At 40.8% G+C, this 560,751-nt stretch overlaps 50 protein-coding genes, 1 long non-coding RNA gene and 4 other non-coding genes across 101 annotated transcripts in view; 27 read left to right on the top strand and 28 right to left on the bottom strand.

Annotated features, from left to right (window-relative positions):
* The window catches only part of atp1b3a (ATPase Na+/K+ transporting subunit beta 3a), a 5,431-nt gene extending 1,074 nt beyond the window's left edge, over nt 1–4,357 (bottom strand). Inside the window, exons 1-7 of the mRNA XM_071492030.1 lie at nt 3,714–4,357; nt 2,365–2,493; nt 1,946–2,044; nt 1,607–1,800; nt 1,281–1,331; nt 633–719; nt 1–544 (exon numbers count right to left, since the gene is read on the bottom strand). The exon at nt 1–544 is cut by the window's left edge and continues 1,074 nt beyond it. Of these exons, the coding sequence (XP_071348131.1) occupies nt 377–544; nt 633–719; nt 1,281–1,331; nt 1,607–1,800; nt 1,946–2,044; nt 2,365–2,493; nt 3,714–3,825 (840 nt within the window). The 5' untranslated portion in view covers nt 3,826–4,357 and the 3' untranslated portion in view covers nt 1–376. The remainder of the gene's footprint in view (nt 545–632; nt 720–1,280; nt 1,332–1,606; nt 1,801–1,945; nt 2,045–2,364; nt 2,494–3,713) is intronic.
* A 1,691-nt stretch (nt 4,358–6,048) lies between these two features.
* On the bottom strand, nt 6,049–16,023 carry gk5 (glycerol kinase 5). Of its 4 annotated transcripts, none has more exons than XM_071492905.1 (17): nt 15,895–16,023; nt 15,291–15,630; nt 15,090–15,183; nt 14,596–14,671; nt 14,385–14,478; nt 14,117–14,248; nt 13,563–13,638; nt 13,282–13,343; nt 13,119–13,192; nt 12,676–12,736; nt 12,045–12,171; nt 11,857–11,961; nt 11,127–11,221; nt 10,583–10,686; nt 10,436–10,495; nt 10,038–10,171; nt 6,049–9,403 (listed from the first exon to the last, which is right to left on the bottom strand). In XM_071492905.1, exons 2-17 carry the CDS (start codon nt 15,414–15,416, stop codon nt 9,231–9,233), a joined length of 1,593 nt encoding a protein of 530 aa, XP_071349006.1. In that variant the 5' UTR covers nt 15,417–15,630; nt 15,895–16,023; the 3' UTR covers nt 6,049–9,230. The 4 variants fall into 4 exon arrangements, with proteins under 4 accessions (XP_071349006.1, XP_071349009.1, XP_071349008.1 ...); XM_071492908.1 differs by having other exon boundaries at nt 15,291–15,610; nt 15,895–16,002; XM_071492907.1 differs by lacking the exon at nt 15,895–16,023 and adding an exon at nt 15,705–15,872 and having other exon boundaries at nt 15,291–15,610.
* On the top strand, nt 16,018–22,035 carry LOC139629918 (nucleolin-like). 2 transcript variants are annotated; one of them, XM_071492903.1, is made up of 16 exons: nt 16,018–16,151; nt 16,809–16,881; nt 16,986–17,042; nt 17,116–17,223; nt 18,058–18,153; nt 18,248–18,367; nt 18,541–18,615; nt 18,727–18,850; nt 18,959–19,116; nt 19,324–19,450; nt 19,637–19,797; nt 19,953–20,076; nt 20,177–20,310; nt 20,415–20,541; nt 20,667–20,881; nt 21,676–22,035. In XM_071492903.1, the coding sequence occupies exons 1-16, from the start codon at nt 16,137–16,139 to the stop codon at nt 21,735–21,737; spliced, it is 1,776 nt and encodes a 591-aa protein (XP_071349004.1). In that variant the 5' UTR covers nt 16,018–16,136; the 3' UTR covers nt 21,738–22,035. The 2 variants fall into 2 exon arrangements, with proteins under 2 accessions (XP_071349004.1, XP_071349003.1); XM_071492902.1 differs by having other exon boundaries at nt 19,321–19,450.
* A 132-nt stretch (nt 22,036–22,167) lies between these two features.
* On the top strand, nt 22,168–42,353 carry LOC139629916 (polyamine-transporting ATPase 13A3-like). Of its 8 annotated transcripts, none has more exons than XM_071492897.1 (34): nt 22,168–22,520; nt 23,207–23,321; nt 24,239–24,308; nt 25,520–25,693; nt 26,025–26,198; nt 26,309–26,379; nt 26,498–26,581; nt 26,743–26,812; nt 26,928–27,062; nt 27,261–27,333; nt 27,571–27,702; nt 28,515–28,682; nt 28,778–28,935; nt 29,012–29,200; nt 30,346–30,407; nt 31,918–32,068; nt 32,306–32,428; nt 32,547–32,564; nt 32,825–32,975; nt 33,125–33,245; nt 33,681–33,805; nt 33,899–34,062; nt 34,526–34,657; nt 34,832–34,911; nt 35,040–35,082; nt 36,004–36,113; nt 36,455–36,551; nt 36,837–36,909; nt 37,034–37,211; nt 37,705–37,886; nt 38,224–38,312; nt 38,397–38,477; nt 38,768–38,863; nt 39,911–42,353. In XM_071492897.1, the coding sequence occupies exons 3-34, from the start codon at nt 24,258–24,260 to the stop codon at nt 40,091–40,093; spliced, it is 3,738 nt and encodes a 1,245-aa protein (XP_071348998.1). In that variant the 5' UTR covers nt 22,168–22,520; nt 23,207–23,321; nt 24,239–24,257; the 3' UTR covers nt 40,094–42,353. The 8 variants fall into 8 exon arrangements, with proteins under 8 accessions (XP_071348998.1, XP_071348997.1, XP_071348995.1 ...); XM_071492896.1 differs by having other exon boundaries at nt 22,168–22,547; XM_071492894.1 differs by lacking the exon at nt 23,207–23,321.
* Nucleotides 42,354–48,917: 6,564 nt separating this feature from the next.
* LOC139629122 (transcription factor HES-1-like) lies at nt 48,918–51,361 on the top strand. Of its 2 annotated transcripts, XM_071491532.1 has the most exons (5): nt 48,918–49,690; nt 49,729–49,938; nt 50,039–50,134; nt 50,225–50,312; nt 50,605–51,361. In XM_071491532.1, the coding sequence occupies exons 2-5, from the start codon at nt 49,831–49,833 to the stop codon at nt 51,054–51,056; spliced, it is 744 nt and encodes a 247-aa protein (XP_071347633.1). In that variant the 5' UTR covers nt 48,918–49,690; nt 49,729–49,830; the 3' UTR covers nt 51,057–51,361. The 2 variants fall into 2 exon arrangements, with proteins under 2 accessions (XP_071347633.1, XP_071347632.1); XM_071491531.1 differs by having other exon boundaries at nt 48,918–49,938.
* Nucleotides 51,362–58,635: 7,274 nt separating this feature from the next.
* cldn1 (claudin 1) lies at nt 58,636–64,476 on the top strand. 2 transcript variants are annotated; one of them, XM_071491528.1, is made up of 6 exons: nt 58,636–59,162; nt 61,412–61,498; nt 61,642–61,864; nt 62,754–62,918; nt 63,081–63,165; nt 63,773–64,476. In XM_071491528.1, the coding sequence occupies exons 1-6, from the start codon at nt 59,049–59,051 to the stop codon at nt 63,933–63,935; spliced, it is 837 nt and encodes a 278-aa protein (XP_071347629.1). In that variant the 5' UTR covers nt 58,636–59,048; the 3' UTR covers nt 63,936–64,476. The 2 variants fall into 2 exon arrangements, with proteins under 2 accessions (XP_071347629.1, XP_071347630.1); XM_071491529.1 differs by having other exon boundaries at nt 61,354–61,498.
* Nucleotides 64,477–95,094: 30,618 nt separating this feature from the next.
* bcl6ab (BCL6A transcription repressor b) lies at nt 95,095–101,199 on the top strand. Its single transcript, XM_071491744.1, has 9 exons — nt 95,095–95,199; nt 96,986–97,157; nt 97,310–97,531; nt 97,635–98,513; nt 98,628–98,755; nt 98,934–99,101; nt 99,205–99,335; nt 99,449–99,586; nt 99,801–101,199. Exons 1-9 carry the CDS (start codon nt 95,097–95,099, stop codon nt 99,942–99,944), a joined length of 2,085 nt encoding a protein of 694 aa, XP_071347845.1. The 5' UTR covers nt 95,095–95,096; the 3' UTR covers nt 99,945–101,199.
* Nucleotides 101,200–101,806: 607 nt separating this feature from the next.
* cmpk (cytidylate kinase) lies at nt 101,807–107,172 on the bottom strand. Its single transcript, XM_071491749.1, has 6 exons — nt 106,907–107,172; nt 105,373–105,519; nt 104,410–104,562; nt 104,221–104,297; nt 103,853–103,949; nt 101,807–102,919 (listed from the first exon to the last, which is right to left on the bottom strand). The coding sequence occupies exons 1-6, from the start codon at nt 107,048–107,050 to the stop codon at nt 102,878–102,880; spliced, it is 660 nt and encodes a 219-aa protein (XP_071347850.1). The 5' UTR covers nt 107,051–107,172; the 3' UTR covers nt 101,807–102,877.
* A 108-nt stretch (nt 107,173–107,280) lies between these two features.
* fam78ba (family with sequence similarity 78 member Ba) lies at nt 107,281–110,967 on the top strand. Its single transcript, XM_071491747.1, has 3 exons — nt 107,281–108,522; nt 108,707–108,986; nt 109,575–110,967. Exons 1-3 carry the CDS (start codon nt 108,188–108,190, stop codon nt 109,815–109,817), a joined length of 858 nt encoding a protein of 285 aa, XP_071347848.1. The 5' UTR covers nt 107,281–108,187; the 3' UTR covers nt 109,818–110,967.
* A 399-nt stretch (nt 110,968–111,366) lies between these two features.
* slc35a3b (solute carrier family 35 member A3b) lies at nt 111,367–124,151 on the bottom strand. The gene is made up of 8 exons (XM_071491746.1): nt 123,930–124,151; nt 119,504–119,753; nt 119,174–119,328; nt 117,701–117,823; nt 117,324–117,498; nt 113,471–113,589; nt 113,243–113,376; nt 111,367–112,532 (listed from the first exon to the last, which is right to left on the bottom strand). Exons 2-8 carry the CDS (start codon nt 119,703–119,705, stop codon nt 112,418–112,420), a joined length of 1,023 nt encoding a protein of 340 aa, XP_071347847.1. The 5' UTR covers nt 119,706–119,753; nt 123,930–124,151; the 3' UTR covers nt 111,367–112,417.
* Nucleotides 124,152–125,197: 1,046 nt separating this feature from the next.
* Nucleotides 125,198–127,858, top strand: imp3 (IMP U3 small nucleolar ribonucleoprotein 3). Its single transcript, XM_071491752.1, has 7 exons — nt 125,198–125,447; nt 125,628–125,735; nt 126,273–126,347; nt 126,458–126,537; nt 126,716–126,767; nt 126,913–126,985; nt 127,164–127,858. Exons 1-7 carry the CDS (start codon nt 125,311–125,313, stop codon nt 127,188–127,190), a joined length of 552 nt encoding a protein of 183 aa, XP_071347853.1. The 5' UTR covers nt 125,198–125,310; the 3' UTR covers nt 127,191–127,858.
* On the bottom strand, nt 127,776–129,966 carry sec22ba (SEC22 homolog B, vesicle trafficking protein a). The gene is made up of 5 exons (XM_071491750.1): nt 129,826–129,966; nt 129,096–129,205; nt 128,757–128,917; nt 128,524–128,670; nt 127,776–128,404 (listed from the first exon to the last, which is right to left on the bottom strand). The coding sequence occupies exons 1-5, from the start codon at nt 129,898–129,900 to the stop codon at nt 128,250–128,252; spliced, it is 648 nt and encodes a 215-aa protein (XP_071347851.1). The 5' UTR covers nt 129,901–129,966; the 3' UTR covers nt 127,776–128,249.
* Nucleotides 129,881–136,514, top strand: LOC139629239 (uncharacterized protein C1orf21 homolog). 3 transcript variants are annotated; one of them, XM_071491755.1, is made up of 7 exons: nt 129,881–130,020; nt 130,238–130,419; nt 131,514–131,655; nt 133,156–133,235; nt 133,715–133,785; nt 133,960–134,023; nt 135,584–136,514. In XM_071491755.1, the coding sequence occupies exons 3-7, from the start codon at nt 131,565–131,567 to the stop codon at nt 135,620–135,622; spliced, it is 345 nt and encodes a 114-aa protein (XP_071347856.1). In that variant the 5' UTR covers nt 129,881–130,020; nt 130,238–130,419; nt 131,514–131,564; the 3' UTR covers nt 135,623–136,514. The 3 variants fall into 3 exon arrangements, with proteins under 3 accessions (XP_071347856.1, XP_071347855.1, XP_071347857.1); XM_071491754.1 differs by lacking the exon at nt 129,881–130,020 and having other exon boundaries at nt 130,041–130,419; XM_071491756.1 differs by lacking the exon at nt 129,881–130,020 and having other exon boundaries at nt 130,194–130,419; nt 131,514–131,607.
* A 297-nt stretch (nt 136,515–136,811) lies between these two features.
* On the bottom strand, nt 136,812–139,082 carry tsen15 (TSEN15 tRNA splicing endonuclease subunit). Its single transcript, XM_071491753.1, has 4 exons — nt 138,784–139,082; nt 138,621–138,702; nt 138,050–138,185; nt 136,812–137,958 (listed from the first exon to the last, which is right to left on the bottom strand). Exons 1-4 carry the CDS (start codon nt 138,856–138,858, stop codon nt 137,787–137,789), a joined length of 465 nt encoding a protein of 154 aa, XP_071347854.1. The 5' UTR covers nt 138,859–139,082; the 3' UTR covers nt 136,812–137,786.
* Nucleotides 139,083–139,506: 424 nt separating this feature from the next.
* Nucleotides 139,507–146,645, top strand: LOC139629231 (procollagen galactosyltransferase 2-like). Its single transcript, XM_071491745.1, has 12 exons — nt 139,507–139,822; nt 140,202–140,312; nt 140,457–140,574; nt 140,711–140,845; nt 140,940–141,144; nt 142,183–142,302; nt 142,699–142,772; nt 142,861–142,967; nt 144,423–144,555; nt 144,688–144,815; nt 144,943–145,149; nt 145,291–146,645. Exons 1-12 carry the CDS (start codon nt 139,590–139,592, stop codon nt 145,574–145,576), a joined length of 1,857 nt encoding a protein of 618 aa, XP_071347846.1. The 5' UTR covers nt 139,507–139,589; the 3' UTR covers nt 145,577–146,645.
* Nucleotides 146,646–146,688: 43 nt separating this feature from the next.
* LOC139629234 (Krueppel-like factor 9) lies at nt 146,689–153,835 on the bottom strand. Its single transcript, XM_071491748.1, has 2 exons — nt 153,004–153,835; nt 146,689–151,243 (listed from the first exon to the last, which is right to left on the bottom strand). The coding sequence occupies exons 1-2, from the start codon at nt 153,506–153,508 to the stop codon at nt 150,999–151,001; spliced, it is 750 nt and encodes a 249-aa protein (XP_071347849.1). The 5' UTR covers nt 153,509–153,835; the 3' UTR covers nt 146,689–150,998.
* A 1,604-nt stretch (nt 153,836–155,439) lies between these two features.
* On the top strand, nt 155,440–189,749 carry LOC139629534 (uncharacterized). Its single transcript, XM_071492204.1, has 73 exons — nt 155,440–155,542; nt 155,624–155,790; nt 155,873–155,943; nt 156,191–156,356; nt 156,615–156,752; nt 156,902–157,079; nt 157,191–157,333; nt 157,791–157,894; nt 159,347–159,512; nt 159,680–159,856; nt 159,965–160,117; nt 160,362–160,506; nt 160,904–161,062; nt 161,201–161,319; nt 161,415–161,609; nt 162,511–162,669; nt 162,765–162,949; nt 163,028–163,210; nt 163,771–163,862; nt 164,261–164,430; nt 164,633–164,786; nt 164,859–164,935; nt 165,042–165,222; nt 165,353–165,508; nt 166,259–166,392; nt 166,493–166,651; nt 166,857–167,040; nt 167,188–167,399; nt 167,764–167,952; nt 168,102–168,244; nt 168,367–168,526; nt 168,642–168,725; nt 168,873–169,010; nt 169,229–169,345; nt 169,442–169,534; nt 169,644–169,864; nt 169,993–170,186; nt 171,004–171,249; nt 171,338–171,567; nt 171,699–171,863; nt 172,560–172,637; nt 174,283–174,648; nt 175,170–175,523; nt 176,377–176,712; nt 176,810–176,941; nt 177,124–177,276; nt 177,557–177,673; nt 177,805–177,978; nt 178,211–178,415; nt 178,941–179,095; nt 179,170–179,282; nt 179,466–179,547; nt 179,786–179,923; nt 180,089–180,251; nt 180,451–180,566; nt 181,496–181,636; nt 182,286–182,399; nt 182,499–182,615; nt 182,702–182,860; nt 183,002–183,163; nt 184,167–184,329; nt 184,418–184,605; nt 184,693–184,785; nt 184,890–185,094; nt 185,589–185,776; nt 186,220–186,317; nt 186,572–186,756; nt 187,438–187,628; nt 187,870–188,038; nt 188,133–188,242; nt 188,378–188,485; nt 189,325–189,451; nt 189,610–189,749. The coding sequence occupies exons 1-73, from the start codon at nt 155,440–155,442 to the stop codon at nt 189,618–189,620; spliced, it is 11,421 nt and encodes a 3,806-aa protein (XP_071348305.1). The 3' UTR covers nt 189,621–189,749.
* A 259-nt stretch (nt 189,750–190,008) lies between these two features.
* Nucleotides 190,009–194,496, bottom strand: LOC139629603 (V-type proton ATPase subunit d 1-like). Its single transcript, XM_071492325.1, has 8 exons — nt 194,318–194,496; nt 193,540–193,711; nt 192,942–193,120; nt 191,902–191,981; nt 191,636–191,713; nt 191,309–191,485; nt 191,124–191,201; nt 190,009–190,274 (listed from the first exon to the last, which is right to left on the bottom strand). The coding sequence occupies exons 1-8, from the start codon at nt 194,436–194,438 to the stop codon at nt 190,101–190,103; spliced, it is 1,059 nt and encodes a 352-aa protein (XP_071348426.1). The 5' UTR covers nt 194,439–194,496; the 3' UTR covers nt 190,009–190,100.
* A 5,090-nt stretch (nt 194,497–199,586) lies between these two features.
* asip2b (agouti signaling protein, nonagouti homolog (mouse) 2b) lies at nt 199,587–209,384 on the bottom strand. 4 transcript variants are annotated; one of them, XM_071491077.1, is made up of 5 exons: nt 209,246–209,384; nt 208,978–209,097; nt 208,785–208,838; nt 201,360–201,433; nt 199,587–200,447 (listed from the first exon to the last, which is right to left on the bottom strand). In XM_071491077.1, the coding sequence occupies exons 2-5, from the start codon at nt 209,084–209,086 to the stop codon at nt 200,280–200,282; spliced, it is 405 nt and encodes a 134-aa protein (XP_071347178.1). In that variant the 5' UTR covers nt 209,087–209,097; nt 209,246–209,384; the 3' UTR covers nt 199,587–200,279. The 4 variants fall into 4 exon arrangements, with proteins under 4 accessions (XP_071347178.1, XP_071347179.1, XP_071347182.1 ...); XM_071491078.1 differs by having other exon boundaries at nt 209,242–209,376; XM_071491081.1 differs by lacking the exon at nt 208,785–208,838 and having other exon boundaries at nt 209,242–209,376.
* A 1,098-nt stretch (nt 209,385–210,482) lies between these two features.
* LOC139628910 (uncharacterized) lies at nt 210,483–216,144 on the bottom strand. 2 transcript variants are annotated; one of them, XR_011692876.1, is made up of 4 exons: nt 216,021–216,144; nt 215,309–215,579; nt 214,952–215,116; nt 210,483–213,173 (listed from the first exon to the last, which is right to left on the bottom strand). It is a non-coding gene; the product is annotated as an uncharacterized lncRNA (long non-coding RNA). The 2 variants fall into 2 exon arrangements; XR_011692875.1 differs by lacking the exon at nt 216,021–216,144 and having other exon boundaries at nt 215,309–215,919.
* A 288-nt stretch (nt 216,145–216,432) lies between these two features.
* On the top strand, nt 216,433–227,818 carry LOC139628908 (receptor-interacting serine/threonine-protein kinase 2-like). 2 transcript variants are annotated; one of them, XM_071491075.1, is made up of 11 exons: nt 216,433–217,015; nt 217,992–218,145; nt 218,684–218,839; nt 219,579–219,736; nt 220,392–220,441; nt 220,666–220,827; nt 221,427–221,512; nt 223,434–223,535; nt 223,790–223,886; nt 224,127–224,333; nt 224,781–227,818. In XM_071491075.1, the coding sequence occupies exons 1-11, from the start codon at nt 216,771–216,773 to the stop codon at nt 225,164–225,166; spliced, it is 1,803 nt and encodes a 600-aa protein (XP_071347176.1). In that variant the 5' UTR covers nt 216,433–216,770; the 3' UTR covers nt 225,167–227,818. The 2 variants fall into 2 exon arrangements, with proteins under 2 accessions (XP_071347176.1, XP_071347177.1); XM_071491076.1 differs by having other exon boundaries at nt 224,778–227,818.
* Nucleotides 227,819–228,722: 904 nt separating this feature from the next.
* Nucleotides 228,723–236,034, top strand: LOC139629258 (Y+L amino acid transporter 2). Its single transcript, XM_071491786.1, has 10 exons — nt 228,723–228,871; nt 229,173–229,705; nt 230,793–230,918; nt 231,005–231,149; nt 232,856–232,979; nt 233,648–233,751; nt 233,841–233,937; nt 234,064–234,213; nt 234,313–234,496; nt 234,838–236,034. Exons 2-10 carry the CDS (start codon nt 229,186–229,188, stop codon nt 234,930–234,932), a joined length of 1,545 nt encoding a protein of 514 aa, XP_071347887.1. The 5' UTR covers nt 228,723–228,871; nt 229,173–229,185; the 3' UTR covers nt 234,933–236,034.
* On the bottom strand, nt 235,854–271,025 carry LOC139629263 (uncharacterized). Its single transcript, XM_071491793.1, has 6 exons — nt 267,848–271,025; nt 238,843–239,060; nt 238,200–238,308; nt 237,293–237,403; nt 236,803–236,881; nt 235,854–236,698 (listed from the first exon to the last, which is right to left on the bottom strand). The coding sequence occupies exons 2-6, from the start codon at nt 238,938–238,940 to the stop codon at nt 236,607–236,609; spliced, it is 489 nt and encodes a 162-aa protein (XP_071347894.1). The 5' UTR covers nt 238,941–239,060; nt 267,848–271,025; the 3' UTR covers nt 235,854–236,606.
* Nucleotides 240,607–252,723, bottom strand: ccdc39 (coiled-coil domain 39 molecular ruler complex subunit). The gene is made up of 23 exons (XM_071491781.1): nt 252,405–252,723; nt 251,560–251,679; nt 251,287–251,433; nt 251,029–251,187; nt 250,838–250,930; nt 250,322–250,450; nt 249,963–250,154; nt 249,735–249,838; nt 249,512–249,644; nt 248,509–248,703; nt 248,224–248,388; nt 248,003–248,140; nt 246,519–246,727; nt 246,248–246,371; nt 245,919–246,078; nt 245,674–245,780; nt 244,063–244,203; nt 243,625–243,804; nt 243,390–243,478; nt 242,181–243,213; nt 241,931–242,038; nt 241,758–241,834; nt 240,607–241,578 (listed from the first exon to the last, which is right to left on the bottom strand). Exons 1-20 carry the CDS (start codon nt 252,501–252,503, stop codon nt 243,042–243,044), a joined length of 2,856 nt encoding a protein of 951 aa, XP_071347882.1. The 5' UTR covers nt 252,504–252,723; the 3' UTR covers nt 240,607–241,578; nt 241,758–241,834; nt 241,931–242,038; nt 242,181–243,041.
* Nucleotides 255,752–259,094, bottom strand: dcun1d1 (DCN1, defective in cullin neddylation 1, domain containing 1 (S. cerevisiae)). Of its 2 annotated transcripts, none has more exons than XM_071491791.1 (7): nt 258,848–259,094; nt 257,935–258,148; nt 257,687–257,855; nt 256,913–257,043; nt 256,720–256,802; nt 256,536–256,632; nt 255,752–256,364 (listed from the first exon to the last, which is right to left on the bottom strand). In XM_071491791.1, the coding sequence occupies exons 1-7, from the start codon at nt 258,848–258,850 to the stop codon at nt 256,288–256,290; spliced, it is 774 nt and encodes a 257-aa protein (XP_071347892.1). In that variant the 5' UTR covers nt 258,851–259,094; the 3' UTR covers nt 255,752–256,287. The 2 variants fall into 2 exon arrangements, with proteins under 2 accessions (XP_071347892.1, XP_071347893.1); XM_071491792.1 differs by lacking the exon at nt 258,848–259,094 and adding an exon at nt 258,668–258,768.
* setd9 (SET domain containing 9) lies at nt 258,514–261,722 on the top strand. The gene is made up of 2 exons (XM_071491790.1): nt 258,514–258,725; nt 259,131–261,722. The coding sequence occupies exons 1-2, from the start codon at nt 258,720–258,722 to the stop codon at nt 260,067–260,069; spliced, it is 945 nt and encodes a 314-aa protein (XP_071347891.1). The 5' UTR covers nt 258,514–258,719; the 3' UTR covers nt 260,070–261,722.
* Nucleotides 261,875–266,974, top strand: eif4a2 (eukaryotic translation initiation factor 4A2). The gene is made up of 11 exons (XM_071491788.1): nt 261,875–262,023; nt 263,001–263,058; nt 263,166–263,298; nt 263,588–263,727; nt 264,139–264,307; nt 264,391–264,500; nt 264,841–264,984; nt 265,398–265,535; nt 265,637–265,726; nt 266,013–266,092; nt 266,170–266,974. The coding sequence occupies exons 1-11, from the start codon at nt 261,995–261,997 to the stop codon at nt 266,312–266,314; spliced, it is 1,236 nt and encodes a 411-aa protein (XP_071347889.1). The 5' UTR covers nt 261,875–261,994; the 3' UTR covers nt 266,315–266,974.
* Nucleotides 263,341–263,414, top strand: LOC139629941 (small nucleolar RNA SNORD2). Its single transcript, XR_011693082.1, has one exon. It is a non-coding gene; the product is annotated as a small nucleolar RNA SNORD2 (small nucleolar RNA).
* On the top strand, nt 263,959–264,033 carry LOC139629940 (small nucleolar RNA SNORD2). The gene has a single exon (XR_011693081.1). It is a non-coding gene; the product is annotated as a small nucleolar RNA SNORD2 (small nucleolar RNA).
* Nucleotides 264,557–264,738, top strand: LOC139629939 (small nucleolar RNA SNORA81). The gene has a single exon (XR_011693080.1). It is a non-coding gene; the product is annotated as a small nucleolar RNA SNORA81 (small nucleolar RNA).
* LOC139629938 (small nucleolar RNA SNORA81) lies at nt 265,079–265,262 on the top strand. Its single transcript, XR_011693079.1, has one exon. It is a non-coding gene; the product is annotated as a small nucleolar RNA SNORA81 (small nucleolar RNA).
* A 3,032-nt stretch (nt 271,026–274,057) lies between the features above and the next one.
* On the bottom strand, nt 274,058–278,623 carry b3gnt5b (UDP-GlcNAc:betaGal beta-1,3-N-acetylglucosaminyltransferase 5b). The gene is made up of 2 exons (XM_071491789.1): nt 278,321–278,623; nt 274,058–276,268 (listed from the first exon to the last, which is right to left on the bottom strand). Exon 2 carries the CDS (start codon nt 275,962–275,964, stop codon nt 274,801–274,803), a length of 1,164 nt encoding a protein of 387 aa, XP_071347890.1. The 5' UTR covers nt 275,965–276,268; nt 278,321–278,623; the 3' UTR covers nt 274,058–274,800.
* Nucleotides 278,624–287,777: 9,154 nt separating this feature from the next.
* On the bottom strand, nt 287,778–306,458 carry tbl1xr1b (TBL1X/Y related 1b). 4 transcript variants are annotated; one of them, XM_071491783.1, is made up of 16 exons: nt 306,258–306,458; nt 304,004–304,069; nt 301,627–301,730; nt 301,315–301,460; nt 300,868–301,090; nt 299,235–299,367; nt 297,556–297,697; nt 296,954–297,017; nt 296,763–296,860; nt 294,894–294,954; nt 294,294–294,415; nt 293,925–293,999; nt 293,638–293,765; nt 292,486–292,651; nt 292,267–292,368; nt 287,778–290,585 (listed from the first exon to the last, which is right to left on the bottom strand). In XM_071491783.1, exons 3-16 carry the CDS (start codon nt 301,682–301,684, stop codon nt 290,559–290,561), a joined length of 1,545 nt encoding a protein of 514 aa, XP_071347884.1. In that variant the 5' UTR covers nt 301,685–301,730; nt 304,004–304,069; nt 306,258–306,458; the 3' UTR covers nt 287,778–290,558. The 4 variants fall into 4 exon arrangements, with proteins under 4 accessions (XP_071347884.1, XP_071347886.1, XP_071347885.1 ...); XM_071491785.1 differs by lacking the exon at nt 306,258–306,458 and adding an exon at nt 306,111–306,129; XM_071491784.1 differs by lacking the exon at nt 306,258–306,458 and adding an exon at nt 305,835–306,033.
* A 7,263-nt stretch (nt 306,459–313,721) lies between these two features.
* Nucleotides 313,722–316,756, top strand: kcnmb2a (potassium large conductance calcium-activated channel, subfamily M, beta member 2a). Its single transcript, XM_071491177.1, has 5 exons — nt 313,722–313,950; nt 314,385–314,507; nt 314,647–314,817; nt 315,002–315,197; nt 315,490–316,756. Exons 2-5 carry the CDS (start codon nt 314,449–314,451, stop codon nt 315,772–315,774), a joined length of 711 nt encoding a protein of 236 aa, XP_071347278.1. The 5' UTR covers nt 313,722–313,950; nt 314,385–314,448; the 3' UTR covers nt 315,775–316,756.
* A 439-nt stretch (nt 316,757–317,195) lies between these two features.
* On the top strand, nt 317,196–330,951 carry LOC139628947 (phosphatidylinositol 4,5-bisphosphate 3-kinase catalytic subunit alpha isoform). The gene is made up of 21 exons (XM_071491170.1): nt 317,196–317,881; nt 318,789–319,204; nt 319,437–319,646; nt 319,796–320,046; nt 320,399–320,644; nt 320,881–320,966; nt 321,071–321,176; nt 322,044–322,196; nt 322,709–322,843; nt 323,069–323,193; nt 323,376–323,457; nt 323,660–323,824; nt 323,978–324,081; nt 324,323–324,494; nt 325,848–325,954; nt 326,270–326,391; nt 326,809–326,887; nt 327,068–327,238; nt 327,418–327,535; nt 327,637–327,788; nt 328,012–330,951. The coding sequence occupies exons 2-21, from the start codon at nt 318,853–318,855 to the stop codon at nt 328,280–328,282; spliced, it is 3,207 nt and encodes a 1,068-aa protein (XP_071347271.1). The 5' UTR covers nt 317,196–317,881; nt 318,789–318,852; the 3' UTR covers nt 328,283–330,951.
* A 1,882-nt stretch (nt 330,952–332,833) lies between these two features.
* On the bottom strand, nt 332,834–337,957 carry kcnmb3 (potassium calcium-activated channel subfamily M regulatory beta subunit 3). The gene is made up of 4 exons (XM_071491176.1): nt 337,872–337,957; nt 336,424–336,624; nt 334,021–334,195; nt 332,834–333,481 (listed from the first exon to the last, which is right to left on the bottom strand). Exons 1-4 carry the CDS (start codon nt 337,955–337,957, stop codon nt 333,113–333,115), a joined length of 831 nt encoding a protein of 276 aa, XP_071347277.1. The 3' UTR covers nt 332,834–333,112.
* Nucleotides 337,857–350,793, top strand: mfsd8l2 (major facilitator superfamily domain containing 8-like 2). Of its 4 annotated transcripts, XM_071491171.1 has the most exons (14): nt 337,857–337,991; nt 338,082–338,168; nt 338,337–338,406; nt 339,279–339,595; nt 339,829–340,014; nt 340,886–340,948; nt 341,060–341,338; nt 341,448–341,527; nt 341,986–342,268; nt 344,784–344,857; nt 345,291–345,504; nt 346,493–346,615; nt 346,788–346,918; nt 347,948–350,793. In XM_071491171.1, exons 4-14 carry the CDS (start codon nt 339,520–339,522, stop codon nt 348,026–348,028), a joined length of 1,590 nt encoding a protein of 529 aa, XP_071347272.1. In that variant the 5' UTR covers nt 337,857–337,991; nt 338,082–338,168; nt 338,337–338,406; nt 339,279–339,519; the 3' UTR covers nt 348,029–350,793. The 4 variants fall into 4 exon arrangements, with proteins under 4 accessions (XP_071347272.1, XP_071347274.1, XP_071347273.1 ...); XM_071491173.1 differs by lacking the exon at nt 337,857–337,991 and having other exon boundaries at nt 338,083–338,168; nt 341,060–341,179; XM_071491172.1 differs by lacking the exons at nt 337,857–337,991; nt 338,082–338,168; nt 338,337–338,406 and having other exon boundaries at nt 339,109–339,595.
* Nucleotides 350,794–371,671: 20,878 nt separating this feature from the next.
* Nucleotides 371,672–402,524, bottom strand: ephb3a (eph receptor B3a). Its single transcript, XM_071492251.1, has 15 exons — nt 402,001–402,524; nt 395,721–395,785; nt 392,965–393,637; nt 390,719–390,874; nt 388,462–388,797; nt 387,597–387,721; nt 385,913–386,069; nt 385,602–385,710; nt 385,261–385,313; nt 384,417–384,539; nt 383,449–383,696; nt 379,567–379,782; nt 379,080–379,229; nt 376,115–376,308; nt 371,672–373,434 (listed from the first exon to the last, which is right to left on the bottom strand). Exons 1-15 carry the CDS (start codon nt 402,062–402,064, stop codon nt 373,323–373,325), a joined length of 2,781 nt encoding a protein of 926 aa, XP_071348352.1. The 5' UTR covers nt 402,065–402,524; the 3' UTR covers nt 371,672–373,322.
* A 16,845-nt stretch (nt 402,525–419,369) lies between these two features.
* On the top strand, nt 419,370–424,856 carry LOC139628526 (neuromedin-U receptor 1-like). Of its 2 annotated transcripts, XM_071490247.1 has the most exons (5): nt 419,370–419,528; nt 420,186–420,233; nt 420,331–421,055; nt 421,981–422,214; nt 422,511–424,856. In XM_071490247.1, the coding sequence occupies exons 3-5, from the start codon at nt 420,368–420,370 to the stop codon at nt 422,816–422,818; spliced, it is 1,230 nt and encodes a 409-aa protein (XP_071346348.1). In that variant the 5' UTR covers nt 419,370–419,528; nt 420,186–420,233; nt 420,331–420,367; the 3' UTR covers nt 422,819–424,856. The 2 variants fall into 2 exon arrangements, with proteins under 2 accessions (XP_071346348.1, XP_071346350.1); XM_071490249.1 differs by lacking the exon at nt 419,370–419,528 and having other exon boundaries at nt 420,155–420,233; nt 422,511–422,940.
* Nucleotides 424,857–429,307: 4,451 nt separating this feature from the next.
* cpdp (CPD photolyase) lies at nt 429,308–435,373 on the bottom strand. 3 transcript variants are annotated; one of them, XM_071490244.1, is made up of 10 exons: nt 435,151–435,373; nt 434,566–434,939; nt 434,321–434,469; nt 433,670–433,852; nt 433,280–433,438; nt 432,509–432,707; nt 430,531–430,683; nt 430,277–430,398; nt 429,995–430,154; nt 429,308–429,884 (listed from the first exon to the last, which is right to left on the bottom strand). In XM_071490244.1, the coding sequence occupies exons 1-10, from the start codon at nt 435,171–435,173 to the stop codon at nt 429,736–429,738; spliced, it is 1,671 nt and encodes a 556-aa protein (XP_071346345.1). In that variant the 5' UTR covers nt 435,174–435,373; the 3' UTR covers nt 429,308–429,735. The 3 variants fall into 3 exon arrangements, with proteins under 3 accessions (XP_071346345.1, XP_071346347.1, XP_071346346.1); XM_071490246.1 differs by having other exon boundaries at nt 434,566–434,881; nt 435,151–435,349; XM_071490245.1 differs by having other exon boundaries at nt 434,566–434,989; nt 435,151–435,346.
* A 48-nt stretch (nt 435,374–435,421) lies between these two features.
* LOC139628527 (UAP56-interacting factor-like) lies at nt 435,422–439,813 on the top strand. The gene is made up of 9 exons (XM_071490250.1): nt 435,422–435,619; nt 435,783–435,923; nt 436,032–436,192; nt 437,738–437,886; nt 438,195–438,267; nt 438,477–438,532; nt 438,658–438,732; nt 438,985–439,111; nt 439,257–439,813. Exons 1-9 carry the CDS (start codon nt 435,547–435,549, stop codon nt 439,356–439,358), a joined length of 957 nt encoding a protein of 318 aa, XP_071346351.1. The 5' UTR covers nt 435,422–435,546; the 3' UTR covers nt 439,359–439,813.
* A 293-nt stretch (nt 439,814–440,106) lies between these two features.
* Nucleotides 440,107–465,010, bottom strand: LOC139628523 (TSC22 domain family protein 2-like). 2 transcript variants are annotated; one of them, XM_071490242.1, is made up of 4 exons: nt 462,442–464,984; nt 453,106–453,180; nt 442,513–442,564; nt 440,107–442,026 (listed from the first exon to the last, which is right to left on the bottom strand). In XM_071490242.1, exons 1-4 carry the CDS (start codon nt 464,322–464,324, stop codon nt 441,661–441,663), a joined length of 2,376 nt encoding a protein of 791 aa, XP_071346343.1. In that variant the 5' UTR covers nt 464,325–464,984; the 3' UTR covers nt 440,107–441,660. The 2 variants fall into 2 exon arrangements, with proteins under 2 accessions (XP_071346343.1, XP_071346344.1); XM_071490243.1 differs by lacking the exon at nt 453,106–453,180 and having other exon boundaries at nt 462,442–465,010.
* A 3,760-nt stretch (nt 465,011–468,770) lies between these two features.
* Nucleotides 468,771–474,859, top strand: LOC139629573 (profilin-2-like). Of its 2 annotated transcripts, none has more exons than XM_071492281.1 (3): nt 468,771–469,107; nt 470,949–471,141; nt 472,753–474,859. In XM_071492281.1, the coding sequence occupies exons 1-3, from the start codon at nt 468,979–468,981 to the stop codon at nt 472,848–472,850; spliced, it is 420 nt and encodes a 139-aa protein (XP_071348382.1). In that variant the 5' UTR covers nt 468,771–468,978; the 3' UTR covers nt 472,851–474,859. The 2 variants fall into 2 exon arrangements, with proteins under 2 accessions (XP_071348382.1, XP_071348383.1); XM_071492282.1 differs by having other exon boundaries at nt 468,773–469,107; nt 473,067–474,859.
* Nucleotides 474,860–476,260: 1,401 nt separating this feature from the next.
* Nucleotides 476,261–482,304, top strand: LOC139629554 (protein piccolo-like). 2 transcript variants are annotated; one of them, XM_071492245.1, is made up of 8 exons: nt 476,261–476,630; nt 476,845–477,027; nt 477,160–477,281; nt 477,365–477,530; nt 478,155–478,270; nt 478,355–479,620; nt 479,840–482,138; nt 482,221–482,304. In XM_071492245.1, exons 1-8 carry the CDS (start codon nt 476,330–476,332, stop codon nt 482,268–482,270), a joined length of 4,503 nt encoding a protein of 1,500 aa, XP_071348346.1. In that variant the 5' UTR covers nt 476,261–476,329; the 3' UTR covers nt 482,271–482,304. The 2 variants fall into 2 exon arrangements, with proteins under 2 accessions (XP_071348346.1, XP_071348345.1); XM_071492244.1 differs by having other exon boundaries at nt 478,355–482,138.
* A 2,302-nt stretch (nt 482,305–484,606) lies between these two features.
* Nucleotides 484,607–487,217, bottom strand: ahsg2 (alpha-2-HS-glycoprotein 2). The gene is made up of 7 exons (XM_071492265.1): nt 486,954–487,217; nt 486,389–486,499; nt 486,176–486,257; nt 485,897–486,051; nt 485,700–485,795; nt 485,410–485,481; nt 484,607–485,312 (listed from the first exon to the last, which is right to left on the bottom strand). The coding sequence occupies exons 1-7, from the start codon at nt 487,158–487,160 to the stop codon at nt 484,833–484,835; spliced, it is 1,203 nt and encodes a 400-aa protein (XP_071348366.1). The 5' UTR covers nt 487,161–487,217; the 3' UTR covers nt 484,607–484,832.
* On the top strand, nt 486,162–494,945 carry LOC139629559 (sentrin-specific protease 5-like). 7 transcript variants are annotated; one of them, XM_071492257.1, is made up of 11 exons: nt 486,162–486,290; nt 490,525–491,604; nt 491,706–491,811; nt 492,000–492,147; nt 492,603–492,650; nt 493,322–493,399; nt 493,539–493,676; nt 493,818–493,901; nt 494,028–494,078; nt 494,191–494,284; nt 494,403–494,945. In XM_071492257.1, exons 2-11 carry the CDS (start codon nt 490,803–490,805, stop codon nt 494,447–494,449), a joined length of 1,596 nt encoding a protein of 531 aa, XP_071348358.1. In that variant the 5' UTR covers nt 486,162–486,290; nt 490,525–490,802; the 3' UTR covers nt 494,450–494,945. The 7 variants fall into 7 exon arrangements, with proteins under 7 accessions (XP_071348358.1, XP_071348356.1, XP_071348355.1 ...); XM_071492255.1 differs by lacking the exon at nt 486,162–486,290 and adding an exon at nt 489,046–489,228; XM_071492254.1 differs by lacking the exon at nt 486,162–486,290 and adding an exon at nt 489,046–489,233.
* LOC139629555 (protein crumbs homolog 1-like) lies at nt 494,933–505,187 on the bottom strand. The gene is made up of 9 exons (XM_071492246.1): nt 505,091–505,187; nt 503,556–503,751; nt 502,269–503,240; nt 500,370–500,920; nt 500,059–500,224; nt 497,812–498,730; nt 497,650–497,691; nt 497,408–497,530; nt 494,933–496,143 (listed from the first exon to the last, which is right to left on the bottom strand). Exons 2-9 carry the CDS (start codon nt 503,602–503,604, stop codon nt 495,891–495,893), a joined length of 3,075 nt encoding a protein of 1,024 aa, XP_071348347.1. The 5' UTR covers nt 503,605–503,751; nt 505,091–505,187; the 3' UTR covers nt 494,933–495,890.
* On the top strand, nt 505,168–515,279 carry zbtb41 (zinc finger and BTB domain containing 41). Of its 3 annotated transcripts, none has more exons than XM_071492249.1 (11): nt 505,168–505,401; nt 506,247–507,512; nt 508,011–508,218; nt 509,221–509,290; nt 509,431–509,578; nt 509,814–509,943; nt 510,101–510,196; nt 510,321–510,427; nt 510,564–510,669; nt 510,802–510,890; nt 511,475–515,279. In XM_071492249.1, exons 2-11 carry the CDS (start codon nt 506,279–506,281, stop codon nt 512,107–512,109), a joined length of 2,823 nt encoding a protein of 940 aa, XP_071348350.1. In that variant the 5' UTR covers nt 505,168–505,401; nt 506,247–506,278; the 3' UTR covers nt 512,110–515,279. The 3 variants fall into 3 exon arrangements, with proteins under 3 accessions (XP_071348350.1, XP_071348348.1, XP_071348349.1); XM_071492247.1 differs by lacking the exon at nt 505,168–505,401 and adding an exon at nt 505,532–505,571; XM_071492248.1 differs by lacking the exon at nt 505,168–505,401 and adding an exon at nt 505,692–505,728.
* On the bottom strand, nt 513,152–517,649 carry LOC139629568 (complement factor H-related protein 1-like). Of its 3 annotated transcripts, none has more exons than XM_071492274.1 (9): nt 517,508–517,649; nt 517,226–517,417; nt 516,667–516,846; nt 516,337–516,528; nt 515,403–515,459; nt 515,152–515,313; nt 514,897–515,055; nt 513,527–513,608; nt 513,152–513,386 (listed from the first exon to the last, which is right to left on the bottom strand). In XM_071492274.1, the coding sequence occupies exons 1-8, from the start codon at nt 517,563–517,565 to the stop codon at nt 513,553–513,555; spliced, it is 1,056 nt and encodes a 351-aa protein (XP_071348375.1). In that variant the 5' UTR covers nt 517,566–517,649; the 3' UTR covers nt 513,152–513,386; nt 513,527–513,552. The 3 variants fall into 3 exon arrangements, with proteins under 3 accessions (XP_071348375.1, XP_071348374.1, XP_071348376.1); XM_071492273.1 differs by having other exon boundaries at nt 513,527–513,552; XM_071492275.1 differs by lacking the exon at nt 516,667–516,846 and having other exon boundaries at nt 513,527–513,552.
* A 1,546-nt stretch (nt 517,650–519,195) lies between these two features.
* LOC139629563 (complement factor H-related protein 1-like) lies at nt 519,196–524,320 on the bottom strand. 2 transcript variants are annotated; one of them, XM_071492266.1, is made up of 7 exons: nt 524,248–524,320; nt 523,966–524,157; nt 523,407–523,586; nt 523,077–523,268; nt 522,130–522,186; nt 521,880–522,041; nt 519,196–520,720 (listed from the first exon to the last, which is right to left on the bottom strand). In XM_071492266.1, the coding sequence occupies exons 1-7, from the start codon at nt 524,303–524,305 to the stop codon at nt 520,446–520,448; spliced, it is 1,116 nt and encodes a 371-aa protein (XP_071348367.1). In that variant the 5' UTR covers nt 524,306–524,320; the 3' UTR covers nt 519,196–520,445. The 2 variants fall into 2 exon arrangements, with proteins under 2 accessions (XP_071348367.1, XP_071348368.1); XM_071492267.1 differs by lacking the exon at nt 523,407–523,586.
* Nucleotides 524,321–525,989: 1,669 nt separating this feature from the next.
* On the bottom strand, nt 525,990–531,141 carry LOC139629564 (complement factor H-related protein 1-like). 2 transcript variants are annotated; one of them, XM_071492269.1, is made up of 7 exons: nt 531,004–531,141; nt 530,722–530,913; nt 530,201–530,380; nt 529,871–530,062; nt 528,924–528,980; nt 528,674–528,835; nt 525,990–527,514 (listed from the first exon to the last, which is right to left on the bottom strand). In XM_071492269.1, exons 1-7 carry the CDS (start codon nt 531,059–531,061, stop codon nt 527,240–527,242), a joined length of 1,116 nt encoding a protein of 371 aa, XP_071348370.1. In that variant the 5' UTR covers nt 531,062–531,141; the 3' UTR covers nt 525,990–527,239. The 2 variants fall into 2 exon arrangements, with proteins under 2 accessions (XP_071348370.1, XP_071348371.1); XM_071492270.1 differs by lacking the exon at nt 530,201–530,380.
* A 1,604-nt stretch (nt 531,142–532,745) lies between these two features.
* LOC139629565 (complement factor H-related protein 1-like) lies at nt 532,746–537,117 on the bottom strand. Of its 2 annotated transcripts, XM_071492271.1 has the most exons (9): nt 536,965–537,117; nt 536,688–536,879; nt 535,921–536,100; nt 535,582–535,773; nt 535,304–535,360; nt 535,053–535,214; nt 534,097–534,270; nt 533,151–533,176; nt 532,746–533,009 (listed from the first exon to the last, which is right to left on the bottom strand). In XM_071492271.1, exons 1-9 carry the CDS (start codon nt 537,020–537,022, stop codon nt 532,980–532,982), a joined length of 1,071 nt encoding a protein of 356 aa, XP_071348372.1. In that variant the 5' UTR covers nt 537,023–537,117; the 3' UTR covers nt 532,746–532,979. The 2 variants fall into 2 exon arrangements, with proteins under 2 accessions (XP_071348372.1, XP_071348373.1); XM_071492272.1 differs by lacking the exons at nt 532,746–533,009; nt 533,151–533,176 and having other exon boundaries at nt 534,114–534,270; nt 534,958–535,214.
* A 3,212-nt stretch (nt 537,118–540,329) lies between these two features.
* LOC139629569 (complement factor H-related protein 1-like) lies at nt 540,330–545,234 on the bottom strand. The gene is made up of 8 exons (XM_071492276.1): nt 545,075–545,234; nt 544,793–544,984; nt 543,255–543,434; nt 542,935–543,123; nt 542,117–542,221; nt 541,791–541,949; nt 540,824–540,849; nt 540,330–540,663 (listed from the first exon to the last, which is right to left on the bottom strand). The coding sequence occupies exons 1-8, from the start codon at nt 545,130–545,132 to the stop codon at nt 540,616–540,618; spliced, it is 957 nt and encodes a 318-aa protein (XP_071348377.1). The 5' UTR covers nt 545,133–545,234; the 3' UTR covers nt 540,330–540,615.
* A 1,011-nt stretch (nt 545,235–546,245) lies between these two features.
* LOC139629571 (complement factor H-related protein 1-like) lies at nt 546,246–551,297 on the bottom strand. Its single transcript, XM_071492279.1, has 8 exons — nt 551,138–551,297; nt 550,856–551,047; nt 549,318–549,497; nt 548,998–549,186; nt 548,180–548,284; nt 547,854–548,012; nt 546,885–546,910; nt 546,246–546,724 (listed from the first exon to the last, which is right to left on the bottom strand). The coding sequence occupies exons 1-8, from the start codon at nt 551,193–551,195 to the stop codon at nt 546,692–546,694; spliced, it is 942 nt and encodes a 313-aa protein (XP_071348380.1). The 5' UTR covers nt 551,196–551,297; the 3' UTR covers nt 546,246–546,691.
* A 1,011-nt stretch (nt 551,298–552,308) lies between these two features.
* Nucleotides 552,309–557,619, bottom strand: LOC139629570 (complement factor H-related protein 2-like). Its single transcript, XM_071492278.1, has 8 exons — nt 557,463–557,619; nt 557,179–557,370; nt 555,150–555,329; nt 554,830–555,018; nt 554,243–554,347; nt 553,917–554,075; nt 552,948–552,973; nt 552,309–552,787 (listed from the first exon to the last, which is right to left on the bottom strand). The coding sequence occupies exons 1-8, from the start codon at nt 557,518–557,520 to the stop codon at nt 552,755–552,757; spliced, it is 942 nt and encodes a 313-aa protein (XP_071348379.1). The 5' UTR covers nt 557,521–557,619; the 3' UTR covers nt 552,309–552,754.
* Between the last annotated feature and the right edge of the window lie 3,132 nt (nt 557,620–560,751).

Raw genomic sequence — 560,751 nt, 5'->3', positions numbered from 1 at the left:
AAAATAATAAAATAAACTGAAGGGGAGAATGAACAGTGCGACGGGAGAATGGATGACAGGATGGATAGATGGTCAGGAGCAGAGCCTGTGTCTTGTTCTGGGGATCTTTGAGGAGGTCAGCAAAGGAATCATCATGGAAAGAAGGGTCAGAAATGTCATCAAAGAAACATTTGATTTCTGTAACTGGCTCTCCTACTGGGAGCCAAACTAATCTGCATTAAACGTTTTGGCCACATCCCAAAATGGAGTCTTTGTGACATATTTGACACTTCCTTCCTTCCTTTTTTTTTTTTTTTTTTTAAATCTTTAAACATAAATCCTTAGCACACGTGGGCAGCCTCTGCACCAGGTTTCCTTTTACCGGCCGTCATCTCTCTTACTCGACCACCTTGATCCTGAAGGTGACGCGGCCAAGGAACTTATCTCTCTCATCATTGTTGCGGATGTCAGAGCCCTCTACCCTGCACTCCACCGGCAGCTCCTTGTTGTAGTCCTCCTTGGTGAGCAGCAGCTTCAAAGCCACCAGGGGCTGCACATAATTCTCCTGCATCAGGGAAGAGACAGCCATCTGTCAATAACGCATCAACGTGAGGATGTTAACGGACATGATCTGACTAGGGATAAATACTTACATGGGCTTTCTTGCCGTAGTAGGGGAAATACATCTTATCAATACGGCCCTCGCTGGGGAAATATTGCATTTCAACTGGGCTCTCTTTCTGCAGAGAAGAACATGTGTTAATCCACTTGGATTTGATACTCAATGAAATGTGTTATGTCAAGATATATAAAATGAGACGTTTTTCCAAGATCACATGAGACAGGACATTAAAAACGGGAAAGCAATGACTCTGCTGTTAGAGAAGAGATTTAAATGGTGATGTGGACAGCATGACGTGTTCTGCTTTAATCTGTGACAGGACATTTGTGGCTAAAAATTACGCAGATTAGATTAAAATGGCTTGAAAATGGCACTACTAGGATGGGTTTAGAGGCACCTGCATAATGGCCTGTTACATAATAAAAATGCGCTAACACCCCTACTCGCCTTATCCTGATAATTTACATACTTCTCTTACCCTAAAGCCATCAGTGACAGCATGCAGAAAGAAATCAGACACAAAACAGACAAAAAGAAGGAAAAAAAATGAAAGAAAGGTGAACAAAAAGAAAATATTGAGACTGTTAATGGTCATCAGAGCTTTTTATGAGAGAAATAAAAAGAAAAAAATACACATACAAACAAGTGGTACATGTATAGAATGGAGAAAAATGTTTACTTTTACTGTGCAGTTGATATAGGGATCCCCGCGGGGCTTCAGGCCAATGATCTATGAGTTGAGGGAAACAGGAAAAATTGAATCTATTAGGAGAAACAGATATAGAAAAGCTGCTGCCTGTGTGCAACCAAAGTTAGAAATGAATCAAATTATTCATCTTATTTTTGAACAAAGGTGGAATAGAAGCTGACAGGGAAGAAAAGGTTGAAAGACTCAGCAATAAAAGGACAAAACAGTACATTTGTAATGGAGAGAGACAATTTTTAAGCTTCTAAAAACCTCGGGAGAGACGAGCCTAAATAAGTGACAGTGAAACTGGGCGTTACCCTGTTCATTTTCAGCAGCACGCACGGTTTTCCCTCAGAATATCCAAAGTTGGTGTCAGAAAGGCCAGAGCAAAAACTCAGGGAGCCTCTCTTGAAGCGACAAGCTTTCTTTGTCGTTTCCTCTGGATTGTCCTGCAGAAAGTAATCTCCTTGAGGGCAGTCCTCGTTCTTCTCCTGCTCTGTATCATTATATCCTGAGAGAGAGAGACATGAACAGAGATATATTCCAATATATGGCATTAATCAGTGGAAAAAGGTCTGTGAAGAGGAGAGTGGAATTGTTAGAGCTAGCCCTCAGTGCGTTTCAGTTATCTGTGTATTAAGGAGAAGTGCACTTACTTTGCAGGAAGGACTCCAGATGTTGGACGTACTGTGCATACTTGAGCGGGTCAGATTTGTTGAATGTGATGTCCAATGAATTTGGACGAATCACCAAGCCTGCAACCAAGACATAAAGTAAACACAGAGTAAAGTAGAAAGTGATCCCTGCAACAGAAACTAACGCTCAGCCATGATCCGAGTTTGCCTCGAATTACACCTAAACATTTTCCCATCCAGCTGCACCGCTGATACCACACAGGAAGAGCCTTCAAAACAGGTCGATACAAAAAGCAGCTGTAATGTAGCGCATTATTGTGACAGCATCTCATTGGTGCAGGTATGAATAATGAATGCCTCAAAGAGAAATGCTGCCAGTTACAGTACCTGAAAGTCACCATCCCCCCCCTTGTACATACCCAATGTTGGGAGACACTAACCTGGATGGGGAACACGGTCCCTGTACCTCGGCACATTGTCATCCAGAGTGAGCAGCATCACCCACATCGTCAGGGCGAACATACCAGCCAAGAAACAGTAGAACACCAAGTAGAACAACAGGATGAGGGCTGGAGGAAGTGGGAGAAACAGAAACAGAAGAGAAGGAGAAAAGAGACATAATGAAGGACAGAGACAGAGAGGGGTCATGTATAATAACTACGAGCTTTAACCACACACAGGTTTGGACAAAAAAGGCTGAGTGTACTATCCCTTTGAGATAAACCATTTTGGAACAAGGGGAAATGTTGCTCACTGTTAGCAAACATGGGGCCGTCTTTCACTAGAGACCCTCAGTTTTCAAATCTCATGAGATTTAGGGATGATGCTGCAGTGCTCAAAGCATCTGCTGCCTCTTTTATGGCAGGAGGCAGGAGGAGGAAACAAAAAGGAGCCACAGCTATGGAAACATCTGACTCAAAATGGTTCACCACCATCCAGGCTTTCACAGCACGGATGCCCTCTAAGTTGACAGACAAAAAAAAAAAAAAAAAAAAAAGGATGGCCCCCTCAGCTTCCTGCTGTACCTCCTCCTGCACCCCCCCCTCCTTTCTCTCATTCCTCCCCAACAGTATCCCACAATGCACCTGCCTAGTGCGTGAAAGAGAGAAAGAGGAGAGAGGGAATCCCATTTGACCTTGACAGGCATGCTAATGTGGGCGGCCATGCAACTGCAATGGAGCATCCCACTGCACAGCAGCACAGGGGCCCAGGCAGCCTGACAGCCCGCACTAGCCTATAGGAGCTGGCTGCTGGAGGGAGGGTGGTGTGTTACTACCTCAGCCTGGCAATAACTGGGAGATCATTACATGAAATGTATGGCCTGATCAGCTATACACACTCAGCTCAGGAATGCTGTAGCACACTCCCTCTGGTATGATTAGGTAATTGTCAGCTGGGCTCTGCAGTGTGAATGCAATTTCCTGATAATCCTATTAACGCAGATGGTAAATATTCATAAAAATCTGTGCTGTTATGATTGATCACCACTTGGTTGCTTATTTCTGCCTATGCAGCAAAGCGAGTGGTGCACACCTTTGATAGCATCATTCATCTCGGTGAGCCTCCTGGTACAGGCTTCTCCTTTACACCTTCATGTAGGCCTATGATGGCTCCTCAGCAGTCATATTACACCATCCATACACGGACACATATGGTAGGCTATATGTTCAAGAGGCACACATCTATTAATGCTCGGAAAATGGAAAGAGGAGGACATCCGATTCAGTATAAGCCCCGTGAATGTCAGAGCACATCCACTAATTGACTGCTGTAAAACGGGGGATCTTACCCCAGCTGCTGGCCGTGCGACCCAGCACCTCCCCGGTCCTCGGGTTGTAGAAGGAGTCCTTCCAGCTGGACGCGTTCTCCTTGTTGGCCGCTTTATCCTCGGTGCTCGCCATGGTGGTAATGTCTTCTTTATTTTATTATTTTTTTCTTTTCCTTTTGGTCCAAAATGTGCGGTTTCTTCTGCCTAAAAAAATGCAGAAAAGCGCAGCAGGCGATGTAATGAAGAGAAGAAGCCGGCGAGGCGGCGGTGAGTGGTCGGATCAATGGTTGGGAAGGAGTGGGCGGTGCAGAAAGAGGGAGAGCAGAAGGAGCGAGATGCTCTGGTGGAACAAAAAAAAAGCCGAGAAGGGGAAGGTGAGGAAAGAGGGAGAGAAAAAAAAAACGCCAGTGACGTCCACACAAACCCCGTCGTGGCAGCTGATGCAGTGCGACCAGATGGATGTGCATTGGTTAACGACGGAGAGACGCACGGAGACGCACCGTTACGCGCACAAATTATAAATAGAGCGCACTTTATCTTTCTTATCATCAATTATGTTACAACGGCTACATGTGTTTGGGGACGAGCTGGGATCTCCATTTCATATGAATCTCCTACAGGCTGTGGGGTCCTTCAACAAACACCAGGAACACGCAAACATGTGAGATTAGTCACTGAAACCAAAGCATTTTATACCTCAAAGTGCGTCTGTGGTTCTCAATAGCGAACCTAAAGCCATGTTTTGGCTTCTGTATTATATGTTACATTCATCCTGATTTATTACAGCTTCACTCCACCTCCTCTGCGCACAAGTCGTGTGCACTGAGTCACCAAACCGATAACCAGTTCAATAGGCAGGAGGAGTGGATTTGGACAGCATTGGATGTACTGTTTCATCAGTCTACAGAAAACTCTGGTTTAGTGCGCGCACACACACACACAGGCTACATTTAAGTACATAAATGCCAGTGATCATCATATTTGAAGCCGACGAAGATGCTATTTGTGACTGACTGGCTGAGCATAGATATTTGGGGCATTTGCCAATCCTTGTTGCTATGGCAATTGAGCACTACTGAAACTAGAATGTGTGTGTGTGTGTGTGTGTGTGTGAGAGAGAGAGAGAGAGAGAGAGAGAGAGAGAGGAAGTCGTAGAGAGAGAGGGAGCACACAGAGTGCATGACTGTAAACAGATGTGTCTAAGTTAACAGAGAACACTCTTGTGGATGCTGTTTTATTCCAGCATTGTTTTCTATTAATATTAGGATATTCACTACCACTGTAGAACAAATAGCCTATATTCCTTTTAATATATATGCAAATTTCTGCTTTGGCAGTAAATACGCTGTGCAATCATGTCATGTCAATGACAAATGAACTGACTTGAGAGAGGAGTTGGATGCTTAGGCATGACGGGGGAGACTGAGATAATGACAAGATTAAAAAAAAAAAGACAGAAGCTTAACTTCTAACCCCCTGACACTCCAGTGAACAATCCCAATGTGTCACAGAGAGAGAAAAGAGAAGAAGGAGTTATATAATGACCCTTGATGCAGGGTTCAGCTCGTATGGGGGAGGGGGACTGGAGTAGTGGTCACATTGCATCAAGTTCCTGCTGTCAGACTGAATTTGTTGCAAGGCAGGGTCCACCACAACTCATACAATGCGGCACCAGGCACAATACTGGCGTGCACGCACACACATACATACACACACACACACACACACACACACTCACATTTTACTGATTAGTGTGAGAGCTGGGAGCAATGATTCATGGGCTAGTCCTGGTCTGCCTCACTCACTCTAGCACATTTTTCTCTGTGAAGGCATCCCAACACAAGCCAAGCCCACTGGCAAAAAAACTGCCCATCTTTGAGTGAGAGAGCTGAGACTGACAGCTAGACCAGAGGGAGCGTTTGGGTGCAGGGGATGGGCACTTGATGCAGAAAAGCTACACTGTATGGATCTGTATGGTGTTCCTCTAAGGGAACACGCACACAATCCTCCCATTGTTTAGGAAAAACCCCTTTCTGTGCTCTCAATTAGTGCCCACCCCCCCACACCCCCCACTTCGCCATACCAGCACCATGAGCAGGAATACACACCCCATTTGTTCTCAGTCACTCCATCCGCAAGCTACCATAGCAACCCTCACAGTGAGGTCAGTCACATCAATGGGAAACAATCCCTACACTCATCTAACAGCCTGTGCCTCTGATAATTCCCCAGGCACAAGAGGACGGCACTTCCCCAGAGTCCATGTGGAGGTGAAACCCTTCAGGCAGCATCTGTTCACTCTCCATCAGTGACACCTACTGTAAGCACGACACACACTCAAATCGCCACAGGCACCTGCTGATAATTTGTTTTTAATAATAACCCATTCACAACATACAAGGTACATGTTATGTTTTGCAATTTGGTAACAGAATTTATGATTACACAAATGAATTATTAGTTATTTCCCAGCAGCTGGGGATGACAAGTGCCATTCAAGAACTGAATGAAGAGCAAGTGCTAGAAAATGTCACAAGTGAAGATGTTAATTTCAGTATTATACAGGGTCACTTTGCATAACAAAGTCAAGTATATTTGGAAAGAACCATATTACAACATTGAGAAAACAATGTTTAACAATACCCAGCAAGCAGAACAAAGTAATGTCTGATTATGTCACATAGGTACAGGCACATTTAATCATAACACAATTAGAGCTGGTAACTTTGTCATCAGAGTTCATCAGGTCGTGAAAAAGACTTGAGTCAAAACATTATCATATGACATCACCATGGCTGTCCCTTAGTGCTGGAATTCATACGGCTGGAACAGTTAAACCATAAACACAAGCTAACACTGAAACGATGGCTACACAACACGGACTGACAAGGGGTAACATTCAGTACAAATGTATACATGTCCTATTCAATGAACATTTGTGTCCCTGATCAACTTGTTGCTAAATAACTGCAGGTTCTAAACTATGATTTCATCAAGATGTGCACCTTGAAACTGCTCCAAGTGGTTTTGTATGAGTTGACACACAAACACTTTTACTACTGCAGCAAAGACAGATGTTCTAAACGTCGATCTTTCCCCACATAACGATTAAAATCCAGTCAACTATTACAACATTTTAAAAACGACCACATTTTTCAATTCCTTGAGATGTGTGCTGCACCAAACTTAATTTAAAACAGAGCAAAAAAACAAAAAACAAATACTGAAATCCCCTTACTTGGAATTCCAGCAAGGGAATACATTTTCTTTTGTTCCAGTTACATTTAAAGAACATCCTCTTATGTGTAATAACTGTATTCAGTTTGCTATCTAATTTATGAGAGTTTGTACATCTAAATTATAATTAGTGCTGCAGATTTCTGAAAGGCAACATGTGTGAACTGGGGTTTTCTGAAGAGGACTAGTACTGTCTTGACAAAGTGAAAATACCATTTTAAATTAAGAAGAAATGGATAAATACTAAATAGTATTAGTTCAATATCTGACACAATTTGTAGAGGTCGTTGACTCTTGAGGTATTATGAACAGGAGCATGAAGTTCTGTTTTTGTTTCTCACACAGAGGATCATGTGGAAATCTGATATACATGATTTTAAATCTATGGCTGCTTATTAGCATGTGGCACTTGGTTGCTATGGCAAGTTCATAAATGACAAGCTGTAAAGCCCATCATTAGCGCCCCCGTGTGGTATTATATTACAACAAATATCATTTCACCTGGATAAAATACTGCAACATGAAGAGGACCAGTGACCTGAGATCTGGAATCAGTGAAGGACTCGCCTGAAAAGGCTGCTACTGTGTGAAGAAACAGCAAAGGTATAATAACCCCTGAATGTGGTCAGCAGCTCAAGGTTGTGAAGGCACTTCTGCAGAGTAGGATGTTCCTGCAGAGCCGGAGGCTGCAGTTTCAGGACCGAAAAAGTAGGGTGAGATTCAATCGACAGACTTTATTTATCCCCTAGGGGTAATTCAATTGTCCAGTAGTTCTCTCTGTGTATGTGTGTGTGTGTGTGTGTGTGTGTGTGTGTGTGTGTGTGTGTGTGTGTGTGTGTGTGTGTGTGTGTGTGTGTGTGTGTGTGTGTGTGTGTGTGCGCGCGCGCGCGCATTTGTAAGACTCTAGTCTTTTGCGACACTGCCACGTAAAGTATTGAACAACAGGACTGTGTTTCAGTGAGAGGATGGACAACAGTGAGTATGACAACTCTTAGAAATATATTAAGAGTAGCAAAATTATATATTATTATTTATAATACACAACTGTGGTCCTGAAACTGCTGCCCCATATTGCCCCATCTTATATCAGCGACATTAAACTACTAAATTATAGCAGTGAGAAAATTTGTATTAAATTGGTATTGATGTTAGCCTATTTTTATGGTCATTTTTATACTTTATCTAACTGTATTATTTTATACTGTATGTACTATACTGATTAGTTTATTACCCATTACCCTGATCTTGAAGAGCTGAGGGAAAGAGAGCCAGCCACTCCTGCACTGTACCTCACTTTATAGTTTATCAGAATAAAAATTAATCCCATCACCTCGTATCACGTCTGTCAAGTGCATAAATCCATCCAATCACAACAGAGAAAGGTACTGTATATCCTATATGAAGTGATTTCATGGATACAGATTAACCTCACCTACTTTATCTCACCTACCAAGTTTACACTCTGGGGTTTGAGTATTGAAAGGTCAGGAAAAGTCAAATGTCAATAATATTTTTTTTCTGCTTCTATTAGGTTGAGATCTTGTGACTTCGAAGGCCACAGCATGTGATTCCATCTTTACTTTATCTGATAATTACCCAAGTATGGTAATTACACAAACTGCTCAACACGCAACTCTTAGCAACCACAGGACAAAAGTAGCATTTGGGTGAAATAACCCTTTATTGCAGTTTTTGCAATCTGTGGTCCTTGAAATAAAGTCCTAAAACTGTAATCCTGAAATTAGCCTCCGGTAGATTTGTAGGTGGTGCTGGCATGAAAAAGTAGGGTTAGATTCAATAGACAGACTTTATTTATCCCCTAGGGGAAATTCAATTGTCCAGTAGTTCTCTCTCACTCTCTCTCTGTGTGTGTGTGTGTGTGTGTGTGTGTGTGTGTGTGTGTGTGTGTGTGTGTGTGTGTGTGTGTGTGTGTGTGTGTGTGTGTGTGTGTGTGTGTGTGTGGAGTTTAGATTTAGATTTAGAAATGTGATCTTGAAACTGCAGGCCTGAACCTGCAGCCTCTGGTACTGCAGGAACATACTATTGATGGATCAGACCCTTTCCCCACAGTCCTGATTTCAGCTGTAGTTATTAGAGCTTTACCATTATGTCAATGTGTATGTCCTTCAGCTTTGTTTTGTTCAGCAATAGAGTAAAAAACATGTCTCTTTTTTGTTTGTTTTAGCCTCTATGTATGCTAAATGCTAATGCCAGGCCGCCTGCTTTCACATTTACTCAAACCTCATGTCTTTATCCCATCATTTGGTCAAGCCCTGGATCTCCCTGGATGCACATCCAGAATCAAGGCTTGCTGTACCAATTCATGGAACGTCGGAGAGCTCTTTCCCAGCTCTGCAGGATGGGGATGTACTCCCGATTCAGGCTGCCAGCACCCTCCTTGTGTGCGCCTCGAGGCAAGAACAGCTCGTCGGTGCTCTGCAGCTTCTTCAGGTCTTCCCGCTTCCTCCAGAAGCCTACGGTGACAGTCGAAGACAGAGGAAGACTTAGGGAGTCAACATGAACATAAAATCTTAAAAAAAGAAAATACCCATGTATAACACAGGGAGTCCTAAAAAGGCAGAGTTTGTCAGTGAGTTTTATAAATTAGTTTATATAAAACAACAAGAACAAATCCATCCTGTTTGCTTGATTTGATTAAGCACTGACTAATGTATAACAATGTAATATTACATAATGTGAATAATTAAATGGAAAACAAGTTACATAACAAACAGCAGCATTTCATTTTGCTTCTTCTGCCAGTGTCAGCAAGAGTAAAAATAACTTAAAAATAACAAAAACTTTTGATCCCATCTTTTCAAATGAAACTCAATGTCATGACAAAGTGTTGTAATATTTTTAGAGAAAAATTAAGAACCACTGTGAAGGTAATACTTAAGTGTCTAACTGCTTGACAGATACACAACTTCACACAGCCGGCTGCTTTCTGCAGCAACCAAAAAGAAGTGAGGACATCCTCCCTCGTGCCCAAAAAGTAGTTTGTGCAAGTATAGTATTGGTACAAAATGACTATCCAATACAAATACAAATGTTTTGGATTTAAAAAGCATACATCTTGTGCACGTGTGTGTATGTGTCTCTGCGTACCCACTCCAAGTCCAGCGACAAAAGCAGCCCCCAGACATGACATCTCATGGTGCTGGGGTCTGGAAACCTTTCTGCCAAACAAGTCTGCAGTCAGCTGCATGACAAAGTCGTTGGAGGAAACCCCACCATCCACCCTGAGAGAGACAGAACGAAAGACAGAGCTCTGAATTACATTACACTGCAACTCACTTTACTGTAACAGTATCAGAGAAACATACACAGGTAATGGATTGCCAATAAAAACTGTACTGCATTAGTGCAAATCCAATATCAGATCAGATATCGCACTGTAAGATGGGATATCAGGGAGAGACTCGTCCACGTCCCACAGCAGGTCTACATTACTACGATCACTTGCTGACTCAACTGACTGGCACAGTGGATCTAAGGAAATGTACCTGATCTTCGCGATGGGGATGTGAGTTTCTCTCAGCATCGTGTCATACAGCTGCTTGTTTCTGCAAAGAATAAACAGAACGCAAAGACAAAACATCAATTAGCATGAATGAGAATGAACAGTAAACAATCTCTTCAACATGACTCACCTGAAGGCGACAGACTCCAGTATGGCACGGACCAGATGGCTTTTGGTGGTTGAAGGTTTGAGGCCCATGAGTGAAGCGCAAGCTTTAGGATCATTCAGTGGAGCCTTTGTATAAAATAAAGTATGTACACAAACATGTTATTGTCTGTAAATATTAGTGAAAAACAGACCTGATACCAGACATGGTCGGCAAAAGTGCAGCTAAACTGTTTTACATGGTTCCTGTGCAGAGAGTCGCTCCTGATTACACAACCATAAGGAAACTGATTTGTAATTACATCTTTGCATATAAACTATTAACATTCAGGACACACACTTACAAAGGCCAGTTCACAAAAGGAGGGCAGAGAAAAAAAAGAGACATATAACCATGTTACAGAGGGGAAAAAAAGACAAACATGGAAATAAATGCCTGTAATGGCTAAATATCAATATATACACATATAGCTTTGCTTTGAATGAACATACTGGCGTTCACTTATACACATTATACCAAGTGTATATGTTTGTGACTCATATGTTTCAATGTCGTACTACACATCTACCTGCAGGCCACTGAAGGAAGGTACAAAGCACACGCCGTCAGAGTCACTGACACTGTACGCCATGGCACTGGTCTCCTGAACGTCAGAGAAGAACTCTGCAACCACACACACAGGCTTCACTCATTAAATCTGTCAGCCACTGACGTCAGTGGTATTCACTTTAACATGAATAGATTTAAAGATGCATGGATAGATTTTTGGCCACAACACTGACATATTATAACCTTATGAAGTTGTTATGCTGAATATATTGAAAAGCAATTGTCTATTTATTTACACATCCAGCAGACACAAAGTAACATGAGCATTCATTTGGAGTCAGGTTTTGGTTCACTTAGACTCCTAAGGGAAATACTTGGCTCTTTAGCTTCTAAATGCTCGCCTATGTTCATCAGCTAATTGCTAACTTTGTCTGCTGTTTGGTGCTGAACAGATGCTGAGCAGCTGCTTTTGCAACTTGAAACTGCATTGATGAGACAAGCTGCAGACTGCAAAACCAAAACAAGAGCTAAAACAGGCTGAAAAAGCTCAGTATGAGCAAACCTTTCACATCATTTGACATCACATCCCCACTTCACATAACCTTAAAAGTTGGTCAATAATCTCATTGATTTTGTGTTGTTTTCATTTTACTACAAACCTTCTTAACACAATTTCCCTGTAAAATACACAATAAATAAGAATGAAACAAATCTATCTCCACAGGTACGCTACACAGCTCACTGCTCACCCAGCTCTTGCGCCCATTTAATGGCAGTGCCTGTGTCTGCTGCATTGCCCTCGGCCAGGTACACCACCTCTGGGCCGATCTTCCACCCCACCACAGGATACAGACCTGCAGAGAGGAAGCACAGGCTTGTAATGTGCCTGAATGGACAAATGTGGATATTATCTTAATATTTGTGTATTTTGCTTTACCTGCTACAGATGTATGTGGTTTGCTCCCAGTGTTGATGTCCATGAAGGTGCCTGTCCCCATGGTGATCTTCACATCACCAACATCAAAGCAGCACTCTCCAAACATGGCTGCCTGCTGGTCCGCCATCTGCAGCAGAGAAACAGAAGAATGCATCTGTTTGTTGTGATCACACTGAATCCTAAACAGGTTTTGTCTCAACTGAGCAACAGTGAAAATGTCTTAAACTCGTGTGATGTTAAATACAGGATAGTGCAAGTTTTTCATAAAAGGAAAGACAATACTGTCTCAATGTGTGTCTATGGTTTTAACTCTATTGTTTCAATTCATTAGTTGTCTCATGGTGTTTTATTTTGTATTCACTGTCTTGTCTGTTTTCAGTTGTTATAAATAAAATCCTCTGTATTAGCACTAAACATTTTTAATATTCTCTTTAAACTAAATGAAACACTTCAACACAAGCTGCAAGTTCCCTGCTGCTGATTAACTACATACCTGCGTTAAATATCCTTTTTACAACATAATGGTGGTGACACGCTGTCATAAACAGAATCAGTAGATTACAATGAGAGGTTTTTTTATCATAATCACACAGATAACAGTGTGTGTGGTGCCAAAACCTTGACAACTCACCACTGACATTATAGGAATGGATACTCCGAAGATAGATGGGTCTGTGGAACCAAAGTCATGGCTGGAGCATCATGAAGGAGAAACCAGAGACAATGCATCATCTCACACTGTCAGTCCTCTAAACGCCAATTGGAGGCCATGGATTTGGAATTAGGACTATATAGTATCTAAGCTGAGATGCTGTACTTTACAGTTTAAAACAGCATGGAAATAGTGAAACGGCTGCAAGATTTAAATAATACTTTGAAATGTAGAGAATTATAATTACTGTAAATACTCATGAGCAGAAAGATTCAGTTTTAGCTAACAGCTGACTGTAAGTATTACATTACAGTGCAATACTGAGAATAAATACATTTAAAAAGCTCACGGTTATGATGAATGTATGACTGAAACTTATGGGTGTACAGTGAGTAGGAATTTGAGGAAAATGATCGACTCACCCTGTATCTTCTACTTTGGGGAAAATAGAAAGAGGCAGAGAAACAAGAGAGCACAGTAGACTACTCCAACACATCTGTAAAAAAAAAAAAACCAAAACAGTCACATCACAGTGAAACTCACAGCAAACACAGAAAGAAAGAGTAAACATGACGTACACCAGACCTGATAGGAGTCGAAAATGCCAGTTGCACTGGCATTAGAGTAGTCTGTGGCATGGACATGTCCTAAAACAGACAAGGTGACACAAATTAATATATAAAAAGAAAATCCTTGTTTAAGCTCCCACTCGTTTTTCAAACTCAACCCTCTCCCACAGGAGTTAGCTGAAACATTTCTGAGAAATGTGCAACAGGATTGGAAACACAAAGAACTTTCTGTCTGGGTCTTAAAATCCTGCTTAAAACTGTATGAAATGCTAGCCACTGGACAAATTATAGACCCACCTTTTGTGAGTTTGAACAGGAGCCAGGTGTCTATTGTCCCAAAGCAGCAGTTGTTTTCAGCTGCTGCTTGACGAACCTGGAAGAAGATGATGAGAGAGGTGAACCCTTTAACGCCCACATCCCTGGGAGGGGTTTAGGTGTATGCTCTGCCATACTTTGAACCAGGACTATTTGTACAACAGGATATTTGTTTTTTTAAATGATCATGAATACTGAAAAAAAAAAGAGTTTAATCTGTCGATTCATATATTCCATGAATGTATTCATTTCACTTTTAATGCATTCAAAACAAGCAATTTATGATGTCACCTCATGCTTTAGGAAATTGTGGTGAACATTTGTCACTGTTTTCTGATGTTTTCTAGTCCAAACAATTGACTGACTAATCAAGAAAAGAATCAAAAATGATCAGTTGAGTTGATTGTGAAGTCTTCCGGTGTCAGAAGCTTTTCAATGCACACTTCTTCTCAACTCTGATGTTTATGGTATCTTTAAGTTGATGTTTATGGATGTTTATGACATCTGTAAATGTTCGCCTGCACACATGCACTCACTTGCTTGTAGTGTGTCAGGGCCCAGACGAGGCGGAAGGTAACATGTTGAGTGGAGAAGACAATGAGACTCGCTGCAAGTAACCTCTTCTGCCTGGTAATGAAGTACAGCACTTTCATCGTGCCATGGATTGCCTGAGGTTGTTTGGATAACAATAAAAGGCACACTGTGTGAAGGGAGAGTACTGTTTGTTCACGACTCATTTCAGATCAATTAAAAGTTCAACTATTTCATCCCTAGTCTACATTCCTTCTTCAGTAAGATGCTCACTTTCATTGTGCAGGATCTGTTCCAGGATTTTACCAGGTCAGCAGCCCTCTGATCCTGCCAGCTGATGAAGTTATGGAAGGGAACTCCAGTTCTCCTGTCAGAGGGAAAGAGAAGAAGTGAAATGAAGCTGAACTGAAGTTTGTCTACAAGTCAGATATACACTTTTATGGCTCTAAGGAAAAGTAATGTCATTATTTTTTATCGAATTTACCTGTCCCATGTTGTGAAGGTGGCTCGCTGAGTGGAGATGCCCAGGGCCTCCATCTGGTGCATTTGTAGTCCTGCATCTATAGCAACAAGCGCACACACGCACAGGCGCACAGGCGCGCGCGCACACACACACACACACACACACACACACACACACACACAGCAATTATTCTATGCTTTTTCAAGGACAGAGACAATTGTCCCATGTAAATTCCTGTCAACTGTTTAGAAAACCTTTCAAATTTCAGTATAATGTTGGCAAACAACAAACAAGACAGGATACAGCTGCCAAAATAAGCATGACATTAAATCTACACTTTTCTGACAGAAACTCAACAAAAATTGGTAACTGGAAACGATTTAAATTTTTCAACCTGCTTGTAGTATTAACAGTGTTGTGTCAATTTAATTAGTAATGGACATGTCAATCACATCTTGTTTAACCGTTGGCATGTTTGTGGATAGATGCAGCAACAGGAAATCCTGAAACTGTACCTTGCACAGCTCCCCTGACCACTGTAACAAACCCTTTCCACAGTGCATCTGGGTCCATCTCCACATGTCCCACCTCTGGATACAAGGGGAAAACCTGGACAAAGTATTATAATATAAAATAATATAACATTAAGCTTCATAAAGAGGGTGGAGTACAGACAAATAAGAAGCCGAAGGAGACACATTTAGGCAGATGAATACCTTGGCGGTGCATGATCCTCGGATTTTTGCCTCCTTGTCATAAACGTGACATTTGATCGATGTCGTACCGACGTCGACTGACAAAATAAAGCTTTCCTTTTTGAAACCGTTCCTCTGACTCCCCATTGTCCTAGTACTCCTCAAATGTCCTCCATTGTCAGCTCATATTGGTCCTGGCTGGTGTGACCCAATAATACCTTATCTTCCCCGGGTGAAGTGTCGTGTTGAGGCTGTACCTCGACCTTCGGACCGTGCTTTCTTCGAAGTCCTGTCCCAGTTTTAACTGTCGGGGTCAACACATTGCTAAAGTTTGTTTTTTCCTGCCGAACAAAAACACACCCTATGTAAAAAAAAACACAAGGGGTTTCAGTTATTCTACGAGTCTAACTGATGGCCAAACACATTTAAAATCACCTTCTATACACTTCTGGTGTCTGGTGGAGACTTGAACTGCATAGCTGAAACAGGAGTTGGTCAACTGAAGAGTTAAGCTAATTGGCTACTTGGCTAGCAGAGAATGAAACCTTATCGCTTAATTAGCTTCGAAAAATACTTCTGAACATTCTTTCTCTGTAAACATGACTCACTACTTCCCGGTATTTACCCAGTATTTGCTCATAGCAGTGAAGCTGACACACTGAGGTGCCTGTTTGGGACTTCCAGCGGTGTTATCATCATATCGCACGAACGTAAAAAGGCGCCCTTGGTCCCTTTCGGCACCCGTAGCCGTACACGCATGCCCAGAACGTACCTGAAAACAGTCGCATGTTTATAACCTCTACACGTGTGTTCACCGGTCCGACTAGCTACACTAGCCCGTGATTGTGTGCTATTGTAACATACAACATGGCAAAGACAGACGTAAGAAAAACGTTACATTACATTTATAATAGCCAGGCTTCAACGTGCATTAAGTACATTGTCGTAAGGTAACCGTTGTTTGGTCTGTTAGCTGCAAACTAACTAGCCAACAGTCTGGTTAGCTGCTGGCATTCACATCAGAAACCAGAGTTGTACCTATAGACACTGTTTTAGTTGCTTAGTGTACAACTGTACAACCTGTCAGTTTGTTTTTAAGCGGCTACAAAGTCATAATAATTGTACTAGGTTTAACTCCTGGTTCATTAGTCGACTTATTGACACACTAGGTTGATTGATCGAAGTTCAGGGACATAAATTTGGATAATTTAGAGTCAGTTATTTATCAAGGGAGAATGCACGTCTTTAGGTGGTTTAAGCTTCTGAAATATGAGGACTTGCTGCTTTTTGTTAGATATTACCGTAAATTCAATATCTCTGGGGTTTGTGAGACAACACAAGTGTTTTGAAGACATCACCTTGGGCTCTGGGAAATGGAAACATTTTCCATTATTGCCTGTCATTTTATACTGTAAATGATACACGGTAAATATAATTGACCAATTAATTGATAATGGAATGAATCTGAAGTTGCAGCCCCGCTCTCAAGAACACAGGTCACACAGGGTCATAATGTTAAAAATGAATTGTTTCTTTCAGGCTACAAATCGTAGGAAAAGACGAAGCAAAGTTGTCACCAGTGAAGTTGCAGAAGAGCACAATGGCAACACTGGCAAGTCATTTCTTTCAAACAACTGAAAATCTGCAGTGAACACGACTGTTTGGACTTAATAATTGCAATAATATTAAAATATTCAATTAATATTTTTCTTACAGAAGGACAGACTGAGAGCACAGAGATAACACAGGAGGAGGAGGACAGAGATGAACAAGGTACTGTAAACGCATCACACATGATGTCTGACTGAAATTCTGAACAGTGCCAGTAACTAAGCTACGTGCTTAGATTCTCAGATAGACGCTGTCATTGAAGTAAAAGCAAGCACACCCACTGTAACTGTATCCTGGGAGAAGAAGAATGAGGAAGGAGAGGACAGAAAGATGATACATAGTGGTAAGGAGAGTTTCTATTCCATTACATAATCTTTTGTTTTTTAATTAAGCAACGACTCTTCCTCCACTGATGTGTGTTTGTCTTCAAAGTGATGTTAGTCTTTTTGTGTGAAACTGTAAGATGTAATAGACAGCATAGCCTCACTTGTAACCACCAAAAACAACAGTTTAGGCTGAGTGACAACACTTTCTTAAAAGGAAGTAAGGAATGACTCCTCATTTTGTCCCAAGTAAAAACACGTTGTTTTTTTATAAATCAAGTTGCAGGTGTAATTTTAACCTTTGTTATTTACTTTGATTTATCCTCTCCTTTCAGAAAGTCTCTTTGTGTTTGTAACAACTGTCAGATAAATACAATCACAACAGAAAAGAAAAGACATTACAAATTATGACAAACATTTAACAACAAAGTGCTCCACAACAATGTCAACTAACATCACATCAATACATCAACATTACAAATTAGGTAGAACATATGCAAGTAATACACCTCATATCTTCAAGATTTGTTAAACAGAGCTATTCTGGAAGGTATGAAGGATCTCTGGGCAGGAGAAGCTGGACCTCCCCCTGTTGGTAGCAACTCATTCACAGTAGACCTTTGTGTTTACATATGGGTGTTGAAACTGACAGTTGTTTAATTTTAAAGCGGTTTTCCACCCAAAACTTTGGAAGTATGAAAAACTCACCCCTACAGAGTGAGCAAGGCCTAAAGAAAGTTTGTTGATTGGTTTTCCTGGAGGATGGAGGCTGCATTTACAACATTTACAATAGGCCCCGACTGGTTTTCATTGTCCTTTGAACTTATGAATGACTGAATAAATGACTGTTTCAGGTGAACAGCCGCAGACAGTCTCTATGGCTGAAGCAACAGGCAACACTCCCAGTGAGAGTTCTGAGACCAAGATGGAGGAGATCAAAGATGAACAAGGTAATAGAAATACAACATAAATAATGTGTCTGAGCAATTCTGAGCTGTGCCGGTAACTGAGTTTCCTCATTCCAAATGGACACCGTCACTCAAGAAAATGAAAGTACACCCGCAGTAACTGTAACTTGGACGAAGAAGAATGAAGAAGGACAGAGCAGTCATAACAAACAAGAAACCAAAGGGAGTGAACAGATGGCTGTCAAAGAGACAGGAGGTAAGAAGTGGTAAAACGGCCTCACCTCCTGATGTGCACTTAAAAATGGGGATGAGTCCTCTGATTGTGTCACTATAGCAACCTACCAAAACTTGTATGTGTGAACATTTTACCTATTTTATTTTATTTTATTATTTTTTAATTGTAACTTTCTAACTTTCTATCTGTTGCAGTAAAAGGGAAACGGAAGGCGGCACACCCTGACACTGAGACTTCCCCATCAAAGAAATCTAAGCTCATCAATGATGGTATGAACTCAAAAAAAAAAGATCAGCTGCTAAATTCAAATTTCTGTAAAATACCCAATTTTCCTATAAAAGTTTTGCCTTCACACATTTGACTGTTTTGTTTTGTTGTAGGTTTTTGTCTTTTTGTTGGCAACCTGAACAAGTCCAAAACATTTGAAGAGATCAGGGATTCATTAGCAAGTTACTTCATGACACAAAGCCTCCTGGTTCAAGACATCAGATTAGACCGGTCGAAGTGAGTTTGTTTGAAACTTAATTTTTACTCTTAGATTTTCTTTTTTTGTAGTGGGTGAAGTTGACATAGATGCTAAATGAATTCTGAAGGTATGTTTTGCTGTTGTAGAAAACATGCATTTGTAGATTTGGCCTCACAAATGGACTTGACTAAAGCCTTGACGTTAAATGGAGAGAAGATCCTTGATAAGCCTGTGACGGTCGCGAAAGCAAAGGTCAAGAGTGCGGACGATGTGAAGGTGAAAGCTCCACAGGTGGACAAAAAAGGTAACCCGTCTAACTACAATTGTTACAATTGTCACTAGATGCAGATGCAGTGGTGGTGTGTCTGCGTTCAAACCACAAGAGGCCATTTCTTGTTGTTTTAAGAGGGATTCTCTTCATCAGCTTGTGTTCATCATCGTGGAATGCAAAAAATTACAAAGTCATGTAATGCAAGACATTTGGTGTAATCTGAGGTCCTGTCTCCAGCAGCCAAAAATGCCAGGTGTTTGTTTCTGAAGAACGTCCCATACAACGCAACAAAAAAAGATATTCTGAAAGTCTTCCACAAAGCCGTCTCCATCCGCTTTCCTGGTGGAACTAAAGGCCCAAGTCAAGGGTGAGGGTTTTAAAAACCTGTGCTAAGGTTCACTTCCTAACTATACAGTTGTGTCAAATGTGCAAAACATACAAACATTATATTATATATTCAGCAGTGATGACAATGTTTATGAGAAAATTAAAAAAAATAATTAAATGGATATTTTTTATGCATGCTGAATGAAATTTGCTTATTTTTTAACAGTATTGCCTTTGTGGAGTTCAAAAATAAAACCATCGCTAAGAAAGTACAGCAGAAAAAACAAGGAGTCAAGATCCAAGGCCGGGTTTTAATTGTGTACAGTGTAGGAGAACCTACAGTTCCTGAAGTCGCCAAAACTAACGACGAAGACAAAAACACGAAAGGTGAATCACTGGACATTTAAAAATGTACTGTTGATAGTTGACACGATACTAGAGCTTTTTTGTTTTCTTTATTTGATCTGAACATCAGTCAATTAGATCTGTTGTGGTGATTTATCTGCATTCACAAAAGGATCTTTGGTCTTTCTCAATCGCAGCTCCGCCAAACAACATCCTATTTGTGAGCAATTTGTCTTACAATGTAAAAGAGAAAAGCCTCAACAAAGTCTTTCAGAACGCTGTTAGCATCAAAATGCCTCAGAACAACGACAAATCAAAAGGGTAAGAACATGTACACTGGCCCACCTTCCTTTTTTTTTTTTTTTTTTTCAATGAAGAAAGTATTTGATTATTCTCAGGAAACTTCTGTAATTCTCTGCAGGTTTGCGTTTGTCGAGTTTGCGACTGTGGCAGATGCTGAAAAGGCTTTACAGGCATCCCAAAACATGAAGATCTCCAAAAGGCAGATCAGAGTGCAATTCTTCGTAGTGAGAGGGAAGCCAAAGACGGCAAACGGTATGTGGGAGAGTCCCTGTTGTATTATTCATGTATGTTTGAGTCGTGATGAGCATTGAAAATAGTGATACCACAGTGTTTTGTTTTTTTTTTTTAATGTTTAGTCATTTCAAAAACACTGATTGTGAGGGGCCTCTCTCAGAAGACGACTGCAGAGACTCTTAAAAGTTCATTTGAAGGAGCCCTCAGTGCAAGAGTCATTATGGATAAAGAGACAGGAGTTTCCAAGAGGTCGGTGGCATAATGACCATTTACTGTAGTAATGGCCTCAAATTTGTGCCATGTTTTATTTATTTATTTTTTTTTTACCTGTTCTTGGAGTCTGTACTTGACACTGTCTTGTTCATTGTTCTCAGCTTTGGTTTTGTGGAGTTTGAGAGCGAAGAGAATTGCAAAGCTGTCAGAAAAGCCATGGAGGACTGTGTGATAGAAGGCAGCAAAGTGACTGTGGCATATGCAAAACCCCAGAGTGAAAGGAGTTCCCAGGGTGCCAGGGCACGCTCGGCGGGGCGTCCTGCTGGTCAGCCTGCAGGCCGGGGGGCTGGCAGAGCTGGGAGAGGCAGCAGAGGAGGTAACAGTTTTACAATCTTATCAAAGGGTGCACAGTGTGAATTTAAGACTGCACAAATCAGTATTATATTAACAAGGGATGAAATACGTGGGTAGTGTGACAAGGGTCACTTGCAGGGACGCACACAGAGAATCACCTCCTCTCACCCTCGGTCTCTTGGCTTTACGGCCTGCACCTTTTCATGTTGTGGTTCGCTCTCAGAGCGCTGTGTTGCTGTTTTCACGGAAAAAAGCTCTGAGAGACCCACTGTACGCTACCAACTCGGCACAACACAGACACAGTTGGTGACCACAGTGAAGCCTTTAGCAGCTAAAGAGGCAGATGTGTCCCTCAGGAGTGGGTGGAGACCAAAACAGAAAAGGAGAGAGAATATTGAAAACATCATGACTCCGAATAAATGCGAACATTGGCTCTTATCTGCTGGAAGAGTAAATCAGACAGTTTTTGTTATAGCACATCTTTACTAATAACCCTATCACCTTCACCAGGTGGTATGTCCTTGTTGTGTTTTCAGTTTGTTGTGCTGCCCCCAGTGGCAAACATAAGTAATTCTTCATTTGTCTTTTAAAATGACAGCAGTTTGCACCTAAGGAAATGGTTTTCAACCTTTTTGTAAAGTGTTTGTCATTTAAGCTGTAGATCTTTACCTCAAATTCAGCAAATACAGGGGCAATTGTTTTTTTAATCTTATATTTCATAAACAGCAAGGGACTGTTACTCTGCCTTGCGTTTACTGTCTTAATACTGTTTTGGCTGTTTAATTGAAGTTAATTTAAAATGTTGTTTCCTCGCAGGTAAAGGACGTGGAGCCGGCGTGCCGCAGGATGCTGCTAAAGAAGTGGAAAATAAAGGATGACTTCTCTTTGTAAAATGATCTTATAGAGTTTGTTGAAACGTGTATGAACACCAGAGTTTTTTGAGTTTGGTTGAATGTACAGATTGTGCAGGGCTGTGATACAGTGTTGTTAGTCTTACTTGGCTGTAGGACATGTGGCAACTTGTGATTTCATATTTTGTACTTGAAATCATTCATTTCATAACTATTATGAAAACACTTGTTTTAACATTCTGCAGATTTATTACGTGGAAAGTTGATAAAGATTTAATCCTTGTGTAATTTTCTACAGTGAAGATGAATTCATTTTAAAATCACACCAGCTGCGTCTTTGTGTTTTTGTGAAAACATCTGTGCTAAAGACCCAAAGGTTATCCCAGGACTTGGTGAAACCTCGGCCAAGTCACAGACTATTTCTTCTCTGCCACTGACCTGAAATAACACCAGTCTCACAGTGAAACACGCCACCGACCCGCGTATGATCACACCACGAACAGAGGCAGTAAGAAAACACACACTGGGATTTCACCAGTCGCTCCAGTCGCAGGTTGACTGCCCCTCGCACACGTCGCTGCAGTTTCCCCGATTTGTGGCAACTTGCAGAAATTCAGCCCAAACGCCGTGTCCTCCAGTGACCTCACATCCTGTTTTCCCCACTTCCTTCTGAGTGGACCGGTTTGGGACGGTCCGTCCTGACACATGTTGCAGGAGAGCCAGCGCTCCCAGGCTGCAGGGGTGATCCGAGCGGAGGCAGCGGCGGCCCGGCGATGCTCCGTGCGGCTGAGTGACAGAGGAGAGGCGCTGGTATGTCGTCTTCACATGGCGTTCATGGTGCGTGCGGTTGTGCTGCGGGAAGGTAAAGCAAAAAAAAAAAAAAAAAAAAAAAAAAAGGCGCCTGATCTTGACTTCAGAGCAACTTGCCAGGCTGTTTCATGACTTTGCGCCATGCAGGTAACAGTGAGTGCGACCGCAGGTCTCTGCAGTCACCGTGTGTTTGCACAAGATATCGAGTTGCACCAGGGTGGGAAGTGTCATTTGGGGTTTTTCAGTTTGCGCATTAAAAACGTGCTGCCGCTTTAGTAACACGGACATTATAAAGGGAACACTTTCTTAGCCTTTGTTTTATTGCTTTGCAACTTGAATTGTGTTGAGGTAACTGGAGTATGTTGACACTTGGGTGTCCCATAATGTTAAATCTCTAAGTACAATAAGCATAAAGCCCTGATGGCTGAGCCCTGACACCCTGGAGTCAGTGTACTTCTTGTGCAGCAGCTCAGTAGGTTTGTGTCAGCTTTGCACATCTTCTTTGCAAGTGAGTTTGAGGTCCTGCCACAGACTCTGGTTTTGGACTGCAGTCTGGACTTGTTTTGGAAACCGTTGCTGTGTAGCTTTGGCTTTATGTTTGGGGTCTTTGTCCTGCTGGAAAAATAAATCTCATCCCAAGTCTTGATTCGCAGCAGGGGTTCAAACAGGATTTCTCTTTTTTTCAGCTGCATGAGCCTTTGGAGACCTGGTGCAGAGCTGCACCCTCACAGGCCGATGCTGCCACCAGCAGGGTTCATGTTGGGGATGGTGTCCATGGTGATCTGAGGTGTCACATGAGAGGTTTGACATTGCTTTTAGAGTGATGGACACAAACTTCTGTCTGATCAGGACAGAGAGGCCTTTTTATTCTTTTAAATTTGTCATAGTAAACGTGGTGAGCGGTCATGTCATCCATTATTTGTGCCATGTGTTAGTACCAAACATTTTGGGGTTGGAGTTGTAAAATAAAGATCCAAGATGTGTTATCTGAAAAGCAGAATTAGTTTTTGTGTTATTTCTCTCAGGTGGTGGTTCCTATTGACAGGTCTGGTCAGATAGACTGAGTCAAACATTACTGTAGGTGTGACTGTTATTGACCATGAGCATGTGTGCAGAGTGCAAAGGTTTCCATGTATCTCTGCTTAACACGCCGATGGCCTCATGACTTGATGTCAATAAAGTTGTCACTTAATTGAATGGGGATCACACATGAGCATAATTTCTGATGCACAGCACTGGAGGCTTTAAACACAGTGTTACTGTGGCGGCCGTGAGGAAGGCAGGCGTTGCACTTCAGCCGGGTTGTTACTCGCATAAAAGATCGTTCCTCCTTCCAGCCAGCTCATTATTTACTAAGCAGGGGTAAGGTAAGTACAGCGTGTGCTGTATACAGAGCTGCATGTTACAAATTCGACTTATCTTCATTGTGTTTCTTTGTTTTAGCTCTACACAAACAAATTCCACCTCTTCTGTGTGTCTCCAGAGATGAAAGTGATCTCATGTAATAGAAAAGTAAATGAATCACTGACCTCCTTTGGTTCGGGCGGTTTTTGCTTCAACAGGCCATAAAACTGAATCCTTTAATGCCCTTGACCGAGACTGAAGTTGCGACATCTCTGCTGACCAGACAGAGTTGAAGACTTCTGTAATAAGAAAGCAAGTCGAACACCGGCTGGAAACACAGTAAATAAAGTTTTGCTCTTTGTTTTTCTTCATAGTTGTTGTACGTGTGACAGAATGAAGACGAGAGAGGTGAAGATAATAAGCGAGGGCCTGGAGGATGAGATGGTAAATATCACTTCCCATCTTACTGCTAGTTTCCCTCAATCATTTTTATTTTGTGTTGATTGTCATCATCTTTTGTCTTGTCTTCACACAACCTGCAAACCTGTACCTTTGTGTAGTGAGAACAGTTTGGTGGTTTTTAGTTGGATACAAGTGTAATTACAAGTTTGTTTTTTAAATTGTGTCAACCACAAATAAGTGGTGATGTGTAGACGACTGTGGGTTGTATTTAAAGGAAATATACATCAGTGTGGATTAAAATGATGGCAGCATTCGATTTGGTTTGAGATGTAATCACACTTAAGTCATTTGGAGAATTTGGAAATGTCATCGTGATAATGGAAATGCTTTAGATTCAGAGAGGCTGAATGCTACAATGCTTAGCAGTAGTTTGACATTTTGGGGAATACGATTATTCACTGTGATGCTGAGTCACTGAAAAAAACAGCCAATCTGGTTTTATTGGATGGTAACAAAATAGCAGCACCTCTAAAGCTCAGAGATGGTGTTTGTCAGAGAGGGGGGGCCAGGCTAGATGTCTCCCCGTGTTTCCAGTATTTATAGCTAACCGGCTGCTGGATGTAGCTTCATATTTAGTGTGAAGACAAATAAAGATATTCCCCAAAGATTCTGCCTTTAAATGTCAAGGGCAAATTACCAAACACACCTCTAGATTCAACTCGGTTACAGCAGCTACACCGTCTCACTACCAAGACAAGACGGTAATCCGCAGCATGTGTCAGCTTTGAAGAAATGAGGATGGTGAAGTTTACATTTCCTTATTGTCAGCAAATCCCATGAAAAGACCCAAACCAACAATGAACTGATCCAACTAATAGGTTTAATCTGTGAATCCAGATCTGATGAAGCTGATTCCTCTGTGTCCCACTGCTCCGCCCGCATCACTGAGCTGAGCTGTTGCACTTCTTCCTTCTTTACCATGAGCACAGGCGCTGCAGTTTATTTTGAGCCAATCCCACGTACACTGTCCTGCTTCAGTAAATACTCACCAAAGCCCACAGCTAAAAATAGGTACCAATAAATGCACCGTTGACTCCTGCTGAATAACATTTGCTGAAAACTACTGAAGCTAAAACACTGTCAGTGTTACACTACAAACCCACTGTAAGTTTTCCTTCAAAATGACAAACAGCATCCCGGCGGTCTGTTCGTCCCACCCTTCAGTCTCTTAACATCGCTTCGTCCTTGTGCAGGAGGTGTGGGGGTACCGGCCCTGTCTGTGGAAGATGATCCTGGTGGGCATAGGTGCTGTTTGCTCCGGTGGTCTCCTGCTGCTGCTGCTCTATTGGCTGCCTGAGTGGGGCGTGAAGAGCACCTGCACACACACTTCGCTGAGGGACGCACACACACTGCTGCTCAGGACCACAGTACTTGCTTTCTTTTTTCCCACACTTGACTTTTTTTTTTTTTAAATACATGTACACACTTGTATATTCAGCATTTATAGCCTAAATAAGGTGATTGCTGGGTTCAGCTGCTGAAGCAAGCACATTTTTTCAGATTTAGATTTAATGCACCTTGTCTGTAGTTTCTTTCAGTGGATTTTGATTTAACAGCTTGTGCAGCACATCGCAGCACTGTACACAAATCATTCAGATTCCTGTTACATTCTTTGGCACACACAATGTTAACACTATGATAAATTCAGCGTTGCCTCACGGCCAAGGAAAAATGTAATTCTTCGTATTGTTATCGCAGGATGAGTTCAGGCAGTGGTTTCGAGCCAAAGTACACGTGATGTTGGCTCCGGGGAAGAAGCCCTTCGACAGTTTGGATCTGCAGCCCACGGCTCAGCTGCCGAACGGAGACGGAGACCACAGCGTCAGTACCGCGCACGAGGAGCATCAATTAGCTGAAAGGCAGCAAGTTCAGGTACCTCAGAGGAAACTGTGTGGGCCTTTTCTTAACATGCAGTCGAGTTTAGAGTCTAGATTTTCTTCTGCGGTCAGTATCTGACCAGCCCTGCTCTCTCCCCTGCTTAGATCCACTACTTCACCCACCACAGCACTAAATACTACTGGAACGATGAGACACACACCTTTGACACGTATAAGTAAGAGTCCCACTGAAAAACACCGTAGCTTTTTTTTTTTTTCTGTCGATGTGATGAGAAAAATGCTCCAGTATAAATCCAGACTACAGTGAGGCATGAATGTGTGTGGCTTTTCTAGAGGCCTGGAGGATGTGGAGGTGAGCTGTGCGAGTGTCCACTCTGACCACAGCTCTGGACTTTCTAAAACAGTGCAGGACTACAGGTACACAACACGCACACACAAACACACACCGGATTGTTTCGTGATGTACTTCTGTCTCATTCAGTAGTTCACAGAAATGGTACGAACATGTATCGGTTGTTAAGTTGTTAATGTGCTTTGCCCACATATGAAATTTGTTGCTATTTTTTCTTTTACTACAGGAGGTTGTTTTTCGAGGAGAACGAGATCGCAGTCAGAGTTCCCTCTCTATTCAAACTCCTCATTAAGGAGGTGAGTTTAGGGCTTAGCTTATCAAGTCCGACGCCTCCTCCGTTAACATACCAGTCATATGAGAAATGCTCCCTCTCATGCCTTCAGTCTGTGTTTCTGTCTCGCCCTCCGTCAGGTCTTGAATCCCTTCTACGTCTTCCAGCTCTTCAGTGTTATTCTGTGGAGCGCGGAGGACTACTACTATTACGCCACGGCCATAGTTTTCATGTCTGTCATTTCAATAGCTACCTCACTGTATACCATTAAAAAGGTGAGTCGTGGAAGATGATGTGACCTTTGAAGGGAGATACACTGTGTATATATATATTATATATGATATTGTTTGTGACAGCAGCATCAGCTAAATCCCCTTAAGGATCTTTCATAATCTTCACAGTTCGGCCCGAACACTTGACCGGTCGTGTGTTTGTGTGTGTTCTCGGTGGAATCAGTGTCTCTGTCGTTTCAGCAATATGTGATGCTACATGACATGGTGGCAGCGCACAGTGTGGTCCGCGTGTCCGTGTGCAGAGGAAGTAAAGGTGAGCTCTCCTCTCTGGTTGTAACACAGAGCTGTAGGTTAGTGATTCAGTCCTTCATGAACGACTGGTCTTCTCTCAAGCGTGTTGATACATGAATCACATTATTGATCTCTGATAGCGTCCTGGTGATTGCCTGCAGAAAGAGAGAGAGAGAGAGAGAGAGAGAGAGAGAGAGAGAGAGAGAGAGAGAGTGCAGGATATCTGTTTCACTGTGCTCCCTCTCATTGTTGCTCCTAGACGTCGAAGAGGCCATGTCGACAGAGCTTGTGCCCGGTGATGTCATCATAATCCCAGCCAATGGGATGATCATGCCCTGCGACGCCGTGCTCATCCATGGAACCTGTATTGTAAATGAGAGCATGCTGACAGGTTGTGTGTCCCTCCTTATAGCTTAGACGTTGTCTCATTTCTGTTTTTAAAGATGGCAGCAAAGAGAGACACTTTCTGTCTTTCTGCCTCTCTGTTGCTCACAGTGCTGATCATGGACTAAAGTGATTGACTGTCAGTCCTGTTTTTAAAAATATATATTCAAGGTTTGTCCAGTTTGGAGTTTAAAGACACAGACACAGCCATGCATGCCTTTGTCTCTCCATGAGCTGCAACAATGATCACTTCAGAGGGTCAGACTAGTACAAAATGCAGCTTCCTCTGGAAACCAGAGGAAGAGATCTTGTTACGTCGCTTCTGGCTTCGCTTCACTTTTTACCCGCTTGTTGTAGAGTTAGATTTATTAGAGTGAGTTGTACATTTGCTGTCAGGCCCCCCAGGCTCTGGAAAGACCTGCCTGAAGAGCTCAAGCTCGCCAAATCACCAGCTGCCTGTAAAACCACCACTTCAAACTATTTTTTCAGCCTATCAATAATAATTATGTCATATTTGCCAGATATTTCATAATGTTTAATACAGTACACATCATAGGTCTTTAGATGTATTTTACTGGTATCTGCCTCATTTTATTATTCGAGTTTATATATATATAAATAAATTTCAGGGCTTTACTGTCAAGATTTCTAAGGGCTGAACTTTTTAAACTTTCACTACAGTGAATTTAGACAAATTTGATGTAATGTTGCCATTTTTTGTGCCAGGGTTTCCTGATGCACCGGCCTGTTTCTACACTACTACTTTGTTTGAGATGTGTTTTTTTATTGGATGTCTGTTCATTCTCCTTTCATCTTCAGGAGAGAGCGTGCCGGTTACCAAGACCAGTCTGCCCAGTTTAGGTGAGGAGGCGGTCAGGAGCTACAATATAGAGGAGCACAAGAGACACACGCTGTTCTGTGGCACCCACGTGATCCAGACCCGCTTCTACACTGGTGAACTGGTGAAGGCTGTTGTTGTCAGAACAGGTGGGTCACGGTGATAAGAAACAGACTGATCATGTTCAGCTTCTAGAAGTGTTCACAAGAAAATGATCAAATCTTATGGCGGACGGCTCCCGCAGGCTTCAGCACAGAGAAAGGCCAGCTCGTGCGCTCCATCCTCTACCCTAAACCCACTGACTTCAAGCTGTACCGTGACGCGTACCTGTTCCTGCTGTGTCTGGTGGGGGTGGCAGGGATCGGTTTCATCTACACCATTGTCCTCAGTATAATGAACAAGGTATAGCTGCTCTCACAGAGGAGATACAAACGCCTGAATGTCAGCTGATGATGGTTTGTTTCTCGACACCATCCAGGTTCCAGCTAAAACCATCATCATTGAATCTCTGGACATCATCACCATCACTGTGCCGCCGGCCCTACCGGCAGCCATGACGGCTGGCATTGTGTACGCGCAGCGGCGTTTGAAGCGCGTCGGCATCTTTTGCATCAGTCCCCAGAGGATCAACATGTGTGGTCAACTTAACCTGGTTTGCTTCGACAAGGTAGTTCTGAAGCACAGTTTGTTGTTACGTGCAGTGTGATTTTGTTTTCACTGAAAGGATTCAGCAGATGCATTTTTTTATCGTGGAGGTTCAGGCTCTGTATTGATCGTACGTCTCCGGATCATGTCGAGGAAACTGTGCTTGACTTGGACTGAATATGGTCTGAAAGCATGAAATTAGTGATGAAGCATCCAGACCCGCTCTCAGTTCAAGCACAAGAGACTCTTCGTGGTTTTTACGACCATAAACGTAAAATGAATCCTGTCATGAGGCAGTGCTGAGGTTGCGCAGTGACTCCATTCGGACACGACATCAAGCTTCACACATTTAAAAGATGTTAGTGCTCTGCTGTTGATTCACTTGGAAAGCGTCCTGTGCAATCTATAACAGGAGCAGAGTTCACTGCACAGGCTTTATTATTCAGGGAAGCTGCCTACAGCATGAAATGTTCTTTTCTTTATAAAATATCTAGTTGGTGCGGAAATGATTTTAATATTGTTAGTGCAATAAAAGCAGTTAGAGTAGAGCTGGAACATTTATATTATACCCAAAATATCCAGCCGCTCACATGAGAATATTTGCTGGTCTTAGTCTTCTAGGATTTGAAAAGGTTTACTTGGGCTCTTGACACTTTCTAGACCAAATAATTAATTGAGAAAAGAAACAGATTAATGAAAATAATAATTAGTCGCAGCCCTAAATCAAAGTCTGGTTTGTGATTGTACAGATGGTTTTCTGTGAGGGAGTCACATCGCTGTTGTAGCTGTAATTCCTCACTGCCTGAAAGTGGTTTTCTCATATTTTCTTTGCATAGTTGACATAGTGGATTTCTGTGGACTGAACAGTCTAAATCTAAACCAGAAGCAAAATGTTTCTGTTTGAACAAAATCTTTGAGGAGATTGACGGTTGTTTTAACTCTTGCTCAGACAGTGTGTGTGCATGTTGTTGCAGGTTAGCAGCGAGTTCTCTTGAGTACAGGTGTAGATTAAGAGAAAAGGTTAAGAAAAGTTGATTAATTGCATTTAGTATAGTTTAATGTAGGACCAAAGGCCTGTCCCTCTCATAATTGTGGGCTGTTTAGATTTCATATTCTGAGGCGTGATTCCTAAGCGTTGTGACAGGTCTGCATCTGTTCCTCCTTCAGACTGGCACTTTGACGGAGGATGGTTTGGACCTGTGGGGTATTCAGAGAGCTGAAGATGGCAGGTAGGAGGTGGCCTCTTGGCTTTGGATTTGTTGTGTAATACAAACACATCTGCTTCAGTTTTCTGCAAAACAGATGAGAGTCAAAAACGTCTGGAGGGATCTGATGACGGCAGCTGGAGCAGATGTTGTAGAAAAGCAGCTTACTGGACTCTTCAAACTGTGGGAATGTACTTTTCTTCAGTACTCTGCTTGTCTTCATGCCAAAGAGGGGGCTTTTCCTTTTCTTTGACATTCCTCAGGAGCTCGGGTTGACTCTAATGTAAAAGGATGATATTTATTATAAGATTTCCCAACTGCCAGAGATTTTGGCATCAAGTTTATATCACTCTAACAACCTGTGTAATATCTCTGTTGTTAGGTGATTGTGGGTAAATATGCATCAATCAACAGGACTCTTTATGGAGGTAGTGAATTGAAATTCTAAATGATTTTTGCATAAGTAGGTGTTATTGATGTACCTATACCATTTGTCAGCTATTTAACTTGCTAGATTGGCCAAAAAGAGATTTGGTGGTTATTACTGTTAACTAAAACTAGGAAATAACAAAAACTAGATGTGAAACTGAAACTGTATTGTGTATTTACAAACCTAACTAACTAACAAAACATAAAAATTATAGAGTGTATGACTTTAGTTTTCGTCTTTCATATATCAGCCTGGTAGTTTGGGTGGATATGAAATCTGTCTTCCATTTTATTAGCTGTGCCAAATGGAGCAATATCTTACCAGCTGATTGGCTCTCAGTGTGTGACCAGTACATGTGCAATATAAGTGTCCAAAACATTCACTGTGTTAATGATGTCGAGTCTTTTATTGTTAATGAACTGCAGTGATGAGCCATAGAGCTGCAGCACCTACGACTGGTGCTGGGCACTCCAGGTCATGGATGAGTTCACTTTGAGTTAGTTCATTTATTTGAATCTCGCCCCTGAAAAATCCCTCATATTACAAAAAAAAAACTAAAACTGACACTGAAACTAATAAAACTAAACTATAACTAAGTATTTTCAAAAAATAAAAACTAAACTAAACAAGGAAATCTGCTTTAAGAAGTAATTAAAACTAAAGTGAAATCAAAAAGAAAAAGTCAAAATGAATTAAAAATAAAAACCAATGAAAAATCCAAAACTATTATAACCTTGGTTCACATGCTTGAGGATCTGAAAGAAAAGTAAATGTGTTCACTTTGTTCTACACCCACCGTCCCAGAACAGTGGAGAAAGAAACATATTCACAGACACGTGAACACCCAAAACGTTGTTTACTAAAAAAATCAGTAGAATAAAAGCATGTTGTTCTGTGGAGGTTTTTATTTTTATCTCTCTCTGCAAAAGGAATCTTGTCTGTCAGGAAAATAACATTTTTGCAGTGTTTTCACACGATGTCATTAGTAACCGCAAGAGCACTTACATGACCGTATTTACACAGCATTATATTTGTATGTAATTTGCTCCCGTCGTGGTCACACACACTCCAACTGCTGAGTCAGATCCTCCCTCTCGGTTGCAGCTTTTCTCCACCAGAGTCTGACGCAGCTAAAGAGAGTCTGGTGAACTCTGCCTTTGTGGCCTGCATGGCGACCTGCCACTCTCTGACCAAGATAGAGGGCGAACTCTCCGGGGACCCTCTAGACCTCAAGATGTTCAGCGCCACAGGCTGGGTGAGGAACAGCCATCAGTGTTTACACCCAGCATGCTTAGTCACAGGCACCGCAGCTCGCACGGATCCCAGTCCGCACATGAATTATGCAGCACCACGCTCATCGCCTTGGCAGGGCGAGTTGGCTAAAATGGTTAAAGTCTGGTACTGAATACTCAAAAAATGCCTCTTCCCTTCAAGAGGAAGCAGGGACTGAGACATTTTTAAGTTCTTATCATATGATCTCATTTTTATTTAGATCCTCGAGGAGCCCACAGAGGAAGAGACCGCACTCCACAATCCCATAATGCCCACAGTGGTGCGACCTCCAAAGCCTGCCGTCTCTGAAGCCAATCAGAACAATCCGCTGACTCAGAACATGGTACAGTGGCTCTCTGTGCCTTTATCTTGTGATATTTGAATATGGTTATAAAGAAATATATATATATATTTTTTAGGTTTATTTTGATGTCAATCATTCACTTATTTTTCTTTTTTAGGAGCTGTCTGAATTATCAGTAAGTTGCCTTTTTTAATGAAAACTAAGTCTTAAAGCAACAAGTTTGACATTTTGGGAAATATGCTCGTTCATTTAGTTCATTCGTTCATTCATTAGTGCACAGGCGTGGGAGTGCTATTGATCGTTTCAATCAATTCAAGTAAGTGTATTACCCAACATGTCAAACTATTCCTTTAAATTCCAAGTGCGGGGAAAAAAAACAACAGATTTGAAGATTTTGTTGATGTGTGTGTTCAACTTGAGTTTTTTGCTCCTCAGACCAGTGAGATCGGTATTGTGCGTCAGTTCCCCTTCTCCTCGGCGCTGCAGAGGATGAGTGTGGTGGTCAGGAGGTTGGGGGAAAAACACATGCACGCCTTCTTGAAAGGAGCGCCAGAGATTGTGGCCAGCCTCTGCAAACAGCACACAGGTCTGACACTTCCCCCAGATATTTCCTCCCTTATTCTCCTTAAATTTACTCAAAGTAATTGAATATCTTTCAGTGTCTTTAGGTGCAGCTTCTCTGCACTTATCTAAAAAAAAAGGGCCAGACTGACATGGCTCTGTCTTTCTCTTCAGTCCCACAGAGTTTTGCAGAGACTCTGGAGACCTACACCAGGCAGGGCTTCAGGGTTATTGCCCTGGCACATCGACAGCTGGAGTCCAAACTCTCCTGGCACAAAGTCCAGAGCCTCAGCAGGTACGTTTCCATTCACTGATAACACCGTCCACAGTGCATGTGGCTACTGACGGGAAAATTCCTGAAACGTCCTGCCCTGAAACACTGTAACTATGTTAGAAATCAGCTTTGTCCTTGCCTCATTTACACATTCCCATTTGTGTCTGGATGTTTGCCATCACTCTGATAAATGTAGAAAATCATTGACTGAAGTTGATGTGGACAAGGAAGGTTAGCGGGACGACAGGATTACAACTCTTCAGCTAGTGTGGTGCAACGTCACACATTTATGATGTCCAATCATAACAAATCGAAAGTTATGTCTTTATTGTCTGTCACCTTCACTGATTCCCTGAAATCGGAATCTATAACGTAACCGGAAACATGTATTTTGTACAGTATTGGTGATTAATCAGTGGAGTTTAAATGGTGAAATGCATGATCTGTTGCTTTTAGGGACGTGTTAGAGACAAGCATGGAGTTCCTCGGTTTGATCGTCATGCAGAACAAAATAAAGCAGGAGACTGCCGGGGTGTTAGGTGAATTACGACAAGCTAACATCCGCACTTTGATGGTAACAGGTAAGGCAGCACGGTGAATTCAAGTTCTTCTCTGTGGCTGAAATAATGACTTCCTGTGTCAGTACGTTCTCTTCTTCCTCCACCATCCGTTAGGTGACAACATGCTGACGGCCATATCGGTGGCTCGAGACTGCGGGATGGTCCGTGCACGTGAGAGGGTCATTATAGCAGATGCTGTGCCTCCTAAAGATTTGCAGTCTGCTAGCATCACATGGCATTACACTGAGAACCCCGCTCAGGCAGTCAAGGACAATCAGGTAAGACAGACAATCTCAGGGCCTCTGAGTAATGAGTAAATTAGTGCATAAAAACACATATATCTACACGGTCTCACAAAGAGCCTGATCATTGTTAACCATCGTCTGTCTGGGTGGAGACACAGTGGCATATGATCGCTTACACCTCCTCTGCTGTTCCTGTGGCTGGTGAGGTTAATGATTCCTGCCCTGCTTTAACAAGTCGGAGACCTGCAAAACAGTATTGATCTAAAATCTCTAAAGCAAAGAGCTACACACTGCAGAGTTTGACGTGCTCGGTGTGAACGTCTCTTTAGGCAGTGGTTATTCCAGGGCCCATCACATGCGTTTCCACACTTATCAGCAGCCTATTTGGCAGGAACCAGTCAGAAAAGAGCACAGGAAGGTGACTATGAAGAAGATGTTCTTTATGGTGTTAATCCACAAGCCATGCACGGCTACTAACCCGTCCTCTCTTCTCCAGACTGTGGAGATAAACCTGGAGGAGGGGATGAACGACAAGCACCAGACTCTGCAGGAACAAAGCTATCACTTCGCTGTGAGCGGCAGAGCCTTCGCTGTGATCACTGAGCACTTCCCTCAACTCGTCCCGAAGGTACAGGCTCGTCTTTGGACATGTGAACGTCTGCATATTCAGAGTAGCATCAGGTGTGCGTCAGTTTTAAAGCTATGTGTGGAGTTCACTTTCAAGAGAAGTGAATGGGTTGAAGTTGTTGTGTCATTTGGATGTTGCTGTGATTCTGTGTCTCTCCACATGGGGGCGCTGCAGCTCGTGCTGAGAGCCACCGTGTTCGCCCGCATGGCTCCAGACCAGAAGACGCAGCTGGTGGAGGTCCTGCAGAGCATCGAGTGAGTCGCTCACTGATTTCATGGCTTCACTTTTTGTCCGTTAAAGAAGTTCACTTCAGTCTTGTGGTTTTATAGTTTCATCATCTGTGGCAAGTGTTTAACTTTCGGCCACTTTGTTCTCCTTCCAGCTACACTGTTGGGATGTGTGGTGATGGTGCTAACGACTGTGGAGTAAGTATGGATTAGAGTTTTCAATAAATCACAACACTTTGTATACGTGTATTCTGAGGTATTTAGTCAGCTTGATTTGTGTATTTGGTTCAGTCTCTTTCACACTTGTTTCTGAATATTTTCTATCAAAATTCATTGCTGATTGCTGATTGGCTTATTCTGAGCCAAGAAATGTAACAATTCATTTCAGGTTGACCCACATGTGGGTAATATCTGATAAGACACCTGAAAATACCCATGTGTCTGTGTTAAGGCAAAAGAGTTCAAAGCAGCTTTAATGTTTGTGGGTAGTGGAGGGAAAAGTACTCAGATCCCTTATTCAAGTAAAATCAGCAACAGCACAGTCCAGTAAAAGTAAATGTGCTGCATTCAGAGAAGTATGAACGTATCAATGGTACAAATGTTACAAATGAGTGTGCAGAACAACAGTTTTAATCATTACTGGTCCACCCTGGGCCTACTTTACGCACTCTTGGGTAATTTAAACTGTAGCAAAAGATGTTTTCACAAGATTATCATACTTTTGGTAAATGGCACATGGACTGAATTTATACAGCTCTTCTCTAGTCTTGTTGACAACTCTAAGCACTTTACACTACAGCCACATTCACCCATTTACACACACATTCATATAGCACTTTTCTATACATACAACATCTTTCTGTCACACACTCACACACACCAGTGACACAATCTGGGGTTCAGTATCTTCAAACCACTGATCTTCTGATTAGTGGATGACGACAGCCGCCCCCATAACATGGTTTAACATGTAAAACCTAATTTGACAAAGTGACAATGTGGTGGAGTGAGGAGAAGATAAAAACTCTACCCAAGCACAGGACTTGGGAGTTTTCAAGTTCATAATTTTACACCTTTAGTTCCAGGTATTACTGTTAAGACGTTTTTTCTCTCTCTCAGGCTCTGAAGAGAGCCCACAGTGGGATTTCTCTGTCCGAGCTGGAGGCTTCTGTTGCTTCACCCTTCACCTCCTCCACCTCAAACATCTCCTGTGTTCCCAACCTCATCAGGTAACAACTCATGCATGATACTCCTGAAATTCATCAACGACCGTCTGGACAGAGTTCACCGTGAATTCCTGGGATATCATTCAGAATAGAAATGACCAAATAAAATACCAAAAATATGTATGTCACAAATTGTTAATCACATGTTTGCAAACTTGTGTAGCTTCACACTCATAATTAATTCATAGGTTTGACTGAAAACAAATAACAGCAGTAGAAAGTCCTGATACTCTTGTGGAATAAAATGTACAATCGTAGTTTTACTGCTCATTTCTGGTGCCAACTGTGTGAACTGAGTTGCAAAGCACGAAATATTGAGCTGTCAAATGTCTCTGACTTCCCAGGGAGGGTCGGGCTGCCCTCATAACGTCATTCTGTGTGTTCAAGTTCATGGCTCTCTACAGCATCATCCAGTACCTCAGTGTCACCCTGCTCTACTCGGTAAACACCAGGCCCCTTCTAAGTCTTACACTTCACTCCACTTTGTATTTTAGGGTAAAAATAATCAAAAACATGTTATTGAAGTTACATGTTTTATTGGCTTGTGTGGTTAGTGCCAATGAGTTACAAACTCTGATGTGTGTGTGTGTGTGTGTGTGACACAATGTGACCACGTGAGTTTACACTGGAGCTGAACTCAGTCAGTGTTGCAGTTGCAGGAAATGTTGATCCATTCATTTGCTGCTGAGTGATCGTTGATTTTTCTTCTACACTCTGATTTTATAGATCCTCAGCAACTTGGGAGACTTCCAGTTCCTCTTCATTGACATTGTCATCATTCTCGTCATTGCCTTTACAAGTGAGCAGCAGGAAAACAAACACCAGTCAATCAATGTTTGAATTTGAGAGTCAGATAAAAGCATACGACATTAACTCCTGGAAAGCAACTCACTGATGCTGTTTTTTGTTGTTTCTGTCCTCAGTGAGTCTGAACCCGGCGTGGAAGGAGCTGGTGTGGCGTCGCCCCCCGTCCAGTCTGATCTCCGGCCCGCTGCTCTTCTCGGTTCTGACCCAGATCCTCACCTGCCTCGTCTTCCAAGTCCTGGCCTTCCTCTTAGTGCGACAGCAGAGCTGGTATGAGATATGGACACCTCAGTCAGAGTGAGTAACACGTCTGAAATTAACACCTGCCCAGTGATAAATCAGTAAATCACTGAATGGGTAAAGAAATGTACATTTCACACTGTGCTTCATGAAACTTCACTCTGGCTCCAAACCTGTGGACTGCTGCACATATCTCCAGCTTTTTAAAAATTCAAATAGTAGTAATAAAGTGAACCAAGTAAAGTGGAGGCACAAAGTCAGTTGTAAAAATTAGTTTTGCAACTGAATTTAATGTTGTTTTTATTCCTGCAGTATCTGATTCTGGACACAAAATAATGTTGAAACAGTCTAGTTATAGAACACATTTCATACAATGTGAGCTGGTGACAAAAAGATTAAAAAAATAACAATACAGAGGGAAAAAAAGTCTGAAAACACTGCCTTCTTTTTATTTTCTGCCTTTGCTCTCTGTTTATATTTCCCTGGCTTCCTTGCTTATGAACTTTTCACCGGTATGTTGTGTCTGTCTCTTTCCCTTCTCCACCTGCAGCGCCTGCAACGTTTCCAGCTCCAGTCTCTCTGACAGCCAGAACGTAACAACTCCTCACGACCACAAAAACATCAGGAACTACGAGAACACCACCCTCTTCTACGTCTCCTCCTTCCAGTACTTGGCTGTCGCCATCATCTTCTCCAAGGGAAAGCCATTCAGACAGCCAAGCTACAAGAACTGTAAGACTTATCTAGTCCTGCTGGAGCGCGGATTGTCTCAGTAATGTATGTGGGAGGAGATTAGTGTCAGTGCAGAATGAGTTTGAATTTGCCAAGCACATTTTGAACTGTGGTATCATAAATGATGCTGAAAAAAGCATAAAAAATTGGAATTCTTAAGGTATTTTAAAGATGGAAAGTTGTTAGAAAAGTAAATGTAATTCCTGCAGACTTTCATTTTCCTAAATGCATGCAAACCTTTTATAAATCCAGTTTATACATATGTGGGATACTCTTGCAAGCTGAAAACAACTATAAAATGCTGTTTGACCACATTTCTGTATGTTTATTTCATCAGGGCCGTTCATGCTGTCGTGCATCGGCCTGTATACTTTTCTCCTGTTCATCTTGCTGCATCCTGTTCCTGCCATCGACAGCTTCCTGGAGGTAAAACCCTGTCTTTCTTTCTGGGTGTTGCATGAAGCCGATGAAAACCACGTGTGCTCATCCCGCTGCTCTGCCTCCCCTTAGATCGTGTGTGTTCCCCACGACTGGCGCATTACACTGGTCGTCATTGTCATAGTGAATGCGGCTGTGTCTTTCATGCTGGAGGTACACATCGCACTCTACAAGCTCTCTGTTACTGATCTCCTTTGTTTAAATTAGAAAACTGTGATTTGCATGCATTGATTTTTTTTTTTCGTCCTCTTGAATCATTCCTCAGTAGTAGCTTCATTTCTGCCTAATGAATGAAATCAATGAGTCTTTTTTTTTTTTTTTTTTAAGTTTCCATTTGAATTATTTCTGTCTTTGTGCATCTGTCTGTGGCTGAAACCCAATCTTCATCCGCCCTGTCATGTTTGATCGGCTGAGTCTCAAGCTCCCACTGAAATCTCCCGTAGATTTTGATCCTTGACATCATCTTGTGGAGGCTAGTTTTCAGAGGCAATCAGGGGGTAAACCGCCCCACAGAGTCCCCCTCTGCTGCTGCACCTCAGGTTGGGAAGCTTTTGCCTACACTTTTTTCTGTTTTTGCCTGGTTTCACTGTGTAGATAGTGACACATTTTCTTAACTTTGGTCTTATTCTCTTGCTTTCTTGCATCTTTTCATCTGATGATCGGTTTCACATTTGAGATTTCAATAATGTGGACTATAAGTTATCTATAAGCAACTAAACCAATACAGAAATGCAGTATATGACATTTATGTGCCTATATCAGGAGTGATGCTGCCATATATGTCACCTATAAGGAGATGTATTATTATCACGTAAATAAAGTTATAACATATATAAAAATTTGAGTAAAATTTGAATATGTACATTCATTACACATATCTAGATTTTATTCTTTATAACATGTTAAAGATATATATTCAATTTATTAAAACAACATACATAAAAAAAAATCTGTATGCTTATTTATTTTAAACGTTTCTTTCTTCCCATTCTAGGGAAGTGGTCTCAGACCTCTCGTTGTCAGGCTTTGAGATGGATATATATTTATGTAACATATCTCTACAATTTAAGCAAACATACATAAATATATCGACATATATGTCAATATATTAAATTGTTCCAATTTTTAATAGGTGGTATACATAATTTTTACATTTATGTTTTTAGTTTATATATACATATATTTCATCTATGAAAATTAAAAATATGTACATATATGACATTTGTGTATGGTAATGTGAAACTGTGTATTATTCAACAGGTCATCTTTAACCTGTTCCTTTTTTTTCTTTTTCTTTTTCATTTCAGTTCATCATTTTCAGTCAACAGAGCCGTTCTACTTTCTTGACATGTTACTGCACACTGTAAAGATGGAAATATAATAAAATGAAAATATAATTTGTTGAATTTTGAATACACACTTTTGAAGAATCACGCCAGTAGAATTCAAATCTTAGCCCTCAACCAATACCCAAGTTTTCATGTGAACAAAAATGTGTCAGCAAGTGTCATATAATGTAAATATCTATAATGTAACATCACTAATTAGTTTTTTTCTCCTGATGTTCACACTGCACATGTTCCCAGGAGGCCAATGACCGCTGGGGCTCGTCATTCCTCTCCTGGCTGTTTTGTCGGAGAAACAAGCCTCCAAGGGTCCGCTACATGCACCTGGCCCTGGAGCTGCAGGACGACTCTGACTGGCCCCCCAGACCCTCCACCGTCACCTACGCCAACGATCCACAGTCCCCCATCTCAGCCCCCCTCTGACACCAACGTGACCAAGAAGCAAACTACTGCACAGACTAAACCTAAAGCCTGTATGTTGAGTTAGCGTGAGTTAGAGATGTGACAGGTCAGATGTTATTATTTAGGACGTGGACCCTGACAGATGCCAGCAAACAAGCCCTCATAAAGAAGGGGCGTCATACTGTAACAAGTGACTGACACTGTGAGCTGCTCATACATAACGTTCTCCTCCATTTTCATTCACCAAAGTCCTCAGAATGGACGAACTCCCTGCACTTGGATTTTAGCCGTATTGTTGTGTCTCACTGCTGAAACCTGAGCCAGTGGCCTCCGTTAAAGGAATAGTTAAGTATTTTTGGAAATACTTTGCATTTTTTTCTGCACTCTCACCTCTGTATGGTAAATGTGAAGGTAATGACAGCAGGCGGTTAGCTTAGCTTAGCACAAAGACTATAAACACTGGCAAACAGCTAGCCTGGTTCTGTCCAAAGCTAAAAGTCTTTGAGAGCTCACTAATGTATGCTGAGACTGAAAGGGGAAAGCACAAAAACGTTTTGCTCTGGCTGCCCTGATAAGGATGCTGCTCAAGCTTGTGGGCGCTCCGACGTAGGTGATGTAGATGAAACAGACAGACAGCTAACAAGTGTGCTGGGTTTTGCAAGCTGTATTTAAAGGGCCTGCAAAGCAAATAGACATGTCAACTGTACCTTGTGCCAACTGACTGCAACCAGTGTATAAATTAGCCACATGAAATCTTGTTGTCACGCAATACTGTATTGCATGTTATGGTGCTAGTTAGCGTGTAATTCCCTCCCATTTTCACAAAATATATTCTAGGCTACTCTTCACCAGCTCACCTTGAACACCTACAATGTCAGACACCTTTGTCCATGCATCGTTTTTTAATTTAAGTCTCTGTAAGCAAACTGGGACGTGCTGTAAATGACGGGGAAACATGCTACTGCATTTATCAATCTCCTCCATTGTGCTTGGGAACAGATGTTTGATGGGAACGAAGGTTTACGTAGTTGTGTTCTCTAGTGGTTTCTAGAGACCTTTACATTCTGATTGGTTGCTTTCCTCATTACCATAAAGTTGCCTAGATTTCCACTTTGTCTGGCGCCCACACTGCACAGGACGTGGCACCAACAGGCAGGCCACTGCTCGCATAGAAAACTTCCGGTCACTTTGACGTTCTCGTCACTTTTGATCTGAACGCACAGTAATGAAACTTTTTACCTTGTTGGTTTTCTCTGTACTGTCTCTGCAGGTTACCTGGCATCCTCACGGTGATGACCACGCTCTAGGCTAGCTGCTTCCCCCATTTTCAGTCTATTTGTTAAGCTAAGCTAAGCGTAGCTTCATATTTAGCAGTCAGGCATGAGAGTGGTATCGATCTTCTCAGCAAACAATCACAATCAGTATATTTCCCAAAGTGTGAAACTGCTCCTTCAGTGTGACTGAATATCTTATTGTACTCTACTTCCAATGGCAAACAAAATGCAAGTAGTACACTGGACAGTGAGTATGGTTTAGGAGTGTCATATGAGTTTTGAACTTTTTTTTCCACTATCTGATCCAATGTCTGAACCAAGTGAGGGTTGGGGTTTTTTCTCATTCACTTGTCACTCTTAAAAGCACTGGATGGATCTTTCCACTGCTGCTAAAATATATAAGTTGTAAAGCAGTATAAGGTCACATGGATTCAAAGAAACACAAGGACTGAATATGACTGGGGCATTTCTGTCTTAGAGTTGCTTCGGTTGAAATTCTTCCTGTGGAAGAGAGAAGCAGAAATGCATAATTAAGTGTTCTTTTACTCAAAATACAAATTTCTTTTTCAAAAGAATTTACACCATTTTTCATCACTAAGGTACTGTACAGAGGTGACAATGTTTTAATAGATTAACAAAAGAAATTAATCAAAATGAATCTTTGAGATACTTGCTGCTGTGACAATTTTATAATAGCTGATTTTAACGTTTGATTTTTATACAAAATTTTTAGGTAAGCGTTTACAGCTGTTGTATGCAGCATATTTTTCTAGTTAAGTGTACAAAATGAAATAAATGTGAAAATAGAAGAAAATAATCACCAAAATGTCTCAATTTTTACTATTAAAAAAAAGAGCAATATTTTCACGTTAATGTGTTTTTGAAAATTGTTATTTTCGTATTTCTACAATGTCACAAAAATTTCCAATTTTTATGTCAACAAATATCCCTGTGTTTGCTCTGCAGAACTCCCATTACATTTCCCAATAAATCTGTATATTAAGCCACTCTTGCGTGCTTCGTGGGGGGCTGACCTTGGTCACACTTTTTCAGCCAAGACTTACTGATCAATTATGGGCTTTCCCAGCCTCCTCGCTGCCTGGCATATGGGCGCTTAAAGGCGCGAGAGTGGAGGAGAAAGAGGGGTATCATTTCATGTGGAGATCAGGGCCCATAGGCAGTGAATGGGTGGATTTAGAGGGGACTGTGAATGAGGGAAGGGGGTCCTCGCTTGTACCAAAAAGAAAAGAATCTCCCACAGATCAGGGAAGAGCCTTTTTGGGAATATTCATGATGAGGATGAGGAGGCATCATGAATTCATGTGTGTCTCCCTGACTTGCACGGATCATCTTTTCAGTAAACACTGATGTGTACAGAGCCGGGATGTCTTGCTTTCCTTCGGTGTTTGCGATGTAGTTTCGTGGATAGTGTTGCCCCTCCACAAAGCAATATGGGTTTTTGTGTACTCTGCTGTATTCCTTTTGTATCAGTAGAGCAACAGATGGAGAGTGGTGGAAAGACATAAAGAAGCTAAAACACACAGCCTTTCTTCCTCACAGCTAGCTACTCGCTGAAAAAGATTTTCTCAAGCTTGTGCTCAGACGTGTGCTGTTTCAAACATTTTGGACTTCATCTCCTTTCTCTTTTACCCATACGTTTTTTTTGTCTGAGTCGTGTACTTTCAAGATTTGGGCCTGTGCACACAGTCTTTGTTTACTGCTTCTCTACTTACAATGGATCCCACAGAGTGATCAGACCTGCTCAGAATATTTTGTAGAGTAATTGCCACTGTAACAAACTTCTCTCCACCAAATGTTGTCGTAAGAATTCAGGTTCTTTCTCGATGTGTCTGTTACCATCCAACGTGCACATGCATTCACTTATTCTCCACAAAGTCTACGAGCAGACATCAGTTGGCTGCATCTTCTCGAATGGTTGCTGGACACTCATATGGCCCTCGTCGTGATTAATAGTCAGGACACAAGGCCAACCTGATGCTCACTTACGGTTGGCCTCATTTTACAGATGACACAAAGGCGCCCACGTCTGGTAAAAGGTCTGTGACCCACCAGACGGTCACAAAGCCCCTCTCCTCCCTCCTGTCCCCTAAGCATGGGCTTCTTCCCTGGGCCTTCATGGCGTCCTTGTCCCCCTTCCTTTATCAGTCCTACCAGGCCTGAATGGGCTCTGTGGTTGGTCAATAAATTCAGTGATTCAGGGGGTGGACAGTTGCAGCCGTGTTAACGTTTGTTCACAGGCTTGTCGGAGGGACGGGCCCCGCCCCGCGGCTCTTTGTCTCCCGTGGTCCCTCAACAGGTTAGAAGTCAATGGAGGGCCTTGTGCGGAGGTGCCAGGGGCATGGATGGAGCCGCCTCTCACATGGCTTTCACACAGGGGGAGGACCAGCTGGGATCACTGTGACACTTGTTAGTGTGGGGCCACACAACATCGCTGGGTTACCTCTCTCGTTCTCCCCCGAGGGCCTGTGCGATATCCAGCACCTTAAACAAACTAATGGTTGAGGCTGCCGGGTTTCTTCTGGGTAAGACGATCTGCACTCAGAGGCCTGCAGTGACCACAATGAAAAGAAGCGCACAAGTGTATCTTACAATCTCAGTTTACAAATCAGACTTACAATCAAATGAGGTCAGACCTTCATTTGGTCTACAATCTGCAGTGATGGTGAATCCAGTCTTTAAATGTAGACTAGAATAGCACTGATACAGTTTTGTGGCCCCTGGAGGTGCCACAGTGTTGCTGGTTTACTGGTTTCTCGGACTCAGCTGGGCCAAAGCATGGGAACAGTCAAACTGGCAGAAAAGAGAGACAGAGAGCCATAGATAGAGCAACGCATAAACAGAGGAGGGCTTTAGGAGACAGAAAGCAGCGGACAGAAAAAGACGCACAGAGACTGAAGAGGGACTTAGAGCCATGACTGAAGCCTAACTGTCATGAGAAGATGACAGTTGCCATGGCCACCCAGGAGCCACCCAGCAAGCATGCGAGCAGGGGAGGCTCAGGGGCCAGGGGCCTGGGTCCGGGCTAGTGGATCACATGCACTAACCAGGGATTATGTGCATAAGAGATGAGCACTAAGCCGGCAGGTGAAGGAGGGAGGCCCTGGGACAAGGAGCGCGCCATCCCTCAGGACAGCTCCCCCTGTAAAGAGCAGGGACTTTTTCCCAAGTGAGGCTGATCTGCCGTGTGAAGGGGACTCAGCCAGAGGTCCTCGAGTGCTGAAAGGGCATTCCCCAGGCTGCTTTCACAGCGTAAGTGGCCAAAACGCCGGTCTTGTGAGTCATCTTGAGTGGCAAGAATGGGCCATCTTCACATTCATAAATCCCAACGCAAACACACTCATGGATATGGACTAAGCTTGGATAAGGATAAGCACCACATGGCAAGGCATCAGCAGGGCTCTTGTTGAGGGAAGCTTTTAGGCTCCATGCTTGCATAAAAGAACAGAGTCTACAATCTTTATCCATCAGAGAGAAAAAGATTTGATTTTGGCTGTACTTGAGTTATTACTTAGGTTATTTAGGTTATCTTTATAGCATATTTATGGACGACAGCCTTGTTTCCCAGCCAGGATCAACAGGTTCACAGGTTGTTTTGCAGCAGGGAATCAATGCTCATAATATCCATGGCCTTACAGGAATGTGTTTGAACCTTGATGGCACAAAGAAATCACATTCCCATGGTCTACAGAGAGAAAATACACAGTTAACCAACCTCCCCCCAACACCTTTTCAAGACGATAGTATCCCTGAACATATTAACATGTAAATACACTTAGATACTTTGACAATGCACTGAAATGCATATAATCTACATGCTAACTAGTCCTTTAAAGAGTTTCCACTGCTGAATGTGCTTTAGGAGCACTTTCATGTCTGGGTTTTAAAAATTAAATGTGAGGCCTCTCTTAGAATCTCTAAAAGCGTTTTTCAATTTGATGAGGGATAAGGCGATGACTGGGTTCCCTTTTCAAAGGGGGAGACCCAGAGTTCAATAAGACTTCAGTCTCATTGCCTTTGCTTCCAAGTTGAAGATCTAAATGCTGGCTTTTTTAAGAAAGAACCCACCACGTTAGGTGACAGATGGCAGGTTGTTATGCTGAAATACCAGTTGCTATGGTCCCCCTTTTCCTCCGCAGCTTCACTTGCCATAGCTAAGCATCCCCTCCGAGGCCGGTGTACTGACTTGGAATAAGCTGACTTGAAACTGCTCAGGTTGTTGTTGACAAACATGAGCCTAGATGAGTCTCCTAATCTCCCGCTCCTTTATCCGCTCTTTATTGCCGTATAAACAGGGCTGAATACACTAAAAAAACTAAACCTCTGTTTTCAGCCTTCTCTTATCTCACGCAGGGTTCAATCTAATGCCCTCTACCCTTTTTACATCTCTGCCTCCGCTAAATTCGACCATATTTTTGATTCAGCACGTCACCATGACGACCACTTATTTCCCATCCTTGAGCCCACCCCCTCCAGCTCCTCTTCTCCATTGATACTGCTACCACCCCCTACCCCTTCTTTTTTTTGTCCAAATAAAACAAAGCGCAGAGTGAATGCGCTCTGAGGTAGGTAAATGTATTCAGTGACATCAGCCAGGACGAGTCTATTCTGCCAGATTCCTGTACCACTTGTTTCCAGCCTTGTCTGGGGGCCGGATACTCTGTTGGGCCCATTGTCCCACGTGTATTCCACACAGGCCCGCAATTAATGGAAGCCTTGTCTAAGGCCTCTGGAGCAGAAACTGCTGTTTGGGAGGGGGACAAAAGGCGGGCAGAGCCGGGGGCTGGGAGTTGCTATGGGAGGGCCCCCCTTCCCTCTTTAAGGGGGAATTCAAAGGCAGAAGGAGGGACAGAGAGGAGGTGCGGAGCTCTGGATGAGATGTTTAAGTGATCCCCTCTGTCTGTGCCCTCCCATCCCGGCCTGAGATGTTTTCATACCAGCAGTTGAAAGGGAAACTTTGCGGTATTTGATGATGAAGATGATCATTTCACTGCCCAAGTGGCAGTGGTGGCAGGGTGGAGGAGAAAGCTGGGGCCACAGCTTTCAGACCAGGTGAAGATGGAGAGGAGAGTGGCAACTGGCAAGTGGCCTTTCTGTGTAGAAACTACCCAAAGGCACGTATCAGAAAGTGTCTGTTTTTACCTGATATTTTGTCGCTTTCATCCTGCAATCTGTCAAATTTGTCTCCACTATGTGAGCTGAAGTAAAAACATGTTTTAGACAAATAGTTTCCAGGGATAAAGACTCCTCATACCCACAGTATGACTATGTACTGTGTATAATGACGTGAAACCAACCTGAACCGGTTCTTTGCTCTAATATGCAGATAAGCCAGCTATCCTGGCACCTCGTGGAAAAACAGACGATATGAGAAATAAAAAAATTGATGAGCTGAATAGAAAAGTACCTGACTATCTAAAAATAAACATATTTTCCTTTTAGGTAAGAGTGAATAAAAGTTTAGTCTAAGGAAAGACTACAACACATTCTTTTTAGTAATTCTTCTTCTACCTTCTGCCTCAATGATCTTTTCATCTTTCACTTATTTCAGAATAGGTGTTTTCTGGGCTGTCTGTGATCATTTGTACTTTACCTGCTGTCTGAAATGATTGTATCAATGGTTTATTCAGTCTTTGTCCCTATTTCTATTTTATCTTAATGTCAGACATTGACAGCTGTCTCGATCTTGAAAGTTGGTGGACTTTCTTCCTGCCTCTATTTCCCTCAGCTCATATTTATCAGTCACATGCTGAACCTTGATTACTTCCATCTCTGTCTGCAGCCTCCCATCCCGGGGTTCCCACACTGATACAGATCAGGGCCGCGCTATAAACCTCATGTCTAAATCTCCATCCACACAATAAAGGGTTGTTTGTGGCAGAGCAGCAGGCTCACTGAAAACAGAAGTGATGGGACGTAATTTATTGTCGCACGGCCTCTTCTCCAGAAACCTTCTCATCTGCTGCGTGCAGGGACCTCAGGGTATTTTAAAGGAGCATCCTGTTAAAACATCCAGTCAGAAGATTAACTGAGCACTTTATGTGATCCTGGGAGAACGGTTGAGAGGTCTGAGGTGGTCGGTGTGAGTTCAGTGCATTAGTGAGAAACAGAAACTGTTTCAGAGCAATTTAGTAAAGCGCAAAAAAAAAAAAAAAACTCAAAGTGAGCATTTATTTGTAAAAAAATATTTCTGCCAGGCATCACTAGTAAGCTTTGGTTTGTTGTCTCATGAGTTTATCCTCAAAACCTCATTAACAACAAGTATAACACTTGTATTGCCAATAAAGAGCAGTAAGTCCTCATGTCCTCTGAAGAGTTAAGATTTATTAAACATTGTTATTTTTGTATTTTGACTAATGTTTTAATTAGTTATATAACAGGTCGAACTCATTCGACTTGATTCTCATTTGTCTCAGTTTAATATTGACTCAGGTCAAGAAGCCAGTGGTGCTTGAAGATGTCTTGCTCATGCAGAGATGAAGCAGTGGATGCAAACTCTGACCTGCTTTTGGGGTCATTTCACCTCTGAGGATTTAGGAGCTTTACAGAGCGTGTTTGAAGTCTATCAGAGAGGATAGAGGCGTCTAATGGTAAACCTGAACCAGACAAAGATGTCTGTCGATAAATATAACAGTGACATTATATGGTACAAGAAAACTGTGACTGGAATAGTTCTTCACACTGATATTGGGTATGAATACTTCGTAATAAATAATCATAGTCATAATCAGAAAGTCATGTATCAGAATGTGTCTGTTTTCAACTGATATTTTGTCACTTTTATCTTGCAACCTGTCAAATTTGTCTCCAGACAAATAATTTGAGCTTGGTGCCACAGTTGCATTAAATTACTAGATACATCTCGTGATCAAAAGTTTCTGTTAAACATTTAATACAGTGATACCAAAAAATTCTCTTTCATTTTGACTATGGACTATGGAAAAAAATAGATAAAAACAAAGACAATTGCTTTTATAAGAGATCACACATCACATTAGTCATTATTAGTCACATCCTCTAATACGTTGCTAAAAGCTTTTTACCAATTCATCGTCAGACATGTTTTTAATAACTCAGCTCTGTTGTCTGCCCACGGTGACTGATAACTGATAACAGGAGGTTTCAGAGTTCATGGCAGTGAGAGAGATCTGAGAGCGTCAAAGATTTTCTTCTTCACTGGACATCAGGCCTGGAGTGTGTCAGAGCGTCTTCACTGCCTCTCTGAAGCACCCAATGACCCCCGGAAAAATGTGTGTGTGTGTGTGTGTGTGTGTGTGTGCGCAAAAGGGAGAGGCACACATGGAGAAAGAACCTGTACAATTGATTGTACATCAAAGTCATTTCTCTATACAACTCTTATTATATTCAATTTCAACCTCATAGAAAAAAAAAATCAAGATGTCCTGTTGCAGAGGAAGTAATTTTCAGTTTAACTTAACCTGCAGCATTCAAAATCCACATTAGGTGATATTTTATCTCCACATCCATCTGAGTTATTTTTAACTTTTACCCTTTGACAAGTAAAGGAAAAAATTAGTAAGTCTATTAGGCATTTGGAAAAATATGTCAGCTGATGATATGCAACTATAAAAATAATGTTTCTGTGATGATGTGGAAATAATTATCTTCATTACTTTATTAAAGGGAGACTCAATGCCCAACAATCAGGAGGTTATTTAATACTTTAGCCTAACTTTTTGCATTCATATTATGGAGGTAAATAATAATTTACTCAATAAAATGTACTCAATAAAATCCATAAAAGAGACGGAAAGGATCCCACACACATTTGAAAGGATCCAGTGAGGAGGAGAAAACTTTTTCTATTTATGACGCTGAAACCAGCAAATATTCAAACAATGAACGGCTCATCTACCGTAAAGGATGAAACATTAATGCAGCAGAACAGGAGGGACAAACAGCACATCTGTCTCAGCCACATTATCAGCACATTAAATTACAACAGCCTCTTCCATAAAGCAGCTTAACGCACCTGCTGCACCGGTGTCTCTCTGGAAGACACCGTCACCCTGGCAACGGAGACCCGGGACTCTCCGGTGATGCTACTCAAGAGCAGTCAGTAGTCAAAACGCAAGAGAAACCGGTTCCTCCCCGGAGAGGGGGGGGCAGGGGGGAGGGGGGGGTCCCGGGCGGCAGGCCCGCGCGCCCATTGGACACGAGGAAACCGCACACGAGCCGCTCGCGTGCAGACTCGAGCTCTATAAATAAGGCCCGAGGAGCTGGAGACTGACACAAGTCACTGCTGTCTGTCTGTGAGCTGCTCTGAGGTCGGTGAGCTGGTCTCAGGTCTGTGAGCTGGTCTCAGGTCTGTGAGCTGCTCTCAGGTCTGTGAGCTGCTCTCAGGTCTGCCCGGAGAAGGCGGGACTCGTCTTTTACTGTTGTCCATCGTTTCTGGCTCTGACAGAGTCTGTTGTCACGGTGACACAGTTATTGATAAGGCGGAGGATGCCGGCCGGGACCGTGGGGAGAGCGTCTCCACCCGCTGTGGCGGCCACTCCGGCAAGTGGGGACTCCACGCCCGAGAAACCCCGGGCTCTGATAGAGAACAGAAAGGTAGGGTTTTTTTTTTTTATATCAGAACTCATTTATTTGCTAGATGCTGTTTTGAAAACTTGCATAGTATCTAAACTTTGTTTTTCCTCTTCTTTTCAAGTCCTCCAAACCAATCATGGAGAAGCGGAGACGTGCGCGCATCAACGAGAGCCTGGGCCAGCTGAAGACGCTCATCCTGGACGCGCTCAAGAAAGACGTAAGGACAGGGACACACGATTACATCTTACCACAGATCAGGAACTATAGGGCCAAGTGTAAAACTGAACTGTCACTTTTGCCTGTTTAGAGCTCCAGACACTCCAAACTGGAGAAGGCAGATATACTGGAGATGACTGTGAAGCACCTCAGGAACCTGCAGCGGCTTCAGATGACTGGTATGTAACTACCATTTCTGGATTGACCATGTTTATGTGCCTGCAGTGTCTCTCGGATGTCTAACTGTAGATGGTAAACAGGTTCCCACGGTCTACAAGATGTATTGCCCACCCACAGCTGTGTGTGTTTGCCCTTAGGTCTCAACTGCAAGAATAAAATCATATTTCTCATTATTTAAATCAGTCAATTTGACAAATATTCAGTAATATTATTTATATATTTTTTATTTATTTTAAATAAAAATCTATCTATCTATCTATTATATTCATGTGTTTTTATTTTCTTCAACAGCTGCTGTGAACACAGACCCGTCCGTCCTGGGGAAATACAGAGCTGGTTTCAGTGAGTGTGTTGGAGAGGTCACCCGCTTCTTGTCCACGTGTGAGGGGGTGAACACAGAGGTGAGGACCCGTCTCCTCGGTCACCTGGCGGCCTGCGTGACCCAGATCAGTCCCGTCAACTTATATGGACCTCACCCAGGCACGCATGGACTTGGACAGACCACTGCACAGATTCCAGCTGGTTCAGCCCCACAGATGCCGTGCAAAAGTGGCTCAGCAATGCACATTTCCCCAGAAGCGATGAAGCTCTACGGTGGCTTCCAGGTCATGCCAACGCCGGATGGACAGTTCACTTTTCTTGTTCCCAGTGCAGCTCTAATACCTCTGAGTGCACAAAACAGCCAACATATGTCACCTGCTGCACCTCCGCTCACCTCAGACTCTGTGTGGAGACCATGGTAGAACATCAGCTTAGCAGATGTGGGAAAAATGGACTATCACACAATAATACATACTTTTGTACATTTTGTAAATATTTTGTAAAACCTACTTGAGAGTGCTGTTTATACGTATGTGTGTTTTTATATGGACATTAGCAGATATTCTTGGCCTTTTTGCTTGCTGTGATTTTCTGTTTTTGATATGGCACAATTCATTTGCCTCAGGAGGTCAAGGATATCCTTGAAAAAACTCTTGAAAAGCACTGTATTTTTTTGAATTTGAATTTTTTGAGATTAATAAAATGTTTTATGATTTTTACAACAATATCTCCTGCAGTGGTGTCTTAGTCATTTCTCTTCTGCCAAAAAAAACCTTATCTGGTTATCATTCAAATGTACATGTATTCAGATACAGATGAGCAAGTGCTGCCATAAGTTAGACGTCATTTCAGGCCTGTGGAAAATCTTTTCATTTAACTCATCATTTAGTCTTGCACAGCAGCTGTATAAATGCAGCCTCCCTCCTGTGTCTTGTCCACACCTGATCATCCCTTTCCAGTGATAGGGAAACTTGTCTTCTGACTCGAAATAAACATCTCTCTAAGGAGATAAGGAACCTGAGATGTTGTGTTGAGCCCAAAGGGCATGCTGCCAAGCAGTACGGAGGGTGAAGCAGGGTCTGCTGACATGCGCGGGCCAGCCAGCCTGCCCTGCTGCCAGAAGGGAAATCTGAAATATATGAGGCCTGATCATGAACGTACTGACAGGGCTAAATGAAGACTGAGCTAAACAAGGTGCTGGTATTACTTCAGTGCATGTTGTTACTTTTTCAGGTGTCTTCCCTGCACCTATCTGGCACTAGAAGAGTGATAGCTAATTCAACCATTTGATCAAATAGGCTGTAGATCTGATTTGAAATGATTTGTTGATGTAAGTGTGTATTTGCACAACAGCTCATCAGTAGCAGCCCTGCAGCGCCAGTCCAATCGTTGCCCATTTAGTGGATAGTTGAAGGCCTGACGGCCCCAGCGTGTGTCCTGAGCGTGGTGCTCACACAGCAAGCCACAAGCAGAGCGTGACCAGAGGTCACAGGTGCCCCTCATTCAGACTCTCAAGACAAGGCAGCTCCGACAGCATGTTGTCCTAAATCTGGCAACCCATCAACAGACCTGGCAGCCCATCACCAGAAGACAGGGCCTCCCTTTGACAGCATCAAACAGTGGCACCTCCATAGGCAGACACTCACACAATCCGTGACCATTTGGGTTTTCCTATTTAGTATTCATAGTATTTAAAAGATTGGGTCAAAACAGGAGCAGAAGTAACCACTATGTTTCTAAGCAGCCCTTGTTTCTTTGAGGAACAGTTGCACAATATTTTGCACTCATGTTTTGTATGTATGTGGTGACATATCACCATCTTAGAAAGAGAGGACAGAGGCTCTTAAAGATATAATTTTATTCTCGAATAATCTGTCACTAAAAAGTTATTAAAAACTCCTCACTTTGTGCAAATGATACAGTCAATTAAGTTTACATCTCTGTTTTGGCACAGCTGAGAGAAGAGTGGCAGTAAGGAGGACTTAAAGACAAAAATAGAGCACCCCCTCCTACCAGAGCAGCCATTGAGAAGACCCTGCGAAACACAAAAACAAAGACGGGCCCCTCAGTGGCTCAATGGCTCCTCTCTTTGTGACCCTCTCCATCTTCATAAAGGGCCTTCCTCTTGTTTATCCAGGAAGAGGTTTAATAGCTGGGAGGGGGAAGGACCATGCTGTCACTTTCACTGTGCTAAAGAAGGCTTATTGTTGGCCGCTCCCAAAGGTCCTGGTCTTAAAGGTTTTTTGAGAACTCTTCAGGCCAGGCTGCGCTCTTCAGATGAGAGGAGCTGTGAAGTGCCAGGTCCCTCCTATCCACACCTTTAGGCGATGGAGAGGCTGGAGTGGTTCTGGATAGAGCAGCTTCAGTAAATGACGACCATTCTTGAGGAAATTTGTGCTGTTTACCGGTGTCGGTCCCCTCCCTCCATCCTTTGTCAGATTGTGCCATCATCCCCTCTCCCTGCCCCTCCCTAATCAAGAGCCTAGTTTGATGTAGTATTTTCCCAAACCTTGTAAAGAATAGTAAACATGGAGCTGGGTAGGGCCTGCCCTTTCCCTGTGCTCCATGATTGATGGCTTCCTCTCACAAACACAGTGACAACAGTGACAGGTTCCCCGTTTGTAGAGATGGTCTCCCTCGGACACACACCGGAAACCTCCACCGCCTCTGCCTCGGTGGGTGAACTGGCGTGGTATTGTTGTTATGGTTGTTATGGTGCTTGATGGGGGTTGAAGTAGTCAGCGGTGGTTCACATCAAGGCTAATGAATAGATTATGCACTCGATATCAATGGTGAATGGACAATACTCTTTGTCCCTTCACTCCAATTCATCCCTTTTTGATTTAGCTGGTTGTTTTTGAAAAACTGAACACATACTGGTGGAAGTGTAACTTCCGGGGGTGAATTTAGTATCAGCATGACGCGATAACACTGCAAGTGGAAAATTTATTAGTTTGGACCCACACAGAGGGATGATGGTGTGGTCATTAATACTGAGTAGCTCTAGTAGTAGATCACAAGTCACCGCATCTTCAAAGGAAATGTTGTGTTGAATGTTGGGGGGTGGGGGGGTGGGGGTCTTGTTTCCTCTGTCATTCTTGGCCATATGCCCGTGAAGGCTTATGAAGAGGACCATAGAGATACACTTTCACTGCAGGTGTTCCTTCAAAGTGAGACATCCCATAATACGAATACTCTAATTACAGCCTTAACTTTTGCTCTGGAAAACCATGTGTGAGGCATCAACTGATTCTACCTGAAAAAGTCAAAGGGAAGATGAAACAATACATTTGATGTATAATATCTTCCGTCTTATTTTTGTAGTTCTCCTTAACAGTAATAATAACATTGTTATCATCAAGTTTATTGCTGAGATTTGGGACAAATTGCAGCATTTAACATCCAAACTGTCTATTAAAGACACCATCACAGTTTAAAGACTGACTTCCTGTTTCAAATGTGATCTGCCGTACTTGCTGTGGTTGTGCGTACATATACTTTTCCTGTGTAATTTGGAATTATTGCCAACATTATACCATGCTCACTTTCATTTGTACCTCCAAATTGAGTGGTTTAAAAAATCTGGTTAAAATGTTTAGTTGCTTGCAACTTTTCTACTCACCTGACTGCTTGCGTTTCTTAGCCTGTTGTTTTGCAGCTATGTTGCTCAGCAAATACTTTGGTGAGTTCAGCATCATCACAGACAGATAGAAAGGGTGGCCAAAGCTACAAAAATTCAAAAGACATGTCTGTCAAGGAATTTACTGATAATGATTATGAAGCTGAGAATAAGTTCAATCAGGTTCCCTCATTCATTCATCATTCTCTATTCCTCTCTCACTGTCTCACCCCACTTCTTCCCATCATCACACCACCACCACCACCACCACCACCACCGCTACCAGTCTCCCTCTCTCTCTCTCTCTCTCTCTCTCTCTCTCTCTCTCTCTCTCTCAGCTTCTCATGATTCAGAATGGGTGGTGGGGGGAGCAGCAAACAACTCTGGCTTGAACATATCTGCAGAGTAACAGTCAGTGTTGGCTTATAATGAATATGACTGCATGTTACCAATAAGCTGATAGACACACAACTGATTAATAAGCCAATGATTGGGACGCAGTAATTGAACAGTGCTCTACCTGCACTCATGCTATGCTGCTTTTTTCATAAACTTTCAAACTCTTTCATAAACGACTTTACCACTTTCTGGTAATGCTCACTTTTAAAGGGTTAAAGATGTTTTAACTAATAGCTTCATAAATGTTTAATAAGTCATTCATAAATGAGATCAGAGCTATAGATGAGAAATTAGAGATTGAAATACAACTTTAAGGGATGCCAGGTTGTCAAAATCCTGTTTGGCTGGTGTTTTTTCTGTCTTCTTGAAACCCCTGCTTTGTCTTTAACTCTTCATGAAGACCCTTCAACCATTTACCTTCTGGTAAAAGAGCTGCAGAGCATGTGTCCAAACATCCATTAACATTTACAACTACAGATTGTTGTTTTGTTCAGCACTGCTGGGAGACAATGTCCTCTTAGATCTAATGTTTCCCTTAAGCAAGTCAAAACTTTTCTCTGAAAACTGGGAACCAAGACTTGACAGGGCAAACGCTGGACCTGATGAAATTGAATTTATTAAATGTTATATGCATAATGATGGTGAGCAATGTCTTACTATTTGTGAAGTGTACTCAAGCATCGTTTTATCGCGTCTTTCTATTGTGCAACAAAGGCCTCTTCAGAAATTACTTCTGCTTCTGGAAGCTGGAGTGTGGGAGGTATATGTCAATTGTTTTGCAGCTAAGTTTTGCAGTGACTAGAACGACTCATAATATACAATGAAGGGCTGCATGCATGCATAATAAAACCTCTCCATCTGTGGAGCTGGAAACAAAACGAGGATAGCCATATAAGAGCAAGGTCCGCAGGGCCACAGTTCCTGATTCATCCTCCATAATTGTAATGTGATGATAAGGAGCTTATAGCCTCTTGTTATCCTCCAATAGGCACGGACAAGACAAAGGGCAGTATACCAGTATGCAAAAAGACGACCATTCTGGTAACATCTCCCCATCCACTTAACACCGACATCAGGTCAACTGTTATTAATTTGGTCAGCAACACCAATTTAGCCTCCACCTGGGGGTCTGGGTGCACTGAGGGGTAAATATTGACCCTTGTTTGTAAGCAAGGCTCGCGTTTTGAGTGTGCAAAATGGCCTATTTGTGTTCTTGAGATGTTCAGGTCATCGTATCATGGAGGATGTGTGTCACCCTCTCATAGGCTGAGAGAGAGTATCTAATGGACCTGTTCACTTAATGGAAATTGGTGTTCGTTATCATTTCATGATTGACTGATCTCATTTAAGCAAAGCTAAAAACAAAAACAAAAAGAAAAACAATGAGTATGACAGTTAAAGAAGAAATATTCCACTGAGTCCTATGACGTTTGTCCTCAAGACTGTGACACTGTGTTATTACAGTGAGATATCAATAATGATAAGGTTGGTGATAAAACACACATGCAGCAACTTGATGTGAAATTAGTTAACATTTTTGGATCAAAAACTCTCCTCTTGAATTCTTGCCCCAGGCACTGAGTCTCAGATGACCTCTACTCTTTGTCCCTTAAGGACCCTGTCCTGCCCTCGTCACCTCCCTCCTCACCGGTCGATCTAAACTCTGTGGGAAACCCCCCCCAGTGCTTTGTTTTGTTTTGGACATTGTGTGTCTCACCAGATAATGTCTCCTCCCCTCTGTTTCTCTCCTCTCCTATCTGTTGAGCTGCTGTGTGGAGCATGGTGTCCGGCGCTCTGTAGGACAGAAAGTTGGGATCTTACCATGGGGGTAAAGGGCTGCTTTTCATTGTGCCTCACACACAGCACTCAGACCCTGCTGTTGTAAGTTTAACAGGCCATGAGAATAATTGGCAGTGATGGATGCTGACAGGTGACTTGGTACTGGAGATAACTCTATTAACCTATGAAATTACACTTAGCCAAGCCTTGGCTTCATCATCATCAAACACACTGTTTGTTGTGCAACCAGCCACTGCTTTTAACTTAACTTAAGTTAAGTTCACACCTGCCTTCATTTGTTAATTGTGGCCACTTGGGCAGCACAACATGGGCAAAGTTGATATGTCTAATGTGTTAGTGAACAGTTGCTTATTGATTTGTTTCTTATTTACACAACCAGCAGACACAGAGCTACATTAGCAGTCTTATTGAGTTTTGAAATTTCGGCTCACCTGATGAATGTAAGTTTAATATCCACTCTCCTTTTTTCTCTGCAAAGCAATGAGCAATGAAAAAAACAAACAAACAAACAAACAAAGCTGTAATACCAAAACAATTGCTAAAAGAAGCTAAACACTGTGGAGCTGAGGGAACTGCAGTGTTGGGTGATAATACTCTTTAAAAAAAATATTGATTAGGGCAGCTTTAATGGGGCTATTTGTAAGTTTTCTCTGCCAGTGAATGTGGCTTCTTGCTGGGAGGAGGTGGTGATAATTTTCACTTGTTTTTATAAGACAACAGGTTATAAAATGCCCTCAGAGCAGCGTTACGTCTTCAGGGCAGATTGGAGGCTATGGTGAGTCGCTATCAGAAAGCGATGAGACGGGCCGGGGCTAGCTGGTTAGCATACTAACTTCATTAGAAAAAAAGGCGTGATAGAGAGACCAGTTAACATTGGTGTTTCTTTCCACTGCTGGAAAACTACCCCAGGCTTAAGATAGTTTTGCTTAAAAGGGGCTTACAGTCAGACTCCGCTTCTCATATCTGTAATTCTTCAGTTTACAGAAACTCCTGTCGACAATTAGAGACTTCTGTTAATGATTACAATGCAATGACTACATGTCCACTACTTTTAATGTTTACATTAGAGTTGCACTCAGTGTTTGATTAATGACTTCTGATTGATTCAGTACAATGTATAAAATATCCCCTCACAAGTGAGTACTTAGCAATTTTTAAAACTAATGTGAAATCACCATTTTATGGATACCTCATATATTTTTCAAATTAATTTCATCAATATTTTGTGGTTTGTTTCATATCTCATTTAGTTTCCTCTTTCAGCTGTTCAAAATAATTTATTATTAATTTTAAGCCCATCATCTCCACTGAATAAAGATATGCATTTAACAACTTCCTGCCGTGTTGCTCATTTGCTAACAGCCCTAATGTTAAATGGCTGTTTTACCCCATAGTTTTGGTCAAGTGAGGATTACCTCCAACTTAAGAATGTCCCTCCAAACTCTGGAAATAAGACAGCCACCACTTTTTGTCATGTGAATTGTGATGTCATTCAGCTCGGACCAAGGGCCCAATCGACCCTCTGGCCTTTGACCCTTATTAAGCATGGGTTAGGGTGCTGTATTCAAGGTGTAGCCATCTGTGTGCCTTGTTGTGTCAAGGCCTCCCTCCTCCCTGCTCTGCTCCCTCACTCTTTATCATCCCTCTCTGTATTCAGGGGCAGTGGGGTGATCAGAGGAGGACTGGTTGGTCTCGATCAGTTTCTGAAAGCCCTACATGACAGAGTGGATGGCTTTACTCAAAAGCTGAAATCAAATAGATTTTTTGTTACGTTATACTTCTACTTCACCAGATTTCACAAGATATTATACTTTTACTGCACTAGATTTGTACGACAACTATGTTGACACCTTCTTTTGCAGATCATGTTTTTACCTACAAAAGCTGCCCTTTTTAAGTGGTGTAAATCTAAATGTCTCAATGAGCAAAATATTCTATTTTTATTTTCTACTTTCTAATATTCTATTTTATTGACGTTGTTGTAGTTTTTACAACCTGCAAAAGACATAACCTGTAAACGGACATATTGATATAAACATTCATACTCTGACTGAAGACGCTCAAACACTGCCAGTGTTGGCTACTACAGAAAGAGGAGAACCAGAGGCTACTGGAAACACACCACAGTCATTAAACACGTTAGCAGATGATTAACATGTTCCTCATGGTTCCTTTTAGCAGTGACAGGATCTTTAAATGTACTGGATTGAACTTTGAACTATAGAAGGACAGGGTTCATCCACCCCTCTTATCATTCAGCAGCCGTCATGTGTACTAGCTATCAGCTGCTTAGTTAGAGGTTTGTTTACAGTGCTGACTCGTAGTTTGAACAAACAACAATTGCAGGAGGACAAAATTTAATGAACAGGTAGAATTACTGATCGATGTTCTCGGTCATTGTCTCATTGCTGCATTGAGGATGCTCATTTTTCAAAATATGCTCCTTAATGTGTCCGTCATCGTCCTGAAATTGCACCTTCACTGTCAGTGGAGAACATTTATCCACTTTACATTTGATGATCATGGTGTCACTGGAGGATTGTAGGCTACAGCTGCTGGGAACTGGCATCTCGTCTTTAGACACCTGACACACCAGATGCTCCTTGGCGATGGAGACGACTGTTCGTTTTCTCAGGAAGTCCGGGCTCTCGCAGACCATCCTGTCCAGCACCTCTATGTCCAGGCTGTTTCTCAGCACCCAGTCATGAAGGTACCACATGTGGCAGTCACATTTCCAGGGGTTTCCGTGCAGCCTCACTGTGTGCTGGATGGCGAAAGTGTCTAAAAGGCCCAGTGGGAGAGTTTCCAGCTGGTTGTCAGACAGGTAGAGCTGCTGAATGAGCAACTGGTTCTCAAACAGTTTGGGCTCCACCTTGCTCAGATTGTTCTTGTGGAGGTGGATCGCATTGATACTAAGTAGATCACTGAAGATTCTTTCAGGAAGAAATGTGAGCTGGTTTTCAGAGAGATCCAGATACTCCAGCAGTGTAACATTTCTAAAAATGTCTTCAGGGAGGTTGGAGAGCTGGTTAGAGGACAAGATAAGGTCAGAAAGAGATGTGAAACAGCTAAGCGAGGACAGCTCAGTCAGTCTGTTGCCTTTAAGGTTCAGCTCCTTCAAATTTGAGTCCTTGAATCCAAAGACTTTATCGCTGAAGGCTGTAAGAAGGTTTCCACGGAGGTTCAGCACCTTTAGCTTGGTTAACACAGAGAAGACGCCCTCAGTGAGCTCTGATATCTGATTCCCCTCCAGGTGAAGCTCCGTCAGCTGAGAAATATTGTGGAATATGTCAGAAGTAAGATTACTAATGAGGTTGTTGTTAATTTTCAAGACCTCCAGGCTGGCCAGACCAGCAAATGTCTCTCTTCTCACTTCTTCAAGCTTATTCTGGGACAAATCCAGGACATGAAGGTTTTGGAGGTTGAGGAAAAGAAATGGAGGCAGATCTAATAAGAAGTTTCCCTTCATCTGCAGAGTTTCTAGTTGTTTGAGGGAGTCAAACATGCCGGGAAGCATCGCCCTGAATCTGTTGAAGTTGAGCTGCAGTTTAGTCAAGTTTCTCTGCTTTGAAAAAGTCCCCAGAAACAAATGGTCCAGCGAGGGGTTACCACTAATCTCCAGCTCCTGCAGCTCAGTCTGATGCTCAAAAGCCTGAGAGTGAATACTTCGCAGTGCATTATTCAGGAAGACAATCTTGGTGAGTTGGGGGCTCTCCTCTAAAGTGTGAGGGAACAGGTACGCCACAGATGATGTCATTACAATTAAGTCCTTGACCTGCTTGGACATGTTACGGGGCAAAGATGTCATCCGTTCATCTGCACACAGAACTTGGACCGGAGTGAAACACTGGCACTTGTAAGGACAAGAAGTTTCTGACTCTGTGTTGCTTTCGTGACAGAGAAGCAGCAGCAGGAACAGAGTCAGGCCCAATTTTTTGTCCATTTTCCACTGTCAAAACATGTAGAAAGCTTGTATGAATGAACAGGGAACTGAGGCTGATATTGTTTTTATACAAAAACAAAAAAGGATACAGTATGCTCATGATTCTTTTGTATAAGCTGGCAATTATCCACAGAAATAAGAATGAGTAGTGTTGATTTAAAGGAGCAACGTCCCATCCAAATGAATGAAATTCAACATACCTCTGTGTTTCAGGGATCACGCAGCATTGAATCAAATTCCCTTGTGGATCTACAAGCCAGCTCACACAAAGTGCAAATGACAACAAGTCTGAATTAGGCAAGACAAAACCTTTGGTCAGTGGCCAGCTCCTGTCGTGGTTTCATCTGCACACAACAAGAAAAGAGGACGATCCTGTAATTCAGTGAATCAGACGAATTACAGGATTATATGCTCTGTAGCCTCACAGAGCAGCAGATTTTTTATTTGCTACTGTAATATACAACATGTGGAAGAAAGCAGAGGATTTTTGTCTTTTTTATGTTAGTTTCAGCAACAGTCTGTCAGTGTTGAGTCACTGTTTACCAAAACAAAACAAATAGATCTGAGAGGAAATGTGCTTTAATGGGAACAGTAGATTACTCTGTCAATCTACAACTGCTGCTGATGATTTTATATACTGCATTTATTTAACCTGGATGTCTTTTCAGATACATGATCTCTTTTACAATAAAGACCTAATCACAACAGCACAGAGTCACATAAAAAATAATCCACACATTCATATACAGCATAACACCTGACTAATGAGGCATGAAGGAGAGAGCTTGACTTTTTTCATTATTACATAAATGCAGTGTTTGAATGCCCGAGTGAGGGCAGTGTCAAAAAATGAAGTTTATCTTTTAAATTATTCCATGCCCACAGTGTATAGATCTTTCATTATATAATAATAGATGTGTTGTTCTGCTGTACAGTATGTGAGTTACTCTGTGTGTAGCTTTGCATTTTCAGTGGCCGTTGGGTGGAAGTTCAGGAGTCATTTTCACTCCCTGCAGGAGAACGTTGTCTCCACTAGGTGTCGTCCTGCTCCTCATAACCTCAGTCAGAGGTGCTGGCATTCCTGGATCCTCCCTGTCCTCCAGGTAATTACCTGAAGATGCACAGTCCCATTGTTTGGGGCCAGATCCACCACACCAAACCACCTGGCACTACCTTAAGAAAGTTTTGTATTTTTACCTTTTTTATTTCTTGTTCTTGGATTCTTTACTATCTCTGATTTTAAAAGATGGCCAATGCAGGAATACAGCTTCTTGGTTTCACACTGGCCTTCTTGGGCTTTGTTGGCTCGATAGCATCCACAGTCATGGTGGAGTGGAAAGCTTCGTCCTACGCAGGAGACAACATCATCACAGCTCAGGCGATGTATGAGGGACTGTGGAAGACTTGTGCATCACAGAGCACGGGTCAAATTCAGTGTAAAGTCTACGACTCACTTCTCCAGCTACCAGGTAACATTGTCTGACATCTCATGTTTTCATTGCATCGTGTATAAGATTCCTTTATCAACTATTAAACATATCATGTCATCTTAGGCAGAGCATACTGAGCCCACAAATCAGTTTCTTCTTCTACAAATATACAGGTGTGGGAAAAAATGGGTCATGGGACCATAAACAACAATTATTTAAACAATGTTTTTTTTTTCAGTAGTAACTCTATGGTTGAATCATGACATGTTTGAAGTAGTTCAAGAATTGTCTGGTTGTAAACTGTAAAACAGGAATGTGTGGAAACCCCTGGTCATTCAAACCTTCCCAGAAGAGTAGAGAGTGGCCTTTTCTTGAAGACCTCTTACATGCAGAGACATGTCAGTCAAATACCAGCAGCTGACAGAGCAAAAGGAAATCCATTCAAAAGGATTAGAGGTTATTCATGGTGATCAATTTCAATGGAAATGTATACATGTAAACTGATTTTTAACCTTTCGTAAAAGAAAAAAGACAAAACAAAAAACATAAATGATACCAACTTCATCGAATCATTCTTGCTTCACCACAACTTATGTGACTCATGTTGTCAGCACTCCCGCCTGTTTTGTACCTGTTGAAAACAAGAGGAGGTACCATGACATTCAATAAAAACATACTTACCTAAAAAGACTATATGCTGAGGACTGTTTGTGTGATGCCACTGGATATTTTTATGCTTATGTTTTATCTGTACTTTCTTATCAGATAGACATACGGGGGAGTTTAATCACTGCCTGTTAGAAAGTATAAAGAAAGAAAGACTAGAGTCGATCCAAAAAGTCCTGATGAGATTTGACTGTATGTCAACAGGAAGTAATAAAATCTGCAAAAAAAATCTGCTGATCCTGTGCTACCACTTTGTCTCCAGGGATCGTACAGGGCACACGAGGGCTGATGTTGTCCTCCATCTTGCTGGGATTTATTTCCATCTTGGTGGAGGTGGTGGGCATGAAGTGCACCACCTGCATGGCAGACCAACCAGAGCAGAAGAACAAAGTGGCACTGGCTGGAGGGGTTATCTTCATTATTGCTGGTTAGAGTTCATTCAGTTCCTTTGCAGCAACTCTTGGTTGCAACAGGCCTTGGCTTGCAGTAAATGTGTGGGTTTCTGTTTTTATTAAGATGAAACAACAGATGATTCACTCTCTTACCCTTTTACACTGCAACACTTAAAGAGGTTTCGTTGGTTTTCCAGGTCTGCTTGCTCTGGTGGGAACATCCTGGTATGGCCACAGAATAGCACAGGACTTCTACAACCCATTCACTCCCACTAATTCAAGGTGAGTTAAGTAAATGATCAGGTATGGCTGAAGGCGTGTGTCATGATGCAGAGACGGACACTAAGCAAACACTATCTTCTATTCTGCTGTTGTTCTTCCACCAGTCCAAGTAATTTAGTTTATCATTCAGAACACACTTAGAAAAACACTGTAAATATGACCTGCAGCTGCTTAGCTTAGCATAAAGACCGGAAGTCTCTACATCAAGAAAAACCACAACTTGTCATGTTTGCATTTTATGTTTTAGGGCAGAGCCAGGCTAGCCGTTTCCAGTCTTTGTGCTAAGCTAAGCTTACCAGTTGCTGGTTGTAACTTCACATTTAGTGTGTAGACATGAGATAGGTATCAGTATTTTCATCTAACTCACCACAGTAAAAGCAAATAAGCATATTTCTCATAGTTTCAAAATAGTTCTTTGATTTTCAAGCATATTCTTTTATGTTTATGTTGTGAACTTTACAATAATGACTTTGAAAGGTACTGTTGTGAATCAGACTTAATTGAATATGATGTCATCAGTTTGTGTCTATGCTGGTAAATCTGGAAAAACAAACAAACAAAAAAAAACCCCTCAGTGTAATCAGTGTAATCTGTGTATGATTCACAGGTTTGAATTTGGAAGTGCCCTGTATGTTGGATGGGGAGCTGCATGTCTCATTATTATAGGAGGGGGCTTCCTCTGCTGCAACTGCCCCAGCAAGGGCTCAGGGAAATCTCCACGCTACCCACCCTCTCACGCTTCAGGCCACACAGGCAGGGACTACGTCTAGGAGGACAATCTCTCCATCCAGCTCCTGCTCACCAGAACTGGGCATTGTTCACATTTGTTCAATATTTCGCAGCATGTATTTTTGCAGGTATTGTAACTGACATATGTTAATAGTTGTTGGGAAATAAGTTCTATGGAAGTCCATATGAGAGCCTGCACATAGCAAAAACAAATGAAACAGAAAAATTAAAGATCACACCAACAGTAAATTATGATTAGTAAATGTTACTTGAATCTGGAGGTGATAAATGACAGTTATGACTCATTTAAGTACAACATGTATTATTTGAAGTATTTCAATTCATTCATTAAGTAAGTTTGAAGTTCATTTGAAGTATTTTAAACTGGATTTTTTTTTTTTTCAAAGATTCAAAAATTATTTTTGGCCAGAAAAGTTTCAAGACATCTCAGGAGTCTTTTTTCCCTTTACAACTAATACCATGTTAGTTTTATTTTTGTTACTTTGCTTATTTTGGAATATTGTCATTATGCTTTCATCACATGTAAAATAAAATCCTTGTTACTTTCCTATGATAACATGGTTTTATAGTGTATAACAAGAAGTTATAAAGAGTTAAAGAGCTACAGTGGAGACTCTTTGAAAAAGGTGCTTCTGTGAATATGTTTAGATTGTTTGCAATAAACAAAAAAAAACAACCCATGAAATATTTGAAAAGCAAATCAAGGCAAAGGCATGGCTTGTATGAGACTTGAGTTTAGATAAGAGTTGGCCTTTGTGTTTGTAAGTGTGGACAAGCAAATGCATGCATAGGCGGGAAGAAGAAAGGGCAATCATCATCATCTAATGAAGGAGAGGATCTGTGAATAAACTTTTTCTATATACATTTATTAGCACTTAAGTGAGACTGACAAAAACCATTACAAAAATGTAAACCATTGAAAACTCATAGCAAACAGGATTTGGATGTCTGGTTTAAAGGTCTCTTGAGAATTCAACATTTCTTCAAAAGGTAATTTAGGACTTGAGAGTGAGAATTTTTAGGATGCAAATGGAGCAAAGATGGAACAATCACTTTCAAGAGTTGCCTGATTTTTGAAAAGCATAAAAATGTTATCTTGCAATAATCCATGAAAAGACAGAGTCGCTGTTCACTGTCAAACATGTCACTTCTACAGAAATGTGTGGCCTCAGGGAAGAAAAACTCTAAGCAGGGGAGCGGCTCCTGATAGGCATACCTCAGACCTCCTGTCCCAACATGTCTGCGCACAGACAAAGTGTTATCACCAGAGTATGTGACAAACAGCTCTCAAGGAATTTATACATTTGAACATACTGAGTGCTTCTTTATATGGAAGAATTACAGAGAATTTTAAATCTCCCATTCCACCAGCACATGCACACACACAACATCATTTTATGTAGGTTTTATCCACAGTATTAATACACAGCTGTCTCCACCCCCAGCAAGCAATGTGCAGTGATTTCCTGCAGAGAGCTCCACCTTCTGGTAAAACATGAGTGTGCTGCTCAAACACCAGGGAGCTGTAAAGAGCTGTACATGTCAGAAAAACTGTCAGTAAAAGAAAATGAAAAAACAAACAAACAAACAAACAAACAAACAAAAAAAAAACACAAAGGCATAAACACAAAATACACAAAGATCATATGCCTTTATTCATAAAGAACTGCGTATTATGAAGATACCACCTACTTATTTGACATCTTTGCAGTCCATCAATAAATAATTCTGATTAAAAAATAAAAACATATGGTTTGTACAACAGCAGATCGAACCAGTGTTTTCCAGCCCGCACCCAGAGGTCACTGTGTGGTTTCCTCTCCACAGACAACAGGTTAATGATAAAAGCTCATGCTGGAGCAAACAGAGAGAAGATGAGTGAATGATTCAAAGGGAAAACAGGAGCATTTCTCAAAGACATATTCAGTCTAGACTTGAAGACTTGATGTTAGGCCCCAAAACTACAACAGGGTAATTTTGGGGCCTAACATGAATCACACAATTGTGGCTTGTTGAAATGCTTTTCAGTTCAGCTGTCTCCACATTATTTTCTCCTCTGACATACATTCACTGTATGTTTGACATTTAAGTTCAGTTCATGAGTATGAATGAATCATCAATGTCTTCAAGACCAACTTCCTGAATTGGGGAGAAAAATACAAGAAGAGAAAGTGCACTGAAAGTTCAGGTCTGTGGTTGTCGTGTGATGATGGGAAGATGCTCATCTACCCTCCCCTCTTACTTCCAGGAACTAATCTGGACTCATATAACTGTCAATGACGCTACTTTGTCATGCATACCAAAAGTACAGCTAAGGACATACTGGTGGGGCAGATGAATAAAAGAGTCACAAAGGGCAAAATTTGAATGAACTAAAAAGCAATGAAAGTTGAGAAATAATATAAAAGTATGACTCAAAGTACACTATGGTAAAATGTAAATATGTATTTCTTGTATACATTTCAGAAAATTACAAGATGAGAGAATAAAGTATCTACAATAAACTTCAGGCCAAAATACTAAATAAGCATTTGTGAAAATATCCTGCAGAGCAAGCAAATGTGAGAAGTGATAGTATTTGCCCACTAGAGGACAGCAGAGGCTAAGTGTTTAAATCACTTTGAAACTCTTTACCTCCCAATGAAAGAAAGAAAACCAGTAAAATATGTTTTTGAGGTTATATCGACACTGAGAGATATAACTTTTAAAAGTCTTTTATATCATCATAATTATTATTATTATTATTTACATCATCAATTACAGCTTTTGGACAAAAGTGAAATCACTGGAGATGACATGTTCCTTCTTTACCAATATGCAAATGTAATATGAACTTAAAGTACATTGGATTTTCACATATGGAGTTTATGTACCTATAAAGTAAAAACATATATGTAAAATTTATATGAAAACCTATTAGAAATTTGAACAGTTTCATATATTGATATATATGCTGATATCATATATGTAAATACAAAAGATAGATATGTAAGTTAAAAAAAAAAAAAAAAAGCATATATGATTTTCATATGTATGTCGCTTTAATAAACTTGTACATATAAATTAAATATATATTGCTAACAAATAAGATTGCACCATGTTATACCTTATAAAATTTCACCATATAGATATTTCTAATATATGTACCTATACAAATCTTTATGTTATAAACCTATATCTTCACATATCCAGATGATGTATATATGTGATGATGATACATCCCCTTATTAGTGACATATATGGCAACATCACTCTTGGTATTTATGTCATGTTGCATTTCTCTATTGGAATGAGCACTTAAGTGTATTTTGACTCAACCCAACGGTCCCGCTGCTTTTAAAGGGGAAATCCATTCATTTTATAGAATGAGATCAGAGTTTTGTGAAGTCTGAAAAAACTAACCCAGATGAAGTCATGAGGGTTACATTAGCTTAAATCTACACCAGAAATTTTCAAAGTGTTACAAACTGGGTCTGTGGAGTTTTATAAGATGTGGGCATTAACCAGGCAGTAAGGATCTGATGAATGATGATGTCAAGTTACGTTATGAGAAGTGCAGGATCTAGTATTTTTGGAGGAACTGAAAGTCAGGATTTTCAGGAGTTTCACTGCGTAGATTTTGACCATTCTTTTTTTGTCTCTTGTAAGTTCTTACAACTTATGGAAGTGCTACACTCAGTAACTCAAGTGCCACTGCAATTGTGTAATAATTTGCCACCGAAAATAGTTCCCGACAAAGGCACTATTGACTAGTGTGAGTAATGTTTGCCAAACATTACAGGGCCCAGCTTAGCCTCTTTTAAGAAACTACAGTTTAAATGTGTGACTAATTTTTAAAGAGTTATGTCTTCAGCAGGAACCAATGGAGTTTGAGCTGAGTGCCACAAGAAAAGTACTGAGACACAATATTTGTTGGTTTTAATCTTTTCATTTTGTTTTGTTGACAGTAACAAAACTATATAAAATGGCACAAGCTTTATTCTTATTGTCCAGCAGAAATAAAATCTCATGGAGAATTTATCAATTAATTTGACAGAAATAGTTTATTCACAACCAATAATTAAAAACATTAATTAGCAACAACTGGATAATAGATGATGCAGACAATGACATCACAAAGACAATAGACAGTGTCAAACTGAAACATGGATTAAAGAGAAGAATCACTGAAAACGCACTAAAACAGACCAAAAGAAACAAAGTCAAGAGGATAAACACAGGAAATAGTATCTCTAGGGTGTCATAATTTCATTTTCAAGTATAAAACCTTTGTTGTACGCACTAGACTGACTTCTTGCTCCACTTAAGACTGTGAAAAATGAAAAAAAAAAACAGAGAGGAGAAAGTCAGAGCATCTTAAATGTAAATGTTTAGGATTCTTGGGTGAGTAGGCCAAATAGGTCAAAGGAGCTGACGTGTGCAAACAATAAATAGCAGTGACCTACATGTACACAGATTTGACCTCTGACCTTCTGCACAGCTTATCCTCCAACAGCTCTAAGAAGCTCCTCAAATGAATATAAGCTAATTGCCCAATTAGTACTTCCCCAAAGCACAACAGCTCCTTGCAGAATACACTGAAGGCATGTGTGTATGACAGTACTCAGCACCAATGTTATTTTATTATATATTATCACATTTGGTCAAATAACACATAAATTATGAAGATATGAGACAATAAAACCCATTTAGGATGACATTTTTTATGATCTTTGGAAAACAGCTAGGTGTTTAGACTGATGAAGTGCATCGACAGAGCAGCACTCAACTCGAGGGCTTCCCTGCTCTTCAGACCAGTATTGGATCTGGAGTGGATCCAAACACCATCACACTGTTGTAATCAGCAGAGTGCAGCTGCCAGACATCACAGAAAAATCAATGAGCGGCTACAGAATCGAACAGAAAACTCAGCCACTGCTAAAATCATCTCTGGCCTGCAGTTGTGTTTGTGGGCTCCTGAGTATTATAAAACATGAAAGGATAAGGTGAAGTACTTCTCTCAAGATAGTGTACCAGCTACAGTCAGTGTTAAGAACAGATTTATTTAGATTAGCTTTCTTTCACTTATTGTACCACCTGGTTGTGTATTTTCTGGCGGGATATCTGTGATACACTGACTCTCACATTTGACTAGATATTTTACTACCACTGATAGCATGGACTGAAATAACTTTAAGTGTTGCTATAAAGCCAGATGGAGCTAGATAATACAGTTCTTAGAAATCAACAGCTTGGTCCTTCCTGAAATGATCACATAATGAAAGGGATTTAATGACTTCTCGAAGATTGTATTGGTTTGTAACCTATATAACTTTACCCAGGACCTAGGTGTTTTGATCCAGTGATACTGTGGTACTAATATTTAAATAACACCAACATTAGGTCACAACAACCAATGGGCATTCGGTAAAGTTAACCCAGGGTTCTGTTAATGTTATGTTGACATCTCACTGAGTCTGTTTTTAACCCAGTGCTTTATACAGAGATGTAATATATAACATAATTGTACCTATATCAAGAACAATGTTGCCCTATACGTCACCTATTAGGGGATGTATTTCTGTCACATACGTACGTCTTCTGGGTATATGAATATATACATTTATAATATATATAAAATACCCATAGTAAAATGAGTATATGTATGTATATTAAAAATATCTAGAATGAATTTTTATATGATATAACATATTGCGAGCATATATGTTGGCAACATATATTTAATTTATATATGTACATCTATTAAACAAATACATGTATGAAAATTCTATATGCTAATTCATTTTTTCCATATATGTTTGACATATATTTCACATATGGAAATTCAATATATGTATCTGTGTGTGATTAGTGTGTAGAAATGTTACTGAGCTGTAATAACTACTTCCTAACTTTAAAACGTCCTTAAATATTATAGATATTAACATTTTTTTAAATGTGCCTCTAACACTCCCTGTCTATATAATTGACTAATATAAGTGACCGCCATCCTTTCTCTGGAAAGATAATGACATAGCCATCTTAATATATTCATTAATACATTATAAATGTTATAATGTTTTCTTTTTCTTCTATTAAATTAACCAACAAATATGGTGTAGTTAAAATTTGCTTGATTGGTCTGTACAATGAATGTGTTTACTTTTGATACTTTAAGCACATTTTGCCAATGACACACACATTCATACATTTACTTTTAAATTCAGGACTTTAGTGGAGAATTTCAAGTAAGAGATATGAATACTTCTGCCACCTCTGCTCATTAGACTAAGGGTTTCTTTGTTGTATAAAAGCAGAGGTGCCCTCTCACCTGATTTTAGCATAATCCTCCTGTAGAAGCTTTACAAGCAGATCAAAATAACCTGATCTGTTAATCCACTCTGCTCCCAGGAGCTGGGACACGACACAAAGAGTCTGCCAGTAACCCAGATATTGATGTGACAGGCTGGGACCATTGTATCTTATCATAATTTTAGAAAACTCAGTGTTATGTTTGAATGTTTTTATCTGATGTAATGTTGAGCACAGTTTATTGCACTGAGCATTCATTTGAGTAGTTTGTACATGATTTTGCTTAAGGTTATTATGATACATATTGTAAAAAAAAAAAAAAATCAATAATGATCATGATTTCAGCTGCAATACCCAACTCTTTGGGTCGCTTTGGGTCCTGTCGCTGCCGTAATAATTATGCCATATGTACCTGATATAATCCACCTCAGACATTCCCCCTGCTGGAGACAGAGTCACATGAGTCATGGTATGGATTGGCGTTAAGCTGCCTGGGGAGGGAATATAGGACTGCACTGTAAGTGTCTGATAAGTGGTGTCATAGACCACCTCCTCTGTTTAGTGATGGACTCAAAAGACTCACATGATGGCCGGTTGGGTTAGCAACTCATGTGACCTCAACGACTCTCAAGGTGTTAGTGACCCCCCAAGAGGTCCACAAGAACCTCAAGGAAGTTCAGCTGTCTGTGTATAGCTCTTGGTGATCCATGCTATGTAAAGCAAATGTAATATATGTACATATATTGAATTTCCACATATAAAATATGTATACATATAAAATAAAAACACATATGTAAAAATTATATATGAAACCTATAAGAAATTGAAGCAATTTCATATATTGACATATATATCTGAGACCACTTTTCCAGAATGGGAAAATAGATGTTTAAAAAGATGTTTAAATCAAGAAATTAAGAAAAATTTAGATAAGCATTCATATTTTATATATTTTATACACACACACACACACACACACACACACACACACACTGCAACTCTTGGTTTCAACAACCCATTGGCTTGTAGTAAATATGTGGGTTTTTGTTTTTATTAATATACACACACACACACACACACACACACACACACACACACACATATATATAACATTTACACATAGTCTTTCACGTCCTGCACAAACAAGCCCCCTGCCCCACCGACCCGACCAGCAAGTCAACTCTCATTTGACATTTCATTGCTTGATATAAACATTTTGCAAGCTTCCCTCTCCTTGTATTATACGAGTATTTCCAACATCTCTCGGTCTGGCAGACTTTTTGGTGTCTCCAAAATATCCAGAACCACACGGCCAGGACATGGACGTTAAGTGATTTAAACACACAAAGACACTGCCAGGCATCGCTGCACTGGCTCCCTGCCTCCTCCCGTCTGACAGAGAGTGGGAGCCAATTGAATTCAAAACTCATTTCACCTCTGCATTCCAGAGTATTACCACGCCCTACCTTAGCCAATAGGAGAGCTTGTAAAACTCTTAAATTTACTATTTATGCCTGAAAAGAAAAGCCATCACTGGGATTTGACTTTAGCCACAACAATCTTCTGAACACGTCTCTATTTTGTGGTCCTCAAGTGTGATTATTTTTCATTGCTTTGGTTTTGAAACAGAGTTTGGTTCAAATTTCTAAAGCTGTTGACAAAAATAACCCTTTCTCAATAAAAGTAGAAATAAGGATTTACCAAATTTACCAAAGACTAGTCTTGATGAAACAATCAAAAAGTTTGATATATCAGGAATTTTCCTTTGCGCTTTATATAAGTGTGAAACAACAATGAAATGTACCCCAAATAATAAAGTTTTCAAATGTATGAAGAGTAAGGGCCTTCTTACAGTTCTGGTAATTGCTCTGTATCTATCTACCGATCTGAAAATACTTTGTTCTCGCGTTTTATTTTTTTGCTTTTAACTGTTTATTGTAACTCTCTGAGTTAATTTTTAATCCAAACTGTAATACAACCCAGCAGACATGGACAGCTGCGCATCCCTGGTCACCACTTAAACACTTTCATATAGATTGTTGTTGTTTATGAAGTGGCTTTCATCTCATCCCTCCACACGTTGTCCTCAAAGAACCATTGAAATGTTTCTCTCTGAGCTTTACACAAATACTGCAAGCTCTCCACGTGGCGGACACATGGTTCTGATCATGAGACATGGAAAGCCAGAAATAAGTCTCTGTTCCAAACACACACTGGCTTTACAGCTTTCTTGTTCCAAAGAAACAGCTGGCCATGGTCATGCATCAAAACTGTTATTTCTCTCTTGAGTTTTTAACTGTTGCTCTTTTATGGTATTTATGTTGAATTTCAGTTATGTGCTCTGAATATATATTACATGGAATAAATAATGGATCTGCTTAAATGTTCATTAATCAATATGTTTTATGTTCACACCAGATCAAATGACTGTGTAATGTGAAAGGAGTGCTCAATCAATTACTTAAGTTAAAGTTTGAATACCATTCAGAGGTCCTGCATTCAAACTTCTACTTGACTAAAAGTACATAAGTGTTTTCACCAAAATGTGCTTAAAGTCAAAGTGCTAATTTTGCAGATTGCAGTTCCAGAATATTAAATTATGGAGCCCCTGATGTCCTGAAGGTGGATTTCTTAAATTTTATGTGCAAAAGATAATATCTTGTTTTGTTGCAAGAAAAAGGTGCGACTTATTTATCCTTATTAGCATGTGATGTCCTCACAAACACGCCAGCACGCGTTGCACAGCTCCAGCTTCAGCAGGCCTCATTGGCCACACACCTGAAAACACCTGTGTGGGTTTATATGCAAGGTATTTAATCTATAATAAGGCATCATGTTACACAAGTTGAGCCCATATTTATACGTAAAATCAAAGAGACTGTCTGGAGTGGAGTAAAAACTACAATATTTCCCTCTGAAATGTAATGTTATATTCGCATGAAGAAGGTACTGAACTCCAGTAAAGTACAAGTACCTAAAATTTGTACTTAAGCGCAGTATGCCTACTTGAAGAAATGTTTGTATAGTAATTACTGTTTACCACTGTATGCTCTATGGCAGCTTTTAGCTTCTTTCGAGCTCTTTGTTTTGGTGTACCCTCTGGTTCCCTCTGGCTGTGTTCAACAGCCATGTTTCCATCAGAAACAAGCAGCAGTTTTCAGCATACTGATGTTTCCAGAAATGCCACAGGCACTTGGAAGAGACGGAGGCCATTAAAAAACATGAGCAACTGACTGATGACTAAATTGAGGCGACTTTAAGAAAGTTAAAAAACCTTGAAGCTCTTGGTGAAAAGTGCCTGGCAATCATGTGTATTGGAGGAAGCGTGGCTGTCCACACCTTCACCAGGCCAACAGAAGCACTGAGGGGGAATCATACATTTCAAATTAGAGAGAAAAGAGGGAAAAATCCAAAATATTGGTTGCAGTTTTCCAAAACAGGCACATAATTAGATTTCAGTTTTTTTCTTTACAGTCATCTGAAATTGATTCATTCATTCAGTTCATTAATTTGATCCGCAGGACATACCTGACATCAGTAGGGATGGAAATTAACTCAGTATGACAATTAATTATTCTCCTCTCTATGAATAATACCCTTCCTTTCATTCGGAGTATTTTATGGAACCCATGTATAGTAGATGTTTAACTCGATAATGCCAAGAATTTGGTAAATTAGTCGGTAATACTTCATTGTTAATTTGTATTGTGAAATAAAGCACTGGAACTGTGACATATATGTCAGATACCATGGCATTATATTGAAACTGCAATGAAAAAGAAAAATCAGAAAGCCCTATTAACTCATACCAACCATTGAAAACACTGAAAAAAGTAATATATTAGTAATTTAACCACCTTTAGAAAAGAATCAATGATGATTAAATAATAAAAGACCTCACACATTTTCGTAGAAAAATAACAATCTGAGGGTTTTAAAAAGATGTGAGCTGGGGTTGTCTGAGGTGAAAAGACTTTTCACCTCTTTTGCCTCCCACGTGCTGTAAACAAGTTGGGTGCCAAACAACAGAGTGCATGGTGTATCAGGTGATTTGGCCTGACCTAAAGCATTTAATCTTATGTGCAGAGCTCCAGTGTCATATAAGGATGTTACACATCCCTCTACCCTCTGGGCAGTGCTGAGACACCGCGAGGCACCAAAAAGTACAATATTAGTGTTTTATATAACGATCCTGATATAAATGTTTCACAAGATAAATTCTGTCCGCTCAAAGAGTTGGAGATCCAGCACTTTAGTTTTAACAGATATTTTCACAGTTTAACAAGTACTTTTCCTCTGCTTCTTTATTTTACTTTGCTTCTGGCAACTTCTGCTGTCAGCCTGTCGTGAAACATGAGAGAAAAAGATGAGAGTGATATTTCATCATCAGTGGGACTATTACCTAACTTAACCTTGTGCTGTACCTTGACCAGGTTCACTCTAGGTGATGAGATCTGCACGCTGTTATCCAGACACCTCCAGCTGTGGAGCTGTTAGTGGCTCATCCGGAAAATCTCCCTAAAAGTCAGTGGAGGGAAGAAACTAACACATCTGTCCAAGTGCTTAAGTGCAATTCTGAGGCGCATGTACTATTTTCATTTTATACTATTTAATATTGTGCTGCAATGTTGACGAAAATAATGTACTTTTTTACCACACTATATTTATTTGACAGCAGTAGTTATTGGTTCCTTAATAGATTTTGATTTTAGAAGCCAATGTTAAAAGCTATGATGAGCACAAATCAAAAGATGTTATACAGTCAATTAAACCACCCAGCAGTGAATAAAATAGCTAGAATCAGCTCTTCCTCAACCAGCCACAACATTAAAATGCTTCTTGCATTTTAATGCACCAGTAATGATTAGAACTTTTTCATTTTGGCATTTGACATTTCAAGACACTTGCATTTATTGCAGATTATATTGTTAAATGAATAATTTGTTGTAGGTAAAACAGCCTTACATATAGGGGTTACAAAACGAAATAGGACAAAAAAATAAAAAAGAAAAACTGACTTGTGACCTGTCGCATTTTTACAGTTCCCATTGTTTAAGTAAATTGAGTGCAACAAGCTTATCAATCAAAAACAGCAACAGGGAAATTTCTGCACAAGCACTCATAGGTCAAATGGTCATGTTCCCGTCAGTGAGTTATTACAGAGGAGTTGCCTAATACAGATAATATGATTCAGCCTACATTCCTTAGAAAATTAAACAAATTACACAGTATAGGCTATGTAAATGCTACATGGAGCATAAACAAGTGTTTCAATTGATCCTTACAGTGAGTCATGCCAAACTGATGCTTTTGATCACACAGGCTCTAACGGGGCGGCTGCTAATGAAAAAATATAGACAAAACCATCAGTTGCGATTAGTTCTTAAACAGTCACGAGAAGCTAATAGCATCTTGATTCAACAGTGTGTACACAGTGTTCCCATCTGATTTGATCTAATCTTCAATTAACAGGGAACATGTGAGTGTCACACAGAGGACAGAAAGCAGAAAAGTACAGGACGATGACAACAGGAAGCTGTGAGCGCACTGCTGGCCAAAATTAGCCAAAATGTACTTTCTGTGTCTGATGCTTTGATTTGACTCCCTCCACCTCTAGTATCCCCGGGAAGATATTCAGTATTTACTGGCTGTCTCTTTGAGGCGAGCTACACAAGGACTGCAGAAGACGACTTGAAGAAAAAGATCGATGCCATTTATATTTACTTGGTATTGTTTTTATTGAAATTTTCCGACATATGGATTTATTCACTTCACAAATTACATGACATGACACAAATTACAATACACATCAACATGGCTTCCATACAGAGAATATACCATAGACCTAGTGCACAAATAATAGCACACATGCACACACAATAAGAGAGAACAATGGTGCACAAAAAATTAAAGTTAAAGACACTGGACTACAACAAGACTACAAAAATCGAGGTACCATGTCCATCTTGTCAGGATTCTACCATCTAAAGAAAGAGGGAGTTAGAACCATGATTCAGATCCTGTTTAGCCGACTGTTTTTAGACTGCATTTAATAAATCTTTAAATTTACATGTTAATAAGACCCCAGGCAAGTAAAGCTGTCATAGGCTGATCCAGAACATATCCTACTTTTTACAGGTCAGTTTTGCAACCTAATATTTTTCCAGAAGTAGTTATTAGGTTGTGAAACATATATAATTAAATTATCTGTATACAAAGATAACTTATATGTCTGACCTCCTTCACTAACTTCTTTCAAATCTAATTTGCTCCTTATTGCTGTTGGCGGGAGATTAATAACTATATCAAAAAGAAGCAGGAACAAAGGGCACCTTTGTCCGTGACCTTGGCGGAAGGCTAAATAATTACAACTTTGTTTGTTCTAATGCAAGACTGTGGTGAAGCATACAGGACCAAAATCCAAGAACAAAAAAACAGGACAAAGCTGAAATTGTTTATGTCTCTAAACAGATAATTATATTCAGTTCAAATGCTTTGTTAGTATCGTGAGAGACACATACGCAGGCAGAGATCCATCAGACATACAAAGTATGTGAAATACTTACCAGAGAATTGTTGGCTTGAGATGAATCTTGCTTGATCGGGATGCATTATAGAGTTCATGACCTTGTCAAGCCTGGCTGCAAGGACCTTGCTGTGACTCGGATGGGACAACCAGCGGAGAGAGCTCAGGTAAACAGCAGGGTGTTCAGCCCTCACCATCGATTATGGACCCCAGAGAGCATCGGTTGCTATGGTTAATCTGGGTCTTTAAGCCATGGGTCACTAAGTGTTCATTCAAGAGTGATTCATCCTTCTACGGAAAAATCAAAGTGGTTGCTGCTGCGCTGGCAGTCTGTCATGCTGGTTCTGCAGAGCCAGTGGAGATATCACATTAAGAGACCACACGCACGCAGCATGACACGCTGACTGGTTGGGGATGGAACTTGTGTAAAGCAATACCCGCAGCCATTTGGAGATGCAAAGCCAACGATTCCCTTCGAGGGGTGATTAATGAAAATCTGCGAGCCTGTTGAGATGTGATGGTGTCAGTGAGACTCGACTCCCACACTTTAAATACTAGCAGCCATCCATCCTCAGGTCCTCTAACATTTGAATGCCATCTGGCTTTCTCTCTGGAAACACACATGCATAAAGGCGTCTTTGATAAATGATCATAGTTTGTGGAGTCAGTTCAATAACTCTTTTATGAGGGAGTTCTTCTGTGGTAAAAGAACTCTGAAATGTTTCCACCAAAATATTTTGTCTTTCACCTTTTAGGAAACATAATAAAGATATAAGTCAGGACAGTACACTTACTGAATGAACTATTACACTGTGGTTAGTTATCCTAATCTGATACATGTGTGGAGCAACAAGTCCACATGCCTAAATGACAAAATAAGATTTTTATTTGGGATTTCCAAAACTATGGACACGGTGGTGTGTTGGTCTGAAAAATCAGCCAATCACAGAACTGGATCTGTTCAGGCAACCCTGTCTCCTAGAAATATTTTGAACTGAACATATCAGTAAAATTTTCACAGACATTGTAGTTATTTTTCACCAAAAAAAAAAAGTACAAACATTCACTTAAAGTGACTACAGCATCAGTAAACTTTCTGTTTCTGTTAAATTAAAAGAAATTTCTAGAAGAAGGGGCAGCTTTCTTCTGTCTCTGAGAAAGACTTTGACATGAAAAGTGGCTTTATAAAATAAAATCTATAAAATTTTAGAGAGTTGGACACTTTGGCTCTGCATACAAAATGACACATATGGCTGTTACAAAAACAAACCGTGAGCAAACCATTGGCTAAGATTGTGGGAAACACTGACTGTTGGCAGGATGTGAACCATCCTACTTTGTACAAAAAAAGCCCCAAAAAACATCCCAACTTCCTCTGTAAATTTTAAGCTCTTTTGTTTAATATTTTTATACACCCACCTAAAAACTCATAGACGATGCTTAGAAAATGCAACAAAAACAGGTAATGCTTGCTGAGATGATACAGACAAAGCTGCTAAGAACTGACTTAAAACCAAAACCAACAGAAAGTAACTGTGAGTCAGTGAGTGTGTGGGACATTGGAGAGCTTGAAAGTTTCCTCAAAGACAAACAGAAAGGAACTGTTTTAACAGCAACGAAAGTATTGCACATTACTCTGACCTGATGCTGAGTTATTACATTGTGAAAGAGATTTTTCTCACTCCCAATGTTCATCTTGTTTTCATAGGCCTCACTTATTGCTCCAGAGTTCAGGCCATAAAGACCTTCACTGTGTTCTACAACGGGCTACTGTTTATACACCATTATGGCTGATGGTGGATGTCACACTTTTATCCTCCGTTGCTTGGGTAACCAAGGTCTTATAGATAAGGATGTAGAGTAAAGCATCAACTTAGAGAATACTGCCCGATGCAGTTCTTATCAAGGATGAGCTAAGTAGGGGACAGGACAAGAAACAAGTAATATTTATTAGGTAAGAGCATGTGGCAATGTGGATTGCAGTGTCTTTGCACATATAGGGTGAGGTTTAGACTTATTTGGAGTAAGGTGCAGAATGCAGCATGTGAAACCTGGGAATATATATCTGCTGTCAGACAAGACATATTCAGACCTTGGTGTGGCACTACTGTGGTTCACGTGCTCTCCTTGTTCTCTACTGCTCATCACTTTCTCCACGGTGCATCAGCTTGCAATAAATAGTTCTGCCTGAGACACCAGGGCTCGAGCTTTCTTACATACATGACCCCAGTTATGTAACTTTATATAATTTGCTGATGTTATGATGCTAAATGCTACGTGTGGTTACTGCTGAATGTGGCTAGTGTATAGCTTTAAAGTTCAAGTTCAGTTTAAGTGCCATTCTGACACATACAATACACCAGACAAAACATGAAAACATCTTCAGTGCATGAGTGCAGCAGAAAAAATGCATTGTTGCTCAAATAACTAGAGGCGTTAGAGATGAAATTAGAATATTCATCGCTTTGCCTTCTTCTTCCCAGAGGCAGCGTTTGATCAGTTATCAGTCAGGTTAACAGTGAGGACACCCTCTCACATGTCTGTCTAATGAAGACTATCTAAAAGGGAAATAATTCCTTCTCCTTATAATACGAAAGCAAACAGATTTAAGTGTGTCATACAGTGAACAGCGTGCACCTAACTGACATCTGCTGCGATCCCTTCATGTGCGCTGTATGTTCACATCACAGCGAGCGTCTGTGGAGACCACTGCTGAGTATGTTGTCAAAGCAAATACACAGGTAGCTGGTAGTTGTTCCTGTAGTCCTGATCCTAATTCATCAGTTTTAATGTCTTATTTACTTTCACTGCACTCTGAGCTATAAACTGCATCATACTAATATACTGAAATGAGCTGGACTGAATAACGCCGTCAGGGTTTGTCAGAGAGAATCCATCCCTGCTGTGAGAAAAATGATCTAGAAGATCTCTTATCAGAGAAAAACTGGATCTCCAACTCCAGTCAGACCAGTCTTTGGGGTAGTCTTGTTTATTCTTGAGTTAATTTTTTTCACAGATTCTGACTCCATGTACTCCTCTGACTTGTTTTGAACGTCTTCTTGCCTCATCCCTTCTCTCTCTCCATAACTCTGTGTCCTGTCAAGTAGCAAGCAAAACTGAAATCATTTTCCGTTTGTAAAATAGCCCTGAGCTAATTTTACAGATCCAGCTAGAGTAAGTGCCAATGTGGTGGAAGGGTGTTTTCATCCCACTGGTCAAACAAAGCAGGGATATATGTGATAGTTTCCATCCTTTCCTGTGTCCTGGCAGAGGAATGTGATCTCTCAATCCACCCAGATCTCCCGTGTGAGCTGTGTGTGAACTGTTTGACCTGGATGAGGATCATCGAGTCTCACAGGTCTCACAGGACCCTTTAATCAAGACCCTTCATCTAAAGATTGTTGTGTACATGTTCTCAAGACATGTACATGTACACAGGTGGAGTGTTAGAGGACGGGTTGCATTCACATCATTACTGTAAGAAAATAATACTTTTGAAGCAGACATTTTTAATCAGTATTTGCAGTTTGTAAATAAAGGATGAAAACTGGAAAATTTCCGCTTCCCTCATGCCGACATTCATTTTGTAACTGACCATCGGATACAGAAGTGAACAGTGTGGATTACGGCCAGGGGCCAATGTCTTGGGCAGACCTGTGATGTTATTAAGTTTCCTCCTCGTTGTCTCTTGTCCGTGTTACCGCACCTTAAAGCAACCTGATCCAGGCAGCAGACACTGGCGAGTCCTGGAAATCTGTCACATGCAGGTGTCAAATACAGAGACAGAGGGCCCTCCTACACTGCGACTGGTACCCAAATAACCCCGATGATTTGTCTCATGTACGGCGCTGCCCCCCTTTCACACCTCCCTGTCGCTCCTATGCGGAGCAGTTGTTTACCTCTGGCTCAGGTTACACTTGTGGTTGTGCCTAGGCGAGTCTTGTGAAACCAAAGAGATGACCTGGAATTCTATCCTTTGACCCCTGTGTGAAAGGCTGCACTCACATGATTGGGTTCTTTCTTTCTTTCTTTCTTTCTTTATTAAAATCCACCAAACTATTATCAAAATAACATTTTTTTTAGCAGTAGTAGTTTGAAACCATTTATGTGCAAGGGAGACAATGCCAAATCTACACAGCCAACAATAAAAATCACACTTGCAATATCCAACTCTATAAACATCTCTATGATAAATAAAGACATCCTCCATTCAACGCTCCGTGGCAAAACATTGCTGCACGTCACACACGGTTTCATATTTCAGCTCACACTCCTTAAACTGGATTTACCACCTTGGTGTATAGCCCGACCTTGAATGGTGGGAATGCGAGCCATAGCTGACACAAGGCAAACAGAGGACATATCATTTAGAAACATGACGGCCTCTGAGCAAAGGGTTGTTACAGTTATATAAAGAATTGTTTACAGCACAATAAACATAAAGAGAGTGCACAGCAGTTGCAGATAACAGAACAACAGATTGAAAGTTTTTAAATTCCTGTGATCACAACCATAAAAGTGATACTAATAGCACTGAGATAAAAGAACAGACTCATTGCTTTGTTTATAGGTCAGTGTGTGCAGGAGCCAGCTTGGACAGAATGAACAGGACAAGTAGTCAGAGGACACAAGGTCCAGCTCACTGTCAGGCAGCAATGATGCAAAAATAAATATTTGGTGATCTGATGGAATTGCAATTGATTTACAATTCAATCTGTTAAAGATTTGACTTATATTGTGAGTAAATTTAATGTCAGACTAAACAATAACCTAATGGGCCCTTCCTCCAAGTCCACAACATTGGACCAGAGTTTGCATGCTGCAAAAGCTGAATTTTTATGGTCAAGTTTTGCTTCATTGAGGTTTTTGGTTGCTGGGATCCAGTTCCTCACAGTGCTGTGTTGTTATCCATGGCTTCATTCCTTTCAGATTTCCCTGGGTCTTATGAACCTCACTCAAATTTTCTCTCTAGATGCAAATTATGCTGACATGATTGTTGTTTTGGCTTTGAGAAACAGTGGATTCGTCACACCACTGCAAAATGACTTCCAGGCTGGAGCTAGTTTGCTGAAGTAATGTGTTATTGATGGTGATGAATGAACCACTAAAACAGAAAAATTGCTAAAAGTTATTTGAGTTCAAGTAAACCTCAAAATACAGAGTGGATAAAGGAACCGATTTGTTTTCTTGCAGAGAATTAGATGAGAAGATTGATAGCACTTTCATGTCTTTCCACTAGGTATGAAACTACAGGCAGCAAGCTACTAGCTTAGCTTAGCATTGTGAATGGGAACAGTAAGGGAGGCTCTGTTCAAAGGCCAATGGTAACTTGTCATTTTTACATTTATATATTTTTTTGAATGGCCTAAAATGAGATACAAAAAGTAAAGTAGTGGTCTTTAAAGGTTCTAGGCAGGTTTTGTTAGATTTAGACAGTCTCTGCCTATTTCCAGTCTTTATGCTAAGGTAAGCTGAAAACTTACTGGATGTAGCATCATATAACATGGTATCAATCTTCTCATCTAACTCAGCAAGAAAGTGAATAAGTGTACATCACAAAATGTCAAACTATTCTTTAACCCATACAGAAATGTAAATCAAGACATACATGTCCCTATATCAAGAATGATGTTGCCATATTTTCACCTATAAGGGGATATACTATTAAAACATTCATATATACATCCTCTGGATATATGCAGATATAAGTTTATAACATATATGAATAATTTCTATAATAATATGGTAATTATATGTTGCCAGCATATATGTTAACAATATATATTTAATTTATGTATGCAACATTATTAGAACAATATACAAAAACATACAAAAATTCTATATGTTTAATCATTTTGTTTATTAATCTTAATGTCTTCCCATTCTGAGAAAGTGGTCTCAGACATTTAGACCCTACTGTATATAGTATCAACATATATTGACAGGCTTTGGGATGGATATATATTTATATAACATATGTCTAGAATATAAGCTAATATACATAAACATACATATTTGTATTGGCTAGACAAATATGTCAATACATGAAATAATTGGTCCAATTTCTGATAGGTTTCATATATAATCTTTACTTTTACTACATGTTTTTATTTTAGATATTTAAATATTTCATATATGGAATTTCAATATATGTACATATATTACATTTGCTATTGTAAAGAAGAGACCTGTAAAGTATACCGATAGTAATTATGAAAACTTAACGTTAAACAAATTGCAAGAACACATAATTTTGTTTAAATATCTTATTTAAGATGTTATGTCAAGAATCTTATCCAAAAAAGTAAAGCTTGATCTTTCTCAAAAATATGGATCGTAAAACAAAATGCCAGAGCTGATTTACTGTTACGACCACAGTAACCCAATATTTGATGAATAAATCAAGTATATGTTTGTAGAGCGAACTTCACACAGTTTCTTTTGCTGTCTGTGTCACAACAAGTTGGACACTGAAAACACAATGGCCTTGGGTTTGCAAATCTGAGTAGCAAAACATCAAACTTCAGTGCAACTTTGATAATTAAAAACATAACATCTGCTCTGTGAGTGACACTCCCCCTTTTCCATGTTCCACCAGCATTCCTGAAACTACCAGCACATATATTCTAACTGTTAGCCACATGAATCTCCCACACAACCCTGCAGAGAGGGGCAGACATGCACTGCTAGGGGGATATCATATTTTCTAAGCAGCACTTAAAAATGTAAAAATATCAATCTGTCTGACATTAACACAAGTTACACATTAACCTGGTTTTCAGATACCATTCCACTGCAGAAACAGCATTGCACTGTTTGCTCCCTCACCTGTTTTTCAAGGACAGATGTTTCCCTTTTAGAACATGTAATAAATCATAAGTTATTGGAGAAGCTGAAAAGGTTGAAAACAAAAAAACACTCATATTCCAAGCATGCTTTAGTGAGAGGATAATGCACTGTCTTGTCTGTTGGCTCCGCTTTCCTTCTCTTGGGTGCTGCAAAGTGCAAACTGAGTGCAAACCGAATCTAGAAACTCACGGTTAAAAACTGCAGAGAGTTTTGATTTATGATTAAGGAAATAACTAATTTCACCCCATCACAATGGTAGTGGGTCATTTTGCACCAGCTGGGCTCACTGGATCACATCTGTACCCAACGCTCAGGTTACACAGTGATAGAGATCAGTCCGGGTAACTAAGAGACAGTCCTAATGATCCACTTGTTCACCATTAGCATGCTGCTGAGCTGTCTCCTAGAAACATCCCATGACTGTCACAGGATAGTGTGCATATTACCAGCATGCAGTGATGTTGTATGGTTCGTGCAATGCAAAACCATGCTTAAGGTTGAGGGCGGAGCTGTGGCATGAACATGCATGGAATGTTTTCCTTCTGGTTACCAGCAGGCAGCTGAGCCTGACTGTGATTTCCACAGAAAACAAGAGCGGAGAAGATTCTGTCAGTAACAGAAAGCAAAAGTAGAAATGTCACCCATCCCATACAGGAGTGTTATATATAACATATATGTCCCTATATCAAGAATGGTGTTGCCATATATTTCACTTATATATACATACATATATACATCCCCTAGATATATGACGATATAAGTTTATAATAAATGAAATACCCATAGTAAAATTTGCACATATGTTAAAAAATATCGATAAGATGATTTTTTTTGTAATAACAAAACCATATATATTAACGATATATATTTATGTAACGATAAGTTATATATGCAAGTTTATTAAAGCAACATGCAACAGTATAAAAATTCATTATGCTTATATATGTATTTCTCATTAATTTAATCATTTTAAACATGTCTTTCTTCCTATTCTGGGAAAGTGGTCTCAGACTTTTGGACCCTATATAATTATCAACATATATTATCAGACTTTGGGATGGATAAATATTTATGTAATAGAGGCATACATACATAAACATATATATTTGTATTGGCTAGACATTCTTCCCATTTCTAATAGGTTTTATAATTTTTTACACATGTGCTTATATTTATATTTACATATATGTCATATATAGAAATTCAATATATGTATATATATTACGTCAGAGGAAGCACGGTGGGGGACTATGGTTGGCACATAGTAACTACGGTTACTATGTAATTCAGTTGTGTATTTAACTCGTTTCAGCATTTTAAAAGAAAAGCTGATCATTAACCAGTGATTACAGTTATTGTAATTTCCTCTTCCTTGTCAAGGTCTACAGTCACCGGGATCTTGCACTTATCATTTGTGCAATGCTTTTATATTTTTAATGGCAGCACATTGTTCTGTGTTATACATTTACTTCAAAGGTTTTTGGAAACTTCACGTTGGGGACTGTGCAAAAATTATTAGGAAGGAAGAGGGAGGTTCAGAAAAGGGGAAGTGTTATGTATTTGTCTTTTTGTTGAATCTATATGAATGTATCATATATAGTGTAGTGGTAGTCATAGCTCTTTAAGTTTAATAATAAAGACTGGCTGGAACTTTCAATAAATAGGATGCATCATTTTGTTACAGTTACCATAATTTTGACACTTCCTAATTCCATTTCTTATATGCGATGAAGTGACTGTGAAAATTACCATGCCTTCAGTGTAATAAGGTTTAGATTTGGAGTGAACCATTTAAAATTTCTGGTGCACTTTGCATGTTTACGACAAAGTGAATTGTACCAGTTCAATGCTTTTATATTACTATGAGATATTGTGGGCAAGGTGTTTTCTTGGTCACCCTAATAATGTCCATACAGTCCTTTAAAAAAATACCCTCAGTAATATTGAGCTTTGAAAATAAAAGCAAAAATAGCTGTGACCTACGCAAATCTACCAATAAAGTTTTCCCATCCTCAGAGCTCTGTCCCAGTTTCCCTCCTCTTTGGTATGCAGACTTCTGGCATCTTCAGTCAAATCCTTCTACTGCCAACTTCTTTTTAATTGTCTGCCATGAAAGACAGTATTTTATTTGCACTGACCCACCAATAGGACGAGATGAACCTCAGGCATCTTCAGAGGTAACAGAGCTATCTAATTCACACATCACATGTGGATTAGCTGCTAATCAGTGAGTTGGTTGTATGACAGGTCCCTCAGTGTTTGCAGCTGGCAGCAAGACTGCAACTAATGGTATTAGCTCCCTGCTCTCTATGAGCCTTATCTCCGAATCTCAAAGGCACAATCAGCAACTTCTAAGACCTTTATAGGTCTGAGAGCACCCAGTTTTGATCCTGTGATTTTTTTTTTTTTAGCCATCTGAACCTTATCATAACCTCAACTATGTAATGAATGAATAATCATTTTTTTTAAATTAGGTTAAAATAATGTCAGTATTTAACTTAGTCCAGGAAAACAAAATCTCTGGAGAAATCTTTCAGTGAATTGGTGTAAATATTCTATATGAACGACTCACTGTGCAGCAATTAGTACTACTGTATGTCTCAAAGGGCACACCTGAGTACTTACACACAAAATAAGGTGTGTTCGTTTCCCTCAGCGGCTCAACAGAACGGCTGAGGGAGCAGGCACAACAAAAATATCTCAACAATGTTTTGCAGGGAATACAATCCTTCCTTTGTGAAAATCATAACATTCACTTTTTTTTGTTCAGTCAAAGAGGAGTTGTTTTAACTCCATGGGAGTGTCTGATGGCATTGTTGGGCTGTTGATTGCTCTGGATCAAATATTATGAAGAATATTAAATAATATTATCAGATATTATTAAAAGTGTACATGTTTAGGCCTGAAATATACTACAGTACAATTAAACCCCACAATTGAGACTTTGCCTCCAATCTCTCATGATCATTGTTTCTCCACCTTGATTCGAGTCCACCTGTGGTGAATTAATTAATTAATGTCGAGGCACAGATCTGGGGAAGGCCACAAAACATTTCTGCTGCATTGAAGGTCCCAATGAGAACAGTGACCTCCGTAATTCTTTAATGAAAGAAGTTTAGAACAACCAGGACTCTTCCCAGAGCTGGCCGCCGGCCAAACTGAGAAATGGGGGGCACCTGAGCTGCATTTCAGGTGTCATAGCAAAGGGTCTGATTTATGTCACTGTGATATTTCAGTTTTTCCTTTTCAATAAATCTGCAGAAATTTCAAAAATCCTGTTGTCATCTCATCATTATTAGGTATCGAGTGTAGATTCATGAGGGAAAATGTCTATATTCTTTTAACATGAGGCTGCAACAATACAAAATGTGAACAATTGAAGGGGTCTTAACACTTGAATTCACTGTATCATGCTGTGCTTTGTGGCAAATGCCATTTTAAATGTCTTTGTCAGAATGACATCATTAATTGTTCCCGAGGATATTACATAATCTCAGCAAAGTTAGTTAAAGTCTGTTCATAGCTGTGTAAAATCTTATTTTTAGTAACATGATGCAAAACATGCACATAGGTTACATTAAAGGGCGTCTCACTCCACACATGTACAGTGTACACACACATATGTACAATAAAAGATGCAACTTAACTCAAACATAGTTCTCAAACATGCTCTGCACAAAAGAAAATTTGGACGCCTAATCACCTAATGACCGTCTGCCCCCTGTCACATTTTTACCTTATTCACAAGAATAAAGTAGAAGGTGATTCCGATTTTTATTTTCAACATTTTTGCTACAGTCCCACGTTAGCATTTCTCCTCCAGTGTTTACAAAATATTGAGCAACCATGCACAAATACCAGTAGGCATCAATCCAACATCATCCAGAGCCACTGTTTATACTTCAGTGACATTCACATAATGGCCCACTTTGGTTTGTGTTGTGTTTTTGCAGTTATCTCTGGGAAGAAGAAGAGAAACCAAACAGGTTTCTGATATGTCAGCGGGCACAACACCAGATTGTTGAGAAAACAAACGAATGGAGAAACAAGCAACAACAACAATCGGATATTTCAAAACTGGACACATATATTAGACATAATTTAGACGTGTGTTAGATATATTTAAACAATAAAATTAAATTCTCCTTTTTAAGAAAATAAATAGTGAATATCTTTTTCCTTACAGTAACATATCTTTTCAATTCCAGCAAGATGGTATGCACTGAATGAGCATCTCCCTGGTTGGTTGACTGCTGGCGTTTCCTTGTTGCTACAGTTTGTACCAGATAAGGACAGGTGACACACGCACACACAGACAAACATATGCTGCAGGCAAACTTATTGTAGGAAGATGAAAAGAAGGGTTTCTAAATATTAGACCTACAAAAAACAAATTAGAAATCTTTCATGACTGAAGATTTTTCAGTGTGACAACCTGATCCATATGTTTATTTCAGAGCACACACACACACACACACACACCTTTCAGAAACATGCTCTCTGCATACACTTTTACATTGATCCCTGGGACCAACAACTCGCTCCTTCTGTAAATGAGGTGAAAGACATCATCCCTCATTCATTTTCCTCATCCATATTTTCCCATGCTGCTTTATTGTGAAGGTAAATTTCCACAGCCAGACCACTGGAGAGACACCCGGGCTCACATCTACAAGTTCCGTCTCTCTCTCTCTCTCTTTCTCTCTCTCTCTCTCTCTCTCTCTCTCTCTTTCTCTCTCTCTCTCACACACACACACGCACGCACGTGCGCACACACACACACACACACACACACACACACACACACACTCACACTCACACACCACACCTCTGGTTTCTGTGCCCACCCCCGTCCTGCTCTCTGAGGCTTTGCTGTAAAACAACAGAGGAATCTGCCATGGTGATCCAACGTGCTCTGGTACTTTTCCACAGATAACATGTAGTGTAGAGCGGTAGAGTGTTGCAATACTTGTTTATGTTGACTCTGCACATTTATGGCCTCACATTCCTTATAGTCAAGGTAGACTATGTTCCATTCTCCCGTCTGTGATGATGCTTTGTTCTTTTCCAAAGTAGGAATTGGCTGCTGATCAAAATCAAAACTTTTTCCCACATGATAATCCATATTTATACAGTGTTTAATGAGCAAGTTAATTACCAATTAACTCCTGCCGAGACATGTACGTTGTCCTGACAAGCCCTCAGTTGTCCTGACAAGCCCTCAGACAGTGACACATTTCCATGTGATTTAATGCACAGTGGTTCTCAGAGTTGATCTGCATATGCAGCAGGGCCATGCAAAGACCATTCGGCAATATAACTTATGTCGAATTATAGCAACCCATATTCAGAAAGAATATAAACTGCATCATACTATACATCACTGATTACACATCACTTATACATATATTCATCATATGTACATCACTTACCAATAAGTGGGTGGGGTTGGGTTGGATGTCATTCTGTCCTCCAAATTAGCAAAACAACCAGAGAACTATTTAGCCTAAACCATCTACCAGAACCGCTGCAGTCAGGACCACCGTTAAACTCACGCTGCTTAACTGATGCGCAATTTGTGATGCTGCAATCAGGTATGTGATGCCACACACACACACACACACACACACACACTTGTACTTCCATCTTTGTGAGGACTCTCATTGACATAATGTATTCCCTAGCCCCTTACCCTAACCTTAACCATCACAACTGAGTGCCTAACCCTAACCCTGACCCTGACCTTAACCTAAACCTAATTCTAACCATAACTCTAAAACCAAGTCTTAACCCTCAAAATGTGATTTGAAGGTGTCTCAAAAAGTGAGGACCGGCCAAAATGTCCTTACTCTCCCAAAATGTCCTGTTAGTAAAATACTTTTTTTGGTCCTTACTATGTAGCAGGTACAAGTACACACACACACACACACACACACACACACACACACACACACACATGCATATGCACACAGAGTGCCATGTGACATTTCATACCTTTTCCAGAAATCTACTAGACCAACAGGATTGCCCATAGCCATTGCACTGATCTAGAATCTGTCCTTGTTATTTATTTCTAGAGCTAAGCCTTATAATTACATAAAGTAACCAAGACTGAAATCATGAAACACATATACAAGTTACTGTGAAGTGAAAACTACATAGTCAAAACCGTCAAGTAGCATTAACTAAATTAGCTGCCGCTGAAATTAGAATTACACATTTACTAAAACATTGGACAGAAATGTAATTCAAACTCTGATCATAAAATCTTTCCCTAGCAGCACAACTGTGGCGTTAGCTGGCGGCAAAAGGCTGTTTGTTCTGTGAAAAGTGCAAATACCTACAAATGTGGCAGCATGGCCAATTGAATTTTAGCAAAATTACTGTTAATTGTTACATGTTCTTCCTGATCTGGACCACAAGCATACCCCCCCCCCCCCCCCAAAAAAAAAAAACAAAAAACAAAATGTGCCCAGACAAAAGGGCACTTTCAATATCAAAGGGCAAAGGGGCAAGTACTCAAGCACCCTCAGTGTGTGCATGATGTACAATCCATTTAGTCACTTACAACTGAGGATGCATTCTTTGGTCTGGTGCAACAAAGCCACCATTCATGTATCCTCTCTAAGGGTTTTATTAGAGGTTGGACCATGAGGACATGAGTCTCTGTCCTGAGATGACCTAAAAACCACTGAGATGATCCAAATATTGTGATTTATATTTTGGCCGCCATGGAGGAACGTTGCAGACTGGCCTGTTTTTTGCTTCAGAAAACACTCTCTGGAACTCATTGAACAACGGGAATGTTGAATCTAAATTGATGTTTTTAATGTTAATAAATAGTTTGTTTTAATTAATGTGCTTGATGTCATGTAATTTGCCAACTTTTGCTCTTTTTAATTCATTGCTGTTATTATCTTATACTCAGCTGAACTGGGATGGAACAGCAAGGCTCTGAATTCCTCCCAATTGCTGAAATGCTCTGTGCACCTGTGACAACAGCAAAAGCTCCAGCCAAAAATAAGACGAGGTGGAGCCTTTCTGCAGTTAAAAAAAACAAACCAAAAAAAACAAACAAACAAACACAGCAATACAAAGGTGGGATATACAAAACACAGAATTAAAATCTATATCTCAAGTGCTGAGAGGGGACTCAGCTGCCAAAAGAAAAAGTAGTAGTTTGAGGTAGTTTATTTTGTCCGATCAAAAAAAAAAAAAAAAAAAAGACACTAAACTAACAAATCTTTACAATTAAGAAGCTAGGGCTATGATATATTTTGTATTTTTTGCTTGAGTAACTTAATCTACGGTGAAAACTGATACAAAGTTACTGATACGTGTTTTTTTCAATTGAGTAATCTATTTCTTCAGCTCTACACACGTTCTTACTTCATCAGCCACTCTCACTGAGATCGAGACCTGAGAACAAAAGTAGTTTATAGTCAGACAGCAACAAAACCAGCTTTCACACTTAATGTTTTTCACACTTGAGGTAAAATCTCCTCAGTGCTGTAAAGACCTGACCTCCGTTTATCTGTGCAAGACAACACATTATTGGCAGTTTGCCCTCACTGTATACTTGATGCATCAGGGTCACTTGAGGTTCAACAATTATTACACAAAGAGCACATACCCCCTGCAGTTTAAATATATACTGCTCAGTCAGTCCCATACAAGCTGCATGAAAGTAGTTCAAAGTTCACTATGTTTAGCTCACTTGGACTGCGCAATGTCTACTTCATCAACAGCAGCTGAAAAATGACACTGAGCTTTGTGCTATAAATAAATTAGTTAGGTGTTTTTATGCACCTTGTTTTACTCTCATGCATTTTGAACATAAACAAACTCTGTATAATTTTTTTTTTGCCCTTCTGTGGTGTGTAAAACTGCAGTCTCAGTATCTTGCAAACACACAGATCTTGCAAGATATTTTTCTCTTGTGCACGCTACTCCCCAAATTCAAGTGCATGCTCCTGGCTCAACAGAAATCTTTCCCCCTCTCTTTCCCCCTCAGGCGATGTGTCTACAAAGACCGGGCTGGTTTTAGAGTCATATTTAACTGATGTGACCTTTGATCCCTGTCAGACAACCATGTGCCTGGGTCATGTTTTGGGACAGGCACGTTGATATCCGTTGGCGTCTAGGCCCTAGGTCAGCAGAGTTCATGAGAAGGGGTGGGGAGCGTTTGTTAACACGCCTCTTTGAGCGGCTGAGCAAGAGAGAGGAGGAACAGCAGCAAATATGTTCCAGGATTGGTTGGCATCGAGTGTTGTTTTCATGACATGGATTCCTCAGATGGGCTGTGTAGAAAATGAGAAAGCATGTCTGTTTGATGTATGGGGAGGAAGGGAAACAAAACATATATTTTTGTTGATCTTGCTTTTGAAAGTCTTTTTAAAGGGCCAATCCACTGATTTCACCGTTAGTAGTTTATTAGTCATTTTTAGTACTACTCAGTGTAAACAGTTGAATAATGTACACATGTATAATGTTTTTGGGGTTTTAGAGGAGGCTTTTTAAAGTTTTAGAACATGACCCTGGTGATGTCATAGTGATGTCATCAGGGTTATCTCAGATGGGGCTCAGATACTACATTTTTATGACAGAAAGTCTGCGTTAGAAACTGGAAGTAAGGAGAAATATATGGGCATTTACCTGACAGGGAGGCTCCAGTTGAAGTCACCAGTAAATAGCTTCATGTGAAATGTAGGATCCAGTATTTTTCAAACTTGACTTGGCTAAAAGGGACTAAAAGTCTGGATATCGCAGCCTCTGTTGCTTCCATTTAGACAGTTCTTTTTAAAATCTGTGTCTGGTAAGACCTGCAACATTTTGGAAGTGCATTAAAACCACTGGGGTGGACTCTTCTTTGTTTTCAAATGAATTCAACCCAGTTTACAAAATTGTAAAAAAAAAAAAAAAAAAAAAAAAGTTTATCTTCAAGTCAATTCAAGTTTTTTGTCTTTCAGCAGATTGGGGTGATGTTTTTTTTCCCTGAGTATCAAAACCAGAACTTCCTTCCAAGAAAAAAAAACAGACTGGCAGAAAATTATTCTGCAAAACAAACATTATATTTGTGCATTCATGTTCATTAGTATTTTAAATGTACAAATATCACATCTGTTCTAGCTTTTCTGCTCTTGCACTGCTGCAAACCCTAATGTGAAGTTAAAGATGCTGCACTGATATAAGAAAGGAAAAGGCTGACTAATCAAATCTAAACATCCTATTGACTGCAAATAAACATCTACACCAGAAAACCAGACGTTTATTTTCTGCCAAAGCTCTCCTACTGACTGAACACGGTTTGTTTCTTCTCATTCAGACCAGAAACTATCGCTTCTTTTAAAGGATGTGAAGATGAACAACCCACAGAGACTTGGGCCACTAAAGATAACCGCAGGGGAAAAACATCTAGAGTGAAAACATTAACTAGAAATAGACCCGCTTTGTTGCCATAGCCACCTGAACAGCTGTAATTTAGACCTGTTGAGCTGCACTGCACATTTATTTTATGGGAAAAGGTTCTGTGTGAGAGTTTTTTTCTTTTTTGCAACACACAACGAGAATGACAGGAAATGTAGCTGTTCTGTGTGTGGGTGGGAGGAAGGCTGATACTTTTAGCTGCAATACAGTATTTGTTTTTTTTTACTGTTTAACTGTGTTTAATTCTGCTAAATAAGACCCAATAATATAACGTGCTACACTGGACACTGGTTTATTAATGGTTAAAAACTAAAATGTTTCCAGTGCCAATATGGGCAATTTATAATATGCATGCACTTGATGACTGTTGATGATGAGAATAAGGTAATCAAACCAAGAACCAAATGCATGCATATAAAAGTGGAGAAAATGCTACATCAAGTCCACAGTCTATAACCAAATCTAAATGTTGTATTTCTGTAACGGTCCTCTGTAAAGTCTCAATTTTCTAGCTCTAGTTCTCGATTACTGTAGTTCTGTTTTTTCCTCCCACTGAAAGGTCTGACTTGCCTGAATGTTTGTTCAGCAAAGGCTTGCTGCATCTCACAAGCGAGAGCACAAGGTAATGCCGGCAGAGGCTAATTCTATAGATTTATAAACAATCTAAAAAAAACACAGAAACCTCTTTTTTTAATTTTATTATATTTAACTGAACAAGGAGGTGACATAGAGGGAAATTACAATGCTATATATACATGCTTATTATATGCCATCATTTCACACAAAGGTAATTGTTTACAGACTTAATTTGTATTCATAAAAGTCAATTAAATCATAATAGTAATGAGTAACACCCTGCAGTTTGTTAGATACAGTATGATCACATGCACAAAGCTAAAGAAAAAGCCTGTCCACCATATTCCCAGCTAAAGTTTAACATACTGTGCAGTGGAACTGATGTTCTGTACAGGGTACTGGATAGATTAAGGTAACAAGTTACATAAGGCATACAAAGTCCCGAGCAGTTACCAAGGAGTCAGTAAGGAGCATACTGCTTCACTTGAAGGAAGACAAAAATAGCAATAAATATATATCATCGTATTATTTTAATAATGCTATGTTTTGCACACAGTAGTTAATTGGGAACATCTGGTTAGTTGTTCCTTAAAGAACAGCAAGTTCTTATATGTTGACTCATACACTGGTAAGTTTTTGTTTGCCTTACTGCATCGACGTGCTACCAGATTAATACACAGCTGAGATAATGAGACAGGAAGTGGTGGGAACACAGATGAGTGCAAGCGAGCCTTTTGGAGAGTTGAGGACTTTACACACACTCTCACATATTGCTTTCTATTGCTCATGTGTGACTTTAAAGTAAGACTTATTAGCAGATAACCCCCCCGCCCACACACACACACACACACACACACACACACACACACACACATTTAGATTCGAGATTGACTGTCAAACAATAAATTATCAGGATTGCAGAATTTCCCAGAAGGCCACTCAAATGTTCATTGTAAACCTATATAAAATCAAAAAGACTTGACAGAAATAACAGATTCAGGTAGTATATTATAATATAGTGCCCAAAGTATTGACAGAAATGTATTAACCTGCTCCCAAGAGGTTTATTTATCAGTTTGACCAAATTAAGCATGGCTCCTGCCCAAAGCAGTTATTCAGGGCGAACAAACACATGACGCAAATATGTGATGAAACTGCAAAACTAAAAGGACGCATTATATGCTAAATTATAATCAGACAGGATGACTGACTTTCCTCTACCGTCCGTGTAACCTCGGGCAGGTTCACAGCGATAAATTGCTCTCATGTTCCCCACGGTATTTATAACTCGGTCAGCTGACCTAACACTTGGACCTTTCCATGACACAGGGAGATTAACTCACATAGAAAAACACAAACAACCTCTCAAATCTCTAATACAGCCCTTACTAAACATACGGAGGTGGTTTAATGTCCGTGATTTTAAGCACCCGTATGTTATATCTTACATTATTGCTGATGCAGTGTTGAAAACGGGCACTTGACAGTAAGGAGCTCCCCCGCCCCGGAGACAATGGTACGGTCCTCTGTTAAATTTCCGAGAATTAAGCGGCAGTGTTTCTTAGAACTGGATTCTCAGAACTGGATGTGCAGAGTTTCGAGGAAACTTTTACAAGGTGACTTTTTTTCCTTCCTATTTTCTCAGCATTAGGTCAGAAGTCTAGTGAAGTAGCAGATGCTCATGTGGCTGCACCGGGCCGGGTTTTTTTTTTGTGTTTTTTTTCTTTTTAGTATCTTGATTATGTTTTGTGATTCCTTTAGTTAGAAGTGAACTAAGAGATTTGAACCACAAGAGTTGGTTTTGACAGCTGCTCTGTCTTTGACCGTGTTTGAGACGGAAGTGTGGCTTCAGGTTATGTCTTCTCAACTAACTGTGTCACTTATACTTAAAGTACAAGTGCTAATAGCTGCTGTCAGGGTGAAAACTAGCTGCAGCCTTGCGACGTTAACGTCCAGTCAACGCGGCAGCCTTTGCTTAAAGCTGAATATTAGTGTTGTTATTTTGCTGCTTTATCTGACAGGACACTTGGCATGTGAAATACTTGTTGCGCCACTTCAGACCGGTGGGTCTGGTCCTGTCTGCGCATTTTCTTTTCTCGACAAACAAATCTTTTCACTTCTCTGGACGTCTCCAGCGCAGAGCCGACGACCCTTCATCATTAGTTGAAACCACATCTTTGAACACGTATATATATATATATATATATATATATAAAAAGAAGAGTAACTTAAGTACGGGACGGTCTCCAGACATGACAGCTAAACCCTATTTCTGAACTTGATGGGACTTGCGCTGCGCTGCTCGTTGGCTCGCAGCCGAAGTTACGCAGCGAGGACGAATCACCCCTTGAAATCATGCTGTATTATATTTGCGGTTATAGAAAATAACTCCTGAGATTAGTTTACCAGGAGGGGTCCGGGGTGGGGTGGGGGGGTGAATGGGTTAAACGGGATGAGTTGCACGGGAAACCTCTGTGTGCTGGCAACCCAATCTGAGCAGCCGGGACGGAATGTGCTGAACGTCAAACACGTTTACAACCTCCAGGCTGCGGACCGCCTGCAGGGGCCGCGGAGCCGGGGCTGCTGGGGGGGCTGTGAATTAAAGACAGCACGTTAACCCCGGTGTTCAGCAGCGCAGGGACCTCGTTTGCATAAACTGTAGTTTGTGAATGTATTATCTGCGGATCTAAATTATAGTGAACATCGCTCCAAGTTAAAAAAAAAAAAAAAAAGAAAAGAACGGACCTGATGAAACAGTGCAGCTTTAAATGATCATTTATGTTGATGTATTGATAATAGTCGATGTTATAACACCGTAATTATGGCCGAATAAGCAGCAAGGCACGGTAACCCTCCCTCGTACTGTTCTCTCTGCAATGGTGCCGCCTTTTGACTAAACGCGGTCAGGACACGTTTTAGGTTCAGGGGCTTGTTTTGATTATAAACCCGAAGCCTAGTAGAAGAATGACTATGAGCCGGAAATGATGAAATCCAATAGAAGTATTTATTATTTTATATAAAAAAGACATGTATAATCTATGAATTTGGATTCAGTAATATTTCAGTCGTTTTGCTTAAACTTTGGTCTTGAAGATAACTTCCTCATTGTACCAAAAGCTGCAAAGTTAAAGCCCAAATGTCGCAAAATAAACCTCATCTCTAATGTTGTCAGAAGACTTAAGGCGGTATTTTTTATTGTGCATGTATTATTGTTTCATAAGAAAGTGATGTACCATAAAATATGGTTGAGCTATACTCATATTGGTGCCAATAATACTCATAATGCACTATGTGTACATCCCAAGTGTGCCTTTATTTAGCGGGGGATCACTGTTAGAGTCACAGATAATTAACAAATGATTCATCTTTTTTTTTTTTTTTTTTTTCCTTGCCCTGTGTCAGATTGTGACAGCATGGCCACAACTCCAGATGGCTGCATTCAGTTCACACGCCATGCAGGTGACGTCCTGTTCAACTTCAACCGCCTCCGCAGCAGGAACATCCTGACTGATGTGACCATACAGGTGGACAGCCAGCATTTTCACGCTCACAAGGCCATCTTGGTGGCCTGCAGGTACACACCGTCACGACATATGAGTTCAGTGAATAAAAGACCCTGACACAGCCACACCTGCACACCCACCTAAACAGAACCGATCCACATTTGTGCCGCACTGTTGTAATAGATGATAAAACATGGTTTTTATCTCTCTTGCTCTCTTACAGTGGCTTCTTTTATACCGTGTTCATGAACCCTGAGAATGCAAACCTTAGTGCCATCAGCTTAGACCCCAAAGTGGACCCCAAGGGTTTCTCCATCCTGCTGGACTTCATGTACACATCCTGTCTGAACCTTAAAGACAGTCTGGTCCTGGCCACCCTGAACACAGCCATCTACCTCCAGATGGAACATGTGGTTGACACCTGCCACAGGTTCATCAAGTCCAGGTAAAAGACAACAGACAGTGTCATAGGAAAACAGTGTCTTGACTTGGTAAAGATTGAAGGAATGTGACTTGGAGTTGAATTTCTGTTGAATTTCTTTCTGCAGATATCAGTCTCAGAATATGCAGATGGAAGAGGGACAGATCAACTCATCATATCTGGCTGAGGAGATCTCTGCTTTGAGGCCTGTCGATGAAAAAGAGACAGACTTTAGAAATGGCCACATGTCAACCTCATCCTCTTTCCAGGAGTGCAGGTGCAACATCCCCAATGTTTTCAGGGGTATTAACACATCTGGCTCCTATCATGTCTACGGTGACCCCCATGTCCCTGCTGGGAAGCTGGAAGGTTCCCATAAGATCAGTGCCCTTCCCAGGAGTGGGGCTTTGTCCCACAAACGATGCTCGCAGGTACCCAACACCAACATGGGTCACAGTGAATCTACTACCACCATCTCCCACCCGCTGCCATTCCACCCCAGTTTCCCTACCACTATCATCCAACAGGCAGGAGTCCACAGGAGCCACCATGGGCCTGCTGCTCCCATGGAGGAAGAAAGTATTCAGCACCCGCAAACCAGCTGCTTGAGGTTGTCTCCAGGCTTTAGCAAAGGTGTCATCTGTAGCCCTCAAAGCCCACTCCGATCTGACTGCCAGCCAAACTCGCCCACTGAGTCCAGCAGCAGCAGAAATGCATCCCTGAGCCTCAAACAGCCCTCAGACTGCCCAAAAGACAACAAGGCGCGCAACTGGAAGAAGTTCAAGTTCATCGTTATGAACCAAACTCCTGATGAGAATGAAAAGGAGTCTCAGGGAGGCAATGCTGAAGCTACACGCATGTCCCCTACACTGAGCCCCTGCAGAAGTGGTGGAGCGGGCGAACACAGTGAGGTCCAGTCCGACGAGGGAGCCAGCGAGCACAGGGAAGAGATCTCCATGTCTCAGAGTGTTGACAGCTGCAGCAGCAGCACCTGCAGCAGCTTCAGGTAAAACTACATGCCACTATTAAAAACTATAAAGTGAAACTTATCATAAACGAGTTAAACAGAATAACTTCACTTTATATAAATTAATATATATGGTCTCCGTCCTGTGTGCAGCCACCGCAAATGCTCCTCCTGTGGCTGTGACAGCCCTAAGCGCATGGAGATGGGTCGTCTTTCACCTGACTCGTACAGCAGAGACGACACTACCAAACTACACTCAGAGTGTTCCCCCTCCCACTGTGGTAAGTGCACACCGCAAGAGCATATATACATAAATACATACATACATACACACACTCAACCTCAGACTTAAAATTACAAAATGTGAGTGAATACTGGTCAGTTTTTTTGTGGTTTTTTTTTGATAAATAATTTGGCAGGATTATTTACTGAGGTTTTACTGACTACTTCTTTCCACAGAAAACAGCTCCTACTTCTGCAATGGCTGTGACTCCAAGTTCAATGATGAAGAGTCCCTGAAAGACCACATGGTCCAGGTCCACAGTGACAAGCCATACAAGTGTGACTGCTGCCAGGCTGCCTTCCGCTACAAGGGCAACCTGGCCAGCCACAAGACTGTTCATACAGGTAAGATTTATAAATCCTTGTTGGTTTTTTTAAGAACCATCACATTGACTTCAGGGATGTGAATGTACAATTCATTGCACAACTCACTGATGTCAACTTCCAGGTGCGAAGCCGTACCACTGCAACATCTGTGGTGCTCAATTCAACCGACCAGCCAACCTCAAAACTCATACCCGGATCCACTCTGGGGAAAAGCCATACAAGTGTGAGACCTGCGGCTCCCGATTTGTCCAGGTGAGAGAAAAAAAAAAAAAAGTCATTGCCACATCTTCAGGAAAGCTTTTCATGTGTCAAACCGCTGCCTCTGTCTGCATGTATTTAGTATATTTTTTCACCCCCCCCCCCAGGTGGCCCATCTTCGCGCCCATGTGTTAATTCACACAGGAGAGAAGCCGTACCCTTGCGAGATCTGTGGAACACACTTCCGCCACCTTCAGACGCTCAAGAGCCACATGCGCATTCACACTGGAGAGAAGCCTTATCATGTAAGCTTGCTTGTCAGTCTCCTATCCTAAGCCACAGTGTTTGCTGGCTAAATAGAGTAATCCCTTTCCCCCCATGATCCATGTGCCTATCAATAGTTATAAGTCCTGAGTGGTAATCCGGGAGAGCAATGAACTAAAACTGGTGAATGAAACTTCCCATTTACAAAGTGATTCTAATTTATATTATTATTATTATTATTGTTATTTTCTTTAGTGTGAAAAATGTGACCTCCACTTCAGACACAAGAGTCAGCTGAGGCTTCATCTCCGACAGAAGCACGGTGCGGTCACTAACACCAAGGCCCAGTACCGCAGGACTCCCAGCAACATGGCCACAAGCCTGGTGAACTCCTGCTGAGCCTGCCGCAGTCCTCTTGTGTGTCATTTTTGTTTTTCTTTGCATTGAGCACCATGTTGTCAAAAGATTTTTATTTTTTCTATATACAAATAGAAACATAAAGATATATATATTTGCCCTTTATGGATTTGTAAATGATGCACATTATATGTGTAAGCTCTTTGGTATTTCAAAGATTGTAAAAGTTTATGTTTTCGTTGTGAATGTGTAACAACAGAATGTACATTTTGAATGTGAATTTATTAAGGTATTTCTCTACTTTGCAAATTACTCAACAGAATGTCAGCATTGAAGGACAGTCCTCTTTCTCATTAGATTGACAATCACTGTTACAGTTTTGCATTTGATATCGGTATGAATTTCCCCAATAATGTGGTCACAGTTTATGCAGTGACTATTCATAAGGCTGTTTTTGTAAATAAGATAATATCTGCTGGCACAGTACGAATATATTTACATTAAGGTTGTTTTTCTTATACAAAGAGAGCTTCACTAAGTGTTGATAACACAAGAGCTTGTTATTTTGCCATTTTATAGTTTGTGGTACGTATTATTATTAATATGTACAGACTGTCTTTCATATGAAAAATTGCTACTTACATATTTTCTTTTTTCCAATCATTTCTTGGCTCCTGTTGGTATTTTGCACATATGCATATGCAACGCTGTGATACATATATTTTCATACTTAAAAATATTTCTACTTAAAATGTTTGTGACCTGTTGATTTGTTTGTTAAACCCAGTGCACAGCACCTGCTACATTTTTATTTATAGTCTATTTTTTCTTCGCTGTACTCCATGCATTTTGGTGCTGCAATGATCCAATGTCCCCAGGGAATCATCAAAGTTTAATCTCGTTTTACGTAAGCATATGTATTATAGTGCACCTGTACGAACTTGTGTATTCATTGTGCCTTACGTTCACACTTGTAATGCATTTGAAATTTGATAGTATGAAAGCCCCGGTACTTATAGACTGCTTTTGTAATGCATTTGCCATTTCACATTTGGTACTTCGCCCTATCATTGTATGTATGCATGTCAGGTACTGTGTTATGGAAGCTGATAATCTGTGTTGTATGTACAAAATGCAGATACACCAGGCCTCAAGCTAAAAAAAAAACCGCTCAGGAATATTAGTAATATGTAAGCAAATGTCTTTGTAACTGCAAATTAAGTACATGTGTATATATGAAATATATATATATATATATATATGTGAAATGAAAATAAAATGTATATTATGTAGCATGGATTGCAGTGGCATTGCTCATTATTTTTAACTGAACCTTCATGTATTTTATGGTACAGTTTTGTAGGTATAGCTCCCCCTGGTGCCAACTCGTATGGATCATCATTTGTTCTCCCTACACTGATGAAACAAACTTGACTGGTTTAGTTAGCTAATAAATTCGACAATATTTGTGTGAGGGAAAATGGGATATGTTTTACAGAGAACAAAAGATGACTTATTCATCAATAATTAAACGGATAAATAAAAGCTTGAATATACAAAGAAATCCATATTTGAAATAATACAATTATAAATACATTACTGAATGCTGAAATAGATAAATACACACACATAAGTATGTATAGTAAAAATACAAGAATTAAAAATAAGACTGACATTTATTTAATCTCAATTATCTACATTTATTGGCTCTAGTGCTGATACATTGAGTATATTAGCATTTGGTTACTTATTTGATGAAAGAGTCATGTTTCATCCCCTGTAAAACCCAACTCAGAGCGAATGAAAAACAAAAGACCAAACACACAAAACTTGGATAAACCTACTTAGATTGTTCAGTGGTGCCAAGCGCCCCCTGCTGGCTGACCAGGTAGAAAGCTAACAAGTGCACATGGTTTTGTGTATTTGTAAAATCTGCAATTAACAATTTGATAAAAATCTTGTAATGGACAACAGCACTACACCTATATTGCAAAACATACAGGAGCAATAGCTACAAAAAAAGGACATATTGTATAAATAAGCAACCCCACATTGTACTGAACAAAAATTCTATATTAACTGAGCAAAACAAAAGAAAAAAAGTCAGTGCTTTAAATTTCAGCTTTATCCTCCCTCCTCAAGAAGATACAGTACAGATTTAACAAAAATGTTCATTTTTATCTTCATGTTTTCGCTTAAGTATGACTAGTCCCTGGTGTCATAGTTATGGTGAAGCACATCGCGGTGTTCCAGTACAGAGTTAAATATTCAATCAAAGAATGAGCCATTTATCAGAGAATCACAGTACTTGATAACTCCAGGTGGCACAAAAGCAGTTCTGACTGAGTATTCTGGTCATGCCCCTGTCGTGAGAAACATGAGGCCGATGTTGTATGCATTTTATTTGGATTCCAGACAGGCTATTGGCTGCTCTGTAAAGTCTTAAATGGATCCTGGTCTGTCGCCATCAAGTCAAACAACTATTTGGTCTGAAGCATTATGGCTGCTTCCAATGACATGATACTCTGAAGACATCAGTGACATACAGTGGGGTCTAAAAGCCGGATACCACTTTACCATTCACTAAAATGGGAAACTGTATACCATTTTTGTAGTGATCTTCTGTACTATAAGTGCCTTTGACTGAGAAAAACATCTCCCTAAGCTAATGATACATTTTTGTTCCTATGCAAAGGCTGAATGATGAAACACAGCTCTGACGAGCTGCGAGCTCTTCTGAACATGAACTAGTTGATCACAAGTAGCTGCTACGCATGTCTACTTCTCATTCACACCAATACATATTTGTACACAAATTCACAAACAGTGCAGCAATTATAAAAGGCATGGAAAACAAAAAATAAGTAACCAAAGTAAAAAGTCAAATGAATGGACAGAAACTCATTATAGTGTACTTGCAGTTGATAAAAAGAAAACTAAAAAGGTAAATGAATGTTGTTGGCTGCTGGGAAAATTCAGTCCTCTTTGTCTAGGATGGCTTTCACATCAGCAAACACCTGGAAGAGAAAAACAGGTAACTTTGACTTATCAGAACACAAACCTGGGGCTGTAGTTCAGCTACAGCCAAAGTAATTTCATAACTTGAACGACTGTAAAATAACCTGAAGTGCTGCACATATTTATAACTCTGATTACAATAAAAAAAGGCTTGAACATTTCATATTTAGGGATTCATCTTATTAGTTATGGCAACATTTGACTAATTAATGTCATTACAATTTCCCAGAACTCAAGGTGAGGTGTATTTTTTTTAATAATCAATTAATCTGCCAATTATTTTATTTAGAAAATGTCCGACCGTTTTGTCCGACCAAAAGTCCAAAACGCAAAGAGATTCAGTTTAACTTTGACATAAAACAGAGACGAACATGAAATCTTTATATTTTTTCAAGATGAACATCAGATGAACTAATCTTTTAGCATTTCCATTTTGGCTTCTCCATCCAGCTGGGGCAGTTTTTTCTTCTGCCTGACTGGAGTATTTTCCCATGTCCCACAGTGATTAATGCCCATGAGCCTGAATTTAGACCCAGTCCTCTGTTTCGTCCTCTGATTTGTTCTCTATCGCCTTTACAGACTTTGTTGGCAGTTTGATTACTTATGTGGGACTGTTTTTATTATGTGGCCTATATTTACTTGAATCCTTCATGCAACGGCTCAGTGCTGAAGCTAATATGGTATTGCCTGAGGCTGCATTATTTCCAACTACCACAGGGAGCTGCTATAAATTGGTGGGAAGAGAAAACCCTTCACATCACTCCACTTTTGTTTGCTCTTTAAAATCAGACTTTCTACATTTTGCACCACTCAGCTGTCGTTACACTCAGTAGTGGTTGTCATTTGCTTATTTCATCTCCTCCAAATGTTCCCTCAGGAATTTATTCATGTCGTTCATTCACATTTTCCTACACTTGATATTATTTACTCACCTCATCCACTGAACGAGAGGCGTCTATGGTGCGCACCTTGCCATGTTTCTCATAGAGTTCAATGATTGGTCGTGTGGACTGTAGGTAGGTTTGGATTCTGCATTACAGAAAAATTTGCCTGGTTATTGGGGTCAGATGACACAAGGGACTCAAAGGAGACACAAATTAGGTCAAAAACACACACGCAGGTATCCAACAGTCAGTTAAATGGGTCAGAGATATCTATACTGATCAGATATGTACTTTAGAGACAGAAGGAAATCAGTAGATGAAAGCAGCAGGATATCTCTGCAGAGACTCTGCTCATTAAAAAGCAATTCTGGGGTTCAATAGGGATAAAGTTTTTTGCTTGTGTATCAGGACTGCACCTTTTCTCCAGGCTCTCTCTGTTGTCATCTGTGCGCCCACTGCTCTTCCCTCTTTCTAGACATCTGTTGATGCACACCTGTGCACAAAGGAGATCATGTCCTCAGTGTAAAGCAGCTCCTAGGATATCAGCTCAGACTGTAACTAAAAACAGCTAGAGGACTTTCAGCTTTCTGGTTTCCATGACCTACCTCATTGCCGCAGTCAAAGAAAAGCACAAATTTGACGTCTGCTGCGCCCTCCATGACTTTGTTCCACCCCTCAAGGTTGTCCTCGTTGCGGGGGAAACCATCGATGAGGAAACGGAACTTTTTGGCGTCTTTATCCATGGTGTCTTCCATTGCCTTAAGGAACAAGGATAAAACTATTTTTTAGTCCTGATGTGAATTCATTGAAATAGCTAATTATTCAAATGACAAATCAGAACCTCATTCCAGATAGACCATTAAAAAAAACCCCACCCTGTATCCTGGTGCTGACAAACCTAAGTAAGAAAACTGAACATCCTCACAGTGCAGATGTGATTTTACTAACACAGTTTCAAGACACATTACAGGTGTTCAAACATTAGCTATGATCCACATCAGACATGATTAGATTGCAACCACCAAAGCAAATAATTGTGTCAACAACCAAAAACAGAGCTGCTACTACGACTAATTATCTTCTTCAATATTATTAACATCTTTAATTCATTGTTTAGTCTTTCATGTCAAATATAAAGATACAACTGCCAATCACAAGTTACCATACTTGTCTCTTCAAATGATTTATCATGTGTGGCCAGCATGAAATACTATAGCCACACATTCACAAGGCAAAGAGAAGCAAATGTTTTGTGTATTTACTTAATAAATTGCTTTAAAAATGAACTGGAGTCAATGTTTAACATCCTGGAAACTGACTAATTGACTTGGTTTTTTCAGCACTAAAATGAAATGTTCTGCCTAGATATTGGCAAGAGTGCAACCAAAATTCATTCTTTTTTTTTTTTCAGCAGAATTTAAGTTTCATTTTCATTTCTTACAGAAAAGTAGTTTCTCAAGTCCTGTATAATTCACAAAAGTTGAGTTGCATTTGGGGCACTGAGTAAATTGTCTGACCTCTTCTCAGGCAAACATAAACATGATTTGCAGGCTATATTTGGAACATACCTTCTTGAGCAAGTTGATGGTGATTTCCACAGGGACAATTTTGCCCTCCTTGATGTAGTTGGCAATGAGCTGTCCGAACTCTGACCCTTCTCTAGCTCGCTCCGCTCTCAGCAAGTCCCCAGCTGACAAATGGGTGTAGCTGTAGTTCTGAGAGACATAAAAACACAGACAACTTTTAAATATGAAAACGTGACCTCATGTGATAAAAAACTAATAAAACAAAGCATTTTGAAATTAGTCATTGAGTGAATTTCTGGTGAGGTCATTTTGTTTGTTTACATTTATACATTTCTATTAACACTAAAACTCAACAGTAAGGAGGACAGCTTCTGCAGACAGGCTACATCCTCCTCACTCACAAGCCAGGAAAAAGTCAGCCCTCGAGTACAGAATAAAAAGAGCCTCTGTGCGTAACAGCCATTCAGGCCAAACCACCGTGCTGGAAGGATGGCAGCCAACACCCAGGAATATCTGTCAACAGTAGCAGTTATAAAGCCTCTCTTATAGAAGCTCTCTCACAGTCGAACACAGTCATACACATCAAAGTATGAACACTTGCACCCAGTAGGGCTTTGGCTTCATTAGTTTTCATGACTTTGACTTTCAGACAAACATCAAAGCAGAATCCTTGAGTGGAGTTCTGGCTTTCCAAACTTTTTTGGTGGTCTGGTAAAAATAACTTTCTGAGCTGCCTCTTTGGAACGGGGTGTGATACAGCGAACCAATGAATTATGTCAGAGAATATGACAAAACATTTTTACCATTTCCGTCTCAAAATCAGGAGTGCACTCAAAACTGCCCCTTTTACAGACTGATGTTGATTTATGTGTGATTATCAATAAAAAGCACAGCAGATGAGTTACCGCAAATGATCACAGAATACCTGGTGTTGTGAGGACAAAACTGCAGCAATTACAACGCAGACTAAAGAATAAAAGCGCTAAGATAAAGTGAATAATATCTGTTCCAGTATGTTGGATCTATATCCGGTACAACTGGAGGGGGTGAGGTTAAAATCCTCAACCGGAAGGTGTCTACGTCAGCACATGTTTGTGTTTGCTCAGTGGCCAAGTGCCCTCTAGACTTATATCTGACCATTACATAATTTCAATAGCATGGATAAGTCAATGATAAGGTTACAACATGGGCCAAATGTCAATAGGCTATCTGCTGCTGTCTCTGTTTGTACTGCGTGAAGCTAGTGGACAGATTTCACTCAGCCTCGTTACACAAACTAATCAAACACTGTCAGAAATCTGTTTGTGAGTCATTTAAAATATTCAAATGGTACCTTGCATCTCAAAGCACCGGTTTATTCATCAGCTAACCAGGCTAACTAGCTAGCTGGCTAACACACCGGTCCATTTTAGAGGACAACCGGAAGTCAATGAAATTCAGACTTTACCTCATAATAAGGCGGAATTGAAAACCACAACCACACTAAAATTCAGTATATACCATTCTCATCACGACATGCTAAATCCTAATTATAAAAGTCCGTTTCCTCGTCCCTTTTTATCGCCATCTCTCCTACCTCCACGATCTTGGAGCACTGGGTCCCTTTGCCGGCGCCAGGCCCGCCCAGCACGAACACAACCTGCGGCTTCATCATCAGCGACCCCCGGTACGATGAGCTCGGCACCCTCTGACACACGCTACCGATTAAACGGCCGATCATAAACCAGCTCCACCAGCTGCAGGCGTGGACCGCCGGGGTCGGGGAAGGAAAGGCAGAGACAATAAGCCGAGATGACCGGTGAATGCGTGTCAGTGTCGGTGGGTAGGAAGTGGCGGGGCCAAACGACACCACTTCCGCTGTTGACTTCAGCGACCAATGGGGGTTTCACAGAGGCGTGATGCGGGTCGTAGCCACGCCCACTCGCACTTGTTATTTTTATTTTTTTTTTCAATGCAGCGGTCGGGTGACGCCCCTCCCCTGCCTCTCCAGCATCAGCACCTCTAAACCGAACAAGGCGACCTGCGGCTCGAAGAGGATGCTCTCCGGACCGTGAAGCTCACCGGCTCGGAGGAGGCATAACGATGAGACGGCCGACCGAGAGACGGCCGGGTACAGTCACTGCTTTCTGCCCGTTTCTGCTGCCTCGCTGCCTCCATTCATGATGCACCATTCATGCATCCCCAAGAATGGAAGCTCATCGCGACGAAAACATTAAAATCGCCTTTTACAGCCCGGCTGTCTCTCCTTTGTGAACCACATTCTCGCTCATTTTAATGACGGCTCTCCTCATGTAGGTCAAAGATATGAAGAGCCCGATTTTGTCTTTTGGGGGCGCCGCGCAAATGTAGGGCTAATAATACAAGAAAGCCGAGCAAACAAAAGGCATCCAGCCCCCCTCCTCTGACGCACCTGGCTGCCCTGTCGCCACCTGACATGACAGCGCAGAGCCGGGAGCAGAGCAGCAGGATCAAGGGGCACCGACGTGCAGCCGGACGTGTGGACTCGACGAGGAGCAGAGGAGCCTCCGGACGCACGGCGGAGAAGCAGCAGCAGCCCAGGGGTGGCCGGATTGCAGTTTCTGGGGACGAGCGCCAAGGGCAGTGCGGCAGTCAGCAGGCAGACCGGGGGGAGGAGGCTGCGGAGATCTGTGATACTTCCCCCTCAGTCCCCACTGCGCTCTTACCTCCATATCATCCTGAAAATATGATGGTGGATGCTTTTATGTTTGATCAATGGTGATTTTGATACTCCCCATCATTTGCTCTCCTTTTTGCCCCCTTCCCAACCAATCAGTGATGATGGGCAATTAAAGATTAGATCTGCTCTTCAGGCAAGGGTGGAACCCGGAGGGGACTGATGTGCATACTGGCCAGGTATCATTTGCTCCCTTCTTCTCTGGTTTTGCTCATTTTGCTTGTCGCCTGCACTATGGGCTGTATTCAGAGCATCGCATGCAAGCCCCGCATCAGACGAGAGAACATTGTGGTGTATGAGGTGTCAGCCTCTATTGACCAGTGTCCCACCATCATTGAGGAGAACTCACCGATAGTGCTCCGTTACAAGACGCCTTACTTCAGGGCCTCAGCCGGAGTTGTGATGCCACCAGTGCCCCGTAATGAAACCTGGGTGGTGGGCTGGATCCAAGCTTGTACCCAGATGGAGTTCTACAACACCTATGGTGATATTGGAATGTAAGTGTGTAGATGACAGCGTCAAACTTTAACTTTTTGTTCAGAGTGTGGGTATGTGTTTGGACGTGCACACCTCTTTCTGTTCTGCACAAACTCAGAACATCTAGACTGCAACTCTGCACCTGCCACTGCCAAAAAAAGCTTCTCCTCCTCTCACTCTGTCCTCCTCTGTCCACTGTCGCAGGTCCAGCTGGGAGTTACCGGAGCTGCGAGAGGGTCGGGTCAAGGCCATCAGCGACTCAGATGGCGTCAGCTACCCCTGGTATGGCAACACCACTGAGACGGTCACGCTTACCGGCCCCACGTCCAAACCGTCCCGCCTGACCGTCAGCATGAACGACAACTTCTACCCCAGTGTGACCTGGGCAGTCCCCATCAGCAACAGCAACACGCCCATGCTGACCCACATCACCAGGGACCAGAGCTTCATCACCTGGCTGGTGGCCATGAACTCTGTCACCAAGGTGGGAGAAGTTTGTTCCCACATGCATCAAACTCATATCTTAATCATTTTTAGAAATCACAGTCACAGATATGTTTTGCCCAGTTTGAATGGAGAACACCAGCCCTACATCTGTAGACACTGCTCTTGCATCACACACAGTCTGACTGTGATGCAATCAGCTCTTTCTGCACTTTTACTTCCTGGTGTAAAGTTACAGAGTACCTCATCCCTGCCTTCAACTCTGCTGAACATAACCGCTGCAGTGGCCTTTCAATGCAGGGACTTTAAAAGTCAGTCCAACATAAACTGTGTATCAAAATGCCTACAGTGCTTATGTGTTGTCTCTGTTGTTGTCTCTACTGCTACTGCTCTTTCTATTACATGCTACTATAGAGAAAGCTTGTTTTCTCCATTGTTGGTTGAAACCTGTCTTTGTTGTGTTGACTTTTCAATGCAGGGTCAGAAAACTGTTATTAAAATTCAGTATCTTACTGGCAAACATTCCCCTGTGTTCAAATTAAATTGATTATTAATAAAGGCTCAGTAAGTCTGTACTGTAAGTTAACAGTATCGACAATATCAATGTTATGCTGCTTTCCTCTTCCAGGAGCGTATCGTGCTGCAGACGGTGAGGTGGCGGATGCGGGTGGACATCGCCGTGGATCCAGACATGCCTCTGGGCTCTCGGGCCTCGTTGATGGGGCGTCCCTATCAGGAGCAGCCGCACATCCTCAACTACCAGGAGCCCATTCCTCCCAACGCGCTGGGGAGGCCGAACGCCAACGATGCCCAAGTGCTAATGTGGAGGCCACGGAGAGGTGCTCCGCTAGTGGTCATACCACCAAAATAAGAGGGTGAAGTGGTTGCACAGACAAAAGTTTAATTGTTCCCTCTTGCAGAAAAGGGGTGATGTAGGTGATGAAGTCACGAGGCCTATCAAAGAAGAGACAACTGATGGTTTCTCTGCTCTCAAGACGCCTGCGGCTCATTTAAGTGGAACATTATAACAAGCCTGAGTGGATATTACTTTAAAGAATGGTATCAGAAAAAAAACCTACAATGAACTAGTGTCGAAGGCCTGGAGTTTCATCGAGGCTTCTTTGGCCCCTGAAAAGTTTTGGACTGCATTGAAGAGTTCTGCCTGCCTTTAAGTGAAGAAGGAACACTGTTTTTAGACGTACCACAGAGGTATCAGTCCACAACGAGAACTGCATCCTGCATCCTTATGTAGATCTTATTGCATGAGAGAGTGAGAGAGACAAAAAACTGTCCTTGAGAAGTTTAAGAATAGCATTTGTTTTGTATAACTTGATACCTGAAGACATTTTGATTGAAAAGTCAGCCAAAAAAAAAAAAAAAACAACAACCTACAGCTGGTTAAACCTCGTCAGTGCCAATAAAGGCCTTCAGCACACTCAGTACCAGAGTTAAAGGATGTATTCAGAAAATTTAAGAAACAAAAGTATTATATTATTATATATATGAATCTTTTTAGGTTAAGATGAAACTCATACATCCATCAGATTGTATTAAGAGCACCCACTTGGCATAAAAGTCTGGAAGAAAAACACATCTGCTGTAGTTTTCACTGGAGTTTTGCTAATACACCAAACTTATGCACAAACATATTTTTAAGTCTCTGTCGTGCAGCTGATGTTGTATTCAGATGGGTGACAAACCTTCAGAGAGATGAGCTGGACCTGTTACCACATTAAATAAATAATGTCAGCAATGCTTTCAATAAGTGCAGTGTAAATGACTTGGAATAGTGCCATATAAACAACTTCAAAGCAAGAGGGTGATAGCAGCAAGGGCCACATCATATATCAACGCTGTAATGGGGCCGAACTCTACTCAGACCAAGGGTATATTTGATGTGGCACTAATCAGGCAATGTTGCACCACAAAGTTGCATAAATCTCCTACAGTCAGGGAAATCTAAATGTACTCTTAACAGTTTCCTCGATGTGGAATTAAACCAGACTGAATTTTGGCAAGGATTGATTTGGGATAAGTGCCATTTTTTAAACACTTGTTCTATGAGCTCTCACCACATCTCATATCTCCTCATATCACTGACATCAATTATTTTGCAGTAGGCTTCTGCAGACAATCATAGATGAAGGCCATACTGTGTCATCAGTCCAAGTCTCTGCCTGCCACTCCACACACCAGTCACATGACTCATCCTCCATCTGTGCTTCTCTCCAGGTTCACATCTCACCTTCCCATCTGCCTGCTCTTTTTCTCCCCTTCACGTCCACCTCAACACACACACTCTATCTCCATACTAAATATACGCATTTGCTCTGAAATCTACAACTATGCAAAAATGTGACAAGAAAAAAAAAAAAAAAAAAAACAACAGTGAGAAAAAATGTCAAAATAATTTGTTCATCTGCCTCAATTCTGTTTTTATTTGTCAGGGTCATTGTTGAATAAAAATGTCTGTTACAACCATGTAAAATACTCAGAGGTTAAACTAGGTTATATTAATTCAGTGTCTACAGTTGTTGCTGCACCGCAGCTCATTCAGCCATCTGTTGCTATAGAGACTGGTTTGGTTTTTCTGAGTCCACTGCAACTGGAACTGAAAAAAAAAACTGTTCAAAATATTCATGGATGTGCCTACCTCTGTGTGTATACATTAGCATGTGTGTGCGTGAGGGTGCACACATACACACTTACAGCTTGAATTTATCCATTAATTCCACTTTGAAGTAAGAAAAAACATCAAGCCAGAGCTGGTTGTTTCTGCATAAAAGACGCCTTAATTTATTCATTTGTTCTTAGATTATTTTGCATTTAAATAACATTAGAATGAGAGCTTTTGATATAAATACTCAGGCTGTGAGCAGCAAGGTCAAAGCAGTCATATCCCATCTTATCTCATCTCATATAAAAAAGGGACATTCAGCATCTTTGAACAGAGGTAACCCCTCCTCTTTGCAGCAAGTTTGCTCCTCATTCCACCACTAGATGGAAGCTCTGTCAAGGATTTGTCTTCACTCTGAGGCAGGCACTATCAGAATCAATAACACCCTTTTTTGTTCTGAAAAGCATTCATGTGGCCATGGTTTCATCAGAGTCTCCTCCTGGTCCTTTTAAATTGTAACTACAGTACATTTTCATTACAGAATTCTGTCACAAAGTTTGTTTGTTTGACTGCCACAATGTGCAAGTTAGCTGCAAAGTTTTCCTATTAGTGTTTTAGGAAAACACGTCTGCAAAGCAAATGTACTTCACATCACTGATCCCCATCTTTTGTGCAAAGCAGTGTTTCCTTACAGGAGTGATGTGGCGCATTCAGCCTTTACAGTCGTGAGTTTGAGATTGTTTATAACAGGTTTGATCCTCTCCACAGTTCCCACATTTTTCCCTTCTGCATGCCAAACTGGCTGTCACAGTTCACAGAGTCCCGCTCTGTGCGATCCTGGGTGGTGTCTTCTGTCAGGTAGCAGAGTTCACAGAAGTCTCTGTTTTGTTAAGGGCGCTGGCAGGTTTGCCCTCATAGCCGTAAAGGAATGTGGCAGCGATAACCAGCACTGTCCCGACGAAAAATACCCTGAGAGAAAGGCAAGAGCAGGACAAAAAAAGAGAGAGAAAATAAAGAGGCATTAAAATGGATTCAATAAACAAATAACTGGGCACTCAGTTCATTTCAGACAAACAACAATCTACATTCATGCTAGCAGCTCCGTGAGGTTGCCAGAGGCACAGGAGTGCTTAGTTCAATGTCAGATGCTACCACGATGACAATGCTTACATTAATTTTATGATGTTTAGCAGGTATAATGTTTACCATGTTCACCATTTTAGTTGAGCGTGTTAGCATGCTAACATTTGCAAATTACTTCTAAAAACAAAGTACAGCTGAGGCTAACGGGAATGCTGTTATTTTTGCAGGTATTTGGTCATAACCCAAACTATTGGGAAATTGAATGACAATTTAAACTGAAGGAAACTTCAGTGTCTGAGCAGGCAAATTCTTATTTAAACTTAAAGGCAACTCATAATTAAGATATATTTAATTCAAACCACAAATAGAAACCTGATGGTGGCACTTGAGGAAAAGTCAGGAATCACCAAAGTCAGTAGGATTTATCCTTTGCGTACCATCGCTGTCTGTGCGAAATTTCATACCAATAAATTTAATAGTTGTTGAGACATTTCAGTCTGGACCAAAGTGGTAGATTGAACAAAAAATAACCGACCGACAGACACAGTTAAAAAATTAAAACTAAGCCTTGGGGGAGAGTATGTGAGCATGTTTACCGAGTTGGGTTAAAATCCTCCAACAGGAAATATGAAATGAGAGTTGACATGATGATGGACAGAGAAGTGGCGAATCCTTTGAGGATGTTGTCTGCATATTTAATGACCACTGCTATGACCAGCCCTCCCAGAGCCTACAGATGGAGAACAGAGTTTTGAGCAGTCTTTCAATCACAAACAACCACAACATGAAGACAAACCTGTATGCACAAATGTATTTGACCACACCTGTAAAACAACAACGGTGCAGGTAATAGTGTTGTAGCCCTGAAACATTCCCGACTGTCTCACTCTCTGGGCGTCATACACTATCATTCCTAGGAAGCCGAGCACAAAGCCAAACAAACCTGGAAGAGACAAGAGACAGAGGTGAGGTTTCAGTTGGAACAAATAAAGCAACAGTTTCCACCGTGTTAACAATTTAAAACGTCACAAAGGATGACAGAAAATTATTAGGAGTGACAAAAGGCGAGACAGATGACATGATGACATTAGACCATTATCTCAGATGCAGTTGCAGAGTTTAAAACAGTGCTGTCATTTTAAACCAGGCTACTGTCCTGAGAAGATGACAATCAGTCACCTTTTAATCCCCTGCCCTATGATTCTGCAGTGATAACTCTTGTGTTCATTGAGGTGATCACACACTGCATGATGTGAACTTTTGCATGGACATTGTTGTTTTTGTGAAAACTGTGTGCTGCTACAAGTCCTGGATAACCAAGGTCCTCCTTAACAAGAAGAAGATGGCCTTCAAAGACACAGAAGGAAGTCAGGCCCAGCTTCCAAGAGCTGGCAAGCAATGTCATTTACTGTTTAGTGTACCAACAAGTACAGTTCAGCAGTGAAACACAACAGAAAAAGGAGTCAGGTGAGGTGAGGAATGAAGGGAAGGGCTGTGGGTGGAGCCAAACGATAAAACAAAAAACAAAACCCACGTCCTAAACCGACTGACTCACTACAGCAGCTGAAAGAAACAGAAATAGTACAGTACTCGCTGCACTACTCTTACCTGTCAATATAAGACACACTCAGGCCACCACCCACAAGACAATGTGTTCAATAGACAATTAAAGCAACTACATGTGGTGCTGAAAAGGAAGTATGACAATAATGAAAACAACCCATACCTAGTGCCCAGATCCCAGAACCACTGGGATCTAGTGCCTCAGACAATTTGATGTTACTTTTCACCAGAAGACCTGAGTTAACTTTAAGAACTATCACACATATCATATGAGTTAACATTGTCATAGAGAGGCACAACTGGCGGTTTCACGAAGCAGCTTGAGCAATGGGTCAGAAAAAACATAAGGAGGGACCACTCAGAAAAAGGGAATATTGAGCTCAGACACAGGCCTGGTCTGGGGTTTAACCAGGGAGGAGCCCTAACTGATAAAGAAACTGCACCATAATGAAACTGTGAAACATAATACAAAAGGCTGTCACGCAAAGACTGAAATGGTCGGTTGCATGCAGAGGTATTAAAGTACAAAAGGTAGTGATGTGATGAGAGCAAACAAGATCAACCTCTTGTATGACTGGTTCAACTGCCCTGTTCCACCTTTAACAGCCACTGTATATCTCGCCATCAACCCGAAGCCTCTGCCCATATCTACCCATGCACCCCTCCCACAGGCTGCCAGCATGGCACACACAGCCCTTTCTCCCCCTCTTTTGCATATTATCACCGCAGATAAGGTCAGAGGAGAGCTGACGAGACTTTGCCCCAGGAAAGCAGCTCGCCCCGATAAGGTGTGCTCAAGACGACTGAAGACCTGTGCTACTGAGCTGGGAGAACCTCTTCAGCACATCAGTGAAGGTCCCCACACTGTGAGGACATCATGCCTCATCCCTGTGCCAAGGGAGGTGGTGCTGTGAGAATAATGTTTGATTTCTCCAGCACCTTCAACACCATATAGCCCCTCTCACTGAGAGAAAAGCTGGCCAGGATTTTAGTGGACCCACACCTTATGACCTGGATCACAGATTTCCTCACAGGCAGACCACAGTATGTGAGGCTGAGGGACTGCACATCAGAGACGCTGGTTAGCAGCACTACAGCACCACAAAAGACTGTCCCTATCTCCCCTATCCTCTTCTCCCTCCACACATCAGACTTGAAGTACAACTCGGAGATGTGCCACATGCAAGTCTTGGACGACACTGCCACTGTGGGGTGTGTCACGAGTGGGTACAGGGACCTGGTGGAACACTCTGTTGCATAGTGCCTGTCAAATCAACTGCAGTTGAATACACCTAACTTAGGACGCACACCACGTTGGCGCTAATCCACCAGGCAGGCAAGTCCCGGACTCTTTACTGCATGTCATTCCCCTTCCCTCTGTGACTCTTGACTGGTTTTTACCAGCAGCCGATCAGCAGAGGTGTCCTCCTCTCCATAACAAACGGACCAGGTGGTTAAAGAAACAACAAACAAAGCAGTTTGACTTTAAAAATCAGTGATGCGCCGGTGGTCTTCAGCGGACACAGGGCATCTTGGAGTGGATGCATTTTTTTAATCTTTATTGAAAAACATTCAGAAGAACCACAACGCTGATGCATGCACATATATGACGTCATTGACAGGTGACCAAATGAAACACACTGTTACCATGATTAAAATCACTATTTCTCTGGTTTGAGAATTACTGGAAACATTTTGGATAATGTAAGTACAAAACTGAAAAAAATGTATAACATAGGTCTAATCATGGAAAAGTTACATATTATAACCATATTATGACATATTATCTCGGCCAGAGAAGCTGTGAATCTGGCAGTTGAAGCTACTACTTCATTCAAGTCATTATGTCATTACTGACTTAGCTGTGCCATGTAGAATGGGATGACATTTAATTATCAAGTTGTATATATGTTATATTCCCTGTCAGGTTCCTATCTGACCCCTGGAGAATATATTTTTAGGATTTGATATAATTTGATAATAAGCCTGTGCTTGTTCTTTTTTATCCTTTCAGTGATGCCTTGATAGATCAATTTGTCCTGAATGCATACACACTAATTTGGTTCCTAGTTTACTGTGGAGTGATGAGGTGGCGTGTCGATGATTTATCAAGGACAGCATCTAGTGAGCACGTAAATTGCGCTGGCAACTTCAGTGTAAATGTATTCTGTGGCAGGTTTAGTTTTTCCCTTCAGTGTACACGAGTACACTTTTCAGAAAACCTCTCCTGCCCACTGAACAGAGGGCATAAACTGGTAGCTGTCTAAGCAGCTAAACCCTTATCAATCTGAACAGTCTCTGTAGTTGTCTCATTCTCACATTTCAAATCCAAAAGGAAGTATTTTATAAGATCCGGCAAGTTTGATCCATTGGAGTTGTAGTAGTGTGCTGATCCTGTTTGTATGCAGACAGTGCTATCACTATTTTGTATTGAATTTAAAGGTCAACACCAGCAATTCAGGACTGCGCTGACATAAAGCTGGGGGACTCACAAGAGACAGATCAAATACATTTTTGTGAAAATCAAAGCTCCAAAGGCCAAAATATCCTGAGTTTTAGTCATTAGCAAAGGTCAAGCTTCAAAAACACTGGATCCAACCCAGATCACACCATCAGGGTTATTTTTTTAGAGAGCCTCAGAAGATACGGGCTGAATAGGATTTATCATGAGTAGTAAACTGAGCTTTACGTGTTAAATTTATATACTACACACTGTTCAATTCTTCACTATTCTTCAGTGATAAAAACAAAGGGAATGCATTTGTTTATTTTTTCTTTCAACTTTCTAATAAAGCATGGTTTCTAAGTATTTAAAACTTGTGACTGTAGGCTTTAGCAAATAATTCATCATTGCTCAATAGGTCAGACATGATTTTTCTGAGGCAATGACCTAAAATTGATCATTAATTGAGAAAATGATGAAACCTTGTATCAGTTTGTGTTTGTGTCGCACAAACCACAGATTTCTGTTGGTGTGGGAGGTGGGATGGGTCAGGGTTGTGAAAATAGCTAAAGCAACTATAAAAGCCTTATTCTATATCATCTCACACACCATTATTCACTCATAACATTTTGCCTCACTCTACCAAACAAAGAAAAGTCATAGTCACTCACCCAGCTGTATGTTGCGAACCCACACACTCTGTTTAGTCTCCTTGAGGATTTTTTCAAAGTAGACTCCAGCAAAGCCACTGGACACGCAGGCCATCAGCACGGCCATCACTCCCACAAACTGGGAGCCTGTGGACAGGACCTTGTGCTCAGAGTCACCTTCAGACTCTGTGGGCCACTGTGGAAGTTAAAGCATTAGGTCAAAACTGATGTGCAGGGACACTGGAAATCAGTCTGCTAACGAACAAACTGAAAGTCATATTCATCATACAAAAACAAACAAACAACAAACACATTACAACTCCAGAAATCATACAGCAGCTGCGCCGGTGTATCTGTAAACTGCTCAGGGACTTCACAGTTTCAGTGTCTGCCGGTACCTGCACTAGAGTGACTCCAGCCATGAGGAGCAGCAGGGAGAGCCACTGGTAGAGGCTCAACCTCCTCCCGAGCATGGAGACGGAGAACAGCGCTGTGGTAAGGATCTTCAACTGGTATGTGACCTTGGTGGAGCACAGCACAAACACAAGAGGTAAGTTAGTAAAATATGACAAGAGAATATGCGTTATATTAAAAACAATCCCAAGTGAATGATTATAGAGAGCTGAAGTCCTGGGCCTCCTGTCTATGCAGCCTCCCTCCATTAGACTCGTTTGCAAGTCAAATGACTTGCTTCTAACGGAGGGTGTCTTCTATCTCGTCGTACACGATGCTAAATGGGCTTCACTACTATCCTGGATTTGAACACTTCATTTTAAATGAGAAAAAACAGAGAATATGCCATCAGTCTTGGCCACTGTCAACACTTCATGGGAGCTGTAGTTGCTGAGTGCTCATCAAAGCTATTATCTATCTATTATCTTATCTTCTCCTCATTCTCAGCCTGTAGAGTAGTGGAAATCTACAGAAAACCTCAGCAAAAAGCCATAGATTAAAGATTACTTTTCACTGCCTTCAAATGTAACTAATGTGTTTGTATTTTATGCAATGGGAAGTCAAGTACACACTTATCTTAGTGTTCATGTAGTTTAAGTTGTGAGAATGCGAATTACTATGTAACTAAAAGTACAAACAAACATGGCCACGTTTCTTTTTCAGCAGTGGTAAATATTTTTGCTACATATCAGTGTCATGGTACGAACTGAAACAGGGTAAAAAAAGAAAATTAAGTGGGCCATGACATTTCAAGCAATAGTGATGTCTGTGCTAAGTTTGAGATACACCAGGTTTTGACCTAGTTTTGTTAACTTTGGACTTTCCCCCCAGCTCCTTATGCTAAGCTAAGCTAACTGCTAGCTGCAGCTTCTTATTCAGAGTGTGTCGAGGTTCTCACCCAACTCTCAGCAAGAAAGCAAATTCTCTCACCCTAAAATGTCAAATTATATCCCTCTATAAAACATCAGTGTACTTCACAGCTCATGAACTCTGAGCTACAGTATTAGAAGATCACCATGGCACCATATCAACATCACGTATTCAACACAGTAAACACAACTTGAAAACACAATTTCTAAGGAGGCTTTGATTTCCTTTTTTTGTTTTTTTGTTTGTCTGATGTAGAAACTTATCATCTTAACTTATCATTAAAGCTGACCATAGCCACTTTTATTTGTGATGAACAAAACCAAAAACATAGAGTCCACATGAGGTCTGTACTTGACACTCAAAAGCTAGTGTCTAAATGTAATTTGAAGGCAATTGCAGGTCAAATAAGGATTTAGGAAATATATATTTCCGCCTACTAAGTGCTTTAAATCTCTGACTGCAAGACAACTGGAAAACTATACTGAAATCATTTCAGTTACACACACACACGTATGCAGTGAACTTGAACCAGCACATTAATGTGTAACCTGATAGGTGGCTGCGTCCAGGTTGGATAAGGCAACATAGAGCAGATTGTTCTGCAGCGTGTAGATCCCTGCAGGAATGGCCAGCTTCAGGGTCTCCACAGGCTTGTTGACAACCTCCTCCTTCAGCAGCTGCTTCATTGCCTGCACGCTGAAATCTGGCAGAGACAGAGACTGTGTTGTCAGTAATCTAACCTGGAGACCACCCATGGAGTACAGAGACAAACAGAAGAGACAGAGGAGATGGAGGTACATTTGGTGGCTTCAAACTGACTAAAAAGACAGAAAAACATCTGAACTCCTCACACATGCTGGTCGCAGCTTTCTACTTACTGTTCTCCTTGAAGACGAGGAAGGTGCAGACCAGGATCTTGAGCACCTCCGCCAACACCACGGCGGAGGAGGCCAGGTAGCGTGGGCCATCTTCTTTCAGGGTGCGGGAGTAGCGCATGGTGAGCACCAGTGAGGTGGTCTGCAACACCAGCACCCCCAGAGACAAATACTTCAGCCTCGAGTGAGAGTGTGGTGAAGACATGACCTTTGTGGAGGACTCTTGGTCCAAATCGGCAAACAACGATGGAGCCTTTAGGACAAACAGATAAAAGAGACAAATCAGGCATTAGAGAGTCTGAAATGTCTGAAGAAGAGAGAGTGAGTGTAGAATGACCAGGAATGCTGTCCTGTAGTTCAAAGGTAGTTAAAGGGAAAGCTAACAGGTCCAGCCTGAGGCAGTGCAGGACATTCCTGTGACCGGCCTGCAGTCCTGCAACAGCAGGGGCGCAGACTTACAATAAAAGAGATGGGAAAAATGTGGAAATCCATGTCTTTTACAGTACAACCCAAACTTCAAAACAGCTGTCAAATTTTCCATACTTCGAAAAAATGTCTTCCAACAACAGACACAACCTGCTGATTCAGGTAGGAGGGATTGGTGAATCATTGATTAAGCTGAAACTGCAAGTGACCAGCTGCAAGTAGATCCAGGAATTTTTTTGATCACTTTCCTTAACATTGAGAGATAGGACACTTTTCTACATTTTCACCAATTTATCAGGAAATAATGTATAGTTTGTGGTGTAAAAAATTCGGACATGCAGTATTTATAGTGTTGACAACTATAAGTTTGTACAGTTTGGTGCAGATCCAGATAATAATCTGGATCTCACAGACGTGCGCAGGCTTGTTTGGTCAGACTTTTTACTTCATTGTTTTTTTGACAGCTCTAGTCACTGGTTAGTTTTCAGATTAAGATTTTACATAAAAAGCAAATGGATGCTCTTATAAAATATACCACAATGTTAAAGTTTAAGCCTGTGGCTACCAGTGTTTTGCCATGATTCAGATGTCTAAATTTCCCCTCTAAAATTTCATTTGTTTCATTCAAATACCTGTTTGAGGCCCAAAGACAATTGTAATAATTAAATATTAACATAATAATAATAAAAATTATCCACAAAAAATAAAGATTAGAGAAAAGTCCAAAAATGAGTTTTTTTCTCTTTTTCTACGACATTATTCATTCGTTTAGGAAACATTTTCCTACAGCAGTAAAAAAAACTCATCCATTGTTGCATCAGCATTTAAGATTTAATAATGTCATAATACGTCGCTCACAGGGGCCATTCTGTGCAAATCCAGTATTTTTTTCTTTTATGCCTTAAATACACTTTACTGAAAACAATGGTACACTTTTATTTGCAACCAAGTATAGGACTTTTACTTGTGAGAGGAAATGGGAACATTGTTGTATTGGTGCTTCTGTTTAAGTAAAGGATCTGAATTCTTCTACAGGTGGCACACACATACAGACATGTTGTGTAACAAAATTGCGAGGATGGAGCACAACAGTATTAAACAAGTTTGATGTCATTTTGTATCCAATTTATTCGCCCTCAGCAAAACACCAACAAGAAAGCTCATTGTCTAGTGGTTATTTATAACCTACCCTCCATGAATGGTCCGGTTGAGAGTAATGAGATAATCATTAGCAGTCTCATAACTCCAGCGACTTGAAGACGGATCTTCCTCACTCTTTTGTCTTACATTTCTTGACTGAGGCATCTTTTCTCTGATCAGCCATCGCCACCACTTCCACTTCTTTTTGTCACCTCATCAACAGGTGCCCAGATTTTAAAAGCATTTGTAGGCAGAAACTTCAAAGAGGCAGACCATGCTAAATTTCTGCAGCAGTGTCACTTGTAGAGTGACAGAGGCTGGGGGGAGAAACTGAGGGACCCCCTCTGGCTTCTGTGAGGTAAGACTGCAGGGTGGGACTGGCTCAGGTGGACTGTTTGCATTGTATGGTTATTAACTAGCCCCTGCTAACACCACCGACACTGCATCACTACCATCTTAAGACAGTTGTGTAACCGGCTCTGACTCACCGTAATTTAGTGTAAATCATGATGGTTTCATTTTGAGCACAGAGGTGAAAAACATGGAATAGAAATAGAAGATCTGCTCTGTCTTTTAGTGGAGACAAAGTCCACTGAGCCATGTCATAAAGTTGTACTTGGTCAGTAACACATTCTGGTAAACAGAGGATGTACAGCAAGCCACGGTGTGTTGACAGAACAAGAGGTGCGGTGTGTTCAACACACTGACTTCCTTATGTAGCAGCTCTGCTCAGCAGAGGGTTTCGGCTGCACAATCCCCCTCTGTGTGTCTGCGTGTGTGTGTGTCCTTCCACACACCCAACAAACTCGCTCTCTCTCTCTCTTCACACATCTCAAGAACACTATTGACTTTCTGTTTCAGTTCCCAGCTCTGCAGTTGTTCATAAAATCCTCTGCTATAATTTACTGGAGACAGCTGAACATTGAACACAGAATATTTAACTCAGGGCTTTTGTTATGAGCATCAGTATATGAGGTGTGTGTATTTTTGAAGCTGATTTCTGCACCTCACTATAAGATTATCCAAATTGCCTGCATCCTGGCCATGATGCTAAGGTAAGTTATTTACAGTGCGCTGTTTATTACACTATAAAATTTCAAGTGGGAGAATCTGTGTAGTATTTCTAGTTACTTCTCAGATTAAGATACAAAACATATAAGTATATAAAATAGTATGCACTACTATAAACTCCACCAACAGTATATAAAGCAGTTAAAATTACCCAACGAGAACATTAAAATACCGCTTAAATTTTAATGCAGCAATTATAATATCCAGTCAATAATATAATAACACTAACAGGGCAGGTCTGCATAATGAGCAGCGCAGTTTTAACTTTAAGTATATTTTGTTGTTAATGCTGTAATTTTACTCTTGAATGCAGGACTTTTACATCTCTCTACTTCTTCCACCACTATTTCACACACGGAGCGTCAACATGTTGCCACTAGAATAACACCGCCTGTCCCTAAAAGTTAACAATCAGTTTATAAGCTTAACACCAAGAAACATGTCACACATGATAAGTGTGGCACTTCTACACACATGTAAGCCTACACAGTGGTGTCAACTCACCTGGTTTAGTAAGTGTAAAGGATACTCTGCCTCCCTCCTCCCCCTTCAGCAGGAGGGGCACTGGGGCAGAGAGGGGAGAGACTCCTATATTGTTTTCAGCAAATCAGCTCTGACAGAGATGCAAACCCCCTCCACCAACAACAGACTGGAAGAGTGAATGGCCCTGCAGCAAATATCAAGTGACTCAATCTGACACAAACTACTCTCCTCAGGTGAAAAAAGCAGACCAGATGACTTTCTGATTTGTCTGAACCGAGGGCTTAAGGGCATTATCTTAAACTCAGATTTAGATTTCAATTGTCACATCAAGTTGTTCACTTCATCTGCTTCATCTGAAAGTGGGAGTATTTGCTCTGTCCTTTTATCTTTTCAGTTTTTTAGCTGTCAATAAATTGCACTACTTTCCTTTCCAAATGTGTACCCCTTGCATCACTTGCCTTTACTTTGGCACTTTTTACTTGTAGATTTTTACTTTTGCTGTATTTTGCACTGCAGAAAGCACATTGAATTATTTTGGTGTATGAAATGTGCTATACAAATACTGTTGCCTTGACTTCCAAAGCAGATGTGGCATTACATACTACACAAAACAGATCTGTGGCAGACTCAGGTCAAAGAAAGCAGTGTCTTTGGACTGCTGAGGGTGGGGCCTCCGGCACTGCCTGCTCCACCCATGGGACAGCTGGCACAAGTACAATCTGGGAAAGGTAACCCAACACTAGTGAGACAAACAGGTCAAAATGCATAAAGTTTTCAGATCTCAAATGAAACTTTTTGGTACAAATGTTGGTAATGTGCTGAATGGTCATGGACCTGAGCAGCCCACTGCTGGTGACGTGGATCTGTGCAGTGAAAGCAGGGGTGATCGGGCTGCTATCACCAGTACACTTGTATTTATTGGGAGTTAACTTGAGCAAATATTGAATTTCACAGCATGATCAGGATGTGGATCCGTCAGAAGGCAAATCAAAGTTGAGGAGTGAATGAATGAATGAATGAATGAATGAATGACAGGATGGATTACAGCGACAGTTTTCCTACGTGCCCGTATATCTCATGAGTCTGAGTCAGAGGACAACAGCATTTAATCAAGCTGCCCCTGTACAGATGGTACAGCCTAACAAGCTTGCCTATCCCAGACGTCCCTGCAGACAGCACAACTCCCATAACTCCTGTGTTTATGTATGTAGTATTTTACCTGCTTTTTCTAAAGGAACTGAGAATTAAACTTCTCCCCTCCGCGCTGGATAGATCTACCTCTCAAACTCTCCATCATGCAGTAACTTACCTGTGGGGCCGGGTCTCCTCTGAGGACGTGGATGTCAGTCCGCGGACACTCTTTCGCCGGACAGAAATCTGCTTTCTGCTTTTCTCTCTGTTTATAAGAACACTTACAAAATTAAGACACAGAGAAGACTGCCACAGCCACAAGGTGGAAAGTTGTTGCGGCATACCTTAAATATGATCTATACTGGAGACGGACTACCCCCAACATCCTGAATGAATGAATGAATCGACATGGACCACATACCCCGGAGGTTTGCTGACACCTGTTGGCGGGGGAAAAGTTTGCTAATACATAGAACATTAAACTGGACAGCCTCATATAATGAAACTTTATATATATATATATATATATATAATTATTATTATGATTATTCTTTTATTTCTCATCTTAACAATAATGTTAAAACAATCCTCATCTACCGATAAGACAATGAATCTAAAAAACTTCGACAAAAGGACAAACGTCCAAACAATGTCCACCAACCTTCCACCAAATTTCACTGAAATCTGTTAAAAAAAAAAAAAAAAAGAAGAACAAAGCAAACTCATTCACCAAAGAGTTTCTGTGAGGACATATTGTGTAAACATTGTGTAGCCAACTAATGTGTTGACGGATGCATTTAATGTGATGTTGATGCGATTATAGATGATAATATTTCATGTGATTTTATATAATTCATCTGATGCTAATGCTTTTGTAAATCTCACAAATCTAGAAATCAGTCTGGACCGGAACCAATTACTGCTAACGTTTTATTGTGAAACTATCGTGGCACCTTGATTAAAGATAGCCTATTATAAATAATACATTCAGAAGACTATTAATTTACTTTAATAAACATATATAACTTTACTATTTATATTAATAATCCAACTTTGATTAATTTAATATCCCCTGCTGTCCTTCCTCATCAAACGTTTTAACTGTATTTTTGTATGACTGCTCTTTTAACCTTTGCTGTAAATAAAGTGTAAACAAAATGTTGTAAACTAAAATAGTACATTAGTTGCCCCTACATGGATTAACCCACTATATTTTAAGGAGATATTTTGAGACATTTAGGAAAATAATGCTTTAATATGTTTGATTATCTAAAACTGAAGAGCGTCTGTAACCGTGGGTAAAGCAGAGATGATTTATGTGGGAAAGCGGTAGGTGGCGCTGTTTCCCACTTTAATTTGACGTTCGACTTTAAATAGCCGCCGAAGAAGAAGAACACGTCAGTAAACCTCTGTCTATGGAGGGCAGCATTGCGCTCTACTGTGGACATCCTGCCGGAAATTCATTAAAAGAAGAAGAACAACAACTACACGTGTTTCCTGTTTCCCTGCGTGTGAAGGAACCCGTTTGGTAAATAAGTAGGAATTAGCCCGGTGTAACGATGGTGCGTAAGTTAAAGCATCATGAGCAGAAGCTGCTGAAGAAGGTGGACTTCATCAACTGGGAGGTGGACAACAACCTGCATGAGGTCAAAGTGTTGCGGAAGTATCACATCGAGAAGAGGGAGGACTACACCAAGTGAGTGTCTGAGTGTTAGCTACCACCAAACCTTGTCAACCAACCCTCTAAATATTGTATTATTATTAAAGTGTTATTAAAGTGTTTTTAATGTTCTTTTCAGGTGAGCAGTTGATACGTCGTATAGACACAAAACATGGCTACAGTGTTGATGGTAATTTTTTTCCTCCATTGTCTTAGGTACAACAAGTTGAGTCGTAATATCAGAGATCTGACCCAGAAAATCAGAGACCTGGACGAGAAAGATGGCTTCAGAGCTCAGAGCACACAGCGACTACTGGAGAAACTGTGAGTGTGGTGACCTTGTTTGACTAATGGACATACTCTGATAACACCTAAAGCTCCCATACTGTGTAAAGTGAGATTCCCATGTTTTTTTTTTTTTTTATTTATCTAGATTCTATATTAGTATGTCCAGCCTTGCAGGACTTGGCTTCTCTGAGTGTTTACCTGAAATCTAAAAGCTATACTTTTATTCGATCACTCAGAAAACAGCCGGCCTGACGGGTGCACAGACCTGTTGTTGCTAGCTCCAGATAGAAGCCTCAGAGAGGAGATGTAAAACTACATAAAGATGGTTTGCTATTTAAAACCACAAGGACATTTTCTTATGGATATCAAAACTTAAAATAAAACACCAAAAAAGTGTAAAATATCCATAGATCCACTGAAATTTGTAGCTTGTACTTCTCTTGTCAACACCTGCACTAGTATACTTTTGATATAGCTACACTCTTTGTATGATGGCCCCCGTTTCGGTGTAAAATCGGGACTCCCTCACACTGATACTGCACTGATCACGTTTGTGTTTCTTCACATCATAAGGTACAGCATCGGACTTATCCCCACCAAACAGAATCTCTCCCTCACAGAAAAAGTCACAGCATCTTCATTCTGCAGGTAAACAATCACACACCCTGTTGTCAACACGCTTCACTCTCATTCAGTCCATAGCTGCCTCCGGCCATCACCTCACCTTCTCACCTTCTCATCACGTCTTCTTCCTGCAGGAGGAGGCTGCCCAGCATTATGCTGAACCTTCGTATGGCTCAGAACCTGAAGACAGCCATCACCTTCATTGAACAAGGACGTATCCTTCATTACTGCAGTACTCTCTGCTTCTTAGGGTATTTCTCTTTTGTTTCTTTTGTTTGTTTTTGTGAAGCTTTATGTCTCGCAGTACTTGAGAGAGCTTTGAGAGAAATTACGTTTGTCTACGTCCGAGGGTAGAGTTTGTTTTGCAGTGGTTGACCTTGACTCTGTCTCAGACGTGCGTGTTGGCCCAGACATCGTCACAGACCCAGCATTTCTAGTCACAAGGTTGGTGTCCACATTTTCTTTTGACTTTATGTAAACATCCTTTTACACAAGTATTTGTGTAAAACCTGAAAAAGTAAAGTCAAGACGTCTGTTTAAAAGCCCCTCAGGTGATCAATTATTGACATTATTGCTGTGTCTTTTTCAGAAATATGGAAGATTTTGTCACTTGGGTGGACTCCTCCAAGATCAAACAGCATGTCATGAATTATAATGACGAGGTGAGTGACTTTTAGGAATCTGTTTACATATATTATGCTACAGTTGTTTCAAGCAAATGGCCGCCACGGCTTTGAATCGGAGTCAAAAAACGCACACATTAAAGCGTCATTGATCACATTTTGACTTCTAAAGCAGAAATCTAATGTTACATAAATGACCATTGTGTTTGATTTCCAGAGAGACGACTTTGATCTGGTGGCATAAGTCTGGTGTGTGCTGTCCGTTTGCCACCGTGGAAGACAGGAAGAGAGGAGAACTCTGCTCTTTTAACTGTGGCATGAATAACTCGACGACTCAGTCTGAATCTCCTGTCAGCTCAGAGAACATAAATGCTCCCGTCTTCTCAAGAGCCATTACTCGAGCGTGGACAAAAGGAGTGCACTTCCAAGTTTTTCATTGTTCCCGAACACCTCTTTTGATCTCGTTGAAATTTGCCACTGAATTCTGATCAGTTGACAGTCAATCATCCAACACGTCTCTGATTGTGGAAGTGACGTTATCCTTCTCGATATCACACTTTGACTCTTTACTCTAAACCTGCTCAGCCGCCTGTGGCTTAAGAAAACAGAGTCTCTGTTGTTTCCTCTTCACGTTTGTCTGCAGAGCCACTCCCAACTTTGGCCATCATCATCACACTGGTTATACAGGGCAGCTTCCACAGTTGTGTAGGTGTGACTGTTCTTTGTGTGAACATAAGCTGCCTGGGTTAGTATGTGTGTGACCGGGGGAAATGCTGGTTTACAATGTTGATCATAATGGTAACATAACTTGTGCCACACAGCAGAAACGGACAATTTGATAAATATTTAATCTTTTCAATAAGACTTTGTTACAGTGTAAACTTTGTGAACAATAAACATTTTTTATCACAATATTAAGACTTTTCACCAAACCTGCTCTGCATATGCACACATGGTTTCTTCTGCTGTAACCCCTATATCAACATGTAAACATTAATTTGTCAACACCCTCTTTTAAGATTCCAGTTACATGAACTCCCCATAAAGCATTTGCGTCCATGCACAGAGAAGTCCCATCACAGACCAGTGGCTCAGTTTATACTGTACATATAGCATCAGTCAAAGCTGAAAAAAGCATAGCAAGAACATTAACCCCTAACGTGGACAGACTGTATATGAGCCCTTTAAGGCACCCTGGTATATAATGGAAATGTAACGGGATCTGTTTAAATGCTAAATGTTTTAAATGTTTTCAAAGAGACATGCCTCCTCTTTAATGTCGAAGTCCTTGATTGAGAGTCCATCAGAGCCACCAGAAGCGCACATAGATGATGAGTGTGATGAAGAACACTGTCACAGCAGCCACCTTGGCATAGGTGGAGCGAGTGTTGAGGTATTTGGCATCGCTGCGGTACTTCTTGGACAAGGTAGACAGGTTGCTGGCCTTTGTGTCTAGAGCTGAGGGGAAAATGCAAACACTGAGATGAATTGGATGTCTCTATCAATAAATGTACACTTAATTTTGCGCAACAACACAATGTACAATATATACATATATTTTAAATTCCTGTGCTTACCAGAAAGAGCTTCTCCTCTTTGCAGAACTTCCTCAATATTTGCCACCATGATTCTCTGGACATCCTGTAGCTCAGTGTTGATGCTGCCCAGGTTCCTCCTGGCTCTGCTGTCAACATATGTCTTCTTTGTTTTCTGGATGTATGTGTCTGGAACAATGTAAATATTAAATAGTCAAGGTGTTTGCTCTTTCTGCTGAGACAATGCGCCACAAACAGATCACAAATAGACTTACCAAACTCGATGAAAGAGTATGGCCTCGTTACCCTGGGTACTTTTCTTCCATATTGGTCATAGAATTCATTGTGGAGGTGTTCAAGGTAGGCGAAGGCCATCTTTTTGGGAAATGAAGCCTCACAGAGGGACAGGTAGCAAATACCTTCTGCTATTAAATAACTTAAAACAAAAAAGAAAAAGTTTAGTCCAAATCAGTGGTTATTTATAATGACTATGATGCCTGGTGATACATGTAACAAACTCAACTGTACAATATTACAGGAGGACCACTTGGGTTGTGTTTAGGTCGGACTTGACCTCTGATAATACCAGACAACATGTACTAGTGTTAACTTACTGAAAGTTCATGTCCCCGGCCTCCAAGGTGCAGCGGTCCGGACTCTGAGCATTCAGTTTACGGCACAGCTGCTTGGCCTGGGTCTGGTACTGCTGGAGGTCTCTTCCTGACTGCCAGAGATAAACAATAACAGGTTATAGCCGCAACTGGCTTAGAGTCAAATTTATGACATTTTTAGAATATTGTATCAAGACTCAGACGCAAATGGCACAAACAGCCCAAGACCATAGTCTTTTTTTTTTTTTTAAAACAAATTAATACGTTAGACTTGATGTAAAATTATTGCTTATTAGCAGACGGGGCAAACTTTACGGTGATTAACTGATCAACTTTTCAGGAAAACACCAAACCATACAATAAACTTTTTTTTTTCAATATCTAACTAAACTTCAGATGTCTTATTTAAACATTCTTATTTTATTCCCACAGCTCCAAAGTAAATAAATTCAGACGCGATGATGGACAACAGAAACCTTATCGATAACTGGCATTTTAATTTTAAATTAAGTTATTGTTTTATTAAATATATATTACATTATGATATACCGAACTTCCCGATATACTATCAAGAGTCAAAACACATTTATCAGATTTGTTTTGGACAGGTCTGCTCTACACACCTTTGTGGGTAAACTATCCATCATTAAATGTCACAAGTTTTGAATGGAGTTTCGTGTGTAGCGCTGCTCCCACAGAGAGGCGGTCTGGGGAAGCGAAGCCTCAGTCCTACCTGTTCCTCCTCCTGTATGGACGCGGAGAGCGGCAGTCCGTCCGCCACACGGGCGATCATTGTTAGTAAAATCATATCGATGGAGGTCGATATTCAGCTGCCGCTTGTGTCGGGGAAACTGAACTTCAACAACTTTGTGTGTTTCTGCTGTCAACTTTGATGATGCAGAAGGAATGAGCTGGACGGAAGCTCGTGGTGCGTCGGTAAAATAGGCCCGAGTGGCAACTGATAAAATGAGCCTTCGCAGTTAAATTTACGTTGTATAAAGAATGAGGGACACGCTTGTAAAATCAAATGGGAAAAGATGCGGATTGTCTTGTGTGATTTCTGAGGAGGGGGGGGGGGGGGGGGGGGTCGCATTAGCAGTTGTTTGACTGGCTTCGGTATTTTGTCATCTTCACCACTTTAACAGTAGCTCTCAGGCCATGAGCTGTGGCAGTCCGACCAGACAGCCGGCAGACGGACTCACTGCACCTCCACTGCTGCTGGTGCCTGTGCTGAGCCGAGAGGTGCGGATGCGGTCTGTGTCTGGAGTAAAGCCTCTCTGAACTAAAACCAGAGGAAGGAGCTCTGAACCATGGATAAACCAGAAAGGTAAATTTGCCCCACTGCTGTCGCGTTTATTTCGCAGGCTATTGTTTGTTTATTTGGCTCCGTCCGTGTGATCATCGTCTCGGCGTTTCCTGCTGGCCGTGGAATGGCTGCTCTTTTTTTTTTTTTTTGCATCTTTTGTTAATATTTACATCGTTATCCCCCTTCTCTGATGCTGTAAAACGAGGTGATGTTTGGCATTTCGCAGCTTTTGAGGGAAAGCATTTTCCTCCTGCCTCTCTTGTTTGTTATTTGCTTGACTCCCGTTGAATAAAACAGCCCAGAGCTCAGAGGACGCAGCTGCAGCTTTTATCTGTGTAAATGTTCAAAGGAGGACGGTGGTGTGTGAGGGGCAGCTGGCTCTGCAGCTGGACTCAGCTGTGCGGCCGGTGCGTTAAGCATCAACTCAAACCGTATGCGGATCAATCACTCTGCATTTTCCAGAGCCTAGTGCAAAACACAATCAAGTAATGGATCAACACCCCGTCAGGCTAGATATATTGCTGCGGGTCTCACAGGCCGGTGGGACGGTGGAGATGGGAGCACTTGTGCGGCCACAGTTTAATCCTCTGAGCGCCACAGAAACCCCCTCACTCACTCATGAACTGTGCAGCTTGGCACAGTGGCATCGGGGGCAGCTTGAAAGGCCTTATTGTTGCGGGGCAGCTGGCACCGCCGTGCGGGCGTCCTCATTGGTGTTTTCCCAGACCGGCGTGTGCGTGACTCACAACCCGGTGACACCGTCTATTTATTTTATTGTCTTTTCAGGAGTCGATTGAGATGCCCGACTGTTTTAATCCTAGGGTGGGGCGCTTCATGACTAATTGATTATGAAAAATTAGTAGTTCACAAGCTGGAGTTTATTCCTTTGCGAGAGAGGATTGGTTTACTTCTTCTCCTGCAAGAGGTTTGTCACGTTGGCTGTGGTGATTAGAGAGATAACAGTCTCTCTCAGACGCTCCTCAGATGATTTCCCCAGAGACCAAACCTTCATCAAGAGGCCTGTCTGAGATCTGAGCCTGTTCTGCCTGGTGGTCCTTGCTCCTCATCTGCACACATCTAACCCCATACTGTCCTTCCCTCATCCCCGTCCCCAGGTGTGCCTGTGGCGCTAAGGAGTGAGGAGGAGAGCAGCTGAGGTGGAGGAGATGGGCTGCACCTCTGCCAAGCAGGTGTCTGCCGTGCCCAACGGTGAGGAGAGCCAGAATAAAGCCTACAGCAACGGGGACCTCCTGTCCGGTCAGTCTGTTAGCTGAACTGCTCACATGGAGGTTCTAACACTGTCTGTAATATCTGCATTTTTACACATCATGGTCACATTTATACCAATAAAACTCACTAAAAGTGATGTCCCTCACTTGTGAGTTGCTTTGGATAAAAGTGTTTGCCAAATGAGTAAATGTAAATGCAACAAGGATACATAAAATACCATAATAATAATAATAAGCCACTGTTTTCTTTGCGGTTTTGTTTGGCAGTATTCAGTAGTTGGATGGACCTTTGAAATAAATGTGTTGTCAGATAATGATGGAGCCCTGAATGAATGCCTTATTAAAGGCAGGTGCACATGAAAGGTCAAACAGTTCAGGGGCTACCATCATGTTTAAGGTGAACCTTGTCTAGGGCTGCAACTAACTAGTTCACTTCTTCACTATATATTAATCTGAGGAGCATGAGAAAGTTTTTTTTGTTTTTTTTTTTATGTCCGTCACAGTTTCTCAGAGCCTTTCTTGTTTCGTCTGAAAACTGAAAGCAACACGTCTTCACATCAGAGAAGATGGAACCAGGAAATACTTTGCATTTTTGTTAGAAATGTGGCTCAGGATTGTTGCTGATTAATTTTCTGTCAGTTAGTGGATTAATCAACTAAAGCTGTTTCAGCTTATACATACAATAAATAGAAAATGTTCAAAACACAACATTATCTGTCTCACTAACACTTGTGAGCGTACTGTACCACACTGCTGAGAAAATCCAATTTTCAAGCTATTTAAAAATCTGAAAACAATCTATTTTCAAAAGTTGTGAATGAATAGTGTTGAGTTTTGATGGACTGAATGAAGTTTGTTCAACGTCCAGTTCTCTTTGACGCCTGATTAGTGCTTCATTAAAGGCAGGTTTGCATGAAACAGTTGCACTTAGACAATGTGACTCTATCATCAGACAAAATGTTGCCCATTCCAGGGGCCTAACGAATACAGGCTAATCTTTAATGTTTATTATATTCATAAGAAAAGGTTGTGTTTTTAAAAACAACCCCAGCTGCTACAGATTAATAATAAGGCGTTAATAATAGTGAGCTACAATAATCATACCTTACACAATATTAATGTGATGTGTTAGAGCTGCATGTGTCCATCAGGCCATCATTGCTATGCATCATATCTGTGTTTTCATGTCCTCTCTGAATGCGTGGGAGGGAGCTGGAGGAGGGGGCTGTGCATGTGTGAGAGAAAAGATGGAGAGGCAGAGCAAAGAGGAGAATCAGACTGACAGCTCATGTGTTTGCCGCTTGCCAACCATTGTTAAGAGGGGATTTAGTCTGGAGCGTGAGAATCCAAGCACATAATTACTTTGCCAAGTACTGAACTGTGAGAACTATTAACCCGGAGGATTGTGCTGTTCAGAGTGGCTGTGAGTGGGTCGTCCTCTGCTTGCCTGCCCGCCGGCCTCTGCTGTCGCGTAGTAATAAGAGGAGATGTGCCCCTCTCTGCTTCTCTGTCTCCCACTCTGTCACAGATGAGTACAAGATGAAAGGAGTGGAGAAAGTCAAGTACATCAGTGGAGAAGAGGGAGGAGTGGACGGCCAGGACAGCACAGTGTGTGATTCTATTGTATTCTTTTTTTTTTTCTTTTTTCTTTTGTCTCTAATTCCTTATTGATGGCTTCTGTTTATATGCCCGTTTGTAAAAATACTCAATTTGTAATCAAACTAAGTCATGACTTATACTTGATATCCAGACACATCTGATCAGACGTTGGAGCATCGTGCAGCATACATTTGCATATTAATGAGGAAAAACAGAACAAGTGTAACACAATAATGCTAGATAATGGAGTTTCTATTCGCACCAGACATTTGTTATGTTAAGTGCTTTCAGATACAAATATTTTCTAATAATTAAACTTGTCAAGTATAATTAGTTGAGATAAATAGCTATGTTTAAAACCAAATGACACAAGTCAACTGTAGAGCTTCTTAGTTAACTGTGTATGTTAACTATGCTGTATTTTGTATAACTACGTGATCAGACTGTTGATCATTTGCACTTTTATTAATGTGTGTGGTGTCCCGCAGGAGAAAAGTGCTCTCCTTGGTAAAGGTCAACGCATGGATGAAACAGGATCAAATGGAAATGAAAAGATACTGTAAGTGTCGCCGACTCACGATGCCGTTTTTGCTGTGTAGATATCATTAACATATATTTACATGTTGCGTGTTAGTAGTGTGTTGCTTTGTTTTGTTCAGTCACCATCTAACTCTTCATCGTGTCCCAAGTTACAAAGCAAGGCTCTAAGCAGCTGCACCATGTTTCCTTACAGGAGCATCCACTCCTCAGAGAGTCAGCAAGAATTCTTCAGGATGTTGGATGAGAAAATTGAAAAGGTGAGGAGAGACGAGCCGTCGCTGGAGCATCGCTTTTTGATTTTGTGTTTCTGCAAAAAGCCCCTGAATGCTAAATGACTTAATCCTATCACTGCAGCAAATCTGGAGCAAGAGAGGACACAGCAGATGACATAATGATACCACAAAAGAGCCTCACTCTGTCGTGTCCGGTGTATTTCACGAGAGTGCTTATTAAAAGAAGTAATGCTGAAAAGATGTTAAAACAAATATTATGTGTGTATCCACAGTCTGATTCTGCTTTTTCCTCTCAAATATACAGTTGACAGTAAATGGAAAGTACTTAGACCCCTTAAACTTTTTCACGTTATGTTATGTTATGGTTTTAATACCCTATAATGACAGAGTGAAAACTGAATCGATCATGGTGATTTAAGTATTCAGGCCCCTTGCTATGACTTGGCCTTGACTGAAGTCCACCTGTCAATGTGATATTTACTTGTTTTCTTTTTTGTGCCTCCACACTAGCAACAGCCAGGGCTGCAGACATTATGTTTTCAGGTGGCTGGTCTCTGTCCATTCTCGTGAACACAATATCTCAGTAGTGGCTTGAGGGAATTTCTTCAAACGTGGCCCAAACATTTACTTGGACTAATATGATTAAATAACGAAGTGATGACATTGTATATCCAAATGGTCAAAGGTCAACTTCACTGTGACATCATATTGTTTTGCAAGAACACTTCTGGCCATTATTCAACACTGTAACTCGGGAAGAAAGCTGATTGGCGGAGGCAAACAACCGTGAGGCGATAATTCTAGTAATAAATTTGCGAACGTTTGCTTTGTCATTATAGGGTAGTGAGTGTAGATTGATGAGGGAAATTTGAATTGAAATGATTTTAATGCGAGGCTGCAACATAACAACAGGAAGAAGCTGAAGGGGTCTGAATACACTGTGTGAGCCACACTGTTGCACTGGCTGACATATTCCTTCATTACATAATGCACAGGCAGCGTAGCTTATTTTGAGTCGATCCCACGTACACCATCCTGCTGCCGGAAATACTCACTAGCCCAACAAATGTGTATTAATCTGCTGCTAAAAATAGTCCCTAACAAATGCCCTGTTTCCTCCTCTTTGAGTAATGATTGCTAAAAACTACAGTGACCAGCTGTTGATGGGACATTACTTAGCCTTTTTTCAAATTAATATTTTGACCTGTTTTTAAAGACTTATGTCATCAGAGGGAGCACATTTGCTTGAAAAGTCACAGTGTAGGCTAGTGACAAGAAAATGTTTTGCATTTAGTTTTTTGGCTATATACTGTGCATTTTATTTTGTTCTTTGAATCAACTAACTGTAAATAATTGGCCTCATGTACAGTAAATTTGTCCCTGTATGACTGATCATAGATGTGTGCATAACAGTGGAACACAGTTCATTTCATTACTATTAATTTGATCATTTGCATGTGATATTTAATGCATTTACCTCAGTTCCTTTTCATATAAATATTCATGTTGTGATGCTGATTTCATTAGCGTCATCCTAAGGAATAAGAAACAGTGAACATGACCATGTCTGTGTTATGTTTCCAGGGCCGGGACTACTGCTCAGAGGAGGAGGATATGACATAGCACTGTTATTGTGTATCCATTTGTCCCAAAATGAGAGGAGCTGTCATTCCAGTGTTACAAATGGACCGTACCATGTGATACCATGTCCAGGGGGGACTGCGTCTTGTTTTCACTGTCCCTTGTACACACCTGAGAAGAATGGATTACTGACTTGAATCAAGCACCTTTTGCCCTCCTGCTCACATCCTGCTCGTCTGATTAACCCTGAGAAAGACTGAAACCAAAATCAAAGAGTCAAAGGTTCAGTATTTTTGCTTTTTCGAAGCTCTCCAAAGAGAGAGAATGCTGAGGTTTACTCTTCTGATGAAGCCATTGAAATGTTGGGATCTTAAGGAACACTTGCTCTACTTTCCAACATCCAAATTTCCAACAGCGGAAATGACCAGCGCTGTTGTGGACACTGAGTCAAAGTGAAAATAATGTCTCTGTCTGCATCGTTTTGAATATGCCGTCCTTGAATGCCTCCCTGAAAAGTCAACAGGTTGGAAACTTCCTTCATTCCGAGACACAGTATGAACCTCTTTTCTACAGCACGTCGGCCAGTGCAGTGTGTTCGTCTGTCCATGTCTGTTTCTGTCATGACGTAGAGTATTTATGTTGAATAAGGCTCAGGGTTGAAGTGTTGTAATCTTTGTCCCATGCGGTCAAGACCTTCCACTCATTAAAACACTGCTGCACCATTAAAAAGACACACATGCACTCACACAGCAGGGTCACTGATGGGCCCTGCTTCAGTATCTGCTCCATGTTAACCCCACAGGGTGGACACTGCTACATCACGTATTAGTCTGATTATGTATTTCGCTCACCAGTGTTATGTTGTTGTGCTCAGTTTCTATGTTGAACTTTTGTTTTTCTAGAAAAATAAAAAGTGTTTTCAGTAACTTCTCCACACAGCTGACACTGTTGTGTTGTTTTAAGTGCAGCCAATACACACAACCTGCAAGATGAATCACTTTGTGAGCAACATACTGCAGTGCAGCTCAGGGAAGTGTGGTATTATTCAAAATAAATACCACTTTACTGTGTTGATGAATCAAAGTAAATGTTCAAACTTGCAACAGGGTCAATGATTGATTGCTGTGACTGATATTTCATCTCTGGGGTATTTGTCATCCGTTACGTAACAAGACACTGTCGTACATTAATGCTAAACATATGTCAGATGACTTTTAAAAAAGGGTCATTATTACATAGTTTGTCCACCAGGGAGCACCGAGAAGTTTATTTTCCAACTGCAGAATGTGACTGAAAACAGATGAAGGGTTTGATAAACTGAGGGGCTACTAAGGTATTACTAGACTACACAAAGTTAGCTAACGTACCACATCAAAGTTAGACCTAAAATCCTAATAAAGGAATGAATTCATTGAATATACCTTGTGGCCACTTTCATTTGAAGCTTAACTTGAGTTAACTCCCTGTTAACCGTATTTTTAGCTAATCTCCATGAGTTACTGTCACTAACTTCCTGCAGTTAACGTCAATATATGTTTGTCACATTTGATGATTATCCTTTCAAAATAAGGTACTTATATTTTTAAAAGGAAATAACAAAATATGATTAAGAGCAAACTAACTGGTAATCTGGTTTATTACATTTAAAGTCAGTTAATAAACACACTCAGGAGATCTTTATGTTATGTCTCTTGATTATCATGTTATATAACTTGAAAAATATCAAGCTCTGCCTCAGCATCAGTCCAGTAACAGTTGGACTCTAATGCACCCAAAATGTTCTGTGGATGTCCTGGGATCCAACGCATCAGGTGCCATTTGAAGGTCATGAGGGAGGCAGGATGTAGACTGCATGTGACCACACAAAGTGCAGGGCTGTGTGAGCGCAACTCTGATCGCACTGACAGAGCACCTACTTAACTTTGTAGTGTGCTTACAGCACAGCAAACCAAAACAGCAAAAACAGCAGCCAGCGAGCTGCAAGATAAATCTCAGTCATGCAACCAGAGACGACGGGTCACAAGAAGACATTGTTTTTAAAGTCACTAGACTTCACTGTGTGAGGCCCATGATTTCTTATTGAGAGGGAATCACAGGCCGGGCCCAACAGCCACATGCATCACCAGGAGAGGGACCGCGGAAGGGTCCAGTGTCACCTGCTTCCATATTGTCTTTGTGTGGTTCATCATCATCTCCCTCCAGCTGCTCAGTGCTGCTGCCGTCTCTTCCGGTGCTGCCGGCGCCCCAAATCCTGGAACGGGCCTACAGGAGGGTCGGGTGTCACCAACCCATCAGTCATCCTCTGGTAGACCAGAGTGGAGTCGGACGCCACCGCACACAGCAGCATGGGAAAGCCTCTGTCCAGCACCTGTCGAATGCTGCACAGCAGAGCGGAGGGTTACAATGACAAGTTGTGAAAAAATGGGAAGACAACCTTTGATGGTCAGAGTCTCTCAAGGGTCTCATCACCTTCTGTGGCACAGAGATCGGTGAACAGGGAGAGGAAGGATGGTTTGGATGGGTGCTCCTTCCTTCTCCCTCCCCTCCAACAAAACCACCTGCAGTTCAGGACTCTTGACACAAGACACCTCTTTCCACTGACGCACTGCGGAGAACAAGAAACACAGCATGAGGCTTACTTGACAGCGTAGGTACCACAGACTAAGGAACTGTGTTGTCAGTAACTTTTATCCTTTATCCCCAGCCTCAATATTAATTTTGTTATGTAAACCAAAAATGAGATTTCCTTTTTATTATAACAGGAAACTCCATCTCCTTTAGACTTGAAATAGATATAGTGTTAATTGATTTTGTATTTCCAGACTAGAACTAGTATATATTACATGTTTTTGGTTTTTAAACAGGAATTCGCACATTATAGTTTGCTGATGAATTCTGCAAAAATAAATAAATAAAAAATAAATAAAATGGATCAGTAGAATCACAATTACTCTCCCTGACCAACACAAGAACATAAAATGACTCACAAACAAACAAAAAAAGTGGTTCGTGTAATATCATCAAATCTCGTCATCCTCACCTTCAGAAAGATCCATGTACACAAGGAAAGCTGCATGCACCTGGGCGCTGTCCCCAACCTCCAGATCCTTCATTTGCTGAAACTAACAGAAAGAAAACAGGTGGTTAGTGCATGATTTCTCACGGGTCCCCTGAACGCAGCACAGAGCCCCGCAGACGCTCACCGCTGGATGCTGCAGGATCCAGTTCGGAGCCGGAGGCTTCTCCGACGGAGCCGCTCTGTCCGACGTTTGAGACATTTTGACTCCTGAGCGTATCTCCAGGCAAAGCACAGACTCATTAACCACAGTCTAATGTCCGACACACTGCCGCTGTTATGGCATGTGCGAGCTATGTTTTCAGGTTTTGCCGGCGTGCTACAGTGAAAGCCGTCCGGGTGCAAAAACGGTGTTCTTGTGTTCCGCGCAGCCTGTTGACGGTAGCTGCCTTACAGACTCAACTCAGGGCGAAAAAAACCAAAAGTAGCACGATAAACATTGCCAAAAAATAAATCCTCTCAGTCTTTCTCACTTATTTATTCTCCCCTGTTATCAGGCAAGAAAAAGAACATATAAATTAATGATACTTAGTGATTAATTCATTATAAATGCATGAAACACTTTTAATACTTTTTAAACTTATTTCCTTTTGAAGTCTGTAAAGTTCTCAGACAAAGATGCATATTTGACCATTTTCAGTGTGGGCTCATTTCACATGAAGGTCATGTGAAATGAGTGAAAGCTCCAGAACAGCTACTAAATGGACCTTGAGGTCAGATTGGTTTGTCAACATCAGACATCATCTGTGTGGGCTAAGGGACTGGAACTACACTCAGTTTCCCTCAGACTCTCATTCTCTCTCTCTCTCTCTCTCTCTCTCTCTCTCTGTGTGTGTGTGTGTGTGTTTTATCATGTGTGTGTGAGTCTATCTCTCTCTCTCTCAGTTGCACCAGTCTGAGGCTGCAGAGACATAAAGGTGCCCTGCTGGAAATATGCCTCTTGAATTTGTGGGATTCAGATTATTCATTGTGATTTTAGCGGGAAAACTCGTCCTGCACACCAACACAGAAGAGCTGCCAGCTGATCATCTCCTCCAGACAGAGTCCTCGCTGCTGAAACCCACAGTGTTGATCACCATCCTCGCACGTAACACACAGCACAGCCTCCCCTACTTCTTGGGATGCATTGACAGACTGGACTATCCAAAGGACCGAATTGCCATCTGGTAAAGTTAAATTTATTAATTACATTAGTCAGTTGATTTAAAAATGTGTATATCTTTTTGGAAAAAGGAGGAAGCCATTTACTGGAATGATGTTTATGGAAGCATTGCTTATGAAAAGATGTTCAATTGGAAAGACCTTGCACAAAACAATAAACCAAAGAATGCATTAGTAGGATTTGGCAAAAGGGACATTAACACCAATTATTGGCCCCTTCAACACTGTGTCAGTCTTTACATTCGGCATAATCAGTAAACAAGCAATTATCAGACAAGGAAGAAAGAAAGAAAGAAAGAAAGAAAGAAAAAGAAAGAAAGAAAGAAAGAAAGAAAGAAAGAAAGAAAGAAAGAAAGAATTCATTAATACTCTTTGTGATCTCAGGGCAGCGTCTGACCACAATGTGGACAACAGCACAGCCATTCTTCAGGAGTGGCTGAGAGGAGTGCAGCACCTGTACCACTCTGTGGAGTGGAGACCCATTGAGAAGCCAAGGTGAACCACTGCTTCAAAATAAAATGTCTCAGGCACCATCTCCATTGATTATCCACCGTCCTGATACTGTTTAATCACTGATTTAATAGAGTGAGAGTCAGTTCAGGTTTCAGTTTTATTCCTGCATGTCTCTCTTTCTCTCAGCTCTTATGCAGATGAGCAGGGTCCAAAACACTGGCCCGACTCCCGGTTCATCCATGTGATGAAGTTAAAGCAGGCGGCGCTCAGAGCTGCCAGAAGACTTTGGACTGATTACATATTGGTGAGACAGTAAAAGACCCTAAGACATAAAGAATTATGTATCTGATTGTTCAGAGAATGTATTGACAATCACAGTATCTGATGTATCATATCACCTCTGCTATCTACAGTACTAATGTCATTTCTTTGACCCTCAGTTCGTGGACAGTGACAACTTGCTGACAAACCGCCAGGCGCTGTCTGACATGATAGCGGAGAACCTGACGATTGTGGCGCCCATGTTGGAATCAAAAAGTCTTTATTCTAACTTCTGGTGTGGCATTACTCCTCAGGTACAGTTTGTTAGAGACCAAAACAGACACGTAAAACATGGCAATTCCAAAAACTGGGAAAATGATCATTTTAAATCTTATAACACCCACATAGGGCTACTACAGACGAACCCCAGAGTATATTCCCATCCGTAAGTGGAAGCGGCAGGGCTGCTTTGCAGTCCCCATGGTGCACTCCACCTACCTGCTGGACCTGAGGCGCAGAGCCAGCCAAGCATTAGCCTTCCACCCTCCTCACCCCCAGTACCCCTACCATCTAGACGACATCATGGCCTTCGCTTTCTCTGCGAGGCAAGCAGGTCAGACCTGTCAAAATGTGTTTTAATTTAAGGAGGATTCTTTTCCTGTATGATTCTGGTAATATGTTGGCAACCGTTAGTGGCAACCATTGGGTTTGTTACTGTGATATATTGTTCCTGTCAGGTAGAAAGAGTTGTGCAGTGCAGGAAAACTTTACTGAACTGGATGTGAATCACTTGGGATGAAAATCACATTTGAGTTAGTTCACTCTGACATAAAGAGTTTCAAAACACATGTTCAGAGAGAAACCACACAGTCTGTGTCGAACGTCTCTGCGTCTGATGTCAGAGTTAGTCTCTTGAGGTTTTCTGACATAAACCAGATTGTGACCAGAGTGGCCATCATTTTTCCCAGTTTGTTGAAATATGGTGAAATGATACAGGAGATACGGTCTACAGTACATTACAGTATGTTTCAATGCATAAGGCAAACAAACAGGATTACGGTTTAAAACATGATCAAGAATTTCATTAAGAGACTTGAATAATTATGTCTAATATCTGTTCATATACATCAGTTTACTGTGCCATATACTGTGCTTACACTAATGTTAATCCTCATGCACAGAAATCAGTCATTAATATGAAGAATGAAGCTACAATACATTTGGGAAGGTGCTTAGAGTAATTTAATGTGTAACGAAGACGAAACACACAATTCAATTCAATTCAATTCAATTTTATTTGTATAGCGCCAAATCATAATATACATTATCTCAAGGCACTTTACAGGGTAAGGTCAAGACCTTACTTTGTTACAGAGAAAAACCCAACAGTTCCCACAACGAGCAAGCGCTTTATTAAAGTAATGGTGAGTACATCATAATTTTCTTTATTAAGACATGGCTGTAGACATAACTATGATTGATATGCACTTTATTATCGCTGGTCTCCTAAATAATAGAACAATCATTTCACTTTATAACATGCTGACCAGACAGATGTTTTCTGTGACTACATCATTTTCATGTCATAAGTTATGACATTAGTGGTGAAATTTCTCTGCCACTGCGTGTCACATGATCTTCTCCCCTGCAGGAGTCCAGATGTACGTGTGCAACAGGGACCATTATGGATATTTACCAATGCCCCTGAAGCACGACCAGACACTGGAGGAGGAGGAGGAGGGTTTTACCCACACACTGACTGAGGCACTCAGTAGGCGCTGACTCTGTTTTATGAACATACTGTGGTTAACTCTGTGATATTGGATTCTGAACAACAGGAAGAGTTTTAAGGTTCTCTTTCTTTAGTCTTTGCTCACCACGTCCTCTGTGTGTGTGTGTGTGTATGTGTGTGTGTGTGTGTGTGTGAGAGAGAGAGAGAGAGAGCATATTTGGTCTTTTTTGCTCTCACAGTGCTGACAGATGTCTCACTCCTCTGTGAAAGCCCACTGCCTCTCATTTCACCTTCTCTCCGTCTTCTTGGACAATTTCACATAAGTTAGATTTTGAACTGATCTAAGAAATTCCCTTGAAACCAAACATCTGGTCTAGAAAAATCTAAACTGACTATATACTGTAGTGAAAAATTGTGTGTGAACTTTCTTTCCAGTTGACTACACCATGGAGCCGTCACAGTATGTGCACTCTGTTCCTAAAGAACCAGGAAAGATGGGTTTTGACGAGGTGCAGATACATTTTCAGGAGCCGAGCGAAATGTTTTCCAGTTGTGAAGTGCTGAGTGAACAGTCACTTTATTCTGCTCCATCTCTAGATCTTTCTGATCAATCTGAGGCGCCGCTCAGACCGGCGGGAGAGGATGCTGAGCTCTCTGGCCGTCCTCGGTATCAACGCCACGTTGACGGAGGCCGTGGATGGCAAGTATGACATACAGTAACAGGTGTCATTTTGCAGGGGTGGAAGCTGTATTCTGAAGTAAGAGTTAACACGATGAAGAGATCCTCAGTTACAAGTTAAAATGCAGGTGTAGAGTTTCCTGCAAAGTAACCAGTAACTCCAGCCGTGACATAAATGCAGTGCGGTAAATATTTTCATCTGTGTATATGTTACTTTATTAGATTTTATTATTACTGATATATAAATAACCTGTTAGTGTTGTAGCTGTGTAGCAGGTAGAGCTGATTTCAACTACTTTTTTACTATTGGGTAGATTAGTAGGTGAGGTCCAGGGACCCCTTAGGATCCTTTAGGGGGTTCCTGGGGGTCCTCAGCAAAAAGGGGAATCATTTATTTCCACTGTAAATCCATCCATAAGTAACACAGTGACAGAATGTTTGACTATTTCAGTCACGGGTTTCTAACACTTCCTGTACTAAAACATCTAAAAGCAAATATCTTATCAGATGAGGATCCGTGGTCTAATTTGTGTCAGTTTAGAGGTCCTTGATGTTTGAGAGCCACTGGTTTATTCTATAAAAAATGCAACAGGTTTTGTTTTGTATGTAAAATTGGAATCTGCAAAGTAACTAGTGACCAGTGGACAGCACCATAATCAAGTACAAGTTTGTGGTGCTTTATTTGAGCAATTTCCATTTTATGCATCTTTCTAAAAGATTTCAGAGGAAAATATTTACTGCACTACATTTATTCCACAGCTGGAGTTACTGGTTACTTTGCAGAAAACTCTAAAACAATATGACAGTTTGCACAGACAAACCGCCAACACTATGTGTAGTAGATCAAAATAACTCCACCTCAACCAACTGCAACAGTGAAATGCTGCTTGCACATTAATGCATATGTAATACATTTTAATAGTGCAATGTATAACCATCTGAATGAGGCTATTTTACATTAAGAACACCTTTGACACTTTAGGAACATTTTGCCTCTGTATTTTAAGAAGCTACTGACTGCAGGACTATCACTTCTAACAGAATAAATTTACACTGTGGTTTGTGCTTTTTATTTCAAAGGCTCTTAGTACTTCTCACACCACTGTCAGTAACTATACACAGATATGACTGTAGTGGACTGAGTAGATGAATGAAGTAGCATGAAACGGAAATAGCCAAGTAAAGTACATGTGACAAAAATTGTAATAAAGTGAAGAAAATGAACTTATATTTAGTTTCCTGTCATTATGCTATATAATCAAATGAGTGAGCGTAAGATCTGTCGGCGTTGAAAACACAAAACTAGATAAAACTTAACTTGAAGTATCTTTAGTGGTGGGTTTTAACCATGTTAGGTGACTCTACCTTTATGATGTAGGACTTGATAGTGGAAATGAGAAACAAGGCTCCAAATGTCAGGAAACATTTGCCATGTCTCACACTGTTAATGAGGAAATACATTTGCCCGTGTTGTCCACAGAGCATTGAACTCCTCTCAGCTGCAGGCCATGGGTATAGACATGCTGCCTGGGTATAAAGACCCGTATTCAGACCGTGTGCTGACTCGAGGGGAGATCGGCTGCTTCCTCAGCCACTACAACATCTGGAAGCGGGTACAGCATAAAACTGTTCAATTCAAGGACAATGTACAACGCACTGGAGTTGGTGCTTATGTGGCAGCATGAATAGGTTCAGCTCGGGGCTGGTCATGATAATTATGGCTGTCTGTGTGTTGCCCCCTGTAGGTGGTGCAGCAGGAACTGCAGCAGGTGCTTGTGCTGGAGGATGATGTGAGATTTGAGCCCAGATTTCGCAGCAGGCTGGTGGCCATTATGGACAATGTGATGAGAGTGGGACTCGACTGGGATCTGATGTAAGTGAAGTTTCAAAAATGTCTCTCTTTTCATATTGAGGGAGCCCATTGCATTTAGCCATTATTCTTTAAAGGGGGTTTCATTTTTTGCTCAAAGCATCTCAGTCACTGACCTGTCTCTCTGAAGCTATGTGGGTCGTAAGCGGATGCAGGTGAAGGAGCCAGAGCACTGGGTAAAGGGAGTCAGTAACCTCGTGCACCCAGGATATTCCTACTGGACTTTGGGTTATGTGCTGTCCCTGCAGGGGGCCGAGAAGCTCCTGCAGGCAAAGCCCCTGCACAAAATGCTGCCTGTGGATGAGTTCTTGCCTGTCATGTTCAACAAGCACCCCAAGTGAGTCTCATCCACCATGTGGCCCCATGTTAACCTTTGAATACTAGTAAGAGCTTTTTGTATTCACTCTAAAGTGAAGTGAAACTGCCTTGTTCGTCTTTTTTTTTTTTTATTAACATGCACACTTCCTTATTCCGTCAGAGACGAGTACATGCAGTACTTTGAGCTGAGGGACCTGAGAGCCTTTTCAGTGGAGCCTCTGTTGCTCTTCCCCACACACTACACTGGTGAGCCCGGCTACTTCAGCGACACAGAGACATCCACCATCTGGGACGATGAGGCAGTGGAAACAGACTGGGACAGAGACGGGGCCAAACACCGGCGTGAGCAGGACACTGAGGAACTTGGGTTTGGACATGTGGCTCCTCATTCTGCTCGTGGTGACCTGCCACCCGTCTCTGCCAGTGGACACAGAGATGAACTCTGAGAGGGACGTGTTACACACCATGGTTACACACCGTGGCCAGTTTAACAACCTGGGGGCAACCTCTGTGCCATGTGTACGGTTTTTCTAAGAGCAGACACTGTCTGGTCCCAGGTTTTCTCAGTGTAAATTTGATGAAACTCAAAGAATAAATCTGAAACAGGTCTAAATATTATGTTTTAACACAAGGATCTTTGTAAAGACCCAACCAAAAGTCCTTATCATCTCAGTGTTCACAAAATAACCCAGTCAGGTCAGGACTCTTCCAGGGCCTGGGTGGTGATCTGGCTTTCCACTCACCAAGACCACCTGTGTCGACCAAGACAGTCAAACAAAGTGTGTGTGTGTGTCTATCAAAAAGCAAACATTTCTTCTCTTTCAACTATTCAACATTAAACTTAGTTTAAGAAATAAAAGCCCAGAAATACACCTGTTTCTTAATTACATATGTGTATAATATCTACAGGTAAAAATACAGCAGCAAACTGCTGCAGCCCAAAAAAGCAAAAAAACTTATTATGTTTTAATGACATGAATCTGTACAGACTAATACAAAAAACCTTTCATTTTAACAAGATTTTGTGAAATTATTGGTCTAATAATCTGGTTTACTTTGGGTTTTGTGATATAACTGGATGAAATGAAATGTCATAACATAAAGGGTTTGTTGTAAAAACGTAATCATTTTTTTGCTAAGTAGTAGCCTAATAACAAGAAAGTGTCGCAAAATTGAACATACAAATAAATAACTTGCTCTAACATAAAAAGGATCTTGTTAAAATGAGATACTGCTCACATCATGAGAAGAAACGAGAAGAAAAGAGTAATTTTCTTACGTCATGGTGGCAGCAACACACAAATAAAACAGATGAAGTGCACCTGCCATTTTGTTTAGGTCAGGAACGAGAGCAGAACCGGCATCGAACAGAAACAAACCCAAGATGGAGACTTGCATCAAATACTCCAGCACTGACCCTCACATTAACACCTAGTTAATGTTCAGATACAGCCTCGTGTTCATTAATTGAAAATTGTTACGTAATAACATTTCTGTTATTTTATTAAGGCCGACACTTTTGACCATAAAAAAAAAAAAAAAAATGAACACAGCATTCAACTTAAGGATTTTTATTTAAAAAAAAAAAAAAAAAAAAAGCACTGGTATTTTCATGTCAAGCAAACAATGGAACTAATTAATATTAGTACTGTTCCATATCACAAAGTGAGTTATGAAAAGAATAATTAAACCACACAAATGATACGTTTTTTTTGTAATAAATTAATCAGTATAACAAAAGAAATAAAACATGCTTGTACTTCGGTGTTGCACAGGAAATATTGAAACTCCAATGCTCAAAATTTAAGACACCTGAGAATATAAATATCAAAACAGCTTGTTGCAGCAATTATTTAGTTCCACAGTTCCTCCTATTCACCTTAACTAAAGCTTTGATAAGAGGATTTTAAAAATTACATTAATGTAAAAATTAGGCATCAATTTAAAAAACATCCGTTTCTGTACAATGTGCATATCTGAATTAGTGTGGTGACAAGAGAAATTATCGCTTTTTTTTTTTTTCTCTCAGCAAGGCAGCACAGCAAAAATTAAATCCAAAGTGGATAATGCTCATCTGTCATCAAGCCACATTCAGTGATATGAACAAATAGATTTGGACTGAGCTCTTTCAATCGATATCTGCAGTGAAGTGACAGTCTACAGGTATTTTTTTACATTTTAAAAACGCTTTTAGCCTCTGCCCCAGCCAGCAGTGAGTCTTTCCCTTGGTAACTAAAACAACTGCTGAGCTTTGATGACAGGGACCATTGGTGCAGGATTTATCCAGTAGATTCATTTACCACTGTCTATTAACAACAGAAGTTCATTGAGGCAGGGGCAAAGAAACTCTGTTGCTACACAGGTAGTAGTGATGTTGCATATACAGACAATAGAAGGACAAGGCTACATAACAGACCATCTAGCTGATAAAAACCGAAACCCAAGGCTCAATGGCTTTATAGGAATATCTGAAAGACAGGTTGGATGGATGCTGTACAGATACCAGAAAGGAAAGAAAAAATCTGTGAGGTATGTTCTTCTTGTGATATTATAGCTTTGAGACCCGGGCAGAGTCTGAGTGAAAAGATGCTTCCTTCTGTGAGAAAAGATGGAAGGATATATTTCCATTTGACAATCTAGAAAACAGGTATATTGTGTGTTCCTTTGTTAAACAGTCCATGTGTTCAAGGTTACTGCCAGCAGCAACCAAAAACTGTCAACAGATCGAACCTCTGAGGAAATGTATACAAAAATCCAAAGCATTGCATTCACTACAGTGAGTACAGCTCTTGTTAAAATGAACAGATCTACAGTGAAATGGTACAGAAGAAGGTTTGACATATTATCGAGGAAGACGTGAAGATGTTCTCTTTGATCTTAGTGTGGAGGAAACAAAGTCAACAGAACTGGGAGCAACAAAGGATGCATGTCCCATCTAGAAAATAAAAAGAAATTCATTTCCAAATTCAAATTAAACAAATTTCACAACAAGAGATGGCCTGGATGACTAAGCAAACACCAAAAGAAAGGAAAGTAAAAACAACAAACTACCCAGTTCTTTTATCACGCTTTCTAAAGCACTTGGACAAAAAGGCAGTTTTACAAACCATTGGTTATTAACACATTAGCAAAGTTCCACAGTGCTTGCTTGTAGAAGCATAGTAACAGTGCAAGCCATTACACTATTCAGCCAAATACACCTGTAAGAAAAAAGTGCCATATTGCATAATGAGTATCTGTAATGAGCCCACAGGAGGCCATATATACCTTTAAAATGATCCAACTGTAAACATGGTGCAAAGTAGTTATGACATAGTTTAAGGCTTTCAGAGTTTCCTGAAGAATTGTTGTTCACTGAGATAAAGGAATATGTACATGAGTTGGACAAACAGTGTGGAAACAATAAAAAAGAAAAAAGATTCAACCTCTCTAGAATCAGACCTGGACACTGCATGTACTCAAATAGATGATAAATATCTACTTAACATGAGGTTTGCTTGATTCTGTTTAAACATGAAAATATTTTTTTTAATCTTTAAATACATGAGGATTGTTGAATTGTTTTGGCAAGACAGGAATATTTACGTTCCAGCTTGCCTAAATGTACTAAACAGGTTTTAACAAATCCCCATTTATTTTTGTTTTTCCAGCAAAGCACCAAATCTTTATAACAGCGGGCATTTTAATTTATCAAACACAAATGTAATAACATCATTAATGGCTGCATCCCATTTGGAAGTATCTGCCTCTGAGTATTGTGCATGCTGGTTCAATGGCACACCTGCATAGAACAGAGCCATCGTTATCGTTCAGATTATTAGTTACACCCGTGCTTCTGCTGCTTTGACAAGTTAAAATGTCCTTCACAATAAAGGTCTACTGGTATTAGCCTTCCACTATGGGGACAGACTGTTTAAATTGCTTTAATATATTTTATACCAATTTTGATTCCCACACTTTATACTAGGAATTGTTTTTTCAACGCTAGATAAGACTCCAGTTTATCACCTGCTGGAACTCAAACCATGCAAGAGAAACATCTGGCACACCTGATCCTGCAAAATATGTTCTGCCATCCGGCTCCTCACCCCTGATGAGTGGGGGTAAATGCTTTTACTTTGAAGGCAGCAGGTTGAAAATCAAGCTCAACTCACGTCATCTTTCCCCCTAAATATTTTGATATTATCACATACACACTATTCCCAGTTCTGTCGCTAACAAAAAGGTAAATAAAAAAAACATACACACAAACACTCACAGGCAATGCCATCCTATCAAGCGTATACTGTTACCCCTAATATAAGGACTACAATTCATCACATGTATTAATTCTGCTGCTAGTAGCTTTACCATGTTTCTACATTAAAAGCTTAAAGCTTAATATACATTTGCATCAGTATTAGACATAATACTACTGTGTATTATGTGTCAGCATTTCATGAATAACTGAATATCAAGACTCAAGAATGGCGTGCAAACAGCTCTTCTACAGTGAAGTTTGATCCACTTTCTGGCAAAATTAATATTTGATCTATTGTTAAATTCAATGTACAAGAAGAAAATAGACAAATATCACCTCAATGATGGTTACTATCGCAATAAAAAAATGAAGGAATGTGTCACCACTAAAACTTTGAATATGGACTCGGCAAAGCTAAAAAAAACAAACAAACAAAAACATAAAAAAGCTAAAAAGCTTCTAGTCACTGCCTCGCTACTTAACATCACAATGTTGTGCTACTCATGGTAATTAATGGTACTGAGAAGCACAACAACAACCAGCAAATTAGCCACAAGAAATCAGAGGAGTTTTGGCTGATGAATGTGCAGATTTGCACAGAAAACATGAAAAATCCCTGCAATTTGTGAAAGTGTTTCAGTTTGAGAAAAGAAGGTTATGTTTAGGGTTGGGTTTATTTTACCGACTGAAATCTGCTTAATGATTCCAATTCTTATCGAATCCTGATTAATCAAGAAAACCAAAATATGCTGAAAGCAAAAACCACATTTATTTTCATAAGGTTTTGATTGATATAAACATCTCATAACTGTCATCATTGTTTTTGGTTAAAAGAAAGAAAAAATGATGTCCTCTGTTGTGCCATGTAAAAGTGGAATGGTTTTACACTAGTTTTTACCTTCTGAGGCATTAAAGCCTAATAATGTCATTTTAGGCCAATGTTGTAATGAATGAAGCACCTTGATTTGTCTGGCATTTAATTCAGAGACCAAACCAAAAACTGACATTCCCATCTGGATATTTGATCTATAAAATGTTTCACCACAGAATTTTACTATGTAACCACACACGATATTAAAATGCACTGCATTCTTATATCATCTGTGGACTTTCCTCCCTCGCACTTATTTATTTTCATATAGCGAATTATTATTATTACTGTCTTTTGTGAAGCGTAGCTACACTTTTGGAAGCTACCCCCGGTCTGTCACATTGTAAACATCATACACGTGCTTTGATGCACATGTAACCTGCGATGGAAGTGCAGCAAATCCAGACTTTGCTTTCAGGAAACGATAAGTAGGATCGAAAAGCACATTTCTTAACAAATCCTCAGTTCTTATAGATTTGGGAACGCTCTCGATACCCAACCCTAGTTATTATGAGCAGGTGGATAGTGGTCACATGACTCATCTGTGTGGATGGAGAGATGAGGCTTCTTCCCCCTCACATCTGGCTCTGCGTGTGTTCGCTTGTGTATGTGTGTATATGTGCACATTTTCGAGTACAACACAACAATGCTCAATCCTAATCAGTGGATCTGATTGTAGCTGGTTAACTTGAAACCACCGCGATCTTCTGTGCTCCTGCTGACCCCAGCACAAAGTAAACCCCCATCCCAAACCATCCTAATGGTGCACAGCTGGGCTGGAAGCAGAGGATGTCCCCTTGTTGCGGCCCAACATGGAGGGATGGAAGTCAGGATGGCGGCGGGCGTGCTTGATCAGGTGGTCGCTGCGCATGAAGCGCTTATCGCACAGTGGGCACAGGAAACGTTTTTCTCCTGTGTGGGTGCGGGTGTGGCGTGCGAGCTCATCGGAGCGGGCGAACTTCTTCTCGCAGTCAGGCCAGGTGCATGGGAAGGGCCTCTCACCTGCAGCATGGACAAAAAACAGAGCAGGGATAACCATTAAGCACCATGTGACTAACCACTTACAATACAACTCACCAAGTTTACACCACAAGCATGCAACAGATCTGATGCATTTACATCATTTGGTCCATAAAATGTCAAAAGATATGTATAAAGCCCAATGTGATGCTTCAGACAGCTTGCTTTGTCAGACCCGCTGTGCAAAACTCAAAATCTACTGATTAGATGATTAACAAATCACTTCAGCTCCAACAGGTGCAATTTATGCCAATGTAACCGCTGGGTAACTGGGTCCATACTTTAAATAACAGCAAGGCATAACATTCAACTGTTTGTAAATTAATGCAATTTAATTCCTAGATTTAAGTAACGTGGTCTCAGGCATTATTGCAAGCTTTTTATTGTCTGTTTTGTTTTAAGTTGTTCCCTAAAGCGAATGCAATCGCCTGCTTTGCAGCGCAGAACAGACTTTGTTTACTTATCGTTTTTGTCATTGTACAAATAAAACACTGGTAGAAAATCTGTGACTGCACCCCAAGAGCAAACTCAAGTTTTAAGTCACCACATTAAATACCAAGATGGTGACATTAATCTGCAGCCTGTTTTTTTTTTAATGAAATGTGGCGTAGACAAAAATATTAATATCTACGTGGTTCCATACGTAACAAAACATTTCTAGGATTTAGATAGTGCAGATTAGTCTTCCTAAGCTACTGGTAGCCTTAATCTCTTGCAGGCAACGCGAGTCAAACCACGAAAAGCGAGTAGGATGGTCGGTGCCGTTTTCAAGATCACAAAGCCAGGCCGCGTTGTTGTTGTAGGGCTCTGTGAGGGCGTTCCCACCAGAGTCACTTCGAGCCGTTTCCTGCCCTTAATCCGTTTACGCCTGCTCAGTGACCTGAACACACCGATTCCCCTGATTTTGCGAGAAAAAAAAAAAATCAAAAAAAAAAAAAAAAAAATCACATGCACATTTCAGTGCCACAGAGCTCCGCTATCAGTCTGACAGCTGGGCCTGTTTCCAAATAAATCTAGCTGGTAACATTGCGCGGTTGAGATACGAAGCTGTAAAACGGATTGTGAAGTGAGCTGAAACAAAACAGTCAGCCATACTTCCTCAGCACCCCCCAAAACTAACGAAAAGGTGTTGCTTATCAAGACACGTCCGCTATCGGACGCGCCTCCCTCTACTACGACTCTTTTCGTATAGGTTGTAAATAAATAATAAACTGACAGTGTCGACGAGCCAGCAGTCCTCACGGTCCCCACGAAGAGGATGTGATGCCTGCAGAAAGCGAGGAGCCACCGCCAGGCACTTGCTGCTGCCATCAACAGGACAGGCTGTGACCGACAATGAACTCCCTGCCCTCGACGATAAGGTTTCGTCTTACGTTCATTTCATATGCAAATCCAGTGAGGAGGAAGACCTTCGTCACCGGGTTTCACGTCCAGCCCAGTTCTTTTGTTAGTTTACTTCTTTGTCAGAGTCTCTGAAGAGGCGTGTTTCTGTCCTTCCCTTTTTGTTTGGCCACGTTATTGAGCCAAGTTGGGGGTAAATGGGGGAAAAAACTGCCGCCACCATGCTGCTATTAACTAATCCCATTAAATACAAAAGCCTTGCCCATATTATCTGATATAGTGGTCATAACAACACGGGTGTGCATGCCACCGACAAAGCAGAAGTTGGGGAGTTTATATTCAGGGGTTAGCTACACAACATGTGAACTGCCAGTGTAACGAAACTGTTGTTGTCTCCATACCTGTGTGTGTCCGGATGTGTGCCTTCAGGTGGGACGATTTCCCGTAAACTCTGTCGCATCCGTCAAAAGTGCACTGATGCCGCTTCACCGGGGACCGCGGGGCCCCCACGCCTCCTCCTCCTCCCCCCCTCAGCTGCTGTTGCTGTCCGGGGACCGGGGTGGCGGAGGGGGTCATGGTAGGAGTGGTTGGGTCGGACAACGTGGTGTAACCGCTCTCCCCACCACATGATGAGTTGCTGCTCTCCGAGTAGGCCGACATGGGGCGGAACTTACCGTGCAAGTCGGTGAGGATACCGGCCACCGCCATCATGTTCGCCCCCTCCAGCCTCAGAGTCTCCCGCACTTCCCTATCCTCGCTCGACCCGTCGGGCTCCCCAGGGAGCAGGCCCACGGTGGCCGGCTGGCTGGCGGGGACGACCGGGGTGGGTCTATGCAGGACAGGACCGGTAGATATCGATACCAGGCACTCGGCAGCGAAATAATCGGACGAAGCAGTCAACGACATCGTTATCTGCGTTGTTTTGTTGGCTTTAGCTAGAAAAAAATAACGAAAAAAAAAAAAAAATCCGCCAGGAGGGGCTAACGGTAGTCTGATCCCGACCTCGTTTTCATCAAACTCGACGAACTAACCGTTCCCAGCTGGGCCTTGTAACCGCCATACAGCGTATCAGTAGTTTGATAATTACTAAGTAAGTCAAAGAAAAGGCACAAAAAAGAATAATAATGTGCTAAAACCGTGCCAATGTCTTCGGCCCAACATGCGCGCACCTCTCCGTCTGACGGCTCATTGTGTCTGAGCCACCGTGAAGCCGGTCAAACCTACGCCCCCCAGGAGGCATTCAGGGACGGTCAGTGAAAATGTTTAGACGTGTTTATGTGTTTTTTTCCTGCAAAGGCCACATCAGTACTTTTATTTTTTTCGTTTTTGTGACTCCACTATCGACTCGCCAAGTGATACATTTAACTTACTGCCCTAAAGCAAGTCACAAATCGTAATATCAAAACACAAATGGAAAAAAATCTATGTAAATCTATCAAATGGTTGTGCTGTCTACGTGTGTTTTATATACTCCCTCCAAATCGCAAGAATAATTGTTTTATATTCTGGCATACTAAAATATATCTGGCATAATAAATGTAACAAACTAACCTACTACTACTATTTGACGATCTAAAAGTTGGGGTGAAAGCCGGTTAACGGCATTTTTCAAAGGGAGTTCTTAAATACTACTTTTCTACGTATTTGAAAGCAGCGTCAGGCAGCAGCACGCACTGACTGACGTCGGAAGCTCGGGCGTGGACCGCGGTAGTGGGTGCATCGTGGAAAGTAGGTGGCAGGCAGCTTGGGTAATGATGGGGGGAAGGAGAATGGGATGAAAGGCTTGCAGGATAATTTAGCTTGGGCCCAGTCAAAGGCTGGAAGCGTGGCTGAGTGGTGGTGGGCTTTTCGATGGACCAAAATAGTTCTATAAATGGCCTTGATGGCCCCACCAAATCTCTACTTTTTCATTGGTTTTTATCCATAAGACACAGACACTAGATGTCCCTCTTCTCTTATGCTTACTTCTCTCAACTGTAGTTGTTTGTTTTCAGAAAAGTGTGAATCAGCTTTGACGAGATTAGAACCTATGTTGGTTGTGTGGTTTATTGATTATGGTTATATTGACAGTGTTTGTATGTGTGCATCCTCCACACGAATCTATTTTATCGTAGAAGGATGAGAAGGTTACAATAGCACACACACTTGGGTTACTATTATTTGTTGTGCTGTTTTTTTTGTTTGTTTGTGTTTTTTTTACCATATTGAAAGGTGTTCTTGTTGTCCACTCCTTCATAATGTATCTATACTCATCCCTCCTGTCCGGTGACTATGTCTCAGACTGGATATGGTGCTGCCAGCTCATCAGCTTTAAACTGTAAACTTTCCTTCAATAAACTGATTTTCTCTCCATATGTGGCTCATGTCTTATGTCAGCCCAAGTCAATGGTAGTATAAGAAAACCTCATTTCTAATGAGGCCCGGTGTAGTGTCAAATGATTGGCTCAGTGGATGTTTGTAGCTGCAGTGTGGAAGGTATTTCCTGATTGGTTGCTGTGAGCAGTATGGGTCACTGTGGAAGCCCACGTACAAGTGTGGTCATTCAGTGGCTGTGAACAGTGCTTGGTTTTCATCTCACTTACATGTGGAGGCTCGGAGGCAGCCAGACCTGCAGTGACTTGGTGTTGCTATGGCCGTGTCTTTATTATGGCTTCACTGTCTACATCTTACACTGATTTTTGTCCTGCTACATGGTGAGTTTTATGGCTTTTGATTTGAGTTATGTGAATTTTTGGTTTGTCATTTTCCACTAAAAACAGAGTCAACTGGTGTCATAGCTGTGAGTGTTACAGATGTTTAGAAGTTTGACAAGATTTCTTTAAAAAATTTATATATATATGTTTTTTTTGTCAGCAATTCTGAGATTTTTGTACCTTATTCTTTGTGCAGTAGGTGATTGCTTTCATGTGGAACCAAATCTCTGTGATTCAAGTTGTGCTGGTGAGAATTTTTCACATTCCATGTAGTTTTTTTTGTTGTTGTTTGTTTTAGATTTTTGATTGTATTATTTCATATCCACAGGGCTTCCTACGCCTGATTTGTCCTTTCAGAGAGGGGTGAGGTATACTTACAGGTATAGCACGACAATTACCACCACCCTTCATGGCTCCAATGCTGGCAGGAATGGACTGGCTTTGGACTGTGTGGTTGATATTGATGTGGTCTCCAAGTGTCACCTAATGATGCAGGTCAGCTTCATTTAAGTCTTTGTAAAATACCGCAAAAAAAAGTTTATGATATTGTGGTTTCATGTACACATTTGTCCAACAGATTAGGAATCCACAGATAAAACGACTTTCTCCTCAGAAGGAACACTCTGTGCAGCGTTTGAAAAGCCTGAGGTAATACGCAGTAGATTTCTTGCAATTTTAAGTGTTTTTTTTAAAGGACACTGAATGAATGGACGTTATCTGCTCAGTTATTTTGCACATGTGTATGTGGACTTTGGCTGCAGCGTTCTCAGTGAAAATCCACATAATTTTGGAATGCTACAACTGTTTTTCCTATGAATGTGATACTCTTTTAGGACGCTCCACTTGTCTGTGTTGTCGGGTTCCAGGGGGCTCATCTGGTGTTTTTGTTTCCCAGGGAGTCACTGGAGAGGACGCGCCTCAAGTTCTCCCTCCAGGGGGGAAAGGTCACAGCCCTCTGTCTCCAGGAGGGGGAGCAGGTGTGGGCCCTCAACATTAAAAGGGCTCTACTGAGCATGCTCCAGACCTCCCGCACAGCTGCCAAACAGGAAATAGAGAAGGAGGTGAGGGTTGATAAGGGTCATGGTCAATGTAGTTCATCCCCAATTTACACAGATGTTTGCATGGAAAGAGATTTTGCATAAATCTGTGCAACAAAACCAGGCTTAATGAAGATTTCTAAATAAAACCAGAGCAACAATGGCTTCCTCTAGTCTGACAAGTACCACCTCCACTCTTACAACTAACAATAACTGACATTAAGATCATTATGTCATAATATGTTGTGATTATCTGACTTTCCTTTAATACCTCTTCCTCAGACAGATGTGTACGGGACGTGCACCAGCAGGTATGAGAGGCGAGGGCCTGTGCTGCTGAAGACCAGGGATCTAAAACAGTGCCAAGAGTCCAGGCTGGCAAACTTCTGGCCCCATTCAGTGGCTCTAACTGAAGATACAGTGAGTTTACTCTTCTGTCTGTTCAGAATGTATGATAGATGTAGATTCCTGTACCACTGAACAAGAGGATATCCTTTTGAGACCACTATTATAAATATAACATCAGTCACTGATTCACATAGGAGGTTTGTTTCTCGTCTTTTTGCTAGTCAGTGCAGTCAGAACTACACTGTGTTCAGCGCCATGGATCTACAGTGATGGAGGAGGTCAACTGTACTGAAGCCGTTTCCATGGTAACATGGTCCAGGCCTGCAGGGTCAGTGAAGACCCGCACGGTGTCCACATTGCTCCTGCTCAGAGCCCAGCGAGGGACTCCTTCAGGAGCAGGTCAGGAACTATCTGACACTCTACACTGTAAAGTTATGTTGCATTTGTATATTATCCTAAACTGCAAGAGAGACATGATCCTGATGCCTGTTCCCCTCATTGCTCCTGCAGATTCTTTAAGTCATGGTGTGCTAACCAACCTGCAGTTTGAGGAGGAGGGAGCTGCACGGCCAGGAAAATCCAGGGCATCAACGCTACAGCAAGCCAGTCAGACTGTCAGGATGTTATGTAGCCTCACCTCAGACCCACAACTGGTAGGCCTAAAATGCAACAGGTTTTTAAGAGGCTTTTTAACTGTATTTATTTGTAAGGAATATTCATTTTATGTTATCTGACTCATGCTTTAGGTCTTCGCCGTTCCTTTAGTAATGAATATGAATCACTTTTAAGTCGTCTGTACCCTGCCAGACCGCTGTTAGCTTGTTTGTGTTTATAAGTTGTGGTTTGACTTCCCCTGAGGCTTTGCTACGTATGAGCCAATGATTTTAATGTCTCGCAAACACAGGAGGTTAGTCAAACCCAATCTGGCAACCTTCAATACAGTCTATTTATTTGGGAGCTGCTTAAAAGAGGCTCTCAGAGCCAGAGGCTGACAAGCTCTGTGATATAATTACTGTTTGGGGATCAGGTGATCAATGAGATGAAAACGTATGTTCACAGTTCTGCCAAGGGCAATAGGTCCATATATGTGTGCACTTTATCTGCTCCTAGGTCTCACAAGAGTTCCTTCAACTGGCTTTTCAACTGAGAGACCTGACTCTCTCTCAACTTAAGACGCTCTGGCAAGAAGTGTCTTTCAAGTGCCGCAATGACTGGTCAGTATTTCCTTAGTGTTTTATAATACAGTTTCTTTTGGATAGTCCTTTATTGTATCTCAATGCTGTAAGGATTCTTGTTTATGCATTATAATGAGGAAAATACACATCGTCTGGCCAAGTCTACGAGTAAACAAAGGGCAGTCTGTGTGGGACAGTAGACAACTTAATAAGACGCTGCTCTGAGACACAGATGACCCAACATGCCAGAGCAGGACAGCGTCTCCTCCTCAGTCCTTAGTATCATCTGTCACTGAATACAGCAACTAACACCTTCATCGCTGAGGACATTTTGACTTGTGTAACTAATAACCTAATTAACAATGCCCACACCCCAGGTAGCAGTGACAGTGCCTCATATTGTGCATTCTGGTTCACTGCAAGCTTCAAAGATGATGTACAACATTTTGAGCAAACTGATAACACTCTCATGTCTGCAGAGTAAACATGAAGCTGCAGCTAGCAGCCTGATAGCTTAGCTTAGCATTATGACTGGAAACAGCTCTGAAGCTCATAAAACCCACCTGGCAGCACCTCTGAAACTCACAAATTATATCTTGTTTGTTTGAGCTTTACAAAAGTGAACTCTAAAACAACACAATGTAGGGGGATGGGGTGTTTTGCTTTGTTTTGTTTTTTTAGCCAAGCAACCAGAGGAGACTCCAGGAAGACACTGCACCCAGCCAAGCATACATGTAAAACCACAACGTGTCATTTGTACGCATTTGTTCTCATATTAGTCGACCACACAAGATATAACATGGTAACTAGTGAGCTTTAGGTGCTGACAGGCAGATTTTTTTTGACGTGACATTTAGAAAAAAGCATGTGAAAGTAAGTGAAAACAGCAAATGTCTTTCCCAAGTGACAATTGAAATGAGATGTTACACACTGTAAGATATAAATAGGCCCCAAGATAATGTAGCTTAGCACAAAGAATCAGGCTGGCACAGAAAAACACATGCTGTTTTACACCTCAGCCAAACAAACAAGACATAATGTGTTCATTCGTGAGCTTTAAAGGTATTGCTAGGCAGATTTATTTACCTTTGAACTGAGCCATGTTAGCTGTTTCTCCCAGTTTCCAGTCTTTATGCCAAGCTTGTCTAACCAGCTGCTGGATATTAACTGTGGAGACGCAGGAGTGGCATCCATCCTCTCACTGAACTCAAAGTACAAAAAAACTAGTATATTAGTATATTTCCCCAAAATGTCAAACTGTTGCTTCAATGTTTGTTTGATAGGTCAACATGCCCATTATGAGAATGGTTTATAATAAATACAGTTTTCAGTGAACTCCGTTGCAAGATACAATGAACATGGACATTTTTCTTACATGCCATAGTTTTACATTAACCTTTAACAATGTTGTAACACCATGTTGTACTGCATGACACAGGTTACATCCATATAGCAGAGACTGATACTGATGTCGATGAACTGTTTGGACAGGCAGCCGTTGTTAGATGCCTTACCAGCGTGTGGGTCTGAAAACTGCATCGTTCTGCTGGCTGATCTCATGAGGAACAAAGAGCTGGAGGAAGAGCAGGCTCACTCTTTCCTCACCACCATAGCCCTCATCCCTCACCCATCCCCACAGATCATCGACTCCATCAATGTAGGAACCTCTGTGTGACATTAATGATGACCTAAACCTCTCATCGAATCTATCTCCTGTATTCACTCATGACATATTGTAGTCAAATTGATGTCAGTAGAGATTTCTTATAGAAATCCAATCCAGCAGTCTGTTCTGAGTGCACGGCATTGCTCCTCTTTGTGTAGGCCCTACTGGAGGTCCCAGAGGTGGGCTCTAAGGCCTTGTTGGCTGGATCCTCTTTGGTCTATCAGCTGTGCCAGAGGTCCCAAACCTCCTGCAGTGAGCTTCCTCCCGTACGGACCCTCATGCAGACACTAGAGGAAACTCTGAGGGAAGGCTGCGAGGGAGAAGAACCCACTCGAGTGAGAGACGTAAAGTGCTGACACTGAATCTGGCTAAAACATGGATGTTTTATTAAAAAAAACTGACAGAAACATTGCTCACTTTGCATTTTTTATGTCGCCTGGCAGGTTTTTTATGCACTGAAATCAGTGGGAAACACTGGTCTGTCTGCTCCAGCCTTCACTCCTCTGCTAAATCGCTGTGTGCTCAGCCACTCAGCAGCACTTGAGCTGAGACTTGCTGCCGTTCAAGCCTTCAGACGCTTTCCCTGCTCAGCTGATGTGAGTTAATACTGACGCCGCTATTTTAGTCAGTGGTAAAAGAAAAAATTTGCAAGAATGACACCAGGAAATGTCACTACTATCTAACTGACTAAAACATGAATGTCATATAGGTAATAAAATAATGTCATAAAAGCTAAATGTGTCAATCGACGTGGTAATTGATTCATGATGAGTTGAGGTGGAGGTGAAGAGGTGAGCGGGAGTCTGACATCAGTGACTGACAGCAGTTTCCTTCCCTCAGAGGTCTGTGCTGTTGCAGCTGTACCGCTCCTCCCAGGAGGATCCCGAGGTCAGAATTGCTGCATACCAGCAGCTCTTTCGCTGCCCCGACCAGAACGTGTTCCAAGTGGTGAAGGCGACGCTGAGGAACGAGACCTCCAGCCAAGGTCTCATTTAAACCACTTATGTCCATAAAAATCTCCCAGCAGTGGCAATTAATGATGAAATAACAACTTCATGAGAAAGGAATACTCAGTGGTTACTGAATCTAAAAAAATGCTCTGTTTTTCAACCCCCTTTATACTGTAAATGCCATATTCTTAGTAACAAATGTAATAGTAATTTTGAGATATTACAATATTACACAATATTTTTTTCCTTCAGTTGAAATTGGTTGATGGAGTTTCTTGAGGTACTGATAGTGATTATTGGTATAGCATCTTATACTTTCACCCCTTTTAAGTGTAATGAATGAAAGGTGAAAACAGGGAAAAGACTGATGTTTCCTTTTCAGATGTTTTCTATCTTCTTCATTTCCTACCTCTGCTTTTTCTGTTGTTCTAGTGGGCTCATTTGTGTGGAGCCACTTGACAAATGTCCTGAGGAGCGAGGACCCCATGAAGCAGGCCCTGATTGATTCACTGCCCGATGACATTATCAGCAGAGACTTTGAAGCAGAATTTTTAAAATACTCCTTCTATTCAGACCACACTGTTGCTTCAGGTAATGATAGACTCACTCCAAGCAAAATAGCAATTAGGACTAATGTCTTAACTAATGCCAGCAAACAATTACAAATAAAGTTGTAATACTGCTCATTACATGAATTGAGAGTAATTTTACAATTTTCTGCACTTTCAGGCTTGGGAATCACAAATTTGGAAACATCTTTGATTTTCTCCCCAAAATCGTTTCTACCGAGATCTGCCACCGCCAACCTCACGGTGTATGTCCACGGGAGAGCGCACAACCTGATGGAAGTGAGTTTTACATGCCTTTAGTTTTTATTAATGACAGCACCCTACCGTATAACAAAATAATGTTGAATGCATGTATCGTGTTTCCCAACCTTCAGGTGGACCTTCATGTTGAAAATGCTGAACCGCTCTTCAAGAACATTTTTGCTCACGACTCTGATGGAGAGTCCACCACTCCCAATCATAAACATGAGAGGAGAAGGACACGGAGAAAATCAGATGACAGCCACAGAGGAGAAAAAGAAAAGTGTTTATCCAGCACCAACAATCTCCTGGAGCAGGCCAGGGCCATGGTGAGGTCGCTGTGATAGCTGTAAGACAGTTATCTCCTCTGGGCTGTTATCAGAGGGGAGTAGTGAGGGCAGTGGGATTAGTAAGCTTGGTCATGTGGGATAAGACCAGACAAAGACCAGCACTGTTGTGCGGCAGGTGGGGGGTGGGGGTTTTGGGGGGGTTTGCAGTGCAACTGTAACCATTTGCTTTGCAATTTACATTTTAGACTTTTGCCCAATACTGGTATCTTGACTACATGTCAAGATGCATTAGTAAAATACTGATTTAATTAAAATAAATGCTGAGATTAGGGCTGCAACTGTTCATTAAGATCAGTCTACCAGTTATTTTCTCAATTAATTGATTCATTGACCTATAAAAAAAAAAAAAAAAGAAAATAGCAAAAAATTCCCATCACAGTTTCACAAAGCGATGTCTCCAAATAGCTTTTTCTGTCTGACCAAACCCAAGGATATTTAGTTTACAGTAAAGTAAGACAAAGAATAGCAGCAAATTCTCACATTTCCATCAAATGATTTTTGCTTGAAAAATAACTTAAACTCAGTTGTTGGGTTATGAAATAAGCTGCAGATTAATTTTCTGTCAAATGACTGATTATTTGAAAAACTGTTTCAGTGCTTGTCCATATAACCAGCATTTGAAGCAACAAAAGCACACATACAGTATGTACCATATCCCACCGATTACTCAGAATGACATGTATAAATAAATATAAAGACATTTAAAACTTTATATATGTAAAAATAGAAAAATATAATGACTTCATTATCAGGTTAGAGGGTTTACATTGCAGGGACAATTTCATAGTTTAAGATTAGTGCACATATAATAAAAAATATAGTTTAGAAATTAAAGAAAATGATTCTGTGATAATCAGTCTGCATCATTTGTCTGTTCCAGTTGTTTGGGAGAAGGAAGACGGAGGAGAACAGGCTCAAGTGCTGGGCTGGTGTGAAGGTGTTTGGGAACGAGCTCAGCATGTTTACATGTGAAGATCTGTACAACCGAATCAACCAGCTCTCACTGAGCGTGGCAGGACTGGCTGTCAAACTGCTCAAGGTATGAAGATGTTTGTTGTCAAAGTCTCTAAACTCCATCTGTCCGTCTGTCTTATTTTCTCATTCTCTCGTCCTTCCCTCCTCTCTGTCCTCCAGGGTCAGGAGGTTCAGCTGAACCACAGGGCTGTGTTGATGACAGAGGAGCTGCTTCTACCGTCACTGTCTGGTTTGCCCGTCAAGCTGAGCATCAACATGACCTCCCTCATTTCACTGCGTCTGAAGGGCAACGTCAACTACAGGGACACCTCTCACTTCTCCCTGACCGGATACATCAAACCCAAGTATTTCCATAACCACATGTCACAGGGGGCTACAACAATTGGTTGCAAACTGTGTGTAACTGGTCTCTGTGTTCTCAGTGCCTATGTGGGGCTGGCAGCCAGGATGGGGGTTGACGGTGCCCTTGGTCAGGCTGCAGTGGACTGGGTCTCCGAGCTGAGGAGCTCCACCAGTCTGGACGGCAGCGTTCAGCTGCAGGAGGGGCGGGATGTCAGGGTCACACTGAACACACCGGAGGATGTCATGGACATCATCTCTCTGAGGTATGTGGGGTATTCAAATCGATTAAACCCTCTGTAGCAGTGAACATGTATGTAAAGAAATTATTTTGAATAACTGACTTAATTCATTCAGAATCCTCTACTTATTACAGGGATTAAGGAATGGTTTCGCTATATAATGGATTACAGTGGGTAAACAAACTACAGTGCTTAGTTTTAGCCACAGCTCGTGTATCAACTACATTAACATATAAAAATCATGTGAATATGAGCACAGTGTGTACAGTGTTTATTATAGTGCATGTATCACTGTGTCTGTTTGTGCCATATGTTTACAATTATAGTGTTTACTACAGTGCATATTGAAAGTTATATTGCAGATTTCTGCTTTTGATTTTTATAGTTATTTTAGTGTTATTGTTTGGCACTTTGTATTAACGACAATAGAGGTGAATTAAATAGAGCAATAGAAAAACATAGTGTCTGTTACTTTAGTGTTTATAATGTTGCAGCTTTGAGATGTGTTTTGATTAAGGACATTGTAGTGTGTGTGTATGTGTGTGTGTGTGTGTGTGTGTGTGTGTGATTTTTGCCTCCACCAGCTCCAGAGTGTTTCAGCTCAGTGGAGACCACAGAGAGGAGCTAAAGGGGCCGAAGAGTCGAATCCAGACGACCACCTGCACACCAAAGACTTGTGAGTCCTCGAATACTGTTTGTGATATTTTTATGATAAAGAGAAATGTCCAATAATTTCCTCTTTAATAATGATTTATTATTTTACAGCATAACGGTACTAAATAAATCATTTGTCAGACCAATAACTGGTCTATATCAGTGTCTTTGTCTGTCTGTGTCATTTAATATTTAAGTGAAAATGTTACATATTTTTTTAGCTTTTTTAATTTGTATCTGTCTGAACAACTGTGACTCCATTATTACATCATTGTTTGTGCTCTGTCTTTCCAAATATAGATTGAACCGCTTCACATTGAAGCTGCTATTGTGTTTCCAGCTCATATTTGGCCACAGTCTATCTATTATTATAGAGATAGTTAAAATCTTAACCAAACACGGATCCCTTTGTCTTTGCAGGGTCCAAGATGGTCGGCTGGCAGTTCTGCTCCAATGCATCTTATGCACTACCTGCTGCAGGGATCTCACTACCCCCTGCTGGACCCACATACCTTTCCCTCCGGCTGCTGAAGCTGGACAGGGGACTCCATTACTACCTGCTGGAGGCTGCCTACTCACTGCTTCCTCAGGTGGAAGGAAATATGAAGAGTTACCAATGATTTTCCAAAGAGCTATTTGAGAGGATTCTCTCTTTACTCTTAGGGGCATCTGTGTATTTCATGTGTGAGAGATCCACAACCATAAACATGCATAAAAAGCATGATGGTACACTTGTGTGTCTGATCTCTTTACAGTGGCTAACACTCAAAGCTGTCACACCTTGTGTTTCAGAGAGGCACCTGGCTTCCCAGAGAGGCTTCCCTCCACCTCCTCCTGGCCACTCCTCAGTCCTCCATCCCCAGGGACATGTCTCTGGACTTGGCCTACAACCCTCACAGGCTGCTGCTGAGGATCACCCATCCTCTGAAAACCATCCACATACAAGGTTTATCCCACTGGAACAGAAAAACATCAACGTCCATGAGAGTTTAATGCTGAAAATGTTATGTTTTCTCAGGGCAACTTGAACAGGAGAGGAATATAAAGTCAGGGAAACTGGAGCTGATGATTGATGGTGTTCATTATTATATTATGGTGAGTACTGTGCTGCACCGTGATTTATCAAGTTCCCTGTTTGGTGGGTTTAATCTTAAAATCATTTCCCAGTCGTTAAAGATATTAATTATACTCTCCACTGCAGGGCTTGGTCGACACTCAGACCCTCATGTCAGAGCAGAGGACACGCTACCACCTTGAAGCCAAGATGGCCGCTGACAGACATCCCATGATCCTCTCTGCTAATGTTACGCGTGGACTGGGCAGGAAGACGAGCTTCTCTGCTACTGTGAAGAATGTGTTCAGAGAAACTGCATCACTGTCAGGTATCTAACTACATTTAACATTTTAAATGGATTTATACTCCACATTTAAATTGTATTTAACAAATAAGCTGAAGTGTTCAGCATGATGTGTATGTGGCAGTAGACATATATAAGTGATACATGTCTTCAGTGGCCCTGGAGCGCAGGCGTGACAGCAGCAGCAGGCAGTACTCTGTGGAGGCGGAGCTCCTGTTACCTGATGTGGTGGGCAGCAAGATGCTGGGACTGATGGAGCAGAAGGGCTCACTGTGGAGCTCTGCGCTCAGGCTCAAGTATGGTCTGGGAGGTGGGTGACTAAATAAAAACATCTGGTGTCAAATTCTGATAGCACACTGCAGTTTAAACTGGGAGTAAAGGAGCAGTCCACCCGAAAACACAAGGGTAAGGGTAAAACATATTTGCCATAGCTCACTCTTGTACAATGATTCATGATGCAATGAGGGAAAAACACATCTGCAGCATGTGCACTTTCTACCATGGTATGCACAACAACTGTCCAGATCAGAAACGGATTACATAGATGGATTAACGGGGTCTCTAGATTATTGTGGATAACATGTTCCCTCTATTTGGAGAGAGGTATTGATGTTTCTGCTCTTTAAGCACCACAAAGCAAATGCATTTGAGCCCAACTGCATTGGACAACAAAGTAAATTGAACAGACTGACTGCACCTCAGATGAGAAGAAGAAATGGTTATTGTGCTTTTAGATGAACTGTCTCTTTAGGTGACTGTTAGGAGGCATTTGCCCTGTTGTAGCATGAGAGAAGGAACAATGCAAAGTTATCAAAGTTACCCTCACTTTGCTCCTCTGTTGATGTTTCAAATAAGCAGGATTTTTTTGTATGAATAATCCATATCACCAGACTACAGCAAAATGATGCAGCTATGTTGTAGAACATCTAATTGAAACCCTGAGGTCTACCCTCCCCACGCTGCGGTTTAGTGGCAAATCAACACACATGCTGGACCCATTACTTTTAGACATTTTGCTTCTCCTGTCTCTTTCACGTGTGTCTCGCACATGCACCTACAGGTGATGCTCGCAACCTGCATGAGGAGTGCTACGCATCTCAGAGAGTGAAGACCGAGAGGGACTCAAACCTCACCTACATCATGAGAACAGATCATGAATTCTATTGCTCCAACACTGCTCCTATCAACCACAAGGTAACACACAAAAATCCGTCGCTTCACACAAACTGTTGATATGAAACAGGTAACTGAGCAGCAGCAGACGGTTAATACTATGATTGTATGTTCTTCTCAGATTCACGTCAGGCATGAGGAAAGCCCCAGCCACATTAAATCAGTCCTTGACGTGAGCTATGGCAAACACTGGGATGAGATTAACAACAAACGCACACTCCTTCTGAGCCAGTCCTTCAAAAACCAGTCTACACAGAACGACATCAGCTACACATTGGAGGTAAAAAGAAACTTTATCCACGATTCTCTGTTGTCTCTGGCTCCTGTTATTCTACTAACCTGAAGCTTTTTATTCTCACGCAATACACAGACATAATTACACTGCTACTGTGAGATAATCTTTGTATTTACATTTTCTAAATAAAATGTATGTTTTCTTTCCCCCAAATCGAATAAAAAATATTCCCCCTTTCACATTATTCCAGTTCAGTCTCCAGGTACCAGAGAAAAATGTAAACTACAGGACCCAGCTCCTGCACTCTCACCTCAGAAAGCTCGGCTCTGAGAGCAGCACTCACCTAAAAATCATCTACAACAACCTGATGCCACTGGTGGCTGGATTACACTGGAAAAGCCCTCCCAGAGATGCTCTGCAGAAGAAATGGGAAGGTTAAAATGTTTTATCGACATTTTTGTTGTCTAAACTCCAGTGAATCATCATATGTTATTTGTATTATAGTGCCTAGTAGATTTTGTTTGCATAGATCAAATGAGGGGTCTATGCCTTGATACTGTTTCTTTCTTATTATCAATCAGGCACATTTAACATGGACACACCGTGGCTGTACGTCTACACTGCCCACAAGCTGAGCCACCTCCAGCGCCACACGCTCCAGCTCACGTCAGAGCTGACAGCCAGCAAGTGGCTGACCATCCGTAACCTCATCCTGGAGGGTTTCTACAGGGACAGGGGCAGAGAGAGGGAGGCACGTCTGGAGCTCTACACACCAGCTGTCACTTACCTTCAAGTGAGTAGCGAAGAGGCTGATTCATCTGAACATTCATACTATCTATTTTCAGTATCTGACTCAGGGAAACTCTAGTTTGTTTGCATGATGGGAGTTATATTTGTGGCTGCTGATCTACACAACCATTAAAATGGCACCAGATAAGATTTTGAAGTGGAAAAGTATGTACATGCACTTAAGACGAAGCCCAAATAAAACCACTGCTGCTCACTGAAGTATGAGATGTTTAAATCCTATTTTAAAGTAAAGTTATTATCAAGGTAATTCCACAAATTGTTATTGTTTTAAACAAGAAAATTGGACCTCAAAGTTTTTACAAGGACATGCCTATATTCTGCACACCTCATCCTCCGTCCCTCCCCAGGCAGCAGGGTGGGGTATGGTGATAAAACGAGGTGTGAAGGCCTCCTGCTCATTGAGCTCATTGTGGACCCCCCCCCTGAGAGGAGATGTCTCTCTGGAGGCCTCTAAATCCAGCCACACCCTGCAGATGGCCTCCACCTATGGCAAGCACAACGTCAGCCTCACTGCTGCCCTGAACACTGTAGACAAGGTGGGTGGAGACACAAGTGGAAGTGTTGAGTTTTAATTTTAATTTTAATTTTAATTTTAATTTTAATTTTAATTTTAATTTTAATTTTAATTTTAATTTTAATTTTAATTTTAATTTTTACATTTCTGTTGTTCTATGACTTGTTGAAGAACTTGAAAAAGAGGCAAGCGATACTGAAGATGACTTTCTCAAGGCCGAAGAGTCCGTCAACAGAGCTGGAGTTTGAGGGGGCAGTGGAGGAGCTGAGGAAGGACAAGAAGATGTACCAGAAAACAGCCATACTCCAGCTCAGGTCTGTGTCACAATCTGATTGGATCTTGTTGGTGTGATTTAGGATCTTGATGATTTTATGTCATGCAACATAAACGGCAAACGAAAACACTGCTGACTTTTTTAAAAAACCATCTCACGCAGACAGCCCTTCCAGACCTTTCCTCAGACTCTCCTCCTCAGGGAAACGTTCACCGTTGACCTCCTCAAAGACCTCTACATCCTGGAGTCTAAAGCTGGTTTCCATGGCAACAGAGAGGCCATCCACACCCTCACTCTCGGCTACCAACCACCCAGCCCTTTTGTAAGTTGAGCACGGGCTGATTTATTAACTCAACACATAATGCTTAAAGAGAAACTGGGGGGTGGGGATTTATTACCGCATTCAGTGATTTTCATGCGTCTCTCTTTATATTCAGGTTTGCTCTGCACTGGTCCATCCTTTCAGCTCTGACACTATTCCATCAGACTCAGAAGTCTGTGTGACCGTAACCAGCAACCAGGTAAACTCCTGGCCTTCACAACACTGACCCACTGACCCACTCATGTATTATCTAACTTGTCTACCATGACTACGTAAGCAGATATGCAGGAGTATTATTGAAAACATTCATGTATTGAATATGGGTATGTGGTAAATTCTTTTTCAGACCCAGAAGGATGTACGAGGGAGGTTACGGGTCGGCAGCAAGGAGAGACTGACTTTCTTTGGACAAGTTCAGTTGAGTCCTTTGCATTCGAGTCAACAAGTGATAAAAGTTAGAGCCAACTTTACCCATCAGCTGCAGGTAAATCAGCCTCTCCACTCAGGAAAACAGTGTCTTATTTATTAAACAGCACCACCTGGTTAAATATTCTGCATCTCCAAGGGGTGACTTGTATGATGTATGGTGACTGCAGTCATCAGTGTAATAAGTGATGTAGGTCCACCTCCAACAGTGTACAGTATAGTTTACGGTAAAAGAGGCCAAATGTATGACCAGTTCCACTGTTATTGCTGTCACAGCTGCAGCTCCCCTCCTCTGCTCTAATGGAGGGAGATGTATGTTGGAACCCCAAAAACAACACTGACTTTGATTATCAGGCCAGAGGGAAACTGAGAATAGAGAGACAGGAGTGCCAAGTGAGTAAAGCTAACTCTGCATTACAGTTATTGCATGTTTAATCAGCAGAGTTAATGATACATTTTTGTACTAAGGTGTGTTTCTGTCTTTTTTAGCTTTCTGTGCAGCTCAATGGAACATCAGACAGAGTGGGACTGTATTCGTCTCTCAGTCATCCCTTCAAATCAAAGATTCCCAAAACCCTTGAGGTGGGCTGCTTTTGTGTTTCATCAAATTATTTTATTCAATGTTCACAAAATGGAGAAGTTTCTTTTTTACTTTTTAAAAAAAAAAAAAAATTCTGTTTTTCGCGTTAAGGTAAAGGCCACTGCAGACATTTCTGCAGTGGCTGGTAAAGGAAGTAGTTTGGTACATGTGAAGGCTGATGGGAAGGACAGGGTGAAGCTGGATGCCCAGATGACCCACTCCCTTCAGAAGGAACACAGAGCTGTGGGACTGAGGATGAACTTATCCCAAAGCTTGCTGCCTTCGGCCACTGATCTGCATGTAAACATGGCTGCCAACATGTCCTCAGACAGGTATCCACCTGTATTTTAACACATTAGCTGCTAGGTCTACATTTATTGCATAATAACCAATGCTTACTGTCTCTTTATGGACTATTGATCTCATTTGTCTGTTTTCTGCTTGTCTCTTCCTCTCCCAGTGTGTCCTTACATGGCTCTTATACGCAGGGGAATGAGCTTCTGCTAGCCCAAGTCAAAGGATCTCTAAGAAACACCCAGGGTGTCCAGCTGGCTGTGTCGGGGGATATGAGGCACTCCATGGCCAACCTTGCTACTCTTCCTCCAGCCCTGGGGTTGGATGGGGCACTGGGACTGTCTGACACCCTCGTTGAAGGTAGAAATTCAAGTGAAAATACAAATTATAGTAATTTAAAGTAGCAGCTCAACATTTTGGGAAACACTCATTAACTTTATTGCAGAGAATTAGACGAGGACTTTGATATCACTGTCATATCTGTCTGTGAAGTATGAAGCTACGGCCAGCAGATGTTAGCCTGGATTAGCATAGTTTATCATAATCACTGGATACAAGGGTGGGGTGGGTTAGCCTGGCTCTGCCCAAAGGTTAAAAACCTGTCCCCTATTAGTGTCACTAAAGCTCACTAATCGACACGTTATATATCACTTGTTTAACACAAACAAAAAACAGAAACTTAAAAATGACAAGTTGTGGTTTTATGGGGGGTAGTTTGTTGGTTTATTGTGGCTTATGAGCTGCAAAGCCAGTAAAACCACAACTTGACATTCTTACACTAAGTTTTTTTTTTCTTTTTTTTTTGATCAGATTTTGTAACCTTTGGACAATTAGGCTGACTGTTTATGCTAAGCTAAGCACTGCTCAGTGCCTCTTCATATTTAGTGAGTAGGCAAGAGAGATGTATTGATCTTATGATTTGATTCTTGGCAACAAAGCAAATAAATATATTTCGCAACACGTCCAAATGTTCATTGAATATTACATTATAGCATGATTAATGTCATTTAGTGAGTTTACTTTAGACATTCAGATGTCTTAACCTGAAAAGCTTGTAAGTGAGATTAATCAAACCAATTTTACTTTATATCATAAGGTATCTGGTATGAATTCTAGGGTATGAGGCTTTATAAACTTTATGAAAGGAATCTCATGTAATGCTATATGTGTGTTGTAGGACAGCTGAGAGTTAGAGTAATGGAAACCTTGTACAGCGTAGAGCTGAGACATCAGGAGGACCCTGGAGAAGCTTTGGACAGTGAAGATGAAAAAGGCACGATCGAAAAAAAGTCCACTGATTGGCTGTGTGTTCGGGCGGGAAAGGAGAATTTGTTTATGAATGTGAGCTGCCAACTGGGGAATCAAGGGAGGGGTGAGGTCTACACCCAGCTCTCTCACTCTTTCCACCTGCTTAATGCCACAGGTAATCATTACATTACACATAACATATGTTATGTTTGATTCGCTTTTGTCCCTCCCTGTCTCTCAGTCTCTTTGTCCTCTGGATACAGGTATACCTGCCGACAGTAGTGCCCAGGTGAAGTGGGTCCAGGATGCCAGTCGACTGTCACTTGTGGCAGAGCTGCAGGCTGGACCTGAACATCTGAAGGCTGAATTTAATGGTGGCAAGTCAGACCATTTTATCCCACGATGGGAATACTTCTCGGGGGTTCAGCATCAATTCAAAGCCCTGCTGAAAAGAGGTTTATCAAGCTCCATACAAGCTAAAGCACACTACCAGGTAAAGGACTATCATGACAATGTACTTTTCTGTCGCTGGCAACTTCCTGTTATATTAGGAATCTCAATTTTCTTTATGGATTCTCATGTTTATTTGCATTTCTGGTTTTATGTTTTTTTCCCCTCTGTTAGCTGGAAACAGAGGGACTAGATACAGGATTGGTCTTCCATGTGGAAGATGAGAGAATGGCTGACATTGTTTTCAAAGTTGGATCAAAAAACAGCACAGCCATTTTGGTAGTGTCTCTATGGCAACAGATGAAACTGCTCCAGGGACTCATACCCACCTCTTTACAGGTAAATTTTACAGATTTCTGCCTATGACTGAAAATGTTGTTTATGAGTTATTAATGAATCCAAAGGACCTACATCACTGGTAGAATTAAGTATGTCTCCAGATAATAAAGTACATATTGAGAATAAAGAGGGCCCACAAATTTATCCCTGAGGTACACCACATCTTAACATTTACATTGTTACATCCCCAAATTAGAGTCTAAAATATCTGTACACTGCATGTAGGATCTGAACCAGTTGCTTTTTTTAGGGAATATGCTTATTCACTTTTTTTCACATCATATCTTGTTTGTTTAATCTAAACAAAAGCTAAGCATCAGATGGATATTGATTCATATTTAGTGTACAGACTTGAGAAAGATATTTATCTTTATATCTAACTCCCAGCAGCAAAGGGAATAAATGTATATTTACCAAGATGTTAAAATATTCCTTAAAAGATGTTGACCCACTTTGTCAGCATGTCCAACAGCAATCCATAATTAGTAACAACAAATGAAGCGATAATAATAAAACAGAAACAGTTTCAACATTAAACGTGTTGTTTTATAATAAGGACTCAGATCAGCATGTTGGTGTACCACAGTATTTTATGTGTCTGGTTAAAAGTTCAGTGATTCCTCAGAAATTCTCCCATGTCCTTCAGTTTCTCCTTTGAAAAACAAACTTTACCAACAGGGGGTTTTGTTTACACAGATGAACTGCACAGGGGACGCCACCGCAGACCGACTCTCAACCCAGTGCTATGGAAATGTGGCAGGTCGCCCTGTGGAGGTACGAGCCTTTCGGTCCTATAGACCACACAGTAGGCTCTGCTATGGCCTGTCGCTTACTCACTTTAGCCTCAGTGCCCAAGCTAAAGGCTGTTACAGCTCCAATGGTCAGAAGGAGCTCAGAGCTAACCTCACTCATTCTTCCGTGCTACTGCTGACATATTTAGGTGTGCCCACCAAATCCGGTCTAAGGTTCCTGCTCCGGCCAGGGCCTCAGAGGTGGGCCCTGGGGATCGGGTTGGTGGTTGGTCATTGGAGAATGGATTTGAATGTGGGACTGAGGTTGGAGAGGCCTGGGCTATATGGCTGGCATGGGCTGCTTGAATACGGGGCCCGCGGTGTTACACACAAAGCTGAGGTGACAGGTCGGACGACGTTGGAAAGCTGGTGTCACATCTGGGCAGATGTCAACGTAGCATGGGACTCAGTCAGCTCCAGTATGTTGTTGTCTGTCCGATGTAAAGGGGTGGTGAGGCTGGTTTGGGTGCATGTAAGGAGTATTGAAGGGGGTGTTCCACATAAAACGTCTTTAACTGTACATGGACAAGCAGGGAAAGATGGACTCAAAGGGTTTCTAGGTTTAGAAAACCAGCAGGATGCCCTCCAATGCCTCTTGTCTGCACTGCTAAAAGACCAAAAGGCTGAAATCAACTGGACCCTCCAGCACCACTGGGCCTCTCTTACCTCTATCATCCCAAACAGAGTGGACCTCCAGGGGTCAGCTCAGCTTCATGATACCTCTCTCTCTGGAAGTGCTCGATTATCTTTCAACCCCCGCTCCGCTCAGATGAACATGACTGCTGCCTGGAAGCCCTCCACCTCCGTCAGGGTCGCACTTCAGCAAAACTTGGCCTCTACTGGTTTACCAGGGGGACTCACTGTTTGCATGTCAACCACAGCTAGTCAAGCCCAGTTTGAGGTGGAAAGTGATGTGTGCTCAATGCGTCTTCTGGCAAATCAACACAGGGAAGGAGAGGACAGGAGGACCAGCTGGAATATTTTTGTCCAGCAGCGATGTGTCTTACTGAAGGTTAGAAAGGAAACAAGGAAACATGTCAGGAAACTTGTTTCCCAGCAGAAGGAAAGCAAAAGAAGCATCTTCACATTGGAGATGACTCTTAACTTTCCATTATAGTAAACATTTCATTGATAACACCAATAATGTAAGAAAACTGTAGTAACAAGACCATGGTTGAAATGGATGATATCCTCCAAATGGTTTTTAGCTACACTAGCAGTGTTTGTTGTTTAGTCCCACACTTCTATCAACAGCTATTTGCCATGAAATGTTATGCAGACATTCACGGCTCCTACAAGACAAATTATAAGAAGTTTGGTTTGGTTTGGTTTGGCTATGATTCTATAAAACAAACCAGATTCATCTGGGGTTTTGGTACATTATGTATGTAAAATCTAATGGAGTAGAGGCTGCCAGTCCTTTCAGTAATGGTCTTGTGTCTGTATGGGAATTTCTTAATATTATTGTTTAATTGTCCTATGAAGGTTAAAAAGCTCTATACCTGTGGTTATGTACACATGTCTGCTTTTTTATACACAAGCACAACTATATAGTGAGCTCTTGAATCTAATTGGTTTTAAGAATAATCCCAGTTCTAATCTTTCTTTTTCCATTTTTTCCCCTCCAGACTCTCCTGCCTCCACAGACCTCAGTCAACATCTCCATCTCTCGTTCTGGCTGCTCTACAAATTTCAGTGCCGTCCTCCGGGCTGAGGAGGAACAGACAGGCGTTCTTCTTCTGTACCTAACTTGTTTCCCCAGTCTTAGTCTGAAAGCATCTGTCCAGCACTCTATAGAGGCAATACAGATGCTGGGATTTCCCTCCCATGGGGCACTAATTCTGAATGTTTCAACTGCACATCTGCCTGATGTGGAGGTTGGCCTGGAGCTGGGACACTGTTATTTCAGGGGTAAATGGGGGGAAGACAAAGAAACAGAAGGGGACCAGTCTTCTTACGCTGTCAATGTGACCAACTACTGTCCTGCACTACAGGTAAGAAAGCCAATAAATTCTGTGTAATACTACTTATGAAAACCTGAATAAATGGATATGTTTAAGGTGTAAATATTGCTGTTACTTCTAACTGTGACAATGCAATATCACTCCTTTCATCGCAGTTAGAAGCACTGGGATTCACCCTTGTCCATGTCAACACAGCCTCCTTTGAAATACAGTTTCCAGCCTGTTAGAAGTCAAGCTACAGCTCATTTATCACTAGCAGCAGGACAAAACAACACCATAGATGATACAGCTGCTGTGGTAAATCTTTAGCTGCCTCATTTGACATGATGCCACTAAAGTGATACAGAGCTGAGTTCTTCTCCCAACAATGACATAAACAGTTAAATTTAACCCCCCAGAACAGTTTGTGGTATTGACAGAAGTATCCATACATGTGTACTGTATATAACAGTTCAAACACTTTAAGCACAAATGCTGCATAGCTGAAAAATCAATGTAAATAACTATTATTACAAGGAAGGAATCTATTTTCAGACATCTTTCTTCCATAGAGAACGGTCATCCCAGTGTCCCTGGCTCTTCAGAGTGTCCTGTCAGTCTCGTCCTGCCGGCTGACAGTGACCTCCTCTCTGAGGGCAGACAACCAAGACCTCACCGTGGACCTGGCAAAGACCTGCAGGCCTCAACATATCTCTGGGAGCCTCATTCACTCCTTTCCTGGGCTGAGGAGTCGAGGTCTGCCACAGGTGATCTCCATAGAGGCTACTGCTCCTGGAGGCCCCGAGCAGAGTGGGGCTCTGTTCATCAAAGCTGGGACATGTCACATTAGAGCCAAAAGAGTCATAGAGGCCAAAGGAAGGGCACAGTGGCTCTGGGCTCTGGACTCAAAGTGCCCAACGTTACAGGTAGGGCTTTTGTGAAGATTAGTGAAGCTCAATCAATCAATCAATTAATCAATCAATCAACCAACCAACCAACCAACAAACCTATCAATCAGAACAGGTTTCTAGTAGATCATTAATCCTGATTTTACATATATCATACCCATATGAAGATTCTCAGTGATCCAGGTCCCGGTTCTTGGTTGTAGATACTTGAAGACGTTTCACCTCTCATCCAAGAGGTTTCTTCAGTTCTAATTGACTGATGAGGAGACCAAGGTAATTAGCCTCTGTGGGGTCATCATCAAGGCCATTGATGTCACTTGGTTCATTAGTGAACTAAAGAAGCCTCTTGGATGAGAGGTGAAATGTCTTCAAGTATCTACAACCAAGTCCATTTGCCCTTGATTCAGCTTTTCTTGGTTCAAACCCATACAAACATCTTAGCATCCTAAAGGTGGAAATATTTTTTACCTCTGAAAGCCAAAGATCATTTTCATTATGGGATAAAGCATCATTACTCAGAATATCAACTGGTGTGTGGGGTTAGCACCATATGTGTGGAAGATGTTTTTTTTTTTACATAATAAAAAGATTGGTAGAAAGCCATTCTCTGTCATTATACTTTTATTACACAATGTTGAAATTCAGTCACAAATATTTCACACAGGAGTCCACCATATTTGTAACTTTGTAACTATATACAGTTTATGCATATATACCCTGTTATAGTCCCGTGCGACTTCAGTCAAAAATTAAATTTTGATCTTCCATCAATATCTTCAGAAAACCTTCTAGGCATCCAGTTTTTCTGGTAGATGTATTTGTTTGCTACCACTGTCAATGAAAATGCCAACGGTCTTCTTGTTCACTCTAGGCCCATTTGAATGGGTCAGTGCAGCAGGACACTGAGGGTGTCTGGACAGCCACAGTGGACTCCAATCTGGAGGGCAAAAGGGGTTTACTGAGGATTAATGCAAGGGCTTGGCCAGAGCTGAGTGTTGAGGCTGAGCTCAGTCACAGCCTTCCTGCTCTCAGGAGTTTCCCTGAACGCAGCACACTGAGATTAAGCAGCAGGGCTGGAAAACAACGGTATGATACAGAAGCCCTCATTCAGATGGACGAGTGTGCCGTCAGTGCCAGTGGAGCTGTGATGTCACAGTCAGGCCTGCAGGGGTCAGTGGTGTACCACAACAACTGCACACTGATTCAGGTACAGATACCAGCACCACTCTTTAATCATACACACAGAATATTAATTGCTTATCAAATCTAGGATCATTTCCCTATGTTACTCTCTGTGTTTCTAGGCGTGGGGTGCTCCAGACAGGATGCAGGCCTCTGGGCTGTTGGTTGTCTCCCCAACTGTTGCTGAATCTCAGGTCTCCATGGCGATAGATGGTACAGAGTTACAGGCTTTACTGGCTCTCAAGAAAATGAAGGTTTGGAATTGCAAAAAAAAAAAAAATTGTGATTTTACATTTGTTACAATTGAAAAAATGTAAATTAATTGCCTTTAAAATGCAATGAATTTCACATTTCTGTTGTGTTACATGTGGCATAAAGATGTTACCTTATTTTCTCAGTTTTTAATTCTCTGCTGTTGTTGTTATTGTTGTTGCAGGATAAAAATGAAGCATCACTTAAACTAAACCACTCTGTGACTGTGTTGAGGAAGCTCGGCCTCCCTGCAAATGTCACAATAGCAGTGAATTCTGGGAGTCACAGCAACGGCTCGTTCTTTTACATATTCAACACCAGTGCAGGAAATCAAAGGGTAAGAGCAGCAATTAGCATAATCAAACAATTTAGGGATTCAAAATGCTCTTTCAAACCACTCAAGCCCAAAGACCCAGACCACAGTAATGTATATGTAACCATACCCCAGCTGACAATTTATCTCTGCTGGCTGGAAAAAAACAAAAAAGAAGAACATTATTTACATTTTTCTGTGGTGCTCTGGGCCTTTAGTGGAAATGGCCGAGCTGTCTAGAAACGTGCATGTTTCAATTATGAACCCGGCAGCTGCTGCAGCTGACACTCTGAATGTCTTGCAGCTCACTCAAGAGGTGGCAGTGTCAAAGATGTCTGAAACAGTAAGAGTGAAGAGTCATTTCAGACACACGGTGAACTATCTGAAGAAACTGGGAGTCCCTGGAAACAACAGCATTCAGGTAAGAAACTCAAGTAGATTCAACCAGTCACTTATTAAGACCTGACAGGTGATTAATGGAAAACAGCTCCTTCAGTGAAGCTGTATGGCCGGTCTCTCAGATGATTTATGTGACAGCGGCCTTGTGTGCAGGTAGAGCTCGGTTCTTCTGAGGGGAAGGCCTTAACCTTATACTCCCAGTGTGGAGGTCAACAGGCAGGAGTGAGACTGAAGCTGAGACGTTTCCTCATGACCAAAGAGATAAGTGGAAGCATGTGGCACAACTGGTCATGGCTGCAAGAGAGAGGACTGCCATTTAATATAGAGGTAACTGAATGATGGTTTAAAGGACTCAGTATAACTATCAGACAATAAGATTGGTTTGTTCTTTGCATTATTTATTTACTGAACTGGTGAGTTCGTCTTTTTTTTTTATCCTTCAAACATGGTTTAAATGTGTTTTTGTTTTGTGTTGCTTTCTGTGTTTTTCAAAAAATGTTTCTAATGTTATTTATGAGGGGAAAACAAACAACTTTGTTGTGATTTTTGTGTCTCATAGGGTCTATGTACCATCCAGGGGGTCTTTTCTCAGCTTCAGTCCAGGGCTCAGCTCACTTTGGACGGATACAAGCTTCTCGCCTCTGGCTTTAATATCAGCGCGGCTGATGGACGTCTGGCCCTGCAGCTCTCCTACTCTCCACCAGCTTCTAATCGAACAGACACACAGTTCAGTCTGGACACTGCACTGACTGCTCAGTTCAAAGGTGGGATTATATTTAACAGATGGATTGAATTTGTGCGTGCCACATTTAATATTGTTCCCTGAAGTTTGGGATGTTGAAATATATCTGTGGTTAGTTCACGGTGGGACAAGGGACTATATTTTTTTCCTTGTTCATATGAAAGAAATTTGAAATTCTTATAACCAGCATGAACATACTTACTTTATTTCAGGTCTGTTTCTATTTTTTCATTCAAGCATGAAAGTTTCATGCAACACTCATCTCCACCTTTATAATTTCTGTACTCTCTCTCATCATGAAGTTTTGTCTTGAAGCTGATCGTACAAATGCAGGATGAAAGACTGATTGACCAGCACATTACTATTTCAAAAATTAGTGCAATGGGTTTGTTCTTTTTTAAAACTTAATTTCCGTATCACTACAAAACAAACGACAAAAGACAGCCCTCAGTTTTCACCTGCAATAACACTTTCATCATGGTGATGAGGGGCCCTTTAAGTAATATGGCTTGACCCTGTAACAGCAGTACTCTAATCTTATCTGCAGGTCCTCTGCGGAGTGCCTCAGTGGATATCACCTGTCAAGACTGGAGGGTCCGAGTGGTGGGGGACGTAGGAGGCTGGAGGGCACATGGAGGCTCCAAGGAGGCTAGAGTTACACTTAAACATACCCTACAGGGACAAACTAGTCCCGCTTTACAGGTGAGGATAACATGCACCGACATACCAGTAACTTTGTTCTTCTGTGCTAACCACCTCTGTGACCGCTGATACAGCTGGAAGCCTGGGGAAGACTCACTGAGTCACAGCTGAGGTGCTCCATGGCTGTGAACCCTGAGCTCAGCTCATCACTCGCACTCATCATCCAGGGACACCATCTGCCTCATAGGTACACACACACACACACACACACACACACACACACACACACACACACACACACACACACCTGTCAGTCACACAGGCTCATTGTTTATAAGTAATTGAACTAATACAAAACACCGAACCATACCTCCTGTCAATCAAACACATTCACACACATACTTTAAGTGATAGATGTTCTTTTGTCCAGCAAGGACCTGATGGTGAAGGTAGTCCAGAATATCCCCAAGATGCTGGTCTACCTGCCTTCTCACCTCAATGTCCGCTCTCAGGTGGGTTCTTATTCTCAAAGCCAACTGCTGTTACATTATATCTGAATGAGAATGAAGCAACGTGCTCTGTAAAATGTGTGCACAGTGTGTGTTTAACACTGTCCTGTTTCCTTCCTGGAATTACACTTGTGATGCTATTGCTGTTGTTTGTTTTTTTTTTTAAGCTGTTTGTAATACATATATTTTATTGGCATGATATGTCACAACAAGTGTCATGATCTCTCTTCCCTGTCTCCAGCTGAACCAGTCTCAGTCCAGTGTTTCAGGTTTGTTGGAGGTGTTGTCAGGCAGGAGGAGGCTGTGGGCTCTGGGGGAACTGGCAGCCATTGAGAGTGGATACAGACAGACTCTGGAGCTCAAGCACTCGTACCCACAGGTATTTTTCGGATACATTGCTCTGTAATTATTTTGTCAACAACCAAAAAAAAGATAAACGACTGACGTGTTCTAGCTTCTGCCGTACTCATGGGTACAGCATCTTTCCTCCAATTCTTGATCACACTTTAATAGATATTTTTGTCTGTCCACGCCCTGAGCATAGTTGAAGCCGCTTCCCAGGAATGCAGCAGTGAGGACTGTCTATGAAGCCAGGAACTGGAGCTACCAAGTTCAACATGGAGCTGTGTGGGGAAATCAGGAGTTCAGCTTGTCTGGTCTGTACTCAGCTCCTCCAGCACTGCAGATGGGGAACCAGACCCTGAAGGGTAAACCACTGCAGAACAACCCTGCAGAGCTACACAACTATCACTGACACAATGTTTGTTCATTTCCATCACATCTTTTGATGGTAACATCGCTAAAAAAATTGAAAAAACATGACGTGAACAGCTCTTGATTCTGAAGTGCTACTAACCACCTCAGATTTAAGCATTGTTGATGTCATTAACTTGTTCTTGAACTTAGTTCAGATAAACTGCATTCCTCGCTGGACCAGTTTGGAGGTGACACTGGATCGTTCCCTACGGGGCCGACTGGACAGTTTATCGCTGGGCTGGACGAGGCATGGACGACTGGAGCAGGTCAGACTGTACAAAAAAATGTCATGAAAAATTTTCTGTCAGTTACAAGTGTCAATCAACCATGACGTCACCCATTGGTTTGTGAACTGCTGTTCTGAAGCACTGAGTTTGTAAGTTGTCCGTCGCCATCTTGGGTTTTTGAAACCAGAAGAAACCATATTTGGACGAGGAGGTGGAGCTGAGGTGGAGTGAGGGGTGGATCTGACCTGCTCTGTACTCTATCCTGTTAGTCAAGCAGGTTGGCCTGTGCGGTACAGCTGTCAATCAGAGGGTAGCCCCGCCCTAATACATACCCTGCTTTATCATCTATTTTCCTCTATAATGGGGCCATAATTTAAAAAATTAACATCATGTTGTATTGAAGAAGACTTTAAACTAGTGATTGAGATGATAAACTCATTAGGAAAACGTTTACTGAGGTAATAAATCAAGTGAGAAGTAAGGCCATTTTCCCATAGACTTCCATACAATCAGACTTCTTTTTACAACCAGTGGAGTCGCTCCCTGATGGTCATTAGATAGAATGCAGGTTTAAGGCTCTTCAGCACTGGCTTCACTTTTCTACATCCATTTTTACACACAGTCTATGGTCAGTTATCGATGCTCATAAGCTGAGGCAGACTGGTTTCAAAGAAGGAGACGGAAACATTTCCAGCTAATGTCAGTTCAAATATAAGAAATACTTTAGGAAAACATATGTGAAGCTCACGTAAAAAAACTGTAGAGTTCGTGCAAGAAAAAATAAATCTCCTGATCTGTGAACAAAATCCTGACAACAAAGGAAACTGCTGGGTTGTTAGTGACTCTACAGTGGTAGGAATTCAGCTACACAACTTTTGTCCACTTATGAAAAATCCCACAGCTTCATTAAATGTCACGTGTTTGGATTTTTTTCTTCGCTCTCTGTGGTGTATGTTGTTAATGTGAAGGTCAGAGCTCTCAGCTCGTGGAGTCGGTCAGAGGAGATGAACGAGACCAGGCTGGAGCTGAACCAGCCATTCTCCTCCACTCTCAGCCGCCTGTCCCTGCACACACACAGCACACAGAGGGAACAACACAGCAGCCACCAGGTACATAAGGATGTTCTCACTTTTATTCTCTACCACAGCACATCATTGAACCTGGAAATGAACTGCAGTACTTGAAACATACGACATAGTTTTGTAAAAAGCTGATCTATTGTGAGCTTGAATCTATTACCTCAAGTGGAGCAGGTCAGTGTGTCTTTTCTTATATTAAAAACCTCTTTGTTAAAGCTCCTCAGTACAGTCCAATACAACCTAAATGTATTTTTTTTAGTATTTTTTTTGTACATGTCATACATCTGTCCACTGCAATGGACTCCATGCAATAACAGTTTATCATGCATTGTGTAATTTAAGTACACAGTGTAAACTTTACATTGTTTTACTTAAAAATACATTTGAATGATGAATTAATGATCCATGTACAGATCCACTCACAAAAACTGCTCCGTATTTTCACCTGTCTGCCTTGTTAGGAATAAATAGGTCCATGGTACATATCACTACACCTGTGCACCATTTTAGATTTTTTTTGTCTGATGTTTCAGGACAATACACAGGACAATAGATATGTGAACCTCTTTTCAGCATGTACATACGACATATTTGTCATATGTACATTTTATGTAAAGCTTAGTTGTTGTTTTTTTTACATTTGGAATAACTGTGTGTTTTTGTTTTTTCGTGTATGCAGGCCCATCTGTCATGGGACAGTGCAGCACCAGTCAATGTCTCCCTCAGCCTGAACAAACAGTGGCAGACCAACTCCAGCAGGGGGCAGGCGTGTGCTCTGTTCTCCACACAACAGGTTGGCGGAGCCCCTGCAGTTTCAAAACTGTTCATGGATGTTAAAGTACATTTTATGCGGAGTATGTGTTTATGCGTTTCTGTTTCTGTGTGTGTGTAGATGGCAGTATCCTCTGTTAAAGGTTGTGTGTCGGTTGGTCAGGAGGGAAACTCATATTCCCAAAATGCAGAGCTAAGATGGGACAACAGGAGCATCAAGCAGGGCATGAAGTACCAGGTACGTACTGAAATCAAATGTGTCTGATGGTGAACGGCTGATATTTTGAAAAAAAATCTCAGTTTGTGTTTCTGTGTTGTTTCTAGAAGGGTCCGCGAGGAATGCACAGCCTCCAGGTTAACGTTGGGTTGGACAAAGTGTCTCCTGCACCCTGTCCCTCCCACACGTTACTGGCCAAAGTCCAAACCAACCTCAGGGATCGTTTGGAGCACATGGTGCTGCTGGGCCTCTGCCCCCCGCAGCCTGTGAGTCCAAACACACTGATAGTTAAAATGAGTGATAGATCTGGCTGCTTGTCCGAATGCATTCCAGGAGAGTTTCCAGCCTGAATGATTTGATGAAACCTGCCAAAAATATAACATCATGTATCTCTTTGTGTATCTTAGACTCTTTCGTGGTCAGGATCCCACAGAGTGAACTCAGGAGAGGAGCTGTTTCACACACAGTCTCGCCTCTCTGTGACAGGACACCCCTACCAGTGCAGCCTCACCCTCACCCTCACCAACTCCTCCACTGCTCAGGGCGCCAACATGTCTCTGTTCTCTGAGGTAAACAACTAGAACAACCTTCCGCAGAATGACAGATAATGTGTCTCCATAACATTAGTCAAACAGGGCACATCATGTCACTTTTCTTTTATTTCGTGCAATGTTTTTATTACATTGCTGCTCTCACTTCATGGTGATATTGTATTAAATGGGATGGATTAAATAGCACACTGTGCACAGCGGCTGTTAACGCTGCTACTCTGTGTGTGTGCATTTGTATTTCTTTCTTTGGGAGGACCAGTTGAAGTTTTAAAGACCCCTCCAAAGAAAATCAAGTTGGTGTCAATATAGTTTTTTTTTGTAAAATACAAGACTTTTAATGAACAAAATAACCAGTTAACACCATGACTTTGTATTTCCACCTTGGAACTGCAGTGAACCAATGACAGTCAGAACCAATCCTGCAAGAGTTTGCATTAGCACAACCACTAACACTGTGTCAGCCACTGTCTGCTACAAGCTAAGAAACAATATAAACAAATAAAAAATGCTAACTACGCTAACTGGGTCACAACAGACTCCTCAACGGAGTCTGGATCTGATTGAAGCTCGAACATCTGGCTGAGTCTCCCTGATGTTACCTCCTCTAACCATCTTGATACATCTTGATGGTGGGCGGGGCACAAGGACTGATCCAGATTTCTCAATGATGGATGTGCTTCCAGCCCCAGTTTTACATGGGAAAACAATGTTAAACAAACTATTACTCATAGCAGAGTATTTCTACATAGTTTAATGAATGTCTGGGGAGGAACTTCAAACCTGGAAAGTGAACACTAGAGTTAGGGTTTAAGTTAGGGCAGGGATTTGGGATGTGCATGTATTTGTGATAGTTTAAAAGAACAGTTTGACATTTTGTGAAAAATATGCTTATTCGCTTTCTTGCCAAGAGGTAGCTGAGAGTGTCCATCCCAGCCAATGAATGTTTTTTTGTTTTTTTTTTTGGCTGAGATCGACCTCATAAATTTACAAGTACACATGTTTGTGTGTATATACCTCACAGTCTCGGATAGGGAACTGGAGTGTGGAAGTGGGGGGCAGTGCCCTGTCTTGGCCCCAAGGCTCTGGTCTCCAGGTGCAGGCCAGACTGGACCGCGGAGAAAAGATCTGGCTGAACGGGACGATAGAGGGACGATGTCTTCAGACCACAGCAGGTTATGCAAATGGTAAATACAAAATAATCTCTGCAATATATAAAAATACAGAAAAACATGAAGACTATAATCGTGAAGAATTCACCCACTTTATGTCCAGGTCCAGGCCTCTGTGAGGACATCACTGTGGTAGCATGTGTGCGAACAATTCGCAGTTTGATGCTGGATGTGCAGAAGAGAGACGGCAGCAGCATATCTGCCACTCTGGGCAGTGTGACTGTGGGAACAGCTGATCAGAGGCTGATGCTGAGAGCAAGTGGCTGTTTGGAGAGTCTAACTGCAGTGGAGGTGTCAGCAATTTAGAATAAAAGTTGCTAAATTTCAGCTTCAGTACATTATGACACCTTTAAATCCTGAATCTTGTTGTTTCCACAGACACGGATTCACTACCTGAGCTCTCGGATCTGGAATAAACTGTTGGAGAGAATCAAGACATTACAGCATCTCATCACTGAATTTAGACGACAGGTAACAACAACTAAACTAAACTACACTGGGATTAACTTCATGTAAACAAATGCACGTGCAGTTTTCATTGTGGTGACTGTTTCCCTTCACCACGTTCTCTGTAGTCCAGAGACAGTGAGCTGCTCCAGGAGCTGAGCGCTGTGCCCCTTCAAGTTTCCCAGCGAGTTGAGGCTCTGCTGGGGCAGAGAGATGGAGGTCTGTTGGCTCTGTGGCAGAACAGCACCCTCCGTCGCACTGTGACCGACAGCCTGCCCCGCCTGCTGAGTCTGCTGCAGCACGCCTCGCTGCTGGGACAACAGGAACTGAGAAGTGAGTGCAGAGCTTTAGTTTAAGGGGGTCCAGGTTTTGTGCTGTTGGAAAAATACTTGTGCTTTTATTTAATGTGCAGACAGGCCAACAAATACAGAAGTTGCAGTGCATTAATGATGTACTGTAGATGTGTATACACATGTGTAAATTTAGTTGCTGTAAATATAGACATACTCAGGGCAGTGCAGCTGATCCCTGTCTTTCCCCATAGGCAAAAACTCTGAATCATAAAGTAATCCTGTTTTCCTTTACTTCATTATGTGAGGCATGAAAAACATCTCAATCATTCATTTCCTCTTTCCTCTTTGTCTTACATGATCATGGAAGGTTTGTGTTGTCAGGATCCACCATCCTCTGCTCTCCTCACTTTTTTTGTCCTGTAACTTTAGTGACGTAAAAAAAAAAAATCTAATTTATTACTGTTGCTCTTATTTTGCCTGAAGTGTTTAAAGGCATAAGTCAAATCCTGACGTAGTTTTGTGCTCTGTCCTCAGGGCCCCTGGCCACTCTGGCAGGTGTGTACCAGGATGTGAACGGCCAGCGGCTGGAGGCGCTGTGGAGGGAGGCGGTTTTGTTGTGGACTGACAGGCTGGTGGAGGTTTTGCCTGCTCTGCTGGGGAACCCTCAGCTGAGGCCGCTGGCTCAGGCCGGCATCGCCACACTCAGCGTTGCCCTGGATGTGGTGAGGAACCTGCATGATGGTGTCATATTTGTTATTTCTGTTTGGGTCATTCAGATTTTGTACATATTTGTTTGTGTGTGAACGTCTGATTCTGTGTCAGTGAGCATGTTTGCATGCACACAATTATCCTCCTTATGACCGGATTTTTAGAGAATCCTCTTTATGTGTTGTTCATGTAATTATCCTGGATTTAAGAAACGTGGATGTGCTAGAAACCAGGACACTGTGGCATTTAAACACTTTATCCAAGTTTCTGATAAAAAAAAAAATGTAGTAATAGTGTAGCAATAGTGGATGGAGAAACAAAATCCAGTAATGTTGGGATAACTAAAGTCACATTTGCAGGATGTGAGGAGGTAAAAGATAAAACCTGCACTAATGTTTGAATCATAACACTGAAAACCTAGGATTAGACTTGAATGTTGATGTTCTGTGTGAATCAGGCAGGACAGCATACCTACCACTGGGTAGAGACCAGGTTGGCCACAGCTCTGTCTGGACTCAGGAAACAACTGGCCTCTGTCTACAAATTCTCCCCCAGGTACGGTACATATCTGAGACCAACATGAAGAAAAGCTTTCTACATACTACCTTTCATAAAATGACTTCAACAGCTAAGAGACCGGATAAATTCTTCATTATGTTTTGATATGACAATCTTACTCAGGAAGACCTGCTGGCAAAAGATGTCTGGGTAAAAACTGGGATAAATTTGGTTGGAGCCAGAGCAAAACAGATGTAAGAAAAAGATTCTACGTAAGAAATTTTGATGAGAATCCTCTTGGTTTTTTCCAGCGAGTGCTCAGTGACGGTGTCGATGCCACTGCCTCTGCTCCCCAGCTCGAGGGTGGCTGAGGCCGGACTGGTGGAGATCCTTCTGGAGGAGTGGCTCCTGAGGCCCCTGCAGACCCTGGCCTCCATCAGACCCACTGCTGAACTTCACCGTCTCAAGAGGAAGATCATGGACAGCCCGTTCAGACGTAAAACAAACTCATGTTTGCATTTGTTTTTCAACAATATACGCAAGATATTTTACATTACAATTATTTCCTGATAACTTTCCTGGAAGATTCATGTAAAATAACTAAATAATTATGCTCTAATTACTATAATAATTTCGGTGATATAGAATTAGTCAGGCGGTGTGGAGTTTGCATATTCTCCTTGTGTCTGCGTGGGTTCCCTCTAATGGGTGACTCTAAATTTTGAAAATGAGTGTGTGTGGTTATTTATTTCTATATGTCAGCCCTGTGATAGACTGGCCTCCTGTCCAGGGTGTACCCCGCCCTCACCCAATGTATGAGCGGTATAGATAAGCGGGTCAGATAATGGATGGACAGTTAGTCAGAGCTTAGTTGTGCTGAGCTGTTCAGCTGGCCCTCTGTATGGACTGTTTCACTATTCACATAAATTGGAATAATTAACTAAATGTTACTTGTTAATTATTTATAACAATTCAACACTGTCTTAATTTTCCCTATAATGAAACCAAATCAAAACTTTCTAGGAAATTGTCAGGAATTTATTTGGAAATCACAGACCTGTAAAATAAAGTGTTCATTAAACGGTTCATTAAATTCCCGCTGTTTTTTCTAACATCTAAATGACCCTTTTAAAGAGCTTAAAGTTTCTCTGTCTTTATCTTTGTCTCTCTCCAAAAGACCAAGCTCTACTGGTGGCGGATCAGTTTGTAGTGACGTTTGATGGCCACCTGTATGAGCTCCCAGGCTCATGTCCGCTGCTCCTCGCCCAACACGTCAGCTCCGAGCCGTCATTCACGCTGCTGCTCGGCTCAGGCTTCCTCCTGGTGGGACTGAATGACAGCACCGTCAACATTCAGCGCAATGGACAGGCATGTGCTGATGTTGCTGACAAAACTTGGTTCAGTAAACACAAAAAATATGAATTAAGAGAGTGGAGTTTTTTGAACTGTGTCTCTAATTTTCTGCATGTATGGGAAAAAAAACTATTGGTCTTTTAAAAGCCTTCTTTCAAGGTGTCAGATTATTTTTTTACATATTTTTCTTTTTTTTTTAAACATTTTTTTAACACTAAAATAAGATAAAAATAGAAAGAATATGTTTGTGTTACAGGTGAAGGCCAACTGCATCAACGCTGTAGCACACACATTTCACAGTGACAGTGGAGTGGCTGTCAGACGAGGGGCAAACATTGTGCAGGTGTCCAATCAGAATGGAGCGTCAGTATCATGTGACCTGTCGCTTGAGGTGTGCAGCTTCACCCTGGATGGATGGTTGCATGGTAGGAGAACTATGCCTGTAAACACTCCTTTCATATTTTTTAGAAACATGTCAGACTCTGGTACATGTACTTGTGTTTTTTTTTTCCCACACAGGCGCGTCCACTGGTCTGTTAGGGACTAATGACAATGAAGCAGGGAACGATTTTCCTTTACCTGATGGATCTCAAGCTGAAAACCTGGACAGTTTCTTCTACAGCTGGCAGGTAGGATAAGTAAGAAGTAAGAGGCAAACTCTAGATTGTTGAATCTCTAAAAATGTCTGCACATATTTGATGGAGCTCTGTTGACATGAGAGTATCCAGCTCTCAACTGCAGTTTGACCACTTGCGTGTCTCCAGATGAAACCGGAGTGTACCAGGCCTCGAGCTACTACAGCCACAAGCCCTGTGAGCTGTGACTCTCTTTTCTCTTCCCCCGATTCTCCACTGAGCTCCTGTTTCAGGGTGGTGAGTAGAAAAGCACAGCTGACATGCACGAGCTATTTCTTTTCTCTACTGATCTTAGATTAAGGAACGTTATGTAATTCATGACTTTGATTGTTGTCTTTTGATATATACATGTACATTGACACAAGACACTGTGAAAACATGTCTGGCACCCAGCAGTCATCCTTGAACTTTTCTTAGCTTTAAATGGATTTCATTGCCAAGTTAAGACACTGTTTAAATGAACACGACTATATGCACTTTTTATGAACTTTACTCATCGGATAGATGAAGCGAAGACTGGTCAAAATATCACATCTTAGCTCTGTCAAACAGAAAAAAGAAAATAGACAAAAGGAGAAAAAAAAAAGCAAAATCTTTCTTTACTCTTCCCGCTGTCTGACCTGAGCATGAACTTAGTTATAATATGTAACTTTTCCACATTCAAATTTATACAAACTAGACCTATGTTATATATTTTTTTGAGTTATGCACTTACATTTATCCCGAATGTTTCTAGCAAGTCCCAAACCAAAGAAATGTGATTTTAACCATGGTAACGCTCCGTATCATTTCACCTGTCAATGATGTCATATCCTCTATGTACAAGCATCAGTGTCGTGGTTCCCCTGAATATTTTTCAGTAAAGATTTGAAAAAAGCAGTTGCAGTTGCTTGCCAGAAGCTCAAAGTTGACTTCTATCCTGTTTTAAGCCACATTTTAAGATACACCTTTACCAACTATATATTTTAAGCGGATGAAGGATTACTCTCATCGGATGTCTGGAGCTTGCCACACATGGCAGCGTTTGTGACTGATTGTGAGCTACATGTTGAACAGCATCGTGTCTGTGTCATCAGGTGGATCCTGCTCAGTTCTTGTCGGTGTGTGAGTTGAGCTCCTCCAAAGCCCCCTGCAGATTAGCGTCAGCCTTTGTTCATCTCTGCCAGCAGAATTACATATCGCTGGAGGTCCCCTTCCAGTGCTGTAAGTTAGACCATCATACAGCCAAGATATGCATGACTGTACTCACGCTGTGTCCATGCAATAACACCAGCAGATGTTTTTTTTTATTTTTCAGTGCAAAAAATTTATCTATTGACCCTTTCACCTATTTTTAGCTTTTGTTTTTCTTTCTTTTTCAGTGAAAGTATGAAGGAAGGACGAGGTTTTGAAAAGCAGAGATGAGTGATTTTTGACCCTGTTAGCTGCTAAAACACATTTACACATTTACACTCTTATACCACTGGTTGTTCTGCATTAATTATATGCATTTTTTTATACAATTTTGTATGGTTAGACAATATTATACCTCCTGTAATGTACACTTTTGTCCTGCTTAGATATTGTGCAAATTTTGTGGCAGTAATGTGAATATGGACTAACTATAGCAAGTATTGATTATTATTGTGAATCACAAGGCCTCTTTTTTGTATTTTCTGTGGTCTGTAGTACAAACACTGAAGATATTTTGACTGACTTTAGTGCAACCACAGTAACTAATCCTCACAACCAAACTTTGACCATAAAGAGATCAACAAATGTTTTTATACAGTTTGATTAAGTGCATTTATTACATTGTTGTACACTGCATATGTTAAATATATGTATGTTTGTATTTCTCTTCATTGCTCAGTTAATTTGTTCCCCTGAAGATGGGTATGTAGTTGTGTATCTTGGACTTCTGTCTCTGTGTGACACACTCAGCAATCCAGACAATGTTGCGACTCTCCTGCTCCTTCAGTTTGACGTAGGAGTAAAATACTCCAAAGTGGAACTGCTGCAGGAACGCAAGTGTGTTCAGCTTCACCTGGGGAAAGAGTTGAAACCACTCTGAGAGACAGAAACACAGATTTATATACATTAGGTTTACAACTGAAATCAAGTTAAGAATGTGATTTTCCTTCTTCAGTTTGCATTGTCTTTGCACTGCACCACGGCTGCTCGGCTCCCTTCAGCAGTGGGTTATATCAAGGTTACAGCAGGCCCCTTAATTGATAGTGGGTGTAGGAAGATACGAACGTTTGAGAGAGAGCTAGAGGCCCATGAGAGAGCTAGAAGCCGCATACTATCTGTCCCAGAGACAGATAACATGCATCACCTTTATTAGAACAGACATCAGGGAAGATCCTCAGTGTGAGTTAGGTAAGACACAAGATCATGTTGAGGTTAAGGTATCCAATAGATGTAAAACACATGTGTATGTGAGAGACATGGAATTGCCTTATGTGGAAACACAGCTGACAAGATGTGAGTGAATAAATGTGTGTTATATGTTAAATGTGTAATAGACACCCTTTCCAGGGCACTGCTTCAGATTTGGGATAAGATCACACTAGGTGACCGGTTAACATTTGTTTGCCTGTCTGCCTGGTTGCGACTCTACTGCATCAAGCTGCAATAAATACTTATGCTTAAGCCTGAAAACTTCTTCATCCAGCTCACAAGAATTTCATCACAGTCACTTTCTGATACTGAGTCACTGAAGTGTCCAGTCTTCAGTGAAGAAGTGCTACTCAGATAAATACAGCCTCTTTTAATGTAAATTGAACAATAGCTGACGCTCTTGGCAAGATTATTAAGTGAACAGCTGTTCATACTAACAGTAGCTTTGTAGCAGTAGTAAAACTTACAAATAGTTATTTTAAATTTATGTTACCTCTTGCTCAAAGAATCTGTCCTCCAGAGTCCTAAAATCTGATCCTGGCTCAGGGTCATCAAAAATGCTTTTATAGTCCTGCAGGGAGGTTTAAGGTGAGTTACACACATGTCTGAGTTGAGATAACTGCAGCAACAACAACAGAGTTCTCATTCATGAATCAACAGGGATGAGCAGAGACTCACTGGATAACAGTCGGCCACAGCTTTCACCTGCTCGTGGTCCTCTGCCCTGGCCAGGAGTTGCAGCCCTTCTGGGTAAAGTTTGCCACAAGATGGATACAGAGCACTTCTGTCTGCACCACTGAGATCTGTCCCGAAGGAGTTCACTGTGATGATGAAGGCCCGCCTGTCTGCCTCAAACTGCGACACACACACACACACACACACACACACACACACACACACACACACACACACACACACACACACACAGAGCATATTCAGCAAGATAAATCTTACACTTCATATATGCAACTTCATGACCCCCTGCAGTGGAAATTATCACAGTACCTCAAGGACAGGACACATTATATCCTTTGTGGCACCACCGATGTTCTTGCAGAAAGAGTGGAAAGACTCTAGATAAGCCTTAAAAAAACAGGTCAGACGTTATATCATGAAAACATAACGACAGGTGAAAACCTTTAGTCACAGATGGCAACTTAACCTTTCTGCACACATTGTAAAATGTGTCTTCTAGGGTTGTTAAACATGACACCGCAGTAAACCCTCCACACACACGTGGTAAGTTATAGTTGTCAGTAGTCTTATATCACCTTATACAGTTTGTTCCTCAGGATCTCAGCCTCCATTTCATCCAGGTTTGACTCGGATACAGCATCCTGGAAAAACTGAGCTACACAAACAACAGTTCGATCAGAAGTCTTTACCTTATGCCACTGTTTTATTTACAATAGTAGAACTTTCGTATGGAAGCCTATTTCTGCCAGGAAAAGGAAAAAAAAAACAAAAAGGTGAAAGGTTAGGGATGATAAAAATAAAAAATACTGATGTTACTTAAAATAATCCCACTTTCCAAAGGCCAGGTTACACCAGCTGTTAAAGCTTTGCACAGAATTTCTCACTGCAAAATCAACTAATTCCAACGTAATAACCACAGTTTGTGGATTTGAACATGAGGCAACGTAAATCTGAGCAAATTTTTCACAACGTGCTCAATTGTAATGAACTACGACCTACAAATTTCCATAATTTACAGAAATCTGTCTTGACACTGCTGACCATTGAAAGAACAGGGTCCAAAATGGAGAAAGATATCATAGTTTGTTAGCTGTGTTGCTTACTGACACTTATCGTGCTCTCTAGCTCAGAGACCCTTTGTCCTACTTCAGTGACTGTTTACTGAGTGAACTGGGCCACAATCCTGAGAACGAAATCCCAGGAGGGGAGTAAACAGCCCAGGACAGAGACAGCAAAGGAACTTGGAGAGCTTGATACTGACGAGCGCTTACTTAGCAGTCACCTCGCCATTTATGACAGTTTACGAACAAGGCCTATGACGTCGCCGAGCTTCTAGAGGAACATCATTTATGAAGACACACAGATGAATTTGTGTCACCTTTGTGTTTGACCAGGCATTTGAAGTTGAAATTATAATAATTATTTCCGAGCATAAATCATATACCTATTTCTGAGTTTTCAAATGTGTTTCCTCCCCAGTATTTACAATCTACTTCCACTGTAAAATGGTGTTGGTTTATCTCCACTGATTTGCAGTGACTCTGTGACTGGAGGGTGTTAATGCCTTAATCAATACTCATCTCTGGGAATAAAACAGCTCATTTGATGAGTCTACCCAGAGGTGTGTCCACCAGGATGGCTGAATAGAGTTCAGTTGGGGTGCGGGCGATGCCCACCGCTGCCATTTGGTCGAAAGCTCCCAGTGGGTGACAACGCGGGAGGAGTTCTGCCACATCTCTCTGCTTCAGGGCCCCGGTGATCAGCATCACCACGTTGTCGATCATGTAGCTGTAACTATGGCAACACAGAGAACACAGTAAATGGAAGCATCTTTATTTGTCTGCTCGGCACTCTCGATTACAGACCTCTCATTAAGGACACATTTGCTTTCTGATTCACCTTTATTCTTAGATGTTACGAAACTGGGAGTGTGTACAGTAGGTAGTAGGAAAATAGTTTTCTTCGAATTTAAGGGGTTTTTGTGGGTTTTATGGAGTGTTTCTTGTCTGTCAAAAGATAATGCTTTCCAGAACTGCATACAAAAGAGTATGATTAAAATTGATGCACCCAAACCACGGTTTTCTTTCAGAGAAAAACAAGAACATTGAATGGATAGAAAACCACAGGACATAAATAAGCTATAATGCGCTTATTTCCTTTTCCATTGACCTTGGTGTGATTTATGATCAACCACATGCAGTGTCGTAGCATACGTTATATAGTCGAGGAAGGTGGAGAGCGGAGGCAGGGCATTGGAGCGCAGGCAGCTGAATTCAGTCACCAGGTTCTCCCTCAGCTTGTTGTCCACCAGAGACACAGTCAGGTCCTCTTCCGACGAGGACAGCAGCTTACCATAGTCAGTGCTCTGCAGGTGCAGTTTCATGTCTGAAGAGAGCAAAGTGGTAGTGCCTGAGGGTTGTGTACTGAACTTCCCTTTTTCCTCTGCTCAACTTGTGTCCAGCGTATCACAAATAATTCTGCTCTGAAATCAGTGTTTTTCCACAGTAGCTTCCTATTAGGTTGCAGTTACAAATCAGGAGGAGGTGAATCATAATTCGGTGTATACAGTAATACTCACATGGCTATTTTTACATGAGATAAACTTGTTAAGTACATTACAGTTGGTGATAACTAATACACCCACAGAGCATCAATCAGTTATATTCAGTGTGTTTTGCAGTATCTTGAAGACTCCTTCAAGGAACCATTACTCAAACTGTCAACATACAGAAATGAGTATTGTGTGCGTATAAACATATCTTCAACATATTTAAAACTAATATCTCATTGCTCCATCGGCCTTTCTCAGAAAGGAATGCCTGCCTTGAATGAAAATCTAGACATGCTCCTTGATAAATGAGATCCACATGCAGAACCTTGGGAGATAAGCAGCTTAAAATTATATTTAAAAGGTATATGAATATCGCTATTATGTTTCTGGGAAAACTTAATTCACAAAACTAAACTGCATCCAAAGAAGAATAGTCTTACCTTCGAGTGTGTCACACTGGGACAGATTGTTATAATCAGTCTGAGTCAAAATCCCAGCCTTCATCCCTCGAACCAGGCCCTCCAGGTAGCCATGATCCACGTTGAAACTGAGCTCTGCCATGATGCCAAATGAGTTATTAAAAAGCCAGGCTGCAGTTTAAGTGATGTTTAGATGTGTGTCTTTGTTTTTTCTACAGCAACTTCTGTATTATTCCTCCACTGACTAATATTCATGCAGTTATTTTCCCTTCCTCTTTGACACCAAGAAATTCCCTAGCTGCCCTAAACATTTTACTAAGTTCCTGTTCTCTAATACATTCAGTCTGTCTATATGGTTAAATTGCTCACATTTGTTTAGTTTACCCAGAGAAAGATGTATCTCTTTAAAAAAAAAAAGGACATGTTACAGTTACATGAATCAGAGACCTTGATGCTCTTTGGCAGGACATTTTCCAGGAGAAAAGAGATTTAAGCTAAATAAATCATCCTTGAGCACTCACAGTATTTATTTTCATGTGTGAGAGTGAATCTGTGTTTAATCAGGCAGAAGAAGAAACATCAGATGGTTTGTTAAGGAAATCAATAACAAGTTTGCCATTCATCATGTTCCCCATAGACAAAATGATGTTGCATATCATGGCTATACTTTCCACATATCCTCCACGTATGCATTTTTCATTTAAAGGTCACATACTTTGCACTTTAAAATTTTACACTAAAGTTTTGATATCCACAAGAAGATATCTTTGTGGTTTTAAGTGACAAAAACCATCAACATAATTTTACATCTCCTCTCTCATGCGTGTCTCTGGGGCCCTAGCAAGAACAAGGCCTTGAAGACCATGTGTTGGTCTCTGAGCCTCTCTTCTGATTGGTTGACTGTTTTCTGAGTAACACACACAAGCCAACAACAGGCAACAACTGTAGCCTACCGTAGCTTGGTAAAACAAACCAGTAAGTGCAGATTGTGGTGGTAAGTCAGTGCTGAAATGAACCGAACAGACGGTCAAATTCAGAGCCTAAAGTTCTCCGGCATTTCATAAAACTACACTTCCCTCACTGGTCTCTAATATTACAATCCTTGGGAAAGCTGTGCAATAATATACTGACAGTTGTGCAGCATTTCCTCATTCTCCTGTCTTGTATCTCGTTAGCTCAGCGACAGAGTTACTGTTTCACATGGGGTTATCAGTAAAGTAAAAAAAAAAAACCCAAACAAACAAATAAAAGAACAAAAAGAAAAAAACAAAACAATGGACAGTGGGTGGACTGTGCTGGTGTCATGGCTATGGTCAGTGATTGTATAGTTGTGACATCACAACATTACAAAAGTCCTACTTCTGAATACATGCTGCATGCATTTCTCTGTGGACTGATCCTTTTAACAGTATTTATGTGGCACCTACACCTGCTTTATAATCACAAAACACATGGAAAACACTCTTCTCTGTCTTCAGCTCCTCCATGTTTATGGCTTTAGAGAACATACTGTAACTGTTTGTAGCATAATAAACATACATGTGATAATATCTGTGAAATGGATTTTCAACAAAAACATGACAGCTCATCAGATGCGACTCTGCACATTGTATTAGAAGAGGAGAAGACAGTGTTCCAGAAAAGGTAATACAGCAATTACACCACAGATGCCTGGATAAGATTGCAGAGATGCAAACTGCTTTACTTTGGACGTCACACAGGCTAACATCAACGTGTGTGCATGCCTCCTCTGGATACACACGTGGCCCCTTCCACGTGTACTTAATGTTCATTATCTTCCTCCTTTCCACAAGATCATGCCGGAAAAGGATATAAAGCAGGTTTAGTCCCTGTTTATACACAAGATAGCTGCTAGCAATCATTGTCAAAATAACTACTTTTTTTCTTGCTTTGTTCTGATCCTGTGTCTCATAATTCCCAAATGAAACACGGTTTTCTCTCATTAATCCAAACAGTACTCTGTATGCTACATTTAATCATCTAACCCTTGTGTTGCTGAATGGGTCCAAAATGACCAAAATGACCCGCCCCCCCCCCCCCCCCCCCCCCCCCCCCAGACATTAGAAAAAGTAAAACATCACCAAAGCTCCCTCTCCCATTTACTAGATATGTTGAATTCGTAGGCTACTGTTCCCTTTCTAGTTACAAAATAAATCCTGACACAAGTGAAATACTAGCCCTGTTAGAATTTAACTCTGATACGATTCAACACAAGTTTCCCTTTAAGTGGCCATCCAGTGGGTTTAAATACTTTGATATTAGTGGACAAGGATCTGAAGAACATATGTTGGCTCAACCTGTTGAGTTTATTGCAGAGAGAGTGGAGAATGACTTGAATAAATGGATGAGCCTTCCTCTTACTTTATTAGGCTGAATTAATGTTATAAAATGTATATGTTTCAATCCTTTCCAATCCCCAATAGTCACTTTAGACCAACTTACCCTTGACAATGCAAAAGAAAGGTTGGAACTCCCTGTTTTTAGACTATTAGTATTATTATGTTGTAGTATTATTTGGCAGCACAATCTAGACTTTTTGACTCAATTGTTTAATGAACCCCATACCACATAGTTGAGGCCAAAAGTAAATGAAATCTGTTAGATATTTTATATAAATGAGATGCAAAGTCAGACAGAACTATTACCTATAACCATCTCCTTTTTCACTCAGTCCAGACTTGTTTCAAAATTCGTCAAATGTTTGGGCGAGATGGTTTTTCTGTCTACCAGGACTCCGTTGTGGGGGACGCTTCACATTATCTAAAGACAGAGTATAAATTTAGCATCTTGGCCTAATAAGGTTATCACTTGGAAGATTTTTATATCGTTGGTATTTTTATGTCCTGCCAGCAACTAAAGCAGAAATATCACAGACCTGGCAAAGACTTACAGTAAATAAACTTAATAAGGGTTGACCTTCGAGCTTTCACCCGCTGAACATCTGTTTCAGGACTATCCCTAAGGTTTATGAAGCCCTGTTACCTTTTCTGTCCTGAACCTAAACATCATTTTCCTTGATCTACCATTTTTCATCCTCCCACCTCGTGTCCCCGGACATTTTTCCTCTTAATCCCCTATTTGCACTTGTAATGACCTATCGCTTCCTCTACCTCCCATACACTTGTTCCCAGTTTGACCTCAATATCCCAGTCACGATTTAAACCTACCTCTGTCTCTAGCTCTTTGTTGGATCATCAGTTTTTCTTTTTGTTCATGTTTCCTACTGTTCGCCCTCAGTTCTCATTACTTGATTTTTTTCCCCTGTTTTGTTGGACTTTGGATTCCTGCCCCAAGTTTTGACCCTTCTGTGCCTCATCTTCCCGTAAGCCTTGTCTTTTCATTCTGTGAATACGTTTATGAAGTGTTTGTTTAAGCTCTGTCTTTGCATTTTCATTTGGGTCCGCTCTTTGCCTGTGCTGTTTTTAGCAAACTACAAGTTTTTTGGCAGGGATCTGTGAGGCCTTATCCAAATTTCATGGAGTTACTTTCCCAGGATCCCAATGCATTTTGGGCAACCATTCAAAAATATTTGTGGCTCTCAGAAGTGAACAACTGCATACCTCTGGAAAAGATAACTTACTCACTGAAGAATAAGATAAATCTTTTAAAATCTGGCAGCCTTTTGATAACTACATGGAAAACCTCCTTGTCACATGACATTGTTGACATGGTCTCTAAAATTTCACATTAGTGTTGTTAAAGACTATTCTATTGTGGTTAAAGCTGTATGTCTTTATTTATTTTATTCTCAGTTTATTATTTAACATCTGTAATGTACAGTGTGAGTGTTTCCATATGTGGTTTGTATACTAAATGAAAAATCAAAAATGAGATTAAAAAATAGATGAAATTAACTCCAATTAAAAATATTTAGAGTTCTCACTTTCTTAAGAATGATCTGATTTGATGACCGTTAGTCAAGACGTACAAGAGAGAGAAACTGGGAAAAGTGTGATGCAGCATCTGCCATACCTCCACAACCCTGGGCCTGAACTAACGGTGAGTGAGCAACTGGTTCCATTCAGAGGAACATTTTATTGTCGTATCTGTAATGTCAGTGATTTTCACAATTAATTTTATTATGTATTGCTCTGATACCATTGATTTATCTGATCTATCTATCTATTTGCCTGTGACAGAGAATCTGGCTTTGCTTGGATGATGCAAGTGTACACAGGGAAGCCGACCAGTGGAGGCTCAGAGAAGAACCAGGGATGTGGGTTGTGCTTGGTGTGACAAATGGACTTAGGGGGACAAGGTGCCATGTGGCAATTTCTTCACCCTTTTATGAACTTTTTCCTTTTAGGAACTCACAGGTGCAGGTGGATCACTGTCCACTGGCTTCTAGTCATCTTCAATAACATCACTGATTTGTCCTCATATAATGCCTTCGTGATACCCTACCTGGATGCCTGATAAGTGGGACAAGAGGAGAATGTATTTGGAGCAGCTGGGACAGGCACTTGTAACCCCACACATTCAAAGATGGGAGTGCCTCCCCCACTCCGCAGCCTCTGCAGGTCTTGTGAAAGCTGGTCAGAGGGCTGAATCTGGTCCTGCTCGAACTGAGGCTGCAGCTGTGGCAGGCAAGAGGAGGAGACCAATTCTGCTCTAAACTGTAAAACAAAGACCATGTGCTGCACATGTGAGATACAGTAAAGTCCATGTACACACACACCTGATTGATGTTCTTCAGGTTTCTGTTATCTTTTTTTATTCTTATTTATTGTCATTGGTTATGGTTCAAAAAATGGGAGAAAGTATTTTATAGTTGAATTCATCATTGTACAATATATAGTATATATATATATATATATATATATATATATATATATATATATATATATATATATATATATCACTATGTTGCCAAAAAAGTTCAAGACTGATATTTCCCTTCAAATATATGAAATACATTCAAAACTACTTTTTGTACATATCTGCTACTTGCTCTCAAGTGCTACCTCTTTCTAAAAAAAATTAATGTTTACACCCATGCAGTGCCTTTAGCAATAACAATAAACCTCTACATTGTTCACTGCTTAAATGCAGTCCTTCTGCACTGTGAAGAGGGAAACCACATAAAGCCACAAAGTTTGTGACAAATGACAGGTTATTTCTTCATGCAAGATTTTAAAATCCATTTTAAACTGCTTTACTTTAGGGGCTTAGTGAAGTTGTGCCATTTTTGACCCTTAGGACAAGGCAAAGGGGTTATGGACATTTCCACTGGGAAAAAAATAAGGAAAAGAACAAAACACAAGGATGATACAGGCTTACAGTGTTTTTATTCTATAGCAAAAATATAAACTAACTTTACTCATAAATCCACACATGAATAATTGGTAATTCCTCATATGGAATCCCAGATCATCTCTCAGTTTACAAAGGAAGAGAAAAATCAGTATGTTTAAACTGTTCCAATGTTCAAATGTAAATCCAGTTATTGGCATCCATACAAGTTTAACATGAGAGCAGAAATAAAAGATATTCAAAAGCAGCAATGGTGTGGTAAATACCCCAGGCAACACACAGTTTGTATACATACATGAAAAGCAGATGTCACTCGTGCTTTGTTATACCGACATACTGTATGTTGGGTATCTGGATATTGTGGAAACATTTCTGTGGGTACTTTTTTTCATATTCATGCCTCAGAAAACTGAAGACAGAAAAGCACTGTCTGTCATCATATGGCTTCATCCTCTCATTCACATCTGTCCTTCCCTCACAGAAAGTGTGGAAACCATCAACAATTGAAAGAACTTTTAACCGACTGGTTCATTGTTTTCCGATTGCTTCTAGTTTACACTAAACTGTGACAATATTCTCTCAACTTCACCTATATGCTGGCAGCATATGTAAATACCACTGTGTATATACATGTAACACTGTGTTTATCCAGGCGCTGGGGTGTGCTTGTGTATGTGTGTGTAGGTGCATGCGTGTGTGGGGGCTCCATTTATGTCTTCCTTAAGCACAGGTGGTTCATCTTCCAGCAATGACAAATGGTGTTGAAGAGTCGACAGCGGCAGGAGGCGCAGGGGTCGCAGCACGGCACACGAGAGGAGCAACTCTCCATCAGGCGGCTGCAGCGATGTGCAGGGGTCATGAGGTCTGATCTGTGTTTCTAAAACAACACCAGCAAAGACAGTATTTATATCACAACAAAACGGAAGGGGATATAAGTTCCCCATCGACCATTTGACTCATTACTGAATGTTGTGTGGAAAAGCAGAATTTAAACACAAAGAGCTGCACTAATCACAGTTTTTACATAAACAATAGGTCAAATTACTGTGTGTAATGTGAAAAGGGTTGCTTATAGTGAAGAGCCCACAAATAATTCACCCAACTTTTCAATTCCCCTAAGCTCTACAGAGAGTTTTAGTGTCTTTGATTATTTTGGTTTTACGTCCTGCAACTTCAACGTTTCGGTTCACTCACCACCTCTCCAGACAGAAAGCACTGGGCACTAGCTGGTGAGCACAGTGAAACATTTAGCAGCTGAAGAGCCAGATATTTCTGTTTGGAGTTGGTAGAGACCAAAAGATAAAACAGAGTGAACACTGACTCCAGATGAATATTAATGTTGCCCCATATCTGCTGGAGGAGTACATAAGCAGCAACTGTTTGCTAACACTTTCACCATATAAACTAGGCCACAATAAGAACAATCTGCCTGTTGCACTGTACCCAAAAAAAACAGACTGCAAATACAGGTGTCAGAACTGTAGGGGACTTACATTGTTCACTATTAGGGGATGGTATGGTTGTAAAATTTTGTAATTCTACACATAGTGGCTTCACACACACCAAATGTGTCACAATGAATTATAGTAAAATGTAAACACAACAAACTTTATGAAACTGATGAGCAACAAATACAAAATGTAAACTGACAGCTGCTCACAGTTTATATTCAAACATAGCCTTTTTCTCATACATCTCATTTCAAGGATTGATAAACACTCCTCACTGAAACACACAGCGGCTTTATATGACATACAAAGGCAGTTTAAGTAGAACAGAGAAAACTTACAGAAGTGTGACCATCTTGTGATGGCAAAATCTTTCGCCGCGCAAATAGTGGTCTGGTGTTTGCTTGGCTCCAAACTAGAGTTGGAAATAATAGAAGAATCATTGTTTATTTTTAATAAACCTGTTCAATAAACATTGGTTATCACAATGATCTCCGCACTTTTTTTCCAGTGGAGGTCAATCCAGTTTCTCTTGCCAGGAATAAAATCCCTCACCACATGCTCTTGAGACCTATTTTCTTATTGCACATGAAGAGGAAACAACAATGCAGCTTTTCTTGTAAAATAATTATGCTCTTTGATCTTGCAGGTCAACACTTGACTGTGAACAGGATATGCCTCTGAAGAGAGGTAAATATGCATTAAATACTATAAGACAGGTGGGTGTTATCTGCCTGGGGGTGTCTTCCAGTCAGACATGCCTGGAATACCTCTGACAGATTCAGTGCATTTCCAGCTGATTGGCAGCAGAAAACTTGGCATGTTGACACATACACATTAAAAGACACTGGGAGTTTTGGGAGAGGTGCATTATCATATAAACAAGGCAAGAAATTGCAGCCCTATTACTTTCACAATTTGGGTGACCCTCCATGTAGAGGTCTTATTCAGAGAGAACCATTACACTGTCATCAGGTGGGTTTGTAAGGCTACTCTCAGTTTAAACAACTTGAAAGTATGTGCTTTCTTGTTTTCCAAGAAAGAGATGTTTGGAAATGTTTTGGCGATCTCAATCCTTATGTAACTACTGGAAAGAGTTTCCAACACTCAAATATTACTAGAGAAACAGTTGCACAAAATGTGTTTACTGTTTTCTTTGGAGGTCCCTTCATCCTCGCTGTCTGCCTCATTTGTCATCCTTTTGGCCCAACAACTGGAAGTCTCCATCTCCTTCCTCTCATCTTTTTTGGAGAATAGTCTTTGTTTTCTTTGTGGGTGGATTTCACTATGTTAAAAGGTTTAAATTTCCAGATGACAGCTCTGCTGTTTCAGTTTGGGATAATATTTCATAGTACTGTTCTGTCATCACAATTCTCTACTGACATAACATCTTTTAAGTGATATTCATGACATGACTATAGATTGTCAGTCTGTTGGTCAACTGGTCCGCCACTTTTGGACTGAAATACTTGCCATTACATTCAGTGTAATATTGAGTGCTGCTGTCTTTAACAATCCTGTGATTTGTGGTTTGGGTTAAAATATAAAATCATAGTTACAATAATAAACACGTGGTTAAGGTTATAGAATGACCACGGTCATAGTTAAAAGAAACAACTCTGGCTGTCAGTTTGAAACAGGAGACAAGAAGTGTTTTGTTGACCCAGCCATCCATTCTTTGCTCCCAACAAAAGTACTACTGCCACTAGAGGGCATTGTCACTTGAACATGTTGCTTTGGACCATTATGTCATGTAACAATAACCCGTAACTATGGGTCGCAATAAGCTGCTCACACAAATGACCTTAACACTTAATTGAAAGAGGTAAACGGTTTCAAAGTTTTGGGACAGCTACAGCGAATGCCCAATCACCCTTTCCGAGTGGAAATTAAGGCGTTTATAACAACCTTCAGGTCATTAAAGGAGAGGACCTAAAGGGAGCAAGCATAAGGGGAAAAAAAGGATCCTTAAACGGAGCCTTGTGGAGAGATGAGGAGAAGAGGTTTTCCGATTTGACAGAAAAAGATCTGTTAGATAGGAGCCAAACCACTGCAGAGCCCTACCCTGAATGACAATTCAATAAGATAGTATAGTCCACTGTATTGAAAGCAGAGCTAACATCTAATAGGATTAATATGGCAAATTTACCAGAGTCAAGAGAAAGTCATAGGTCATTGGAAACTTTAAGTAACACTGACTCTGTGTTGTGATGTACCCTGAAACCTGACTGAAATTTCTCCATATGATTGCAATTTTCTAAGAAGGACATCAGCTAAGAGTGAATTTTTTCCAAGACTCTGGATGAAAATGGCAGCTTAGAGGTAATCCAGACATTATTTAAAGCCAAAGCATTAGGGTTTTTTCGATTATGGGATGAATCACCACATGCTCAAAGCAAGAGGGAACAGAGCCACTAGATGCTGCCATTTAGGATGTGTAAGATTGTAGGATGAGGGGGTCAATGACAGGTGGGGCAGGTAAGGGGAGATCTCACAGAAGATAGTACTCTGGGCTGGCACCTTAGAGGAAGAAGAGGCACGAGGGTGTTTGTGTGAAGAGCACTATGAGCTGCCACTCTAAGGGGAGAAGAAGAAGAAAGTGGCTCAAGGAAGGAGGTGTGGGATGTAAACGGTCAGTCACGTGATGCAGACTGGATAATGTGCTGCAGGTTAGCCACAAGCATTTGGCTGCCCAGACTGTTGGGGTGGACTCCGTCAGTCCTGAAGAAAAAGGAACGGTAAGCTCTACAGGCAGACTGGAGCAAGGTTTTGAGGCTGAGACTTAAGTGTTGGGAGGGGACTACTGATAACCCTAACCCACAGTTATTGAAAAGGTTAAAAAGGTCAAAGATAAAAAAAAAAAAAGGGCCAGTTTATAGTGGATGGGAGTGAGTGCAGCAGCCAGGAGAGTTTATTCAGAATGAGTGGAACCATGGCCCAGGTAAAACTGTGTGGCTGTGTTCACGAAACTTGCTAGTTTGATATTGCTAGTTATGGAACGTCCAATTATTCCATAACTGTGTGTGTGGTTGAGTGAGAGCTGTGAGAAGCGGCACCGGACCTGGGAGAGGGCTTCCCTGACAACTCAGGACGAGGAAGGCCATCAGATTAGCGTGTTAGCGTTGTCATTGTGGGCAGGTTAGAATGCTTTGGTTAGCATTTAGCTCCAACAGCATCGAGAGCAAATGGCTAGCCTCGCGGAGTGGCTAGTACGACTGTATACTCTTAGCTTAGAATAATTATTTTTTTCTTTTGTTTGCGTTTGTAATGTTTGTGGTGTCATTATGTTTGGCTTGTGACTGATTTTCTTTGTGCTGTTGTGAAACTAAACACAATGCTTATAAAGATTAGCATTTTCCAACTACTCACAGATTTAGATTTGTTGGACTTTAATTGATAATTAACTGCTAATACTATAATTGATGAAAGTCAATTCTTGACCTGAGTTTGAGAGAAAAAAAAGACCCACTTAATAGCTTGGTCCAGAACTTTTGTTCACATCTCATAGTCGTCCTCGCCAGACAGAATTTGCTCAGTTGACATCACATGACCAAGAACAGATCTTCCAATAGACAAAGTCACAAATTCACAAAAAGGATATTGCTAAGAACTTGTTTTGTTTTGCACATCTAATAGAGCCAAACAGCGACAAGAACAGTATATGGAGTACAATAAGTTTTTATTAAGTGTGTAATTTTAAGCAGATGCTATTTGCAAGTGTCTGTAGCCAACAATGCCATTTGCATCTGGGATGGATAGGCAATTTATACACAGGGTCCAGGCTCTCCTGGTTCACATGGGAAGAGTTCTGTCAGAAAGACTTGGTTAACATTGTGAAAGGATCTATTTAAACCCTAACCCACCATTTCCTAAACCTAATTAAGTAAGTTTTGTTACATAAACCAAAATGTGACTTAAACTGAATGTAATAAATTTTACTAAAATTTCTTAACCATACCAAATCTGTACAGGTGGTTATGATTTATTATGATGTCTGCTTTGAAACGTGTTGCTATGTTCTCATAAACAACTGAGCTGACCTGTATCCAAGGCTTTTGGCAGTGCAACATTTTTTAGACAGAAATAGCGGCTCAGATCGTCAGTGTTCCAGTGGAAGCCAAAATGATTTGCCTTCACATCTCTGGCCCGGATATTCTTTGGATCATCACCAAAATATACTTCATCAAAGTCAAACACTCACCTCTGACATTGGCATCTTTAGGGCCCTCACCCTTATACCTCACTGTGTCTTTTACAACCTAGATGCTGCACAACTTCACAGAGGCAACAAATCAAAAATCTTCCTTCTTGGCTCCTTTTTCATTCTGCCTTGTGACCGATGACTGCTGCACCTACTCTTCCAGTCCAGCTCAGGATCTTGGGGCTAATCTTTGGCCATATGTGTATAATTTATCTGTTACAGTGCATAAAATACTTTAACTCGACCTGTTGATGTTCCATACCTCTGGTCCTGCTAACACTGAGTTCTTCATCCACACTTTGATCTTTCACTTAAAGATATCTCTACTTCGGGGCACCTCGGTGGCTCATCTCGTAGAGCGCATACCATTAAGGCTTAGTCCTAACCGCAGCGGCCCGGGGTTCGAATCTGACCCGCGGCCCTTTGCTGCATGTCATCCCCTCTCTCTCTCCCTAACTTTACTGTCACCATCACCCTATCTAATAAAGACATTAAAAGCAAAAAAATAAAAATTTCTGAGGAACCAACAAATTATAATGAAATAATTGTGGTTTTTCCCTCATGTCCTCCCTGTGTTTACATCTTAAAGGCTTCCCTTTCTGCATCTTTTGAATTAAATAAGCTAACTCATACAGAGGTTCAAACTTTCTTAATGACACAACCTCATGGTTTGTTCTTTAACAGCCACAAAAAAAAAAAAGAAATCTCATAAACTCACTGAATGCTACCTGTCCAGCACCACACAGCAGACAAAGTTAACTTTCAGCTAGAGAACACAGTGGAGCACATAACAGCTAAAGAGACAGGTGTTGGTGCAGCCAGTTGTTGGTGGAGACAAAAGACAGAGCTAAAAGAAGAGTGAATAAGGGACATACATTCACTGAGAGGCTGGAAATATGACTTAAAATAAATGTGGTAGCACTTAATTTGGATGTCTGCTCACAGAGAGTTTACAGAGTATTTCTAACATTTCAATAGGTCACCACTAGGGCTGTCAGCGTTAACGCGTTAACTGCGATGAGATTAAGGACCGAGCATAATGCGTTACTTTTTTAAAATCGTGTGAATGGCTTCTAGAGCGCTACAGTCTAGAATCTAAATAATATATAAAATAAATAATCAGACATCTTCATAATTACACGTCAGACATGCTAACGTTAGCTTCTAGTTCAGACAGGCTGATGGTTATGTGTTGTCAAGCAAGAGAAAACAGTTCAGAAATGCAAAATAATAGAATTTTAATCATGTGATAAAACATGCAATTAATTGCAATTAACTACTGAAATTCAGCGATTAATCACAATTAAGAAAACATGTAGCGTTTGACAGCCATAGTCAGACTATGCTGCACAGAGTGTTGAGACTTTTAAAAGCAAACTTAAGACTTACCTTTTTAATTTGGCTTTTAACTAGATCTCATTCTATTTTAAGGAACATTATTTATTTATTTGTTTTTCTTTAGTTACTATTATTATTCATTTAGTCATATTACAGTGTATTTAATCTTCTTTTCACTGAATTATCTTTTAGTGTTATATTATTTTATTCTGATGGATTATCTCTTAGTGTTTAACTTATTTATTTTCTCGATTTTAACAATGTCTTATCATTATCTATTTTGTTTTAATTTATATTTTAGTGTTATATTATTTTATCATGATATATTTATTTTATGGATTATCTCTTTGTATTTTTCTTATTTATTTCCTCCATTTTACTGCTGTGTTTTATTTATTTTATGTATTTTAGGCTGAATTTAACATTTTAATCTTACCTTTAGTGTTTCCTCATTATGATGTCTTGATGGCATTTCCACGATTTGTTTGCTTCCAGTCTTTATTAACCCATTGTGTAGTGGGGAGTGAGGGGGGGGGGTCTTTAATGTTGTATTGTTCATCATCTATGTAAAGCACTTTGTGCATCATTTCATTGTATTAAAAGTGTTATACAAATAAAGTCTGATTGATTAATTGGTTGATAGTTATTAGTTCAGGTTTAACAATTCAACTGTTTCACTAACCTTAACCATTAAACAGTTTACTAATTGTTGGGTGAATATTTGTACATGGAATATATGAACATTGGTGAACATTACTTGAACATTACAAAGTCCAACAAAGATTAGTGAAAAGTTACAAATACTCCGTAAACTCTCTGTAGCTGGACTATCCAGATAAAGTGTAACCATGAATGCAAATGTTGCTCCGTGGGATAAGCTGTGCTGCCATGTCCAGCCACAGGAGGTCAGCACAAACGAGACTATCAGCTAATGTTAAGTTACTCTTAAGTCTCTGCGGTAAACAAACATGTCAGCGCGTTCACTCTATATTCATTTGACGTTTCTATTAATATCTCGGGCTTAATACAGCACAGAAATATGATATATGTTTGAATGTTGTCAGAATTTGAAGACTCTCCACTCCAAGTCTTTATTTTTACAAGATCATATGTGACTCACAGCTGGGGCTAGGAGGCAGAGAGGACAGCTCAACACACACACACCATTTACCTCTAACTTCGTCCATCTGGTGAAACTAGCCAATGGACACTCAAGAAATCAAGAAAAAGGGATTTACAGATCACATTAGAAACACGGCAAGAAAAGCATACAACTGCCAAAGTTGATGCAGCAGGCTGGATTCCTCTGATGACCTTGATATTTGTAAAGTCAATGTTTAGTCCCATTTCATCTCAATCCCTGTAAAATGTGGTGAGTGTAGAGTGACAGAGTGATAACACTTCTACTCAACAAAATTTCATTTTAGACAATTATTACACATTTTTTGAATATTTTATTCATATATTCTACTATCACTGTGATTCATCCACACGAGTAAAGGTGTATTTTAACAAGAGATTTGACAAAATTTCAAAAATTGGGCCAAATGATCTCTTAACACAGTGCCTCATTATAGAGATGTTATTATAATAATAATATTAATATTAATAATATTTTAAACAGAATTGATTGGATTGGATCAAATGTTTTAAAGAATTACATGATCATTAGCATAGGGTTCTGCAAACTTATGCTGTGATTAAAAAGCTATAGATGTCTTGAATAGAACCTGCAATAAAAGGTGGGAACCACAAACGGTACTCACATCCTCAGGTGTTGATAAACTGAGCTTAGATTAAACGGGTTCATAAATGTTCGCAGTAGTGGAGAATTGTGACAGATTCATATTTATACAGGCCACAGAGTCATAATTTTTATTTTCACAATAATCCTCTTAAATACAAATTGAAAATGAGCAGGCACGAGTAACCTCTTCCTCTCCTTTGTTAATTGTCCCTACGTCGCGGAACAAGCCGATGGCCTCTGGTTAATTAAAAGGCTACGTACATTTTATAACGGGACTCTGACGCACGCAGAACCAGCATCCCTCTGTAATAACTAGGCTGCATGTCATTTCTTATCCAGGCATGATGTTACACTGCACCATTTTCTTTCACGACGTTGCCTTTTTACAGGCTCGCTGCAAAAAAAAAAAAAAAAAAAAAAAAAACCCCAAAAAATAACACATGAAACCAACTTGAATATGTTCATGAAGAGAAGCCTCACCTGTATCACTGTCAGTCTTCCTCACATCTTTTGTTTTGTTTACTGAGCTGTTTGCTGTCGTGGAAAAATGGCAGTAAACAGTATTATGTATAAGATTATTCCCACTGCTGACAGCAGCACCAAGGGCAGGCTCAGGTTGGTTCGTTTGGACGACTGAAAACGGCCTGAACGCGTTCATGAAGAGAAAGCTCACCTGTTTCATTGTCAGTCTTCCTCACATCTTTCTTTGTGTCCTCTGCCCAGGACAGCGGGAAGGCGAGCAGGAAGAAGCACAGTAAGTGTTTTCCAGTGATCTTCCCCATAATGATGAGATCTGTTGATGACACGGATAAGAAGAAGGAGGAGGAGGAGGAGGGAAAAAAAAAATCAGTCTCACATTGATGAAATAAATCCAGGGCTATCAGGTGCAATGGTAACGGGGGGGGGGGGGGGGGGGATCGATGAATCCATGACTCACGTACTTCTTCTCTTGTTAAGTGTTGACTTCAGTTGCTTCTAGTTTTCCTCCGGCTGTGAGGAGGCGCCACTGCCTTCAGCGCAGCGTGGCTGACGAACCACAAAGCCCGAGATGCGCCGCCCCCACATGACGGGCTGGAGACACGGCGGGGGGTGATGCCCGGTGGCCGGGGGCTGCTCAGACAACAGGCCACACTAGCGGGTAAGAGATTACCCACCCCGTGACAAAACAGAAAAACAGATGACTGTTAAGTAATTTGTGTTTTTTGAGCAGCTGCCTTACTAATGGTCCAACCCCATAAAGACATATAACCAAGGTTAAATGTATTTGAAGCCATTTCATACAAGAAATCACGGGCAGCGTTTAAATAGAGCCCTGGTTAATGTTCTGTAAGTTTCCTACTGTCAGAATGTCTCCCATGAAAAATGGCCCAGACTGAACAAACATTTTCTCCTGGAAGTCATATGTCACATTAAAACTGTCAGGTTAGGCAGATTGGTGAGTGTCTTTGTAAGGTGGTGGCTCTGGATAAACTATCAAAAACTCAGGACTGTTTGTTGCGGATTTGAAACACAACCCAGTAGCATTACCTTCAGCAGAGTGACTGCATGCTTCATCGAGCAGCACTTATTGAGCAGACACTGTCTCAAATGCTTGTTCAACAGCTCTTCACACAGGAGCTCGAACAGCCACATGGATGAATGGTTCAGTGCACATCGACTCCCGCGGGGATTTTCTCAGGCCTGCACCATCCTTTTAAATTTTTCTCTGATGTTGGTGAAAAAGTCATATTCAAGTTAACATGGTTTAATATGTAAGCTATTGTATGTCCAATACTGTCGGCAAAAGCTAGTGACAGGCAGGAAAGTAGAAACTTTCTGACGGGAGATGTCACTATAATAGCATGGATGGATTTTTATAATCTTTACACAGTTTAGAGCATTTAGATTTAGTGTGTTTTTGAAGACCTAAATAAAACCTCTTTAATAGTTTAAGGCGCCCTTTGTCCTAAATAAAGAAATCAGAGCAATATCATTGCCATAGTTGATTTGAATTCTTCTTAACTCATGCTGAGTCTCACAGCTGGTGATTTTATGCAGTGCTTTGAATCTGACGAAGGTACAATAACTCACTTTATTGCAAGAATACATTTTTCATTTCACGGAGGATTTCCTCTCAGTAGACATTTGGAGACCTGCTTAGCTGCAGTTAGTGTCCAATTACTATTTGAGTAGTTTTACAGTCTAAACTGAATAAATTGCATAGTTATATAAGATCATGCCGCAGGTAGGATGTATGATGTATGGTGATTCATAAAACATTACCTAAGATGTCAAGTATATTTTTCTTTATCTTTATATATTATATTTATATTTTCCTTGCATGAACATTCCTCACATCTCAGAGGAATTCAAATAATATGAAAAACCTATTACTTATTTAATGAGGCAGTACTGGAAAAAAAAAAAGAAAAAAAAATCAAGAAAATCAGAATAGACTTAATTCTGGAACAAGTTTTTATTATACCACGCTTCCCCTCTATTACAAAAGCACCAAGCCAGACATTTCATATGGGTATTTTACAGTGCTTGACATTTACCGGGAAATTGAGACAGTTTTATAAAGATGTTGGTAGACAGTTTTGACTGGCTCATGTTCTGTAAGCTGACGAACTTCAGACATAAAACTGCTTTTGCTGTTGAATCCTGTCTTTATTATTTGAGAAGAAAAAGGATGTGCGCATAATCTGCAGCACGTCCAGTCAAAGACAAATGCTACAATAATAATCTAATGACATGTCACAGCTGGTGGTTGGAGCACAGGGAGGGAAGAGCAGACACGCAGGCAGGAACTTCAGTGAGTAAGTGATGAGGACCAGGCTCACAGACGGACGGTTAGACAGGCAGTCAGGTACAGGCAACATGTAACTAAGTACAGGCAGCAGGAATGGGAGTCCACAGCAGGAGCAGCACAAAGAGAAACACAGAGAAATAAGCAAACCATCTGGCAACTGCTAGAGGAAAAAATGGCCTCGATACCGGGAGCAGATGAGGGAAATTGGGAACAGGTGTGTTGCCTAGGCAGAGGAGTTCCAGTGATTGGAAATTGAAACAGGTGAGCAGGTGGATCTGGCACACAGATGTCCGGCTCTTGCCTATTTGAAGTAAAGGATTCATTTGCAATTAATTGAGAGGAAATTAAGACTAGGGCTGTCAAACAATTAATTTTTTCTCAACCGTGATTAATCGCTGAATTTCAGTAGTTGATCGGGATTAATCGCATGTTTTATCACGTTTAAAATTCCATTATTTTGCATTTCTGAACTGTTTTCTCTTGCTTGACAACACATAACCATCAGCCTGTCTGAACTAGGAGCTAACGTTAGCATGTCTGACATACAATTCTGAAGATGTCTGATCATTTATTTATCCGTTGACGAGCTCTGGGTAAGTTATATTTTTTATTTTCCAACTCATTTGATCTTCACCAACGATGATTCAGGCATTGGATTCAAACACTTTAGGTCTCCTGACACGCCCCTTTATGTAGACCAGAACCGTCCCCCTTTTGCTCCCATAGACATGACTTGCCATGAAGTATCTTGCTCCGCCCTTTTTATATGCAGTCAATGGCTCCGCCATGTAAAATGTTTGTAGGAAGTGTCTGTGGCAGCTTGACAACGAGTAAGGGTGGGTCAAAGGGTCAAAACAGTAGCAGCCAAAGATTCTAGAGATCTCTACGTAGCGCTGTAGAAACAGCAGCAGTGAGGGTGTAAAATAAAGAATCTTTGGTGGCACACGATTAACATGATTAAAAAAATAAATAAAATTATTAAAATTATGCTCTGTCCTTAATTTCATCATGATTAACATATTAACGCTGACAGCCCTAATTAAGACTTTTCAAACTGAGTAACTTAGTTTAAAAGAACATTTGCTTTCTGGAAGAATTCACAAGTTTTACTGGTAGAAATTCAGTGTAACAATACAACAACAGCAAAAAAAGATTTGTAAAAGAACAGTAAACAGTGTTATTTACAATGTTATTCCCACTGTTGACAGGAGCATCAAGGACAGACTCAGGAGAAATGGTCTTTAAAACGATTTCCTTTCTCATTGCTCAAGCTGAAACATTGTCAGTGTCCTGAGACCCTGTGTTTTGAAATCTAATTTCAGTAGCTCTATATCTGCAGATTTCATGCTTACGTGGACACAATAGGTGCCGGACGTTATTCCAGAACAGCGATACATGCTCCTCTCTGGGTGCTTGAGGCAAAATATGATGACTCTTCCATACATTGTTTACTGTGTGAACACTACATGATGGATATACAAAGGCAATACAATTCACATACCTAATGCAATGTGTGGGAGGAACAAGGGGGTCAACAGGAGCCCACAACTCAGTTTTTGCTCGGGGGTCTCTCAACTGGTTAATCTGACCTTGCAAAGTGGGCTTACTGTCCTCGTGTGTTTCCAGTTCCCTTGACCATCCCCACCTTATACACTGCCCTGCTCCCCTTTGTTCTCCACCACATTGCCTTTGTCTGTGCATTGCTCTCCAGCCTGTTTCTTGTGTTTGCCCTAATAGTTTGTGACTTTGTTTTGCTGCTTGGTTTCAGAAAAAAAATCCTGCTCCTTTCCTTGCTTCAATTTCTCTATATCAGACTTTGCAGAAGACTTTGAGCCTTCTGAGTAATGACTCTGCTGTTGTGAGTTTTACTCTGCCGCGGGTGTAGTTCTCTGCGTTTGACTCCCAGTTATACTAGAGGTGTTATACGTTCATGCATGTGACTAGGGACCAATAGAAATGTTGAGCGATGGTCCAAACTTCATGTCCCGCTGCAGGTTCAGTTTTCTGTCTGGTTCCAGAAAGTTTTCCATCAAGTGTCTCTGTGTGAAACCACCGTGTCTAATTTCACATCTGTGCTGCTGATAGTCAAAAGAAAATGTTAACACATCAAAGGTAAGTAAACATTTCAAAAACCTTTCCAGTATACTTATTTTTCTGTCATAGTGATATGAAAATAGATTTTTTATATCAAGTTGACAAATTATTCAGGACTCATAAAGAGTCCTGTTTTCAGTAAAGTATATGTTAATATTAAACAATGGCAAGCACGCTATAAATAAAATGTATTATTATTATTTGGACACTGAGGGATCCCCCACACACTGACGAAACAAGCAGGTAACTGAGTTGGATTCATTTCTCACACATCTGCAGCTGCACATGCTAGCTCTTCTCCAAAATTGTCACCACTTACTATAGATATAGATAGATTTCATAATTACAGGTGTCACGGTAGAGAGAAAATGTAAAAGATTCATTCAAGGAAAATGAATTCATGGGAAATATGTATGTAAATATGTAATAATACGTTTTTTTTCACAGTTACCAGAAAGTTTGATGTTCATGTTCCGTTGTGAGTATTTCACATTTGCTATACCTTGTTGTCTCAGGGTGAGTTTGATGCACTACTAAAAGGTCACGTAGTGACCACTTATTCACCTGCTTTACTTTTTTATTATTTTAGGATGCTTGAGGCCATTCAGTTTGATGTTGCGTTATTTACATATGTATACATAGACATTTTGTTCTGAATACTGGACTGAGATGTCTTAGAAGAGGCGAGGACAATGACCAGAAGGAGGCACTGCATAGCAGTTTCTAAAAGTAGAGCTGTGCAGCAAATGACTGCACCTGAATGAAAGGGACACTGGGAACCTGTTGTTCTGTTCCCATCTCTCTGAAGGTAATTTCTCTAAGCCTTGAACACAGTGCTCCTTGAAAATGGGCTGAGATGTTTTTCTCGGGTGAAAAGCAGAGAAAAGATGTTTTCCCCGTAAGCAGTGAATAAGACTTTTACAATCAATGAAAGAAATGACTCTTGTTATATAATGAAAACAGACACCAACAAAAACAACTGAATGATTATTTGAGGGAACTCTAAGGAGGCCATTAGTGGACCATTGCCCAACCATTATATTAATGCAAGAATAAAAATAACACACATTGTTCAAGAAGCGCACACAGTGTCTGTTTTGTGTTTCAGTGCCATTTTTGAAAAGCTGTCATTGGCCGATAAAGTACTTGGTTTCATATATGTCATAAGAATCTTTATCAAAAGAGACACTGAGTATTTTGAAGAACTTTGAGTTAAATTAAGATTTGATCAGAGCCTCAAATGTCTCATATCAGTCTCTGTCCCTTAGGCCATATCTATATTTTCAGTTATATAATTAGAAAGTCACATTTGTGAATTGCAATCTAAGAAAAACTTTACCTGTGTGTTTTCCAAGTACATGAACCATGCATGTACTGTATGACATGAACAACAGCACTGTCTATTTGAGGTCACATGACCTGGACTTGAGTCACAAATACGGCAGCTTAAGACTTGACTTAGCAAAAACTGATTTGACTTTAACACCTTTATCTGGACCTGAGCCTATTGTTAAAGATTCAAGACTACTATGCATTGCAAAGTCCATGTGTTATATTTATTTATTCATTTATTTATTTACAATTTGTACATCCATCCATCACCATTCTAATCTCCATCTGAAAAGGTTTTCAAGTAAAGATACAACTAACGTGTGTTTCACCATTTTGGAAAACCCTCATTATGAATTCCTTCTTTTTCTTTTCTTTTTTTTTCTTGACCTACTTTCTGCAGGAATAGCAGATTTATTCTTTATATACCTACCTTAAACTTTGCTCTTCCCCTCAGGCTGTCATAGCGCAGCAGTGTTGGGGTGATGGGTCTCTCCACCCAGCTTTCCCCATAGCTCCCTCACTGTCCAGCAGTGTGGATGACCCATCTAACACACTTCCTCTGGGTCTACACCACAGGGTCTTCTGGGACTTCTTTCTGCAGGTGAGGGATCAGAGTTGTTGGATGGAGAACTAGTATTTATTTCAGTCTGGGATCTTCACAACCTGATCCAGTCCACAGGGAATGGCAGAAATTTGTAGTGATCATGGTGAGCTATTGATGCTGTTAACAAACACAGAAAGCTAATGATTATGAACAGAGAAACATAGTGTGTAGTAGTTTACTTACACCAATTCAGTGCATATTATCCCTGACAGAGCTGAAGTGTCTTTGATCAAGTTGTGTTCCTTGACTGAGGGAATTCTTGTTGATATTCTTGCTGGATCATCAAAAACACGGTAGGTTTCATGAGATCCAGGTCAGCAGCAACATAATCTGGTGAAAAATTTGTTGACACCCTCTACTTCACAGGGGGTTTCAGATTATAAGGAGACAATGCAACACAAACAGTCATGTGCTTCCCAGTGAGTCACAGCCCCTAAAGCAGGAAAAGCTCTTTCTGTTTAGATAAAGCACAAACAACAAAGTGACAAAACATATTAATCAAATGCAAACCATGGCAACACACATTATTGTCAAGTAATATTACTGTGATTGATTGTATTGTGATTGTGAAATATATTAGATAGCCATATACCACACCAACAAATACATAAGAAACAATACAAAACTAAAACAAAAATACAAAAAGTATTTTACCAAAATATGTAATCAATTAGTTTTTCTTAAGATTAGACTTCATTCAAATGTTTCAATTTATTACATGTCATCTATCTATCTATCTGTCTATGTGTTTTATCTGTGTGGTCTTATAAAAGTCTGCTAAACTATAAATTGGATTAAACATATAATTTATAACAATTACTAAAATAGTGCAATGTAGAATGTACAATATAGACTTACTTGTTCACGTATTTACGACCTAATGAAGTATACTTACTGTTTTTTAAACCGATCAGTATTATTCACAACAACATGTTCGTGGGAAAGCCCCACGTCTGGGATATTCCAGTATGAACCTGCAGTTAAAACCCCGACAGTTGCGTTCACGCTCTGAGGTGGCGTGTCCCTGTTCAGCCGAAGTGAAACCACCCGCTCAAGCCTCATTTAAAAGAAGATGTAAACAACTCATAATCTCCCCCTCATCATTTTCGGACTTGCCTTAGTTTCTCTCTATAATTCGCCTCTGCATTCAGAATCTGTGCGTGCTCAGAGGGCTGTTTGGAAGACCTGCCCCACAATAAAATAAAATTCAGGTGAGCTATCTGAAACTGTTAAAACTAGGATCGTGAACGCATCTGGCGGAAACCCGGAAGCGTGTCGTCATTAGCAACAACAAACCCACCTGCCTTAAGTGACAGCGGGGCATCGCGGCGCACTGTTGTTGTCGCCTGTTCACAGGGACTCTGACAGCTGGTTACAGGAAGTCCAGGCAGCGGGTCATGAGTAAAGGGGAGTGTGAAGGCGCAGACATTTAATTGTGGTCGTTGGGTGCACGGCAATTTTGGTCAGGAAACGTGTGAACCGTTAGTGGTTTGCTCGCTCTCAGCCGTCTTCCTCCTCCGTCACATTAACGTTAGCTTAGCCTGTTAGCGCTCAGCGACATTATGGCAGGCGTGTTGATGAGAGAGCTCTTCCTCATTGCGTATACCTAAAGAGGCAGTTCCGCTTTCATTAGCTGACCTAGTGGATGATAAATCATCAGAGACTTCCAGTAAAAGGTTTACAAACTGCCATGGAGCCGTGTGCGGCTATGGGCTGTGTGAACATGGGCAGTCTGACCAGCACCTTACCGGTGATACCCTACCAAAAGCTGACAGACCTGTACTACCTGAGCCGAGGGGGCTTCGGCACCGTGTTTAAGGCGCAGCACTCCGACTGGAGGACCACAGTGGCCATCAAGTGCCTGAAGTTCGACTCACCTTTCGGTGAAAGGTACCGTGACCATCATCTTCTGTTGAGAAGGAAATTTAACTCCTCTAAATTTAAAGATGATATGCTCTTAAACAGAAATGGAAACATTATGCTCTTCCGGTAAAATTATAGAGAACAATCAGCATCCACTGTACAGACACAGAAAATTGTAAGATGCGGATCAGAGCATCAAGGCTTGATCAAATGTCAGTTTGAATCAAATTGTTTCACTGCTCTGTCTGTAAAGCTGCTGCGGGGCTTGACTAGAGATGTTATAACCTTTCTGCATTCCTGCAGCTAAGGTGGATGAAAAACTTGCTCAGATCCACACTTTTAAACCTGAGCTGCACAAAATGATAAAAAACAAACCATACATATACACACAGTTAAATACATCAGAGAGGGACACACTATGTAATGGAGACTGTTTCTAGATTACCTCAGATGTATCTAGGTGTTTCTGTACTTTAATTTCTTGTTACTTATTGGCTAACACATATGATGATACCAGTGTTTCATTAATAAGTAAATATTGGCTGATATATTGACTTGGTGATCTATTGGTTAGGCTCTAATGGGTGTTTCATAGCTTTCTCTTTGAACCAGCTTCAGGGTTTGTTTCTAGATGACATAAGCAGTCTGACCTCCTGAAGTTGTAGTTTAAGAGAAAGTTGTTGCAAGCTAAACATTCAAAGCTAATCTTTGTTCATTCTTAAGAAACATTTTGAGTACAATGACCTTTTATTCCCTTGAGTAATGATGAGATGACAGTTATTGATGGGTTATTCCAACAGGATCAAGTGTGGTGATATGATTCATTATTTTTATTAATCTACAAATTTCTATTATCCAAATGTATAATTCAGAGGAACCTGCTCATACTGACTGGAATATATTTGAATATAGACCATTGCTTGCATACAAATGTCATCAGTGTCTTGGTGTTTTTATCACTCTGAGAGGGTATATTGACTCTGTATCACTGGCTGTGTTTCAGAGAGAGAAACTGCCTGCTGAAGGAGGCAGAGGTGCTCCACAAAGCCAGATTCAACTACATCATCCAGATCTTTGGCATCTGCAATGAGCCAGAGTTCTTCTGCATAGTCACAGAGTTCATGAGCAATGGCTCTCTGGACCTGTTGCTCCATGAGGTAGCTATATGTCAACAAGTAGCATAATGAGGCATAATGAGTAGTTATGTATAAGGTACATATACATTGGCTTCCTCTTTCACTCAGGACATGAGAACTAATATGTAACTGACCAGAAACAAGAAGTGTTATTTGTTTTGTATTCAGTCACATGTTGCAGTCATATACAGTACTGAACAGTGAGAAACAACTACAGTTCTTGGTTTTGCACTTAATGTACATCACTCAACATGTTCGTGTATGACATATCTTTCCTGTCTGTGACACAGCAAGCAAAAGTGGAAGTTGGAAGTAGTCCTAGTTTCTGATGACATTTTGAAAGCAGAAGAGGAAGGAAAGTGAAGAGAGCAGTCCAACATAGTTTGGGGAAATTCCCTCTTCTCTAAGTGTAGCAATTTTTTCTCCCTTCATTTTGAGCTCTTGCACCACTTTGTGCAGTATTCCACACCCTCTCTCTCCACACCACCCTTAACACATGTTTTATTGATACTTTTTGTGTATATATTTTTTATACCTGCTCTGTTGTCTCTTCTCACAGAAGGACATGTACCCTGTTCTCGCCTGGCCTTTGCGACTGAGGATTCTTTATGAAATTGCACTTGGGGTTAACTTCCTTCACAATATGAACCCCCCGCTCTTGCATCATGATCTAAAGACACAGAACATACTGCTGGATGGGGAATTTCATGTTAAGGTGTGTGGGGTATGGTATGAGCTGTATGTGTGATGTGTACCACTTGGAAGTTTTACGATTCTGTTGTAGAACTTTTCTTTAAACTGCTTTTGGATTTTTTTTAACTTTATTATTAGAGCTGAATGAATTACTCAATTAACTGATTAGTTGATTGACAGAAAATTATTTTGGTATTCATTTGAGTAAAAGAAAAAAAATTCCAAGAGTTCTCTGGTTTAAGGCTCTCAGATATGAGCATGTGCTGCTGTTTTCATCATACTTGGCAGTAAGCTGTATATCCCATGGATTTGAGCAGTTGTTCAGATAAAAAAAAGTAGTCTGAAGATGTACCCCTGGAAACTGGGACATTATAAGGGACATTTTTCCACATTTTCTTTTTACATTCTTACACAAAATGATTAAGGATTAAATGAGAAAATAATCGTCAAATTAATTAATTATGAAAATGATTGTTAGTTGCAGCCCATATTATTTATTTGAATAACTGATGTCCACACTCAAGCTTTTAGAAAAGTTGCTGCTTCAGAAAGCATGTTGTGCGAATATTCAAAGATACAAAGCATCACATAGTAGCTGCCATTATATAAAGAGGAAAATTCCCACACAACATAGCTCAGGTTATTGGAGTCCCAGTCAGTTGTCTTTCATCAATTAAAATTAGAAGTTGATCAAAGAAAAGTGTTTAAAATAGGTAGTGATCTCTCAAGTAGTGATAACGCTCTGCTGTTGTTCTGTCCAGATTGCAGACTTTGGCCTTTCAAAGTGGCGGCAGCTGTCTGTTAGTAAAGGCTCAGGGTCCAAGCCCACAGAGATGGGCGGCACAGTGATCTACATGCCCCCTGAGGAGTACGAACCATCCAAGAGCCGCCGTGCCGATGTGAAACATGATATGTACAGGTGAGACAATAAATCACAGTAACTTGTAATTAGAACAGTTAGTACATTCTTTCTTCATGTGGGTATGGCTTAGATCAAAATACATGTTATGTATGTTATGTATGTGATGTTCAAATGGTCAGAGGTCAAACTACTGGGCAGAGTTTGTGAATTCTTGATTCCTTTATTTTACTACTTAAAAACTCTGATAAAGTAAATGTTTGACAAAAGCAGTCAGCAATACGGGGAAATGAAGTTTTCCTGCCCAGCAGCGTGAGGCAATGTATCAAAGAGGGTTTGGATTGCTGGCATACCAAAACAGAACACTATGCAGGGATTTGTGCCAAAGACTAAATCTGTCGATCATGTCAGGCTCAATCAGCCAGTAATGGTCTGATTTCAGGAATGTGCCAGAGAATGGAAACAGTGACTATTACAGAGGAAGTAAAGAAGTATAACCCTCTTTCTTTTATCACTGATTGTGAATCTCTCTGGTCTATTAAGCTTTAGAGCAATAGATCTGAATTGCTACAACAGGCCAATAAATCGTCACTCTTCCTGAAAGCAGCCTCTATGTGTAGCTTGTTGTAAAGTCCCTGAGCTCTAAGGGGAATACCAGTGGAAAGGATGACACAAGTCTTATTTGTCTTCTCTCTTCTTGATGTTTACATTACAGCTATGCCATCATTATGTGGGAGGTGCTGTCCAGGCAGGTACCATTTGAAGGTAACACATATTTTTTTTATTAAATCACAGTCCTGTTTGTTTGTTTTTTTTTGTAAATATATATATTTGACTTGTCACTCTTTCATTCAGTGTGCTTGCTCTTTGAGTGAGTTGTCATGGTGTTACCAGACTAAATTAAAATGTGTGTGTGTGTGTGTGTGTGTGTGTGTGTGTGTGTGTGTGTGTGTGTGTGTGTGTGTGTGTGTGTGTGTGTGGTCGGTCAGAGGTGACAAACCCCATGCAGATTATGTTCAGCGTGCTGCGTGGTATTCGTCCTGATACGAGCCTGGACAGCCTGCCCGCTGAAATCCCCAGCAGAGGGACCCTCATCAGTTTAATGACCTGCGGCTGGACCAGTAACCCTGATGAAAGACCCTCCTTCCTCCGTAAGCTCGCACCAATAACTTCACTGCAGGGACCCATTTCTGGCAGAAGATTACAAATTCCACCTACTCAAAAGACTGTGCACTTTTTTGTATCAGTGTGACCTTTTTCACAGTTTCGGATGACTTGTAATGTTGAGTAACAGGCAAATTCTTCACATGCTAAATTTTACCCTAACGAAGCAGCAGTGGTGACTAAGTATCAGCTTCCTGTCACGTTGGAATTTTTTCTGTCTTCACTGAAACACCACGAATGAATTTCTCTACCAGCAGTGATTCAAAGTGAACATGTTGAAGCAGACTGCTTTTTATGACTGAAATTATCAAACCATTTTGATTATCAAACTTGAGCAGATTTATGAAATTATAGTTGTTTTTCATAATGTTGTGATGACTATGCAACTTTCTGCCATCTGTGCCCGAGAGTGGCCCAAACACAAGACTGAATGTGCATAACTGGCATTACAATCAACAGTGAACACTGGCAAGTTTCTGAGCTGTTGTCCAAACTGATACAACTACATGACTTGAAAGAATTTAATATTAGTTAAAGATAGTTTTGTCCTGCATTGTTGACTTGTTGTGTTTTACTGCTGTTTCAGAGTGTTTGATTGAGCTGGAGCCCATGGTGAGAAACTTTGATGAAATAGACTTCATGGAGGCCGTGCTGCAGATCAAGAGATCAAAGGTCAGTCAAAGGCTTTTCCAAGTTTTTGATTTTTTTCAGATATTGTATGCCTTTAGTAGTGAGCAGATGGTCTAGAAACGACAGGAAATAAGGGTAGAGAGAGTCGGGGAACGACATGCAACAAAGGTCACTGGCTGGACTTAGACTGGGGATGTTATGGTTCATGGTCGGCACCTCAAACCCTGAGATTATCAGTTCCCACAGTTCTGATTCACTGTGGTGAGGATGATGGATATGGAAACCTTTGACGATGACAAACAGAATGGGGGCATTGATAACGTACAGTTAGGAAAAAGGCTGTCATTTTGATTTTGGCAGGAAATCATCTTCTGTAGGTGTTTCCTATCACTGAACAATTTATTTAACAGCCTTCAGCATTTTAGTTCCCACCTCTGGGGGATTTTAATTGTACAGGGCAGGTCTGAGAAGTAAACATGTCTAACTCCTGAGTGTAAAGCAGAACTTTGCTACAGGAAAAACAACACACATGTTCCCAAGACACATGACTGTTAAAATATTATTATTACATAATCTAAAGACCTGTTTTTGTCGTGTCTCAGTGGTGTTGGGTAATACTGGTGTGATTGTGTAGATGGGTAAAGGAATCTCCCTGTTCAGAAACATACAAACAACAGCAAACTGAAGCTGGATATCTGATGTCTTCACACACAGAAGCCGACATAAAGGTTAAACTGTATGTAATCTGTGACAGTTCAAATAGTACTGTGGTCAAAAATTGTACTTCATAGTTTCCCTTTAACATATCCTTCCTCTCTTCAGTTTTGTTCTGTTTACACATTGACCACTGTTCCCAGTTAAACAGTTCTTTCAGGAAAATGACTGCATGGAAGTTCAAGTTGGATAAGTGCCCAGTAGGTAGCTGTGGTTATCTGGTTATCTAGTTGAGGGGAAAAGGAAATATTAATTGCAGTGTTAGTCAGGTCAAGTCAATTTTATTTGATAGAGCCAGACGTCTCTCAGGGTACTTATATACTCAGCAGGTTTAGACCGTAGTCTTTATAAAACTATTTACAGTGACCTAACATTCCCACATGAGCAAGCACTTGGCAACAGTGATAAGGAAAAACTCCCTTTTAACAGGAAAAAACCTCAAACAGAAGCAGGCTCAGGGTGAGCCGCCATGTGTCTGGGCTGTTTAGAGAGAGAGCAGGAGAGATTTTTAGATCATAGTTGAAAGTACAGGCTTATTTTCTTATTTTTTACAATTCTTATATGAATTACTAATGGAAACGAACATTTATTTGTGCTGGAAAACATAAATAAATTGTCTAGTGTCTAGTATATCAGGATGACTATATGTAAAAGACCTGTCAATTATCTAGGGCTTACTAGCAAATTCTTAACTTGGGTTTTGAATTTTGTTTGTGGGGCTCACTGTTTGTTCACAGTTGGATGACAATAGAATAACTCCAAATCCTCTCGCTGCAGAAAACTGAATACTGAGGAGTAAATGAAGAACTCATTACAATATCCCCTCTTGCTTTAACTGCAACAAAACAAGAACACAACAAGTTGTTTTAATTGTATGGCTTTTATATTCAGGAATAAACTAGGACCTTTTGATAAGGCAGCAAAATTTCCACGAGGGGAAAATGTAAGAAGTAGTGAAGTGAACATTTAATTCTGTTGTCAGATACATAAAAACACTTCTGCTGCATGATAATGTTAGGGTCATTTTGTAAATGAAAAGTACATGTTCATGTGTGGACATAAATTTTCAGTGTTTTCTTGTATATAAGGGTTAGTAAATAAGGCATCTTACTTGGGTCAGCTGCATATACATATATTGGCTCTGATTCCAGCTTATTGAATTTTTGTTGTTGCCCACAAATTTTTCCAGTCACTGTGATTCATTTTCCTGTTCTTCTTTATCATCCACCTCCTCTTCCTCACTCCACAGTTGATGCAGAGATCCGGCTGTTGTTCAGCTCAGCCAGCGTGTGAGAAGGGGAGTGAGAAGGGATCACTGGACACACTAAAGAACAGGCCCAGCCCCTGGGTGGTGAGTAACCACTTATCTTCACTTACATTCAGCTTACACTGGCCAATTAAAGCTCTGAGGAGTACATGCAATCAGCTGCTGAACGGATGTCTCTAACTGACATGTCTGTGGAAATATCAAATAAAAGTCTAAAATTAAGCAGTGATACTTGGGAAGTAACTTTTACATTTAAGCTTTGTCTGTTTTTGGTATTATTTGTTTACTGCTGTATATATGTGTGTGGAAATAAAGCATTACTGTCTGTTCTACCACAGGAGAGCTCAGGCTCAGGCTCTGGCTCTTGTTCATCCCAGGACACAGACATATCTCTACCAGGCCCTCTCACCAGTAGTAATGCCGCACTATCTAAAGGTAATGACAACGAGACGGGCATATGTGTCTTGGCATCATTTATTGAGTGGTTATGCTGCTGTGAGTTGGAGCATCAATGTTTGAGTGTGTCTACTAATGTACAACATATAAAGACATGGTTTTCTATTGATAGGATTATAAGAGATCAGATGTAACATTTAATATAAAATCTGTAGACAGTATGAGCTTCATTTGCCACCTGGGTATATCACACCTCTTGCTCTGCTCTTTTTCATGTAGGTAGCCTTCCATTGTCATTCATACCTAATACTCTGGAGCCTCCAGAGTCTCTGAAGGACCACAGCCAAATCTCAAATAATCTCAACGGCTACCAGAGTGCCAGGCCCCTAAATGATTTGAATATTCCTATCAAATCTGGCCTGCTGGCTACCGAGTGTGAGACTCGACTGGACAACCTCACCCTTAAGCCGCATCCTCAGCAACAAGGTACAAGCAGTTAAAGTATAATGTCTTGCCTTGTGTGTGTATGGGTAGTCCGTGGTAGAGGGGAGGTCATGTGGCCCACATCTGTTTTGATGACACGAGTTGCTTGATGTCTTCCTGGGTCTATAATTCTTCATATATTTTTGCAATCTACCTAATGTTGTAATCCTGCTTCTCCTTATTGTAATGTTTTTGTATTTTGTCCCCTGTTGAAGTGTTTTTTCTTAACTAAACCGAGGCTGTAAGGATAGAGGTTGTCATATGTTGTACAGATTGTAAAGCCCTTTTAGGCAAATTTGAGAATTCGGGCTGTATAAATACTTGACATAACTGATAACACAGGTGATAATAACAATATGACATATTTTTACAAATGAAATGTTTTTTATAGTTTTACCATATTTTACCTAAAAAATCTGAGTCACACTGCTCTCTCTTCCCTCGCAGCAGATTACGCTCCTCCATTGCAGGAGGCCCCACCCTCACAAGGCCCCATCGCCCAGTGGATCGCAACACGGCGTGAGGAGATCGTCCTCCAGATGACAGAGGCCTGTTTGAACCAGAGCTTGGACGCCCTGCTGGCCCGCTCCATGCTGATGCGAGAGGATTACGAACTTGTGGTGAACCAGCCCACGCGCACCGCCAAGGTCCGCCAGCTCCTGGACAACTGTCACCGACACAGCGAAGACTTCTGCCGCATTGTTGTCCGCAAGCTGCATGACAACAAGCAGATGGGTCTTCAGCCGTACCCGGCCGAGATCAGCTCCCCAACCACAGTCATTGTCCCCAGCGCACCTCCACTGTCCATGTCCTACAATATCCCCAGGAATATGTAGCAGCAGTCACAGCCAAGCAATGGAGACTATCCAGATTACAGTCTGTGCCAATGTTACACTACAGTTAACTCTTAATGGTTCCACTGTCATCAAGATGGTCACCATGGTTCCTGTCAGTCTTTCCCTGAAAAAAGGAGTGAGGAAAACCAGTCACAGGTACAAAGCTGAACTGGCTTGAAAGTTAATATTCACTCATCTGTTTGGAACGGATTAGATTCTGTATTATCAGAATCAAAAGAGTTTGACTGAATCAGTGATTTTATTTAACAATGTTATGGATTAAATTAAGTGATTTATTTATAGTCTGAGTGGATGTATTCCAGGCTTTCACTCATTTGGTATGTTATGCTTTTTGCCTTCGGAACTCAGTTACCATTAGTTATGTAGACTAGTGTTTTTCTGTGTGTGTCTGTGTTTTTGTGGGTGTGGATGTGGGTAGAGTGTGTGCAGCCTTATTTGTAGAATGCAGACATCCTCAATAGACTCACTTGATCTGAGTAAGTGACAGGAGGACTGTTAACAGGCTGGTAAACCTGCAGCATAAATAAAATGTATTATTTCTTGAACTATCATGTAGTCATGGGTTAACTTTCCTTACAAAGTGAGGGAGTGTGTGGCACTCAAAGAAACAAAGAGTGTCTGTCTTTGAAGCACAGAACCATTGATGAATCAGTGAAAAAAATGCATAATCAAGAGTTGTGAAACATAGAAATATAATAACAGCATCATGCAACTTAACTGAAATGTTGGAATGAGCTGTGATTTTGGTACACTGTGGTCATGTGACTGCGTGGAAAGTTTTTGTCCCTGCCTGGGCATTTTTTCCTCCCCCTCTTCTTACTGCTCAGCTAAAGAGAGTCGCTGGGACCTGGAGTAAAGAGGAAGTTGAGATTGTAATATAACACCCAGAATGAGAAGGATGTGTGCGTGTGTCTGCATGTCAAAGTAGACTAAAGTGATCTGTCCTTCGATTTCTTTTGGTTTTCTCAGTAGTGACCTTAGACACTTCAGACTTATCTGGATACTTCAAGAGTTACAGTTCTTCCATGCGCTCTGAGCTAAGATTGAAAAATACGTGTCACATTTTTGAGACAAGTGCAATACATGAGACAGAAAATCAAACCTGCTTTTCTTGTAGCACTGTACAGTGCTGTCTAAGCCGTCATGCTGCTCGGTTTATTACTCTTTACTTGTGCAACTTTTTTTACTCTATCTGTGCTGCCTAATTTGTTGAAAATGACAGTAACGTGTTAAAATATTATTCTGTCTGTAAGGCATTAATCTGAGTATACACATACTCACATGAAAACAGTAGCACCAGTTTATCTGTATAAATGAGAGTAAAAACCTGTTTGTCAGCCCCAGAGTTTACTCTTACTTCATTCGTATGTCTAACACATAATGTGTATTCTTTGTACCAAAATACATTGTAGTTAGGAAACAAATTATTTCTCTTTCCATGACACGGTTCTTACTTTCAATCCTCCTGAACTCATCTGTGTATTTGTTTGTGTGTGCGCATGTAATAGGGCTGCAACTAATGATATTTTTCATTGTCGCGTAATTGGACGATTATTTTCTCATTTGGTTTCTTATGTATCTGACAATGGTTAAAAAAATGCAGTTCACTGTTTCCCAGAGCTCAAGGTGACATCTTTGATTTTGTCTGAACAACAGTCCAAAATTCAAAGGGATTCAATTTATTGTCACAGACTAAGAAACAAAACAAATATTTACATTTAAGGAGCTGGAATCATGCTTTGAAATTATTTTATCAAATAATTGTTAAAATGGTTGCAGATTTATTTTCTGTCGATCAACTAATCGTTTCAGCTCTAGTGTGTATGTGTATAGTTTCCCATGAAGAGCCTTACTGTCTTCATAACTGTTTTCACTTTATCAAATAGGTGCTTAAATTACAGTATTGTAGCTGTGGTATTTACTGTATATCCATAAATTCATCACAGAATAACCGTTGTTTTGTTCCCATTTCTCTACATGAATGCACTTCATCATTACGCATTGTGTGGATACACAGGTTCCCTGTCATTAAGTCCAAAGTAAACTGCAGTTCAGTGACTCTGAAAAACACAGTGGGAAAGGAGTCACAGCAGGTCATTCTTACAAAAAATATTACACAGCATCATTTAAATGACAACAGGAAGGGCAACAAGGTCGATATGCTTCCATGATGTTGGACTTGTATTGCCTTGTCTTTGATAACTGTGCCTCACATTCTGCTTTTAGTCTCAACTATAGTAACATGCAAAAGCCTTTTACACACATATCAAGCCAAGTTGAGTAAATATGCTATGAATTTAATAGCCTAAATATGTTTTAACATATTTTGTACGGTAGATGATGGTTTCATCTTTTTATATGTATTTTCATCCGTGATCAGTTGTAAAAATCTATGCTTTGTGTGTGTGTTTTTTAAAGTGTTGATTTGATATTCATAGATTTGCCTTGTGCAAAATACTTGGCCCGTAATTTGGGACAAAATTTAGTCCCTATGTCATTATCAGTGTCAGTTTATCGGTAATATTTAGTGTTACATAAAGTTCAGTTGATGTGTAGCTGTGGTTTCAACAAAAACTAGGATTTTTCATATACTGTATCAAACTCATCATTAAAATTGGTACTCTGTTTTTACTTCTGCCTGCTTTCGTCTTCTTTATTCTTTATTTCTTTTTGTGTAGCATTAATCAAGGGGCAATATTTATATATAATGTTATCATCTATATTAAGCTGCTGATTGGGATGCCACCTAGAGGGCCTATATATAAAAGTGGAATACTGAACGGGCCTATCTGGGACAAGATGTCACTGAACGAGATGCAAACAACCTCAAAAAGATGCAAAGGGACCACGAAGACATAAAACAACTTCAAGGAGATGCAGAACGACCTGCAAGATGACAACAGGCAACCTCAACAAGATGCAAAACAAATACAGAGATGCAAAATGACCACAAAGACACGAAGCAACCTCAAAAAGATGCAATACAACCACAAAGAAAAGCAAAACAATGAGACACAAAGCGACCTCAAAGAGAAGCAACATCACAAAATGACAAAAGATGCAAAATGACTAAAAAGAGACACAAAACAACTCCAACGAGATGCAAAACAAATATAAGGCGACGTAAAATGACCACAAAAAGGCTCAAAATGATTATAAAAAGATGCAAAATAACACAAAGATGTAAAATTCCCACAAAGACTGGGTGTCCTGCTCCTATGTAGAAGGGTGCCTTTTAAATGTCTGGGGCCCACTGACTCATAATCCATGTAAGTGTATTGCAACCTGTACAAGGGACTGATAGAGAAGCAGGTTTTGGGCTAATCACAGTGCTTTAAATGTTCTTTAATGACTGAACAATCTACAGGCTGACTGGTCTTCTGTTGACCCAGAAGCAGCTCGGTTCCCTCTGTCTTTGCTGATGAAGGCACCCTGGGGGCAGGGACGAGGTCTGCTTGTCTCTGAAAATAGCACAGAGGGGAACACGAGAGTTCGGCTCGTCTGCTGCTGGAAAAACACCCGTTGTGGTTGTGCTGGGCTACAGGGATTGCAACACTGACTGTCCTGTACCTCAGATATGATCTCACCAATGTCTCACTGCCTGGTTCAGAGGAGCAGCACTGACCTGAGAGACACTACATGTTCAGACGAACAAACACACTGTTAGATTTTCAAAGACATAAGGTAAATTCACTTTCTTCTCTTCTTTTTACATATTTGCCCTTTATTTTATGAATTATTGCAACTGTGGGTTTAATTAATGTCTGGAGCCATGAAGAAAAATATTTCTGTTAGTGATCCTTTGGGGTATGTGTGACCTTTTCTTTACTCAACATTGACAGGGTGGTGTTCAGCTTTTATGTTTCAGCCTGGAGTTGTGTAGTTGTAGTTTAAAGTAGAAGAATCAAGTCACATTAATTGTTTTAACTGTTAAATAAAATAAAAAATATCCCCTGTAATTCTTTCTGCATCATCTCAACAACAGTACTGCAAGATCAATGGAGGATCTAAGGCAGACAATGGGGGTCATGTCACAGACAATATGTCCCAGATCACGGGCTCCGTCTGACGAGGACTTAAAGGCCCCAAATGGAGGGAAAGAGGAGAAAATGCAGATGAAGAGAGAGATCTCTCTCATAAATGGAATCTGCCTCATCGTGGGCAATATGATTGGCTCTGGGATCTTTGTCTCACCAAAAGGGGTACTCATGCACAGTGCCTCTTACGGGCTGGCGTTGCTGATTTGGGCTCTCGGAGGAATCTTCTCAGTGTTTGGGGCTTTGTGCTATGCAGAGCTTGGCACCACCATCACAAAGTCTGGAGCCAGCTATGCCTACATCCTGGAGTCATTTGGCGGCTTCCTGGCTTTCATCCGCCTGTGGACGTCCATCCTGCTGATTGAGCCAGCCAGTCAGGCTGTGATTTCACTGACCTTTGCCAACTACCTGGTGGAGGCTCTGTACCCAACCTGCCAGCCGCCGTACAATTCAGTCCGCCTCATTGCTGCAGCCTGCCTCTGTAAGGAAAACTCCTGTGTCTGTGTGAGTGTATGAGATGAACAAAGTTTAGCATTTAATTCATTATCCAGAAAAACAGGTTGCAATGTCCCCATGGCAAAAGAGAGAGAGAGAAAAAAAAGTAGTCTCTGTTTGAGAATGTAGGTGAAACACATCAGTGCCATTGTTTCAACTTGGGGAATGGCTGAATGATTGCTTTGTTGTGTCATCACAAAGTTGCAGAAGTCCTGACGGCTTGTTTTCAGGATCAGTTTCTGAAAAAAGGCTGTGTGCATTTCTCTGTGGACCGAGGCTTTGATACTTTCACAGTATTACTACAGCACCTATACATGCTTTATAATCAAAAAGACATGGAAATCTTACTTTACACAATATGGGACCTTTAAAGTTATTGGGCTTTTAACAATAGCCATTCAATGTATTTACATTCAGTAATTGCCACTAATAGTCATTGCTAGTGGCAGGGTCCATCATTTCCTGCACTGGATTTAAACCACCTAACATACCAAAGTGGAATCATACACATATTTTATATACTGTTTGTAATTGGATTAAATTATTGCTAATGCAAACCCAACATTTCCTTCTGCTGCTAGTTCACATTATATCTTTCAACTGGTGAAACATAGGGGGGCTTTTATTTTGAAGCAGTGACATTAATGTATTTGTCAGAGTAGAACAACATGATTTTCATTATCCCAGTACCAAACCCAGTCACCCTACGTGGGACTGGGACCGGCTATAGTTGGACCAGAAGTCCTGTAGAAATACCACAGTGGTTTACAGCCTGGCTTTGTGCTGTGAAGAATGTAGTTAGCAGAAATGGTATTTAGGTGAGAGAGCAGCACTGCTATGAGTAATGAACCTCTACTGTACCCACATACTGAATGAGGCGCACACGATGCAGAGAAAATGGTCAATGATCTAATATGGTTTATCATTATTGCCCAAATGCTTCTTCTTTGTCTGCTGTGCAAACACAACCTAACAAGAAAGCAGAAGCTGTACCAGAAGCTGTAGTTGAAAGTTGACGTTTTACTCATGCAGGGGAAGATTCATTCATCTACTTATTCATCTGCTTTATCCAGGTATGCTCATTTTTATCAACTGTGCCTATGTGAAGTGGGGGACTTTAGTCCAGGACATCTTCACGTACGCCAAACTCATGGCTCTCTGCCTCATCATCATTGTAGGAATCCTGAAATTATCTACTGGTAAGCTCAAATAAAAATCAGAACACATAAAAGGAAACAGGATGAAATGGCATGTATTTTAAACTCTGACTTCTCCATCTGTGTAGGAGAAACAAAAAGCTTTGAAAGTCCATTTGAGGGCTCCTCTACAGATCCTGGAGCCATCGCTTTGGCCCTCTACTCAGCTCTGTTTTCCTACTCTGGTTGGGATACACTTAATTTTGTCACAGAGGAGATTCAGAATCCAGAGAGGTAATGCAAGCAGACATACTAAAAGGAACATACACATACATATGTACTTGAGCCTTATGTGGACACTTTTGATATGTTCACATAAAAAGACTTACTTTTACTTCCTGTTTTTGGTGTCTGACCACATCTGCTCGCAGTTTGTTTCTGACAGTGCCTCTGAATAGTTTGAATAAGGTAATACAGATGCTGGAAATGAGCCACTGGAAATTGTGCTAAAACATAAAACTCAATTGAGAAGCTATAACTCTTTAAATGACAAATGGTTTTGTTTACACTTTATTTTAAGCTGTTACAATCAATACTTTCATGTTAATGATGACGATTCAAATCGCTTCTTTATATATAAAAAGTGTTGCTCATGGTGATGACGCCACAGAGAATTATCAAGTGACTCAATTGCAATACCCATCAGCTCTACAGGGACTTTTAAGCATCTTTCAGCTCATTGTTTTGTTTTTTTTAGTCCACAGCTTTACTGGTTTGGTTTACCAAAACAGTAACGCTCTTGTCAAACTTGTTTCTAGACACAAAAGGCAGTTGTTCTAAAAAAACATGTAGTGGTACATTTAGCAGCCTGAGAGCCAGACATATTTCTTCAGTTAGTGAGTGGAGACCAAAAAACAGAGCTAAAACCATAGACTGTGCATTAAACTTGAAGTAGACTCCGGGTCTGAAAACTGAAGCCAATGCAGAAGTGCCTTAAACCTGCATTCTATCTGATTGTAGACTGATTGTATTGAAGTCTATGGGAAAATGGCTCTACTTCTGATTTGATTTATTACCTAAGTAAACGTTTTCCTAATGAGTTTATGGTCTCACTCTCTAGTTTCACATCGTCTTCTATACAACAGGATGTGTATTTTTGTTCACCACCAATGGATGACGTCACAGTGGGTTTCCACTTGGCTAAAACTAGAATTTCCGGCTCATGGTCGTATGCTCTGCCAACCAGTCCAGTTGTAGTTCATTTTTGTAGTTCAATTCTTGAGCTATGGCCAAAAACATGTTTTGTGAGGTCACAGTGGCCTTTGACCTTTGACCACCAAAGTCTCATCAGTCCATTCTTAAGTCCCAATAAATGTTTGTGACAAATTAAAGATATGCCCTCCAGGCATTCCTGATATATCACATACACAAGAACGTGAGGTCCCCATGACCTTGACCTTTGACCTTTGACCATGCTCCTGAGATATCATATTCAAGAGGCCAAAAATGTGTCTTGTGAGGTAACAGTGAAGTTAATGTATGTACCAAATATGAAGAAATTCCCTCAAGATGTTACATAAAATGTGACACAAATGTCTACTAGGATAAAATGAAGTGATGACATTTCATAACCAAAAGGTCAAAGGTCAACTTTGCTGTGACATCATAATGTTCTGCAAAAACACTTTTCTGGCTGATATTCAACACCATAACTCAGGAACAGATCTACCACGAGGCGGTAATTCTAGTTTATTGTTTGTCGTGTTTAGACAAACTTGACAGAATGAGTCCAGACATAAAATCACATGAGCTGGAATTACAATGTAATCAACAAGGTCCCAGCTGGCTGTAAAATCTGTAAACTAGAATGGAAAATTGCAAAGGTGTGAACTGCAACTCGAGTAACATAAATCTGTTTGGCATCACATCAACCTGCTGTAATTTGTTTACTACTAGATTTCTATGAGTCATTTGATCACACTGTGTGCTTGTTGTTTTAGGAATCTGCCCCTGGCCATTGCCATTTCCATGCCCATAGTGACCATCATCTACCTGCTGACAAATGTGGCGTACTACGTGGTTCTGGATATCCCGTCTCTGCTGGCCAGTGATGCCGTTGCTGTGGTAAGACACAAAGACCCTATACCAATGTCCCCCTAAGGCCCGAGCCCTGAACCCTCACAGACTTTACTGATGTCACCTGATGAGTGATTGAGTATTGGGCTCAAAATCTTACAGATGAGATGGACAGCATTTGTTCCCTTCATGCGTGTTTGTTAACTGTTCTTCTTCTATCTTCTCTTCTCCATTTTATGGCAGTTGCTTATCATTTGTCAGTGCTTACCCCATGATAACCCAGCGTTTAACATCACAACACCATGACCTGTGGGTAACTCCCTCAGGCTAAAGGAAAGTGTACACAGAGGGCTCAAAATATCTGCGAGAGAGCCCTCATGCACTTGATGATTTTACAGCAGGTCAGCCCTGAACCCTCATGGATTTACCCGGAATGCACCTCAAAGTCTGTGAGTCCGTGAGAGTGGATACTGAGATTGGGCCCAACAGTCACCTGAGAGAGACGTTTCACTCTGCTGCTAAATATAGCCCCGTTCTGCTTAGAAATGGTTGACCTGAGATGTTTTGCCCTCTGAGAAGAAAACAAGGCTGCAGCAATTAAAGCGGAAACAGCTTGCAGTGAATTGTCAGTGACTTCTTGATGATACAATGCTCTGAGGTAGTTATAGGCTTTGTTGACCCAGAGCTTAACAGACCATGTGAACCTGATCCCACAGACATTTGGGAATGCAGTCCTGGGGCCGTTCAGCTGGATCATCCCGGTTTCGGTGGCCATGTCCTGCTACGGAGGACTCAATGCTTCTATCATTGCTGCCTCACGGTAATCACAACACACCGAACGGGGAGACTTTCGGCCCAAATCATGATAAGTATTTTGATGGTAACTTTACATCTTTATTGATCATGCAGGTTGTTTTTCGTTGGAGCCAGAGAGGGCCACCTCCCTAACAGTCTGAGTCTGATCCACCTGGAGCGCTACACACCTATACCTGCACTGCTGTTCAATGTGAGCAGCGTTTCCCTCACTCTTAAATACAAATGAGCATCAGATTCCTCAAGTGCATTAACGTACATGCCACTTCAATGAACAGACAATGGCCATATCATGGGTTGGTATGTGTTCTGTCTGCAGGGGTTAATGGGCCTGATCTTTCTGTGTGTGGAGGACGTGTTCCAGCTCATCAACTACTTCAGCTTCAGTTACTGGCTCTATGTGGGTCTGTCTGTGGCCGGCCTCATCTACCTGCGCATCACTCAGCCCGACAGACACAGGCCTGTCAAGGTGCGTCACACAGTAGAAAGTCACTAACCACATTCAGCCAGTTACTGTAGTTGAGATTTAACAAACTAACTAGAGATGTGTGTCTTCTTCTCTCCACAGCTGACCCTGTTCTTCCCCTTCATCTACTGTCTGTGCAGCCTGTTCTTAGTCATCGTCCCCCTGTACGGAGACACCATCAACTCTCTCATAGGAATTGGCATTTCTCTCTCTGGGGTGCCAGTCTATTATGTGGCTGTTTACCTGCCTGAGGAGAAAAGGCCCAAATTCATACGCAAATTAAACGGTAAGCTTTGGACTCAAATGTCCACGTACAGAAAATGAAATATTTCAGAGCAGTAGAATTTGTGTTTCAATTTTATTTCAAGATATGATTGCCAGTTAAATATTGTCTTGTGTAGGGTTAGCCATTTCAAACATGTGGAGAGGAAGTGATAAAAGGAAGACACCGATGTTCATTTCAAGATTTGAGATAAATCCTTTGCACGGGCTGCCCCACATGACTCTATATCACTTTCAAAATACAGCATTAATCATCATGGATTATCAGTGACAGTCGTGACTGACCCCTCCTCTCTCTCTGTCTTTTTACATCCCTCCCACACCTTCCTTCCTTTCCTCCTCCAGCCTTCACCACCAGGTACACGCAAACGCTGCTCTACTGCTGCCTGACTGAATTTGACGTGGAGACAGAAACACAGGGAGGCACTAAGACGAAGTGAACAGCAGACAGACTCTGTCCCTCGCTGGGCTGCCTCCTGCCTGAGGCCTCAGCCCTGAAAAACAAGGCCTAGCATGGACAGCGCAGCAAAGCGTACACTCACAACGTTTGTGAGGAATTACTTCTGTCAGGTCAAGTTAAAAAAGGCCCGACGTCTCAAATGACTCACCTCAAAGGCGCAGGCACTTGAGAGGCTGCAAACTGTTGCTTTCTTCTGAAAATGCGATTTACTTTTCTACAGAGATCCAGGAATATTTTCTATATGGATTTAATAAAACCATGAAAAAAATGTGTAATATAAGCTTACGTTTTATTTTTGTGTGAATTGTGAGACGATTACATTTTGCTTTTAAGCTTTTAATTAGCAGGAGTATGTTAAATCTTCCACTTTATCCAGGGATTTTTTTAAATTGATAATTAGGCCTCTGTTTCACTTCAAATGGGTGACATTATAATCACCTTGAGTGATTTAACAGTGATATCTGACTGAACTGAGCAGTCTCTTGTTTTGTGTCTGCTGGCAGCCTTGAGTCAAGCTACGTTTGCACCAAGTTGTCATGACAGCAAAATACTTTGTGCAAACTGGTGGGAAACTCACTCACCAGCTTGATGATGCGCTTTTAGTGAGCAGCAGCTTCTCCACAGGGCGGAGCTGTTTGGTCATTGTCTAGTCCAACACGTGCTAAACTGCGACACCTTTCGGATGCTTCGCATGACAGGCTTGTGTGTCTCTGTTTTACCTGTCACATAATAATAATAATAAACTGAAGTGTGTAGTAAAATGTATGTCCTTCAGCACCAGCTCTTATTGAAAGGAAACCAATCAAACTCTGAGCTGACAACATTTAAATGATGAAACACAACTTCTCCATCATGTCAGTGTACAAGAAGCAGCTCTGGTTCCAAGTACTTGACCTCTCTGTGCATTCAGAACAGATTGTATCTTTATTAATAGTTTTTTTTCACATATCAAAGCTACCAAATGCACACCGAAGGTTATTTTTGCACATGTAGTTTATTGTGAAAGGAAGTATCTGTTATGGACAAACTTTGTCCCTTTATCATTTTGTATTATGATTAAACTGCAAAAATGTTTCACATCATATTTGTGTTTTTTCTTGGCCACACTCCCTCACCTTAGTTCTGAGTACCAGTTTTTTTTTACTGGTAGTGAACAAATACCTCAGAATTATAGTAATTATTATGTATTGTCAGTCAACTGGACTTGATGACAAATTATGGATAAATAAAATAATAAAGTATTATTGTCAGTACAGGGTCATGGACTCTACTCATAGGCTCATACAGGAGAGTCAATCACACGTCATGCTCTTATGATTTCAGTCTACTTGGTTTTTAACTTGTTGTTTAGCATTCATCTTAAAGCGTATGACAAAAAGCTGTGTTAGTTAATTCATTTAACATAAAAACACATCAGCCATAAAATATCAAAAATACTATTTGGGTTAAATTTCTGTGCAGCAGTGGTTCACTAAATTACTCTTTTTTTTCTGTTTAATTTATGTAAAACAAACCTTTTGTTCCTGGCAACTGGTTTGCAACTATAATGCTGTTAAAAAGCAAATTATTCACAAAAATCTAAATTATGCACGTAGGAGCTACAGAGAAAAGAAAAAAAAAGCATGGTTCACACACGTGCCAGGAGGATCTACTCTCATCCTAAGGTGCAGTTTACAGCATCAAACCCAGGACAGATCCACTTGTTGCTGAACTGTTTGTATCCCTCAGCATTGATCAGGTCACTCCCTGAACAGAGAAAAGCACACACACACTGTCAGCCCTGGCTGCTACCATTGCTAAAATGTATATTAAATCACAAATATCATGATCCAAACAGAGAGAACATTTACCATCCATCAGGTTCTGGAGGCTGCAGAAGTTTGTGCTGTTGTCAGCTGGATCTTTGGAAAACTCAGACACCGCCTCACCCTGCATATTAGAAACACCAGGAGATGCTGATTATTCATGCAGCACCAAAAGGGAAACAGTATGTGAAAGAGGAATGTCAGGGATCAAAGCTGATAAACCAACAGATTTTCCTCTTTAGTTTTCCTTTAAGAAGCTTTAAAGTCATAAAAATCACATTTCACAGCATCACCCACATTTCCTGTCTGCTTGTTTCAACATTTGATTGAGGTGTTTGATATTTTCTTTGAGTTTATAAATAGAAGCAGAGATGAAATGTGGTATGCACTTGAATTAGATTAAGTCCTTTGATCCTGACCAAAGGTTGGGAGCAGCAGAGCTGGAGAAATAAGATAAGGTTGGTTTAAATAGAAGACACACTTCAGGGTCTGCTGCAGCTACATCATTGTCCAGGTGTAAATAAATCGTACTCACAGTCACTTTGCAGATGGTGGACTGCTCTAGAAGAAACTGAAGGTTGTTCACTTTCTTTGTTGTGGGAGACGTGTGCGTGGCTTGGATCACGTAAGGAACTGATGAAACAAGCTGCAGCACATTTCAAATTCAGGCAAGGCTGACAGGAGCACTGCATACTGCACATGTAAGGCTCACTTTGTGAATAAAGGAAACAAGGACATTATGCAGCACGTATATGCATGCATTCTCATTGGCCTCTTGTGAGTAGTAACAGCTGTTGCGAGTTGCAGTTCAGCACTAAGCTGAAGTTATCATGAATCATAACAGACCTGATCCTGTGTCAAGGCTGCAGTGAGACCACAAACACATCAGTAATTTAAATATCAACATGGAAAAATAATTAATAGCAATAACAATAACAACCAGTGAGCAGTGTTTTATGCATATGAACACTACGGTGCATGACCTATGGAAAACCTAGGGGGAAAAAATCACATCAATTATATGGCAACACTTAAAACCCCATTGAACATTTAAAATCACTATACAAGCATTTAATGAATGCTTTGTAACACACTATAAAGTAGTTGTGAGCAAATGTTAAGGGTTTAATAATGTACAGTGTTTGTCAACAATTGTAACTTCTCCTATGAAGACATATTTTATATTATCACAACTGTGTTTTACTATTATGCCATTCATTATGTGTTTATACACCAGCCTCTACTTATGGGCATTATGATCCATCTATATTCATAACATTTCTAACATGTTTACAACCGTTTGCTCATTCCCTACATCCTGATTCTCATTTAAATTAATGCGGAATATGTGAACACTTTTACAGCAATGACCTGTTTGCAGACTCCTAATTAATTATTTATTGAAATTCAACAATACATTAGTTAACTGAGATGTTTCTGACCTCGTACGAGCACCTCTCCCCTGCATACAGACAGCTTTGCCTGATCTGCCAGGCCTTGATTTGGTCCACGAGCCTCTCCTGGACATCACTGCACAAGATGCCAAACAACCTGCAGATCAGAGCAGAGCAGTAAGTGTTAGATTTGTTCATGTAATGTTCAGCTTGAGGCTCATATTGTATTCATGAGACATATCTGATTCATAAAAGATTAACTGTGCGCATCAGAAAATTGACAACTGCTTTAGATTCTGTTAATCATCAAAACTTTCTGCACTGTATGACTAATGTGAGTCTTGTGAGCCCATATCCAAGATAACAAGCATGAGAAATTTCACCACACAGAAATTTGAAATCATAAAGTACCTTGTCCACTTTGCTTTTGACCCTGTTGCACCGTGACAGCAGAGGATTTTATGGAATCCAAACAGTATTATAAAGCATTATCTATGCCTATCTGATTACACAATGTCGCCTCTGCTCTCTGAACATTAACAGCAAGAACACTAGTTGCAGCATTAATATCAAAAATCAGATACAATTGTTTTTCATGTCAGGAAAATACACAAATCACTGAAAGCTTCCATACCAGTGCCGACTGTGCACAAACACTTAAAAAAAAAAAAAAAACCCAAAACTACATTACCATTTGATTTTGCACTGTGCTGTGCTGTCCGCCAGTGAGATGGTGAGTGTGGCCCCCAGAATGAGAGCTGAGGCTATAAACAGGAATCTCAGGTCCATACTGGAGGCAGGTAGATCAGGCCTGTATCTGGTCTGTGGTCAAGTGTGCAGATGTCTTGTGAATGTCGGCTCGATCAGCTCCGTGGGCTTAAAAGGGGAGTGCATGGGTCATGTGGAAAACTGGAAAAGAGGACAGCCCAACATTGATTAACACAGACATACAGCATGGGAAAAGAAACTGTGGGAATATGGCCAAAGATCTCGATACGGAAAACACATACTCATACAGAAAAGTATTTGTATCAGAATTAGACTGGTAATTGTGCCTGCTTTGGTCCATTATCTATGGATTGTGTACAGAAGTTTGATAGATTAATTTTTATACCTTCTGCCTTCTGCTCCTGGAATATAATTGAAATCATATATCATATAATTTCTTACTCTCTTACCGTGGTGGTATCTGATGGCTCTGCCTGCATTCAGTGGGGGTTAAGTGACACTTTCTTTTGGTGCTCTTTCCATTAAAAAAAAAAAAAAAAGATAAAAAAATCAACAGCATCATGTCCTTCTAGAAACAGTGTCTCTGTTGACTCTCCCTATTGACAGTTTCTACATAAACCATTTCACTGGCAGGATGTTGGCCCATTAAAAACTGTTTCCACTGCAGGACGATGGGAGGAACGTTTGGTTTCTGTCAGCCTGATGCATAATGTTGAACATGTAAACTGAAGACCCTGATAAGCCGTTTCTCACTCTGAGTGATGTGATCTGACATTTCTGCCAAAGCTCTAACAGTTTTGGTTATTTTAGTGATTTCAGTATTTGTCTGAAAAAGATGATGTTACACTCTTGCATGCTCCAATCAGGATTTAATCAAAGCATGGTGTGTTATCTGCTAATGCTGCCAGGCCTCTGTCATTCAAATTAGCACATTTTGAAACTGGTAATAAATAATACCTCACAATGTTTTTCCTGAAGGTTCACATCAGGTATAAACATTAAAAGCTGACATGGCGAACATGTTAGCAAATCATTTTTTTCTCAGGACCCATCCAGCTGACGCGGAGTAACAATGTCTTCCTTTTCACTTGAAAGTAAAGAAGTCTTGAACGTTTTGCTATGATCACCAGGTGGGTGCTAACTTTGTGGGATTTTAGAGCTTTTTGGCTGCTAGCAGCTGCCAGCTGTGGCCAAAATGAGAGGTGTAGCTGTAGAACCAAAACAATGAGCTGCAAGATGCCAAAATCGCCCCACAGACACCGAGCTAAGGAGAGCTGCATTTATGTGATTCTCTGTGGGTTCATCATGTAGTCATTTAATACATTAAGATGAAATATGAGCTTTAAGATTAGATGTTTTCAAGCGATTTAACTTATTTCCCTCTAGTTCCCAAAGATGAGATTTTGTAGTCTTCAGCAGGAACAGATGTGCTCTGTGTCACACAAAAGAGAAACAGTACCTTCAAAAACACTGACAGCACACCGACTATTATTCTCAAGCTGACTACAATCAGTTTATGTGGTTGTTCTAATACCGGGAGATACTTTCTTTTGATTCTTTGAGGAGATGCACTGTTAAAAACTGAGGAAAAGAAAAAAGTCTAAACGACGTCCATGTCTTTGTTTTAGGTAGTGGATGGTGAGAGGAGGGTTGGGGCCCATCAGTGTATGTTGCCCTCTGGTTGCTCAAAGAGGAACTGCATCAAGAACATGCCAAACAACGTTCCTTTGTAATTCCTTCAAAATTCTTTATTGTTTATGATTGTACTCATTATTATTACAATGTTGTTGATTTGTTATTGTCTTATTCACCAAAAATATATATTTTTTTCAAAATGTATAAAAAGTCATTTTCTGCTTTTTGAATTTGGCTTCATCCTGTCTATTTTCATTATGATTTTTAACCGACAGTTTTTACCCAGGAAACGTACGTTAAGCGACACACACAAACATGCAGTCTGTCTTCTTTTCTCATCACACAGGCTGACGTTTAGGCACAGACTGAGGGTGTGTTTTTATGTATGTGTCTTTCTTATTGTCCAACTTGTCATCTGTAACATGAGCATCCCTTGAATCCTTGAATGTCTGTCTAAATGCTCACTTTGCTTTAACTGTGGTTTCATATTTGTCGGTTTCCTGGTCCTGAACCTAAATGACTGTTTGAATTCAAATGAGTAAGTGGCTTTTCAGACTTTTCAGATTTTTCTGCTTTAATCTAATTGTTTAGGTATACTAGACTGGAAGTCACACACACTCGAGTAATTCTGCTTTACAACTTGCTGCCACACAAACAGGTTGTGTTGTCACTAATGACAAGCTCAGAGGTGGATTCTGCGTAGTCAGAGAGTTTGTGTGCGAGTGTTATCTCCTGCTGGACCGAAGCAGTTAAATTTCTCTCTGGCGTGTCTCCTCTTTAACATGCCAATGAACAACTTAATGCTATGCTGTTGGGGTATTTCCAAAAGTAAAATTAGACACATAAAAACCACACACACCACTGAAGGTCCTTCTTATCCACATAGCAGCCTATTATAGAGGATAACATTTTCAAAGGCCTATTTTTTTTTTTCAAATCCAGTGAAACAAGTGAGCAAACACACAGAAAACAGTGATGTGAGACGGTTTCAGACTTTGGTGATGTTCTTTAGATTTAGAGTGAATCTCAGATTTGTTCCAGACCTCTGGATAATGTTGTAGAGCTGAAAGACACAAATCATTTTAAACTCGTTATATTCAGGTCCCGGTTCACCACACAGTCAGGCTGTGTTCAGCACAGTCAATACTGAATTAGTTTTTATCAAAAGAATAACAGAGAGGATTGAAGGTTAAACTCTGTTTGGACATGAGAGTCATTTTGTGAACAAGATTAGTGAGTTACCTCGTGTAAGATCAGAGCGGCTGTGCGTTCATCCAGCTCAAGACTGGACTTAACAGCTGTCTGAAGGATTGCCAAGGCTGTGGGACAAATAGACCGATGCATAAATTCAAACTCATCAAAATCAAGTCAGACCTCAAGGTGAATCATGTTCCATAAGTTTAAAATGCACTTACTGTTGTTTACTGAATCAGGCATTTGACTGACTGTTGTTGTCTGGATTAAATGTGGAAGTGGAGTAGTTGTCATGGTTGAAATCTCCACAGTAGAGGAGGGAACATTTGCTGGATAACCATGAATGATAGACATTTGAAAAAGAGGCAGTTTAACTTACAAAAAAAAATCAGCCTAACACATTTACTCAAAGTATACATATTAAAAAGGATCAGCTTTAAATTTTCCAGTGATTTCTGTCAGTGTACTCACTTGTCTGTGCAGCACATGAGGCCAAACATCCAGAAAACAGGATCAGCAGCAGCATATTGAAGCTTTATTGGTTTTTTATGTTTTTTTTTTTTTTTAAGAGAGTGAAATCTGTTGTAGGAATGTGTTCCTTCTGCTCCCACGGAGCCTCTGGCTACTTTTGTTCTGTACGAGGAAATGACACCTTTATTGAAAAGGTGTGGCCTATTAACAACAATACATATGTTCCGCAAAGAAATGTTTGGGCTGGAGCACCTCATGCAGAAAGCAGAGGCAAAAAAAAAAAAAAACCCTGTCAAAATAAAACCCATATCCTGTCAAGCACGATCCTCCAAATCTTGTGATTAGCTTTATTATTTACCACTGAAATTCAAACTTCACCAGCCTCTAAGTGGCCAAATATGTTTTTGAAATATAGAGAAAGAACTGAAAAAGATTTTTGCTGTTGCTCCCACAAAGTGGTTTTTGTTATTGAATAAAATTTCAGTTTAGCTTAAAACAACCAAAAATGAGCTGTGGCAGAGTTGTGGCTACTTTTTCAATGAGATGTCATTGAGTCAGAGAGGAACAAGGATCATGTTTCTTTCAAAGTTCAATCTGCTTAGAGTCTATTTACACATTGTGGGAACACCCAATCTTTTCTGTGATAATGCAGTTTTTATGTTTTATTACATTTACAGGAATAAATATAATAACTACAGAGTGAAGCAACCATAGTCTTGATGTCACAAACATAACATAACACTAAGATCATGAATAACAGGTGTTTTTTTAACACATCAATAGTATGACATCACACAACTATCCTCAACCTCGAAAAAAATAAAACATTTCAGAATAATGCGATACTGTTATTCTGTGCAACTACGGGTTCTTTAACTTTCTGCTGCTGCTGCTGCTGCTGCTTGCAGAGCTGGAACGTCTGGAGGTGGTGAGAGCATCCACAGTCAGATCCAAGCCCAGTTCCACAGTCTTCAGCATGGGGGAATGAAGTGCAGAGGCCCTGGGGCTGCTGCTGGCTGAGGATGCAGGAGACCTGTAACACAGAGAAATCTTATCTTATTCAGAAATTCTTTCTTCACAATCAGAGTGTGGAGCGAGACTTTTTCAGCCTTATTAACAATAGACTTCAGTATTCAATCATCTTCCCTGTGTATAATTCTTTTTCCTAACCCTAACCCTGGAGAGGAGGCTTCATCGAGAGAGTCTGACCTGAGAGAGCCAGAGCTGCGGGCAGAGCTTGTCTTGGAGCTCCGGTGGCTGGTGGGAGTGGAAGAAGGAGATGGAAGAGACAGATTGGCCTGAGAGAAACAGCACAAACAAAACAAGTTAAAGCCACTTTAACCACTGAAATCCCCTTTACTGACAGTACAGCACAGCCAATCATGTCTCAATGCTGAACATAAATGCTTAATATAAAAACAATTCAATGCAAACTGTTGTATACCTGGAGGAAGTATTTCTCCAGCACTGATCTGAGATCAGGTTTGTCTTCCATGGCCTCATTCAGCATCTTATCAATACTCTTGTTGAATTCTTTTAACTCCCTCAGCTTAATGTCCTTTTCTTCAAAAGTCTCAGTCTTGGTGTTTTTTGCTGAACGGATCTCTTTGGTCAGCTTTGAGCTCTGCCAAACAGTAGGACAATACAAGGTTAAAATGTAACTACAACAAACACTAATAAAGGTTTGTATTCCAGGACACCTGTACTAAATACACACACATTCCTCCTTTGTTCACTCTTCACTGCTGGTGCATAATGTGCAGTTTACCATGGGCTGTGCTCAGCAAGAAGAAACAAATCAGCTTGATTTCCAAGCAATTTAACTGTAGCAAAAATGAAAGATAAGTGTGGCTGTTCAAACTGGTGCAGGAGGACAACAAACCTGTTTCTTTGCCCTGTCAATCTTCTCCTGCTGGGAAGCAATTTCTTTGTTCAGTTTACTGATGAGCGATTGTTTGTGCTCTATCTTATCTTTCTCCAACTGCTCGTCTTGCAGCAGACTCTCCAAGGTATTGTTCATGCCCTGGAAATGGAGAGCGACACACAATAACACTCACAGGTGAGGCAAACAAAAGCAAAGCGCACACAGATAAAGCGATTCATGCACGGTCAGTTTCACTGGATGACTCAGATAGAGTGGTGCTGAGAGTTTTTTTTTTTTTTTTGACCTAATATTCTCACAGGAGCACTACTAACAGGAGATGTGAACTATAGAACAAAGAATGAAGTGAGCAGGGGGTGCTTTAAAAAGATAGTGAAGATAATGAAAAATAATAAATGAAGCGCATATAGTGAAAGAAAGCAGGAAAAGTTTCAGATTATTTCCCACAGTATTACATGTGGTACAGGATTTGTATTCAGTCCAGTTCAGTTTTCTTTTCCTGAAGCCATATATAAAATATTTAAGTGTATGTCATGAGCTTTAAAGATATATTATATTTTTGTTGAAATTTTCTTCCTGTTTTTATCTGATTTGATTTTAGCTAAATTGATCTTTGTGAACCACGTTGTACCAGCAGGTGGTAAATTCAAACTTTGTCTTCATACAGTGTAAATTGAGATTATTAACACACAGATTTCTCTATGTACGCATATACTTTTAAAAAAGGCATTAAGAGATGGCATTAAGTTTAATATATTATTCGATCTCCTAATATTGTTATTTTTGGGTTACAGTATGTTACAGCCACGTTAAAAGAAGGAGGAGGAGCAAGAGGAGGAGTCCTTATCCAATGAGGCTGAGGGCTGAGTGTGGGTGGGTAGTTTCCACAGACCACAGTGTCAGCAGTTTTTATAAGGACTATTTCCTCATGAAATCTGTAGACATTGTGTTTGATATTAACAGTGGCACTGTTTCTGGAAAGAGAAGCTGCTGTTGGCTTTTCTAAATGTCTTTTAACGTTGTACCACAACCTAAATTCCATTCACCTCCATTATACTGGTGAAAGTTCACAGACAGACTTTTCCTGTACAGTCTATTTAAATGGCCAAAGAGCACTCTGGGGAAACCAGAACATTTGAGTTCATTTAATTTAATTTATTTGTTAATTTATTTGGTAATTTGGGTGATCAATCAATTTTCAATGCCCTTACTGTAAATATTATTTCATTTAGGCAGCAAAACTGAAAACGTTCTGTAAACATCCACATGACACGCAAGAAAAATCATAATTCTCCAGAGGAAACGATATTTGGACTTTTAGTCATGGAGATAAACATGACAATTATGTTTGTCTACTTTTTATTATTTACTATTATGAACAAAAATGAAAATAAATGGGAACTAGGCAATTAATTTGATATAAAAATGGGTTGGCAATATAGTTTAAGGTGTTTAAAATGTGTACAGGATGTATTCTGAAGGCAACACGAAGACATATTTTGTGAGAAGTGTAATGGGACATCAACTGTGATAAGTAGAGGTATTCAGTAGTCGGGGACTAATTGCTTTTGTTTAGTAGTCTGCTAAACACCGGCTATGAACAGGAGTAACCTGTAAGTCCTGTTGGAGCTCTTCGATCTGTCTTTTCTTGTACTTTAGTGTCTCTTCAGCCGCCCTCAGCTGCTCCTCTAACTTCAGCTTTTCCTGGTATTCTGGACCTAAAAGAAAAGACATCTGAATTATGTTGTGATGCAGAGAAAAAACAGACATAAATCAAATAACATCCTGCTGATGATTCCTCATTCCTCCACTGTGTTGTTGGTTTAGTGTCATTCGGTCTACCTCGTCATACGTACTGGATTCATTTACTTTGTTGAGGGATTTGCAAAATGCTGAGTTACTGTTGTTGAACAGCTGGATGGTGTTCTCCAGAGCTTTATTTTCCAGCTCCATCTTGCATATTTTAGCATCTAGACCGTCTCCTTTCCGCTTGAGCTCCTCTTTCTCCTGTGCAGCCTGGTGAAAAGCACACAGCAGCAGCCATTCAAAGTGCTGGTACAAAACTTACTTCGGTCAGCTTCAGAAGACTCTGCATGTGACACGATAGTGTGTGTGTGTTTGTGTGTGTGTGTGTGTGTGTGTGTGTGTGTGTGTGTGTGTGTGTGTGTGTGTGAAGACCTCACACCTTTGCGATATAGTAAGCCTGTGACTTCTCCTCTTCCCCCTCTGGAGCTGCCATTGAAAGTGTAATGACCTCAAAACGTTTCTTCATCGTGTCGACCTTGGACAGTTTCTCATTCAGTTCAGCGCTGAAACAGAATCAGTTGCTGAATTAGATGATGTTCTCTGAAAGGATGCTAAAGTGACTCAGTAACACTGTTATGTCAACAATATAAACACAATGGAAAGCAAAGTTGCATGTACATGAGATCTGAGGTAACAGTTGGGGTTTTTACCTGAGTCTCTGTCTCTCCTGCTCGCTGATCTTGAGCTGCTGGCTGAGCATCTCTCTGTAGACCGTGATCTCATCCTCCCTCTCCTTTATGGCTTTCTGCAGCTCCAGCTTCCTCTTCTCCAAAGACAGCACAGTGTCCCTCTTGTTGTACAGCAGATCTCTCCTACGTTTTAGCTCTATCTTCATGATGTTATGCTCCACCATGCTGTCCTGATGAGGAACACAAGGTCAACATCATATTGCCTGGGATCGTTTTTTTTTTAATACAGAGAGTACTTTCTTTTAGCTGCATTACATAAAATGTTTTTAGTGTAAAATTAATCTAACATGTCAAAACACTGACATAAGTTATTCCTGAAATCAATCAACCTGCACTAATGTTCAGTGGCCGTGTTACAGGCACTTCATATAACGCTTCAGTTAAGTCTTAAGTTAAGATAGGAAGACTGCATCCACATCCATGTGCTTATTAAAAAGGTTTAAAGCCTTGTTATCAGCCTTACTCCAGGGTTGGGAATGTCAGTCTGTTCAGTTAAGACTGAAATATCTCAAATGGATATTGGATGGATTGCCATGAAATTTTGTACTGAAATTCATGGTAAGAATCTAGCTGATGTTGGTGATCCTCTGACTTTTCCTTTATTCCCACCATCAGGTAAACTTTGTAATTATTCCAATACTTTGGCCTAAACCAAAAACCTGCAAAACTAATTATGTTCCCATCAGTGTCTTCTGCACTTTGTGTTTTGTGTTAATTAGCTAATGTTATCATGCTAACATGCTAACAACATAACTAAACTACAATGCTGAACATTGTACCTGCATCAGTATGTTCACTTTGTCATTGTCAGCAGTTTAGCATGCTGATGTTAGCATTTAGTTCAAAGCGCTGCTGTGCCTCAGAGCCAGAAATAACTGTGTGGGTGTGAGAATGTGTGCCAGAAGATTCCTGGCAAGCTTGCATGAACGTACTGAAATGTGAGTTAAAGCTGCAAGTAATTCATATTCTTATTATCAGATTATCTAGTGATATTCTTTCATTAATTAGAAAATGCCAATAATAAGAAAAAAGATTAATCAACAACAATTTTAATAATAACTAATTTAGTCATTTCTTATTTAACAATCTCACCATGGGCTCTGGCAAACTGTGATTAACATTTTACACAAAAAAAAAATTTGAGTCAATTTAAAAAAAAAAGAAAAGGCAGACTAGTTGGAGCCTTATGTGTTTTCAGCAAAAGTAGCCAAAGTCCATAACAGGATGTTAAAATACCTCATTTTGTCTGACCAACAGTTAAAATAAGGGAAACTATTCAATTTACAATGACATGGAAAACAAAACAAATGTTTGAGAATAATTTTTCATCATCAGTGTAGCCTTCAGTTAACTTTCTGTCAATCAAATAACTTTTTCAGCTAAATGGGGAATGAGTCAGCGACTCAGGTGATTTCACGATACCTGTGATGACATCAGTAAGTTACCTGTTTCCTGAGTCTGAGTGTCTTCAGCTCCTTTTCATTGGTATTAGAGAGTAGCATCAACACCTCTACCTTCTCCATCAGATCTCTCTTTTGAGCTTCTGACTTTTCAATTTCTTTCCTCAAAAAGCGAATGTCATCCTGTCAGAGAGAGAGACACACACGTGTGAGAAGTAATATTACTCATTTTGTCGAACGATGAGATAACGAGCAGTAAGACTGACCTCAGACTCCTTGAGCGTGTTGGTTAGCATGTTGGCTGTCTTTTTCTTCTCTTCTAGGGCTTTGGTCAACTCAGTGATCTTCGTGTCCAGGATTTGTTTTTCATCTGAGTGAATGTCACCCTGCATCCGTGCCAGTTTTCTACCCAGGCAGATGACCTTGGAGTCCTGTAATGCAGGAAAGTGAGAGGAAAATATGACTATTGCTGACTTAGCACCCGTCTGGGTAAAGCTTGGTTGTGCAATTGTAGTTAGTTATATTTGTGTGAGTGTGTTTGGTAAGCTTGCCTGCCCACTTAAGGTCATCTGCTGTTTTACTAAGTCCTCCTCCAGTTTCCTGAGCTGGCTATCCAGGTTGGTAATTGTGGATTTGCTCCTTGAAATGTGGCCAACAGAATCCTTCACCTTTGTCTTCAGAGCCTGCAAATGCTCCTTGCGACGAAACAGCTCCACTCTGCAGTCACGCAGTTGCACATCCAGCTCCTTCAACAAAGCACAGGCCCACACAGGGTTACACAGTAGTATTACAGCACAAAGCTATCTCATTTTCAGCACAATATAAAATGGCTTTGTCATATATACCAGTTGGGGGCTTCAAGTCTTCAACCAAAAGAAAAAAAACTAGCTTTTCACTGCATTTCAATGATTTTATATAAATAGAGCATGATGAAAAGATCTTGGATCATGAAATTACCTCACAATGGTAGACAAACAAAAAAACAACTGGGATAACATTTAGTTAAAATCTGCAGATTTTTATTTTCTAAAGTGAATGCATTACACTTCCATAAGTTTCAGAGTTAGTTTTGTGGGTAGATAATATTGTATTTGCCACTGTCTCATATTAATGTGCAATATTAGTGTTTTTGTGTAGTGTCTGCAGCTCTTCCTGTCAGGCCACGTACAGCCCCAACAACCTCCACAAATCACAGTATGGAGCCCTGTAAGCCTGAGAGGTGAGACCCAGGGCAAAATGACTTCACAAAGGCCAAACAGCTGCCATAAAGCTTATTGGTGTGAGCAGAGAGAAAACACATGAGGGCATGTATTGGCATCCTTTATCAAATCAGCCCTTATCTCAACTGGATTATGGTGGCTGGACGGTAAGATGACAAAGTTCAGAGGAATTTGAGCGCATTGAAAAAAAAAGATATTGTGAAAAGTGAGGGGGAAAATGCCCCTCTCCCAATACCCAGTGGAAATTGTGCCCTTGAAAGACTACTACTACAACTATCAGATAAAGCTAACAGCAAATAATCAGTTCATGGTTCAGGATGGTCAGGCTGCTCACCTTGATAGCCTGCTCCTCATCCTTAAGAAACTGGTCCATCTGGGCAGCTCTCTCCTCCTCATTAAGGGTGGTCTGAGTTACAACTTTAAGCTTCTCCCCCAGCGCAGCATTGTACGCCCTGGCCTCTTTGAGTCTACAACGCACACATATACAGACAGAGCTTGTGTATAAATCACTACAGTGATTATTTATTGACAGAGACACCTTCTAAGATTTCACTCACTTGTTGTTGTTATCCTGGATGTCTTTCTTCATTCTGGATATGTTGGACGTCACAGACTCCACATCAGACATTGCTCTGTCCAGTGTGCCCTTGCAACTATCCAGCTGCAAGACACATGGGGATCTACTGACTCACTCTTACTATATAAAGATGGATTACAGATGCAATGAACTGTAACATTCATTGAGCACACATTCAGCTATGGCCAAAGTCCTCTGACAAGCTGACCTCATCCTGCAGCCTCCTGCAGTTATTCTCCTGCTCCTTCAAATCGTGCCGCAGCTTTACAGACTGTCGGTTGGTTATGGATATCTTCCTCTCAGTCTCCCTGTTGTTGTTCCTCTGAGTATCCAGCAAGTGCGTCCTCTCTGTAATGGTGGCATTCCTTTCCCTTATGTTCTGGTTGGCCTGAGCAAGTTGCTGGATGGATGGAGGGACACGATAGGAATACAAACACAGGCCGTTACTCGAGTGTAAGGTTCAGTGTGCATTCACATTCTGACGGCTTTTATTGTTCAGAAGTTAATATGCGCTGGCTTGAGTCAGTATGTGTTTTGTCAGAAGAAGTGCAAGGTCACAGACTTTACCAGAGCACACTGCTGCATCTCAGCATCACGTTGCTTCATCTGCTTGATGGTGTTTTCCCACTGGTGGATGAGCTGTTGTGTCTCCAGATGGGCCTGCTGCAAATTCTCTGTGGTCTTATCTAAAGCAATCTGTTAAAAAAGCAGGGGAGTATTTTTCAAAGATACTGTGTAATGCTTATACCCCCACAGGGCTAGTAGTCAAGAACAATATCATACAGATCTGAATTTATACTTAAGCAATTCAGTATAATGCTCTGGGATTTAAATGCTGCACAATCGACTGTTTTGATGTCAAACCTGATACATATTTTGTTCCAAAATAACTATTTTCTTGGTGCTAAGGTGATTGATGTATATGAATGCAATGGGCTACATTGTCACATTTGTTAGCAGACATCCTGAGGGATGTATATTTCAATTTCAATTGCAAACTTTAGTTTCTCTTATCCATCTCTAACTGACTGACAAGAATCAGCCACATAAACAGTGACAATGTGCAGCTTTTTCTTGCTGTACCTGTGCAGATATAGTCTCAGTCAACTCCTTGTCAAGGGCTTTGCGCTTTTCATTGGCTTCCAGTGTTTTCTTCTCTATAGCCAGGGTAAGTGACTGTGTGAGGAGAGATTATAAAGCTGTTAGCTTGACTGTAACTGCTGCTGAAAAGAGAGTGTAGAGCTTGTTGATTCATTCAGGCCTTTTCTCTTCACCTTGATTCTCTGTTCATCTTGCTGGGCGTACTTGATGATGGCCATTGTGTCCTCATCTTTGCGTGCTGACTCCTCCAGAAAGACATCCATGGTCTGCTGGTCCCAGTTCATCTGGTTCCTAAACTCCTCTAGCTTCTGTTTGGTTTTGAAGATGTGGTTCTGAGGATATGGAAAAAGGTTAGTACATTTAAAGTAGCAATTTGGCACCAACAGCTACTGTTGCATTGTTTCTGTAGTTGTGTTTGGAACGGTATAGACCTCTAGCATATTTCTCCTCTCTGCTAAAGATCGGAGCTCATTCTCCATCTTGGTAGTCTCCTGTGCCATGCGACCTGTCTCTCTCTCTGCAAGGGCTGTGAGGTGTTTCTCCAACTCTTCCTCTCTTTCTTTGGCCTTAAACAGAGCCTAAGTGCAGAAAAACAAGAAATAAGCAACACATCCTGACACTGTGACGACAACCCAGTTACCAGAAGCAATGCACATCTGATATCTGATACCTGATAAATAGACATTTTATTCTGATAAACCTACCTCAGTGTTTTTTAGCTCTTGTTTACCACTTTTGAGGAATTCAGACATTAACTGCTTTTGATCCTTGTTTCTCTCGAGTTTATTTCCCAGTTGCACCAACTCCATCTCTTTCTTATGAATCTGTAGTTGAGGAAGTCATCAGATTATAGTTATAACATACATGACATACCATCTGCAGCATGTTTGTTCTTGTGAGTCATCTAAAATTGGCGTCAGTTACTATATGCAGTTGCAAACTTTTGTCATGACAGAACAGGCATCACTAAACATGTCATTAGTGCAGTATAAACAGACGATAAAATAGAAAAAAGCAAATATGTATAAAGTCAGCATATACAAATGTAAAAGTTTTGTAATAGAAAAACCATAGAACAAAATTGCACAAATTTTAAAACCTTGTATTTTATCTCTACAAAAAAACCCTCTTGTCTGGCAATCTATGTAACGCATCTGGTCATTTTGTAACAGATGTGGGCCTATATTTATATTTATTTATATATGTGTTGTAACTTCAGTTGTGTGTGGTAATCCCAAGTGGGATGGGCCAGATGATAAAGCATAACAAAACTAAAATAAAATAAAACTATCATGTGGCTAAACCAGTAGACCACAGTTATCAAGCCAGTTGCCTGAAACACTGAAAGCTCTATTGTTTTATTTTCAGCGTCTCTGTCGTGTTTGTTAAAGTAAGTTATAAATTCTTGGTGATCTTTTAGAGTCATCTCAAATCCCCAGCATCCCGCTAAGCTAGTTTGAGTACGATAGGTAAATTCGCAGTGCTTTCAATTATTCAGTTACCATTAATTACCAGAAATAATGAATGGGCTAAACTTTCTCCCACTCACCTCCTCTATCAAGGCCTTGTTTCCGGCGCTGGGTTCGGGGATAGCAAAGCGCTCGTCCCAGCCGAGCTCATGTAAAACTGTATCTGGGAGGCTCGACATGTTCCTGCGCTGCTGCACGAAGCCTCTGCGAAGTCTCAAAACAATAACACGGAGTGTAAGTGCGGATAGCTGCAGATGTCCGTGTCTCCAGTTTCCCTGTAACTGCCGCTGTCTGTCTGTTGTCTGTTGCCCTTAGCAACCGCACGTGCCCTTCAACGTTGTCGCCACGGGGAGGCGGCGCGAGACCACAGCGTACACACCAGCACGGTTTAAGACTTTATAATACTTATAATATTTATAATATTTATAATATTTATAACAGTTATACTATTTATAATATTTATAATACTTATAATAGTTATGGTATTTATAATATTTATAATACTTATAATACTTATAACAGTTATAATAGTTATAATACTTATAATATTTATAATACTTATAATATATGGATATTTTATAAGGTCTTATAATACTTATAATACATGGATGTTTTATAATACTTATAATACTTATAATACTAATAATACATAGATGTATTATAAGATGTATTATGTATTATAAGACCTTATGATACTTATAATACATCCATGTATCATAAGGTCTTATAATACTTATAATACATGGATGTTTTATAACAGTTTATAATACTTATAATACATGGATGTTTTATAACAGTTTATAATACTTATAATACATGGATGTATCATAAGGTCTTATAATACTTATAATACATGGATGTTTTATAACAGTTTATAATACTTATAATATATGGATGTATCATAAGGTCTTATAATACTTATAATACATGGATGTTTTATAACAGTTTATAATACTTATAATATATGGATGTATTATAAGGTCTTATAATACTTATAATACATCCATGGGTCGGCGCCATTGTCCTATCTGTCGTGCTGCAGGTGTGTTTGTCGCCATAGTAACAGAGGCGGATCCAGGGCGTAGTGCTGGACCAGAGCCTGTAGCTGTTTTAAACGCTGCTCAAGTGCCTTGTGTTGGGATGCCCTCTGACAACGTGGCAGAGCAAAGACCAAGAAAATATTCATCAACCTGCCAATCAGACTGTGGGGTTTCAAATAGTCTATTAGAGAGAAATCGCCGGGTGTCCGGCGCATTTCCGACTGCACAAATCCAGAGGGTTGTGCAGGAGGCATTTTCACAACTCTCCCTTAAACTTTAGACACAACTGGCAACAAAATCAAAAACCCAGGCAGGACCTTCACTCCAACGGAAATCTATGGGGTTTAGGCAGAAATGAGAAAGTATTATTAATGGAAATTCCTGTGGATGAAAACTCAACACAAAGATTCAGACTGTCCCCAGCTGTCATTTATTACCAAGGCTCCAACACAAACATCAGGCACTTTTGGTCATGTTAGTTTCTCATCATGTCACCATCAAAGTTCAGTCATACCAGCAGGCAGACCGGCTGACAAATACAGGGATCATTTATTTGTATGAAAGTTTATGTCTCTGTCTCTGTGTGTCTCCGTGGGTTTTCTCCGTTTTGCTATTAATGGTGAATTAAAAACAAGACACCTCCAGCAGCCTTGAATGTATTTTTCTTGTAATATTTTAGATATAATTTTGGATTTTTGAGTATAGAAATATAGTATGAAATATTTTCATTTAAGAGAAAATGGTTTGACCTACAAGAGACACAAAACACAGTCCACAAGACCAAGGCTCTGGGGCCGACACAACAGAAAACGATGTAACTGGATGGCGCTTGGAGCACAAACCTCCTCCAATATTGAACAGTTTCTCAATTTGCTTTGTCACCCAGACATCTTTCCTGAGGATTGAGTCCACATACCAGCTGTGAACCACAGATGTAGAGTCATGAAATTCTTGCCTCATCGACTGAAACACTTGTTAATGTTTGAAACTTATAATTATGCGCTCAAATTAAAATGTTAGTCCTCCCACCAGATGAGTACAATTTTAATTCTTAGTGCCTCTGTTTCTTCTTTCATTCAAGAATTCCGTCTGTTCACAGAAGAGAAGGCTGAAGTCTCAGAAACCTTCATTAGGAAATAGTCTAATGTCAATCTTGATTTTTACATGTTCTTTTTCTGTTGACAGTCATATAATTTTGAAATACATATATCCAATAGCTTTCTTTTTGCATAACTCAACCAACACGGCCCAAGGATATCCTTAAATCTCAGGACATTGTTCAGACTCATTATGAGATTCATGAATCTGTTGAAGCCTACAGCAAAATGCCTCACTGGGACCTTGCACTATGGAATAAATTGGAACTAAGGTTTTCTAAGACACAAATTTGGTAGCGATTGCTTCTAGAGATTCTGCCAGTTAATGTCAAACAAAGCAAAAGGGGTGAGTAGTAATCAAAATTAGATTTCTGGTTTTTTTTCCCTGCATATTCTCATAGTAGGTCTATTTGCAAGGATGAGAGAACAGATAATGAAGCAAAAGTCAGCTCTGACACGGTGCTGTACTCTTGTAAGAGTAAAAGCAAAGAACCTCCTTGTGTCCTTTTGTTGATTCAATTGTTTGTTTTTCTCCTAAAGGTTCTACAATAAATCAGTCTGTCCAGTAGATGTTTCAGAGTCATTAGGGTCTGTAAATGCACTGTACACACAAATACAACAATGCTTTGACATTAAAAAAAAGTAATTGTGAATAGTTAAGTATTTAAAAACAAGTACTCCAGGGCTCTAACTCAAGTAGAAATTTGATTGGACAGCTTTAACTTGTAGTGGAGTAATATCTGATCTGACATACATGTACTCTGACTCACATAATGGAGCTGTGTACTTTGTCCACCTCTGCCCAAAACCACATTTCCTTTAAGTTAATAGGAAAAACAGCTCGATTATTTCATGGTGAGCATTACAATTCCAATATGCCCACATGGCCGTTTATCCTTTAAAGGATATAACATTTGTGTAGTCTCTTATAAAGTACTTTTTCAAATTAGTTTAATATCTGTGTCTACTTACAGATTCAAACTTAAGTTATACACAATCTTCTTCTTAAAGGAAAACTGTACTAGTTGGGCACAAATTACCCACTGGTCATAAACCATGACCTCGACAAAATCATTAGCAAAAGGAATAAACAACTTCTATTTTTGGAAAGTGTTTGACCTTATTTAACACAAACCACTATTCAATTTTATGAAGGAACCTACACAGACCTTCAAATATAACAACCTCCAGTATTCATTATCTAATAAATAAAAATAAATAAATATTAATATTAATATAAATATAAATGTAAATTTTTTTAAGCACAGAAATGCACAGAGGCCTGGCAACTTTAAAGATACCAAATTGAAACATTTATTTTATCTTTATACATTTGTGTTTAAACAAACAGCATTATGCTTAAAAAATTACAATCAATGTTTTATACTGACTTGTCACACACAAACGTATTGTAAAACAAAAGCAAAATCAGGAATGCACACAAGTGTTAAAATTCAATTTTTAAAGACCATCATCCCCTCGCGAACCCTCTAGTTTTGCAATACGATTCAAAGTTGTGTCTATCTACCTGCTTTTGAGCCCAACCACATGGGCAAAGATGGTGACTCCTCTTTAGTTGGCTTGAGTGCCCAATACTTTAGATAAAAGTTCCAAACCACGACTAGCTGACCAACAAAGAGATATGCCTTTTTTATATATGTACATACACACACACATATATAAAGTCTCTGCTGTGTAAAATATTTCAGTCCTGAGGGTTGAAAAGGCAACATAGTTCTCAGCTCAGTGTGGTCCCCTTGTCCTCCATTCACTGCACTCTGTTCTGTAGAAAACTCACACGGATGCTCCTTCAGTGAGAGCAGTCCTTAAACCGCAGTGCTTTTGGTCCCGATGTGTGGCCGTGCAAACTCCACAAAGTCATCAATAAGGACAGGCCATGCTCCTGTTGAACAAGCAAACAAAACTAATTGAATAACTTGACTTCACTATGGATGAAGACATGATAATAGATAACAGTGACATTTCAATATTGTGTAAACCATTCTTAAAAGGTTGGGAGGGAACAACTGCAGGATGGTGTTTCCGCACAGCGGACTGTGAGCACGGTACAAACCTTCCTCATCATAATTCGACATGTCATCTGTGATCATTGCGCTGAAGTCTAGTAAGAGGTTCCAAGTGTCCTTAGGAATTGATCTTTTGTGGTGCTCCTGAAAAAGTTGTAGGACAAAGCAACCAAATAAGCAGTAAGAATATTTGCATTTCTAGGATAGTCTTGGGTGTGATTATTAACTTACAACTAAAAATTTGTTCCACAAGTCCAAGAACTTGAATCTTCCAGCCAGTACTAAATTCCAATATGCAATTGCCATTTCTAAATCTGTAAAAAAAAAAAAAAAAAAAAAAAAAAAAAAAAAAAAGGGGTCAATTTGCATAAAAACACACACAAAAAAAGAAAAAAGTTAGTATGATGGACATGAAGAGACTTACCCAAACCTTTCTGGCCAGGATTCTTTGCAAAATTAAATGTAAACTGGTAAAAGTCCTTAAATTTCCCATGGTCCTTTAACTCTTGCTCCATCTTTGGCAGCTGAGCTTTTAACTTCTCTATACTGTCACACCTAAGGAAATATAAAGCAAACTGTTAGTTTTTACTGGACAAAGAGAATTTTTTTTTCCAGTGATATACATTAATCTTTGTTTGGTCTAAAATTAAGCAATTACTAAGATTTGTGCGTACATAGCTGATTGTTCAAACAGGAAGTAACTAGTTGGCTTACTCGGGATCTCTAAGCAAAACTTGGAACCTCCACACTGGTACATTTTTTGATAAACTTAATGTTAACCTACAATATTTCAGCATTAAAATAAGCTGTATGGATCTATATACATGTTAACAGGATACAGTTTAAATGACTATGTTTACAAACACTGCATAGTTTCCAGATTAACACAACTAAGTCAAAGTTCATAAAACAACCCCCAAGGGATTATAGAGTAAGCATTGTTGAATTAATACATACATGTGACGTCTGGTGATTTTAGTATCACAATTGAGGGGCATTTTAGATGTGTGTTTCTTTCATCCATTGAAATCCTACTTGAAATTAAGTCACTATTTGAATTATAGTTGCATGTGTTCCTGATGTCTGTGAGTTTACAATGTTGAAGTCCACTTCACAGAAACCAGAGCAGCAGTTTCAGTACAGAAGAACATTTGTTCTGTTCTCTCTGGTTAGTACAGTCTAAAAAATACATTCTCACCCTTGTTCAGCCATGCCATCCATGAACTCCTGTTTTGAGAACTCGCACTGCGTTGCTGCCCTGAACTTCCAGGCTATGAGGAGGACACTTATACTGGCCGGATCCAAAGCCAGGTCGTCACAGAACTGTTGGATTCCGTCAATGCCGATCTTGCTGTCATCATGAGGATCTAGGGGTACAAGCATGAAGAGTGATTATTAACTCACAGCCAAATGGAAAAGTGTTTTTTATTAATAACAATTAAATACCTCTGTATCTGTTGTACAGCTGCTCGAGCTTCTTCTTGTCTAAGGCTCCTTTTAGATTTGAAACATAGAGCTCTGGATTTTGGAAAAACTTGTCAGTGGCAACATCTAGTTTCCAGTCATTCTGTGACAGACAAGTCAGTGCAGTCTTCTCATTGGATTGTGTGAAAATCATGAACTGGCGAACTTTATCCTTCTGTGAGGACTTCAGCTTGTTCTGCACAAAGACAAGCACACAATACACAAAACTCAACAACACTGTTGCTGCAATAATACACGATTAGACTATTGTGAGGAACAACAATAACACAATCAAACGCAATTATTCACTATAACTAGTACTACTACTGCAATAACTAGACTTATCATTGGCGAACACGAATATATAAACAATAACTTGCATGTGACTGCAGGACTCTTACCATTCGAAATGTCACATAGAAACCACAAAGAAGAGGCTAGTTGTTAGCTACATAAACACTGCACCATGGTGAAACACATTTAAATAACAGCAGTAAGGGAACTAGCAACGATCCTGACAGCAGTGACCGACTTTCAGTGTGTTACCAGGCCGGTAACTTTACAATTATCATAACACTGAAAAAGCAATGTAGTCTTAAATCCTGTCGACAACAATTGTTAGCTAACGTTTTTCCAGATTATGTAATTTTGTTTGTCAGCTGTCTTAAATGATAGCAAGCTTAGCTAGCTAACTAGGCGAGCTGGCTAGTCTTACCGTGAGCTAGTTGGCTAATGCTAACGAAGAGAGCCACGTTTGTTTTCATTATATGAAGGTAATATAAGTTCATTCGCACAGTTCTTTTTATTATATTAACAAACACAAAGTGATAGTTTGAGTATGAGAGCACTGTTTACATTTGAATCACGGCACCAGAATAAAAGAGTCATTTCTCACCATGTTTGTCTTCGCCCGACTCCCTCTCCTCCCATCCAGCTGGCTTATGCGTGTAAAGTTTTTCAAGTCACATAAAAGGTTTTTCCGGTTTAAGTATCACTCTTCACAATAAAAGCACACAATTAATCGCTTCTAAATGATACCAAATACTAAAGGATTAACTTGTTCCCTTTCTAAAAAAAAGACATAGTATGCGATTCCCATTTGTCGTAACACACCATCAAAGTGCAAAGATTTAAACAGATTGGCATAATTTAACAAGGCTGTTCTTTTTATTTTGAAGCAACTTGTCGGAAGTGCCTGCGGAAATCATGAAAACAAGCTGATTCCTCTGTGCCCGTCTGCCAGCCTGTCGCTCTGGATGTTCCGAGCTGCCCTAAAAAGATTTCAGAACAAATGGAAGTCGTACAGGCACAGATTTGTGCCTTGGGTTGTACTGAATCTGTCTAAAAACGAGAAAACTCTGCGTAATGTGACGGATCTCTCCGAAGACAAACTGGTCCCAGATGAGGAGGTTTCACGGAGCCTGTTGAGGCTCTTCAGAGTCCTGCTCAGGAGTCATGGGGCTAATCACGGGGAGCTACGAGCAGCTCAAACTCACTTTCTCAGACAGGTAACAAGTGAAGAGGAGCAATATGCAGGAAGTGCAACATGTGGACATGATGCCATGTTGCAGTCTCTGGGATTCTGCATTGACCGGCAGCCTAGCACTTTGCCCTTTGCAGGAACTGGGGTGTTTGTCACCAAAGGATTTGTACCCAAAGGAGCTACAGTTGCCATGTACCCTGGTACAGTCTATCAAGCCTATGAGCCTATTCTTCTCCAGTCTATCAGAAACCCTTTTGTATTCAGGTGTATTGATGGTGTGTTGATTGATGGAAATGACAGAGGCATCTCCAAAATGGTGTTCAAGTCCTGCAGTGGCAGGGACAGAATAGGGCCCTTCATGATGAGTGACACCAGCTGGCTGACAGCTACTCCACAAAACCCACTTGCTGTGGGTCAGTATGTGAACAACTGTTCCAACGAGTTTCCTGCTAATGTGTGCTACCAGGAGTATGATGTGCCCGACAAGTTTCCCATGGAGCTCCACCGGTATCTCCCTAATGTCAACTACAGCCAGGACACGCAGAGGCCTCTGCGGTGTGTTGTCCTTGTGTCACTCAGAGACATTACAGCAGGAGAGGAACTCTTCTCCAACTACTACACCATTGTGCATTAGAATCCAAATACCCTCCATTGTTCTGTTTTGGTGTCAGAACAGGAGAAAGTTAACGTTTTTGAAATTCAAAAAACATTGTTTGTATTTAATGGCAAAACAACTCATTTTCAAAAACATTCTCTTTGCACACTCAGAAATACTGATTAAGGAGTAAAGGCGAAATATGTCTTGGATGGTTTGTTGTTATATGCAAGAAACATAACTGCTCTTATTTGATGGTTTTGAAGGACATTGCAGGAATATCATATCATCAATATATACTTAAATATCCAGAATAAAAAATATACAGTATGCAAAATTTTGTTTTTAGTGTGTTATTTATTAACTAAAACTGTGTACAACGTGCTGTGATAGAGGTCGAATTAATTATGGGGGGTAACTTAATTTATAACAGTGCATAAAGAAGTTGATATGTTTTGGATGAAAACCTGGTACTTGAAACTTGTAACTAGCTGCCAAATAGACAGAAGGAGTAAAAAGTACAATATTTCCCTCTGAAATGTAATGGAATGAAAAATAGCATAGAATGGACCCATTCACGTAAAGTACAGTTCTTGAATAACAAAGCCTAGTAATGGAAGTTTACAGACAGACATACAGATCAGCAGAACTGATCATAAAATTAGCTTTGCAGCAGGGAGGAACCGACAGCTCAGGCACAGTGTCAGTTTTACAAAGTGTTCCAACTTAAGACGGGGTTTTTCCATTCAGAGATCAAAGTGAAGTTCACCCACACAGGGGTGGAAACAGTAGAAGGGACAATCTTCAGACCCAGCCACAGTAAAATGGACTCTAAAGAAGTCAAGTGTTTCATACAAAAACAATAATCAATTGATGTCTATAGAGACACAGATGCTTAGGACTTGAAGAACAGAGGGCAGTGCAGAAAGAGTGTGGTCTTGTTAATTGGCCACAGTGGGCTTAATTAAACACTTAACATAAAAGAGAATCCACAAGATTAAATACATCATCAAAACATAAAATATATATTATATATACTATATATTATAGTGTGATACAGATCAGTGTGGAAATGAGAGGCTGAAAGAAGACTGGAGGGAAAGGGCAATTTAATGACATTAATTTGGAGTTACTCAAGTGGTAACCTTACCCAGATTTTTGTTTTTTCAAAAGTGCTGCCAAAAGACTTTTGACAGCAACTGAAAAAGCAATCATTAGTAAGACAGGTTTGTCTGTGCAATCAGGTTTCTTGAGCTTATGTAATGTACATAGTCGCTTTTTGCTTTACCTGGTGCGATACACACCGAAGTCAGAGGGATTGTATACTTGTCAGTTACTATGGGTGGAGACTGAAAGAAAGAATGTATTAACCAGTCCACAGTTGTGACTAGCAGCTCACTCACTGCTTTACCACAAAGTTGCCTAATAAGTACAACTTATTAATGCAGGTAAAATATGTCAAACACTACATTCACTGCTGCATATCCTCTTCTAAACCTCCTCCCAAGTAAAAATGTTTTTATTATCATGACTTAAATCTGTTCTTTCAGTCTGTCAAATTTGTTCTTAATGCATTTCATTTCATTTCATTTCATGAACACCTCATGCAGCGGCCTCACACGAACCCTCTCTAAAAAATGTTGCACAACCTTGTCAGGCCGAGTTTTGACCTGTCAGGGACACTGTAGCAGCCGAAGCACCAGTCATTACTGCAATATCCCTCCGCTGAGAAATATAGTCTGAAACAATTTTCATATTTTTATCGGTTATTGACATATACGTTTATATATAGCAGATAGCGAATGAAATGTAGCGTGATCCAAACATTGATTCGGCAAAATGAGACTACTCAGTCAATGAAAATGAGCATTGAGTTCATCAGTGAAAATAGTCCGGCTGCATAAAGGCAGTTGGCATCGCCATCAGCGATCTTTCCAGTCGCATGCTGAAGTTGGGAACGGATCATGTCTAGCGATTCTGCTGATTACAACAGGTAAAATCTCACATTTCGGTCACTTTTTCAAAACAATACTCAGTGTTTAGGGTGTAGTTAAGCGCATCGCCCTAGTATGCACCCTGTATGTTGCCGAATTACTTATTATCTATCTAGCTAGGCCCCAACTGCTGTCAGGGCGATCTGGTTGCTAACAGTTAGCTTTGTGACGTTAGCTGCCCAGCTACACCGCGGTTCCAAAATACCGTTAAAAGCAATTTGGATTGAAAATGACTCATTTTTGTTGTAGCTAACGTAAAACGCATGTGTACCGGTATGTATTGCTGAAATGATTTATTGCTGTCGTGACCAGTGGTCGTCTCAATTAGAAGAACCGTCAGGGCAGGCAACAGCCCGGCCTAGCTCTCAGGCAGCAGCAGCCTCCGTTGGCAGCACAGGCCCAACTGTCCGACATGTTGGCTAACCGGGGGAGAGGCAGAGCTCCATGTTGAGACCTGCCGAACACGTATATATATGTATGTGTGTATATATATAATGTGTGTGTGTGTGAGACGTTATAGCTTTTGATATCCAGCTTAACGTAAAACCAGAGTGGGTGTGGGAGTGGGTCCGGATCCTTCCCGAGGTTACATAACGGGGTTTTTTTTTTTTTTCTGCGGGGCCGGTGGCTGAGCCTCACCCGTGGAATTTGACACGTGCGCCCCGCGAAGTAACGAGACACCCTGGGCGTGACCCGGCCCACCGTGGACCCGCTCCCTGCACCGCTGACGTAGCGTTTACGTGTTAATTACCTAAAGTTGATGCGAAATATGAGGGTTTTTTTTTTTTTTTTTGGAAGCGGTTTGACTTTGTTGACAAGTTGGCCTTCTCATGGCACGACACGTGGTGGGAAGGACCGCTGGTTGCACTCGCCAGTGTCGTGTAATTTATCCTCAAGACTTCTGTCCTTCTTTCTGATGGGTGTATGATTTCACAGTTGACTTCAAGTGAAATTTTGACCTATGTCACTTAAATAGCTCAAGAGATAGAGACCATGGGGGGCCAGATGGAATGGAGCCTGATGGTGTCATCGAGGTAAGTGCACCATTAAAGGATATAAAGTGGATTCTTGCAGTGTTAAATGGTCATCATTGAATGTTTGTACTTACTTCACTCTCAAGCTGTTGTTTCTCTTTATTCAGAGCAACTGGAATGAGATTACGGACAACTTTGATGATATGAACCTGAAGGAGACTCTTCTCAGGGGAATATATGCGTATGGTTTTGAGAAACCATCTGCCATTCAACAGAGGGCAATCATTCCGTGCATCAAAGGTACAGAAACTAAACTTAATCAGAAGAGGATCGTTAATGTTTGAGTGAAATGATGCTTTACCATCTTTCGGGACTTACCCATTAATGGGGATAACTTTTTTTCCCACTGATCACTCAATACTCCTAAAATTGATTGATTCAGTAATATCAGAAATGTTCTGTGTTTACTGCATTTGGTCAGTCTAACAGAGACAAACTTCTGAATTTGTATTTCTCACATTCTGTGTTATGATTGAGTTTGTAATAAATCTTTGATGACAGATAATAATCTTTGTCCCCTTGCCATTAGGCTATGATGTCATTGCCCAAGCCCAGTCAGGCACCGGCAAGACGGCCACGTTTGCCATCTCTATCTTGCAGCAGCTGGACATAGAGCAGAAGGAGACTCAGGCTCTGGTGTTGGCTCCTACCAGAGAGCTGGCTCAGCAGGTATGCTGTACCTGAGGTCACGATAACCTCAACAGTGTCTCAGACCTAGGCAGCATATTGAGGACACTGATTCAAGTGCTAAGGTACCATTTTTTTAACTTGTCAAAATTCTGAAAATTTGAAACAAAATATCCTCTTACGATTGGTGTAGTCTCTGTCCATGGCTGCATTGGTCTAAAAGGTGATGTGGCTTCACTGAATTTGTTGTGCTTTGTGTTGCTGTGGAAAACTGGGTGATATGATGGCATACCATCTTTCGGGACTGACTCTTGAAATGGAGAGTTCCTTCTGTTTTACTGATCACTTTTAACAGTTATTCTACACTTTTGAGTTTGCATGTCCTTTCATTCTGTACATGCCACATTATCCTGAAATAGTGTTCTGGTCTTTGTTCCTGTCTCCCCTGATTAGATCCAGAAGGTAATTCTGGCTCTGGGTGACTATATGGGGGCAACCTGTCATGCCTGCATCGGAGGGACCAATCTCCGTAGCGAAATACAGAAGCTCCAGGCTGAGGCCCCTCACATAGTGGTGGGCACACCAGGACGTGTATACGACATGCTGAACAGGAGACATCTCTGTAAGTATCACAGGTCCTGTTCAGCAGGAAAGTTTTTATTTGAACTTTATTTTGTGAGTTCTAAGCCAGCGTTTCTTGTGTAGCCCCAAAATGGATCAAGATGTTTGTTCTGGATGAAGCTGATGAGATGTTGAGTCGAGGGTTCAAAGACCAGATCTATGAGATCTTCCAGAAACTGAGCACAAACATTCAGGTAAGTATCTTTTGGATACAGGCTCAATACTGACAGTTGAACAATTAAATATGATTCCCTTCTGCATTAACAGAAGTCTGCTATAATTGTGTCATCCAGATTTTATCTGTTTTATGCAATAATGCTAGCAGATTATTACGTGGAAGGATATTATTGTGCATTGTACTGAAAATGAGATGTGGTCGAACCTCTTTCTTAATGTTCATTGGCCTCTTACTCAAGGTGCACTGCCACAATTAGGTCTGCATTTAAATGTCTTACTTATGAAACTTCTGCACCAAATTCTGACTTTGTCATAGTCTCTTGAGTCTTATGGTAGCTTGTAATGTATTTTCTTCAGGTGGTCCTGCTGTCTGCCACCATGCCAGCAGATGTGTTGGAGGTGACCAAGAAGTTCATGCGAGACCCCATTCGCATCTTGGTTAAGAAAGAAGAGCTTACCCTCGAGGGTATCAAGCAGTTCTACATAAATGTGGAGCGAGAGGTGGGTCTGCTTCTTGGTAACACTTTGTTCAGTAAGATTTAGCAAGCTTCAACTTTTTGGTGTATCCTCATACTTCGATGAAAGTTGTACATTTCCCTTCTCTCTAAAGCACCCTGCTGAAACTGCAGGAGCCAAGCCTCACAGGTTTAGCTCATGTGGCCATGTAAGCATGGGTACACCAGGGAAGGAGATTAAAAGCACAGTGTCGGAAATGAGGCTTGGAGGGACCTCTTTCTTAATGTCCAGTGTCCTTCGCCTCAAGATCCTGTGTTACATTGTCAACTGCTCCCTCTGAATATGGAGTTAAATAGTTGCTTGATGACGACTGCCCCTCCACTGGGTTGCACTATGATTTGTTGGGACTAGTTCTAGTTGACAGTGCATAACTTCTTGTTCTTCATTGATATCTCCAGGAGTGGAAGCTGGACACCCTGTGTGATCTGTATGAGACTCTCACCATCACCCAGGCTGTGATCTTCCTCAACACAAGGAGAAAAGTCGACTGGTTGACTGAGAAGATGCACGCTAGAGACTTCACAGTCTCTGCTCTGGTACGGTCTGTTCCCTGCAGCTGTTGCATTAGAACAATACCCTATTTGCTTTTTTATTAATGCGGCACATTTTCCTAACTAAAATTATTCTCTGTTCACAGCATGGTGATATGGACCAGAAGGAGCGTGATGTCATTATGAGGGAGTTTAGGTCTGGCTCAAGCAGAGTGTTGATCACAACTGATCTTCTGGTTAGTAAAAGGGGCATGTGGTGGGGGGGGTGGGGTTGTTGATGGGCAATATAAGAAATGTCAAATGCTGTAAAGTTAAAACCCAAAATGTTCTTAATCCTGCAACAGTCCTAAAATGACCAAGCAGTCTAAACTTTTGGGAGATTAGGGCTCGTGCTCCACAATGGGTTCTTCATATGTAGGAATCTATTACTTATACGCGGGCGACATTAACATGCGCACAAGGTTCTAATAATCAGTCTCTTAGACTTGAATCTAATTAAAACTCCTCATTTCTTTTTCTCAGGCTCGTGGAATTGATGTCCAGCAGGTTTCCCTGGTCATTAACTATGACCTTCCTACAAACCGTGAGAACTACATTCATAGGTAAGTCAGAACCATATATTGCACCAAATGTGCACTGTAGTCTCCTGTGAGAGTCTAATGTCTTCACTCCTCTCCAGAATTGGTCGTGGTGGCCGTTTTGGCAGAAAAGGAGTTGCTATCAACTTCGTCACTGAGGAGGACAAGAGGATTCTTCGGGACATCGAGACGTTTTACAATACAACTGTGGAGGAGATGCCTATGAATGTGGCTGACCTGATTTGAGCCCTGAGATTTTCTTTCCTTTTTTTTTTTTTTAACGCAGTGATAGCGATCGTCCACTTGCATTGTGCTTATTATTCGAGGGGGAAAAAAACTTCTCAATGCTAAACCTTGGATCAGAATTTTGGTATGTGTTAAAAGCGAGGTGACTTCAATGTTGGTCCCTCTCGGACAGTTGTAGATTCTAACCTCGACAGACGGCTGGTTGGAGCTACAAAGCCATGGGGTCTGTAAACATTAAGGTCCTTATCAGGTATTTCTTTCCATGTTCAATTAAGATGCGTGTATTCGATGTTCTCCACCATTTAGTAACTTACTTGTGGACTAAAAGGTATAAGTGCTGTATAAAGTCTGCAAATTATGTTATGCTAACATATGTGCGATGTATCGTGGGCCTGCTTAATAGAGGCACTTGTCATGTTATACTGTAGATTCACTTGCTTTTTGTTATCTTTTGTGAATGTGTTAATTTAAATGTATCATATTTTTTATCCCACTTGCTCTATCAGAATTCCTCACTGGTTGGCCATATTTTGCTGACATGTGGTTTTACCCTTACCAGAGTATATTGCTATTTACCCCCTCCCCCTTGACTACTTTTCAGATTTCCTCTTCCCCAGAATTGTATGAATGTCTTAATAAACTGATATTGCTGTAAGTAAACTTGCTGTTGTCTGTCATGAAATACGAGTGTCCACTAGAGTTTGTACTTGAGGTTGAAGTTTTGCTGTTTCACAGTGCTGGGGCCAAACCATGAGTTAACTTGCTGCTATCTCCATGTATAAGGTAGCGCAGGAGCTGAAAGGCCACCTACACACTAAACATGGCAGTGTCAAAGCCTTAGGCGGGGAGAATCTGAGAGCACAGTTGAAGAGTTGTGACCTAGCGCCACCTGCTGGCCAGCCGACAGTAAGCCCTTATCAAAGAATAAAGCTATTTCCCTTTAGTTTTTAAACAGTGTATTGTTTTAAGTCAACATGTCTCTAAATGCACCGATCTTCCTGCATTCATGTGGGAACTTTTATACAAGTAACAGTACAGCACATCAGTATATGCAAAAGTAGACACTAAGAGGAAATAATCATTTTGGGATGTTGGGTGAAAAGGAATTGCTTTCTTCTGCCACCAAACTTTGTATCTGAATTTTAGAATTTATTTTTATTGTCCCGATTTAAGAGTACATTTTTGGTGGCTTTAACCTTTACACTATTACATTTTGAATTAAATAATTGAAAAGTAAGTGTGAATGACTAAGGTGACAAGAGGTGACCTGAGTAGCGCTATTGAAAAGCGACATGACGTCAAACACAACCTTACGTACTGTGCATAAAAGTGATAAAGACAGAATAAAGGTTAAGCTACAGCTGCCCTGTAGTGTGGTTATGGAGAGAGGCCATGCAGGCCTTTGACAGGGCACATTTTTTTAAATATTTAACCTCAGCGACAGCATGTTTCCAGACATGATCTAAAAAAAATCAAGTCAATCCTCTTTACTCAGCAGGTTACACACCCAGAAGTCATCTGCATTCAGCTTACCTTAGCACTTCATTATCTGCAGAAGGAATCAAATCGGTTGAACTTGTTCTCCTGCTGTACTCGCTCTTGCGGGTGCGGAGGAAGTACTTGCTACAATTATTTACTTGATTGTAGCAAGCAGTGCACAGTGTCCTGTGAAACGTCTTAACACAGCAGCTGTGGTGAATCCTCACTGAACTGAAACAAATTCAAAATGTGAATACATCCCATGACCCTGTTATGATATAATATGTAATAACATCTCATAGTAAGGTAAGTTATGGTACCCGCCCATTGTACAACCACTATGTGTCAGTTGAGCGCAATATTTATCATTTTGATCTTGAGAAGGCTGAATTCCTGTCATACCATCTCACCTCACCCTGTTGACTGTGAGATGGGGAAGAGGAAATGATGAGGGTTAATTATGACCAAATTCAGCGAGTGTTTCAACCTACAAACCCATGAGTCAATGGGGAAACAACATAGTATCCTAATTAGAGGTTTAACCTTCATATATGTGTTGGTTCTTGTGGGAGACGAGCTGCTGTACTGCAAAACATTTTACTGTGTATTTTTACTGTGTGTGCGTGTGTGTGTTTGGTGGTTTGACATACTGTATACCAGTGGTGGGCAACTGGCGGCCCGCGGGCCTAAACTGGCCCGCCAGCAATAATATCGAGCCCATCAGATTTTTTTTTTAGCTTTCAGTATCGAACTGACAGTCTCACGTTAAGCTGCGGCATATATCTAAATAGAGAACCTCCTCCCACCTGAGATGCTTATTGTACTTTCATCCAGGCTGAGAGTGGATGACAGTCACTACAGAGGAGCAGCGCACAGCCTGGTTCCCCAACACAGCTCCCTCACAGCAGAAACAGTTACCCACAGCACCACTTCTGGGTTTTTTTTTCCTGCAGTTCTATAGTTCAAACGAGCTTTTAGCCTTTATTATGAAAAGTTCTGACAGGAAGTTCTGAAGGTTCTGTCGCTTGCCTGATAGACCTCAGAAATAGCTGACAAAAAATAACAACAGCTCAATGAACCAGTCAAATATGTGTGTGTTTGTGACTGTGGCACATCATCTGTCACTTTTCTTCATGATGTTTGTATACTTGGGTATTTCCAAAAAATGTGTAGATATGTAATAATCACTTATATTTAATACGCCCATCTCGCCACGTTGTATAATGTAACTTGTGTTTTAAACTGTGTTTAACTTTTGCAGATAAGTATAGTAAATCTTTTCTGTACAGCTGATTTCTACATGGCATCTTCTCCATGATGTCCTCTGTTAACTGTTCTTCATTGTTCTTCTTTCGTAACATTTAGCCAGCCATTTTCTTACAGTGTCTAAACACCGAATCCTGACAGGATCTAAGGAAATCTGTTATGCTCTCCAAGACATATACAAACCTGTTCAACCTCTTTCTCCTGATCTCGGTAAATTTTAGACAAGCGTGCAACAAGCCACTTGTTTGTTTGACATTCATAAGATATAAAGTTTAAATTACTTAGTTGGGTAGGTGCTGGCAGGCTGACTTCTGTTGCCTTTGGACAGAGCCAGTCTAGCGGTTTCATGTTAAGCTGTTTAATGCTAAGCTAAGCTAGCCAGCTGTTGCTTCACAAAATCTGCTAATCATCAAATCTCACATGGGACTCAGGAGAAAAACAAATATAAATCTTGTTATTTGTGGCCAGGGTATTTGAAACAATAAAAACAATTTGTAAAATGTAGTTTTATAACCAGCAAAGAGAGAATCTTACACTAGTAAACCACAGGTCCTACATTTCATGGGCTGAAATTTTGCTATGTTACAGTGCTGACCAATAATACGGTTGTATACGTGGGACTCAACCTGTACCTTTGATAAATAGTTAGAAATAGCTCGTTTACCTTCTTGCCAAGAGTTAAATGAGAATATTGATACTACTCTCATGTTGGTACTCTAAATAGGAGCTTACTTTAGCATAATGAGTGTAAACATGGGGGTTAGTCTAAAGGTAATAAAAGTCCACCTACCAGTTTTAACTGTTTGTTAAACAAATAACATGTTAATGTTAATTAGTGAGCTTCAAAGGTGCTAGGGGGTAGATTCTGAAACCTTTGTAACCCTTGGACAGAATCATAGTTTTCTTGTTTCCAGTCTCTGTGGTAAGAAAACCATCTCCAGGCTGTAGTTTTATTTTTAGCATACAGACATGAGTGTGCCATCCAGTGTATTTCCCAAAATGTCAGACTATTTGTTGAAGTCACTAGATCTTATCTATTTTCATTTGAACCTTGGTGTCTTGCTTCTTATTTGAATTTGGAAATTTGATGCAAATTTGGCAACAACTGTAAAGGGCACATGCTAGTAAGTCTGTTCATCTTTTCTAGAGCCAGTTTATGAAATGTTCCACGTGAACGTAACTTGATAAACATGACCCAGTTTAACGCTATTGACTGCACTCTAGGGGAAACTGTACAATAACTTCATCAACATGCTGCCTTGACACCCTCTCAACGAACTTTTTCAAAAATGTTTATAGCTGCTTGCAAACACACTCAGGCATTTCCCAAAGGCCTTAAACACATCTGTTAATAATCCTCCAATAAAAAGTATAGGATGCCTCTGAAAATAGCAGATAAAATACCGACATCAGGTCTACCCTTCATAAGTAAATTTATTGAAAGAAGTGTCTACCAACAACTTAACACCATTTTAACTCTAAATGGTCTTTTAGACAAATTCCAATTAGGGTATCGACTCCATCACAGCACCAAAACTTCTTTTATCAAGGCCCTACATGACATTCGCATGAAGACTGATTTAGGCAAAATGTCACTGTTTGTGTTACTGGATCTAGGTGCTGCGTTTGACACTGTTCATTACTACTAGACAGACTGGAAAACTGGGTCGGACTCTCCTGCACAGTTGGTTCAGGTCTTATCTGCAAAACAGGAACTATTTTGTCTCCATTGGTAAATACATGAGCAAGCTAGCACAATGTGTGGAGTACCGCTGGGTTCAATTCTGGGACCTCTCCTATTTAACCTCTGTATGCTTTCACTAAGCTGTATTATGCATAAGAAGAAATATTGCTTACCACAACTCTGCAGACAACACCCAGTTATACATAGCCACGTCAACAAGTAACTACATTGCTACTGACTAACTTCCTCTGTGCAGTTAATGAATGAATGTGCCAACATTTCCTCCAACTAAACAAAGACAAAATGAGATAACTGTATTTGGTGCTAAAGACTGAAAGTTGGTGCATATCTTAATTCCCTTTTTTGAAGTCTAAAAAACAAGTCTGAAATCTTGGTGTTATTATTCACTCACTATAGTAAGAATTAGATGATACATGTCTAAACAAAATCTAAAAAAAAAAAACTAATTCACAATGTGTTTTCCAGCAGGTTTGACTACTGTATTGGCCTTTTCTCAGACCTCTCCAATAAAGCACATAGGGAGGTACAACTCATTCAGAGTGCTGCTGCTGGAGTTCTACTAACAAAGACCAAGAAAGCTGAACATGTTAAACCTGTTCTCAGATCTCTGCACTGGCTACCAGTGCCTCAAAGGATGGATTTCAAAATATTATAACTTGTCTACAAATCACTTAATGGTTTAAGGCCTAAGGTTACCTCTGACTTGTTTACACACTATCAACCCTCTAGACTTCTTAGATCGTCAGCAGAGTCGGTGTGCTGTTGCTGTTGCCTAGTGCTCCTTGGATTAAAACACACAATGAGAAGCTGCATTCACTTATTATGCTACACATACTTGGAACACATTTCCAGAAGACTTTAGATGTGTCCCAAGTCTGACTACTTTTAAAAGCAGACTTGAGACTTTTATGTTTACCTCTGCTTTTAATTGCTGCTAAAAGTTGCACTCTGACCCCTCGAAACACTGTGACTTTTTATGTATTTTATCGTATTTATACCCTCTATGCCTTTATACTTCTAAATCCTTTTTTTCTGTGCTCTGATCTTTTTATTTATTTTAATGAAAGTACTTTGAATTACCTCTGTGTATGAAATGTGCTATATAAATAAGCCAACAATATATCCCCACGTGTAGATCCTGTGTGATGCTTGTTATAACCGACCTAAGGTTATGTTTTACCAGGTTCCAAAGAGAGGAGCCAATTCTAATTCCAAGGAGGGTATTTTTTAATAAGCTATTGTTAAAGCTTGCCCATGGGGCTTAGCTGGTACGTTGACCAGGACAGCCTGCAACTATATTTAGCATGCCAACTTTGTCAATGCAATTATTTTGTCAAACTGCCTCTTGGGAAGTAACTAAAGATGAGCTTCATTGATGAGTTTCTGATGACTAAAGCCACGGGCTGAATCCTCATGGGCTGATTCACAGTAATAGTCGCTTCAGTAAATCTAAAAATAACAGACTGGTTTCTGTCTTCAAGGAAAATTTGGCTAAACAGTTCACATATTGTGCATGATATCATCAGATTTTAAAATGGATATAATTGCATATTTATCATCTTTTAATGAATATCTTAAAATCAAGCCACAGGCAGTTTCAAAACCCACTCAGTTTCTGCATTTTTAGGAAATAGATGTAGGCAGCTGGTTGTGTTTTTAGGCCCCGTCTAAATCCGTGGTGTGAATTATTCTTCTTTATGTGTTGCCATGGAAACAGAGCAGCTGTTTGGAGAACAGCTAATCCAGGCAACATCACATTTCAGGGTGAGGTGCCATAAATAAGCATATAGGCAATTCACAGCGAGTCGAGATGAAGTGAAGAGAAGACAACATTTTCATGACCTTAAACCCGCAAACAGACATGTTTACTTATGTGCTATATCTACCTATCTTTTAATATTAATATTAAAAGATAGGTATTCAGTTGGATGAGATTTGGTAAAACATTCAATATTCTCAACAAGGAGACCTGCAGCAGAGGACATACAAATTGCTGTAGGGGATGAATATTGCAGATAAACAGTGTTTTTTTAGTGAGAATAATAGAACAGATAAATAACTACATGATCACACACCTTCAGCGATGTGTGTAAAAAATCTTAATTCCGTCTTGGTGTATTAAAAAGTCTCCTTTACTGTAGCTCTGAAATGATAAGTCACGGCCGGTTCCCCTGCCTCTGTTTTGATCAGTTGCACAGCTAATAAATGAGCACCTATTTCATTTGCCTGTGAAGGTTTGTGACATTGGTCTCATGTCTGCTGAACGCTGACACAGGGCCAGCCTCACCTATCACTGTTAGCAGCGTGCCAGATGCCTCCGTGGATCAGACTCTCTGAGGACACTGGTGACTTTCTGGCCGATGCCGGGGTTATTTTTGGCTCCACGTATCACATGTCAGAAGCAGAGCACCTAAAACTAAACCATAGTGAGCTCTATGCAAGTGCATTCTTTCACTTATAAACTGGTGTTTGGGTAGTAAATTTTGGAGCCCTTTCAGGCAAGATGTTTGCACTTTGTCTGCATGGCGCTACGCTCTGCAAAGTTTGGTATCACTTCCTGCCTCAGCGTGGTTAAAACAGACATTCACTGGCTCACACCTCTCACTGAACACTCTGTCTTTATGATGGAGGTTTTTTTTTTTTTTAAAAATACATATTGGTCATGCAAAGCCCTTTTTAACTTCAAGAAACACTTTTAATTACAACTTTTATACAAAATATTAGTTTAAGAAAATTTGGAAAAGCTTTTTTTATGATAATTTAACAACATAACAATTTAATTTAAACCATTACTTTAACGGAAATTTCTGCAGAACTTTCAGATCTCCCCACCACTACCTGTGGGTTTTGCTCTTTACAGAAAGGGCACAGCTTTTCCACTCTACTGAGCTTAAGTGCCTCCTGAGACAATGGCTGTCACACTCAATCCACACTCTTAGAAACAGAATGGAAATGTGCCATCTTAGCACAAATCAACACTTTAACTGTGGGAGAAGTTTTGTTGTCCATATGTGAATATGTATGATGAATTTAATTCATTGGACAATTATTGTAAAACAAAGTGCTTCATATATCTGGGTCATAATAGGTTTTTTTTAATGCAATGTTGAGATATATTTTGAAATATACTACTTCCCTTGAAGTTGTAGTGTAACTGTTAAGAGAGTTAGACTGTCAGGGTTAGATGTTTCCTGAGCTCATGATCCCTGGCCAACAAACTGACATGATTAATTACTGTTACTACTATTACTGCTGCTCCTGGTCATAATAGTACTTGGACAATATTTGAAAACTAAAATCACAGTGTAGATTTTATTTCATTAAAAAACATTTTTCTCAAATGTAATCACAAAGAAAAAGAAAACCCTCTTGTAACAAAATTTCCAATTTCGAGCCCACACTTTGTTGCTCATCATTACTTCACAGGGGATGTTTGATAAGTCTTTCCAGTTACATGTCTATTCTATGTCACTGTGAGGAATCTTGCACTTCATGACACAGAGACATTTTTAGATCCAACACGTTACCGGCCTGCTTTTTCTTTTTCTTTTTTTTTGCACATTGACTCACACGAAACCTGACCACCCACATGTCTCACTTCTGCTTTGTGCCATCATTTCAAAAACCCATACTTCCTTGTGTGGCCGTCAGTAATTTACAAAAGCTTTTAAAAAGGTGTATTTATTTCACTCTTAAGTTAATAAAATAGGTAAATATGAGGCCTTGTGTTAAGAAATGACAGATTTGGGTTGGGATAGCATGTGAATGTTTTTCCAACACATTCTACTGTCAGTCCAAAACTTTTACACCAGCAAGACTAGAGGTCATCGATGTCTTTGTGATGTCACACAAACAGTAACAGAGATAATTCATGTGATCTCTTTGCTCCTTGCAACACAGACCACATTCTTCAGTCTTTTGACAGACATGGGTGTCCAACTAAAAGGACTGAGGTAATATTCATCTCATTATGATCACAGTATGACTTACTCTTTCTCTTTCTGTCACGCTGACACACACTCAAACCTGAATAATACTACACAAAGGCTGCTTTGCAGGGGTATGTGTTGAAATAGTAAGGCTTACAAAGAAGGGCCATTTTCACGGCTGTGCAGTACAGCCTGCCCATGAGTCCGGAGGTCCACTGTTTCACCTCCGGGTCCGTCGCTGCCTTCCACAGGTCGTAGATATCCTCCACGTGACCGTGTGAGGTCATCATCTGGTCATAGATGCACTGGTGGTAAGGCGCTTTGCCCTCCCCTGAGAAATAGACGTGCTCATGTGGGCTCACACCGATGGCGTTGGCACAGATGCCCATGAACACATCATCTATGTAAAGAGAGGCGTTCAGGGTCAGCGTGGCTTGATAGACTTTGTCCGCTACGTCGCTGGAGACGACATACCCAGCCCCAGCTGTGTAGTCGGGATACGACAACCACTGGTACATCTCAAAGGGCACGTAGTACTTGCTGTCTTTGCTGCGGATGGGCGGCGCCCCTCTGTGCACTCGACCAACCCAGAAGTGTGTGACGCCCCTGCTGCTCATGTCCTGCAGGTAGTTCACCAGATTGGGCATGTGGACGAAGATGTCGTCATCTGCGGTCATGAGGAAGCGGGCGTGTGCGCAGCGGCTGTGCATCCAGTGGAACTGTAGGATCAGCTTCAGGGTCAGGTTGTGGAAGGAGTCTAAGAAGTCTTGTTGGATCAAATCACCATGGAGACGGTCCTCGTGGAGGAGCTGCTCCTGGAAGCCGACCATACTCTTCTTACTCCATGACGGCTCCCCCTTCTTGGTCTGGGGCACTCCTAAGGCGAACACCACTTTGACCGTCACTCCCAGGGCGTTTTGGATGTAGGTCTCATTACCCCAAGTGGATCTGATGGCGTTTCGCCTCTGAATGTTCTCTGGGGACGTCTTAACAAACAGGAGGAGGAGGACGTCCTTTTCCGCACATTTATCCGGGTGGTCCAGCAGGTAGCGGAAGTTGCTGAAGCGCCTGGCCTGCTCGCGCGGGATGGTGAGGCTCTTGTTGATGTAGATGAAGCGGTTGACTAGGTAGCGGTAGGAGTAGGACTTGACGTGGCTGACGACACTATTGTCCAGCTGTTCCCAGCAAACCATCACCACTGACAGCACCAGGCAGGTGGTCATCAGCTGCACACACTGGCATCTTCGTACTCGGCGGAATTTCAAAAACATCCTGGAATCTTGTCACCCCGTGGCAGTGGTCCCTTTCTGGTGGGTGATGGTAGTGTCAGTGTGTGCGGAGGAGAGAAGATGACTGAGGTTGTGGAGGTTGAGAGCGTTGTTCCAGGGCTTCACAGCAGCACGTGGTGGGTCTTCCATCCTAGGCTTTCCACATGCAGCAGGAGGCATAGGCGGCGGTGGGAGTCACTGGGCCTGCTGGAAAACATCCTCCATTGCGGCATAATCGCTCACACATGCACGGTCAGCCAGCAGACGGAGATTCATCGTTCATCCATGACGCCGTCGCCTGAGAGATCTGAGAAGAGACGAGAAGAGAAGAGTTCAACAAATCACATATGTGAGAGCACTGCTTCTTTTTCTTCCAACGGCAGGAAGTGGGACTAAAAATATACCACTTTTTTTTCCAGTATCTGCTTGGTCAGTATTTCCTTATTTTACAAGCATGTATTTTTCTTTTATAATGTGTAGCCTCATGTACAGCATTTCTATATAAACCATCTGCTGTCAACTAGAGATATTCATCAGGATGTCACTCAATCAGAAGAACAGAGACAATATATTTATTCAGTCAAGTTTCTCACACTAAACTAGAACTAGGATTTGCATTTCTCAGCAAGATGTGATCTGTTCAACTGTGTGTATTTGTGTTAAACCATGTTAAACGGAAACTTTTGTTGTGGTTGGATCTGATCTGTGTGTGACTGCACCAGTGTGTCTGTGTAAGAGAAGTAACGTTCGCTGAAAATTCAAAAGTGAGTGGGTGGGGTGATGGAGGCAGGGTGGTGGTCCGGGGGGTGGGGGTGGGGGGTGGGGGGTGTTACTGAATGCAAAAGCCTACACAGCAAATGTTGCAATACAAGCTCGTCCATAATGGAGGGGTTTAAGGTGCAGACCCGCTGAAATCGCTGAGAGTCATGGAAAGCGTTCGGACACAATGGACAGCGTCAGAATAGCTCTGCAGCACAATGCAGTACAAGAATAGCCTGCTTCCGCCCGGACCTGGGCTGAAACCAAGGGGGGATCATGATGGGCCCGGGGCCTGGGACTCCCACCGCACCCCGAGAGCTTTTTAAACATCATTGGATGGCCTATGCCTAATGGGGTCACTGGCTCATAAATGGCTTTCTTTTTCTGATAATGAGAAACTCTGCCTCACCTCTGGTTCACATCAGCCTCCTGCTCTTACACACAAAAACTTACAGTTACACCAGATTCTTAGTGATACTTACTTTACATCTGGTCTGTCATAAATGTCAGTTATACTGCATATGTTTATTCTTGTCAGCATTTTGACAGAGGTTGAGGAATTTTCATTGGCCATTATGGAGATACCTGCTATATTGTGACTTATACGTGTAACATATGATTATGAGAGTATTAGGCATGTAATGGGGCAAGACATCTTGTCATGCCTCATCCTTAAAGGGTCGATTCACCCAAATTAACAAAAAATAAAAAATAAATCTTTTTTTAATACATTTTTGGAGCACCAAAACTTCCATTCACCTCTATTGTGTTGAAGTGGAGGCAGAAATAAAACCAACACTATCTGCATCTGATAGATACAACTATAGCACAATGGGAATATGTTATCTGAATCAAAACTCATCAAAAAGTCATCCTATAAAAGGCTGGTACACATGATTGCATGGGAATATATTGTGGTGCTCTTTCTGGAGGAATTGCTCATTTCCTGACATACATATGATAGTAGAGTGTCATATGAACCACCATATCTTGTCTGCTCTTATTATGACGAATAGAGACAGGGCTTATGTTACAGGTACACAGTGTCATCCGACAACAATGTGGCTGTTTTCAATTGACATATCCTTTTCCCAGAGTGGCATGTTGTTCACCAGTCTGAACTACTTCACTTTTTTAGTCTTTATTTTATTTTATTTTATTTTATTTTTTACACTTTTCCTCAGACAGTTGTTATTTTATTGTATCTCTGTTGCAGAATTAACTATAAGCATGTAAGGGTCACCATCGGCAATGGTTAAATGTAAGCTGTAAATGCTCACAGTTCATTCTGGTGACATTATTTACTGAGGGTGTTGCCATTGTCAAGTCCCTGAAAACAGGTTGCGCCGCTGTCATTCGTGTTATTAGTTCCTGGACGACACCAAGAGTATTAATAAAAGTTTTCAGCCTCTCTCTTCTGACTGAACTGCATCTAAATCAAGCGCCCTGTGAAATGAACCACCCCACTAACATATTTCCAAAGTCACCGTTTATATAAATAGATTTTGAAACACACACAGAGAGAGAGAGAGAGAGAGAGAGAGGGGTTGCAAGGGAGGGAAGAGCACGCCATAGCTCCACTGATCACCTCAGTACTCACCAGCGAAATGAAGGATCTTGGTGTGAATCTAGCACAGAGGCAGCAGCGGTCTCCTCTCCCCACTGAGGGCTCGTCCCCCCCCCACAGGTCCTCTCCTCTGCTTCAAGTTTACTTTTCCCTCGGCTGACAGCGGGTGAGACGCTTGTCAAACGCGGCCATCAGTCCTCAGCCTCACAGTCCAGCTCTCTTGGTGGAGGAGGAGTGTGTGTCTGTGTGAGAATACCTGGGAAGGTGTGTGACAGTGTGACTTTTTTTTTTTTTGTTTGTTTCTGGTCCTCCCTCCGCCGTCAGAGCCCGGACTCGTTAAAGAGCCAGTTGCCTTGGTGCCTCTGGCTCCCCCCCCCCCCCCCTCAGCGGAGGAGGGGTCTACACGCCAGGCTGTGAAGGTGCAGTGTAAAACATCACATAGGACTGGAATCAACTGGTATTTTCTCATTAACTTCATGTCAACATGTGGTGTTCATTTCATTCATAAATATGACTTGTTCTAACTGGAGGCCTCTTGAACTGAAATGGCTGCTGAGAGTTCACTCAACTCGTTAGATGAAGAGTTTGAAGAAACAAACCTAGCACATTAACAGACTTCCCAGCATGGGCACAGAAATATAATATATGAGATATGTCCCTATTTCAAGAGTAGTGTTGCCATACATGTCACCTATAAGGATACATGTTGTTATCACATATATACATCCTCTGGATATGTCAATATAGAAGTTTAGAACTCATTGAAATACTCATAATAAAATTTACATATACATACATTAAAAATATCTATGATGAACTTTTGTAAGGTATAACATGTTGCAAGCATATATCTTAAAATGATATATTTAATTCAAATATGCAAATGTATCAAAACAAGTTAGTTATAAAGATATAAGTATATATCTTATATCCGTCCATCCATTTTCTACACTGCTTACACTGCTGGGTCGCGAGGGGGCTGGAGCCAATCCCAAAGGACATTTGGCAGGGGCAGGGTACACCCAGTCTATCACAGGGCTGACATATATACATACACAACCACACACACTCACTTTCACACTCATGTGCATGTCTTTGGACCGTGGGAGGAAGCCAGGGTAGCCAGAGGGAACGTGCACAGACACAGGGAGAATATGCAAACTCCACACGGAAAGGCCCCAGGCCGGGGGTTCAGACCCAGAACCTTCTCCCTGTGAAGTGAGAGCGCCAACCACTGAAATGCCAATAATGACATTTTTATGTACATATATTAAAAATATCTATGATGAACTTTTATAAGGTATAACATGTTGCGAGCATATATTAAGAGGCTTTGGGGTGGTTATATATTTACACACGTCTGAAATATAAGGAAACACACATAAACGTACATATTTGTCATGACTAGACATATATATCAATAGGTTTCATATATATAATCCTTACATATATGTTTATATTTCATTTGTACTGTACATATATCCCATAAAAAGAAATCCAGAAGCTTTTGTTGTTTGAAGAAAGCAAACATGTTGTAATTTACAGTGTGGCAGCAGAGAGAGAGAGAGAGGGAGGAGGAAATAATAAGAGGAAGGCCTGCCCTCTGAGCCTCATGTTGATGCTCTGTCTGAGTGACAAAAGGTTGAAATGACACAAGAATATCTGACTCAATCTTCGTCTGACCAGAACTTTTATTTTTATCAAATGATCTAGAAAATGATGCATGTCATGCTGTAAGTAACCCCCTCAATGCACCAGTGGTTTCTTTCTCCTGTTTATCTTTTTGACCGGATCTTTTTGAGTTCAAGATTTTTGGTTTGATGTCAACATTTGCATATCTTTGACATGGCTTTGTTGCGGAAGCAAAGATATACAAAGCTTCCACTGTTTCACTCATTTGAATGTAGTGGTTTCTGTAGGAACATCCTTGAAGCTGTGGGATAATGTTTATACAATACATCCTTTATGTCAGTCGTCAGAAAACACAGACAGGTGGTGAAGAAAAAACCAACATGAAGAGTCTAAAACCCCTTTTCCACTGGTCAAAAACCCACTAAGACTTGCTAACATCAGGCTTTTCTTGGCAATGGAAAAGGGTACAATTGGCATTCATACCCGCAGTATTTATCAGCTCCAAGTCTGACTGGCCTTGATGTAAACACAATACCCAGGTTTTCCTGCCGTACTGTCAGACCTGTCACCTGCCCAGCACGATGCTGCTGAACCAAACCCTCCACGGCTACCCTGCACTCAGGGATGAAAGACTGAACAGTAGCCCCGAAATAAGTTTTAAATCGAAGTGTTTCACACGAAGGCTCCGACACTAGGAGCACCAACCCTGGGATAAGACGCTAAGAAGATCCATTTTACCAGTTTGCAGGAGAGCGAGCAGCTCACTCTTTCTCCCCTGCGTCTGCGTCTGTGTGCTCTGTACCTGCATGCAGTGACATGTGGTGTCCTCTCCGGCAAAGCTGGCTATCAGTGTAAAAAGGAGTCAATCGCCTTTTTAAGTGGGTTTACGTGCTTTTATAAAACCTGCTTATACCCACTAATTTTGGTGTTAAAAGGGTATTAGTAAGGTGTTCTGCCACCACCCAGAACAGCTTCTGAGCTCCTTTTCATTGATTCTTCAAGTCTCTGGATTTATACCATTCTTTCAAAAGATAGAAAGTATTAAGATCTGGTGACTGTGAAGGACAACACCTATGACTCCCATAATTTCTTATGCTCATCAAACCACTTAGAGCCCCTCGTGCCCTGTGGAGGGGGGCATCGTCATCCTGTTTCTCCACTCATTTTTCATGTTTCTCCTTTCATTTGTCCCCATCTGTATACAGTGCTGAGTGAGCAGCTTACTGTGAACAACCAGTCTAAAGAAATGTTTGTTCATTACTGTACATGGTTCACAGCATAGGTGAAGCATCTATCAGTCCTGTAATTTCCTTTATAATTTCTGCTGGAGGAAACAATGAGAGAGAAGGTTCATGTATTTATTTTTAGGAAAGAACCATGAAATTATTAAGTAATTAGCTCACATAGAAAACAATAGATAGGCCATGAAGTTTGGTACAGACATTCATATTCCCCCACAGGATGAACTGTGAGAACTTTGATGATCCCTTCATTTTTAATGCAGAGGCATCATCAGGTCAAAATTCCTGTTTAATCATTGTTACTTTTTTATGACCAAATAACTCTAAAACTAATGACATTCCCATCAGCCTCAGTTGTGCGTTGTTTTTACTGCTAATTACCAAACATTAGCATGCTAAACACGCTAAACTAACGTGGTGGAAATGATGAACGTTATACCTGCTAAATATCAACATATTAGCATTGTCACTGTGAGAATTTTTGCTCGGTAACATTTACATGTAGCTCATGAGGACAGCCTCAGCAGCTAGCATAGCAGTAGACTCATCATGTTTTTATAGGCCTATTAAATGTTGTATTTTATTATTCTTACAGCAACTTACAATGTCCCCATACAAAATGACTGAGATAAGCGGCTTGCATCAGAAAGTGTATACAGCTCCACTTATTTTCTGTTGAGTGCTGACTAAAACAGACAAGCAGCCTCCAAACTGTCGAACCTCATTCATAAAGCAGCTGCTCAGAGGTTCACCTGAGAGTGTAGCAACCGACAGGAGATGGATGTTTAAAAATGGATGACCTGATTAGAAAAAAAAAAGATTGCCAGGAGGTCACGGATGTCGAAGAGTACAGTGCAAGACAGTTGGGTCCCATTACACACATACGCGCATGACTAATGTATCATGGGATTTTTTTCTGAGAAAGTGTAAAAAAAAGAGGTATGCGTAGGCAGACATGCCCACTTTGACACGCAGAACCCTGACTACTCAAATGTTTCTTTGTTACAAAAGCAGAACTTGCTTTCAGCAACGCTGTTGTTTGCATGAATGATATGAGCCTCAGACTTGCTCTGTAGAATATTTGAATTTCCTGTGCAACTCCAATGTACTGTACGAGGTGGGAGAGAGACTCCGCAGTCCTCTCTCTGCCTTGGAAATGCATTATAAAGTTAGACTGTAGATAACGAGTCAAAATCAACTGGTCATTTTTGAAAGTTGCCACGTTTAATGTATGAAATTTCCTGTTTGTGCCTCCTTGAACTAAGGAGCACAGCCAGTGTGGAAGGGACAAGTTAATGACATATATGGACTGGTGAGTATTATATTAAGATAGACTAGGAAAAATCCCAATCTATCTTTTAATATTAAATTAGTAGTTAGGAAACCTCAGCATGACCCTGACTGTGTTCAGGAAGCAAATTTTAGAGGCAGTACAATCACACACAAAATCAGTGCAATGTGATTTAACACGAATTCGCCCAGTGAATGAGGAAAAAAAAAAAACCACACAAACACAATCTCACAGACATGGTCCATGTGCTCATCGCTAGCTGTACAGATAACGCCTGTTCACGCATGTTGGCATGAATAAACACAAACAGTCCGACAGTCACATTCATGCAAATGCTTTGCTTTCTGTCTGTCCACATGTTTACAGTTGAAGTTTCTGCTGTCCTGTTATTTTGATCCTAGCATTGATTAACATTCGCTGCAGGTCAGATTTTCGTCACGGAGCTTGACAGTCTGCTGATGTGCGGAAACAGCTCGAGGGTGTGGTGCCCATTCTTAAGCAACTCTTATGATTCAGAACTTTCACAAAACTCTGAGTCCACTCACACTCATGAAACGGGTAATTACAGTAACTCCCACATGACACTGACATGACTAGCTGCCAGGAAAAAAACAGATAAACCAGTGACACCCCAGGAATAAATCTGGTTAAACTGAGATTTTCTTCGTGAGCAGGAATATGAATTCTCCCTGGAAAAATTTAGAATTTATAGGCTCAGGGATTGTTGTTGTAAAAACTAGTATCTTTGTGAATGATGGCCTACATTTTTTGTTGTTCTTACAGTCTTGCCAGGCATTTTAAACAATGCAATAACCATTGGTTTAGTGCAACTACAATATCAATATCAAAAAATAAAATGTTGGGCCCCACATACCAAAGCATGAGGACAGACAACGTGTCTTGGTATTTGTGAAATTTCTTGTTGTGGTATAGCAAAATGTGAGTCAACGGTGAAGTTGGCCTATTCAGTATTGAATCTGCATTGACACCTAAACAAACTGAAAGCACTCGTCATGTTTTACGTTGAATGGACATCATATGTAAGTAAAGTAATTTTAAGTAAAATGGCAGAAGGATCAATTAAAATTTACATATGAATATCAACTAACAAAATTATGAAATGTCCCTTATCTAACTATCCTTACAGAGAAAATATATAAAGTGAAATATAATATCATTTATAATATCACATTACTTTGGCTGTAGAAGACACAATACTAATGAGAGCACCTCAAATTAGGTACTTGTGGAAATTTTGTAAACCTTTAAGGCCAAGACAGATGTCGCCTTGACGAGCCTCTTGTTGATAGATCTTTCTGCTGGGTATTTCTGAAATGTTTTAATATAAGATTCAAAGATTATTTTTTATCATGTATTTAAACTCTCAACAAGTAGCAGTCCAGGGGTTGAGTAGTTATTACAAAAAGTGGTCAAATATTACTCAAATCCTCAGAACTATATCTTAGATTCAGATGAAGATCTCAGTTTCCAAAGAAACTAAATCAGGTTTAGTGTAGGGGACATATTTATCTTAAATGCATGATCGAGCTTCAATGAAGAGCTGAAACAAGAACAAACAAACTAATCTGCTAAATCTTGTGTGATATATATTTTGTAGACAATACTAACAGGGAAGTGAGTGCACATTGCACACTTGAACCCAGACATGCAGAACTAGATCGTGCAACCGCAGCCTGACACCAAGGTTCACTGTGCAACATCTAGTTAGTTATTCTCTCTCTTGGCAGCTAACAACAGCAGCAGTAACTGCAAAGGCTAAGTGAGAAACACGAGGAAAAGAGAAGGAAACAGAGCATGAACTCTTGTATCATTTCCCTTCTAAGTGCTTTGTAATTGAAGTGACATTCGAATGGCTAAAAGCATCTTTAACCTGATGAACTTCCTCCGCAGTTTCCGCTGTGGACCAGCAGAAAATGTGGTGGTTTCCACAGTTGCTAACATCAGCATGCTAACATGCTCACAATGGCTATGCTAACATGCTTGCGAACATACGATGGTTAGCAGGTAAAGTTCATGTTTACCATCTTAGGTTAGCTTATTATCATAAGAGCACCTTGCCACACTGAATAGTTCCTTGTTGCAAACACATAGAGGATGACACATAGGTATTTATTTCATACAACATACCTATGGTGTGTTTAATATTTGTTGGAAATACATTAGTTCTATTTGTAGCACACAGATTTAAGTCATTTTTGTATATTCAACATTTATGTTCATGTATATAAATGTATCTTAAGTTGTTCTGATTCTTTTTTCTGTTTTGTCAGTGCTGGGGGGGGGTTTCCTCTTTTGCTGCACGGGTCCTCTGGCCAGGATTGGACACCGGATGGGCCTCAGGAAGCAGGAGTCTGTTAGGTCACTTGAGCTCTGTTAGATCAGTTGGTTTGTCATGTTACTTTGCCTGAGTTTAGTTCCATTAAATTGACCTCTGTAATGGGCCTAGAATATTTTTTGCTTGTTTTTGTAAGTTAATTTTTTTTTTTTATCATTTGGGTAAATAAAACCATCCTCATTTCTTTCCAGCTGGGTCCCTCACCGTCTTTGGTCTTTGAACCTCACCTGGTCATTACTTTGAAATTCAGGTAGCCTTCCTCTGTCATAATATAACTCTGCTTTGCTTTTTGAATTTCTTTGGACTACTTCACCTTCTCCCCCTCCTTTGTTCTCGGCAGGTTCTCCTGGACGGCAGGTCTGATCTCAGGTGACATCGCTGTGCTCTACACAAGCAGGCTCTGGTAGAAGTCTGTTCCACTGCCCTTTGTGCATCAGCCTCTTCACTGTCTGGACTGACCTTCCCACTGAACTAATGGTTTAATGCAGGTAGTGGGGACTTCATTTAGTTGAATTCTTCTGCAAACTGTTGGAAACCTGTGTTGGAAAATTACAGTTGGTTGTCTGAGGGGACCTTGCCTGGCACACCATGTCTGGAGAGTAGTCTGTAACCACTGTGTAGTCTTTGCCTTCAGAAACAAAGGGGTCAGGTCAGGTCAGTGCCTACCTTCTGATATGGTCTGTCTGACACTGAGTTTGGCTTTAGTGGCTCATTTGTCACGTCTTTATTGATCCATGACCGGTACATCAGCTTACATGCTCTTTTCTTGCATTCTTCAATCCCAAGATGTCCTCCATGGATCTTTTTGAGCATGTCTTGTCACAGACTCTTCGGGTTGACCATTTTAAATGATGTCTTTACCACTGTGCAGTTCTAGTGCTCTGCGATGTCAGGTGAATAGTCTTGCTTCAAGTTGGGCCATCCATCTATGGTTTTGCTTCTCAGACTTCCATCTGTTTGTCTCACTTTTTATGAGCTCCATCTTCACATTTGCCGCGGGCAACTCTCGAGTGATCGCGTTCACTTAAGCACTGTCATTCATCTTTGTCTTCACCAGCTCCCTCTGGTCAACAGCTCAGGACGATGTGTTGGCTGTGTACATCAGCTTACCTCAGCCTTCATACATTCAGGGCGTAGCACTGCAGCCAAAGTCACAGAGATGACATTTTCTCCATTCCCATGTCTGATGTGAGCTTTAGCTGAAACTCCTGACTTACATTTGCCTGATTGGATGCAGTCGTGTGGATGCCACACGATTGGATAACTGCATGAAGAAGCAGGTGTACAGGTGTTCCTGTACATTTTTTTCAGGTGTATGGTGAGTATCCTTCCTCAGACATATTCATAATCTCCAATTACGATCTCAGTTATTAAGATCTAATAAGTATGATAGGAATGCAAGATTGAGAAAGGATAAACATGGACAGTGAATAGCAGAGGATGATCCATGATGCGTAACATTTGAATGTGAGGACAGAGACTCACTGTATCTGTGCGTACATTGATGACCGATTGATAATAAAACAGATAACATTTGTAAAGACAGGCCTTGGGTTATAAACGAGTGTCCAACCATGATTTTGATCTTATCTTGATGTAGACTTGACATAGATGCAAATACGCTCCATTAAGCACTGTGATATATAACTGAAACCTCATTCGTTCTTCAGATTGGTTCTTCTAATTGGGCAGGACAGGACAAGAGGAGCTCTGGGTTTATTGAATGAACTCAAGGTGAAAGGGAGAAAATGCTTCCGTCTGTTCTAAACACACCCTCTGCTGTACACCCCTGGGATGATAGGCGCTACATAAATAAAATGTGCTTTGTTTTACTAATGTTTGCCAATTAGCACTGAAGATAAAGTATATCTGGGGCTGGTGGAAATGTCATTAGTTTTTCAGGTATTTTGCCTGCAACAAGAGTGTTGAATAAATTACAAATTTGACTTGATGAGGGTTCCTACACATTTCAATTTAAAAATTATAAAATTCTGTTTTTGCTTTGTCATTATGGGGTATTAATCCAAAAAAAAGTGAAGGGGCCTGAACACACTGTATGTTGCCAAATACTTGCCAAAGGATTGTAGTTAGGTTCTGTAGTTCAGACAAACCAAACCAAAGCCACACAAGTTCAGCGCACATCATTTTATTCAAGCTGCAACACTGAAAGTGCAACATTACTGAGTCTTTGTCATGTAGATTTAAATAACTGTGTTCAACCTCTACAGTAACAGAGGGGATGTTCATGTGCATTTCACCAGGTAACAAGAAAAGATATTTTAAGTCCACCGACTTTGCTCTGCGTTTCCTTCTCACCTCGCCTTCGTCAACGTCAAGCTCACTCTGGTCAGTGCACTCTCTCACAGAGGTAAATCTTTTGGCTGCCTGCTCCAAATGCTGTGAGAAACACCACTCGTATGTTCAATTTATTTTTAGAAATTCTGATTTTTATATTTTAGACAATGGAGAAGGAGCAATAGTCTGGAAATACAAATGTTTTTCCCTACTGTCTTTTTTTCTTTATTCCATACTTATCCAGGACAGGAAATTACTAAAAATCAAATGTCATACTTTTCAATACTGTGTAGGAACCCCGCTTAACAGAGTGAGATCAAAGTTACTAAAATCATCTTGAAGGAGCCATTAATGTACATTTAGTGAAAAACCATCCGTCATTTGATGAAACATGTCACTAAAAACCAAAAGTGTGAAGCTGACAGTGGAGCTAAAGGAAAAGTCTGGGATCAAAGTCAGTCTTATTCTTCCTCTTCAGATATTTAAATCTAGACCATGGTTGTGTATCAACCAACTGGAGCCACATTGACAGCATGGCTACAGTGGATTTTGGTTTGTATACATGACTTTATATACTGGTGTAGGGTTCCATTATGTAAGAACATTTATTCAAGAACTCCTTTAGTGAAGGAAAAGTGAGTGTGGCAGTGTGAAGATTAAGAACAAACACGGTGATATTATCAAAATAGATTTTATTCTAGACCTTGAGATCTGAGTGATATTACAACAGTCAGATCAGGAGGCTGCAGACCAGCAACCATGTGAGTGAGAGAGAAAGAGAGTACAACGTAGGTGAGGGCAAAGACAACACAAAAAAAAAAAAAAATCTGCAAATTGGTATTTACATGTTCTGTGTTATAATACATCAACAATTCAATCCAAATTTTATATTTTTGTTCATTTTGAGTACATAGCTACAAATAAATCAGAATTACAAAAGTTTTGAGAAGTACAAAACCTTCAAGGGCTCTCCAACATAGCAAAGATAGAATCAACATTAGTACTTTCGGTAGGAACAAAAAATAGCAAACACACTTGAATGCAGTGTAAAAAGCTTATCGTCTAAAAACAAACCATTATAAAATACCATTCCACTGTCATAGACATCATTTGAAATAGTGTCTTTGTGGTACAGTCCGATCACTGCTGACTGCATTAAAGCAAACTTCAAAAAAGTCTTTAGCTTCAGTACAAAAACATTTTTTTTTTTTAAACAAGTAACATTCTGAACAAAATCTCTGAAACCTCTGACGATGTGTGTGTGTGTGTGTGTGTGTGTAAAACAAGCCGTTAGATGTTAGTTATGGCTACGAGATGAAGTTGGCTTGGTTCGTCTCACCCCGAGGAGTCAGACGAGACACTATTCCCCCTCGTTTCCCCACTTGAACACTGCACACTCTCCGCATCGATTCTGATTCATCTTTAAGAGCATTTTAAACATTAGATGTGTCTATGATGGCTTGAATAAACACACCTCCCTGTTTCTCCATTTTTAGCCTAAAGTGCAGAGGGAAAAAAAAACCCTTCAAAGGGCTGCTCTGTTTTCATTTTCTATGACTGTTTAATGGTATTTTATAAAAACCATTCCTCATGGTCACGACCCCTGGTGATACTCAGCAACATCACGTACTGTATTTCAAGCGTCTTCAAAAAGTTACTTTAAAATCCACCCTTAGCACACGAGTGGCATACAAAAGAATCCCCTGTGATAGCACAGATATATATTTATATATATATATTATATGCAGATACCATGTTACATGAAGTCATATGCTGCGAGTCTGCTCTTAAACAACAAGCACAGACTTGCCTCAAAACAGCAAATCTGACCACTACAAACAAAAGCGCCGTCTATCCGTGCATAGGCCTGAACACAGCCCGTCTCCAGAGAGTGTGTGTGTGTGTGTGTGTGTGTGTGTGTGTGTGTGTGTATATGTGTGTTAATGCTGAGCAACAACTGCCTGACAACAGCAAACCAAAGCAAAGACTGTAGTGTGTACTTGGGTCAACAGTGGACACGAAAGCTGCACACGTTAAGAGTGAAAGTTTTAAGCTGACTCGCGGCTGCACTCAACAGGACAAACTGATGTGAAATCCAGGGTTGTCAATTCACGGTTTCAGTCGTGATGTGAGCGAATGCTGAGTCCTGTTCACGAAGGTGTGATCCAAGACGCTGTGCCTGCAGAGGGAGCGATACTCCACATGATGTTGGTGTTTAATTACCAAGCAGGGGAAATGGGACACAATTAGACCAACTCAGTCTGATTATCATTCAGCATTGGATAGCAACAAATTATTAACTGAGGAAACAAGCACAATTATGACTATTAATTGTTTACATCAGATGGATTCAAGCGGTTATGGGCTTGTTTTCCCGTATCTCTCTCTCGCTTTCTCTCTCTCTCTTTCCCCACAGATCCCAGAAGCTGCATTGACGCCAGAAAATAAGCTATTGCTGTGCCACGATACCTCACTACTGACACAAAAGCACGGCCATCTATTTGTAAGCAGGTCCAGGACGAGCTCAGTTTCAATGACAGGGAACCTCAAGCTGACTGCACATGAACTGTCTTTCTGCCCAACACACTGTTAGAACATGAGATTGACATGGTGTTTTACAGCTACAAAGATTATCTCTCAGCCTAGAGGTTTTGAATTCCTTAGAGCTCTATATTAACCTGATGAACTGTGAAAACCTGAAAACCATTTCTGAGGATAATAGTTGCAAAAACAAAGGACAGTTCACCCTTTGATTAACTGCTTTAGACTTTGTTAAAAAATGGCAAAAATGGAACAAATCTATTGGATAAAAATAGTTGACAAAATTATAAACCACTTCATCTTCTGAGCTATACATCTGCATTGTTGAACCTTGAAGAGTGCCATGAAAAAGATGAATGGATCTCCCAATGAACAGCTTTGAACACCCATTGTAAAAGACAATCAACTCTCAACCCTCCCCCTCCCTTCTCTCCCAACCCACATGTAATATAAAACCTACAGAGATCAGTAAAATCCAAATTCAAAACAACAATGTCCACAGGACACCAAATGCTGACATATGCAATATGCACACACCAACAGAGAACAAAAATCTTTATAAATCTGGTACAAAGGATAAAAAGAGGAAAGCAAGAAGAATCCTGGTGTTTTGGTTTGTGTGTGATGGATCCAACACGGTTATACTGAGTGTACAACCTGCAGGTTTCTTCCTGCAGGTCTGTGAGAGCAACTCAAGTGTCCATACAGACCTGTCAGACGCATGTGCATAAGTATGTAGCGAAGGTGTGGTCCTTGTGTGTACGTGAGGAGGGTGAGGTGGGAGGCTCTGTTTGGCTGTAATGGCGGGCCATGGCATCTGATGGGACTACAGCAGTGTGGCGGACAGGCAGGGACAGTCAGTCATTTTGGCTATGTACACATTCGTAGTCGGTCCATGGCTCCCGCAGACGAGCGTCATTTCCTCAGGTCTAATACACAAACCTGGACAAACAGGTATTGGCAGACAGTTAAGACACAACACTACTGTCTCTGCCACAAGAATCTGTTAGTGCCACATCAGGGCTCTAACTGACACAGACAGGGAAGTGGTTTCATTTCTCATCTGTAACTTGAGATTTCCCTTTTAGACAAAACGGTTTGTCTCTGTTTCCTTTGGAATGAAAGTTACATAAGTTTGGGTTACATGTAAATTCAGATTCAAATTCATTCTTAATATAGCTAGTGTGAATGCCAGAAAAGTGCTGAATCAAGCAAACAAACACTGCAGCCACCTGATGGAAAATGTATCCTGAAATACAGACAAACCAATCATAAAAGACTGGAGGATCATCCTTTATGCTGTGATATGTTTAGGGGCAAAAATTGTGTGTGTTTTAAATTTGAGAAACTTCTTTGTTTTATCCATATGTGTAGAAATTGGGCAAGGCCATGATTCATATTCAGAGCCTTTATCCAGTACTTTGCAGAGGCTCCAGCGGCAGGGATTTCAGTGTGGAGTGAAGTCCACTGTTTCATTCATTCTTCATATTAAATCCTCTCAAGCTCTGTCAGTTTGGCTGAAAGGCATCAATGAACTGAGATTTCCAGGTCTCTGAGCAGATTTCCAACAGGGCTCAAGACCAGATATTGGCCCGGAACTTAATGACATTCAGATACTGGTTCCCAAACCACCTCAGTGTGTCTTGTCTATCTGCTGTAGTGTTGCAGTGTGGACTCTGAAGCTGATTTTCTTCAAGGATCTCTGTACATTACTCTGACCAGTCTCTCAGTACTTAGCATTCGTGCCAAAACGTAGCATTTCTCTCACTTGGTTACTCGGTTAATAACCACACAACTGTAATATCCCTTTAACTGTGCAGAGACTTGTGTGCAGCTACTCAACCAGAAATGCCTGACTGTTGGAGTGTTGCAGTCACCTCCCTAATCACAGCGCTTCTTGCCTGGCTACTGTGTTTGGCTGGAAAGTCACTCCACAGGTTAGTGCTGCAAAACTGTTCCACGTCAAAGGTTTTATGGAGCGTTCCTCGGAAGTTTGGTTTGCAGCGACTTGGAAACCTTTCATAGAGCTCCATATGCTTAGTCGTTGTGAAGCAATAACATGTAGAAATGATAGCCACTGAATAAATTAGTGCATTTGTTCATTAACATTAATATGAATTAATATTAATACTTAATTTCAGAGTGGGACTGTGATAAAATAAGGGATTTGAATTTTTTCTAAAAACTTTTAATGGTGTTTTCCACAGGCTGTTGGTTTGCTATTGACAACTTACATAAGGTTCGTTTACTGAGCAGTGAGTAATATTTCAGGCACCAGTGGGTCTATCCAGTGTTAACTAATGGCACTGCAACATCAGCTGTTCCAGTTTGATTCCATTTTTCATGCTACGTTTCAGACGGTCTGCTCAGTTTAAGTTCCCACAGTCATCACAGCTATGTTCAGATTCTGGTCGGCCGATCTGGTCTCCACCACCCTAACACACATTTAGCCACATGATGACTGAAACAAGGAAGCACCTTTTTATAGGTCACGTACTGAACTTATATCTGGAGCAGATGCAGGTCTGACCTCAGTGTCAACCCTCATCACCATATTTTATGGCTTTTAGCGGGGTTGACCCATAAACCTAGGTCAGTAGGCTGGTGTGAAAGCAGAACTCACCGATCCATCTGACGCGCTGGCTCCTACTTTGTCTCCTGTGGCGTTCCAGCACACCTCGAAGATCCCTCCTGTCCCCCGGTAGCTGTGGACTAAAGCACCCGTCTGAAAAAACAAGAACACACATAGTAAAAATGGTGAGCAACTTCTTTGCCATATAATTGTGTAGCTTTAACACAATATTTTTCAGTGTATATGTGGTTATCTGTTATCATTCCAGACCTGAGTGTTCCAGATGTGGACACACTTATCGAAGGAGCCACTGGCGAGGTGTCTGCCATCGGGGCTGAAGGCCACGCTGTAGACGGGCTCCTGGTGGCGGGTCAGTGTGTGGATACACACCCCACGCTCTACATCCCACAGACGCACTGTTGAGTCAAATGATGCGCTGGAGGGAGGGAAGCAGAGTGAGCTCAGTGTCAAAGAGTCAAGGAGCACAATAATCAAGTGCCATGGACAACAGCTGTACAATACGGAGTGTCAGCTGGACTTGACAGCTACTAATGAACGGAAACAAGCTTGTCTATGTTCACCTGGAAAAATATCATCACGTTTTGTATAAATTAATTCAGATACAAAAACCATATAAGCAATTCAAAATAATACATCAAGGTAGAGATACTGTGATTTCAGAAGGTGCATTTCATGGAAGCACAAAATGACACACTGAATGATACACTGTGGATGGCACTGCCAGGTCCTCACAGGCGCTTCAGGACTTTAGACTGCTGAGGTGGGACACCCACTCTGGCCTGTTTGACCCTGTCATTTCCACAGCATCAGCTGAGCCACTGCGGCATCAGGTTCATCTGAAAATCATTTAAGGCAGCTGTGTGGTGACTCACTCACACACTATAGGGCTATAGCCTAGAGTTAAAACACAACTCAGGCACCAGAACTGTCTCTTCAGATCTTCATATCCAGCCCAGGCCAAACTTATTACAGCAAGTCAAGCCTGCATATTATGGGTTGCAACCCTGAGGTCGCTGTCAGATATTTCCTTGATGAGGTTCATTCAAAGAATGAGACTGTGACCAAAATCTGATCAAAGGACAGAAAACTTATACAAGCTCTTGAACAAGCATTTGCTACAGCAAAGTTCAAAAACAGAGCAAGTATCAGCAATACACCAGAGTAGTCCCCACCTGAATTTATCAACTATCCAGTGTCCTTATGTCTCCTCGTGTCTCCTCATTATTATGAGAAACTATATCAAAGAAACTGCTATCTTTTATTTTCCCAATTTAAGATTGTAGGATTTCAAACACACGGTTTGTGTCACCTTGCATCTGTAAATTAAGTCAAATGACACAAGAAGCAGATGAAATCTTCTGTACGTGACGCTGGTGTTCAGGTGCTGCTTTGTTCTCTTACCTGGCCAACATGAGGTTGGCGCTGGGGTTGTTGGTCCCGGGTCCTGTGGGGCTCCACTTGATGGTGTAGATTTCTTTGCTGTGGGCCTGAAGGTCATGGACACACGAGTCCTGTTTCATACTCCAGATCTGTGCCAGAAAGGAAGGATATGATAATCAAATAAAGCAGCTGTTAGCTGGCTGATAACATAATGTTCAACACTTTCTTTGATTATTTTTTTCTTTAATTTTTGGGCTTTTTTGGCCATTACGTGACATTCACTACATTTGTTTGTTGTCTGGACTGACCTTGAGTGTCATGTCGTCGGAGCAGGAGGCCAGCAAGCTGCCAGTGGGATCCCACTTGATGGCGTTCACCTCATTCTACATCGAGAAAGATGAGGGTTAGAAATAAACAGAAAAGAGCAAAAGACACTGATGTACACAGCAGACGATTTAGAAACAGAATACATTTACTGTAGATACTCATGCACCAACATACAGTATCCAAATGCATCCTGATATATCCTAAGTTTTTCAGTTTGTCACAGTGAGTGGGAATTTTTAACAATCTCCCCCCTAACAGCCTTGATATCATCTAACAGTGGTATGTTTGGTTTGTGGATGGCTTCTCATTTCCCTTCCTGTGAGAAAACACACACAAGATCCATGTCTCACCGTGTGTCCCTGGAAGGTCTTGACAGGTCTGTCCTGACCCAGCTTACACACATGGATGCACATGTCTGTGCTGCAGGAGGCAAATGTGTTGTTGCTCTGCCAGTCTACGTCCAGAGCAGGTGCTGTTGGGAGGCAGAGACAGAGCTTAGGGCTGCTGCAGCGGTCAGATATGCAGGCAGGACATGAGACGACAACAGGAATATGACGGTCTGAATATAGATTCCTTATTGCCACATTGCATCTGAATTGACTATTAACTATTGACTCTAAGTGCAGATAGTCATTTTCAAAGTATAACACAGTCTTAAAAAGCAATAACTATAACATACAATTTGCACATTCATTTGAGGGTTTGGTCTGTTACTGTAACGCTCCAACAAACCGAACAAGTCACAATTCAGAGCTGTTGTCCAAATATAAGTTGGGCTGAATATGGTGAAAGACATCAGTCACGATGTGTGGAAAGATTTGATAAGAAAATAAGGAATTTTTTATCATTACGGTCCAACTGCAGTTCAGCAAAAGGTAACATCTGTCTAAAAACAGAAACTCCTGCAAGAAAAGTCATGTGGAATAATGCAGCTGACTCCTGTCACTCACCCGAGTGGAAAGGAAATTGTTGCTTTGCCTCTCCTGTGTGTGCGTCCCAAATAATTGTGGTCTGTGAGATGGAAGAGATTTTCATTATTTATACACACACATATATATATATATATATATATATATATATATATATATATATAATCTACCACACACACCTCAGGGCTTTTTATACCTGCAAGTCAACAGCACTTGGGCATTCATATGTATGCTGAGGGTCACACAGTGTGTGTTATTACACTTGAGTACACTAGATGGCAATATTGAACAATGCCCATAGACTTGTTTGTCTGGTTTGGCGACAGGATGAGATCATCTGATATTTGATGGGAATGCATCTGGCTCACCTGTCAGACCTTCACGTTCGTGAACTGTAAACAGAGCCTGACAAGCAGTTATATACTGAGGGCAGTGCATGATATCTGCACAGGCCTGTGTGTGGTTTACATGCATGCCATTGATAGGCTGTGCCTTTCCCTTTCCATAACTAATGTTTGTGGATCCTTTTAATTTATCATACAGTGACTATGGCTGTAACTTTTCATTTTCATTGTTGATTATTATTATTATTGATCTGTTTCTTTACTAATTTAGTCCACAAAAGTCTTTCAGAGCCCAAAGTGATGTCTTCAAATTGCTTGTTTTGTCCAACCAGCAATCCAGACATTCAATTTATAATATAAAGCACAGAAAGACAGCTTTTGTTTTAGGAGCTGGAACATTTCACATTTTTGATTCATTAAAAACTTGAATTATAAAAATAATTAATCAAGTAATTTGATTGACATGAACATTTAAGAACTAAAAGCAACCTAAAATCCTCAACTTAATTTCGGAATACAGCCATCCAATGTGCATCAACTGATCAAAACCCTGCTAGATTTTCCAACTCTCTAATCCCCAATAGCAAATAGTAACCAAGCAAAAAAGGAAGACCCATGAAAAGCCTTTTACTATCCTAGGAGTTTCTTATTTCTTAGAAAACAATTCATCTTTGACAATGATCATGTGCTGAAGTGGGCATAAAGAAAAAACACCAACCCATCAAACCATCACTCATTTAAACCTCCTATCAAATGGGTTAAATGTTGCTATAGGAAATATACAGGACTGGATTTATTTCTCTAAAGAAGGTGGAGTGATTTTAACTTTGCCTGCGTCGGTCAGTGATTTTAATTCTGAGCTGAGAATCTCAGTTTTTTTCCAATGAAAAATGAGATGATTCTCAGGCACTTTCTAAAACATTTTTCATATGATTTTCAAGTGGATTTATGTGGATTTATGCACATTTATTTGCGATTGACACAAGTGTAACTCATGTGTAACTCATAAGGGCTTCATGTTCATGTGTTATGATTTTGATTTTTGACTCAATTTCACCACACACATCTGCATCACGTCTCTCTCCACACTTCTTCAAAGGAGGCTTTAGGCTTTGTCCAATAAAATATCTTGTCCATCACAGACCATATCCTGTAATTTCCTGATCGTTAACATATCGTCCAGTTTGATGAGTTGAGCTCTGTGAATATTTTCTTCCCCACCTCCCCCTGTAGGTTAATCCTGTCTGAATGGGGGCTTAAGATGGTGATGATAACATTTCAGAGGGCTCCAGAGGGATCCACTCTGGAATTGACATTTCATTGGACAAAGCCAAAAGCCTCCTCTAGAAGAACAGGAAGGAGAGGATGTGTGGTGAATGACATGACACAGTTGCATGCAGTGAAATTGAGTCAAAACTCAAAACACTGACTGATGAGTAATTCAAGAAATGTTTGCATTTTGGGCAAAGCTGCACTGCTCACAAACTCAGGGAACATTTAACCAGCTTGTTCAAAACAACAGCTAAAACCAATCGGTATGCTTTACCTTGTCTACACCAGCACTGAGGATGAAGTTTCCTTTCTTATTCCACTTGAGTGCAAATATGGGACCTTTATGCTGACCCAAAGTACTGGCCAAGTTACCTGAAAACATAAGAAAAACCCAACACAGCTTAGAAGGAGAGCAAAAACATTTCACCATCCACCCATCCTTGTAGCACAAATGGAAAGTCTTACCATCTTTTGTCCATATTCTAGCAAAGCCATCATATGAGCCTGTTGCCAGCAACGTTCCCTCACTCTGAAACAGAAAGAAATTATTCTCATTAGTTTGCAGTCAGTTGCATTAAAAGTTTCAACTGCATATTTTGGTTCATAATTGTGCCTTTCAGGTAAATTCCTCTAATAAAATAATAATCAGTTTATGATTGATAAAATATTAGTGATTTGTTGTTGTGCAACGACTTGTACTACTCAGGGAAAAAATAGTTTGCAGCTGAGCAGCATAAAAGGCCTGTTCCCCCTGTGGGAGTGACTCGCCCCCATATATCTGGTTGGAAGAAATGCCTCTAGCAGAAGTAGTGGCCACAGGCATGCACACACACAGCACAAGATTAGATTACTGAAAACTGCACTCAGTGGAACAGACGCACACAATCACACTGTCCAACCACACACACCACACACACACACACACACACACACACACACACACACACACACACACACACACACACACACACACACACACACACACACACACACACACACACACAGACACACACACACACAGACACACAGACACACACACACACACACACATAGACACACACACTCACATTCCAGTCTAGTGAGGTGACGTCTTTGTTGCTGGGTACGTCCTGGCCCCCTTCCCGTATGCAGTGCCTCAGAACCAGCTGGGTGGATCCGCCTGTGCTGTTCTCACTCAGGTTCCAGATCCGAGCTGTTGAGTCCCCGGACCTGCCCAAGTCAATACATGCACGCACGCACACACATGCGCACACACGCGCGCGCACACACACACACACACAGAGACAACCTAACATTAAGCACCGTAACTTGGCTTTGACTTTTAAAATCAGTATTGAAAATTGTATGAAACTGACCATCGTCGCTCGAGTAGGGTTGGGGTTTTAAGGCATTTTATCGAACATGAACCCAGTATCAAATCCGAAATCTTTTTAAAACCCTATTAAACCTTTTCACATCATCTGTTGAGGAAAAAGGAGAAAGAAATTTTACAAGCACAAAACTCAGTAACTTGGATTTTGTTGGTGTGGATATTTGCTCTTATATTACACAACTGTGCTGGAATCACTGCATTTCTCTCCATTTTCCTTTAATTTTGAGAGGTGTGCCCATGATTAGGAGCAGGAATATGGTGAACACACAGTTTATGTGTCCAATGGATGCTCACCTCTGATGGGTTAGCTACTTTTATAAATGAAAACTAAAGTGTTCCTTTAATTAGACATAAAGTTTAAAGATTTTAGAAAGATGACAAATCACTCTAATCCTTGTTTTTGTTTGGTGAAAGTGAAATCACTTCTCCACACTGACCGGGCAATCTGTTCATGTGCTGTGAGGGACATTAATGTTATGGCTCACGGTAAGGGCTATTTTTCTGTTAGATAAAGCCTATCCTGGGATGGGTGTTCAGAATTTGATTATCTTTAGTCCAGAGAATCGTGATCAGACCGGCTGGTGCATTTTGTCCAGTCACATGTTTTGCGTCTTTTGAGGGATCTCGCCTGGGCAATGTTGACAAAAACAGTGGGAAGAACGGGTGGAGATGCAAACGCATGACATCACCAAAGGAGATAGTTGATTCAATGAGAGGATTTGTTTGAACTGAGGACCAACAAAGCTGTGCACTTAGATGAGAACACATTGAAATGCAATCAATAGGGGCTTTGAGTAATAACTAATCAGTTAATTTGTTGTTCCTCATGGGTGTTTAGTCAAGCCTTTAGTCATTGACTGTTACTGGAAAATCTGTCACACTTCTAGCTTCACAGGAATATTTGGAAATACGCTTTGTCCTTTAATCAACACAACATTGTCAGAGATTCTTCTGCATGACTGCATTCATCTGGAGAGGGAGACTCACAAACAATGACTCTAGTCGACAAAGATTTCTTTAGTGGTGATAAATGAGAAAGGGCTTTGGAAAAAAGGAAAAACTCTTCTCATACATCACAAATCCCTGAACAAGACATGGTTCATTTTGACCCGATTTACAAATGTTAAAATGTGTTTTAATAATGAACTAGCTGACAAATAAGAGACTAGGACTCAACTACTGTGGGCCACAAACAGGACTTGTATCAAAATGTATTGTATTGTATTGGTAATAATGTCACTAATGTATAAGAATAAAACAACGCATTACATGACCTGAGTGTCCAGGTGAGAATGACACTTTAACCATGTTATTCTTGAGACTGCATGAGCAGTGAAAACCACAAGGAGAGAGGGATGATATGCTGATACTGACCCAGAGGCGAGGAGGTCGTTCACTGGGTTCCAGGCGCAGATAAAAACTTCGGACTCATGGCCCCTCAGGACCATGGCTTTACTCTGGGGGATCTCCACGTCCCTATCCACTTCCATCATCTCTGAGTGGTGATCTACAGGAAGGGGAAAGAAGCACAAACAAAACCTTTAACTAAAGGTTTATATTTAGCGTAATGATAAACTTCCTTCTCTAAGTTTCCCCCATCTCGACACAGGATCTGTAGAGCTCAGCCAGAGTGACCATCAGGTTCCTGGTCACCTCTCCTACCAAGGCCCTTCTCCTTTGAGTTCTCTGTTTGGCAGCCAGCTCTAGAAAGACTCCTGGTTGTTCCAAACTTCTTCTATTTAATAATTACAGAGGTCACTGTGCTCTTGGAAACCTTCAATGCAGCACAAATATTTTGCAGCCGTCCCCAGATCTGTGCCTCGACACAATCCTGTGTGTGAGCTCTGCAGACAGCTCCTTTCACCTCATGGTAACAGGTAGACTCCAATCAAGATGTAGAAACATATCAAAGATGATCAAGAGAAGTGGGAGCCACCTGAGCTTTTAATAAATTTGCAGTTCTGTTTTCACTTTGTTATTATGGAGTATTAAGAGTAGATTGATGTGGGGGAAAAGGAACATTTTGGATTTTAGCATAAGGCTGCAACATGTAAAAAAAAAAAGAAAAGAAAAAAAAAAGGGGTCTGAATACTTTCTGGATTCCATGTATATCAACAACCAGGCAAGCAAACATTTCAACGTTTGACATCATCTCATTTCCTAGGAACCTCCAGTCCCAGAGCAGCACATGTACTTCATAGTCTGATGTTGTTAATTCAAACAGAAAGGCAACGCCAGTGTTCCTTGACATGTGTCAAGTAAACGGTGCTGCACCGAATGAACACCGGCCTGAACAGCTGACAGCAGTGGAATTAAAGGGCAGGCTGTGCTGGTGATGAAAGGCCAAGAGTGTTTGTACCCAACACATCTTGTCCAAAAGGTGGACACTGAGTGTAAAATACAAGTTCTCGAGCCAATGCATCTGAAGTCTGTGAGAACCTGAATCTACCCCTCAGCAGCAGTCTATCACTTGATTCTGAGGCCAAGCATGCTACTGTAATTAAAACATGTTGGGAAAAGGAGGGTTTGAGGGAAAACAACTAGACTACATTTGTCCTTCTACCCTAAAACAGGCAAACACCTGTATGCTAGGAAAAGGTGAGTACACACATGAAGACACAGACAGAACAGAACCATGTGCAGGTTCAAGGAAAACTCCAGAGTAGCTTTAAGTAATACTAAGTAGGACACAGAGATTTTACACCAGACAGAATCCTTGAGTTGTATCACAGCTGTCATAAGAAAAAGGGAACAAATCATACTCACAGGCAAAAGCATGCACACACACAAAGATACACAGTGAACCTGATAAAGAGCTGATAAAAAGCTTACACAGCATCTGATACTCTTTAATCTTACAGTGTCAATGCTTTTAGCCCCAAAATAACACCCTGCATAAGATCATGAAAAAAAAAATCCTGCCATTTTTTTCCCACCCAAACACAGGAAAATAAAGCTGTTTGTAAAAGAGCTGATTCTCAGACTGAACCACCATGAGCTAGCTTACTGGCTAAGGTGTGGGATCCGTTTTCCTCGCCGTTGGCAGCGCCCTCTCCGTTCTTCGTGCTTCCCTGGGGTCCTGTGCCGCTGCCGCTGCCTGCCGCCGCCTGCTGCTGCTGCTGGGCCAGCTTGTCCCTGTAGGCTTGCTGTCTGGTCTGGACAACATCTGGCATCACAGCATCGATCAGAGACAGTGACTCAATGGGCCGTCCGTCAAATAAGGTCCCGTCCTATGCAGAAAACATGCAACTTTATATAACCACACTTTCCTTACAGAGATTTAATAATGAATAGTATTGTACGTCACCAAAACAATAATGAAAAATTATTCTCCAACATATAAGCCAACAGGAACACCTGAGTCAAAACATAAAGCTGACAGTGCACTTCTTCTTGCCAATTTATTGTAAGGTTAAACGTATTAGTAGCTGATGGTGTAAAGATGGACCCTGACCTCATTGATGCTGACTTCGGCCTCCACATACTGCAGGCCTTTCTGGATGATGGAGATGAGGGCAGCAGGGGGCACCAGGGCTCCATTGATGTTGGACTGGCTGATGTGGCTCTCTATGCCAAAGGTGAACGCTGAGTGGGAGAAGCCTGGAAGAGGCACGATCGTTTGGAAAGAAGAATAGAGTCAGAGTTCATTAGTGGAGTAACAAGAGCAGCAGTGTAAAACATTAGATTTTTAAATACTTTAAAGTACTGAAACTAGTGCAATTGACAGCAAGTAATTTACATTTAAAAAAATCTTTGTCACACTTACCTGACTCTTGCAGGTATCTGTAAACCAGGAAATTGACCTCATCACTGCTTATGCTCATTTTTAGTCCTGGTGATTAAACCATTGGGTCAGCACAGGATAGGAGCCTGTGAAAGCAAACCACAGAGTATTACACACTGCAGAGTATTACACATCACAGAAATAAGCTGAAAGGAGCTTTACTTATATCCTCAAAGTATCTCCATCGCTCACATGCATTAACATCCCACAGAAACATAAATGGATAGTAACAAGTAAGATGACATGCGGTGGCACTGAGCCAGATGTAAAAGAGACCTGACACACACATCGAGGGTGGTGTTACACTATGAGCTAAGCTCCAAACTGGCACACACGATGAAAACCGAGAAGAGGAAGAGGTTAAAAAGGACATCACCTTGCTTGACCTAGATCTTGCAACTTTAGAACAGGGAAGTAGGCAAACCATGATCTGCCATTTGATAAACAGTGATGTCTCGTTCCTCTCTACGTTCGGTGGCTGCAGAAGCCTCCTGGCTCTAGGCAGGGCACCAGTTTCCATTCATTAACCTACAACTGGAAATAATTACCAGCCGTCTTCACAAGGCAGGCGGGGTATTATGGACCAAAATGTCTGGAATAGATGGGCTTTAAACCTCAGCAATAACAGATTGTACAGTTCTTGTGTCCGGTCTCCATATTTATTCATGCAGAACCCGCACTGTTTAAACGAGACTGTGGAAATAAACAAGGGGTCTGGACGAGGGACAGAGCCTCTACTGTTTCCATCATGCCAGCCCTGCTGAAAAAGTCAACATGTCTCCTGCCGCATCCCAGAGGCTGAGATCCAAGACCAACTGAACCAAGAGGCCTTGAATCCAGTAGAAGCCCTTCAGCAAACCCTAACAAGGTGGTCACAAGTCCTGATGGCTAATGTTCCTCACAATGAAGCACTACTAATACAGTCAGCAAATGGCTTGATACAACCACAAGATCTTACAGAAGAAGCTTCAATTTAAGGGGACGCCAACACTAAATGACAATTATCGTCCAGCACTGGACAGAACATACTAACTTTCTATATACAGTGGGGTCCAAAAGAGTGAGATGACTTTATCATTAAAGTGAGTGCTTTTTCCACTGCACCACTATTTTACTCAGGCTGCTAGAGCACACTGTGTTTTTCCATTATTTTATTTAAGGTTCTGTCTGGTTAAGGTGCTCTACAATCATGTTGATAGAACACTTGTGCTTATCTGATACTAACCTGCTTTCAAAGGGTGCCAGCAAAATGTCATTATTATGCAAGTGACGCAAGAGCAATGAAAAGGGTCAGAGCCCAGTTACAAGAATAGGTCAACCAATTCATCTGGCTGACATATTTGAATGTTTTATGAACATCAGGACTGATCATCAGCTCTATCAAGCTGTGTTTCTTTCTCCGGGGAAGTGATCTAGCTACTAATGAGACTGAGGAGGTGGACACGAAAATGACCCATCCTCACCTGACTGAATCTTATCATGTTACAATATATTCCGTTGTAGGTTTGATGAGTAAGGATCGGGCAGCCTTATTATCAGCTAGCTAGATAGACGATGGGTCTAAGCAAAGAACGAATTGTTATCAGAATCTCATTATCGTTAAAGTTTATGGTATCACATTTTAAAGCTTATTAACTCAAAAGTTCACAGTCAAACCTTCAAAATGCTCCAGGCTCTATACTAATTTAACATGCTAACATTATGCTAAATCCCTCTTTCAGTACCGCGGATAGCGCCACTTGGCCAGGCGTGCTAAAGAATTTTTTTTAAACATACTTCAATATCTAATACAAAATAATCTCAATATGCAAACCAAAATGTACTGATCCAGTGCCACACTCCACAAAACCTTGGACAGTGTACAGCAATTTAGCAGCAGAGCCACCTTATTAATAACACAACTCAGACCAATCTTATGATCTCAGAACAACAATGAATGCCTATCAATTTCTCTCTTGTTTAAAGCCACAACAACCACTTTGACTCACTGTCGAAAAAACAAGACAGGCAGGATATTCATTACACTTACAATTACAGTTGTAATTGATTAAAGCTCTTGATTACTGTTATGGTTAGGTAAACAACTAGGTTATTTTAAGGTTAAAATTTTGCATGTTTTTAAGCCATTTTCGGACATGAATAATACTAATGGTCGGTTTAGTCTGAGTCATTCCTCTACACCATCCTCCCACTGGTTGAATAGAAAGCTAAATTGCCTTCTCTATAGGACTACTCACACTTTTCAATTGCAATGTGAGTTTCCAGGTGTCAATAACTGTGTGCAGTCATAAAAAGGCAAAACTAATTCTGTACATGGAAAAAAAACAAAGATATGAAATTAAACAGTAAGATACAGTACCCATGTGAGCAAGATGTCTTCAGAGGCGCATCATATCGCCGTTGTCCTCAGCAAGAACTTTCAGTCCTTGAGAGAAAAAGAAAGACAACGCATTACAGCTGGACATCACATCTAGATTATAGAAATGATACAGATTATACCGTTTCTCTAGGGTCAAATCACTTGTACTTAAAAAGTTTAAACACATTTCAATATTCTGTACTACTACACCATGCACTGCAGTATCCCTATTAATAATTTTGCAAACAAGAAAAAATTAAAATCATTAATCCCATTCAACAGTCTTGGCTTGCTTTATACACCTCAGACCATCTTCTCCATGTTGTGTAGTTTAGCAATCTTCCTCAAATGTTCCAAATGATTCTGCAGTAACACTTTCAGCATGTGTAGAAGCAGACAGCACAAGAACCACACAGACCCTGCCATAGTGTTCACAGAAGACTGTGTTCCTCTATCACTGCTCCGACAAATTACCGTAATTAGAATGGACATTTTAGCAGCAGTGTGTCAGAGACTGGGTGAAAAGGCAGCCAGGGAAAAGTGTTATGTACAAAGGGGCGTGTCACCAAACAATGAGAGAAACTGGGTCAGCAATGTAAAAAGCCAAAACAGCCAGTGGATATTTGTGCGATGCGTGGTGCAACTATCCCTGAAGGACTGTAACTAAAGGGGAGTGTGCTTATGTATTGAATAAAGTAAACGAAACACAGACATGTCATTGTCAATTTAATTTAGTAAGACGTGTTTGAGATGCTTGCCACCTGCAATATCAACTCAGCCAACAGCTCACAGGTGCCTGAGTTGTTTTACTTTTTTTTTTTTATTTTCTAATGTAGCTACGTTCAGCTGCGTCTTTCAGGTTTTGTTTTGTCGCCATTTCAGTCTATGTGACTGCAGGTCCTTCTCAGCTCAGATTGATTTCGTGCAAGTCAGACACATGCAAGTTATGTCACCATGCTAATCTGCCGGTAGCAAAATTAGCAGGATAGCATGGCAGGCTACTAGCGGAAATACTCTGCCCATCCCCCACACACAGTGGCGACTGAATGGACTGAACAAACTACAGTGCGTGCGTTCGCCGACACGATGTGAGGCAGCCAGCCACTGGATCTGTGGCACAGCTGACACAGTTTTCAGCCAAAATGCACTTTAATGCTGAAAAATCAGCCCGAACAAAACGTCCCCTCTTCTATTAGTGAAGGGCTGAAATATGTTACAGCGCTGTATCAATTAAATGTAGTAATAATTTAATTCATTACTGTAATAAAACAGTAAGCTGACTATTGCCCACATGTCATGGGTCACTAAGGGGATGTACAGGGAGAAACGGGAGCGGGTTTTGTTGGGAACTTATTTTAAGTGATTGTAAAGTAAACACGTAGTACTCGCGTCTTCTTATTTACATCGCTAACTTATGTAATTGACAACTTCCAATTTGAAAACCGATTTTAACGACCACTGCCATGAGCTAGGCAACATTAGCTTCCCGGCTAACGGGCGAGCTAACATTAGTTTTGCCTTGGCGGCGGCTGTACCCGTCACCACACATGCCACTCAGGCAAGGCGGTCTAAGATTTCATTAAATTTAAGCAGGTCACCAACAGTTAGCTACCAAACGAATGTAGTTGAGTCTATACAGTTTCGCAGTTTATATTTGCAATATGTTTTACAACACTCCACGTACGTTAAGTTAGCTTCTTTGAAAAAGCAAATCTAATGAGTAACAGTAAGATCGTCAGCCCGTGGCTATCGCTCCAAACCCGCTAACAAGCTAGCGTGCTAGCTAAGACTAGCATGCTATGCTAATGACAGTGTTGCTATAATCTCGTACCTACTTGAATATAACCTTTCAATTGCCGGTATCTTCCACAGCTCTTGTGCTCAAGTCAGACCATGTTATCTATTTAATCGACTGCAAGACAGATGGTTTTCGCACATGTATGAACTATCGTTAGGTTATAATATTAAAGCTAAAGCCAGGCGGTAAGAAGCCAGCAACGGCTTCAGACATTCGACACAGTGGGGTGACCCGACATGCGAAAAAGAGCTGCCTGTAACAACTGTTATTTCAGAGCTCCGCTCTCTAAAGCTCAATATAGCGACTAACCTATTCACCGCATCCTCCAGCGACCACGGCAGAGCGGGGTGGGTGACTTATCTAAGAGTAGTAGCCGGCAGATCGCTATTTATCAACAGCGTTATTTCACATTCCTATCAAGTGGCGCTATGATATAATGCTACATTGACAACTAACCTATTTTCCAAACAATGCCAAACAACACGTCGCGGTTTGCTAAAGTTGATCGCCGTCCTCCAGCGTTGATTAAATTTTAACTCCTGGTCCGTTTGACGTTTTCTCTGCAAAATGGAGCCACATTTCCTCACTGAAAGCGACCAATGAGAAGGGAAAGAAAGAAAAAAAGCCTCGGCCTCTGGAAGTTTGTACCGCAGCCAAGCACCAGTCACAACAAGAGTGTCCTCGCCCATCCCCCACTACACCTCTTTTTTGCCTGTCTGGTCACCACTAGCCACGGATTAATGACACCCCACCCCCTATCCTTTGCTCAGTCATTCAGACTGGGAAAGTCAACAACAAGCTTACATCATCAGTGCAATCTGTGTTTTACACATTTTTTTTTTTTTTTTTTGGCTGTATACATAATCCATAACATTATTAATTTCCGCAGTGTTATCAGTGAAGATGATAGCCTGAAAGCATTCATGCCGTAAGATATATGAAATATTGAGGATTTGCTTAAATAAAACCAGGGTGCCCACTGTCAAAATTCATATGCATCTTGTTTGGCTGTGATCACTGACTGTCCCCATTTAAGTGGCTACACTGCCTCAGCCTTTTCCTGTGCGAGATGACGACATACCATGAAATCCAGAATTGGGGACCATTAAATTTCTTGTACAGCAGCAGCAAGTGTGCAGCGTATTCAATAAATCCTTTGTTTCAGGGGTTCTTCTTGCTGCCACAAATGTAATCATCCCTGCTGGGAAACACAGATGAACTTAAAACATCAATTTCCAATTTCTCACGCTCCGTGCATCTTTGAAAACACAAGAAAAACAAAAAACATCCACAACATCAAGATAATGTGTCATTTTGTGAGACAAATAATTAAGCATTGCTAAAATAGCTTGTCATTTAATCTTCGGCCAAGTCAACGCTGATGGTATAGCAGAGATACAGCATTTGCATGCAGTCAGATGGTGAAAGTCTAAAAGGTTAGAAATTATTTGTATAGTCTATCTGATTAACTGTGTTGTTGAGTGATGGATTTGGCTGTAGCAGATAATGTATGTTACTGCACTCCACTGATTTGTTGCCTTTGCTACCTCCCAGTCTCTGAGCTGTTTGATCCTCCTACTCAGTTATATCAGTGCTCATCTGGCCCTTTGTCAGCATCTTTGCAACTCGTCCACCAGGGACCCCTCAGTCTCATATCTTGTGCTACACATTCACTCATATGGATAGGTGATTGGATGTTCCAGTGCACCGTAATTTCTTTACATAACTTAACTGGTGGGATTCTATTAGATGTGGTCTCAATGTTAAAACCCCAAGGATTGGGGATGAATTTTATGCACACTAAACAAAAATGTTATGCAAAACAGGTTTCTGTTTCAGGGCTGTTTGCCTCTATTGTTCCAGTCATGGGTTCCCCACATTCTGCCCCTTGTTTCTTCCTCCTCCAGCCAGGATAAACAGAAATATGTGCTCCAGTGCTCCCACTGTGTGAGGGTGTTTTGGCTGCCAGTGAAAAAATGCAAAGCAAATTCCTCCTCTCCAATGTCGGGCTTTACGCAATATATGATTCACTCTAGGGGCAAATATTGTGAATTGACTCACCTCCTCTCTGCAACTGTAACGCCTACTCATCAATTTTTACATACAGCATATGCGCATATTGTGTACTGTACGTTAATAGATATAAAAGATACACAGCAGCATACATCTGTGAAAATCTCTAAATGTGTGTGTGTCGGCATACTACAGCTCTCCATAAAATGAGATTAGCACTGTTTCCCTCCATAATTGTGAGACCACGAGGGGTACAGCAGTGTGGTATCTGTGTGTGTGGGGGTGGGGATCTAATCTGCGGGACAATAACACAAGGTTGCTAGGGATGTGAGCACAGCGGCAACACTGATAAATAAGTGCTGGACCTGTTGGCATTGTGTAATTGCTTGGATACAGCCACACAAGTGGCAGCAAGCTTTATCAACTGCCTTAGCAACGACAGTATTGCCTTTTCGTGTGTGTGTGTGTGTGTGTGTGTGTGTGTGTGTGTGTGTGTGTGTGTGTATGTGTGTATGTTTGTGACTATATTTGAGGTTAGGGCAAGTTGTCCAAATTTCTTTTTACCAAAAAGAAATAATGTCAAACTATGAATAATAACTGGAAATCAGCATTTTATTTTAAACTTGCAAACCCTTTAAACAAAATTACACATTCTTGGGACCCTCAGTTGTAAGTGCATGCACACAAGAGGTAGTCTGGCAAATTGATGATTTCTATTTTACTTATCATCCCAGAGATGTTTGCATTTTTTCAAAAATAAAAGCATCCACAGTACCTCAAAGATGTTAAGTATGCTTACTAATATCTACATATTATAAATGTCTTTCCAATTGGGAGAATTATTTCTTAAATCAATTAAAGCAGCGATACACAACAGTATAGGTGACACTTCACTCAATCACTGTAAAAATATTATATAATAACACTCCCTGTATCTAAGGTGCACGCTGTGATATCAGCAAGGTAACAGCAATTCACATAGGACCAGACCAAGCTCAGCTAATAACTGTATCACATCTGAAGTAAAAGTCACCTCGCATGCATCATTAACATGATGCATTCTGTGTGCGAGAGACTGAGCGACAGAATGAGGAGGAAAATGGAGCAAGAGAAGGGACTGCAGCTCAGCTTCACTGCCTGCTCAGCAAGAGCTATTTTTAGATCCCGAGAAACAAAGAAGCAGAATCGCCTTTCATCCCCCCTGTAACAATGTTGTTTCACCTCCAAATGTGGTACTTGAAGACAGTGTGGATGTCTTTGTAGCTATGTTTAGGCCTTTCCTCAAATAAATACAAATGCCTTTCCATCTGCCCTTGAGTCTTTTTTCCCTCATCCTGCTATATTTGTGCACGTGTTTTCCTGCTGCCCGACTGTATGGAAAAGGGATGTTATTTTTCTTCAAGGCCAGGGGATAATTAAAGGGGAAAGCATCTGAGCTAAGATGAAGGAAGGTGCTCTGGAGATCGTCACAGAGATTGTCTCTCATTATATTGTATTCTCTGGTCAGCACTGGATTGATCTTGGAGAAGGCAGTTAATGTAAAGTGGTAAGCATTGTGCACTAGTGGCAGAATATGATCTGATGCTGCGAGTTTTCTTGGTAGCTCATCAACTGGGGTCTACAAGGGAAAATCCCCCATCTGGTCAGAGCAATACTGGCACACAACTTGATTTTCAAAATGAGAACATGCCACAAAAGCATAAATGGTAGAGCAGCTGATGAACAAAATCAGCAATGCAATACTGCAGCCCCCCCCCATGAGAATTTTTATATAGGTTTTCAAAATAGGTATATATACTCTCCAGTTTTAGAGGATCCCTGGAAACAATGTTTACAACATTAATTTGCTCTGGGTTATCTGGACAGTGTCACAGTCAGAGTAGTAGTTGTTGACATCTGCTAATAAAGATGTAACTTTATACATTTATAATCAACACATTGAGCAGTCTAGCTTTTTCCACACACACTAACATATTTTCTCACAAAATTTCACACATCTCCATTTATCCTTCTTACCAAAATTAAAGCATCAACTCCTTAAATCAGAGGCTTAGCACCTGATCCATTGCTGGTACTCAGCCAAAGACCCCGACCCACTTTATTCTTTCTCCATTTTCTGAGGTTGCAGAGACACCTTGTGGCCATATCTTGCAACGTTTTCTTGTCGCAGTCTTTGAAGTCGGGACTTTCAAGTTGCTGATACATACTGTACATTTATAACATGAAAAGGCAGAAGTGTTTGAAATAACTGCTCCTGAATTCCTCTGTGGATGTGCAGCAGTGCCTGCAACAAACATAGCAGTGGGCCCACAGCGCAGCCACTCAGAGCCAGATATTTGCGGGTACAGTTGAGATTCATTGTGATGGAGCAACTCATTTTAAGCATGACAGCATTGTACAGGGAACTCATATTACTGACACAGGTATGGCAGGCATCCTGTTCACTTGGGGTAAGAGTTTAAATACGAGGTAGCCAGCTGCTGTCCCTGGGAGCCCAGACCATGCTGGAGAGTCACTGGTGACAGTTGTAGCCCAAAGTCTGGATTATCATAACAACCCGGCGACAAGAGGTAGGACCTCACAGATTGGACATACAACCACTGCTATTTCAACTCGGCACACACTAGTTACGCACAAAAGCTGGGGCTTATTTTGATATGAATGTGCAAAGAAAGAGATTATTTCAAGCACCAGGGAGAAACACAGAGACTGTGACCACACACACACACAGACACACACACACACACAGCACCAACCATGTGTCTAAAAATGATCCAGCACACAATAGAGGGTAAAGTCACAGCACATAGCTGGGAATACAGAAGAGTTTCAATCTTTTACGGGGCTCTGATTTAGCTACAACATGGACTGTGTGGCTGACCTTCTGCTTACTGTAATGTTTCATCTAGAGGTGCCAGATGAATCAGAATTGGTTATTTTTAATGGGCACATGTTGTTTCTCCCTCTGAGCCACAGCAAGATGGTAACAACTGTGAATGGATGATTGGGTTTTGACGCAGCATTGTGTAGAATAATATAAACAGCATGTGCAAGAGGGCCCGAGACATGCAGTTTAGCAGGCTATGCCTTGCTCTGGTCATACTATTCAGATGCCACTGTGTGCACCTCAGGTAAGTGTTTCCTGCTCTGTTATACGTCCGTGGGGTGCTGTGCAGTTGTGCAGTGGAGCATGTGACATTTTTTTTTTTAAGGCACCAAACACTGGGACACCTGACAGGGAAGCAATAATCACTGGAAGGACAAGGCAGAAAATACATCCTGCGACATTCTTCATCAAAGAGCGCGTTGATAGCAGGCCAGGCCTTGAAATTCCACACCGTTCTTAAACACGCAAGGTGAGTGTAAACACCCACTGAAGCAAACATTTTCTGGATCAAAGCTGGCTCCTCAGATCTCAGGTGAGATACAAATAGTCAGATAAGACTTTGGATGAATTATGAGACAATGGGGCCCCGAGACACAGACATGTAACAGGCCCCTTAATCCTCCTACACAGAAACAAATACATAACTTCCCAAACCACTACAAACGACACAGCTGTTTTGTGTCTCTTTTTGTTTGTCATGTCTCTTTTTGGTCATTTTAATTGTATTTGTAGTATCTTTGTCATTTTGTGTTTTGAGTCTTTTACTTTTTTCTTGTCTCTTTGTAGATGTTTTGTTTCTCTGTTTGTCTTTTGCATCTCATCATATTCATTTTGTGTCTCCCTGTAGCTGTTTTGTGTCTCCTTGTAGTCATTGTGTGTCTCCTTATAGTCGTTGTGTGGCGCTTTGAGGTTTTTTTGTGACTCTTTGTGGTTGCTTTATGTCTTTGTTGGTGTTTGTATCTTTGTGTTTGTTTTGCAGGCTTTTTGTGTGGTTTCACATCTCTTCATAATTTTGTACCATTCTGTCTCTCTTTGTGGCTATTTTGCATCACTTTATGGCCGTTTTGTGTCTCGTTTTTGTGTCTCTGTAGTTGTTTTGGTCTTTGTAGTCATTTTGTGTCATTTCACGTCTCTTTGCAGTTTTGTGACATTATCCGTCCCTTTATGGTCGTTTTGCATTTCTTTGTATTTGCTTTGCGTCTCTTTCGGTGACTTTGTGCAGGGGAAGCAGATTTCTCAGGTGCTGCTGTTGGTTGAAAAACTGCAGCTGAACTTCAGTAATTCAGCAGATCACACTGATATGAGATGAAGAGATGCTGTCAGTCTGACCCTTCGGACGCCAGGGACCATGTATTAGATCTACCACATGGTCCACCACATGCCATATTGGTTTCTCACTCATTCAGTCACGCTTTCAGTCTCACAAGATGGGAGAGAGGCAGCTGGAAGAAATATGAAACAAGGACACACCCATAAAGACTATACAGTGAGGTCAGCTGATCCTATCTGCTTCTGGCTCAGGATATGAAGTTCATTAAACTGATAATAGGAAAATCGGAACAATACGTTCCTGCTGGGATAAGCAGTTTCACACCAGTGCCGGGTGTTGGAGCATCTCCTCACACACACAAAGACCGTCTCCCTCCACTGCTTCATGTGGCGACACTGCAGACTCAGGAGCTTTTTAAATGAGCAGAGATATGAGGAAGGGCACAACTATATTTAAAATTTCAAGCTGCTGTCTGTCATTCAGAACCACTTTTCATCCTGTGGCTATGATGCTATTTCTGATTCACTTAGGTTTTATCCATCTCGTTTCAATGATGTCAGATTTTCAGGAGTCTCATGATATTTGGAGTGAACATTGCTCATATTAATAAAATCTCCATCACTGTCAATTTTAATAGATGAGAAAATGATTATTAAAAGTGTTTTCTTGTGAAACATGTTGCTAAGACCTATCTGGAATGTGGAAAATATGACCATTACATTTGGAGCACTTTGTTTAAATGTTTGTTTCCTTCATTTGAAGCTGATTTAGAAGGTCCTGAAAGGTCATTCTCAAAGCCTAGGTGAGACTATCTGCCCCACATTATCATTAGGCACAGCGTCACTGTCCATTCCTCATAAGTTATTAGGTAGGAAGTCACCTGCCACTGTAAATCCAGCCTCCATGGAGTGTGAGGCACAGCTACCGACAAATTTACAGCTCTCAAACCTCTTTAAAACCCTTTGCTTGGCTGTAAAGTAGACACAAGGGGCAAGGCAGTCTTTCTGAAAGTGTGTGTCTCCATGTTTAGCTGAAACCAATACAGTTATGTGTGGAACTTGAGGCACTCGAGGGGCAATGCTCAGAGTGCTTTTTACTGAGGAGAAAAGTTGGAAAGTTGTAAGACAGAGCGAAAAAATTCATGTAAGTGTGTTGCTTTGTTGTTGATATGCATGCAACATTGCATGGAATGTTTCAAGGAAAGCATAAATGCAGATAACATTTATGGTTTCCTGCAGATGTCTTGTGTCATTCTCTCAGCAACATTTTCCCTAAGCAGCTGGGAATGTGATATAATAAGGAAATTACTTGTCTAAAGGGAACTTGTTGGCTTGTTTTCCAACTATTCTGCTCCCAGCACTGTGAGATCATTATCCCCCGCAAAAATGAAAATTGTTACAGGACTGAATAATGGCTACAGAATGTCCAATAATATTAAATCTAATCCATTCTGTATCTGAAGGGGAGTAAAAAAAAATAAAACAATGTGACTTGATTGTTGACTCCCACCTGATTTATTGGTATTTCTTATTCACTTCTGGCTCGTGATGGAGCACACTTGGAGCACACATACTTGATTTGAACAAGGCAGCAACATTACTGCTTTGATATGGAAAAAATGACCACACATAACTAATAACACAGCCATGTAAGCACATTTGTTCCAAACTATGTTTCTGGATAAATCTCTGACAATCTCATTAGTGGGTTTGCATCGACCCTCACCTTAACGCTGACCCTTAGCCGACCCAGAGCTAATTACTCATAATGTCTCAGCTGCCCATTCATTTGCATCTGAATTAAGGCTAATGTTATTTATGGGACCCAGAGCTGCATGTGCAGTATTGAATACTGTGTTTTCTTCCATACGCAGGACCTGCAGAGAATGAGAATAAGCACAAGCAAGGTGTTGTTGTTGTTGTGTCAAGAGAGGACCCAATGACTTTGTGTTGACAGCCGAAGTGTTCAGGATACAGCAGGTAGGTTGTTCTCTCATCATCATTAACACCTTTCATCTGTGGCTACCTGTCATCTTGTTTACCCTTTGTAGCGTTTCTTTGTGTTCAAAATGAGATGTTTACCTGGTCCACTGAGTCCACTGTACCAGGGGCGCTTCCTGTCCCAGCACACCATAATCCTCACCATAATCAGGAACTGCTGTTTGCAGGGTTGTAAGGAGAAGCATGTACTTATTTCTTTTTGTACAAAACTGGACATATTTACAAAAAGTGAGTGACTTTGGCAGCAAATATGCACCAAAGGTACAGTATGATTTGTTGTTCTCTTTGTTTTGCAAGCTCTGGCTTAGGATTTCTGTCATAGTTTATGGTGCTGGTAGTGAAAGTTCATTTCAGCGTAAGAACTCCTAGGCTACATTACAGCTAAACATAAAAATGGCTGTAATTCCTCACAGGTCTTTTCAACAATCTTTCCGTTCGGCTTCAGCGAGCAAAGGAGGACGTGGATCATCAGGAAAGATGTTCTTTGTGGCAGGGGCCAAAAATACTGCAGGATCGGGGGGAGGAAGTGAGAGGAGGTAACAGGTTTATATCAATTCAGGCCTGGAAATTCACTTAAAATGCAGAGGTTAAAAGGCGATTTGCATGCACTTTGATTTTTATGTCATTTGTACAGCAGCTTTTAAACAAGGATCCCACCTCATTTTCCATCATCAGGTCGATCTACCAGAAATTTCGTGATGTAGATATATTGGATAAGAAGAAGACAGTGACAGCTCTAAAGCCTGGTGAAGATCGGGCCATTCTCCTCGGTCTTGGAATGATCCTCTCATCAGTCATGATGTACTTTGTCCTGGGGATCACCATATTACGCTCCTATGCAGACAGGTACAGGCCTATGGTCTTTTTTAAGTTAACTTTGATATCCCTGTCAGAACATGTTTCATTCATCAGATGTGTTTGTTGACAAAATATTTCAGTGCTGTCTCAACCTGAAAACTGCAAAAATAAATACTTTATGAAACAATGTTTTTTTGCATGAAATTGGATCTTCATTCGAATGTCAACACAGTGTTTGGACAGAGGAGGGTGTGTGTGTTGTTCTCAACTCCACGGTCACAGCAGACATGAACTGTTCCTACAACTGTGGGTCAGACTGCTGGAGAGTCTCCAAATACCCCTGTCTGCAGGTCTACGTGAGCGTCAATAACACGGGCCGTGTCAGCCGTTTATCTCACAATGAAGAGACCCAGGACGCCAGCTCTGAAGTGAGTACTGCGCCAGAGGGAAAATACAGGGAATTACTGAACCGTTTCAAATGTTTACAGCGGCTGTCAGATGTTGGCCTGGTTATAGATGTACTCTGCTCCCAATGCAGAAAATGTTAGCTGATAGGATTTGGAATTTTTCCCGGTCAAGCTAAAAGATGATACGTGAAGGGTGATGTATTCAGTGTTGTGAGATAAATGAAACTCCAGAGCCCAAATCACCAAAGCAAAAAGTATGACTGACTGATTGCCCTCAAGATAACCTCACTGTCCTTCAATCCTGTCCTTGCAGTGTTTCTATGTGCCCAGGTGCCAGAAGGACACCGTGGCCATGCACACCATGATTATGAACATCTCCGAGCGCCTGAAGGTGAACCAGCAGGTCCCTTGTTACTACGACCCGAGCGAGCAGCAGGAGACCGTTCTCCTGACCCGGCTGTACGACCACAGCGTCGTCTTCCACTCGCTGCTCTGGCCCTCCTGCATGCTCACAGGAGGGGCCCTCATCATCGTGATGGTGAAGCTCACACAGTACCTCTCCAGACTGTGTGAGGAGATAGGGAAGATCAAGAGGTGAAATGCGTGCAGCAGCTGTGAAAGTCAAACATATGGTGGATTGGTGATGGACATATGACATGAAAGGGATTGTCTGAGAAGAACAACCTTGCTGTGACCTCTTGCAAACTTTCCCCTTCAACTGAGACATTTGGAACAGCGGACTTTCACTCCGCACTGAGGATGCAATTGTTTATAAAAGTGAACTGAATGTTCCAAGGCAGGAACTGTCAGACGTATAACTCACTCTTATAAAGGGGAAAATATGGCTGGATTCTGCATGGTGTTATAGCATTGTAAACTGCTCTGAGGTTAAATGTTTACAAGGAAGTTTCTTCTGCCTGTAATCTTAACTATGGCGTATTATGAGTGTGTGGTTGCCATGACACTTATATGATAATACAAATTCATATTTGAACAGACAGAGCAAGACACTGCTGTCTCACCAGAAGTATCCTGTCTGTTTGTGGTTGTTAATGTTGAGCAATGTTGTACACTTTTGAGAATTTTTTTCTCTCAAACTTCCCTTTTTTTGATAATCCAATGATTGTTTTGTGACACAATAATATGTTCTTATTTTATACACACTATTCCAATGACCAACACACACAAACACACACACACACACTCTCTCTCTCTCTTCAACACAGCAACTAATGCATCCATCTTGAGGTTGTCTCATTTACAGAAACAGCAATTTAATGCTGTCATTGTGATGATTTGCACAAAGGTCACACACCGTGGCTCTGCAGCTGTAATAGATGATCATTGCCTGTAGGATATTTATGCACTAGAAAGCACATACCTCTGCAAGGGCTGCACAGTCTTTTAAAAAACAAAGAAAAAAAATGTAACATTTTCATCTGCATTAAAACACACAGCAATACATGATAATGCTGATTGGCTGATGGTGGTCATCATTTTTTAGAAAATTTTGCTCTCCTTGAATGTATGACTTGTTTGTTCAACCACTGATCAATGTATAGTAACATTTAATATTACTAATCGCCGGTTCCTCTGCCCATGGCTTACAATTTTCCATTGAATTCCACTGAAATGTTACGTAGTTTCATCAATAGCTACACATCAGTAAGCCGGGGAAACACGATGCTCTGTGTAGAAACAATAAAACACAACATTCAATAGAATGTATGAATCCCACATCTAGCAGAAATAGTTTTTTCAATCTACATTTTCACTCCCCTAACATAGATTCTGTGGTGCTGTACTACACATCCTGTGGTACTGTACCACTTGCTCAATGTTGGAAACTGTTGCAGTGGCACATTCAGAGGCTTGTGTAATGTTTGGGGATGTTTATCACAGGACTGCCCCACAGGCTCAGTGGTATTATGCCAGGGGTTAGTTACCTCAGAGGTAAATCTATGGTACAGTACAACAGGTTCTGTGATATATTACCACAGAATGCTGCTTTACCTGCGGTACTGTATATATTCATAGGACACAAACACCACAGGAGCACTTTCCAATATCACAGGATATGTTTGAAAGAGCTGGGGCATCCATTCAACCACGCACATGCTGCAGAAGGAATTTGCTCTGGGCTCTGCATATGACCGTCCGCACCAACTCAACAACTTTGGCTCTGTTTTCCCTCGTGTGCTCTTGAGAGGAATTTCTTCAGTAACATTTCAATTCCCATCGCAGAAAACAGTGAACAAGCGGCTTCCCGTTAATTCCCCTTTCTCATCTCATGACAAACAGCCCTCTCCACCAGCTGGACGCACTGTGTGGGAGGGCGGTCCGTGGTGATGAGCCTGCTAGCAGTCTTCGAGCAGGCTAGTTGTGTGGAGCTAGCGTGCTACCAAACTGTGCAGTGTGTTTTCTGGACAGCACGATGAGGACCATCATGAAGTATTATACAGCTATTCCACTGCAGCGGATTGACAACATCACCGGGAGATAGGGACGTCTTTTTTTCCTTAAAAAGCGGGACTGTCCCGACCCCTTAGTGTCATTGTTTGGATGAACTAGGGGTAGAGCTAGCCTAGCACCACTGGTTGGGACTTCAGGAGCGGGCACGAATGGGATTTACTCAGCTAGCCGCTGCTAATGATTGTGCTGGCTGGCATCGGGGCTAACCGGTTGGCGTCAGCTAACTGACACAGGTAGCGTTATATTTGTTTTTATCCCATGTTTTGTGTGTTCGCTTTTACTGTCAATCGAAACAGCTATCCAGTTACTCACACGACAAACTGTCTGGTCGCACCCCTATATTGTAGAACCGCCAGACAAACATTAGCTTGTGTATGACTCGAGGTTTTCATATTTCAAATGACATTGATCTGCTTAGTGAACCTGGCTAGCATGGCAGGCTAGCTAGCCAAGAAATAACACCTAATGTTAACCCACCAAGCAGCAGCACAACACCGACGAGTCGAGGTGACGGTAAAGCCGGGGCTAAAAGCTAAACCTTAGCCTTGTTAGCCACACTTAACTAATGAGTGGGGAATGCTTGTAAGCTAACAAGTTTGTTTACATGATTTTTGAAGTCCTTTCATTCGACACCACTGGGCATTTGTCGGTTCATTACCCCTCTCTTCGACCTAGCATGAGTTAGTTTTACACGAACTTTGTAAAGCGAAAGATTTTTTTCTGCTTAATGCCATGACATGTTATGTTGTCATTAGCTTATGTGCTGATATTATAATAAACGCAATGACAGTCTTATTTGCGGAAGGACACATTGTTAGAGTTGTCATAAATGTGATGCTACTATCTGTCAAACTGAACCAAAGTACCTCTACGTGATAGCAGTGTAGTGAGCTTAAAAACACTAAAGCAATATCCAGTGGTCCTATAGACATTCCCCCCTGTACTGTAATTACAGACCTTGTAAAAATAACTTTTGGAAACCCATGTTAAATTGGGATACCCTCAGGATTGCGTATTTAACATTTTTATATTGTGTTCATATGCAACTCTACCATCACTGAAGTCAGATATTTACCACAGTTTGTGTGAGTGTACATAAGTCAGTGGTTCTTATATAATTATGTTCCTTCTTTCTCACAGTTGGTTGACATCACTCATCTGATAATTACCAGACTCTGAAAAGAGCAGATTTGCTGGCACAACCATGCCTCCCAGGCCCTCCTCAGGAGAACTATGGGGGATGCACTTGATGCCCCCCAGCATCCTAGTGGACTGCCTTCTGCCAAATGGCATGATTCTCACATTGGAGTGCCTCCGGGAGGCCACACTGATCACAGTCAAGCATGAGCTTTTCAAAGAAGCCAGGAAGTACCCTCTTTACCATCTGCTGCAGGAGGAGAGCTCCTACATCTTTGTCAGTGTCACCCAGGAGGCAGAGCGAGAGGAGTTTTACGATGAGACCAGGAGGTTGTGCGATCTTAGGCTCTTCCAGGCCTTCCTCAAAGTTATTGAGCCAGTAGGCAACAGAGAAGAGAAAATTCTCAACAGAGAGATAGGTATGATTCTTGGCTTCTTATGCAGTTACAACACAACCTACTGCACTATACAGTAATGTACTGTACCAGCCGTTGGCCTTGGCAATGTCATTACCCACAGTGAGGAGGATTAACATAATACCTTTGGGTTTAACTGGTCACAGCATATTTTGTGTTATGATGTAATTGCACTGTATTATTTCACATGTTATGAAAAATGCATTATTTATTAATCACAATTTTTTCCTTGTAGGTTTTGCTATTGGAATGCCTATATGTGAGTTTGATTTGGTGAAAGACCCAGAAGTGCAGGACTTCAGAAGGAATATTTTAAATGTTTGCAAAGACTCCGTGGACCTCAGAGACAGTAACGGACCCCACAGTAGAGCTTTATACGTGTACCCTCCTAATGTAGAATCCTCAGCTGAACTTCCCAGACACATCTATAACAAGCTAGACAAAGGTAAGACATTTTACTATGGGGTCTGAACAGCACATGCTCACTGCAATGGAAATATCATCATGTATTTTACAATCATTCAAATTTTTTGGTTTGCACTTTCTCTGAACCTGTTGTTTTTAAAATGTGATATTTACTTTTTTTTCCCTAAGGTCAAATCATTGTGGTCATTTGGGTTATTGTGTCACCCAGCAATGACAAACAGAAGTATACCCTGAAGATCAACCATGACTTTGTGCCGGAGCAGGTGATTGCAGAAGCCATCCGTAAGAAGACGCGCAGCATGCTACTCTCCCAGGAGCAGTTAAAGATGTGTGTGCAGGAGTATCAGGGAAAGTACATCCTCAAAGTCTGTGGCTGTGACGAGTACTTACTGGAGAAATACCCTCTGAGTCAGTACAAGGTAATCTAATTTAATCTTAGCTTAGCTGCATCTGATGCTATTGTACTTCAAGGGGGGAGAGATCCACTTCACGTCAAATTATCATCCAATTCAAATGGACTTGACATTCATGAAAATATGCTGCCTGTAAAATGTGCTGCTTCAGGAACACACCATACATATCACGGGATATTAAGTACAAAGTGCTGAATGTTTCATTTATTCCTGAGATGTAATTGTAAAATCCAATAATTTACATGTTGATAAACCTAGTTATTGTTTGAATGCCTTGAAAATGTCAAACAGAATCAATGGTTTCAAAATGTCACAGTCACAGCTACTTCAAAATGTCATTTTTGTCTGTCCTCAACAGTATGTGCGCAGCTGTATCATGCTGGGACGGATGCCCAATTTGATGCTAATGGCAAAAGACAGCCTGTATTCCCAGCTGCCCATGGACAACTTCACCATGCCGTCATATGCAAGGCGAATATCCACAGCAACACCTTACATGAATGGGGAAACAGCCACCAAGTCTCTGTGGACTATCAATGGAACGCTGAGGATCAGGATACTGTGCGCCACTTACGTCAATGTCAATATCAGAGACATTGACAAGGTACAAATGTACATCAATGCGGTGCAGTGACTACCTTGTCTTTTTTCTTTAAAGATTTCTCTGCTTTGTTCTGGTTTGACTAAAATAAATTCTGACTAAAGTCTTAAATCTCCAGTACCTTGGAGGTTATCTGAAGACGGTGTTCTTCACTTCATGCATTCAGAAATGCAGTGAAAGATACCTTTTATAACTGAATGGATGAATATATACACTTCTTGTCTTTGTGACTGCTTTAGATCTATGTCAGGACTGGGATATACCATGGTGGAGAGCAGTTGTGTGACAATGTCAACACCCAGCGGGTACCCTGTTCGAACCCCAGGTAGTACACAATAAAGAATAGTGTTTTATGCTCCGGGGTTTCACTCAGATTTGCGACAGTAATAGTATTAATAATGGTAATGGTTGTTTCCCTGTTCATTCTAGGTGGAATGAGTGGCTTAACTACGACATGTACATTCCAGACATCCCCCGTGCTGCCCGACTCTGCCTCTCCATCTGCTCTGTGAAAGGGAGGAAGGGAGCTAAAGAGGTTAGCAGGGAAATGCTGAAATGCTTAATTAAAGTTATAATGCTTAAGACTTCTATCTTGGTTGATTTGGTGACATCATTCTTTAATGGTGTATCTGTTTATAGTTCAGCCAAACAAACTCACATTATGATAATAAAGAAGTCCATCAGTAATTGGCCTTTTTCCATCATGCCATTAGCAACTACGATATGATTTCATGGTGTGCATGGTGCAAGTGGTTTTCCACACAACAGCAGGACATGGTAAAGTTGGTTATCTTGGTGAGGAGATGGAGGTGTGAAGCCTGTCGCCTGCAGCTCTTCAGCTGATGGCTAAGAGCTCACTGTGGTTGGTTGTTTTTGTTACAATACTCCCAACCAACCATTTCTCACCATTACTCCAATTTGAGACCGATCTAAAAAAGTGTTGAAAAGAAAAGTAACTTGTTATGCATTGTTGATGCATATTTGATGAATGTGTTTCCTGTGACTGCTTCACAATAAAGGCCCCCCAGTGAAAAGCTTTTAATGTGAAGCAGCAGTCGAAAGAATTGTTTGTTTAGTATTAGCTGTATCTTTTATATTATTTTAATGTCTAATGCGGAAAATATGTTTACCACAACTAGTATCAAAAATGGCCTATGATTTCATGAAAATCCTAACGATTATAACACGAAATGTTACTTTAAGAATCTAAATGTTAAGATTCAATGTCGTCATTTAAATTAATGTTTGTTTAATGAGTCAGAGCAGTTAAACAGTCGGTTAATGTTGGCATAAGAATAAACAACTTCTTGTGTTCTGCGCTGCACCTGTCTGTTTCATAGCCCTGAGCTGTTGCATGTTTAATCATCTTCATATGCATCATCTTACTGGTATTTTCCTGTAGGAACACTGTCCTCTGGCCTGGGGCAACATCAACCTGTTTGACTACACCCACACACTAGTAGCAGGGAAGATGGCTCTCAACCTGTGGCCTGTCCCACATGGCCTGGAGGACCTGCTCAACCCTATTGGCGTCACAGGCTCTAACCCCAACAAGGTGAACAGCAAATGTCAGCGATCTGAACATAATGCTCTCTCACTGTCTGTGTTTGCAGTGGTGTCTCTTTTTTTTTTCTTTTTTTTTTTTTTACAGAGCAAATATTGAGGTAATGGGCTCATTTCAAATGTAACACTGCTCTCCTTGGATCTACAATGGAAATGTTTTAGTTATAGATATAAGAATTATAATAGAATTTAAAATACACAGGTTATCAAAGATTTCATCCAGTTGTGTGGATCAGAATGGATCATGAAACATTAAGGAGATAGAATAAATGATACATTATAATGCTTGCATATACAGCTGACCTTGCATAAGCCTCAAGACCCAGTTTTAATTGAGCTGGTGACAACCTGTAGAGTTGCACATCTGGATTTAAGCTGCCTCGATTTAAGCAACCAAGCTTCTTATCCCACGTAATTAATTACTGGTTGTCACAGGCACCTTTCTCTGATTACAGTAATTACTTTGCATGGCCTTTCCCTTTCTAACCCTTTCTGAACATGCAGGAAACCCCTTGTCTTGAGCTGGAGTTTGACCATTTCAGTTGCCCTGTCAAGTTCCCTGATATGACCACCATCGAGGACCATGCAAACTGGAATATATCCAGAGAGCTTGGCTTTAACTACTGCCACACTGGTTTGGTAAGTTAACATGCCTTTGTTTTTCATTGTGCCTTTTGCGTCACTTATCAGATTGATGTGCTTGAGATGTCATTTTCATTCTGAGCAGCTGTCACATTGTAGTTCACTAACATCACAGAGAGGGTTGTGATATCACTGTTTGATTCACATTGTGTGACACAAGTCCCTGTAAAACTCAGTGTGGTGCTGACATTGTTCGGTTTATTTTATGAAACTGTGTCATAGAGTAACAGACTGGCACGTGACAACCCCCTGACTGACGGTGACAACGAGCAGCTGCGGCAGGTGTGCAACAGAGACCCATTATCTGAAATCACTGAGCAGGAGAAAGACTTTCTGTGGAGGCACAGGTAATGCGTTTGGAGTTGCATACAATTATATGGGGTTTTGAGATTGTATGAGGGGCCGATTAGGATTAGATTTTAACATTCTGTCATCATAACCATTATATTTTAGTCTAAAGTCATTCTACTTTCATACTGCCGAGATGTGATAAAACCAATTAATTTTTTTTTTCTCCAAACTTTTCTAGACAAGACTGTGTCAATATGCCAGAGATCCTTCCCAAGATCCTGTTGGCTGTGAAATGGAACTCCAGAGATGAGGTTGCACAGGTAAGCTCAGGTTTCTACCGCTGACACACCTTTATTTTGAAGGAAATCACATGGCATAATAGATAAGTGCCCAACTTGGTTGTAATACTAATGCAACTATTTACACAGATAGTCCACACTCTCACACTAGCACTTAAGGGTGGTTTAAAATGAAAATGAAAATATGTATCTTTAGTCAGTGCTTGTTTGTTTTTCATTTCAGATGTATTGCCTTCTGAAGGACTGGCCTGCTATCAAGCCAGAACAAGCCATGGAGTTGCTGGATTGCAACTTTCCTGATCCAATGATCAGAGATTTTGCCGTAAAGTGCCTTGAGAAATACCTAACTGATGACAAACTTTCTCAGTACCTCATTCAACTAGTTCAGGTGCGTTGCATCTTTATTTGGCCTCACTGTGAATGTTTGCCTGCATGTAAATAGTGTGAATTATGGCATTATTGTGAAGAGAGGGCTGATGTTTCAGCTCGATGTATCTGATGTTTTTATGCTAATTTCTTTGTTTTCTATGTCTGTGTCCAGGTTCTAAAGTATGAACAGTACCTTGATAACCCACTTGCACGCTTCCTGCTGAAAAAGGCATTAACCAATCAGAGGATAGGACATTTCTTCTTCTGGCATTTGAAGTGAGTTAATTTAAAAAGGTCTGCTTTCAGCAGGTTGGAGCTATTTGTATGTGACTTGAAAGGTTAAACTCTTGTTTGAATGTCACTTAACTGTCTGGTCCCAAATCATGTTGAAAGTTCTCTGAAAACATGTCAGTCACGGTTTGGGTGTCTGTGAGTGTCTATGGAGGCTCGTACACATTATCCTCTCGGGGAAAAAACAAACTCTTAATGTTTTTTTCCTTTCCTTGCATGTGTGCAGGTCAGAGATGCACAACAAGACAGTGAGCCAGCGATTCGGCCTGCTGCTGGAGTCGTACTGCCGGGCCTGTGGCATGTATCTGAAGCACTTGAGCAGACAGGTGGAGGCCATGGAGAAACTCATCAATCTCACCGACCTCCTCAAACAGGAGAAAAAAGATGAGGCACAGAAGGTAATCTAACGGCAGACAGCTGTTAATTTTGATCCAGTGGCTCGTTCAGTTTAATATTGATAACATCTGGACCAATCTGGCCAGAGGTATGCCACAGTATAGTGGAGCTGCCTTTAGTTTGCTTGCAGAAAAATATTTCGACCAAACCAGAATAATGCATCTTGAGAAACTGGAGCCATCCCTACAGTAATAGCCAAAGATTAATACGGAAAATAAATTATAATAAAATAAAAGCTGGTACTTAAATAAAGTTTAGTTCCAAATGAAGCCAGGAGTAAAATGGGGTAAAAAAAAAAAAAAAAAAAGAAATCAGTGAATTATCGGTACCAATGCTGTAATGTTGGGATGGTACATTTGACAAAATCTTTATTTCCAGAGAATTATTTTCATCGTTATCAGTTTCTCCAAGATTATAATTTTTTTTAACAAGACTCAGCTTTGATGTGCAGTTTGATTCTAATCAGCTGTACTTTGCTGTGCATTCTTGATATTAAGCTGCTATTAATGAAGGTGGACACTTCTTGTTGACATTAAAAGCCTTTACAGGTAAAATAATTTAGTAAAATATTATGCTCCTTAACTGCTGGAAATGTTTTCATGACGAGGAAATGCCGCGTTTGCTTAACATGAAACAAGTGCCAATGAATGCAGATCAGACAACAGGACACTATTTACCAAAATACTGGAATTTACTCATAAATCACGGGAAAATAGAAAGGAGAACAGATGGAAAAATAAATGCACCAGAAACTACTGAAGACTTAACGTTATCAAAATAATTTGTAGGCATGTGATTTAATGGTCTTATTTGTAATATTCTGAAAAACAAATTATTTTAGCCAACGAACAAGCAAGCAAGCAATGCTAAATTAATATCTAAGTCTTGGCTTCAAGATTGTAGCCACAAGCTAATTTGGTTATTATTTTAGTTGATCTTTGTCAGCTAGCTAGCTAATTAGCTAGTTAGCTAGCTAGCCAACTAACAAGCAAATTGACTTAATGTATCTAATGTGTCTATCTATCTTTGAGGAAATTGACCAGTGTCCATCTGCTCGGCATAAAACTGGTCTACTCTGTGTTTTTGAGATCATAAGTTTCAAAATCTCTAAAACTATTTTCAGTTGTTAAGGCCAAGAGCTGTGGGCCTCCAACATGGCCACCAGAGGGTGCATGTCATTACCCAAAAGCCCTCTTTGAAGCAGCATTACCTCATTGTGAGAGGTTAATGATTTTGCTGACGAAAAGCAGCAGTAAGGTGTCTGCACTTACTGCATATTTACCCGGCTGGCCCACTCCTCCAGCTGCTCAACACCAGCTTATTAATAAGTGATCCGTTTGTTTATCTCCTCTAAGGTTCAAATGAAGTTTCTGGTGGAGCAGATGAGAAGGCCCGACTACATGGATGCACTGCAGAACTTCACGTCCCCACTGAATCCAGCACATCAGCTGGGAAACCTCCGGTACATCAGTACTCTCTTATCTAACTCTCTCTTCTTTAATGGTTGGCATTTAATGTTTATTTCCTCTGCAGCTGTTCCTTTTGCCTTTCCTTCTTCAAGGCTTAAAATACTATCAGGTTTAATAAAAATGTACTTGATTTTGTGTGTAGAAAAAGTGCATTTAGGGACATAATGTACTCGCTGCTCTTAGAGCACATCTTAGGATGAAATTATGTACATATTGTGACTCATAATGGCAGCCACAATTACTGAGGACTTAGTGCCTTCTTTTCTGTCACTTTTTGTCCTCTTAAAACACATCCCTGTCTTTTTCAGCCTCGAAGAATGCAGGATGATGTCATCAGCCAAGCGACCTCTATGGCTTAACTGGGAAAACCCAGATATGATGTCAGAGCTTCTCTTTCAGAACAACGAAATCATCTTCAAAAATGGAGATGGTGAGTCTGTGTATTTTCTACTTGTATCTCTCTACTTCGTCTCTGCTTCTCAATTTCTGCCTCTCTCTCACACACACACACACACACACACACACACACACACACACACACACACACACACACACTTGAATGGTCTTGCTGAGCATGTAGCATAATTCAGTCTAAGCCTCCAGGGCATATCGTGGTACACAAACACAGCCTCATCTATGCTTTTTACGCAGAATTCAGAGAGAATAAGTCACGTTATTTGAATCACACTTTCCTGCAGCTGCTTATGCACTTTGCTGCACCATCTCTGACCAAACTGACTTTGACAGCTCTGCACCATACTGCATCATGGAGTTGATCAAAGAGCAGCTAAGCAGCTAATATTCACCTCACTGTCATCCACCTCCTTGTCTCTTTTTGCCTCCGTAGATCTGAGGCAGGACATGCTGACGCTGCAGATCATTAGGATAATGGAGAACATCTGGCAGAACCAAGGCCTTGATCTCAGGTAGGCTCTTCACTTCACCATGACAGCAAGGATGCTGGACCTTTCATGTTCTGCACTCCATGCTCAAATGCAGATTAGTGGGATCCCCTGCCAGATACCTCGGGTCATTTAATATGAAGTCCATCACTGCTGTCCTCATTTTTCTGCCTCTCTAGATGTTCTCTGTCCTTCCTTTCACAGGATGCTGCCATACGGTTGCTTGTCGATAGGTGACTGTGTGGGTTTGATTGAGGTGGTGAGGAGCTCACACACCATCATGCAGATCCAGTGTAAAGGAGGCCTGAAGGGGGCGCTGCAGTTCAACAGCCACACACTGCATCAGTGGCTCAAGGATAAGAACAAGGGAGAGATGTAAGTGGCAAACAGTGATTCATACAGCTTCTCTGGTCTCCTGTAGTGTGTAGAGGTGCTGTTGGTGATAATATGACCAATGTGAAGACCTAAACAAGTTTTTCCACGCAATGGTCCACGCAGTCACTGGATCCTCTCTGAGACTGAAGTATTTTACTATTGTTAAATTTTTTTTTCAGGTATGACCAGGCCATAGATCTGTTCACACGGTCATGTGCAGGCTACTGTGTAGCAACATTTATCCTGGGCATAGGGGACAGACACAATAGCAACATTATGGTCAAAGATGATGGACAGGTAAAGATTATATTCAACATTTCTTTCCATGTCTTATATAAATACTTTCTGTTTGCTTCTATGATTAAATTACTTATTTTTATATTGTTTCGTTTTCACAGCTGTTCCACATAGACTTTGGCCATTTCCTCGACCACAAAAAGAAGAAGTTTGGCTACAAGAGAGAACGTGTGCCCTTTGTGCTTACACAGGACTTCTTGATCGTAATTAGCAAAGGAACTCAAGAGTGCACCAAGACGAGGGAGTTCGAAAGGTAATGCCAGCAGTTGACTTGAGTTTGTTATCTTGGGATGAGGGAAAAATGATCAGTGACTAACTGAAACAAATAAAGCTAAAACAGGTGTTGAGCTGTTTTGATGGTCTTATGAGACTCAGCTTTCATCTCTTCGTCATGGCAGAATTTTCCACTTGACCCTACTGGTCTGTTATTGTTTTCTCTGGCCCATTTTGGTAATCTTTTTTTTTCTGCCCCTCAGGTTTCAGGAGATGTGTTACAAAGCGTACCTGGCAATCCGGCAGCACGCAAACCTCTTCATCAACCTCTTCTCCATGATGCTGGGCTCTGGGATGCCCGAGCTGCAGTCATTCGACGACATTGCTTACATCAGGAAGACCCTGGCCCTGGACAAGTCAGAGCAAGAGGCCCTTGACTACTTCATGAAGCAAATGAACGACGCTCACCACGGCGGGTGGACTACCAAGATGGACTGGATCTTTCACACAATCCGCCAGCACGCCATGAACTAAACTGGCAACTAAGGAAAGAGAGGAGTAAAGGACTGTGGCACACTAATAACCAAAAGAATAGTGAGAAACCAGTGAGGCATCTTTCCCCAAACACAGCAAGACCTGGTTAATATTTCTGCCAGCGTATGACTCTGAGACATTACCTGCCAGCGCACCACAAAATAAGGGTGCTCAGAAGGGCCTATTTCAGGGACATAATGCCTAAATGCTCCTGTTTCTACAGGTGTCTGAATCTCTCCTCCCTGCACTATGAACTTGAGAAGGCAGGGTGGAGTTGTATTTCATCTGTCTCCTTCATAGGAACCTAACAAGTGTAACGGACCTCGACTATGTTGGCCTTCTTTGTGCGAACAAGATATGGACAAATTTTTATTTTTCTTATTTTTTTAAATTCCTTTCAATACATCTACAACCATCAGCATTAAGAAAGGAACATGATGAAGTGGTAAAGCCATTAGCATAGCTGGCTTTTTCTAAAGATAAACTGACTGTTTCCACTAGCTATTTTGAACTGATGAAGATGGGGGAGATATTGGTGCACACAACCAGGCGAGCTGAGACTCGACGACAGAAGCCTGGCAGGTGCCCACAAAAATCATAGTTCCCTTTACAACTGTAGAAACAATCACCAACGCTCACCAACACACTAAGCACAGGACAGACAGAGGACATGTTGTTGAAAACACCTAAACACTTAGAACTGAAATGACGAGTTAGTTGTAGCTGACAGACGACGTGTCCTCAGTTTAGTAATCATGCCACACCAGATAACTGACTTTTGTACAGAGGTATATCCATAGACTTTTATGCATTCGGTGCACATATTCCTTATTGAGTCTATTTTCTACTGAGCCAAAGTACTAGATGTGTAACCCCACTACTCAGCAGTCTTATTGTAAAAAAAAAAAAAAAAAAAAAAAGAAAAAAAAAGTCACTACTATTCCAAGTCTCATGTGTACTCATAGCACTGATCTCTGCAGTATTTGTTTTTGTTTTGTTTTGTCTATCAGTATTATTCTGTGTCAGATGTAGAGGCACAAATGTCCGTCATCGACCCCACGCAGTTGGAACACAGATGGACTGCAGAAAAGCTTTCTGGTGGCCACCGTGTTATGAATTGCTCTTTTGTTATTAAGCTGATAAAGGCGAGAAACGCAGGGGAAAAGGATGCGTAGTGTTCCTTTTGTGTGCTGTGCTGTTACACTATGCAAGTTGTGATCCTCAAATGTACTGTATACTGCAAAAAAACAAAAAGAAGTGAGAAGCTGATGTCAAGGCAGAGAGCGGAACGCATCTCCCCTGACATGCTCACACAGAGAAGTGTCAGTGAACTTTGTACAAACAGTACATGGAAGAAAAAAAAAAATGCACAATGCTGCACTGTAACAGTATCGTCTACTTCTTCCCAACAACGAGAACTGTGAGAAACGCCTTTCTACCCAGCCTTTTGCTTCTTCTTACCAGGTTTCTATGTGGAGCTTCTTTCTAAGCCATCTGTAAAATGTTTGAGATGTAGAGCTTTGCTCCCGTCTCCTTCTTCTCGATCATAAATGACAGATAATCTAAGACAGACTCTCCTCACATTCGCCATATGGTCCCAGATCGCGACATCCAGGTAAAGAAAAGAAACCCAAGTGAATTTTTTAAAACTTTACAAGTGTCTTCTTCCCTACTCTTTCCTATGATTGTCACCCTTATGTGTGGAAGAATAGTCTTTGCAGTTTCGCTGACTGCACAGACACATATGTAAGAGGTCAGTAAATGTTCTAGCTTTACCAAATGATACCCAACAGGGCGGTTTCCTGGACACTCAAGTCTGTCTGAAAGTAGACCTTTTGTTTTCTGTTCATGGTTTAAAAATGCTCAGGAAACCGATCCTACCAACATGCATGTGCTTCTGTACAGGATACAGAGCAGTGGGCCGGACCCAAACTGAGAAAAAACTAGACACCCTATGCTTTATGGAAGAATTAGCTAAATGATGCTTTTTTCCCTTTGTACTTGTTATGGTTGTTTTCTGTTTCTCACACTGCATTATGCATGAGGTCCTCAAATATCTACTTTTTTTTTTTCTTTGTTTGACCTGATGTTGTTTACTTGAATTTCATGTATAGAAATGACCTTGTTACTTGTGTGGGGTACAACAAAGTCACAATGAAGGTAACAGATACTGATACTGCTACTACGTGTGCAAATGCTTTCCTTGAATAACTACAGAGGTAATATATTTTTGTATTTTTAAATGTAAGCAAACTCATATATGTAACTGCTAACCAAAAAAAAAAGGAGGAATCATGCATAACGTGCACCACCCTCATACAAAACCAAGTAGACAGCTTCTAGTTGTTGAAACGATATGAATGACAAAGCAGAGGTGAATTGTTGAATGAAGGACAAGGACTTGATGCTGTTGTCAGAGTACGATCTTTATGTCAAGTGGAGATCTGTTGCCCTAAGTAGAAGTCTGTAAGCACAACAAGGAGGAAGAAGCTATCCTGCATGTTTTAAAAAAGAACCAGATACATATGTTAGTTATCTATCCATCTGTATATAACATAAAACCCTCTTCAAATATTTGTTTTAGTCATCCTCATATGACCATGTCTGTTAAGAAATTGTATGCATTCATTTATTGTACTGTTGAATAAAAACATTTCTCCCTATCTAAATAGATTATTTTATTACATGGTTTGTTTTACACTATCAACATGTCTGCTATTTACAGCTATTTACAAAGCGCTTTTGCAGTGTTTTGCTTCCTAATAGAATTAGCAATGTGGGACAAGGCTTGAATCACTATGTAAACAATCCTTAAGATTTTTTGTCTCAATCTAGACACTACACTCAAGACTCTTTATGAAGTGAACTGGACCAGTATTTGTAAATCTTCTAGGAAATGGTCTTGAAGACAGGTCTAGAGTAAAAATATATATATAAAAAAACACTTTGCAGCATTGTATAAAGACATAAGAAAATAGTCTAAGTGGGATTTTTAACAGTACTCCAGTGAATTAGCATTGCACTCCTGTATCATTGGCGCCTGCATTCCCTACAATGGCACTCTGCTGCTGACAGATAGGTTGGAGATTCAGCCTTAAGCAGTCTTGTAAGGTCCCTTCTTTCTAACTGCACACCCCCAGATTTTTATCTTTTCTTAGATATGTTTTCTTAGATTCTTCAGCCCCTGAAGAATGACCCAAGCGACGTAACTTTAGGCACTTACTTTTTTTTTATTTTTATTTTATTATTTTTTTCTGGCTTTTTATGCCTTTATTTTATAGGTACAGAGAGAGGGAACAGGAAAGTTGGGGAGAGAGAGAGGGGATGACATGCAACATCGCGGGTCAGATTTGAACCCCGGGCCGCTGCGGTTGGGACTAAGCCTTAACAGTACTTGCTCTACCAGGTGAGCCACTGAGGCGCCCCCAACACAGAAGTCTTGATGTGATTTTTTCACGTTCCCCTCTGAGAGCTGACTTCAGCATTTACACACACCTTATTACAATTAGGAATACTCATCGTGAATTGTGTCCAACGTTATCTTTCAGTTTATTAAAGCATGCAAAAATACAGCTTATGTATTATAAGCCTGTTTTGCCCCTGACTGTGTGGTTGGATGTGTTTTAGATGTGTTTAAGTGAGCTCTGTTGTATCAGTGACCACACCTAAGAGTAACGTCACAGCGCACTGAAAGTACATTTCTATATCACTGCAGTAAGGTCAAATGTTAAACCACTGGAGGTCAGCAAAACACACACACAATTTTCATGAACATTAGCCTTCTGTTTTATGCATGCTGAATCTGTCATATTATAAAATTGATGATTTCATCTTTTTCATGTTGTGTGGGTGGAAGGAAAGTTGGATCTTTCTATCAACATCTAATCAGCCTGTCATCAGTGCCTTTTCTTTGTTGGAAGGTGTGTGTCCCCTGCCTCTGTGCGTGTGCCGCAGCCATCTGCCGTACGCTCCTCACTGGGTTAGAAATGTCTGGAGCCCTTTGAAATTTTTGTTGGACTTCCTTCATGCCACTTGTTCTTAATTGCAAGAATAAGACCAAAATTAAATCTTCTACTCTGGACAGCTTTACACACACCGGCCCTGATTCACAGTGTGCACCAGTTATATGGCAGCATTTGAAAACGAATTGCCGTGGTAATTATCCCTTGCACCGTTTGAAGGCCCTCCACATTAGATTAATGTTTTCCAACCACCAGCTGATGTTTAGGGACACATTATCAGTTGTGTACCTCATCGTCATTGGGTGTTTCAACCTTTTATTCATAATGCACCCTCTGCCCGGGCAGGCCCACCACAGGCTGATCAGACTTGAGTGTGTGTCTCTATCATCTTGACGCCCAGCTGGAGTCTTTCCTTTTCATCTGCATCCACTGGCTGCAGCGTTCTGCAGTCCCTGATGTTTCCTTGACGGTATGGTGCAGGGCTCCTTCCGCAGCCTTGTGGTGGATGTTGCTACAAAGCCACGGCAGCCTCCACTGGATGGACTATTGCTCTCTACCAATGTTGCTCAGCATCAGTTGTCATCTCAGCATACCACAACCTCTTCCTCACATTTGCTTTATCAACAGTATCTTCCCAGGGTGCTGTCTGTTCTACAAAGTAGACGGTGCTCAGAGTGTTGGACCAGAGTACCAGGTTGGGTCTCAAGATGGTGGTGACTATTTCTGATAGGACTGTAAGACGCTGGCCTAAATAAGCCAGCATCTCCTCGTCCTGGGCTCCTTACAGTTGACTGTCACTGGTCAGCGGAGGAGGCTTTTCTGTCCTTGTTCCCCTTCTCAGACAAACCCTGAAGAAACGCTGAATATGTCAAGAGGGCGACTGCACACTTGATCTCCGAAGGAGTCTGTACAATGTGCCCTGGGTGGTCCTGTATTCAAGCCTGTTCCCTGCAGTCTCACTGCACATCTCAGAGGACAGATGAGCTAGGCACTGTGTCAGCTTCACGAGACCCACCAGCAGAGCCCCACCACACAGCATCAGACAGGGCCACAGCAGTGCAAACAGGACCTTCTTCAGCGTGTACTTCCTGCTTAAGATGACGTCCCTGGGGTGCCTTGTGTGGTCAGTGAAGCATGGAAAGGTGCTCCCCAGCTGAGCATCCAAGCTTCTTTTCACTCTCTGCACTTCGGCTTGAAGATCTGCTCTGTCCATCTGGCATTTGGGTATGTAGAAACACTGAAAGAAAAGATGTGCTACAGGTGTAATTTTTTTCATTGACCTGCTTGTTACAGTTGGCAGTGCTTATTAAAATCAGTGACATGAGGTTCTTTTTAAAAGGGAAAAGCCCTTCCTAGTATCCATATGCTGCACGGGTACTGAAAGTTGGTTAGTACAATGCCTTTGAATGGACTAGAGGAGCAGCATCTCCTAATAATGCCTGCTGGCACAGGAGTCGCCTGCTAGTTTTCCATCCTGTCAGCTAGTTCAGTTTTTTGACTTTGCTGGTTTCCCAGGTGCTTTAAGTCCCTGCTTAGATGGCTAATATGAAAACAAGGATTACCCTGGGTCCTGAAAAGTAACAAAATTATCTACTAAACAGAGAGGTCCTACATAGACATAAAGCTTTAATGCTCAAATCCACTCCTCCAGGGCCTGGAGACTTCCTTCCAGGAGCTTGACAAGCCCCATCTGGTGCAAAGCAGATCCAAACCTGAGTCTCATAAAAATAAAAGGATGAGCCCTAAAAGCGAGACTTTACTGCAATAAATCCATACCTCAGGAGCGAGGAGGACCGATTCTTCATCAAAGTGTAGAAAAGCGCTTTGGTTGGAGCCTGTGAGATTAACCATCACGCTGAGGCATGGCACTGTGCTGACACCTCTGCAGTCCACCCAGTCTTTCAGGATGTCGGCCTGCACCAGCACACAGCTGACCTCCTCCACCCAGTTACTGAAAAACAAGAGCCAGGAAAGCTTCAGGGTACCCAGCTGAAGGCTCCCAGCCCTCTCATCCCCAACACATATCAACTCAAACAAGAAAGGCCCTGTTCGTTTCATATGAGATCTCTGATCTGTGGATGATGCTATTTTGCCCTTCAGCCATGCTAGCAGCATGGCTGTAGGAATGGCAACATCTCTCTGTCCCTTTGGAAAACATTTTGGTCAAGACTGAAATATTTCAACAACTAAAGGATGGGTTGCCATGACATTTCATATGGACACTCCTGTTGCCGAGAGGATGAAACCTAGCATTGGTAATCCACTGACCTTTCACTTCACTTACCCAGTGAAATATCTAAACATCTACTTGATAGACTAACACACAGAGGGCGAAGCCCTCTGATTTTAGTGGTCTTTAACCTCTTATCTGGCACCACCTTCAGGTCAGAACTTCAATTAGTCTGGCATTTTGGTGAGCGACTAAGTGTGTGCAAAACGAATGACTTTCCCATCATCCTTGTCTGTACTTTGTGTTCAGTGGCGATGAACAAAATGTTAGCATGCTAGCAGTCAACGCTCATGGTGAACATGGTAAACATCATACCTGCTCAACATCATCATGTTAGCATTATCATTGTGAGCATGTTAGCATGCTGGTGTTACCATTTAGCTCAAGTGTTCAGTGAATAATGAATGGACTTTGCTGAGATTTAATGCTTTTTGTTTTGTTTTGCAAAATTTCATAAAGCTGTTTCACCACCACAGTTGTGAGTAGCTCTTCCCTTTCCTTTGTGCAGGACACTGAAGGAGAATAGTGTATTTAGTATGCATGTGTCTGCTTTGAGTATACTTTATTTTGTCATGTTTCTAATGTGAACACACTACAAATTCTGCATAGAATCAGTATATAGGACAGATTTAGTCTTGTTAATAAATGGCAAAGCAAATTTTATGTAAGCCCATTTTTGCCAGGAAAAGAAAAAAAATGATGAAAATGTACAGTATGCATGATAAAAAAAAATTAGGCAGTTACTATCCCATGGTTTTTATTTTTATCGTGTCGATATTTTCATGTTTTTTTTTTTCTTTTTATTTGTGGCAATGGGCTTCCATAACACCCAGTTTATCATATCGCTCACTCTGTTGATGATCTAAGGAGTCATTTCTCTTAAATGCCTACACTGAATCGTAAATTGACTTTGCAATTAATTAGCTGCTTGTCACAAACTGGCTCAGTGAATGTGACAAGGTGGGAGTCCACGCAAAAGTATACTAAAGATAGTAGTATAAAACTAGTTTATTATAGAAATGAAGTAAGACAAATGAGCAATGGGGTATGGAAATCAGCAAGTTTAACCATGAAAGCAGTGCATGGATGAGTGGCATGTGCTGTGGGGGTGTTATATGTGCAAAGGCAAACGATAATGCCAAAATAAATGGCTGTCAGCAGTTGGAAGGGAGAAGAGCAGGAAAGCACATGGGACAGCTGCTATAGTCCAGAAGGCCCAGGTAAACTGCATCAGCTAACGACCCTCCCATGTCAACCAATGGCCTGCTGAGGTTGGCCAGGACAACCTCCAAGGCAGTGGGAGGGGCGTCACATGAAAAACAGAAAATCAGCTGACACAGTTTTGATTCTCTATTATTCGTCATAAGTGGTTGGCACTGTCACCTCACAGCAAGGAGGTTCTGGTTCGAACCCGGGGCCGGTGTGGAGTTTGCATGTTCTCCCCATGTCTGTGTGGATTCTAAAATGCCTCTAGGTGTGAATGTGAGCATGAATGGTTGTTTGTCTCTATGTGTCCTGGGGATTGGCTCCATCCCCCTGCGACCCTGTACAGATAAGTGGTATAGATAATGGATGGATGGATTATTAATTTAAGTCATTTATCATGAAAAACTGCAAAAAACTGGTCTCTGTGTCGCTCATACACATTCACAAATGTGAGGAATTGCTTTTTTTCTGTTTCATATCACTATAAATGGAATATCTTTGGGCTTTGGACTGTTTCTCTGACAACTTTAACTCAACAATTTATCAGTTAATCAAAAATATAATCAACTAATAAATCAATACTTAAAAAAACATTGTTGGTTGCAGCCCTAAATGTACTGGCATCAAATTGTAATACATTTGCATGAGTAAACAAATATATAATAAAATGTATATCGTTGTTAAAGATCATGTACAAGTCATAGCTCTGTCTATCATATGACAGCCAACAGACTGCAGTGTACCTGTTAACAAAGGGTTTGACAATGGTGATGCCGACCACAAAGAACATGAGCACAGAGAAGGCCATCATGGTGAAGCCCAGCAGGATGGCTCTGTCCTCCCCAACACTCGATACTGGCATCTGGGACCGAGCTCGCTGTCCTCCTCGTCCATCCACCCCTCTGCACCACTCCTGCTCCTGTGTTGCTGTGTGGAAGCGATCCCTGTGTCTCACACAAACGGACACACACACACACACACAGACACACACACACACACACACACACACACACACACACCTATGAATACATGCAAGGCCAGCAGGGATGTAATGATTTAATCCAACAGCGGTTCAGATTTAATTTTTGATTCAATGCTTCAACAAGTTTCATCTTTGACTCATTGAATTGATTTGGTTCATTTGATTCATTTTCTATTCTTTCAGACAATATGATTCCTCTTCAGGGGGAAAGTATTTGAACAGAGATTTTTGGAATTGAAAACACCCAAGATCTAGTCCAAAGATTGAGATTTATTGAGATTTATTTTCAAGTTTAAACTGGAGGCAGCTTGTATGTCTATGTAATATTTAAAAAAATCTTCCACTAGGATTTTGTCTTTTCACTCAGCTTTACACAAGAGAGAGCTCATAAAAATTTAACCAGTCAGAACTAGTGCTTTAACTGCATTTCCCAGCTATAAACAGAAATCTGTCTATGTTTTGGTGACAAGATACACTTTATCGGCAGTTTAGTATTGTACTTCCGTGTGAGTTGTGAGAAACAGATTTAAAACAATAAAATCAATGCCAAAATATCCTGAGTCATTCCACAGGTTTTTTAAAAAATATTTAAAATATAAAACATTTGTAAAGCTGATTTTTGTAATATTTTGAACCCTGTATCCATAAATCCACGTTTACTCACTATCAATCTTCTTCTTCACTGTCTTAGTTAACAGATGAGTGAATTTCCACCAACTGTCAATCAGCAGGAAAACATGAAACCGGCAGATAGATTGTGTATTATGTCACCAATGTGAAGCCACTCGTATTAGCTTTGCTCTATAGCACCACTGTTCTCCACTAAATCTACAAAATCTCCACCAGGTACTTTAAACTGACATCGTTAGGGTGAGTTTCTCCAGGGCCACAGAAAACATACAAGTTTTTACAGGCTAATCGTTGTCTCCGTAACAAGCAAATTTAACTTGATGTGTAGAATCAGTGGAATGCAATATTAATAAAATTTTAGCCAATACAAACCTGTCAGTTCTATGCATTTATTTAACTGTTTTTTACACCCCTAACAGTCAAATTAAGTATGTAGAGTCTTTATTATCTGATTGCCTAAGAGGTGAAACTCTGAATGTGAAGCTTTGTTAAACCCCACCAGTGTTTTTCCTTCATAATGAACTCCCAACAGTGTTTTCAAAGCCTTGCTGCCTGGCCCAGTCGATTGTCCTCTCTTACCGAGTCTGCCGCCTGCGAGCACCCTGCAGGTTGATGTTAATGGGGATGCTGAACGACCTCCGGGGAGAAGCTGTGTTCAAGAACATGCCCACTCCTACCGCTGCCACCTCCCAGCCCCAAGTAAGTTTAGCCACCTAACAAGCTCCACTCTATCTGAAAGTCAAATGTCCTCCTGTCAACAACTCACAGATCATCTTGTGTCTTCAACAGGCTCCAGTGCAGCGCGGTGACTGACCGAGAGGACTAGATTGCAGTTTATTCACTGGGGAACTTCCTGTTGTTTACCAAGGCTCAAAGGTGAGTGCAACAACACCTTCCACTCTCATGTGTGTTTCTATAGAAACCACCACAGGTAGGGCAGGTAGGATGCTAATGGCCTCTCAGTGGGCCCGTGAGGCTCAGCTGCATGCAGCAGTTTGTCATGGAAAACCTGAATCCCTTCTTGATTATTAACTTTTTGCACAGAATGAAACAGCAGCTACAAAGTCAGCTTGAAGGGGAGAGCAGGACAAGAAGGAGGCAGAACATGGTAATTGTAAGTCAGATCAACCATCTTGACACACAATTACACACACATTCAGAAAAAATACTGACCCAAGCACATGTGTCCTGCGACATCTCATCCTGTTGGGCTGTTGAGCTTGAATCCCGTCAGACTGTCCTGACACCTTGTGATGTGAGTGCAAGATACTGAGCAAGTTTATATCTGTTATTCAAACAATCGAAACTCGCTGTATTATTCATGGGTTGCTGGAAAAACATATGGAGGTATTAACTCGGTGACAGTTCTGTTTAATATAACAAGCCCAAGGCTAGGAACACCACAGCAGCTTGGAAATGGAGCCAACCATTCAATATAACAGACAGCGATGTCATACTTAATTTATTCAGCATTGAATACAATAGAGTGTTATTTTGAATATTTTTTCCTTATCACACACTCTGGTGTTAAAGCTCCATATTCTGGCAAATGTTATCATGGTTTATCTGATATATTTATTACCTGTATAGCTTTATGACTATATATGATTTATTGTATTTGTGAACTGGCAAATGTTTTTTTTTTTTTGTTTTTTTTTTTGGAAAAACAGCAAAGTTATTCATATCTGTAACCTACAGAAGGGAAGATACAGGCCTTGCACTTTTCTTCACAGGGTTATAGGAGAACCAAGTGCTTTTGATGAAACTGAAGAAAACAAGATTAAAAATGCATAAAGCTCAGTGTACTTTACCTCACCCGGTAACCCGAGACATTGCCTTGTCCGTGATGCTCACTGCATGGTGCCGCACTGTGGATGTGTCTCAAACAGAATTTCATCTTTAACATAAATGCCTAATGGAAATGGACTACAAACTTGACTGCGCTGTCTCCAACGCTGATTTGATGTGTTCTCACCTGCGTTTCAGGTCTCACCCCTGCTGAGCCACGTCTACTGCAGAAGCTTTATGTGATCTCTGTTTACTGTCTCTGTGAGGTTCTGAAATGGCCTTGTACAATGGTGCAACAAATTCCTCTGATTATCCAGGCTAGCAGTGGTAATTGGACGCACAGTGTCTCCTGTTATCTGATTATGTCTCCGAACAACATTTCTGAACAACATGTGCAGTCAGAGGTCGGTGTATAAAAGGCAGTAAACCACTGAGCACAATGGATAATCACCAAAAGAGGAATCTAACTTTTCTTACCATTGGACTGATATTCATGCTGAGCGGCATTGAGTATGGTAAGTTCATTCTGACAGCGCTATAGTTTTGAAGAGACGTGATAATGGTCTCATTAAAGCAGACTGGAATAAAAATTTGCTTGGCATTTTGGCTGTATGCTCACTTCACTGAGGATATGGCATCTGATTTAATTCAAATATATTTTGCTGTGGGTAAACGAAGCTTGTCATTTACACATCTCCCTCCTTTTCCTCGATGCACATCCTCCATCATTTGTCTCTGGCGGTCTCAGCTGTCATTCTGCCTACAATATGGAGGTACCTGCAGATTTTGGAGGCCCCTCCTTACTTCCTGGGTCTGGGCCTGTCTGCTTTCAGTCTGAGTGGGCTGCTCACAGGCCCGCTTTTTGGGTTGTGGTCAGACCGGTGCAAAACTACAAAGTCCATCATCCTTTTTTCTAATCTTTTTGAGATTGCCGGTGAGTAGTCACACCACAAGACAAATCACATGACAGAGATTTAGACCATGTTTTCAGCTGCTGTGAGAAACTCTGTAGCTGATATTTACTATTCACTGAGAATTCCAGAGGACTATGAAGTGCCTCAGATAACAGACTCAAAAAATAAAGGTCTTAGGTCTTTCATTTTAATTAGTTCCTTTCTGCACAGTTACCTCTCAGTTTGTGAACATAAATTGTAGACTGCTCTTTGCAATGCTTTGTTAGGATCGTGTAAGTTCAATATGATGGTTGTGATGCAGACTAGCTATTGAAACAAAACACTGGTGGCAAAAAAATGGCACAAACTTTATTGGAGTCAAGATAATAACAAGAGAAGAGTCCACAATAATGCTAGCTACCACTGCTACTGTATACCACTACTTAAATAATAGCTAAAGCTAATGTTAGCCTGCTCACAGTGACAATGCTAACAAGTCAATGTGTAGTAGCTGTTGTGTTTACCATGCTAACCATTTTATTTAGCCCATTAGCATGCTAATATTTGCTAATTAGTGCTAAATACACATGTATTTAGTAAGTACACCTGAAAGTATTGGAGAAATTGATTTAATAGCACTAGATAAAAAGTGAAGGTTGTCATCATTTATCTCGAGACAAACAAGTTTAAGTCCATGCCGTCGAGGTGTTTGACTCCGGCGATCACCAAAGTCATTAGGATTCATTGTCTGTGCCTGTCTGTACAAAATTTCCATCCGGTAGTGGTAGAGATAGTTCATATTTTAGCTTTAGCTTTGCTACCAGCATGGATAAAACCACTTTTGGAAACAACAATCGAGTCAAATATTTGACTGAAGTGGAGATGCATTTTTTCATTTCTATTTCTCCTCAGGTAACTTCATGTATTTTATCGGCTATTCAAAGTGGCTGTTGTTAGGCAGTCGACTTGTAGCAGGTGACACACACACACACACACACACACAGTGAAAAAACACCCAGAGCATGTACTCTATCAGCAATATAGATAATGTGCTCGTGTAACAGAAGGATGCTGTTTTCCTCTCAGGTGTCGGTGCAGGAGCGGGCTCCTCCATCTTTGGTTTCCTGACTCGGAGCACTCGGCCAGACGAGCGCGCCGGTATCTTCGCTGCCATCATGGCCTGTCGACAAGCTGGCCTCCTTGTCGGTCAGCCCCTCTTCCCCCCTCCCTCCAACCCCCTCCCCCAACCCTTCATCTTACCACAGAGAGAGGTGTCATCTCAACTCTCTCCACCTCTCCTGTCCTCTGAGAAATATCAGACAGAGAAAGATTTTGTGATGTCTTCTTTGATGTGCAGTTTCAACTGTGAGAAGAAGACATTCAATAAAATACACCAAGGTGGAGGCTACTGTCTTCACACATCCTCTGTTTTTATTCCAACTCCTCTTTAAAGTGCTTCCTCCTGTCTCTCCAGGGCCGGCGTTCAACCTGTTCCTGCGGCTGTGTGATTTCAAACTGGGGCCCTTTGTTGTGAACAAGTATACGTCTCCTGGGGTAACAGCATCCAGATAATCAGTAATCTAAGGTTATACAAAAGCCTCATGAATACAGAAACAATCTACAGAAATAGTCGCTGAGCATTCTGCACTCCTCCTGCCTCACATGTATTTTTTGCTCTTCTCTGAGTAAAAACACCTGCAGCAATACTCAGGCCCGTAACAACCCGTATCGATCTATTTCCATCTCATGAGTCTCGAAACACCTGTAGCACGGATTTAGCTTAAATGAGATATAACTACTACTTCCATTTTCCCACATAATTTGACACTGCATGTCTCTCTTGATTTAACTGTTCCAGGTTACATTTTATTTTTGAACATTGTCCTCCATATATCAAATAGGTTACCTCTCCTGATAGTTTCCTAGGATTGGGATGTCATGAAAAGAGCTTTTTTTTATGTTAAATTCTAAATATTTGAGGACATTCTTATTTGTATCTTCCATACTCTCAGATCTTCATGTGCCTGTTGTGGATGCTGCTCCAGTGTGTTGTGCTGGCTATGTATTGGGATATACCACCCATCAGCCTGGAGGGTGGAGCCGTGATGGTGGAGATGAAACATGAGGAGGCCGATGAGGAGGAGGTGCCGCTGATGGGTTCTGATGAGGAGCCGGTGCAGACCTATAGGGCTGTCAACTCCAACCAACTGGAGACCTCCACTTCATCTGAGATGCAGCCCATCCATGACGCCTCGGTGGTCTCGAACCCCTTCAGAAACTTCAGTGCCAGCAGAGGTGAGCGAGCGGGTTTGACATGCCTGTCCTCAGCAATGACTGTCAGTCTTCCTCAGCCCTGTTTGTGGGTTCAGGTAGGAAGAGGTGTCACTGCCAGTGCACATGTTTCGTATCTGCTTTATTGATTTTCTTGCAAACATACGCACGCATGCACGCACGCACGTGTGTGTGTGTGAGAGACTAAGACAGTACAGAAGAAGTTAATCAATAGTGGTAACCAATCACTGCTTGTACCCCATGTAAAGTTACTATAACACTAATCCAATAGGACACCTGACATCACATGTATAATACAAACACATACATACTCTGACATAAACCAGACACCAACACACAAGTCAAATCAATACACAGGGAATCTGATCTGACATACCATGCAGAATTCCTCAAGAGAGAACTGGAGAATAGTGTGTGTGTGTGTGTGTGTGTGTGTGTGTGTGTGTGTGTGTGTGTGTGTTTGTGTGTGTGTGTGTGCGTCAAACCGCTGTATTGATTCTCTCACTCTTTGAAGATGTGGCAAAGGGATGGATAGCAGACTTCCTTTTTTTATTGACTGGCTTGCTGTGGTTGACCTGTGGATGAAATGGAGGCAGAATTGGTAATGTGGCCGACATTCTTCTTATTGATTCCATTTTGTTTTAAAGAAATTCCACAACACCAGAAACTCTCGGGCAAAACTGGAGGATGTCTGCAGCTCTAGCACATACTGTACGAGTGTCTGTTAGCTGTTACAGCATGTCTGGTACTGGCTCTCGTGAATTATTGATCTTTCCTGTCTTTTTGTGTATTAGTGAGGAATCTTTGAAACTTGGGCAGATCTTTCACTTTCTTTCATCAAGTCTTTTTTTTGGGTTTGGATCGTGGAGAAAACAATCAACAAAAGTAAAAGTAAAATTATACAACTTTCTTATTTTCCCTCTACCTCTCATATGTTTTTTTCAATTAATGTTGACTGTATTGGCAAGATAAGGGAGTCATACTATTCATTGCCAAAGAATTCAGCCTGAACTGGGTCAATATTTGTACAGATGTACAAAACCCCAGTACAGAAGTATGAATACATACTTTCACGTGCAGGCATATCACTTTATTTCAACCTTTCAGATTTAGCATTAATAACCAGTACATAAATCATTAATAACAGTTTAAAAAGGATAATTTGACAGTTCTGTAAATATGCTTATTTGCTCTCTTGGCAGGAGTTAGTTGACACAATTGATACATACTAAAATATGACGCTACACCAGGAGAGAGTTAGCTTAGCATTAAGTCTAACTCTGATGTTCGGAAATGAACATGTTTTATCTTGCTTGTTTGAGCTACACACACACACACCAAAGAATAAAACGACTACTTGTGTGGCTAACTGTTTCCTGTCTTTATGCTAAGCTAAGCTAACCAGCTGCTGGCTCTGGCATTATATTAAAGTTACAGATAAAATTGTGTTGCTCTTAGCAAGAAAGGGAAGAATTGTTTGTCCTAAAATGTCTTTAAAAGACTACTTCATAACACAGTGTAATGTAATATTAATATTATGTTATATTATATCAATATAATATGTAATATTACATTTTTAATGCATTTATTAACAGCACTGCTGAAGAATTTTTGCATTTGTCAAAGGTGATGCATTTACATAATTTTTTTAATTTATATATTCTTTTTCTTTTTTGATTCCACGAATTTTACACATGAAGATTATTTTATTCTGCTCAGTCATGTCATCAGAGTTATCTTGTTGTGGGATTACTGTGGTTGAGGAATTAAATTATGTGATTTTTTTAACTCGACAAGAATGGTCTAAGGAAATGCATTGTGGGAAATGCAGAATTCATTGTTTTGGGATGTAGACTCACTCTAGTGACTAAATCTCTGCTGCATTGCTTGTTTTTAAATTTGTCTCTTGCAATGAATTTTTAATACCCAATAAACACACATTTACTTACAGACATACTGGATATATGCACACATATGCAAGAGTATACAAAAATGTAATCACGTTAATAATGGTGCAAACACTAAACAGAGGAAACTGGACCATAGTAGATCACACACTGTAATATCAAACCATTCCTCCAGCCATCTGGCACATACGTCCAAATTTAGCAGCGAGCCCAACTCATTTTTCCTCCTTTCCAAGCCCATAAGGGAGTCTTCGTTCCAGGAAAAGCTGGTGTCAAAATCTGGAAATGATTAAAATACATTTTTTCTTGTGTTATCATGTTTTGGATATGAGAAAAGACATCAGAACTCACACTTATCTCTAGAAAAAAAGTACAGTTTATTGGACTAGAAGATCAGCACGACCAACCAGCCAGGATTTGTTACGCCTGCCTCTTCCAGTCTAAAGATTACTTTGAGATAGTCCAAGTTTTCTTTTCTCTTTAAACTTCTTTATCTCGACGTACCTTGCCAGTCGAAACTTTCAATTTCATGTTACCATTTGAGCTTGTTTTATTATTTTCTCTTTGGCTCCTCTGGTTTTCAGCATATCGCTCTGTCTCTCACTCTGCAGAGTTCCTGAGAGAGGAGGTGGTTGTTCTCCTCACGGCTCAGTTCATCACCCTCTTCAATCAGACAGCGCTGGAGGTGAGAGCAGTTACCGTTGAGATCCATCAGCCCCAGTTTCCAAACATTTCACACAATGTCACACTATTTTACCCAGGGTTTCATCCTCACTGCATCCATCTGAGCCTTACCTGGAAAGACCTGCACTGCTACTTTGAGAAAATAATCAAGTAGAACTAATGTAACAAGTGAACATAATCGATCTCCATGTTGGAAAATGCAGAGGCTTTTTCTCTCCTCATTAAATTGTGGTGACTGAATAGTCACACAGTGCTGACCTGGATTATAATCATTTTAATATCAAAACAGAACACTTCTTTTGATCTGGACTGAATGAAGCCTTTGAAGGAATTAAAAGATGCTTGTTTCAACTCTAAGACTCTCCTCCTCTACCTCTGACTGAATCACCTCATCTAACTTACTGACCTTGTGAAATCTTTCTAAAAATCCCCAGACCATGGTGACTCCTTTGACGCAGCGCTACTTCAGCTTCGGTGAGCTGGGCAACAGCCTGATGTACAGCCTGTGTGGGGTGGAGGTCATCCTGGGCTTCTTCTTTGTGCGCTGGCTGAGCAGGAAGGTGGCGGACCGCGTAGTGCTGGCCGTGGGCCTGGTCATCTGCTGCACCGCCTGTATCTGGTGCCTCATCTTCCTCTGCAACCCTCGAGGTGCTAACTTGTCCAGGAAAACATACAAACACACCCAGACACACACATGCAACGGCCAAGACAGACACAAAAAATACCTCATATTCTGTGCCAAATCCTTTCTGTGCGACTGATGTGTAGAGCACAGCGGAGCCATATTGGGTTACACACTGACTGAATTGAATGGGCTCTGTAAATGATATCATTCAGACTCTGGCAGGCCAGCAGGAGATCATACAGGCAAACTGGATCCTGTGTGGTCATGTTGGCCTGTGTCTGTTGAAGCTCGTCACGTTTATCGCTCTGATTATAAGTAACAGGTGCTGGAGCTGGGGAGTGCCTGAATACATATAAAAGGATTACAGTAATCTAATTAGACAAAAATGCTATTTGTTAAAGCATATCCTACATATTCCTTTTTTTTTTACAGTTACAATTAAAGCAACCAGACAAATAAATAAAACCTGTAAGGCAGACACCTGGAGAAAAATGATTATTTTATTATTCTTGAACCACTAAGAAACATGTTTCATTGGTTAAAATGCATTTTTAATGTAAGATTATAGACTTTCAGCTTATGCAGGAACATCCAACAGTTTGAGTGGGCAGAAATTCACACAAACATGTGCATGATGCAAAGCAGCAGAGAACAAAAATGTAGTGGCTGCCAGCTTGGCAGTGGTTTTGTTTTCAGATAGAGCTATCTCTGGTGGTGCCAACCCATTTGTGGAAGGAACTTAAAAACCAAGAGAAGAGGGGCTGGACAAATGAAGTATGATCTGTCATACACTTTGAATCATTATCGCTACATATCAGGAAAAAAAAGAAACAAAATATTAAGATTTAATAGCAGTGAGATCTACAAAATACGTAGATTTTAGGTGAGAGATGGTGTTAGATTAAAGCCTGTAAATGTAATTTTGTGTCTATAATATGTACATGTATATAATTTGTCGGCAAAAAATCATAATTCAGTAATACTGTGGTATTATCTTTCCATACCTGCCAGGTGGTTATGGATGGGAGCTGACAGCCTTCATCATCGGGGTGTTTCTGCAGCTGCTGGGGCTTCCTTTCGTGGCCGTGTCTCAGGTGTCTCTGTTCTCTAAAGTCACTGCTGAGAAAACACAAGGTTGGCTCATTTTACTTTGGTGCTGTTTGCTCAATTAAACATATTAAAACAACATGCTGCTGCTCAGCATATGTGATGCAAAGAAAGTTGCTCCTACTGTACTTTTAGGCCATATTTTAATGTTTGTACATGAAATATTTAACTTGAATTCTTTGTGATGTGTCACCTGAAGGATTCAGCCAAGGTGTCAGACGCTCAGTTGGAGGCCTGGCCACCATCTTGGGTCCTCTGTGGGCTGGAGGTCTGACTAATCATTTGTACATAATGCTGGGCATGATGCTAGCTCTCCTCATAATGATCACAGTGAGTACAACAAGGCTCATTTGAATATTTAATGGCATCAAACAGATAGAAAAGTGATGACATGATGAATTTGCTTTCTTGCTGAGAGTTAGATGAGAAGACTGATACCACTCCGCACTCATGTCTGTACGCTAAATATGACGCTGCTGGCAGCAGCTGGTTCTCTCAGTAAGAAGACTAACAGCTTGTTGTGTTGTGATCTTAATGTAACTCACATACACCAACCTAAATGTCCACAATTTGAGTTCAAACTTGCAATAATAGTTTGATACATTCTGTATATATAAAGCCTCATCCATCAGCTGGTTAGCTTAGCTCTTAGTACAAAGACTGGAAACATTCTTGAGCTCACTAATAAAATAACACTCCATATTTCATTTGTTGAAAAAAAAAGACTTAAATTATTAATTATTTTATTTTATTATATTTAATCGGTTAGCTTTAAAAGTGCCAGTAGGATCTTTTTTTTTTCAACTGTCTAACATAGCGCGTCTAGCTTTTTCGATCTGTTTTCAGTCTTTGAGCTAAGCTAAGTATCTACTGTCTGTAGCTTCATATTTAACCTCCTCTAAAACTCAGCAGGTAACACGTTATATTTTGTTTAATGAATACAAAAAGCAACACATAAAAATTACAATTTGTGGTTTTATGGGGGACTACAGTCAGTTCCTGCTAAACCAAGCTAACCAGCTACTGACTTTAGTTTTATATTTACTGCATATTTACTGGTAGCAAGCTTCTCCCAAAATGCTTTACTATTGCTTTGATATTTTCAAGGAGCTGGAATTGATATAGTTATTGCTTTAACTCAGAACATCTACTTTTTTACCCTGTGTGCCTTCTCCATTTGAAACTATTCAAAGCTGTAGATAAAGAAAACATTTTTTTTCAGATACACAAACTGAAGAACAGCAGCTATGGGATGTAATTGACTGTGAAACCCTTAACTCAGCAGGTCTTTGATAACCTCTCCTTATTACTTGGTGCTCTCTATTCTCTAAAGCCATATCCCGCTGTACATTTTTGCAGGTTATGACAGCACTGTCCTACGACCGCCTCACTGAGCCCCGGGCAGTGCAGCACGCCCAGAGCTCTGACAGCGGAGGATAGAGCTGCAGTCTGTCTGAGGAGCAGTGGAGGCTAAAGATGGACAGAGGGAATGCCCTTCACGTTGAGAAGAGAATCAATATAAGTTTGCTGCAAAGGAAAATCTATGAGTGAGGAATAAAAATGTTCAGATAACCTGCTGTACCTCAGAACCTGATGTAGAGGTGATCACACTTCACAGGTAAAATACTGAATGTTTTCAGCAATGCACAATCTCTGTTAAGAGTAGATTTTTATTAGAATCTGCCTTTTATGTACATCACTACCAGACTATTAATTATATTTTACACAAGGGGGCACCATTGCTCTCATATTGAATATTCAGAGGTGTAATTGAAGATGAAAGCCATTATTTTTAAACTGAGCTATTTATATTCCCAGGTGTTGATGAAAAGATAAGAGAGCAGGTTTTACTATGTGACCCATGTACCAGAATTTTTATTTCTTGTCCCAAGTCTTTCTTCCTCCAAAAAAATAAAAAAATAAAATAAAATAACTTCCCTCTGGAAATGAAACAGTTGACACAATGAGTGCAGAAGTGGAGTTGTCAACATCTTAGCAGTTCCATGTCAGTGAAGCTGATAGAAGAAGAGGGTCAAAGAGAATGAAGCTTTACAGTTTTCTTGGTGTTTACTTGTAGTGTTGGAGGAAATTTTGAGCACTTTCATTGTTAAGATACAACACAAAGCCTTGAGTGTAACAAAACCAGTTTGATTTTATCTGGATCTATCCCTCTATATCTTATGTGCAAATGAGAAGCTCTTAAATTAAAACCTAATTTTAAAAAAAACAAAAAAACTTGTTAATTATCCTTCTTTATCTTTTTACTATGGGGGGATTTAAAGTTTAATTGCCTGTATTCATAATTCAAAACATGACAAGGTGTGAGTAGTGTACAGTCAGCTGTTCTTGCCTATATTCTCCTCTAGGATGTGCTATATGCTACACATCTGTGTCAAAGTGGAGAATGCTGTAAGCAACATCAAGGCATTGTAGATTCCCTTTGTACCAATGAACATGGGTTTGGCCAATCTCTGTGTTTTTGCATAATTGCAGATAAGGCTCAGTAACCTTTCCAGTTTTCTACACTCAGCATGTGATATTTGGCTTTCCAAAGGCTTTTCGCCTAAAATGGAAATTCTAATCTCAGGGACTCAAGGACATAATATATATAAGTACTTTCATGCCCTGATCAGCGTATTCAGGTACTTGACATTTTAAGGGAGATAACAGAGTGCAAAGAATCAGGTCAAGCCTGAATTTACTCTCTTTGAACTGGCTCGCCTTCTCAGCATGATTCCTGCTGTCTTGTGTTTTTAAAGAAACTCCTACACAACAAGCTAAATATCCAAAACTATTTTTAAAGCCCCTGAAAACTTGCATTTCAATCTTCAGTCCCTTTCTATCACATGAAATGTTAACAGTTAGACAAGCATCAATTAGTTAAAAAAAAGGCATGATTTCCAAGGTCTAGCCTGACAGTTACTGTTCATTAAAGCGTGAGATATGTGACTCACTCGAGATTAACCACATTCTTCCTCTAACAAAATAAAAGTTGAATTCTTGAGCAATGAAATGCACGCTTGCTCAATTTAATATACTCAGGGCTTCTGCTTCTGCAGACTTATTGGTCTGGTATGACCAGTAGCTTCTGGTGGCTAATGTTAACTAGCTTAAGTTAGCAAACCTCTGATAGATATTGCAGCTGTGTAACGTGACATTACTGAGACTATTTGCATTTATCACTTCTGCTAATGTTACACTACATTTTAACATGGATATTTAATATGTAATATGAAAATAAAACAAGAAGTAAATACAGTGTGCCTCACCCGCTGACATTTTCTTTTTACCTTTTTATATAAAGGAAATGAGGGAGAGAGATGGGCTCAAAATTTGATTTAGGTACTTATGCAGAGTTGCATCATGCATAAATTTACATAATCAGGGCTGTGTCTGTGTGGTTTGATCAGATTTGATCAACAGTAACTTAAAAACCCATCAACTGTCATCTGATTCAAATGTTGCTAAATCGTGATTGGTTCTCTGGAGTATGTGACATCAACTTTCTGTAAGTCCCGCCTACCTCAGAGCAGTGAGAACAGCACAGAGAGCTGAGCACAAAAACAAAAAAAATACAGAAATCTCTTATGTGAAAATAGTGTATTCATGTAGGACCCCATCACTCATAGTAAAAAGATGATTGAGAAAATGTTTTTTTTAGAGATTGCATCAACTCTATGTTATTATAGAATTTAAAATAATAATGATAAGAGGTTTTTCTATGTGGCACCAGAATATCAGACAAACCAAGATAAACCACTTCTGCTCTGCTGTGATGAGCCTGCCTTCATACACAAGACTGTCTGAATCAGGGCAGTCAACTATCTTCCGGCTCAGCCTCTGTATCATATAGAGGCGGCACACAACCCCCTAAGGACATAAATAGAAAAGTCAGAGGCCTTGGGCTTTTATGTTAAATATACCAAAGGTAGGCACAGACGCACAAGTTATGAAATTTTAAAGATACACAGAACAACCATTTGATGCAGAAGCCAACAGTGATTTCTGTGAACCATGGACGAGAGTTTGTCGCTATGGAAATGAGAGTTTTGTGAGCAGGAAAGTAAGAAGCCAAAGATAAAATAACGTTATGTAATTAGAGAGTGGAATCCCTGTTACGCTGTGGATCAGGTTGTGGAACAGATGAAGGTGTAGTAGAGCTTTAGTGGAAGTATCCCCATGTTGCACTACTACATGGCTATAAATGGCTCAGTCCGCTTTCCATATACTAACTGTTTTCATGCCATGACGAGGAAGAATATCTCGGCTACGTGCAGTTATTTCAGTGGATTGTAAAATATCGTGGTAGCTGTAACCACTGCTCAGAGTTTAGGGCTTTTTTGTGTTGTTGCTGCACTACACTGAGCTGAACAGCGAACAGTGACGTAACTACACTTTAATCTTATCCTTGATTGTTGTTAGGTACAGGTCACACCAAGCCTGGGTGGTTTTTCCTTTATGCATATTGTTACCCTGTAACAAAACAAAGACTTTTTGACCCTCACACCCTCTGATTTGTTTCCTCTTTGATGATGTGTTTCTGATGACTCAAATGAAGAACTGGAGTCATTATGATGTTGTATTATTGGGTGGAAAGCACAGACACATTTTTAGGATAAATTATACCATATGATGCCTGTAAATCAAGATAACTTGTTGGAAAAAAAACAAACATTTTTTGCTTTAAGGCAACAGTTATACCATGCTCCATGGTGGTGATATATTTTGTTTGATCAGTAAGGTCAGTCTTGTAGGTTTTAGCACTCTAGAGGCAACACAGTGAAACTACTTGGTCAGAATTAGATATATCTTAAACCAAGAATGATCCTTCCATATGAGCAGCATTTTTTGACGTGACGGATGGAAGTAATGAACAGGAGAAAATAACATAATCATGCAAATATACTGTATTTGTTCTGCAAAGGCAGAGTGCAGAAAATGTGATCCTCATGTCTGTCTCATGACCAAAAGCAGCTGCTTCCTGAGGTAAAGCAAAGCCAGAGAACAGAGGCAGAGGTTGATAAAATATATTGGAAAAACAAAAGTGAGTTATTACATAAAAAACAATGGGGTGGTTCTTAATATATAATCATAACACCTAAAGCCTCCAAAACAATCTCCCCAAAAAACACAATTCATGCAGTAACAATTTAATAAACTATATCCGCATTTTATCAAAAGGGCTTTTTCTTTTTTTAGTTTTTTGTTCCGAGGCTAAATTGACGCTGTCATCTAACAAAGATAAAGCTAATTGGTCACAAAGAGGAAAACAGCATTTGACTGGAGCCAATGTATTACAATTATGTTAGTGGTAGCAGAGGGGCAGAGAGTGGCTCCTCTCCTCCTGATGATATTAGCTGGACTGAGGATGGTTGTTAATGGGTCGTAGATGATAGATGAGTTATCACTTGGAGAAAAGTATGAAAGGGGGGGGGTTCCTACATGATTCACGATTCATGACCCCCTCCCACCCCCATCCATATTCTGTGCTGAAAGATTCGTCCTTAAAAATCTTTTATTAAGAGGTTTCATTTTACAAGAATATATTTACTCAGGATGTAATTTTGTTTCCTTGCTGCGACTATTCATTAAAAAATCTTTTAAATAGATGTCAGCGCTTGGTCTCCTGCCAGCTTGGTCAAAGATTTACAGCTTCACCGTCATTGTTGCTGACTTAAGGCTCTGACTTCTGGCTGTCATTGCCAGGGTGTGGCACAAGTCCAATAATGTGTGTATGTGTGTGTGTGTGTGTGTGTGTAAGAGAGAGAGAGAGAGAGAGATTTAGAGGAGCTGCTTGTCACACACACACATAGGGAGGGGAATTTGCGACCAATTATGTGAAAGTTTTTCTTTATCTAATTTGCAGTATTATGTGTGTGAGCAGGCATAATTGGATGAGAGTTTGAATCTACACCTTATAGCAATATCGAGATGGGCGACTAATGAGCTGACAGGGGAGTGGGGAAAAAGAAAAGAGAGGAGAGGGGACAGTGTATGCTCATGGCTCAGTATCAATGAATACAAATCACAATTTTCCATGTCCCCCTTTCTTATAAGCAGATTTCGAATCAAAAACAGGACTAGCTGGCAGGAAGGCTAACGGTTTGGTTTATGACATATAATGCCAGCGCTCTGCGATACGTATATGTATGGAGGCTACAGTCACTCAGGTAGCCTGGCTCTGCATTTCCTATAGCTGTGTGTTTGTATTCTTTGCGGCTGGCATCACCTCAGATACATTGAATCAATTGCCTTCACCCACGCCAACCATCCACCCCCGTACTCATATGTGAGCCTTAGTGAAATTAATGCCTTTGGGACGTGCATGAGTGTTGAGTTTAAGGCAGCCTCGCTCATTGATTGGAGCCCATTGTAATAGCAATGGAAATATATTCAGATAATTATCAGGCTCATTTAGGTATGTGGTTGGCTTTTGAACATGGTGTTGCTTTGTGGAGGGAGAGAGAAAGAGCTTTTTTTCAGTAGCAGCACCAGAGAGCCTCAGAGCTGACAGTAAATTTGCTCATCAACCAGTTTCGTTCCACTGTGAGGTAAAAATTATCCAATATTTCACGGTCTGGCCCTTTGAAGGTGGCATTACTCAGCAAAGCTCAATGCGCTACGGAGCCGAAACAGAGTAGTGTTCAAACTAACACCTCATTTCAGTGGGTAGTTGCCGGCCTGTCCAGCCTCCTGCATGAAGAAATGATGAAAAATGAGAAGCTCTTTCTTATTCACTGTTGCATATGACTGAGTGTGGTAAACAAATCAAGTAAACAACCAATCCACATGTTTAATTTCACCCTCCTTTATCCTCCTGTGGCAGTAAAAAGCCTGCTCATGCTTGTTGTCTGACAGCATTAAGGTGAAGGTTTATCTGCGCATGACCCTGTGGGAGCCCATTGATCTCATTAACACTATACGTGAAGAATATTATAAAATGATGAGAACTTCATAGGAGGTCAGCCGAGGATCAATATTAAATCCTATCTCATTTATAATCCTGCTGAGCGGAGAGGCTCCGCGGGGCTTAGCTGCTTAAAGAAGACAGCATTTGACAATTTACTTTAATGCTCATATGAATAAATGTAATGACACGCAAGTGCTTTGAGATGAGATTTTTCTTTTTTTATTGTTGTCTGTTTGCAGGCACTTTAGTACTGTTTCATTGTCAACAAATGCCCTATAAATACCCTGATGGATGATGGATAGGCCCGACTGAAGCACACACACACACAAACCTGATCAAGGAAAAGTATTGACATAGAAACAATATGAAATTAAAATCAATTCATCAAATGTTTGTTACATCTCCTGGCGGATTGATGTTGTGTCCTTGGCTATTTTTAAGGAGATTTGGCTGCTCTTATCTGCTATCTCCACTCCCTTACACACACCAGCATCTTCAGATCAAGGATTAAGCTTCTCATTATGCATATCACTTAGAGGATTAACCCTTTCGCATACTCTTATCTCTCCAAATTATGAATCAGATCACTGATGGATGCAGAACTCAATGAGGGGCGTCTCATGAGATTGATTTTGAGGCAAATTCCTGCAGGCAGCTGCAAAGAAACTCTGAAACTTTGTCTCCCGCTCTCCCAAATCGAGGAATTTAACCTCTGATTTTGTATGTTCCTGAGCCAATTAAGCTGTGAGATGTGTTTGAAGTAGTAGATTGAAAAGAGAGCTCACCGGTTTTTGGGCCCAAACAGAGAGGGGAGACCACAGGGGTCCAGGTTCCCAGAGCCTGCATGTGTAATCCAGTTTAACATGCATGCAAATCTCATCTGTGCCCGCACACAATGGCCTGTCTGTGTGGAGGAGGGAGGAAGGGGAGAGAGAGAGAGGAAAAGCTGTAAGTGTGTGTCCTCTGTGCCAGAGCATATGCCATGATAGGTCTTCGGAGAGAGAGCACAGACAACCTAAGGTTTACAGACTAGTAAGAGTCTTTTATCAGGGTTGATATTTAAACATCTGCATAATTAATCCAATATCTGTGGAGCTCTCTGAGGAGAGAAAAAAAAAAACACAGCATCGCCCGTGGAAATGAGAGCATTGTAAATTCCTGGCACTGCTCAGAGTGCACTTCTTCTTCTCTGCAATGTAAAAACAAAAGTTGGCAACCCAGATCTCAGGGGAAATTAAAAACCTTTGTCTCATCCAGCCAATTAAATGAAATACACTATTTTGTACATGGCTGGCCCCTGGAATCTATTTATGACTGTGTTGTGGTTACCACTTCTACTACGCTGCTCACCGCAGAGCTTCACTTCACTCCAGGGGTGTAGGGTCAGAGGTGCAGGGTTTTTTTTTTTTCTTTTTGTCCCAGAGGCAGAGACACAGAGAACTTACTTTCCATCTGTCTCAATCATATAAATTTATAGGATTAGACCAAATGCTGTTTTAGTCCTCAGCAGAGGCTCAGCTCTTTCATGTGAAACATTGGATTAGATAGTCAGGGAGCCTTTGTTTGTGCCGTCGCTAGTCTTCCAATGGTTTCTTTCTCCGGCATCTTATTATTATGTGGGAGGCTGTTTCTGTATGCACGCCACGCCTCGAACTTTATTACATTTCGATAACTTCATACGTGTGTGTGTGTGTGTGTCTGTGTGTGTGTGTTTTTATTCTCCCAAGCTAGCACCTCTGCTCTATTGGGACCCCAGTGGGCAGACCATAGCTCAGCAGGGGGCCTTCACTCCAATTTGCCATCGTTTGTCACCATTTGTTCGTCCTGACAAACAAAATGTTGGCCCTCGGTCCCCTCCCGTTTGGCCACAGTCACACATGGGATCAGCTGCTCTCCTCCTCATGGCTCTTTTTTTTTTTTTTTTTTAGCGGGATCCCTTTTCTTTTTTACTGAATAGTTTGGCTCTGCATGCTAGCTGTGCTTAAAATAGTTCCCCCTGTCTAATTACCTCATTTCATCTGACATTAATATTGTAGCATGTTACTGTTGCATTATTGATGGTGTGTTTGTCTTGGTGTATGAGCTGTTAATTAAAAGATAAACTGGAGCTGTGGCTGTATGACAGTCTCTTTATCTGGGAGTCAGCGGGCTTCTAGAGATTTCTTTTCTGCGACCCTGTCTCCCTGTCTATTGTTGATGCAGTCAGATGTCTCTTCCAGCCCCGGCGTCATTGTGTGCTTAAATATCTCTATTACAGACCCTTAGATTTCAAGGTAATTGCATAATGCACTTTAAAACCAGTTTTATGATAAACTGTAGCAGGACAGACTTTCAAGAGGCCAGCTGGGCTGAGCACTGACGAATGAGGTCGAGATGTTTCTGGCAGATACGAGCTTCTGAATACTGTAGGCATGGAAACCCTCTCCACAGTCAGATAGCCGATGCTGATTTCCAGCCTCATATCACTTTCTTGCATCTTAGCTGGTGTAGCAGAGAAACTAAAACATGTTAAATTGCTCCCCAGCTCCATAAAAACACAGCAAGGTCAGGCAGTTAAAGAGTTTTCTGAGGCTTCCTGGGAGAGTAAAGTCCCTCTTTGGATTGCTTGCAAATGGACGGGCAGTAAACTTTAGGTTGCTTTACGGTGTTAACAGCAGGGAGTGAATCCAGTCAGGGATTTGGTTTCACTCTCCTCTACCTCCCCCTTCTTCTTCTTCTTCCTCCTCCACTCTTCTCTGCTGTTCTGTGTGATAAGGTTTTAGGTATGAGTTGTGAGATGGACCGACAGATGACCGTACCATTAGGCTGAGTGGCTGGCTGGTTCTCTGGTCAATGAGGCCACAGTGACAAATAAGTTGGCAAAGAATTACACAAGAGGCTCCTTGGCACTGGAGCCCAGGCTGCTTCCTTTTGGCCCCAATGAGGGTCGAAGAACAGATGTCTGGTTTAAAGCCACAGAATTTCTCTTGAGCTGCAAATTTTGTCTTGTTTGAAGTGAGCCCTGAGGCATATCTCATTTTCAGCCCTTGTACCAAATCATATGCATACCTTTATTCACATCTTGAAGACTCTCATTAGGTGAAATGAAGAGTGTCAGATATGGAGGAAGCTATTAAGGAAGAGCAGTGAGCCCAGTGGCCTGTTGTAATTGGAGACACTAGTGCTGAGATGAGCTTTATATTACCAATGCCAGAGTAAATACTGACCTTGCTGTTTTCATGTTTGTGGCCCTGAAGGTGGTTTTAGTCTCCAGCTGTGATTCATAGAAAAGTAATAGTGAAACATAAATTCAGCCTTCAAAAGGAGTGCAAATATGTTGGCTCTTGCCCACAAAGAACAAAAAGATGTATTGATCATTAAAAGGATTTATGTATAAGAAAATCAACAAGCGTATGTGCAGGTGATACTCTACGTTTTTGTTGTTGTCAACAAATCCCATGAAAAGACCAAAACCAACAGGGAACTGATCGCGCTAACAAGTATGTAAAGCCTGATACAGTATAGCTGATTCCTCTGTGTCATAGAGTTTTTAAAACTATTAAAAACACATCAGTGAGCCACACTGTTGCACTGGATGAGATCTTCCTTCATTACAAGGAACATGGGCACTGTAGTTTATTTTGAGTCAGTCCCATTTACACCATTCTGCAGCTTTAAGTGCTCACTAGGGCACCGAATGTGTGTTAATCCACTGCTAAAAATATTCCTTAGCAAAAGCACTATTTACTCTTGCTTAAGTAGAATTTTTTTTAGGAAACCGCTGAACCTTTTTTAACAAGACTAAAGCCCCTTTTCCACCGGTCAAAATCCCCACTAAGACCCACTAACATCGGGCTTTTGTCAGCAATGGAAAAATGTACAAAGAGCTGTGGCCCTGAAACAAATTTTAAAAACACACAATCAGTGGTTGAAGCGTCTCACACTTAGGCTCCAACTCTTTTACATGCTTTTACCAGTTTGCACGCCGACTAGCAGCTCACTCTCTCTCCACTACGTCTGTGTGTGGGCTCTGTAAGTGCATCACTCCTTGCAGTTGTGTGTCCTCAGTCCTCACAGAGAAGCAAACTCAAACGGCAGTGGAAAAGGGATCAATTGGCTTTTATTAGCAGGCTTATGTGTGATAAAAAAAAAATCTCTGTGGCGCTTAGGCATGGAGGTGCATTGAGCTAAATGCTAATGTCAACATAACATACTCACAATGACATTGCTAACATGCTAATGTTAAGCTGGTATAATGTTTACCATGTTCACCATCTTTGTTCAGTGTGTTGGCATGGTAACATTTGTTAATTAGCACCAAACACAAAGGCCAGTTGAGGCTGATGGGAATGTGATTAGTTTTGCAAGTATTTGACCATAAACCAACAAATTATAAATTAGGATTTTGACCTGATGATAGTGCTAGATGAACCTGGTGACCATGAATGTCTGTACAAAAGTTAATGGCAAATCATTTTTCTGCCTAGATAAATATGCCGACCGTTATTGCCATCCACACTGCTAACACATCAAATAAACGACATGCCACAGTCAGAAGGCGAAAAGAGACAGATTTGTGCATTGTTAGTTTTGGTCTTTTAATGAGTTTTGTTATTTTGTTACCAATTACAATATCCACAAATAATATCAATATCCACAAATCAACCTTCAACACTCATATTATGATAATATCTTGAAATCATTGCAGGTACCCTAACGTACCCTAGAAATTTAAAAAATCCATTGATTTTTACTTATGAAAGCTTGTCATAGATTCAAACCAGGAGCCTCAAGCTTATCATTTACATCTGTGAGCGCAATCATTCAATATGAATGAATCTTCCACATTGATACTTCAATTATTGATTTAAACGGCTGCATAGAATCCCAACAGCAAACTGAAAGCAACTAGATGATAGTTTTTTCATACCTCAGTTGATTCATGTTTAAGGTTGATTTTATTGGCATTGAAACTCACCCAGGGGTAACAAAATGAAATGCTCTCCATTTGTAAATTGTCTTTCACTTTCTGTGTCCACAGGGAGGTCAGAGGTCAGAGTCTGTGTTTGGGTCCAGTGTTTTGCTTGCCAGCAGGGGACTAATGTGGCTCTTCTAGTTGAAGGTCTGTTTTTTCCACCAAACCGCTGCCTCAATCAATCTGATGCACGTTGATGCCATATTCATAAAAATGAACAGAAACAAGACAGATTTCCTGAAAATCAGCACTTAAGTTCACATACTATTGATATAAGAGATTTTTGTTATAATCAATGTCATTTTTAGGTTTGTAAAATTACTTGTAATGTGAATATTAACATAAAATTTGTTGGTGTCAGTGTTAAAGGGTCTCTTTCAGGAGAAGTGCAATCAGTGACTGGAGTATAAAACTCTTCTGAGCAGAATTAACAGAGGTATTCCAGCCTTCATTTCATAACCATCCACCATTTTCTAATCAAAACGCTTTCATCAAGAGCTCATCTAGTTGTTGCAAACTATGTTAATGTGTTAAAATGAGCAAAGGATCCACCAGTGTGGTTGCAATCAGCACAGACTTTCATTACTGTATGTTAGAAAATAATGGGAAAGCACAGTAGTGGAGAAACATGTGACTCACAGGCACTTGGTAAAATCTACCTCCTAATTAAATCACATGTGCCCTTCACTTCACTAGACTTTCATATCTTGTTTTGATTGTGCAGCAGCTGCTGGTTACCTGTACAGGACATTTTGAAAAATAACGTTGCAAATTCAAGTGGCAAGAATTAGATTAAACTCTGGTCCTTGCTGTAGTCTTTTTCAGTCTGAAATGGAAATCACTGGAGAAAAAGGTGTGTGTTTTCCACCGCTATAACAGAGAGAGGATCAACTGCAGCTGTAAGACACAGACTTTAAAAAGAACCTTACTGTAAAAACCACAATTCAAAAAGGCTTAAAAGCAACTTAATTAATCTTGTTTTCACTCTTTTGTATGCAAGAACGGGAATACACTGGGGTATATCATATATCACTTATTACTAGATTTATTAAAGGATTTAACTTAACTATTATGATTACCAAAGGACAGTGTCAAATTATTATTAAAGGACATTTAGTGAAAGTTCTGTCCTCTACTACACTGTATGAGTGTGTCCATGACACACTGAATACAAAACAAGCTATAATAAGAGATTGTGGTTATTCAGGATTTTAAGGCAGAATATGAGCCAATTCTTTTTTTGTTACTAAAAACCTGGTTTTATTATTTTCTAATGTTTTACAGATCAGCTGTAACTTTGGCAAGTGTTTAACACTTTTATTTGGAAATAGTAATTCATTAATAGAATATTAATATTTTAATATTTGGTCCATGTAAGTTCAATCAAAGGAATCTTTCACAAGCTGGCAACTCAAGAGTTGTTCTTATTTATGGCTTATAACTAATCCATCAAGCTTCAGTAAATTATTTATTAACTATTGATACAGCCATAATTAGTCACTCATAACTTATGGACCCACTATAAATGGTAGCTTATTATTAAAAAGTGGTACCATAAATGTTTAAGGAAAGCAGTTGGTGACAAGAGACACTGAACCACAAATTGCTCATGATATGTGTGTGTATAGGAAAAACATAATGTAAGTCATAAAAGTGTAATGAGATCAGTGCTTGACTATAAATTCAGTTTCAAGTGACACTGATTCAATTTCTGCTCCGCCGAAGTGTGTGAAAGCAAAAAGCACTCCTCCTGTTGAACCTGTTCTCTTTAAATTGTACCAGACTTAAAGATGCATCCAGTGATTTAATATTGTGCTTTCATTGAGCTGGAGAACTTGCGAGAGACAAATCTAAAAAAGAAGCCAAAGAAGCAGGGACATCCTGATTTTTAGTCCTCAGTGTAGGCTCCAAAAACACTAGATCCTCCATTTCCCATAATACACCTCAAACGCTTCTTATGTGAGACCCTCCCTTTCTGGTGAGTTAATGCGTCTTTCAAACTCCATACCACCAGATTACAAAGCAGGTTTTTTTGTTCAAACTTTGCCCAGTTGCCAAGCTCAGACTGAGATACCCCTGGTGACATCACTATGACATCATCAGGGTTATTTTCTCCAAGTTTGTTAAACAAACAAAACAGAACCAGAGCATACATTATACAGCCTGCGTCGATCAATGTAACACCAAATTATTATTAAATATACATGATTTCTATGATTATTTACTGTGTGAAAAACAGCTTTTCCATTAATGTTCTACCTCTTTACTTTAACACACATCTGTACACACACATATGGTCTCTCTTGTGCTCTCTCAGTTGCTGTTTCTCTGCCTGATTGTTTTTACCAACAACAGCGGGAAAGTCTCTTCTTCTACCGTCCTACAATCTGAATTCCTGCCAACACTTTGATGAGTTGATGAGGACACGATAACTCACAAGAAAGCATTTTTTCTTAGAAACAGAAAATCTGTGTAACTATACTGAGTTTAGCTTAGTTAAAAAGGCACATTTCTGAAGAGCTTGCAGGCTATGAACAGTCAGCATCAACACAGTGCAGATGGCCTTCAGACTGACCATCTTTTATACATGAAGTAGTAAGAATGAAAAGCAAGAGAAACTCGTGTCTGTGTAACATGACATAACATACTCACCATGAATAATTCATCTTAACTAGTTATAATAGTTTAATCATGTACATCTACACAGATTTACATGTTTTCTGGCATATTGCTAATTGGAATGATGTCTTATTACAGGAAAAGTAGATTATTAAGTGTGAGCATGTCATGCATTATTATGTTTTCTGAAACATTATGCAGTTTCAGAGGGCTGATTGGATTAGCCATTTGACCTTACTTAAGACGTCAGCAGCTGTATGACGGCTGTGTGTGCAAAATCAGGCTGAATATTAAAGAGATGATTCTTTAGAGAGTTTAGAAATCTATCTGAGGCAACACTGTAACTTTTTCTTGACCTAAAGTGCATGCCATAAATTGTTTTTCAACTGATAAATCGCTAAGTGGGTCTAAAGGGAGACATTAGGCCACATAGTGCATGAAGCTGATGACTGTAAAAGAACAAACCACTGTGACACAAATGTAATGATTTTAATGATCATGATCATTCTGTGTGATGTTTGAGAGCATCTGTGTGTAACAACATGATGTGAAACATCTGTCAGTATGGTATCACAATTAAAGGCAATTATCATGTGAAAATAAACATATACTGAAATAAACATGGACAGATAAGATGCTAAAACAAAGCATAAATCATTTCCACTGATTTGTGTTCAGTGTAAAAACATGAAACCTCCTTGTGGACGTGAAAAGACAAATTCACTGTATTTAACTGTTTCTACTTTGCCTTCTGGCTGTAAAGTTTATTTTTTGGGGGGGAAATTTACATTTTCATTAGCATAGCAAAAAGCTCATTTACATGTTTTAGTAAAGTCAGCTTTCAAGTTTGTTGTGTTCATTCATTTATCTGCAGCCGCTGACTCAGTCTGGCTGAGATCCTGAAATCATATTTACTGTTTGACACTCCTTCTCTGGACGAAATGTGCAAATGATGCTGCAAAAAAAACAATCTCTGTGTATTCTGAAATGCACAGTGCAATCCCATAGCTTGATTTTGACATAAGAGAATAGTAAATCATGTAACTCATATATTATTGGTCATGAAAATTTGATGTTTTTTTGGTGCTACATCAACACTTGCAGGACATGTTGTCCAGTAAAGAACAAGTCTCTCTTCTTCATGCTGAATCTCCCATCTTCTCCTGACTTTTCATTATCCTTACAAATCTCCCAGTGTGCTAACAAGCCGCTACGCTCAGTGAGTGAACAGACGGAGCTCAGGGGGGAGAGGAGGATCAGAGAGACTCGGAGCTCTTGGGTTGGTGTGTGCTCAGAGATTCACATCTTTTTTTTTTTTTTTTTCAACATACAGCTGGGGCTCAATTAGTGTCCATTTTTACTAATTAAGTACACTCTGCCTGAATCAGTGGTGCAAAAACTAACGTTGTTTGTCAAGTCATACGCTGTATCCGGCTTGCTGCCCCTGAGGCAGGCTGGAGGCCCTTCTACTGTACACTGCTCTTCCTCTTCCTCTTTTTCTCTCTCTTGATGTGTTAAGAAATGAAGAGAGGAAATGAAGTGTTCCCAGGGGTTTTCTTTTTACAGTCTTTTTTTTTTTTTTTTACACAAAATCCTACTATGCAAGAAATGTGGTTTTGACAAATTAGCAAAGAGCAAGAGAGTCGATATTTAATTTGTTGCCTTATGTGATCCTGCCCTTTCTAAACTGGAGCCCTTGATGTTGAACGTCTATGTCTGCATGACATCAGGTACTGCGGCACCGTGCTAAAGCCTGGCTAAAGGCATGGCAGTGGGGTTTTGTGCATATTCTCCTAACAATGTGCAGCAGAGTAAGCTTGGCACAGTAGATAAATCCTAAAGGACTCGAAGAAGAGACCCACAGTCACAGACATTTACAGTGTGAAAATACCCTCACTAGTGTCTGAAGTTAACACTTTGTAGTATGATATGTGTTAAATTGCTCCCACAGAGAGAATTGAGACTGTCAATCTCTACACACCATCTGCGTATGGTATTAATTTCCCAGACAAGACGACGGTCCTTCCGCAGAAGGGTCAGACTTCTCCAAAATGATCTGTCAACCCCTTCATCCCCTGTCGCACTCTTATCAATGCCGCACACTTCCCTCTCCACTGTTGCCATGGCTACGGTTTGGCAGGGATGAGCACTATCAAAAGCGCTCTGGAGTTTAGCAAAGACTCCTCTCCACACTTACCTCTGTTATGTTGCTCTAATCCCTTCCTTTTGATCTTCTTTTGATGGAGACATTAAACCTGGAGGAATTCAGGATGTACCGCACAAAACCTTATGCTACTGTTTGACTACATGAGATGCCGATTCTCTGCGGACTGATGCTGTGGTCCGGCTGGGCTGCTCTCTTCCAGCTAACAGATACCACCTCATTATCTGCAGTCCACAGATAGGGAGCACAGCAGTCAGGAGCAAAGCTTTCTTCTACTCCACAAAAACTCACTGCACAAAAACAATGAACTGCAAAATTGTGGCTCGACAACCCTTTAAAAAAGCAGCACTTTTTTTTCGTGCCAAATTATGACTTAAAAATACTTTGTAGACTTTTGGAAAAACCACCTGACATCTAGATTTAAAGAAGTCTGGTTTTGTGGCTGTGTGAGGCTCACAATACTAACATGTTCCTTATGTCAGTGTTCACACATTAATGCTATGCAGTTGATGTCCTAATCACATCAGTCCCTATATAAATCCCCTTATACACAAGTGACCAAAATCTCAGTTTGTTGCTCGCTGTAGATTTAACTCCTGAGTGTGTGAGTGAATGAGGAGTTATTTCAGATTGTTCACTATCTTGGTTTAGTTTGATGACGCTGAGGCTGTACTACAGCACAGTGGCGTGATGAGCTGAATGCTAACGTCAGCATGCTAACATGTTCATGCTGACAATGCTAACACTGTGCTGTGTCTCAAATCAGCACACTCACATGTCGCACTTCACGGTACACTCAGCGGTGCAGTGTGTGAATTTGGACGGGGCAGTGTCGTCCCAAATCAAACGCTGCCGTTGTGCACTCACCAGAAATGATCATTGCAGTGATTGTTACCCACCTGCCGGGCGCTTTGCTCACTTGACTTCAAATGAATCTGTAAGTGCCCGAAGCCATACGACATCGAAATCAGCACCGTCGACTTGTCCTTCTTCCTCAATTGCTGTTTGTACAGGTCTGAAACTATTCCCCTTCTGCTATGTAGCCAGGATAGCGACTGTTGAGGGTGAGAAGTGCCCATTGTTTTACATTCACCTTTTTTGTTTTGAGCACAACATCCTGGTACTTCACATGTTATCATGCTTGTCAATGTGAACACACTCATCCACCCAAAACATCTAGTGTCAGTATGGAAGTACACAAATTGAGACACAGCACGTGTTCACTGTTTTAGTTCGGTGTGTTAGCATACGAACATTTGCTAATTGGCACTAAACACCACAGCTGAGGCTGATGTCATTACTTTTTCCAAATATTTAGTCGTCATCCAGTTTTGACAAGATGGCATCAGATGAAAAGTTAAAGAATCACAAAGTCATATCAAAATGTAAATCCATCCATTATATACTATATTTCACTGAAAACCACCAAGATTAACCTTATTGGTGCTAGAGTAAAAATAAGAGGATCACCAAAGTCATTAGGATTTATTCTCTGGTGCCTGCAAAGAATTTAATGGTAATCCATCCAATAGCTTTTGAGATATTTTAGTATGAACCAAATTGGTTGGACTAAAAGACCAACATTGCTATCCATAAAGCTACATCATTAGCATTGCTAACAAGTGGTGAGATGTAACTTGGTACATTCACTCCACAACTGTCCTTAAGTATTTTGAGATGCTTTGAGGTTCAACTCTTATTCCACTACATTTATTTTAGCTACAGTCACTTTGCAGGTTGGAATTTAACATAAGTACGTACAAGATCATTGTTATATGTAGGTGAGTATTTTTATTGTATTGTTATTGTTGAATGGCAACTTTTACGTATGTAATTCTCACCACCGACTAAAACTGATTACTGCCCAGCATCCAGATAACACCTCAGGTCTCTATATCTATCCCTAGACTCAGTGCGAAGGAGTGATGAGAAGATGTGCATGACTAGATCCCACAAATATTTCCTCACTCTCGTTCCTTTCCTTCATCCTGTGCCCTGTAGCCCTCTGTGAGAAACATCAATATCACTGACAGATGGTTGAAACACAGCGAGAGAGTGAAAAAAAAGTAACAGCTACATACAGTAGGACTATTTGTGCAGCGTGTACAGCCTCATCTCGTTTAATTTAAAGCCAAAGGATTTCCATTTTTGCTTGTGTTAATGCTAAATGAGGCTCTGATTCCTGAATATTCATCCAGTAACGCTGCAGCACACTCGACTGGCTGATATAAACTATAGTCAGTGCCATCTTAACAAATTCACTTTCACCTGTCACATTAATGCTAACGACTGACAGTTAATGTTGTGGGAAGTGCATGATGCAACATGACACACACACACACACACACACACACACAGCGGACACACACACCGCAGCTAAGCTTTAATAAGGGGATTTGATTTTGAATGGATCATCGTGCACAGACATGTTTTGTGTGGCCATTTGTCAGCAGCAGGTATAAAAAGTTGACGGTGTGACTTGTTGTTGAGAATATGCTGGAGTTTATATGGGCTGCATGATGAATAGCTGGTGTCAGGTGTTACCATGGGGATGATTACTTGAAAGCAGCCAAGGCAATATAAGCATTTGGGATTTCTAGCCAAGCCATCAAATGCTTGGCAGGCCATTTATTTCAAATATACAGGTAGTTTCAGGCAATAAGAATCTGCCTGTGTGCGTGTGTGTGTTTGTGTCTCTTTGTGACATTGTAGACAAAAAGAGATCACGCTGCATTTCAGTCAACCAGCTTCTTCCCATTTAATTACAAACTTGCAGAGACACATATCACTGTCAACATCGGCGCCGCTGACCCCGGTAACAGGACAAGACAGTGCGACATACTGGCTTGTCGCTGCTCTGCGCTCGGACGGGGAGGAAGTGTTTTTGTTACTTGTCTCTCCTCATCTTGCCAGCGAACTGTAAAGCCCTCCACATGTAGAGGAGAGTCCCTGAAGCCAGCCAGCCAGCCTTCTCACTCACAGCCTTGTTGCTAACACGCCCCACAGGCCACAACAAAAGGGGCTCAGAAAACAACCTCTCAAAACTTTGACTGGCAGCCTGGTGGTGTGAACCGCCCTGATGCTCCACACAGATACTTTGCAGATTTAGAAAGATAGGAGTTAAGCCCGGGATCCACCAATCCCTTTGGTCTTCTTTCCTTTTCTTTGCCAATTTGGGACATCTGCTCTGAAACCACAGCATCACACACCCCCACCACGTTTACTCAAAAGCCCAAAGTCTGTCTCTTCCTTCTCTATCCATGGCCTTTCCCCTCCCCTGGTGGGGATTTGTGATTCAAACTGGGCTGAGGGACCTAAACCCCTCTATCTCATCAGCAAACATACAAATGCATAATCTGGTCTTTCTTTCCATCCCATTCACATGCATGCTAATGATCTGTGTTGGCCCCTCTTTTCACCAGGAGCTCACTGCTTTGGTGCTTTGAAACCCACCCTGGCAGTCTGATGTAGCCCTTTAGATGCTGCATCTGGCTGGATTCTGTTATATTTTTACAGTGTAGAATAGACACTGTCACAGTGTCTGATGATTCTTCACCTCATGGCAAAGCGACAGCACAGTCACGGCCTCCTAGTTGATCACACATACAACTCAGCTGTGAAATGCCACATCTTTACCCCACTACAGTCACAGAAGCAGCCACCAATTAAGAGAGCAGCTTGGAATTTATTTCTTTTCTTGCCGAATTGATACCACTCTCATGTCGTGTCAGGGTAAATATGTACCTGGAAGCAGTGGCTGGTTTCTTAGCACAGAGACTGGAAAAACAGGCAGTAGCCTGGCTCTGTCCAACAGTAACAAAATCCATCTACCAGAACCTCCAACGCTCACCAATTAACGGGTAATATCTTGTTGGTTTAATCTGTGCAAGTATAAAAATGACAATTAGCCATGTCACAGGGGGTTTTATGTGCCAGACTTCAGAGAGCTGAAGTCCTGATGTCACGTCCAGACTAGCCTCTGTTAGCCCTCTCATTGAACATTACTTTCATTGGACTGTGAGTAAATAAAGTGGGTTCCTCTGGTTTACTTTTCATTCACTAAGACATTAACAACATCCACAACAGAACTTGCTAAGTGGTCTAGGGTTTATGGGTTGTACCCCTCTGCCACTCAGAGTAGCTTCAGCTTATATCCCTGTTTGTCATTTAAAATATTAACCAGTTGTGTAAAGCTTTGTCATAATTACTGTGTGAATTCTTGAGCTATGGCTAAAAACGTATCTTATGCGGTCACAGTGACCTTGACCTTTGACCTTTGCCCACCAAAATCTAATCTAATCCTTGAGTCCAAGTGAATGTTGGTACCAAATTTGAGGTATTCCTGTGGGGAGTTCCAGAGATATTGTGTTCACAATTCATTTTTTTTGAGGTCAGGTCTTCAACCAATCAGAACACAGCTACAAATTAAGCAATACGAATAAGGCTGGTAGTCGAGTGGTTAGGGCGCGTACCATGTTGAGTGTAAGACGCTCTTGGCAGGCAGTTGCTGGTTCGACTCCCGACCAGTCCGAGTCTTTCCTGCATGTCATTCCCTTCTCTCTACCCCCTTTCCTGTCAGTCTCCACTTGTCTATAATAAATAAAGGCATAAAAAAGCCCAAAAAAAAAAAAAAAAAAAAAAAAAAAGAATAAGGCAACCAACCAACCAGTCAGAATAAGACTACAAACTGTCACCACCAATTGACCACCAAAATCTAATTGATTCATCACTGAGTCCAAGTGAATGTTTGTGCCAAGTTTGAAGAAGTTCCGTCAAGGCGTTACTGAGATATCGCGCTCATGAGAATGGGACGGGTGGACAGACAACCTGAAAACAGGCACAGAGACATAGAAATGGCCATCCATATCTAGACATGTGGACTGAATCACATGACGCACGTCCAAAGCTGGATGTCTGTGGGATTTTTAATGACTTTTACAGAAAGTGGAAGTTCTGGTTTCACTATTTCTTGGCCTAAAAACCATGTGCCAGGTAATCTGCGGAGATGTTGGCCCCAGCCATGAAATGGTCCGTAACACAGCTAGCGTGCTACAAAGACTGCAAAGATTTCAACTAACAGGCAACAGTGACTTATCCCCAATTCCTCTTCATCCTTGCACTCGCCTCCTTTTCTCCCCTGCTCTTTTCCTCCTCCTGACCTCATTCGCTGCTCTGTCCCCGCTGATTCTCCTCAAACTGTGGGTGGCTGTGGCCTAGAGATCAGCAGCCCCGGCAGCATCAGTAATGTATCAGAGGTGGAGCGATGGAGAGGGGTTATCAGCGAGCAGCCACTTTTCTGATGCACAGTATACCGTCCTTTAAACCCAACAGGGTACTGACACCCGTTAATCAATGGTCAGGGCTTAATGGATCACACACTGCAGAGACTGAGCCACAGACAGACAGAGGTGGGGAGGCCTCTCTGAGCACAAAGTGCACTGTCATGCTAATCATCAGTTCCTGCCACAGTGAGGGCTTTTATGAGGAGTGCTGGGAGGTAAAGGAGAAATTGGGAAGCATTATTTACCACCACAGACGTGTGTGTACGTGTGTGTGAGGATGTTTCTGTGTTGCAGCTTTTTTAATTAAATGTGAACAAATCATTTGAGGGGAAAATTATTTTGCTGTATTTCTGTAATGAGATGTTTGTAGCTCCCCATTTGTATTTTTCATTAGTCTTGATGCTGCAGCAGAGATTATGGTCGCATTTACTGCCAGCTGTCACGCTGAAATGTTCAGATGTAATACTTGAAGACCAGGGTTAGGGAATGACGGATTATCTTTAACAAGATTACAATAATCTGGTTACAAGAAATGCTAAATGTAATCCATTAATTTAGATTAAAAAAGAAGAATGTCCCATAACTTTATTAGCTTTATTCTTAATTGTAGATTTATGGGCAAAAAGGGAAATTATATACTACTTCCTAAAGGTTCTTATTGGTTAATTAGTGTCTGTCAATAGGGAAAATTAAATTAATGTCTCTGGCTACCTTTAAGTGAGTAATATATTACATATTCGAGAATATTTTTAGTTGACAGAATGAACTACAGCTGCAGTAATTCATTTTTTATGCCATGCGGAGAGCTGAAAGTGATCATGTAGGTTGTGCTTCATCGAGACACACTCTACAGCTCTAATTCTGGAGCATATTATTGATGATATGAATATGCATTATTAAAACCTGCCACTTTGGGATTAATACAAAGAAAACTTTAGAGCAGTGTAACTAACCTTTAAAAAGCAGCGAGATGAACACAAATTCGTGGTTGTCAAAGTGAAATCAAAGCAAAGTAACATATTGGTGATGCCTGACTCTCACATATACAGTATTTATTGCACCATGTCATGTACGTTTCAGCTTTACTGCAGCTATCTTGCGTGGATGTACTGTTTCCTTCGTTTGCTGCCTCCACATGATGACACCTTAATTAAAACAGAGCCCCTATGACATAGAAAATATTGCTGAAAAGACCTTGATTTCTACTTGTGCTTGCAGTGCAGAGATGCACAGAAATTCCTCTGCACGGTGTGAAAAAGAGCCAGTACCGAGTCGTTAAAAAGCCTGATATTTTTGTGTCTCTCCTCACAGCTTCGGCTTAGTGCTGCATGCGCTTCACCATAAAGAGGGTAGTTTTCCATTGATGAGCCGGTACAGGCAGCTTCAGCACCAGCAGCAGCAAATCACTTCTCTGTTAAAAGGCCCTGATGCGTAGCAAACTCTCCTGCCAAGCCTCCTCGCTCCAAATCTGCCTGCTTGCAGACCCCCTGTAATTGGAGGCATTAAACTTGCTTTGGACAGGATGGCAAATGAGTGCTTTGAGCTTGGAAGAGAACTGACTGGTGCATTCAGAAGGGGTACACAAGTAGATGCTGCTAAATCTAACAAATCACTGCCAATCCAGCAGATCTGTGTGAGTGCACGAGCATGTAGAGTTATGCATTTGAATGTGTGTTTGTGGTGTGCCTATGTGTTTTTATGTGTCCTGTCTTGGTTGGTGTTCGTGCGTGATTATGTAGCCTACATCCGGTATAGCGGCAGAGCTGCTGTTAATCTTGCAGTAATCGTCGGGATCACTCTGGTGATGTAGGGATTTGACGTTTAACTGCAGACTGTCTGGTCACTGACGAGCAACCACCAGCCATGAAATAAAAACTGTCTGTCATCCTGCCATCACTTCCTCAGCTTTCACTAGACCAAGCGCGCTCATTAAAATCTCAGTGAGAAACTGTCGCAGCTGATTCCTCATCACTTAATGGTCTGTAATACGATAATGAGATATTTTCCTTTAGGTTTGCTGCCATTTTGCATCATCTTTAAGATGCAGAAGTGAAAAACAACTCCAGCTCAGCGGAGATGGAGGGCTGCGACTGTTGTCTCTGGTGTAAGCAGCCAGCCACAGCGGGCTGTGAAGCTGGAAACGCCTCAAATGTTTAATGGTAAACAGGATGCAAAATCTCACTTTTGACATTGTGTCAGATCTTAGATGTAACAGAAAATGCCAAGCAAACAGATTTAAAAGATGCTCCTCTTGTGTTTCAGAGCTTGATTAAAAAGCTGGGTGTTCTTCAAAACAGGTTGTATAAAAATACAACCTTTCACTGGAAGAGTTCCTCCTCATTTGGTATGTATGCATAATATTCTCCTCCAAGGTCAAACATCTCCGCACATCTTCTCTCTTGCATCAACAGAAAGAGCAGCTATACCACCACAAAGCATTTGTCTGGTATCTGCCTGCAAAGCTTTGGCACACAGGATAAATGCCACGCTTCGTAGATCGCCCAGTGGAATTACACTCACTGGCTCGGTGTCTGCATATATTGCACATTCTGAAGTGTGTGCTCCTGTGGGCCTTTGTGTTGACCTGGTGTGTGTACATCCTGTGAGAGCAGCAGACATGATTAAAGAACATGTGGAGAACACAACACCACCAAGTCCTCCCTTTGGTGGATGATCATACAGCTGCTGTCTGAGCAGCCAGTCAGAAATGGTTAAGTATGAACCCTCAGTGCAAACCCCACTATTCCCCATAGATGAGCTTCCTCTCAGTCAATAAAAACAGAAGGTGACAGCTTCACTCATCTGCAGTGCTATGGAAGGAGACCCGGTTTGCGTCCTGGTTGACAGATTAAAGCCAAACAACACTGACATTTGGTGTGAAGCCAGATTAACTTTGCTTCGTTGAAGCCTCTCCAGCAGCAACAGAGACTGAAATCCCCAGAATAGTCCTGTGGTCTCGCTAATTGGCGAGCTGCGTGGACCGGCCTTTGATTAATCTTAAATCTTAATGAGTCCATCCAAAGCTGCTGTGATATTCTGACTGAGGAGGTAAAACACACTTACTATTCCCTCTTTTCATCCCTTGGCCGGATGAGAGGAGACCTGGAACTTCAGCCTAGTGAACCCGCAGAAAAATCAAAGAGAATACCAGAGATCCATTTAATAATTTATTTGCATATGATTATCGTAAAAATACTGAAAGAGAAATGCTTATTTTTGTTCTAGTTTTCTGGCATTTTTTTTTTTTTTACAATCTAATACACCTTTAATTGCACAGGAAAAAGTCTGCCATAACAGACACACATTTCATTTTGTTCTTTCATTGTGACATATAGTTTCAGATATGTAATGACCATTAAACTGTAATTTCTCCATTTGCTTGCTCCTCCACAATAAACAAACAAGCATATAAATGAGGGTCATAGAGAGGCCAGAGTCAGGTCAGATAGTTGTAAATGCTGAGCAGATTGGTCTAATAGAAATATAGTATTATACACAGGCAGTTGTTTTAACTAGTAACTGCGCTGATAGCCGGCGTGCTGAAGAAAATACATGTCAGGAGAAATGAACCAATGAGTGATTTGTTCTACACTAGTGTTTGTAGGTCAGGTCAATATTAAGGTCATGAAGCTATCATCTGGATTGTGACCTTTTTAATTCTCGCTGATCTGCAACACATTTGCCAAAGTAAGATATACAACACAGCACTCCCACGGGCGCTTTTTATAAAAAAAAAAAATTAAAAAAAGGAAGAAAGAAATCCCAAACTGCGATCTCGACAGTGTCCTCAGTGTTTTTAAAGGTATTTCTTCTGTCTGAGCAGAATTTTTCCTCTTTAATTCACTCATTCATGTCTGTCTGGTTAGTTAATGTGTGAGAAAAAAAATCAACCATTGTAATAAAAAAGTTAAGCCCTCGGTACTTGTAAAAAAAAAAGAAACACAAAAAAAACACCTCTTTGCAATAACAGATAATAACTTAGCATTCAAAACAATGCGTATATGAATCAAATAAGATTAAGAAAACATGGACGTTAAAGTCCATACAGCAAAATGCCACCAAAGCAACACTTAATGTGGAACTTATTTGTACTTTTCTCATGAAGAAGCTTCCACTTTGGCATGCACATGATGTGTCCCGCACAGTGTCAGTTACATCTCTCCTCTGACAGAGAGGGGGAGAGACGGTGTGAAGACTCAGATGCTTTGTACAGATTTGTAACACGTATATCTCCCAGTACATGTGGAAGACAGTATTTAAGAGGAAGCAGATGAAAAGTGTGTTGTTTTTTTTTCTTGTTTCCAAAAAACAAAAGAACATAGTTGGTTGGGTTAGGAAAAAAAGAAGAAAAAAGATTGATTGGATTGAAGGTCTACAGATGTCGAGCTGTCTTAAGAGTAAATTGGCACTGTTGTATCATCTAGACACTGAATCCTATCATCTGTGTGAGCTCTCCCATCGTCAGTCTGAGGGTGAGGAGAGGGAAGGATTGATTCCCAACCAGCAGAAAACACATGCAGACATGCAAACACAACCTGAGAGGGGGCAATAGGAAGTTTGGCTTTATGTCAATAGTCACAAATCCACAAGTGTCAAGTAATGAACACACACACTGCAATGAAAAGTTGTCTTTAAACGGACATTAAATCTCCAGTCAGAAAGAAATCTCCAAAAACGGTCCTCGTTCTCTGTTGCCGGAGCTTCCTCCTTTTATTTTCTTCTTTTTATTTTACATCAGGCTCTTTGCATCAGAGTTTCTAGGTAGTTTTTATTATTCGTTCTGTATCCTCCGGGTTTGCAGCAGCTCACACTCTGATGGGGAGAGTTTGGCTCATCTGTTGCCGAACGATTTCCTGACTGCTGTCTGGACTCTTTCTGTTGTGTCCCGGCAGTGTTCCTCCGAGCCGCAGCAGGTCCCTGCCAACGCAAAGCCACACAGGTCAGCAGCAGGTTGACACACACACTTTAAACTACAGATACAGCTGATTATTACTGCGCTAAGTGATCTTATTGAAGGTGGATAAAAATCCATCTCAGTGTCAGTGTAGCTACATCCTGCTTAGTATAAACAATACAAAAACAGCACCATGAGAATATGCCCCAAGCATCAGCTGCTGTAAACAAAGTCCAGCTCAGATCCCAAGCCATATCTATTTGTCACATTTCCACTTTTAATAAAAGTTATATTTTGTATTTCTCAGCTATCGTGAGAAATCGTGGCAGCCTCAGAGTGTCCTTTGTTCCTCGGCCAGTGTCCTTGTTTTTAAGGCCCTCGTGGCTGAAGATACTCTACAGATTGCGCTCCATCTCATATCCTCCCCCTCCCTCTGTTATCTGGCCCAACATCATTGAACAGCCAATGGCAGGTGAGCAGCAGTGAGCATTTCGCTGCCTCACGTGCACACGCAAACACAGGAGACGCTCTCTAAATCATGCTCTGACAACACGATCCTTTCTCTCTCCCTCTCTTCCTGCCGCTCCTTCTCGTCTATCTCTCTTGCTGTTGCATACAGATGAGGCTATAAATTAATCATTGGCATGTCATCTGCACACAGCGACACGAAGCATAACATACACACACAAGTATCAAACACACACACACACACACACATATCCCTCTCTTATTCGCCCATCACGGCATCGGGCGCGCCCTCCCCTGATGCATTAAAAAGCTCATTAGCAACCTAATTAAACACATTCCTCTCTTTTAGCTTCTCCTCAATCTCCCTTATTACTCACACTTCATCACTTCCTGCTTTTCCACATCAGCAGCTCTGGCTGCTGTCTGTCCTATCACCTATATTCCAGCATCCAGCCAAGTATAAGAGAATTAAACTGAGGTCAGCCATTACATTTCCACACACAATTAGTTTCACTGAGCCCAAATCCTGGCATAGGAATCGCCCTTGGGGCTTGGTGTTAGAATGAAACTGTGAGCCAAGGAGCTGGCACAAGACTTGGAAACTGTATGGATGAATTCTGCCTTTTGTGCCTGAACCAGGAAACTATCGCATAGTCAGAGCCACAGAGTTGAGAATGTGCGTTTGATTCATTATACATCACTACAGGGCTGAGGATCTAGCATCTAAACCGGCACTGATCATACTGTTGACTGGCTGCCAGGCTAACAAAATTCAGAACAAACGCATCAGTAAAAATGGCTGAAACATTTGGAGTCATCGCGAGAATCTCGTCAAGGCGAGGACGTCTACCTGTGAATAAGCCAACTTCAGCACTTCCAAGAGAACAGAAGAAGAAAACGTCTGTCTGGCAGCAAAACCCTTCAGCTCGGGGAAGTATTTTCTCAAATCAAGCAAAAGTATAAAACAAACCAGATCCAACAAGCATGAACCTTGTTGTGCCTCTCTTTAGGCCAGCCATATTTTTTTTACTGTGACATCTTATTCCAACAACCCAGAGGCATAGCGCTGCCCGTCTCTGCACCGGGAGGAGTGTTCATCCTCAGCTTCACAGCTGTCATATACAGCGCAGGGGACAATTTCACACAAGGTGAAAGAGAGGGAATTGCATCATCCCCATTTTTGTGTTTGTACTATTGTAGAAAACCCTCAAAAGCATTTTGTGCCTATGTGGAAAAATCAGCAGCATAATGCACATATTTTCAACAAAGGTCGGCTACAGTGGCTGCCAAGCCAGCCAACAGAGCAACAGACTGCAACAGCACAGCCAAGATTGCAGACTTAATGATTAGAGTTCCTGCAAATTTGTTATATTTATTGTAACATTTGCACCACAAATGTCTGCCTTCACTCTGCCTTTACCTGTTCTTTGTTGCTGATTCCACAGATGTCAGATGTTGCAGTAATTTGCAGGTGAATGTCCACTTTTTGCAACCATCTATACACAGCCTAGAAACCCACTGAGATTTTTTGCAGCAGCTTATCAGAAAGTCAACTCTGAAAGTTTGTCTGAGAAGTTGCTAAATCTCACAACAAACTTGCCAAGGTAGCAACTATGAAGTGCTTTGCTCTTCCTAAAAAGAAGATATAGCACATTTCAGCAAACACTTTCCACTTCTCCCCATTCACTTCAGTGCACAAGCGGCAGTTTGAGAGCAAAGCTAAGGCACAACATGAATCTTTCTTTATTTATGAAAAGTGTGTGAGAAAAAATCCCTCCATCTCTAAGTGAGGGATTAAGGTGTCAGTTTCTTTCAAACAAGGTGTTTGTCGATTGGTTGAGCATCTAAAACCCCCTCCACCCTCCACCCACACCTTTCCAACGTTGGAACTGGGAGGGGAAGCTGCATCAATCAATTTCTTTAACTGTCTCAAACTGACAATTCAACAAGCTCGCCCACTTCATGCAGAGATTGACGGAGGTGAGAGAGGAAACAGGGTTTGAACTGACTTTTCGTGTAAAACATTGTAAACGTCTGAAAGTGTCTGAAGTTAACACCACTTGAACAACTATCCCATCTTGCTCATCTCCCTGGTTGGTCAGTTTATCACCCCACCTTCCTCTGAACAGCCATAAACAGTGGTCCAACCTTCAGGTCCTCTTGGTAGGACGTCACACAAATCAGTTTGTTTCAAACATACTGACGCCTATAAACCGGTTCTGCATGTGGACTCACCCTGAGTTGGTGCTGGTCACCACTTTGAGGCTGGCGGCATTGCGGAGCAGTTTGTCCAGGGTACTGACGATGCGCGAGAACTTGGGCCTCAGGTTCCTCTCCTTCATCCAGCACTCCAGCATCAGCTGATGCAGCACCATGGGGCAGTCCATGGGCGGGGGCAGCCTGTAGTCCTGTTCTACTGCCGTCATGACCTGAGCAACAGGAAATCGTTCTTAACAAGGCTAAGAGTCAGCAGCCATGCTAGCAGCTCACTGAGGCTTCGAGCTTTCTTTGAGCTAAATGCTAACATCAACATGCTAACACGCTCACACTGATAATGTTAGCATGCTGATGTTGTTTTTTTTAATTATATTTACCATGTAAACCTTTTTAGTTTAGGATGACAGCATGCTAACATTTGCTAATGGGCAACGAACAAAAAGCACAGCAGAGGCTCAGAGGAAAGTTGTGGGTCTCTCGTCCTCAGCCAAAGCTGTTTAAAAAGTCAGGGCATCACTGTAATAAAATGTAATAATAAACTTTATAGAGCACTTTTCATACAAGAGATGTAGCTCAAAGTGCTTTGCAATAAAAAATGGAATAGTACATTAAAATCAGGGTGAATAGAAGGACAATGAAATTAGATATTAGAAAGACAGTAGATGATGAAATATGTAATTTGAAAATAAAAACAGAAACCAGTAAGAATAGTAAAATACAGGAGACTTAATTAAAAGCCAAATTAAATAAATACTTTTTCAGCTGTTGTTTAAACATGTTCACAGAGCCTGCATCTCTTATAGCTCTTAATGGGGTATTCAATAGTTTTGGAGCATTTAAAAAAAAAAAAAGCTGCCTATTTTCTTCTGGGTAAAATTGTGTGTATTTAAAAACCTGACAGTAGAGGACCTCAGAGCTCGTAAGGGACTATAAAATGACGGGAATCTGCAATGTAAGCTGTTCCCAAATCATTAAGAGCTTTAAAAACAAGTAAAAGGACCTTAAAATCTATTCTAAAACATACTGGGAGCCAGTGGAGTGTAGTTAAAACAAGAGTAATATGCTCTCTCTTCCTTGTTTTAGTTAAAAGTCTTGCAGCACAGTTCTGAATAAACTGGTCTTTCAAATGACTGCTCTGGGAGGCCAGTAAAAAGAGCAGTGCAATAATCTAATCTTAAATAAAGGCATGAAGTTTTTCAGCATCATTATGGGATAGGAGGGGCTGTACTTTTGCAATATTTCTAAGTGATAAAAAGCTTTTTTGGTTGTCTTCTTTGTGTTTGAAGTAAAATTTAATACAGTCAAAAATAATGCCCAGGCATGTTACTTCTGATTTTACTAAAGGGGCCAAATGCACAAGTTTACAAGAGCATAGATCTCTTCTCTCAACTAGAAGCATTTCAGGTTTGTCTTGGTTTAGTTTCAAGAAGTTGTTGGCCATCCAGTGGCCAGGGTAAAAAAGGCATCATCATCAAATACACAGCTGCGTGTCATCAGCATAACTATGGAAATTTCACCTACAGGGAGCATATACACAGAGAAAAGAAGTGGACCAAGACAGCTTCCCTGAGCAACTCCGAAAGGCAAATCATATCTTCTTGACACATGATCCCTAATTGCAACAAAGAACTTCCTCCCTGAGATATACAGTTTAAAACAGTCCCAGAGAGCCCAACCCTGTTCTCGAGACAAGTATCAGGACAGAAACCTTAGTCAGAGACCTAAAGTCATTACAGTTCATCCTCTGGGTTTCCTCTGGTAAATTTCACATTTACTGCGCTAAATATTGACCCGGAATATCTTGCACACAAGGATTTAATCAAATTTCATGTGGTGCTTCTTCAAAGTGCTGACACTTGGCTCTGACTCATTTGTATTATTGCTCAGTCTGTTTGGCCTCTGTTAGTGCGGTGGAAGACTAATCCCCAGTTACCGTATTATGTCCTGCATTAGGCAGCTCCTCGACTCATGCTGTCACATATTCCAATCTTTCTTTCAGGTTCTTTACAAAACTATAAAAACAATATTATCCAGTATTATCAAAGTTGTCACTTCAGAACTGGCATGATTGATAGGAGAGACAATAAGTGGGGGATGAAAACACTCCCTCATTGATTTGATTTTGCCTAGCAACTGCATTTCCCTCCATAAGCTCTGTATGGGTTTTAACTCCCCACAACAATAAAAAATTGCCATTTGGGAACAATAAAACATTTCTGCCGCACTCCTCTTCTCCTGCTGCTTGTCCTTTGATTTTTATGTCGTGCTTGTAGCCGGCGACTACCTCTGTTTATATCTCGTATTTGTTGACTCTGTTGCTTATTGAGCGATGACTGTGGCACAAAGGCTGTTGGGAACAATAGAGGGCCTCTACTTTGATGCTTTCATTACTGCATGTGGGTTTTGTTATGAAAGTTATACATACATTACTGGCGTTTTTCATTTTGGCTCCTTTTTCGCTTTATTGCTATCAGCGTTACAACTCTCTTTTTGAAGCACAACACAGAGCAGATATTCCTCTGAGAATAAAGTGGAGGTGTACACATTGCTTCAGTACTTTGTTCAGGGAGGAGGAACCAGGAGATTTCTTTTTCTTTCCTGCGAGCTCAGTGCTGTAGTTATGATGTCTGTGCAGTGCAGATAGCCTACAGGTAACAACGCCCGTAAAAAAAAAAAAGCCTTTCCTGGGTATGCCTTTGTGTGTGTGTGAGGGGGGAGGCTTTGCAGTATGGATTTGTAGAGGGTGGGCAGGAGAGGGCTGTAAATAAGGTGGTAAAAACTAGAACACAGCTGCACCAGCATCTGCAATGAGGAGATAAAGACAGCAGAACAGGCCCAGGTCCAATATGTCACGCTGGAAATCAAAGCCACAGCAGCTCAGAGAAACTCTCCGCCAGCCCTAAACTTAGACATACAACTCCTCTGTGTGTACATTTGATCTATAGACATGTGTTTGCAACATGAGACTGTCATGCTAACTCACATCCTGGTTGCTCATGTCCCAGTATGGCCTCTCCCCATAGGACACCACCTCCCACATGACGATGCCGTAGCTCCACACATCACTGGCAGAGGTGAACTTCCTGAAGGCAATGGCCTCTGGTGCCGTCCACCGGATGGGAATCTTCCCTCCCTGCTCAAACACACACACACACACACTGAGGGGGATGGCATCAACACCCTGGGAGACACTACAGTCGTAACAACAACACTGGGAGACAGCATGAACACACACATGCAGAAGCTAATGCAAATTTCACAGGCGGTCTCGCATGCTAACGCAAATATTGGCACAAATGAGCAGTCAGACATGCATCCATATGCACATGTGAAACAAGTGAGGGGGATCGAATTAACAAGCTCAATTAAACATGCACAGAGTGTACAAACACAGAAGAGCAGGGCACACACACACACACACACACACACACACACACACACACACACACACACACACGAATAATACTGACCAGGGAGCTTGTGTAAGTGGGGTCAGCTGAAGTGTCATCCAGAAAACGTGACAGGCCGAAGTCAGAGACCTTGCAGACCAAGTTGCTGTTGACCAGAATATTGCGTGCAGCGAGGTCTCGGTGAACATAGTTCATGTCTGACAGGTACTTCATCCCCGCAGCGATGCCACGCAGCATCCCGACCAGCTGTGTCATTGTGAAGCGTCCGTCATTCAGCTACAAAAACACAGTCACAGCAAGAGGGAAGAAGAGAGGGCGGTTAATGAAGGAGGAGATCAGCGATGGAGTGAAAAACAAAGACAAAAAAGAAAGTGTTGAAATATAGAGAAACGTATGATAGGGAAGAGTGTGGGAGATAAAGAGAAGGGGAAAACACCAGAGAGACAATCAGTCACTGAGGCAACATAAACATGACATCTGTCATAGCGCTTCGCGGCTGCTACTGACAGCCACTGACAGCTGACCTTTTCACACATGCTGTCCAATTAGCTGATTAATTAGACTCTTTACTATCATACTAAACCCATTAAGGCTCAATATCGACTCCACACAACAACAAAAAAGGGGAGAAGCTACAGAGCAGCTGAAATCAAAACCAGCCCACTGCAGGTTTTCTTTTTCATTCCCCAACTGACTGATAAACTAGTTGCAGGTACAAGCAGCACACGGCTGTTAGCATGAATTCTTTTAGGCAAAAGCTTTGTTTATTATCATTATTATTATTATTATTTATTTATTTAAGGGTTTTTTGCCTGTGAACATTAAAGCAAAATTGGCTGAATTAGAACAGCATGTTGCTCAGAGCTCATTTCCCCCATTTTAATGTAGACGATTTGCAGATTTTTGCCCTTTCATGTTAACATTTGAGAAGCATGAAACAAATCTAAGATCAGGGCTTTCAGGGTTTCATTTAGGATTCTCCACGTTCATAAGGCGTGCCACAGATGGATGAACTGAAGATCATAACAGATCAGCACGCTAACCTGTGCAGCCTCATGAAACCTGATGTGTGAGAGTGGGACTAAAACTAATCAATGAAATGTCAAATTCTTTCACAAGTTGAATATTTAATCCAAGTAGAATTTAGTGGGGAGGGAAAAAAAGACAACTTTTGACATAATCAATCCCTTCTTTGACTCCAAAATGAGAAAGCAAAGAACACAAGATGTGACATGACAAAACCATAAACATTCTGCTTTGTAGTCAGCACACTCCAATGAAGTCTGACAGCCAAACAAGTCAGGATGGATGGATGTATAAACACCCATGATTCATAGCAGGCTTTCAAAGCCACGGTGGCATGTATGTATGACTGTGTGCGTTTCATTTCTGCAGTGCTTCTATACGTGCATATGTCATGTGTGTGTGTGTGCAAATGTGTCAATGTCTCCAGGGAGCTGCCGTACGCATTCTCATGTGTGCGGCACACTCGGACAGTTTGTGCTTGTGTGAGTGAGTTAACTGTGGAGTGTCTTCATTAAAGCAGAACTCAGAGTTCCTCTGAGTCACAGGCGGGAGAGCGGGGGTGAGCACAGCACAGGCCGGGGAGTTTTTTTTTTGTTGTGTTATTTGTGGGACAGCTGACTGAGAGGAGTGAGTGAGAAGGAGGGAAGAAGCTCAGGCTGGACCATCAGCTGCACAAATAACTGTCAATGTCAATGTTTAAGAGCCCAAGGTGATGTTTCCTACTGAAGATTAAATGGCAATTATCAGTAAGTGATTTATCATTTGTCACTTTTGTGGACAAAAAACATCAAATATTTGCTGGTTTCAGCTTCTCAGGGGTGAGGATTTACTGCTGTTTCACACCTATATAATACAGTGAACCGTTGGTGGATAAAACAAGCAGTTTGAAGAAACCACCTTTGGCTCTTGTGATGAGTATTTTTCACTTTCTTCTGACATCACAAAAAAAACCCCAATTTCATTATTTGAAAAATTGGCAGATGAACTGGTAATGAGAATAATCATTAGTTGTAGTTATTTCAAACTGTTTGTTCGAGCAACAACACAAAAGCCAAAGACACAGAGAAAGCAGCAAATTCACACATTTCAGGAGCTGCTGGCGGCAAAAGACAATTTGCTTGATAAATTACTTACATGATCAATCAGTTATCAAAGTTGTAAAACCTCAATATGTTTTTGGTGCAGACTGAAATGCGTCAGAGGCGCCGAGTACTGAAAACAGCAGAGCTCCAGTATTTAATCAGGATTCATCATCTGACTTACTCGTTCTCTAATCATAGATTCACTAACTTCACTCAGAATCTTGTTAATTTTAGAGCATTTTGTTTAAGCTCATCTGAACAACATTTAACATTTGAGAAAGGATTCATAGGATTTTGTAGTTTATATTCCTCAAATTAAAGTAAAACTCCTACTAACAGATATATTAAGAACAATAGGGCTGCAACTAACCACTATTTTCATCATCTATTTGATGATCATTTTTCAGACTGATTTATTAATTGCCAAAGTGCAAACAAACTGTTAATCAGTCTAAAAATAAATTATTTTGAATGACATTAAACTGAGAAAAGTATCTTTATATTTATCTTTATCGATAATGGATAAACTATTAAACAATTATCAAAACTGGTTAATTTTCGACTAATCGATTAATTGCCTCATCATGTCATTTCTGAAAGAAGCTGAGGTTGGACTCTCAGAGGTAGGGCTGCATCTAAGTGTTATTTTCTTGATAAATATGTCTTTTATTTAGTTTTTTTTTTCAATCAATTGATGCACATTACCGTTTCCCTGACGGCAAGAGAACAGCCTCAAATAGCTTTTATACGATCAATTGTCCAAACCCAATTTAGGAAGATGAAAAACAAATAAAGGCAGAGGATTCACACATTGAAGTTTGGCAATTTTGCTTGATAGATTACTTAGACAGTTAGTCAATTCAAATTTATTGTCAATGAATTTTCTCAACTACATGTGAACAAAATTAACTAAAAATCTGTCTGCTTACGTTTGGCAACTTGTAACAATTTGTCAAATCATAAAACTCTTGAATAGGCTTCGGTATTGGAAAAATTTCAATCACCACTCAGCAATCCTAAACAGTTCATAGTCGTTTTTTTCTTCTTGAAATATTTCTGTCTTTATGTGACCATACAGACAGGAAACATAGGGAGCAAAGGAAAACATGCAACAAAGGTCCCATGCCAGAGTGACTAAAGCAACGAGATATCACAACAAGCTGGTCAGTGTCAAGACTCAGTATCACTGATAACTCTAACCTAAATTTCTCATTAGCTATGCAACAAATCTGAATTTCACTTAAAGATAAACATGGCATTGATTCCCTACGAGCATTAATTAACCTCATTCAGCCTAACAGCTCCAGAAAGTCGACTTTGTCACAGTGCAGCCATGTGAGAAAACACCTTTTATTGGATGTAAATGACATGTAAAAGCCCCCACGCAGCTGGAAATGTACTGTGTGACACCTCATTTCTCATCCTGCCTTTGTTCAGCGTTTTGTGTAGGTGGTGGTAGTCTGAACCAAAAACTGTGATCAGTAATGTATTCTGCACTTGTACAAAGACTCTCTAATACACTGAAGCAAACCTATCCAAAGATCTGCTGTGTGACAGTTTTCCACCAGGAGTTTGTGCATTGGAAAGCCTGTCAGCATCAGTCAGTCACGTCAGGCAGAGACACTATGCCTGTCTCCAGGCGTTATATTGCACATTTAATCTCTATCACTCAGCAAGTGAGCGCCTCAGGGTGTTTTACAGAGAGTAAAACATTCCGATAACCTGGAGGTGTGGTGAATGACTGTCTGTGTGTGTGTTCCTCTCGGCTTTGATACAAACAGAGAGTAATTTCTCTGTCAGAGGTGTTGTGACACGCACCTCCCGCCAAGCTTACCCTGAGGAAGGAATCGAGCGCTCCGTTCTCCATGAATTCAGTGATGATGAGGACGGGGCAGCTTCGCGTCAGAACGCCTTCCAGCCGGATCACGTTGGGGTGGTCGAACTGGCCCATGATCGAGGCCTCACCGAGGAAGTCCCGCCTCTGGCGCTCGGTGTAACCTGCCTTCAGTGTCTTAATCGCCACCACCATCTCCCTGCGACCGGGCTGCTTGAGACGCCCACGACACACTTCGCCGAATTCACCTGGAGTGAGAGAACAAGGTGTGGGGTGAGGGGAGGAGGGGGTGAGGGTGAGGGTGATGGGGGAGAGGGATTGAGTGAGCAGAGGAAAGAAGAGGAGGGGTGGAGGGAAACAGGAAAATGGGGGAAAGTGCAGGGAAAGGGAGCGTTACTGGCCAGACTCGGGAGTGAAGGAGCTGAATTGAAAGAGTTGAGGATCAGCGTCAACTGTGGGAGGGGATTAGAAAAGAGAAGAGGCAAAGACGGGAGGTCAGAGGTCAGAGATGTTGGGGAGAGAGGGAGTGACTGGTATCGATCGAGTGTGCAACCTGGGAGCGGTGGAGGGAGACAGAGGACGGGCGAGGAACTTGGGGGTTTTGCATTTGATGCCTGAGTTTACATGTTTACAAGGGAGAGAGAAAGAGAAGGAAAGAAAGAAAAGACAAGGAGGTAGGAAGGTTGAACGAGCAGGAGCAGACTGTCATTTGAGGTGACGTTAGGATACAACATGCCGCTGGAGAGAAAAAAAAGACTAGAGGGGAAAGAGCTACAGAAAAGATTTTCACTCGAATCCTTCCCACCCGCTGCTCTCATGCACACTCTGTATCCTAACCCTTTTCTCCCAGAGAGGACTCTCTTACAGGACAGTCCTCAGGGCTTGATGGCATACGCCGGTTCAAATAAATGATTTATAAACCTGAATCATTCTCCATCCTCTTGGACAAAAACAACGACGTTGTTTACCTGCACCGATGACTTCTTCTATTTTCACGCAGGAGATGTCTATCTCTTTGGCGAACTCGTGGACGGCGTCATTGGGGTCCTCGTAGGTGAAAGGGTCAATGTACACTTTGACCCCTGGAGAAACTGAGAGGGAAAAGCCAAAGAGAAGTCAGTATCCACAATGTATGTTATATAAATATATTTATTAAAAGCGGCTCTACAAATGGCAAATTCAGTCTGCCGATCCAGACTGAGATATCTGAAGAACTGAAACGAAATGCCATGAAATTCTGTGCAGACGTTTATGATTTCAGGAGGATGGACCCTAATGACTTTGGAGATCCTCTGATTTTTTTATCTAGCGCCAGCATCGGATCAAATGTAACGTCCAGTAGCTTAGTTTATGACTGAATACCTGCCAAACTAATGGCATTCCCATCAGCCTCTGCAAAACATCAGCAAGCACTGCAGTAATTTGTATGGTAATGGTGGCATTGGGGGGTGGGGGGTGGGAGGGGCAGCAAGGATCCCTGAACAGGAAAGTTGCAGTTTGCATTTTTTGCTTGCAGTTATTAATGGGAAACCCAAATTTTGGATATTCATACATTGATTTTTAAAATTGCATTTGAAATTCAAATATGATAACATTGAATTATTTAAAGAAAATGACCTTTTAGGTCAAAAGGCAAACCTAGCAGCCATCTTCTACATGTGTCTACTTTATGTTTTTCAACTCAGCTGGTCTGGATTTCCTCTGTGCAAACAGTGAAATAGTTTTCTGCCTCAATCAGGTGATTGGATAATTGATTAAATCAGTTGGTTAACTGTACAGGCATGACCAAAGGGCAACAGAGGAGACACTTACTGTATTGCTGCAGTTTCTCAGTGTACTCCAGCTCTGAGCCGCTGCGCTGCTTCCTGTAAACAAGCAGCACATAAACAAAGTCACATTCACATAATCAGTCTTGACCCTTTCCAGGTACAGCAAAACTAATATCCAACTCAACTATCAGATCAAACTGCAGACTGGCACAGAAGAAACTCACAGAGCAGCTCTGTTTTTTTCTCCTCCTTTTTGAAGCTAAAGAGTAAGTATACACACTTTGAAGTATGTTAAAATTTAATGAGCCTCTTTGTTAAGAACCTTACTAACAAAATGAAGCATGTAGTTCAGGCTGTCAGTAATAAAAAAAATCAAACACTTACTTAAGGCAGACAACAGCGATAACCACCAAGGCAACAATGACCACCAGACCTGCAGAGGCCGAGCCGATGATGAGAGGCAGCTGGTCCTGCACCGACTTCTGAGGGTCACCTGGACCAAATAACACACATACACAAATGAGTAGATAACAGCAGAAACACTACTTCAGAAATTAAAGGGTGGCCTGTTCTGCATGTGTAATGGCTACTAATTAAGGTTGCTATAAAACTATTAAGCTGGAGTCCTCATTAAGAAAATTGTAGCAGCACATCATCAAGAGCAGACTGTAAAGCAGGGGAGAGGTTGTCCGTACTGTGTAGGCTGGTGCTGAAGTCCATGGGGTTGCTGTAGCGTCCGTATCCGGCAACAGTGCGAGCTCTGACCTGCACCACGTAGGGCGTTGCAGCCCTCAGACCCTCCACCTTAGCAGAGCTGTGCTGGGCCGTTACTGTGTGTGACATCGCCTGGCCCTGAAGTACAAAAAAGGACCGTTAAAGCAGCAGTTGTCAAGTTCTTCCTTATAATTTTCAGATGGATTGTAGGTGAGGAGGCCATCTTTTGATTCTCAGCATAAAAATAAAAACTAAATTTGGCTATTGCTGATAATGAATAAATAATCCTTATTTAATGTGTGTGTTGCTCATCCTAAAGCAAGACTATGTAACTTTTTAAATTAAGACATAACACAATCCCCTAAAACTTAAGTCTACTTCATTATCAAGTAGCTGCTACATCTTTTCTAAGTGTTGTACGAATAGTCTGGTAGCTTGTGGTGGCTAATGGTAGCTAATCTTAGCTAACTTAATGACTCTGTAACCAAAACAATAAATTAATTATGACTATTTTCCAATTGTGCTACTGGTACATTTTCTCAGTTACCTTTATCCTGTAATCGTCATTTGTGGCCGGAGTGGTAACTTTAGCTACACAAGGTTAGCTAGACTTGGGAAGTTAGCTGGAGTATAAGTTAGCTTTGAAAACACACAGACACACACACAGACACACACAAACAAATTAACGAAAACTGGCATTCATAAACAATACCACAGACTGTTGCACACAAATATAAATTCAAAGGTTTTGCTAGTAAAGCTTTTCTCTGTCTTGTATAACCAGTAGCTAATGTTGCTAATGCTAACTTGTATCCTATAAGTGTCACTTTTAGCCAAAGTGCTCAATGTTTAAGAAACTTTTAATATTAGCACTGAATTGAAAATTGCAATCTTCCTTTAGAAGTAGCAATTATTAATCAATTTGCTAATTTGCAGTCATTTCAGTTCAGAAATGCGTAGCAAATGACTATTTAGTTTGCCAGTTTGAAGTGGTCTAGGCCAATGAACTGCATCACTGTTCAGTAATAAGTCCCGTTCATTTTCTTTAACAAGCTTTAACTATAGAAATAACATAATTTATATCCCAATTGAGCTGAATGATTCTTTCAGTCAACCGGAGCTTCAATGTCAAAAGTCAAGCAAGCTACTATTTGGTAAACAGTGAGCTCTTGGGGGTTTTGGGTTAATGTTTTTCAATTTCGATGATTTGTTCATGCACATGCTAAACATCTGCACTTACTTACTCTCAAAAAACCAGGGTCATCCAGCAAAAAAGTTGAAACCTGGATCAAGTTTTGTCACAGTTCAATGTGAAGTCATCCAGCAAAGCTGAGCTCACTAATGAAATACAGGCAAATACACCTGAGGTACTCTGTGTATGTGAACAGTGTAACGCCACCAGAATTATTGTTTTAACAACTGACTACTACACTACACTACACTACACTACAGACCCATACAGGCTTTTATTGCAGTGCTGTTTTCAGTCTCAACAAGGGTCTAAAATCTTGGTTTTTACCATCAAAAGCAAAAAAAATTCCAAATAAGATCAGCAGGGCTTTACTAGGAAATTTGATAAATACCACTGACGAATGACATCACCAGTTGCTGAGTCGAACAAGCCCAAATGCTGGAAAAGGCAACAGCTAACAAGTCAGAGCTTACCCTCTCATGGTATTTAATCTCGTAGTCGAGAATGACCCCGTTTGGTTTCTCTGGCGGCAGCCACGACAGGCTGAGAGTGTCTGAGGTGGAGCGCATCAGATGGACGGTGGGCACTGCTGAAGGCGCTGTGGGTGGACACCAGAGAGGAGAGTTTTTATTACACTGGCACTGGAAAGTTACTACATCTGCGAGTTGGGGGATCATTGCTTTAAGCTCTGAGTTGCCAAAATTTTTCTCTTTTGAAGTCTCAACCCATCACAGCAAGGTAATAATTATTCAAAATACTTCAACCAGAACGGTTTAAGAAAAGCAGTATATGTTTCACCTTCGCTGTTCTGCAGTTTATTGATTTGTGAGGCCTGAAAGTGACTTAACTGAGTCATTGTCCCGGGTCCATAAACTGCAGTTAGGTGGATTAAGTGCAAATGAACTGGGAAAGTAATTACAGACTGTGAAAGGTGCTGAGCGGTTTGCTTGATGATGATGCTGCAAATATGAAGTGGAGATGTTGAAGGGTGACATTGTCAGTGATGTAACGTGAGACTCCTGGCTGACAGTGGACATATGAAGTATACTCTACATTTTATCCACCTTTCCTGTGACTCGCTCTGAGAAGCAGCGCTCCAGCTGAGAGTTTTACCATCTGTCGCTCTCACTGAGCGTGAACAACAATTTTAACTGTTGATGTTGATACTGCTCTGGATACTAAGAGATCATTAAGACACTCGCTGACATTGACTGAACGTTGGCTCCACTAACCAGCCTGTTTCATCATGATGGTAGATGGTATTGATTGGAGTGGCTCTATGAATTAACTTGGTTTGGAGACACAATCCCTGTTATTGACAGATCCTCCTCTACTAACCGGCTTGGTTGGTGGTGATGTTGACTGTGGAGTAGCTGATTGAGGTGGGGTTTTTCCCAGACACCCCGCTGACAGCCTGCACCTCGAAGCTGTAGCGCGTGTGAGCCTGAAGGTTCCTCACCACCACCTTCCTCTGCCTCAGCCCCAGCCTGCGAGGAGCGATGTCCACGTTGTCGTCGCAGCGCGTGCAGGGGCTCCGGTCTCTCAGGCATTTCTTACACACCACGTTATAGACCAGGTCGCTTCTCCCGCCTGTGTCCTCAGGCTCCTCCCACTCCAAGGACAGCGAGGTCTCGTTCACGCTGGATATAACATTGCGTGGCGCTGAGGGGATAGCTGCACAAACGCACACGCACGTAGGTGTTTGAGAAGGTGGGCAGGCAGAAAAGAAAAACACACAACTGAGGTGTTAGTTATGTTCCCTATGAAGTGCTTACATTATCCTCCCTCAATGGTGAGAGACGTGTTTTGTAAGAAGGCGACAAGAGGTAGTAATTCATGTACAGAAGGCATAAAATGTAATCCTATTCTTTTTATAAAACCCTTTCGCACAAATAAATGTGTTAGATTGCTTTACATGCACAAAACAAATCCTTAGCATTGAGCAAAGGCCATGGAAACATGTAAGAACATAACAACAGGGAAAAACCTTCCTGGTGCAAATAAATAAATGAACAAATTCAGAAACAGGAGGATGAGCACAACTCGTTTTGCAAAAGCACAACACCACTGTTCATCACTAAGTCATGTTGCTTAAAGGAAAACACAGTCCTGTGCAGCTCCACACTTGTAGCCCGTGTCCATTTCTGTGCATAACCCTTCTTGGCGTTTGTGGAACTTGGCTAATCCACTCATGATAGAAAATTCATGTGCTAGTATCAGTATAACCCAAGGCCAACTTGTTTCAATAAGCAGTGCCGCGTTTTGAGTGAAGAGCATTTGAAACCTGGATAAAGTATGATAACCGCAGAGGGAGGCAACAAAGATTGGTTCAGCGAATGTGCTTTTCATCCTATTACAGCGAGAGAAGAGAGGGGCGCTCCCTCTAAGCTTCCAGCCACAGAAAGTCTAACCTGTCTCAAAAAAAGGTGGGGGGGGGGGCTCTCAGGCCATCAGCTGGAACTGCCCTGAGCCGCGTTTCACTCACCCTGTCCTTTCTAATTAGGCAGACACAGTTCAGATTGGAGGCTCTTCTAATTGGACACCCATCTTAAACACACGCTGAGTCCAAGCTGCCGGCCATTGACTGGCCGAGCCTCTCTCGCTCACCACCACCACCAGCACAAAGCACAGGCTGCCTGGCACAAGCCCTGACAGACCGCAGGGACAGAACTGTCAGGCCTGTGTTTTTGCGTGTGTGTGTGTGTTTGTGCGTTTAGTCGGCGGTGTCCCCTGCCCGCCTGTCTGTGTGCACTGGTCAATGTCAGAGTTCACAGTGTTCCTGTGACGAGGATCTGGGGAAGACAGTTGTGGGCCATGTGTGTCACTTAACGTGGCGAAAGGCCCCTGGGGGGTGATTTTACACGGTCAAGGCAGCACATGTCCCTCTCCATCAGCACGACTGCTGGCCTCCTCTCAGAGGCCTGTGCATGCAGGATGAGCAGGCGCGCTGCAGTCAGCACCAGACCAGACCAGTTACCACCAAACGCACAATGTCCACGTGAAACATCCACATGCAGCTGCAGATTTTTCATTTGCCATGAAGTTGGCGTCTTCTCTTTTTGTGTAAGAAAATATGACATAAAATTATACTTCAGCTGTTCATATTTTTTCAAAAGAGAAAAAAAAAGCAAATTTTTTGGGACTAACAGCAAAAAGCAACAGTTAACAACACTGGCATCCCAACTGGTGAGTTTCCTGTGTGTACACTGGAACCAAAGAGATATTACAAACTATTTCAGCGCCTGCTCAAACAGATACAGCTACAAATTAAAATAAATGTTACTGTGAATTGGTGAATTGTAAATTAATTGTTAAAAAATCAAATGACATTGTCACACCCTCAGCTGAACCCCAGTGTGGAGGGAATTATGATGGAAGAAAACTAAATAATTAAGAACCATAATGACAGTTTCTTCTTTTGGGACCAAAGATATATGCTGATGATTTCTTAGGAAAAAATCATTTAAATTTCAGACCAAATGATTGATGCAGCCTGGCAATGATAATTCACTGTATGTTACTTGAGTCCTTCTGTGACTTTCCAAAAGAGAGTGAGCACTTTTTTTTTCAGTCAGTGCAGTGGAGGATGACTTACTGGTGCAGGCAGAGTCAGGAGGATCGCTGTCAGCGCGGTAGAAGCCACTCTGGCAGGGACAAATATGGGCTCCACGTGCACTGGTGCGACTGTTGGATGGGCAGGGGGCACAGGATCCCTCCCCGAATTTGGATTTGAAGGTCCCAGGGATGCAAGCTGAATGGGCGAGAGAGGAAATAATGAGAACAAACAAACAAAAAAAAAACAAAAAAAACAAAAGACACTTTGCTGTCACATCTAAAAGACAAGCAGCTGTCACATCTGTCACAGAACAAAAAGCGTGCCTGTGAAGTACCTGCAAAGCTCCGTATTTATGGAGCAAATGCTGATACGTATGAGAGAAATGGTGAACACATAAGCATGAGGTCTTATCTGTACATTTGCATCTGCTCTTTCATTCTGACTCTCCTCAGCAGGTGACATTAATCTTCCCAAAAAGAGAGTCGGGATGACAGCAAAGTTTCATGTTGAAGAGGAGGAAAAGGAGGAAAAAGATGAAGATAGACTACTGACAGGAGATTGCTGTTGTCAGACAAACAGGGATGGAGAATGCTTCTGAGAGAAGGGATACACCCTAAACCCATCAATCAATGTCTGTTCAGTCCTCAGCTCTCCAAACCATACCACTGAATACAAACAAGTCCTCCACTTGCATGCAGAACAGCTCCATAATAAGCTCATAAATCAATGCAAATGAAGGGACATCAGACTAGACGTAAATTAGCTGAGGAGAGTTATTAGAAAAATATATACAAAGACGATGTGTCCAAGCCTTTAATTTGAATTCCAAAGTGTCATGCTGAAGGTTGGCTGATATTGAGTCTTAAGGATAAACCAGCATAAGCCTAGACTAAAGGAGGATTCAGATAAAGGGGATTAGCAGCAAAAGGTCTGGATATATCAGCCTCCAGAGCCCCACGTTTTACTGTTTCCCACATTCCTGACTGGTGGTGTAAAAGTGGGGTCTCTGGCAAACATCTGTCCTGTCAGCATGAGGGCTCATAAAAGCCAGCCAGTGAGAGAGCGAGTGTGATTAACTAGTTAGGCTAAGTGGTCTTTCAGTTTGAACTCAAGTTCCACCCTAATTCCCAACAATGGCACTTTTAGGAAAATCAGTACAGCTAATGGCCCCACATTGTAGCTCTAAAACCAAGCAATAAAAAGCCAAAGAAGATGAGATGAAAATGTACTTTTTTTTTTTTACCCCCTCTCATGATTCACAGAGACCTTTAGGCTCTACACACTCTGATCTGATTTATTTTTCTCCTATTACACAGTGCATCATTATTTTCTTTTATTTGTTTGTTTGCCTCGCCTCTTTTCAAGAGGGTGCTGAATCACCCCACTGTCTTGCTTCAATCCATTAACCTCTTTGGAGGGCACAATGATTTTCCTGATTTTGATACACTAATGTTTTCCTTTCCCCCTCTATTGTCTCTCCTCTCCTTTCTTCCTCTTCTTCTCTCGCCCTCTCTCCATCTCATGCAGTGTTTGGCTGCGAGTGAGCGAGCGAGCGAGCGAGACTGAGGTAAGAAATGAAATGTCTGAGTGATTAATGTTAGCGTGGCAGTGTTGGCTCACGTTGGTCTGAATGGTGTTAATGAGCGTGGCCGCCTGTAGATTAACTAACGGGAGGCCGCAGAGGAAATTACACTTCCTCATTGCAACCGCTGGCTGAAGCCCTAGAGAGTTTTTTATCAGGCATTGGCGGCAAGCTTTTAACCTTGAGCCGCCAAATGGCAACGAATGAGCTCTCCGGCGCATGTTAGACACTATTTCTCACGCCCAGGTGAGAGGAGGCTTCGCTTGTCTGTCTTTGACTTCCTGTAACCCCCCCCCCCCCCCCCCCCCCCCCTTCTTTCTCCTCCTTTGGCTGCTGTTCCCGTCCTATCTTTGGCAATTCACACCTCTTAACTCGCACTATCTCTCTTAATATCTCTCTTCTCTGGACACCCAGCGCCTTTCCCTCCTATTATCTGCATTTTCCCCACACAAATCTATTGGCTCTCTCTATTTTGTGCCTTCCCGCTATCTTTCTCTTCCCCCTGTCCTGCTCTCACAATATTTGTATGCTGCTCCTCTCTGCAACACCTCATTAATTCATACTCTCCTCCACCCTCCTTCACCCCCTTTCAGGAGCCACACAATAAATGCAGAGAAGAGGGCACAGACTGAGGTGACTTGCACTGAGCATATAAAGAAGGTTTGGTTAAATAAAAGTCCAAATGTATGTTAAATATACATACCCTGGCACTGAGTGCTGTCTGCAGAAGGTTCAAAGCCAGCGATGCAGGTGCAGGAGCCCACAGGAACCATCCACTCGCCATCCCCGTTGCAGTACAGCTTCAGAGGGACGGACACCTCCATGGCATTGGTCACACAGGCCCCCGGAGCGATCACTAAGGAAGTGGCTTCTGCCCCAGTAGCAGTCTCAGGGAAGACAGCGAAATTAGCGATGGTGGTGGAGCACTTCTTGAAGAAAACCCTGACTGAGATGAGAGACATGCAGGCGCCCAGGTCCTGGAACGCCAGGTAGAACCCTGCCTTGGAGAGGGGGCCAAAGCTGCGCACTTTGGTGTTGATCCTGCCGGCCTCCAGCAGAGAGAAACTCTCATCTGGGGCGATAGTATCCACCTTCACGTAGGGGTTCTCCCTCCACAGAGGGCTGGTGTCTGTGGCTGTGTCCCCATCTGACTCGTAGTAAAACAGATTAAAGGTCTCTTTGCAGGAGCCGGGGATGTTGGGAATGCTGGCGCAGTCGCGGACAGAGAACTTGAGCTCCACGTACACACGCAGCACGCCCCTCCGGGGGATAAAGTCCGTCCTCAGCCAGTTGTTCTGGTTGGGCTGTCGGACATTACAAACCTGGTAGGTTCTGATTGGGCTCATGGAGTCATCGTAGCCGCTAACCTCCTCCCACTGTGGAAACAACAGAGAGACACTGTGACAAAGGAAGAGACGACAGCGGGGGCAGACCACTGATTAAGACACCGGGGACAGAGGGATAGAGCAGCTTTAAGAATAGGTGGGCACAAAATGGAATTTATTTCAAACTGAATTATCTAATGCTTTTTCCTAATGCAACAACAATTCTACGAATTTCTCATCCAGAAAGTCACTTATCCAATGTGTTGTTAATTAATATTGAGTAATGTTAGATGCACTGCGTCCTAATGCAAACCATTCAAGCGTAGAGGACATTCAAAACAGCGAAGTGACGTCTGATACAAACACAATATCAAAACACAGCACACGCACACAGCAACACGTTCCCACAGTGTCTTGTGTACTTGTGCCCTGCGAGGAATAATTTGCAGCTAAAACGCTTCTAATTGCATGAATCATTCAGAAAATTTCTATCATTACAGACTATTAATAGAAAACATTTTCCCATTGAAACACATTTCACGCATTATTCCTGCTTGACTAAATCTTCCGATGCTGGTCACGTGTGTGCAGTTTAGTTTAGGTGAGGACAGCGCAGACGCAGGAAGCAGCGCTCACATCTACAGTGTAACTGCTGCAGCGCAATCAAAACAGCTTCAAGAGGAGATTTCGTTTCTATAACATATAAATGTGTTATTTGTGCTGAGAGAGATGAGAGTATCACACTGTGCATTTCAAATGGAAACATCTCCCATACTGTAGATCTATAATGCAAACAGTGACTTATTTATTAAAATGGCCATCTAAATGCAATGCTGCCAGTATGATTGCGCCATGGCAGCACTCCTGACCTATATATATAAATATAAATATATATTTTATATAAATGTATATTTTTAATAAATGATAATGTGTGTTAGACACAAACACACACACACACACACACTTGCATGTGTTGTGGCTAATACATCACATGCATTATTACATCATGTAGCTTGATGTAAGAAGAGTCAACATAAAAACCTGACCCACAGCTTTATCTGTTGGTAACACTGGTTTTTGTACTGTATATGGTAACTAACATTACAAGCTATGATGAATGGCTTCATTGGTCAATAAATTTAGACCATTAGGAAATGCAAAAAGTCAATCTTGATTTTCTTTCCTAATTCCCCCTTGGTCTGAATGCTTCGTTTCCATAACAAATGAGCTTCCCAGAAATTGATTATTTCAACTGGGAGAAAATAATGCATAACTCATCTCACGTCTCTGAGCTCCTGTGCAATTTATTCCCAAACGATGAGCCCAAGAGTCAGCATTAGATGTCGTAAATCACCAGCAACACGTTGATGCACTACCTGACAAATATGATAATTGCTGGCCCCCAAACGTATGGGCCTGTCAGGCTTGAGGAGAGGGGCTGCCTCGCCAGTCGTGACATATGACTTCATGGATGCTAGGACATTCAGAGCCGGCCCTTGTAGAGAAAAAGAAGGAGCCGGGCCTGCCGACCGTCGTTTCCATGGAAACCCACCATTTCCATTGACTGACTTTGCGCTCACGTAGCGAAGACAAATTACACTGGCCGGGAGTGGGGGAGGTCTGTCAGGCTGTTAGCCCTGGGGTCAAATTCATGTTGTTTTATTTTCTCACCATTCCTATAGGGGGTATCAACTGAAAACCTTAATTCCTGCCCGTAATGCGCTCTTGGGCCCATATTATAAAAGACACAGACACATGCTTTCAATTATCAGGCTCTCTATCCTGGGGAGACATGCAAGGTAGAGGCTACCTTAAAGTCCTGACACACTGTGGGGCTGTGCATTTGTTTGTTTAAAGTACAATATGCACAGAGTCTATACAGTTTTTCTAAGCTTTTTTACATTCTGTAAATACTAAAAATCCCCACACAGTGTCACACAGTGTGGTTCTCATTTGCTTTTTAGTATCCAAGAAAGCAAATGTACACTGCAAAAACAAAGATATAAAACAGTAGGAGGTGTGCTGTTCAAGGCAGACTGGGCTCTATTAACAAGCAAATGGAACAAATGTTGTTAAAGAAAAAAAAAAAAAGGAACACAAAACAAGCTAAACACATGCACACATACTAACTCACCCCACTCTCTGGGAACGTGGTCCAAGCCAGCTCTGTGGTTGCCCACCGACTGTCCATAAGGGTTTCTGCAAATTAAGAGTAGGAGGAAGGTTGACAAAACTGAATTAAATGGTGTGAGCAAGAAAAGCCAAACCATTGCACAGCATTTAAGACCACACACAAGTTCTTTCTGCTCAACAAAGGATGCAGGTAAAACTTCATCTCCTTCTCTTTGATAACCTCCACCCACTTGCACTCAGTTTTGAAAGCACTGACAATCATGGCATATTTGTGATGCCTCCTAATTAAGGCTTTCACTCTCTCTCTCTCTCTCTCTCTCTGTGTGTGTGTGTGTGTGTGTGTGTGTGTTTGTATGTGTGTGTGTGTGTTTGGCACTCTCAAATGCACCTCTTTCAATATTCATTTGTGGAACTAAGAACAAAACATCCTCCAAGATGCCTTCAGCGGGATATATTCCATTAGCAAGCACCGGTTCAGAGAGGTTGTATAAGCACGGGGAAATGTAATGTTTCGGGGCAGGCCTGCACCTGAAAACACCCGGCAAATGTGACACCTTTTGTCAAATCTGAGTTAACAGGTGATCTGAGCAATGTTCCCTTCACCTAGCTGTTTTACAACTTTGCAGGGAGGTGAGAGCGGGGCAGACAATCAGAGGAGGGGCTGAGAATAAACAGCAGCATCAATGAGCATTGTTGTGTCAGGCTGTCAATCAGCTGTCACCTGTGTGGCGGTCCAGCGAGCTCATTGCACCTCAGAAGAAGCGGCTCCTCTCTAGGTTTTTCAACATACAGCTGTGGACGCCTTTGGCTCTTGTTGCTCCGTTGTTGTTAGCACATAATTACTGGAACAATTACACTTTCTTCATGGAGACTCAATGACACAACGCCTGCTGTGCACCATTTGCTCACAAGTCGTTGATAACGGCGCTAAAGGACGGTGTGAGAGGGTAAACAAATAGCACGGCCTGTGTGGAGCAGCAGTGGCACTCGTTCCAAGACACATGTCTTTGTTCTGGTTCCACCATGTTGATGGCTGGAGTTGTGCTTTAAAGACTGAAAACAGCGCAGTTACAGAAGAGCATGTCCTTGGCTTTAGTGTGTCAATAATAAAAGTTGTTTGACTGAGCGAGTAGATCACTGGTCCATCTGTAGCTGCTGAGCTAGAGTTATGTGCAGTGTTTACAGTCTGTGCTCTGTGTTCATTAGAGAAACCACAATGGCTTTTCTTCTTTTCAGAGGATGAGCAATAATGAATAGTGATCTGTATCCAGCAGGATAGATTACATCTGTGGTTTTCTACTGTGTGCCAAGGAGAGGCAAGAGAATCTAACCAAAGACAGTGAAAAGGCAGCGATCATATTAGTACTAAATGCTCTTTTGAGAGGTTCATGTGGTCACATTCACACTGCATTTACAGATCAGACCAAAAGCAAGCAGTAAAACTTCCTAGTTCCTGCACCAAGGAGCTTGGCTGTGTGTGTGAATGGGAGCAGGAGCTGGTATTTGATGTGCAATGATAAACTACATATGGAGTTTTTCCCTTCAAAATAAAGGCAAGTTTGGCTGATCATGGTCCATCATGGTTAGAAGCCGATCCAAAATTTCAGAGTTCTCTCTAATAATAGAATATATAAAAAAACATTGTGGGAAACAGATTTATTCACCCTCTTGTCCTGAGTTAGACTCTCTTGTCTGGACAGTAAAGACTGGAAACAGGGCAAAGCACCTATGTCTATGTCTGAAGGGAACATCTGCCCACAGACAACTCTAATGATTACTAATTAAAATGATATATCTCATTTTAATCCATACAAAAGTCAAAATGTAAAAACCACAAATCACCTCCTGGAAAATCGCAATTTGTTATTTTTACCCTTCAATTTTGGCATAAATTAAACAAACAAAATCTAACAATAATGAATCAATGTTGGAGGTGCTGGTATTTTCTTACCTTTGGACAGAGCCATGCTAGCTTTTTTTCAGTCTTTATGCTAAGCTAAGTTAGCTGGCTGATTGCTGTAGCTTGATATTCAGCAGGAAGATCTACCTGGCAACAGGTCCTGACCAAGAAGTAGTCCAGCATTTAACCTCCTTTAAAATGGCTGCTTGTCATGTTTACGTTTTTATTTTTGTGCAAATTAAACAAAATATAAAGTGTTAATTAGATTAATTAGCCTATATGTAGGAGTAGTGGAAGGTGTTCTCTGTTCCCTTCAGACAGAGCCAGGCTAGCTGTTTCCCCCTGTTTCCAGTCTTTACGCTAAGCTTAGCTAACTGGCTGTGGCTCCAGCTCCACATTTAAACGACAGATATGAGAGTGGTTTTGATCTTCTCATTCAACTTCAGGCAAGAGAGCAAATAATGTTGAACTTTGCCTTTAAGTAATGCACAACTACAGGATGATTTGTGGTGATTTATGGCATAAATTAATGCCGGGTGTAGCATTTCACCATTAAGAAATAATAAAGTCCCTCTGAGGTTCTGTGGTTGGCTAATGCTTCGCAGATCATCAATACCATCCATGATTGTTGGGTCATGCCGGAACATGTTGATGTTTACACATGAATACCAGTTTCATATTACTGAGAGCAGCTATAGTTAGGATTTCAAGCTGATCAAATCCATGCCTCTGACATGCAACTTCATCCCAGATAATTTGGTAGCATATTAGTGTATTAAGTATTTGAATTAACAATCATTAAGTGACGATCCATTAAGCATTAACTCATCACATTGAAACTCATAGTCACTTCATCATCTCTTAATGGAATCAGGCAGAAGTTAAGCATGTGATGTTGTAGCCTTAAACAGAGACATCTCATGTGCGTATAACAGTGTTTTAAGAAGAGGCAAAGTGGGCAGGTGGGCTGGAATTAACACACGACTAGTGCTGCATAAAGTAATTTAATTTAAAAGGGGAAAAGTGAGTGGCTGCCTCCCTCTTTCTTAACAATGGAAACTGCATTTACTTCTGCATTTTATTTAATAAGTAATATTTATGCTCAAAGCAACTGTGCATTAACCGACAGAGCTTTGAATACAAAAGCAAGTCCTGACATTCGTTCATAAAAGCGTTCGTACTCTCACATTTGTGCGATTAAGGACATGAGCGACAGCAGTTAATAACCTCGGTGTTCGAGCCCAAATATACGTTTGTGAACAAGGTTGTTTTACTGATTAGCACGACTTCAGCCAGAGAGGAGGAACTAATCAGTGAAATCAGCGGTTGTTTCCTTTGCTTGGCTGCACTCTGCCCTCGGTGGCGCACAGCTGACTGAACACCCCCGGACTGCTTGCTGCTGCTGATCCATGGATCCCAGCCCGTCCCATGGGTGTCTGATCTGGTTCGTCGCCCCGTCCCTCCTCTCTCCCGGTGCCCAGAGGCAACAGAGACAGTGAATCACAGGTAACCACAGGCTTGAGCTGATGCTCCACCTCACACAATGCACATACAGAGGCAGCAGGATGACCATCCTACATCTGTAGAAGCTGGGTTCAAGCCCCCGTGTAAGCAGGATTTCACCCTGCTGAGGCATTCTTAAGCAGGATACTGAATCCCTAGCAGCTCAAGAGGCGCAAGCCTGAATCCTGACCTTTGACCTCCATGTGAAGCAAGAGATGGAGACTTTCTCTACAAAGATTGAAGAGAAACATTGTCTTTTTACAAAAACTATGATTAGCCAGCAGGAGGGAGTGACAGTGTGTATCTTCAAGCGAAACATCTGAGTCCAGGCTCATGTTGCCTCTAAAACACTAAAATTTCTGTATGAAAAAAGGTTTTTGTTGGACTACGACTCTCTCCACCAAAGTGTGATATCGTCAACTCACTAAATCCCAGGAACCGGTTAAGATTGAGAAAGATCCCATTTGTTCCACAGTTCCCTCGCCTTCCTGCTAAATTTACAATGCCTCTGAGATTGGCTCGCTGCTATAACTCAAATCCAGAAATCTCCCCCCTCTCTCATAAAACTACAGCAGCGGTGGAGTCATTCTGCCCCTGGGGTAAGAAAACAATGCTGCAGTGGGAACTTTAGAGCATCACCACCCGTGGCATTTACTGTTTTTCTTTTTTTTTTTTTTTTTTTGATAGCCCGCCGGAGCCAAAATGCCACACAACTCTGCATTCTCTGTGCGCTTTGGGAGCTCACACATGCTAATGTTTTATTCACTTTGTGAGAGCGGGTGCATCATGAAAGGGAGGCCTCGCCTGGTATTACACTGACACTCGCTGCCAACAAGCCAACATATGAAATATTAACAGCCAAACATCATCATCATCATCAGTGATCGGAGCATGATCAAATGTTAATGTGAAATATGTTTTAAGAGGAACCTGGGGTTTTGTCTTTAAAAAAAAATAAATGTGACTTCTGAGCTCGATCAAAGCGATGGTTCATTTGTATCTGAGCGCATGTTTCTCTCTGTGGAACAGAAGAGTGTGATGCTCAGTTTGAGGATTGATGAGCAGTTTTCGAACAAGTCAAGCTGACCTAATTCAAATCTCTCTTCGGGGCTGCTTGCATCTGCCTTTACAGGTCAACAAATTATTATCTCGTTGATATTCTGGCGTATGGAAAGCAGAAAAATGTAAATGAAAGATCCCTGCTGATGTGAAAACCATCTGAAAACTTGATGCTTAATGTTTTTTGCCTACGATCACACACATACATCCTGTAGATTTTTTTTTTTTTTTAAATGCCTCCCGGGTGGTCATCCATCTGCTTTATGAGCTTTTAAAATAAGAGTACAGTAAACGCAGACTGTAAATGGGATTAATACAGCATAAAAACGTCACAATTGCTGAGGCTTTTACTGCAGTGTGTGTTGGTGCGAACTGGAGATAAGTCATCACTGTAGCTTTTGTAAATAAGCACACACTCCAAGTTGCAGTCCAGCTTGCATCATCCATGCGCAAACACTTGCCAGTCTGAAAAAACAAATTTCAGATTCGAGCCATGTGGTGAAATCCACTGAGCAAGCAACGAAATAGCGACATGTAACCCGCTGAAAAAAAGCCCCTCCTCTTCATTTAAACCCGATCTGATCATCTGCCCTTCATGTTTATCCTCAGAGGACAAACATTAGTTAACCCCTGAGCTTTGAGTAACAGTTAGTGGTGAGGTTGGGGAAACGGGACTGATCATCTCGCCGTGAGAGCCCACTGGGACTTGGAGTGCTGCTGCCGCTGCATTGATTTACTTGCTGACACCAGAATTGATGAGGGATCAGGCTGGCCACGGTCCAGGAGAGGCAGATTGGACAAGGGAGGGAAAGAAGGAGGCAAGGCAGAGAAATGTAGCTACAGCTCAGAGAGGAGTCGCTGGGTGGGGAGCAGCGCTGGGCGAGGGTGGGCCTCTCCCTGGAGCAACACTCCCTCGATCATGGAGAGAGCTTCGGGGACTGGTACATACTTGTTAAGCCATTGACCTTTCATTCACACTTGTCATCTAATATATTTCACATGTGTGTCCCTGTGGCGCTCCAGGGGCCGGGATTGATCCGCTGTGGTCTGTGTTTAAGCGTCCACAGCACTGATTGGTGCCTGAACTCAACAGCCCGTTTTAATGCGTTGACATGCTTCAAATGAGGAGTCAATGTATTTCTGTTTTACAGTGACAGTCAAGGAGCCCCCCCCCCCCCCCTCCTCCTCCTCCTCCTCCTCCTCCTCCTCCTCCTCCCTCTCTGTGTGGACTGTCTCTTTGGTGTGAATCTAACCTGGGGGGGTGTGGGGGGGGGGTTGGCAGGTAGGCATCCTCACACAGCTTGTGGGTGTGACAACAACAGGGACAATAGCAACAGGGACAGTCCTTCAGCCGCAATGGAAACACTGGGATGTCTTCACACACACACACACACACACACACACTACCACACACAGAGAGAACGGGCCGAGCTGATACGTGTGTACATGGATTACAACCAGAGAGCAAATTAATACTCAGTTGCCTATTTAACAGAGCGGATTAGTATGAACAGCCTTAATTAGGTAAAACATGAATGGAGTCTTGCTCACAGGTCTGATTCCACCTATGGAAACAGCATGACTGATGTGGGAGCCGATTTAAACTGACGTGATGCGCTGACCCCAGCATGATTAAATTGTCAAGAAATAAAATCATCACTGTGTCCTCTCTGTCCCTATACACGGTTCTCCTTGTGTTAATGGTATTTTTTCCTTGGGCACAATCAGGGTGTTTGATTATCAAAACCTAATCCACCCAAACAGTCCATTGTTCATCCACGGGAGACAAAAGTAGTCATAAAAACACAAAACGACATACCTTCTACAGCCAGCACCAGGGGGACAATGAGGCTGCACACCCACAGCAGGTAATCCATTGTCATAAAACAGGCTTTTGCAACATGAATAAAGGTGTGTAGACTGGACCCTTCGGATGGATGGAGACTCAAACACAGAGCCCCGCAGCTGAGCTTTTTGTTCCTCTCCCCATTCGCATGTCTTCAGTTGTGAGAGGGGCTCTCACCGCCCCATTCCACCAAAACCCTCCGAAAAAATAATAAATAACCGAGCGCTTCTCTCTTTCGCATTCAACCAGGTCCCGTTATTCCTGCCACAGGAGCGCTACACTGCGCCCTTCCTCAGTCCCATCTCCCTCTGACTTCACCGAGCCTCCGTCCAGGGGCGCATCTCTCAGCTGCTGCCCTCCCCGGGCAGAGGAGGGAAACCCGGGTGCGAGGTGGTCCCTGTCCGCAGAGGAATCTGTGTAGTCCACTTTGACCAACTCCGTGTAGCTGTTGCTCCTCTGTGAGGGATGTGCGTCGGAATGGCAACACCGGGACAGAGCCACGGAGGGGCTGGGAGCTCAGGCAGCGTCAAGGCGGACTCAATCAACGCCGAGCTTCCGGTAAAGATTTTCAAAATTAAGAGCACGCCTTTTCTGCTTTCCATACGTTTTTCTTTTTTATGAGGATGATGATGATGATGATGATTATTATTATTATTATTATTATTATTAATTAAGTAGTAGTAGTAGCCTATTTAGCCTGTAGGCTGGTTTTCTAGTATGTATATTATAGTCTAGTTTTTGTGGATATTTTGTAGACAATATCCAAAAGAAAAGAAAAATACAAGAATATCAACAGATTTGCGTCAATATTTGTGCGTCTGCTTTTGTGATACTTCAATTTTTCTGCATGGGATCAAAAAAGTTTATCTTATTTTGTCTTAACAGGAAAGTCTAAATGGAATTAGTGTTTTAAAACATTATGTAGAACACATAATGTACAAAACAGATAACCCGTAAAGACAACTTTTTTTGCCTCTACAGTTTAATGGTCATTGTTAATTCTTCAGTGTTGTGCCATGTTATTTAAAATGATTAATTATAATTTTAATGGACATTTTTTACACCCTGGGGACTAAAGACTAGTTTAGTTGTAAAATGCACTAACAAAAAATATTAAATACAATACAATGCAGCCAACTTCCCTATCCACAAGGCACAAAGATTACTCAGTCTACAATAATAATAATAATAACATGCAAGATTTGCTATCACATGTGAAATATTGCTTCTTTTCACACTTGATTCAAAATATTTATGAAAGGGTGAGGTGAGTCACACCCTGTCACAGCTCCTAGAAAACAGCAGCTGTTTGTTTACTGTGGACTGCAGATGACCTCATCCTCATCAGTGATATCACAGCAGCTGTTTTTCATCACCAGTAAATGTCTGTCATCACTGACTAGGGTGACGAGCTCTATACGTAATCCAGTGTTAATTTATTCTGGCAAAATATTCTGTCACACACAAAAAAGGCACTTTATGCTTTTATTTTGAAGTCAAAACAGCCAGACTACCGGCTTTTTCCTGGATGTTTATGTTTGGTTTGACGCAGCTGGCGAGGGGCGGGGGGGGGGGGGGGGGGGGGGGGGGGCGGAGGATGAGAGGGTGAGGAGGTGGGAGGAGGACGAAGAGAGAGGGGGAGGCGGCTGGTTGGTTGGCCAGCAGACTGGAGCTGTGTTTGTCCGTCCTGGCTGCAGGTAACACCGGCCTGGACTGTGAGCTCACCGCCGCTGAGCACCGATCAATCCTGGCATTAAACGGACTGTGGTCGCACTGGCGGAGAACATCAATACGAGCTTTGATAAAAATTCATAGACAGCGCCTCCCGCGGGTTACTGAGTGGCCTTTGAGGCTGATCCTGCATAATAAGCATCTGTGATTTAAGTTACACGTGGTGAGTTTAAGCAAATCCACAGATTTACTTTGTCTTATCAGCTGTGTCTTGCTAATATAAACCATACAAACAAACTAAGAACCATTTGATCAGTTTCACAATAAAAGTCTTACAGTAGACCTTCAGTAATGCCACTGAATACTCAATACACTGAGATCCATAGGATACTGCTGGAATATTCAGTAGGTTTCCCGTGGGGAAGGTTTATGAAAGACGATACAGTTTACTACCCATCAAAGTGATATCTTCAGTGCAAAGCAGTGTCTGGACAGACTGCCTGCCCTCATTAGTTCATGCCATACTTTGACCTTTTGCAGTCTCTGTCCCACAGTCTCTCCTTTTAGGTCCCCTTCCATCAGACCCACTCGGTCTTTTGTCCCTCCAGCTGAGATTGCGTATGCGCTGGCTGGTAGTAGCTCACAGCTCTGGGACAAGGCTCCCCTTCACACTGCTAATTCATACGTCTGTGTGTCCCCACTCCCACAGCTTAAGCACCCCCCCCCCCCAGCCCCACCCCCTGTCCTGCACAGGAACACACGCATACAAAGTTTCCCCCCAAAAGGCCCTCTGTGCTACAAACTTAAGATCCCCCCCGCCCAAAATCTTCAACCCACACACACCCCTACTTCCAAGCAACTCCCCCATCACCTCCACCCCCAAAAGTTTCTTTTGTCCCCCAGGCTTTGTGCACTAATTAACTACAGTTCAGTTCCCAGCAGGCTTGGGTCAGCCTCCACTACTGAAACCAGTGATGGACAGCTCTCTTTAACCACCTACATTCAAACTAAAACAAAAAGGACCAAAAAACAAGGACAGACAGTGTCCGTCATGGCAGCACTGGTACAGTGTTCATGAACAGGACATGTTACAGAGCAGAAATCATCTCCTGCTGCTGCTAGTGTGTGGCTCCTATTTGTTAAACATCCCTCAAAGCTTGCTTGTTTGTGTGTTTTTGAGAGGCTCCTCGGAGACTAAGATAGTTTAAGAAAAAAAATTACAAATCTGCTCATGAATTCAGCTTTAAAACAGTCACTGAATTCCCCCAGTATCTTAAAGTACACAGTGCAGGGAAGAAATTCAACCTATTAATGGATAGAGAAAATCCAATATAGCTGCCATGTTCATTCTTCCTCTTATTTTTGAAACATCCTGACAAGCCCATGTTTGACTGATGGGGATTGCAGAGAGTGCCAAGCTTGTTATATTTACTTTCCCTCTGTGGAGGAAAAGAAGAGTCTTATTGTATCTCTTTGACTGAGAAGAGACCCCATGCAGTCATGCGTTTCAAGTTCATCTGCACCTCAAGTGTTGTTCCAGTGCAACCTTTCTCCCCGTCCGACATGATGACCTGGCAGTCAAATACCAAGCTTTACAGTTGTTGACTGGACTTGGGATTGTGTGTGCTTCAGTTGTTGCCACGACAGGTGGAATAAGGGATTGCTGCTCTGGAGAGTCTTCCCATCCTGCTGCAGATGAGAAATCAGTTCTCAGGCTCAGGGGGAAAAATACATATTTTACAGAGCATGGAGAGGAGACATGAAGAGTCAAGGATGAGGTGGAGGGAATGAAAATTAGCTCTGTGGGACAGCGGTGTTAAGCTGACAAGAAGGGATGACAGAAGCCAGACTGTCTGCTGCAAGCTACTTGTGAATTATGGATTCTGTCCAGTCCAGCGCACTGTGTGTATCATAAACATGCATGTGCACACAGAACTTTGTGCATATATAGTACTTGTAGATTTATGTTAGACACATGCAGCCATTTTTCTATTAGTTTTACATGAGTGCAGCCAGTTCCTCACTGATGTTTACGCTCTATGTATGTTGCATATTTCTTTTTTGGCACTTAAAACATCTATCGTTAGAATAAAAATGTCAAGAATAAAAAACTAAGAACCATAATTATTATGCAGCACATTCTTCCTAGATGCATAATTTACAATAATATCCTACAGCAGGGAACAAATGGCTTATGTAAGATAGTCAGAGGAATCATTCCAAAAAACTTCTCTTTCAATCCATGAAAGAATAATCAAGAAATTCTTATTTTAAAAAGAGACTTATTTCACTTATAATATACAATATAAAAACTGATAAAATAATCCCACCACCATTTCATATATGCTGTGGAGCTTTTGATCATATGGCATGATCTTCATCACTAGACAGAGCTCATGGAGCCGTAGTCAAATTTCCATTTTCCATTTTTCTCGTCCTCTATTTAAGGTAAATTTGAATATCTACGATTAAATGACAACTGGACAAACTCCATCTCCGGATGAAGATCGTGTGATATGACCAGAGACTCCACAACAGCTACTAAATAGACCTCATAATGAGAATATTTTGACAACTGGCCAAGGATGAACTCTGAACTTCAGCTGAACGTTAACGTTTAGTTATGCTTGCAGCAAGCCAATTAAACATGACCTGCAATTTAAAGGAATAGTTTGACATTTTGGGAAATACATTTATTCACTTCTTGCAGAGAGTTAGATGAGAAGATCAATACAACTCTCACAGCTATATAGTAACATTTCTTTTCCTTTAATTGGTGAAATAGCACAACAGAAAATAGCTTCATATTTACTCCACAGACAGAAGAGCGGTATTAATCTTCTCATCTAACTCTCAGCAAGGAAGTGAATAAGAGCATTTCCTGAGATATTTAAATACAGTCGTTAGCTCATCTCATTTATTAGCAAAAGCCTGTAAATGTCACAGTGAAAATATTAGCACAACTATGGCAAAGATGCTAAGAAGTCGGTTCTTAAAACACACAGAATCCACTCTTTTCACTGATTAGGCTGCTCAGAATGATCTGTCACCAAACACTGGGACGTAAAGTTAAAGTTATCTCTGCCCCTGGACGGAGCAGGTGGTGGTCACTTAACAAGTGAAGTGAAGCATCAGTCACCACTGGCTTTATAATTCAAGAACTTATAATACATCCTCTGAGCAGCTTCTTCAGGGCAGGCTGGAGGCAGCAGTGACTCGCTATCGGAAAGTTACGGGACGGGCTGGGGCTAGCTGGTTAGCATGCTACCTTCAGGAGAAGAAAAGACGTGATAGAGACAAGAGTTGACGCTGGTGTTGCTTTCCACTGCTGGAGACAGCTCTCGGTGAAGGAATTAGGTTTGATGCTGAACGTGCAACGTTTCTTCTAGACTGGCAAGTAAACAGCTGTTGATGCTAACTTTGGCTATGCAGCAATAGAAAAACTTACAAATAGCTCCTTTCATGGGGGGTCAAAAATGACAGATAATAAAGGGGAAAAAATCAGGAAAAGACTTTTTCCGAAAAAGTTTTCACATAATCCTGCGTAGGACTGTATTTCAGTTTCTGTCATTGTCAGTCTGAGCTCCTTGTTTGCTAACAAGGTCTAAAGAAAGAGCTCAGAGTCCTCACGAGCATCGCTGAAACGAGACATGAAATACTGCGGGAGTGGCGTTTCGCTTCATTTATCGGAGAAGTAATGATACATGATTATGTTCAGACAGGGAGCTGGCTGTTAGCTGGAGCTTAAGGGCACGGGCACTGCTGGGCTTCTCACAAACTGCTGTCAGCATGTTGCTCTGTGCACCACTGACTGATTGTTTGTCTGAGTGAAACTGCTCCTGAATCCACTCTTCTCATGAAGCTGTCAGTGTCAGCCCACAGCTCCAGGTCGGGTTGTGTGGAGCTCCACCAAACTCCAGCTGCACTTCCTCCGACTTTTCCGGCTTCAGCAGCTAATCAGCGGAAAGCTGCCAGTTATTTTACAGGAGCTTGCATAACGTGGGGATTTCAGCTGGAGATATCAGGATTGCAGGTAATCTAAGGTGCAAATGAGCAGAAGCTTGCTTGTCAAATAATGAGTGCTCATCTGGAGAGTGAGGCAATACACAGCAAAAACTAATTAAGAACAATTCCATTTTAGTGGGCACAGACAGTTTTTCAGCAGAAGTCTTTTTCCTTCAGAATTATTCACAGGAGGCGTTATTGATGATTCGCCACATTCGGCAATTTTCCCACCATTCTCCTCCTCCATTATTCATCCACCTCTACTTTTTAATCTCCTGTGAGCTGACTCAGAACTCCACTTCCATTTGCAGACTGTTCCTCCTCTAAGCTCATGTCTGTAGCATTGATTAAATGGACCCCGGTGGGCTGGGGATTACATTGGGGTCTATTTGAAATGGCATTTCTACAGTGTTTTTCCATTACTGAGCATACTATTGGAATTTAGATAAACTGGGTCTGGGAAGGCTCTGTTGATTTCTGAGTTTATTTGCCTGGTTCACATGGGGTCCATTTGCTGCAATTTAACAATTACTAGCTTTGGCGTGTTTGCTAATTCTCTGTGTTCACATCCCTCACCAGCTTAGAGTGCAGCCAACTGGGCTCCCACAGGAAGGCAGAGGAGAGGATGAGGGAATAGTGGAGGCAGAAAATGAATACAGACAATTGTTTTTCATCAGCTGAGACGGAGCGGGGACACGATCAAAGAGGACTGAGTCAAATTAGATAAGAGGGGACGGAGAGTGAAAGACAGCGCGCCTGCTGTTTCCGCCTCTGCTTCTGCCTTGTAAACATATTTGTGGTTTTAACCATGAGCTGGTTGTTAATGAACAGTCGCCCCCTTCTTAGCTTTAGATGGAGAAGCAGGTTTACACTTTGCAGCCACAGCAGGTCAGAGTGAAGTGCTCTGTGCGAGCTTGTGGTCATCAGAGGTGTGTCAGATCACTCTCATGCATACAGATGTGGAGAAAAGAGACACAAAAAGCTGTTTCTACATCTGTTATGAAGAAAACCCGAAGCTTTTATCACATGTTATTTTCCTCCTCAAGTGTCCAGGTAAGTGGTGTCTGCTGCACTAACCAACAGCTCTCCCACTTCCTCCCACAGGTGGAGTAACTGGTGTTCTTCGTCTCATTTGGAGTAAAAAGTGCCCGGTGCTCCGGTGTGTCCCAGCGTGGTTTGGCAGTCGTTCCAGCTGCACTTTAGCAGGGCGTATACTCTCACCCTGCACAACCTGCAAAACGATGCGAGTCAGGCAGCAGCGTCCTCCACTTCAGGTTGTACTCGAGCACGAAAATTATCACGCAGTGCTGAGCAGAGCGCCGCAGAGGCTGCTCATGTGTTCCCCCCGAGGCCTGTGCCCTTTTCTGTTAAACCCCTGATGAGCAGGTGAACTCTAAATTACCCGCACGCTGTGATGTAAGTTTTCATAATTAAACCCATGTTTTTGTGTTAGTCAAAAGAGGACACACATTGATTCTCACTGATATTAAATCATTTTATTCCATTTGCAGAATTTTATATAATATAATACATTGATCCCATACATAAACACATGATATCAAGGGAGAATATATAAAAAGAGAGAAAAAAAAGGAGTGTATATTGTAACACTGGACACATTAAAACTGTCAAAAGAAGTCCTTTACACAGGTCACACCTGTGCTGCCCTATAGTTGTTACTCTAAGTGATGGGAGGCTCAGAGCATTTTCTATATCATCATCATTACTAAAATGTATTCTTAACTGGTTGTTAGTGCAAAAGATGTTTGTACACAGATCACAGTTGTGTTGTACCCAGTTGAAGTGATGTTTTTTAATGCAGATAATACTGGTTGCAAAACTTCTTTCCTCATGGGGCCATAAAAAAAAAACCAAACAAAGCTAATATGTGTATTGTCTGTTTCACTGTCCATAAACTTGTAGTAGTTTTTTGTGTTGTGTTAAGAATAAGTAATTCCTCCAGCAACAGCAGGAGCTGTGCATCAAACAGACGTAACTTTTACACACCTAGCATGACCTCACGAGCCTCAGCTTGGAGGGGAAAGCCGAGGAGTCAATCTGTGGGTCGAAGAATCCGTGAAACCTTTTTCATAATGAGGTCAGGGTGATGCCACGTCCTCAGTGTGTGTGTGTGTGTGTGTGTGTGAGTCAAACGCTTTGAGATGTTTGAGCTGGACAAACCCCTGGGATTATTACAGGCTGCAACAACTTGCATGTAGCAGAAATGACTCCACAGCCAAATTTAAAGGTAGCAGTGATGATGATGATGAGCACTTGTGACTGCCTGCCCCCTCCGAGCCCCCCTCCCCACCCCACTCCTCACCCCTGTGACAGCTGGCGACACAGTAAGGGGAGATGCAGAAGCCTGGTTGTTACACAAACTGATATTTGGGTTGGGGGGCGCAGTAATTTTATCTGGCATGAGGACACAGGGAATATTACATCACGATGCAACCTGCTATATGCTTCTGTTCCTCTGTATTCCTCACACTGTCGGTGGGGGGGCCCTTCACTCATGGAACATGAGCGCCTCCTTCTGCCCTAAAGGTGAAGTGCAGTGGTACATACGTCATGCATTCAGGCTAGAAAGGTGACTGTTTAAAATACTCTACAAACTAAATTCACTTTTTTCACATTTTTGAATGTGCTGTTAAAGTTACTGTTGCTGTTTTCCCACAATGCAATGCACAAAGCAAACAGAGGAGCTGTAAAACAGTATAAGCAATTGTGGATGGTGTTGATGATCATGTAATGTACCAACAAAAACTCTGTCAGACTGAGGGATATAATATATGGGCTGCATGCAAGGTGCATAATTGTAATTACAAACATCATTCATCGTATCCTTGGTAACCCGTCCATAAATGTGAGGGTTTTATGATGATGTTCTAATGTTCGTGAGACTAAATTTGACTCTTTTAGGCATTAAATTAAACTATTAGATCAAAATGAAAATAATTTACTCTTTTCCACTTATAACTGCCCACGTTTACATTTCTATCAATCAAAAAATCTCTAGAAAAATACCATATACTAACTATCAAATAAAGTATTTTTTTTTATAAATCTGAGATTTATTGCTTGTCAAATATTTCTTACTTGGTTGTGGTTCTGCTGGAGGAAATTTGACTTATAGCCTCAGTATTTTTTATTATCTTGGCTACAACCATGGTTTCAAATGATAAAAATGCATAAACAAATAAAAAGGATTTAAAACATTTTTAAAAAATGATTAAACAAACTTGCAAACTATACAAAGTAAGTCATCGGAAAATATTAAGGGATAAGCATAAATTAATTAAATTCAGGGGAATTACTGGACTACTTTTCAGGATGATGCGTTAGGTCTTCAAAATATGTGTTTATATTTACTTATATCAAAAAGAAAACTCATCTATAGTCGCAGACATTTACCCACAATAATAATAATTAGATTTAAACTAAAGCACAAAAACCTAAAGGTCATTGTTTGAACAACGTACTGTAACACACTTATCATTCCCTGATAATACAAAACAAAACATTACATTGATTTCTTGTGTAATAACCTCAGTTGCTGTCACTGCCTGGAGGACTAAGGAAATAAGTTTTCAGACTGCAGCTGTTTGGCTTGTGGCTGCTGCACATGTTCAGCTAACAGTGGAAAGACCAGATGGGTGACAGAGTTAAAATGTGGGATTTTGTTTCTTTTTTGTATGAAGTCAGCCACAGGCTCACAATAAAGCCTTCAGCTGCTTGTCCCCTGAGAAGTGGGCTTGTAAACAAAGCCATCTTGTTATTGTGATGACTGCAGAACATGAAGGCTACTGAACCCAGGCCTGTCATACTGGAAGAAAAATCAAGGGCTTATTGTAAGGGAGAAAAAACAGGACGTCCCCTATATGACAGCATGGGCAAGGTATTTGAAGCCTATAGTGACCTGACATCTCTGCAGGTATTTTACTAAAGTCACTCCAGGAACTCAGTTTAAACAGTAAATTTGTTGTGGACACTCTGAGTCGTGCAATGCTGCGTCAGCTGACAGCAGGCGTGTAAACACCTGTCACCTCTTCCTTTAGTCATTTGGCCTCCTATTTAAAGGCCTTCATGCTCACGCAGTGAACGTGAGAACGCTTACTTGAACGTCACTGCTCTGAAAGCCTCCCCCACCACGACCACTTGGTTTGGCTTCTCTCTGTTTGTGTAAATAAATGGAGGGTCTTCATTTCTTGATTGTTTCCCACAGATTGAATATGTGCGTCCTGTTATTCATGCTGCTTTGTGTCCCATGTTGTATGATGTTGTTTTACCACAGCTGGAAGCATCTGCAGAAGCAGAAAGTTAAACTGTCGGCTGTCTTTTATGAGCGATTCCTGAAAGATTTTTCTGAAGAAGTAAGCACCTATCGTCTGTGTGTCTGAAGGGAGAGGATATAACTGGCACCCCGCACTCCTACTGTAAACTGTGGATGAATCTAAAAAAAGCCTCTATCCATGTTTGGAGTAGCAATAGTATGACAGAGTGTCACTGCTGCCCTTTCCATAAAGTCAGTAGCAATGACAGAAAGCCTCACACTAACCTCTGCAAAAGAAGGGATAAACATAATTATGGATTACATGTACACAGTTAGGAGCTCTTGCAGAGGACAGATAGCTGAACTGCACCACTGGTTTGTCGTACTGCAGCAATTTAACTACAGTATATACCCTGCATGACTCTGAGGTAACGTTAGGTCATCCTGAAATCTTCCTCTTCACTGTCATGCTGCATTTTCTGTTGAGCTGAGGTTTTGTATTCATGTTGTTTCTGCAAACCAAGACAACAGTGTTGTTCTCAGCTCGACTATCGGGAGCAGTGTTTGTGATGAGGGTTCAAATTAAGTTTTGAAAGGTTTAAACAAGTACAAAGGCCACTGCACTTTCCCATGTACTCTGAGCAGAGGCAAGTGGTTCTTCAAGAGAAGTTAAAGATCACCATTATCAGTACAATCAGCCACAAGTGGCTGCGCAGTCAGCCCATAAAATCACATGGTCAATGATCTTCCAGCTTTTGTGTCTTTTCCATCACTATTATCATGTTTGCAGCAGTGCTGTGGGGATGATGTGTGTGTGTGTGTGTGTGTGTGTACACAAGTGTTTATTACATAAAATGGCCTGACGATGAATTAATCAAATTAATTATAAAACGCAGTGATTTGCAATGAGCTGAGGGACCGTAATGAAAGTGCTCTTTATTCATTACTACAACTGTTTTGTTTTGTAGCACATAGATTGCATAGATTTGTCTACAAAGCGAAAATGCTTGAATTGAATGTTTGTAGTCTGTGCAGTGATTAAAGGAGCACTTAACTCATTTTACACATGACATTGATTTTACTCACTACTAGGAGTAATATTCAACCCGTGACAAAAAGTGATATAAAGTCCTCTGAGGCTCTGGAGGAGCTTCGCATAGATTGAAAATATAACCGTGATGAGGCTTAAGACTTAAAGCTACACTGTGTAGCTTTTTTCTAATATTGTTGAAATATGCTCCGGAGAGATGGGAGACAGCGTGCACAACGAAGATGTAGGTGAAGAGCTGTTTGATGCTGCCACAAATCCTTTATATCCAACATTCACCCAGACACTGCCACTGGGCTCTGCCGACATCTCGCTCCACTATGTTGTACAAAGTACGGCTCCAACCAATGATCATTATCAATTATCTATTAATTACTTTTCAGTTACTACTTTACTCTCTAAATCATTAGAAAGTTCTGATAAATGCCTGTCACAATTTCCTAAAGCCCACAATTTCTTCAACTCCAAGATATTGAATGTAAAATGATATGAGAGGGAGAGAAAGACAACAAATCTCAACACTGGAGAAACTGGAACCAGAATCTGTTTGGTAGTTTTGCTGATAATTAGTTTAAATAATGAACTGAATATCAAAATGAGAACAGAAAAATTTTCTGTCGATCTAATCGTTTAATTCACAGATTATATGAGTTTTACAGCAGACGGCCAGTGTAATCTGGCATCAGGCTGCACTATGTTGTGGTAATGTGTTGATGCTGATGATCTCTGCCCACATTTCACCTCAATCACCTGCACTGTAACCACGAGGTACTTCGAATGTAACAAAGAAACATGTTGATATCTTGTGCTTAAACACCACATTTAAAAAAAATCACTCTTCTGGCCATAAAAATGTATTTGCACTCATCATATATTGACATTGAAGTATCTGAAAATCTATATAAAACAGTCAGGAACCTTTAAAAGTCGCCCTGAGAGTCAGTAAAAGTCAGAGAGCTCCACTGTCCATCCAGTAGCTGGGGGTGGGGGGGTGGGGGGGTGTATCTCCACTGGCCATTTTAATAGATTTACTCATTAAGCAGTCAAAGCACACACACACTTACAAATGTATGTTAAAGATGCAATTAGCAACATGGAGAGAGTGCTCGTAAATGTCAGATTTGTTTAAAAGTGGCTGCATTCGCTGCTATAAAAATGCCAGCACCTAAGTACCCTGTGCCCATTCTGTATATAAATAAAGACCTTTCATTAAAAGCCGTCTAACAATTTTTTTTTTCCTCCTTCCTTTTACAAAACAAAGAACCCTGTGAGTTGATATCTGTTTCCAAGGCAGCGGCTTCAATAAAAACATTCATATTCTAAAACTGGGTTCACTATGATGAGGATATAATGAACCTCTCATTGCAAAACATCACACAACTGCACACTCGTCTGTAAACCATGAAAATACTATAGAGTAATTCTATCAAGTCATGGTTGGCTAAATACTATAGAGTCATGGTTGGCTTGAAGGTGCTTAAAATCACTTAAAATAAATGTTCCTGACAGAAATCCTCCTGGTATCCATTCTTATATGATGCTGCAAACAAAACGGTGCTGGCATGATGGAAATGTCACACTGTGAGCCACCCGGGGGCTCCTCCACCGCCCTGTCACCTCACATCTGATGGTTTCCCTTAATGGATACTCAGGATAATACATTTCAATAAGAGCAGAGGCACGAGAACCACAGCAGTCGTACCGACATTGTTATGTGACATCGTGCTGCAGGTCCACTGCAGGTCCACGAACAATCCTAGAATCAAAAGTGTGTTTCATTTCACTGTGTTTGCTATTCCTCAAACAGACTGAGAGGGGTTTTCTAGCAGAGCAGCGGAAGATATGACAGATTTGAGGCTGCACATGTTTCCTGGACGGGACCAACACTGCCTGTGATGTATGAACACCTGAGACCACAAGGACTCCTCACAAGGAGATTTCATTTTCTTTGTGGATATATAATAGGTATAAATAATGTGCATTGTTTTTGCCTTAAATCTCTAGTTTTAACATAACTTAAGTTCCCTGTTCATTTTAGTAATCATTATTTTTACATTTCATATAAAGGGGTACCCTATTATCTGGGAGTTAAGATGTCGACCATGAACTGCAGCAAAAGTCCAACAGTAATTCCTGTTCACTCTCCCCTCACTTCCTGACACCTCTCTACTGTCCCAACTATATGTGATAAAGGCATAGAAATAGACACAAAAATTGATATTGTGTATTTTCATGTCACAACATCACATCATTTGGAAACAACAGATTAATCTAGATGTTGCTTAGTTAAGAATGTAGTTTGGTTGTACAAACGTCACATCGCTAGAACAAGTTTTGACAGTAAACCAATTTAGGATAGACATCATAAAGTGCTTCACAGTAACTCAACTGATCCCACAAGGGCGTTTTGCGCATTCAGATTAATCTTGGTTTCATTGAAATGGCTCCTTTTTGAAAATATCAAACAGCATTTGTTTACTGGGGTAAAAATCTTCAGCGTTTCACAAGAAAAAAAGAGATTTGAGGAAAAAGTCAAGAGAAATTAACATAATTTTGAATAGCAAAAAGTAATTTCTTCTTCTTTCTTGTGGAACTACTGCTCTAATGGTGCCTATACATGCAGATAGTTGTGGTTTTATCTGGCAAGCATTTCATTTATCTGACTCTGGGACTTTTGGCCGTCACCCAACACAATGGAGGCTGATGGAATTTTGTTTGCAGAGCTCACATTGAAAAATTACTCCCCCAGTAAAACTGGTTCCAATGAAAACTGTTAATCTGTTGACTATGAGGTCTGTGGATTGTCCAGAGTCACATGGACATAATTACTGACAAGCTGAGAGACAAATAAAACCAAAACTTGAATAGATACCAAGTCAGAAATTACCTACACAGAAACATAATACATGAAATATAATACATGACCCAGTATGTCCCTTTATCAAGAGTGTTGTTGCCTTATATGTTGCCTCATATATCACAAATATACATCCCCTGCATATATGAAGATATAGGTTTATAACATATATGAAATACCCAGTGAAATTTGTGTACATTTAGTTAAAATATCTATATGATGAACCTTTATATATGTTGCAACCATATTTGTTGACAAAATATATTCAATCTATAAATGTAAGTTTAGTAATGCAACATACGTATAAAATTTCTATATGTTTATAGGTATTTCTCTTATTAATTTTCTCATTAATTTTAAACATGTCTATCTTCCCATTATAGGAAAGTGGTCTCAGACTTTTGGACCCCACTGGTATATATTTATGTAACATATGCCTACAATATAAGCATACATAGATGAACATACATAATCATATGGGCCAGACATATATGTCAATATATGAAATAGTTCCAATTTCTAATAGGTTTCATGTATAATTTTAATGTGTGTTCTTTTTGTATGCATACATATATTTATTTTATTCATGGAAATTCAATACATGCACATAATTACATTTGCATATATGCTATTGTGACTATATGTTGGTTCCTAAAGTTGGTTTGAGGCTTTTGTGGTCACACTTTGGAAAACCGAGCATCATTTAATGTGAATGTGTCAAAGCTTTTGGGGGAAACTGTAATAATCACACACTCCAAAGGACAAATAAACTCTCAACATGAGCCTGAAATTAAAAGAAAAAAAAAGGCTGTGTTGACCTGGCAGGCATGTTGAGGCAGTCTCACAATCAAAGCTTTTTGTCTTAGTCACTCTGACACAGAAGCCCAATTAAAGCCTGACTAAATGGAGGCACCAATGAGAACATGTCAGTTTCCTGCCAGGGAAGTATTGGAGCCCCTGCATTGGGATTGAAAGCTGTGATTGAATTAGACACTGCCGCAGAGGGAGGCAGAGATACGGGGAGAGGTGGGGGTACATAACACAGTCATAAGGGCATGTGCAGTTGACTAAAACTGCAAATTTTCTGCCCTCTGCCTGAAGCTCTGTGGATGATTTATTGCATAGAGGATTCCCTGTTCCTGTCCTGTAAATGCACTGCGTAGGATGTTTCTCATTGGACTGATCTATTAGTAAAGCAGTGTTCAGCATATCAAATATTTCCTCAGTCCTCCCCTGACATTCAGAAATATCCTTGCAAAGTGTCTTTTTAATTAATTTTCTGGTTTGCAATACGGGAATTTCTCATCTGGGGTTTAAGGATTAAAATATTTTACTGCTTGATGTTCAGACATGATAACAGACTTGATGACTCACTTGCTATATGTTTAACACAGACAGACAAGGTACTAAATAACATGAGTCACTTGAAAGCATCTGCTCACAGCTCAAGATTTTCATTCTCTGGCAATGAGTGACTGAAGTGAAGATGCAACAAGACGTAATGAGACTGTGCTAATCACACAGAGCATCTTAGATTAGGATGGATCTGACCGTGTCAAAAAAACTGAAAACACATAAACACTTACACTGTTGAGTAAGGTCGCATTCAAACCGACAGCAGCCATCTCATTCAATTGAATGGAGTCAGTCTCTATAAACACATCTATAAACACAAATGTATACGAGTGACTGACTGAGTGAGTGATAGAGTTGACTGACTGACTGACTGACTGACTGAGTGATCAAGTTGAGTAATCAGTGGCCAGCCGAATGCCACATGACTGTCATGTGTGGTGCAGTTTCCCTGCCGGCTGTTGCTTTGAATGAATCAGCAAAAGAATGTTTTTGTTGGGGTGATGTTTACAGCCTGCAGTGTTGCCAATTTAGCACATTTGTTTGCTAAGTTTTTAAATTTTCTAAACTTTCCAAACTTTTTTTCTTTTCAAAAAAGCACTTAGTGACAAATCTAGAGATATCTTTTTTGACAAACCTTGGCTTCTGTCCAGTAATGCCCTGCAAGTGTGTCTGCTGTATTCCGTCATTGGCAGGAAGGCATGGCAGCAGTTTGTTTCCCAGATAGAGGCTGTGCACTATGTGGAAGACAAATTAAGATTTTCTGTCCCAGTGATACATTTAAAAGTAAAAGTAAATATGGTGGAAACCACAGCGCAGTCTTTGTCTTTAACTTATAAAATCAGGATTTTGGAGCAGCTTGAAAATGGGCCATGTTTCAGTCACTATTTCATGTTTTTTCTGTTATCTGACAGCGGAAACAGTAAAACATGTAAATGAGAAGAAGGACATGATGATGTCAGTTGTTCACAACAGTTTTCAACTACATCCTCAATTTTGCACATTGACCGTTCATGGCCCAGCCATATACAAGGTTTTAACCTTGTCTTGTTGATTGAAATGTAACATATAGTCCAGACAGGGCCATTATCTAGTTTTTCATAGTTGCTGATTAAAAAAAAAAAAAGAAAAAGGTAAAGAGTCAAGGAATCAAAGTTGTTACAGGTCATCCTCAGGGCCTGTTGTGGCACCAGAGGAAGAAACAGGTGATCACTTTAGGGATTCATCCTCTAAAACCATTAACATCTGTACAACATTTACACCAGTTTATCTAGTAGATATTGAAATATTTCTCATTAAAAGTGAAAACTTTGAACCTGCTGGTAGTGCTACAGCAAAAGTCAGGGAATTAGGAAAGTCATTAGGGTTCATCCTCTGGAGCCCATCAGTGTCTTAGAGTTATGTCACATTATACAAAAAGGTACAAACAAGAATTTTAAAAAGAAAAAAAAAAGGACTCAGGGTTTACATTTAAACAGTTGCGAGCTGTTTTTTTTTCTATTTTTGTTTTCCTACCATACTTAACCGTCACCATTTGCTGCCTATTCTGTGAGCAAGTGAATGAAAAATAGGACTTAATTTTCTGCAACGTCTAAACATTCAGACTATTATTTCATTTATATATGATTATTATTTTGGTGGGATTTGGGATTTGTGTGTTTTGTCTTTGACTTGGAATAAATGGGAAAGGGAACACATATTTTTTTTCAACACGCCTCCACATCCCACACCCACACACACTCAAGCCACAGGTCAAGGCAATCTCGACCTTAATTTTCACATTGGTGCAATATGAGGTCTTTCAATGGGAAAAGTAATAGAACAGAGGATGACAAAGTATAGAGTCTCTGTAGGTTCATACATAAAGATAATGTGTGTGTGTGTGTGTGTGTGTGTGTGTGTGTGTGTGTGTGTGTGTGTGTTTGTGGTGTTGGGGTGTGAGAGAGAAAAAGGTGAAATGAAGTTGAACTGGAGGAGACACAGATAAAGAAGGCAGCAAATGGTGGAGGCAGCAAACAGGATGCTTTGGTGATGGAGGGAGAGAGAGAGAGAGAGAGAGAGAGAGAGAGAGAGAGAGGGAGGTGGGATAAACATCAGGGCTCGTATATATATGGGAAGTCAAGGCAGCTGTGACGCACTGAAGCACCAAAGCAGTCAAGATAAAGAACCAGAAAAACTAAGTCAAGGATGCAGAGGAATATGGTGATTACACATCTTCTCACATTTCTTCAAATCATTTGTTCATCTCGCAAATAAGGAGAAGACAGAGCCCTCAAGAAGTCCACAAGTTGCAGGTGGGGTTTTTTTTTTATTATTCCTTTTTGTTCCTTACAGGAAGTTATCCTAATAACTCTGTTGCATGCTGAATGGATGAGCAAATCCAGTGTGGGAATCCAAACAAAAGCCTCTCTGGAGTGTTTATTCTACTGAACAGACAATGTTGTGGCTTTGTTCGTCTTTAAGTGAGTGCTTTGTGTAAGGACAAGAGAGTTTACCAAACATATTTAAGAAAATTAAATTCCTTTTTTCCAGTATAATTACATGGTTACTAGATCACACTTACCTTTCACTGGGTGTCACTCTGCGTCTCATTAATCAGATTCTCCAGATACAAGACAAGCATTTTGTTCAGTGTACAACAGTATCTGTTCGCTCTTAGCTGAAAAGGGGTATTCCAGTAATTTAGTGTTACACTTCCAAAAGGATGACTGCTCAAGATCAGTGGCCAAGATATCTTGACTTTTAGTCACAAGCACATCAAGCTCTGAAACAGCAGGATCCTACAGTCCTGTTGGCTAGCATCTTTAATTTGAGCTTCCCTGCATGGTAAATGCCTTCATCATTCAAACTCAGCACCATCATTGTAACTCAGACGTTGTTGTAAATTTTAAGTCTCATGCTCCTTGATTACATCACTGTTATGTCATCAGGGTTATTTTTTCAAATTTCAGAAAACTCTCTCCTCAGCCTCAGACAACATTATACAGCTGTTTTCACAGGTCAAGTAGTTCTCTTATTAATGAGTAAATTCAACTTAATGTGTAAAATCGGCGGACTGCCCCTTTAAAATTTTCTCTTCTTTATTCTTTCCATTAGGTTTAGAGACCCAGTAACCTTCTTGCCAATCACCAACATGCCAGAGCTGAACTGTTCTCTCGAAGCACTTTCCAAAACCAATGCCACAGTTTTCAGCGACACAGGCTGCCCTGAGGCTGCTGTGTTGTGTGGGGTGAATATCTCCTGGTTGTTGACGAATGCTACTGAACAAGAACAGGGTGACATGTGTTTGAGCGAAGAGGAGTATCTGGCCAAGCACCTGGGGCCCCTGAGGTCCCCCGTGTTCTCTCCCGTCTGTGTTACCTACCTCAGCATCTTCATGGTGGGCATCCTGGGCAATTCTTTGACCTGTGCAGTCATTTTACGCTACAGGGTGATGCAGACACCCACCAACTATTACCTGCTGAGCCTGGCGGTGTCTGACCTGCTGGTGCTGCTGCTGGGCATGCCGTTAGAGCTCTATGACATGTGGCAGAACTACCCCTTCCTGCTCGGGGAGGGGGGCTGCTACTTCAAAACCTTTCTCTTTGAGACCGTCTGCTTTGCCTCAATCCTCAATGTCACCGCACTCAGTGTGGAACGCTACATGGCGGTGGTCCACCCCCTAAAAGTCAAACACATTGCCACGCGTGCTCACGTCAAGAGGGTAATCTTCATCCTGTGGGCTCTGTCCATGCTGTGTGCCATCCCAAACACCAGTCTGCATGGGATTAGGGTGCTGCCTCAGATGTTTGGACGACAGTTTCCTCGATCTGCAATGTGCCGTACGTTTATATTTTATATTTTATTTTTGTTGTTTTTACGAGTCTACAGCCACGCTAGCAGTACTATGAGGATAAATGTTATCGTCAGCATGCAAACAAGCTCACAATGACAATGCTAACATCCTGATGTTAAGCAGGGATAATGTTTACCAATGGTTACCATCTAAATTTAGCATGTCAACATCCTAATATTTTCTAATTAGCACTAAACACAGCTGAGGCTGATGGGAATGTCATTACTTTGCAGGTCTTTGGTCATGAAGACAAATTAAAATTATGACCTCTTGATGACACTAGATTTAAAAAAAGTAAAGGAGTACCTAGTTATCACAATTGATCCAAAGGGGGACATATCTGTACAATATGTCACATTGCTGTAAAGTGCCTTGAGATGATGTATACTATGATTTGGTACTATACAAATAAAATTGAATTGAATTGAATTGAATTGCTCCATTCAATTGAAGTATCACTAAAAACCACAAATGTGAATTTCATGGTTACGCTAGAAAAAAAAGTCAGATGATTACCAAAGTCATTAGGATTCATCCTCTGGGCACCACAAATATATGTACCAAATTTCATGGTAATCCATCCAATAATTGTCAAGAAATATTACTTAAAAACCAAACAGCACTTTAGACCTGCTAAAGTCAGCACGGTTCATCCTCTGGGGACCACAATGTCTTTACAATGTGTTGCAACAATCCATCCAGCGATTGTTAAGATATTTCAGTCTGGATCAAAGCGCTGGACGTAGCTACAGACCGGCATTGCCATCTCTAGAGACGTACTGCTAGCATGGCTAAAAAGGGCGAGGAGATTTTGCAGTGACGCATGAACCAGCAGTACCCATGGCACACCTGCGAGCATGATCTTACTGACAAATCTGTGCTATTTCACATTGTTACATCTTCATCCTCAGTTGTGGTCAAGCCCCTGTGGATGTACAACCTGATCATCCTGGTTTCCACGCTGGTCTTCTTCCTGCTCCCCATGCTGATAATTAGCGTTCTCTACCTGCTCATTGGCTTGCAGCTCCGCAGGCAGAGGGTAACAACCATGGTGGACAACAGGTGTAGCTTTGGATCGGAAAGTCTCTCCAGGTCCCATAAGCAGAAGCTCAGCAAACGCAACGTGCAAGTCACCAAAATGCTGTGTGAGTGTCATTTCATTTATATTTTTATCAAGTTGTAAAAACAGAATTTAAACTGACAGTGGATGTGCATATGAGTATTAATTAACACCAATTGTTCCCATATGTATTTGCTGTTTTTCCATTTTACCATTCTTAACTTGGCTACATGCCCATCTGTCTCAGCTTTGTCTTGCCATCTGTCAAATGCTGGTGATTGGACTGACGTCATGATTGTGTGCGTGCTTCTGTTTGCCTGTTGTCAGTCTGTCTGTCCGTCCGATTGACTATGACTTATGTACTTTGTCCCTCTGAACCAGGTGTGCTGGTGGTTGTGTTTGGCCTCTGCTGGGCTCCCTTCCACGTGGACCGCTTGGCGTGGAGCTACATCGACACGTCGTCCGAAGAGCACCTCAAGATCTTCGAGCACGTCCACATTGTCTCTGGTGTTTGCTTCTACCTGAGCTCCGCCATCAACCCCATCCTCTACAACCTCATGTCCACCAGATTCAGAGAAATGTTCAGTGACGTGATGTGTTATTCTAACAGATGGCATGTACGCTCCAGTTTACAGATGACCCAACGCAGCACCTTGAGCGAGAAAACGCCCAGTATGAAATGGACATGAGGTCTTTTGGGCCACAGGAAGTCCGATAACATTATACACAGATAGGTGACAAATGAAAGAAAAATAATTTAGTGGAGGAAGACATCAAAGACAGGGCATGAGGTGTCACTGAATGGTTTGATGCCCTGTGGTCTACACAGATGGTTGATCTGATCCAAACTGAATACCCAAGGGATATGTCGGACCAACCATCACCGTCATCAACACACCAAATAAGGGAATGTTGTTTTAAAATAAAAATCTATGATAAGGTGCATTGAAAGTCTTTTGGAGGTTTGTGGCATCAAAACACCTTCAACTAGGCCCCAAATAGAAGGATATTACCCTGTATGTGGTAGGGCATGAACGGATGAAGGATATACTGTGTGACCAAAGGCTATGTGACAAGCCTTAAGAGACGCACTTAAGAAAAAGTAAGCATGCTTGCATGCTGCACACTCTCCGACTGTAATATCTACAGTAACTCAAATCCCATTTAGAGGGAGGTGGAATAAGACAACATCCTGAATGAAGCGAAAAGATGACAAGTCAATGCTTACATGAATGATGGGATTTTCATATAGATGATGCAATTTATGCACTGGATATGTAACCCATCATCTGTCTGAAAAGTAAATCATTTCTATTTGTGAACTGTATTTATTGTATTTACTGTATAATGTGAAGCATAACATTTCCTATTTACTGCTGTACAGCTCCGAGCGCTGACATCGACACGCTGTCAGGGCAAAGAATGAATGCATTACGGCTCTCGCTTGTCTGGGAATGAATCAGAGGTGAAAAGGAAAATTAATTAAGGAGAACAGTGGAATAATAATAAGATGGTTTGACTGTGGTATTATAGCCAGTGCCTTACAAGTATTTGAATTAGATTCAGAAAATACATGAGGCACAATGATTTCATACACCAACTGCTATGTTCCCACACATATTTCTTTGATAACTGTATTGTGTATTTATTTATACGATGTACAATATTAGTAATTCCACATATTGTTCAAAACTTGATTAACAAAATATACATCATGATTTTAGAAATGGTTATTTCCAGGTTTGAAGTATCACATTCAGCTACTGCTTGCTGATTTTAAAATGTGCTATTGTTGTTCAATGTATCAATTAACTGCTTTAACATTTGCATTACCTGTATATAGGACATGTGAATATTTATCACCTCTTTTATTAATGCACAGGGTCTGATGCAGTCTTATCTACTATCTCATGAAAGCACGAACGTTTTTCTCAGCGTGTACCCTTGAAATAGTTTATATGATACCATGGCCTGCTTTTGCTTGTAAGCGCTGGTGGTAAGATGTGCCAGCAGAGTTATTGTTCTTATTCCTGGTTTAATTTGGAAAGAAATGAGCATAATAAGCCTTTGCACTTGTTTTCATATTCAGACTTCTACAAAGCAACCAGCTCCAGGACAGAAATGTCAGAAATGTGTAAACATCGTGGTTAAAGTGCTGCCTGAACAATACAAGTTATTTATGAGTAATGAGGTGTGCCAGGAGCCTCAAGAACATTTCCACTGGGCTGTCTCATCTCAGCTTTGGATGACACGCAGTGCAGGGGAGAAAGTAATTTGTACACATGGAGATGATGATTGTGAGGGGTACAGGCTAAAGGGAAAGATGATGTCACTGGGTCACTAATATGGGAAAAAAAAAAACAAGGTGAATGAAGAGGAGGACACAAAAAAAGAAGTGAGCTAAATGACGGATACTGACAAAACACTGTGTAATGGTGCAATGTTATCAGAGTGCCACACCAGCACTAATGACTGTCAGTATACCCACAACTTCCATCACCAAAACAGAATACGCTGTTTACCCACAGCCTCAGCAAATCGACTCATTTAAAAGCCTGAATCACGGTATCACCCTTGTAATGGTGTTTCAGCAGCATGGTTATTATCGCCACCCATGGCTCTTTGGTGTAGCAATATGAGGCAGACGGTATCATTTAACTTTAAGGAATTATGTGAGCAGAATTAGGGAGCTATGAAATTAAAGTACAAATCAACCCAAATGAGAAATATGATGTGTTTCATTTTGACTGTCACTCAGAGAAATGAGCAGAGATCTGGAAATTTCTACATGTTGAAAATTGTAAATTAGAAACAATAAAAAGTCAGTGTGATGCTCAGTAGGCGCTGCAAGAGGAAGGAACTGCAGTTTTTGTTTTTTGGCATCATGTCGCTTGCATCAGTTCAAACCCAGCTTGCATTTACATTTGTGTAAGTAATTCAAATGCACCATCCTGACTTGTTTTGACACACAGCATGATGAAAAGAAGAGAGTTACACATTTTAATTTAGAAACTTAATTGACATAGTCAATGCAACTGCAAACTTATAGATCACCTCTATTAAAGCAGCAGACGATAAGGTCTGGCAACCATATTGCTAAGTAATTCTCAAGACACCGAAATGATCATTTGAGACAAGTGCGAGAACAGGATGAAATACAGAAGCGCAAGAGCATATCAGAGATAAGTGGGGTATGGAGGAGGAGATGTGGCTCATGACAGAAAGGATGGCACGAGGTGTCTCATAATGATTTTAAGCCTATTGCAAGTGTGGATTGACACTTGTGGTGTGATTGAAAACTGAAGGTCATTCTAACAAGAACAGCAGCTGAGAAAAAAGCCAGAGAAGACACGAGACTACATCCCTGACCTGGTGTGTTCAACAGAGAGCGGAGCAATGGTGCTGAGCTGTTAAAAACTAGTTAATTCTGTTTTAAACATGTGGAAATGATTTAATGGGTTTAAAGCATTAGAGAAAATTCTAGGCCCTTTCATTGGACACTTCTGCCACCACTGACAGATAATGGCTCTATGATCCTATACAAGCAGAGGATTGGTTCATTTAAAGACTTAGATTCAGACATTCAGTAATGACATTAATAGTTTGGCTAAAGTTTCCCTAAAGTTAGACCAATTGAATAATATTACATTTGTATGACAATCCCATTTGTTTAGATTTGTCCAACCTTTTACCTTCACATCCTTAAATCATGAGCAGTTCCCTAAACAGCCATCATATCTTTGTAGATTCATCCTTTGATGTTATCCCTACCAATAAAATTATAGGGTTGATATGTTCCCAACTCTCTTTCTGTCTCTCTGTGTCTACATATATACACACACGCACACACACACACACACAAGCACCTTGTCTACACTGGCTGTGTAGCAAAAGTAGCACATCAGCAATGGTGCAGCTTGTTCACTTAACTGAACAAATACTTTTGAATTTATTTTAATTCAGGAAAAGTCTCAGTCCAGCTCTGGTGCAACGACTATATGGAGAAGGTGAATTTGTGAACAGTGAGTCAGTTTTTAGCACTAATCAAATCTACCTTAGGTTCTCTGTGCGTGGGTGTCATGCCACAGTTCAAAGGGATGCAGGTTAGATTAATAAGAAAACTCAACAATGGGAAAACTACGCATCGCCCTCTAACCTTGTGCATTCTACCACCTCCTCCTCCTGCGACCCTGAACAGGATATGTGGGTGTAAAGAATAAATAGATGGAAAATAATTGTGGCCTGACTGATAATGCATGATCACAGATTCCAGGGAACACGTGGGCCTGCGGGGAATTAGTTTTCACAATTTGAAGGCATTTTCACCCTTGAAAATTGCTTGTGCCAATCACTATTGGAGTGTCAAGGTTGAGGCACAACATTATTCAGCTGGGAACCTTGTGGAATAAGCTCACATGAAGATAAATATACGTGCATCAGTGTGAGCAAAAAAAGTAATTTGAAGACTGTAAATATTGGGAGGTAAAGGGGAAAGGGGATATCAACAGCACATTGATTAAACTCTGCTTCACACTTTTCATTTTCTCCTTCTTATACCAGTCTTAGCAGGCGAGCTTCGCTCTCCAATCAATTTATACGCAAGCTATTTCACAAAAGACAGGTAAATCCCAGGACAGGAGTTCTGCTGTGAGTAGATTCTCCTTACAATGATGCTGCGGTGCTGCAAAGTCAAGAGAGAGAAACTCCCCAGAAGAGCAGGAGAAATATACGTTTTTAGCCACGCTAGCAGCATGGCTCTGGAGACATTCATGTCAGTCTGTTGCTCCACCACTTTGGTCAAGACTGATGTATTTCAACAACCACTGGATGAATTGCCATGAAAGTTTCTACAGACACTCGTGGTCTCCAGAGGATGAATCCCATTCGCTTTGCTATGTGCTGCTCACATTTGTGGCTTTTAGTGAACTGTCTCAGCAACTATGGATTGCCATTAACTTTGGTGTAGCTGGTCCCTTTACTTTCCTTTTGTCAGGTAAAAATTTTAATTTGTTGAAGACGGTTAATCACTTGCAAGCTAATGACACACACCTGCCTCAGCTTTGTGTTTAGTCCTAATAAGTAAATGTAAATATTTTTGTTAAAAAATATTTAATTCAGACCAGTTAGTATGCTGCAGACTGAATTATTATGGTTTTTTAGCATTCTAATTGTTAGCATGTTAGCATGTTGACTAGTATTTCGCTTAAAACTCTGCTGTGCGTAAGTGCATCCTCAAAGTGCCGCTGGCACGGCTGTAGACTGTAAAAGGTCTATTTAAAATGTAATTACCTATAACAGCAGGGCACTGTCATTTTTAGCAAAGTGGTTAGCCTTGTTTGGCATCCACATGAGGTAAGAGAACTACTGGAGTGATAATATGTGCATGACACAAAGGTCAGAGACAGAGTTTATAGACGGCCATTAGTGAGAACCAGCTCCATTCTGCACAAAAGTACACAACTGAGCTAGTTTTAGGTGTGTAACCTTATTCTCCCATACAGAAATGTAATATATGACAAAATGTGAACGTATATATGTCATCTATAGCATGGATATATGATTATCATATATGTACATCCTCTGGATATACTGTAATTCTAATTTAATATATACTTTTTACATATGTATTTTTATTTTACATGTACAGATTTCATATATGGAAATTTAATATATTACATTTGTGTATGGGGTATTCATATAACTGTGAAACCCAAGAAGACTCAACTTTGCTCATCACATCATAAACAAAATAATGCAATAACCATCTCTGCAGCTTAAAGCCTCAGTGTTAAAAGAGCTGTGAGCTGTGACTGCTGCAGTCATACTAAGCTGTGACGTCAAGTACCTCTCTGTCTGCCACGATCTGTTTCATAAAGCAATAAAAGGCTTAAAATTTACTGGCACCACCCTCTTTGAGTCAGTATTCATGTGCTGTTAAAGTGAAATATTGGTATTCTAGTGGGCCTATTGTTTCAGCACTGGATTAAACAACCCTTCACATAAAACATTTGCTTACAGCTGCACTAGAAGAATGTCTAAATATGGACATCCTTGTAAGTTTGTATACCCTCACTGCTCTGCATTATTAGCATGAATCTATTGGTCTGGTTAAGGGACCACCTGGAATAAGATTCATGTATGCCAGTCACAACGAGTTGCACCGCACAGCATTATCGAATAAACGTATGTTACATTTTCTCTTGTGGGAGGCAAGATTATTTAGAATATGATGATATAAAAACACGATTAAAACAAAAATTAAAACTAAAACATGATTGTTTTAAGTTCTATATACTGCATGATGGGTTTATGCAACACAATCTTATTTCCTCTAGGAAATTAACTTAGTCTTTAATAGGACTCACGCTGCTGTTTTATATCTAATTATTTTCCTCAAGACATAACTCCTCGTCTACAACAGCATGTAAAGGCAAATAGCCAGTGTGACAGAAACTGTGCATCGGACCTAAAACCAGTAAATTACAGTTTGATATATCACTCTGGATTTCTTATTCCCTACAGCCATACACTGACTGGTTTCAGCTAATTAGCACATACCGTATATCTCTTCCTCCTGAAATGAACTAACACAATAAAACAGCCCATAGCACAGAGGAGGCTTCATATTGTTTTGCGAAATGATGTTGTGTGTGTTCTCACCTGAAGGGACTGTTTTTATCCACTACTGAGGGTGCAGTTAATTAGGGTGGGTAGAAGTGGTTTTTGTTTCCGTGTTTAATTACATCAGCGCTTGATAAAAGCACATTTGCAACTGTGATGTAACTCAGTTCCTGCAAATACAAGTGCATGTATCGCTGTGTGTATTTGTCTTTTTTGCTCCTTGTGTTGGCTTAAGGAACACATTCTTCGTTTCTCTAATGTGAATCATCCATTTGTTGACGCTTCATGCCGAAATGTGTTTAAAAGAAAACGCTTCTTTGGTTAAATTATTTTGAAGGTGACAGATCAGTCACAGTAGTTTGTAGATAATGCTTAAAAGTAAGGCTATAATCCTTGAGTTAAACTTCTTTGCGAGGTCAGTTCTAAGCGATTGTAAGTGGGTGTATGCTTTTGAGTGAGTATTAATCAAACAAGTCTATTACAGGCAACTAAACTGTTTAGGAGCTTAGAGTGGAAGAACTGTAAATGAATAAAGACACTAAGATTAACTAACAGGAAATAGTTTATGACTTTAATTTTGTGTAAAGTTTGGTATAGAAGAAAAAAAAAAAAAAAAAAAAAAAAAGTCAAATCCCCTGAGCTGCTCCACAGAAGAGCCTGTGGAATCAGCTGGTGAAACACTATAACCCCAAACAAAACATCTTTGTTAAATAAAATTTATAGTAAAGAGCAAGAGTAAAAAAAAACACTAATATACAGTATAAAGTATAAACACAAAGTAGAACGATCCAGTAGAAAGAGCCAGTAAAAACAACAGCCCGAGTAATACTATACTGAATGTTTTGGACATTAAAAAAGCAACGAGGCACAAAGAGAAGAAGAAAATCCACTGCTACAGATGCGAAACAAACACTCCCTGAGGGAAAGGTGTGGGAGATAAAGGCTGGCAGGCATTTTATTCCCATCCTTCAAAACATTTCATGTTTCAGAGGTTTTTGGGACAGTACTTTCGCTCAAACCGGGCTACGTCAAACTTCCGAGTGCAACCTTTGTAGTTCATGTACCGGATCTTTCCAAAAACAGGTCTCTCTGCCCAGCCCTGGTCATGGATGCCACAAATAGACCACATACAACCTACAGGAGGGAAAAAACAGAGGAAGGGCGGAAAATGTGAGAAAAAAAAACAATGCGGTAAAGCAGTGTCACACTTGCTCAACTGAGGAGAATTCAATCTTTCTGCTTACCGACGAAGCCATTAGGGTCCTGGCCATCCAGCTCATAGCGATCGTTGAGGTATAGGGCGATAGAGAGCGCCTCCTCTGGTGAGGAAGTCCACTCCAGAATCTTTTTGGCCCAGTACATCCTCAAGAAACCGTGCATCTTCCCCTCAGTGACCATCTGGTACTAACAGAGACAAGCAATAAAAGGTGGTAAGACACAAAGCACAAACTAGCGAACGAATATGTTTGCATCAGAAACAAAAAAGGCAAAGTGAGACCTGAGCCGGCCCAGACTGAGTGTTGTACCTGAGCTGCGTTCCAGAGCTTGTCATGAGTCTGTGCTTTCTCCAGCTGCTGACGAGTGTAGAGATACGGCCTCACATCTTTGGCGTGATCTTTCAAGGTCTTCCGAGCCCACTCGTACGCACCTTGATACCACAAGCACATCATACAACATAGAAAAATTTATTCAGACTGTGAGCGGATCACTCCTCTGTACGATGTCACCTACAGTATGGGACACTCATTACAACAGAGTGAACAATGAGATTTCAACTGACCCTCCACGCTGTCGTATTTCTTATTGTAGAAGCAGAAGTTGTCCGTCAGCTCCCTGCGCACCACCAGCTCCTCGACGAAGGAGGAGACCGACTGACCTGCGTTCTTCCCGCCGTGCTGGACTTGCAGCGCCACACGCTGGGCTGACAGGTGGCCTGATGGGAGCGGGAAGAGATAGAGAGAGAGAATAAGAAAAGAGGTATTTAAAGATGGACAGAATCAATAGGCATAAAGAAGAGTGTCTTCCCCAGTTCAGAGTTGGTATGAGCAACGAGGACGCTAATCTACTCTGTGACATGATGTCACTGCTGTTCACTTTGAACTCAACTGAGGATGTGCAATGTCTTGACAACTTAGAAAGAAAAGCCTTGTCAGTGAAGACAGATATGCTGATGCCTCCTGGATGGCCTTTCAATTTGTTGTGATGCAGTCTTATGCCAAAATAGAAATAAAAAAAAATTCCCTTATCAATCTTCACTCAACACCCCACAATGACGGCTCTAGGCTCTAGTGCTGTTTGTTCCAGACTTTTTCCATTTAAGAATAACAGAGCGAACCTTCAATGCAGCAGAGTTTTTTTGTAGCCTTCCCCAGATCTGAGCCTGGACTCAATCCCGTCTCTGAGCTCTGCAGACAGTTCCCTCCACCTCATGGCTTGGTTTTTGCTCTGACATGCATTGTCAGCTGTGAGACTTTATATAGACAAGTGTGTGTCTTTCCAAATCCTGTCAAGTCAGTATCAGCTCAAAAGTGGTCAAGAGAAATTGGGGGAGACTGAGCTAAATTTCATGTGTCATATCAAAGGATACGAATACTTTTGGCATTGGCATCTTTCCTTTTTAATAAATTTAATCTGTCATCTGTCATTATAGGGTAATGAGTGTAGATTGATGAGGGAAAAAAGACTTTAATTGTAATTTTAACATGAGGCTGAAATCTAACATAATGTGAAAAAACACTTTCTGAACACCTTCTGAATGCATTACAAGTAATAAACATCTAATTTTTTCATATAACTCAGTGATGAGTGCAATAGGTATTTTGAGTAATAAATCGGAACGGGATAGTGGTTAATGGTGTCCAGTTGTTTGAAGGTAGTGGCAGCAGCGTGAGTGTACAGGATATTTTTATAAACGGTGGATTGTGTTATGTTTTGAAAGGAGAAATGGCTTCTGCTCTGGTGGAAGAGTCCAATTTGTATTTTTTTTAGAAGTTCTTCAACGTGGTGTTCAGTGCGAGTTTTGTACAATCTGCCATCAAATCAAATCAAAAGTATCCGTTATGATTTAAGGATTGAAGTAGTAACATCAGAGCTGTTGTGATCTACATAAAATTTGACTTTTGGGAGTTTAGAACAAGTGTTATAGTAAACTGTAACCTGCAGAAGTCCTGGTGTGAAGTGGGACTGATGGTCGGTATAAAGTAATGCAATTTACTTATTTATCTGTAGTGAAAATAGCAATATTGATCCATGTGGGACATCTTTTACCAAACAGATGGAGACTTGAGTTTAAACCATCAGCAACAACAGTCTGAACTCTGAACAGCTCTAAGAAGACTCATCAAAACCATTAGAAAGAAGCTCATTTCACAAAATATCAAAATATGTCAGCAGCATCAAAAGCCTTAGACACATCCACATATAGTGCTTTTTATATTCAGTGATTTAACACTGTCATGTTGATCAACAGCTATAGAAGTTATTATACTAAGACCAGATCTAAAACCAGACTGCTGTGACCTGATTTGCCTCCAGAGAGGCAGGAAGATGCGATCTGACCAGTGATTCCAGGAGCTCAAATATCGCACAATAGTTTTTTTTAAGTCACAAGTGTAAAAGTAAGTCGTGAGAAAGAGGTGGTAAATGAGGAAGTTCCTAATTCATGGTTACTGCAGATTTTTGCAAAAAAACAAATCTTATGTTTTCCTATGATATCTACTACATTCAAATCCACAGGTTTTTTTCATGCTATCACTGACCAAAGCGGATCCAGGGGGAGAGGTCACTGAGGGCGGCAGCATTTGGGTCGTTGCGTTGGGTGCCAAACAGTTTAAGGCGTACATCAATGAAGGACTCCAACATGGCCATCCCTCCCTTGGTGCCTGGCTTGGCCCACTCTGGCGCTCCTACTGTTCTGTCAACCTGCAGGGAGGCCAGGGTTTTGTCCCAGTCCACTGGCTGTGAGGGGAGGAAGAGAGAAAAGAGAAAGACTCAGCAGAGGTCACAGCTGGCAGCGGTGTAATCGTGAACTGCAAACTTCAAAAGCAGTGAAGTTCTGAGCCTTTCACCTCTCGTTATCAGGAGGCTCAAACCACTGATCGACATATCAATCACTTCCTGCAGCTTTAACTGCAGCGGGAAGGGATTCAAACTTTTGCATGGCCAAAAAAAAAAAAAAAAAAAAAAAAGTCGACTGTTTATATTCACTCATCAATAACTAATGCGCAGAGGAGAGGAGACAGCTGAAGGTTGAAGGGAAGTGTTTTATTGCAGTAGTCTGACTTCCAAACACCCTATCAATGAGCTCTCTGACAGCTTGCTTTCCCATCGTATTGATCTCAGTAAACACTTCCAAAGCAATAAATATTTTTAGGAAAAGACAAATTACGTTTGCGTGATCTTAACTGAGCCAAATGTCCTTGAGTTGGACATAAAACAAATACTTGACTTCTTTTTTCACCTTACGATAGCATATTAACTTTTAAGCACAGCAATCTGAATGTGCCCTTCGCTGTCACTGCAGCACTTACTTTGGCGGTTCTTGTAGCTGTGTGGGGATGTTTCTCTACCAGAGGAAAATCGGTGAGGAACTCTGGCAAAAGCTTGGTGATTTTTCCCCGAATCGTCCTGGCGGAGTACTCGAGTTTAGGTGATGCTACCCAGCACGGAACAATATTATGGGCATCAACCTATAATAGGAAAATACGGTGTTTAAATCATATCTCAGGTACTAAGGGAACAGAGACATGGACACAAATGAAGCCAAAAACATATACGTTTATTTCTTTGTGAGCCAACATAATTCAAGTAATCAATAAAGTAAGAAATATAATCAGGGAAACGCAGGGGACAACTCAACAAGAACTATTCAACAGAGAATTAATATAATGCAGAACACTGAGGGTTTTTTTTTTTTTTACCTGTATGAGGGGAATGTCCTTAGAAAGTCTCTTTTTGACATCCTCCAACCACTGTAGTGGCTCTCTGAGGGGGTAGAAGTCTGTGACCACCGCCCCCAGGCTGCGGTCAGACACAAAGCCAGGGAGAACCTCCCCCGCTGAACCATGGAGCAGGTGGAACTGGATGTCTAAGGCTTTACATTCCTGTTTAATAAGGGTACGACAACAAAGTTAAGCCTCATAGAGTTGTGGCTTTTACAACGTGGACCAGATACCGTTATAAGTGCCAGACATCCGTGCAGTGTATTTGACTTGTTATATTCTAAATGGCCCCATTCTTCTCCAGCAACACTTCTAATATTACCTTTACCACTTATACTCCTTGGGACTACTCTACTGATTGATTTTTAAATTAGTTGTTGCATTTAACTACAAATGCAACAATTGTTATATTCCATTATTCAACCATAAACCTTGTCCAAGTAACCAATTAATTGTTTCTTCTGTTAAACTTTAAAATACACTGAAAAATGCCCAAAGTCAGAGCTACATCTTTGAATTGACTGTTTTGTGTGGCCAACATATAAAATCCCAAGATATTTAATTTGCAATCACATAAACATAAAGAATAGAGAATATGGCAAATGTCCATGTCAAAACTAAAGTAAGTACCTTCGCGACTTCTTCCAGACCTTTCAGCATGAAGTTGTAATGTCTCAGAGTGGACAGTTCAGATTTTGGGACAACCAGACAAACACAGACGTGCAGAGGAAGGTTTTCCTTCACAGCAAGCCGCTGCGCGTGGATCAGAGCCCAGTTATCTAGGACACGGAGGAAAAACATACATTAGACGTGAAGAAAAGGCAAGCCAAACAAGGTCTCTTATGGCTTCCCTGCTGGTTGTGTTAGGCGTTTACCTTGTACTCTGTAATCCCTGGACATCCAGTATAGGACGCCCTCTGAGCCCTGCTTTATCTTTTCAGTGTCAGACATGAAACGGAGGCGCTTTTTGTTGAACTTCATCTCCTTCTTCTCTGACCTCTGCTGCTTCACAAGGTCCTGCAGCCAGCCCCCAGCTCTCTCCTTCTTCTCCTCCTTCATGGGAGCCAGCTTCTGCTGCTTGGCAGTGGCCGGTTTTCCAGCAGGAGCAGACGCTGCCTTGCGTTTTAAGCCAGACATGATGGTTTCACTGGTGAATGACTTGGTCAACAGGGAGAGAACTGGTCTGGGCCTCTGATTAGGGAGGACAACAAGATTCAAGAGTCGCTTTGATGCAGTGGGAAACGGTGAGCTGCAGGAAACCACGGTGAAAATGGTGAAAAACTCAAAATAACTCTGCTCCTGCTTGCAACACAGACACGGAAACAGAATACTTCATTATGAGGATACAACACATTAAGGAACATATGTCCAACACCAAACTCAAAGGAAAAAAAACCAACAGCACAACAACACTACAAAAGCTCCTTGTTCAAATGAACGTCGCTTTGAAGATAACTTACCCTTTCCACATGCAAAGCAGCATTCAGAGGATAGGACCTGGAGAGAGACTGCTACAACACAGGTGGAGAAAAAAACCTGCGCTAATCGGAAGAAACGACAGAAGAAATATCTGTCGCTGCCGCAAATGTTTGCGAGTATCGCGTTTCCCCCTTACACAACCAGTTACATGAGCACGTTTGTGTTTAGGTTTTGTAACACGGTTGTTTCATTCAATCACACTACGTTTCCCACAATGCAAGCGGGTGTGTTTACAGAGCATGCGTGGCGCCGTTTACGTTCGGAGGAGGTCCGTATGTGTTGTATCGTATCCTCAAAAGGTACGAACAGTTAGCAAGGTTTGCGGCCAGTACTGAGTTTCTCGCCTCACTCAGGATTGCTTGTCGTGGTTTTGAAGTATGAACAAAGGTGACTTTACGGCAGGTCGGGGGAGAAGACCAGCGGTTCCCGATAAAGTCGACATGTCATTAGGTAAGGTCCTCAACAGCTAGCGTTAAGGTTACCAAAATAAAGTACTAGCTAGTGTTAGCTAACGCTTCTTAGTGGTGGGAGTGAGTCGGTGGCTAGCTAAATACATTTCACTTGAGCATTCAGGCGCCATTGTTTATCGCTGTTCGTGTGATAAATTTAACAGATGACATCATTCGGTTGAATAAAAAAGAGCAACAGCTAAAAAGGAGGCAGGCCAATGTGAACCGACGGCCAGTCAAGAAGAAAGGCCGTTTACCCCAAGGAAATGGAGTTTCACCGCGGACTGCCGGCCCAGTCCAGAGAGGTGTGTCACAGTCCTTTCGGTGCTGTTTGCCTCATTAATGACATTTGCTTCTTTTCTTATCGAACCAACGCTGTACGTGTGTAATGGTGCTAGTATTATCTCTACCAGGAGGTGGCGTACGAGGAGGAGCACCCAGACTGAGAAACAGAAGGGCCCCTACCTTACCGGGTCGACGACGGGGTCAGGGGGTTATTACAGGACTGGCAGCCAGGAGGCCCACCGCCCTGCTCAGACGAGTCGGGACACTCAACAGAACAGCACTCAACCAGGTAAGGGAGGACGTACTGCAGGGCATACCCAAGGCCACTGTTAGTAGCCTCTAATATTGGACTGATACCTTATTGCACATACAGATCTCACTGTGGAATCATAACATCATTTAAATCAAATAAATAAGAACTTAAGAAGAATTTCTCAGGATGTTGGAATCATTGCTGTGAGTGTAAAATGTTTGTAGTAAGGGACACACATGTTTAGAAACAGCATATAGAACTAGCAGCCTAGTTCAAGCTCTTTGCGTTACCTTTTTGGCTCACTCTAAAATGCAAATAGTCTGTATAGTGTTACAACTTCCTAAAGCAGTGTTGGAGGAGCTTGTCAAATTCTCTTTGGTGGGCATATTATTCAGAAGTAGTAGTCACTGCCTCTTGAATATTAAGTGTATTAGGAAAATAATTTTTAAGATCTCAACTCTTAGCCCTAACAGTTTAGTTGAACAATACCCTTTCCTCTTGCCGAAGAAGTAAAAAAAACTTTTTTGTTTAAAAAAACAAAAACAAAGCACTAAAAGGGTAAGCAGTGGAGAAAAAAAAAGAAGCCATAGTAAAGATTAAACACTGAATATGAAGCCGACACTGAAACTTAAGTGGTTGTGCCTGCACTAGCTGAAAAATAAAAATTAAGAAAGGCACACATACTTTTCAGTAACTGTGCATCGTTATTTGTTACCTTGGTGCGTAAAGCCCCTCTTGCTTGCTGAGTCTAAAAGCAAGCACAGCAATAAACTGCCTCTGGGTGTGGAGAGGGTCAGGCAGAGCCAGGTCATTAAAGTAGAGTACAGAGTTTTTCCACATCCTGTTGCCTGGCAACAGACATTAGCAGCCGCTGTCTGGTGCCCAGAAACGGCAAACTTGCATCATTAGCTGCCCCTTCCAGATGATCATAGAGACTTTGCAGTTTTGTTTGCAATTAACTGTCAGGGTTTGATATTCAAGACTAAATGAACTCTAAGAAATTTGACAGGTGTGATTGGGACTTTGAACCTTTTTCTATCAAACCTGAGGGAGCCACTGTTAAAGCTGTGTTTTACATACTTGATATTGAGTTATGTCAATTCACTTTTGGAGTCATTTAATTTTTTCTCATTCTTATCAAAGTTATCTTTAAATTCTAATTGTTTGCAAAGTGTATACAAAAAGTATAATATCTCACATTTTGAAATTCAACAAAATGTATGGCCTCACTGATTAGGTTGAACAGGTTTGTAACTCACCGAGCTAACCTGTGCTTTAGGGTTTAACAAATCAGTACCTCAATGAAGTGACTACTATTAAAGGTTTTTAGTATCAAGCTTCATTGCACTTAATATAAGACAGTAAATTCAGCAAAGTGTATATTTGTTTTGCAGTTTTGTTTTCTGTTGATTACAAAGATTTGGCTTGATAAGACTTTAACTATGTTTCGCAAGTATTGCTTATTTTACACAGAACCAAAAAAACAACCATATTCTCGTGTGTTTGTAGACACAATACAACTCTGCCTTTGGTTATATCTAGAGTATATTAAAGACTCTCCACTGCACCTCCCCTTTTTAGAAAACAAGACAGAAAACGAGGCCATTCATTCAACGCACTGAAGCTCAGTACAGGAAGCCAGAGGGTCAGAGGTGGCCGCACAGGCAGCCTGATGCACAGAGAGGCCAGAGTGCAACATCAGTAAGGAGACCGTTTCAGCTGCGACGACGGTGAGAACATCTTACAACAACTTAAGTAAAGTTGCATGATGCACTTGTTCAAACATATAGTTCTCTATTAATACACAAAGAATTGTGGAAGTGGTGTAAGGACTCAGTCTGGCTTTTTTTTTTGGTATTTCATTACACATAAGGCTCAGTTCAAGGGTGGAATTTGGAGAGTAGAGTGAAGGTGATCATGCTACTCTCTAGATTTGGTGAAGACAGATCTAAATTTGCTACCGTATGTACAGCTCACCGTAGACTGATAAACTTGCAGTGATTTTAAGTTCCCCCTTTTTTTCGTTCCACTCCTGCAGACCACTGCCGCCTGTCCAGCAGACTCAGAGGGAAGCACGCCAGGCCACTTTTTTTTTTCGCAGGGGACTCAAGGTACATGATGTTTTTTGTATGGACTTATGGACAGTTATAAAATATATTCGAAGGCTGATATGAATGTGTTGTGAATCTTCTGTTAGTATGTGTAGTTGTACCTGTACCTCTACCTGTTTTGTACCAGAGTATTTAAAGACTTAAATGTACCTCTAGACTAAATCCAAATGTTAATTCACCATTGTGTTTATTCTTCACGTCCTTTGCAGGTACAAGCCCAGGTGCAAAAGCCAAATCCTCAGTCTGCTCCAGTCAGAACTCGGCAGTAAGTATTAGTTGGCTCCAGTGTCTTTTTTCGGCTCTAGCTGTTAGATGGGAACCATTGTTTGCCATTTTAAGGGTCAGTGTTTGTGTTCATGTCATGATATAGCTTCTCTGTTTGTCCACCAGGTGGCGCACATCAACAACCAGCAGTGGGATCTTGACCGTTTCGATTGACAACCCCACAGCCAGGACTCAGCCTGAGTAAGCATCACTTAGCACAAAACCTGCAGGATTATTACACACTGGTTTAACACATAGTTAAGGAAATAATTTCCATAAACACATTATGTTTATTCATGGTATAATAGTATAGTGTTGCTCTGTCTCACTCATATGTGGGATCTTACATGTTGATAGTGATCTTTCAAACCAAACATCGCAAAGAAGACACCTCCTGATTTAAATAAATAAATAAATAAAAAATAAGTGACTGTTTCTGTGACTTCTTCATAGGCCTCCCACTGCCTGGACCCTGCATCCCCCTGCTACCAGCTCTGCTCCTGTGAAAGTGGAAACAGTGGAGAAGAAAATACCTAAAGGAGTGCCTCTACAGTTTGACATCAACAGTGTTGGGAAACCGGTGAGAGCGTGCTCCTTTAGATTTCCATAGGGTTTAATATACAGGCGTAGGACCATTTTAACTGCAAGTATATTTCCACGGTCTGTAAAAATATCGCTCAACAAAGTGTAGTAAAATGCCGCCCTCAAACTTTTTCTTTCTGCAGCAAACATCGATGACCTTGAATGAGCGATTCCGCATCCTGAAAGATCAGCGCACCACCATAGCACAAAGCAGTAAAGGCAGCCGATTTGTTACCGTGGGTTAGCCGGCAGAAAAGACAGAGACAAGTAATACTCTGAAGCTCCTTTGTCCTGCTCAGACCCACACGGTGATCCCCACTTTTCTAATGGATTGACTGACTTTACGAACAGGAGGGTGGGCAAGCGTGGGACAAATGTGTACTACGTGCACAACTGCTCAGCTGTGAGAACTCCAGTGTGCAAGTGTCAGTGGAAGAGTTGGTTTAAAATACGTCCCCATTCATTGTCCATATCATTATATGCAGCTGTTTGTATTGTGGATGTCCTATACTGGGAAGGAAAGAGCTTTTTTTTCCCCTCTGGACTTAGAACTGATGACACTATTCGGAGGCCTGATTGGAAGTATTTTTCAGAGAGGATCGTTATGCATTTCCTGGGCTGGCAAGTATGTTCTCTACCTTTTTTGAGAATTATTTTGTAATGTTTCTTCAAATAAATGAGTTTCTCTTCAAAGATGTGATATATTTGTACGGCTTCATATCAGTCTTCTGCGCACTGATGCTGAACACCTGTCTTCTCATAATCAAACAGTGCCATCTGCCTATGAAATATAACCCAGTCATCTCCCCGTTGATTGACTGTTATCTGGTGTTTTTGTGACATACTCAAAGTTCACTTGCACCTTCTTTGCATTTGTAGCATTGTATGTTGAGGATGAGCAGTAAAAGGTTTCAAGTGTCAACAGAATTATTTTACTATGACCTGTATTAATGAACTGGTTTCAGGACCTTTGTTACAAAACAAACAGACATGTTTTGGAATCTGAATATTGCTTTTATTTAAATACATTAAAATTTGCAATGTAACAAAACTATTGGCATATGAAATTCAAACACCATTTAAATGAACAAAACATGGCTCACTTCATTTTTCTGTGACTAGTGTCAGTAACACTAGGTTATTTTTTTTTCTCTCTGTGCCGCATCATTTCCCCCCATTTACACTGTTCACAGACTATCTTACAATAAGAGTGCTGAATAAAAATGAGGTAAGAAAGTGGTTTGAAGATTACAGATCATGCTGAACAGCAACAAAATATTTTGTGAAAGAGGAAGTAACCAAAAAAAAAACAAAAAAATGTGTGCATTTAAAAATAATCAATTTACACAGCTTTGCATCTTTGGTTACAAAGTAGGTTGAATGATTTCACAGCTTTCCCCCCTGGCCCCCTCAGGAAAAACAATGGAAAAAATAAGGTAAGGGGGGGGGGTATGTATGGCAATACTAATTCACTTTTAGATAAACTACCAACAGAATTGAATCTTCATCAACTGCCTTGTGCAGGCTCATGTCAAGATTTGATGTCAACAGGTGAAGAGTCACCCATCAAGGCTCTTAATACTATACAAAAATGTACATTCATACAGGATTTAGACTCGAGCTGTAAATTGGCAACTGCAGCATAAAAATTTGAGTTAGTGTTTAAACATTTGTCAGAATTTCATCTTGCCTACATTTTTGACAAATATAAAGCATCTCCCCTGGGACGTGCGGCCAATCTGTTGAAACACTGTAGAAGGAAAGAGGAAACAAGTCGATGGGCTACTGTTAAACAGCTTTCATGAAATTGTTCATTTATGAAATTAGCAGCCCTGTAATAAATAAAACACTTAACAGTAGAACTCAAAAGACTGATGCAAGAGTTGGACTTGATGTAAAAGTAACGGCAGCGGTGTGACGCTCCGAAAAAACAGACTCTCTCCCACTTCTTACTTTACAACATGAAACAGCAAGGCTAAAAATAACTCTTTACCCACTCAATTATCTCATTTAAAAAAATAATTGCTCTCTTTTTTGACAATCACTCCTGTTTGTCCCTTATGTGAGGCGTACCCCTCCCTTTCCACATCCATCGGTTTGAGCAGGTCTCGGGTCCGGTCATAGGCTCTTCTTGCTCTGGCCTGGTCCAAGAAAGGACATCCTCTCCCGAAGCTCGGACCCAGCTGTCAACCCAAGATGGAGAGAAAACACCTCGACCTTCCCTGATACTCATACTCTGACTCTACACACACTTTCTCTCTGTCCAAGTCACTCCGTCTCTTGATGATTGCATTAACACTGGAAAGGCCCACAGTACAGATGCATACGCACTTACATTCCAACACCAAATCCACTCTTGCTTGCTAAACTCATCCTCTCATTCACACACAGACACACGAGCACTGTACTTTGTGGTCAAGCTGGTGGCTAAGAAGACAAAGTTGTTTTTTTTTTTTCTTCTTTTTAATTTCACATACACTAACTGTAATACGTTGTAGAGAAGATGCTCTTTTTTTTCTGCCCCATGTGAAGCAGGGCAGATGCACTTCAAGCGGAGGTGACGTTGGGTTGTTGTTGTTGGCCAGGGTCAGGCTGGGGCTGAGTCTGGAACTGCTGGGGTTTAGGGTGGTGCTGGAGCTGGGGGTGTGACTGAGGCTGAGGCTGAGGCTGAACTTGAAGCGGAGGCTGGGCCTGTTGCTGAGGCTGGCTGAGTCCTTGCTGGGGAGGTGTGGCTCCGGAGCTGGCGGCCGACTGGGTGGACAGCTGAGACAGCTGCTCGCTGTTGGCCAGAGATTTCAACACGGCGTTCTCCCTCTCCAGCACAGAGTTCCTCTCAAACAGCTCCTTGATCTGCTCCTTTAAGACCTCCACCTCCTCACGCACTGCATACATCAGATGGCTTTTCACCAGGTCCTGGAGGAGAGGAGGACATGGCATGAAATATGTTACTGAGTGACCAACATGTAGGACCTAACCAGAAGCAGACCAGTCATACAGAGGCTGATTTATCATGTTCTAACATGCAGCACACAAGGACAGAGCCCAAGGCTAAAGTTATTTATAATGTAGTCATTCTAGCTGTGTATTCAGTGTGTGTTTGTCTGTAAAGGCAAAGACAAACAGCACATAAAGACCCTATGGTTCTTAAAAACATGAAATTAAGTCAAGACAGACATGACAGCTGGATGGAAGAACTACTTCTAGGAATAAAAGGAAGAGTGGTCCAAACCCAAATGCCTTAACCTCAGCAACATAATACAGTATACATGTATAGGTCATGTTCCCTGATATTGCCGTCGTTCTATGTCATTAAATACCTACTTCAATCAGTTTAAATGAAAAAGTGAGACAAAATTTGAGTCAGAGAAATGTATGATGAGTGGTAAAGAGATTACTCACCATAGCCTGTTCAATTTTATTATCAATGGCAACAACATTGGTTCCAGAGGCACTGTAAAAGAGAAAAAGAAGAAAAGACAGATAAAGTCACGTCAGAATGAATCACATCATTTTCAGGACTCAAAGCCTCCTGGAGAAAGAAAGCTCTGCTCTTTTTTTCTGCCTTCTCGTTTCTTTCCCCTCATCAGATGGTAAAAGCAGAAAATACTGGAACATAAAAACGAACAACAATCTACATGAATGAAATAAAAACCCCAAATCGGGGGAAAGGCAGATGATATATTGGTGCGCAATAATCAAACCGCTGGCCCCCAGCTCACCACAGGAATCTAGGACAGATCATATGAAATGACCTGTCAACTCTCTCGGTCATACCATGAACATTTGAACTACAATCTAGGTCAGGTCCCTGAGTTCACAGGGAAGAGCAGAGAGGTTGCGCTGCAGGCCACACACAGGTACACGTCAGTGCAAACAACGCGTCACGGTGTGAACCTGCCGTATTTAGTGTTGGTGCGTTCATGTCTCCAGTGGCTGCAGGCGGTCTCGACGGGCAGAAACACGCATGTACCACCTGTCAAACCCCGCATATTCCCCCGACTCTCTCAAGCTACGACGACCTGGTTTCTCTGGTCCGACTCCATCACAAACTACTTGTATTTCCGGCGCACCTCGCAGACAGAGCCACAGGTACAGGTGTGTGGATGCGGGGCGGAGCAGCCACCTCCCGCCGTTACCTGCGGCGGGTCCGGTAGCACAGCAGCGGGGTCGTGGGCCGGGTCGTGGGCCGGGTCGGGTCCCCGGGGCAGCACGGCGGCTTGAAGGAAAAAGTGCACGGCATGGCGGCGGCAGCTGCTGGAGCTACATCGGCGTCGGCGGAAAGAAGGGCCCCGGAGCGCACCGGGGGAGGTTTAATGGGGGAAGAGCGACCACATTTAGAATAATGTAACATGAACCGACGGCTGGAGGAGCCAGACAGGACGGGCTGGAGGAGGAGGGACATCTGACGTGTTTCTGGCTCCGCCCCGTAGTGACCTTTCAACTGTAGTAACTGTACTGTACTGCATCAGCAGGGGAAGGGGGTACGGAAGCCCAGGGGTGCCAAACATTACTTAATTTTACTTGGTTAATGAATTTAAAATCTTAAAATCTTTGTTAACTTCATCTTTATAACATATCTTTTGAAGATTAACTATTCGTCAATCAACTGGTCCATTTGTTCTCTCACTTACAGAGGTGGTGGATCAAATCAGTTCACACAGCGTGCGGCTGGAGCTATTTCAGGGGCTGAAAAAACAAATAACAAGACCAGCACTCTATAGTAATTCATGGTGCCAATTAGGACTGCACAATTAATCAAAATTACAATATGGCCAAGTGCAATATGCAAATCACAGGAGCTGCAGGGAAAAAAAAAAAAAAAATTCACAGGAGCTGCAATTTTTCTGATAAAGGTAAAATGTGCCACAACACTGTTGTGCATTGTGCGCAAGTAAGTGTTGTAGTGCTACAGACATAACGCAACCTACAAATCATAGATGTAAGGGAACTGAAATCATGACTCATATCAAAATCACAATATCTGATTGATGATTTTTTTGCATATCGTGCAGCCCTAGAGCTAATGAATTAACATGATGTGTACCTTGGTATACCATGTTAGTTTGGCAGCTTTCAAACATTTGTTAATAAACTAAAAGAACAGCGGAGGCTGATGGGAATGTCAGGTATTAGACAGGTATTGCGTAGTATTGGACATATTGAAATTTTGACCTGCTGGTGGCGCAAAAGTCAAAGTCAGGGGATCACCAGAGTAACTGGAAATAGACACTCGGGGAACCATGACTGTGTGTGCTACATTTTGTGCCAACCTGTGAAGAGGTTTCACTTCCTCAGGGTGACACTACAGGAACAGTAAAACAGTCACTACAGTCATTAGGTTTTCTGCTCTGGGCCATTAATGTTAGTAGATATTTTCATTGAAATCTAGTGAGGCTAAATATTATTGGCTGATACTTGCTGTCAGCTACATCCATATTGGCATATATGTCAGTTGATAAGTAAAAGTGTCCCCATTTTATAGCTTGTTCACCTGAGAGCACTGACAAATTCATTTTTCATCATTCATTTCTTTATGTGAAAACAAAAAAAAAAAATATCAGCCAATACATTATCTGATTATTTTAACTGTCAAATATCTATATCTGTATCAGCCTCAAAGAAACCATTATCGGTTGAGCTCTAAGAACAATCATAAATGTAGGTTTACACCTGTAACAGAGGGTGATGGAAAAACATCACCTTGTATTATAGACATGGAGATCAATGCCACCATGTGGAAGGAAAGTGCCTTCAGTAGCCACCAGGTTGACCATAGACTCCCACTGAGGACATGATGTTCTGTTCCTCCACACCATCCAATTAATCTGTGCGAGGCCAGCGGAAGAGCCTGGTTGATTGTTATCAGCGGGCTGTATCAGGGAAGGAATGTTCCCCATACTTCTGCTGCTGTAACACGCTGTCACTCACATCCCCTGTCCTACACTACTGCCTTTGATCTCCGTCAGATATGACAATGTCTAACATGAGCCACAAGCATGTACATCTCAAAATGAACAATGCAGCCGTGTTGAATAAAGTAAACATGGTGTCACTCAGGCCACACGCACACACACACACCTCTTTGAGAAATGAATTACAAACAAAAACACATATTTCAGCAGTCAGTACCCACTCATTAGTTTCTTTTTCTCTCCATCAGAGACCCCATTATGTGACCCCCCATAAGTGGGGTGGTTACATAACTAAATGTAAAAAAAAAAAAACCTTGCACAAACTCAACTTCACCCAGAACAAAATGTGTGTTTAATTTAGACGAGGCGTCACACATAGGCCCTCCTATAGTTCTACTCCCTCACAGGAGTTTTCAACAGGCCTGTGCCCGGAGGAATCTCTCACTCTATAAACTACAGGCTGAATAGAGTCTGTGGGCTACACCCTCGTCGCTTTACCAGTGGCTTCACCCAGAGCAGAAGACAAAAGTATTCTTCTACTAAAGAGCCAGATCTCAACATATTGTGCACAGCATTTGATGCACATACTGTATTCAGCACAGGCCTGTTATAATCTGTTGTGACCCGGTATTCACCTACTTAAGGCCGATTCACACTTACTGACGTCACACTTAAATAAAAAGAGCGGTAACTTTGTAAATGCACTGCAGATGACATCTTTTCTACAGATGTGTACAGTTCAACTTGTTTTCAGAGACATAAATGACATGATTTTCTTTGAAAGCAAACCATTTAATAACATTAATACCGATACCAAGAGATAAGATTTAGAGTTTAGAGGACCAACCAATCACAATCCATCGGGGCGTCCCACCATTCACATGAATAAGAGATGAGAATTCACAGCTGTGTATTTGTATTTTTCTTTTTTTATGACTTTTGGTGAAATTGGACTATTAAACAAAATGAAATACAAGCACAATAATCCTTAGCTTTAATTAATTCATCAGAAGCGCATTGTACGGAGATGATCCAAATGAAGAATGAGTGCAGTAGTAAAGACATTATAAAAGGCAGCTGCTCTGAAGACACAAATTGTGAGGAGACTCACACAAGGCTGGGGGGCAGACGCTCTTAGGATTACAGAAGCAACAGACCAAAGTTGCTATTTTGTCAAAAGAAGTAAACCTGAGAAAGAGAACTTCATGTGACAGTCCCACAGGTTGTTATTTTCTCGATTAGCTTCTCAATCATTTGGATATTATTGGTATTATTATTATTGGATTGGTATAAGAAATTATTGAAAAAGTAAATTTCTAGTAAATTTCTAGAGTCCAACTCAACATATTCACTCTGCTTGTCCTGTTTGACCGAAACTCTGAAACCCAAAGATATCCTGTTTACTACAATAGAAAGCAAAAGCAATCGGCAGATCTTCACATTCCTGGAGCCAGGAATTGACTAAAACAATAACTTATCATAATTGTTGCAGATTAAATTTGGTTTCAGCTCCATTGTCATCTAAACCCGAATACAATACTGTGTTGTAGTTCCTTGTCTTAATGACTTTGAATTACATTTTCTCTTGAGGTTTTCCAACAGTTGACTTCAGTGAAGGCAACAATGAGATGAGATGAAACAAGAGAATAAAAGGGGGGGAATACCCCCCTAAGTGTCCTGTCAGTGTCAGGACATTTGACAGGCCAGTTTGTAACTAGGAGACTGGAAAACATCAATGCAAAATAATACTTCTCAAAGAGTCTGAGATAGATTTTCACAATGCCCGGAGCCAAGGCTTGGATGATAAACTGTAGTTCTGCTTCCTGGAGTCAAAGTGGGTAAGATGATTTTGTTGGGTCATCATGTTTTGGGTGACTACTCTTTACTTCAGACGCAAAATGTACAAGTTACAATGCAGCAAGCAGGAACAACAATCATGTCAAAACCATATTAGGACAACATCTGGTATTCAAAGTAGAACTTCCAAGAACAACTGGCACTGGGGGGGAGAGTTTGGAAACCACAGCGTGAGTGAGTAGTGTTTTGGAGCTCAATAGAGCGAGTGTGCCTGGCTCCTGACACACATGATCTTGTTTAAGCCTCTAGATCTCAAGAAGTCAAGAACTTGTTTGAGCGCCTGACTTCAAAAACTAAATATATCGAATGCATGATAAAGCCACCTCCTCTGTATTACCAGCCTTAGAGAGCAAACACTGCATATCCACTGATGTAAGTAAGGTCAAGACCCACAGGCCTAAGGGCTGGGCCAAGATGAAACACAATGCTAATGAGGGTTTGAACTCACTCTTTCACTGATTATGCAACCAGCACTTCTGTAAACTTCACCTTCCACATTAACAGGACTGACGTTTATAAGCTCTGGGTACAGTTTGGCGTTTCCCTATTCACTGTTAGCTGTAAAATAGGAATGTCAATAAAAAGTCCATTAGAGGCTGAAAAGTTTATGCTCACACAGAGCACCGGTGAGTGGAGCAGTGAGGGCGAATAACTCATCTGAGCATCGAATAGTTGTCATTCCTGGCCTCTGGCAGAACTGCTGGCATATTCAAGAACAGTAAGTTTCCTTCAACAACACAGGAAAAGCCAAGCTAGGTCTATTTAACTCGACCTGAGACACGATGAAACAAGTTCAGAGCTGAAGAGGGACTGATCATATGCCCAAGGATAACAGGTGCACAAGTCAGTCTTACCATTTGTGATGCACGGGTGCCTCTAGAGAGTAAACTCTGGTCTTATTTTTCCAACATGGGCATGCTGCTTTGCACTGCATAAGTACAGTAAAATCAACACCAAAAGCACAGGGAGGATGTCTTCCTCACACTCAGATGAGCTATATCTTCTTTAACTTTTTATCCAAGACCTGACAACTTCCACTATCTATGTTACATTACAAAGCTGTGCATGTAGGAAGGCACGGGCAGTAACCCCGCATTGAATGAAATGAGGAAGTGCTAAAAATGCAACCAAGCAAGCATCAAAACTCTCTGTGAATGGCATGACTGTTACAGGTCTAATGGGTTTTATTTTTCAAATGTACATTCTTTGCATTCGTGCAAAGAAGACATACGAAAATCTGTGAAGAAACTGATGACAGTGTGGTTACACCAAGAATGGTGGAAAAAATAATGGACAAAATGGGATCCAAAGATAAAAAATTAATACACAAAAAGGTTCCTAATGTTTTCTGTTGTTGATCTACATACAAGAGTCTGTGAGAATCTTGTTTGTTTTATCTAGTCTAAATTTTGAACATTTAGAGATTTCTATTTTGAGATTTAAACGTTTTTGTCTGTGGATCTATTGCTGTAACATTCTACTGAAATTTTAGGAAGTACACTTACTGACTTTCTTTGCAAAAGCTAGGTGACAAGATTGATGCCACTCAAGTCTGTACACTAAATATAAAGCTAGCACCAGTTGGCTAAATTGGTTTTGCATACAGACTTGAAATAGGTGGAAACAGCTGGCCTGGCCCTGTCTAAAGATAACAGAATACACGTACCAGCACCTCTAAAGCTCACTAATTATCACTTAATATCTCGTTTGTTTAATCTGTATTAAAAACACAAGTGCAAAAACTACTATTCGCCAAGTCACATATCATATACAGGGTGCAGTAACGTCCTGGAGTCTCTGCTGGTTGCATATAACATAAAAAAGTGTAAACATGAAAAATATGATATGGTTCTAGTACTGTGCAGCTGCAGTGCTTGGAGCCCTGAATATCAGCACATACATGTACATTTTGCTAAGCTAAAAAAAGTTGTTGAAAAGGTAACACAAAGTTTTATACACTGCAGCAGTTTCTTTTTGTGGAAAAGCCCAAAACCAACATCATTGAGGAGGACGACAGAAGTGGACAACAATAATAATAAATGTGCCATGTGAGCCACGAGGATGCTCAAATGGGCGACTTTTATTTGGACGACGCAGCCCGAGCAATATGTCTGACATATTTCTACTTTAGAGAAGTTAGTCAGGCTGAGAAATTATATTATTACATATTACAATACATATTACAAAATATTACAATAAACTTACTGTAGAGTCAAATAACTTATACCCTTTTTACACCGAAATTAGTGCATTTAAGCTGTTTTTTAATAAGCCGGTAAACAAACAAAAAAAAAGGCGATTGACTCCTTTTACACAACCCGACAATTTTGCCTTTGGTTTGACTGAGAACATAGACACACAACTCGAAAGTGCAATGCCATCACATGCACTTACAGAGCACGCAAACAGATGCATGGGAGAAAGACTGAGCAGCTAGCTGCTGTGCAGACTGGTAAGGAGGATCTGTTCCATCTCATCCCTAGGTTGGTGCTCCTGCATGTGTCGGAGCCTCTGTATGAGACAATTACACTGGCGATTGCGTGTTTTTGAAACCTATTTCGGGGCTGCGCTCACCCTTTCATCCCCGAGCACAGTGTAGCTGCAGTGTTTCTGGTTTGTCAGCAGGCCTGTTTACAGCGTCTGTGCTCTGACAGACATCGCAGCACCGAAAAGAGGTGAAAATTAGTATATTCACCCCAGTGTTGTGTTTAGGTTACTACTTGTCAGAGCTATTACCCGCGATTATTGCAGAATCATTTGACCCAGGAGTGATCACTTTCCCTTTTCTGACAAAAGCCAGATGTTAGCAGGTTTCAGTGGGCTTTTTGACCAGCGTAAAAGGGACTGTAGGGAGGTATAGATGAGACAGAAACATTGATTAAATGTAGGTTTTCTTCACATACATACTTTCCTTTGCATGTTATTTTCTCTACATTAGAGGAGAGGTGCCACTACGTAGCTGACTATCATGGAGGGGTGTCATCAAGAACATAATTTCCATGTAGGGCCTTATAAATAGATGCATTATGGTAAAAAGGTTCTGTAAGAAATTTTAAATCGTCGTCTTTTGTCGAAATGTCACATATTTTTAAGCACTTTTTCACTTTCACAACGTCTCATATGACGCAATTGGGTTCCTTTGCACATGATCCCAAATTAACCTGAATAAAATAGACTTATTAAGGGTCAAAACCAAAGGTCATCACCAAGATCTACCAAACACAGAGACTGAAACAATACCCTGATTATCTTTGCCTCCATGGAAACAAAAGCAGCCCTTGGCCAAACTGTGTATCCACAACAGCTCCACTCAAAAAAAAAAAAAAAAAAAGAAGTGAAGCATGGGGCTCATATCAGCACCATTTGTGCCATCTTATTTTTTTTGTGAGTGTAACTGAACGAATGGAATTGGCAAATCATTTAGAGTGAATCAACAGATATTGTGCCTTAAAGTAATAACACCACATCTCAGTTTAGATATATCATCACAATATTGATTAACCCGTTAACTGCTGAGGCGGCAAACAAACTGAAATTATTATTGTACCAAGTGTGTGTGTGTGTGTGTGTGTGTTTAGTTCTCAGTGGCTGGTGATGGTGCGTCAGCTGTATATTTCTCTAAAAACAGTTTCATTTCCTGTCACTCAGATATGGTTTGGTGTGCTTCCCTTTTCATTTTTGTAAAAGACATATATATATACATATACATATATACACACATATGTATGTATGTATGTATGTATGTATATATATATATATATATATATATGTATGTATATGTATATATGTGTGTGTGTGTGTGTGTGTGTGTATATGTATATATGTATATGTCTGTGTGATATATATATCATACAGACACTTACTGACATACATAATTGCTGTATAATGAGCAAGTGCCGTCAAAAGATATATATATATATATATATATATATATATATATATATATATATATATATATATATATATATATCTACCTACTGCAGTGTCTTAACTTTAAAATGTAAGTGAATAAAAATTGTTTGACAGAATCACAGTAACTCAGTGGGGAGAGTGATGCAGTAGAAACTAGGCCTCACTCAGGTCCCGTCTTACAGGTAACATTCGCTCACTCTTCAACCTCTTTGATCCACTTAGAAAACAGAGCAACAAGTTGAGGATGTTAAAATGTTCTGTTTTTAACAATATCATTATTTTCACAGTTTGGCCATTTATTATTACCCTTTACTTTTAAATCAACAGCTGATCTTGAGACATCACAGGAATGGAGGCCAGTACTTAAAGCGACATGAGCACTCACACAACCAGACACTGTTGTAAACACTCAGTTTTACCAAATTACTGTAAGTCAAAATTCACATGAATGATACAATTAAAAGCACAAGTGCCTGTTGAAAATGTCTATTAGACTGAAGAGCTACTTCAGCTACTTCCTGCTCCAACTTTGATCATGTCACTTGTGCTTGTCTTAAGTTTAACTTTGTTTCATCTTTTACTACACAAAGATGTTAGGATGGGTATGATCTTTGTTTTCATTTCCAAATAACTTTGATTTGATAACTGGAGTAAGAGCTAAATCAATGAGTAGATAAATCAATTGACAGAAAATTATAATCTGTTTGCTCATTGGTCAAATGATGTTGATTTCACTATTTGAGAACTGTCTGATAATGATATATGAGCCACTAGTAATTTTTTAAAACATAAACACATGACATATATAAACAATCTTAAAAAAAATCCATTGGATTTATTTTTTCAACTGCGACCCAGACATATACTGAGCGGGAGATTTTACTGTTAAAAAATGGAACACAAACTGTAACGGAGAAACTAGGTGTGTTTCCATCTACCTGTTTTCATGCACATCTTCAATTTGGTGCATCAATAAAAGCAAATTGTGACAAAGCTCAATGGAAACAGACTGAAGATTCTGCTCCACTGTCCATAGTCTCCACATCAGATCTGTGTGCAGACTGTAACCGTCCTCACATTAATACATGAAACAAACAGAAATGCCATATTCTCATGTTGTCTACATTATTTTTCACTGTTTGAGGTCTGACTTGCACGTATTTATTTATGTCATCTTGTTGCACCGTTGTATAGCACCAACAACTTCATGAACCGAATCCTACCGCTTGTATCAGTAGTGTGTTGAAACACGTATTTGTTTGCATTTCTTTTGTTGATTTTCTCAAAATTCTGTTAAAATGTTCTATACTGATATATTTGCAATTAGCTAATATTAGTCGATATATTGGGACTTATCAGACTAACACTGTTTTATATCACTGTAAACTGAGTATCTTTGTCTTTTGAACTGTTGGTCAGACAAAATAAGACACTGAAAAACTTCACCAAGGAAACTGTGATGGACACTTTTTTTTTCTGTGTAGAGCGATGGCTGGACTACCTCGCTTAGCTATGGATAAAGAGCCAAAAATGGATGGATGATTGAAAAGATTCATCAGATTAACTGATGATGAGGGGTGATCTATTTTGAGTAGAATCGCCATTCACAATCTGCATCTTATTTCCATGCTGCTTTTATTGTGAAAATCCCAGATGGAGGTGATACGTATATTTCCGCTACTTCTTTTGGATGTTTGTCAGCTCGCCGCTATTCTTCACCCGATGCCGTTTACAAATTGTGTCACAACCAATGACGCTTTTTTTTGCTTAGTTCATATAGAGTATTTATTATTATTTATTCATGATATGATATATGTAAGTGTTTTGATTTGAAAGTTTTAGTTTAAAATTTATCTGAAAAGTAAATCATATGCCAAAGTAAGATCATCCACGGTATAAGATCGTCATCACCCACCCCTATGATAAAGATAATTGTTAGCTGCAGCCCTAACTGGGTTAAACTTGTTAACAATCTGTTAACAAACTTTTTCCGATCGATTGTTTGTCTCTGGATCCCAAGATCTCAGCAATGAAGCTGGCACAGAAGACGTTAGAGATGTGGCCAAACAAATGGAAATAACACCAAGGCAGTAAACAAACCAGAAATTTGAAGTGACACAAACAGTATATGTTGTTACAGAAAGAGGGCCAAAGTAAGCAGCTATTGGCCAATCCTGTGCTTGCTGCCAGGCTTTGTTTCCAAACTCAGTCCATGCACGTGGAGAAAGCAAAGCTCACTGCTACTGAACACGGCACACATGTTGTTACACTCTTGCAGGCCTGTCCAGTCCAATCCAGTATAGTACGGTACCTATCACTGTGGGCCTTTGAGTCCCTTAATCTGCTGCCAGACTGGAAGGCCTGGTAGAAAGCCTTGGATGGGTTCCTGTGTCACATTCAGGGAAAGAGAGAAGAGACAGTGAGAGCAGACTAAAATTGTGATTCCTAGAAATGTTTACCCACGCAACTTCATTCCACCTCAGGAAACACCTTTCGCATGTACTGTGTGGAAAAGGCTCTAAGCTTTCACTAAAACATTTGGGACATTCAAACAGTGCAAAGCAAAGGGGCTGGGGAAGGGGAGTCTTGACCTCAACACAGGAATGTATGTTCAAAGGTGAGGACAGCTTCATAAACTTTAAGGGCCTCCCTCAGGCCATTCACCTACAGTATACTGGTCATCACTTATGACTTAACACACAGTGTGAAAAAAAGCCATAGCCTCTAGTTTTCAGCTAAAAACTTTAAACTGCTTTTATCTCTTTGTGGTAGCAAAGAGGAGAATTTAACATTAACTCCTATACTCCTGCTGGTGATTTGGTACAAGTACACAGTGTTCTACGCCAAGGGATGTAAGTCGGGAAGGGGAAAGGAAACCCCCCCCAACCCCCACTCTGACCCCTATTCACACACACACACACTCCTAGCTCCTGCCTTTCAAAACTAACTGCTTCTCTCCCACATTCACACAAATGTACATGCACACTGACATGAGCGTATGCACACAGAGGATTGAGCCAACGCAGGCAGATAGGCATTTTTACACACTTACACACACACACTTACACACACACACACACACACACACACACACACACACACACACACACACACACACACACACACACACACACACACACACACACACACACACACACACACACACACACACACACACACACACACAGAGCACTGGGGAAGTTGATTTACAGCTTGTATGTGAATATAACAGCAGCCAAGGCTCTTTTCCTAGAAATCTCTGGCACAAACTCACTTTGTCACATTACCTCATGACTAAACACTCTCACAAACCTCCTCCCCTGCCTCCTGCTTGATTTTACTTTGCGGGCAACAGCGCAAGAAAAAAACCTCCACACACGTGTGGCAATCGCACACCTCCACAGAAAACCTTTCCTTTTCACTAAGACTCAGAACCCGGAGCCGCACACAAGCGAGCTATCGGCTGAAATCATCGAGGTCAGATGACTTGGAGTCCAGAAACCTCTTCATGAATGAGGTAAGAACTGGAGGAGTCATCATTCCCTGTTTTCAAGTAGCAAACACTCAGCTCTCAATGGCTCTCTTTGTGAGACTAAAATGTAACATGTCAATATCCATTTATGAAAGCACCTCTTTGTAAAGTGAATAGTCAGTGTGTTCAGCAGTGCTGAAAAGTGCCATCTCCCCCATAAGCCCCAGAGTAAGGAGGGTGAGGAGGACAGAAAGAGGGGACACATAACCCGACGGAAAAGTGCAAACAAGAAAAAAAAAAAAAAAAAAAAAACCTGTTTCTGTTTCTGAACCGCTCTCTTGAAGCACATAAGCTAACCTGACACAAAAACCATGGCTGCAAATGCTCAGGCTTTGCCCGATACTGCCCCAAAGCAAACGTATGACCTGGCAGCAGACAAAAATAACCTTCTGGTGCATTTTTGCTGGTTGCTGTCACACATTTACCCGCAGCATGACACATGGTTTTTCCTTCAGTGTGACTGTACTATATTCACAGTGTTAAGCCCACTGTTGCCTCAAGTGATGAGCTCGGGGGCAAGGGAACACAGAAAACAAAATGTGTCAAAATACATTTGAACGTGTTAAGGCGCTGTGGAGGCGTCGTGCAGAGGTCTCACCAAAGCTGTCCCTTTAAAGAGCGGGGCAAGTTGGGACTATGCAAGCAACAGATACCATGTAAAAAAAACACAACTATCATGTAGAGATGGGCCTGATCCCATCCTATATGGGTATCGGGTCCAATGTTGACGTCATTCACTAATCAGATATTGGACGGACAGGGCCGATCCACTTACCGATCCAGATTCCAGTCTGCAGCTTGTGCTGGACCATGAACCCGCCATAACGTGACATGAGACACCTCACCAATTCATATTCCATGAACCCGCGGCAACTTCAGTGTGTGACTGAACGGGCAAACAACGTTAGCTGTTGGTTTGACTAAAAAGTTGTTTGTTTGGAGATATTTTAGCCTGTAAAGCCGGCGTGCCGGGGGATGGAAGTACGGTTGCGTCGTGCAATACAACCAATCTAATCAAGCACGTGCAGAGGTTTCACGTGAAAGAGCAGCAGGAGTTCATGCTAGCCAAAGGACAAGACGACACCACCAGGCAGCAGACTCTCGCTGATGCTTTCCAGAAACGCGATGAACTTCCAGCGGACAACCTGAAGGCTAAAGGGATTCCAGAGATATTGCTCAACTTCATTATACTCGATGACCATCCACTATCTGTCGTGGAAAATGGCAGATTTCGCAGCCTTTTGGATCATTAGAGCCCAGGTATAATCTGCCATCCAGATAATACATTTCAGAGACGGTAACAAATAAATTCCTTTGGAATTCATTTAAATTCAATTTATTTGTGTATATTTGCTGTGTGGTTTATTTTAGCCTCATGATGTAACCTTAAACACAATACCAGCAATAATAATTGGATCCGCACATCTCTACTATCGTGATTGGTCGACTTGGGCTGCTTGTGTTCAGCTGTGTTTCCAGTAGTCGACCATTTCAATTACACACCCTCTCATTCTGCTTTGGTGTGTTGAGGCTGGTGGTACAGGAAAGAGGGCTGAGGGGCAACTAGCAAAGTGGGGGTGGCAGGAGATGGACAGGTAGAGTAATTGGGTGGGCAAGGGGGTGGAGAGGGAAGAGGGAGAGGCTGAAAGAGCGTTGAAAACTCTTACTGTCTTCTCAGCACCATCCATCCATCTGCCACAGAGCAGAAGTAGGTCAAAACTATTTAGATTTCAGCTGCCCTGTGGGAGTTTCTTTCAGCGGGTTATGGGTTGTAGGCGAGGGAAATAGAAGACAGGGAGCACCCAGAGCCACTGCATGATTACAGCATGGCCACTGGAGGAGATTAGCCTAGATTAGTGCAGGGAAACCAGGATCTTTATCCCCATGATGACCCCAGGAACCTAATTCAGCTTTTTGATCTTGGGCCATAGTTTCCCAAAAAAGTCCCTTTTTCCAGGGCATTTACATGGAGCAGGGTTTAAACTGGGAAACACAAGCTGCTTTATTGTGTAAAAAAAAGCTTTTAGGCTAAAAACAAGCACCGTCTGTTGCATCAAAATATAAAGGCCAGAATTTATTTTTTAAACTGAAACAACGGTTAAAAAGTCAACTTCCCCAAACTAAAAAAACTGGAGCGAAAATGAGAGAAACCGAGTAAACAAGACAGGAAATGAGAGGAACTAAAGCGAAAAATTCTCTCTCTGCCATGATGTATTTTAAGGGGAACTCCACCACCTTTACACATCAACGTCTGTTTTCAGGTGCTGGGGAATACTGCTGCATATGTCAAGAAAAGTTGTATGAAGCCTGTTGTTGCCTCAGAGGTGGCTGCGTGTCGGCTGCAGCTGAAGACTACAAGTCTGAAAATGGAAAAACTCTGGGGGAGTGGAGTTAGAAAGAACAGAGTTTACCAGACCTCTGCAGCCCGCTCCTCATCTCTGCTTCAGGCTCCAGACTACTGTAGCCACTTCTAGCATAATGCGCCCGAATCGCTAACCCAACTGTTGACTGCCGAGTTGCATTATGGGTAATGCCATTGCCAGGTTTTGACAAGGAAGAAGAATGTGTGGAATGAAAAAAAAAAAAGACGATATCTCTATTCCTTTTTTGTTTCACTGTCCATTGTGAGTTGAACAGTTTTAAAGGATCGCAATGCTCGAATCTGTGGAGTAGTCAGAGAGAAGAGGAGAATATTTGGAAACTGACAACTTGATGTTCCTGTTTTCAGCCTCCCTTTTCTGCTCTCCATGCAACACTGATTCAAATATCCTGGTTGTATTACAGTTGCACGTTATAAAGGAAGACAAAGAGTAATCCTTCTGTTGGCTCATCACAAAAATTATGTCTTAAACCAAGTAACGCTTTTTAATCTGTTGTCGTTATTTGTCCAACTTGCCTAATCTTTGCACTACTTGAGATGCCAGGACTTTAGTTCCTGTAAGTATTTGTTCTACGGTCCTACTAGTCTCCAGACCTGCCCAGGAAAATAACAGCATTTATCTTTGGGTAACTCTGAGGACAAACAGGTGACTAACTGATCAAAGAATTTGAAGATATATTTAAGTGCTGATCACCTGCGTAACATTATTTAAGATTTTATAGAATAGCCAATTAATTAATGTAATACAATAATGAATTAAAAGAAAGACAATCAGAAATAATGATAACAATTACTAGTTTCTCTCCAGCTGGTGAAAAAGCCACAAGTACAAAGCAGTCACAGATGTGCCCCTCTCCAAAATCAAGAGAACAAGGATCCTCTCAGCTCATCTACAGCACAGCACCATCATCCCCCCTTGGACTGAGTAGGTGACGTTCTTGTGCTTGTCAGGACAATGGTGAGCCTCCATACCTGTGGAGGAGATGATGACTGAGGCAAAGCCTACAGACAATTCATCTTTCTTTTTTGAAACAGCTTTGGGGCTGAGAGACAGCTGGGGTCACAGAAGAGGAACAACCTGACTAGTGCAGAGAAAACACACAACACACAGTTAGCTGTTAAACAGTTCAGCGCACTACACTTCTGCTAAATGCACAGTCAAATGTATTACCTCTGCAGTGTGAGGGACCAAAAATGACACAAATATAAATAAATAAATAAATGCAGAAATATGTAATTTAATACATAAATAAATGCAAAATAAAATTTTAAAAATCTCTAAGGATAAATGTTTAAATAAATAAATGTAGAAATAAACAAATAAATGTAAAAATACATTATTTATTATTATTTTGCATTTAATTATTATTATTATTTTTTTTTTTTAATACTTGGGTCATTTTTTTTTATCCCTGATCCTGCAGGGATACTAGACCTGGTGCTTTAAGTATTACAGCATTCATGGTGGCAGCCAGGTTTAGAACTGTGATTACTAATGAGGGCGAAGATATTCAACCAAAAAAATGTGTGTACTTCTCCCTCTGTGAGGCACTCTGGATAAAATGTGCCCACAAAATGTCATATGATATGACCCGCGAGCCCCAGTGCGGAAGCAGGGAATGAGCTAAGGAATATAAAATGAATAGAAGGTGGAGAGCAGTGTGGAGGACTGACTGAAAACAGGATACAGCAGTAAAGCAGAGGTCACAGAGAGGAGGGAAAAACCCTGTGGTACATGTCGCCTCTCTGTGTCACTCTCTCTCTCTCTCTCTCTCTCTCTCTCACACACACACACACGCCTACACAAGTCCATCTAGGCTAAAAGTGAAGAAGTTGTTAATGTCTGTGGTGAATCTGTCTTAAAGTATTGCCTGACCATGCAGCTCTCCTCAGCGAGCAGCCCTCCACCCCCAGCTCGGGCAGCCGGACACATACATGAGCACGCGCTGAGACACACCCCTCATCCACCCACACAGACACAGTCTCTCAATTCACAGTAGCAGTAACTGCTCCACTACATCGCACTACATCGCAGTACACCCCCCCCCCCCCCCCCCCCCCCCCCCCCCTTTCTCTCCTACCTCCTAAGGAGTATGATTTTACATAAGCTCCCATTATGTGGGGACAAGAAACCATGACTCCCCAGCACTTCAATTACACACAGACTACAGATGCAATACATTTATGCAAATCATCCTGCAAAATAGAAGCAGCTCCTTAGTGAGTACAACACAGACATTATGACAATGTTAGTTTACGCCTACAGTTGTTGAAGCCATCTGGGAAACATTAAGCCGAGCAAATAATATTCTAAGATTGAGAATAACATCTTCAATCTCTAGTCTATGTCTCTTTTTCTTTAATTACTCACAGGGAAAACTACAGGTTGGAGGAAGACATGGACAAACAGTGGGGTCTAAGAAATGGCCAGGAGAGTTCTTCCAAGTTGTGCAACCTGTGTTAAGTCACCAGCCTTCTTAAACATCCAGTCAATAGTGTGTATATGAGTGGGTGCATGCGTGTACATATAATATCTTTGAGTTTTTCAGATTACAGATATCAGCTACTGAAGTAGTCCATGTGGGGAGAAAATGGAAGTGTTTTTTTGTGCGGTGTGTGGGACAGCAAAACACAAAATAAACAGTGCACTGGAAATGTAGAAATTAAGCAAGAGACTAAAAAAGCTGGCAGGAGGCAGGGAGAGAGGGAGGGAGGGAGGGGTGGGGGTGTATCGAGCATAGCTAAAATGCCTGCTGAGGCACAAGTTTCACTCTGCAGCTTCCTCCACCTCTTCTGAGCATACCACAGTTGCTTCTGCAAAAGACTGTCATTCAGCACCTCATCTGTAGATGAACAACTGTCATGACCCGTCTGTCAGTCAATCAGAGGGGTAGGACGTACAAAGCACCGACTGCACTGATGCTGCATCAGTGGTTAAAAAAAAAAAAAAAATTATTATGAAACAGCAACAGCTGATAAGTCCAGTCAGCTATGGCTCTGAGTGATTTACACAGGCAGTGTGTATGCCTGCTATACATTGGGGTATGAGTTTAACCACATCCAAAGGCCATAAACAGAATATACAGTAATTTAACCTATGCTTGCATTGCAAAAGAAAAAGGGCCATGACGTGACAACAAGCACAGTTGGCTGACACACCCCACTGTCAGGTCTCTTATCGGCAGAATAGGGGCACAGTGGAAAGACTACTGCTCAATGTCTGATAGTGCTTGGCTGTCGTAAGAGACCCCTGCTCTTATCAGCCTGGGAGCTCGGTCTTCTCACAAGCAATACATAGGTACCATGAAAAAAAAAAAAAACAACACAGCCTGAAGCACAACTCTAATAGAAGTATGTCTCAACTAGTTTGGCCTGTTGTCATTACAAATTAACTAACTGAGTTATCACCTGAGGAGTAACTGATTTTAAAAAGTTTAAATCATGTGCCCCAAGAGCTTCAATAGCAATTGTAAATACTGCCTGAATAAAAACTGTGGCACTTTTTAGGGAATAAAATAATTTTAATAACGAAACCGTTTCAGACCAGTTTCAGACCAAAAAATAAAAAAATAGTCACCTGAGCCTGTCAAGTTGCCAGTGGCTGGTTTTAAAACAAAAGGCATGTCATCTGTTTCAACAGCCAATCAGCTCGTAGCTAAGTCAGCTGGTCGAAATGGCTTGAGTTTCGGACAGAGGAAAGAGAGGATCAACTCATCAACTTGTTTGAGGAACAGCCGAGTCCGAATGACACAAGCCCTAAAAAATAACCAGATGAACAAAGTGACCTTTGTCACACTTCACTCGCTCCACATTCTCAACCATCTCGGTTTTTTTAAAATGTTTTTGCTGTTGCATCAACACTATAGCCTCAACTGTAGTAACTCACTATCACTATAAATATGTTAAGACACCATAAAGGATCCAGCTGCAAAAAAGCCTAAAAAGCTGCCGTAAGAACGCAAGTGCAGAGAGTCGGTATGGAAACGATACGCCGTCCATTTCCAGAACGGTGAGGCATATTGAAGGTGAACAGGCTGCGGAAGGGGCTAAAGGCACTGTGTGAGGTGAACAGGACAGGTGCTTCCTGGTTTCCTAAAAACAGCTACATTTTCATTATTGTATTTAACCTGTTGATTGACCCACTTATCAACTTCTAACTCCAGCACAGGCCTGAAAATCATGATGTTTTCTTCAGTATACAAGCAATAGGGATCGTTTTCCATATATCCATGCGTACACTGCAAACAGGAACTGCTAATGACTAATTTGGCGTGCTTTCAATGGTGCCAGTTCAACAAAACCTAAACAAATACATGTTAATAAAAAACAGGGTTTGAGTTGTAGCCCACAGTGTAACTCAGTTAATCCATGTTATACTTCCTGTTTATATCCCCCAAAGCATTATGTGAACAGTAGTTCCAAAACTTAGAAACATGATTATCTCCCAAACAGACAAAGAATAATAGGAGTGGCAAATCCATTAATATATGTAAATAATGTTCATGTGGGGGGCTCAGTTGTCTGAGGGGAGGGGGGCACATAGGGTCAGGCTGGTCTAAAGTGTCAAAGTTGTATGTGGCACAAGAAATGGATTTTAAAGACAGACTACAAGCTGTAAGTTTCTCTTAAGTGCACATGACAAACTGAAACAAATCTAAACACATGTGGAGAAAGGAGTGCCAGTGTTGTGCAGTCTGTATATCTAGTCTGGGCTACATCCTGGTATATCTGTAAGACTGTAAATGGAAACCACTGAGAGATTTCAGGCACTTATCATTTCCGCTCGTGAGTGGCATCTACAAGTGAAACAAAGAGCTAAAACTGGAATTGAGAAAAAGATTACTTATCTCAAATGTCACAACGCCTAACTGACAGCAGCGAAATGACCAGCACATATCTGTGTAGTCACATTTTGCCATTTACAGACAAAACAAAACAACAACCTGAAATATTATCTTAATTATCTTTTTTTAAAATGCCCAAATTTAAAACCTCTACCATGTCTGTTATTTCAGCCAGTGCTCTACAATCATCTGTTAGCACGTTCCTGAGGGAAGAGCCTGATGGGGCCGCAAGTAGAAACCATGATATCATAAAAATGGCAACACAAAATCAAACACTCTCCACTATGTTTGTGTTATAAAGTCTTTCCCAGAACAGGAACTAACTTCTTGAAAGGTCAGACATGTAGCACATTCGCAGAGTGACCAGGAGTACACACACACACACACACACACACACACACACACACACACACACACACAAGGAGTCACAATATTACACAAGTCATGTGTATGTTTAACAAGTTGTTGCCTGTGCTGGGGAAGCCATGGGTGTTTTTCCTCAAGTGTGCTACACTCCACTCATTTCTTTAGGCACTAATGAGAAACAACAAATATTACATTTCCTTCTTGTGTGCCGCTTCACTCTTCCTCCCTCCATACCTCCCTGAAACAAAGGGGGAAACGTTCCTCATCTGACAAGCTACATGACCAACACTAAAATAGTCATTGCCTTAGCTATGGCTTTCCACTGTCTTGTGATCACAGCAACCTCCCAAACATGTCTGCTGTAACAAGCTTTTGCACAGCTGCACACCGAGATGGGACCCTTCCTTATATGCTGTCTGTATGTGATTGTTCAAATCGTGTGTATTGTGGATATTACATACATACAGGGACATACAGGGATGAGAATGTTCTCACATTTAATAATAAGATTGGGAAACTTATTACCTGTCCTCCTCCCCGTCGACAGGTATGTTTATTCCAAACAGGCTGTTGACAGCTGGAGTGGTGAGCTGCAGGCTCTCAGGCATGAGGGGCTTCACCAGTTCCTTCCCAGAGACAACAGGAAACTGTGCATTGACAAGACCCTCTGACTTCCTTCCATCACCACCCTCCACCTGTCCAAATCCAATTGCTGTGAGGCCCTGCATCCCCAAAGCCACTGGGGTCTTGATGTGGGGTATCTGACCCAGAGTCAAACTGGAAGCTGTCACATTTGGCATGGCTGCACTGGAGGCACTGGGCACAGCAGTGGGCACAGTGGTGGGTACACTGGAGCTCACTGCGATGGCAGGCACATTTTGTACACCGGAGGATGTAGGGTGGAGGCCATGGGGTTGAGGCTGTCCAGCGGCAGCATACTGACTCACAGTCTGCTGCTGCAGAGCGGACCCACCAACCAGCATGGAGCTCCCGACACCTCCCATTCCAACAGTCTGCTGCTGCATGAGGCCTGGAGCTGTTTGTCCAGTAGGTACAGAGCCCCCTCCTGCTCCGGCAATATCTCCGACCTGACTTGGCACAGAAGCCCCCCCAGAGGCCGGAGGAATGACCGAAGCGGGTCCTTGTCCCACAGGCTGCAGCCCTGCAGAGAGGCTGGACACTGGGAGGGACTGGCCAGTGGAAAGGCCCGGTTGCATGGAAGTAGGCTGCTGCTGCTGATAGTACTCTGTCTGGTTCTGCATCAGTCCAGATGACTGGCTGGTCAAGGGGTGGCCCATAGGAAGCTGCTGCTGCTGCTGCTGCTGCTGCTGGGGAGGGTAAGCGATGGGCTGGGCTGAGGGAGGCATGATGGAGGACTTTTGTATATGAACACCAGATTGGGGCAAGCCATTCTGTCCAACAGGCAGCACGCCCTGGGGAGCAGAAGGCTGTAGACCTCCGACTGTTGACTGAGCCGGGACAGCTGTCGGCTTGCTGCTGGAGAAAGCACTCTGCGTGGCCGACCCACTAACACCCTGATGACGGGCGCTGAAGTTTTGATGGTGGATTTGTTGCTGCTGCTGCTGTGGAAGCGTCTCCACTGAATGCATGCGGGATGAAGAGTGAGCAGCATCCGCCATGGAGCCCAAGCCCTGACCTGAGTGTGTTGCCGGGGCAACCACAGAGCCTCCTGTGAGCCCGAGCCCACTGTCTCTGTCAGCAGCAGGGTCCAGTGTTGCACTGGCATGCCTAATGCTGTCTACAGTCCGGCTCACTCCAGAGCCCTCAGAGTCTTTCTCATAAAACTCTGTGCACGTCCACCTGCCTCTTCTGAAGGGTTCTCCAGTACCGTGGTCGAGTTTAATGACCCTGAAGCGTGAAGTGCAACTCACCGTGGAGGTGGCAGGAGAGGGAGCCGCACTGGTCACTGCAGCAGGCTGGGGTGTGTTCACCGACACGCCGGCCGGCCCAGCGCTGGCTGCTGGAGCGGGCTGTTGCTGCATCGCTCCAGGCTGAGTGATGGGGGGTAAGCCCGTCGTAACGCTGCTTCCCTGCGGCTGCTGGCCGCCTTGAGCCGGACCCATCACTCCACCTTTTCGAAACTCAACGGGATTGCTTGACAGCGAAGACAACTGACCGGCTTGAGGTATGTGCGATGGGGCCATAACACTGATCGCCTCTGGCTCTCCAGCATTATTCAGGGCTTCTTCGGATGAACTTCTGTCACACGCAGGCTCGTACTCAGCCCGCGACATGTCGTACATTTCCGACGACACGTCTTCAGTCCGCGACTCGTCCGGGTCGTCCAGACTCTCCGTGTCGTCGGCGGCACCTATAGCTGCCACCTGGGCCTGAGTCACACTTGTGATCTGAAAACAGCTCTTTTTCTTGGCCGGCATTTTCGACATATTGACCGCCTGATTCCAAGTCCCGTATGGCTATGTTTATCCTCCGTCAAAAAGGGACGAGCTGGTTGCAGCTTTTAAAAGGTTATATCATATTAAACGGCACTCTTGCATCAATTTATTTAGCCTAGCTAACTGTAATCAAGATGAATCTGCGCCATCCCTCTTCCTCTCTCGCTCTCCTGTTGCGTTTCATGGGCTCATAACGCAACGCCACTCTTCGTGTCGTCTTGTCCAGCAATGCGGCTTCAGACACCGACACCGGCCTCCAGTGCGAGGATCGACCCAGAGCTCTCGGTCAGTCCGGACCGGCCCGCTAATATCCCGGGTGTGCAGTTGTCAAACGGCCGCTGTCGCACAATGTGTTGCCCAGCTGCGGGAGCTACTTTAGGCTGAGGAGGGCCCGCAGCCCTCCAGTCACCGAGCTAGCTAGCAAGTCAAGCCAACTGGCTGCTGTACACTCCCCCTACGTCGGAACAAGTATGTGAGACATCTTCCCGAAAGCGGTCCGTTGTACCCCCTCACTTCTCCTGCCTGAAATCAGTCGGTGGCGGCACTTGCTTTAAAGCTAACCGCGGTCGCGGGGGGGAAACAATCTTAATTTTCACGCTTTAAAACAAACGAGAGTCCAAACAGCGCCCACAGTTACCTCCCTCACTCAGTCACTCTTGACAAGATGGCTATGTTGTATGTAACCGCGCTGCATCGTGGGTAGGCAGGGTGCGCAAGGGTGTTTACGTACGAGACATTTGAGAATCACCATTCGCGCCGCCTTCAGGTACCGCAGGAAAAATTGAAACTACCATCAGCGTACGGGCAACCGAGATGAAATAAGTGAGAATGAGTACGTGAGCATTTTTCTGAGACTGTGGGTGTCAGTCGTACTGTTGTACAGGTTTTTTTTTTTTTTTAATCCCAATTGATCCCAATGTGATCTCAATTCATTCTGATGATTTATAAATAATTTAGACAATAATTATAAATAATGTAACATTTTATCTGGTCCTGGGGCAAAAAAGAGCTGCTGGTAATGCTAAAAACTAAAAAAAAAAAAAGTTGATTAATGTATTAGTCAACAAAAATGTATCACTAACAGTTTTGACGACTGATTATAATCAGTTCTATATCAATGTCAATTAAATTTTTTTTTTGTGAAAATGGACAAAATTTGCAAATAATGAAGATGTCACATTGAGAATTTTTGATGGGCTTTATTATTCAACTATTATTTCACTACTATTTGACATTTTATAGACTAAATGATACATTTATTAATCAAAGGCATAATCAACACATGTACTGATAATGGAAATAATTGCGCATTGTGACCCTAGCTATTGGGCCACTATAACCTCCCTGTTCCTCCCAGTCTTTCTATGCTCGAACACTACCCTAGCCCAGGTTTGATATGTGATGATTTAATATAATTTGCAGTATAATTTAGGTATCAGCGCCACAGAAGCATGAAAGTGAAATAATAAAGGTCTTAATTTTTTTTTTCAGGGACCCCCTTTAAGACAGGACCCTAAGATCAGGTAATGTAGCAGAACTCCCCTTTAGGAGCTCAGCCTGTCAAATATGGGCAGCCTACCTGAAACACATGTCACTGAAAATTGTCCTCATCATTTGACAGTGAGCTGTCGTGCAATTTTCAAAATAAATATTAATGACAACAGGGCTGCACATTTTCATTTCTCTACAGCTCAAAGGAGCCTCGGGATGTTTTGATTCTAAAACACAGCAACATCGTCAGAATAATACTGTAGAGCATTCATTTAATTTTTTTTAATGACGAGCTATTACTAAATGATCCCTTTAAACCACAGAAGTCCAACTTTATTGGAGGGCACTTGAAGGCATCAACTCTTTCTCTCCCATTCCTCCCTCCATAGGCCTTTCTGTATGCTGCAGTGTTACATATACACTGATATTAACCAGGGAACTTGAATTTGGTCTTTGGTTCTGCAATTTATATGCTGTATTGTGGTTTTCACATCTTAAGTCAAAAATATTATCTAATATGCCTACAGTTTGTCTAAAATAGTGTAAAGGAGGGTTGCTTATATGATATGCCCATCAAATTAAACTAGCTCACAGTTAATTTTGCAATGTTAATTTAGGTAGCCAGTTAATGTAAAAACACCAAAGCAATGCAATATTGAAGATGATTCAAATATATTGTAAAAGGATGGTTTATTAATATTTCTTTCTGTTTTAGAGATTCATAGTTTTACTCTAAGTCTATTTATGTTACTGTTTGCACCAAACACCAGCACAAATTCCTTGTATGTGTAAACATACTTGGCAATAAAACTGATTGTGATTCTGGAGATTGTTGATACAAAGTTATTATTTTCAACACAGCATAGGCTTTAACACAAATTACAATTTGGGGGTTTTATAACAGTCAGCATATGATAGAGCATGCAGTGACTCCTGTGATCTACACTAATTAGTATTCTTCATCAACTGGCCAAACCGAATCAAAATATTTTAAGCATGTTATAAAAAGCAGCATATTCTGAGGGAACTGATGAGAGGTTGATTCACAGAGCTGTGGCTGAAGGAATATTATGCAGAGTCGTGCTGTATTACATGTGCACCATTAGGGAAGGTGAAAAGCTCAACTTTGTATAATCAAAGAAAGCCAAAGTCAAAGTCAGTCTGCCTATAGCCTTTTTAAAAAAGGCCTTTAAAAAGGGCTTTAGGCAAGCTTTAGCAAATATTTGGGTTAATCTGCATAAAAATTTGAACATATTCAAATTCAAATTTCATTAAAAAAGTACACCAGAATGCCAGATTAATTTTTACAGAACATAAGATAAAAATATCCCTAAAATCATCCACATATGAAATACAGGTTAAAAGACATGTCAAGTCATAGCTCTGCACCAGAAAAAAAAACCGTGCACCAGAGTTTTCACAAACCATAGAGAACACTTCCCCTGCTGGCCAGTGAGTGTATTTTTTCCTTCGACAAAGTATCATTCTTCCTTTTCCTTTTTTTTTTTGGATGAACCAACCATCTAAGTGGGCTTATGTCATTATTATCATATCTTTATCAATATCATTACTTTATGCCGGTTCGCCAGCAAATTGCCCACAAAATGCAAACTGTTTTACAAATCTATCACCGATGATCACTCCTCTCTAAAATAAATGAGAAGAAATAAACAAGCACAAAATTGTCAACCCAAGAACATGGTCAAAAAGTAAAAGGCTTATTAGAAATAATATTACACACTTTATACATAGATACATCAGCTCAAGTCATATAATTCCATGTTATAGGCCGACTTTGACTTGACCAGACTGTCAGTGATACCTCTGCAAATACAGTGCCCCTGTTTCATTGACTGCTGGGGGAGCTTCAACTCTTAAACAATGTAACCCCCCCAACCCCCCCAGTATATGCATGGCTGCAAAAAACCCAACTGGTAGGAGAGCAAATCATCTGGTAAATGATAAAGTGACACTGTAATTCATGAGCTTTTATCATATGTATTTGATTCATAAATAGTCACTCAGAGAGGAATGGAATAAGAGTGGAACCTTGGGTCCAGTTTTCAGGGTGCTTCACTGAGTCAACACACAATGACAGATCTACACTAAAATCTCTTTGGTCAGAGATTACAGCAAACGTGTTTTTAACACTTAATCTGACCTGAAAAAAAGACATCATGCAACTATTTGTCTTTTTAACTAATTGGGAGGTTGCCCACACTCTTACTCCCACTCTGCGGGTGGGGTAATTCAAATCTGGCATTAATGCTACACCAACTTGGCAAGGTGTCTGGTTTGATCCCTGGTTGTGACTAGATGAAAATGGGCTGAATGATTTATCTTGAGCAGGGCACTAAATGTTTATATTTTATGGTTGCAACTGTGTGCAAAATCATGTTAATAATGTTACTTATGTTGGGGTCAATTACACCCCAAACAGAAGTGATGTGGAATTTTCTGTAAAAGACATCTGAGACATGTCATCATCTTTCCTCTTAATAAAATATATATCCAAATTTGAGTGATATCTTATGTATTGCAAATACTTGACTCAGATTTAGCCAGATTTGGCAAGAGAGAAGGCTGATCAGTAACCATCCAAAAGCAACTTCTTACCATTTGAAATACATTTTAAGTGGTGATTTCATGACAGTGAATGAATCATTTGGGGGTCCACAAGCCACATGCACCGCAGCGCATGTTGTTTTCTGTATGCACTGACCGTAACTGCTGTCCTGAACTGTCTGATGTGACCGTCTTTGTCACCTTATCCCTACAACATGAAAACACGTTCAATGAATGAATGAATGACTAAATGATTAAATCGACAAACGCCCACCCGCTTCTATGTGTACCCCGGCATTCCCTCAGACAGTTGACTCTTGGCTGAGCTGATAAGTCCCTCTTTATTCCGCCGCCCGCTGCCATAAAAGCGCCGGGGAGCTCATTGTGCGGAGTGATCTGATACGGACTACACCCAGCTGCCGCCTCACTGCCCTGGCTTTTTTTGCTGCCCCAGCCTTGACGTTGGTTAACGTCGAAGATTGGAGACTCTAAAGTCGCCTGTTGGTTTTCTTCCAATTTGGCTGTCTATTGCTTGGCAACCTCACTTCAAAAGCTGTAGGGATTTTTATATAGCACCAATTTCTTGAATATGTCTTGGCAAAGCTACGTGGAAAACCTGATGGCCGATGGCAGCTGTCAGGATAGCGCCATTGTTGGGTATACGGACGCCAAATATGTTTGGGCAGCACATGCCGGTGGTACTTTCAACAATATCACGGTAAGAGTGAAAGAAATAGGTATTTAGAGTGAAACTATGGCTCCATTTGACAGTGTTGTTATGTAGCACCCACGCAGACGCTCACCAGACTGCACAGCGCTAAAACCGTTACCTCTCAGGGTCTAAATGACTAGCAAGCTAACGGTCCGTGTTAGCTTAGCGGGCTAGCTAGCTCATCGGTGGCCTGTCTCGGCTGTTCCCTGCCGAGGAAACGCTGCGGGATTAGACCTAGCGTGGTTCAGATAAGACTCCACTCATCGCGGCTTGCACGTACCATAAATACATGAAGCAGTTAGTTGCCGTTGGCAAGTTCTGATCAAAATTTCAGGATACTGCTAAATCAACCTGTCGCTAATTTAAAAATTAGCCAGTAGACTGTCTGACTTGAAAGAGCCTGCATGCTTTTGTGTGCACGGCCGCTTTGATTAGGAAACATTAAGCTGCTGCTGCACTGGCTGACCGTGGTCAAAAAACCTGTCACTGGCTGATATTTGGTCATCCTACGATGAACCTGCCTCTTTGTCATTAATACATTATGAAATTTGGTTGTCATGACAATGTGTATGTGGTTGTTTTTTTTTCTGTCTTTTTTTTTTTTTTTTTTTTTTTTTTTTTTTTTTTTTAATTCATTGTGCGGGGTGGCATGAGAGCTAACGGGTGCATAGACGTCACTTTACTTCCGCTCCTTACTGCAGGCAAAGGTTGCAAGCTGTTGTTATTGCCTGGGTGCAGGATGGGATGTGTTGGCGACAGGAATTGTGGTAGTGGCATCAACACACATCAGCACAAATGCCCTCTCTCTATAACCAGGCTTGAATCCCTAATGTTATCCTTTCACAGCCAGTACTGGTATAGCAGTTTTACTAATGCTTAGAATAGGGCTGCAGCTTACAATGAGTTCAGTAATCGATTAATCTGCTGATTATTTTCCGGATTAATTGCTCGAAATATCATAAAATGGAGATATATGCTCATCGTAACAGAAAAACTGTGCCGAATACTTACATATTTAATTTACTTTAATATGTGGCAAAGAAAAGCAGCAAATCCTGACCAAATGGTGAGAAATAACAATTTCTTAAAGTAGCAATTTTCCAAAGTTCTATGTGATGTCTGTCTTTAAATGTCTGTTTTTGTATTAATAGTCCAAAACTCAAAGATATTCATTTAACTATCACATTATTTAAAGAAAAGAAGCTAATTCTCACAATTGAGGACCTGGAACTGGGGAATTTTATGCAGGTTTGCTTGAAGAAGAGTCAAAATGATTATTCAATTATCAAAATAGTGATCTGGTGATTTGATGAATCCAATAATCATTAATTAACCTTAATTTAAGACCATTAATTATCAAAAATGTTTCTGTTAATTTTTGTTGCTTGTTGAATTGATTATTTTACTTATCTCTTCAGCTCTAGTTGGATATTTGATGACAGTATACTTTGATTTCTAAAAAAGAAGTGAGGAAGTGCGTATTAGTTTTGACAGCAATGTAACACAAAGCTCCTGATGCATTGGCTGGAGGTGTCCACAAGTAAGGGAATTAACCCCCCCCCCCCCCAAAAAAAAGTCAAAAGGCCTTCATTAACATGGCTGCATAGCAATACTATATGTTGCAATTACAGTGTAGCGGTTAGATTAAAGGCTTACTTTTATATCTTAACCAAGCACTTCCCTCTGAAATTAATGTATTTTCTTTTGGACATTAATTGATTTATGTACTTATTAATATTGTATATTTCATACTTGAAAGAATTATGCTGGTCATGTAACTGGAAGCATATTTATAAAATCTGTCTGACTGACATTGCCCCAATCCTGTGGTTTCGCATATTTTTCAGTCTCAAGAAATTGATGTCCTTATTGGTAAGGACAGGGAGACCTTTTACACCAGCGGTCTCACTCTGGGCTCAAAGAAGTGTTCAGTCCTCAGAGACAGCCTCCAGGATGATGGGGACTGGACAATGGACATCAGGACAAAGAGCCAAGGAGGAGAACCTACATACAATATCTCTGTGGGAAGAGCTGGAAAAGGTAAAGTTGTAGTTTGAAAATGGTCTTAATGATCTTCACTACTATTAAAACACTGCTTTCATAGGTTAAGACCTTGTATTGTTTTATACTGTGAAAATATCACAAGTGTATGACAGCTACATCAAACAGTTTTGTGACTTGGGGAATTGCTGACTAAAAAATAATGGGTGCATTTCACCGAGTTTGCAACATGAGATAATTTCCTCTCCTACTGATTTTGACACATTTCAATAATCAAAATGTCATACTTGTGAACCATTCATGAGACTCACATTTATCTGTTATGCAAGTGACAATCATTTGAATAGCTTTGAATAGCAAATAGTTTGATCAACAGCCCAAAACCCTAAAATAATTTATTTACAGCAGGGAAAAGCAGCAAGTCCTTTAATTTCAGAACCACAAACATTTGGCATTTTTGCTTGAAAAACAACAAATCAATTTAAGGTTTATTGAAATAGTTGCAGATTAGAGCTAAAACAGTTAACTGATTGACATAAAATTAAGCTATTTTACAAGACATGATGCTCTCAGAGCAAGTTTATAGATGCAGACTTGTGAAGTTAAAATGACATAGATTTACTTAATGGTTTGACTTTCATTGTAAACCTCATGTAAGCCATGGTTTGCCTAGTCCAGTCTGTTTGCCTTTGTGGTCCTCAATGTCTGACATTGCTCCAGTGTTTCTTACAAGTTGAGAAGGTTGACAAAAGTTGTTGGGGTCTGACTTCTAAGACTTTTGATAAGTGGCCACAATATAGCTTTGTACTTAAGTCTATACATTTGTCCACAGCCGTCACAAGGCTGGCAGACTTTTAAATCAATTCTCCCTTCATTAGGGTATCAAGAAAAAAAAATTACATGCCAAATTTTAAAGTGAGAAACACTGCAGCAAAACCAAACTCTTTTCCCTTCCTTCTTTCTGTTCAGTGATTTTTAATTATTCATTTATTTATTTTTTATTTGTTTAGTTATTTATTTTTCTCTTTTCACTCTCTGCATGAATTACCTACATGTTGTGCTTCTGTGAACAGTAGTCAAAAAGCACAAAACAAGTGTCACACAAATTTATGTATTTAATTGAAGATTAATTGCATGTTAATTAGTCTCTTGCATGCATCTTATGTCTTGATTTAGCAGAATGAGCCAGTTCCTACTTGAGAGCTCTACCTTCCAACAACAAATGTTTTATTTGTGACACCAAGTACACTGTTCTTCTTGTAGCTTATATTTATTACTTTAAAAAACACACACAGTTGTGATATTCAGCCATGTACTATGGGGCACCAGGGTTGTGTGGGGAAATTGTTCACTTATTCAGTCATTTAATAATAAGCATTTAAGAAATGCTAATGAATAATAAATTGCAGTTTCTGGACACTGAATTCTCATCATTTGATGGTCATCAGTTCAAGCTGCAGTGTCTCAGATGTATGGATACTGTATTGTGTGAATTACGGTCAGTCTATGGTAGCAAAAAATAAGTATGGCACACAGTTGAATATCCCTGCACTGTACACTTCCTGGTGACGGTACTTATTGCTGGGAATGCCTTTCTGTTACCTTTTTTTGCTTTTCTTAACTGTCCCTTTTCTATCTCTTCTCTTTCAGTTTTGGTTCTTGTAATGGGCAAAGAAGGGGTCCATGGAGGCGGATTGAATAAGAAGGCTTACTCAATGGCAAAATACTTGAGGGATTCAGGGTTTTAATGTTTCCAAGCTCACTAAGATAAAATTGAGGGACAAAAAGAAGAGAAAAGAAATATTGCTGTTAAGATTTCTCCTGCAAGCAGTCAAATGTCTCGGAAACTTTTAATAGCAATGAAGAGTGGTAAGATACTGTGTCACCTTTGTTCCCCCCTTCATCCTGTAGGGGGGAGACTCTTCAATTTTGTTCATTTCTCTTTTTTTCCTTGTGTGCTCCAGTATTGGTTTTAGTCATGGGAAAGGAGGCGGTCCATGGTGGAAATCTTAACAAGAAAGCACATGCAATGGCTGAGTACCTGAGGAAGTCTGGATATTAAGCAACCTCTCCACCCATCCATCAACTTAGCAGCTCACTCCCACTCACTGCATTGTGTCGACACTACTTCCAGGATTAGATGGCATACAATGTAACTTCCTCCGCAGTCTACTTTTCTATACAGCCTTTTGTTTGCTAAACTCCCCCCCACCCTCTCTTTTTTTTTTTTTTAAACGTAAAAAAACCTTCCCCACTTTAACATTGTACTTCTCATGTTTTTGGCACTACAGTAATGGCATGTTCTTTGAATTGTTTAATAACCAAAAGAGTGTGCAACAAATGATTGCAAAGTGTAATAAAAGTGTTAAACAAATTTGGACTCAGCTTGTTTAACATTCACTTAGCAACTAGCTAATATTCCAAGGGAAGTACACATGTAATGGTGGTGACAGTTTGCATAGTTGTGCTTTTTTGAGCATTACTAGAATATGCCAGTTTATTTTGTTTTTTTAAATCAGCATGTGGGCATTTAAAAGTTGCATGCATACACCTCTTTAGCATACAAATCCCAGCCTATCTTCTCTCTGTCCCGGTGTAATATTCCAGCCAAAACCATCTTCTCATCTGCCTCCATCTTCAAGTCTTCGTAGCTTCTGTTAAAGAAATGACAAGTTTCCTCTGACAAAGTCCTGTATGTGTGTACCGATTCACCACCCTCAGCCACAACTTCTTTACCCTTCATCACATGCTTTTGCTGTCGTACCTGAATGTGGTCTTAAAAGTTAATGATGTGGTGTTGGGCTGTTTGAGTGTAGTGTAAGGTCAGCATTGCTGAGCTCTCAAGATATTGTTGTGACACTTCCACACATCCTGGAGCCTCAGTGGACATTCCACCTCTGTGACAGCTCAAGACATTTGTCCGTCAGCTCCTGCTATTTGTAAATTTAGCTGTGAATCACTACACACTCATGTTATGTGAAGTTATTTTTTTCCCCCCTCCCCTTTGGACCAATTGTCAGTATAAGAGGATTTTCAGAATTACTTCAGCTCATTCTGATGGATGATTGTTGGCATCACCTATTGACTGTAAATCATCAAGACAACTTCAGATGACTGTAAAACATTTAAACTGCTTCTTTAGACTTCAACACTACTTAAAACTTTTCATCACTAACTGATTTGTTGCTAACTTCATGTCTGTTAACCAATGAAATGGCAATGTCATTTTACTACAGTATGAATGCATTTTGACTGTAAACCCAGGCTGTTGGGCCTTGGAATTATTTGCCTTGTGCTTTAGTCATCAAAGGTGTATTCACAAATTGTCATAGTACGGTACTTAGAAGTATATTTAAAAGAAAAAATGATGCTGTGTACACTAAACATATTGAAAATGGTGTTGGTTGGAATAAGAACATTTGTAAGTTGTCTTGTGAAAATTTTCTGAGAATAACTGTGTATTCTGTGCCATAAAATCGATCTGATCTGTTGCTACTACAAGTTGGATTTTTAACTGCTGCCCCAGCAAGAAGTAACTTTTAATGGCACTTTCCTAAGGGATATTTTGGCATCAGTAATCTCCAGACTTTGTGGAATATGTACAGAATTAAACAACAGAAAAATACATTTGCAATATTTTGTCTTTTTTTTTTTGAGATGGAAATTCCTTCTGCCACAAAATCTGCTAAATCAAATGCCATGAATTGATGAGACATCTTGTTTACAGACAGATCAAATAAAAGTTATTCCAACCAGAGGTAAAGCCAATATGTCCCGTCTGTTTCCTTTTGAGTTCAAATTTCAAGTTCACACTAATTGTATTGATCCTGCACTATATATTAGCAACAGTGCATACTTCCACTGGAAAAACGGATAAGGTACACTTGTATTGTACACTCAAACAGAATTATACATTGCTCGGCTAATAAATTCTACTATTCTCTAATGTGAGAATCTCAAGTGTTTGGGGATGTAGTCATGCACTCTCTCTTACTGAATCCCAGAAAAACCAGCCCACCAAATAGTTTTTTTTTTTTTTTTTTTTTGCAGAAAGCTGATGGAAAATCAACCAAATTTCAATGGACTGAAGGCCGTCATTGATAGGAAATGAAAGCTACGTCTTTACCCCGACACTACCCCAGTAGTGTCAGACAACTCAAGCAGTAATTTGTTGTGCACTTTTTCAAAGTTATAAAGTGCAGTTAAGCCAGGGTTCTTGTGTTCAGAATCAATGAGAAGAAACAAACCTATTATCAGAATAACAACAATTAGATTATAATAGGACTTCTGATTTAAGTGAGTTCTTGATCAGACCAAGGGAAAGAAGACATGTTGATAAAAACAAAGGAACAACCTATTGGCTTTCATTATTGGGCTGTTTTTACCCCCTTTTAACTCTAACTAAAAAGTAAACTCTGTCAGGTTTTCCCTTTTATTTCACCTGTGTAGCATTAAGCTTTTTCTTCCAGACAGCATTGTGATATATATTCTGTAATATTGTGCTTGTTCCAAATCATTGAAGCTACATAATGTTCCATTGAGTGAAATATTTAAGATCAAGAATCAGCATTTCTTTTGGTTGCACAGTGAATCTGTTCAAGACGCCACATATTTGGTAACTATGGATGTCCGCTAAAATTTAAAATTAAGTGATGTGGTTCTGAATGTTCGGCTGTATGATGTGAGTTTCTGGAAACTAGCTCACCCATGGGATGCTGCCCTTAAGGGTTTTTATAAATACACTGTTGTTAGCATCCAATTTTTCCTCTTGTGAAAAGGCAATAAAGGGAGATTTCACTGCTTTTTTCACATTTAGACCACATCAATGTCTCAGAGAAGCTAAATATGCTTTTTTTGTGAGAACTTTATCCTATTTGTGAAAAGGCCTGAAAAAGAGCACCGTAACACTGTAAGTAAATAGGAGAAATAATCATTTTACAGATTCTGGGAAAGCTAAGCAGATAGGCCTATAAGCAAAATCTGACTGTCAGATAAGCTTTACAACAAGAGTTTTACCTTAAAGGCTGTATGGCATTTCAGTGACACCACTTAACTAACCTTGAGGTTGCCATGTAGCCTGTCGACGCCCCGCCCATATCTGCACGATCGTCAACACCTGTGGTGGTCAGGTGTTCATGAGGACATTGTTAATTAGGAGGAGACCTCCTACGCTCAGTCATTAAAACTACCTGCGCTTGCAGCAGACTGCTGAGGCCAATCTGCCTGTATGCGGTGCTTTTTCTTTGTTCCAATGGCGGATAGCAAGAGTGGGGGCACTAAGATTTTACTATATTTAGGACTTTTTGTGCTTGCTACTTCATTTTGCCATTGTACTACACTGACAAGGCTTAAGGCACTAGATAAATTAAAAGAAAACTCAACGCTTATCCAAGGTCAAGCTAAAGGAAGCGGTCTGTGCCATGGAAGACTCTTAATTGGGCAAAATCCTCTTCAAGGGGCCAAACTCAAAGGAACGAAGGCCACAAAGAGTCCCCTGGATTTTGATGCTGATTACCAAGCAGACATGGGTTTGTAAAGTTGAAATTATTATCACAGTTCTGCACAATCTGCACTACAAAAATTGTTTATCATGACTTAACACTATAGTTAACCATTTAGGCTTTTAATTTATTAAGACTTTTAAGTCTATGGTTGCCCTAGGCTTTTGATTGAATCTGTTTGCATTATTGTTAAATAGTTGAGGTGTACTTAATTAACCTTAGCAGAAACTATTTATTAAAGGTTGGGCAGAGCCCAAGCATCCTAAAGCGCTGAGTGAAGGCTTTTCAAGGTTGAGGCCAGAAAACGCAGCAGTGGACCGACTCCTTAAAATGGAACCAAAGGTTGAATGTACAGGAGACTCCATGAAACTTCAAGTCCAAGATGTTGCTTCCACTCCTGGAGCTCTGCTCTTTGTTGACAGGGGTAAGTTCAGTTCCCAGTGGAGTTGTGCATTTCATTCATGCACATTATATCATGCACAATACTTAAAGTTTGCACAGAGCAGTCTTGTGTAATTATTTTTATATTCCTCTTCTGTGAATTTTAATTTCTCAGGAAGTCGTCTGTCTCCTCTGCCTCTGTCAAAGTTGCCACCGAGCTGCGGTTACACCGTCAGGTCAACACAAAGAGATTTGGTCTTAGTTGCACCCTATGATGGTTGCTTTGTTGCACTTGAGGTGGGATACTTTCTTAAAACACAGCACACTTGAACCATTTACATTTCCACACTCCACACTAACATTTTTCTTGCTGGCTTCAGGAGGACAGCTATGTACTGCCATTGCGTTGGTGGGGAGTACCAGTGAGGATGTCATGCCCATTGATGAGACCGTCTTCACCGAACCCTCCGATGGTCACCTGCCACACTGAGGGCATGGTTGTGAAAACTGAATGGACAGTTTCTGTTGCAAAAATTAAAGTAAATTGTAAGTAATTTCATGACATACTTCATAAAGCTTAGTAAAGACATGTCTGCTATACTATAGACCTTTCTCTGACATTTTATTGTCAGACATGGGTATAACCATTCAAAATGGGCACATGTACTTGTGTTAGGGCCCTCTTATTGTTCAGGCTTGCTTCTGGTCATCACAATTTGAGTGACATTTGTACTTTTCTTGCAATTCCACACAGCACCCTCTAGACACTGATGCAGCAAAATGTTGCTGGATGATGAGACATTAATGTTCTGGAAAACGATAACTTATCCTGGGAGTCTCTCAGATACAAATTTTATTATTGGATTTCTTTATGATCTAACATTGCTGTCCCAACTCATACTATAATCTTTTTGAAGTCTTGATTGTGAGGGGAAACTTTATTTTGAATTCCATAATGCCCAAAGTAGTGCTATGCCCATAATTTTTTTTTTTTTTTTTTAATTTGTCTTATCCTTAATTGATTTGATTTGAGGTATTAATGTGATTTATTAAATATTCCCAAAGCACAAATTACTGATGGCATTTGGTTGCTCTTGAGAGAGAAAGAACAACATCTTAAACTGCTTTTTGGAAAGTGTGCTTGGTAGAAGTGTATATTTTACTTTACAGTGAAAGGTAACTGGGAGCCATTGATGATGGCCTCACCCAGATGTGGGTTCAGCGTAGTTGTACATCCTGAGGGTGTGGTCATCTCTGTTCACTATGTGCCCTGCCTGGAGAAAAAGGTACAGTACAAACTAATTTGATTCTAAAATGTCCACTTTTTTAAAAACATTTTTAGTGTAGCCCATCAACATTTTGTGTTTCAGGATGGAATGTACACACTTGAACTGGCTGGAGACGGAGAAATTAAAATTTCCTGTCCATCACTGTCACCTGCACAAACTGAGACACCAAGCAAAGGGGTGCCTGCCTCCACCCCGTCACATAATTCTGGTTCAGGTCATGCTCAAAAGCCAAGTTCTCAGTCTGCTGTTCCCCAAGTCCCAGGTTTTCCTCAGAACCCAGAGGCACCTAACAAGAAACCGAATCAGGGGCCAACAGATAGCAATCAACCTCAGTTACCTTACTATCCTTTTTACCCCCATTTCTTCCACCCTTATCCAGGAACTAAACCTCCACTGACTGTACAGCCTCTCCCCTCTCCTGTTACCAAGAAAAATGATGAACTGCAATCCCAACAAACTGTCCAACCTTCACATATGCCAGTGGCCCCTGAGGGACAAGTGCCCCAGCCATTTGTTCCTGTCCCATTTTACCCTTGGCTGGCTCAACCTGAACAAATGCCTGTTATAAAACAACCTCCTGTACAGCCCCAAGCCACCCAAACACCTAATGGCAAAGTGGGAAACCCTTTTTACCCTTACCCATACTATGTTAAGCCACCTAACACTGATGTCCCTCCTGCACACAGGCCTCAACCCAAACCTTTACCTACACCCTCTCCCCCAGTTGTCCAAACTACTGATGGAAAAAGACAACAACCATACTACCCTCTTCCATTTCATCCTCAACCACCTAACCCTGAAACTCCCCCAACACAGTCACCAGTAACTAAACCTCCGCCAGGTCGTTTAGATGAATATTTCCTTCCAAATCCATTTAACCCACCCTCTGTACCTCCTCAAAAACCGGTAGAACCACCTGCAAGCCAGCCTGAGAAACCCAAACCCTTTAATCCATTTCCTCCTTACCTCCACCCACCAGCTTCTGAAGATCGTCAAGTGGAACAACCTCTCCAGCCACTGTATCCTGAAACCCCTGGGAAACCATTACCTGAAAAGACTGTGCAGCCAAATCCCCCAGGTTCTCAGGAACCCCAGCAACAAATATATCAGCCATTCTACCATTACCCATTTTACCATCCATTTTGGCCTCAAGTTCCTTTTCAGATGCACAGGCCACCCACACAGCAAATGGCTACACTGGCTCCAAAGGGCCAAGTACAACAACCTCTTAGCCCCTTGCAGCCTGAGGCATCTAAACCCAAAGTCCCTGGACATTTGTCACCTAGCAAACCACTTCCAGCTCCAGAGAGCAAAGAGCCATCACAGCCTGGAGCCCCTCAGGGTCAGGTACACCAATACCCTTACCCTCTCCACCCTTTCTACCCTCAGTCAGAACCAACTGAAAAGCTGACCACTGTCCAACAACCACCACAACCTGAAGCCCCTCAGGGTCAGGTCCACCAATACCCTTACCCTCTCTACCCTTTCTACCCTCAGCCAGAACCAACTGCAAAGCCGACCACTGTCCAACAACAACCACCACAACCTGAAGCCCCTCAGGGTCAGGTACACCAATACCCTTACCCTCTCTACCCTCAGCCAGAACCAACTGCAAAGCCGACCACTGTCCAACAACCACCACAACCTGAAGCCCCTCAGGGTCAGGTCCACCAATACCCTTACCCTCTCTACCCTTTCTACCCTCAGCCAGAACCAACTGCAAAGCCGACCACTGTCCAACAACAACCACCACGACCTGAAGCCCCTCAGGGTCAGGTACACCAATACCCTTACCCTCTCTACCCTCAGCCAGAACCAACTGCAAAGCCGACCACTGTCCAACAACCACCACAACCTGAAGCCCCTCAGGGTCAGGTCCACCAATACCCTTACCCTCTCTACCCTTTCTACCCTCAGCCAGAACCAACTGCAAAGCCGACCACTGTCCAACAACAACCACCACGACCTGAAGCCCCTCAGGGTCAGGTACACCAATACCCTTACCCTCTCTACCCTCAGCCAGAACCAACTGATAAGCCGACCACTGTCCAACAACCACCACAACCTGAAGCCCCTCAGGGTCAGGTACACCAATACCCTTACCCTCTCTACCCTCAGCCAGATCCAACTGAAAAGCTGACCACTGTCCAACAACCACCACAGCCTGAAGCTCCTTGGGGCCAAGTGCACCAGCTTTTCTACCCCTCCTACCCATTCTACCCCCAGCCAAAGCCTGAAAATCTGCCAGCTGAGAAGCCAGTGCCTAAACCACCTTACCAACAACCATACAAAATACCAGGTGCTGGAACAAATCCTGCTAAAATTACCACTGACAAGCCAGTCCCAAGTGAACAGCCTCCAGGTGTCAAACCTCCAGATGGCCAGTTGTATCACCCTTTCAACCTGTATTACCCACAGCAGCCCCAGCAACCTCAGCCTATGACATTACCCCCTGCTACCTCCATGCAGCAGCCACAATCGGTCACCATTACACAACCTAGTAATGGTGTTATAGTCCCACAAGGCCCACAGCTGGGCTCTCCATATATGCCCTCTATGTACTGCCCTCAGTTTTGCCCATCTGGATTTTCTAACTGCTGTCCACAAATTGCTTTTCATCAACATCACCATCATATTGTTCCAGCTGGACTTGGCAGTAAAGATACACCAGTCCATTCAGCACTGCCATTTGTTCCTTCAGTGGCATTTTCTGGGTTTCACAATGGCTTGGGCACTGCACTTCTTCCTCAAAATCCAACTGAAGCAACGACAACGCAAGCCTCTGCATCCACTTCACCACAGCCCCCTCCACCTGGAAATAAGAAGCAGCCCTATTTCCTGCCACCAGATGGCAACCCTGCTGTGCTAAGTATTTCCAAGAAGCCTGTAAATCCTCAACTACCAACTTACCCTTACTTTGTACCTAATTCACTATATCCTAACTGGCCATATCTACCACAGAGTGAGATACAAAACTTGCCACAAAGCCAAGCAGCAGCTGACTACAATGTTCCCTCTAAACCTCAGGCTTCAGGTAATGACCCAGTAAATCCAGTGGTGCAGTATGAGCCATATTACATACAGCCCCCAGTGCAGCAAATAAACCAGCCATCACCTACACACATTAATAATCCCTCTGGGCCTAATTTAATGACTTTTATTGGCCAATATCAAAAACAAGAGCATACAGCAAACCAGCAAAATGAACCTACAGCCAAGGAACTACAGTTATCTAACAACGAATTCACTGACTCTAAAGGACAAACGCGTCCTCGAGTCCAAAGTGAACTTGATAGTTTTCTGATGCCTTACTACATGCTTCAAGATGCTCAAGCTCCTACATATAACTTGTCAGAACCACAGACATTTGTGAGTGGTTCAAAGAGTTATGTGCTGCTCCAACATGGCCCACCTGGTAGGGAGCCCAACAGTTTCCACAAATCTCCGCTGCCTTTCAGAGATCTGGTTCCTGACACAAACTTGCTGGCACAAAATCTTACAAGGCGTTACAGTAGTAAACCCCAACATCCTCTGAATTTCAATCCCCCTATGGAGAAACCTCCGCACCTCAAATGGCTTCAAAAAAAGGCCAGTCCCATAACTGGTAATGCCAACTACATACTGAGGCCTGGTGATAAATCAGAAAATCTGCCAGTGTTTGCCTCTCCTTTGGATGGCCCTGATTTTCTGGCTTTGCCTCAGGTTCCTCCTTTCAGTGCAGCACATTTAAAACCTGAATTCCCTGAGTCATTGAAAGACATGTGGAAACCCATTACACCTGTAGGCTCCAGCCGAAGGATTCCAGCCGATGTTCCTGAAAAGCCATTTCAACAATGGAGTGCTGCAGCTGACCATCAAACAAACGGTGTGTCTTAATGTTTTTAAAAAAAAAACAAAAAAAAAAACTTCAACCCAGTCTTTTGGACTAATGTATTCATCTCTTACAGGCCTGAATCAAGCAATCCAGAGAGAAGATGGAAATCAGAGGCAGAAATGAGTTGACCTGAACCTGAATAAACAATTAAACAGTACCTGAGCTTGCGCTTTGTTTCATGAATAAGTTTAGGAATAAGTTTTTGTCTGCTTTAAGTGTGGGTGGGTAAACAAAATCTGGAAAGTGGGTGTAAAACAAATGTAAGAGGTCAATCTCTATTGGCATAGGCAGTAAGGGATGGCCTTTTTTTTTTTTTTTTTTTAATGTTTCAAATTTGATGGTTTAAACAGTACCTGGTGGCATTATATGCTTTTTAGACCCAAACAGTACATTGCCCTTGTTGAACTAATTTGTTTTGCTTATTTTGCGTTACCATGACCTGGTGCTTAGTGAACATTGACCCATTCATGTAAATACACTTACTAGGATTTACCCATTCAACAGTGGCCTCAGTAAGTACAACCCTAACATCTTTGTGCTTGTTAAAGTTTCAGGCCCTTTACAAGTTTAATGTTCCACTCTTTCACACGGTAATGCCAGAACTAGTTTGTATTTATACAGTAGGGTAAACTTTTTTTTTTTTTTTTACTGTTTTTTACAACTGACACACACATCTCAATACTTCTGCAATACTTGTGTCCTCTTTTTCAAAACTCTTCAGTCAGTGTGAACTAAAAAGGATCACCTTTAATTGCACTGACCACATCTTTTAAAATTCATACAATACGGTCTTACATCAGGTGCAATTGTCTTCTCACTCAAACACATCCACCACCTAAAATTATTGCAGTTTGCTACATTCTTCCACATTTATATAAAACAGGAAAAATAAAGTAGAAAAAAATAACCACCACAGCTGGTTCACATTCACCAAAGCGATTTCTACTCACATGCAATCTATATAAATTGCCTAGTTTTTGGAATTAGTTATTCTAAGTAAACATGGACCCAGCCAGACGGAGAGAGATGGGTGGCAGCAGCACATGTGTGTGGTGGAAGACTGGTGAGAGGAGCCATGCCCAGAGGTGTATGAATTTAGAGCAACCATGACTGATCATGAAATAAACAAAGGTTTATTAATGAGAGGCTGGTCTGAGAGTGTAGCCAAATCTACAGTGCTCAACATTAAACCAGTCAGTTTCTTATAGAGCACCTTTAAAAACAACAAACATTGACCTAAGTACTTAACAGAGAGCTTACATTATGGAATTACTTGGTGATCATTACAACAAAATGAATACACAGACATATCTAAATAAGAGATATAAGTAAATTAATAAAACCACAAAATAAATGGATAAAATCATAAACACAAGAGCATTGCACAAATACACAGAAGAAATAAAGAACCAATAAAAAACAAACAAAAGTGCGGTCAGTCGTATCTTCATGATGACAATTAAAAGGCTAAAGATGAAGAACGATCTTTAGACAGGTTTCAAAGAGATCAATGCAGGGGGAAGATCTAATAATGAGTGCTAAACTATTCCACAATTTAGGGCCGACAACAGAAAACGCTCGCTCACCTTTGGATTTTAACTGGGTGAGTGGAATGGAGAAAAGTGATTGGTCAGCTGGTTAGTGTTTATTTTGTCAGTGTTCTGAGTTACCAAGATTTCTTTTCAATACATAAATGTATTGTAGGCAGCTCCAATGATACCAACAATATACAGTGGCCACCAGAACAAAACATCTGACTTAGATCCACAATATCTAACCTACATAGCACATGACATACTTGAGGAGATAACTGCACACTTACACAGATGTGTCACCGAAGTTTACATGTAGATGTTTTACATTGAAATCTGTATGTTCATACATTCAGTGCAAATATCTATGGGATAAGCTTTTGCTATCCCACAACTATTGCTGGTGCTTTAATACATGTGCACATGCCTCTACTTGACATGTTGAACATGCTTCTCTCAAACTTGGATTCATCCTGTGTCTAAGGTGGGGGGTAATCTGTAAATGATGATCTTCTCATTGGGAGACAAATGTGACAGTATTCTGGTACAAGCGTCAGCCTGTAAACATTTGAGTAATGTTTGAAATATTAAACTATCTTGGACATGAAGCAATGCATTTTGCTGTGTCTGTATTAGTAGAAATGTCGTTGGGTTCACAGGAATGTCACTGGCATGAGTCAACAGGGTCAGCAAACAACACTGTGTTTTGCAATCGTCCTTAAAGATGTGGCATGAATGAATAAATGTGTTCTGGTTCCAGTTTGTTCATTGAAAGTTTTGTACAGAGAGGTATTCAGCATGTCCTCATCAAACCTGTAAAAGGCCTTATATGACTCTCATTCCTTCACTGACTTGTTCAACTTCTTCTAGTTGAACATGTTTCAACTAGAAGAATGCATGATGACCATAAAGTAAAAACACAAAAAGTTTGGACTTAAGAGATTTATTCAGCAGCATTAAATGCAAATCTTTATCATCCATTTTACAGACATTTCAAGAGCTGATAATATCAAACAACAGATTACTCCTCATTTGTAGGACATGTACTAGTGTTACATCTACCTACCACAGCACGTGTTCATGTATCAGTTATCAATTATGCTAGCACCAGTGTCGCTGAAGGAGGTGAATATAGAGAGTCTGTGGGCCCTGTTCACTTGAAGAATCTGACCCTTCCTGGGCATACTGGCACAAGAGGGATAGGGTCTATTTGAGCTGGAGGGGCATCAACTAATGTAAGGGCTGGTGTATCGGATACATCTCTCTTAAATACAATAATGGGGATCTCCCTACTGCTTGAGGAATCTGAGGCTGATCCAGGATCAGCAGCTGGAGCGGGATCAGCAGCGGGAGCGGGATCAGCAGCGGGAGTGGGATCAGCAGCTGGAGCGGGATCAGCAGCAGTAGGTGCAGCAGCTGCAGCAGCATCTAACACTGCAGGGACTACAGGTACAATTTCAGCTGACTCGTCTGATTCTGCAGACAGAAGGCCACTTAGATGAGGGTCATGGAGATAGGTCAGTTTATGGTGTCTCAGGCCATGCTTGTGTGACAGGCTGCCTGTAAGCATGTGGACCGCTGGTGGCAAGGCAGGATCTGGAGTTGCAGTGCTGTTGGCATCTACAGCAGGCAGCTGAAAATTGCATTCATCAACAGAGGCTTAGAAATAAGATTTTCTACATAAACGTAAGATGGTAAACTTCAAGACTGAAGTGAAAACAGTATTTTACCAGAATGTTAAACATCTTGCAGTCCACTGTGTGACCTGCCATCGAACCTTTGGCAGTGCAAAAGCCTTGTTCCTGGTAGAGAGAGAGAGAGAGAGAGAAAAAATTTGTTTATTTTGAATTGTTTTAATTGGAGCTTTGGTGACCAGATTTATCATTACCTTATCTTTTAGATTCGTTTATCACCAGGTCTAAAAACATGTGTATCATACATAATTTCAATAATAATTTAGAAAACCAACCCTCCATTCTTTTTTTTTTTTAATTGATAAACTCATGGTTTGTGTACTTACAGCCAGGGGGTCACTCAGGGGCACACAGACGTCATCAGTGCAATTAGCCTCAACTATGACATATTCGACTGAATATTGTGGCCCGCCAGACACAACCTGAAACAAGGGAAGTATTCAAGTGCTGACAGGTGCAAATTAAACACGCAGGTGCATTAAATCTTGAAAAATTCTTGTGATCAGATTATCCTTAAGCCCACCTGGGATGACATCCTCCCAACCTCCAGAGTAGTGTAAGTTACATTGGCAGTGATGTTATTAAAGGTTGCCAGAGAGGCATGGACAAATTCCAGCCCTGCAGTGTCATTTAGGGGAAGGAGGGAAAAACAGCCCACGCAGAAGTCTTCTGTTGATTCTATATGTCATCAAACAAAAAGATACATGCAGGTAGGTTTTTGTGTGTGGAGTGACACTTGTGTAGTATGTTCTGTATGTGTGTGTGTGTTCATATAGTTGAGTGTGTGATTGTAAAGTTTTACCCTCTGTTTTACACTTGAACGCAGTGACAGTCAGAGCTCCAGCAACCCTCTTCAGCACCACATCACAGTCTCCTTCCACTGCCTGATTGGAGACAAAGAACCACAGAGCATAATGGTTAGTCTTCTTTTCTATTCTCATTATTTTATATGCTAAAATGATTTTCATCATTACATTAGGTTACATAAGGTTGCAGTAATGGTCAGCAGTCTCACCGTAAACAGTTTGGGTCGGACTGTGCAGTTGGCAATAGGTGTGGGGTCCAACACATGGCAGTCTGTCTCCAGCAGGTCAATTTCCAGGACAAACGTGTCGTCTCCACCAGGCTAAGGACAAGTGAAACGAAACACTATTTAGTTTTTTCTTAAGACAGTCCAACACATCAACAAAAGCCCCCAGAGTCAAATGATGTGGTGTCATATTTGCATGGATGAACAACTACATATGTAGTTTCTAATGAGAGCGAGGGAGAGAGAAAAAAATAGAGCATAGTTGACCTGTTGAGTCTTAATCTTTTCTGTGACATGTTTGTACAAATGCCTTCATTGAGGACACTAACAACATAAACTAACACAATGAAAAGAAAGAAAGAAAAGGAAAGGAAGGGGTGCAGTGATTAAGGGAAGTAAGGGGATATCTTCAATAAAATGTACTTTTTCTTTTCTATTGTCCAGTGGTATAGAGGAAATTCACATGCAGACTATTTTGATATCATGTTTCCAGCAGTAGATATCTGTATGTCTTTGCCTATAACTACACGTCATTTACTCACTGACTTACCCCAGTGAGGATCTTAATATCCTCGATCCTGTTCAGTGCATACTTGTAACCGTGAGTGTGCTGGGCATTGAGGTAATCCTGAGCCACCAGAGCAGCCTCCTCCGCCTCAGGGGAGTCACACAGAGGCCGTAGCACATTGACCTGAGCCCATACCCCCGCCAGTAGTCCCAGAACAAGAGTGATGCCCAGAGCCTTCATTTCTGTCATGGATGTGAGAGATATCAGAGCAGTGGAGCGGCTAAGGAGGAGAGGCAGAGCTGATGCAGCCCATGGTGTATATATCCTGTACTTTAAACGGGAAACAGAGCCAAGTCAAACACAGTGATCGCCCCCCCCGACTCCTGCGTCACATGTGGATTTTCTTCTGTTTTTAGGAGTGCTGCCAAACAATTGAAGTCTAGCATTGGAGTTTAAATCAGTGATAATATATTGTTTTTTTTTATGGTGAGACATTTGCAAACATATGATTTGGTAGCTGTCCCCAGATCTGGCCTGAATTTTCTTTGAATTAGATATCATACAAAGCCTGTGAGGAGCTGCAAGTTCAAACACACAAGTTGGGTAACCAACTGTCGCAATCTACAGAGGTCAATGAGAGTGGTCAGCCACAGAGCAGGGCCCTGATGTCAGCAGGGATCCAATGCCTTGCTCAATGATAGTTCACCAAAGAGGATGTTTTCCAACAAGGGGGTACATTTGAGGGACACGCATTGCTTCCGCCCACATATTTGCTCTGTACTGGACCATGTGCAAACTACACTAGTGCCTCTTAAGGTCATGATCAGGCTGCAAACAGAGATACTGATGAGAAAATTACCAGTAAAGAGTATTTTCTCATACAGATGTCAGCAATACATTTCTTTTTTTTCATAGATTTTTGAGATTTATTTAAATCTTCTTTTGACTGCTGGGTGACTTCTACAGAATATATGGATGTTGCATCCCACTGCAAAAGACCTGCAGTGGATATTTAACACATTTAATACAGATTTTTTTTATCCCACATGTCCTGGTTCTGCAGGGATTTCAAAAGAATAAACGAAATATCATAAGAGTAGGACAGTGGGGGGAAAAAAATCATCTTAACACCTTTCTTCCATGGCTAATTTAGGCTTTATTTGCAAGTTCAGTGTAAAGGGCCAAATGGCATTTGTTGTGAATAAATACAAGATGTTTCTCTGCTTCCAATTTCATTTCTGAGTACATTGTGAGAAGATGTCTACTACTTCTGGCTTCTGGTAAGAAAACACCAGTTCAGAAAAAATAGGAAAAGAAACAACTGAATTGAACATTTTAAAAGATTTGTTGCTGAACGACAATGAGATATGGTAAATTAAATTGCTCTGGACTAACACTGCCAAATAATGAAAAAAGGGAGGCCAGCTCTTTGTAGCTTGTCAGAACCATAACAAATTGCTGCCAACATCCGAACAAAGGCTGCAGCTGATACATGCGCTGCCACCAGGCTTTGAACATGTTATAAAAGAAGTGACTACATCACACCATTCCTCTTTCAAAGCCATGAGTGGCCAGGCTCTTACCATATTAACTTAAATATTAACTGAATACGTAATGAGTTTATGGATAATCTGAATTTCCCCTTTTCTTTCTATCTATCTATCTATCTATCTATCTATCTATCTATCTATCTATCTATCTATCTATCTATCTATCTATCTATCTATCTATCTACTAACAAACAAAGAGCTTGATTGCTGCTTGAGATCTTCTAGCAGGGCCACACTAACAGATCCAAAATGTAGATTTGTCAGTAAAGGTGGCCAGGCCTTTACTGTCGGGGCCCCTCAGTACTGCCTGAGGACCTAGGACAGGGAAACTCAGCTTCTCCTCTAAATATCTCTTAAAACCCTCTTTTGTCTTATCTCCTTGTAATTGTTTTAATTGTCCACTTAATCAACTTTTAATTTGTTAATCTTTAATCTATTACTTCTAAACCTTGTTTTCACTGTAAAGGACTTTGTGTTATTATTATTATTATTATTGTTGTTGTTGTTTATTAATTTTGGGTTTTTTTTGGTCCCTCTTTTGTTCAAAATCCATTGATAGCTCTTACTAAAATCTGATTGGTCGGCGCCACGGTGACGCATTTCAGACGCGACTGAATTGTATACACGCTGTTGTGCTAGTGCACTGCGGGTTAAACAGCCAAACACCGTGTCTGACACAGAGCGTGCATTAACGCAGCTGAAGGTAGACGTGGAAGACGTGTGTCGTGCCGCTGCGAGGTTTCAGTGAGGCAAACGAGGCAGTAACGGTGAGGTGTGTGTTACCCCCAGCGCTGGTGTCAGTGATCCCGGCTCTGTTAGCTAATTTAGCCAGGGGGGGTTTGTTTGGAAACACGTGTCGTGAAGGTACCAAGCCAGACAGGTCAAAACCCTGAACCCTGTGTGGCGTGAGTGTCTGGCGGAAACCGGGTCTAGTCACAGGTCTTCAACTTAGCAGGACACGCAGGGAGGTGGCTTTCAGGGAGCTGCTGTGCACAGCTTTGATAACTTCAGGGAGAAGGCATTTGGTTGTTTCTCGCTCTCGCCTCTGTTGGATCCCGCTACAACATTTGTGTAAATAGCTGTTGCTAAGTCATCTGTGCGCAGGTAACCGTCTGTTTTAAGTAGCTGCAAATGCAGCAAGTATTCACATCTTTTACTGAAGAAAAGCAACAACAAAGCGATAATACAGTACTCAGTTTCAAGCAGAAAGTCCTGCATTCAAACCTTACAGTAAACACATCAACAAAATGCATTTAAATGATCAAAAGTAGTGACAATGCAGCAGAATAGCTCCTCAGTGTTATATTCTAATATGTTTTAACATGTGAGCGTCGTTTTAACGTTGACTTTTACCCCTATCTATGACATATACCACACAGTACTCTGCAAAGGTTTTAGGCTCTAAAAGTAAAGTGAGGATACTTTCAAACACAATGCCATTTATGAATTAACCTCATACAAATTGCAGTAAACAGAAAAAACCTAATCATTATTTGCTGCCACTCTTTGCCTTTAAACTAGCATCAGTTCTCTTTAATTCACCTGCGCAGTTCTTCAGGTACGTGACAGGTAGGTTGTTCCCGCATCTTGGAGAACTTAACCACAGTTGTGCTGTGGATTCAGGCCGTCTCAGTGTCTTCAGTCTCTTCGTGTGATCCCAGACTGACTCTATGATGTTGAGATCAGGGCTCCTTGTTTGAAGATAGTTCTTAATGACTCTGCCTGTGTGTTTGGTGGTGTTGTCATACTGCAGAATAAATCTGGGACCTGTCAGATGCCTGCCTGATGGTACTGTGTCATATACAAGAATCTAAACATCAAAAGCACCTCAACCTTTAGCACACTATTGAATGTCTTGGGTAGCAACAGCTGTCAAATAAATGTAATGCTGAAAAGTAGTGGAGTATAAGTGTGAATTAGAAATTGCAATTGCCCAGTCGTAACTCTTCACCCATAACAAAGAAAGCTAAAATTCATTAAAAACCTAGTGTAACCTTTTGAAAAAGTGAGCTGAAAATGTGTAGGAGCGCTGCATGTAACCACGCATCCATTCTGTATTGCAGGAGAGGTTCAGACTGTGCCTGACTGTGCTGAGTACGCCACCAGAAGCCGAGGCAAATACAAGATCAGCTAAGTGGAGTATGGACGGAAAGTTACACCTGAATCAGTCACTAAAGACAGCACACCATGGACGGGAAACTGAGTATCTCCTCGGCGCAAAGAAGGCAAAATAAAATCCAGAGTCAACACTGTTGCGTTTGACTCGGACCAGCGCCTCCCGCAGCGCTAAGGATACCCACAACCCCATGTTCTCATGTGACCCTCCATCACTCTCTCCCAGATGCACCGAACGCAGAGCCACCGGAGCAAAGCAAAGTACCTTAAGAAGAAGAAGGGGTTCATGTCTTCAGTCAAGGGAGTTTCTCTTCTGTCCAGGCGAACCAAGAGACGCTTGTATTGTAAATTACAGCTTTGGATGTGGAGGAAGCAAAGAGAGAAATGCCGTTTTGGGATTTTCAGAGCAAAGAAAAGAGCTTGTGGGACCATCTCCGGATACGGCCGCTGTCTCAGTTTAAAGGCACAATCACAGAAAAATAAAAGGAAAGTTCCAACGTACCACACACTAAACTTAGAAAATTCACAAGCCAGAACTTCAGCGGTTGTGTCACCACTTGGGTGTGATACTGAAGCTCCAGAGGACACACTTAGAGGGCAGAATTGCCTGCTGAAGCCACGTGAATCTGTCAGTCTGTCAGAAACGTTCGCTGCTTGCAGCTCTTTGCAGAACCAGGTAACGGACACAAATGTTGCTGCAGCTACCACCTCTCAAACCATAGCGTCACAAAGAACAGACACCTTTGGGAAGTTTTGTGAAATTTCAGATGCATCAAAATGTTCTTGCACTGTGAAACCCCTGCTGAGCACAGAGGACAGTGAGGCAGGTGGGGGGATTACGCAGTTTAAGTCACAGAGGACAATGATACCACCTCGCAGGCTTGAAGTCGACTGCCCATCAGGACAACATGCTACTGTCAGTCCAAGACAGGGTCAGGCTCCTAATGGAGACACTGATGAGAGACTCACCAGTAAAAAGTCTCCTCTAGCTGATGTCAGCCTTAAAGCACTGACCAAGGACATCCACGGTAGATGTTTTTTTTCACTTATTTTTTAGCTTTTTATTTGGGGTTTACATTTTCTGTTTTTCACAGATATTTGAGATTACAATGTTTCCATGTTTCTCTAGAGTTCCTTGATGGCTTCTACAGAATATATGGAAGTTTCATCCCGCTACAAAAGAGCGACGTGTTGAGACATCTGAAGAGGACGTTTGACAGTGATTTCAGTGACAGGTAAATCTTAATCAAAAACCTAAATCCAATTGTCTTGAATTTTGTGATTCTCTTGCACGATTGCAACTTCTTGTACTTGTTTTTTTTTAGTTGTAATGTTTTAAAGGTTATGTGTTTATAGGTGGAGCAGTCAGAGTGGAATGATTTTATGCCTGGACCAATCGTTTTACGTTTTCCTACCTCTGCAGGAAAAATGTCATCTTCTCAGAGGTTACCAAATACAGAACTGCCATCGTTCAGAAACCTGTTCCCTCCTTCCAGGTGGTCTACAAGAAACACACACTGACACTGGATGATTTGTTGACACTGGCCGATCAGAACTGGCTCAACGACCAGGTTATGATCTCACACACCAGGAGTTTCAGATCTCATGGAGATGTTTGAGTGGAGAGATTTATGTGATGAGCAAAAACTTAAACGTTTATGCTGAACTGGTTCAGTTGGATGCGAATGCCCGGGCATCGCTGGGCAAATGACACGTTTTGTTTTAAAGAAGTAAATACAACCTCTGCAGCAAACACACATTGTAAACTGAGCCTTACTTCAAATGTTCAGATGTTGAGAACTTTCTGGTCCGAGACACTTATAGCCTGACCCTGCTTTATAGGCAAAATTGCTGTTACTTTTTTTTAATCACTTTGATTTATTTTTAAATTTTTTTTTAAAGTAGATTAAAAAAAAGTAACAATGCATTAACATGAAGAAAGACTCATTTTTAATGTCCGTTTGCTGCAGGAATTGTTTTTGCATCTTTTTATTAAAAAATATAAATATTTCTGTTTCTGCTTAAGGTCATGAACATGTATGGGGAACTGATTGTGGAATCTGCCAATCACAAGGTAATCTGATGATTGAAGCTTGAATGTTTTTTCTTTTCTAGTTATAAGATTTTTGCTTAGTTATTCAAATTTTGCTAGTAATTAAGGGAACAGTTTGGGAAATAAATTTACTTTCTCACTGAAAGTTAGATGAAACAACTGATACCACTCTCATGTCTGTATGGTAGCTAGTGCAGCGGCTAGTTAGCTTAGCTTAGCATATAGACTGGTCACAGGAGGAAACGGTTAATGTGGCTCAGTCCAAAGATAAAAAAAAAATCCAAAGTGTAAAAATGAAATTATGATGTTACTTTGCGGGGGGACTACTTCTTCGCTAGCAGCAGTGATTTCCTTGAGTCTTGTCCTCGCTGTGAAGTTGCCAGACAATCCAGTGGTTATTTCCCAAAATGTTGAACCGTTCCTTGAATTAATCACAAAATTGCACTCAGAGAAGGATCCTGTTTCTTGAACTCTTATCTGTACAATACTTAAATGACCTTAAGACGATGATAATTATGCATGTGCTTTCTGGCCCGATTTCAAAAAAACAAAAAAAAACAAAAACATACCCAGTGTGTTTTACTGTCATAATCTGACTAGAATAGGATTTAAACAAATAAAAGTACATGATCCTGAACAGACATACATTCTTTTTGTTTGTAACTTTTATCTCCTTCTGTCTCCACTCACAGGTCCACTTTCTCAACAGCTTCTTCCACCGGCAGCTCATGACTAAAGGATATGATGGTGTGAAGAGATGGACAAAGCAGGTTGGGTCTAAGATGGAAGTGATGTGAACATTTATCAGTGATAAAAAGAATGAATTAACGTTAATGTCTTCATCATCAAATCATTAGGAGATGAAACTGATTTAAGAGAAGTGGATTTAATCCCATCTCTCTTGCACAGGTGGATTTATTTTCTAAGAGTCTGCTTTTGGTGCCCGTCCACCTGGAGGTTCACTGGTGCCTGGTGACTGCTGACTTTGTCAAAAAGAAGATCTGCCTTTACGACTCTCAAGGGAACGCGCTCCACAAAGTTGCAAGGGTAATAACAGATTTTTATGTGTATATATATAATTTTTATTTTTATTTTTTTTCTCACTGTAACAACAAAACATTTCAGTTGTTTTTCATGAAATAATCATCAATCCATAACTGTGAGGTATTTTCCTTTTGCTTACAATAGAACATCCTGAAATACTTGATGACAGAAGCAAGGGAGAAGCAGAAAACGGCTTTTGAAAATGGTTGGGCAGTGTCGTACGATGAGGTATGTAGACGTTGGTGTTTTGTCTCCACCGGTGGTCCCCGTGCAGGCTGGAGCCATCACCTGCTGGAGAGTCACCCTGCGAGCTCACTGACATGATGTCTTGTCTCCCCCTGCTGTCCTTCACAGAAAATCCCACAGCAGACTAATGAAAACGACTGTGGAGTCTTTGTGTTGGAGGTAACATGCTCTGCCTGCTCAGTCTCCATGAATTCAAGCGTTATCCTTTCCAATTTCTTTTTTTAAACTGTTCACTCATTACACAGTAATTCACTTTTGCTCTCCTTTTCAGTATTCTAGATGCCTTGCGCTCGCAAAACCTCTTCAGTTTTCACAGGAGGACATACCAAAGATACGTAAGAGGATCTACAAAGAGCTCTGTGACTGTAAGCTCCATGAAGAGGGCTGACGAGCATCTTACAGTCGTATGTATGTAGGTGTTGCTCATAATATGTGCTGCTTCTGATTTGGGTGTGAAATCAGCAGTCCACGCTGTCTCCGCAGGGCTTCACTACCAGCTCACAGCCTTACAGCACTCTGAGGGCATATAGGTGACGGCGAGGGAGAGCGCCATGTTTGTATCTGGTGCACTGTTCATGCTCAAGTATAATCCTTGTGTGATCGCTGTTATTTATATGATCAATATTTAATAAGGCATGTTATTTATTAAAAGAAAACATCTTATTGTTCTTGGAGTTTACACATCAACAGTGCACCAACAGAGCCTTATTGAACTGACTGCCTGTTGAAATGGATCTAATCCGTCATGGTGGATGTCTGTGTTACTGTTTAAAAATATCTTTACACCTTATTTGCACTTTTTTTTTTTCCAAGTGTAATATTGCATTGTCGACTTGTAGTTTGAGATGTTTTACATCATACTTAACCTGTTAGCACCAGACGACTGAGTAGGAAGTAGGTGTATTTTGTTTCTAAAGAAAGTTGTTTAACTGGAATCAGAGTCCAATCTATTATTTTTGTTTGTCGCATAATAGAAATGTGTTAATAAAGTTTTAAATAAAAGAGCGTTTCCAAACATTTCACAAAGTTTATTTTATGTTTCATCTTACAAATCAGCTGCTGTATGCACTGCATGCAGAATGTCTTTTTATTCATTTATTTCAGGTGACATAAATATTTGTAAATACACAACCTCTTAGCTATAGATAGGTATTTTATTAATCTCCAGCAGAGTATAACTGTATGTGAGCGTGTCCCTGAACAGTTATAAAATATACACTGGTTAGAAAAGAGTGCTCTGGAAAAAATTGGAAATTTTAAGGCACAAGAAAAACTCTCTAATGTGTGGTTTTCAGTATGAGAACCGGATAAATGAATTAATATACTGTGATAAACATAGTTCAATATGTAATATTCATCACAAAATAAATCTGGTCACAACAGACACATTTCTATAACAGACCTTTTCAGTACACAAGATATAATGAAATACAGTTTCACACATAATAGTTCCCTGTCTCTTCTGGTTTTGTGAGCTCACTCCTTGTGTTAACTGTTAATTGCAGGGCTGATATCAGAAGAACTCGTGGGTGAAACTTTATCCAAAAAGCCGTAACACGGTCACAACGGAACAAGTTTTGTAACGTAGCCTCTTGGTTGCTGAGAAAATTGTCCACTTTGTTTTTGCAAAGGAGATCCAGTTAATTCTGCAATAGGCAGCAAGTTTAATGTGGATATACACCTGTTTTATAAACTGAAATCACAGGAGGCCAGAATAGATTACGGAGACAGTGTGGGTAGATAAATTTGCTCCACCTATCATCAATACAGTGGTGAAGAAGCAGCCTGTCCAGAGAAGCTGAATTCACCTCCCTTTTGTACAGAGTAAGAATTATAGACGGGCTGTTGTGCTGTGTGCAGTTTTATGCTAACACAGTACATAATTACATGACATTTCACTGACTTAGTACTCCAGTGTGACCCTCTGTCTTGACCAACAGTCAAGTTTGACCATAATGGATGAGGAGGGGTCTAATCGTTGACGTGGAATCCCCACTCAACTTCTGGCTCATCGTCGAGGCGTATCACAAGGTAGGACACCAACTGGAAGAGGTTCTGCCACAGGCCCAAGAAGAGGTACAAGTAGAAGTCACTGACATCTATTTGGCAGTGTATCCCCGAGTAATTCATATCGCACACACACTCAAAACTGTTCACGTAGTTGACACAAAAGCCTCCGTTCATACACGGGTCTGAGGCACATTCATCCACGTCCTTCTCACACCTGGGAGGAAGAATAAGGACAGAAGTATTATGGAACAAAACAAGAAAAGGTTTCATGGAAAACATTTAGGCAAAAATGGCATCTTAAATCTGTAGGTGTGATTTTCTTGGCCACTTGGGGGCAGCAGAAATGAGCTACAATGACATTATCACCTTTTAAGTTGATTCATTTGGAGATGTGTTTCTGACCATCTGACAAATGTAAGCCTAAAGGTCACTTCTTTTAGCTCTGTTTTTTTTTGCCCCAACAACTCCTGAGGGAAATATTTGGCTCTTTTGCTCACGATGTTCACCAGCTAGTTACTATACATTCGAGTAATGGGTCAATAAACCAAAACAATGAATTGAAAGACACTAAAAAGCACTGTAGAACTGAGGGAAATACAAAGAAAGGTAATAAAAAACAAAAAATGTTTTATGGTTTTGTAGATTCCAACGACAACTTAAATTACACAAAGCCATTAAATCCAGTGTTTTGTCAGCCTTTTCTGGCTCATGGTCCTGATTATAGGTCCAGTGATTCTCATTTGTATCAAGGTATCAATAAATCAGTTTAATGGCAGTTATGCGCAACTGCAGAAAGTAACAGACCTTTATTCAAGGCAGACTTTTATTAGAGGCAGGCCTTTATTTCTAATTCCCTAATTCTATTTCTAATTCTTTATTTGTATGTATATTGGTATAGTATATATACTGTATATTGGTCATATTTTGGTGAGAAGACTTGTTTTGATCTGTTCCTTTGCCCTGTTGAAGTCACTGCATTAGGCAAACAACAGTCAGATGTGATTGAAGGATGACAAAGCAAAGTGGATCAGAATGAATTAATCAAATCCTTTAGATGAATAATCCAGGACAACAAAGTGTTGAAAATAGCATGATTATATTGTTGAATGTATTAAATGAAAGTGGTAGAAATGTACATTATGCTTAATTGGCATGCACAATATGTTACAGGCACCACCCTTTGTTTTTCCCTGGCCCTGTATTTGTTCCTGTTGACCATGCCTCTGGCCATTATTGATTATTGCACATCCACCTTTTAATCAACTCCCGCTTTCTATTTGAGGAAATGCAGTAATATGTAATTAATTATTTCATATTAAAAATGTATCACAAACATATCAATAGGTCAGTGGGAGAAATCTGAGTGGCCCTGTCTACAATATCACAATTGCAATATCATGTGATATCATGTGATATCAGAATACCACATAGTGGGCCCATAATGTAAAAAGGATTAGATATTATTATACATGTCCTACCACTGTCCAGTGAAGCCAGGCAGGCAGTAACAGGTGTTGTCTGCTTCAGAGCAGTTCCCTCCATTAAAGCAGCTGTATTTCCATCTTGTACCCATGCATGCAGATACAGGCAACTGAGGAAGTCTTAACAAAAAAAAGAACACAACAAGAAATGTCAGTGCCCTCCAGTCTGGTTAAGTTAATATTTCTTGGTTTAGGAAAAAAATGGAAATGTTCATATCGTTTAATGTAGAAGAACTTACGGATTTGTCTCAATGTACCATGGGATTTCAGGAATTTTGTCACTGTAAGAAAGAAAACTGTAAATCAATACAAAGAAGTGCTTGTTAAGCTGTTGTAAGTGTGTGCTACTGTAAGTTTGTCAGTTTGACAGGGAGATATTATTCAAGTGTGATCGAACTCACTCGCAGTATTGGCCTGTCAGATTTTGAGGGCAGAGGCATGTGTAGCTCTGGAAGCCTTTGAGGCACGTGGCGCCGTTGCTGCAATTGCTATTTTCACACATATCGACTTCTACCTCACACTGTTCACCACTGTACCCCAGATCACACACACACTTGAATCCCTCAGGTAGGTTGGTGCAGTTGCCATAGATGCAGGGGCTGGAGACGCAGGTGTCTGTCGAGTCTTGACACAGCGGGCCTGTCCACTCGGAGGAACACGTGCAACGATGCAGGTCAAAAAGGTCCTCACACACACCCTGGTTCTGACAAGGGTTGGGTGCACACACACTGGTTCCCCAGCAGCCGTAGTGTGGTGCAGAGTTGCCATTTATCCTCACAAACTGCTCCTCCTGAGGTCTCGGGAGGTTCAACTCTATGTCCAGGTGGAAAGGGAGAAGAAGGCCTCCAATCTCCACTGAACCCAGACAGCCAGAAAGTTTCACTCCACCGTCCCGGCCCAGTCCCCCCAGGAAAATGTCTGCTCCCTCCCTGAGGAAGTTCAGGTCCCCTGCAGCTGTTTTGGACATGCTATGTTCCTTCTGGCTTCCATCCACAGCCATGACCCACCTGGAGGTCAGGAGTGTCTTGTTCTCCATGCTGAGCTCCACAGTGTGCCACTCTCCATCACTGATTGGACCCTGATTTTGAACTGTCAGCTTGGGGGAATCCTTGTCATCTCTAGCCTGGATCTCCATGACCAAATGAGAGTCCTGGAGGGAGACAGTGATGTAGTCTGAGTCTTTTTGTGCATGCAATAAGGTGGCACTGGGTTGTCTTGTGCGGAAGCTGAGGAACACACTGGTGAGGTTACGCCTAATCTTTCCGTTGCTCCGGTAATGCAAAATGCTGCTTTCAACCCGAAATGTCACATTAGACAAACCTGAAGGAAAGAAATGAAAGAGAAATGAACTGAAAAGAAATATTAGTTTTTAATGTAGTTTTCCCATTTGCTTCACTTATTCCAGTACCAAGACATTGTGCCCTCTCTTGATATAATAACAACAGTTGCAAATTAAACTCTCCTGAAACCTGGTTTCAAATCTTATTAAGTAACTTAACACTAGGCTGTAAAGCAGAGAAGTGCTTTGTTGTATCTGTCACCACACCAGGCTGTGGTGTCACTGTGTCCTAAAGTAGACTTGTACATCTCTACAGCAAAGCAAAAAGTTAAACCACTGGGGTTCAGCAAAGACAAGTCTTAAGGGGTGTTTAGTTACTCATAAAACTAAACAATCAAAGTTAAGGTTTGGAAAAATGCATCATTGGGTGTTATTTAGTTAATCTGCGTTATCAGGACTGTGAGGGTGTGGTTTGATCAGACTTGATTGACAGTGTTAGAAATTTAAGCACCAACCCAGCAACTGGCATCATGTTTTGTTGCAAACACTGCTCAATCCTTATTGGTGCATGGGAGTATGGGACATTGCTCAGCTGAGCCCTGCCCACCTCTGACGAGAAAAGGTCAGGAAAAAAACACAAATACGGGACATTTTTATATGGAATAACCTAAACTGTTTTAACTTTGGCAAAAAAAAAAAAATATATTCATGTAATCGATCAAAATACAGAACAAAAGAGGTTTTCAGGGAATTTAAATTGTTACTATTCATTTTGCCACAAAAGACAAAACAGACTGCAGACAATGTGACCCGCTGAAATGGCTTGGACGGCAGCTATTCTGGATCAGCAGCTCCCCTCCCTTTCTCTTCGTCTCCTCATGTGACATCTCCAGGAAGACTTGTCATCATAAACTTCCACAGGCATGTGGCGGCAGACTTAATCTGACCAGGGATTACCGTGTCTTAGAGGAATCCTGTGTGGGATCCCTGCCTCAACTCTGTTCCATGCTGTAATCAGTCACACTGTAATTAAACAGTGCCTGCACCAGTGAGGGCCCTGAAGGGACAGCATGCACACAGCAGACAGTCCCTTCAGTGGATATAAACTAAGATCAGAAATGGGCTGCTTTAATAAAAGGCTCACCCATTAATTGTGGATCCCTTTTCTTGGCAATCTTTGCACATGTCACCAACAGGAATAGGAATGGAGGCTGTACGCAATATAATATTTATAGCATAAAGCCTATTCTCTCGCCATCCTTGGAGATTTTTACTTTTTTTTTTTTAACCCACGGTCATATATTTAAAGACAATGTTGTTTCTAAAACAGGAATAGTGCAACAACAGGCCCTGACCTCAGGATACTTACACTCAAAGCCCTGAGAGCGGGGCTGACAAACGGCACTGGCAGGGCAAGGAGACAGCTCACACCATTTAACCTCCTCACAGCGCTGCCCTGCAGTGTTGGGGGGGCAGTTGCAGATGAAGTCATCCCACATGGAGTAACACACTCCCCCGTTGAGACAGGGGTTGACCTAATCAAGAGAAAACAGTTGAAATCAATCAAACAATGCTCCCTGTGAGTTCTACAATGTTTGTTGTAATTTTTGGTGCAGAGAAAGAATGAAAATGTGTGACGAGCTCATTCAAGGTGAACAAGACAGCACTGATATAACTCACAGCACAGGCATTGTCACTGTTGCATCCTTGTGCAACATTGATGAGCTGCTCTAGGTTGTAAGATTCCACCGGAGTTGCTATGGGATAGAACTGCAACCGTTTGCTGTTAATCCTCAGATCCTGGACACAACCCTTAAAGTAGCCGCCAAACGAGGCAGTGGCCCTTGAGTCTGGTAGCCCTCCAATGAAAACCAGATCCCCAGGATGGGCTCGGATGTGCCTGATGGACATGGAGCCCTGGTCTTGAGTTGACTGGAACAAGTTGGCTGCCGTGCCTTCCACCTTCACAGTCACTAGATGGAAATGGCCATCACTGACAGCACCCCGACCAACAAGAGTCTCAAAGTTGTTGACCTGAACTTTGACTCTGCCCTCCTCCAGCCACAGGCGGAGGTACTGGCTGGTGCCGTTGGCCAGGATGAGGAGCAGGCCACTGGACTGTCTGGTGCGAATGAACATGGATATAGTCACGGTATCACCTGGGTCATCGTCTAATGAGAAGACAGCATAACTCTCCAGGTCTTTGTTTCCAAACCTTGCAGTGATATACTCTGTATGGGAACAGAGAACAGAGAGGAAGCCAAACTTAAACAAGACCTGATGAGATGTACATTTTAACAGATTAGGATGCCATTTTTTTTTCTGTGGTCATTTAGCTTATCTTAAAGACTGGAAACAAGGGGAAACAGCCAACCTGAGTTTGACTAAAAGGCAAAAAAAATCTGTCTACCTGTAGAGCTCATTAATGAACAGATTATATCTCATGTGTTTAATCTGTGTGAAAACAGAAGCGTACAAACTGCAGTTGGCCATTTTACTGGGGGTGGGGGTGTGTTGGACTATTTCTTGGCTTGGAGCAGTAACTTACAGGTGTCTCCGCTGGTTGCCTGGCAACTCCCCAGAGACAAGAAATAGTGTGGCATATAAACCCCTCAGTACCAAAAGGTGAATTATTGTTTTGAACTTTTTTGCACTGATTAAACAAATGAGAGCGTATATTAAAGAGTGATCTTAAGTATTCCTAAGATAAGCTAACCGTCTGGAGGTAGTGGCTATTTAATGCAGTGATATTGATCTTTTTCATCTCATCATCAACTCTACACTAGAAAGTGAAAAAGCATATGTCAAACTATTCCTAAAAGTGAACAAAACATTAGATTTCTGTGCGGTTATCAGTGTTTTTGACCACAAGCTATTCATTAACTAAATAAAAGTCTGTATTGACAGACAGGTGATGTTTTGGATTATTTCCTGCACGGTTTTCACAATGAGTAGCCTACTGTCTTTTCATTGAACAGAAGTAGCTGGTGCGGATGCCAACCGACGAAAATGCTTCTGCATGGCGTGAGTCCATAAGACTCGCTGATTTGTCAGTAAAGGCATTCCAGGTCGTCTCCTGAAAACCACGTTTCTTAAATCCTTGGCCCAGGTGTTGTTGAACGCCTCCTAATTGCATGACTGAGTGGCTGACCTCTCTGTGCTATTTCTACAGGTTCTCTAAGCTCCTTTAAAGTCTACTGACTAACTTTATCGTCCTGCAGGGTGGCTCGCATCATAGCTAACCATGAGGCTGAACTTCACTTGAACTGTTCTCGCAGCATGTCGTCCTGCAATGCTGAGAACAGCAGTGTCATTTGTCAAGTAGAGCATGCTGAATGCAATAACAGACAATAAATGTCCAACCTGAATTTTGCTTTTATGTGTTTCTGTTATTTATGGTGGGAAAGTAGCCAACTTTGTGTACCTGCATGTGCGCAGTATGTACATAGATGTTAGTGTGGGTGGTAAGAAAGAAAAATTGAGAACATTGAAGTAGTTGGACTTAAAAATATGATTTAATTTAAATTTGAAATGGCATGCAGTGGTGTGTGTGTGTGTGTGTGTGTGTTTATGTCTTACCCTCTGCACAGTTGTTTCCCTCATATGGTCTGTGGCACTCACACATGTAGCTCCTCCAGCCCTGGCTCACACAGCGCCCTCGGTTCTGACACGGGCTGGTGTCGCACTTGTCTTTGTCGCTGCATCCCACAGTGATGTTTGCCTGGACGTCTGAAACTTCTGGCACTATGACGGGCAACACCAGATATGAGTCCACAAACACATCTCTGAAGCAGCCTAGAAAAGCAGGCGGGTAGTCTGCTTCATCCACTGCTCTGCTCAAACCCCAGCTCCCCCCGACCGCTCCTAGGAAGAGGCTCTGACGAACTGTTCCTGCCTCAGGGAGAGCAGAGGCTTGCTCAAGCAGCTGGACCTCAGCGCTGGAGTCTCTGGAGCAGCCTCCTTCAGTGCAGAGCAACCTGATGAGACTGACCACGCCGCCTAGTGATGCTTCCACTGTATGCCACTTGTTGTTGGACAAGTACTCCGGGAGCTCTTGAACCAGTGTGCTGGAGCCTTGACCTCTCAGGCTGCGGAGGCAGAGATGCCCATTCAACAGCTCTATGCTGAGCAGCAGGTCGTCCACTCTGCGCTGCAGAAGGGTACCGACTGCTCTTTCTGTCTTGAAGGTGAATGTGACTTGAAGAGGAGCCTCGGGGTCTAGAAGCTGCGTCTCTATGTACATATAGCCTCTGGACTCAAATGAGAAGACTGTGGAGGTCTCACATTTTGAGCCTGCGAAGCCAGCAAGGCAGATGCACGTGTAGGTGTGCTGATCATTTACAAGTAAAGGAGAGCATACTCCTCCATTCTCACACTGGTTGTCATCACAGCCTGAAAGTGGAATTGTACAAGTCTCCCCACCATACAAGCGCCCGTTTTGGCTCCGTTGGGAGCAAAGGCATCTGAATCCTCCATTGTGGCTCTCACATATGCCACCATTTTGGCATGGCTGCTGTTCACATCCATTGATGTCCTCAGCGGACAAAGTGCCTGTAGAGATGACAACAATCAATTTCAACTCTTTATATATGTATGAAAACAAATTGCATCTAAAAAATGGTAGACATATGGAAATTGAGAATATAAAGCAACTGTACAAACTTTTGTTGTGTATTTTACAAAACAATTATTGAGCACCTCTGCCATTATTTCCAAATATGATAATGATTATATGTGATGATAATAAGAGAAAAATATACTAATTATTACCTTACTGACACAACGATACCGGCTTAAAATGAACATAAACATTTGCAAATAATATTAATCTCTGATTACAATATTTATACTGTATCCAACGGTTACCTGTATAAAGCAGGCAGAACAGCCACACACACACGCTGTATCTCAACATTGTCCTCAACAAGTCCTCCAGATTACAAGATGTTTGGCAATATCTTCATTTTCAAATCAAAGAAAGGTGGAGAATACTTGTGTGTGCAGCTCCATCCTCATCTCTGCTCCTCCATGCATGGACGTGCTCACTGAAATGCTCGGAGCGCTGTGAGCCAGATAGGAGGGATTAAGCTAATGCACTTACAATGTCTTACACATTTCATTGGTGAAGGGAGGGGTTCATCCAGGAGGCTAATTTGAGCAACTCCAAACATCTTCCCCTACTCAGGACTGTGATCTTCACTTTTAACAATTGAAGCTCACCTGGTGAAACCAGTAGGATGTCTCACCTCAAGAGAGTAACAAACTCTAATTCAGATTTTCAGTTTTCTGGAGAGGGAAATATTGCAACAATTTGACTATGCATACACATCCTGAAACATGGACATAAACACAAATATGTGTGTGCACATGCCCACACACATGTCGCGTACTGCAGGGCATGTCCTCAGACCTCAGGTGAGTACCATTTGGTCACAGCAATTGGCTGGATTGAGGCCCAGTCCTTGAAAGCAGTAAACTCAGGCCAATGATTCTAATCTGGGAAGCATCTCTGTCATTAACACGTCACTGACGCCATCACAGGTTATTTCTCTGAAGAGCCCTAAGAGCACTCAGTGTGCTCATTAGTAATGCTAATGGTCTTACTGTTCTCTGTAGTGTTACTTATTTTACACTTGCTTTGGCTCAGGTTTCACCGCGGCACCCACAGTATGTTATAGCCGAGAATTTGGGGCCATTATCAAATATGTAAAATATAAACAACTATAAAATATTGTAATGTGCAGGTATATCATTAGGTTTGCGCATATGTTCATTGGAATTTGTATGGATGTAAATATAGCTGGTGTACTTGCACACATATTTAAACTGATAGATAAGACACATACTGAAGTAAAAGACAAGAGGTGAAAGAAGCAATCACATATTTTATTCAAGTAAAAGTACCAATACCACATTTTAAAAATATTCTTACAAGTAAAATTCTTACTTTAATAGGCTACTATCGACAAAAAGTACTTACAATTTAAAAGAACTCAATATGCGGCTAAGATGAGAATTTAATGTTGTAACTGGCTGTGGTAGAGGTATTTTTACTGATGTTTTATCATTTTTAGGTGATTTAATTTACTGTATAACAACACATCGTATTTTAAACTTTTTATGTTAATTTTGCAAATTAACTTGTAAGTTTAACTGTCAGGTAAATATAGTGGAGTGAGACTATAAAGTAACCTAAAATCAAAATCCTCTAGTTAAGTACAAGTAACTCAGAAGTGCAGCCTACTCATTTGTTATTATTGTTTAATTGCTTTATAAGCTTCAAAAGATGTTAATGTGAGCACCATGGAGGCCTGCTATTAGCTTCCAGACTACATTACCCATGATTCTTTCGTCTGGTGAACCCTCTCGTCAGCCTATGATGCAGCTCGTCAAAACCTCACCTTTGTTTAATTCCTGTTTGACTTTTCGTGCCTTGCATAAAAACTGAACGAATGAAAGTATAAAAGCTCGTCTCTCCCTCGCTGTTTTTGATTTTTTCCCTCTGTTTACATCTTTGAACAGGAGCGTTAGGAGACAAAAGCTGAAACAGCCAATAGGCGAGCAGTTTGTTACGGCGTCCGACATTTCTGGTAGGATGGCGAGCTTGGGCGTTACAGATATTCAGGAAACTATTATTTCTGTGTTTATTTTCCACTTTACTTATGTCAGCTGAAGTGTACGGTGATTTGTAAACGACACCCCTGTCTCTCAGGTAAGGTTTACGAAAACATCCCGATATAATTTCTAATTCCCGGGGTAGCACTGAGGGTCGTTTGTCAACACTCTCCCCGGAGGGGGTCCGCTCGTCGCAGTCATCACAATGTTAGGGGTCCTTGAGGTGGGGAGCGGATCTGTAAATGCTGCGGTCTCTACCGTCAAGAAGTAAGGAGAGCCGCACGGTCACTGGCTCAATTTCACGTCTCCGTCAGGCCTGTATTGTCTATTGGGTGCAGTGTTTATGGTCTTTCTTTCTGCTTTGTATTAACACTTACCTTAAACGTTACTGTGCATCCTCTCATGCACAGTTTTCACATTTATGGTAACTTTTCCCCAGTGTCCCTTTAGAGTCAGCTGCCAACCTTGTTGTTGTGTAGTTACAGTACTGTGCAGTGCGGCTCAACAGTTAATCGAAATATTATCGAAGTTGCAATGTGGCCATATGCAATGTTGCAGGAGCAGCAGTTCTTTGATAAAGGCAGAATATGTTACAGCACACTTTTATTAGAATCTGAATATTTTATTGATGATTGATTAGGTTAAGTTTTATGAGTGAAGCATTGTGTTGCTACAGAGATGTCCTGGCCGACAAATCATATTCTTCAGATATAAGACTCCAGCAGGAATCACACCATTATAGTTTTTTTTTTTTTTTTCAGGGAAACTGTAAAACAACAAACTATCTAACTCACAAAAATAGTGACTCATATAACAATCGCAATATCTGTCAAAAATAGTTGCAATATAATTATTTGTGTTAGGATTAGAGCGAAACTATTGTTCTAACATTTGTGTATCTATGTTCAATCTCAACACTGTTTATATTCCTCTTGTTTTCAGGCTTGTTTCATGGTGGCTCATCAGACACACCAATGAAGAAAAAGCCTAGTACTCCTCTGCGTCTCAAACGCAGCAGGCTGGCCAGTGCCAGTGAATGTGTTACAGAGCCAGGCACTGTGCTAAGCTCCAGTGCTCCACCAAACTCTGACCCTGTCCCAGAATCAGACTCACAAATCAGGCACCTGACTATGTTGCAGCACAGTCACAACCTCCTCAAGTTTTTGAATGAGGACCGGACCCGGCATAAGTTCTGTGATGTGTCTGTGTCTGTGGGCGGGAAGCTCTACAGCGCCCACAAGGTGGTGTTGGCCCATGGGAGCAGCTACTTCCACGCTGAGCTGTCCAAGAACCCAGCTACAGCACATGTGACTCTGGACCATGTGGAGGACTCTGTTTTCCAACACCTGCTCAGCTTCTTGTACACCTCTGAGTGTACTGTCGCAGAGACAGACCTCCCTGCTCTAACTGAAGCGGCGCGATTCCTGGACATGATGGACATACTAAAGATGCTGTCTGAAGAAGGGGACGTCCACCCTGTAAGTGTGATCCAGGCCCAGGCTGAGATAAGAGAGTCTCCTGAGGTAGAGATGACCTCCAGTGACTCACCAGCATGTGACACAGACATCCAAAGCCCATTTGAGCAGAGCACCCGGTGCATTCGCCATTTTAGGTCTGAAAACTCTGTGGCTGAGAGTCACAAAGATGTACAGCAGGAAACGTCAAGTGAGAAAGAGAGGACGGCAGGTCAGAGCTGTGCTACCACGCGGAGATCAGCTCGCAGGAGGAGAACACCCACTAAGTATAAGAGAGATGATGTAGAGTACCTTGTCAACACTCCTGAAGAAAAACAAAGGACTGTATCACCAAGAGAGCAGGATGAAGACAGAGCAGAAGAAGCAAGAGAGGTGGGTTCGGAAAACCAAACGCCCAAACCGGACATGAACGAGACATCTACACCAGCTCAGGGGGATGACATAGTGGACGAGGAGGATGAGGGGGAGGAGGGAAGAGACATGAATGAGGATGTGGCTGGCCAAAAGAAAATCACTCAAGTTTGTGCAGCTGACAAAAGTGCAAGTCAGCAGGGTTCGGACGTAGAAAGGACAGAGCGCCAGGCTGTTCGAGAGGTGGAAGTGCATGTGCCAGCAGCAGGAAGCTCTAACCAGAGTCCAGTGTACCCTGAGGGTCTGGCTCCAGTCATCATCCAAACCTCCAACAAGAAGACTCTCAAGTGTCCCAAATGTGACAAGACCTTTGACCGCGCAGGTGGGAACCCTTGAGTAAGGTCTAGATTATTAGTGTTTTTACTAAGGTTACCTCTTGCAGCAGCAGCATTAGTGAAGAGGGGTAGCTGTATTACTGAGAAGCATAGCCAGCTTGTTTGTTTTATTTTTTTTAGCGACTTACCTTTACAGACAGATGCTAAACAGTATAAGTATAAATTCTATCTTACATGTTTGGGGTGTGGGACTGCAGCTTACAGTTATTTCTCATTATGGAAAAATAAATCAAATTTTTTAAATTAAATGATTAAGTGCTTCATCACAATTTACCACAGCCATGATAATGTCTTGAGTTTGCTTGCTTTATCCAGGCAACAGCACAAACAATTTAATTCAGAAATATATAAAATATATATAAAAATATATAAAATACCCCCCCCCCCCCCTTGTTAAATTTAAACAGAAAATGTGTCTGTCACCTGTTGCCACTGCCAGAAACTCTCTTTAAAAGCTATTACTGATATAATATATTGACCTTCAGGGAAGTATGAGAGTCACACCAGAGTGCACACAGGAGAGAAACCATTCCAGTGTGACATCTGTCTTCAGCGCTACTCCACCAAGTCTAACCTGACCGCGCACAAGAAGAAGCACGCCAGCGACGCCCCCTTCCAGAAGAAGGAGCACAAATGCCCCTTCTGCAACAAACTCCATGCCAGCAAGAAGACCTTGGCTAAACATGTCAGGAGGTTAGAAACAGCTGTGTTTATATCCTGTCTACCTTCAGTCTACTTTGATATTCATTCTAGTTTTTGTGTTAATTCAGTCATCTGAACTAAAGTCAGCTAACATAATTTAATTGTGACACTTTTTTATGATATCATTGTCTTTGCCAGCACCCACAGCAAACAGCGTTCCTAGTTGTACTCTATATACAGTATTCAGGGGAAAGAATGTGTGAGTTTTTCCCCAAAACTCGCTCAGTTCACTCTGAACAATTTAGAGAAAATCAAGTTTTGTCCTTTTATGGATTTTTTTTTTTCATGGTCTGATGATCACAGTCAGGGTCAGGAGTCTGCAGCCACGTCATGGCTCTGTGAACCTGTACTTAGACAGAAATTCTCTAAGCTAAATGGTAACAAGTCGGTAATAATGTTAACATGCTGATTTTTAGCACGTTTAACATTTACAGTCTTAGTTAGCATGCTAACACTGACAACAAAAAATTAGCACAGGTGAGTCCGATAGGAATGCCATTCATTTTGCAGGTGTTTGGTCATAAAGATAAGTTTTGATCAAACTGAAATTTGACCTGATGAAGGGGCTAGATGGAAAGTTAAGGGATCACCAAATTACAATCCATCCAAAAGTTGTTGAGACATTTCATTAAAAAAAACCTAAAAGGTCATCCTCATGGTGGTGCTAGAGGCAAAGGCAGGGGATCACCAGAGTAAGCAGGTATCATCTCTTGGGATCAAAATCTACAGTTTCACACCTTAACACCTGTATTATTCTGTGCAGTATAGGCATAAAATGATGGCAACAGTGTCAGCAAACACTGTAGTGATGACATTTGGAAAAACACTGTGAACTATGTGTTCACCCTGACTCATTTAGTTTCCAAGTTCTAGGTAAGTTATAGGAAATAAAACACTTAATATGTATTAATATGCACTAATTCTTCACTGGATCTCCATGATGACTTCAGCTGTTACAGTCATGCTGTATGATCTTCTTCACTACCCTGCCAGGTTTCACCCAGACCACATCCAAGAGTTTCTCACCAAGAGGAAGAAGAAGAGTGAAGGCTGGAAATGTGCTGTAAGAATTGGTTTCAGTTTTGGATTAATCATAATAATTCATGATCAGTACAGGCAACAGTTTTGAGTAATTAGTAAATATTACACTTAATGTAAAGAGAGATTTTAACAGATCTGTAACCTTTGAACTGTATGAACCAGATTTGCCTGAAGACTTTCAACCGTAGGCCTCATTTGCAAGAGCACATGATCCTACACACCCAGGACCGGCCTTTTAAATGCTCCTTCTGTGATGAATACTTCAAGTCAAGGTTTGCCAGGCTGAAGCATCAAGAAAAGTACCACTTAGGTGAGAAATGTACCGTGAAAAAAGGAAATCTTTACCTCTTAGAGTTAAGAGAAAATTCAGAATATAGAATATGTGGTGTTATTGCGTCTTTCCAACTATATTAAATGGCAAAACTGTCATTACAACTTAAAATGATTTTACTGCTGTAAGACATTTGCAAATACATTTATATTAGTCAGCAACCATGTTACTGTAGCAGTTTAACCAAAAAGTTTTTATCCTGTCTCATTTTCAGGTCCTTTTCCCTGCGAGATCTGTGGCCGACAGTTTAATGACTCAGGAAACAGAAAGAGACACATCGAATGCACTCATGGAGGCAAAAGGAAGTGGACCTGCTTTGTTTGTGGGAAATCAGTAAGGGAAAGGTATGTCTCTCTGTTCCTAAACCGTCACTACACACTTTCCCATCTGGAAGGTGATATTTTGGATGGTGGCAGTGTGTTTGTTATGTATTATTAAAACCCTTATTTTGATGCGCTGAGCTGCAAAAAAAAGATGTTTGAGAATGATTTTTCCTGGTAGGACGACCTTGCGGGAGCACTTGAGGATCCACAGTGGGGAGAAGCCTCACCTCTGTAGTATCTGTGGCCAAAGTTTCCGTCATGGCAGCTCCTACAGGTGAGTCCAGCGATATTTGAAAAAGGTGTTTGATGTTGGAGGTTGCGGATGTTTCAGGCTTTCAGTTTGTTTGGCTGCATCATTAATGAAGTTGCCCATAATGAGCAAACTGTTTCATGGACAGGCTTCACCTCAGAGTCCACCACGATGACAAGCGCTATGAGTGTGACGAATGTGGGAAAACCTTTATACGCCATGATCACCTGACCAAACATCAGAAAATACACTCTGGTACAGTACAGGACATACAGCAGTGTGTCTTTCTCTGGCCTCTTCTTTAGTGATAAGGTCTACTTCACAAAGTTTAAATTTAGTTTCATATTACTATATCACATATTTACTTTAACTTAGCCCACATTTATTACAGGTGAGAAGGCACACCAGTGTGAGGAGTGTGGCAAGTGCTTCAGGCGCCATGACCATCTGACTGTCCACTACAAAAGTGTTCATTTGGGAGAGAAAGTTCGGCAGAAGTATGTTATCAAATAAATCACAGTTGCACTCAGTCTTTTTTTGGTAATGTTATAAAAGTGGTACAGTTGCTGTTATCAGAGTTCAAAGTTTGGCAAATGCTCTGTCTCTGTTAATGAGGAATTTTTTCACAGGTATAAAACTGCTGTGCATCAGTGTGAAGTTTGCAAGAAGGAATTTAAAGGAAAGTCCAGTCTAGAAATGCACTTCAGGACCCACTCAGGTAAAAAATGTGTATATATATATATATATATATAAATGATACATTTACTTTAAATGCTCGAGGAGGCAGAATTGTTAATTTTCCTCAGTCGACTGTTTGCTAAGCTCTGCCCCCTTAGTTACTGTTGCTATGCTTTCTGTTCTAGCACGGCACATATGCAGTTTGCAGCGATTTACTGAAGCAGATTTACCACTTGAAATTCATTTGAAAGTTTCAGACTGTGGTTGGTTTCACACAGAAGCAAACAGAAGCAGCTTCTCATTTCTAGGTGACGACTTGTGGATTTTTTATTCGGCTCCTGGCTGCCACACAGTGAAGGTTCAGCACTGAAAAGGCATCTAACATTTGCAGCTAATGGCGGAACAGATAAACATATGGTTTCATCAACATGTTTGTACTTGCATATTTGGCGATTAAAAAAAAAGACGCTGCCCTCCAAACTCTGTAGTTACCCTGTAGGGCTCTTATTGTAGCCCTCTTACACATTGTTCTTGGCTTGTGGAAAGCTGTGCTTAACCATAATTGGACATTGTATTTTTTTTGATATTCTCACAGTCATGTTTCCACTTGTGTTGATGTGACAGGTGAGAAACCCCACAGATGTCCTGAATGCCACCAGACATTTCGGATCAAGAAGACCTTGACAAAGCACATGGTGATTCACTCAGACGCTCGGCCTTTCAACTGTCCCCATTGCAGTGCCACCTTTAAAAGAAAAGACAAGCTCAAGTACCATGTTGACCATGTGCACAGCACCCGGTTTACTGAGCAGCCCCTCAGCACGCTCAGCGAGGACAAAATAGTCTCCATTCCTTTTGAGGACACTTCAAAGGCATATCGTGCTGAACCTAAGTCAACCCTCCAAAACACCCCTTCGACTATGAATGTCTGCGTGCCAGTAACTTTAGTTCCTGTCCAGGTGGCAGGAGGAGCGCAGGGCGATCTGAGCGCTCACGGAGCCTCGTCCCTATCCTCCCAAAGTCACAGTGTTGTGACCATGCAGGCTCAAGGACAGCAGCAGAACTCTGGCTACCAGGCCGCCACAGATCTGGCATTCTTGGAGAAGTACACCCTCACCCCGCAGGCCACCAACATCATCCACCCTGTGAGGCCCGATCAGATGCTGGACCCCCGAGAGCAGTCCTACCTGGGCTCACTGCTGGGACTGGATTCAGCTTCCACTGTGCAGAACATCTCCAACTCTGATCACACACACTGATGCTCCTGAGCCCAAAACTGGGTCTTAAAGGCGCTGTCTGACAAACCGACCCAGTCGTTTCAATCTGAAGAATGAAGCTACACTATTCACCACTAAAATATTTTCACATTTCAAGACAGAGGGCAATGTTTGACCTAAATGTAAATGATTAAATTTTAGACAAACACTACACAACTGCTCTTGATTCATTTTGACACAGGAAAGTCTCTTTGATGTTCAGCCTGATCTCACAGGGGCCTGGGATTGGCTCATGCAGAGTAAATATGAACAATGATCAGAAAGTATTAGAAGTTGAAGTACTTACATATATGTGCAATAACCTTGTTAAATACGGATAATGAGTCATGTAAAATGTGTGTTACTATAGCGCAAAGCAGTAATAATCGGGGTAGAAACATTGTAAAATATTTTTAAATTTGACATTTTGAGAGCAGAGTACCAGATGCAGATGAATTGAGAGAGCAAGACGATGAAGTCTTGAATCTATGCCAAGTCATTTTCGAGATAATTGCGAGAAAGTAAAATTAAAAAGCAGCAACACCTTGAGGTCAATTAGTATAATTTTTAGTGCTTGAGTAGAATGTGCAATTTGGAAGCCACCTGCCAACTTAGGTGAATTTGGCTGTGACAGATTTTGCTGCAGACACATTTTTTGTGGAGAAAAATAAGACAAAATAATCAGGAAAAAAAACAATAGTATCAGTCAATTAAAAAAGTTTCGGTTGCATCCTGTGGTGGTTTTGCTGGTGGTTTTTAATTGTGTTGGAGCAATTGAGTTGGAGAGTTCAGGTTCATGTAAACATTCAAATGAAGCAGCAGCGATGCTCTCGTCAAACTCGTGCAATGCCCAGTAAAACCAGAACTGCATGAATGTGTTTGAGTCATTAGCCCTGTGATAGGCTGGTGCCACATCCAGCAGTGACTCCACCTGGGAAAGCCACCTGCCACTTGTGACCCTGAACAGAATAAGTTGATATGGATGATAGATAAATGATTGTTTTGCTTTTGAGGGATTTTTTGATCACACAAAACACAATTATAGAAAGTTTAAGGCTGAGATTTTATTGAGGCCAGTCCACCAGTCATTTTGGTGGCTTTCAGCGCAGAGACAAAACATTTACTCCATTATGTGAGGATTCATATATCAAAATGAGAAATGCACACACCGTGTAACATCATCATCGCCAAGTTTCCAGGCTGGCAGCTGTTTTCAGTCAGTGGAGAACAAATCCAAAGACAACTATCTTTCAGTTGGTCATAGAGCCTTTGCAAAGGCCCTGGTCACAAGAAAGGAAATAAAGAATTATATACACAATAATAATAAAACATAATAAAAACAAAGTACAATATAAATACATAGTCATAAATTCATATAAAAATTCATCCTTGTATTGCTTCATACAGGAGTAACACTCACCAGAATTCTTCTGAATTTGTTACAACCTAAAAATAATCATGTAGAAGCACAGCAGTGAATATTGTTTTACCAACTGTATTAACTGTAGAGGAATAATAGCCACTAATTAAAACATTGCATATAGTGCAGAAGCTTAGTGAATCAGCCTGTGGATACCTTTTTTATAGTACATTAATATTTGGATGTGCCTCACAGATAAGAAAGTCAGTAGCACTCATGTCTGAATTGTAAATTTGAAGCTGGGGCCAGCAGCGCTTTATCTTAGCTTAGCATAAAGACTGGAAACAAGGAAAACAGCGCTGTCCAAAGATAAACTTGAGTATTAGTGGGTTTTATAAAAATGGATGAATTCAGTACATGATTAAGTACCCTCACTACTGTGCTAGAAAAAATCAGATGGGAGCCGTAGATGTACCATTGTTTAGTTTTGTTAAATCATGAAGGTTTCAAATTGAAAAGGATTTGCTGTAATGGATGAAAACATGTCCTACAGTATAGAAAGTAGACCTCAGGAAAACTTCAGAAAAAAATATGGAAGAAATGCTAAATGAGAGATGGCATTTACATACAGAAGCTAGAGAGGAACAGAGGCCCAGGTGTGATGTCAATAACTTCCTGGGGTCGCCTATCAACCAGTAGAGAATCCCAGCCAAATATAGTCCAGCACATACATCCCTGAAAACAACTACGAGTTGTTTTTATACTTTGTAGAGAAGATGCCGGCACTCATACATAAATAGTCTTGATGTTTAATATGGCGCAACCATGAATATCAAGGCTATTTAAGTTTGAGTGCCACCATCTTCTTTACCTTGTTGACTTATCTACGACCATGCACCCAATACAGTAACCTACTCAGGATCTGAGCGGCAGCTATTTTCTTCACTTGTTTTTACACTTTGTTTGTTATATGGACAAACCCAGGTGCTGTTCCTTCTGTTGACAGTCTTTGTGCTAAGCTATTAACTTCTGTGTCTAGCTACATATTTAGTGTATAGACATGACATTGGTGTCAATCTCCTCTGTGGCAAGAAAGCCAATAAGTGTATTTCCAAAAATGCCAAACAATTTCTTTAAGGTTAAGGCTCAGGTTAAACATACAACAGAGCTGAGCCTGGGAATAAATCTTTTATTTGTCTATAAGAATGACACTAATATTTAAACCCTGTGGCTTTCATTGTCTTGATCTGATGATCAAAGACAGTTACAACCAGTTTTACAGACACGATCTACAAAACCATCAGGCAGATAGTTGGCACACACAGTGTCTTAGCTGACAATGAGCAGAGAAAACACTGTTGAAAGACCTGTTATCCTACTGTATTTCTGTTTATGGCATATTGATGTAATGAGCTTAAAGTTATACTTACATTTGCTTAACGTGGCTCTTCCATTAACGCACTGGACCACAGAAAACAAATTGGAATTTTTCACACATATCAGTTCCACATTTTCACCATCTTTTAAAAATGTAATTCCATTAGGTAATAATTCGGGATACTGATTAGTGTCCACAGAACAGTAGGCATCTGCAAAAAAGGAACAACAATTGGTTAACTTTTTTCTCAACCAACCTCCTGGACAGATCACTGAAATAAAAGTTAGTGGGCTTGACTTGTTTATACCTTTGCAGGTAGGTACTTCTGACCATGTGCGATCTGCGTAACACTTGACTTTCTCTGGACCCACTCGTCTGTAAAAGCTATTACAGCTGAATCTCAAAAACATGTCATTAATTTCCACAACATCACCATTTACGATGGTGGGGTGTTCTCCACAGTTGGTGACTGAAATAGAAAAAACAAAGTGTTTCTGGTTGGCAGAGATATTATCCAGTACATGTAATGTAAAAGGAGAAATGAATCGAGTTATTTACTTGATGTGGTTTGAGTTTGATTCTCCCTCTCATTTGATCCAGAGGTGGCAGAAGGTCCTATAAGATAGAGTCAACACACCAGTTATTAGTTATGAGTCAGTTATTATACTGCCATGTTGTTTTTGTGCATTTGTTCCAGAATATCTAAACATTTTTCCCATCATGCTTCCAAATATAATAGTATGATTGTATGATTTTTTTCTGTGATGGATTATCTCTGTTGTCAATTACTTGAACCTGCAATAATTAATGTTCCAGAGGAAATTTTTTTCTGTCTTTTCTTTGTGTAACAGAAATAAAAAAGCTCTTTTTTGGAGATTACTGAATTCTGACCGGTTTCTCCTAGACCTCCTATAGGAGAAATAAGAGATCATGATCTGAGAAATCAATCCTGCCCAGTTTGAGAATAACAGGAATAAGACAAGAAAAGCAGGAGATTTCAATTTCAGGTGTTGTGCAAGCTCTTTTGTAAGCCAATCAAGTTTTCTTACTGTTGTCTTAAGAGCTGATTATTTCAGACAAATAAAGATCAGAGCAGTGGAAGAAAAAAAAGAGTATCTTAAAGTTCCTAGGAATTCAGATTAAGAAATACGAAAAAAACGGTTAAAATCTTATATTGATCTTAAATTGAGCTGAATTGTCCAGGAGAAGAGATGAAGAGATCTTATTTCTGAATTTTCCTTTCCTCTGGGTGTTACCTATTTACACATCCAGCAGTTACTTCCAACATTAGCATTCATTTGGATTTTTTTCTTTATAACCACTTGATAAGGTCTAATATTGATTTTTAAAGGTCCTTTATTTTTTTTATCTACCTTTTTAGTAGTTTTCATGTGATCCATTATTAATATATAAACATTGATTATGTCCACTTCAATACCAGTTCATGAAAAGTATTTTCATCACTGCATATCTCATCACATTGTCCACTTACTGCATGTCGGACCTTCAGTCCAGGTCCCAGCTATACAAAAGATGGATTTGTTGGTGTGTGCTCCCTCTATAGTGTATCCATCTTCACATTCATACACCACTTCTGAGTCTATAGCAAAAACCTCCTGGTATGCCTGATGAATTATTACAGCATGGGGGACTTTAGGGGGCTCGGTGCATGCAGTGGTACTTTCTGTGAATAAGAAAAAAAAAAAACAGTCATTAAAAGTGCTCATGAGAGATGAGCCCAAAACATTTTCACTGGTTTTGTTCCTCTTATTGTGATTTTTCTCTCCACAGCAAACAAATATAAAACATCGGACAGACTTACTCTGACAGACGGGCAAAGATGACCATTCTCCATTTATACATCTGGCTGTTGCAACTTGGTCTTTGTGTTCAAATCCTCGGTCACAGCTTATCCTTATCATGTGTCTGTTCTCATACCAACCATTTGAGTTTTCAGTGTATTTTCCATTGGGGATAGTTGGTGGAAAGCAGGCCTTTATATCTGAGAAATGAAAGACAGAACAAGACCATAAAAACTGCCAAAGTTTCCATAAATATCATCATATATGGTTCGATAAATGATCTCAAACAAATCTTCACTGAAGGTTAATAAAGCTAATTATTGCTCTAAAACAAATTTTGACCTGATGATGGCTCTAGATGCAAAGTCAAGGCCACCAAAGTTATCACAGTTCATCCTGAGGAAGGCATGAACATCTAAACACATTTTTGTGTCAATACATCCAATAGTTGTCGAGATATTTCAGTCTGGAGCAAAGTTGTGGACCAAAGGACCGACAGGCTGACGTTGCCAACTATACAACCAGGCACCTAGCATGGCTACAAAGAGGAAACAGAAGATGTATTTAGGGAACACTTACCCATACATTGAGGCTGATGAGACCATTTGCCATTTTCACATGTGGTTGTTGCCCACCAACCCTTCATTGCTGGTTTACGTCCATCGTAGCAGGTATAGCTCAGCGTTGTTCCATTAGAGTAGGTCACTTGCTTTGGGACAAAGAAACCACCGACCAGACTGGGAGCACTACAGGACTGTGTTGCACTTTGTGCTAAAATACAACACCAGGCAATGTTACTCTACAGTAACTGTGTTTTTACAAATTTAAATGGTCACATGTGAAAGTATTCAATGTTCTCACCGTCAAGTGCTCCAGGAAACCAAATCAGGAGAAGAAATCCAAAATATCTGATGTACATTTTGTCAGCACTTATATCATCTCACGACAAAGCAGAGCTAAAACCATAGTCCAGATCAGCAGCAGTTAGTTATTATTAACGATTTCCCGGACTTTCTGTGATCACAGGTCAGTTTTATGACTCCCTGGTTTAATTATTTATCCAGCAAGGTCATCATCACTTGAGGGTGCACACAGCATTGAAAACAAAATATTTCTGACCATAGGTTGCTTCTTAGAGTGACACTGTCCTTCGAAACACCCAGATCTACATGGATGCAACACCCTTATGTGAATAAGACCCAAATAAATTTACAAAAATCCAAAAATTACAGTGCAGTGTCGCAAATTAAGCTTGACTTTAACAATGCAAACACTGACACCTGTTTCGACAGAGGAGGAACATCCTCCTGACACTGAGATGGTGTCAGACAGGGTGAGAAGTAACAAACATGATGCCTGCATGTTTAAATCCAATCATTTATAAAATGACAACTCACCACATTGTAAGAGCGAAGCTGTTCAAAGACGTCTCTTTGGTCAAGGCACTGAAGGTTTATTAACTTTTATATTAAAGCTGAAATATTCACAGAATCTCTGTTACAACATGAGTGCAGCGCTTATATCTGCCACTAAATTAGTTGCTCTCTTATGGATATGTAACTTGTCTTGACAAAACAAATATGATCTTACATCTTATATGTCAATCAAGTCTTCCTCATTTTATGAGAAGTCTACAGCTGCACCTGGTTCAGTAATAGTCAGAGATTATGATTATTTTAATGAGCTGGAAGGAGTAGGTGACTTTTGGAGAATTTTTAACCAATTAATTGAGAGAAAATCAAACTAGACACAAGTTAGTAGTTAGTATTTTGAAACAGGGAGAGGATCTTTATGAAATAAAATATGAATATTTTGCCAAGATGAAGTAAAGTCTCATTCACAGCTGAATTCACATTTTTTCAGTTCAGTGGTCCCCACATTTTACATGTGCAATAGCACACATTTTTTATGGAACCACAATGACTCCCCACATTTGTTCTCAGAAAAGGAGGGTTTGTAACTGTGCAATGCAAAATGGACGTAGAGAGGAGAATTGTTTTCTTTTTGAACCAATGTAGTATAAATATGAGCACAATGATTAATTATTGGAAGTTGATGTAGTTACGTGTGTGCAAGAAACTTAATTAATAAGTGTGATTAAAGGTGAATGAACTGATTTTTAGGAACTAATGAGGGGATAAACAGTGGAAAACAGTAAAGCGGAAGGCAAAAAAATCAAGTGTAATAAAGTGTCAGTTGCATCCTGGGGTGGTGTTGATGGTGGATTTTCCTTGTGTTGCAGCAATGACAGAATTCATTGTTGCAGAGTTCAGTTTCATTATCTGAAACAGCAGTGATTCTCAAACTTTGTGTCATGATCAATAAAGCCAGCATTAATGATTAATGAGTTAATGAATGTGTGCGAGTCATTTCTCCTGTGACAGACTGGTGGCGTGTTCAGGATGTTCTCCTCCTGGGAAAGCCACCTGCCACTTGTGACCCTGAACAGGATGAGTGGGTATGGATAATAGATGGATGATTGGATTGCTTTTGGACGATGTTTTTTTTCTTGATGATATAAAAACTCTAAGTCATAAAAACACAATTCCTTAAAGATTAGTGCAGAGATTTTATTCAGGCTATAACATCAGTCGTTTTCCTGGCGTGGAGCATACAGACAAACAGTTTACTCCAACATTATGTAGGGATTCATATATCAAAATGAGAAATTGAAAATGTTTCTGACAAAACCCAAGACATTGAGTAACATCATCATCACCAAGTTTCCAGGCTGGCAGCTGTTTTCAGTCAGTGGAGAGCGAATCCAAAGACAATAGTATCTTTCAGTTGGTCATATAGCCATTGCAATTGTTCTGGTCACAATAGAGACAATGAAGAATTATATAAACATTAATAGTAAAACATAGCGAAAGCAAAGTATAATATGAATACATAATCATAAATGCATATAAAAATTAAACTGAAGTATTGCTTCATACAGGAGTAACACTCACCGTATGTCTTTGAAGGTGGCTACAACCTAAAAATAATCAAGCACAGCAGTGAATATTGTTTTATCAACTGTATTAAGTGTAGAGGAATAATGGCCTCTATTTAAAACATTGTGTATGGTACATAAGCTTAGTGAATCAGTCTGTGGATGCCTCAATAGCACTTTCTCCATGTCTGAACAGTAAATATGAAGCTTAGCGTAGCTTAGCCTAGCATAAAGACTGGAAACAAGGAAACAGCTCTGTCCAAAGACAACAAACTTGGCTTCCACCACCTCTAAACCTCACAGAAAACCTAATTTAAAATCCCATTAACATTTATGACAATGTTAGTATGTAAAAGAAGAAATGCAAAATGAGAGATAGCATTTAGAAGAAGAAGCCGTAAGAAGGGAAACAGAGAGTCCCAACCAGCAGAGAGTCCAAGCCAAATATAGTCCAGCTCATAAATCCCAGTTGAAGTACAAGCTGTTGTTTTTACACTTTGTTTGTTGTACGGATTAAACAAATATATAAGTGATCATTGATGAACTTCAGAGATGCTGGGAGGCAGATTTTTAAAAACCTTTGGACAAACCCAGGTGCTGTTGTCATCTCCTCTAACTTTTGGCAAGAAAGCTAATAAGTGTATTTCCCAAAATGTCAAACAATTTCTTCAAGGTTAAGGCTCAGGTTAAACATACAACAGAGCTGAGCCTGGGAATAAATCTTTTATTTGTCTATAATGACACTAATATTTAAACCCTGTGGCTTTCATTGTCTTGATCTGATGATCAAAGACAGTTACAACCAGTTTCACAGACACGATCTACAAAACCATCAGGCAGATAGTTGGCACACACAGTGTCTTAGCTGACAATGAGCAGAGAAAACACTGTTGAAAGACCTGTTATCCTACTGTATTTCTGTTTATGGCATATTGATGTAATGAGCTTAAAGTTATACTTACATTTGCTTAACGTGGCTCTTCCATTACTGCACCGAACCACAGAATAATGATCTGACGCCCAGTACCAGTGTAATTTCCTACATTTCAATTCCACGTTGTCATCATATTTTAAATATATAACTCCATCAGGTATTAAGTCGGGATATTGAGCAGTGTTCACAGAACAGTAGGCATCTGCACAAAAGGAACAACAATTTGTTAACTTCTTCCTCAACCAGCCTCCTGGGTCCATGTATCTTTTGGTGTATTGAAAAAAACAAGTTGTTATTTGATGTTAATTTTTAAATACAAAAATTAAAACTGAAATATAGGGGAAGAGCAAAATTTTAAAAACAGCTTTTTTGGTTATGAACATTTAGAGTTATTAGACTGAAACATTCTTGATGTGCTTCATCTGAACATGTCTGAGGGGAAATCCTTTCTGTTTTTAGATACTAGACATTTTTAGACACAGCATTTCAGACAGTTAAAGTTAATTTTTCTGCAATGAACAGTCATGCAATGTATATCAGATTAAGTCAGTCAAGTCAAAGTTGATCAAATGAAATGTGCTGAAAGCGCCGATTTCTCCATCAGTTTTATTGGATGTGTCCTTTCTGAGTGTAAGGGGTGGATGCACTGCTGATTATTGCTGTCAAATAATGTTTTAGCCACAAGGTCGCAATGACATGACTTAAATTCAAATTGTTGAGACAAAATGTCCCAATTTTATATTAAACCTAAATCACGCATCTTTAGAAATAAAGTTACAATGTGGATGCAGGTGTTTTTCATCACATCCCTTCCCTCCTCAGACCAGGAATGTTTGAAATTCACATTGTGAAGCAGAAATGGCCAAACCTATGTGCTCATTACCACATTTGATTCATGTGGGGATGCATTATCCGACAGATTTGATTTTGTTGCTGCTGAGATTTGTATTATACATACAAAAACAAACACAAGCAGGGGGTTCAGGTTCTCAGATAACTGTAATTGTTCATAAACTATCATCATGGATAAAGCCAACAAACAATACTGCATTGTTTTCAAGACCCCTCATCTGTGTCTTTAATAAAGATTGAATTCAATTGAATTGAAATTGAAGCTGTAATTTGCCTTAAAATCATTATAACATCTGGTAGTTTCCCCTTTAACTGTGTGTGTTCCTGTTCCTTTGTTATAACCATGAAAAAGAAAATTCCCTTGTATTGAATGTTGTATTGAATGTCTTTACAATCTTTTTTGCTTTATTATACCTGTTTCTGAAAGGAAAACCAAATGACCAAATGATATATGGACCCTCCTGGACAGATCACTGAAATAAAAGTTAGTGGGCTTGACTTGTTTATACCTTTGCAGGTAGGTACTTCTGACCATGTGCGATCTGCGTAACACTTGACTTTCTCTGGACCCACTCGTCTGTAAAAGCTATTACAGCTGAATCTCAAAAACATGTCATTAATTTCCACAACATCACCATTTACGATGGTGGGGTGTTCTCCACAGTTGGTGACTGAAATAGAAAAACAAAGTGTTTCTGGTTGGCAGAGATATTATCCAGTACATGTAATGTAAAAGGAGAAATGAATCGACTTATTTACTTGATGTGGTTTGAGTTTGAATCTCTCTCTCATTTGATCCAGAGGTGGCAGAAGGTCCTATAAGATAGAGTCAACACACCAGTTATTAGTTATGAGTCAGTTATTATACTGCCATGTTGTTTTTGTGCATTTGTTCCAGAATATCTAAACATTTTTCCCATCATGCTTCCAAATATAATAGTATGATTGTATGATTTTTTTCTGTGATGGATTATCTCTGTTGTCAATTACTTGAACCTGCAATAATTAATGTTCCAGAGGAAATTTTTTTCTGTCTTTTCTTTGTGTAACAGAAATAAAAAAGCTCTTTTTTGGAGATTACTGAATTCTGACCGGTTTCTCCTAGACCTCCTTTAGGAGAAATAAGAGATCATGATCTGAGAAATCAATCCTGCCCAGTGTGAGAATAACAGGAATAAGACAAGAAAAGCAGGAGATTTCAATTTCAGGTGTTGTGCAAGCTCTTTTGTAAGCCAATCAGGTTTTCTTACTGTTGTCTTAAGAGCTGATTATTTCAGACAAATAAAGATCAGAGCAGTGGAAGAAAAAAAAGAGTATCTTAAAGTTCCTAGGAATTCAGATTAAGAAACACGAAAAAAACGGTTAAAATCTTATATTGATCTTAAATTGAGCTGAATTGTCCAGGAGAAGAGATGAAGAGATCTTATTTCTGAATTTTCCTTTCCTCTGGGTGTTACCTATTTACACATCCAGCAGTTACTTCCAACATTAGCATTCATTTGGATTTTTTTCTTTATAACCACTTGATAAGGTCTAATATTTATTTTTAAAGGTCCTTTATTTTTGTTATCTACCTTTTTAGTAGTTAAAACCTAAAGTTTTCATGTGATCCATTATTAATATATAAACATTGATTATGTCCACTTCAATACCAGTTCATGAAAAGTATTTTCATCACTGCATATCTCATCACATTGTCCACTTACTGCATGTCGGACCTTCAGTCCAGGTCCCAGCTATACAAAAGATGGATTTGTTGGTGTGTGCTCCCTCTATAGTGTATCCATCTTCACATTCATACACCACTTCTGAGTCTATAGCAAAAACCTCCTGGTATGCCTGATGAATTATTACAGCATGGGGGACTTTAGGGGGCTCGGTGCATGCAGTGGTACTTTCTGTGAATAAGAAAAAAAAAAAACAGTCATTAAAAGTGCTCATGAGAGATGAGCCCAAAACATTTTCACTGGTTTTGTTCCTCTTATTGTGATTTTTCTCTCCACAGCAAACAAATATAAAACATCGGACAGACTTACTCTGACAGACGGGCAAAGATGACCATTCTCCATTTATACATCTGGCTGTTGCAACTTGGTCTTTGTGTTCAAATCCTCGGTCACAGCTTATCCTTATCATGTGTCTGTTCTCATACCAACCATTTGAGTTTTCAGTGTATTTTCCATTGAGGATAGTTGGTGGGATGCAGGCCTTTATATCTGAGAAATGAAAGACAGAACAAGACCATAAAAACTGCCAAAGTTTCCATAAATATCATCATATATGGTTCGATAAATGATCTCAAACAAATCTTCACTGAAGGTTAATAAAGCTAATTATTGCTCTAAAACAAATTTTGACCTGATGATGGCTCTAGATGCAAAGTCAAGGCCACCAAAGTTATCACAGTTCATCCTGAGGAAGGCATGAACATCTAAACACATTTTTGTGTCAATACATCCAATAGTTGTCGAGATATTTCAGTCTGGAGCAAAGTTGTGGACCAAAGGACCGACAGGCTGACGTTGCCAACTATACAACCAGGCAGCTAGCATGGCTACAAAGAGGAAACAGAAGATGTATTTAGGGAACACTTACCCATACATTGAGGCTGATGAGACCATTTGCCATTTTCACATGTGGTTGTTGCCCACCAACCCTTCATTGCTGGTTTACGTCCATCGTAGCAGGTATAGCTCAGCGTTGTTCCATTAGAGTAGGTCACTTGCTTTGGGACAAAGAAACCACCGACCAGACTGGGAGCACTACAGGACTGTGTTGCGCTTTGTGCTAAAATACAACACCAGGCAATGTTACTCTACAGTAACTGTGTTTTTACAAATTTAAATGGTCACATGTGAAAGTATTCAATGTTCTCACCGTCAAGTGCTCCAGGAAACCAAATCAGGAGAAGAAATCCAAAATATCTGATGTACATTTTGTCAGCACTTATATCATCTCACGACAAAGCAGAGCTAAAACCATAGTCCAGATCAGCAGCAGTTAGTTATTATTTGCTTTCCAATTCTCAAAAAGAAAGCTATTGATTGATGATTGTTTGAATTTCAAAACGATTTCCCGGACTTTCTGTGATCACAGGTCAGTTTTATGACTCCCTGGTTTAATTATTTATCCAGCAAGGTCATCATCACTTGAGGGTGCACACAGCATTGAAAACAAAATATTTCTGACCATAGGTTGCTTCTTAGAGTGACACTGTCCTTCGAAACACCCAGATCTACATGGATGCAACACCCTTATGTGAATAAGACCCAAATAAAGTTACAAAAATCAAAAAATTACAGTGCAGTGTCGCAAATTAAGCTTGACTTTAACAATGCAAACACTGACACCTGTTTCGACAGAGGAGGAACATCCTCCTGACACTGAGATGGTGTCAGACAGGGTGAGAAGGAACAAACATGATGCCTGCATGTTTAAATCCAATCATTTATAAAATGACAACTCACCACATTGTAAGAGCGAAGCTGTTCAAAGATGTCTCTTTGGTCAAGGCACTGAAGGTTTATTAACTTTTATATTAAAGCTGAAATATTCACAGAATCTCTGTTACAACATGAGTGCAGCGCTTATATCTGCCACTAAATTAGTTGCTCTCTTATGGATATGTATCTTGTCTTGGAAAAACAAATATGATCTTACATCTTATATGTCAATCAAGTCTTCCTCATTTTATGAGAAGTCTACAGCTGCACCTGGTTCAGTAATAGTCAGAGATTATGATTATTTTAATGAGCTGGAAGGAGTAGGTGACTTTTGGAGAATTTTTAACCAATTAATTGAGAGAAAATCAAACTAGACACAAGTTAGTAGTTAGTATTTTGAAACAGGGAGAGGATCTTTATGAAATAAAATATGAATATTTTGCCAAGATGAAGTAAAGTCTCATTCACAGCTGAATTCACATTTTTTCAGTTCAGTGGTCCCCACATTTTACATGTGCAATAGCACACATTTTTTATGGAACCACAATGACTCCCCACATTTGTTCTCAGAAAAGGAGGGTTTGTAACTGTGCAATGCAAAATGGACGTAGAGAGGAGAATTGTTTTCTTTTTGAACCAATGTAGTATAAATATGAGCACAATGATTAATTATTGGAAGTTGATGTAGTTACGTGTGTGCAAGAAACTTAATTAATAAGTGTGATTAAAGGTGAATGAACTGATTTTTAGGAACTAATGAGGGGATAAACAGTGGAAAACAGTAAAGCAGAAGGCAAAAAAATCAAGTGTAATAAAGTGTCAGTTGCATCCTGGGGTGGTGTTGATGGTGGATTTTCCTTGTGTTGCAGCAATGACAGAATTCATTGTTGCAGAGTTCAGTTTCATTATCTGAAACAGCAGTGATTCTCAAACTTTGTGTCATGATCAATAAAGCCAGCATTAATGATTAATGAGTTAATGAATGTGTGCGAGTCATTTCTCCTGTGACAGACTGGTGGCGTGTTCAGGATGTTCTCCACCTGGGAAAGCCACCTGCCACTTGTGACCCTGAACAGGATGAGTGGGTATGGATAATAGATGGATGATTGGATTGCTTTTGGACGATGTTTTTTTTCTTGATGATATAAAAACTCTAAGTCATAAAAACACAATTCCTTAAAGATTAGTGCAGAGATTTTATTCAGGCTATAACATCAGTCGTTTTCCTGGCGTGGAGCATACAGACAAACAGTTTACTCCAACATTATGTAGGGATTCATATATCAAAATGAGAAATTGAAAATGTTTCTGACAAAACCCAAGACATTGAGTAACATCATCATCACCAAGTTTCCAGGCTGGCAGCTGTTTTCAGTCAGTGGAGAGCGAATCCAAAGACAATAGTATCTTTCAGTTGGTCATATAGCCATTGCAATTGTTCTGGTCACAATAGAGACAATGAAGAATTATATAAACATTAATAGTAAAACATAGTAAAAACAAAGTATAATATGAATACATAATCATAAATGCATATAAAAATTAAACTGAAGTATTGCTTCATACAGGAGTAACACTCACCGTATGTCTTTGAAGGTGGCTACAACCTAAAAATAATCAAGCACAGCAGTGAATATTGTTTTATCAACTGTATTAAGTGTAGAGGAATAATGGCCTCTATTTAAAACATTGTGTATGGTACATAAGCTTAGTGAATCAGTCTGTGGATGCCTCAATAGCACTTTCTCCATGTCTGAACAGTAAATATGAAGCTTAGCGTAGCTTAGCCTAGCATAAAGACTGGAAACAAGGAAACAGCTCTGTCCAAAGACAACAAACTTGGCTTCCACCACCTCTAAACCTCACAGAAAACCTAATTTAAAATCCCATTAACATTTATGACAATGTTAGTATGTAAAAGAAGAAATGCAAAATGAGAGATAGCATTTAGAAGAAGAAGCCGTAAGAAGGGAAACAGAGAGTCCCAACCAGCAGAGAGTCCAAGCCAAATATAGTCCAGCTCATAAATCCCAGTTGAAGTACAAGCTGTTGTTTTTACACTTTGTTTGTTGTACGGATTAAACAAATATATAAGTGATCATTGATGAACTTCAGAGATGCTGGGAGGCAGATTTTTAAAAACCTTTGGACAAACCCAGGTGCTGTTGTCATCTCCTCTAACTTTTGGCAAGAAAGCTAATAAGTGTATTTCCCAAAATGTCAAACAATTTCTTCAAGGTTAAGGCTCAGGTTAAACATACAACAGAGCTGAGCCTGGGAATAAATCTTTTATTTGTCTATAATGACACTAATATTTAAACCCTGTGGCTTTCATTGTCTTGATCTGATGATCAAAGACAGTTACAACCAGTTTCACAGACACGATCTACAAAACCATCAGGCAGATAGTTGGCACACACAGTGTCTTAGCTGACAATGAGCAGAGAAAACACTGTTGAAAGACCTGTTATCCTACTGTATTTCTGTTTATGGCATATTGATGTAATGAGCTTAAAGTTATACTTACATTTGCTTAACGTGGCTCTTCCATTACTGCACCGAACCACAGAATAATGATCTGACGCCCAGTACCAGTGTAATTTCCTACATTTCAATTCCACGTTGTCATCATATTTTAAATATATAACTCCATCATGTATTAAGTCGGGATATTGAGCAGTGTTCACAGAACAGTAGGCATCTGCACAAAAGGAACAACAATTTGTTAACTTCTTCCTCAACCAGCCTCCTGGGTCCATGTATCTTTTGGTGTATTGAAAAAAACAAGTTGTTATTTGATGTTAATTTTTAAATACAAAAATTAAAACTGAAATATAGGGGAAGAGCAAAATTTTAAAAACAGCTTTTTTGGTTATGAACATTTAGAGTTATTAGACTGAGACGTTCTTGATGTGCTTCATCTGAACATGTCTGAGGGGAAATCCTTTCTGTTTTTAGATACTAGACATTTTTAGACACAGCATTTCAGACAGTTAAAGTTAATTTTTCTGCAATGAACAGTCATGCAATGTATATCAGATTAAGTCAGTCAAGTCAAAGTTGATCAAATGAAATGTGCTGAAAGCGCCGATTTCTCCATCAGTTTTATTGGATGTGTCCTTTCTGAGTGTAAGGGGTGGATACACTGCTGATTATTGCTGTCAAATAATGTTTTAGCCACAAGGTCGCAATGACATGACTTAAATTCAAATTGTTGAGACAAAATGTCCCAATTTTATATTAAACCTAAATCACGCATCTTTAGAAATAAAGTTACAATGTGGATGCAGGTGTTTTTCATCACATCCCTTCCCTCCTCAGACCAGGAATGTTTGAAATTCACATTGTGAAGCAGAAATGGCCAAACCTATGTGCTCATTACCACATTTGATTCATGTGGGGATGCATTATCCGACAGATTTGATTTTGTTGCTGCTGAGATTTGTATTATACATACAAAAACAAACACAAGCAGGGGGTTCAGGTTCTCAGATAACTGTAATTGTTCATAAACTATCATCATGGATAAAGCCAACAAACAATACTGCATTGTTTTCAAGACCCCTCATCTGTGTCTTTAATAAAGATTGAATTCAATTGAATTGAAATTGAAGCTGTAATTTGCCTTAAAATCATTATAACATCTGGTAGTTTCCCCTTTAACTGTGTGTGTTCCTGTTCCTTTGTTATAACCATGAAAAAGAAAATTCCCTTGTATTGAATGTTGTATTGAATGTCTTTACAATCTTTTTTGCTTTATTATACCTGTTTCTGAAAGGAAAACCAAATGACCAAATGATATATGGACCCTCCTGGACAGATCATTGAAATAAAAGCTCGTGGGCTTGACTTGTTTATACCTTTGCAGGTAGGTACTTCTGACCATGTGCGATCTGCGTAACACTTGACTTTCTCTGGACCCACTCGTCTGTAAAAGCTATTACAGCTGAATCTCAAAAACATGTCATTAATTTCCACAACATCACCATTTACGATGGTGGGGTGTTCTCCACAGTTGGTGACTGAAATAGAAAAACAAAGTGTTTCTGGTTGGCAGAGATATTATCCAGTACATGTAATGTAAAAGGAGAAATGAATCGACTTATTTACTTGATGTGGTTTGAGTTTGATTCTCCCTCTCATTTGATCCAGAGGTGGCAGAAGGTCCTATAAGATAGAGTCAACACACCAGTTATTAGTTATGAGTCAGTTATTATACTGCCATGTTGTTTTTGTGCATTTGTTCCAGAATATCTAAACATTTTTCCCATCATGCTTCCAAATATAATAGTATGATTGTATGATTTTTTTCTGTGATGGATTATCTCTGTTGTCAATTACTTGAACCTGCAATAATTAATGTTCCAGAGGAAATTTTTTTCTGTCTTTTCTTTGTGTAACAGAAATAAAAAAGCTCTTTTTTGGAGATTACTGAATTCTGACCGGTTTCTCCTAGACCTCCTTTAGGAGAAATAAGAGATCATGATCTGAGAAATCAATCCTGCCCAGTGTGAGAATAACAGGAATAAGACAAGAAAAGCAGGAGATTTCAATTTCAGGTGTTGTGCAAGCTCTTTTGTAAGCCAATCAGGTTTTCTTACTGTTGTCTTAAGAGCTGATTATTTCAGACAAATAAAGATCAGAGCAGTGGAAGAAAAAAAAGAGTATCTTAAAGTTCCTAGGAATTCAGATTAAGAAACACGAAAAAAACGGTTAAAATCTTATATTGATCTTAAATTGAGCTGAATTGTCCAGGAGAAGAGATGAAGAGATCTTATTTCTGAATTTTCCTTTCCTCTGGGTGTTACCTATTTACACATCCAGCAGTTACTTCCAACATTAGCATTCATTTTGATTTTTTTCTTTATAACCACTTGATAAGGTCTAATATAGATTTTTTAAGGTCCTTTATTTTTGTTATCTACCTTTTTAGTAGTTAAAACCTAAAGTTTTCATGTGATCCATTATTAATATATAAACATTGATTATGTCCACTTCAATACCAGTTCATGAAAAGTATTTTCATCACTGCATATCTCATCACATTGTCCACTTACTGCATGTCGGACCTTCAGTCCAGGTCCCAGCTATACAAAAGATGGATTTGTTGGTGTGTGCTCCCTCTATAGTGTATCCATCTTCACATTCATACACCACTTCTGAGTCTATAGCAAAAACCTCCTGGTATGCCTGATGAATTATTACAGCATGGGGGACTTTAGGGGGCTCGGTGCATGCAGTGGTACTTTCTGTGAATAAGAAAAAAAAAAAACAGTCATTAAAAGTGCTCATGAGAGATGAGCCCAAAACATTTTCACTGGTTTTGTTCCTCTTATTGTGATTTTTCTCTCCACAGCAAACAAATATAAAACATCGGACAGACTTACTCTGACAGACGGGCAAAGATAACCATTCTCCATTTATACATCTGGCTGTTGCAACTTGGTCTTTGTGTTCAAATCCTCGGTCACAGCTTATCCTTATCATGTGTCTGTTCTCATACCAACCATTTGAGTTTTCAGTGTATTTTCCATTGAGGATAGTTGGTGGGATGCAGGCCTTTATATCTGAGTTTCCATAAATATCATCATATATGGTTCGATAAATGATCTCAAACAAATCTTCACTGAAGGTTAATAAAGCTAATTATTGCTCTAAAACAAATTTTGACCTGATGATGGCTCTAGATGCAAAGTCAAGGCCACCAAAGTTATCACAGTTCATCCTGAGGAAGGCATGAACATCTAAACACATTTTTGTGTCAATACATCCAATAGTTGTCGAGATATTTCAGTCTGGAGCAAAGTTGTGGACCAAAGGACCGACAGGCTGACGTTGCCAACTATACAACCAGGCACCTAGCATGGCTACAAAGAGGAAACAGAAGATGTATTTAGGGAACACTTACCCATACATTGAGGCTGATGAGACCATTTGCCATTTTCACATGTGGTTGTTGCCCACCAACCCTTCATTGCTGGTTTACGTCCATCGTAGCAGGTATAGCTCAGCGTTGTTCCATTAGAGTAGGTCACTTGCTTTGGGACAAAGAAACCACCGACCAGACTGGGAGCACTACAGGACTGTGTTGCGCTTTGTGCTAAAATACAACACCAGGCAATGTTACTCTACAGTAACTGTGTTTTTACAAATTTAAATGGTCACATGTGAAAGTATTCAATGTTCTCACCGTGAAGTGCTCCAGGAAACCAAATCAGGAGAAGAAATCCAAAATATCTGATGTACATTTTGTCAGCACTTATATCATCTCACGACAAAGCAGAGCTAAAACCATAGTCCAGATCAGCAGCAGTTAGTTATTATTTGCTTTCCAATTCTCAAAAAGAAAGCTATTGATTGATGATTGTTTGAATTTCAAAACGATTTCCCGGACTTTCTGTGATCACAGGTCAGTTTTATGACTCCCTGGTTTAATTATTTATCCAGCAAGGTCATCATCACTTGAGGGTGCACACAGCATTGAAAACAAAATATTTCTGACCATAGGTTGCTTCTCAGAGTGACACTGTCCTTCGAAACACCCAGATCTACATGGATGCAACACCCTTATGTGAATAAGACCCAAATAAATTTACAAAAATCAAAAAATTACAGTGCAGTGTCGCAAATTAAGCTTGACTTTAACAATGCAAACACTGACACCTGTTTCGACAGAGGAGGAACATCCCCCTGACACTGAGATGGTGTCAGACAGGGTGAGAAGGAACAAACATGATGCCTGCATGTTTAAATCCAATCATTTATAAAATGACAACTCACCACATTGTAAGAGCGAAGCTGTTCAAAGACGTCTCTTTGGTCAAGGCACTGAAGGTTTATTAACTTTTATATTAAAGCTGAAATATTCACAGAATCTCTGTTACAACATGAGTGCAGCGCTTATATCTGCCACTAAATTAGTTGCTCTCTTATGGATATGTATCTTGTCTTGACAAAACAAATATGATCTTACATCTTATATGTCAATCAAGTCTTCCTCATTTTATGAGAAGTCTACAGCTGCACCTGGTTCAGTAATAGTCAGAGATTATGATTATTTTAATGAGCTGGAAGGAGTAGGTGACTTTTGGAGAATTTTTAACCAATTAATTGAGAGAAAATCAAACTAGACACAAGTTAGTAGTTAGTATTTTGAAACAGGGAGAGGATCTTTATGAAATAAAATATGAATATTTTGCCAAGATGAAGTAAAGTCTCATTCACAGCTGAATTCACATTTTTTCAGTTCAGTGGTCCCCACATTTTACATGTGCAATAGCACACATTTTTTATGGAACCACAATGACTCCCCACATTTGTTCTCAGAAAAGGAGGGTTTGTAACTGTGCAATGCAAAATGGACGTAGAGAGGAGAATTGTTTTCTTTTTGAACCAATGTAGTATAAATATGAGCACAATGATTAATTATTGGAAGTTGATGTAGTTACGTGTGTGCAAGAAACTTAATTAATAAGTGTGATTAAAGGTGAATGAACTGATTTTTAGGAACTAATGAGGGGATAAACAGTGGAAAACAGTAAAGCAGAAGGCAAAAAAATCAAGTGTAATAAAGTGTCAGTTGCATCCTGGGGTGGTGTTGATGGTGGATTTTCCTTGTGTTGCAGCAATGACAGAATTCATTGTTGCAGAGTTCAGTTTCATTATCTGAAACAGCAGTGATTCTCAAACTTTGTGTCATGATCAATAAAGCCAGCATTAATGATTAATGAGTTAATGAATGTGTGCGAGTCATTTCTCCTGTGACAGACTGGTGGCGTGTTCAGGATGTTCTCCTCCTGGGAAAGCCACCTGCCACTTGTGACCCTGAACAGGATGAGTGGGTATGGATAATAGACGGATGATTGGATTGCTTTTGGACGATGTTTTTTTTCTTGATGATATAAAAACTCTAAGTCATAAAAACACAATTCCTTAAAGATTAGTGCAGAGATTTTATTCAGGCTATAACACCAGTCGTTTTCCTGGCGTGGAGCATACAGACAAACAGTTTACTCCAACATTATGTAGGGATTCATATATCAAAATGAGAAATTGAAAATGTTTCTGACAAAACCCAAGACATTGAGTAACATCATCATCACCAAGTTTCCAGGCTGGCAGCTGTTTTCAGTCAGTGGAGAGCGAATCCAAAGACAATAGTATCTTTCAGTTGGTCATATAGCCATTGCAATTGTTCTGGTCACAATAGAGACAATGAAGAATTATATAAACATTAATAGTAAAACATAGCGAAAGCAAAGTATAATATGAATACATAATCATAAATGCATATAAAAATTAAACTGAAGTATTGCTTCATACAGGAGTAATACTCACCGTATGTCTTTGAAGGTAGCCACAACCTAAAAATAATCAAGCACAACAGTGAATATTGTTTTATCAACTGTATTAAGTGTAGAGGAATAATGGCCTCTATTTAAAACATTGTGTATGGTACATAAGCTTAGTGAATCAGTCTGTGGATGCCTCAATAGCACTTTCTCCATGTCTGAACAGTAAATATGAAGCTTAGCGTAGCTTAGCCTAGCATAAAGACTGGAAACAAGGAAACAGCTCTGTCCAAAGACAACAAACTTGGCTTCCACCACCTCTAAACCTCACAGAAAACCTAATTTAAAATCCCATTAACATTTATGACAATGTTAGTATGTAAAAGAAGAAATGCAAAATGAGAGATAGCATTTAGAAGAAGAAGCCGTAAGAAGGGAAACAGAGAGTCCCAACCAGCAGAGAGTCCAAGCCAAATATAGTCCAGCTCATAAATCCCAGTTGAAGTACAAGCTGTTGTTTTTACACTTTGTTTGTTGTACGGATTAAACAAATATATAAGTGATCATTGATGAACTTCAGAGATGCTGGGAGGCAGATTTTTAAAAACCTTTGGACAAACCCAGGTGCTGTTGTCATCTCCTCTAACTTTTGGCAAGAAAGCTAATAAGTGTATTTCCCAAAATGTCAAACAATTTCTTCAAGGTTAAGGCTCAGGTTAAACATACAACAGAGCTGAGCCTGGGAATAAATCTTTTATTTGTCTATAATGACACTAATATTTAAACCCTGTGGCTTTCATTGTCTTGATCTGATGATCAAAGACAGTTACAACCAGTTTCACAGACACGATCTACAAAACCATCAGGCAGATAGTTGGCACACACAGTGTCTTAGCTGACAATGAGCAGAGAAAGCACTGTTGAAAGACCTGTTATCCTACTGTATTTCTGTTTATGGCATATTGATGTAATGAGCTTAAAGTTATACTTACATTTGCTTAACGTGGCTCTTCCATTACTGCACCGAACCAAAGAATAATGATCTGACGCCCAGTACCAGTGTAATTTCCTACATTTCAATTCCACGTTGTCATCATATTTTAAATATATAACTCCATCATGTATTAAGTCGGGATATTGAGCAGTGTTCACAGAACAGTAGGCATCTGCACAAAAGGAACAACAATTTGTTAACTTCTTCCTCAACCAGCCTCCTGGGTCCATGTATCTTTTGGTGTATTGAAAAAAACAAGTTGTTATTTGATGTTAATTTTTAAATACAAAAATTAAAACTGAAATATAGGGGAAGAGCAAAATTTTAAAAACAGCTTTTTTGGTTATGAACATTTAGAGTTATTAGACTGAGACGTTCTTGATGTGCTTCATCTGAACATGTCTGAGGGGAAATCCTTTCTGTTTTTAGATACTAGACATTTTTAGACACAGCATTTCAGACAGTTAAAGTTAATTTTTCTGCAATGAACAGTCATGCAATGTATATCAGATTAAGTCAGTCAAGTCAAAGTTGATTTGTATTATACATACAAAAACAAACACAAGCAGGGGGTTCAGGTTCTCAGATAACTGTAATTGTTCATAAACTATCATCATGGATAAAGCCAACAAACAATACTGCATTGTTTTCAAGACCCCTCATCTGTGTCTTTAATAAAGATTGAATTCAATTGAATTGAAATTGAAGCTGTAATTTGCCTTAAAATCATTATAACATCTGGTAGTTTCCCCTTTAACTGTGTGTGTTCCTGTTCCTTTGTTATAACCATGAAAAAGAAAATTCCCTTGTATTGAATGTTGTATTGAATGTCTTTACAATCTTTTTTGCTTTATTATACCTGTTTCTGAAAGGAAAACCAAATGGCCAAAAGATATATGGACCCTCCTGGACAGATCATTGAAATAAAAGCTCGTGGGCTTGACTTGTTTATACCTTTGCAGGTAGGTACTTCTGACCATGTGCGATCTGCGTAACACTTGACTTTCTCTGGACCCACTCGTCTGTAAAAGCTATTACAGCTGAATCTCAAAAACATGTCATTAATTTCCACAACATCACCATTTACGATGGTGGGGTGTTCTCCACAGTTGGTGACTGAAATAGAAAAAACAAAGTGTTTCTGGTTGGCAGAGATATTATCCAGTACATGTAATGTAAAAGGAGAAATTAATCGAGTTATTTACTTGATGTGGTTTGAGTTTGAATCTCTCCCTCATTTGATCCAGAGGTGGCAGAAGGTCCTATAAGATAGAGTCAACACACCAGTTATTAGTTATGAGTCAGTTATTATACTGCCATGTTGTTTTTGTGCATTTGTTCCAGAATATCTAAACATTTTTCCCATCCTGCTTTTTTGTCATGTGATCCTTTGCTAATACACAAATATAGATTGTATCCACTTTAATATCAACTCATAAAAAATATTTTCATCACTGCATATCTCAGCACATTGTCCACTTACTGCACGTTGGGCCTTCACCCCAGGTCCCAGCTATACAAAAGATTAATTTGCTGGTCTGCGCCCCGTCTATAGTGTAGCCATCTTCACATTTATACTGCACTTTTGTATCTACAGCATAAACCTCCTGGTATCCCTGATGAATTATCACAGCATGGGGGACTTTAGGGGGCTCGGTGCATGCATTGTCACTTTCTGTAAAGAAAGAAAATAAATCATGAATCGGAACAGGAAAAGGTGTCCACATGGATCACTACTTGGTTGTTGCAGTTTGTGACCTCGATTCAAGACTTAGACAAGACAGTTTTTTTTTTTCTTGAGCAACACATGTTATAAACTTACTCTGACAGACGGGCAAAGTCAACCATTTTCCATTTTTGCATTTGGCTGTTGCAACCCGGTCTTTGTGTTCATATCCGTTGTCACATTTTGTCCTCATTACGCCTCCCTCCTCATACCAGCTTTGGGAGTTGTTCACGTATTTTCCATTGGGGATAGTTGGTGGAATGCAGGCTTTTTCATCTGACAACAACAAAACTTCAGTCTCTGGGCACATTTTTAGACTTTACATATTGACTTTTATGAACATTTAAGATTGATACATAATATGGTAATATCTACCTTTCATCACAAGCTGCAATTTGTGAGTTGTTTGATTGTAAAGTATACAGAGTTTTACGATAAAAAAGCAAAGGTTAGAAAAAATAGATATAACTTTGAGTTACAGAATTGTGATTTATTTTTGTTATTTGCTACTGGTGACCCCTCAGATTCATCTTGTGGCCTACACAAATATTCCAAAGTTTATAGACGACACCAATTTTTCATTGGCATCTTATTTCACATATATTTTTTACATTTAGACACTGGACCTATAGGCCTTTTTGAAAAAGTTGCATCCAAAAAAGAGGTGGTATTATCATACACAAAATGTGAAATGCCATTTTTATGCCATTTATTTAATTATTGAAATAATGTGATGTCATTATTCTCACTGACAGTTTATCTTGCATGTATTGAGATAATTGTTGACACCTTAAATTTAAAGGTTTCAAATAACCTTCATACTAATACAGTAGAGATATTTATGATATTCATTAAGCACTTACCTATACATTGTGGTGCAGGAGCCCATGTGCCATTTTGACATTTGCTTGTTGCCCACCAATCCCCTACAACTGGTTTCCTTCCGTTATCACAGGCGTACTTGAGTTCGGTTTCATGAGGATAGGTTTCTTGAACAGGGACAAAGTAACCACCATCCAGTCTGGGAGCATGACAAGGTTGAAGTGACCTTTGTGCTGAAATATGATGATAAACAAAACAAAATACTAAACATATCTTTAACAAATTAAGATGTTCCTGAGTGAATTAAATGTTCTTTACCATGCAGCTCTCCAGGAATCCAAACTAGGAGGACAAATCCAAGGTACCTCATGCTCATTTTGTCAGGAATTAAATCACTGTGACAAAGCAGGGTGAAGAGCCCCGTGCAGGTCTGGGCCAGTTAATAATTGTTAAGGGCATTTCCCCAGTGAGCTGAAAGGTTAAGAAATAGTAAACATTAAAACGAGTTACTGTCATTATTGTGGTACTGTTGTTTGGAAGTGAACAGAAATACGTACACATGTACTCAATTCAGATCAGTCAACATTTTGCAATAGCATCTTGCTTAAATGATGTTCTTTAAAAATGTGAACACAGACCAGTGGGCTATTATGTCCAGCTGTTGCATCATTTGCTGTCAGATTTTGACTTTGATTTTCAATCATTATTTCCCATTTTGGTACACACTGCACCATGAGGACGAAGGTCCATTTACAAGAAGACACTGCTCTTGTGATCGCACATTTGTTTATTTAAGTTAAGAAAATTGGTGAATCATTGGTGATTCATTCTTTGCCCAAACAATGTTTTCTACAAAAATCTATGAGACTGTTCATGGTCCAGATTTCAAATTGATTTTCCAGACTGCTGTGTGCAGTGATCAGCATTATGAAAGATCAAAATGCAGTCACACCAAAGAACAGACTTCAAACAAAGAGGAGGAATTATGTCAAGATTTGATTACAAAGCAAAATCACTCTTCTATTAGCCCATAGAGGACCATTAGCTCCCAGTCTGATTACCATTATTTTTTCAGTCCTAAGACAATGAGCACGTTTCACAGTAGGGTAAATCATAAAACATATTATGGCTGAACTTCATTTAGGCGTTTCAGTTTCAAGGTCCTGCTATTGTTCATGCTGGCTCACTGTCACACTATCGTGGACACATGAATAGCACACCTGGACAACTGTATTGTTCCTCCTACAAGTGAAAATGTCTGTTGTCAAAAAGGTCTGTTGCTCCTGTCATTGCCGCATGGGTTGGAAAGCTTTATTTTTAATATTTTGTTATTTATTTTTAGGTGGAGTAGGAAAATGTATTGGATTCTTTGCTTTGAAGAGACGCTGTAAAATACAAAAGTACAAATAAAAAAAAAAAAAGAAAACACATAAAAACTTTTTCATTATGGCCAAGAGTGAAAACTGTTACAGAAAAAGGGGAATTATTGATATTTCAAGTTGCAAGGTTTCTGAGAAACTACAGCTCTAATTTGGCTAAACTTAAAAAAAAGCTGATGAAAAGGAAGCTTTTGAGAGATAGATATATCTTAGACATATCTCAAATATGTTTAGGCTTAGATACTTACAAAGTAATATCTGATAACAGCTTTATACTTCTTCTAGACTTTCATAAAAACTTTGACTCCATAAACCATAATTTTATGTTCAGCTGCCTTAAGAAATTTGGTTTTGGCACATTTTTTGTAGTGCACTCAAAACATTATGTTGTAATGCTTATTGCTCCATTAAGCTTGATCTCAAAAGAGGAATAAGATAAGGCTGTTACGTTCTGGTAAACTTGCTGTTCGGACCCCAGAGCAGATTTAGATGCAGACACAACCAGTTATAATAAAAACTCAGTTCAAGGTGTGTGAGAGAGAGTTCTTGGGGGAATGCAGAGGGGCAAGGGATCTGGGTGGAGGCTGGTGGAGCATGGGGGAGGATGGTTGTTGTGGAGCAGGTGAGTGGTGTGTGTGGAGGCAGCGGCACACACATATACACACACAGGCGAGGGAGAGGAGACACGGGGAAAGCCGGACAGAGAAAACAAACTGCAGTCACAGAGGGGCTGTGACAAAGGCTGCCCAAATCTTTGCTTTCATCACTATTCAGCTCTTTGCCGATCGTATCACTATGAATTATCAAAAAGGAATTTCTGCTGCAGGAAGAGAGGCTTTAATTAGGCAGCCAGCAGATGACACTACTATTTTTTGTGATGTCCAGTGAACTTCAAACGTCTCTAAACTAACTTTTATTGTGAAAGACAGAGAGGTTACCTCAACTAAAATTTTAGCATTTAGATAATCAGACAGTGAAATACTTCAGTTCATTTGGAAGAATCAAACACACTACATAAGTCAGTAGTGATGAATTCTTATGAAAAAGGCTGCTTAAATTTCTTAGATTTTACAACTTTAAATCACACTTTCGAAATAAACTGGACCAAGTCTTATTTAAAGAAACCCTACCTCTATTTGGAATATCTTTCCTCATGACATAGCTATATAACTTGGTGGTCTAAATTTTACATTTTCTTAATAATCTTTAATTATAGTGTTGATAAAAGCCCAGTGATTATCAGCATTCCATAGACAGATGCTTCTCTTGTGGTGGTTTGGTTTCCATGAACAAAACACTGAGGTTTACTTCAGTGGTTTGTGCTTATCCGCTCTCTCTCTCTCTCTCTCTCTCTCTCTCTCTCTCTCTCTCTCTCGACTACTTTATGCTATTAGCTTTGTATTTTTTTTCTCTTCTGTAGTTTGTGCTTCTTCTCTCTCTCTCTGTCCTCATTCTGCAGGTGTCTCTGCCCCTGGAGCAGCAGGGTCCAGATCCACCACTACTCATCATTACTATTTACCACTGTTATCTGTCATTATTATTGATAACACCATTACCTATACAGCTGTTCCTGCTCTCTCTCTCTCTCTCTCTCTCTCTCTCTCTCTCTCTCTCTCTCTCTCTTCTCCTCTCTGCCCCCCCCCCCAACCGGTCGAGGCAGACAGCCGCCCACCCTGAGCCTGGTTCTGTTTGAGGTTTCTTCCTGTTAAAAGGGAGTTTTTCCTCCCCCCTGTTGCCAAGTGCTGCCCTCTGTGAGAACTGTTGGGTTTTTCTCTATAACAAAGTAAGGTCTTGACCTTTGACCTTTTCTTCTAAAATTTCACATCCATAAGAGTAAGTTTTAAAATAATAGACTTTTCTTTACTTCTTTGGTCATATAAATCGAGAAATATATATATACAGCATTTCCACAAGTACAAATAGAGAAGTGATTAGGACACATAAAAGATATTTCATAATATGTCATGTTATGTTTATGCCAGTTCATACCACATTGCCATGTTATCATGCTAACTCATCGTTATTGTTGGCATGTTGATGCAGCACTTAGTTCCAAGTATAAAGTGTTTAGCTCAGAGCACCACTGTGACAAGCTGTAAATAATCTTTGGACAGTTGTGTTTTCTGTTTTGAAAGTGTTTGTAGTTATGACACCACCACGAAATATTGAGACAAACAATGAACTGTGTAGATCTGTCTGTCCATGTGTCTGCATACTTCACAGTGATGTGGTCTAAGTCTGTTAATACAAGAAGAACCAATATTCTACACAATTTGTAGAAAAAAATAATACAAAAGTTTCTGCTGAAATTTCTAGTAAACATTTTATTCAGAGTACTGTTGAACATATGAGCTTTATTCATGTGTTCAAGGCGTTGATCATGTCATTAGTGCATTAAGAGATTCAGTCATAAACATACAAGCTGACTGTCAAAGAACTTCTAGGTCCAACATTGTGAGAATGTACTTTAGATCAAAATGACAAAAAAATAACTGGTTTTAAAAATGTAATTGAAATGTGATAACATTTTTCTTGGTGTAGCTGTTTTCTGGTGGAGGCATTTCAAAAGTTTCCAACTTGGCTTTTAATGTTAGTTGGTGCTGAGTGAAACAAGCAGCCGTGCTTCCCGTGATGGGCACTGTCCCAGGTTATAAACAGACAAAAAACAATAATATTAATAGTTAATTCATGTAAAACAGCATGGTAAAATAAAATAGAACATTATCCAACATTAAACACACAAAACTATTAAATAACAAAATAGTTCTTTGAAAAGTAAATTCAAGAACAAGACTTACCGTATTAAAATAAGAAGAATGGCAACCTGAAAAATCCAATAACAACAGCAGAGCAGTGAATATTTCAGAAAAGTGGTTAAATTCAGACTCACTAAATTTCTGCCTGACTCCAACTACAGTGGAAAAATCTTAAAGAACAAGACCAGTGCTACTCTTTTCCTGACTGTCAACAAATTCCATGAAAATATTTGTCCAATTAGATGTTTATTGGCGTTTGTGTGTGTGTGTGTGTGTGTGTGTGGGTGTGCGTCCGGCAATGTGTCCACCTGGTGTGTGGGCCACATATAACAGCAGCTCTTTCCCGTGCTCCACTATCTTTATGAGGCAGGTCTCTTTTTGCCAGACCTCTCTGAAGCCTGAAATTCACTCATGAATGTATACAAATGCCTCTAATTACTGACAGTTGACTGAAAATTCACTTTTAATCACACATTTCCTTTATTACTGACTGTGTCCAACAGCTACACTGCTCTGGAGCTCAGTGTGTCAGTGAGTGCGTACAAGCAAGTGTGAGAAGTGAGACAAACAGGAGACAGAGGGAACAGATACACCTGTATACATAGACACAGGATGTAGTTTTAGAGAGGAAACTTGGGCTTATTGCTGAAGCTAACTTACAATAACTTCATTACATGCCAGTGAGTACTTATATTACCAGGACAGTGAATGTGGGACTGACCTAACATGAACTACAGTGTCTCTGACAAAGGAACATGTTCTTTTCATGGGATTTGTAACAATAAGAAAAATATAGAATAGTGCTCAGCTCATCTTTGAATATTCAAGTTTCAGCTTTCTCATGGTGTTTGAATTGATCTCATTTTTTGCTTCGTCATTCCTCTTGAAACTCACTGACTGTGAATCAGATCCTGGAGAGTTAATTTTCTAATGTTATCTGACAAGAAAAAGGCTGAAACTAAAAGCATTGTGACAAGTTGAAATACAAAGAGCTGACGTTTATACTTACAGTTGGTATAAAATATTCTTCCGTTACTGCACTGAACAGCTGTGAAATAATCCGGCACTCCACAGTACAATATTTTCCTCTCTCCCTCCTTTATGAATACATTTTCAGACAGCACTATACTATTGTCATAACGACCACGTGTCATGACACAGGATGCATCTGCACAAAATGAACAGAAAACAATTTACAGGTGATTTTTTAAGTGACATATTTGATTGATGTTTGGGATGAAAATGTGTTGCTCAAATTGAACTTCAAATCAGTGAATGAAATCTGCTCTTCAAGATTAGATTTTGTTACACAGATAGAAAGGTCAATAATCCTACCTCCAGTCGCAGGTTGTCTCCCATGGCCAGTAGAAGCAGTGTGTTCTCCACCTGTTTCTACTTCTGGAGAAGCACCATGTCCAGCAGCTGTTCCTGTTACTTTATCTAAGGGGAAAAGATATATATACATACATATGTACTGTATATATACTGTCTGCTGTCTCAGTTCAGTTGTATAGAAAGTTAACTTCTAGGAGACAGGGTTGTGTAGAGAGACATTTAATAGAATGGATATACCACAAAATCTGCTCCCTTTTACTGCTGGAGCTGTTTGGTTTTAACCCTAGAACACTAACGTTAAAATTAGTAACACCATCACTAACGTCGGGTGAAAATCACCTGAACGCATGCCTCTTGAAAAAACCATAGATGGGAGGAGGGAAACAAACATACCATTAATGACATCAATGAGCAGCCCGAAGCTACCCAAGGACCCATGCAACTCAGACAGCAGCAACACAATGAAAATCACATGACAAGAATCGTGTGGGTGAAAATCACCCGACATTAGTGTTCTAGGGTTAAAGGGCAACACTGAATGTGGCCCCTTCACAAACTCAAAAAAAAAATTGTATGTCTTACTGCCCCCATTATGCATCGCTGGCTTAGTGAGGCTTCAGCACAAGGTTTGCTTTAAATGAATGAATGAAATCCGCTGTTTTGCAAACCAAAATCTTTTAGTTCATCTGTTGTCTTGACACAGTGTGATGTACAACTGCACATTACTAAATAAAGTACTTTATGATGACTTCATGTATACTGCTGAAGTCACAAAAAGTATTTTTATCACTGCATATCTCATCACATTGTCCACTTACTGCACACTGGGCCTTCACCCCATGTCCCTGCTATACAGAGGATGGATTTGCTGGTCTGTGCTCCCTCTATAGCGTATCCATCTTCACATTCATACACCACCTCTGAGTCTGCAGGAAAAACTTCCTGGTATCCCTGACTTATTACAGCATGGGGGACTTTAGGGGGCTCAATGCATGCATTGTCACTTTCTGTAAAAAACAAAACAAATCATAAGTCATTAAAAATGCTCATGAGAGATGAGCCCAAAACATTTTAACTGGTTTTGTTCCTCTTATTGTGATTTTTCTCTCCACAGCAAACAAATATAAAACAGACTTACTCTGACAGACGGGCAAAGACGACCATTCTCCATTTATACATCTGGCTGTTGCAACTCGGTCTTTGTGTTCAAATCCTTGGTCACAGCTTATCCTTATCATGTCTCTGTCCTCATACCAACCATTTGAGTTTTCAGTGTATTTTCCATTGGGGATAGTTGGTGGGATGCAGGCCTTTATATCTGAGAAATGAAAGACAGAACAAGGCCATAGATCATCAACATATTCATACTTTTAATGACAAATAATGGAATACTTGCTAAACTGACAGTTTTCTTTAATACTATCACACATGTTTTAATAAATGATCCCAAACGTCTTCTTCATTGAAGGTTAATAAAGTATCAGATGTTTGCTCCTAGAAAAGACGTTTTATGCTTGAAAATTGTCTGAATGTTGAAAAGTTTGCATTTTCATACTTTTGTTGAGGCTGAGGCAAAACAAGTTCTCTCACCATTTACTTAAGCAATGTTCAAAATATAAAGGATGTGCTGAAATCATCAACAACCCTATAGACAACTGAGCAGTCTAATTCTGAGTTGGTATGTTTTTTAAATGGTGAATTGTTTTTTGGCTGCACCATCAGTCAGAAATGTTTCTGCCATTCTTACACCTCGTCAACTCTTAACCAATTTCTTAAATGTATCCTAAGTCAATGTCATCATGTATTTGACCTGACTTTTTATGTTTGGTACATGATATACACGTTATAGTTGCTTGTTGAATGTTACAATGTGTTATAGACCATGTATTAACTGTTAACACACTAATCATGTAAGGATGGAAAATGTTCATAAAAGCACATTTTCTTACATTTGCTAACATCTAGATTATAGTGTGTTTTAGTTTGTCACTGTAGTAAGCACTTACCAGCTGTTATATATGTTGTGGGATATTTCATTTTGCTGATAACGTTTAAATCATTTTTTAACTTTTCAGACTCATACAACTAATACAAGACTTTCAAACGTTTAATGACTATGTTGACATGAAAAATTAAAATGCAGCTTTGAAGAGCAATGAAAAGATAACAATTAAAAAGCCGCAACCATGTGGTTCAGGGGTAAAGGCTGTTGAGACACAGTAGTGTCTTAAGCTAAATGCTAAAGTCTCCATGCTGGTGTGTTCTCAATGACAATACTAACATATTTATGTTAAGCTGGTACCATGTTCACCATCTTAGTTTAGTATGTCAGCATGCTAACATTTGCAAATTAGCACGAAACACAAAGTACAGTTGAGGCAGATGGGAATATCCTTAGATTAGTTAGCAAACTATTGGTCTAACAGATACAATTTTGACCTGATGATGGCTCTAGATGCAAAGTCAAGGCCACCAAAGTTATTACAGTTCATCCTGAGGAAGGCATGAACATCTAAACACATTTTTGTGTCAATACATCCAATAGTTGTCGAGATATTTCAGTCTGGAGCAAAGTTGTGGACCAAAGGACCGACAGGCTGACGTTGCCAACGATACGACCAGGCAGCTAGCATGGCTACAAAGAGGAAACAGAAGATGTATTTAGGGAACACTTACCCATACATTGAGGCTGATGAGACCATTTGCCATTTTCACATGTGGTTGTTGCCCACCAACCCTTCATTGCTGGTTTACGTCCATCGTAGCAGGTATAGCTCAGCGTTGTTCCATTAGAGTAGGTCACTTGCTTTGGGACAAAGAAACCACCGACCAGACTGGGAGCACTACAGGACTGTGTTGCGCTTTGTGCTAAAATACAACACCAGGCGATGTTACTCTACAGTAACTGTGTTTTTACAAATTTAAATGGTCACATGTGAAAGTATTCAATGTTCTCACCGTGAAGTGCTCCAGGAAACCAAATCAGGAGAAGAAATCCAAAATATCTGATGTACATTTTGTCAGCACTTATATCATCTCACGACAAAGCAGAGCTAAAACCATAGTCCAGATCAGCAGCAGCTAGTTATTATCAATGCCCCCCCCCAACCCACCCGTTTTTTTGTGCTTTACACGAGCACAAAAAAACTGTTTCATTATTTGAGTCCAAATTTCAAAATGATTTTCCGAAAGGCTGTGATCACAGGTCAGTTTTATGCCTCCCTGGTTTAATTATTTATCCAACCAGGTTTTTCATCACTTTAGATGAACAAAAAAATTAAAAACTAAATATTTCTGAACATTGGTTGCTTCCGAGAATGACACTCACCTTCAAAACACCCAGATGTTTGGACATGCCACCATTATGTGGATCCGACTGAAATAAACACTAAGAATAGATGGTATTCTAATTTAATTTGAACCTGTTTCGACAGAGGAGGAACATCCTCCTGACACTGAGATGGTGTCAGACAGGGTGAGAAGTAACAAACATGATGGCTGCATGTTTAAATCCAATCATTTATAAAATGACAACTCACCACATTGTAAGAGCGAAGCTGTTCAAAGACCTCTCTTTGGTCAAGGCACTGAAGGTTTATTAACTTTTATATTAAAGCTGAAATATTCACAGAATCTCTGTTACAACATGAGTGCAGCGCTTATATCTGCCACTAAATTAGTTGCTCTCTTATGGATATGTATCTTGTCTTGACAAAACAAATATGATCTTACATCTTATATGTCAATCAAGTCTTCCTCATTTTATGAGAAGTCTACAGCTGCACCTGGTTCAGTAATAGTCAGAGATTATGATTATTTTAATGAGCTGGAAGGAGTAGGTGACTTTTGGAGAATTTTTAACCAATTAATTGAGAGAAAAATCAAACTAGACACAAGTTATCATTCAAAGCAGAGTATTTTGAAACATGGAGAGGATCTTTATGGAACAGAAATATTATATAAATATTTTGCCAAGAAGAAAATATTCAGAATTCAAAGCTGAACTTACACTTGTGAGGTTTAGCAGTTACCACATTTTCCCTGTGCAATGGCACATGGTTTGATGGAACCATAATGATTTGCACAATTATCACATTTACAATTACAAATAACACCACAATACAACAAATAGGACAAAACATTACTGTTTATTTTATGAAAGGCTGAATAAACTCCTATAATGAGCTGTTTTAGCCACAAAAGCAGTCTAAGTCTATTAATACAAGAAGAACCAATATTCTACACAACAAAAATAATACAAAAGTTTCTGCTGAAATTTCTAGTAAACATTTTATTCAGAGTACTGTTGAACATATGAGCTTTATTCATGTGTTCAAGGCGTTGATCATGTCATTAGTGCATTAAGAGATTCAGTCATAAACATACAAGCTGACTGTCAAAGAACTTCTAGGTCCAACATTGTGAGAATGTACTTTAGATCAAAATGACAAAAAAATAACTGGTTTTAAAAATGTAATTGAAATGTGATAACATTTTTCTTGGTGTAGCTGTTTTCTGGTGGAGGCATTTCAAAAGTTTCCAACTTGGCTTTTAATGTTAGTTGGTGCTGAGTGATTAAACAAGCAGCCGTGCTTCCCGTGATGGGCACTGTCCCAGGTTATAAACAGACAAAAAACAATAATATTAACAGTTAATTCATGTAAAACAGCATGGTAAAATAAAATAGAACATTATCCAACATTAAACACACAAAACTATTAAATAACAAAATAGTTCTTTGAAAAGTAAATTCAAGAACAAGACTTACCGTATTAAAATAAGAAGAATGGCAACCTGAAAAATCCAATAACAACAGCAGAGCAGTGAATATTTCAGAAAAGTGGTTAAATTCAGACTCACTAAATTTCTGCCTGACTCCAACTACAGTGGAAAAATCTTAAAGAACAAGACCAGTGCTACTCTTTTCCTGACTGTCAACAAATTCCATGAAAATATTTGTCCAATTAGATGTTTATTGGCGTTTGTGTGTGTGTGTGTGTGTGTGTGTGTGTGTGTGCGTCCGGCAATGTGTCCACCTGGTGTGTGGGCCACATATAAGAGCGGCTCTTTCCCGTGCTCCACTATCTTTATGAGGCAGGTCTCTTTTTGCCAGACCTCTCTGAAGCCTGAAATTCACTCATGAATGTATACAAATGCCTCTAATTACTGACAGTTGACTGAAAATTCACTTTTAATCACACATTTCCTTTATTACTGACTGTGTCCAACAGCTACACTGCTCTGGAGCTCAGTGTGTCAGTGAGTGCGTACAAGCAAGTGTGAGAAGTGAGACAAACAGGAGACAGAGGGAACAGATACACCTGTATACATAGACACAGGATGTAGTTTTAGAGAGGAAACTTGGGCTTATTGCTGAAGCTAACTTACAATAACTTCATTACATGCCAGTGAGTACTTATATTACCAGGACAGTGAATGTGGGACTGACCTAACATGAACTACAGTGTCTCTGACAAAGGAACATGTTCTTTTCATGGGATTTGTAACAATAAGAAAAATATAGAATAGTGCTCAGCTCATCTTTGAATATTCAAGTTTCAGCTTTCTCATGGTGTTTGAATTGATCTCATTTTTTGCTTCGTCATTCCTCTTGAAACTCACTGACTGTGAATCAGATCCTGGAGAGTTAATTTTCTAATGTTATCTGACAAGAAAAAGGCTGAAACTAAAAGCATTGTGACAAGTTGAAATACAAAGAGCTGACGTTTATACTTACAGTTGGTATAAAATATTCTTCCGTTACTGCACTGAACAGCTGTGAAATAATCCGGCACTCCACAGTACAATATTTTCCTCTCTCCCTCCTTTATGAATACATTTTCAGACAGCACTATACTATTGTCATAACGACCACGTGTCATGACACAGGATGCATCTGCACAAAATGAACAGAAAACAATTTACAGGTGATTTTTTAAGTGACATATTTGATTGATGTTTGGGATGAAAATGTGTTGCTCAAATTGAACTTCAAATCAGTGAATGAAATCTGCTCTTCAAGATTAGATTTTGTTACACAGATAGAAAGGTCAATAATCCTACCTCCAGTCGCAGGTTGTCTCCCATGGCCAGTAGAAGCAGTGTGTTCTCCACCTGTTTCTACTTCTGGAGAAGCACCATGTCCAGCAGCTGTTCCTGTTACTTTATCTAAGGGGAAAAGATATATATACATACATATGTACTGTATATATACTGTCTGCTGTCTCAGTTCAGTTGTATAGAAAGTTAACTTCTAGGAGACAGGGTTGTGTAGAGAGACATTTAATAGAATGGATATACCACAAAATCTGCTCCCTTTTACTGCTGGAGCTGTTTGGTTTTAACCCTAGAACACTAACGTTAAAATTAGTAACACCATCACTAACGTCGGGTGAAAATCACCTGAACGCATGCCTCTTGAAAAAACCATAGATGGGAGGAGGGAAACAAACATACCATTAATGACATCAATGAGCAGCCCGAAGCTACCCAAGGACCCATGCAACTCAGACAGCAGCAACACAATGAAAATCACATGACAAGAATCGTGTGGGTGAAAATCACCCGACATTAGTGTTCTAGGGTTAAAGGGCAACACTGAATGTGGCCCCTTCACAAACTCAAAAAAAAAATTGTATGTCTTACTGCCCCCATTATGCATCGCTGGCTTAGTGAGGCTTCAGCACAAGGTTTGCTTTAAATGAATGAATGAAATCCGCTGTTTTGCAAACCAAAATCTTTTAGTTCATCTGTTGTCTTGACACAGTGTGATGTACAACTGCACATTACTAAATAAAGTACTTTATGATGACTTCATGTATACTGCTGAAGTCACAAAAAGTATTTTTATCACTGCATATCTCATCACATTGTCCACTTACTGCACACTGGGCCTTCACCCCATGTCCCTGCTATACAGAGGATGGATTTGCTGGTCTGTGCTCCCTCTATAGCGTATCCATCTTCACATTCATACACCACCTCTGAGTCTGCAGGAAAAACTTCCTGGTATCCCTGACTTATTACAGCATGGGGGACTTTAGGGGGCTCAATGCATGCATTGTCACTTTCTGTAAAAAACAAAACAAATCATAAGTCATTAAAAATGCTCATGAGAGATGAGCCCAAAACATTTTAACTGGTTTTGTTCCTCTTATTGTGATTTTTCTCTCCACAGCAAACAAATATAAAACAGACTTACTCTGACAGACGGGCAAAGACGACCATTCTCCATTTATACATCTGGCTGTTGCAACTCGGTCTTTGTGTTCAAATCCTTGGTCACAGCTTATCCTTATCATGTCTCTGTCCTCATACCAACCATTTGAGTTTTCAGTGTATTTTCCATTGGGGATAGTTGGTGGGATGCAGGCCTTTATATCTGAGAAATGAAAGACAGAACAAGGCCATAGATCATCAACATATTCATACTTTTAATGACAAATAATGGAATACTTGCTAAACTGACAGTTTTCTTTAATACTATCACACATGTTTTAATAAATGATCCCAAACGTCTTCTTCATTGAAGGTTAATAAAGTATCAGATGTTTGCTCCTAGAAAAGACGTTTTATGCTTGAAAATTGTCTGAATGTTGAAAAGTTTGCATTTTCATACTTTTGTTGAGGCTGAGGCAAAACAAGTTCTCTCACCATTTACTTAAGCAATGTTCAAAATATAAAGGATGTGCTGAAATCATCAACAACCCTATAGACAACTGAGCAGTCTAATTCTGAGTTGGTATGTTTTTTAAATGGTGAATTGTTTTTTGGCTGCACCATCAGTCAGAAATGTTTCTGCCATTCTTACACCTCGTCAACTCTTAACCAATTTCTTAAATGTATCCTAAGTCAATGTCATCATGTATTTGACCTGACTTTTTATGTTTGGTACATGATATACACGTTATAGTTGCTTGTTGAATGTTACAATGTGTTATAGACCATGTATTAACTGTTAACACACTAATCATGTAAGGATGGAAAATGTTCATAAAAGCACATTTTCTTACATTTGCTAACATCTAGATTATAGTGTGTTTTAGTTTGTCACTGTAGTAAGCACTTACCAGCTGTTATATATGTTGTGGGATATTTCATTTTGCTGATAACGTTTAAATCATTTTTTAACTTTTCAGACTCATACAACTAATACAAGACTTTCAAACGTTTAATGACTATGTTGACATGAAAAATTAAAATGCAGCTTTGAAGAGCAATGAAAAGATAACAATTAAAAAGCCGCAACCATGTGGTTCAGGGGTAAAGGCTGTTGAGACACAGTAGTGTCTTAAGCTAAATGCTAAAGTCTCCATGCTGGTGTGTTCTCAATGACAATACTAACATATTTATGTTAAGCTGGTACCATGTTCACCATCTTAGTTTAGTATGTCAGCATGCTAACATTTGCAAATTAGCACGAAACACAAAGTACAGTTGAGGCAGATGGGAATATCCTTAGATTAGTTAGCAAACTATTGGTCTAACAGATACAATTTTGACCTGATGATGGCTCTAGATGCAAAGTCAAGGCCACCAAAGTTATTACAGTTCATCCTGAGGAAGGCATGAACATCTAAACACATTTTTGTGTCAATACATCCAATAGTTGTCGAGATATTTCAGTCTGGAGCAAAGTTGTGGACCAAAGGACCGACAGGCTGACGTTGCCAACGATACGACCAGGCAGCTAGCATGGCTACAAAGAGGAAACAGAAGATGTATTTAGGGAACACTTACCCATACATTGAGGCTGATGAGACCATTTGCCATTTTCACATGTGGTTGTTGCCCACCAACCCTTCATTGCTGGTTTACGTCCATCGTAGCAGGTATAGCTCAGCGTTGTTCCATTAGAGTAGGTCACTTGCTTTGGGACAAAGAAACCACCGACCAGACTGGGAGCACTACAGGACTGTGTTGCGCTTTGTGCTAAAATACAACACCAGGCAATGTTACTCTACAGTAACTGTGTTTTTACAAATTTAAATGGTCACATGTGAAAGTATTCAATGTTCTCACCGTGAAGTGCTCCAGGAAACCAAATCAGGAGAAGAAATCCAAAATATCTGATGTACATTTTGTCAGCACTTATATCATCTCACGACAAAGCAGAGCTAAAACCATAGTCCAGATCAGCAGCAGCTAGTTATTATCAATGCCCCCCCCCAACCCACCCGTTTTTTTGTGCTTTACACGAGCACAAAAAAACTGTTTCATTATTTGAGTCCAAATTTCAAAATGATTTTCCGAAAGGCTGTGATCACAGGTCAGTTTTATGCCTCCCTGGTTTAATTATTTATCCAACCAGGTTTTTCATCACTTTAGATGAACAAAAAAATTAAAAACTAAATATTTCTGAACATTGGTTGCTTCCGAGAATGACACTCACCTTCAAAACACCCAGATGTTTGGACATGCCACCATTATGTGGATCCGACTGAAATAAACACTAAGAATAGATGGTATTCTAATTTAATTTGAACCTGTTTCGACAGAGGAGGAACATCCTCCTGACACTGAGATGGTGTCAGACAGGGTGAGAAGTAACAAACATGATGGCTGCATGTTTAAATCCAATCATTTATAAAATGACAACTCACCACATTGTAAGAGCGAAGCTGTTCAAAGACCTCTCTTTGGTCAAGGCACTGAAGGTTTATTAACTTTTATATTAAAGCTGAAATATTCACAGAATCTCTGTTACAACATGAGTGCAGCGCTTATATCTGCCACTAAATTAGTTGCTCTCTTATGGATATGTATCTTGTCTTGACAAAACAAATATGATCTTACATCTTATATGTCAATCAAGTCTTCCTCATTTTATGAGAAGTCTACAGCTGCACCTGGTTCAGTAATAGTCAGAGATTATGATTATTTTAATGAGCTGGAAGGAGTAGGTGACTTTTGGAGAATTTTTAACCAATTAATTGAGAGAAAAATCAAACTAGACACAAGTTATCATTCAAAGCAGAGTATTTTGAAACATGGAGAGGATCTTTATGGAACAGAAATATTATATAAATATTTTGCCAAGAAGAAAATATTCAGAATTCAAAGCTGAACTTACACTTGTGAGGTTTAGCAGTTACCACATTTTCCCTGTGCAATGGCACATGGTTTGATGGAACCATAATGATTTGCACAATTATCACATTTACAATTACAAATAACACCACAATACAACAAATAGGACAAAACATTACTGTTTATTTTATGAAAGGCTGAATAAACTCCTATAATGAGCTGTTTTAGCCACAAAAGCAGTCTAAGTCTATTAATACAAGAAGAACCAATATTCTACACAACAAAAATAATACAAAAGTTTCTGCTGAAATTTCTAGTAAACATTTTATTCAGAGTACTGTTGAACATATGAGCTTTATTCATGTGTTCAAGGCGTTGATCATGTCATTAGTGCATTAAGAGATTCAGTCATAAACATACAAGCTGACTGTCAAAGAACTTCTAGGTCCAACATTGTGAGAATGTACTTTAGATCAAAATGACAAAAAAATAACTGGTTTTAAAAATGTAATTGAAATGTGATAACATTTTTCTTGGTGTAGCTGTTTTCTGGTGGAGGCATTTCAAAAGTTTCCAACTTGGCTTTTAATGTTAGTTGGTGCTGAGTGATTAAACAAGCAGCCGTGCTTCCCGTGATGGGCACTGTCCCAGGTTATAAACAGACAAAAAACAATAATATTAACAGTTAATTCATGTAAAACAGCATGGTAAAATAAAATAGAACATTATCCAACATTAAACACACAAAACTATTAAATAACAAAATAGTTCTTTGAAAAGTAAATTCAAGAACAAGACTTACCGTATTAAAATAAGAAGAATGGCAACCTGAAAAATCCAATAACAACAGCAGAGCAGTGAATATTTCAGAAAAGTGGTTAAATTCAGACTCACTAAATTTCTGCCTGACTCCAACTACAGTGGAAAAATCTTAAAGAACAAGACCAGTGCTACTCTTTTCCTGACTGTCAACAAATTCCATGAAAATATTTGTCCAATTAGATGTTTATTGGCGTTTGTGTGTGTGTGTGTGTGTGTGTGTGTGTGTGTGCGTCCGGCAATGTGTCCACCTGGTGTGTGGGCCACATATAACAGCAGCTCTTTCCCGTGCTCCACTATCTTTATGAGGCAGGTCTCTTTTTGCCAGACCTCTCTGAAGCCTGAAATTCACTCATGAATGTATACAAATGCCTCTAATTACTGACAGTTGACTGAAAATTCACTTTTAATCACACATTTCCTTTATTACTGACTGTGTCCAACAGCTACACTGCTCTGGAGCTCAGTGTGTCAGTGAGTGCGTACAAGCAAGTGTGAGAAGTGAGACAAACAGGAGACAGAGGGAACAGATACACTTGTATACATAGACACAGGATGTAGTTTTAGAGAGGAAACTTGTGCTTATTGCTGAAGCTAACTTACAATAACTTCATTACATGCCAGTGAGTACTTATATTACCAGGACAGTGAATGTGGGACTGACCTAACATGAACTACAGTGTCTCTGACAAAGGAACATGTTCTTTTCATGGGATTTGTAACAATAAGAAAAATATAGAATAGTGCTCAGCTCATCTTTGAATATTCAAGTTTCAGCTTTCTCATGGTGTTTGAATTGATCTCATTTTTTGCTTCATCATTCCTCTTGAAACTCACTGACTGTGAATCAGATCCTGGAGAGTTAATTTTCTAATGTTATCTGACAAGAAAAAGGCTGAAACTAAAAGCATTGTGACAAGTTGAAATACAAAGAGCTGACGTTTATACTTACAGTTGGTATAAAATATTCTTCCGTTACTGCACTGAACAGCTGTGAAATAATCCGGCACTCCACAGTACAAATTTTTCCTCTCTCCCTCCTTTATGAATACATGTTCAGACAGCACTAAACTATTGTCATAACGACCACGTGTCATGACACAGGATGCATCTGCACAAAATGAACAGAAAGAAACTTAAGGGTGATTTTTTAAGTGACATATTTGATTGATGTTTGGGATGAAAATGTGTTGCTCAAATTGAACTTCAAATCAGTGAATGAAATCTGCTCTTCAAGATTAGATTTTGTTACACAGATAGAAAGGTCAATAATCCTACCTCCAGTCGCAGGTTGTCTCCCATGGCCAGTAGAAGCAGTGTGTTCTCCACCTGTTTCTACTTCTGGAGAACCACCATGTCCAGCAGCTGTTCCTGTTACTTTATCTAAGGGGAAAAGCATTAAGTAGAGTTAAAATGAAGACGGTCTCTTCACAATTTCCAAATTTTATGCTTTAGAAGATACAAGGATTTAAGCATGAGGTACTGGATAACTGATGAGCTTGGCCACGCCTGTGGTGAAAAGGGCACTTATCTGGTCAGAGGCCAAACGGGAAGGTGCTTGAGCACCACCTGGGGCCTATCTGTGCACGTGCCAGAACTTTGCACACTTAATAACTTCCTGTTGGCTGGAGTTTAGACTTCCATCCATCCATTATATCTGCTTTACATTACGTTACATTACATCCGCCACACCACTTATCCTTGTAGGTTTGCAAGAGGGCTGGAGCCAACTCCAGCTGACATTGGATGAGGGCAGGGTACACCTTGGACAGGTCGAGTTTAGACTTCCTCAAAACAAATAATGATCAAGTAATAATTGTCTCTTATTTGCATTTGATAAATAGTATTTTTCATTGTCCACTTACTGCATTTTGGGCCTTCACCCCATGTCCCTGCTATACAAAGGATGGATTTGCTGGTCTGTGCTCCCTCTATAGCGTATCCATCTTCACATCTGTACACCACCTCTGAGTCTGCGGGAAAAACTTCCTGGTACCCCTGACTTATTACAGCATGGGGGACTTTAGGGGGCTCAATGCATGCATTGTCACTTTCTGTAAAAAACAAAACAAATCATCAGTCATTAAAAATGCTCATGAGAGATGAGCCCAAAACATTTTAACTGGTTTTGTTCCTCTTATTGTGATTTTTCTCTCCACAGCAAACAAATATAAAACAGACTTACTCTGACAGACGGGCAAAGACGACCATTCTCCATTTATACATCTGGCTGTTGCAACTCGGTCTTTGTGTTCATATCCTCGGTCACAGCTTATCCTTATCATGTCTCTGTCCTCATACCAACCATTTGAGTTTTCAGTGTATTTTCCATTGGGGATAGTTGGTGGAAAGCAGGCCTTTATATCTGAAAAAAGAACCAACAAATTGATTTAGTGATATTTCTACCATGGTGACGGCCTTTAAGCCAGTGGCAGACAGTCCATTGGGAGATACTGGATATTTCCCGGTGGGCTGAGGGTCATTTTGGCCTGCGCCGTGAATAGTCAACTTAACTAGTGATAACATAACAAGCAGTAATGAGCTGATGAACCTCTTGCATCACCTCATACTATATTGCTGAACTGCTGAGGCTGCAGTGCCTGTCCGCACCAGCCAGCCCCATCGTTCTACATTAAGTTTGTCTTGGATAATGGCCATCATTACCGATAATTCATCCATTATTGATGAGCAGGCAGAAGTGTGAAGAGTACAGAAAGCAGTCGTGATTTTTGTTTATCCTTGTTTACCCTTGCTCCCTCGCTCTGAAAAAGTGAGTGAGAGAGAGAGAGTGTACTGCCCTTCACCCAATGTTCTGTTAACATGCATGTGATAACATGCAACTACAAAAATAGTACAAAATATAATAATAATAATAATAATAATAATAATAATAATAATAATAATAATAATAATAATAATAATAATAATTCCCCAATTACCCTATTTACAAAAAGAAAAAAAAGGTCAGGTCTTCACTGAAGTAACAATAAGCAAACACCTAATCACTGTGTTGTTTTTGTCCATAATAAATGATGTCATTCAAACATTCAGTTAAGGTAAGATTACTTGGAGTCAGGCCTTTTCAAACCTATTGAATCAATGAAACCAGATTGGAGGTTTGGGTTAGAGCTACTTTTTCAACTAAAACTATTTGAGGTCACTATTGACAAGAAGCATCTGCTGATGTGAACTATGCCAGATCCCTGAAGACTTAATGAAGAACTGTTGCTGTGCATGATGCTAGAAAAGATTACAGTCATCATGAAGAGTTTAGATAGTTTGCACAGACAAGTTGTTGAGAAGTAAGTGGAGAAGATTTAGTATGGTAAAAAAAAAACAAAACAGTAAGGAGCTAACATTCAAGGCTTAAAGGAGGGGTTACCATCTCTGTTCATAAGTCTGCTATTTCGCTTTGTGTGTTATTAACAGCTGGCTAATGCAAATAATGAAAATATACAACGTTTCTAACATTTGTATAACATATGTGTTGTTCCTGTTCTTCTTTTATAGCCTCAGAGCCAAGTCTTCCCATTGATGCTGGTGAGACAGGGCTAGGATGAGGCAGCGGGGAAAACACAGCGAGAGGTGTGCACACTGGCTCTAACACAATGAGTGTCAAGGATAAGATGCAGTTTCTAGGGGTAAGTTGTAATATTGCAGAATTATATTGCAGAAGATAGCAGGACAAATGTTATGATTGCAACATTTTGGACAAGATATGCCAGAATATATGTATGATTTAAGCATTAATTTTCTTGTCACATTGCTTGATAACTCTACCAGGAAAAGGTTCTGTGGAGTATCACGTATGGCAGAGAAATGGCGCTGTATACCAAGACGAAAACATTATCCCAAGAGAGAAGGCCAGGAGCACCATGATTTTGGGCTGATTTGCTGCCTCTGGGCATTTTCAAGGTTATAAAGGCACCTGACAGGATAATATCAGGTTGGCTGTGTACCTGCTGAGGTGAAGGACAGGATAGGACAGGACAATGACCCTAAAAATCAAAGTAAATCTACTGCAGAATGACTTCAGACAAAGACAAGCCACCTGTTTTGAATCAGACCCTGGGCCTGCATTTGTAGAAAAAACTTTGAAAAAAATATGATTTGTCTTCTTAAAAAAACACAACAAAAAAAAAAGTTACACAAACACTATGAAAAAAGAAAAAAGGGCTTTCATGAGCAGAACAAATTATCTTTTTAACACTCACTGATACATTGTGGTTCAGGAGCCCAGCTTCCATTTTCACATGTGCTTTTTGCCCACCAACCATCCACAAGTGGTTTATGTCTATTATCACAGGCATAAGTGATGGTTGTTCCAGGAGTATAAGTGTTTTGACCAGGGATAAAATAACCACCATTCAGTCTGGGTGCATGACAAAGAAGAGCTGAACTTTGTGCTGAAACAGAGATAAGCAAGAGAGTAATATACTGAAATGCTTTTTTAAAACAAATTAAAACAATTCAAGGGGAGAGAATTTAATGTTCTTACCATGTAGCATTCCTGGAAACCAAATCAGAAGAATAAATCCTAAATGTGTGGCGCACATTTTGTCAGGAGCTCAAATGTTGCAGGACAAAGCCGAGCAAAGACTCTAAGTTCAAATGAGGACCAGTTAATAATTGAGCGTTTCTCCAAAAAGTGAGTGAAATGAGGAGTGAACACTCACTCTGACATCACGCTGTTGCTCTGAAGTCATCACACTGATAAAATGCAATTGAATAAAATCAACACCAAACACTGGTTGTGTAATGTGTAATAATACACTTATTTCAAAATAAAATCAAATCAGAATAATGACACTTCATGAGTTACTATCTTATAGTAACCCATAATTACATTCTTAATTATATAAACGTAATAAAAATAGTAGTTATAATGATTTAGAATTGTACATTTATAATATTATGGTATTACCGCTACATTGTGACATAATCTTTCAAAACAAACCATACAATATAAGCAGCTTAGTAAACGCACATGAACGGCTTAAAGTGATAGTTCAGGGGGTTGTGAGAGGCACTTGTTTGTAGTCAGTGTGTTTCCTGCAGTGGATTTGGATCAGCGTGCTGCCAGTTCAGAGAAGCAGTGAGTAGCACCGCAGTAAAGCTGAGGGATGTACTGCTGTTGACGGGGACAGCTGGAAAAAAAAACTAAAAACGATACCAACTGTTTTTGCCAAACTACCCTATTTCTACACACAAACGTACCAACACTTAGCTCTGACTGACTCTTACAGCTGATCTGTGGTGTAATACAGCGTTTGCCAAAGTAATACAGTAGTTCACTGGTTTGCAAAGTCTAGTTTCAAAGGAAAGGGCTGTTTGATGAAAATATTTAAAATACAGCATACACTTAAATTAGCTTTTTTCTGTGGTTATGTTTTTAAATGGCTAAAACACACACTGTTTCTCCACACTGGGAGTGTGCTGATCTGAATCTACCGCAGATACAGTAATACACTGACTACAGACAAGTTTCTCATGCACCACCTCAGGTCAAATAACTTGAACTATCACTTTAATCTGACAGCTGTCTCTTTCCACATCAACGATGACACAGGAATTTTATTCCTTCAGGTTTTAGTCTCAACTTTATTGTATGTATGTGACTTTCCAGCAAATCCTGCAGCATTCAGAGGTTTTTCTCCCATGTTTGCTAACACAGCACATTCACCACAATATTTGTTATTTGTTTAGTGATCAGATTTCAAAATGATTTCCCGGACTGCTGTGACCAGAGGACAACGTTACGAAATGCCAAACACAGTCGCGCCAAAGTTCAGAATTTAGAAACAGATTAAATTCTGTTATAGCCGATTGCAAAACAGAAGCAGACATTTAAAATGGCCTAGATTGATACTGATGATCTTACTGTGATTGTACACATCGTCTTCGAGCTCCATGTCAGTCTTCAATCACTATCAGTTCGATACCTTCCTGACATTTTATTTCAGCAGATCCACAAGTCTTGAGTTACCTCTTCCAGCAGTTTCATCACTGGATGTGTTTAAATGCTCGTGGAAAACTCATACATGTGGCTTGTCAGTGCATTCATGTGGAATTTAAAATTGGGAAAGATAAACGATAAACAATCTTAGCTTAGACAACAACAGATACCTAGAATATCTTCAGCTTAAATCCATCACTCAAGCTTGGTTTAACCTCAAGCAATTATACCTTGAACACCCACCAACAATAGCAAACTTTTTAAAACTTCATTCCCAAAAACTACTCTCTAGAATTTATGTAAGTTTAACCGAATTAGAGCCAACTCTCTCACTCCCAACTCTCAAATGGGAAAAAGACGTACTCATCAACCCAGACTCCAATTTCTGGATACAAATTTGCTCGAACACCTTCAGCATGACTCAAAACTCCAACCTGCAGCTGATACAGTACGAAATTCTCCAGAGAGCACACTACACAGGACAAAGGATGTTCCAGATAGGTATCAGAGACACTAACAGATGTATTAGCTGCAAGAATGACGCACCAGATAACTATCTGCATGCTTTTTGGCACTGCACACCGGTCAGCAATTTCTGGCAGAGGATTTGTGAAGACCTATCGACGCACCTCGGACATCCCATCCCTGTCTCCCCCTCACTTTGCCTGCTCAGTGGTCTCACTAACATTAATATGGACACAAAAAATCTCGCATGCTTCTCACAGTCCTAACCATGGCCACGAAACCAATCCTCCTGAACTGGAAGTCAAAAGAGAGCGGGGGGGGGGGGGGGGGGGGGGGGGTCTCACCATGTGCAGCGGGTCTGTGCCCCTCCGGCTTGCGCCTACGGGGGTGGTACCGCTTAGGCCGCCTGAAGGCATCTCTGGGCACCCCGGTTCGATGATGTCAGCTAATGTTAGCACACATTAGTCCTCAGTGATGACACTAACTGCTCTCCATAGCAAAGTACAAATGACCCAAATGACCCAAATGACCTGTAAGATGGACCACAATTATGGTTGGACGATACAGCAATAACAGGCAGGTTTGGCATGTGTAACAGATGAGGCCTTTGATTCATCCCTCTTCAGGAGCAAGCATCACCCAGCATCAGACCAGCAACACACAAGTTGTTAAAATGGCGCCTGTTTATACTGTGTATTGGCCAATGACCTCAGGAGACTCCACTCACAGGGATCCAGTGCCTGCTCACATATTAACACACCTTTCTTTTCTTATAACTATACACACACACACATATCCTCACACCCCCATACACACATTCACCTCCTCGCTACCAAACGAAACAAAACCCCACATTACATCTACTACAATAAAATACACATCTCTAAACCACCCCACACCAATTTACACTTGGTTACCCCCGGAACTATAAAACATGGGGTCCGTTGTCTGGGGAAGCTTTTTGCCCGAACACCCTGCGTGGCCTACACAGCACCCGCCATCCAATCAAAATTAAAAAGGACAATAACTATGGAGACAAATATTCCAATCATCAATAGTGCACAGTCTAGCCATACAAATGTGCAAAATGCAATGTTATCAAATGTGTTGTGAAAATCTTCAATAAAGTGCTGTTGCTCCTATTAAAGTGCTTGTGCAATTATTGAAGTGCATGTGTTTCCATACTCCTAACAGTCAAAAGTGCATGGTGCCATATTTACAAAGTCAGGTGATGAAGCGCTCTTCATCACGTGACCCAAGACCCTTTGAGACTTTTTTATTTTTAAAGCTACATACAGTGTAGTGAATATTTATTAGCATGAATACATACTTAACAATTTTTCAAAGAGGCAGATTGAAAGTGTTG

Source organism: Trachinotus anak, unplaced genomic scaffold (genome assembly GCF_046630095.1).
Source record: "Trachinotus anak isolate AG129_WGS33_773 ecotype Australia unplaced genomic scaffold, CSIRO_AGI_Tana_v1 ptg000012l, whole genome shotgun sequence".
In the NCBI taxonomy this organism is placed as follows: domain Eukaryota; kingdom Metazoa; phylum Chordata; class Actinopteri; order Carangiformes; family Carangidae; genus Trachinotus; species Trachinotus anak.
This window is presented reverse-complemented; position numbering and strand designations above follow the sequence as displayed.

Excerpts from the sequence above, each read along its gene's own strand:
- gk5 (XM_071492905.1), bottom strand. The coding sequence starts at position 15,416 with ATGGGGAGTCAGAGGAACGGTTTCAAAAAGGAAAGCTTTATTTTGTCA. Across the intron at positions 12,172-12,675 it reads CCATTCCTATAATGTCAGTG|ATGGCGGACCAGCAGGCAGC; the intron begins GTGAGTTGTCAA and ends TCTCTGCTGCAG. Across the intron at positions 11,222-11,856 it reads TAAATGGGCGCAAGAGCTGG|AGTTCTTCTCTGACGTTCAG; the intron begins GTGAGCAGTGAG and ends GTGTGGTTGCAG.
- LOC139629918 (XM_071492902.1), top strand. Across the intron at positions 18,154-18,247 it reads GGAGATCAAAGATGAACAAG|AAAATGAAAGTACACCCGCA; the intron begins GTAATAGAAATA and ends CCGTCACTCAAG. Across the intron at positions 20,311-20,414 it reads GAAGCCAAAGACGGCAAACG|TCATTTCAAAAACACTGATT; the intron begins GTATGTGGGAGA and ends TTTAATGTTTAG.
- LOC139629916 (XM_071492894.1), top strand. The coding sequence starts at position 24,258 with ATGAAGACGAGAGAGGTGAAGATAATAAGCGAGGGCCTGGAGGATGAG. Across the intron at positions 28,683-28,777 it reads GGCTGTTGTTGTCAGAACAG|GCTTCAGCACAGAGAAAGGC; the intron begins GTGGGTCACGGT and ends CGGCTCCCGCAG. Across the intron at positions 33,806-33,898 it reads CCGCACTTTGATGGTAACAG|GTGACAACATGCTGACGGCC; the intron begins GTAAGGCAGCAC and ends ACCATCCGTTAG.
- LOC139629122 (XM_071491532.1), top strand. The coding sequence starts at position 49,831 with ATGCCGGCCGGGACCGTGGGGAGAGCGTCTCCACCCGCTGTGGCGGCC. Across the intron at positions 49,939-50,038 it reads CTCTGATAGAGAACAGAAAG|TCCTCCAAACCAATCATGGA; the intron begins GTAGGGTTTTTT and ends CTTCTTTTCAAG. Across the intron at positions 50,313-50,604 it reads GCAGCGGCTTCAGATGACTG|CTGCTGTGAACACAGACCCG; the intron begins GTATGTAACTAC and ends TTTCTTCAACAG.
- cldn1 (XM_071491528.1), top strand. The coding sequence starts at position 59,049 with ATGCTCCTTGGCGATGGAGACGACTGTTCGTTTTCTCAGGAAGTCCGG. Across the intron at positions 59,163-61,411 it reads CTCAGCACCCAGTCATGAAG|GAGAACGTTGTCTCCACTAG; the intron begins GTACCACATGTG and ends CACTCCCTGCAG. Across the intron at positions 62,919-63,080 it reads GGTTATCTTCATTATTGCTG|GTCTGCTTGCTCTGGTGGGA; the intron begins GTTAGAGTTCAT and ends TTGGTTTTCCAG.
- bcl6ab (XM_071491744.1), top strand. The coding sequence starts at position 95,097 with ATGGTACGGTCCTCTGTTAAATTTCCGAGAATTAAGCGGCAGTGTTTC. Across the intron at positions 98,514-98,627 it reads AGCACCTGCAGCAGCTTCAG|CCACCGCAAATGCTCCTCCT; the intron begins GTAAAACTACAT and ends TCCTGTGTGCAG. Across the intron at positions 99,587-99,800 it reads CTGGAGAGAAGCCTTATCAT|TGTGAAAAATGTGACCTCCA; the intron begins GTAAGCTTGCTT and ends TATTTTCTTTAG.
- cmpk (XM_071491749.1), bottom strand. The coding sequence starts at position 107,050 with ATGATCGGCCGTTTAATCGGTAGCGTGTGTCAGAGGGTGCCGAGCTCA. Across the intron at positions 104,563-105,372 it reads CCATCAACTTGCTCAAGAAG|GCAATGGAAGACACCATGGA; the intron begins GTATGTTCCAAA and ends TTGTTCCTTAAG. Across the intron at positions 103,950-104,220 it reads AGAGAGAGCCTGGAGAAAAG|AATCCAAACCTACCTACAGT; the intron begins GTGCAGTCCTGA and ends TCTGTAATGCAG.
- fam78ba (XM_071491747.1), top strand. The coding sequence starts at position 108,188 with ATGTGCATACTGGCCAGGTATCATTTGCTCCCTTCTTCTCTGGTTTTG. Across the intron at positions 108,523-108,706 it reads ACCTATGGTGATATTGGAAT|GTCCAGCTGGGAGTTACCGG; the intron begins GTAAGTGTGTAG and ends CCACTGTCGCAG. Across the intron at positions 108,987-109,574 it reads CCATGAACTCTGTCACCAAG|GAGCGTATCGTGCTGCAGAC; the intron begins GTGGGAGAAGTT and ends TTCCTCTTCCAG.
- slc35a3b (XM_071491746.1), bottom strand. The coding sequence starts at position 119,705 with ATGTCTTCACCACACTCTCACTCGAGGCTGAAGTATTTGTCTCTGGGG. Across the intron at positions 117,499-117,700 it reads CTGGAGTCACTCTAGTGCAG|TGGCCCACAGAGTCTGAAGG; the intron begins GTACCGGCAGAC and ends TAACTTCCACAG. Across the intron at positions 112,533-113,242 it reads GAGGATTTTAACCCAACTCG|GGTATTTTTCGTCGGGACAG; the intron begins GTAAACATGCTC and ends CCTTTCTCTCAG.
- imp3 (XM_071491752.1), top strand. The coding sequence starts at position 125,311 with ATGGTGCGTAAGTTAAAGCATCATGAGCAGAAGCTGCTGAAGAAGGTG. Across the intron at positions 125,448-125,627 it reads AAGAGGGAGGACTACACCAA|GTACAACAAGTTGAGTCGTA; the intron begins GTGAGTGTCTGA and ends CCATTGTCTTAG. Across the intron at positions 126,768-126,912 it reads CCAGCATTTCTAGTCACAAG|AAATATGGAAGATTTTGTCA; the intron begins GTTGGTGTCCAC and ends TGTCTTTTTCAG.
- sec22ba (XM_071491750.1), bottom strand. The coding sequence starts at position 129,900 with ATGATTTTACTAACAATGATCGCCCGTGTGGCGGACGGACTGCCGCTC. Across the intron at positions 128,918-129,095 it reads GCCGGGGACATGAACTTTCA|TTATTTAATAGCAGAAGGTA; the intron begins GTAAGTTAACAC and ends TTTTGTTTTAAG. Across the intron at positions 128,405-128,523 it reads AAGAGGAGAAGCTCTTTCTG|CTCTAGACACAAAGGCCAGC; the intron begins GTAAGCACAGGA and ends TTTTCCCCTCAG.
- LOC139629239 (XM_071491755.1), top strand. The coding sequence starts at position 131,565 with ATGGGCTGCACCTCTGCCAAGCAGGTGTCTGCCGTGCCCAACGGTGAG. Across the intron at positions 133,786-133,959 it reads AATGGAAATGAAAAGATACT|GAGCATCCACTCCTCAGAGA; the intron begins GTAAGTGTCGCC and ends GTTTCCTTACAG. Across the intron at positions 134,024-135,583 it reads TGGATGAGAAAATTGAAAAG|GGCCGGGACTACTGCTCAGA; the intron begins GTGAGGAGAGAC and ends TTATGTTTCCAG.
- tsen15 (XM_071491753.1), bottom strand. The coding sequence starts at position 138,858 with ATGTCTCAAACGTCGGACAGAGCGGCTCCGTCGGAGAAGCCTCCGGCT. Across the intron at positions 138,186-138,620 it reads GTACATGGATCTTTCTGAAG|TGCGTCAGTGGAAAGAGGTG; the intron begins GTGAGGATGACG and ends TGTTCTCCGCAG. Across the intron at positions 137,959-138,049 it reads CGATCTCTGTGCCACAGAAG|CATTCGACAGGTGCTGGACA; the intron begins GTGATGAGACCC and ends TCTGCTGTGCAG.
- LOC139629231 (XM_071491745.1), top strand. The coding sequence starts at position 139,590 with ATGCCTCTTGAATTTGTGGGATTCAGATTATTCATTGTGATTTTAGCG. Across the intron at positions 142,303-142,698 it reads CACACTGACTGAGGCACTCA|TTGACTACACCATGGAGCCG; the intron begins GTAGGCGCTGAC and ends CTTTCTTTCCAG. Across the intron at positions 142,773-142,860 it reads GAAAGATGGGTTTTGACGAG|ATCTTTCTGATCAATCTGAG; the intron begins GTGCAGATACAT and ends CTCCATCTCTAG.
- LOC139629234 (XM_071491748.1), bottom strand. The coding sequence starts at position 153,508 with ATGTCGTTGACTGCTTCGTCCGATTATTTCGCTGCCGAGTGCCTGGTA. Across the intron at positions 151,244-153,003 it reads ACACATCCGGACACACACAG|GTGAGAGGCCCTTCCCATGC; the intron begins GTATGGAGACAA and ends TCCATGCTGCAG.
- LOC139629534 (XM_071492204.1), top strand. The coding sequence starts at position 155,440 with ATGTTTTTTTTGTCAGCAATTCTGAGATTTTTGTACCTTATTCTTTGT. Across the intron at positions 164,431-164,632 it reads CCTACTCACTGCTTCCTCAG|AGAGGCACCTGGCTTCCCAG; the intron begins GTGGAAGGAAAT and ends CTTGTGTTTCAG. Across the intron at positions 182,616-182,701 it reads AGCAGGGCATGAAGTACCAG|AAGGGTCCGCGAGGAATGCA; the intron begins GTACGTACTGAA and ends TGTTGTTTCTAG.
- LOC139629603 (XM_071492325.1), bottom strand. The coding sequence starts at position 194,438 with ATGGCAGAGCTCAGTTTCAACGTGGATCATGGCTACCTGGAGGGCCTG. Across the intron at positions 191,714-191,901 it reads TGAGGAACAAACTGTATAAG|GCTTATCTAGAGTCTTTCCA; the intron begins GTGATATAAGAC and ends TGTTTTTTTAAG. Across the intron at positions 191,202-191,308 it reads CTGTGGCCGACTGTTATCCA|GACTATAAAAGCATTTTTGA; the intron begins GTGAGTCTCTGC and ends ACCTCCCTGCAG.
- asip2b (XM_071491077.1), bottom strand. The coding sequence starts at position 209,086 with ATGGGGAAGATCACTGGAAAACACTTACTGTGCTTCTTCCTGCTCGCC. Across the intron at positions 208,839-208,977 it reads GAAGACTGACAATGAAACAG|CAAACAGCTCAGTAAACAAA; the intron begins GTGAGCTTTCTC and ends TTTCCACGACAG. Across the intron at positions 200,448-201,359 it reads CACAAGATGGTCACACTTCT|AAACACAGATCAGACCTCAT; the intron begins GTAAGTTTTCTC and ends GTGTTGTTTTAG.
- LOC139628908 (XM_071491076.1), top strand. The coding sequence starts at position 216,771 with ATGATAAATCATCAGAGACTTCCAGTAAAAGGTTTACAAACTGCCATG. Across the intron at positions 218,146-218,683 it reads TGGACCTGTTGCTCCATGAG|AAGGACATGTACCCTGTTCT; the intron begins GTAGCTATATGT and ends CTCTTCTCACAG. Across the intron at positions 223,536-223,789 it reads ACAGGCCCAGCCCCTGGGTG|GAGAGCTCAGGCTCAGGCTC; the intron begins GTGAGTAACCAC and ends GTTCTACCACAG.
- LOC139629258 (XM_071491786.1), top strand. The coding sequence starts at position 229,186 with ATGGAGGATCTAAGGCAGACAATGGGGGTCATGTCACAGACAATATGT. Across the intron at positions 233,752-233,840 it reads TCTATCATTGCTGCCTCACG|GTTGTTTTTCGTTGGAGCCA; the intron begins GTAATCACAACA and ends TTGATCATGCAG. Across the intron at positions 234,497-234,837 it reads ATTCATACGCAAATTAAACG|CCTTCACCACCAGGTACACG; the intron begins GTAAGCTTTGGA and ends TTCCTCCTCCAG.
- LOC139629263 (XM_071491793.1), bottom strand. The coding sequence starts at position 238,940 with ATGGACCTGAGATTCCTGTTTATAGCCTCAGCTCTCATTCTGGGGGCC. Across the intron at positions 238,309-238,842 it reads GCACAGTGCAAAATCAAATG|GTTGTTTGGCATCTTGTGCA; the intron begins GTAATGTAGTTT and ends TCTGATCTGCAG. Across the intron at positions 237,404-238,199 it reads GGGAGAGGTGCTCGTACGAG|CTTGTTTCATCAGTTCCTTA; the intron begins GTCAGAAACATC and ends AATGTGCTGCAG.
- ccdc39 (XM_071491781.1), bottom strand. The coding sequence starts at position 252,503 with ATGTCGAGCCTCCCAGATACAGTTTTACATGAGCTCGGCTGGGACGAG. Across the intron at positions 249,645-249,734 it reads ATCCAGGATAACAACAACAA|ACTCAAAGAGGCCAGGGCGT; the intron begins GTGAGTGAAATC and ends TGTGCGTTGTAG. Across the intron at positions 246,728-248,002 it reads CACTCAGACTCAGGAAACAG|GACAGCATGGTGGAGCATAA; the intron begins GTAACTTACTGA and ends GTTCCTCATCAG.
- dcun1d1 (XM_071491791.1), bottom strand. Across the intron at positions 256,633-256,719 it reads TGTGGAACAAATTTTTAGTT|GAGCACCACAAAAGATCAAT; the intron begins GTAAGTTAATAA and ends CAACTTTTTCAG. Across the intron at positions 256,365-256,535 it reads GTCGAATTATGATGAGGAAG|GAGCATGGCCTGTCCTTATT; the intron begins GTTTGTACCGTG and ends CTTGTTCAACAG.
- eif4a2 (XM_071491788.1), top strand. The coding sequence starts at position 261,995 with ATGTCTAGCGATTCTGCTGATTACAACAG. Across the intron at positions 263,059-263,165 it reads AGCCTGATGGTGTCATCGAG|AGCAACTGGAATGAGATTAC; the intron begins GTAAGTGCACCA and ends CTCTTTATTCAG. Across the intron at positions 265,727-266,012 it reads TGATCACAACTGATCTTCTG|GCTCGTGGAATTGATGTCCA; the intron begins GTTAGTAAAAGG and ends TCTTTTTCTCAG.
- b3gnt5b (XM_071491789.1), bottom strand. The coding sequence starts at position 275,964 with ATGTTTTTGAAATTCCGCCGAGTACGAAGATGCCAGTGTGTGCAGCTG.
- tbl1xr1b (XM_071491783.1), bottom strand. The coding sequence starts at position 301,684 with ATGAGCATAAGCAGTGATGAGGTCAATTTCCTGGTTTACAGATACCTG. Across the intron at positions 301,091-301,314 it reads CCGAAGTCAGCATCAATGAG|GACGGGACCTTATTTGACGG; the intron begins GTCAGGGTCCAT and ends TTTTCTGCATAG. Across the intron at positions 297,698-299,234 it reads AACGACCTCCTCGCCTCTGG|GTCCGGGGACTCAACAGCTC; the intron begins GTCAGTATCAGC and ends TGACTTGGGCAG.
- kcnmb2a (XM_071491177.1), top strand. The coding sequence starts at position 314,449 with ATGTTCTTTGTGGCAGGGGCCAAAAATACTGCAGGATCGGGGGGAGGA. Across the intron at positions 314,508-314,646 it reads GGGGGAGGAAGTGAGAGGAG|GTCGATCTACCAGAAATTTC; the intron begins GTAACAGGTTTA and ends TTCCATCATCAG. Across the intron at positions 315,198-315,489 it reads CCCAGGACGCCAGCTCTGAA|TGTTTCTATGTGCCCAGGTG; the intron begins GTGAGTACTGCG and ends CTGTCCTTGCAG.
- LOC139628947 (XM_071491170.1), top strand. The coding sequence starts at position 318,853 with ATGCCTCCCAGGCCCTCCTCAGGAGAACTATGGGGGATGCACTTGATG. Across the intron at positions 323,825-323,977 it reads ACCTCATTCAACTAGTTCAG|GTTCTAAAGTATGAACAGTA; the intron begins GTGCGTTGCATC and ends GTCTGTGTCCAG. Across the intron at positions 326,888-327,067 it reads AACCAAGGCCTTGATCTCAG|GATGCTGCCATACGGTTGCT; the intron begins GTAGGCTCTTCA and ends TTCCTTTCACAG.
- kcnmb3 (XM_071491176.1), bottom strand. The coding sequence starts at position 337,957 with ATGTTCTTGAACACAGCTTCTCCCCGGAGGTCGTTCAGCATCCCCATT. Across the intron at positions 336,625-337,871 it reads GCTCGCAGGCGGCAGACTCG|GGATCGCTTCCACACAGCAA; the intron begins GTAAGAGAGGAC and ends TGTGAGACACAG. Across the intron at positions 334,196-336,423 it reads GTCAAACCCTTTGTTAACAG|TAACTGGGTGGAGGAGGTCA; the intron begins GTACACTGCAGT and ends CTTGTTTTTCAG.
- mfsd8l2 (XM_071491171.1), top strand. The coding sequence starts at position 339,520 with ATGGATAATCACCAAAAGAGGAATCTAACTTTTCTTACCATTGGACTG. Across the intron at positions 340,949-341,059 it reads AGGCAGTCGACTTGTAGCAG|GTGTCGGTGCAGGAGCGGGC; the intron begins GTGACACACACA and ends TTTTCCTCTCAG. Across the intron at positions 341,339-341,447 it reads TTTGATGTGCAGTTTCAACT|GGCCGGCGTTCAACCTGTTC; the intron begins GTGAGAAGAAGA and ends CTGTCTCTCCAG.
- ephb3a (XM_071492251.1), bottom strand. The coding sequence starts at position 402,064 with ATGACAATGGATTACCTGCTGTGGGTGTGCAGCCTCATTGTCCCCCTG. Across the intron at positions 395,786-402,000 it reads CCTGGTGCTGGCTGTAGAAG|AAACCCTTATGGACAGTCGG; the intron begins GTATGTCGTTTT and ends CTTAATTTGCAG. Across the intron at positions 385,314-385,601 it reads ATCGCTGTTGTCTGCCTTAA|GAAGCAGCGCAGCGGCTCAG; the intron begins GTAAGTGTTTGA and ends GCTTGTTTACAG.
- LOC139628526 (XM_071490247.1), top strand. The coding sequence starts at position 420,368 with ATGCCAGAGCTGAACTGTTCTCTCGAAGCACTTTCCAAAACCAATGCC. Across the intron at positions 421,056-421,980 it reads TCCTCGATCTGCAATGTGCC|TTGTGGTCAAGCCCCTGTGG; the intron begins GTACGTTTATAT and ends CTTCATCCTCAG. Across the intron at positions 422,215-422,510 it reads GCAAGTCACCAAAATGCTGT|GTGTGCTGGTGGTTGTGTTT; the intron begins GTGAGTGTCATT and ends CCTCTGAACCAG.
- cpdp (XM_071490244.1), bottom strand. The coding sequence starts at position 435,173 with ATGCTGCTTTGCATGTGGAAAGG. Across the intron at positions 434,940-435,150 it reads CTGCTTTGCATGTGGAAAGG|CTCACCGTTTCCCACTGCAT; the intron begins GTAAGTTATCTT and ends GGTTTCCTGCAG. Across the intron at positions 434,470-434,565 it reads CAGGGATTACAGAGTACAAG|ATAACTGGGCTCTGATCCAC; the intron begins GTAAACGCCTAA and ends TCCGTGTCCTAG.
- LOC139628527 (XM_071490250.1), top strand. The coding sequence starts at position 435,547 with ATGAACAAAGGTGACTTTACGGCAGGTCGGGGGAGAAGACCAGCGGTT. Across the intron at positions 435,924-436,031 it reads TGCCGGCCCAGTCCAGAGAG|GAGGTGGCGTACGAGGAGGA; the intron begins GTGTGTCACAGT and ends TATCTCTACCAG. Across the intron at positions 436,193-437,737 it reads ACAGAACAGCACTCAACCAG|AAAACAAGACAGAAAACGAG; the intron begins GTAAGGGAGGAC and ends TCCCCTTTTTAG.
- LOC139628523 (XM_071490242.1), bottom strand. The coding sequence starts at position 464,324 with ATGTCGAAAATGCCGGCCAAGAAAAAGAGCTGTTTTCAGATCACAAGT. Across the intron at positions 442,565-453,105 it reads TCAAAGGCCCACAGTGATAG|TGCCTCTGGAACCAATGTTG; the intron begins GTACCGTACTAT and ends TCTCTTTTACAG. Across the intron at positions 442,027-442,512 it reads ATAAAATTGAACAGGCTATG|GACCTGGTGAAAAGCCATCT; the intron begins GTGAGTAATCTC and ends CCTCTCCTCCAG.
- LOC139629573 (XM_071492281.1), top strand. The coding sequence starts at position 468,979 with ATGTCTTGGCAAAGCTACGTGGAAAACCTGATGGCCGATGGCAGCTGT. Across the intron at positions 469,108-470,948 it reads GTACTTTCAACAATATCACG|TCTCAAGAAATTGATGTCCT; the intron begins GTAAGAGTGAAA and ends CATATTTTTCAG. Across the intron at positions 471,142-472,752 it reads TGTGGGAAGAGCTGGAAAAG|TTTTGGTTCTTGTAATGGGC; the intron begins GTAAAGTTGTAG and ends CTTCTCTTTCAG.
- LOC139629554 (XM_071492244.1), top strand. The coding sequence starts at position 476,330 with ATGCGGTGCTTTTTCTTTGTTCCAATGGCGGATAGCAAGAGTGGGGGC. Across the intron at positions 477,531-478,154 it reads TGCAAAAATTAAAGTAAATT|TGAAAGGTAACTGGGAGCCA; the intron begins GTAAGTAATTTC and ends TTTACTTTACAG. Across the intron at positions 478,271-478,354 it reads TGCCCTGCCTGGAGAAAAAG|GATGGAATGTACACACTTGA; the intron begins GTACAGTACAAA and ends TTTGTGTTTCAG.
- ahsg2 (XM_071492265.1), bottom strand. The coding sequence starts at position 487,160 with ATGACAGAAATGAAGGCTCTGGGCATCACTCTTGTTCTGGGACTACTG. Across the intron at positions 486,500-486,953 it reads ATATTAAGATCCTCACTGGG|CCTGGTGGAGACGACACGTT; the intron begins GTAAGTCAGTGA and ends ACTTGTCCTTAG. Across the intron at positions 486,052-486,175 it reads GTTCAAGTGTAAAACAGAGG|AATCAACAGAAGACTTCTGC; the intron begins GTAAAACTTTAC and ends GATGACATATAG.
- LOC139629559 (XM_071492257.1), top strand. The coding sequence starts at position 490,803 with ATGCACCGAACGCAGAGCCACCGGAGCAAAGCAAAGTACCTTAAGAAG. Across the intron at positions 491,605-491,705 it reads ACTGACCAAGGACATCCACG|AGTTCCTTGATGGCTTCTAC; the intron begins GTAGATGTTTTT and ends ATGTTTCTCTAG. Across the intron at positions 492,148-492,602 it reads AGAACTGGCTCAACGACCAG|GTCATGAACATGTATGGGGA; the intron begins GTTATGATCTCA and ends TTTCTGCTTAAG.
- LOC139629555 (XM_071492246.1), bottom strand. The coding sequence starts at position 503,604 with ATGTTGAGATACAGCGTGTGTGTGTGGCTGTTCTGCCTGCTTTATACA. Across the intron at positions 500,225-500,369 it reads ACAGTGACAATGCCTGTGCT|GTCAACCCCTGTCTCAACGG; the intron begins GTGAGTTATATC and ends TCTCTTGATTAG. Across the intron at positions 496,144-497,407 it reads CCTGGCTTCACTGGACAGTG|GTGTGAGAAGGACGTGGATG; the intron begins GTAGGACATGTA and ends TCTTCCTCCCAG.
- zbtb41 (XM_071492247.1), top strand. The coding sequence starts at position 505,547 with ATGCTGCGGTCTCTACCGTCAAGAA. Across the intron at positions 508,219-509,220 it reads TTGGCTAAACATGTCAGGAG|GTTTCACCCAGACCACATCC; the intron begins GTTAGAAACAGC and ends CTACCCTGCCAG. Across the intron at positions 509,944-510,100 it reads GGGAAATCAGTAAGGGAAAG|GACGACCTTGCGGGAGCACT; the intron begins GTATGTCTCTCT and ends TTTTCCTGGTAG.
- LOC139629568 (XM_071492274.1), bottom strand. The coding sequence starts at position 517,565 with ATGTACATCAGATATTTTGGATTTCTTCTCCTGATTTGGTTTCCTGGA. Across the intron at positions 516,529-516,666 it reads ATCTTTGCCCGTCTGTCAGA|AAAGTACCACTGCATGCACC; the intron begins GTAAGTCTGTCC and ends TCTTATTCACAG. Across the intron at positions 515,460-516,336 it reads GACTGAAGGTCCGACATGCA|GACCTTCTGCCACCTCTGGA; the intron begins GTAAGTGGACAA and ends TCTATCTTATAG.
- LOC139629563 (XM_071492266.1), bottom strand. The coding sequence starts at position 524,305 with ATGTACATCAGATATTTTGGATTTCTTCTCCTGATTTGGTTTCCTGGA. Across the intron at positions 523,587-523,965 it reads TCATCAGCCTCAATGTATGG|ATATAAAGGCCTGCATCCCA; the intron begins GTAAGTGTTCCC and ends TTCATTTCTCAG. Across the intron at positions 520,721-521,879 it reads AGAAGTACCTACCTGCAAAG|ATGCCTACTGTTCTGTGAAC; the intron begins GTATAAACAAGT and ends CCTTTTGTGCAG.
- LOC139629564 (XM_071492269.1), bottom strand. The coding sequence starts at position 531,061 with ATGTACATCAGATATTTTGGATTTCTTCTCCTGATTTGGTTTCCTGGA. Across the intron at positions 528,836-528,923 it reads TCAAACTCAAACCACATCAA|TCACCAACTGTGGAGAACAC; the intron begins GTAAATAAGTCG and ends TTTCTATTTCAG. Across the intron at positions 527,515-528,673 it reads AGAAGTACCTACCTGCAAAG|ATGCCTACTGTTCTGTGAAC; the intron begins GTATAAACAAGT and ends CCTTTTGTGCAG.
- LOC139629565 (XM_071492271.1), bottom strand. The coding sequence starts at position 537,022 with ATGAGCATGAGGTACCTTGGATTTGTCCTCCTAGTTTGGATTCCTGGA. Across the intron at positions 535,774-535,920 it reads GACTTTGCCCGTCTGTCAGA|AAAGTGACAATGCATGCACC; the intron begins GTAAGTTTATAA and ends CTTTCTTTACAG. Across the intron at positions 534,271-535,052 it reads AGAAGTACCTACCTGCAAAG|ATGCCTACTGTTCTGTGAAC; the intron begins GTATAAACAAGT and ends CCTTTTGTGCAG.
- LOC139629569 (XM_071492276.1), bottom strand. The coding sequence starts at position 545,132 with ATGTACATCAGATATTTTGGATTTCTTCTCCTGATTTGGTTTCCTGGA. Across the intron at positions 541,950-542,116 it reads GAGACAACCTGCGACTGGAG|ATGCATCCTGTGTCATGACA; the intron begins GTAGGATTATTG and ends CATTTTGTGCAG. Across the intron at positions 540,664-540,823 it reads ATTCTTCTTATTTTAATACG|TGCCCATCACGGGAAGCACG; the intron begins GTAAGTCTTGTT and ends AACCTGGGACAG.
- LOC139629571 (XM_071492279.1), bottom strand. The coding sequence starts at position 551,195 with ATGTACATCAGATATTTTGGATTTCTTCTCCTGATTTGGTTTCCTGGA. Across the intron at positions 548,013-548,179 it reads GAGACAACCTGCGACTGGAG|ATGCATCCTGTGTCATGACA; the intron begins GTAGGATTATTG and ends CATTTTGTGCAG. Across the intron at positions 546,725-546,884 it reads ATTCTTCTTATTTTAATACG|TGCCCATCACGGGAAGCACG; the intron begins GTAAGTCTTGTT and ends AACCTGGGACAG.
- LOC139629570 (XM_071492278.1), bottom strand. The coding sequence starts at position 557,520 with ATGTGCGCCACACATTTAGGATTTATTCTTCTGATTTGGTTTCCAGGA. Across the intron at positions 557,371-557,462 it reads GTTTCCAGGAATGCTACATG|CACAAAGTTCAGCTCTTCTT; the intron begins GTAAGAACATTA and ends TCTCTGTTTCAG. Across the intron at positions 554,076-554,242 it reads GAGACAACCTGCGACTGGAG|ATGCATCCTGTGTCATGACA; the intron begins GTAGGATTATTG and ends CATTTTGTGCAG.